A 576,716-nucleotide genomic window follows, 5' to 3' on the forward strand; every position below is an offset into this window, starting at 1 on the left:
TTGGAGGCATAGGCAGCACCCCTCAGTCCAAGAAGCCCCGAGGAGAGGCAGGTTACTCTTACACCTTGGCGTCAAGGTGGCTGAGCCTCTAGGAGGCTAGCAGCAGCCTTACCGGGAGAGGTGGGCGTTGCCATACGTAGAGAAATTGGAAGCAGGAGGAGACCATTCGGCCCTTTGACCTAGTCCACTATTCATTATGATCACGGCTCATCAAGTTCAATACCCTAATCTCGCAATCCCCCCATATCTCCCTTGACCCTGTAGTCCCAAGAGCTATATTTTCTTGAAATTACAGAATGTTTTCATCTCAGCTACATTTTGTGCTAGTGAATTCCATTGATTCACCATTATCTGGGTGAAGAAATTTCTCCTCACCTCAGTCCTAAAAGGTTTACCCCTTATCCTCAAACTATGACCCCTAGTTCTGGACTCCCCATGATCGGGAACATTCTTTCTGAATTTACCCTGTCTAATCGTGTTAAAATTTTATGAGGGATCTATGTGATTCGTCTCACTGTTCTAAATTCCAATGGATATAATCCTAATCGATTTAGTCTCTCCTCATATGACAGATCCTCCATCCCAGGCATCAGCCTGGTAAACATTCACTGCACTCTCTCCATAGCAAGAACATCCTTCCTCAGATAAACACCAAAACTGCACAATACTCCAGGTGTTACCTCACCAATTCCCTATACAATTGTAGTAAAACACCCCTATTCCTATTCTCAGATCCTCTTGCTATGAAGGCCAACATACCATTTGCCTTATTTACTGCCTCCTGTACCTACATGCGTACTTTCAGCGACTGATGCACGAGGTCACCAAGGTCTCGCTGAGTATCCGCCTATTTCAATTAACACCCATTCAAATCACAATCTGCCTTCCTATTTTTGCTGCCAAAGTGGATAACCTCACATTCATCCACATTATACTGCACCTGCCATGCATATGCCCACTCAGCCTGTCCAAATCACGCGGACGTGTTTCTGCATCCTCCTCACAGTTCACCCTCCCACCCAACTTTGTATCATCTGCAAATTTGGAGATACTACATTTAGTTCCCTTATCCAAATCATTAATATATAATGTAAACAGTTGAGGTCCTAGCACAGATCCCTGTGGTGCCCCAGTTTTCATTTTTTCATTTTTCACTAGTCACTGTCTACCAATCGGAAAAAGACCTATTTATTCCAATGTTTTGGCTTCCTGTCTGCTAACCAACTTCCTATCCCTTTCAAGACATTACCCACAATCCCATGCACTTTAAATTTACATAATAATCTACTGCCGGGATACTTGGGTGAATAAGAGGAGTGTCTGAAGACTTTATAAGACTTTATCAAGTCTAAAAATAAAACGTAGCCACAGTTGTGGAGGGAAGAACCTGCAGCTGTGCCGGGGTGTCGGGAGGAATTAAAGGATGGATTGTAGGCCCCCAGTAGCCTTCCCCCACCCCTTCCACCCCCAGCCTCATGCCAGATGGTCCACCCAGTCCATCTGCCACACTGAAGCCTCCGCAAGTGGCTCGGCTGCAGTGGGGGATGCGGTGACATAGTGGTATTGTCACTGGACTAGTAATTGAGAGACTGAGGGTAGTTTCGAGGGACCCGAGTTTGAATCCCGGGTGAAATTTGAATTGAATAAAACCAAATATGGAAGTAGCAGTCTAATGATGACTGTGAAATAATTGTCAATCGTTGTAAATGGTAGCACAGTGGTTAACACTGTTGCTTCACAGCGCCAAGGACCCGGGTTCGATTCCCGGCTTAGGTCACTGTCTGTGCGGAATCTGCATGTGCTCTCTGTGTCTGCGTGGGTTTCCTCCGGGTGCTCCAGTTTCCTCCCACAAGTCCCGAAAGACCTGCGTGTTCGGTGAATTGGACATTCTGAATTCTCCCTCAGTGTACCCAAACAGACGCCGGAGTGTAGCGACTAAGGGATTTTCACAATAACTTCATTCCAGTGTTAATGTAAGCCTACTTGTGACACTAATAAAGATTATTACTAAAAACCAATCTGATTCACTCATGCCCTTTAGCGAAGGGAATCTGGTGTCCTTACATGGTCTGGCCTAGATATAACTCCAGATCTGCAGCAATGTGGTTGACTCTTAAATTCCCATTAGGGATGGGCAATAAATGCTGGTCCAGTCAGCGACGCCCACATCCCGTGCAAGGATTAAAAGCCGGAAAATTTCACACTCGCATGTGATGAGTGTCCTCAGTATCTGCACTTTGATTGAGTTTGATGGCTACCTCAGCCATCATCTTCCAGAAGCTGTTTGACTGAAAATAGACGGGAGGGGCGAATATGTCGGCAGACTAGTAGACCAGCTAATAGTCATGACATGCTCGCCTCTGAACCCGCTACTTTAGCAGAATAAAAATCCAGCCCCAATGTGTTCAAATGAGGAAATTTAACCATGGCAGCCAAAATAAAGCCCTGAAAGAAATAGTGAAATTATGCTGTGAAAATTATTCTTTTTTTCACTCACTGGATGGGAACATCATTGGCAAGGCCAGCTTTTATTACCCATCCCTAAATGCACTTGAGAAGGAGAGCTGACTTCTTAATCCACAGGAGTCCATTTGCCACAATGCTTGTCCTGGCAGTTTGGTACAATTGAGTGGCTTGCTAGGTCACACCAGGCAGGAATACTTGATTTCCTTCCTCAAGGGCATTAATGAAACAGATGGATTTTTAATGACAATCTGGAGATTTCATGGCCAACATTACTAATGCTATATTTTATTCCACATTCATTTAATTAACAGAACTTAAATTCCCCAGGTGCTGTTTCTGGATTATTAGTCCAGTGACAACCACAATGCTACTGTACCAGTGGAAGTGGAATCTCTTGGATCAAGGCTATTGTTAGGGACAGGGGAGAGAGGCAAATTGAACTCCTTTATTTTTCTCATCGTCTGTCCATAAGCCAAAGGGTTTTAATTTTTGAAATAGACTGTCCCCCAAGCCCTCTAGTCGTGAAGTCAATTTGGAAAGTGACTGGCATCAAATTCTCTTTAGGGGTTAAATCATATTGTCAAAGATGATTCTTGACAGGAGCGAGAGTAACAGGGTAGTTGTTATGGGGGACTTTAACTTTCCAAATATTGACTGGAAATACTATAGTTCGAGTACTATAGATGGGTCAGTTTTTGTGCAGTGTGTGCAGGAGGGTTTTCTGACACAGTATGTAGACAGGCCAACAAGGGGCGAGGCCACATTGGATTTGGTACTGGGTAATGAACCCGGCCAGGTGTTAGATTTAGATGTAGGTGAGCACTTTGGTGATAGTGATCACAACTCGGTTATGTTTACTTTAGCAATGGGCAGGGATAGGTATATACCGCAAGGCAAGAATTATAGCTGGGGGAAAGGCAATTATGATGCTATTCGGCAAGATTTAGGATGTATAGGATGGGGAAGGAAACTGCAGGGGATGGGTACAATCAAAATGTGGAGCTTTTTCAAGGAACAGCTACTGCGTGTCCTTGATAAGTATGTACCTGTCAGGCAGGGAGGAAGTTGTCGAGCAAGGGAACCGTGGTTTACTAAGGAAGTTGAAGCACTTGTCAAGAGGAAGAAGAAGGCTTATGTTAGGATGAGACATGAAGGCTCAGTTAGGGCACTTGAGCGTTACAAGTTAGCCAGGAAGGACCTAAAGGGAGAGTTAAGAAGAGCGAGGAGAGGACACGAAAAGTCGTTGGCGGATAGGATCAAGGAAAACCCTAAGGCTTTCTATAGGTATATCAGGAACAAAAGAATGACTAGAGTAAGATTAGGGCCAATCAAGGATAGTAGTGGAAAGTTGTGTGTGGAATCAGAGGAGATAGGGGAAGCATTAAATGGATATTTTTCGTCAGTGTTTACACTGGAGAAAGACATTGTTGTCGAGGAGAACACTCAGGTTCAGTCGACCAGGCTAGATGGAATTGAGGTTCAAAAGGAGGAGGTGTTAGCAATTTTAGAAAATGTCAAAATAGATAAGTCCCCTGGGCCAGATGGGATTTATCCTAGGATTCTCTGGGAAGCCAGGGAGGAGATTGCAGAGCCTTTGTCCTTGATCTTTATGTCGTCTTTGTCGACAGGAATAGTGCCGGAAGACTGGAGGATAGCAAATGTTGTCCCCTTGTTCAAGAAGGGGAGTAGAGACAACCCTGGTAATTATAGACCTGTGAGCCTTACTTTGGTTGTGGGTAAAATGTTGGAAAAGGTTATAAGAGATAGGGTTTATAATCATCTTGAAAAGAACAAGTTGATTAGCGATACTCAACACGGTTTTGTGAAGGGTAGGTCATGTCTCACAAACCTTATTGAGTTTTTTGAGAAGGTGACCAAACAGGTGGATCAGGGTAAAGCTGTTGATGTGGTGTAAATGGATTTCAGTAAGGCGTTTGATAAGGTTCCCCATGGTAGGCTATTGCGGAAAATAAGGAAGTATGGAATTGAAGGTGATTTAGCGGTTTGGATCAGTAATTGGCTAGCTGAAAGAAGACAGAGGGTGATGGTTGATGGCAAATGTTCATCCTGGAGTTCAGTTACTAGTGGTGTACCGCAAGGATCTGTTTTGGGGCCACTGCTGTTTGTCATTTTTATAAATGACCTGGAAGACGGTGTAGAAGGATGGGTTAGTAAATTTGCAGATGACACGAAGGTCGGTGGAGTTGTGGATAGTGCTGAAGGATGTTATAGGATACAGAGGGACATAGATAAGCTGCAGAGCTGGGCTGAGAGGTGGCAGATGGAGTTTAATGCGGAAAAGTGTGAGGTGGTTCACTTTGGAAGGAGTAACAGGAATGCAGAGTACTGGGCTAATGGCAAGATTCTTGGTAGTGTAGATGAACAGAGAGATCTCGGCATCCAGGTACATAAATCCCTAAAGTTGCCACCCAGGTTAATAGGGCTGTTAAGAAGGCATATGGTGTGCTAGCCTTTATAAGCAGGGGGATTGAGTTTCGGAACCACAAGGTCATGCTGCAGCTGTACATAACTCTGGTGCGGCCACACCTGGAGTACTGCGTGCAGTTCTGGTCACCACATTATAGGAAGGATGCGGAAGCTTTGGAAAGGGTTCAGAGGAGATTTACTAGGATGTTGCCTGGTATGGAGGGAAGGCCTTACGAGGAAAGGCTCAGGGAATTGAGGTTGTTATCGTTAGAGAGGAGAAGGCTGAGAGGTGACTTAATAGACATATAAGATAGTCAGAGGGTTAGATAGGGTGGACAGTGAGAGTCTTTTTCCTCGGATGGTGATGACCAACACAAGGGGACATAGCTTTAAATTGAGGGGTGATAGATATAGGACAGATGTCAGAGGCAGTTTCTTTACTCAGAGAGTAGTAGGGGTGTGGAACGCCCTGCCTGCAATAGTAGTAGACTCGCCAACTTTAAGGGCATTTAAGTGGTCACTGGATAGACATATGGATGAAAATGGAATAGTGTAGGTCAGATAGGCTTCAGATGGTTTCACAGGTCGGCGCAACATCGAGGGCCGAAGGGCCCGTACTGCGCTGTAGTGTTCTATGTTCTAGTGTTCTATGTTCTATGTTTATTCATACATTCAAACCTGGGGAATGGTCATTTGCAGCTGCATGCTTACACATATGTACACAAGACAAATAGGAAAGAAAAGAGTTTTACATCTAGGAATAACTTAACTCAAGAAAGAAATATGGATGTTAATTCATGTGAATGGGTGAGGGTTCCTTCATTTAGGAATTAAAGTTCAGGCGGGTTAGCAGGAGTTGCACAATTCCATTAAAGTTGGTGATGACGCTGCAAGATGCAACTGGTATACGAATACTGTTATATAGGCGATAGCAGGAATCTTCCAGAGAACCAGGTTTCTAGGAGGTTTAAATTTGAGGCAGGTTTTGATGTCAGCCTGGATCTGGGTTTTGGGGTTGATAGGCTTGATGTTTAACAGCAGACTGACTTGGGAGTCCAGGAATGTAACATTAAACTTTCAAAAGGCCAAAGAAGTTTAGGTCACGTGATGTTGCCCATTGATGAATCAGTTTTGGGATAACAATCAGTTTTGATGTCTCTGGTCAAAATCCATTTTTCACCTTGGGAGATAGATGATGGCTATTAGCGTCTCTGCAGGTATAACGGGTTTGATGGCTCTCTTTTTTTAAGTCCATGCTGGGGTGAAGAAAATAGTTCATAAGCATTCGGTTTGCTCCTGTTCTTCAAATGTTCTGCGCTCCTTTCCATTTTTTGTTCATGTATGCTTTGATAGATGTCAGGGCGTTGCTGGCCATTCTCCACGCGTGAGCCCATGCTTTGCTGGACGCTACTTAGCCATAAAAGGCAGCACAGCCAAGTTCAGTCCTGACTTTAATTGACATCTGTAAGTATCAGGCCAGCAGGAGTCACAAGTCACTGTTACGAGAAGGAATCTCGGCTGATATTTTTCATTAGCTCGTGGGAATTGAGGTTAATTACTGCACACCGAACTCCAGCTCAGATCAACTAATTCCACTGGAATCAAATTGGGAAAATATTCTGGTTTAAACACCATCATGAACTTATCCACCAAGCTGTTGAGTCAGCTTTCTTACTCTCAATCACTGGCCACTAATGACAGAGAGTGAAATATATATTGCTCTTTTGTTGAGTTTCTCATTGTCACTTTTAGGAGCAGCTGTGCTATCCCTCCATGCAGGCCACTCCTTGGAAGAGCAGAACCAAAACCAGACAGCAGGTGGGGGTGAATTCTCTGCCTCCCCAGCCATATGTTCCTTGGCGGCATGCTATCGCTGGCAGCGGGATTCCCATTGTGCCCCCCCCCCCACCCCACACCGCAGGGAATTTTGGGAATCACAACCACAGATCCATGTCCTATTATCCAGTATGAAATGTTCCTACATCTGTTCCCACTGCACAGTCTGGTACACTTTCATTTTGCTCAAAGGGGCATGATCTTCAAGCAAAAGGAGTCTGCAAAACGTCCCTTAATGGTATACAAGTGCAGAAAGCAATGATAAAAAAAATGAGTTGAAAAAGGTCAGTGTGGCAATCCTGCATGGCAATATTCTGGGAAAAGTGATTTGTGCTTTTAATATTCTTTAATTACGTGGAAGCACGGCCCCTACGAGAATTGTGAATGGGATCAACAGTGGACAAGACAGGTAAGAGTTATTAAGGTTGACAGAGCAAAGGAGGAGAATTGGCAGCTGACATTAGCAACTAAGCCAGGAAGGGCTTTGCGGCTTCAGCTTGAACAGTGTGTGTTCTTTGTCTTTGCATTGAGGGGCTTTATCACACCCTCAAACTGGACGTCTTGATTTTAGCATTGAAACATAGAAAATAGTTGCAGGAGGACATTCGGCCTTTGAGCATGCTCCACCATTCATTATGATCATGGCTGATCATCCAACTCAATTGCCTGATACCGCCTTCCCCTCGCATCCTCTGAACCCTTCGCCCCAACGCTCGGTTGATGCGAAAATTCTGGGTTTTTTCCTGCAGATAAATTCAGAGAATAAAATTAAGAAGGGCATGAAACTTAGTATTTGTGACCACTTAATCTTTTTTTTAAATTGGCGCGTTCAATCAGTAATAAAACCCTTCCTGCCACCCAATGTGACAAATTACAGTTGAAGAATAAATATGGTCGAGGGCAGCATGTGGCGCATGTGGGACTGTGACGCTGAGGACCCGGGTTCGAATCCCGGCCCTGGGTCACTGTCCGTGTGGAGTTTGCACATTCTCCCCATGTCTGCGTGGGTTTCACCCCCCACAACCCAAAGATGTGCAGGTTAGGTGGATTGGCCACACTAAATTGCCCCTTAATTGAAAAAGATAATTGGCTACTCGAAATTAAAAAAAAGAATAAATATGGTCGAGCAAGATAAGTTGATGATCTGAAAAGGGCTTGAAGGGGTTAAACTGATTTTGCCTGAATTCAGGAGCAGCGAAGCCATCCAATTACAATTATGATCTGTGTGAACAAGCTGTCATTCTGGGAAGCTAGGCATCAAACACATTGCAGTGAGTCTGTCAACCTCCCAGAAGTGGCTGCTTCCTTTCAAATGTGGCTCTGTGAACATTATGTGCAGTGTGGCATAGGCTGGAAGCTCCTTTCATAATCTGCTCCTGATAATATTGTGAATTTCCTTTTAAAACAAGCTCCTGCAATCCTGCCTGCTATAGGCCAGTGTGCTGCATCATCTTTCCTGTTCAGTGATAAAATAATGTATCGCCGAAGACCAAGTGACTCTTAGTGGCACCCGAGGGACCACTGCATCCATAATGTGATAGTCGGCTAGCAGTACTGTTTGTTAATGACTTACCACAGCAAAAGAGCAGGTTCTTCCGGGTACTTGCAGACCTCCTCCCATCTGGACCCTGGACCCATCCCATTCTGGATGTATTGAAGCGCGGACCTCACTTCAAATCAGCAGTTCCCTTGCTGAGGTGCCCCTGCCCGAATGAATCACAGGCGTCCTTTGAATACTGCTGATGGAAGGAATCTTGCCGGAGGGGAATCATTAAGAGCCCTGCTAACAGCGTACAGTTGTTGGGAGATGCTGTGACTAACATGCCGTGATTCTGCCACAGGTAAGTTGTGATGAATTATTATGGGTTTTATTTTTGTTCTCCCCCACCCTGTAACAGCTCACAGCTTGCCTGCCAGCCTCTTGACGCTCCGCTGGAGTAGAGTTGTACTGATTATTTTAGTTGGCCCTGTGTGTTAGGCCAGAAATAAAGCCCCTTATCTGATGGCCTGCTTTTCTTATCCACAGTCCCAGCTGCAACATGTCTACCACAAAAGCAAGTGATACGGATGAGGTTTTTGGTGAGTAGATGCTGGGATATTTTTCAACGGAGTCTTTTAACCATTTCTAGAAACCTCAGCAGAACTATTTCTTGCTAAAAGGCTTGCTTCTGCCCTGGCATCCTGACTTATCTGATGACAATTTGCGCTTATCCACTCAATAATTAAATATTTTTAAGCAGAAGGCAGAGAAATTAATGCAGATCAAACAATTCAGGTCCGCATTAAGACAAAGATATATGGAAGTATGAATGAGCTATTGATTTGGCATCTAAAAGCACAGAGAATAAACTGTGAACCTTTACCTGAAGGAGCAAAACAGGATAATGAGCAGTTGTTTATGAGAAGCATATATGTTTGCATTATGTGCTCAGAGACAATGGTTGATCTTGTAACTGCTTCATTTTAAACAGATGATGCGGATGAATTGTTGATGGATATGAAAAGGAACTTTATTGAGATTGGAGTGTATGCTTCAGCCTCATTTGGGAGTGCTCTGGCTGCACGAATGAAACAATGGATTGTTTAACATACAATAGCTGATGTTCGGATATGATTGTTAGCTTCACAGTCACAAGGGTTTCTTAAATCATTGATAAGCTGGATGTCACCCACTGATGGCCACTAATTGGGGTAGCAGGCACTTTTGGCTGGCGCACAGAAAACAAGAAAGTAGGTGGAAGGAATCAGATAATATCACACGTCAGAAGAATAATGAATTCGAATTTAGCAATATTCATGGTTATTATGTTAGTTGCAGATCACTTCCCTGTTTTTGCTGATGGGGCTCTGGTGTACTAAATATTGCCCATGTCAGTAACAGCCAGTGGCAATCATTTTAACGGCTGGAGCAAATTAACAAAACAACCTCCAAAATTACAGCATTGGTTCTTCATAGAACAATTATCATCTCTCCATCTAGTCCGTGGCTCTTGTTTCTCAAACATTGCTTGTTAAATTCATGTAAGCAACTGGCCTATCCCTTTAAATTGATCCCGCAGCTGTATTGTTCTATGTTCTATGTTCAAGGATGTCCCTTTCAATAGATCCTGCATGGAAACGATTACATTCATTGAAGTGTGGTGGTGTGACTCAGACCAACAGAGTTTCTGTGTGGTTAGTAACACAAGGACACTCCCATCAAAGTGAGCCGAAATTGAATTTGGCTAATTCACAGACGATTATGGATGGGTATCTGAAACCTTTTCCAACAAAGACTATCTTCTGTTTAGATAACGCTGCTTATTACCTTCCTGAGACTTATTCATGTACAGTAATTACTGTGCTGCCACTTCCTTGTGATTTTCATTGCATCCACCAATGGTAAATATCTTTATCATTTTGCATATTTACCTTTGGACTCACAATGATAGTTCGCAAAAACGGTCACAGTGAAATCCATAGCACTATATTCAGATATAGAATGAGTGGAGGTCTTATTTTCTCAGCCATTGGAGCATAATGCAACTACTATTTTGATAGAAGCCGGTAGTATTAATACACCAACCTTGGCTCTTAAGATCTGGTTTTATCATAGATATTTAAAACAATGCAAATGTTCCTATCATTTGTGGACCTCTTTTCCTATCCACTGTTGGCACATTTTCCTTTTTCACAGTTTCTCTGCCAACAGGCACTCTATTATAATTCCATTGCCGTCACAAAAACGTTAATTGTATTTCCACTAATTCACCTGTTGTATTATGATGCAGTTAATAAAATGAGACCTTTGAGTGCTGAAAGTTCACTGTGGCTTTCAAATTAAGTCCTCATTTTCGGCACAGAATAGCACAGAGCAGAATCAGGGACTGAAACCAAAGTTCACCCATGCACCTTCTCAACTTTGTCCAGCGGTTGGTGTGTGTCGCTTCTGGCGATTGAGACTTAGAACTCAACAGTGCATTCCGAAGCAGCTGTAGATGGGGCAGAACTTCCATCCTAGGATCATTGGGGATTTGTCTATTGTGGGACGACAGCCCACATCCACAACAATACATTTGAGCCACCCATCTCAACTGTGCAGAAGGGATTTAGAAGCAGATTTTGGTTGCTACATGTATCCTTTTACAGTTTTTAAATGCTGTCCTCCACCACCTCCCCCCCCCCCCCCCCCCCCCCCCCCCCCCACTCACCCCAGCAATTCTGGATGCCCTGGGTCGCACAGGCATCCCTCTGGATCCAGTGCTGCTATGGCAGAAATTGAGGAAAATACCCATTCCCAAATCCACAGGAACTCTTGCCAGATGAAAGCTTGTGTCCTCCCTTAAGTAGGACATTCGAGCCGTGGTTAAGATACTGACTTAGCAATCCTGAGGTTCTGAGATTGAAGTCAATAAATTGCTGGATCAGCATCAGAAAGGTCACCATGGCCAAGGCTTTTAGGCCGAGTCAGGCGAAGAGTCAGCAGGGAATGCATTCCCGAAGATGCAGGCTGCCCTGCAGCCATTGAACATTTAACACTCCATGTTGTGTTAATTGAAGGTGGGATTTCTGTTCCTCAAGCAAGAGGACGCCCTGCCTCAGAGAGATATTGGCCAGTCAGGTGATCTGTAGTCCTATCAGCTCCAGGAGCAGTAGTAACCACTGCTGCGAATGCAAGTAATGTCCAGGGTCCAAATCCCAGGGTCAAGGAAGGGGGGAGAGGGGGCCAAGTGAGTTCCTAGAGTAGCAAGGGGATGTGAGGCCGCAGGGGGTTGGGGAGTTGATGGAGAGTGCAAGGAAGGAGGGAACACCCGCAGGTGGGAGACCGTGTGGATGATAGACCTTGTGAGAGGACACCTGGGGCGCAATTCTCCCCCCCCCCCCCCCCACACACCGGGTGGGAGAATCACGGGGGCGCCGGGCGAGTCCCGCCACGCCGCCCCTGGCACACGCATGTGATTCTCCCACCCCTCCCCCCCCAAAACGGCGGTCCGATATTTACAGCAGACCGCTCGGAGAATCGCCGCTCGCCGTTTGTAACGGGCGAGCGGCGATTCTCCGGCCCGGATGGGCTGAGCGGCCTGCCCAATACGACATGTTCACGCCGGCGCCAACCTCACCTGGTCGCTGCCGGCGTGAACAGTGCGCGAATGCTGCGGGGGCGGATCGAGCACTGGGGGGGGGGGGGGGGGCGCTCAAAAGGGGTCTGGGCCGCGATCGGTGTCCACCGATCAGCGGGCTAGCCTCTCTGAGAGATGCACTCCTTTCCTCCGCCGCCCCGCAAGATCACTCTTCCATTTCTTGCAGGACGCCCGCGGGGAGGACGGCAACCGCGCATGCGCTGGCCGCGTAATTTACGTGGCGCCGCATGCCCGGCACACGTAAATTACACGGCGCCGCTCCTAGCCCCCCCGGGGGTGGGAGAATAGGGGCCGAGGAGCGGCCTCCGACGTCGGAGTGAAACACCCCGGTTTTCACTCCGGCGTCGGCACTTAGTCTCCCGTTGTGAGAATCCCGCCCCTGATGTGGAAAGAAGGCTATTGATGGATGTGCCACCTGAGGCCTGAGCAAGATCTCTTTCTGGAATTTGTCCCTTCCCCTAAACTCCATGCGTCTGTCTCAAAATTGAGGCTGAGTGGGAAGCCGCCCTTAAGTGGTCACTGATTGCCTCGGATTGGGGAAAGGTCGGGCAGGTCAGCCTCAATCTCGTCCATCCCACCGTAAAATTGCGGAAAGGTTGGGACGGCAGTGGGAAGGGGAATTTTACATGCCTTCCGTCCAACAAATCCCCTGGCAAGGGGACTGTAAAATTCTAACCCATGCTGCCAGATAGTTATGAAAACTCAACTGATTGACTCATAACCTTCAGTGAAGGATCCTGACCATCCCTTCCCAAGAATCCTGGTCTGTAATCCCATGCATACATTTTAATGGCCTCAGGGAACTAGGAATGACATTCTCCAAGGAGCCACTTTGATACCTCCTTCTGACCCCAATTGTTCCATCCTTCACCTACCTTGATTTACAGTGCTCTTGTAAACCATCATGTTTATTCCACCGATCAATACCCCTTGGGCTCTGTGTGATCAACAATCATCTCACCTCTCTGCATCTTCCTCCACAGTGTCAATTTGTTCACATAGTGTTACGAATTCAGAGATTACAATTTTTCTGGTGCAGCATCTTTACTGAATTTCATGTAAGATGGCTGCCTGCAGGGAGTCCCATGTGACAGAGCTCACATGACTATGGCAAGCAAGATTGGGCACGCAGTAATGATTGGATTTCAAAATCCAAACACAAATCCCTTGCCATCAAATACTTTATTGTGGACTATTGAATAGACATCTTTGAACTTGGTTCATATGTTCTGACACCTTTCCCTTTACTGAAGCTTTCTTGCCAAGCTGTGTTTTCCACTAGCTGCTCTACCCAGTGTCAAATTGACCCTTGTCATCAAATCACACCTTGGAATCTCTTACTACTCCTCTAGTACCTTCTTCACTCACAGACAGCACGCCTCTATCCACCTGCTCCACCTCTCCTTCAAAATGTTCATTCTCAACTGCTCTGCACACTCTTTCCTGAGCTTCTCGCTGCAATACCTTCCCTCCTTTTCTTTCTCGGCCTTCACACTGTGGTAGCTAAATGTTAGAGCTTTCAGTTTTTATTTCACCTTACCTTGCCCTCTCCCCTTCCATTTCCATGTTTTATACTCCTTAACCCTTTTCCTCTACACAGACTTGATTGCCCATATTCATGTTCGCCTCCTCAACCTTGCCGTGTTATATTGCTTCCCTACTCCCATAGCCTTGATGAAAGGCAAGGCATTTCTAATCACTTACTTATCCCACACCATGCGCTGGATTCTCTGATTCTGCGGCTATGTCTGGAGGATGCGTCTGGTCTTATGATCAAAAAGTCAGCGCCGCCCCTGCACCGATGCCCCACCCGGTGGGGGGGTGGGGGTGGGGGGGGGGGGGGGGGTGGGGGGTGGGGGGGGGGTAGCAGCCGCGCCACATGAAACCCCTTACTTGCCGATTAGGATGCAGAATGGCCTGGTCCGTGGCCGTGCATGCGCACAGCAGCAACCGTGCCGTACAACATGGCGTACTGCATGCAGACCCGGCCTGCCAAATACTGCCCCCAATAACCCCCCTCGCCGCCCCCACACCACCCACCAGTCCCCCCAACCCTTGCTGAACATGCCCTGCCAGCGGAATGGCTCGCCTCCTCCCCCGACTGTGGCGGCTCTGGACACAGTCCGCAGCGGTCACGCCAGATTCACCAAAGTTGCCTCACGCCATCGGGAAGTTGGCCCATTAGGGGCGGAACATCAGGGGAGGGCCTCAGGTGACGTGAGGCCATCACAACGGTGTGTGGCGTATTCCTCGAGTATGCTGTTTTTGAGGGGGTGGAGCATCTGAAAAACGGCGCCGCCCCCAATTTCTGCGTAAAAAGGGATTCTCCGGTTGATCGCCAAACGTGATTTCTCCGTTGGCAATCGGAGAATCCCATCCAGAATATCTCCTTTCATATCCTCTTTCATTCACCTCTGACAAAACTTTTCCCTCAAGTCAGTCACAAGTGTACTTTTAAGTTGCCAACTGCCGATCATTTGACCTTCAATTTCCAATGATATTTCCGCACTTTCAATCTGCTGAAATATCTTCTCACTTCAGTTTTGATGCTTTTTTACAACAAAATCTTTACTCTCTCTTATCTTGGCTCTTTTCCATGGCCTGGGGGGAGTCTTTGCTCTCTCTAGTTCAACGGATGAAGACTTGTGCATATATAATGCAAAACTGATATAACCATCTATCATCTGGACTGGTTAAATCACATCAGGCATTCCAGGGCCTCATTCTCTCTGCTCACTACTCCAGGAGCATCCACCAGAGTGAAGTTAACCCCAAAATCTGTTCTCCAAAATTAACCATTTCTTTAAACCTCTCTTCCCTGCCCCTACCACCTTAATGCGCAACAGTGAAAGGAGCTCATAACTTCTTGATTGCTAAGATTGTCACCGTCGCTTCGGTTTTCTTTGCTGCTTCCTTCTGCTCCTCCAGCTCAGATCCCTGTTTCTTTCCTATTTTCCCTCATGCACTCTCTGAACTCTTCTTGTTCTTGAGCTGTACTTCTGCACTGAGGTAGAACCAACCTTCGGACTGTTTTCCAGGTATATGATGTGGATCAATTTAGGGGATTAACTCCCAATCTGCATGAAATTTGTCCAAATTGATATTGAGTTGGATTATTTATCAGGTATCCCCGATGGCCTACAAGATTTACAAGAATGGTTGCCAGGGCTAGAAAAGTGTAGCTACGAGGAGAGATTGGATAGGTTGGGGTTATTTCCCTTGGAACAAAGAAGGCTAAGGGGTTACTTGATTGAGATGGTGGAGGCAGAGACTCTAAACGCATTTAAAAAGTACCTGGATCTGCACTTCAAGTGCGATATGCTACAGAGCTATGGGCCGGGTGCAGGAAGGTGGGATTAGAAAGGGAACCTGGGTGTCCTTGGGCTGGCATGGACAAGATATGCCGAATGGCCTCCTTCTATGCTGTAACTTTTCTGTGATCTTTGGTTCTATGGTTGCCTGAGACTGGTGTTAGACTCTTTACATAGTCAGCTGAATAGACACATGCCTTTTTTAGGCCCACTTGTTGACATTTAGCCTCAATTGCACCTGAAGAATAGTGACCGGAGTTCTCCGGTCATTGTGATTCACTTTTCCTGCTGGCAGTGCATGCCTGCCAGTGGGTTTTGCGGCGCTGTGGTGTGGTTACAATGGTTAATCCCATTGACAAGTGGTGGGATGATGGAATCCCAGCAGCAGCGAACGGTGCGCCGTCAAAAAATGCGTGGCCAGGGTACCTGAGAATCTCGTCCAGTATGTTTTTTAGAAGTATACAACCGGTCTTGCGTCCAAGCTGAGCAGGAGTGCTCCCCTGACACTAGAGTACCGCTGATCGCTTCTACGTTGCAGCACCTCTTATTTCCCAGGATTTATTTTCAGGCTGCATCTGCCTGAGGCCTGATGCCCAATATCAAGCCTCAGGATTCCAAGTGGCTGTGTCTGATGCACAGAACACTTCAGGCCTGAGAATGGGCCTAGGTATTTCCACCCAATGGGGGGTTATCCATTGAAAAACATTTCTTTCTTTGCTCCATTTGGGGGAAAAAAAGAAAGACTTGCATTTCAAAGCACTTTTCACAACCATCAGGCCTCTCAAAGTACCTTATAGCCAATGAAGTAATTTTGAAATGTAGCCCTCCTTGTTGTACTGGCAAAGCGGCAGTCAGTTTGCATACAGCAAATATCCATAAACAGCAATGTGATAATGGCCAGATAACTGTTTCTGAAGGTGTTGACTGAAGGATAAATATTGGCCAGGTCACTGGGGTTAACCTCCCCACTCTCTGTTAAATCTAGCAGGCAGGTGAGGCCAGCATCTCCTGTACTGCACTGGAGTGTCAGCCTTGATATTTGCGCTCAGCACTTGGACTGTGATGTGAACTTGTAAACTTACCATTCAGAGACAAGTGTGCTACCAACTGAGCCATGGCTGACACCACGGTGTAATACCTCCGGTCCCGCCCACTGCGGGAATCGTCACAGACGGAATGGAAAATCTGGCTGTCCATTTTTTTCTGATTTTTCCAATTTAGCGTGGCCAATCCACCTACTCTGCACATCTTTGGGTTGTGGGGGTGAGACACACACAGACACAGGGAGAATGGGCAAACTCCTCACGGACAGTGACCCAGGGCTGGGATCGAACCCGGGTCTTCAGTGTCGTGAGGCAGTAGTGCTGACCACTGCACCACCGTGCCGCCCCTTATGGTCCATGTCAAAGCAGCATTGAGCAAGGGTGGGAGTTTCCGGTCTTGGGGCAAGCGTGATCGGAAAAGACGGACCCATATTTGAGGCCGGGATTCTCCATTCCGGAATTGCCGCGCTACCGCTGCCAGTGAGAATGGAGAATTTGACGCTCAGCCAAAACTCCATTCACTGCGGCGGAAATGGAGAATCCCGCCGGCGCAAACAAACGGAGAATCCCTCCTTAATCCCTCTTTGGTACGTAGGTCCTGTTCCAGGACTCCAGCCAGAGGAAGCTTTCCATATCTTGGTAGGGAACAGTTGGAACTGAATGAATACAAGAGCTTCCCTGTTTAATGCCGCATTCAGGATCTATTCAAAGAAGTATGCTCTTTCCATCAACGGTCTTTATTACTCTTCTGTCAATGGGAAAGCCGCCATGTTGGAGCTTGTGCTATTTCTGAGTACTACAGTGAGGAGATAAGCATGAATGAAGCAGAGTCAGGCTGTGCAAAATGTGGTGCATGCAAGTAAAATGCAGCTAAGTGGAGGGGACCCGCCGCAAAGCTTCATGAGAGAAAAAAAAATATCAGTGGAATATTCTCTCTCACTAATGGTTGTGAAGAGTCCTGATTCAAATGGTTCTGGCAAGTTTCAATCCGGATTTCACCCAATATGAGTCCAATGCACAACCCATGCACACTTTAGCATCTGTTAGTACGGACTGGTTATTCGAGCAATGGGCCATAGAGAATAGCTGGTCGGAGCAATGGAAAACATCGCGCTGCTGCAGCACAGAATACACCATAAAGGATCGTGCTCAGCTACAGCTTGTACAGCTTTAACCAGCCCACGTGGTAGCTGCCTGAGTGTTCTTCCAAATGTGCAGTTGGAAAGGGACAATGTTCAGCCTCCTCGGTTCGTCTTCACTTTGATGGCAACACATGCTTATGCCATAAATGTCAATATTCATTGCAAGGAGACAGACTAACATAGCTCCGTCATATGCTCTGCATATCATCGAGAAGGACAAATAAAGCATAGATTTATTTTCTCCAGGTTCTCAAAGTTAGGGGCAAAGGCTCTGATAACTGTGGAAACTGAATCCAGTTTGTTCCAAGGCGACACGTCCTTTTGTTCAAGTTCAAAAATGCTTTTCTCTAGTTGAGAAGGTAGAAATTGTATATTCTGCAACACCTTCCTTCCAAGATGAACTTACAGTGAGAGTAGTGATTCACAGTTATAGCTACCCTCTTGTCTTATTGCCATTGGTAGAAGATGAGGAACTAATAAAGGTAATCAATGCTTTTCCCCCCACATTTTGTTTTCCAATTTCTGCCCACTCGTCGAGCCAGAATCCAATCCAAAATTGCAGAAATTGAGCGCTGCTCTGAAAATGTATAGATTTTCTCAATGGAAGTCAGCTAGAAAAACATTTTTGGTAGGCTGTCTGCTGCCAAAGAAATACATGTTGCACAAAAAGTGTTAATATTTTGCCTGAACAGTTATACCAGGACACCTTTTCTGTGTTATGCATCACCATCGCACTTCAAGTGTCAGACGGCAAATGGCTATGCCATATTTGATAAGGAACTGGACAAAAGAAAAAGCAGTTATTTGGGATATTTCAGGCTGGAAATTCATCTCAAGTGGTGGCACAAAATGTGGGGAATTGTAACGGCTGCCCATTCGATACACCACGTGATATTCAATTCCATTGACCGCATTGAAACAAAATATCAGGTGCTACATGTATCGCCCGTTTTGTGACACTGCCTGTGCCGCACACAGGAATTTCTAACTAACATCAGGAGGCTGTTCTGCGCAGCAAGGCCCATGGCTGACCTTCTTGCCCTGCTGCTAATTGAGGGTGGGTTGGGCCTCAATCAAAGGCCGTCAGTGCCTGATCAAGAAGCTGGGCATTGTGAAAGATAAGGTGGGGTGGGTAGGTCTGTCAACCACACCGTTGCCATTTCTTCTGAGCCCCTGACACCCCTTTACTAATTACCCTCAGCAATGAGGGGTGGCCCCAGACCAGACTGGCTGGCAGCTCTCAATAGGTGAAACCTCTGCCTTGGGGCCTGTTTTCAGGGGAAGGCCCACAGCTGGCCGACCACTGCTTGATTAGCAGGTGGTTCAGTAGAACTTCCGGAAAAGAGGAATCATGAGTTGCTCACTGGATCTCCAGCCAGCAGGCGAGACTCTCGATGCCTCACAAGATTCTGCCCTGAAATATGTGCAACCTGCGACCTGAGTTTATTAATCACATATTAAAGAAAAGTCAAAATTCTGGCCTGCGTGGTGAAGATTAATTAAACTTGAATGTTTGCAAACATGGGCATGATTTTCCAGCCGTTCCTGCCAACGGAATCTTCTGGTTCCGCTGATTGTGAAGTCCTGGCAACGGGAAACCCTGTTGACAGCAGCAGGAATGGATGGAAGATATCATCACCAGCCAATGGCAGGCCGTCTCTGCTGCTGCAAAATATGCCATGAGATGTGTGTGTGTGTGGGATTTCCGCTCACAGTGACTTTATACCTTTACTTTAGACAGAATTACTTTAGGCAGAATTATATGCCATGTTACAACGCTCCTGTCTTTTAAAAAATTAATTCATGGGATGGAGGGGGTGGTAGGGGTGGAGGGGGGGGGTGGGGGTTGGGGTAGGTGGGGTGGGGGGGTGGGGTGGCGGTGGTGGTCACTGGCAAAGCCAGCATTTATTGCCCATATCTAATTGCCCTTGAGTAGGTGGTGGGTAGTCGCCTTCTTGAACCACAGATGGCCATGTTATTGGAACGCAACCAGTGCTGTTCAGGAGGATGTTCCAGGATTTTGACCCAACGACAAAGAAGAAAAAGCAATAAAGTTCCGAAGTAAGATGGTGAGTGGCTTGGAGAGGAACTTCGAGGCAGTGATGCTCACATGCACATGCTGTACTGGTCCTTCCTGTTAGAAGTCATGGGTTTGGGGCAGCACGGTGGCACAGTGGTTAGCATTGTTGCCTACGGCGCTGAGGACCCGGGTTCGAATCCCGGCCCTGGGTTACTGTCTGTGTGGAGTTTGCACATTCTCCCCGTGTCTGCGTGGGTTTCACCCCCACAACCCAAAGATGTGCAGTGTAGGCGGATTGGCCACGCTAACTTGCTCCTTAATTGGAAAAAATAATTGGGTACTCTAAATTTATTTTTTAAAAAGAAGTCATGGGTTTGGATGGTGCTGTCAAAGGAGCCATTGCAAGTTGCATTTGTAGATGGTACACACTTTTGTAATAGTTTAGACTCCTATTCTTCCACTTCATGCCATGCAATATCTTTTTGTCTCATTCCCTTACCTGCTCAGACTCACCTTGTTCCCGACCACTTTCTTCCAGCTCCCTGACTGTCCCCAGCTGCTTCTCCTGATCCCAAAATACATGACTTTACAATATGCGCCACATCATTGCTGTGCATGCAAAATGTCTTTGCTGCAAATGTTTAACCAATTAGCTCCAATAAACCTTCATTCTTCATTTTACAATTCAAGTAGCCACTCAGTAAATTACTGATCAATTTTATAAGAAAGTTGCTCATCAATTTGATAGTAAAATTGATCATTCTATTTAGTAAGTTAGACAATGGTGCTTCAAAGCAAATTCATTATTCAGTTACTTCATGTTATAAGTAGGTTTTTCATAAATGTTATAGTTTACTCATCGTATATGATTGAACTACTAAACCAAATAAACAAATTTACCCACTGAATTTTATCTTTAATAATTAATTACTTCATACAGTAATTATATTTTTAGTATCTGTTTAACAATTTATTTTTTCTAAGTTGAGGATTTAGTAATGGAAATAATTCCTGTAACATAATAATGACTTTAAAAATGCTTAAATTTATCAACACAAATTTTAAAGTACCTCCAATGGTGACTTCTGTCAGAGGCCTGTGCTTGTTTGAGAAACTTTAGACTTGAGCTCATGGTTCCCATAGCAACCACTCTTAGCTGAAAAGATTCAAAATGGCAGCAGGCTGTAACTCCCTGCATATATTTGTGCCTACAAATCATAAAGTTTAAGGAGACAGCTGACAGCACATCTGGTTATTAACAGAGCGTGCCAAGTCTTGCTATTTGTTGGCCTCGACCCCTTCGACACTGCTGAATATCAGAGGAAAACTGCTTCAGCTGAAAACCTCCAGGGAAACCATTTTTACGAGCAGTTTGGACCTTTTTTTTTGAAACATCATAAGCAAGGTGGAGTATGAACCTTTTCTGCAGTAACTTTGGGAATAGAGGCAATGCATGTTGAATTATAGTGATCGTTGCAATTATGGGTAGCTGTGGTGATATGATTTGCATACCTGTCTGCCATTGGGGCAGGACACCGGCTTACCATTGGCCCCGGTTGGCCATGTGCCTCTCGACCGATTGGTCGAGAGGCTGAGTTAACCACGCCTCCTTGCCGAGGTATAAATAGTCAAACGCCCGGCGGTCGTCCAGTTTATTGTAGACAACCGCAGGGCTAAGTTCTCTAGTTTATTAAAGCCAAACTTTTGTAAAGCAACTCGTCTCTCGTGCAATTGATGGCACATCAGTAGCAAGGGCTGACCATTTGCAAATCAATAACAAGAGTGTGTCACTGAGTGAAGGGGACGTCAGAAGACTTTGATGCAGAGATTCCTCAAATGTCCTATCAAAAAAGTCATTCAGGCAGATGCCATCATTTTAAATGATGTGGAGATGCCGGCGTTGGACTGGGGTGAGCACAGTAAGAAGTCTTACAGCACCAGGTTAAAGTCCAACAGGTTTGTTTCAAATCACTAGCTTTCGGAGCACCGCTCCTTCCTCAGGTGAATGATGAGGTCGGTTCCAGAAAAATATATATAGACAAAGTCAAAGATGCAAGACAATGCTTTGAATGCAAGCATTTTAAATGGAACAGGATACGTATTTAGCACAGTGGGCTAAACAACTGGCTTGTAAAGCAGAACAAGACCAGCAAAGCGGGTTCAATTCCTGTACCAGCCTCCCCGAACATGCGCCGGAATGTGGCGACTAGGGGCTTTGCACAGTAACTTCATTGAAGCCTACTTGTAACAATAAGTGATTATTATTATTATTATTTGCAAAAGAAGACACCAAAACAACGTGGCAAACTGATTTGAATTTTTGAAATAAAATAGACAGCTCAAATTAAAGATTTATTATCAACACCTACTGACTGGTCTGTCGAGTTTCCTTCAATGCTGTAATCTATGCTTCTATGCGATACAATAAGAAAGATTGGTACAGCTGGGGAAAATACTGATGATTGAAGAAATTCAAAATGCGGGGTATATTGTAATGTATTCCAAAGAGTCACGGCTTCTGCATTTGTTTAACATATTTTGATTTCCGAACTCAATTGCTTCAGAGTTTAAGTTATTCTTTTCAGGGTCTTTATATGATTGGCTGCAAGTGTGTCAAATGATGTCATTTCAAATTGGCCTCTTTATATTCTATAATTACTCTTATACTTGCAATATTATTTTATTTAAAATTAGTACTCAAACTAATTGTTAATATCTGCAGTGGCAAATTCTGTATCCAGGTTTGCCGGGAGATTCGTAATATGAGCCCTAAAACTAGGCACATCTATTCATAAAGTGCGCTGTGATAACTGTAACCTATTGATCTTATTGCTATGATATTTTACAAAGAAAACAAAACAAATTGCACTGAATTGTGTAGAATATACAGCACAGTAACAGACCATTTATCCAAATTGCCCATATGGATGTTTGTATTTCACTCCAACTCCAGTCATCTAATCTTATCAATATATCCTTTCCCCTTGTTAATCCAGTTTCCTCTTAATTGCATTTGTACTGTTCAGCTCAACTACCTGTCGTAGTGAGTTCCGCATTCTAACTTCTCTCTGCCCATAGAGGTTTCTCCTGAATCCCCGACTGAATGATTCAGTGACTATGCTGTATTTATGGCCCTTAATCTTAATGGACTCTATCTAGTCACATTTAATAAGTCTTCTGCTTTCTGGAACAAGAAGCCTGTTTAATCTTTCCTGATAATTATAACCTCTCAGCTCTGGTATTATCATATTGCACCTTAAGCAGTGCCTCTGCATCCTTCTTACACCACAGAATGATTCACAGTACTCTAACTGTGAGCATTTTAATATATTTCTTAACCATTATTGTAAAAATCCAGACCCTCAAGGTGATGATTTTAATATTGAAGAGTTGCTCTTGTAGTATAAAGGTCTGGCATAGAAAGGTACAGTACTACCCACAGTGTGATGTAAAGGGACACATGAACCAACTCTGGAGGACAGTCTTGCAATGGACAGAGATGTGTGTAGCGGTAAGCATGGACACAGCTCCTAGTTTAGACCTTATACTGTGCATATGTATGTGGAGACTTGTAGTTAACAAACACTTACTGTTCAACTACACAAGACACAGACCCCCTTTGTGAGACCTAGCAAACCACACATGACAGCTTACAACATAGTGGCAATGAAGAATGGATCCCAAAATCTTCCAGTCCCAACGTTTCAATGGTGTTTTGCGTGACTTGCCCATCCCGTCACAGGGGGTCGCTTTTGGCGAGACTGGAAGATCCCACTGATGGCAAGGGTCAGAAAGTCCTGCCCATTGTGTTTCCTACATTGCAATAGCAATTACACTTTGCAAATACTCATTGGCTGTGAAGCACTTTGAGACAACATAAGTGCAAGCCTTTCTTTAATTTTTTATTTATTTATCTGCAACTAGAAGGAAAACAGTGGGCGGGATTCTCCATTGCCCGACACTGATATCGTGATCGGTGATCGGGCGGAGAATCGACTCCGACTCCCAAATTGGGCCACCGACAGTTTGACACCAGTCAGCCATGCTCCGACCCCTTGGAAATGGCGTAATCACGTTGCGCGCTGTTGCAACGGCATTGGCGTGCCATCGGCCAGCCCTCCCGCGATGCTCCACCCCCGATGGGCTGAGTTCCCAACCGCACAGGTACGTGTGGACTCAGTGGTTGGGACGGGTTTTTCAGCACGGGAGCCGGGAGTTTCACCCAGTGCAGCTGCTAGCCTCTCACTTGTCCTGATTGTGGTAATAGGATTGAGGTGGAAGGTTTCTTAACATTTGCAGTAGAAGGAGGCCACTCGGCCCATCAAGTCTGCACCGGCTCTTGGAAAGAGCACCCTAACCGAGGTCAACACCTCCACCCTATCCCCATAACCCAGTAACCCCACCCAACACTAAGTGTGTGTTTTGGACACTAAGGGCAATTTATCATGGCCAATCCACCTAACCTGCACATCTTTGGACTGTGGGAGGAAACCGGAGCACCCGGAGGAAATCCACGCACACACGGGGAGGATGTGCAGACTCCGCACAGACAGTGACCCAAGCCGGAATCGAACCTGGGACCCTGGAGCTGTGAAGCGATTGTGCTTTCCACAATGCTACCGTGCTTTGGACTGGGTGAGGGCACAGTCCTGTTCTGGACATTGGAGGGTATCTGAGATGCGGTTACCCTGATTAAGGTCTGGGACTAGCTGCTTCCAGGCTCGGGATGCCAATGGGTTAGGCGAGATTAAGACGGTCAGCATCTGCGACACCAACCTGACTCTCTGATCTATCCCTCTCCCTCTCTCACCTCTCGCAGGAATCTAATCGATATCAAAATGGAGCCATTAGAGTTGGCCATCCTACTATTAACTGCACTGGAGCAGTACAGACACCTGCAGCAATATGTGGCGGCACAATGGGAAGACCCTGCAGAACGAGAGCAGGGGGGCCGCAGGGAAAGCTCAGAGGCCGCAAGAGGCCTTGCAAGGGGGCTCAGAGACACTGAAGGAAGCCAATGGTCTCCCAGACTCATGTGTCTTTCATGGAGCTGTCGGACAACATGTGCTGTCAAAGACGCCGCCTTGCGGACTTGGCGCCATGGGGCGGCGGAGGGCACCCACTCCCTGCGGCCATTAAGGTCACGGCAGCCCTAAACCTTCGGGCTCCATGGGTGACTTGTGTGGAATATCACAGGAATCTGCTCATATGTGCACCCGTGAGGTCATAGATGCACTTTATGCTGGGGCTCCAGTCTATTGACCTGGACAAAGCCTGGCAGGAGAAGGCTATGGGCTTTGGGAAATAGCTGGTCTGCCACAGGTGCAGGGGGTGATTGACTGCACTCATGTCGCTTTCCACTTCCTGTGGCACCAGGGAATTCCATTCAGAAACCAGAAGAGGTTCCACTCCCTCAGTGTGCCCGTTTGCCAAGGAGCGTGCATGATAGTTACATCCCCAACAAGTCGCAGATCCCTGGAATCTTTGAGGGATAACCCAGGTTACAGGGACAAGGGATATCATCAGGACGTGGCTGATGATCACCGAATTACAGAATCATCGAACCCCTGCAGTGATGCCAGGGCAGAGGCCACAGAGACCAGTTACAATGAGGCGCACAGTGTGACTCAATCTGTCACTGAGCGGTGCACAGGTCTGTTACAGATGTGGTTCCCCTGCCTCGACAGGTCCAATGGGGCCCTGCAATACAGCCCCCAGAGGATCTTCTGCAATGTCATGGTTTGCTGTGCCCCAGCAGAGTGATGACCTCCCTGAGAAAGACCTCAAAGAGCGGCACATGCCCTCGGATGAGGAGGGCATGCAGGAGGGCATCGAGGAAGAGCCCATTGTGGATCCAGAGGATGGAGGGCGTGCATGGGCAGGAATGATAGATACCCTTTTTGCCTCCTGTTTCATGGAGGAGGATGTTGTGACACCTTTGTGACCAGGGTATGAAGTTAGTCAAGATACTGAACATCCGGGTGTTGGGCTGGAGAGTTCTTGCGTGCTTGCTGCCCAGTCGTTACAGGAGGGTGATGATGACATGCAGTAGGGAATGGTCTGTGATGCTCCTCAGCTACTGCTTCTGTCTGACTCCTGTCTGTCTGCTGGCAGCATGCTAACTCCCTAGCTAAGTGAGGTCCTGCCCTACATTCCTTTGTCCCTTTGCTCTAGAGGGGGATTTGGGTTGGGGGTCTAGGGTTCACTGAACTATACCTGACTCCTATCACTGCGAATGAAACATTTGCACTGAGAGGGCCTAACTGACTGGTGGACATTGAGAGCCGGTCAGAATAACAGTGTCCCGATGGGGAACAGCGCAGTGTCTCAGAGTTAAAGATTCGGAGGCATGAAGGTGCCGATCAACAATAACATTTAATTCAGTGATATTTCCCATTTCAACAAGTGCAATTCCCACAATTACATTTGCCTAACTTCTGTTATGGGCCAAGGTTTAGAGAACCCCAAAGTGCATCATGGAGTTCACCTGACCCACAACTTTTAATAAATTGTGGTATGGGGAGCACACGGCCCACTCTACAGGTGTGGTCCAGCAGAAATGGAAAAGGATTTTTTAAAGCAAAACAGTGTTTATTCTATGAACTCAAGTTAACCTTTTTAAAACATACAGTGAACATCTTAGCAACCATCAATTGAAGTACAACCCCAAAGAATACAACACTTAAGTAATCCTTAATAACTTCCCAAACAACATCCAGAAGACGAAAGAAACACCTTTTAACAGAAGCACATTAGGTTTACATTCACTACTGAGAACATTTATAATTCACCAATGATCAAGAGATAGTCTTTTGATAGTAGAGAGAACAGCAGTGCACCTGCTTTGTCTGGCTTCAGCTGCAACACTGAAAACAAAACTAAAACACACCCTGCAGCAAACAGCCTAAAATGAAAGTAAAAAGCTCACAGACAGCCCAGTTCCACTCACATCTGACATCACTGATGGATGCCCATTTCTTAAAGGTACATTTCCTAAACACCCATTTCTTAAAGGTACTCTCACATGACACTTCCTCTATGCCAACACTGTGCCCCTACAATTCCTTACACTTGCCTACCTTCCTGTTTAGGTATTTTCCCAGGTTGAACATCAGGGGTGGGGGTGGCCTTCTGCCTTTCATGCCCTGTTGCTTGAGATGCCCTTGGCAGGCGCCCTCTGGAAAGCCAGGACCTGGAGGGCCCTGGTTTAGTTTTGGGTGGCACTGGTGTTGTTGCATCACCCTGTTCTGCCTGCTATGCCTGAGTTGTGCTGGTCTCAGGAAGGGGGCATTCAGATTGGCTCCAGGGTCTCCTGGGTGGAAAGCCCCAAGGTGAGCTCCAACTGAGCTCCTTCCTCCAGGTGCTTGTGGGCTCCTCAGTTACTCCATGTGACAGAGGGGCAGCTGGAGAGAGTTCCAGAAGCCTCAACATCATCTGGCATTGCCAGTCCCGGTGGCTGGCCATTTTCAGAACCAGGCAGTTGAAACCCTCAGCCACGGTCCTCAGGGACAGAGCCATGCTTCAGAGTTCTCCCGACATGCATCTGAACTCTTTCCCCAGGCATCCCACTGCAGACGCCACACTTGCAGCATTGACCTGGGTGCCTTGCATTCTGACACCATCTCCAGAAGGCTGTGGGAAACATCCATCTGACCTTGCAGTAATATAGCTGAGACCCCTTCCTGATATTTCTGGTTCTGCCTTTGCACCTCAGCCAGCTGAGGTATGAACTTGCCCAGAGGCAAGGCCTTGGCTGGAACACAGCTGAGTCCAGGGATCCATGCAGACCTCTACTTCCTACTCCCAACTGATGTTCATCTGAAGCAGTGCGGTGCTCACCAGATAGCGATCCAGAAGCATGCTGACTAAGGTCATCCATCACGGTGTGTTCCTGTGCTCGTAGATGGTGTGGGTGATAGCCATGATGCATCTTTGTTGTCCTCCTCAGTGATCTCCTCCTACGTCGTGTCAAGGGTGGCCAGTGGGACACTGCTGGTGGACGTCCAGGCTGTTTGGGTGATATTCCTGCAGGAAAGAAACATGATATTAGTACATGGCCCTGGAAATGGTCTGGGATCCACCGAACTCACTTGGGTTTGGTCCCCTGGATAAGGTGCAGTGACTCCTCTTTTCCCTCGCGGGTCCACCTTGCTCTCCGTGCATGATGTGTTATCTGAGTTGGTCTAACATCGACTGAAACTGGATGCAGTGCAGTGAGAAACAGGCTTCCGAGACAGGCGATGGTCCAACACTGTTTTATTGAATTTGCTGATTGCTGTACATAATCTGCTGTGGGTTGACACTCTATTAACCTAACTGATAACCTCCTACTGGCTTGACCAGACTAGCTCTCTACCACGTGGTCATGATGTTCACTGGCTTGTGCACTCTAACTATCTCAGTAGCTGTGTCCTGTGGAGAGTCTTAATGCCTGTGGGCTTTATAGTGGTGGTGTCCTGTCTGGTGATTGGTTGTTCTGTGTCATGTGTGTTCATTGGCTATCCTGTGTGTCAATCACTGCCTGTCTGCATCTCATGATATACATGAGTTGATATTATGACATTGCACACCCGCTCCTGCTCCTCCCCTGTAAGGCTAGGGAGGTTATGCTGCAATTGTATAAGGTGTTAGTGAGGCCACACCTGGAGTATTGTGTTCAGTTTTGGTCTCCTTACTTGAGAAAGGACGTACTGGCACTGGAGGGTGTGCAGAGGAGATTCACGAGGTTAATCCCAGAGTTGAAGGGGTTGGATTACGAGGAGAGGTTGAGTAGACTGGGACTGTACTCATTGGAATTTAGAAGGATGGGGGGGATCTTATAGAAACATTTAAAATTATGAAGGGAATAGATAGGATAGATGCAGGCAGGTTGTTTCCACTGGCGAGTGAAAGCAGAACTAGGGGGCATAGCCTCAAAATAAAGTGAAGTAGATTTAGGACTGAGTTTAGGAGGAACTTCTTCACCCAAAGGGTTGTGAATCTATGGAATTCCTTGCCCAGTGAATCAGTTGAGGCTCCTTCATTAAATGTTTTTAAGGTAAAGATAGATAGTTTTTGAAGAATAAAGGGATTAAGGGTTATGGTGTTCAGGCCGGAAAGTGGAGCTGAGTCCACAAAAGATCAGCCATGATCTCACTGAATGGCAGAGCAGGCTCGAGGGGCCAGATGGCCTACTCCTGCTCCTAGTTCTTATGTTCTTATGTTCCAGGGCTCTCTCCTCAAAAGGAGTCAGGATCCTCAGCTCAGGAATCCCACGGCACGTCTTTTCGCACTCGCGAGCTTCTCCTGCAGGAAAACAAATGGGGATGATGTGAGCTGGCCAGCTGGCGGGTCAGATATCCAAGATCAATGGCATGTCTGGGCACTGTGCGTAAGCAGGGGAGGTTTGTGTTGAGGAGTGTCAATGGGGTGTGAGGAAACTTGTGGGAGGCCGGGTGCTGGTCCCCTGTGAGGTGGCAGCATGTAGGATCAAAGTGATGCTCTGAGGGGTGATGGCAAGGTGGTGTGCAGAGAGGACACCAAGAGCACTTACCCTGGCAGAACAGAGTGGGTCATTCATCTTCCTGTGGTACTGCACCACTGTCCTTTTGGTCAGGTTGCTGACACTGACCATTGCTGAGACTGTCTCCCTTACTGGAACGCCTCCTTCCAACCCGACGGTATATTGTTGCCCGTCTCTCCTCCAGGGCATCCAACATACAGGTGAGATCCGCGTCAGAGAATCGAGGGGTTGGCATCCTCGCTACCACCCTCCTGGCTAAATGTCAGCAAGTGATGGTGAGCCGTTTAAATGCAGCATCCCTCATTGAACAGCCTGGAGGACCTTCAGAGTGGCCAAATCAGAAGCTTCACACCTCAGGTGCGGCATTTTTCAAGTGGAGGAGAAAAAACATTCTAAGTGCCTAAAAGCTGCAGCTTGGATCACGCCGCTGGGGCCAATAGGAGTCACGTTGATGTTCATGCCGAAAATGACACTTTGGGAGAGATCTTGGGAGAGATCTACCAGCCGCGTTGCACCTGAAATCCGGGATCTACACGGCTCGCCATGCCTTGTGAGATCTAACGGGACGTCTCGAGACGTCGCAATGTGAAATGTGCCCATCCCTTTCTGGCAAATCTGCATATTGGAGTGAGACAGTTAGTGTGAGACAGGTAGTCTCACTCTAATAAGCATTCCTGAGATCTAACCAAGGCGTTGGGATCTAACTCCCCCTTCTTGGGGATCTCGGGCAAGTGCCGTTCAGTGCTTGCCTCCACAAATGGGAGCAGATAGAATGGCACTCGTGGGGGTCTCCCAGGCAATCGGAGACCCCCCAGCTGCTTGCCTTCTGGGCAAGGTGACCCTGCACTGCTGGTGTCACGGGCACCCTGGCACTGTAAATTTGGCACCCTCACAGTGTCACCTAGGTGCCAGGTAGACACTGCCCAGGTGGCACTGCCAGCTGACAAGGGCATTGCCAGTGCTGCCTTCTTTTACCTGCTATAAATATGGCAATCAATAAGGTTGCCCTTCTTTCCTTAGATATCGATATTATATTGCTCAGAGTCACCGGGTATCAAATGATACCACCGCAAGGTTCAACCGGATATCGATCAAGGAGCCAGTTAGTTAGTTCAAGATCAAGGGTACTTTATTTACACACACAATTAATCATGCAACATAGACACTACTAGTTAAACTACACCTATCAACTATGACAACCTTTACTTAACTTCAGGCACCTGGCTTAGGTCAGAGGAACAGTGGCCTTTGTTCGGATCTAGGGCTATCGGGTCTATAGCAGTAACTGCTGCTCAGCTGGGCTCATGCATCTGGTAGCGGCCGTTGAACTTGAACTTGCTTCTGGTGGTGCTGCAATTGGAGATAGATGTTGCCTGAGCGCCAGGTCCAAGAGAGATTGAACACATAGTGGTCTCTCTCTTTATCCTTGGGGAGTTTTACGCTCTTTTGGGTGGTCCCTCGGTTTGGACTCGATTAATTGGGTAATTCTTGATCACTGGATTTGATTTGAGCCAATAAAGGGGCGGGTGCATCGATGGCCGGGCGTGTCCTCAGCGGTAATTGACCCTGTCGTTGATGCGTCCTGAGTACAGGGAGTGGAGCCTAAATGTTCTGGATTGCTCAAGTATCAGTCTTTTGTCTTATAGAGATAGGCCATCAAAATGCTCACCAGTTGGGGGTTTCGATGCTGTGTGGATTCTTCACTCACAAATATACATTCAGGCTCTGAGCCTGCCTGAAGCTTACATTGGCTGTTTTTCCTGTTATGCTTTGCGAACCGTCCATGTTTCTTATTGTGAGTGGCCATATCAGATGGCTAGACCAGGATGCCAGAATGGCATTGCTCAGGTGCCAAGCTGACATTTTTCATGTGACGGGAATCGGGCCTGTGGGTGCCCTGCGCCAACGCGGAGAGGACCGAGGACCCCCTTATAGGTGATTTGGGGTTTGAGGAGGTTTTGGGGGTTACATCAGGGCGTCGAGACATTGGGATGCCAATTAAAAATGGCGTCCCGATCTCTCTCTGAATTGAGGAGTTAAGACGAGTGGAGCTCCTCAGAGCAGCCTCAGCCATACATAGTATTTACAGTGCAGAAGGAGGCCATTCGACTCATTGAGTCTGCACCGGCTCTTGGAAAGAGCACCCTACCCAAGCCCACACCCCAGCCCATAACCCAGTAACCCCACACAACACTAAGGGCAAATTTGGACACTAAGGGAAATTTAGCATGGCCAATCCACCTAACCTGCACATCTTTGGACTGTGGGAGGAAACCGGAGCACCCGGAGGAAACCCACGCACACACGGAGAGAATTGTCAGACTCCGCACAGACAGTGACCCAAGCCGGAATCGAACCTGGGACCCTGGAGCTGTGAAGCAATTGTGCTATCCACAATGCTACCGTGCTGCCACATTCCCCACTGAAGCTTGCGATGTTGCCAAATGGCCATTCGATAACATTACTCGGCACTCTGAATGCCCGGAAACACCCGGCTAATCGCGCTACGGGACTCTGTTCCCATTCGGTTAGACGGCGCACTTTGTTAATTTTTTGGAATTTGTTTCATAAATATCATCCGTGGGTTGCAACACAATCCTGTAATATCTGTCGTAACCTTTTTCTCAATTTCCTTTGCCTTCCTACGCACTCCAATCTTCTTAATTTTAACTTTCATTCCATTTGCCATTTAGTGACAAAAGGTTTGTGTGATGTATGATAACATTGCTGGTGAACTGTGAATCATACCGAGGCTGGTAGCAACACTTAGACAAATACCAAATTGATATAATGAGGGACTGCAAATGCAATTTTGCAGAAGAGCTGAGCATTGTATTGTATTATCCATCATTCCTTTTTAAAGTACATTGCAGAAGCTAAGTGCGCAATTTATTCCAGGGTAAGACGCAATTGGACAAGCTGTAGTGGGCGCTGCAAACCTCAAAAGTCAACGGGAATTGTAGATTGGCCGATCACCTGGATGTTGGGATAACGCGGGTGCATAAGGGGTCACGTTTCGGGACAGCAGGAGTGCGCCCAGAGCACAGGTAGAGACACAGCATGTAAGAGCTGCCCACTTACTGTTAATAAACATCCACTGTTGCTCGTCTTTGATTGCCAGTTATTGGAACTCAATGTACAGGAGCAACAGGGGAAATTTTCTCAAGGCAGCTCCACCTCCGTAAGTGTAGCAGCATAGGAATCCCACTGCACCTGTGACCCCTGGTCCTATTCAGACTGAATATCCTGCATCAGGATGGGGCCCGGTACTTTTTTTTGAATAAATATTTTTCTTCTCCTTTTTCACATTTGCTCCCAAATTTACACCCGCCAACAATAAACAATAATCATTTAAAAAATGTCAATGCCCACCTCAATAACAACGATCCCATCCTCCCACCAAACCCCAAACATTAGCCCGCATGTTCACATAAACAAATGCCAAAAAGGAATCATGAATCACCCATAGTCATCATTAACACACACAGGCCCCCTCCCCCCAACCCTCCAACCCCCCCCCCCAACTAATGTTTGATGTTATCCAGTTCTTGAAAGTGCATAATGAATAATGCCCATGAATTGTAGAACCCCTCCATCCTCCCCCTCAGTTCAAACTTAACCTTCTCAAGAGTCAAGAATTCCAGCAGGTCCCCCCGCCACGCCAGGGCACAGGGTGGAGAGGTTGATCTCCACCCTAACAGTATCTGCCTTTGGGCGATCAACAAGGCGAAGGCTACAACATCTGCCTCTGCACCCGTTTCCAACCCCAGGTGGTCCGACACCCCTAATATGGCCTCCGGAGGGCCCGGGTCCAGTTTCACATGCACCACTTTAGAGATTATCCTAAAATCCTCCTTCCAGTAATCCTCCAGCTTTGGACAGGAACAAAACATATGAACGTGGTTAGTGTGGTGCCCCCCCGCAATGTTCACACACATCTACTCCTTCAAAGAATTGGCTCATCCTCGCCCTCGTGGGGTGTGCTCTGTATACCACCTTCAGCTGTATCAGCCCCAACCTCGCGCACGATGTGGAGGCATTCACTCTCCGGAGCACCTCACAGCAGAACCCCTCCTCCATATCCTCTCCCAACTCTTCCTCCCACTTTGCCTTGATGCCTTCCAGCGGTGCCTTCTCCTCCTCCAAAATAGCCCCGAAACCTGCCGACACTACCCCCTTCTCCAGTCCCCCTGTTGTCAGCACCCCGTCCAACAATGTGGAGGCCAGCTCCACCAGGAAGTTCTGTATCTCCTTTCTGGCAAAATCTCGAACCTGCATGTATCTAAACATTTCCCCCCCGCTCCAGCCCATATTTCGCTTCCAGCTCCTTCAATCCTGCAAACCGACCCCTAAGAAACAAATCTTTTAGTGTCCTAAACCCTTTCTCCTCCCATTTCTGAAAATTTCCATCCCACTTTCCTGGCTCAAATCTGTGGTTCTCCCCAAACAGCATTTCCCTTGACTCTGCCTCCAACCCGAAGTGTTGGCAAAACTGCCTCTAAATTCTCAATGAAGCTATTATTACCGGACCCGCTGAGTACTTCCCCGGGGCTATCGGGAGCGGTGCTGTTGTTAGTGCTTTCAATCCTGACCACCTGCACAAACTCTCCTCCATTCTGACCCACTGGGAATCAACCCCTCTGACCCAGCTCCGCACCTTCTCCATGTTTGCCGCCCAGTAATAATACATCAGGTTTGGAAGACCCAAACCCCCTGCCTGCCTTCCACTCTGTAGCAGCACCTTTCTAACTCTGGCCACTTTCCCTCCCCATATGAACAAAGTAATCATTCCTTCAATCTCTCTGAAAAATGCCTTTGGCAGAAAAATCGGCAGGCATTGGAAAATAAACAGAAATCGTGGCAACACGTTCATTTTAACTGCCTATACCTGACCCCCCCAGTGACAGAGGGAGGCCATCTCACCTTGCCAGGTCAGCTTTCACTCTCCCCACCAAACTAGAAATATTGTACCTGCGGAGCCCCCCCCTCCCCCCCACTCCCGGGCAACCTGCACCCCCAGGTATCTAAAATGAGTCCCCGCCCTATGGAATGGCAGCCCCCCCACCCCTGCCCCACCCCCGGCCGAGGCACCACAAAATACTCACTCTTGTCTAGATTTAGTTTGTACCCGGAGAAAGACCCAAACACCCGAAGCAGCTCCAATATTCCCCCGATTGACACACTCGGTTCCAACACATATAACAGCAAGTCATCGGCATATAAGGACACCCTATGCTTTGTTCACCACCCGCCCCCCCCCCCCACCCCCCCGCACTATTCCTTTCCATACCCCCAAGCGTCTTAATGCGATGGCCAACGGCTCAATCGCGAGTGCAAACAGCAGGGGGGACATAGGACATCTCAGCCTAGCACCACGGTGGAGAGAAAAGTATCTTGAGCTGATGTTGTTTGTGCGGACACTCGCCCTCGGCTCTTTATATAGTAGCTTTACCCATTTCACAAATCGTGATCAAATCCCAAACCACTCCAGAACTGCCATCAAGTACCCCCAGTCTACCCAGTCAAATGCCTTCTCACGTCCAATGCCACCACCACCTCTGTTTCCTTCCCCTCCGCCGGTGCCATAATCACGTTCAATACCCTTCTAATGTTTGAAAAGAGCTGCCTCCCTCTCACGAACAACGTCTGATCTTCATCTATCACCTTCGTGAGGCACTCCTCCAGCCTACCCGCCAGTACGTTTGCCAATACTTTGCGTCCACGTTTAAAAGTGATATGGGCCTATACGACCCTTATTCCGTCAGGTCCTTATTTTTTTTAGCAACAGGGAAATCAATGCCTGCCCCAAGGTTTGTGGCAACACCTCCTTCCCCATCACCTCTTCAAACATCCCCACTATCAGGGGTGCCATCTTATCCTTGAATTTTGTATAATATTCCACTGGAAACCCATCTGGCCCTGCCACCTTCCCCGACTGCATCCTCCCAATCGCATCTTTTATCTACTGCTCCACTATCGCTCCTTCTAATGTAACCCTGTACCCCTCCCCTAACCTCGGGTACTCCAACTCATCTAGAAACTCCTGCATCTCCCGGTCTCCTCCAAGTGGCTCTGATTTGTACAACTTCTCATAAAATTCCTCAACAACCTTGTTAATCAGATCCGGAGCTACCACCAACTTCCCTGCCCTGTCCCTCACCTGAAGAATTTCCCTTGCCTCTGCTTCCCTCCGGAGCTGACCTGTTAACACACCTGCCTTATCTCCATGCTCGTAAATTGCACTCCTTGCTCGCCTCAGGTCGCGCACCGCCTTCCTGGTAGACAGTCGGTTAAAGCTCTCCTGTAGTTCCTTCCTCTTTCCTAACTTCGCTGGGGCCCCATCTTCTGCATAACTCCTATCTACCTCCAACATCTCATCTATTACCCTCTGCCACTCCAACCTCTCCTCTTTATCCACCCTGGCCTTAAACGAGATCACCACACCCCTCACCACCGCCGATAGAGCCACCCAGACAACTGCCTTCAACACCTCACCCATACAGTTGAAACCAAAACATTCCTCAATGACCTTTTCAATTTTGTCACAGAACCCTTGGTCCCCCAAAAGTCCCACATCTAATTTCCACCCCGGCCTCTGCGTTACCCCCTTCTCCAGTACCATATCCACCCAATGCGGAGCGTGATCTGACACTGCAATTGCCGATATTCCGACCCCTTAACCCCAGGCAGCAAAGCCTTCCCCACCACAAAAAAGTTGATCCGCGAGTATACCTTATGGACTGCTGAGAAAAACGAGTACTCCCGTTCCCTCGGGTGCAGAAACCTCCAAGGGTCCACCCCTCCCATTTCCACCATTAGCTCAGCCTACGTCTTCGCCCCCCCCCCCCCCCCCCCCGATGCGACCAGCGAGCGCGGTCGTGACCTGTCCAACCTTGGCTCCTGCACCAGGTTCCAGTCCCTCCTCCACTATCAGTTTGTGTGTGTCCAAGTCGTGGATGGCCCCAAATACCTTCTTCGCGAATTCCACATCGTCCCAATTGGGACCATTTATACTTACCAGCGCCACTAACCTCCTCTCCAGTGCCCCTTTCACAATTACATATCTACCCCCCTGATCTGCAACCACCTTCTCCATCTGGAAGCGTACTCTTTTGCTGACCAACACCGCTACCCCTCAAGACCTTCCGTCAAATCCAGAGTGAAACACTTGGCTAACCCAACCCTTTTTATGTCTCACCTGGTCCTTCACCCTCAAGTGAGTCTCCTGCTACATCGGCTTTCAAACTTTCAAGATGCGCAAGAACCCTTGACCTCTTGATCGTCCTCCTAACCCCCTCATGTTCGACGTGACTATCCTAACTGGGGGTCTCTCACCCCCTCCACCCTTCTTATCCACCATCGTCATACCACCGGGCCCTGCCCCATGAGCCTGACCTGTCCCTATCCATTATTTTTTTTTTTTTTTTAAATAATTTTTATTGAAAGAGTTTTTCCATACAAACATTTACCCCTACTAATTTTTTAATTATTTACAACACAATCCCTCTAGGCAAATGTCCCTCCCTCGCCCGCCCTCTCGCGCGCACCAGTCCTCCCCCCCCCCCCCCCCCCCCCCCCCCCCCAGGCAACCTTAACAAACAAGGCAGCCTACAGTTTCAGACATGAGCAGCGAGCAGGCTTGCCCGCGTTACAGTCGTGCATGTCCCCCCACGGCCCTTGCTGCCCCCCCCCTCCCCTCCCCCCCCCTCCCCCCCCCTCCCTCCCCTCCCCCCCCCCCCCCCTCCCTCCCTCCCCCCCCCCCCCCCCCCCCCGGGTTGCTGCTGCCACGACCCCGAACGTCTATCTCTGATCTAAAAAGTCAAGGAAAGGTTGCCACCGCCTGGCGAATCCCTGTACCGACCCTCTCAGGGCAAATTTGATCCTTTCTAGCTGAATATAGCTAGCCATATCATTAATCCAAGTTTCAACGCTTGGAGGCCTCGCGTCCTTCCATTGAATTAATATCCTTTGTCGAGCCACTAGGGACGCAAAGGCCAGTATTCCGGCCTCCCTAGCCTCCTGTACCCCCGGTTCTACCCCGACCCCAAAGATCGCAAGCCCCCATCCTGGTTTGACCCTGGACCCCACCACCTTCGACACCGTCCTTGCCACCCCCTTCCAGAACCCTTCCAGCACCGGACATGCCCAGAACATATGCACATGGTTCGCTGGGCTTCCCAGACATCTGACACACCTGTCCTCACCCCCAAAGAACCGGCTCATCCTTGTCCCCGTCATGTGAGCTCTATGCAGCACCTTAAATTGAATGAGGCTCAGTCTCGCACACGAGGAGGAAGAGTTGACCTTCTCCAGTGCATCCGCCCACGTCCCGTCTTCTATCTGCTCTCCCAGCTCCCCTTCCCACTTGGCTTTCAGTTCCTCCCCTGATGCTGCTTCCGCCTCCTGCATTATCTTGTAGATGTCTGATATCTTCCCCCCTCCGACCCAGACCCCCGAGAGCACCCTATCACTCGCCCCCTTACTGGGGAGCAGGGGAAACCCCTCCACCTGCCGCCTAGCAAATGCCTTCACTTGTAGATATCTGAACATGTTTCCCGGGGGGAGCTCAAACTTCTCCTCCAGCCCTCCCAGGCTCGCAAACCTCCCCTCTATAAACAGGTCCTTCAGCTGCCGTATGCCCACCCTGTACCAGCTCTGAAATCCCCCGTCGATGTTCCCCGGGATGAATCTATGGTTCCCTCTTATTGGCGCCGCCAACAGACCTCCCATTTCCCCCCTATGTCGCCTCCACTGCCCCCATATCTTGAGGGTGGCCGCCACCACCGGGCTCGTGGTGTACCTCGTGGGGGGGAGCGGCCATGGTGCCGTTACTAGGGCCCCCAGGCTTGTGTTGCCACAGGACGCCCTCTCCAATCGTTTCCAAGCTGCCCCCTCCCCTTCCATCATCCACTTGCGCACCATTGACACATTTGCCGCCCAGTAGTACCCCGAGAGATTGGGCAGTGCCAGCCCTCCACTGTCCCTACTCCGCTCCAAAAAGACCCTCCTCACCCTTGGGGTGCCATGCGCCCACACGTAGCTCATGATGCTACTCGTCACCTTTTTGAAGAAGGCCCTAGGGAGGAAGATGGGCAAGCACTGAAATAAAAACAAGAACCTTGGGAGGACCGTCATTTTGATTGACTGCACCCTCCCCGCCAGCGACAACGGTACCATGTCCCACCTCTTAAATTCCTCCTCCATCTGTTCCACCAGCCTGGAAAAGTTCAACTTGTGGAGGGTCCCCCAGTTCCTTGCCACCTGCACCCCTAAGTACCTAAAGCTCTTTCCTGCTCGCTTGAAGGGGAGTCTCCCAATACCCTCTCCCTGGTCCCCCGGGTGTATCACAAAAACCTCGCTTTTGCCCAAATTTAGTTTGTACCCCGAGAAGTCCCCAAACTCTGCTAATAGTTCCATTATCTCCGGCATTCCCCCTTCTGGGTCTGCCACGTACAGCAGTAGATCATCCGCATACAGCGATACTCGATGTTCCTCCCCTCCCCTAGTCAGTCCTCTCCACCCCCCTGAACCCCTCAGTGCCATCGCCAACGGTTCAATCGCCAGTGCGAAAAGTAGGGGGGATAGGGGACATCCCTGCCTGGTCCCTCGGTGGAGCCCGAAATACTCCGACCTCCTCCCGTTTGTCACTACACTCGCCGTCGGGGCCGAGTAGAGCAACTTCACCCACTTAATAAACCCTTCCCCAAACCCAAACCGTTCCAACGTCTCCCACAGGTACTCCCACTCCACCCTATCGAATGCCTTCTCCGCGTCCAGCGCTACCACTATCTCAGCCTCCCCCTCCACTGCCGGCATCATAATTACATTCAGCAATCTCCGCACGTTCGTGTTGAGCTGCCGCCCCTTCACGAACCCCGTCTGGTCCTCATGGATTACCCCGGCACACAATCCTCTATTCTAGCTGCCAGGATCTTTGCCAGCAACTTGGCATCCACGTTCAGAAGCGAGATAGGCCTGTAGGACCCGCACTGCACGGGGTCTTTATCCCGCTTCAATATCAGGGAGATCAGAGCCTGCGACATTGTCGGGGGCAGAACCCCCCCCTCTCGCGCCTCATTAAAGGCTCGTACCAGTACCGGTCCCACCAAGTCCACATTTTTCTTATAGAATTCCACCGGGAACCCATCTGGCCCCGGCGCCTTCCCCGCTTGCATCTGACCTATTCCCTTGACTAGCTCCTCTAGCCCTATTGGCGCCCCCAGCCCTTCTACCAGCCCCTCCTGGACCCTTGGGAACCTCAATTTGTTTAGGAAGTCCTCCATTCCCCCTCTCCTCGTCGGCGGCTCAGACCGATACAACTCCTTGTAAAAATCCCTGAAGACCCCGTTCACTTCTTGCCCCTTCTGCACTACCTTCCCGCCCCTCTCCTTCACTCCCCCAATCTCCCTAGCCGCATCTCGTTTGCGAAGCTGGTGTGCCAGCATCCTGCTCGCCTTTTCCCCATACTCATAGACCGCGCCCTGTGCCCTTCTCCACTGCGTCTCTGCCTTCCTGGTGGTCAGCAGGTCGAACTTGACCTGCAGGCTGCGCCGTTCTCCCAGCAGCCCCTCCTCTGGTGCCTCCGCATATCTCCTATCCACTTCCAATAGCTCCCCCACCAGCCTCTCCCTCTCCTGCCTCTCCTTTCTTTCTCTGTGCGCCCTTATGGAGATCAGCTCTCCCCTGATCACTGCCTTCAGGGCCTCCCAGACCATCCCCACCTGCACCCTATCCATTATTAATATCGAAACTCTTGCCCCCTCCCAAAAGACCTCCTACATTTCCTCTCGAAAAAACATCTCTGACTTGCCCTGTTATTTAACCATGTTTGTGTGGTTTATGTTGTCAATATTTATGCCCACACAATTGTTGGACATGTAAACGTATAACAGTTCAATGAGTGAAACACGGCATCTGGGACCTTGGAGAACAATAGGACAAAACATTTATTCCTGTTAGCCAATGACAGAAATCAGGAAACTAGAGGCCAGTTAGCCGAACATCTGTTATTGGGAAAATGTTGGAATCCATTATTAATGAGGTTTTCGCAAGACACTGAGAAAATCATAGCCCCATTAAGCAGAGTCAATATGGCTTTATGAAAGGGAAATTGTGTTTAACAAATTTATTCAAGTTCGTTGGGGATATAATAAGCAGGGTGGATAAAGAGGAACTAGTAAATTTAGTGTACTTCGATTTACAAAAGGCATTCGATAAGTTGCCACATAAAAAATTGCTAAAGAAGACAAGGCTCATCGTGATAGGGTAATATATTAGCATGGAGATAGGCTTAGTTATCTAACAGGAATCAAAGGATGGGATTTTCTGAAAAATTGGCAAAATGTCAAGTACTTCTGACTGAAAATTGCTATGTTTCTCCCAGAAACACAGTCAGATTTTCTGCTCAGATCCTCTGACACTTTATCAGAAAACAAATCGGTGACATGTTTTGTGCCATCAATCTGGTCGGGTGGGGCCTTAAAGAGCCAGAAAACTCAGCTCCACAGAGATCGGGGCACAATCTTTAAAGAGCCCTTCAATCTGTGCTAAAAATATATGTTGCCCCATTCTGCACTGCCATGGAGGACCCCCCCCCCCCGATAAGCTTCAGGGCGACCCCCCCCCCCCCCCCTCCCCACCCCCCACCACCATGGAAGTACCTGGGGGCATTCTCCCCCCTCCCTCCACACCCTTCGGGTCTCGGGGTGCTTGATCCTGGGGAAAGGCAAACCAGTGGCCTGTTAAAACCTGGGTGTCTCAAGAAACAGTGAGCTTTCTCAAAGGGAGTTAATGCGGCGGTCTTGCTGGATCTCCAGCCAGCAGCAGAGACCCAAATCACCTTCAAAAGATTCTGTGCAAAACATCTTCAGAGGGATAGAAACAGGATAGGAGAGTCGACAAATATTTGTCAGATGAAGTTTAATAAGGACACGGAGAGTCCACACCGAGTAAAATAAGAACAGTGTTTTATTTACACAAATAATATATACACTAACCGGTAAATCCCTACTGGGTGCCTCTCTCTGATTAATGCCTTACTGGAGTGACCATATTAGCTAATTGAGATAACCCGCTCCTAGCGAGGGAGCTCATACTTTGCAAGGAGCACTGGGAAGACGAGCTTTCCCACCCTGCAGGTCCATGTGGAATATTACATAAAGCAAATGCGGGAAAATGTGAGATTGCTTACTTTGTCGGGAAGTATAGAAAGGAGTCGATTCCAGAGATGATGGGGTTGTCTTCTGAGGAAAGGTTGAGCAGTTTGTGCCTATAATCATTTGAATTTGAAGGATGAGAGGTTATCTTATTGAACCATATAAGACTCTGAGGGGCTTGATAGGATAGATGCCAAGAGGATATTTCCCCTAGAACTAGGCTGCACATCACTTCAGAATAAGGAGTCCTCCATTTATAAATAAATAACCTTTATTGTCACAAGTAGGCTTACATTAACACTGCAATAAAGTTGTGAAAAGCCCCTAGTCGCCACATTCCGGCACCTGTTCGAGTGCACAGAGGGAGAATTCAGAATTCTGAGCTGGTACGGGAATTGAACCCACGCTGCTGGCCTTGTTACGCATCACAAACCAGCTGTCTAGCCCACTGAGCTAAACCAGCCCTCCTTGCAGGGCTCCTTGCAGCCATCCTTTATGATGGAAATGAGGGGGCAGCATGGTGGCACAGTGGTTAGCATTGCTGCCTACGGCGCTGAGGACCCGGGTTCGAATCCCGGCCCTGGGTCACTGTCCGTGAGGAGTTTGCACATTCTCCCCGTGTCTGCGTGGGTTTCACCCCCACAACCCAAAGATGTGTAGGGTAGGTGGATTGGCTACGCTAAATTGCCCCTTAATTTGAAAAAATAATTGGGTACTCTCAATTATTATTTTTTTTAAATGATGGAGATGAGGAGGAATTTCTTCTTATAGCAGGTGGTTACTCTTTGACCTCGTGGATGGATTGTGGATGGATGGATTTGTTTATTGTCACGTGTACCGAGGTATTTTTCTGAGAGCAGCTCAAACATGAAAGAAAATTTAAAAAAATTAAAATACATAAAAGGGCAACACAAGGTCCACAATGTAAATACATGAACACCAACAACTGGTGAAGTACACAGGAGTGTAATATTAATCAGGTCAGTCCATAAGAGGGTCGTTTAGGAATCTGGTAACAACGGGGAAGAAGCTGTTTTTGAATCTGTGCGTGTTCTCAGACTTTTGTATCTCCTGCCCGAGGGAAGAAGTTGGAAGAGTGAGTAAACCAGGTGGGAGGAGTCTTTGATTATGCTGCCCGCTTTCCCCAGGCAGCAGGAAGTGCAGATAGAGTCAATGGATGGGAGGCAGGTTTGTGTGATGGACTGGGCTGTGTTCACGACTCTCTGAAGTTACCCCAGAGAGTAGTAGAGGGTAGGCCTTGAATATATTCAAGGCTGAGTTGGACAGATCTACAGGGGTGTTGTGTCAGCTCAATGTAAAATGGGGTACATAAAGAGAAATAAAGACAGGGGAAGAAAGATTGGATTAAAAGAGAAGGAAAAAGATAGAAAGTAAAGTATTAAAAAGTGTAACATTTGAAATTCAACATTTTAAAAATCTTTAACAACAATTTACATGCTGAAGGAATGCGTACTCATAATCTTTCACTCCCTTTGCAAGGGGAGTTGCTTGGCATTCATTAACAATTATCAAGGGCTGGTTTAGCACACTGGGCTAAATAGCTGGCTTTTAAGGCAGGCCAGCAGCACGGTTCAATTCCTGTACCAGCCTCCCCAAACAGACGCCGGAATGTGGCGACTAGGGGCTTTTAACAGTAACTTCATTGAAGCTTACTTGTGACAATAAGTGATTTTCATTTCATTTCATCTGGTTAAAGGGGTACATACATTGTTAATTGTGGTGATTTTAATGGGCAGTTAATGGGGAAAAGTGCAGCAACATCATGAAAATCATAGGGTAGTAAGGCGCCTGATGTTTTTTTTCATGGTGCCACTGTTGCAGTAGCTCAAGGCAACCATAATTCTGTGGTAATTCATAGTCCATAGTGTATCGCCTTGTGTTACTGGCCCATTTGCACAGTAATAATTGCTTACATCATTCAAGAACCATTATGTTTTCAGCAGATTCTGGGCATTGTGGTTGGATACAGTCAACCAGCTAAGTGAAGCCAAAACAGATAACCACCAGTACAGGCGCTTATCATCGCAGGCCAAGAAGTAGAAATCTCTCCTGGGCAGTACGATATGATCAACCACACAAACTATCAATTCACAATGGGAAATCAGGGCAAGGAAAATATATTTTATAGCCATGCAAATAACTGAGAGAAATAAGAAAGGTCTTAGAACATAAATTACTCAAAATAATAGGGGTTGGGTAGGAAAAAAAATCCAATAGGTAGGTAAATTATATAACAATTGCCTCGCTTTCCCACTTGTCACTGTTTATTTTTGCACAGGATCTGGAGGGCGAAGGCTGGAACATTGCTCAGGAAAGTGTTCCGCTGCTTCCTATTGTGGCAGTTCCATTTTCTGCTCCCCAATCTCAGTATCATTTATTAAATCTATTTGTATTTGGCAGGTTTATTGAAAAGAGATGCAAATACGTGAATCACATCGGCTCCTGTGGCTCTTCCAATTTGTGCTTTTAGAATGCCGGCAGCAAGGGATGGCCGATAGGCCCCAGGCACCCAGCCCTCTCAAGTAATGTTCCCTCTAAGTTTTTCTGGTGCACAGTCATGCGGTGATCCAGAACGTAAGGCAACTGGCCACACACACAACCAACGTTCTCTTTGAGTTGTGCACCTGTATGGTTGCGCAGCAATCTTAAACAGGCTGTGCAGTGTGACAAGCAGGAGAAGCAGAACAAAGAAAAATTAGAGGGGTAATTACTCTTGGGTTGGCTGAGTTAGAACATAGAACATAGAACAGTACAGCACAGAACAGGCCCTTCGGCCCTCGATGTTGTGCCGAGCCATGATCACCCTACTCAAACCCACGTATCCACCCTATACCCGTAACCCAACAACCCCCCCCCCTTAACCTTACTTTTTAGGACACTACGGGCAATTTAGCATGGCCAATCCACCTAACCCAGTTATTCAGTTAGGCCCTGTGCATGCGCTCGCCCAGCGTTATAGAACATAGAACATAGAACAGTACAGCACAGAACAGGCCCTTCGGCCCTCAATGTTGTGCCGAGCCATGATCACCCTACTCAAACCCACGTATCCACCCTATACCCGTAACCCAACAACCCCCCCCTTAACCTTACTTTTATTAGGAAACTACGGGCAATTTAGCATGGCCAATCCACCTAACCCGCACATCTTTGGACTGTGGGAGGAAACCGGAGCACCCGGAGGAAACCCACGCACACAGGGGGAGGACGTGCAGACTCCACACAGACAGTGACCCAACCGGGAATCGAACCCGGGACCCTGGAGCTGTGAAGCATTTATGCTAACCACCATGCTACCCTGCTGCCCACCTTATCTTTCGCAGGTGAAGGTAGGGACCATAACATTTCAAGACCATGGGTGAATTCTCCTATGTCCCTGCTGATGGGTTCAATGGCAGATAGGGGGGGGGGGGGGGGGGGGGGTGGGGGGGGGGGGGGGGGGAGGAGGGGGGGGGGGAGGAGGGGGGGGGGTGGGGGGGGGGGGGGATTGGGCCATAAATTGGCTTCACGCCAGCGCGAATTTCCCAGCGGATTTTCTGCTGGTGCCCACCTTGGGAAACCTACTGGAGGTTGGAATGGAACTAATTTGGCTAAGTCGAAGGCCCAACCAGGATCTCCCATCCACGCCCGCTTCTTCACAATGCCAATGGGAAAACATGCTGCCCCAGAATATGTCTGGATCAGTGTGGCGTGTGGATGTAGGAACTCACCTGAATGCCTGGGGCTGCCTCTGAAGGTTGGGATGGAGATGTTGAATCCATGGTACATCACATCAGTGGGTGGGGGGAGTACCTACAGGTGGATTTCCCAGATTCAGTGCCATCAAGGAGGTCCATCTTCCAGATTCTGAGTGTTCTTGGAGGTCCACCTTTTTCAGGAGGCCCATCTTCTTTCTATGACAGCGGATCAGTGATACTGAGCACCTTTTAAATAAGACATCCAGAGATGAAAGTGGGACGCATGCCAACATGCCCACCCCACCACGGAATAAGGCACTAAACCGCTGGCTGCATAATTAACAACGCGGGGTTTGGAAGATAAGGTGTGGTTTCCTGCTGACCACCACAGCGGGAACACTCCCTTTTCCTGCCCTCGCCATGGGACTTCCCAGACAGGCGAATTCTGCCCCGTGATTTCCAGAACTTGCCACAGGCGTAGGTGGAAGCCTTCTTTCCTCCCCTCTCCCAGGGAGCAGAGGATCAGACACAGCGGGTGAGATTTTCCGACACGCAGCACGCGCGCTCCCGCTGGCAGCGGGATTCTCCTTCCCGCCGGCCAGCCAAATTGTTTTCCCATTGTGGGCAGCCCCACATTGTCGGGATGTCCCGGAGATGGGTACGCTGCCGGCGCAACGCAGAATCCCACCAGTGGAGCATCCACCCCGTGTGCCTGTGACGGTTATACCTCACACCCATCAGTAAAATGAAATGAAATGAAATGAAAATGTCAAATGTTTTTATTTCTAGGCAACATTCAGAAGATAATTAAGGAGGCCTCCGTAGTAAATCTATCCTAGAATACGCTAAAGTAATCTTTTTAGCGCTGCACCCAATTGGATCATAAATTATTGCAGGGCTTTCACCTCTAATATTCTATCTGGAAGTCTATTCTGAATGATCACTGTATATGCAGAAGAGCTTCGTGACATTAATCCTAAACACGTCCTTTCAATTCGGGATTAAGTTATTTCTTAATATTTCAAACATTCTCTTGATGTTTCATTATTTTTCTTATTTTTATTTTCTAATATATTTTATTTTATTATTTTGTATATATTTTATGATATATCATTTCTTGATATTTAAAATATTTAAAATAAGCCCAACAATGGTATTTTAGGCTGAATTTCCTCTTTGATCGGTTCTTGTTCTTGCATTACAGTGAAGGAGCACCCGGAATATTCCACAATACAAAAGTTGCCATCATGACACATGGGATTTCTTTCGGTGTTAGTGGAATAGTAATCAGGGGAGTGTGTGTGTGCTGGCTGGATGGTACTGCGTGAAGGAAAGGTTTGCATTATTCAGTTTTATTTTGGTTCAGTGAAAAGGACAGAAGGGGTTTATTTATCCAGATATTTATGGAGAGGAAACCCAGTGACAGAGAGTGTTGCTATGGTTACAGCTGGCGCTTTCTGGTGCTGAGAGGGTGTGCACAACTGTCTCTGACTTGCGTTTTCAGCTAAAAGTGAAATACACATTTTTGGTGGGGAAAAAACCGATTCAAATGTGAATTGGTTTACCTTGGCCGCCCGTTCATGCCGGCAGGATTCTCCGGTGCCGTTGCAGTGCATAGAATTTTGGCCGAGCGCCAAATTCTCCGCTCTCACTGGCAGCGGTGACAGGGCGAACACGGATTGGAGAATCCCACCCTGTGTTAAAGAGACTTACATCAAATGCACAGCACAGAAACAGACCGTTCATCTCAACCATTTCATTCCAGCATTCCTACTACTGTCCAGCCTCTCCCAATTCTTCCCCAGCTAACTTTATCATCAAAACACTCCATCCCCCCCCCCCCAATGTTTCTCTAGCTTCCCCTTAAACACGTTTCATATTATTCATCTCAATTATACACTGCACTCGCACATTTCACAGTCATAGCTTTATCAGGCGGGTTTGGAAGGTATATGCGTAAACACACATAGCATAACGATAAAAGTTAATGAGCAGCAGTAATAAGTTGGCAGTTATAAGATAGCAGTAATATTGGATACCTGGATCAAATTAGGGCAGAAATTGTGGTGATATACCTACGGGCTGTTACATTGTTGGAAGGTGTGTGACCTCCAACTAGCAGGTGGCGGTACAGACACACCATGTGGTCTCTAGACCAAGGTCACGTGACCTGTGACTCCCATATAAGAGGAGACACATCTGGCCATCTTCAGAAGAAGATTGAGAGGGTAATAAGACATACATGTGAATGGTCAGTGCAAGATGCAAGTTCCAGAGGAGTAGTGACCAGACTCCATGATAACGTGCTTTGTATCAGATTGCTATCGTACCTTTGCAAGAGACTCAATGAAAGATTCTGGTTTGGACAAGTCGCAATGTTTGGTGGATTTACTTTGTGAAGTACAAAAGACCAAACACAACAGAAATGGGAACTTAAAACACTTTTGGCTTTAATGAGGAGGGAGGGATATCGAATTCAGAAAAGAGAGGGGTCTGGGTGGTAGTATTGGTCAAAGATAGGATTACAGTTCTGGAATAGAATGATCTGCTGGAAGGTTCAAAGACTAAATTAATTTGGTTAAAATAAAGAAGCAGAAGGAAGCCTGTTAAAGACCACCAAATAGTGGGAAGGAAATGGAGGATCAAATCTGAAGGGAAATTTCAGAGAGCTGTGAAAACAATAGAGTTGAGATAGTAGTAAATGGTTGGATTTTACAGGGTAGTGGTGGTGGGGGGTGGAGGGGGAGGTGGTGGGGAGTGGGGGGGGTGGCGATAGCGGGATGTAGTCGCACGGGATGTAGTCGCACCCTTGGGAGCTGCTGGCGAGTTTAATCCCTGCTCGGGGAGTGTGTCTCCTTCCTGACCGACAGGGAGTTAAGCTTATAAATAGGGCTGGCTTCCAGGCGGGGATCCTGCTTAGAGAAAAAAAGATATTGGTGTCGGAATTTTCCAACCCTTCTGCTGGCGGGATTTTCCGGTCCCGCTGATGCCGCAGATTTCCAGGCGGGGGGGGGGGGGGGGGGGGGGGGGGGGGCATGCATTCAACAGGAAAACCCATGGACAGCAGCGGGATTGAAAGATCTCATCGGCGGCCAATGACAAAACGGAAAATTTAGCCCCTTATGTTAAAACTCCTAAATGTATAGGGAAACCCAAACTTCTTTGTTTTCCGATCAGAACCCTTCCCCTCCTTGGAAATCCTGCCCCAGTATAAAAGACGGCTTTCGGATTTAGGCATAAATCTATTGACAATACTTTTCGGTGAATCATAGATTTGCTCCAGTGCAGAAGGAGGCTATTCAGCCCATTGAGCAGCATACTTAGCCCCCCTTCCTCACCCTACCCCCATAACCCCACCTTGCCTACACATCCTTGAACACTGGGGAACAATTTATCATGGTCAATCCACCTCATCTGCACATCTTTGGACTGTGGGAGGAAGCCGGAGTACCCGGAGGAAACCCACGGAAGACATGGGGGGGGGGGGGGGGGGGTGCAAACTCCACACAAACAGTGACCCAAGGACAGAATTGAACCCGGGTCCCTGACACTGTGATGCAGCAGAGCTAACCAATTTGTCACCGTGCTAAATCATCATTATCTCACAGCCATGGAATAACAATGGTTTTTTTTACATTGTAGAATAGACCAGCTGTGATATAAGTCTGGTTTCTCATTTTTTAAAAGACAGCTTTGCTTTCCTTTTCATATAGTTTAGTTCTATTTTATTCACTGTTGCCATCAAGCTCTGTGGCTGGCTGCTAAGTAATGGGAGGAACGTCCTGAACTCTCAGCATGAAATAAAACCAGATGGATTTCACTGCAGAGATATGTATGCTAATGCACATTGCAGCAGGAAACAGAAAATATGCGGATACTGTCGATTGGGTGGCCATTAGCAAAGGTGAAAAACCAGAAAGTCTGAGGATCTAATTATTGATTGATCCTGGAAAGGAAATCCTTGCCATAGAGGAAGTGCAGTGAAGGTTCATCAGGATGATTCCTGAAATGCAGGATTGTCATCTGAGGAGCAATAGAGCCGGCTGCGCCTGTACTCACTTAGTTTAGAATAACGAGAGGATATCTCATTGAGGTGGCATGGTAGCACAGTGGTTAGCACTGTTGCTTCACAGCTCCAGGGTCCCAAGTTCATTCCCGTTCTCCCCGTGTCAGCGTGGGTTTTGTCCGGGTGCTCCGGTTTCCTCCCACAGTCCAAAGATATGCAGGTTAGGTGGATTGGCCATGATTAAATTGCCCTTAGTGTTCAAAAAAGGTGAGGTGGGGTTACATGGATAGGCTGGAGGTGTAGGGATAGGGTGGAGGGATGGGCATAGGGTGCAGGTATGGGCTTAGGTAGGGTGCTCTTTCCGAGGGCCAGTGTAGACTTGATGGGCCGAAGGTCTCCTTCTGCACTGTTGATTCAATGATTCTACGAAGCATATAGAATTCTGACAGGGCTGGACAGACTGGATGAAGGGATGTTATTTCCTTTAACGATCTTTATTGTCACAAGTAGGCTTATATTGCAACAAAGCTACTGTGAAAAGCCCCGAGTCACCACATTCCGGCACCTGTTCGAGTACACAGCGGGAGCATTAAGAATGTCCAAATTACCTAATCGCACATCTTTCGGGACAGTGGGAGGAATCCGGAGGAAACCCACGCAGGCACGGGACGAACGTGCAGACTCTGCACAGACAGTGACCCAGCCGGGAATTGAACCTGGGACCCTGGTGCTGTAAGGCCACAGTGCTAACCACTGTGCTGCCGTGCTGTCTAGGGGGGGTCTAGAACAAGGGGTCACAGTCTCAGAATACTGGCTGGGCCATTTAGGACTGAGATGAGGAACAATTTCTTAACTCAGAGGGTGGGGAACCTATGGAATTCTCCACCACAGAGGCTAAAATCACTGACTATATTGAAGAAGAAAATAGGGTGAAAAGCAGGAGAGACTAAATGGCAAAAGCGTTGTGGCACATGTGCCAACCACTGTGCTACCGTGCCGCTTCACGTGTTTCTTGGCGGCGCGCCGCTCGCTGGTGACAAGGTTCCATCTTCTCGCTACTTGTCAATGGAATTTCCCATTGCAGCCACCCCACACCGTCAGGAAACCCGTGGACCGGGATACGCTACCAGCGGGAACAGAGAATGCCAAAGCAGGAGAATCCCAGTCGAGGATTCATTTATCTGCATGGATGAAGAATCAGGCTTTGTTTAAATATTTTGAAAGATCTGAGTATTTAAGCAAATCAGCAAACCAAATGGATAGGGTAATGCAGAATAGATTGGAAAAAGTGCAGGTGGAGCTGAATGATCCTTTTACATCCCATGGGCAGCACGGTAGCACAAGTGGCTAGCACTGTGGCTTCACAGTGTCAGGGTCCCAGGTTCGATTCCCCGTTGGGTCACTGTCTGTGCAGAGTCTGCACGTTCTCCCCGTGACTGCGTGGGTTTCTACCGTGTGTTCCGGTTTCCTCCCACCGTCCAAAGACATGCAGGTTACGTGGATTGGCCATGATAAATTGCCCTTAGTGACCAAAAAAGGTAAGGAGGGGTTATTGGGTTACGAGGATAGAGTGGAAGTGAGGGCTTAAGTGGGTCGGTGCAGACTCGATGGGCCGAATGGCCTCCTTCTGCACTGTATGTTCTATGTACTATATGTACTATGTTTCCTCATGTTTTGCACTTTTTCATTATTTCCCAATGGAATCAATGGAAGAACACCTTCTTTCCAGGTGTCTGCTCTTCTGCAATGAAAGCAAAATACTGTGGATGCTGGAGATCTGAAATAAAAACAGAAAATTTCAGAACATCTGTGAAGGGAGAAAAGGAGAGTTAACATCCGTACGACTCTTCTTCAGCTTTCCCAGCAGTTTCTGTTTTTATGTCTGCTCTCCTTGCTTGATAATGAGCAATTATAAGATGCAGAGGTCTGCAATGGTATGACTCATCTCCCAAATTTACTAGCTCGATTTGAAACTAGCTAAAGTCATGCTTCTCTGTTATTTATGATCAGGAATGGGTAATTGCCATCTGAGGAAATTTTGAGCTTGACCCTTTGCCATCCTGTGTCTCACACTAGCTGTGCCAATAGATCACTAGACAGGAGGTGATGTTGATCTGGATCCCAATAACGTTACACAGAAACTGAAACAGTGCCCTTCTTGTTGGATACGCTACCAGTGTTATTATTCATTTAGCAAATGCAAATCCCTGCAGCCAAGCAATGGCCTCCTCATTTGCTGAGTTTAAACTGATTAGTCTGCCACTTACTCTGTAGAGGGGACACTCCTTGGTAATGTGCACCATTGTTTTTGCCTTTCTGCAAGTGCATCAGGGGTTTGTACTGAGGGCCCAGTGATGGTGGTTAGTTGCACAGGTGCCTTGACCCTGTCCTGAACCTGTTGACTGAGGATTTCCCTGGTTGCTTTGGTTCAAAGCCTGCGATTTGACAGATGTGCTGCGAGTTTGTAGCTGTGTTTGCCGTGAGCACAAATGGTGACGTGGACACAAAATATCGCGAGTGTTGGAAAAAGAGATTCTCCTTTTGCAATTCTCCCTGCACCCCCCGCCGGTGAAGTAACGAGGTTCCCGCAAGGTAAAGTCAGAAACCTTTAACCAAACTATAATGGAATTAAAGGGTTTCCTCACTATATCTTTACTGCCTTCGCCGAAGTGACGTCACATTTACAAGTTGTGAAGTAACTGTGCTAACCACATCCAGTTCGTGGATGTGTGGAGGACTGCGGAGTGGGGGGGCTGGCGGCGGAATGGGTGGATGGAGGTGGATTCACGGCAGCCGGTAGCATTGGCGCCTTTCGATGCTCCAGCCCCCTCCAGTGGCTGCATCGAGGTTTGTACCCCCCACGCAAGCAGACAGATGCAAATGGGTCCAAATGATCGATTTGCATCCTATTAACAGGCTGGACACTGGATTCTGCATGGCGCCATGATGCTTAGGCCCTCTGGGCCAGGATTCACCCAGCCGTGGATTGGTGCAGGTATTTACCAGCATGGCCCTGATGAACCCACGGGGCAAGTATTTATGGTTCGTGCCCGCAAAGTCTATCAGAGGACCTCTCCTTCCCCACCACACCACCCAGTCCCCCTCATCAGACCCCTCAACCAGGCCCCACATCAGAGACCCCACCAGTCCCCCTCATCAGACACCCCATCAGACACCCCTTCAGAACTTCAGAGATCCACCCATATCAGATAACCCCCCCCCCCCCCCCCTCCTCAATCAGTCACCTCTGACTGGAAGCTAAAGAGCAGTCTAAGCAGAATCGGTGAAAAGATCATTGCATTTCCACGCATCCGCCCCTTACACCTGCTGCCTCAGACAGATGTCTAGAAAGCAGCAGCTGTTACTTCATAGAATGCCAAAACCACAGCACAAGGATTTAAACCCCCTCAGAATCTTTGCTCTACAAGGCTTTAAAGACAAATAGGTTTTAGTAGGCTGCAATTGACAGCTTCCAGATAGCCAGATGTCTGGATTGTTTAATTTTATTTTCCCTCATGCTTGAATGCATCTTAAGTAGTCTGCTTTGAACCTAGCCACAAAGTTTATAAACATCGAAGAGTTAAGTGCTTTCACTCCCTCTTTTTCACAGCAGATAGTACTTAACTGCTTTTGATATGGTCAGGTGTTGTCAATCATAGCTAGATGTTTATAAATGTTTATCACCTTGTGATGTAGTTTTGGCTCTCTATGAAGTAACAGCCGTTCCTTTCTAGTCATCTGTCTGAGGTGTAAGGGACAAGTGAGCGAAAAATCAGTGATTTTTCCATTGTTTCTGCCTGGACAGCTCTTTAGTTTCCAGACCAGGGTGACATGGTTGGGCGGGGGGGGGGGGGGGGGGGTCTCTGATATGGGTGGAGTCTGTGTTATGGGGGGGCCTCTGATATGTGGGGTTCTGTTAGGGGTAAGTCTTTGATATGGGGAGCTATTGGTGGCTTCTTTGATATTGGGGGCCTCTCGTGGAGTTTACTGGCAGAGATCTCTGGTGGGGGTCTCTGGTGCGGGGTTCTTGTGTGAGGTTCTGATAGGGGGATCTAGTGGGAAGGGTTGGCTCACCCATGCGTACGATAGAGGGGGTTTCCCAGCAATTCCCATAGTTTGGGGGGGTTGGAGGGAGAGGATGTCGCTACTTGTCAGTGCCAAGGCGCGGATGTGGCAGGATTTACATTTCGGGGGGGAGGGGGGCCAGTCATTGGATATTTCTATGGGGCTGCCCACTCAAAATGGCGGCCCAATCGCAAGATTCAGAGTAGAATCCCTTGCAATCCCAGCCATGCGAAAGTGAATCCCTTGTGGGTACCACTCTTCTTTTTTTAATTTAGAGTACCCAATTCATTTTTTTCCAATTAAGGGGCAATTTAGCTTCGCCAATCCACCTACCCTGCACATCTTTGGGTTGTGGGGGCGAAACCCAAGCAAACACGGGGAGAATATGCAAACTCCACACGGACAGTGACCCAGAGCCGGGATCGAACCTGGGATCTCGGCGCTGTGAGGCTGGAGTGCTAACCCACTGCGCCACGATGCTGCCGTGGATACCACTCCTCACACCAGTGCAAAACAGAATCGATTCTGCTCCAGCAGGAGAATCCAGCTCCTGATGTTTGCGTGGAAAGGAATCCAGAGGATGGGGTTTGAGTAGAGGGTCCCAGTTATGATGGACATTGACATTTGTGTGATGACCTTTGGCAGACTGGTGCACAGTATCCTGCTGTAGGGTAAGTGCTGAGTGGTGTGGCAGCAGTGACCCACCTAAATCCAGCAAGTCCGGTTCATAAATCATTTGTACAAAAGAAAACCATTTCCAGCATTCGAACATTGAGAAGTTACTAGAAAGGCACTATTGCTGTTGCAAGTACACTGGAAATTCCAGACACAAATTCCAAATCTCGTGCAACTGCTAATTAATCAATCGATCATTACTGCACTGTGACTGCTTCCAAATCAGCCACTGGGGTTTAAAGATCCAGAGGTTCTTGGCCCAGCTTTTGTATTTTTGCCAGATCATTGAAGAAGCCCAGTCCTGCAGGGTAATGAGTTGCTCATTCTTTGGGCATGATTTACAGGCTGTGTCCCCTCCGGAGTCGGGGTGGGACACGGCTGGTAAATCCCGGGAGAGGATCCCCTTATCAGTGAGTTGGAGGGGCTGGGGTTCCAGTGGTCGCACGGGGTGGGTGGGGCGGAGGGGGGGGGGGGGGCAAGAGATCAGGGTGGTATTTAAATATGGCATCCCAACCTCTTCCTGCAATGACGAGCTCCCCTCGTTGGAGCTCCTCCGTGCATGAAATTACTCTAATTGTGGACTCGGGAAGTCGTTCCCCGATGTGGCACAAAATAGCAACAGAGTGACAATAGATAGCGGGGTCATTCCTGGCACTTGTAGAGCCGGGGCAGGCACGGTGGTACAATGATTAGCACTGTTTCCTCATAGCTCCAGGGACCCGGGTTCAATACCAGCCCGTCTACTGGAGTTTGTAGTCTGCGTGTGTTTCCTCCAAGTGCTCTGGTTTCCTCCCAGAGGAAAACAATGTACAGGTTAGATGGATTGGTCATGATAAATGGCACCTTAGCGTTCAAGGATGTGCAGGTTAGGTTACAGGGTTATGGGTATATGGCGGAGTGGGTCGGTACAGACTCGATGGGCTGAATAGCTTCCTTCTGCACTGTAGGGATTCTATGACCCTGCTAATCCCACCCAGAACAGACTATGATTTTTTTTGTTTAGATAGTACCCTTTATATCTTAATTCAGTCTCAATTATTCTATTGTTTACCAGTGTTTCAGGGGCTGTAATGATGTTTGCTGTGTGGTGTGGTGATATGCATCACTCTAAATACACAAGGGGTTAATGTAAATTCACATAGACTAGATAGACACCAGAGGGAGCACCAGAGACATGACACACACACATTCAACCAATAGGCCAGTAAGATAGGACACGACCAATGGGCATTCACGATACACACAGAGGTGACACTACCACATGGAGGCATTACACCAACCCATATATAAAGGACACAGCACACATGATCTTTCTCTTTCCAGTGGAGACTCTCAGTGAGTACACAGGGTTGATTTGAAACACATCATACCCACCACGTGGATTGTAGCAGACTGGTTCGTCAGTCTGAGTAGCTATAGCAGGATTAACAGGAGAGTCGAATCCGAGTAGGAGAATTGTTAACAGTTTAATAAACATGTTAAAGCTATCTCCAAGTCTGAACCTTCCTTTGTCAGAGTGCACATCAAGGAAGCAGCTTATGCTACGTCAAGAGCACAACAAAACATGTGAGAGTTTCTTATCAATGCTGAATTATGATTTTAATAAAAGGAACGCACGGTAGCATGGTGGTTAGCATAAATGCTTCACAGCTCCAGGGTCCCAGGTTCGATTCCCGGCTGGGTCACTGTCTGTGCTGAGTCTGCACGTCCGCCCCGTGTGTGCGTGGGTTTCCTCCGGGTGCTCCGGTTTCCTCCCACAGTCCAAAGATGTGCGGGTTAGGTGGATTGGCCATGCTAAATTGCCCGTAGTGTCCTAAAAAGTAAGGTTAAGGGGGGTGTTGTTGGGTTACGGGTAAAGTGTGGATATGTGGGTTTGAGTAGGGTGATCATTGCTCGGCACAACATTGAGGGCCGAAGGGCCTGTTCTGTGCTGTACTGTTCTATGTTCTATGAACCGGCTATTTTTTCTTTTATGGTGCTCATGGTATCCAGGGGTTTGAGAGTATTTCTTAATTCAAAAGAGAGATGAGTTGAGAGTGGTTGGAATGACACTCTTTGTGTTAAAGTTACCCTCCGAATCAGATTCCAAGCATTTCATTCGCCTTTATGGAAATTGGAAAAGAGGCAAATCAATGAAGAGCTTAAAGTGAACAAAGCTTCTTCTGAAAAGAAACACAAAATGGACCGCAAACTGAAGCATCAAAGACTGAATTACCCACTTAGTGGGACAATCAGCCACATTTCAAGCTATGAAAGCATTTCCACTCTTAATTGAAATAAAAGTTCATGGGCAGAATTCTCCACTGTACAACGGCGGAAATGCAGATCGCACTTGGGCAGAGAATTATAGGTAATTGAAAGATTGGGCTTTGCGCCTGGCGCTGATTCTGGTTCATGCTCCGGTCCCTCGCTAGCGGAGAAATCTCTCGCTGGTGGGTCCATGTAAAGCCATCGTTTGCATGGATTTAAATCTGCTAAGCAGGTTGGACACAGAATGCTCCATCCTTGCACAATGCTCAGTCTCTCTTCGGCGGAAGTCATGTGGGCGAGAATTGGCGCAAGTATTTACAAATGGGGCATGGACCTTTGGGGGTTTTGAGGGGGAGCAGGAAGGTAAGGAAACTTTTTAAAAAAACTCTCCAACATGGTCGGGCTTGCTGGAAGCTGGCTGCCTGGGCTGGGAGGAGTACCAGGGTATGACTTGGTGATAGGCCCATGTATTTGCGGTGCCCCGCTTGGGATTGGGGTGACCTGGCTCAGACCCCCATTGCTGCAGTCTGTGTTTTAAATAGACCTCTTTGGGTGCTACTTACAGGCCGCCTGGCTGCTCACTCTGCTGACTGCTCACTGTGTCCTGTAAATGTTCACAGAGCCTCTGGCCATTTGGGAGCCTACGCTAGCCACCCCTCTGGAAACCCTCAGACCCCAGCTGACCCATCAATGGGCATGGGCATGGCCAAGCTCAATCAGTGACACACCAGGTGCTGCCACTCCTCAGTGTGCTCATCGTAGGCGCAGCCCCACTGCAGTGAAGTAGGAGAATAGCAGAGCTCACCCAAAACTAAGGACACATGCACTGCAGCCTTTGGCACCCTCCCTGGCACACTGTCGCTCTCAGGGCAGAGGCCTCATCAGTGACCATATCAGGACCACCAGCTCTCTCCAGCCCACCGCGCCCCTGTTCCCACCCATCCTGCCTCTGGTCAGGTTGTCACAACTTGTGTGTCACACCCAGAACCCACAAAGCACTGCAGCTAAGCTCCCAGCAAGTGCACATTTCCCTTGCTCAGCCCCATCTGTAGGACCTGCCCACACACAAGCCTCTAAACTCAGGTAATTGGTGGCACAAGGTCACCCTCTCCACCGTACAACTAGGTGCCACCCTGCTGGTGAGATAACACATGGCCCACCCAGTGAGGACACCCACAGTCGACCCCACTGTGAGAAACAGGACAGCGGCCACAGAGCCTATCGCTGACATGGGTTACGGCAGCCACCGGTACCCCTGCTGACAGGGATGGGTGGTGAGGATAGAGGCTCCTCACATCACAGGCTGGGTGCCAGTCACTGAAGGGGACTGGGGTAAATTGTGGAAGGCAACATATCGTGGGGACTAGCTGAGGGGAGGGATGAGGGGGGGGAATGTGTTGAGGGCAGCGCTGAAGTACAACTCAGAGTCACCAAGTAACCTGATGGAATTGGATGAGCAAGGATGTACTCATCTTGCTAACATGTCTTCTCAATCCCCACCCGGTCTACCTGGCCGAAGCTACTGTTGTGGACACTGCTGTTGTGGAGGAGCAGAGCCAGCCCAGCCAGGACCTTGCACAAGAGGAGCCTTCGCCAGAAGAGCAGTGGCCAGCCGATGATCAACCGGCAGAGGAGGAAGTGCACCATCGGCGTCTGTCCCTCGAGGAGCTGCTGGACTGCCTGCGATACTGAAGATTCGGCTAACCACTGAGACCATGGTGGTGGCACGCCTGGCCCACTGGAGTTTTGAGACACCTGCGCCTGGTGGCCATCAAGGTGATGGTTACCCTGAACATTTATGCCTCTGGGTCTTTCCAGGGGCCAGGTGGGGACCTGTTTGGAATCTTGCAAACGTCCACACACAAGTACATCTGTGCTGTGAGCGATGCCCCACCTAATCTTTGGACACTCAGGGCAATTTAGCCAATCCACCTAACCTGCACATCTTTGGGCTGTGGGAGGAAACTGGAGCGTCCGGAGTAAACCCATGCAGACAGGGGAGAACGTGCAAATTCCATACAGACAGTCATCCAAGGTCAGAATCAAACCTATCCCTGACACTGTGAGGCAGCAGTGCCAACCATTGTGTCACCGTGCCGCCCTAGTTATCCTGACCCCTAAATATCACCTATGTGCTCCATCTGTGCCAAATTAAGTGGTGTCTAACTTTCTAATTTCAGATGCTCTACCGCTCCTTCTAGATATTACTTCAGTCAGCACATCAGACGTGGAGGCGTCCTGCTGTGTCTCTCACCCTCTGACCTGAGATGCCTTTGGTGGTTGTCCTCCGGAGGGCCTGGACCTGGAGGAACCCGACTGGCGTTTGGATGTCACACGTGACAAGGTGCCATCCTGTTCTGCCCGCTGGCCATCAGATGTGCCAGGGTCAGGTGCGGGGATTCGAAAGCTTTGAGCTGTTCCAGGACCTCCCCTGCAGGAGGCACTGGCATGGGCCCCTTCACGTTCTCCTCCTTCGGGGTGCCCAATGGCTCCCGGGCTACTCCTTTGGAGGCGAGGCCGGAGTGAACTCCAAAGGCTCCACCATCACCTGGCACTGCCAGTCCTGGAGGCTCGTTCTTGTCTGAGGCATGGTCTTGATATCCTCAACCATGGAGCACTGGAACTGGAACATGTCCCTCAGTGAGTGAGACATGTCCCTCACACTGCATCGGTCATGTCCCTCTGGCACTGTGCAATGCCCTCTCAGATTGTGACATGTCCCTCTGTGACTGACCAAAGTCAGTCAGTGCCCAGCCAATGCTCTCGATGCCCTCAGCCATGGCTCTTTGTGCCTCCGGAGAACCGCAGCAATGTGCATGTGGGCCCGCTGCATGTCTGCTTGTGACTGGGCTCCCCAGTCCAGCATCTCAGCCATTGACTGCACAGATTGCCCCAAGCCTTAACTGTATTGACCCTTGGCTCTGACATCTTGCCCCAAGGCTTCCACTATGGACACCACCCGTTTGGTGTTGGCCTGGGTACTACGCATTGTCGGTAGTGTCCTCAGCACCTGAAGGCAGTTGGACTCCTCCAGCTGTCCTGCAGTTGCTGGAAATTAGCTGACACCCCCTCTTGTAAATCCTGGCTCTGTGTCTGCATCTCTACCAGTGATGGGCTCATACCTTCCGGAACCGCGGCACCTGTCTGGGCTACAGCTGTTTCCTGGGGTTGGGCAACCCTCCGGCCGCCCACTGCTTCAGAAGCCCTACCTCCACCTGAAGGGCAGCACCATGTGTGAATTGGACACCAGAAGGTGATCCAGGAGCCTCTTCACTAAAATGCCCCACCGAGGTGATAGTCTCTGCGATGGTGGGGAGTGCAGGTGACAGCAGTGAGGAGACATTGATGTCTTCCCCGGAGTGATGCTCCGGTGTGTGCTGGGGATGTGGCTGGGGCAGTGACCCCGGATGGCCCAGCCTCTTCTGATGGTGGCCCTGCAAGACAAAAAACAAGAGACATGGTGAGGTCTGTGGGAGAGGGCTGACTCACTTGCTATAGGGATGTCATTTTGCATTGGGATCTCACTTGCCTTCCACATGCCGACCTCTGCTTCTGAGACTGCCCTTTCTTCACCCGCTTACTCCATCACCCTCAGCTCTGTGGGGGTCGGAGATTCCCCCCCCCCTCCATATTTATTGCGCTCTTTTTGATTACGAGCCACCTTGTCCTCGGGGACACACAAAGGACACGGTGAGACACAGTGAGGTGAATTCTAGGGGGAGTGTGTAGGTGGGGGAAGGTGTGTGCAGGGCACCTGGGGCCATAGAGGACAATACAGATGTTGTGGGGGTGGGATGTCAGGGAGATGCAGGCAGCTGGGTTTTGATTGGCCTCTATGGGAGTGGTGAGGAGTGAGGGACAGGAGCGATGCCAGGGGCACAGAGGTGGTGACTCAGCTGAGCTGCCCTGAGGAGGCCATTCATCTTCATCTTGCACTGGGTGCTAGTCTTCCTGGTGAGGCTGACAGCACTCATGGCCTCTGCTGCCTCCTCCCAGACCCTGTTAACAATGGTGGGCTTCAGTCTCCTGCCCACTCTGGCGAAGAGGGTGTCCCTCCTCCTCTCCACCATGTCCAGCCTGCGATCAAGCTCTGACTCAGAAGATCTGGGGGCAGGTCTCTGTGGAGCCATCTTCTTGACTGGAATGAGAGTGTGTGCTGAGTGGAGTGCTTATAGGCAGCTCCAGCTTGTCAGGCTCTCCAGCGCCAATTCCAGCCCCAGCGAATCAGATGCCAGTGCGAATGGGAATTGCTCTAAATTCCCGTGGACAGGCGTGTCCTGACCTGCTCCCAGAATGGCGCCCCCAACAGGAATGCAAACTGCACACAATTCAGCCCTTATTCAGCAACATTATTGTCTCCCAAACAGAGAATTCTGTTCCATGTCTTTGTTTCTGCTTTGTCATTTTTCAGTTTAATTAACAGTGATTATTTGGAAAATTGACCATTACAGATAAGCTGTCATATAATTTGGTTTAATCGAACTGCTATACTTCTCTAAAATATCAAATGCTGAGGGAGGCCATAAAGAATTGTTTTTAATTGAGCAGGTGAGAGATCCTAATTAGAGGCCCGAAGAGGTGCTGCAGCCTCTGCTTGGAACTACATCCCGGGATCATTTCCAAGGTGAAGACCCAGGAGGTCAGGAGGAAGGGGGATTGTGGTGTAGTGGGGTAGGCCAGCTGGGGAAGGCAGGAGCTTCCAGGTCCTGCAGTGAGGGGGCTCCAAATCTGAAGGGACCTTCAGTTTGAGAAAAGTTGAAAAATGGATGGCCCACCTGCCTGTTCTGCCCATGCGATGGCAGAAAGATTGCACGGACAATGTAGTATTCCAGGCAGATAAGCCCTTCAATTGGCGTCAGAATTATTGGCGGGTGCGCTGCCAATCTGCGCCAGCCAACCGAAAGATCATGCGAGTGTGGGATGACCTATGGATGTGCACCCACCGCCACCATGCGTTATTTTATGCTCTTCCCGATCGGGCACATGTTCGCCAGCGTCATGTAAAATTCAGCCCTAGGGATAACATCCTTGCCATGGGGATCTTTTACATTCTTGCAAGCAGACAGACAGGGCCTCTGTTTAACATTTCACCGAAAAGACAGCACCTCTATCAGTGCAGCACATCCTCAATTCTGCAATGGCAGCAACCTTCGCTTTGCTGCTCAATCACTGGAGTGGGACTTGAATCTCGAACCTTGTGACAAGAGGCACGAGTGCCTCTAAATTACGGCTGGCATAAAGGTCTATTGCCATTTAGTTAGGGTTTTCTGTTATTTCTCTCTTTTTAAGGGCCACAAGACTGAATTTTAACTTCCAGCAGCATGTCCCCAGAGCATCAGGAGCCAGGAGCTTCAGAATCACGTTTGTCAGAAGCTTTTTAATATGGCCATTGCATTTGGTGATGCCACAAATGCAGAGGGAACACTCACCACAAATGCATAATTTCTATCTCAGTACCAATGAGATAGTAATGCCCAGCTTGGTATAGCACATTTTACACATCATTCTTAATCTGTAGCACAGTGAAATCAAACTCAGCCGACTCGAAATTCTGCTTTATTTTATTCATTCATGTGGGAATTGCAGGCTGTGCCAGCATTTATTGCCCATCCCTAATTGCCCTTGAGGGGGCAGTTAAGTGTCAACCACATTGCTGTGGGCCTGGAGTCACATGTAGGCCAGACCAGATAAGGCTGGCACATTTTCTTCCCTAAAGGACATTAGTGAACCAGATGGGTTTTTGCAACAATCGACAATGGTTTCATGGTTATCATTAGACTTTTAATTTCAGATATTTTATTGAGTTTAAATTCCATCAGCTGCCATGGTGGGATTCGAACCCGGGTCCCCAGATCATTATCCTAGATCTCTGGATTACTAGTCCAGCGACAATACCACTGTGCCACCACCTCTCCACTTGTGTTGAAGTTATCAAGCATTCCCGCCAGCAGAATGTCAAACGCCATAGAACAATTCCCGTGATTAGTCTACATTCCACAGTGGTCGATTCAGTTTAGTCGGCAAGAAAAATAAGGCCATAATCCTTTGCAAAATAATGGGGGCTGGATTCTCCATTTTTGGGGCTATGTCCCCCGTGTCGCGTCTTTTCGTCCGACGTCACTTCGTCCAACGACACTTCGTCCACGTCTTTTGGTCCAACGTCTTTTTGTCCGCCCGTCTTTTGGTCCAACGTCACTTCGTCCAATTATCCAATTACAAATTAACTCCGTATAAAACCATTTAATTGATAAAATGCAAGTACAATACAGCAAGTGAATTTAATTGCAAAAATGCAAGTAATTGATAAAATGCAAGTAAAATGCAAGTTGAAAAATGCAGTTAAAAAGTTAAAAAATCTAAAAATGCAGTTAAAAAATCTAAAAGTTTACTAATTACTTAAAATTCCCGAAATTACTTAAAATTGATGTAAATTGTAAATTCCCGAAATTCCCTAAAAGTTAGATTTCCAGAACTGTACCCGAGAGGGAATAATGGGGAGAGGACAAGATGATTTGATATTCTACAATTCCGACAGACACAGATATAAGTGGGAGTCTAATTGGATTTAGACAATGAGTGCAGTTCTGAAAGAAGCAGATTTAAACTCGATTTTCGTCGAGTGATTAAAACCTCTGGTTGGCAGTGGGTTCTGACATTACAGGTCTGAAATGATCAAATATTCCATCAGATACAATGGCTCTCATCACGCTGGAGCATACATGGGTGAATATCCTACAGCTTATCTTAATAATGTCTGGAGATCAAGCAGCACAAATGCAGAACTCAACCTCAAGAGGCGAATTAGGTGGAGAGGATCCTTGAGCAGTAACATTGAAAAACTAAATTAAACTATTTGTAATTGGATAATTGGACGAAGTGACGTTGGACCAAAAGACGGGCGGACAAAAAGACGTTGGACCAAAAGACGTGGACGAAGTGTCGTTGGACGAAATGACGTCGGACGAAAAGACATAGCACCATGTCCCCATGCCGTCGGGAAAACTGTGGTCTTTTACGCCAAGAAAACTGGCGTCAAAAGGCCACAGATTCCCCGTTTTGCTGGGGGCTAGCAGGCAGCTGTCGTAGAGCTCGTAGCTCTAGCTGCCGATACGGCCCCCCGCACCTCCGGGTCTGAGGCCTCGTATGCGCATGGAGGCGGCCTCCAGCGACCGTGCCATACTCCATGGCGGACTTAGCCTGTGGACCTGGATCGCCAAAATAGTGCCCCGCATCGGCCGCTCATGCTCCCCGGACCGCCTGCACACATAGCCCCCAGTCCCGAATGAAGCCCCCCCCTGCCCTCTGATTGGCCCTCCCCTGACTATGGTGGCCCCGGACTGAGTCTGCAGCTACCACGCAACGATCCCGGACAGTGGGACCATGAGAGCACCATGCCATCGGGAATTCGGCCAGTCGGGGATGGAGAATCATGGGGTGGGCCTCAGGCAATGGCCTGAGGCGGTGGATACTCAGTGCGGCGTATTCCATGAATACGGCGATTTTCGGGGGGTGGAATGCGATTTCAGCGTCTGGGTGCGGAAAATCCAGCGTAAGCAAAATGGCCTCTTCTGTAAGGGGTTCATGTGACCGTGCTGAGTGGAGTGGACCTAAGCACACTGATATATGAAACGCTGGACAAGTCACCATCTCACATCGCAATTTCTTTGTTAAGCAATATGCAAAACGTGTGACTATGGCAAAAACCGCGAGGAAATTAAAATTCATCGGAAAAAGTGTGCATGTAGCATTTTAAATATAGCAGGTTTTTTAGGCATATCAGGCTACCTAGGGAGGCATTCATATGGACATGGAACCTCAGTGGCTATCGCAAAACTCTGCTCAACCCAATTTCATGGTGGTTCTCAGGGGATTTGACTGATGGAAATTTTATTTAGTCTTCCTCCATCCCCATTTCATTTACTATTTTGATCATCAAGTACAGCCTATAAATTATGTTTGAAACCTCAATGCAAACAGGCTGAAAAGCAATAGCTCTGATCCTCACCATAGATAGCCCAGGACTGGGAAACAAAGCCACCTTGCCCCACATTGAACTCAGAGCAACTACACGCAGACCAAGAGAGGAAATGGCAGCCAGATACCTCCAGCCCTCCCGCCCACTACTCCCCAGAACCAGCCATCTCCACCTTAGTAGTTGCAATGAAGGGGTGCTGGACATCAGCTGATCATAAAAAATGGAGAGATGGGGATCTCTGGGCTACCTAGTCGCAGAATTAAATTTCACACAACTTCATGTCACTTACTCGTGTTGACTTGAGGTCAAGTGCCACTGAAATATGGTAATCTTCACAATGATGATTTAGAAAGAACCGTCTCACCTTTGTTCGTTCTCATTCATAAATCTCTTTCTCTTCAGATCCCATCCTAAGTGGGCATTGGCGTTGATGGACCTCCATCTTAATCTTTCTCTGGAAATATGATAGATCATCTTCGTTGATGGCATATTCATTCGGTTTTGAGATTCTTTATAAAGATTGTTTTTTTGTCGATCTCGCTTTCATTTACCATTGATCTTTCCCATCAGTATCAGATTTTCTGAATCGTGATTCTTATTAAGTGCCCAGGAAATTCCAAATGGTTCTTCCTGAGCTGGATTCGCCGCTTCGCACGACTGGTACCGAAATTCCTGATGCGGTGGAGAATCCGGCGTTGGGGAGAAAATGGGATCAGCGCTGGACGCTGACCTGTTTCCGATGCTTCGGTCACCGCTGGCGTCGGGATTGAAGTTTGCACCCTACGCCAGCTGGAGGATGCAAATGGGCCATTAAGACTCATTTGCATCCAATTACTGGGCTGGAGGGCGGGATTCTCCCATGCCACGCCATTTTTTACCGCGGCGCCGGTCCAACGCCAGCAGGCGATTCTCTGAGGAGTGGAGAATCGGCGTCATTTGAACCGGCACGTTTGGCGCGGCACCGATCGTGGGCCGCTGTTTGCGGCCGGGCTGCTGATTCCCCGGCCTTGATGGGCCAAGCGGCCACGTGAAAATGGCAGAGTCCCGCCGTTGACGTTCACAGCTGCTCGCAGCCGGCGGGAACTCTGCGCGTAGGGTCGGGGGGGGGGGTGGTCTGGGGAAAAGCGCTCCTTCACCAGGGAGGGCCTCCGATGGGGTCTGGCCCGCGATCGGGGCCCACCGATTGGTGGGCCGCCCTCTCCAGCCCTGGACCTATTTTGTTACGCGGCCGGCCCCTGACCCCCACGCCATGTTGCGTCGGGGACAGCACATTGAGGAAGTCCCCTGCGCATTCGCGGGTTGGCGTGGTGCCCAGTTGGCGACAGGAAGGGAGGCTGGAGCGGCGTGAACCACTCCAGCACTGTGCTGGCACCCTGTGGCGAAACGACGCGAACACTCTGCCTCCATTTCGGAGAGTCATGCCCCATATTCTCTGGGCCCTCATGATTCTCCAATCCTCGGCTGAGAATGACTTGGGTGAGAATGGGTGCTGGTCCTGACAAGCGTGTATTTGAAGCAATTAACCTTGTGCTGAGCCATGGGAGTAACTTTTTAAGGGATTTGCCACCAAAGTCCACGGAGGGTCACCTACCCCCTCCACAATGCAAGACATGCCCACCCCACTCCCACCAGATACCCCACCGCACCCACACCAGAGACCCCCTAAATAAAGCCCTCTGCAGAGACCATCTAAATATAGATCCACCAGAGACTCCCAACTAAATAGACCCCACACAGAGACCCTCTAAATAAAAAGTCCCTCTACAGGTACCCCCTAAATAAAGAGCACTACCCATAGAGACCTATAAATAAGGAGACCTCCTACAGACTCCCCAGAAGAGAGACTCCTTCCAGGAAGCCCCCCCCCCCCCCACAGAAGAGAGACCCCTATTTAGAAGCTATAGAACAGTCCAGACAGAGGCAGTGAAAAACATCACTGCTTTAAGACTCACCTGGGCAATACACCTGCTGGTTCAGACACAGGAAGCAGCATCTGCAAATTTCTGGAAAGAGAAAAACAGTCAGCTGGTTTTAAACCTCCTCAGATCTTTGATCTGGTAGCCATTAATTCATCTTTGATCTTGATATCACTACGCTGCGATTGACAACTTCCACACACACTCAGCTGTCAGCATTGTTCCATTCACCTCCCTTCATTGTTGAGTAACTTTGAAGTGGTCAGCTGTGAAACTAACTGCAGTGTTTATAAACATTGAGATTTGATCGACAGCTCCTAGACCGCTTCAAACAGAGTTAAGTGCTGTTAGTATAAAAGCTGACCACTTCAAAGTCACTCAATGGTAAAGGAAGATGAATGGAAAGCACTGAGCTATGATGTATGCTTCAAAATAAGGGGCTTTTCACAGTAACTTCATTGAAGACTACTTGTGACAATAAGCAATTATTATCATTATTATTATTAATAAGTCATCTAAGAGTGCTTTGATTGTCACATGAATATAATCTGTTAGACTCTGAGCCTTTGGAAATCGAACTATCATGCTGTTGAATGCCTGCTCCCCTGGCAGCAGTCATGATAGGGTCATCCTGCAGCAACCCGCTGTGCCAGTCACTACTGGATGCTCAGTGGCGAGGGCTATTCTCTGTAGATGTGGCTGGTGACTGGCCCATGCTATCCAACAAGCCAGTGCTCATATAATGAGAGCCATGCTGCCAGGAGGAGGGCCTTTCAGAAGACCATCAGGGTGCTGCACCAATGAATCCGCTGCCTCAACCACTTCTCGGTGTCCCGGCTTATGGCAGCCTGCTGTATTCTAAGCAACTTGTCCATCATCAGGGCACAGCTTTTGCCGTCACAGGTTCAGTGAAAACCACATTCGGAAGAGGAAGGGCACTGGTTGAGTGGCAATACAAATGCTTTCGTCCTGAGAGAGGACAGCAGGTTCAAGCTCAATGAAACCGCTGCCACTCACACGGGGTGCTGTCTCAGCAATCCTAGCAACCTGGTGCAGCAGTCAGTCGCTCCAATTGGTTCCACGCCTTCTCCATGGGGGCCAGCACATGCAGCCGTGATGGCATTAAATGGTGCAAACCGTGCACGAACCTGAGCACGCAGACACACATCAGTATGCTCAGCTGGACTTTACACTACATTCATGAAAATGAGTAGGCGTCACAAAGTTTGTATGCTGCCTGTGTCACTTTGATCGTGTGCAGAGCAGCCGTGCATCGCGATCCCTGTGGCCAATTTTGTGGGCTATCCAATTCAGCCCCCAGGTTTTCCAAAGTGGAAAAACATTCTATTGCCTAGCAATTATGTCCTCAGCAAAGCTTCACCCAAAAATTGCTTTCCAAGATAATTGAAACCTAACCAGTAAGCTGTGACTGAAGCACTGAAGCAGAGCAAGTGTTATGAAGTGTTAAGTGTGCTTGCACTTCTCTCGAATAGCTATTGATGTCATCTGAACCCAAAGTTCAGCACTTTATTAATGAAATTCACTTGGAGTCCTACATACCTATAACATACCTGTAATACATGCTAAACTCTCAAAAGGAAAACAGTTCTAATGATAGGTAAAAGTGGGGATGAAACTATATTCAGTCACAATTAGTGAGACTGTTCTACTAATATGGAGCTTCACACTTTGGACATGTCAGTCAGAGAATTGGGAATGGATGTTGCATCACCCATCCACAGTGCTCCATTTAATACTGCTGTTAGGTTTAAACTCTAAAAAACCTTGAGCTGACCTCCACATCCATTTCTCTGCTCTGCATTCCTGTTCAGCAAAGCTGCATACTGGAAGCCTCGTTTAACAGTGCAATCGAGCAAAAAATGATGGGCGGCTACTGTGATCAGGGTTGAACTTTATAAATCACTGGTTGAGCCCCAGCAGGAGTACCTTAGCAATTCTGGGCACCGCACTTTAGCAGAGATGCCAAGGCCTTGGAGACGGTGAAGAAAGGATTGACGAGAAAGATACCAAAGATGCAATACTTCAGTCACGTGGGAAGATGAGAGCAGCGAGGGTTCTTCTCCTTCGAACAGAGGAGGTTGAAAGGAGGTTTAACAAAGGTAATGTGAGAATAGACGTTTGATCGAATAAATAAAGGGGAATGGTTTCCAGAGACAGTAAAGTCAGTAGCCAAAGGGCACAGATTGAAGGTAAATGGCAAAAGGCCAGAGGTAAGAAATAGAGTTTTACTTTTCACCTGAATTGTGATCTAAAACCTGAAAGGGTGATGGCAGAAAAAAGGATGGGCTGAATATTCCGTTTTTTTTTCCTAAGTGCTGGCCAGACGAGAAAAACTATGTGTCACACGGACAAGGGAATTCATCCTTGGATGTCCGCAGAGGAAGCCCCCCCTAGCACTGCCTCCCGGCACTGCCCCTTACCGTGCCAGGATACCGCCCGGGCATATACCTCTCCCTCTTGGGGGCTGTACATACCTGCGTGCCTCCGCCCCCCCCCCCCCCCCCCCCCCCGGTGTGGTCTCGTTGGCTCATACTTCTCCCGACCTGTTGTAAACCACACCCACCTTTGCGGGAGAGAACCTCATTACATCAATGGCGGAGGGTTGGGACAATTGTGTCATGAGATCCCGCTGGTGAGATTCTCACTTTTGGCCTCTCGCGGGATTTTGTGTCCATGTCACCATTTGCGCCCACGGCAAATGCGGGCACAAAATCCCGGCCAATGTCTTTCAAAAGGGAATTTGGATAAGTACTTGAAGGAGAAAAAATTTCAGGGGCAGAAGAAAAGGGCAGGGGAGTGGAAACAATTCACAAGCTCTTTCGGAGAGCCGTGACAGTCACAATGGGCCAAATGGCCTCCTTCTGTGCTGTATTATTTTATGATTTTAAAATTCTAAGTGAATGGGAAGGAAAATGGGCAAAGTGTACAATTGGCAACTCTTTACCTGTTGTGTGCTCTTAATAAAAGTTAAAACTTTCCCCAATGCACCCGAGTGTTGATTTTTTAGCAACTTTGTAACCATTTTCATGTCAGTATAGAGCTAAGACTGCAGTATAACTCCAGAGTATCTGGAGAGGAGAGGTTTGAGACCCACTGAGGGAGGCAGTCTCATGCTATTTGATTTTTACTATTTAAAATTGTTTGAATTAACCACAGCCATATCGGAATAGTAGGGAAATGACCCCTATGGAGTACATGTTAAAGAAAGTGACCTAAACACGCAATGAATCCTTTGTGTGAGGCAGTGAAAGGAGTACGCACCGAGTTGTAGAGAAAACAAAACTTACTTTATTTAACATGTTAACTATTATGTACAGCTCCAGTAGTTCCTACTCACTGGGTCTTCTCTAGGTGATGCCTGACTGGCCAACTCTACTTATACACAGGCACACAAACTGTATTGAGGGAACCTCACCCCTTTATCAGCGAAGCACGTATTCTGCAAGCTCCACAGGGAGCTTCTAACAAAATCTCAAACCCAGGAAAGAGATACCAAAGTTTGAGGTCACGTACCAACTGACTCAAGAATAGCTTCTTCCCTACTGCCGTCAGACTTTTGAATGGACCTAATTAGTATTAAGTTGATCTTTTCTCTACACCTTGCTTAACTGTAACATTATATTCTGCAGTCTCTCCTTCCTTCCTTATGTACGGTATGCATTGTTTGTACAGCATGCAAGAAACAATACTTTCACTGTAAACTAATACATGTGACAATAATAGATCAAATCAAAATCAAATCAAATCATATCTGTGCACATTTTTGGGTAGGAATTTTTACAAAATGATATGCAATACTTGAAAATAACTCCGAGAAAGATAACAAAGGTTAAGACCACAGATCATGAGGCAATTATGATAAGCAAATGATAATCGACATTTATTGGGAAAATAAGATAGAGGAAGAGGGCACGGCTCATGTTTCACAGATTGTGAAGTTAATTAATAGGACAGATATGGAGAGGTTCCTTGTGAAGAGAAGGACAAGCGGATGTGATGATGAACTAAGCAACTGTGAGCTAAATATAACGTCAAGGACAAATTCCTCACATTTATGATTTTTGATTCAACAGGGTATAAAACAATAGGGCATTGGTGAAGCTATCTCAGGGCATCTGTGTTTGAACCTAAAATATGTTGCATTGCATTGGCTAAATGGCCTTTTCCTTAATTCCTTTTTTAATATAAATCTAAAGTATCCAATTCTTTTTGTTTTCCAATTAAGGGGCAATTTAGTGTGGCCAATCCACCTACCCTGCACATCTTTGGTTTGTGGGGGTGAGACCCACGCAGACACAGACAGAATGTGCAAACACAACACGGACAGTGACCTGGAGCCAGGATTGAACCCAGATCCTCGGCGCCGTCAGGCAGCAGTGCTAACGACTGCACCACTGTGCCTCCAGGCTTTTCCTTAATCCTGCCACTTTATCTTCATTGACAACTTTTTTTATATATATATTTTTGCTTCAGTTAGGGAACTCTGGAATTATAATCTGTGATAAGATTCATTTGGCAGCCAGTCAAACCTGGCAACTTCTGAATTTGGCTCATTGTGAAATGTAGGACACTTGGTTTGCACAGCAGGTAAAGTACAGCTATCCACACTTTAATTGAAAGATTTTCCAAGTGGACCATGAATCATTTTCTCTTTGTTCCACGTTACTAAACGCTGTGCGTAAAATTGAATTTTCCAGAGATTTATGTATGATACCACTGTGGAAACTTTGGAATCCATAAAACTCAAGTTAAAACTTGGACAACTCCCGAGCGTAATGACATTCTTTTAATACATGTGCCACAATTAGACAAAGTACCTCAGGTAATTAAATTGCTTGTTAAAGCTCAAAAGGTCACAGCATATATTAATCTGATTAGATAACGAATGCAGCCTCACTTCCAGTTGCAGAGAGAATTTGACAATGTTATGATACAGCAATAAACAATGCAGAATAGACATCACCACAGCAGATATTAATCTCATGGCTTGCTATTCCAGTTTTATAATTACAATTTCCATCCTGTAATTTTGTATCTTGCCTTGTCATAAATATCCAATGATTATCTCACAAGAACGGTTCGAATGAAGTAATTGCTCAAGACAATTTGACCCTTCATTTCGGAATATCAAACCCACTTAGGGAAGGTCTGCTCGGGGAGTGGACAATTGCTGGAAGGTTGTGTTATGAATATATTTTTCAGTAGTTGAGCTAAAGCAGAAGCCCAACTTTTGCTCCATTCAGTCCTTTCAGCGTCTGAGGAGGAATTTACTTTCATCAAACTGACCAATGTTGGGGCGGCACGTGGTGTAGTGTTTAGCACTGCTGCCCACGGCGCTGAGGGCCTGGGTTCGAATCCCAGCTCTGGGCCACTGTCCATGTGGAGTTTGCACATTCTCCTCATGTCTGCATGGGTTTCGCCCCCATAACACAAAGATATGCAGGTTAGGTGGATTGGCCATGCTAAATTGCCCCTTAATTGGAAAAAAATTAATAATAATTGGGTATCTGAAGTTATTTATTTTTTTTAAAACTGGCCAATGTTTCTTCTCTGCTGTTGATACTTTATATTTATATATAATCAGGATTTTTTTTTTACCCTCAATGACCCAATGGGAAATTCAACCTCAAACAGAAAAAAATCATTTCAAGGTATCAGCTGTTGTTCAGTTCACAGAATTCTCACCACTCAGCCAGAAGATGGTGGGTTCATGTTCAACCCCAAAGATTTGAGCACATATTCCAAGCTGGCACACCAGTGCAGTGCCGAAGGTATGCTGCATTGTTGAAAATGTTGGCCGGAATTTTCCGGTCGTGGAATTCTCTGTTCCCGCCCTGTCCATGGGTTTCACAACTGCGAGCGGTGGCTTCAATGGGAAATCCCATTGACAAGCTGTGGGGGTAAAGAATCCCACCGTCAGCGAGTGGCACGCCGCCGAACAACGCGCAGCTGGGGGACCGGAGAGTGCAGCCTATTGTCTTTCAGTAAGAAGCCTTACAACACCAGGTTAAAGTCCAACAGGTTTGTTTCAAATCACTTGCTTTCGGAGTACTGCTCCTTCCTCAGGTGAATGAAGAGGTAGGTTACAGAAACATAAATATAGACAAAGTCAAAGATGCAAGACGATACATTGAATGCGAGCGTTTACAGGTAATTAAGTCTTTACAGATCCAGACAGAGGGGTAATCCCAGGTTAAAGAGGTGTGAATTGTCTCAAGCCAGGACAGTTGGTAGGATTTCGCAAGCCCAGGCCAGTTGGTGGGGGAGTGAATGTAATGCGACATGAATCTAAAGTCCCGGTTGAGGCCGTACGCATGTGTGTGGAACTTGGCTATAAGTTTCTGCTCGGCGATTCTGCGTTGCCGTTCCCCGACTGGAAGGGAACATTTCTGTCTGGCGATTGTCGCGCGATGTCCGTTCATCCTTTGTCGCAGCATCTGCATGGTCTCGGCAATGTACCACGCTTCGGGACATCCTTCTATGCAGTGTATGATTGTAGACAACGTTGGCCGAGTCGCACGAGTATGTACCGCGTACCTGGTGGGTGGTGGTGACTCAGCCAACGTTGGTTCCCCGGCAGCGGAGTGTGCAAACAATGGAAAAACTCGCTAACAGTGGTGGAACTGGAAGATCCCACTGCCAGCCAATGGTGGGCCGCCGGCCGCCTCTACAAAACACATCATGTCGGCAGGAGGTGGAAAATCAAGTCCATTAAGTCTGTTCTATCTGGCCTAAGTGATTCTATGGCACTATTTCTGGTGTCCTAGCCAATATCCATCCCTCAGTTGACATCACACACAAAAAAATGTAATGAACTCATTGCTATTTATGATACCTTGTTATGTTCAGACTGACTGCTTGTAATGTTTCTATTTACAACAGTTGCCTCCACTTCAAATGTACTTAATTGGTTAGAAAGTGCTTTGGGAAGACCTGTTGATGTGAAATTTGCAATATAAATGTGAATTTTTCCTTAATGATTTCATGAACAAAAGGACTTCCACGGCTTCCCCGCCGCATATTTCTCGGGCGGCGGGATTCTCTGCTCCCACTGCTGTCAATGGGAATTCCCATGGAAGCCTACCCATGCCGCCAGGAGTGAACTGCCAGCTGGACCAGAGAATCCTGCCCCCAGCGAACAGCTGGAGAATTCCGCCCAAGGAATTGGTTTGAAGAAGGCTGCCTTCATATTCTTAATGCAGTAAAATTTGTCACTGAAATGCAAACAAAAATTTAATTTACGTCAGTTGTTGAAATATAATTTCCTGTCTTATGTTGAGACCAAGGCTGAAGTGGTAGGAATTAAGATATTTTTTGATTGCCAGCTCATTGGATGATGTGGGACCCAGAGGGGAACTTGCTGCTGTTTCTGCCATAAGGCACCCTAGGGCATGTAAGGGCCAATTTGATTCTTTATTCAGAACACCAACCTTATTTAAAGCAGAATCGAGGCCTAGTTGGGGAGGATAGGAAAGGTTTACAACCCACATTGTCACAATTCCTAAAAATCTTCCAAACTCTGATAGCTTCTCTGGATAACTAAACAATATAATTTTATCGTGAGGAGATGAGAAAGCACATTTACTGTAACAACAAAGCTATTAGGGCTGGGTAATAAAATCCCAGCATTGTCAGCAATATTCACATCCCAAGAATAGTAATAAACCGAAACCATTACTCCCAACTGGCATTAAATGAATCACTTTCAATGTTAAATCTAAATCATGTGAGAGAATTTGAAAGCAAGGTGTGAATTTTTAAATTTACTGCCTACAAGCTGCACCGATAGAAGCATTTTTCTGTCTCTAAACTTGGTTTGGACAGTTAAAACACTTGAAAATATGTTATGTAAATAGTACGTTGCATGCCAAATTTCTTCGTCCACTAATTGAATATAATCAAGTTAATATCTCAATAAAAACCATGGAATAACTTGCACAATGATATTTTCAATAAAAATCTCAAGGCATGAGGGTATTCTTTTCGCATTGCTTTGATTAATACTAGTTTGAAACCTTGTCTCAAATTGTATTGAATAAGGTGAGAAGAGTCTCCTTAAAACTTAAGTGAGATTTGTTTTTAATTTAATTGATTCTGAATTTAGTTTGGAATAAAATCTCCAACAAAATGGAAGCTGCTTTTCGAACAGCTACAGATTCAATCCTAATACATTTTGAGAATTGGCGGCCAATTTTCAGAACTATGAATCGGCTGGGATGAGATCTCACTGAGCCGGAAACAAAAATTTGGTTCAGGTCACGTCCGCTCATATGCAAAGCGTACAAATGCTGGAGTTTTACTCCAGAGATTCCTGCAAAAAAAGTACAGCTAATTCAGTGCCCTGCAGGAGGCTAGCAGGGACCAGGAGTAATTCATGCAGCTTTAGCTGCGGATACGGGCCCCCCACTTCCTGCTTTGAGTCCACGCTTGCGCATAGTGGCGGTCTCCAGCGACCGCGCCAAGCGCCATGGCGACTCAGACCGCGGAGACAGACTGAAAAACTAGAGCCCCGCACCCCCCGATCTGCCACGCACCCAAGGATCTGACTGCGCGGATCTTAACCCCGGCCGTCTACAAGGCCCCACCCGGTGTCTGATTCCCCCACCAGGGCGGCCGCGGACTGAGTCCGTAGCCGCCAAGCCAGCATCCCAACCGGCAATATCAGGTTAGTTCCACGCCGTCGAGAACTCGGCCAGTCGGGAGCGGAGGGTCGCTGGGCTGGCCTCTATTAAAGGGCTCCAGCCGCGCGGCGTACTCCACGATCACGCCGATTCTCTGGACCAGGAGAATCGCCGGACCAGCGCCAGGCCCGATTTCGGCTTGAAATTGGATTCTCTGCCCCCGTGCCGAACATGATTTCAGCGTGGGGCTGCGGAGAATCCAGCCCAACATCCTTTGTGATAATCAGACATCAGTGTACTGCTGTCTTTGCTATTAACCTACTTGCTGGATTTGAAAGGAGCAAGTGAGATCTGTAACATTTAACAGGTGAGCCAATGAAGTTCCTTTGGATACACATCTCTTTGCTCTATTAGGGCACTTGTTCTACTTGTAACCTGATAACAGTGATAAATATTGGATCTAAGATTCTAAAACTAGAAATCCATTAAAACTCTAATGTCCAGTTTTCTGAAGCCTAGTGGAAAAAAGTGCAGAATTGTTGATGCAATGATAATGTTCTGCCTAAATATGATTATGTATATAGCTTTATTGAATTTATCAGAGAGCTAACAGCAAAATAGAAATCATGCGACAGTTATTAAATCTATTCCTTTTACGAGTTAATACTCGTAATGCAGACCTTCACTGAGAACTCAGTATTTCAGTATGTCCCATGTGGGTTCTATCCATTTGTTTAATGGGCAGAAAATCATGTGAGTTGAACATTTGGCCCCCAAATTGGCACAATAGTTAGGTGGGTGCATGAAGTGAGTGGGGAAGGTGGAGCAGGGAGCAGTAGTGAAGGGGCCTTAAGCGCGGTCAACAGAAACTTTGAATTTCTGGTAGTACAGCAGTGCTAACATGCCTCTATTGCTCCTCTACCGGTACAGATCTTCCACTGAAATGATTCAAACCACACCATCCCTAGCCTTTATGGTAGGGTTCCTGATGTGTTCTAAATGGTTGCACTTTATTGCTGTTTCCTCTTAAGGGTTCATTAAGTTTAGAAACCTTTAGCATAGGTTGTGTACCACAGTCTTTGAAGTAAGTCGCTCATAAATCTAGGCTCAACTGGCAAGACAAGGTTCCATTCTTTGCTTTAATAAGGCCTAACCTATCTATCCAACTCATTCCCAAGTCAGTGAAAATTGACCATTGTACCAGGAAATAATTGAACAATCAAAAGCCATCAAGGGTAAGAACCTCAATTTTTCCCAGGGTAGAGGGGTCAATTACTAGGGGGCATAGGTTTAAGGAGCGAAGGGCAAGGTTTAGAGTAGATGTACGAGGCGAGTTTTTTTACACAGAGGGTAGTGGGTGCCTTGGAACTCGCTGCCGGAGGAGGTGGTGGAAGCAGGGACGATAGTGACATTTCAGTCATCTTGACAAATACATGAATAGGATGGGAATAAAAGGATACGGACCCCGGAAGTTTAGAAGATTTTAGTTTAGACGGGCAGCATGGTCGGCGCACGTTTGAAGACCTGAAGGGCCTGTTCCTGTGCTGTACTTTTCTTTGTTCTTTGTTCTTAACTCCTCTGGACCCCATGAGGAACTCATGAGCCTTGCTGGAGTTCCTCACTCCCTCACCTTCACATTGGTCAGAATTTTGCACTCGCTGGACGGGCGTGTGGCTGACACGTTGGAGTGCGAAAAGGGGTGCAATGATGTTGGGATGGCATCCTGATGTCATTGCTCTGCTCCACAATATTTCTGTTAGTGGACGTGCACAGAAGTCGGAACCGCACCTTCAACAGTTGAAGGACCAATTAAAGCCATTTAAAGAGGAATTGTCTCCGATTTTACACTTGGTGCGCAGGCACAGTGGCCAGGTAGCCTCCATGCTTTTCATGAATTCTGTATCCAGAGTGGAATAAAGGTCACACAGGATCACACAAGATGAATAGGTAGGAGTCTTTATGTGGAGTTGGTAGTTTCAGGCATTTTCCCGGTGTTCTGGGGAACACTGAGTCTCAGCATTTGCAGAGACCACCTGCCGATGGACCCCTTCAGTACACAATCCTGTGCAATCACCTTTAAAAACAAATGGGGAGTGCATATTTCTGCTGGCGGGGCCTCCTTGAGAAGAGGAGAGGGCCCAAATGAAGAGGAGGCCACTAGCCCGCGACCCAGAGCCAGACCTCTGTTTGAGGGGCACAGCCAGATGGGGTGCAGAAGGGTCCAGAGAAGGTGCCATTATCCAGCAGACAGAGTTTACAGACAACACTTCTGTTACCTGGTCATGTTTTTTTTTCTTTGTTCTTTCATGAGTTGTGGGCGTCGCAGGCAAAGCTAGCATTTGTTGCCCTTCCCCTAGCGCCCTCGAATTGAGTGGCATTTCTTTTAAAATTTAGATTACCCAATTATTTTTTCCAATTAAGGGGCAATTTACTGTGGCCAATCTACCTATACTGCACATTTTTGGGTTGTGTGGGTGAAACCCACGCAGACACGGGGAGAATGTACAAACTCCACACGGACAGTGACCCAGAGCCGGGATCGAACCTGGGACCCCTGCGCCATGAGGCAGCTGTGCTAACCACTAGGCCACTGTGCTGCCCTTTGAGTGGCATTTTTTAAGAGTCAACCACATTGCTGTGGGTCTGGAGTCACTTGTAGACCAGACCAGATAAGGAATACTGATATCCTTCCCTAAAGGACATTAGTGAACCAGATGGGTTTTAATGACGATCAACAATGATTTCATGGTTATCATTAGACTTTTACTCCCAGAGTTTTTATTGAATTCAAATTTCATTATCTGCTGTGGTGGGATTTGAACCAGCGACCCCGGAGCATTATCCTGGGTGTCTGGATTACTAGTCCGGTGACAATACCACTATGCCATTGCCTCCCCTTATCTGAGATCTGAGATTCTGCCTCTCCAGGGAGACTGTCAACTCCAGGTGTGAAATGATCGGTCCTGAAATTGCCTCCAACTGTGTAGGTGGCCACCCTAAGCCAATGACTGTTTAAGGTGACAGTTGCTCTGAACTTTTGCACCTCAGGTTCTTCCCTGTGGTGGGTGGGAGATTCATGTGGTGTATACCAATCGGATGGTCGCAGCTGTATCAAGCTGGTCACTGACAAACTTATGTTATTCTCTAAGTCTGAATAAAGATTGTAGACTTCCAGTTAACACAAATACTTTATTCAATGGGTTCGTTCTGTTTCCAGAGCTTAACTAGATTAATACAGTCAAGAGGTAAGACCAGTGAAGCTAAGGTGAACTGCCTAGGCTGAGCTGTCTCTGTCTGCTGCTGCTGCTCACTAGCCCTGTGCTTCTGAAAGAGGCAGATCCTCCCTTGGGCTGGACCCGTCTCTGATGCTGCCCTCTAGTGATGCTGTGGCTGTTACATCTGTCTGTAGTCCCTGGTGTATGTGCAGATGTATGTACAAATGTACAGATCACTACAACACTGATCTGAAATTTCAGTACTTACATTCACTTTCAGACTGACGTGGCTAGCCAGGCAGAGCAAGCCACATGAGTCACTGCAATTGCAGGATTCCCCTGACCCTCGGGAGCAATTGTCAGCACACATGCCCATAAAGGCACGAGCAGGTGAGCTGAGTGCTTGTCGATAGAAAGGGCTTCCACTTCCTCAACGTCCAGATGAGTGGACACCTCCAAGACTGAGACAATGCCACGCAGACCCTCGGCGATCTCTGCCAGATCCTCCCGCATATCCTGCTGGACATCCAACATCTGATGTCTGATGGATGACTCCAGAAGATCATCATCAGCCTTGGGCTCAACATCGGCCTGGTCTCCAACATTCCTCTGACAGTTGGTGCACTGCGGACTCTCAGCCTTCGCCAGCTCCTCAGGTGACTGTGATGTTCCTGCTCCACTGTGCACTGCCACCTGCTCCAAGTCGCTCATGCCCACTGATGTGCATGTATCTGAGCTGATGCATGGTGCAGAGGGAGGGTGACACGAGTGCATCTAGCAACTGTTATCCCTTGGGCTGAAGGGGGGTTGTCCTCTGGGGTCATGGTGATAAGGTATTTAGTGGAGGAAGCCAAAATGTCAACATCAAACATCATGACATCAGAACATAAGAACATAAGGACTAAGAGCAGGAGTAGGCCATCTGGCCCCTTGAGCCTGCTCCGTCATTCAGTGAGATCATGGCTGATCTTTTGTGGACTCAGCTCCACTTTTCGGCCCGAACACCATAACCCTTAATCCCTTTATTCTTCAAAAAACTATCTATCTTTACCTTAAAAACATTTAATGAAGGAGCCTCAACTGCTTCACTGGGCAAGGAATTCCATAGATTCAAACCCTTCGGGTAAAGAAGTTCCTCCTAAGCTCAGTCCTATCTGACAAAGTCAGAGAGCACACATTCTGATTCAGATTGGACATGCGGCCTGACAAAGACTTCTCAATGGACGTGTATCGGGAATAACTGCATTTCACATATAACTCTTACAAGGGCAGCCCACATCTCTCATACCCTACACCAATTCCGTTTCCATTGGACTCTTACTTTTATCCGATATTCCTGCTACTCTGTGACCTGTGGACCTAGTTCCTGCTTGTAGACCATTCCTGGGGCTTGCTCCTCTGTCTGAGTGTAAACAGGTTTGGGATCTCCCCACCCACCCGTTCTTGCTCCAATGCATCATAACTCCTCTTCTCCTATACATACATTGCAGCCTTCCCCCCCAGAAAGTCATTGAACTTTTCCTAATACTGGATCCAGCTTCTGCTGCTGACCAGGACTTTCACCTCAGTTCAGTACTTCTTGGTGATATGTGGTGGCCTTCTTGTGTCATCTCTTGGCAGTGGAATGTCTCTTTGGTCATATACTGCCTCCAGCAAGGCCCACAAGGCATTCATCTGAGAAATGGGGGTGGGGAGCTGGGATGGGGGCAGACTGAGTCTGGGCATTCCCCTCATGTCGGTTCTGGACAAAAACACTATGCCGGACACAAAAGCAGCACTCCAAAGAAAGAAAGGTGACCAAACAATACTGATATGCTAACCAGCTCCCTGAGGACCAGCTCACAGATCTCCAGCCTTCCTGTTCCTGCCCTCTTCCCTCCCCTGGCCAGCAGTGCCGATAACATGTCGGGGCTTGTTTCACACTGGCTAGCAGTTAATTGGCCAGCCGGTATGAAATTGATTTCTGGAGCCAATTACGGGCAGAAGTGAATTACACCTCCTCTTCCGGTTCCGCCTTGAACGTACCACCCAAAATTCAGGCCATTAGATAAGTTTGGGAAATGGGCAAGGAGCATGCAAATGAGGCCTGGCTGTTAGGATTGGTCGAGTCCGCCTGCTGTTAATCCTGACAGTTAGGCTGTTCGATTCACCACAGGAGTAGAAATCATAGCCATGATAGATTGTATGTACATGTGTCTTAGAAGCTGGGTCAACTCAATCCTCCATTGTCTCAAATTTCAAAATGAAAGATGGGAGGCTGGATTCTCCGCACCCCGATGCCGAAATCGGGCCTGGCGGCAGGGCGGAGAATCCATTTCCGCGTATGGAATCAGGGGCTGTTTAGCACAGGGCTAATCGCTGGCTTTTAAAGCAGACCAAAGCAAGCCAGCAGCACGGTTCGATTCCCGTAAAACAGCCTCCCCGAACAGGCGCCGGAATGTGGCGATTAGGGGCTTTTCACAGTAACTTCATTTGAAGCCTACTCGTGACAATAAGCGATTTTCATTTTTTCATTTCAGGATGGGCGCCAGTTCCCCGCTTCTCTGACCCCCGAGAAGCGGCGTCCTCGTAGCATCCCCTACCTGCGGCCATTGCCAGGAGGCCCGCCCCGCTATTCTCCGCCCCCACCGGTGGAACTCCCGACGGCGTGGATCTAACATGGTCCTGCCATTCGGGATACTGGCGTGGCGGCTGCAAACTCAGTCCGTGGCCGCCATGGTCGAGGGCGGGCCGATCGGAGGGCGGGGGGGGGGGGGGGGGGGGGGGGGGGGCTTCGTACGGGACAGGGCTATTTCTGGGCGGGCGTTCCGAGTCGGGCGCACGGCCGGTCTGGGGCAATGTTTATGAGGTCCAGCTCCATGTTCTGAGTCCGCCATGGAATACGGCGTGGCTGCTGGAGGCCGCCGTCATGCACATGCGCGGCCTCTGACCCAGAGGTGCGGGGGCCCGTATCTGCAGCTAAAACTGCTGGATTCATGACCGGTCCCTGCCCGTCCCCTGCAGGGCTATGAATATGGGGCCAGTTTGACGCCAGTTTTTCTGGCGTGTAAGGCCATCGTTTTTACGGTGGCGTGGGGACATAGTCCCAAAAACGGAGAATCCAGCCCAGGGTCTGCTCAATTTGCTTTGTCATTTTTTTCAAAACTACAACCCAAACAAAGGGACTGTGAGGCAAGGTAATGTTTACATCTATCGAATCAAATGGTTGACTAAATAGCTAACCTCCTAATTCCCAATAGTGAACAAACAAATGAGGATAGGTTGGTTAAACATGCCCGACCTCTGAGGCTGAGATCACTGCAAATACCTCATGCTGTTGCCTGTGAGGGAAATTCCCCATAGCTCCAAGTGACCATAGGCTGCTCTCTCCTTTGAGGGGGAGAGCTGACTGGTGGTGATTTCAACTGAGGATCACCTCACCTCAGGCGAGGGACAAGGTTGAGAAGGTGGGTGCGGGGGTGGGGGGGGGGGGGGGGGGGGGAGGGAGGTGGGGGGTGGTGGTGGTGGTGGCTATGAATAACCTCAGTCAGTTCGGAAATTTGAACCCGTGCTGCTGCTGGCCTCGTTCTATATCACAAAACCAGCTGTCTAGCCAACTGAACCAGCTTAACCGGCCTCTTGGCAGAATATCAATAGTTCTCCTGCACCCATGCCATAATTCCAATGAGAAAAGCCCCAACCCGCTAACACGGTGGCACGTTGGTTAGCACTGCTGCCTCACAGTGCCGGAGACCCGGTTTCAATTCTGGCTCGGGTGACTGTCTGTGTGGAGTTTACGTTTTCTCCCCGTGTCTGCGTGGGTTTCGGCCAGGCGCTCAGGTTTCCTCCCACTGTCCAAAGATGTGCAGGTTAGATGGAGATTGGCCATGCTCAATTGTCCCTTAGTGTCGAAAGGATTAGATGGAGTTACTGGGTTATGCGGTTAGGGTTGGGGCATGGGCTCAGGTAGGGTACTCTTTCCAAGAGTCGGTGCAGACACAAATAGCCTCCTTCAGCACTGGAGAGATTCTATGACTAACCCAATCATTACAAGGCTGTTGATATAGAATGAAGCAGAAGCAGAAGTCACTTGGAGTTCCACATCTTTGGTCTCATAGGATTAAGGTGATGTTGTGATGATAAATAGACTGTCATCTGTATTATCATCGTATGTAAATAATAATATATGTATAACTGTTGTAGTTCCAACATCCGACCACCGGGTGGTGTGAGTATGCAGACACGTGACCTGAACACACCATTTGTTCTAGATTCTAGAAGATGTTAGTAAGGAATTTGTAGCAGTCGTATATTAGAGTAGTTCTGTAGTATCTTAGTGTAAGTTGGTGTTAGACCATTATTTCCAACTGTATTAATCTTAGACATTTTAGTAATTCATTAGTGCAGTGTTAGTAATAAATAACTTTGTTTATAAAACAAAGTCTAAAGTTCTTTGTTCACAATACAACATCAGCCCAATCTAAGAATATTATAAGTGTGACCTTGGCAGCCACATAGAGCCTGTGAGCTCCAGTTCAGAGTCCAGGTCAGGATCATAGTCTAGGGTCCTGGAGAAAAATTGGCATTCAAAAGCAGACACCCAAAGACTAGAAAGTTGTGAAATGCGGTTCTGGAGAAGGTTGAAGCGGGTCAGCTGGAGAGGACACAAGAGCATTGGAAAAATCCACAGGATGGCAGAGGAGGAAATATCATTAGCGAATATCATCAACAAAAGGCAACAGGACTGGATTGGCCGTACTCTGAGGCCTGAGAACTTGCTGAAAGTAGTGCTTGAAGAAAGATTAGGAGGACATAGAACAAGAAGGGGAAAGAGACTGATAATGTTCGATAATTTCAATTTGCTAAAGACACAATGGCCGAAATGGGCGGCATGGTGCACAGTGGTTAGCACTATTGCTTAACAACGCCAGGGTCCCAGGTTTGATTCCTGGCTTGGGTCTGTGCGGAGTCTGCATGTTCTCCCCATGTCTGCGTGGGTTTACTCCGGGTGTTCCGGTTTCCTCCCACAGGCCCTGAATGCCGTGCTGATAGGTAATTTGGACAGTCTGAATTCTCCCTTAGTGTACCCGTAAGAAGTCTTACAACACCAGGTTAAAGTCCAACAGGTTTGTTTCAAACACGAGCTTTCGGAGCACGGCTCCTTGCTCCGAAAGCTCGTGTTTGAAACAAACCTGTTGGACTTTAACCTGGTGTTGTAAGACTTCTTACTGTGCTCACCCCAGTCCAACGCCGGCATCTCCACATCTTAGTGTACCCGAACAGGCGCTGGAACGTGGCGACTCGGGGATTTTCACAGTGACTTCGTTGCAGTGTTAATTTAAGCTCACTTGTGACATTAATAAAGATTGCTATTATTATTATATTCCAGTCATTCCCGCCGGGGGATCCTCCAGTCTCACTGGCAATGATCCCCTGTCACATGTTCCCCAGTAGCAGAGGGTGCGAAGAACAGGAAATCCCATTGACAATGTTGCGATTAGAAGATCCTGTCACCGGGCAACGGGGGGCCACCTCCTCCACTGCCATGGGGGGTGGGGGTGAAATCCCACCCACCATAAATAAGCACAAATTGCTGTTGATATTTTTGATTAGACATTGGAAATAGCTGAGTTGAGAGAATTAAGGTGGATGTTGATCGTAGCAAGCCTCATTGATTAAGCAATGATAGATCTCAACTCACACATTCAGACCAGATGGCCACTTGCACCCAACAGCTTGATCTTCACCTGTAGAGGGAAGAGATAAATCAGTCATTAATGACCCTTTAAAATAACTTTTGTTTTAAGATTCACAGCATCTGCTTTTTTGTATTTCTGTTCAGACTGTTGCTCTATAATATTGTTGGTGACCCACAATCCCTTATATCGATCAAATGATCACACAACCAGTTAGTTAGTTCAAAAGACGGTTTATTTACATACACAAGAGTTATCTCAACGTGCAAACACAATATCTGCTATGAGTTAACCTACACCTATCAGCTACAATAACCTATACTTAACTTCAGGGCGACCGGCACTGTGCAAATGGATAAGGCCTTTATCTGGATTTCACTTGGCTGGTTCGAAGAAAGTGGCTCTAACTCTGCTGGGCTCGTCCGTCAGGTAGCGATCGTTGGTCTTGAACTTGGTTGGCTGTTCCTGCTACGATTGGGTTGGCACAGGCCGGATCCAAAAGAGACAGAGCACATGGCTGTGTCCTCTTTTATCCCTCTGGGATTTCGCGCTGTTTGGGGCGGTCCTTAACCTTGGACCCAATAGTTCGACAGGGCTCTGATCACTGTCTTCGATTTCGGCCAATAAAGGGGTGGGTGCCTTGGTAGCTGGGCGGGTCCTTAGCGGTCATTACCTTGGCAGTTGGGCTTTCTGAGTAAGGGAAGTGGCGCTGATCAGTCTGTGGCTGTACCGGTTGCTTGATTGGAGATCTATTGTCCTGGGAAAATGGGCCATTAAAATGCAAATGAGCGGGGCTTTCGATCAGGTCTGGTTACCTGTGTTAGATACACATAGGCTCTGTATCTGTCCGAGTCCTGGGTTGGCCATAATTCCCATGGTCCTTTGCAGATCGCAGTCTTAGATGGCTACATTACCTGGCTCATTTCATTTGGAACTGGAGTTCTAGTCAACTTATTTATTCTTTCTTATAGGATGGCCTGTCCGACTGTTATACAGGGCTTGCTAAACCCAACTATACCTTTGGTCTCATACCTATAGTTGGAAACTAGACCATACTCCACTCTACCTTTTGATAACAAGAAACCTCATTCAGAAGGAGGAATGTTCCCAGGCTCTTGGGGCATAGAGCCAGGAAAATTCGAAGTAATGCCATCAGATGGGTATCCCAATGTATTTCCACCTCCTTCAGCCGTTCTCAGGGCAGGTTGATGGAAGACACTAGAATCATTATGGTTGAGGTAGGAAGGCAACCGGAAACTGAAAGAGGCAATTGAGAGAGGTATTCCCAGAGGAATCCTTTAACCCAGCAGGGAGGCAGTATCATGCTGTTTCTCCAACCAGAAAGGTCAGAGGTGAGAGTGCAGAGGGGGATGAATGTGCCAGTGAAACAGACAAGCTGTGAAGGCTTTGATCAGTTGCATAAAAGAGAAGAGGCTGCCTTGAACAGACATTGAGAGTTATCACTGCCTGGCACATGAGTGCTACCTGCCTGGGAGGCACTTTGCCTGATCAGTAGCTCACCCAGCCTCAGGTGCACTTCCCTGGTGTGAGCCTTGAAAGCGCAAAGGAGCAGTGAGTGTAGCTAGCCCATGTTCCCACCTTTCGCCGAGCATAAAGGGCAGGGGAATAACAGAATCTTCACCGTGCAGAAGAAGGCCATTTGGCCCATTGAGCCTGCACTGGCTCTCGGAAAGAGCATTCTACCTAGTCCCACTCCCCAGCCTTACTCCATCCCCTTTTGAATACCTCAGTTGAACCTGCCTCCACCATCCTCTCAGAAAGTTTGCTCCACACTCCGACCACCCTCTGCGTGACAAAAAAAGGTTTCTCATATCACTTTTGCTCCTTTTGCCCATTACTTTGGACCTGTGCCCTCTAGCTCTTGTTGCTCTCTTGCGTGGGAACAGTTTCTCATTATTCACCCTGTCCATCCCCCTCAGGATCTCAAATATCTCTGTCAAGCCTCTTCTCAACCTTCTTTTCTCCAAGGAAAACAGACCCAATCTACGATCAGAGTTACAGTTCTTTATCATTCTCCTGAATCTCCTCCGTATTCTCTCCAATGCCTTCACATCATTCCTCAAGTACCGCGCCCAGAACTGGACACAATACTTCAGATGAAGTCCAGCCAGTGTCTTATAAACTCCTTACTCTTATACTCAATGCCCCTTTTAATAAAACCTAGGATACTATCTGCTTTATTAACTCCACATGCCTGCCAACTTCAATGCTGCTGCCTCTGAGGCCACATGCATCTCCACCGGGCAGAGGGGATGGCCACCGTAATAACCCCCATGGGGCCCATGAGGATAACTTGATTGATCTCCATGTGGGACTCGTGGAATATGAGCTTCGCTGCTGGTGGGTGGAGGCCCGCCCAGCTGAGGCTCATAATAACATAGTCCAGGGACCGGCCCGGACAGGGACCGGCATGTCTGTTGTCCCCACTGGACTTACTCTGTGTGTACATTTACTGCCGTAGGCAGATTTCTTTATGACCGTGAATAAAGTAACGATTAAACCCTCTCTCCCAATCATCAGCTCTGGTGCCTGTTTTCTGATTTTTGAAACCACAAGTGAAACATGCCATCGGTAATACCTTTCTTCCGAGGCGGAGCGTCGCGGGGGCCGCGGAGAATACCAGATCAGATCCGCCAATTATATACCAGCGACGTTTACTGTATGTGCGGCGTAGAATGCATTGCGCTGCTATCGAGGCACCAGAGCATGGCATTCAGGTGGCCGCACAGCGCACGACACGATTTTGGCCTCACAACCAATCCTCCACCCAATTGCTTTTCTCGACTTCGGCGTCGGCCGACGGAGAATTCTGCCCCCTATCTCTACAGTATACAAATCCAAGGGATAGTAACTGTCCATTGGAAAGAACCTGAGGAGAGACCCATTGTTTTCTAAAAGAAGGACAATGGAATTAAAAGGAAATAAATTATCTCCAGCGAAGTGGAGTTAACTGGAAGCAGGTAACTTCAAATGGCTGCAACATTTAACAATTTATGCCTCAAGGACATGTGTGTACCTGTTTGTGTGTGTCTGTGTGTGTGCCATATTATTTGTCTTTGGAGTTAGTAGCTAATAAACGCGCTCTTCCTTCAGAAAACCTGGTTTGATTGGCTCTTTATTAAAAAGTTAATATTTGTGGATTGGAAAAGGCATCTGCGGGCAAAGGGAATTGAAAAACCTCTATTGCTGCCAAGGCAGGAGGCTGAATAAAGAGGAACCAGTTCATCCCTCCCCATCCGTTCATAACAATCCTCAAACACAGAACTCAACGACCTGTTTTAAAATTACAATACATTTAAATTATAAAGTGAGAGGCGTTAATGCTATATTCTAGGGAGAACTTTCATTTCATGGGTTATAAGTACAACCCAATATTGCACTCAGTCGCGATTGTACAAGAGGCTATGCCAATCTCCATTTCTTTACACTGAAAATAAGTCAATGCTTCCCAGAATTTAACTGCACCAAAAATCAGTGTGTACCAGGAGCCAATGAGACTAGATTATACCTCTGCACGTAAGGCAAGCAACTTTAAAAAGTATTCAAACTATTCTTTGTGTTCTTCTGCAGTACTTTAGATGGATTTTTCCCCCCACAAATCTTTGACACCTATGCTGCTGTTGAGGAGAATTTATAGCTAAAATTCTATTCTGCTTGATGGAACAAATTATATAAATTTTCACTTCCATGTTCATATTAAGCTGTTAATTTAAATACACTTTCACCATGTCCTGGTTCAGAAAATGAGTTTGTAATGGAGGTACCGGGAGCCAATCTTTATACACTTTTCAAATCATTTATTTACATAGTTACAGTTACACAGCTACAGTTGCCATGGGCAGCACGGTAGCATAGTGGTTAGCACAATTGCTTCACAGCTCCAGGGTCCCAGGTTCGATTCCCGGCTGTGCGGAGTTTGCACGTTCTCCCCGTGTCTGCGTGGGTTTCCTCCGGGTGCTCTGGTTTCCTCCCACAGTCCAAAGATGTGCAGGTTAGGTGGATTGGCCATGCTAAATTGCCCTTAGTGTCCAAAATTGCCCTTACTGTTGGTTGGGTGGGGTTACTGGGTTATGGGGACAGAGTGTGTGGGCTTGGGTGGGGTGCTCTTTCCGTGAGCCAGTGCAGACTCGATGGGCCAGGTGGCCTCCTTCTGCACTGTAAATTCTATGATTACAAACAAGCATCTCCTGACGCACCAACTATTCTTTAAGCCAGTGTCTACTTATGAGTGCACAATTGAATCCCCAGTTAATCGCCATTATCTGCCCACGGTTAAACACAATTACTATATAATTACCACATCATATCAATTGGGTGGCTCCTATCAAAAATCTGTTGGCACACCTTTGGTGAATCTGAACATGAAGGCAACATTTGAAGTTTAAGAATTGATTACATAATTGCAATCAAGTTCTAACCATCAATTTTTTTTCAAACCAATTGAAGTACAGAGGCTGGGAAGAGCTGCAAATGAGGATGGGCGTTGGAAATGGATAATAAACTCATCTTCATTTTGATTATGAATGCCAATGCTATACCACCACTGTCCCATCTCCAATCTTTGTCTGCAAAAACATGGCAGTCCAAAGATACGTGGTGTGATTTGAGGCACATGGCCAGGCAGTGTTTCGGTGTACATCTTTCTTCCTTCCAATTTAATTTGGAGCAGTTACCTTCTCTAATATCCTCACGTCAGGGGAGGGTGACCGAAGTGAGCTGAATTCACCCCTTTATATAGTTTAGAATAGTCACTTGGTAATAAAGAACTTGAATATAGTCAAAAAGAGAGATATGTTGCTGCAGCTTCTCTTCTTCCACTCATCGGGAGAAATGCAAGAATATCAAATTTCAAACATTCACACCAATTTATGCTATTGGAGAAGGGTGCTGATTGGTTCGCAAGTCAATTCTGAATGGATGAGGCATTGCCATGGAGAAAGTAACGAGCTTCCGAGTAATTCTAAAAAGAGGTAAAACTTGAACATATCCCTTTTGTTTGCAGTGAATAGATATGAATTAATGTTGCTTCTTGCAAGCATAAATGAGCTGCGTTATAAATGGCATAGATACACAGGGTCCCGGTCTCTGCAAACAAAAGGAATATGTTCAAGCCTTGTGTCTCTTTTGAATTACCCAGAAGCATGGGGAGCCTGTTGCTTTCTCCATGGCAACACCTCAGCCGTTCAGAATTGGCTCATCAACCAATCAGTATTCCTTTCTCCAGTAATATAAACTGTTGTGATTGTTTGAAATTTAGCATTCTTACATTTGTCCTGATGGGTTTAAGATGAAAATCTACAGCAACACATCTCTCTCTCTCCAGCAATACTTACAGCCTTGAATAAAATATAATGTTGTAGGGAAAAATCCCTTGTGTCAGTGCATTCAAGAGGTCGAGTCTCAAGGCAAGGTTCAAAGCATTTTTACTGTATTGTACAAGTCCTGAAGTCCTTCAGGGAGACCCACGCAGCCAGCTCCTAACAATGGCTTGACCACGGTGATCTCCCCGATATGCAGACGAGGTTCAATATTTATAGAGAGTACAAGCATTTGCAAGGTTTTGGCGGGCTTTTGCCGTTTTACATTTGAATAGTACAGATAAATAGTATAGATACATGATTTTCCGGGCTTCCTGACTCTGACGTCAATGTCTCGTCATCTGCTTGGTTTTAATAGGTGTTCCCTTGACTTACAATGGGGTCCCATTATCTCTATGCTGTACCTTGATTTTAGTGTTGAGTGTGGTTCCTGGGTTAACCTGGGAATCTATTGTGTCAGCCTCCTGTTTGATAGGATTTGTGTCTGTGTGTAAAACTAATCTAATCAATATATTTAATCCTTAGGTTTCTTTTGCCTGCCTGGGTCATTTTGGTTTTACAACATTTCATTTTATAACATTTCATTTTATAAGTCTTAGTTTTAATCAAAATATATATATATCTGCCCCACTGTCAGGGTCTTGACTCGCAGATATCCCGATCTTCTGGCCATGGTGCCGTTTTAAGATGCAGCTTCGTGCTGTTGCTAGGCAGATTATAGATTCTCCATTTCGTTTGAAAAATGTTTCTCAGCTGTGCAAAAATGGGATTCAAACGAATGCCCATCCCTTTACATCATAAATGGCGCCAATCAGTTCAATAAATGAAGAATGCTTTGATGATGTAAATATTAATACGAATCCAATATAGCCTTAAAAAATGTCCTACTTCAATAATATTACTTAATTTTGTTTTGCCTTTGTTTGCACAAGTAACTCAGTGAAGATTGAATGATGACATTGTACTAGTATGGTCGGGTTTTGTGTTATCATAGAATTTACAATGCAGAAGGAAGCCATTCGGCCCATCGAGTCTGCACCGGCTCTTGGAAAGAGCACCCTACTCAAGGTCAACACCTCCACCCTATCCCCATAACCCAGTAACCCCACCCAACACTAACGGCAATTTTGAACACTAAGGGCAATTTATCATGGCCAATCCACCTAACCTGCACATCTTTGGACTGTGGGAGGAAACCGGAGCACCCGGAGGAAACCCACGCACACACGAGGAGGATGTGCAGACTCCACACAGACAGTGACCCAAGCCGGAATCGAACCTGGGACCCTGGAGCTGTGAAGCAATTGCGCTGTCCACAATGCTACCGTGCTGCCGTGTTCAGCTGGTGGTTCCTAAACAGTGGGCTACTGAACTCAGTAGCAGTGTCTGGGACTAGCATCAACTGTGAGGAACGCAATAGAATGGAAGATTCATCTGCCGTATTCTTTTTGTAAATATATTTATTGACATTTTGTATACAAATGCTAACAAAATTACTAACAATCAACCAACAAAGAAATATAATGTCAAGAAGTTACAAACTAATCATCCATTAAAAAGACAAATTAAAACTTAAACCTTATAACGAAACCACCAACCAGCTGATGGTATGTAGGGCGTGATCTACCGGCCACATTACGCCTAAACGTCTGCGCGCCACGACGCAACATGGCTGATAGTTGCCGGGAGACCCTGCTCCTGTACTTAGCTCACTATGCCTTGCGAGATCTAACGGAATCTCGGGAGACGCCGCAATGTGAACCCCACTCATTGTGGGCAGGATCTCCTTTTGCCAAATCTGCATATTGGAGTGAGACAGGTAGTCTCACTCTAATATACAGTTCCCTGAGGTAACCGAGCTATTAGTATTTATCCCCTTCACCTCGGAGACCTCCTTTTGTAGGTCACCTCAGTGGGGGACGCGGGGCCAAGGCTGAAGTCAGCCCCGTTTCCTGCACTGAGGAGCCCCACTCGCCGGTGCAGGGAGAGATCGGGAAGCATTTAAAAATCACGTTGGCCATTCAGTGCTGGTCTCCACAGACAGCTACCATGCAGTAGGGTACTCGGGGAGTCTCCCAGGGGATCAGAGGCTGCTTGGTGCTTGCCCTCTGGGCAGAGTGACACCCTGGCACTGCCAGCCTTGCACTGCCAAGGTGCCCAGGTGGCACTGCCAGCTGGAATAGGCACTGCCAGGCTGGCACTGCCAAGGTGCCCAGGTAACACTGCCAACTGGAATAGGCACTGCCAGGCTGGCACTGCCAAGGTGCCAAGCTGACATTTTTTTACTGATGGCGATTGGGCCTGAGGGTTCCATGTGCACATAAGGTAGGGTGCGGAAGGGCTGGAGGACCCCTTACAGGTGATTTGGCCCTTTGGGTGGGTTCAGGGATCGCGTTGGGGGCTCGAGAGATCGGGGACGTGATTTTTAAATGCTTCCCGGTCTCTCCCTGCACTGAGGGGTTCCAGCGAGAAGGGCTCCTCAGTGCAGAAAACGTGGCTGACTGCAGCCTAGGCCCCACGTTCCCTGCTGAGGCCCTGTATTTAACCGGAGTCATGTTAGATAGCGGGGTGTTTCTCTGCGCTGCGAGCGCCAGGGAACACGTGGTTGAACCAAATGTTACCATTTGGTTAGCTCAGGCCCTAGATCTTTGCAAAATGAGATAAATGGTTGCCATCTAAGGTAGAACTTTCTCACTGCCCTCTAATTGTATCATTAATTTTTCCAAGTACCGAAATGACATCAAATCGCCCAACCAAGCAGATGGACTAGGTGGGATGGGAGACCTCCAGCGAAACAATATTCGCCTCCTGGTGCCCAATGAGGCAAAGGCAACACCATCTGCCTCCATTGCAGAGTGAGACGCTGGTGAGTCAGAGACCCCAGATATGGCTACTAATGGGCATTGTTCCAGAAGAATCTCTGATATGTGTTGAAAAGTGAAACCCAGAAGTTTGCAAGTTTGAGACAAGGTCAAAGCATATATGTGTGTTTAGCTGGCGCAAGCGAACAACGTTTACACTCTTCCTCCACATCTGGGAAAAACCCAGTCATCCTCGCCCTGGTCTAGTACGTCCTGTGTCATACAGTAAACTGGATTAAATTCAGCCGCACACAAGAGGATGTGGAGTTCACCGTAAGCACAGGACCCCCTCGCTTCTTCCAAAGGAATAGGATCTGACGAGAGAATATAGCCATACAGATCCAAAATAGACCTCTTGGCAGGTTGAGCCAAGGACAAAAATCTCCTCAGCATGGAGGGGTTGGGGCTAAAGGGAAGGATGGAAAGATTTTATGGGAAAAATCCCGAATCTGAAAGTAATGAATGAGGCTAGAATTGGACAACTGAAGCCAGAAGGCAAAAAGAGGTGATTATTACAAATAGGTGCCAAAGAAAACAGGTAGGAAAGTTTCAAGAGTGCTGGAGGGAGGAGATCAGCACAGGATTTGAAGAACGTTTAGCAGGAGAGAAGTGCAGACGTGCAATAATTATGTCAAGATGATTGGAGGTAGCGCATGAGCGAGCCTCCATTTTCCCCCAAACCATGTTAGGGTCAATAAACCACTGCGAAAGTTTTGGAATTTTGGCAACCCATTAGTAAAACAAAAGATTTGGGATAGCTCGGCCTCCTTGGAGCAGAACACTGCGGACTCTGGGACACCGACCCACCGAAATAAAGGCAAAAAAATCAAATTGTTAACTTTCATTAAAAAAAACCAATTTGGGCAAAAAATGGGGATACATAGAAAGAAAAATAATAACCTGGGAAATACATTCATTTTAATCGTTTGGATCCTATCCTCCAGGGACGGAGGGAGGTTGTTCCACCTCTGCAGATCTGCTCCAACATTATTGATGAGGCCCGAGTAGTTTAATTGGTCAAGTGAGGCCAAATTATGGGCAATACACACCCCCAAGTAAGGGAAACTGGGATTAGAAAGGCGAAAAGGTAATTAACTAAATAGAGCTCTTCTACCGAAGGGTTTCACTGGAGAACACTCACTCTTACCTACATTCAGATAGTAGCCAGAGAAGGTACCAAAGGTATTAAGGGTATTCATTATGCTATCTATGGAGGGAGTCGGGTCCGTAATGTACAGAGGTAGGTCGACTGCATAAAGCGATACCCGATGCTCCACTCCATCCGAAAAAAAATACCCCTCCATTGATCAGAGGTCCTCAACGCTTTCAAGAGAGGCTCTATAGCCAAGGTGAAGATAAGGGGGAAAAGGGGACAGCCCTGCCTAGTGGCCCTACTCAAAGAGAAGTAATATGAGTGCACAGTATTTGTGCGAATGCTGGCTGTAGGGGCACTATACAACAGACGAAGCCAGGAGGCAAATTTATGGTCAAACCCAAATCTCTCAAGAATCTTGAATAGAAAAACCTATTCCATTCTACCAAATGTTTTTTCAGTTTCCAGAGACACTATAACCTGAGACTCGGGTGCTGGGGAGGGGGAAAGCATGACAGTCAAAAGGTGACGAATATTGGCCAACAATTGTCAGCCCGTTTGATCTTCTGATATTATGCCTGGGAGGTAAGGCTCCAGACGGAGTGCCAGGACCTTAGCCCACAGCTTAATGTCCGTGTCTAAAAGTTAGATGGATCGATATGAACCACACTCTACTGGGCCCTTGTTCCCCTTAAGGAGTAATGAGATTGAGGCTTGAGTGAGGGTTAGAGGCAATAAATGCTGAGACAGTGAGTCATTAAACATTTCCAATTATAAAGTATGAGCTGTCCAAAATTCTTTCTAAATATATATATATATATATAAAACATATACATTATATATGCCATATTCTAAATAGATGACTTTGTCAATCTACCTGTTACTTCAATATTTGCTATGCTACAGATCTGTCAATTATTAACATACATTCTTAATTGGGACATAATGCTTTTATCTAATAAGGCAGATTGAAGGAGGAAAATAAAATGATATAATTTGAATATTGCTAACAAGGTATCTGTTATCAAATAATTAGAAATACAAGCTTTACAAATGAAGAGTGCTACAGAGTGTAGTTACATGATATAATAACATGGTTTATAATAACCTGGCTTGCTTAAGAAGATTATTTTGTATTTTTAGTCATGGAGATTCCCTCTTTGTGTCCCAGTTGTTTTATGAGGATATGTTTAGCAGTTTAGGCCCATATTCGTTGGTGTTTAGGAAAATGAAAGGTTATCTTATTGAAACATATAAGATTCTGTGCTGTACTGTTCTATGTTCTATGTTCTATTCTAAGGGGGCTTGAGAGGGTAGATGCTGAGAGAATGTTTCCTCTTGTGGGGGAATCTAGAACTCGGGGCACAGTTTAAAGATCATCTCTCAATTAAGGTGGAGATGAGGAGGATTTTCTTCTCCCAGAGGTTCAGTCCTCCATGGTGAGTTGTGGAGGCTGCTTCATTGAGTATATTCAGGGCTGAGTTGGACAGATTCTTGATTTACAAGAGAGTTATGGGGCGGGATTCTGCTATAATCGGCGGGGCGGGCAACTCTGGCGGGAAGGAGTGGCGTGAACCACTCCGGCGTCGGGCCCCCCAAAGGTACGGAATCCCCCGCACCTTCAGGGGCTAGGCCGGCCCCGGAGTGGTTTATGCCGTGCTGGCCGGCGGGGAAGGGGCTTGGCGCCACGCCAACCAGCGGCGAAGGGCCTCTGCCGGCAGGCTCGAGCTGCCGCGAGTTGGCGCATGCGCGGGAGCACCAGGTGTGCTGGCGGCATCCCAGCGCATGCGCAGAGGGCTTCGCCTCTGCACCAGCAATGGCGGACTGCTACAGCCGTGGGTGCGGAAGAATAGTGCCCCCACGTAACAGGCCCACCCGCGTGTGGGCCCTGATCGCAGACCAGGCCACCGTAGGGGCACCTCCCGGGGCCAGATCCCCCCGCACCCCACCCGAGAACCCCAGAGGCCGCCCGCGTCGCCAGGTCCCGCCGTTAAGGACCTACTGTAATTTACGCCGGCAGGACCGGCAAAAAACGGGCAGCCACTCAGCCCATCGCGGGCTGGAGAATCGCCGGGAGGGTGCTGCCAGCGGCCGCCGACTGGCGCGGCGCGATTCCCACCCCCGCCAAATCCCTGGTGCCGGAGAATTCGGCAGCTGGCGGCTGCGGGATTCACGCCGCCCCCCCCCCACCGATTCTCCGACCCGGCGGGGGGTCCCGCCCAAGGTTTATGGGGAGCAGGCAGGAATATGGAGTGAAGGCGACAATCAGATCAAACATGTTCTGAGTGAACGGTAGGCCATGCTCAATGCGCTGAATGGCCTACACCTGTTTCTATTTACATAGAACATAGAACAGTACAGCACAGAACAGGCCCTTCGGCCCTCAATGTTGTGCCGAGCCATGATCACCCTACTCAAACCCACGTATCCACCCTATACCTGTAACCCAACAACCCCCCCCCCCCCCCTAACCTTACTTTTATTAGGACACTACGGGCAATTTAGCATGGCCAATCCACCTAACCCGCACATCTTTGGACTGTGGGAGGAAACCGGAGCACCCGGAGGAAACCCACGCACACAGGGGGAGGACGTGCAGACTCCACACAGACAGTGACCCAGCCGGGAATCGAACCTGGGACCCTGGAGCTGTGAAGCATTTATGCTAACCACCATGCTACCCTGCTGCCCCATTTCTTATGATCTTATTTTCTACAAGCCTGGTCAAATGTTTTAAAGACAGGTCTCTTAGTGGGAAATATTCAAACTCATTTTGCTCTTAATTTTGAATGAAAATATTAATTTTGAGGAATTATTTTTTTTTGTGATCTCGGAAGTGCAATGGCTGTCAATTTGGATGCTGGGGATTTCCAGGTGTCAAGGGTGCCCACCTAAAATGTGCATAATCCACGTTGAAAATACATGATGGAAAATTTGTGAGCAAATGGAGCACAATTAGCACTTTTAAAAACAAGATTGAGTGTGGTTGATTCCAAACCAGGTATGGTTGGATGCCGATGCCATTATCAGAGATCAATTGTGGTTGTTTTTTTTTGTAATTTTTATTCCGTTTTTATAAGGAGTGACAAAAATCCCAACTTTAAAAAGAACCAAAATTGGACACAATGGTTGCACCTCAGAAACTGGGTGGGTCTTTAAAGAGTTCAATGGGCCGTGAAAGAATGAAATGCACAAAGCTGTTAACATGTCAGCTGTTTTCTTCAATCCCATCTGTATTCTTCAATCCCAGATTTCTATGAAGATTCTGGCTTCATTATCTCAAATGTACACTCGGTGAAAGTCTAAAATTTCTGTCTTGGTTCTGGGACTCTGCATCTGGACTAGTTTTCCAAATCCACCTCTTCCAGCGTCATAATCTGTCCTATATTCATCACGTACCTGACCACCAGATTTCCCTCGACCAACCTGTCTGCCTTCTTTGAAGCCAGTATCCCAATATGTTCTAATAATTCGATCATCCAAGCGCGTTCCATTAATAAATCTCATGCACTGTTCAGCATCACTACGTGTGTAATATTCCACAAAACAGAATCCGCATGAAGTTTTCTTGATTTTGTCCAAACCTATAATGATTCGCTTAACATCACCGCTTTTTGAGAAGAGTTCATAGATTTGCTCCTCCGTAGTGTAAAACGACAGATTCCCAACATAGAGAGTGCAGCTGTATCTCAGTAATTTGTCCTGCTCATATCGGCTTCCCTGAAAGTGCTGGTCGCGGTATTGGCTCAGCTCCATGTGAGAGTCACTGTTGAGGGCGTTCAGCACCACCGACATGGGGCCCGACGGGCGAAAGACAATTGTGGTTGTTTTGTTATGCTGCTTCGTGCAGCATAAGCTGCTTCCTTGATGTATGCTTTGACAAAGCAAGCTCCAGACTATGAAATGAGTTCAACTTGTTTATTGAACGATTAACACAGTGCTTAAATGAGTTCGACTCTCTGCTAATCTAACTGTAGTAACTCAGTCTATCTTTACCAGCCTGCTCTAAGCCGCGTGCTGGGTGTGATGCTGCTGATCAACCCTGATGTACTCTCTAGATGTCTGTCTGTGGAAAGAGACAGAGCATGTGGGACCTGTCCTTTTATATGGGTTATGTAATGCCCCCTTGTGGTAATGCCACCTCTGGGTGTCTTGACTTCTCATTGGTTGTGTCCTATTCTAAGTGTTCATTAGCTGCATGTTTGCATATCATGCCCTCTCCGGTGCTCCCTCTAGTGTTTACTTAGTTGTAGCGTATTTACATTAACCCCTTGTGTTTCTACAGTGATGCATATCACCACAGTGGTATATGCATGTATATTTGTAGCTTTCAGCAGAATCAGACATTGCCTCCAATAACCAGACACTGTGCAACATATTTAGTTGATGAAATGAGCCATCAGGAGGTTTTTAAACATGGCACTTTCTGTAAACTTGCCAGCAGTACTTGTAAAGTTGTTTGTTTTGATTCTGAGTTGTTGCAGTAATTCTGAACATTCAGTATTCTTGTGATATTATTATCGGATCTGGATAACACTTTATTCATTGAAAGATAGTGCAGCCCAACTTTGTCATTGCCGTGTAGTAAATATAGAACAAATGCCTGACGGGGAGTTGCAAGGTAATAAATTTTAGGATATTTGCGAATAGTCTTCTACCAATAAAGACTTACCACTGAGTTATTTTCAATGTTTGCCATTTACCACCTTGACTTTTGTTGGGCCTCAGTATCAATAGGATCGACTTCCGAAAGGGTGTTCTTTCCGATTGACTCCCAAGGGAGCTTTTCGTTGACAGTTCTGTCTGTACTGTCATCAAATAGTGGCCAGGAAGAAAAACAAGCAAGTATTGCACGGTGCACAAAATGTGGCAAATAATAAGAAGTACACTGATGCCATTGTTCTGTCTGCTTGGATGAGCTAGGGACAACACTTTGGATTCACTTGATATTTACCAGCATTTATGTCCTGCTGTGGCAAATCATACACAGCGTACAGCAATTTATACTCAGCACTTTAAATATAGGACATAGCAACCTAAAGGCACACATTCTCGATTTTGGAAGAAATACTAAAGGGGGGTTTCCTTACCAATATACCTTTGAGAAATGTAACAAGGGCCGGATGCTCTGAAATCCCGGCCAAGTCTTAACGCTGCATTAAAACCGGCGCGAGCGACGCCGGAGTCAACTGGCCACCAGGTCCAGTCATTCTCCCCTTCCTCGGGGACTAGAATGCACCGGAGTACTGTGCGCTGCTCCGGCGCTGAAAGCCGCCCTGCACGGCCAGCGCGGATCCACACATGCACGCCACGGCTGACTCCGCGCCGACCCCCAAGCAATATGACGGAGCCCTACAGGGGCCCGGCGCGGAGGAACATTGGGTCCCCCCCGGAATGAGCAGGCCCGCCGATCGGTAGGCCCCGACACGGGCTTGGCCACCGTGGAGCCCCCCCCCCCCCCCAACCCACCCCAGAGTCGGATCCCCCTGGCCCCCACCAGGATGGCCCCCGCAGCCAGAAAGCCGAGGTCCCGCAGGGCGGGACCATATGTAAACCACATCGGCAAGGCTCGGCGGGCACCCGCCCCTTTGGGCGCGGAGAATCGCCGCGAGAGCCGCTTTCAATGGCCCCCGACTGCCGCCGCAGCGATCGCGTGGGGGCAATTGCCGCCAATTCTCCAGTCCGCCCGGCATTGGAGCGGCGTGGCGAGACTCTCGCGCCCCCCCACCCCAGCGATTCTCCGAACCACCGCAGGCTCGGAGAATCCCGGCCCCGATTTATTTTCCGTATATATGTATGAGCCAGCATTCTGTGGAACATTTGCACAATTTTTTAAAATCTGCGTCACATTCACCTCATGTTGTGTTGGCAACACGGATCTTGCATTGCAACCAATTCATAATATAGGGATGCTTAATCCCTTTCTATCTGTTCATTCATCAAACCATAAATGTTACCTTGCTTTTGATGGTTTCCCGAATGTGGCTTACTTTCTGATTGTGTCCTGCAGAGAACAAGCATAAATCAGTTATTTTCCCTGCTAGAATTTGTGAAGCACAGGCTGATTGACCCTTGAATATGTACCACAGAGTTCCGGTTGCGGCTATGACCAGCTAAGTCGCACATTTGGCAGCTCCTGCGACAAAGGTGTTTAAGGGCCGATTGGAGGGCCCCGACGGTACTGTAAAGACGAATCCCGGTGGGGGAAGGCTCCCTGAGGAGAGTGAGACCAACTTTATGGTCGGTACTCGGAGTGGGGCGACAAAAAAAGCGGCAGCAGCTCCCCGAAAAAAGCGGGGGAAGAGGACCAAAATGGCGGCCGGTGGCGCACTAGAAGATTGGAGAAAATGGGCGGAGGAGCAGCAGGCCGCTCTCCTCCGGTGTTTTACGGAGCTGAAAGTGGAACTCTTAGAGTCTATGAACGCGACGACCACAAGGCTGATGGGGGCCCAGGCGACCCAAGAGGCGTCGATAAGAGAGCTGCAGCAGGAGATGACTGCAAGGGAGGAGGAGGCCACGGTCCTCGTGGGAAAGGTGGAGGTGCACGAGGCACTCCACCTGAAATGGCAGAGCCGCTTTGAGGAGCTGGACACTCGAATGAGGCGGAAGAACTTGAGGATCCTGGGCCTAGCAGAAGGCCTGGAGGGGCCTGATCTCCCGAAATATGTAGCGGAGATGCTGAGCTCCCTGATGGGAGAGGGGGCCGGTCCATCGCCCCTGGAGCTGGAAGAAGCATATCGGGTCATGGCTAGGCGGCCTAGGGCGAACGAGCCCCCGAGGGCGGTGCTGGTGCGATTCCAGCGTTTCTGTGATCGGGAGAAAGTGCTGAGGTGGGCCAAGAGGGAGAAAGCAGCAATGGGAGAATTCGACGGTGCGGATATATCAGGACTGGAGTGCGGAGGTGGCAAAGCGGCGGGCCCGGTTTAACCGGACGAAGGCGCTGCTGCACGCAAAGAGGATCAAGTTCGGAATGCTGCAGCCAGCGCGCTTGTGGGTCACCTACAAGGACCAGCACCAATACTTTGAGACCCCAGAGGAGGCATGGACTTTTGTTCGGGAGGAAAAGCTGGACCTGAACTAGAACTTGGGAACGCCGGCGGTCGAGGCCGCCCGAGTACCCTTGACTGATCAAGTGGCCCATGTCTTTCTTAGGCCAGGTCGGAACTTGGTTAAAGTTGATGGATCGTTTGGTTTCTTTGAAACTTGTGTTATGGGGGGTTTCTTTGTTCCTTTTTGTGTGTTTCTTCCCGTTGCCAACTTCCCTTAATTATTGTTGTTGTAGGGGGGGCTTTTTTACTGTTTTTTGATCTGTTTTTTAAGGGTTATGGTTACTGTTCTGTTCGATGGAGGGTGATGGTTAAATACGTTATTATTGGGTAGTTATTTAGTTATGCAGGCATAGTTATGTATTTATGTATTTATTTGAGATTTGTTATTTATATTGTTATATTGTTAAGTTGGGGAGGCGGGACGGGGGGGGTGCAAGTTGGTTATGCGTGTTTTCTTTTTCTCTTTTTTCTTCCTCTCGTTTTAAGGGGGCTTTTTTATGGGCTTGGATGGGGACGGGGGTGGAATTGAAGATGGCGGGGTAGGGTGTGGCCGGGCAAAAGCGCGGGCTTTCCCCTGTTTCCCGCGCGCGGGACGGAGGAAGGGGGAGGAGAGAAGAGTGGGGTGTGGCCAGCAATGGCGGCTTTTCCCGCGCTGAAGCGGGGTCAGAGAGGGATGGCAAGGAGGGGGGGAGGCCCCTCCCCCCCACATCGGGAGGAGTCGGAGTGTGGCAGGGGCAGCCGGGTCAGCAAAAACCAGCTGACTCTCGGGAGTACGATGGTGGATACACCGCGGCTAGGAGGGGTCCTAGCCAGGGGGGGGGGGGGGGGGGGGGGTTAGGGGGGGATACCGGGTTGCTGCTGGAAAGGCCGAGGACGGGAAGGGAAGAACGGGAGGAGAGAGGGGGGGGGGCCATCGCCATGGGGAACGGGTCAGAAGGGGAGGGTCGACCTGGGGCGAACAGGGGACAGGACATGGCTAATAGACAGGGGAAAGGGACGGGTCGCTCAGCGACCCGGTTGATTACTTGGAACGTGAGGGGGCTGAATGGGCCGGTCAAGAGATCAAGGGTTTTTTCACACCTAAAGGGACTGCAGGCGGATGTGGCAATGTTGCAGGAGACTCACTTGAGAGTAGTAGACCAGGTACGCCTGAGAAGGGGGTGGGTGGGACAGGTGTTCCACTCAGGCTTGGACGCAAAGAACCGGGGGGTGGCGATTTTGGTGGGAAAGAGGGTGTCGTTCGTGGCGGCGCAGGTGGTAGCAGATAAGGAGGGTAGGTACGTGATGGTGAAGGGTAGGCTGCAGGGAGAGAATGTGGTGCTGGTGAATGTGTATGCCCCGAATTGGGATGACGCGGGTTTTATGAGGCGCCTGTTGGGCCTCATTCCGGGTCTGGAGGCAGGGGGCCTGATCATGGGGGGGGACTTCAATACAGTGCTCGACCCTGGGCTGGACAGATCGAGTTCCAGGACGAATAGGAGGCCGGCAGCGGCAGAGGTGCTAAGGGGGTTCATGGAGCAGATGGGGGGGGTAGACCCTTGGAGATTTGGCAGGCCAAGGGCGAGGGAGTATTCTTTTTTCTCCCACGTCCACAGGGTGTACTCCAGAATAGACTTTTTTGTTCTGAGCAGGGGGCTGATTTCGAGAGTGCAGGACACGGAGTACTCGGCCATTGCGATTTCGGACCATGCACCACACTGGGTAGAGGTAGAACTGGGGGAAACACGGGACCAGCGCCCGTTGTGGCGCCTGGATGTGGGGCTGCTGGCGGACGATGAGGTGTGCGGAAGGGTCCGGAAGGGCATTGAGAGATATCTGGGCACGAACGACACGGGCGAGGTGAAGGTGGGGGTAGTCTGGGAGGCCCTGAAAGCAGTGATCAGAGGAGAGCTGATCTCCATAAGGGCACACAGAGAAAGGAAGGAGAGGCAGGAGAGGGAGAGACTGGTGGGGGAACTTATAGAAGTGGACAGGAGATATGCGGGGACACCAGAGGAGGGGCTGTTGAGGGAGCGGCGCAGTTTACAGGCCCAGTTTGACCTACTGACCACTAGGAAGGCGGAGACGCAATGGAGAAGGGCACAGGGCGCGGTCTATGAGTACGGGGAAAAGGCGAGCAGGATGCTAGCACACCAGCTGCGCAAGCGAGATGCAGCCAGAGAGATTGGGGGAGTGAGAGAGAAGGGAGGGAACGTAGTGCAGAAGGGGCAAGAGGTGAACGGGGTCTTCAGGGATTTCTACAGGGAATTGTACCGGTCTGAGCCGCCCAGGAGGAGGGGGGGAATGGAGAACTTCCTCGATAGATTGAGGTTCCCAAAGGTCCAGGAGGAACGGGTGGAGGGGCTGGGGGCGCCGATAGAGCTGCAGGAGCTAGTTAAAGGGATAGGCCAGATGCAGGCGGGGAAGGCGCCGGGGCCGGATGGGTTCCCGGTGGAATTTTATAAGAAGTATGTGGACTTGGTGGGTCCAGTGCTGGTGCGAGCCTTCAATGAGGCGCGAGAGGGGGGGGTTCTGCCCCCGACAATGTCACAGGCCCTGATCTCCTTGATCCTGAAGCGGGACAAAGACCCTGTACAGTGCGGGTCCTACAGGCCTATCTCCCTCTTGAATGTAGATGCCAAACTGTTGGCAAAGGTCCTGGCAACCAGAATAGAGGATTGTGTGCCAGGGGTAATCCATGAGGACCAGACGGGGTTCGTAAAGGGACGACAACTTAACACAAATGTCCGGAGACTGTTGAATGTGATTATGATGCCAGCAGTGGAGGGGGAGGCTGAGATAGTGGTAGCACTGGATGCGGAGAAGGCATTCGATAGGGTGGAGTGGGAATACCTGTGGGAGACGCTGGAACGGTTTGGGTTTGGGGAGGGATTTATCAAGTGGGTGAAGCTGCTGTATTCGGCCCCGATGGCGAGTGTGGTTACAAACGGGAGGAGGTCAGAGTATTTTGGGCTCCATCGAGGTACCAGGCAGGGATGCCCCCTATCCCCCTTACTATTTGCATTAGCGATCGAACCGTTGGCGATGGCACTGAGGGGTTCAGGGGGGTGGAGAGGACTGACAAGGGGAGGGGAGGAACATCGGGTATCACTCTATGCGGATGATTTGTTGTTATATGTGGCGGACCCGGAAGGGGGAATGCCGGAGGTAATGGAAATACTAGGGGAGTTTGGGGACTTTTCGGGATATAAATTAAATGTGGGTAAAAGTGAGGTCTTTGTGATACACCCGGGAGATCAGGGGGAGGGAATTGGGCGGCTCCCCTTTAAGAGAGCAGTAAAGAGCTTCAGGTACTTGGGGGTGCAGGTGGCAAGGAACTGGGGGACCCTCCACAAGCTGAACTTTTCAAGGCTGGTGGAGCAGATGGAGGAGGAGTTCAAGAGGTGGGACATGGTACCGCTGTCGCTAGCAGGGAGGGTGCAGTCAGTCAAAATGACGGTCCTCCCGAGGTTCTTGTTTCTGTTCCAGTGCTTGCCCATCTTTCTCCCCAGGGCCTTCTTCAAGAAGGTAACTAGCAGCATTATGGGCTATGTGTGGGCACATGGCACCCCTAGAGTGAGAAGGATTTTCTTGGAACGGAGTAGGGACAGTGGAGGATTAGCGCTACCCAATCTTTCCGGATACTACTGGGCGGCGAACGCATCGATGGTGCGCAAGTGGGTGATGGAGGGGGAGGGGGCAGCTTGGAAACGTATGGAGAGGGCGTCCTGCGGCAATACAAGCCTGGGGGCGCTAGTAACGGCACCATGGCCGCTCCCCCCCACAAGGTATACCACGAGTCCGGTAGTGGCGGCCACCCTTAAAATCTGGGGGCAGTGGAGGCGACACAGGGGGGAAGTGGGGGGTCTGATGGCGGCGCCACTGAGAGGGAACCACAGATTTGTCCCGGGGAACACTGGCGGGGGATTCCAGAGCTGGCACAGGGCGGGCATCAGGCAACTGAGGGACATGTTCATAGAGGGGAGGTTTGCGAGCCTGGGAGAGCTGGAGGAGAAATTTGAGCTCCCCCCGGGGAACACGTTTAGATACCTGCAGGTGAAGGCATTTGCCAGACGACAGGTGGAAGGATTTCCCTTGCTTCCCGATAGAGGGGTGAGTGATAGGGTGCTGTCAGGGGTCTGGGTCGGAGAAGGGAAGGTCTCGGACATCTACAAAATAATGCAGGAGGTGGAGGAGGTATCGATAGAGGAGCTGAAAGACAAGTGGGAAGCGGAGCTGGGAGAGCAGATAGAAGATGGGACATGGGCGGATGCCTTAGAGAGGGTCAATTCGTCGTCGTCGTGCGCAAGGTTGGGCCTCATCCAATTTAAGGTGCTGCACAGAGCCCATATGACGGGGACTAGGATGAGTCGGTTCTTCGGGGGGGAGGACAGGTGTGTTAGGTGTTCGGGAAGCCCTGCGAACCATGTACATATGTTCTGGATGTGCCCGGCACTGGAAGAGTTCTGGGAGGGGGTGGCGGGGACGGTATCGAGAGTGGTGGGAATCAGGGTCAAACCAGGGTGGGGGCTGGCGATTTTTGGGGTTGGGGTGGAGCCAGGAGTACAGGAGGCAGGGGAGGCCGGAATATTGGCCTTTGCGTCCTTGGTAGCTCGGAGAAGGATCTTGATTCAGTGGAGGGACACAAGGCCACCAAGTGTTAACACCTGGTTAAACGACATGGCAAGCTTCATCCAATTGGAAAGAATCAAATTCGCCCTGAGAGGGTCGGTACAGGGGTTCTTCCGGCGGTGGCAGCCCTTCCTTGACTTTCTGGATCAGAGATAGGAACTGGAGGCCGAAACAGCAGCAACCCGGGGAGAAAGGGGGGGGGGGGGAAGGGAGGGGGGGGGAGGGGGGAGGGGGGAGGGGAGGGAGGGGGGAGGGGAGGGAGGGAGGGGGAGGGGGGGAGGGAGGGGGAGGGAGGGGGGGGGAGGGGGGGAGGGAGGGGGAGGGGGGGGGAGGGAGGGGGGGGAGGGAGGGGGGGGGAGGGGGAGGGGAGGGGGGGGAGGGGAGGGGGGAGGGGGGGGAGGGGAGGGGGGAGGGGGGGGGGGGGAGGGGGAGGGGAGGGGGGGGGGAGGGGAGGGGAGGGGGGGGGCGGGGGAGGGGGGGGGGCGGGGGAGGGGGGGGGCGGGGGAGGGGGGCGGGGGAGGGGGGAGGGGAGGGGGGAGGGGGGGGATTTAAAAATTATTTAAAAAAAAAAGAATATGTACCACAAGTTCTAAAAAGCACAAGTTTTAGTGAGGAGCTGATGGAAATCAGGGTTAGTAGAGAAATGGTTTGGGGTTGATGCGATTAAAGGCTGATAAATCTTCAGGGCCTTAACATCTCCATCCCAGAGTACTTCAGGAAGTGGCCCTGGAAATAGTAGATTCATTGGTGGTCATTTTCCAAAATTCTTTGGGTTTTGGCTTGGTTCCAACAGATTGGAGGGTAGCTATTTTAAGCCTGCTATTAAAAGGGAGGTGGAGAGAAAACAGGAAACTATAGACCAGCGAGACTAATGTCGATAGCAGGGAAGTAGCTAGAGTCCATTATCAAGCATTCCATAACAGAGCATTTCATAGAATCGTTGAATTTACAGTATAGCAGGAGGCTATTCGGCCCATCGAGTCTGCACCGGCCCCTCACTTAAACCCATCCTTCCACCCTATCCCCATAACCCAGTAGCCCCACCCAACCCAACCTTTTTGTTTGGACACTAAGGGCAATTTAGCGTGGCCAATCCACCTAACCTGAACATCTTTGGACTGCGGGAGGAAACCGGAGCACCCGAAGGAAACCCACGCAGACACGGGGAGAACATGTAGACTCCGCACAGACAGTGACCCGGGCCGGGAATCGAACCTGGGACCCTGGAGCTGTGAAGCAACAGTGCTAGCCACTGTACTACTGTGCTGCCCTTTTTTGGAAAGCAGTGGGAAAGAAGACAAAGCCAGCATAGCTTTATGAAAGGAAAATCATGCTTGACAAATGTACTTGAGGATGTAACGAGTAGAGTTGACTAGGGAGAACCGGTGGATGTGGTTTATATAGACTTTCAGACTGCCTTCAACAAGATCTCACGTATTAGATTACTATGTAAAGTTAAAGCGCTGGTTAGCAAACAGGAAGCGAAGAGTTAGTTTAAATGGGTCTTTTTTTCCAAATGGCAAACAGTGACTCATGAGATACCGCAGGGATCACAGCTGTTCACATTATATATTAATGATTTGGATGAGGAAACTAAATCTTCAAATTTGCAGATGATACAAAGCTAGTGGGCGGGTGAGCTGTGAGGAGGATACAGAGATGCTTCAGTATGATTTGGACAGGCTAAGTCCCTGGGCATATGCATGGCTGATGCAGTATAATGTGGATAAATGTGATGTTATCCACTTCGGTAGCAAAAATAGGAAGGCAGATTATTACTTGAATGGGTGTAAGTTAAGGGAGGTGGATACTCAGCGAGGCCCCATTTGATAGTAGGATCGTTCTCTGCACTACAGGCACCGGAAAAGACACCGCTTTACGTGCCCAAAAGAGGACTCTTTTTTTTGGGCATTATACCGTGCCCGTTGCCTGATTTCAAAAAGGAATTAGATATAGCTCTGGCGCCTAAAGGGATCAGGGGATGGGGAGGAAGGTGAGGCCAGGGTTTTGAATGTAATGATCAGCCATGATCATAATGAATGGTGGAACAGGCTCAATGGTGGAACAGAGTTAATGTAAGCCTACTTGTGACACTAAGAAAGACTATGATGGCTTCCTCCTGCTTCTATTTTCTATGTATCTTTCTCAGATGTGAAGTGATATCTTCCCAGCACATACTGCATCACCTCTTTATGAAAGAGTATAATAGGATTTTCCTCTTGTGCAATAGATTCTGCCAAATTTCATAGTTAACTGTACATTTTATCTCTATGATTAACTCACCACTAGGCTAATTCAGCGCGGAACCAAAACGATAACAGGTAACATGATTTTGTAGCTTTAAATAATTTTAACTTCCATGTATTCACCCGCCAAAACCACAGGGGGCTGGATTCTCCGTTCCTGAGACTACGTGTTGACGCCGAGACAGGATTCGTGGACTTTCACAACAGTCCATCCCTCTGATGCGGCTGCATCTCACAACCAGCACCATCCCCCCCCCCCCTCCCCTCCAGCAGCCTCTCACCCCACACTCCAATAGTCCCAGACCCTATGGCAGCCCACCCCCAACCTGGGCTGCACCCCGGTACTCGTTTTCCGCCTCTCCCACAATTCACAGGCCTCTTTACATGAGAGCGAGAGGTCAATGAGGCCAGAGAATCGCGCCCTCAGGGCAATCAACAGTGAAACAAAATGAAGGTGGAAAATATGACAAATTGCTTCACAATAAATACAAAGTGCCGATTATGTCGGAAGTTGTGTACTATCTTATAAACAAATCATAATGAGAGACTGAAGAAAGACGAGACGCAGAGAATAACAGAAAGTGTCTAATTTATCAATTACATTATTTTCAAATTCATCAATCCAATAATGACAATATTTTTTATTAGTGTCACAAGAAGTTACTGTGGAAATCCCCTAATCACCACACTGCGGCGCCTGTTTGGGTAAACTGAGGGAGAATTCACCGAACAAGCACGTCTTTCGGGACTTGTGGGAGGAAATCGGAACACACGGAGGAAACCCACGCAGGCACAGGGAGAAGGTGCAGACTCTCTACAGGCAGTAACCCAAGTCGGGAATCGAACCCGGGTCCCTGGCGCTGTGAAGCAACAGTGCAAACCACTGTGCTACTGTGCCGCCCAATCTGGTTAGAAACCTTATGAAAAGGTTAAATCCAGTGCTTTCAGAAAATGCTGAAGTCAATAAATGGGCTGTAATTGACCAATGGCAGAAGCGCAAAAGGGGCTGATAGTGAATTTTTTACCCGTTTAACATGAACCCAATTCAGAAGAAAATCAGGCAATGTCAAGCGAGCCGCTGATTTCTTGTTTTGTTTTGCTGCCATTGATGAAATTCACCCCAACAAGTCTGTCAATAAAACACTGTCAAACCGAAAATGATGAAGTAAAGCACACATTATTCTAACACGCACTCAACATTAAATTTTCCCTCAGAAACATGTGCTCATTGTTCTCTGATGTCAATTAATTCTCTATCTCATGAATATTGCACCTATTCTCCAATAGTCACACATCAAAGCGGCAGATACCACTCTGAAATTGGAAAGGTGTTGCCTCGCCATAGTATAAGTATCAAAAACACAACAAAGAAGTGTGAATGTTATGGGAGTGGTTCAAGAGCAAAGTATATCCAAAAATATAAAGATGCCAATACAGGAACAGTGAATTTGTTTGCTAGCGACACTTTTTTTTTTACAAGGTTTACAGAAACTTCAAGTTGAGGCTCAACCTGTTTGGTGCCGTTATGAATGCAAGTTCCTTGGCCATCAAGTCTAGCGGTGGGGCTTGAAGCAGGCCTCAAATACAACAAGATTGCCATCATTCGCTTCATGAGTATTGCTACTCTTTCCCTTAGGAACACAGGAACAGGAGCCGACCATTTAGCCGATGAGCCTGTTTCACCATCCAATGAAATCACGGTTAACCTGTGAGCTAATTTTATACATCGACCTTTGTCCCATTCCCTTAATAAAGATCTATCAGTCTCAGGTTTAAGGTGAATAATTGATCTAGCATCAAGTGCTATAAAAGTTCCAAATTCCTGCGCCCATTTTACTGAAGAAGTATTTCCTAACTTCACTGCTGACAGGCCTGGCTCTGATATTTAGATTATGTGCTCCAATCTTAGATGCCTGAACCAGCACAACTTGTTTCTAACTACCCTATCACTTTCTCTTCTTGCAATCATCAATCAAATCACCACTTAACCTTCAAGATTCCATTTATTAGCGCCCCAGTTTATGTAATCTCTCTTTGTAACCTAGTGCTGAATAAACAACCTCCAACTCAGATATTGGCCCAAGGATTGCTCAATCTAAATAACGATGAAGTAATAATGCTCACTGTTACTTATGCACAGACACAACAGCAACTCTAGATGAGGGCCAATGGTAGATGAAATGCGGATAAGTTTTGATTAATAACAATCCACCTCTTTGGCACTTCAAATTCATATGGCAGCCTGACTTTGAGATATATTGCTTCACTTCACTGTCACTGAGTCCAGTGATTTAACAAGGTTCTGAAGGGAAATTAGGGACAGGCAATAGGGGCGGGATTCTCTCAGCCCGGAGCCGGGCCGAAGAATCGGGGCAACTGCCGCAAATTGCGCCATGCCGCCCCGATGCCGGGAGCGGAGAATCGCCACCATTGGCGTCAGCGCGGCGTGGCGCCGGCCGGGGGCCGCTCTACGGCTCCCCCCCCCCCCCCCCGGCGATTCTCCGCACGGTATGGGCCGAGCGGCCCTACCACATAACCTGAGTCCCACCGCCACCGTTCTAACCTGCTCTTAGTCAGCGGGACGTCGGCGTGGAAGGGTCCGGGGGCGGCCTGTCCCGGGAGCGGCCTCCGCTGGCCTGGCCCGCGATCGGGGCCCACCGAATGCCATGTTGTGTCGGGGCCGGCACGGAGAAGGGAGCCACTGCGCATGAACACGTTGCCGCCAGTGCCACTGCGCATGCACTGTGCCCAGTTGATGCCGGGATCAGCAGCTGGAGCGCCGTGGGTCACTCCAGTGCCGTGCTGGCCCCCTGTATGGGCCAGAATTGCTGATCCTGAAGCCATGTTGACGCCGTTGGGAAACGTGACCGTGTTTCCGACAGCATCAACACTTAGCCTCAGGATCAGACAATCCCGCCCAGATGTCAGCAACGTGCACATGCCATGAATGAATGAGCCTCGATCCTCAGGCTCAGATCTTTATCCCTGTGGAGCAAGCTTCCTCCTCAAAAAACCTCGAGTCACTTGCCTCTTCGCTCAGATCCCAGCTGCCCAATCCACTTTGTACTTCCAACCACTTGTCAGTCAAAATATCAAAGAGATTAAAATGGCGAGGGCAAGTCTAACTAATGGCAGGTACTGTACGTTGACTCGTTACTGGAATTTTGGGACCTTTACTATTTTGCTTTGCTATTCTATAAAAACCTGGACCTAATAATAATTTCTCATTTTTGTAAATGCTCCTTTTTGTTTTCAACTAACTCAGCACATTGTAAAATTTGATTTTTTTTTTTTAGTCTTGCTTCCACCAACTTTAGTTAAAATACATTCATCCCAATAAACACTTGAAGAAAAATTTTAAATATGTAGGATGTAGCAGAAAAATGGCCGGCTCAGTCTACCGGTCACGTTGCACCTGAAAGTCAACGTGCCATGGCGCAAAATGGCCGGTAGATTCCTGTAGACCCGACTCCTGGGATCTACCCAGCTCGCAATGTCTCCCGACATCTAACGCAATCTCGCGAGACTTTGCGATATGAATACTGCCCATTATGGGTGGGATCACTTTTTGGCAAATCTGCATATTAGAGCGAGACAGCCAACCTCACTCTAATGTGCAGTTCCCTGAGGTAACTGAGGCGTTGGCATCTGTCCCTTTGCCTCGGAGACCTCGGACGAGAGCCGTACAGTACTGGTTCCCAGAAACAAGGACCAGACGGTACGGCACTTGTGGGGATCTCTCCCAGGATTGGATGCTCCCAGGTGCTTGTCCTCTGAGCAGGGTGGCATGCTGGCACCTTGGCAGTGCCATCTCGGTGCCAGCCTGGTATTTTTTGTGACGTGGTGATCGGGCTATGAGGTGCCTTTGGTGGGTGGGGGAAGGGACTCTCTTATAGTGAGTTGGGGCTTGGGAAGGGTTCAGGGGTCGCTTCGGGTGCTTGAAAATTTGGGGCGTCATTTTCAAACGACGTCTCGATCTCTAGCTGCACTGAGAAGTTCCAGTGAGCGGAGCTCCTCAGTACAGAAAATGGGGCTAAGTGCAGCCTCGGCTACGCCTTCCCCGCTGTGGCCACCCGATGTACCCGGACAGGCATTAGAACTTCTTGACACTCCAAGCACCAGGAAACAGGTGGCTAATCTCGCGCGTTAAAGGACTCTGTCCCCATTTGGGTAGATCGCTCCCCGGGTTTGAGCAGATAGCTCCAGCGTAGACTCTGAGCCAAATGCCTCATGAGATCTGTATGATGCTGTGATTGTAATTTGAAACTGTTACAGCCCCCACGAGAGCCACAATTGTTGATCTCTCCGTAGGATTCGTGGAGCATGGGCTTCCCAGATAGAGGGTGGAGGCCACCCAGCTGGAGCTCATTACAAACGACCATAAAAGCCGGCCCAAAGCAGGTCCTGGTGTGTTTAGTACTCTCAGCAAGAACTGTGCTGGGAGCGAGTGGCTGCCTTGGATATTGTATATAGTTGAATAAACCTCTTTTCTCTTCCGCTGACTTCCTCAATTTACTAAACTGACAATGAGGTAAAAAGAAAACTGCAAACGCGCTTGTGGAACTGCTCAGCCACCTGGTAATTTCCTATCCTGGGAGGTAGGGTCGTAACAGTTCAAAATGCCGCTATTCAGTAAGTTGGAAACCTTTGACAGGCGGCACGGTAGCATGGTGGTTAGCATAAATGCTTCACAGCTTCAGGGTCCTAGGTTCGATTCCCGGCTGGGTCACTGTCTGTGCGGAGTCTGCACGTCCTCCCCGTGTGTGCGTGGGTTTCCTCCGGGTGTTCCGGTTTCCTCCCACAGTCCAAAGATGTGCGGGTTAGGTGGATTGGCCATGTAAATTGCCCGTAGTGTCCTAAAAAGTAAGGTTAAGGGGGAGGTTGTTGGGTTACGGGTGTAGGGTGGATACGGGGGTTTGAGTAGGGTGATCATGGCTCGGCACAACATCGAGGGCCGAAGGGCCTGTTCTGTGCTGTACTGTTCTATGTTCTAGGCCTTGAAGCCTGCAACCAGTATGTGGAGCACATGAGGACATGGGTGGCACAATGGCACGGTGATCAGCACCGCTGCCTCACAGCGCCAGGGACCCGGGTACAATTCCAACGTTGGGTCACTGTCTGTGTGGAGTTTGCACTTTCTGCCAGTGTCTGCGTGGGTTTCCTCCGGGTGCTTGGGTTTCCTCCCACAGGTTTCTCTGGGGACTGCCATTAGCACTCTTTCCCCGTGGTTTCTGTGGCTATTTGCACCCCGTTTCCCTGGGTTTCGGTGGCTATGACTCATCTTTCATTCTCACTCACCAGTATAAATATTTACCACTTTCCCTGTCTTATAGCTTTGACAAAGGGTCACCTGGACCCTTGGGTTTCCTCTAGGTGCTCCGGTTTCCTCCCACAGTCCAAAGATGGGCAAGTTAGGTGGATTGGTCATACTAAATTGGCCCTTATAGTGTCCAGGGAAACATGAGTTAAGTGTGGTAACAGGGTTGCAGGGATAGGGTGGGAGCCTAGTTAAGGTGTTCTTTCAGAGGGTCGGTGCAGACGTGATTGGTTGAATGACCTCCTTCTGCACTGGAGGGTTTCTATGACAAATTTTTTCCACCTCTTTAACCTGTGATTATCTCTCACCTCAGTCGTGCTATCTGAACCTGTAAAGACATAATTACAGAACATACAGTGCAGAAGGAGGCCATTCGGCCCATCGAGTCTGCACCAACCCTCTTAAGCCCTCACTTCCACCCTATCCCTGTTACCCAATAACCCCTCCTAACCTTTTTGGTCACTAAGGGCAATTTATCATTTACCACCTAACCTGCACGTCTTTGGACTGTGGGAGGAAACCCACGCAGACACGGGGAGAACATGCAGACTCTGCACAGACAGTGACCCAGCGGGGAATCGAACCTGGGACTCTGGCGCTGTGAAGCCACAGTGCTATCCACTTGTCCTACCGTGCTGCCCCTATGACTCATCTTTCATTCTCACTCCACAGTATAAATATTTACCAATTTCTCTGTCTTATAGCTTTGACCTGCAAAGACTTGCATTCAAAGTATCATGTTGCATGTTTTAAATTTGTCTATATATGTGTTTGTGGAGCCTACCTCTTCGTTCACCTGATGAAGGAGCTTTGCTCCGAAAGCTAGTGATTCAAAATAAACCTGTTGTACTTTAAGCGGGTATTGTGAGACTTCTTACCATGTATAATTGAGGAAGTAGACTGGCGAACGCAGAGCGACGTTACGGTCAAATCGAGAAAGAGAGCTTGATGGTAAAATTTGGTGTCAAGAAGTTCCATCAGTGTGTTTATGGGCAGCATTTTTCCATTGTGACAGACCTCAAGCCACTGCTCGATCTTTTTAGGGAGAATAAGGAAATTCCATCCATCGCATTGACTATAATTCCATGTTAGTCACTTCTGCTCTCACATATGAATATTCATCCCGACACCACCTGGGTGCTCTGATTGCCCAGGCCGTTGTCCCCAGCTGACTACCATTGCCTATGAGTGCGCCGTCCCCACCAGTGGTGGATGAGGTGGTTTCAACTCTCAACATTATGGAAGCCTTGTCAGTGACAGCTATTCAGGCGCTCGCATGGACGCAGCAAGATCCGGGATCGGTAAAGCTTTGCCTCATGCTGTTGAGTGGCGGAGAAAAGGGGTCCCTTCCTCTAACTCTCCGGCCTTTAAGTTCTCGGAACTCAGCATAGAAGACGCTGCCATATTGTGGGGAGGTTGTGTGGTCATCCCACTGTAGGGTCAGAATCTCTGCTGCAGGACCTTCTCAATGGCCACCCGGGCACCCCTGAGATGAAGATAGAACATAGAACATAGAACAGTACAGCACAGAACAGGCCCTTCGGCCCTCAATGTTGTGCCGAGCCATGATCACCCTACTCAAACCCACGTATCCACCCTATACCCGTAACCCAACAACCCCCCCCCCCCCCTTAACCTTACTTTTATTAGGACACTACGGGCAATTTAGCATGGCCAATCCACCTAACCCGCACATCTTTGGACTGTGGGAGGAAACCGGAGCACCCGGAGGAAACCCACGCACACAGGGGGAGGACGTGCAGACTCCACACAGACAGTGACCCAGCCGGGAATCGAACCTGGGACCCCGGAGCTGTGAAGCATTTATGCTAACCACCATGCTACCCTGCTGCCCCTATGGTTTAGCCTGTAGTTATGTTTGGTGGCTCAGCATCGATGGGGACATTGAGATGTTCGTGTGCAGCTGCCCGATGTGCCAGGAGCATCAGAAGCTTGTGCCAGCAGCTCCCCTTCATCCCTGGGAATGACCAGGGTGACCGTAGATGTGTTTACATAAGGATTTTGCGGGACGTTTTGTGTGGTCCATGTTCTTTGTTATTGTGAATACCCACTCAAAGAGGCTGGAAGTGCACAATATGGCCTCAACTACACCCAGGGCCACAATAGGAAAGCTCCAGGGCTCATTCAGCACCCATGGGATCCTTGAGGTCATGGTAACGGATAATGAGACGCTGTTAACTAGCGAAGAATTTGCCACGTTCATGAAGTGAAATAGCATTCGGCATATTTGAACCGTCTCATATCATGCCGTGATATGCCGTGTCCAGGGCCGAGATCCCGGTAATAACTCTTTGTAGATTGGCCAGGCAACAGCAGTCGGTAAACCCATATACTCCGCCCAACCCAAAGCCGCCACAGGCGGAAGTACTGCCACAGGCAAAGCAACGCGACTGAAGGGGAACTTCTGGACATTGAGGGAGAAGGATGTCATAACCCCCATGAGGACCACGGGGAAACCATTGTTGATCTCCCCATAGCACCCGTGGTGTATGAGCTTTTCAGATGGGGGGGGGAGGCCATCCAGCTGGAGCTGGTTGAGCATCATGAAGTGCGGGTTCTCACTTATGTTCTCGAACATAAAAACCGGCCCAAAGCAGTGTCTGCTGTCAGTCAATAGTTCTCCCACCAATGACCATACTGGGAATGAGTTGCTGCCTTGAGCAGAATATTGTACATAGTTAAATAAATCTATGTTCTCTTACCACTGGCTTCCTCAAGTTACTAAGGAACCATTGAGGCCTTATCAGCAAAGCATTTTGTCACTTAACCCAGATCCAATTACATACACAACTGGTCCTCTTAATAATCCTTTCAACACCCAGCAGCCAAAAAAACGTATCTGATGTTTGCTTGTCGACAATTCATTGTTTTGAGCAGAAACATTCTACACACATCACTGAGACAAACCCTTACATGAAATTAAAGCTATGAATTGGTTAATTAAGTAAATTGCTTCAATGGAGCAATTAAAATGTTCTGAAATGTGCAATAAACGTTAACAGTCATTGGGATAAATGAATAGTGTGACAAAGGAGATATTGTCAGTTTCTCATTATTCTGTGAGCAATGATAATTACACTGTATTTTGTAAATACTCCAAAAATGTTCAGAGAATGAGTCAGAGTTTACCACTTATGTACTCATTTAAGAACATCACCTTTAACGTTGGGGCATTGAGTGTACCTTATAACTCATGAGCATGCCATCGGGTGATTTTCTCATTCAACTCATGTCACTATGATTTACGTGTGCAATCTTATGATTTTTTCTGCTGCCACTGCTTATCTTTCAGTGACACAAAAATCAGAATATAAAAACCACAGCATGATTGGTTCATCAATATCTTCCACCTGACTACAAGTTACCTCACACATTGAGACTCCGGCAGTTGGAGCAATTGTTTGAGCACATTTTCCTCTTCCAATTTAATCTCTTTACTTCTTTCTCTCCTGATGTCAATAACCCTGGCAGATTATTCCAAAATAAGGGGAACTAAATCTGGAAATATATCTATTGCAAATCTTTTGTAATGTGTTGAATTGAAATGAATCATGAAGAGGCCAAGGAGCCAACAAAAAAAAAAGAGAGGAAATAAAATATGGGACTGAATTTTTTGCCCATCGGGTGCAGAGTGAGCTTCCGGCTTCAATCAGCCCTGGAGCGCGATTTCACGCTGGCTGGCCAATTAACGGAAAGGCTGAAAGGCTGAGCGCTGCCGGGGAGGCCTGTAGGAAGCCAGGCACCAAGTGAAGTCACGGTGCAGGCAGGCACTTCCAAAGAGCTCCATGAAGACTGACAGCTGCCTCAGGGAGCTGTAGTACTGTTCCAATCACATTTGCACCATAGAAAGGCTGCAAACGCTTTCTATCATGCAGAATCAAGCAACTGGCAACTCTCAAACCTATTCTTTGATTTTTATTTCAACCGTACATTTTACCCCACCCTGGAGCAGGAACGGTGAAGAAAATGTGAAGGCCGTCTGGCTGATTGACCTGTGCGCCAAGTGAAAAAACACACGGGCCAGGTAAAATTAGGGCCAATTGTATGCTTAATGGGGCTTCACTGCTCATTTGATTGTTGGCGGATATGCTGCCGACTCTCAAATGCACCCATCGACTAAAATATCACGCAAAGGCATCATGACGTCCCGATGCATGTCCGACATCTTCCCGCACGATTGCACATGAGTTCAGCTCAGGCCGATGCCCACTCAAGCTCTACAAAATTCTGCCCATACAGTCCTGGGCTTTATCAATAGGGGATATAGAGGACGAGAGTAAACTACCGTGAGCCTTGATAAAATAGGAATTCGGCCTCAGCTGAGCTAATGAGTCCAAATCTGGGCACCACACTTTAGGAAGGAAGTGAAAGCACTAAAGAGGGTGCAGAAAAGATTGGCGTGAGAGTTTCCAGGTATGAGATACTTCTGTACGTAGGTCGCATGGGGAAGCGGAGACTTTTCCGTTTGGAGAAGAGTGGATTAAGAGGAGATTGGATGGAGATATGCAAAATGATGATGGGTCTTGATCGAGTAGACAGGAAAAAAACTTTCATTTGGTGGGAAAGAGGACACCAACTTGAAGTGAATGGCAAGAGGGGAAATGGGGAAAAGCTTTTTTTACGCTGCTCTTTTTACACAGCTGATGGTTAGGATCTGAACTGCACTGACGGAGGTTGTGGTGGAGGACGATTCAAGCAAAGTCTTCCAAAGAGAATTGGATGACTATCTAAAAGGAAAATTGGAGCGTTGGCTAGTGTAGACTTGAGAGATGAACAGACACTTCCAACACTGATGAAGGTTCAACTCAATTTTATTAACTACTTCTAACTAACTAACACACGATGATTGTGGGTCTAAATGATGCTAACTTAAACTAGAGACCTAAGCCTTGTCCAAACCAGTTGATTCTCTCAGCACGTGGTGTGAGTCTGTGCTGGGCTTGATGAGTTCTTGTTACACTGAGAGGCAGCACCCAGAATCAGCAGGAACCGTTGTGCCCTCTGCCTTTATAGTGTCTGTATTCTAACTGGTGATTGGCTGTACATGTACATTGGTTTGTACATGTTGATTGGTCCCTGTGTGTGTCCATCAGTGTGTGTCTGCACACTGGTGTATATTATGACAAAATAAGTGCAGGGCTGCAGGGGAAAGACAGAGGTAAGGGACGAGATCAATTTTTGCTGTAGTGTGTCAGCATGAACACAAGAGGCCAACGCGCCTCCTTTTGCCCTGTAATCATACCATGATAACAAGGAATCAACATTCAACTCCTAATCAGGAAAAAATCTTGGGTTTCTCGTGAGTAAATCCATGGAATGATCAGCACAATGCAGCAACAAAGATAAAATACTAGGTTAACATAAGAATGAATGTGTATTCTAACTGGTGATTGGCTGCAGTGTTTGTACATGTTGATTGGTCCCTGTGTGTGTCCATCAGTGTGTGTCTGCACCATGATATACTGGTGTATATTATGACATCCCCCCTTTTATAAAAAATGTTGATATAGGCATGTGATAATAAATAGTGTGGGTGTGTGGAGAATGTACCTAGCTACGTGTGAGGTGTGAAGACATATGTACAAGGCTATATACAGGGAACAAGACTATTTACAGAGGAAGGTGCCTGGTGCAGATGACTACCATGAACTGGAACAACCAATGAATCTATTTACAAATCACTGAAGAACGAATGCAACAATGAAGGAAATAGAAAAAAAACATTTCAGAAAGTCCACATGTGTACAGAGTTCATAAGTTCAGTCTCTGAGGTGGGCGACGAACTCTGGTTGACCGCCTCAAGGGTGGGACAATGGCTGGCACATCAGGAGCCGGGAGGGCTGCAGCACTGTCAGGGGCAGGCAGAGTGACAGGAAGCGCCACACAGTCCACGGCGGGATCAGTAGAAGAGCTGGTCAGAGGATCCCGTGACGACCCTGGAACCAGGCGAAGAGCACGCCTGTTGCGGCGCCGAATGGATCCATCCGGTAAGCGAAGCAGGAAGGAGCGGGGGGGCCACCTGGCTTAGAACGACAGCAGGCACAGACCAGCCACCATCCGGGAGGTGGATGTGAATCTTGTTGCGTGGATGGATGCCGGGAAGGTCAGCAGCCCGTGAGTCGTAGGAAGTTTTCTGCTGCAGTTGAGCGGCCTTGCTGAGGAGCCTCTTAATGATGTGGACCCCCTTTTCCGCCTTCCCATTGGATTGGGGATACAGGGGACTGGACGTAATGTGCGCGAAGTTGTAGTGTCAGGCAAAGCCGGCCCATTCCTGGCTCACGAAACAGGGGCCATTGTCTGACATGACCGTCAGCGGAATGCCATGGCGGGCAAACGTCTCCTTACAAGCCCTGATCACAGCCGAGGATGTGAGATCGTGCAGCTTGATGACCTCTGGGTAACTGGAGAAGTAGTCGATGATGATGACGTAGTCCCTGCCCAATGCATGGAACAAGTCGATGCCCACTTTGGTCCAAGGCGATATGACAAACTCATGGGGCATCAGGGTCTCCCGTGGTTGGGCGGGCTGGAAACGCTGGCAGGTAGAGCAGTTGAGCACCACATTGGCGATGTCATCATTGATGCCCAGCCAGTAGACGGGTTCTCTGTCCCTGTCTAAATCCATGGAATGATCAGCACAATGCAGCAACAAAGATAAAATACTAGGTTAACATAAGAATGAAATGCAAATCAAAGCCTGTTGCTTTCTTCCACCTATGCCTCAGCCACCCTTCATATATTGATACCGTATAAGGCAGGGGTGGGCAAACTATGGCCCGCGGGCCGCCAAAGGTCTTTATGCGGCCCACCAAGTCATTAAAAAAAAATATATATTTTTTTTTAATTTTTGTTTTTTTTAATTTTTAATTATTTTTTTTAAGGTTAATGGGGGGGGGGGGGGGAGAGGGGCTGTTGGGTTACTTACTGGTATAGGGTGGATACGTTGACTTGAGTAGGGTGATCATTGCTCGGCACAACGTCGCGGGCCGAAGGGCCTGTTCTGTGCTGTACTGTTCTATGTTCTATATGAGGCGCCCAGAATCATAACCGGGTGAAGTAATTATTTTACTTAATATACTATGCGGCCCTTTAAAATTGTGAATTTCTGAATGTGGCCCTTGAACGGAAAAGTTTGCCCACCCCTGGTATAAGGTGTTGACCAGGTACTTAATTTACTGTCTGCAGTTTTGTTAATCTAATCATTCTTGAACACAAACAATGGGCTTCATTGAACTCTCTGCAAGTGGATGGGTTTTGCATAAGAACCTCGGCCAAATGTTCCCAGGCATCAAAACAGATTAAGGAACTGTCTTTGGCTGCTTTGGTGACCTGTTTGAAATTTTCAAGATTACAAAACAAAACGAGTAGGGTGATCATTGCTCGGCACAACATCGAGGGCCGAAGGGCCTGTTCTGTGCTGTACTGTTCTATGTTCTATGTTCTAAATCGACATTGCTGATTCAAACAAATTGAGCAGAATTTTCTGAATGTAGTCCTTGCCAATACAATAGGACGATAAATGCCATCTGGAGCAGTGTTTGCTAGCTTCTTCAACTGAGCCACAGCATTAACATCCTGTGCCTGGGTTCCCCAACCAATCAGAGACGGTGGGCCGGGTTGACACACCAGGGGCTGGATTCTCCGTCGGCGGGATGCTCTGTTTTTCTGGCAGCCCAGGGATTTCCCGACGGCGTGGGGCTGCCCCACAATGGGAAACCCCATTGACCAACCGGTATAACGGAGCATCCCGCAGGCGGGGTGAAACAGAAATACGGCGGGACGGAGAATCCAGCCCCAGATCTGTCAAAGGATAGAGAAAGTCAGATACAGGTTACAATGGCTCACTTCTACAGGAACACTTGAGGCTACAGGCATGGAAACCCGACCTGGACAAGACTGTTCCCTGGACTCTCACTCTTCCCTGAGGGATCTGAGGGACAGGTAGGACAAAGAGGCCAACCTCACCCAATCTCGCAGGTGTGGATGAAAGTGGCTGAGGAAGTCAGAATAGGAGTGTGGTCTCCAACCCGGAGACAGTGCCCTTAATGCAGGATCACAGGAGGGCGGGTAATACGATTGACAATGCTTTCGGGTGCCAAGCCCCACATTTTGACTTCTGTAGCATTCCGCTGCACAGCAAACCTCAGAAAAACATATCTTGGAAGTTCTACTTATTCTGCATGTTCTCCCCCTGCCTGCGTGGGTTTCCTCCGGGTGCTCCGGTTTCCTCCCACAAGTCCCGAAAAATGTGCTATGATGTAATTTGGACATTCAGTATTCAGTAAGGCGTTTGATAAGGTTCCCCACGGTAGGCTATTGCAGAAAATAAGGAAGTATGGGATTGAAGGTGATTTAGCGGTTTGGATCAGTAATTGGCTAGCTGAAAGAAGACAGAGGGTGGTGGTTGATGGCAAATGTTCATCCTGGAGTTCAGTTACTAGTGGTGTACCACAAGGATCTGTTTTGGGGCCACTGCTGTTTGTCATTTTTATAAATGACCTGGAAGAGGGTGTAGAAGGATGGGTTAGTAAATTTGCAGATGACACGAAGGTTGGTGGAGTTGTGGATAGTGCTGAAGGATGTTACAGGATACAGAGGGACATAGATAAGCTGCAGAGCTGGGCTGAGAGGTGGCAGATGGAGTTTAATGCGGAAAAGTGTGAGGTGGTTCACTTTGGAAGGAGTAACAGGAATGCAGAGTACTGGGCTAATGGCAAGATTCTTGGTAGTGTAGATGAACAGAGAGATCTCGGCATCCAGGTACATAAATCCCTAAAAGTTGCCACCCAGGTTAATAGGGCTGTTAAGAAGGCATATGGTGTGCTAGCCTTTATAAGCAGGGGGATTGAGTTTCGGAACCACAAGGTCATGCTGCAGCTGTACATAACTCTGGTGCGGCCGCACCTGGAGTACTGCGTGCAGTTCTGGTCACCACATTATAGGAAGGATGTGGAAGCTTTGGAAAGGGTTCAGAGGAGATTTACTAGGATGTTGCCTGGTATGGAGGGAAGGTCTTACGAGGAAAGGCTCAGGGAATTGAGGTTGTTTTCGTTAGAGAGGAGAAGGCTGAGAGGTGACTTAATAGAGACATATAAGATAGTCAGAGGGTTAGATAGGGTGGACAGTGAGAGTCTTTTTCCTCGGATGGTGATGACCAACACGAGGGGACATAGCTTTAAATTGAGGGGTGATAGATATAGGACAGATATCAGAGGCAGTTTCTTTACTCAGAGAGTAGTAGGGGTGTGGAACGCCCTGCCTGCAACAGTAGTAGACTCGCCAACTTTAAGGGCATTTAAGTGGTCACTGGATAGACATATGGATGAAAATGGAATAGTGTAGGTCAGATAGGCATCAGATGGTTTCACAGGTCGGCGCAACATCGAGGGCCGAAGGGCCCGTACTGCGCTGTAGTGTTCTATGTTCTATGTTCTATGTTCCAACAGGCCCCAGAATGCGGCGACTCAGGGCTTTTCACAGTAACTTCATTGCAGTGTTAATGTAATCCTAGTTGTGACAACAAAGATTATTATTATATTGGGTGAGAGGCAGAAATCCAGGCCGGTAGGGAAAGACATGATATAAAAACATTGAATCCATAATTTAATAACAGTTAAGTTGGCCTAACTATAGTAGGACAGTCAAGCCAAAAAAAATCAATTGATGCTCTTTGGAAGCAGATTAATGCAGCTAATAGTACAAGGAAATTGATTTGTAGACTATAACTTCAAATTTATTCCTGCTTTCAAGATACTTTTGCTCTATTACCTTCAACTGTCATCAGCTGTATCAATATTCAGATATCTGGATGGAACATAGTCATGTTTTTCAATGTACAGCTATATCTTGGTGGTTCTACCTGAATGTTTCCATTTATCAGCCAGTAGATGAAGTATCGATGTGCCAGTTGCTGATTTTCCTTTGATCAGGGTCAAGGTGAGAACATGTTGCCAAGGCCTCGTTTGACGGCTTGGAAATGGAACACCAAAGTGCAGAATTGTAGCTGCCTCCCCAAACTGAATATTGATGAGTTGGTTGTGATCCAAGATATTAGGTCAAAAACATCATGAAAAATTTAATAATTTACAAAAACGATTAAAGCAATAATGGCAAAACTTGAAATAAGGCATCATGACTCATATATTTGTTTCAGGAAACTAGTTCAACAAATTTGACCAAAAATGCAATAACCATTAGGATTGACATTTTCTTTCAGAAATGGACGGAGTCAATCTATTTGCTGATGTGGATGTAGTTAAAGAGATAGATCCTGTAAACTATATAGGCAGCAGTGTATTTAATGGTTGGAACTGAGGGATGCAGGTGATTTATCTATTTAGCACAGGGCTAAATCGCTGGCTTTGAAAGCAGACCAAGGCAGGCCAGCAGCACGGTTCAATTCCCGTACCAGCCTCCCCGAACAGGCGCCGGAATGTGACGACTAGGGGCTTTTCACAGTAACTTCATTTGAAGCTTACTCGTGACAATAAGTGATTTTCATTTCATTTCAGTATCAAAGTTGCATTTATCATTGGCTTCTGAGCTCTGAGATGCATTATTCATTGAAACATACTCCAGCCTATATTATGCCATGCAGCACATTTTATTCATGAAGGGTGGGTGGTGTGATTGACAGTGATGGATGGTCAGCTCCCAAATTAAATCCATGATTTAATCGAAGGGACTACAGCACCACGTGATTTGACCTGCAAAGGTTATCATGTTTTATTGATAGGAATAGCATACTTTGTACATGTGATATATTGATACATGCCACTTGAGTATAGATATGCATAATGCCCAATCGTTGTGGAGGAAATGGACCAGGAAAAACATATTTCCCAAAGGTTTTTAGTATAGTGGTATTATATGCACGTTTGCTGGCTCACTATGGATGAACAGAGGAAGGAAAAGTTAGTTTTTGGCTGTGTTTAGTGACACCCCCATAATGTTTGGAATTGTATTTTGGATAATAATGCCTTGCTTGGATCCATTTAACACATAGTGAGTGGTACTGTGCGCAAGAGGCCCAAGTCTGTGTTTCTTCCATTACACTACATCATCACTCAGGCCTGCTGCTTAAGTGAATTTGTGCCCATGTGCGTCAATGGCCTGGCTGTGGCGTCAATATTCACTTCATTTACTTATTGCTGTTATTTGTGGCAGTCCAAACAACAGGAGCTTGTATGAAGTCAATTTACAGTGAACGTGATAATGCTTTGATGTTTTCTAAAGACTAAAATTGCAACGAAGCCCCAAGTTGCAGTAGAAGTTGGTTACTCGCACCATTTGAAAGATTAACAGCACCTACCCAGGACTTCATGGATATTCATTCAATAGTCAGAGAATTAATTTTCTGCAGTGTGCTGACAGATCGAGAAAAATTACTGTTTCTACAAATGCTTAATATTGCAGGAAATGCACCAACGTATACCAGAAATAATTTCGTCTAAAACCTTTGCATTTTAAAATAATGACAAAATATGCATCAGATAAATACTACGTGTCTTGTCAGAGATATTTTCACTTGGTAATGAATCATAGAATCTACAGTACAGAAGGAGGCCATTTGGCCCATCGAGTCTGCACCAGCTCTTGGAAAGAGCACCCTACGCAGGCCCACATCTCCACCCTATCCCCATAACCCAGTAACCCCACCCAACACTAATGGCACTTTTGGACTCTAAGGGCAATTTAGCATGGCCAACCCACCTAACCTGCACATCTTTGGACTGCGGGAGGAAACTGGAGCACCCGGAGGAAACCCACGCACACGCGGGGAGAACGTGCAGACTCTGCACAGACGGTGACCCAAGCCGGGAATTAAACCTGGGACCCTGGAGCTGTGAAGCAATTGTGCTAACCACTATGCTACTGTGCTGCAGAATAAACCACTTCAAAATCTAGTATGGATTCAGGCTGCAGAACGAGCCTAAACAGAAACTGAAGATGAAGAACTTTCATCATCAAAAAAATTTGAACATTTGTTCCAAGGAAAAAAAATCACTGCATTCGAAAACAATCATACTGGGTGCGAAAGTATTGGTAAGTTTTAAATATATTCTCACACAAAAAAATACATGGATCCATATTCGCTCTGATATTTTCTTTTTGCAAAAAAAGACCAGCGTGGCCTTTGGGAATGGGAATTTCGCAGATTCCTGCCAGCGCTCTAAAGGTTATTGAATGGAATACAAATACACTTGGCACACCCCCGCCTGCGTGTTTCCGGGAGGCATGGGGTGGCCGCAAATGGGAAATCCCATTGGCCAGCGGGGTAAACGGAGAATCTGGCTGCTGGCGACAGCGCGGACCGGGGGAACACGTGGCTGGGGAGGCGGAGAATTCCACAAACTAGATGACCCAGAAGGAACTAAATGGATCCCTGATTTGACAACCTGATATAAAATTAGATATTCTTATAATTTCCTGAAAATAATGTTTGTAAGCTATAACAATGGCACCATTAAGTGTTGCATCCCTATCTATTTAATTATAAAAAGTGATTACATTTCCCGCCACATTGATTTTCATGACCAGCTATCAATATGGACTGTGCAACCCTTTTAAGCTAACTTTTGATGACAGTTTTGCTAGTGGATAGTTCTATTTTTGACTGAATACCTGACCTGATCATACTACATTTCTGTACGCATCTCAAAACTGGTGTGTTAAAGAAAAAGCTCACAGAGGACTTTAATACGAATGTATTAAATGTTTGCATGGTTGCAGATCACAAGGTAGAAGAAATAGGAGCAGGAGTGGGCTGTTTGGCCTAATATAGCCTGCTCCGCCTAGCAATAAGATCATGGCGGCTTTGATGTGGCCTAAACTTGACTTCCCTGCCTATCCTCCATGATCCTTGGCCCCTCATAGATCAAAAATCCATCTTACTCAGCCTTAAATATATTCAATGACCCAGCCTCAACTGCTTTCCGGGGTGGAGAATTCCACAGACTAAAGACTCTCAGAATGATGCTGCAGTTGACACTATGCTGAGTTGGCTGGAGACCTGAGGCTAACCTGACCAGACTATCTTACTACCACATGGTGGATGTTCGTGTTGTTGCTCACAGGCTCTGGCTATCTCTGAGGCTGCATCCCAAGAGAACGGGAAAACTAGTGCCCTCTGGCTTTATAGTGGCCGTGTCCTGTCTGGTGATTGTCTGCTGTGTTCTGTGTGTTCATTGGTCATCCTGTGTGTCAATCAATGTCTGTCTGTGCACCATCATATACTTGTGCGTATATTACGACAAACTCTGCCTGATCGTATTATGATTTTCTATATGTCCTGCTACAACCTCCTTAATAATAGATTCTAGCATTTTTCTCTCCCACGTTTGCTGCAGATAGGCTCACTATTGAGAGTGGGAGACAAAAGGGCTGTGATTAGAGGAGGTGAGAGCCCTGGCAACTGAATATGTGAAGATAGAGAGACTTTGGAGCATACGAGTCTCTGCTCTGGTCACTTTTCCCCAGCCTTTGGTGCTCTGGACTAGCTCCGTCAGTTATGCACCCTGGCAGGGGCACATTGGGCAGCATGGTAGCATAGTGGTTAGCACAATTGCTTCACAGCTCCATTGTCCCAGGTTTGAATACCGGCTTGGGTCACTGTCTGTGCAGAGTCTGCACATTCTCCCCGTGTGTGCGTGGGTTTCCTCCGGGTGCTCTGGTTTCCTCCCACAGTCCAAAGATGTGCAGGTCAGGTGGATTGGCCATGATAAATTGCCCTTAGTGTGCAAAAGCGCCCTTAGTGTTAGGTGGGGTTACTGGGCCATGGGGATAGGGTGAAGGTGTGAGCTTGGGTAGGGTGCTCTTTCCAAAAGCCAGTGCAGACACAATGGGCCGAGTGGCCCCCTTCTGGACTGTAAATTCTATGAAATCTATGACTCCTGGTACTGTGGCCTGACCCGGGCAGCTCACATCCTGGCCCCATTGCCCTAGTCCTGTTCCAACCATTTATTCCTCTGATCCCGATGTTCTGGCCTGGCTTATGCTGCTTACCCTGTCTTCCAGTGCTCTGTCCTTGTTCTGTCTGCATTCCCCCGTTCTCCCCATGTTCCCCCTAGTACTCCCCATGGTCCCCGTCGTCCCCCCCCCCCCCCCCCCCCCGACATGCACACACTCAGCCGATTTAGTGAAGCTGAGTGAGTGAGTGATAGTGAAGTTGAGTGAGTCAATGCGAGGTTGGGTGAGTGAGTGATCGTGAGGGTGGGTGAATGATTGTGTGTGCGTGTGTGTGTGCGTATGCCCATTTCATTCTCAATATTAGGCTTCTCATTCACCCTTACCCCCACAAGCCAACAGACACTCTCACCCACTCTCACAGTGGGTGAGTGTGAGTGAGTGAGTGAGCACCCGAGAGTGGGAGTGAGCTGGACACTTTCACCCTTTGATACTCTAATGGCCGTCTTTATTTATCACTCGTGGAATCATAAAATCCCTACAGTGTAGAAGGAGGCATTTCGGCCCATCAAGTCTGCACCAACCCTTCGAAAGAGCCCTCTACCTAGGCCCAATCCCCTGCCCAAAATCCTCCAACCCCACTCTAAGGGGCAATTTAGCTTGGCCAATCCACCTAATCTGCACATCTTTGGATTATGGGAGGAAACCGGAGCAGCCGGAGGAAACTCACACAGGCACAGGGAGAATGTGCAAACGCCACACAGTCACCTGAGATCGGAATCGAACCCGGGTCCCTGGTGATGTGAGGCAGCCGTGCTAACCACTGTGCCACCATGCCACGGCCCCTCATTTTTTACATTGTCAATTTATTGTTGTGACATTTCTTTGCTCAGCAAGCTGTTTCTTTCCATCTGTCAGCTTTTTGTTCAAAATCATGTTTAGTAGTGTGTCAAACCTTGGGTGGGATTCTCTGTCCTGCCAGTCCTGTTTTTTGGCATGACGCACCCTCACCAGCAGCGGGATCGTCCATTCCGACAGCCAGCCAATGGCGTTTCCCATTGCGGCCAGCCCATGCCGTCTGGAAACCCGTGGCGTGGGTGCGCCGCCAACAGAGAATCCCACAGCTTATCTTTCCAGAATTTGCTCAGTGGCCCCCCATGTGTTAATCGCATCTCTGGCTCCCAAAAAGCCCAGCTGCCGTGCAACCAAGATTTTTAAAAACACTACTGCAGCAGCCATACACACACTAACCCAGGCTTTTAACCCTTACTGTACCACATGTACATAATACACTTCATCTGGAATTCCGAAACTCATCACAATGGGTAGTAAAAATGAATGAAAGCTAAAAAACGAACAATCTGCTTGCTGAAAGATGATCTTGAACAACTCTGCACCATTACTTGATGGTTACAAAAAGTGCAATAAAGAGTGTAGCCCTGAATTCCAGGCGCGATCTGGTATTGCTGACCAAAAGGCAATGGGCTGGATTCTCCGCTGCCTGTCGCCAGTAGCAGGGTTCTCGATGTGGTGAGTATCTAGCATCGGGGAAAAAACAGGATCGGCGCCAATCCATTTCCAATGATCCGGTCTCCTGCTGGTAGCGCCATCGAGGGTCGATCCCAACGCCAGCGAAAGGATGCATCTCGGTTAAATTGACCCGTTTGCATCCTGTTAACGGGCTGGGCACGGGATTCTCTACACCTCCGTGATTCGCCAATCCTCTGGCCTGATTCACGCAGGCATGAATTGGTGCAGGTATTTCCCAGCATGGCGCTGGAATGGTGGACCTCACAGTGGGCCTAGGGGCTAAGTCTTCAAGGTGAGTGCCGCAAAATCCATTGGAGGGCCCCCCTCCACATGCAAATCCCTTTGTCCCCCCCAAAGCCTGTCCACCATCTACAAGGCACACGTCAGGAGTGTAATGGAACGCTCCCCACTTGCCTGGATGAGTGCAGCTCCAACAACACTCAGGAAGCTTGACACCATCCAGGGCAAAGCAGCCCACCTGATCGCTACCCCTTCCACAAACATTCGATCCCTTCTCCCCCAATGAACAGTGTATATTGTCCACGAGATGCACTGCAGTAACTCGGCAAGATTCCTGTGACAGCGCCTTCCAAACCCACGACCACTACCATCTAGAAGGACAAGAACTGCACCTGGTGGTGCCCCTCAAAGTCACCCACCACCCCGATGAGGAAATTTATCAACGTTCCTTCATTGTCGCTGGGGCAAAATCCTGGAGCTCCCTCCCTAACAGCACAGTGGGCATACCTACACCTCAGGGACTGCAGCAGTACAAAAAGGAAACTCCACACTACCTTCTGAAAGATAAAGGGTTGGGCAATGAATGCTGGCCTAACCAGCAACGCCCACATCCTAGAAATGAATCTTAAGAAAGAGAGCACCCCCCCCCCCCCCCCCCCCCCCAACCACTGTTCGAGTCCAGCATTTTTTGTTTTAAATAAAAAGGAATTTCCACTTTGTTGCGCTGCTTGTTTCTTTCTTGCACAATTCGCCCAAAATAGGTGTAACCGGGTGGAGGCAAAGGCTGGAGAATATTAAGTGCAAATTATATTCAGTGCACTTTGAGTTCTGCATTGGTCCTGCAAACATTGCATTAGAAGCAGCTCCCATCCACAAAACCGGCCATTCCTTCAGGGTCAATTAATCACTATTCGAAGATTCCACCAAGAATGTTCCTTTCAGTCCATTGCTGCAACTCCATGAAGAAACTGACCCGCAATTTAACTAGTAATCATTCCCTCTGTTTGTTTTCAAATCATTTTCAATAGTTTAAAATCAGTTCACTCATATTTGGAAGAATGACGCTGTGATAAATGTTTTATGACAAGCCACATTTCGGGTGCATTCGTCGAACGGGAAGCAAGTTGCCATTCTTAAATATATCAAGGTATTTTTTTTTAAACCAAATATCTTTCAAACTTTACCTTTTAAAATCTGCCAGATTGCACTGGTTCATAGCAGGTTTAGCCCTCTGCAATTTGCAAACAGAGGAAAATGAAACTTCAAAATTGATACAATTCTGAAATTCCACCTCAGGATTTTGAAATAACATTGTTAAAAGATTCAGCCTCAGGTTACGGGAGCTGTGGCTATTACAGTGCAAAAGAAGAAGATCAAAATGATGGTCTAAGACCAAAAAGGATTTGGAAAACAAACCATGGCCCTGACTTGCGTTCCTGGACCAGGTGCACAGAGATGGGAGAATTCCCAGCTCTCTGAATCCAAACTCTAAAAATGTTTTCAATTTTCATTCCGGGATGGATTAGACGTTGTGCCTGCCACTCCTAGAGCAAGTGTGCAGGCCACCGGGTGCAGAGGCCGGCTGGGTGGACAGCCTGTTGAAATAAATAAGAAGGTTAAAACGAAAAAAAAATCCCTACTGCCATCAGCCCCTCACCCCGTACACATTCCCCATTCTTCATCCATGCCCATCGATGCCAGCTCATGCCTGCCAACCATCGCATGGCCTCTCATACTCCCATGCCAACTCTTGCCCTTCTACCCACAATCCCATAGCTCTTCATGTCTCCTACATCAAACATGCCCCTCTTGCCACTCCCCATGGACCCTCACACCCCCAAACCAACCTCTACCCCTCTACCCACTACCTATGGCCCCATCTACCCTCCAACCCCATCGCCATTTACAGCTCTATGTCAACTAAATGTCAACTCATTTCAACCCTTGCCCCAACCCTAACTCCCTCAATGCCAACTTTCTACCAACAGTTTGGCAGTTACTTGTCAGCTTTGACAATTCTGACTGTTCGTTGACAGCATTTACAGTTATTTGACAGATTTTACAGCTATGACGGCTTTGATAACTTTGACAGTTCTGTGACAGCTTTGGCAGTTCTTTGACAGCTTGGCAATTATTTAGCAGCTTTTACAGTTTTGCAAGCTCTTTTACAGCTTTGATAGTTTTTTGAAAGAGTGACATATATAACTATCAAATAGCTTGATAGTTATTTGACAGCTTTGACACTTCCGATACACTTTTTACTCACAATCATATTTATTAACATTCCCAAAGATTGCCTTTCCTCTCCCAAATGTGTCCCAGGATCTTACCTGAAGGGATACCTTACCTAAAGGGGTACGTTGGCTATCCAAATGAATCCACAAAGAGCAGACCAGCTCTTACCTGGTGTAATCTGCACACTTCCAGTTTCACACTTCTAGCCTTCTAATATTCCACTTTATTGGAGGCAGCTGGTATTCATCCTGTACTTGTGAAAATAGGAACTGCTGTTTTTGTTGCCAGGGCATAGGATTTCTGGGCCTGTTTGCAATTTGCCATGATGCAGAAGGCCTTCGTCATCATGAAAATATGAGCCTTTCTCTGGCAGTACATCCATTCCAACTGCATCAGCTATCTGGACATAACAGAGGAGCAGTGCAAGGGGAAGATTAGATTCAGGAGGGAGGCGGTAATGCAGGTGTGCCAGCTGACACACCAGGGATCACAATGATTTCTTTTTTTGAGGGCTCGTTTTGACATTTTCTCAGGCCACCTTTTGGTTTTCATGGGCTACGTTTTAATTCTCACAAACTCATTTATTAGGCGATGCAGTCACCTACCTTTGTTTATTTGTGTTGTCTCTTTAGGACAGGGGTGGGCAAACTTTTCCGTGCAAGGGCCACATTCAGAAATTCACAATTTTAAAGGGCCGCATAGTATATTAAGTAAAATAATTACTTAACCCGGTTATGATTCTGGGCGCCTCATATAGAACATAGAACAGTACAGCACAAAACAGGCCCTTCGGCCCTCGATGTTGTGCCGAGCAATGATCACCCTACTCAAGTCAATGTATCCACCCTATACCAGTAACCCAACAGCCCCCCCCCCCCCCTCCCCCATTAACCTTAAAAAAAATTTTTTTATTTTTTTTTTAAATGACTTGGTGGGCCGCATAAAGACCTTTGGCGGGCCGTAGTTTGCCCACCCCTGCTTTAGGATTTCCTTATGATAGGTAAGTTAGCAAAAATACTGAAAATTATAGATTAGTAAATCTCTTATTGCTCATGCAGCTGAAAGAACATTCAGTAGAAATCTCCAAAAGGGTATGGGACAAATATTTCTAGGCGGATAATATTACAACAGTATGAAAAGAGGAAGGAACTAGAACTAAATGGATAACTCCTTTACAGACACGGCAGGCTACTTAACTTCCTTCTGTATTCAAACGTTTATAATGGGTTACATCACGTCTAGTTTAATTTTTTTAAGTTCATGACTTACGGCGCGCTATCACTTTAGAATATTATTAATCAGCTGTGCAGGGTCACTATGTATCAACTTTAATCTTCAGCTATGTCAGTGAGATTCAGAGAAGAAGTTTTAAAGACAAACGTTTACAGAATAACCTGAACATGAGGATATCGGTCTTCTACGAAATCAGTAATCTTCCACGCATCATTTTGTATCCTACAAGGTGACGAGGACCAGGGGTAAATTTTCCGGTCACTTGCAGCAGGGTGGGACGGAAAATCTGACCTTCCATTTAAAGGTTCGTTGACCTCGGATGGGAATTTTCGGTGTTGAGGTGGACGCGGACTGAAAATCCCGCTCCAGGTTCAAACAGCAAGGCAGTTCTGGAAATGCCTTGTGTGTGGCCAATTAGGGTTGATTAACGATCATTGTTTTAATTTTCAATTGTAGTTTCCGCAGCTCAAGTGGGTCTGAGACATGGCAACGTTTCAATGTCAAAGTTCACAATCCACTCCTTTGAACATACCTGGGAAATGGGCGGGGGATGGATATCTATCAAACGTTTCTGATTGAATACAGGTTTATGGTTCCGAGAATGTGATGGTAACCAGTGGCCAGTGATTCAATGTGATCACAGGACTCTGAGGCCTACCATTGCCTACATGTTCCATCTGTACATGGTTGGCATGCTCACTTTAACTTGCACAGTTCCAATAGGAATCACTTTTGATATTTCACCCCTCTGTTGTCATAGATACAGGGCCTCTCCCAGCATGATGGTCTAATGTTGACAAGAAAATTAAATAGGACAGATTGTTTCTTCTCATTTCTCATTGCCACCACACCCGGGAAATTGGTGTCTTCTCCATCTTCTTTATTATTTTTCTCTTTCTTATGCTTGGCCTCCTGGAGGTCCCGAGGTTCCAGCTCCTCCAAACGCAGGTTCCCTTTCCCATGCCAAATGCCCCTCCTCCAATCATGGATTTTGTCTCTGGAGGAGCAGGAAGAATGGGAGGGAGGGTGATTGGAGGAGTTGAAGCATCAAGAATGGGACAGAACCTGTGATTGAATGAGCGGGAGCAGAAGTCTGGAAGTCGCAGAATCTGTGATGGGTGCAGTTGGAGTATTCAATATGGGACAGACTGAATCTGTGATTGTAGGAACACCTCTTCACAGGTTCTGTTCCTCCCACATTGGATGCTTCTCCAACCAAACTCTGCACTGTATTCCCGCTCCTAACAGGGCAGCTGTGTTCAGCCGCTTTTGAACAATGGAGGAGCCATAATATAAAATAACATTGTATCAACTTTCTTGAATATTTTGCCCCATCTTAGCTTTCTCCCAAGCTATTTATAACGTTTTGAGGGCGGATTTGCTCACCGCTCCCTTGAATTATGAACGCTGGTTTGTAGGTCAAGGAACAGGAAGCAACAGACCAGAGGTAGTTATGGGAAACGAAAGAGAAAATACGGGAAAATCTCAGCAAGTCTGGCAGCATCTGTAGGGAGTTCTCGATGGCGCGTCCCACTTGTGCTTTCAAATATTGTGATGTGGAGATGCCGGCGTTGGACTGGGGTGAGCACAGTAAGAAGTCTTACAACACCAGGTTAAAGTCCAACAGGTTTGTTTCAAACACGAGCTTTCGGAGCACGGCTCCTTCTTCAGGTGAATGGAAAGGCTTGTTCACCTTTCCATTCACCTGAAGAAGGAGCCGTGCTCCGAAAGCTCGTGTTTGAAACAAACCTGTTGGACTTTAACCTGGTGTTGTAAGACTTCTTACTGTTCAAATATTGTGAACCAGGCTTGGTAGCTGCTGAGAGAGAGAGAGGGTGTATGGGCAGTGTCCAACATCGCCATACTTTGGTGACAGTCACGCTGCTGGACGAGGAGCTTCTGCCAGGGCCGGGGGGGGGGGGGGGGGGAGAAGTGGGGGGTGGCCAGGAGGTGGGCTGTGGGGTTGGTGTGGATGGGTACGTGACAGCCTGCTTTAAACCTAGTGCCATGGGTCGTATAGGTGTCCCCCCCCCGGAGCACACCCTGGGTTCCCTCTGACCCATCAACTGTATGGGTGCTCCAGCACAACCTGTCCCATCTTTTCGGCTTTGATAAGTGTGTGTGTGGGGAGTGTAATGCGGCTACAGCTTGTCATCCCTCTGAGTGTCGATCACGGACCTGGAGAATCCAACACTGTTTTTGCTGAGAATTGATGGTGTTCCGGCCGGCACTGGTGCTAGCCCCTCAACGGTAGCGGAATCGGTGCTGGTGCAGCTCCGATTTTTCTGGCGGAAAAGTCCACGGATTCTCTGTTGGCATCAACACGAACAGAGAATCATGTATATATGCTATGCTCAAGTGATTCTGGGAGCTGAGGGCTGAATTTTCACTCGTGTGTCGAGAGTGCAGTCAGGGAAATTCCTGTCCCGGCTTCGCAAACCTGACTTGGTGGTGGTGGTGGAATTGTGCCCCCGTTCCTCAGGGTGAGGGTGAGTGGATAGTTATTTATAGGCGTTGGGCCCTAATAACGCTGCAGAGGCAACCACAGTGGCTGGACTGTTAGGTACAGCCTTCCTTGGTCCGCTAGGACTTTCTGGCAACAAGAAAAAACAAAACAGCCCTCTCGCCTCCCCCCCCCCACCACCCCCCCCAGCATCTTAATTTCTGATATGAAATGAAAAAAATGAAAATCGCTTATTGTCACGAGTAGGCTTCAATGAAGTTACTGTGAAAAGCCCCTAGTCGCCACATTCCGGCGCCTGTCCGGGGAGGCTGGTACGGGAATCGAACCGTGCTGCTGGCCTGCTTGGCCTGCTTTAAAAGCCAGCGATTTAGCCCAGCGAGCTAAACCAGCCCCATTTTGTTGTAATTCTATAGATTGAATTTTTAACTTCTCAGCTTATCTGTTCCCTTCATTATTCTACTTAATTAAATCATTTCCCCATCAATCTTCCTTTTCATGACATAATTGAAATAATCTCTCATCTTGCTTTTAATCCTGAAGGTAAAGGAAATACACAAGTATTCATGCTGCCCAACAGACAGTAGATTTATAGAATGGAATAGAATAGATCCCTACAGTGCAGAAGGAGGCCATTGGGCCCATTGAGTCTGTACCAACCCTCCAAAAGAGCACCCATCACAGTAACTCCACCTACCTTTTTGGACACTAAGGTACAATTTAGTGTGGCCAATCCACCTAACTTGTACATCTTTGGACTGTGGGAGGAAACCGGAGCACCCGAAGGAAATCCATGCAGAAACAAGGAGAATGTACCAACTCCACAGTCACCCAAGGTTGGAATTGAACCCAGGTCCCTGCCGCTGTGAGGCAGCAATGCTAACCACTGTGTCACCGTGCTGCCTCCTTTTTTTAGAATTCCTCTGGTGTAGAAGTAGGCCATTCGACCCTCTGAAAGAACATCCAAGCCCACTCCCCCTCTCTATTCATGTAACTCCATCTAGCCATTTACTTTTGACCAAACCTAGAGTACTTCATTTGTTGTCACTCTCCTTTTACCTACCACATCACTATATTGGTTCCTTTGTCTTATATTCAATTCATGAATATGTAAACTTTGGCCCTCTGTTACAAAATTCCTGTTTCAGATAGTGTCGGTGTTACTGATAATCAGTGAACTGATTTTAATCATGAATGATGAAAGGCCATTGACCTAAAATGTGAGCCCTCCACAGATCGTGACTGACCTGCTGACTAGTTCCAGCATTCTCTGTTTTTATTTCAGATTTCCAGCATCTGCAGTATTTTGCTATAATGATTAGTCACCTCCTCAAGGGATGGACAATAATTGTTGGACTTTCCAGTGATGCCGACATCCTATGAATGAATTAAGGGAAATCAAATACAACCTTTAGCTCTCATTAAGGGATTAAGGAAAATTTTACTAAATCTAATCACAGCACAAATTTACAATAATTGTACACATAGCACATAAACCTTCCCTCCCATTTCCTATTTCTGGTATTGGGCCAGAGACTGCAAGGATGTGCATCCTGGTGTAAATTCGCAGGGTTAATGGGAGGTCGTTTGATTTATGTATCAATGGCCGGTATACATGTCACTGGGGTGTATCTGTCACTCAATGAGTCACAAATTAAAGGGTAAATATGCTGGGTTCGGGAGGGGGCGGGGCAGGTTGGAGGTGCTAGTCTCAGAACCTGTTAACGACTCCAATTGAACCTTTTCTAAGGAAGGTACTTTTAATCAATTTTTAAAAAGGTACATTCTTTTATGGTTGGCCTATGACCATAATCTTAGCCTGAATCCTCAGCTGAGATCCACTGCCATCATTCAGCGGGTCGATGTAGGCCTAGTTTTAACTCAGCAATAATAAAAATATAATATAATTATCATACTGTCACAAGTAGGCTTTCAATGAAGTTACTGCGAAAAGTCCGTAATCGCTATATTTTCCGGCGCCTGTTCAGGGAGGCCGGTACGGGAATTGAACTTGTTCTGCATTACAAAGCAGCTGTTTAGCCCACTGTGCTAAACCACCCCCTAAACCACTCAGGGCCGGTGCTAGGAATTGTGGGCCCAATTAGAAAAGTGATGGCGGGGCCCCTACTCTACAAAAGTAAAAATTTATGTATGTTTATATTTCGTGTAGTATGCTCGTCTTTAACCAAAAAAACCCATTAAATGCTTGATATACTAAAATTTTGAAACTTACTTACCCGGGCGGAAGGATTTGGCGGCGCAGGGCTGAAGGATTTGTCGACGGTAATGCGGTGCGTTCCCCAAAAGTAAAAACTACCCTATAGTTCCTCTTAGAATACAGAAAAGGCTTCAAACGGTAACTCTGTCGCCGCTGTCGTGGGGCCCCCTTAAGGTGCGGGGCCCAATTTGATGAAATTGGTCAAATAGGCTTAAAACCAGCCCTGAAACCACTTGATGTTTGTAAAAGCCAGTGACTTGGGAATTCCTGGCCTTGATGGCGCCTGCTGCTTCATGTGTTGATGGCCTAGTTTGAGATGAGCATGGGCCCCTCCTCAACATGGGAGCTTTCAGATCCAGTCTAATTTGAAGCTCTTCTCAGAATTGCAGCAGTACACTGGAATGGCCAAAGGATCATGTGTTATTTGTCAGTATTGAAAATGGTTTACCATCATTCCTCTTGGAACCTAATTTTATGTAAATCCCTTCAAATGATTCATTTGTAAGTGAAATCTCTTAGTTGAGATAAGTGACAATTGTCAGGCAGAGGTCAAAGGTTAAATTTCCACGCGACATTGGTGTAAACAATATCCATCGAAATGCATTCCTAATCAAGCCGACTCTTCACTTCCTTTGTCTAACATTCCAACCAGTTTTCAATTTCCCGGTCTCTGGATATCTTGGTTGGAATTTGGCCATATATATTTTTAAAACTGAGACATACAACATCATGAAGCATTTCTCTTCATCCACTAGTTTAGTTGCATTCTCGAACCATTCCAATAAATGTATTGAGCGTGGCCTGTTTTTTTAATGAGCTGAAGTTGGCTCTCATTTATGTCTTTCGCTGTCAAGGTAGCCAACCTGTCATTTCCAGGTTCGTGCCTTTTGACCTTTTGTGAAGATTGCCGTCACGTTAGCCATTTCTAGCCATGCTATTTCCAATGAATTTTATGTTCTCAGGAATGACATGTAAAGATTATTCTTCTTGAGGCCAAAGAGCATCCATTATTGCTAATAGGAGAAAGCTGTTTCACTAAATTCTTTTTGAATTCCCAGTGATTGAAGTCAGCTTTTTACCTATTAACTCCGTGGTCTGCTCATTAATCATCCATCTGTGACCTATAATCAAGTGACAATAGTCTCCGATATGTAATAATAGCTAAATCATAAACTGATGCGTGCCGTTACTTCAAAATGCATAAGGCCATTGAATTTGCCTGATGTGCTGTGTTAAATGTCAACTATTGAATACAATTTACCTTATTTAAATCCTTTTCCAACAGTAAAATATTTAATGGTGTGTTTTATTGAAAAATATACTGTTATAGGGTATTTGTTATCATGTATGACATTTTGATCACATGAATACACATCATCAAGATCAAAAGAGAAAAAAAACATCTGAAGGATGATCTAGTCTTCTTAGAACTTGAGGACCAATGAGCAAGGCTGCGGTTTTGAGTCCTTGTCCTTTGTTTTCATATGTTCCTTATTAAATCTAGATTCATGTTTCATAGAAACACAACTTGCCCCTCTTCCTGCTGTAAATATTACTTTGCATTCTTTCTTTTTCCTACTTACTTTTTCCCCTCTACTCCTGAGTGTATTGATTCAGCTTGGAGTACAGTTCTGCAGTCTACCAGTAAGTTTCCATTCCATTCCACGCTTGTGCAGTGAATAGTTCCATTCTGGCCGTCTTATAGCCATGCATGGCTGGGCAGTTATTAGAAGTGCAAGGGGGTACTCTTAGCCCTGAGCTAATGACTAGAAGCAATCATTATTTTTTATTATGGAGCTCTCATCTTTGCTAACTCTGAACATAAATTGTGCCTGTTCATCCTTTTGAGATGCTGTTATGCCAGCCCTTATAAATGATAGCTGCCCTGCACTTAGCTTGACAGTCATGTCTGTGTGAAACATTGTACAACCTCTTAGCTCAATCTCTTGTCCTCCATTTTCTTGCGGGTATGTTTCTGTGATATTAATAATGTTACTACTTTGAGTGCTGCAGGGATCTTGAATGCAATTAGTTTATTTCTCAGGTGTTTATCCTAATATTGCTTGCTTTAATGGAAAAGCATCTTATCCTCTCCTGAAACAGATTGGGTGGAATTTACTTGTCAGCAGCCAGCAAACGGTACTCATTATTTATTACATTCATCCATAGGCTTTCATGGGACTTGAGGTGATTAGAAATTAATTTAACCTCTGCATCTTCTACAAGGTTCTGGAACATGTGCGAACAGAATAAACAATAGTCTATTCCTTAACCAATCAGACTAGAAACATTCTCAGTGAAAATTGGGTAATTCTAAATTTTTTTACAATTTGACTTTTCTTGGAATCGGGGCAAAACTAACCAGGCAGCATTTATTGCTCAATTCTACTTCCCTGAGGCTGGTACTGCATTAAAAAAATAAACAACAGACTTCAATTGGTATGTAGACCATTCACAACCTCAGCAATTCCCAAAATGTTTAGCAGGCACAATGAGGCACTCTTGAAGTGTATTCACCATTGCAACAGGAAATATTTTTTGGACTGGAGTCATATGAAGGCCAGACTATGGAGAAGTAACTTGGTTCCCTTCCTTGAATGACATTAATGATACAATTGATTTCCTGCAATAGGCCAACACTATTCATAGTCATTTTTTGCAATGCTGTTCATTGAATTAATTGTACCATGGTGGCTTTTGAATCTTTAACCGATTAGTTTAGTACAACAGTTACTAAACATTAAATGCCTCCTAACATTTCAGTGGAAAGCAACTACTCTATAGTTTGCAGTAAGATTTCAGCTTGATTCTGGTTTTGTAATCTATTATGATGCCTGTGAGGATCCATAATCCAAACATAATCAACTTTGCAGAATGACACCCAAATGAAAAAAATACAAACAAAATGTCATTTTCTGTAACTTTTAATTTAATACAAATCAGAATCAATGTAAATTAAATATAAGGTGGCAAGAAAATCACAGTTGGTACAAACTATAAATTACAGGTGGAATAGAAGTTACTGCAGGGACTATGGCTGGGATGTTCCACTCCCTCCACCCACTCAGTGTGTTTTCCAGCAGTGGAGGAGGCGCGTCAATGGCTGCCAGCGGAATCTTCCGGTGCCACCCAAGTCGACAGAGACTTGCACAGTTCACCTGCCCCACTGCTGGGGAGCTCATCATGGAGGTCACCTTCGGCAGGACCAGAAGGTCCTGCTGGAGGAACGGGCTAGAAAATCCTGCCCTAATCATTGACTGAGTGAGTAGTCCACTCCGCCTGTAGTGTTCCAGTTTCAGCCACATATTTTGTCAAACCAAAATTCCAGTCCATTTCCTTCAAGATTTGGCCAATTCTCTGCAGCTTCTGTGTGATCTTCCTGGTCCGGCAGGAATTTTCTTCTGGACCATTCTCAACTCTCCAGTCCAGCTCTTCAGTTTCTGCCACTCTTTCTGTTGGTGTACCCCATGGCTCACCTATTTTAACTTCCTTCCTGTTGGTAGTGCTTCCAGGTTAAGGGTCGCCAGGTTACATGGACTAGTACTTCTTATTAAGCAAAAATTACAAGTGATGCAGACAGTTAAGTCTTTCCCCAATATTAAAAACAATTACAGATTCTCCAAAGATTTTTAAGTAATTACAATTTTTCCTACCTGTTCTTGCTCTGTAGGTCAAAGGCCATCATAAGTCTGACATCTTTATTTCATAATTGATGTCACATTTGATTTTATACATTCCAGACTTTAAAAATGGGTTTAGTGTTATTCCTTTTGGATAACGTTAAATGTTCATCTTACCAATAATATTGCTCTTATCAGCATTTGCACATTTGACATTGCTGCAGATTTTAATGAGGCGATACCAGAGACTGAAAGACTTGACAGCAGCTTGCAGAAGGCTCGGGCCCAGCTCTCTGTCAAGGCAAGACGGCAGCGGCCATCTAGATCGTGCCTACGTGATAGCATAAGCTCAACAGAGGGCGATGACAGTCTGGAAAGAAAGGTAAGTGATTTTTATTTTTGACCGTAGGACCAAAAGGCCGCCCGCCATCGCCTAGCATGGATCATTTAGCAACAGCAAGGTGAAGTTCAGCTGCGCATCTGGCAAATCCTAGGTTCAATTCTAACCGATGGCGAGTTAGCTAATCTCTGACAGTCACTAAGTAGCAGGGGTATTTCAACCTGTCCTGAATAGTGCTGAGTAAGCACTGCTGGAAATTGGTGTGCATGGACATAATATGAGACAACACTAGACTGGGCCTTGATACCTACCATGATGGTATAACAGCCTCCTACCAGTCACTACTTAGGCTGACAAATGAAGAATGGGCCTTTGGGTGAGATGGTGAAATGTGCATGGGGAGTAACACTCCAATGAGATTCTAAATCTTCAGTCAAGGGTCAAGCAAGACAATAAAAAAGCAGAGATAATAAGACGCATGTGATGGAATGGCATCTAAGCACCAAGTAATAAAGGCCAAATAGGATGGCATTTAGCTTTTTACAAGTTGACCAAACTGGTTGCACTTTGCTTACAATCTATATTGTTTTGCTTTCTACAATTTTAGGCTACAGATAGTTATGGAAGCCCACTGCACAGTATGAGATCTCCTTTACATTCCTCATTGCGGGGTTCTTCCCCATCTTCAGAATCTGCTGTCTCTTCAGCATCACCCTCACATCGAGCAGCGTCCTTCTCTTTCGATGTTAACATAGTGAGGAGAACGTTTGAAGAAGGGGAACAGGCATCAATGGCAATGACACGTTACCAGTCTCTGACTGATGCTTCCTCCCAGGAAGCACTGGGCTTGACCCCTACCAGTTCTCCCTCCAAATCCTGCCACAGCTCTGACACCTCTCCGGTTCATATGAGGAGAGAGAGAAGAACGGAAAAACACAGTGAAGGTGCTGTTATTCTCTTTTGCTTGTCATGTTTCTTACTGAGTTATTTTTGTCTTTATATTTGGAATGAACTAGGTACAATACATTAAGCAGTAAAAACAAAGTTAATGGTTTAAATTATACATGGGGAACCAGCATGCTGGGCTATGGACAAGTATGAATGTGCATTTATATCATAGGGTTCTCTACCTTAGCAACATTGCTGTCAGTGCCTGGCAGTGGCTATAGCCAGTCAAGGAAGACATCCTAAGCTGTTCCGACATTGCATCCTTACAATTACGGCAGAGTGGCCTTGTCAGAATCCGCAACGTTCAATCACTGACACAAAGCCCTCAGAATAACATGTTCATTTTTGGCAAGTGTGTCCAGGGTTTAAGACAGATTTGGGGGGAGTGGGGGCAATTTTCACCTAACCCTTGTGTTGGAAAACAAACAGGATTGGGTGCATTGATGGTTTTATACCAGGTCCAATTTTACTCTTCGCTGAGGTCAATGGAAAGCGATTGGGTGGAGTATGAATCCAACATTCCACCCAATCCTAGGAATTGCCCAATTGTACAGTGAGAATAAGATGATCCCCACTTGCAGGGGCCACCTTTGGCTTCATGCAGCATGAAGATCTTTCATCAATATAAGGGGCACCTTCAGCGGGTCATCGGATCACTGGATGACCAACTGGAAGTGGCCACTCAGTCTTGGTAATGCGGTGATCAGCTGTGACTGGCCGGGGGCCTCTTATGTGAGCCGACTCTGCATCTCATTGAGGACACTGCCCCCTGTTCACACTTGGGCATGAATCGGCCACTTCCCCTTTCATCTCATGAGTGCCGTTTATGATATGCTGGGTTGTGAGCTTAGTATTATCAGTGCCTTGTGCCAGGCCATGCCAGATCATTGAAAAGCTTGTGGCTTTGCGACCATGCACATGCGGTCATCCCGAGGCAGCTAACTTCCTCAACCATCTCCAGCCACTTCTGCATGAGGTTTTCTGGACTCGTCGTCCTGCCCCCTGTCAATAGTTCCTACCTTCTCATTACCTGCAGGAGCCACTCCAGGGAAGCATCACTGAGACAGGTATATACTCTATTTCAAGGACAATGAAAACCTTTTTATAGGAGAAAGAAAAGGTAGAGTCTCGTGTCAGGGAAGTCATTTGTAGTGATTTCTCAGCTGTGGAATTGCAGCATTTATCTATGTGGATAGCAAGGGATGTAACCAAATGCAACTGGGAAAAAATAATAAATGGAAAGTAAATGTTACCTTCACAAGCAAATGTCAATTATGTGAGAAGTGAATATTTGCATTAAGTTAATAGAATTCAGAGCTCCCCAATGGCACAGGTCAGTAAAGCTACATCCCAAACATTGAGCCATGCAGACAAGGAATACCCACAGTCAATTTTCTGCCTGTATGAGGTAGCTGATCTCAGCTGTGTTGGCAACAGGGCACCACAACTGGGTTCCGTGCTATTAGACAGGGAACAGGAAAACAGCCAGGATTCCAGCTCCTTGACACTATCCAGTGAAGCCTGTTGGAAAGTATAGATGCTGGGTCAGGACAGAAGCTGTTTGGCTGTGGTCTCCCCGAGATTAAATAGCTTGCAGCATTCCCTTTCCCACGTTATGTCAGAATTATTTGGATGAGAGGACCGACTGTATGGTAGCTAAATTTTCTGATGGCACCAAGATAGGGGGGCTCGATTCTCCGGTCTCCTGCCACGTGTTTCTCGAAGGCGCGCCATTCCCTGGCGGCGGGATTTTCTACTCCCACCGCTTGTCAATGGGATTTCCCGTTGAAACTACCCCTGCCACTGGAAAAGCCACAGGCAGGGGTGCGTTGCCAGCAGGAAAAGAGAATCCCAACGGCACAAGTATTCTGGCCAGGTAGGAAAGTAAGTTATCAAGAGAAGCTGAAGGGTGCAATGCAACGGCCATGCAGCGCCGCAAAAGCAGCTTACCGCGGTGAAGCGCAACCAAGGAAAGCCGGAGAGACATCACTCTCGGAAACTACCTGGCTCACCACCCTGTGATGTAAATCCCGCCCATTGGGGCAGGATGGCATTTTGGCAAATCTGCATATTAGAGCAATTTAGCCTTACTCCAATTTGAAGATTTCCCAGGTTCCTGAGGCTTTGGGATTCATCTCCTTCACCTCAGAGTCCTTGGGCGGGTGTCGTTTAGCCCTGGTACCCACAAACAGGGACCTGACTGATCGTCACTTGTGGGGGTCTCCCAGCGGATCGGTGGCCTCCAGCTGCATGCCCTTTGGACAGGCTGGTGCCCTGGCATTGTTGGTGCCACCTGGGCACCCAGTCAGTGCTAGCTTGGTGCACTGGCAGTTCCAGCCTGTCACCTTGGCAATGCCACCTGGGTGCCAGCCTGTAGCTGCCAAGGTGTCTCTGTGGATCTGCCATCTGGCAAAGTGTCAAATTGGCATTTTTTGCGGGTGCGTGATCAGGCCGGGATGCCAGGCATGGTGTTGGAGGGGTGCGGGTGGTGGGCCGGGACCCCTTTCATTGCGTGTTCGGGCTGTCGGGGATTGTTTTGGGGGCCTCGGAGATCTGGATGTCATTTAAAAATGGCGTCCCAATCTCTGGCTATATGGGCGAGTTCCGGCAAGCGGAGCTCCCCACGGTACAAAATGAGGCTATGTGCGGTCTCGGCCGTGTGTTCCCTATTCAGGAATCTTTTTCAATGCGAGGCGCGTTGAATAGCCATGTGTTTCTCGACATTGCGAGCGCCGGGGAACAGACGGCCAAACGCGCTCGCTGGAGGACTTTGCTCCCTTTTGGGAGAATCGCATCCAAAGAGTCTACAAAACTATATAAACAGGTTAAGTGAGTGGGCAAATATTTGACAGATGAATTATAATGTGTGAAAATGTGAACTTGTTCACTTTGACCGGAAGAATACAAAAGCGGTAAGTGTACTATTTAAACACAGAGAGATTGCGGAACTCAGAGGTACAGGGGGATCTGGGAGTCCTGGTACATAAATCACAAAGGGTTAGCCTGCAAGTACAGCAGGTGATTAGAAAGGCAAATGGAATGTTAGCATTTATTGCAAGGGGAATGGAATATAAAAATAGTGATGCTTCCCTGTAGCAGTACAGGGTTTTGGTGAGACCAATTCTGAAATACTGTGTACAAATTTGGTTGTCTTATTTGAAAAAGGATCTAAATGTATTAGAATCAGTTTAGAGAAGGTTAGCTCAACTCATTCCTGGGATGAAGGCTTATTCTATGAATAAAGGTGATACAGCTTGGGTCTATACCCATTGGAGTTTAGAAGATAGCTTTCTGATTGACAAGGGAGTCAATCATTGGGAGGGGGGCGGGGGGCACAGAGGAAAGTAAGGTTGAGAGCATAATCAGATCAACCATGATCTTATTGAATAGTGGAGCAGGCTTGAAGGATCAAATGGCCTGCTCCAGCTCCTAAGCTCTCACACACAAAACCGTGTCTCTTGAATGGAATATTGTGGGGTGGTTGTGACCTGTAGAATTAAACTTCAGCGTAAAGCAGTGTCATAAGGAGAAAACATGAAACAAATTACAGGAGAGAGGACGTTAGTAGAAATCATATTCCAAACATTTTCATGTTTCCATTCATTTATTATTTTTACTACAGACTACTGTTAAACATATTTGTCCACCCAGATCACACTTTTATTTAACCAATCTCCAGAGCATTATACTTAGCTTTCAGATAATATACTGCTTCTATAACATAGTAAAGATCTTCCTCCTATGTTTATACCGCTCTGAATTCCTGTATCCACATTTATAATGGAACCTGCTGATGTAAACATGTCAGAATGTAATTGCACCCTTTTGCCATTGGGGACACTATGGGGCCTGAGTTTTGTGTCTTGCGGCTCCTGGGCCCGACTTGCAGAAAGTCTCAATCCCTATCCCCAATCAAAATGGTAATGGTAAACATCAGTATTTCTGACACAGTATAAGATATGCAGTCACAGGCAATTGTAATGAAGTCACCGTGGATAATTTAATACAGCATCAAGGCAAAGATGCTAAGCTGGCTGGGTTCCCCCAGCCACGTGTTTCTCGGTGGTGTGCCATTCGCTGGTGGTGGGAATCTTTACTCCCGCCGCTTCTCAATGGTATTTCCCACTGAAGCCATCCCCACACTCCCGGGAAACCCATAAGCAGGGGTGTGCTGCGGGCAGGAAAAGTGAATGACAACAGCCGGGGAATTCTGGCTGCTATTCACACAACAGGACATGGCACTGGGGAAAGTGGTGTGTTCGCTGCAAAAGAAATGGACGGAAAATCAAATTAATTTGTTTTAGATAACTGGGTTCATAGAGAGCAGGTTTTTCTCTACGTTTCACAATAATCTGTGTTGTATAATGTCTCAAATTATTTTTCCCGAACAGCTCATCACTATTATCTTTGCTCCCCTGATGACTTTTCAAGAAGCTAATGTAGGGTTTTGCAGGTCCTTTAATATTATAGAGGCACAATGCATGGGAGACATGCAGGGTGGGATTTTCCGGGCCCACCGAGAGCAAAACTCCGCCGTGGGTTCCCAAAAGAGAGTATGTGAACAATGGAAAGCCCATTGACAGCATTGGGACACGCCATTGCCAGTCATGTGGTGGGCCATTGGGGATAAGGATGGGCGGGATCCCACCTGCGGTGTCCTTCAATCAGCTGCATTACATCGTATCGGTGCCCGGGCAACCAGCAGTGTTAGGGACGGTTAAAATGTCATTCACGAATGTGTCATCAGATTTGGGGGGGTGAGGGTGGTGTGATCTCATAGAATTTCATAGAAGAGGTTAGCACACTGGGCTAAATCGCTGGCTTTGAAAGCAGACCAAGCAGGCCAGCAGCACAGTTCGATACCCATAACAGGCGAACCAGCCTAATGCTCTGGGGAAACGGGTTCAAATCCCACCATGAATACTGGTGGAATTTAAATTCAACTAATAAATCTGGATATTAAGCTAGTATCTGTAACAGTGACCATGAAACGATTAGTAACTCTGGTAAAAACCCATTTGTTTGCTGATGTCCTTTAGGGAGGCAAATTTGCCATCCTTACCAGGTCTGGCCTATATGTCACTCCAGACCCACAGTTATCTGGTTGACTGTTAACTGTGCTCTGTTCAAGAATAAATCTGGCCCACATCACATGAAAGAATAAAAAAAAACTGAAGGAATTGGCTTCATTGAAGTTAAATGTAGGCAGCCATTTCCCTTGATAAAGCCACCAATTGGCAGATTTCCCAGCAGAACACAGCATGAATTGCCCTCAACTTTAAAATTAAAATGGGAAGAGTGATATACAGAGGCTGCCCTCTCTAATCAGCAGAAAAAGCTGCTAAACCACACAAAGACATTTTCAATTATCTAAAGTGAGCTGCTAATAGCTAAGGTTCCGTTCCGGATGTCATTTAGATACAGTGAATCAAATTTGGGACTGGTGACAATTTGTTCTTCAGCATTGAGAACCCACCTGATTGATAACACTGGGAAATTTGGATGAGAACTTAGCTTTTGCTCACTTCAGTCATTTTTGAAGGCAAACTCCAAATGTCTAATGGGGGGTAATCATTAGTGGGCAGCACGGTAGCATAAGTGGATAGCACTGTGGCTTCACAGCGCCAGGGTCCCAGGTTCGATTCCCTGCTGGGTCACTGTCTGTGCAGAGTCTGCACGTTCTCCCCGTGTGTGCGTGGGTTTCTTCCGGGTGCTCCGGTTTCCTCCCACAGTCCAAAGATGTGCAGGTTAGGTGGATTGGCCATAATAAATTGCCCTTAGTGACCAAAAAGGTTAGATGGGGTTATTGAGTTATGGGGATAGTGTGGAAGTGAGGGCTTAAGTGGGTTGACGCAGACTTGATGGGCCGAATGGCCTCCTTCTGCACTGTATGTTCTATATCCACAAATATATTTGGTAGCAGCAATAATAAAAATGCGACAGAGGCATTCGAATTTTCATTAGAATCAGCAAATGTTACACGATGCCCACTATATACATCTATTCATGTCCCGGGACATTACAGAAACTAGTACAGTCTATTCTACTTCAGTGATAAAGATTATAAAATGACACATTATTAATTTTATAGGAGATCAGTTGTAGCACTGAGAACCAATCCCTTGTCACCATATTACTCACTGGCTTATAGTTTGAACAGCCATCAAAGTAGGCATCCACCAACTTTTCCTAAGTGGTTTCAGAATGTCAGAATACATGCAGGTGCATGGCATATCTTGCTTCGGCCATGAACTTGTCTCAGTTGACAAACTATGCTGCCACTTCTCTGGGCAGTTCAGAATCCAGAATTGTCCAGCCGTTCACTATCTGTGGGATTCTCTGCTCCCACCAGCAACACACACACACACACCTGTGGGTTTACCGACGGCCTGGGGTGGCTTCAACGGGAATTCTATTGACAGCAGCGGGAAGATAGAACCCCGCCGCCAGTGAATGGCACACTGCCTCCCGCTGGTGAGAGACACGCGACCGGGAGGCCAGAGAATCCCGCCCACAAATGTTCATACAGATGTGTGTGTAGCATCAAACCTCACCTGTGTAAAGTCAAATTTTTGTTTACCTTCCGGAGCTTTCTCCGGCCTCACAGCTGTGGGCCTCCATCGTGAAAATTCAGGAACTTAATTTGCATTCATTTAGGTATATTTGGCGGGCATCCCCAGTGTATTATCCCATCCATGTTAGGAACCCGTCCCTCAGCACAGGACAGAGCCAAGGGGCGGTGTCCTGGGGGGTGGGTGGGTTTCCAGGGAAGCGTGGTCCGTTGTCCAAGGGGGGGGATTTCCCTGGCGGAGGAGGTGTTCCAGGTCTGTGGGAGGAGGGTAGGGGTGTGTTTCTCTGTGATGATTCTAGTCTTCATTTTATTTTTTATTTCTACTTTCATCCACTTTTCCTGCCTGAGGCAACACTTTGAAACAAATTGTAAAATTCCACCCATTGTCTCATCTAATTATCTCTGGAATATACAGTAGCGTACAATGGGATTCACTTAACTCAGAAACTCTCCAGGTTATTTTCCTTGTTAGGTATTAATACTTGTGGAAGGAGGAAGCAAATAATAAAACCATTGGCAATGGTGGGAAAGGACTTGATTGGTGACTGACTCTGCATGTCGTTACAGCGTCCTCAAGTTTTATAATTTTGCATATATTTGTGTAATTATAGGATCAGAGGAGAGCAAAGAAACAAGTCCGGCAGAGCCAGCAAGTCCCACAGTTGGCCTTGACAGAAAGGCAAGGCGGAAACTTTTGGACCTTGGGTAGGTGCTATTATTAACGCTATTATTATTACAATGAAATAAATGTTCAAACTTTGTCCTTTTGATATAACAATCCAGAACATGGCAGGTGAAGACACGGGGCTGGACTTTCCCCCTGCCTTGCCACCTTTGCAGCATGTTTTGTGGTGGCGAAAGGCAGCCCATCATTGGCCGGCGGTGGGATCTTCCAGGTCCCACTGCTGTCAATGGAGTTGCCCATTGTCCGCACCCCTATCGCTGTGGAACCTGCGGAGGGGGATGGGGTGGCCGGCAGGAACGGCCGGAAAAGTCCGCCTGTAAATTTAAGCAATGGAGAAAAGCATCGAGCTGCCAATTTTGTATCACCTACAATATTATCTGAGACAAATTTATATCCCAATGAATGTTTAGTTTCAAATTTATGGGGCGGGATCCTCTAAAAATGGGGCTATGTCCCCATGCCGGTGGGTAAACCGGCGCCAACCACTGTGGCGTCAATAGCCCCCGAAAGTGAGGAATTCTCACCTTTCTAGGGGGCTAGGTTGCCGCTGGAGTCATCCCCGCAGCTCCAACCGGCGCCATAGGGCCGGCGCAAGTTTGCCCATGCGCGGAACGGCCGGCATATCTCTGACGGAACGGCCAGCGTATTTCCGCGCATGCGCGGCGGTCCCTTCTCCGCGCCGGCCCCCGGGCAATATGGCAGACCCCTACAGGGGTCCGGCACGGAGGAAATAAGGCCCCCACGGAACCAACCTGCCCACAGATTGGTAGGCCCCGATCACGGGCCAGGCCACCGTGGGGGCATCCACCCGGGGACGGATCTCCCCCCCCCCCCCCCCTCCCCCCCCACCCCCCCCCCCCCCCCCCAGGACGGCCCCCCGCACAATTACCTGCCAGGTCCAGCCGTGTGTGAGGTGAGTAATCCATGCCTGCGGGGCTGGGCTAAACTTGATGGCCACTCGGCCCATCGGGGCCAGGAGAATCGCCAGAGGGGCCGCTGTGAATGGCCCCCGACCGGCGTGGCGAGAATCCCACCGGCGCCCGAAAAACGGTGCCGGAGAAGAGGGAAGTCGGTGCAGGATCGGAGAATCTCGGCCAGGGTGTCTATCACAGCTATAGCACACCATTATGATCAGTCCAGAGCCAACACTTTAGAATCTTCCAATCTTTAATTATAAGGTCTGCCACGTGCCACTCACCCATTAATTTTAGTTTGAATCATGACTTTCAATGACATATTTCACACTTGAAAAGCTAGCTTTTTGTGTTAATTTTAATTGTAATGGGAATGAAAATTCGGAGAAATGTATAACAGGAAACTGAATCAGTATCAATCATTTTACAATCAAACCGTTTCCAATCAATATCATCATTACGCATCATAAATGTGTCAGCTCATATCTCTCCAGTGTCAACAGTTCGCTATCCTTTGATGTACCTAAATTATTAGGGCCTCGAAACAGATACAGAGTCAACTGTTGTGAAGTATTTAGCCATTAAGTGCAAAATTATGTTACAATTGTTTGCTTGAAATCAAAATCATTTTATTAATCAATGGAAATTAGTCACTTTAGCAGAAAAAGCTTTTCCTGTTCCGCATTCCATTTTTAAAAACCTGCCCAAAATTGATTACTGGAACTGAGCTTTCAGTTTTTTTCCCCTCCCCTCCACTCTCAACCTTTCCTGACTTTATGTTTTTGTCGATTTGTGAAGAGCTGTTAGAAATGTCTTTACTTTAAATATACAATACAAAAAGTTATTGGCCTGATGGAATAAGAAGAATTACTGTCCGGTTGACTAAGGTGTGACTTTGACATGATCCTTGGAGAAGTGTTATAATAATAATAATTGCTTATTGTCACAAGTAGGCTTCAATGAAGTTACTGTCAGAAGCCGCTGGTCGCCATATTGCGGCGACTGTTCGTGGAGGCTGGTACAGGAATTGAACCTGCGCTGCTGCCTTGTTCTGCATTACAAGCCAGCTGTTTAGCCCACTGTGCTAAATGTATTGCCTGGGTTGCCCTGATCAATCAGGCAGAATGTGGCTTTATACTGAGGTTTCCTTCTCGATCCCCATTTAGCATATGTGAATCCCACTGGCAAGTTGTTGACAGGTAATAGGGACAAATTATGCAGCCCAGTGAAAAGCAAAATGGTAGGAATTAATCCTTACTTGTTCTCTGGATAGAAAATGGGTGCAAAAAGGACCAAATTTGAGACGCATCCTGCGTCAGATCTTGGGCACTGAGGGCAGCACGGTGACGCAGCACTGCTGCTTCATGGCGCCGAAGACCCGGATTCGATCCCGGCCCCGGGTCACTGTCCGTGTGGAGTTTGCAAATTCTCCCCGCGTCTGCGTGGGTCTCACCCCCATAACCCAAAAAAGATATGCAGGGTAGATGGATTGGCCACGCTAAATTGCCCCTTAATTGGGAAAAAAAAGAATTAGTCACTCTAAATTTCTAACAAAAAAAGATCTTGGGCGCTGCCATGTTGGTAAAGGCAGCCTCGCAAGAATCCAGGTAGTCACCAGTCAATGGAATTAGGCTCCTTAAGTATGTAAATGGTTGGCCTGATGCCCATTTTAAGCCCCTGAGAAGAAGTTGGATTTGATTGGGTAGGAGGCAGGGGGGGCAGGAGCCAAACCTTTTCCTCTTTGGATTCTTGTTGCGAAGGCCTAATTAAGCAAGCAATTGCCATGAAGAGGGAAGTATTTGTTAAGTTTCAAAAATATATTCCTGTGGAGCCAGGAAGAGCAGAAGTGCTCCGACTGCCACCACCCCCCCCCCCCCCCCCCCCCCAAACATCATCACACCACCTCCCTCGAAAAACCTACCTGAGGGCCTCTGCTGGTCAACCATGACAGATACCTGCAGCTCATGGGGGCGATGTCGATTTACCTGAGGATCAATTCTGGGCCTTCCGCAGGCTCCCTGGGTGAGATGCCAACATGGACCCAGAAATGAGCCGAAACAAATTTCCTCTCCACCAAGTTTAGAAGGAGTATGAACAATATAGAAAATTAAGTTTCACAGTTTATTCCCTTGTGTGGCAAACTGCTGCCTCCACGTTTACTTGCATCAAATATTCATTATCTGAAGGAAACAGTTTAGATCTTTGCATTACCCTGTCAGTGGGAACCATAAAAAAGCATTTCGTATTGAACAATTTTTTTTTAGAAGTGAAGGTGCCATAAATATTGTGTGTTATATTTATATATATATGTTATTGTGAGAAATATTGAACACAGAGGATATTTATGAGCCTTCTTATTACTGACAAAGCCATAAAAACAGCCCATTTGCAATAGTCAATAATGTTGGCTTAAATGCCATTTAATCCTCAAAATAGTCAAGTAAAAGTTGTGATGTCGATTGTTTGCTTAGAATTTATTTTTTGTTCATTTGGTTTCCTGTCATTTATCACAATTTGATTATCTCACAGCATCTGGTGCACATACAGGGATCCAAGAATGTTAATGACTCATGCCTATCAGTTTTAAAATCGAGTGATCAGTTTTATGAATAACAATCGGAATCACTCAAGCTTTATAAAATCATTTTTAACAATTACCGACAGCAGCTGAACGTGGTCTGCCATCTTGTATTTTTGTTCAGAACATTAATCATGTTCTCCTGGCATTGGGATGCGTGTTTCCCTCGACCAGAACCATCACAGTGGTTAGCATTGTTTTGCCTCACAGCTCCAGAGACCCGGGTTCAATTCCTGCCTCGGGTGACTGTCTGTGTGGAGTTTGGACATTCTCCCCGTGTCTGTATGGGTTTCCTCCCACAGTCCAAAGATGTGGAGGTTACGTGGATTGGCCATGCTAAATTGCCCCCTTCATGTCCAAAAGATAAAGTGGGGTTATGGGGATAGGGTGGGGACGTGGGCCTACGTAGGTGTTCTTCCCAAGGCTCAGTGTAGACTCGATGGGCCGAATAGTCTCCTTCTGCACTGTAGAGATTCTATGATTCTATTTACCACATTGCTGTTTGTGGGACCACACTGTCCATAAATTGCAGCTCTGTTAACCAAAGTACAACTGTGATTACACTTTTTTAAAAAAGTGCATTATTGGTTGCAGAAGACTTTCTTAAAGGTCTGTTCAGAAATGTTAGCTCTGGTCTGATCATTCCTACTGATCATAAATAGAGATCAATAAATAGCAGCAAAACGTAACAGCCCATTTTTACCTAGTCAGCTCATTGGTTGCAAACGAGTGTTGATTTTACTGCTGAAAAGAAAGACATAATGCCAAAGCTTTTAGTCCTGAACTTATCAGAACAAACTCAGGAATGCCAAATTTTAAATGATTACAGTTTATAGTACAGAAGAAAAGGGTGCTGATTGGTTGGCAAGTCAAACCTAATTGGCTGAAGTGTTGCCATGGAGAAGCAATAAGGACCTATAGGCTCTGGGCAATTCAAAAGCGATGCAATGTTTGAATATAATCCTTTTGTTTGTAGAGAATAGATTCCTGTGTATGAATGTATGTTTATTTGAGCAAGCATAAATGAGCTACATCACACGCTCAACTGATTAACTTAGCATATTCAGGATTTTTCAGCAAGTACTGCCCAATTGTTGAATCCCATCAACATGAAACTTTTGTGAGGTGTACAAATGTGGGTGGTTGGGTATGGTCTGCACATTTTCTATTATGAACAACCAAAGGGGTATGCTGTTCGGTTTGATCATCCAACTATCGGGGCCTATGACTTACATATGTGAAGGAAAGAATGTCTGCTGTTAGATTTCATTTCGCAATTAAGCAGCACTTGCTGAACAATCCTAAGTCCATAAACATCCCTGCACAGATCACTGGTTGACACCTCACACCCTCCCCACATCCGATCTTCGTGCTTGTTCCTCAGAACCCCCGGCACCCACCAGCACAACCCCTTCATGTCCAGGTGCGATGCCCACATGTGCCACCTGCGGCCTGGCTTCATGGGAGACCCCCTCTCCCATGAAGCATGTAGTTCACAATATCCTCTCATTTTCCCCCGTGGGTGAAGATAACCCATAATAAATGGGAAAGGGCCAAGATGAGAGGCTGAGCACCAGAGATCCTCCTCCTTCTCCTCCTGCCCTATCAGGAACGTGCCCTGGAAATCGCGGAGTTGACTGAGGAGAGAGCAGTAACCAACAGCAAGGTTGGCCTGCGCTACAAAGATGGGAATCCATTGCCCCTTCACCCAGATGACCTGTCTCAAGTGGGTAGTTCATTTCAGACGAAGTTATCCTTCCCTCTCACTGACCACATGCCCCTTGTTTCGCAGGATCTCCATCTGATGAGAGCGGGCCATTCGGATCGTTAGCCACCCCCCTCTCCACCCAAGAGACCAGCTTTGAGGAGAGCTCTGAGGAGACCACCATTGAGGCATCACAGCTATCACAGTCATCTCCCACCAGTGTGGAGACACAAATCTTGTTCGGTGACGTTAGTGGACAGGCTTCTGGCACACAATCTAATGAACAGCACATAGTTGCTGATGCACATCAGGTGGAGGCAGGAATAACCAAGGGAGACAGCAGTCGGAGGTCTGCTGGATCCCAGGACTCAGCTGGGCCCCAGTCAGATGCCAAGCCCCTGGAAAAGGTTCTCCCAGAGTTGATGCAGATGAAAGGGCACAGCCATGACATTCAGGAAGAGATGTCAGCTACATACCAGCAAGTGCATCGCCGCTTGGAGGAGTCCCAAAGGCTTCTTTCAGGGCAGATGGTGCCGACAATGCGTGGCACCAAGGCCAAGACTGTTGGGGTGGTGACCGCAGTGGATAACCTGGAGCACGAGGTCAGTGTCTTGAGTGGTGGTGCCCAAGGCATGGCTCAGCCTGTGATTTAAAAAATAAATACATTTAGAGCATCCAATTATTTTTTTTCCCAATTAAGGGGCAATTTTGCGTGGCCAATCCACCTACCCTGCACATCTTTGGCTTGTGGGGTGAAACCCACGCAGACATGGGGGAAATGTGCAATCTCTACATGGACAGTAACCCAGGGCTGGGATTCGAACCCGGGTCCTCAGCGCCGTAGGCAGCAGTGCTAACCACTATGCCACGTGCCGCCTGGCTCAGTCTGTGATGCTCATAGCTGAAGGCCTCGCCATCATGCCCAGTCACTGAAGAATGTGTCACAGGCGCAGGTGGATATTGTCGAGGTACTGCAGAGTGTGTTCCAATTGTTGAGGGATGTGTCCCAGATGCAGTTGGACATTACCGAGGCACTCCAGAGCATGGCCCAATCACTGAAGAGCATTGCTGAGGTGTCGACACCATGGTGGAGTTATTGGGGAGCTACCAGGACTGGCCAGATGACTCAAAGGCCTCTGGAGCTCACTCCAGCCTGCCCTCCATCCCATTACAGCCTAGGGGCACCATCAGGGAGCAGGAAGCCCTGGAGGCCAACTGGGGCCTTCCACCAAAGAGATGATAGCGGTTCTCCCAAATCACCCCGTCCTGACAGCGCAACTCAAGGACAGTGGGCAAATCAGGGTCACATGGCAATGTCTGTGGCACCGGCAAGTAGGACGGTGCCCTCTGGCTCCAGGCCCTCCAGAGGATGTCCGCCAAGGGCATCAAAGGCACAGAAAGCAGCAGGCCACCTCCAACTCTGATGTGCATCCTGGGGGCCCTAGATGTAGCAGTAGACCAAGAACGATCAATAGGGTTGAGGATCACTGAGTGGACAATGGGGGGTTGGGGGAGGGGGGCAGGCACTATCTGTAGCTAGGGGGAATGGAAATGTCAATTGGTCACTACTAAAACATATAGGGCGCAATTCTCCGCCCCCTACGCCGGGTGGGAGAATAGTGGGAGGGCCTCCCGACATTTTTCACGCCCTCCCGCTATTCTCCACCCCCACGCCCGACCCACGCCACGAATCGCCGCTCGCCGTTTTTTACAGCGAGCGCCGATTCTCCGAGGCCGATGGGTCGAGCGGCCGGGCCTTCATACCCGTTTCAACACAGCAGCACCTGCTTGCTGCTGTCGTGAAACGGGCACCAGATGCCCGTCTGGGGCATCTGGGGGCCCGAATGGCACAGCAGTACCACGGCCGTGCTAAGGGGGGCATAGGCCCGCAATCGGTGGCTCTCTTAACGTAACGGACGCACTCTTTTCCCTCCACGTCTTGCGGGGCGGCTGAGGGAAAAGACGCCAACTGCGCATGCGCGGCTGACGTCATTGGCCGCGTCAGTCGGCGTGACGCTTGGCGTGTGGCCTTGACGACCGTCGTCAAGGCTGCGCCGCCGTGATGCACGGGGCCGCGCTCCTAGCCCCGCCCGGGGGGGAGAATCACGCCCATAATACCTGATACATGCAAAGCCTCTGTCACCTTAATCTTCACAGCGGTCTGCCTGCAACCCCTGTTACCCTCTGCTCCCTTCATCCAGTCCCGGCCATAATGGGTCCATCATCAACAGCCCCTGATGCAGACCCCGCGGCGGGTGAAACTAGAACTCGGGGGGCATAGCCTCAAAATAAGGGGGACCAGATTTAGGACTGAGTTGAAGAGGAACTTCTTCACCTAAGGGTTGTAAATCTGTGGAATTCCCTGCCCAGTGAAACAGTTGAGGCTACCTCGCTGAACGTTTTCAAGGCAAAGATAAATAGATTTTTGAACAGTAAAGGAATTAAGGGTCATGGTGAGCGGGCGGCTATGTGAAGCTGAGTTCACAAAAAGATCAGCCATGATTTTATTGAACGGCTGAGCAGGCTCAAGGAGCCAGATGGCCTACTCCTGCTCCTAGTTCTTATGTTCAGAGGATGGGTTTGAGCGTGCTGCCAGCAGAAAGACAGGACTTTTGGATAAACTAAGGTGCACCAGAGCTTTCCTCATAGTGAGTTATCATCACTCACCTTGTGGATTGACCCATTAACAGTGCCGGAACAGGCCCATCACCCTGGAGTGATGTTACACAGACACTTGGAGGGTGGAACAGGATGGTCGTGGAGGAGGAGGCATGATGTTGTGGGGGGTGGCGGGGGGGGGGGGGGGGGGGGGGGGGGGGGGGGTGGCGCGGGTGGGGGGGGGGTAATTGACAGGGAAGGAGGGAAATTGGAGGATTGGGGGAAGGACTGAAATGGAAAAGGGTTGGACTGAGGGGGGAGGGGCAAATGCGTGAGCGTTGGATTGGGTGATAGGAGAGAAATGGGGGAGGGGTTGAGCTGACGGACGTCGCCTCGTCCTATGTGAATCTGGTGAGGATGAGGGTCTCCCTTGGTCCTCCAGGTGTGTCGGACCCTTGCTGCCACTGGCTCCTCCTGTGGCTCTTCCACAGGCTAGTCCTCCAGCCCCTACTTGACCGCCTCCTCCTCCTTCTCAGACGAGACTGCATGTCCCTCCTCCTCCTCCTCCAGCGTGCTGTCCCACTGCTGTGCCATGTTGTGGAGGGTACAGCAGACCACCAAAAGACCTTGGGGTGGGGTGGTACTGCAGGGCACCATCAGTGCAGTCCAAGCATTGAGACTGTATTTTGAACAGTCCGATGAATTGCTCAATGACAGCATGGGGGCAATATGGGCCTCATTGTATCGAGTCTGTGCCTCGGTCTCAGGCCTCCGCACCATCGTCATCAGACAGGCCCTCTGTATCCGAGTATCCCTTGTCCCCCAAGAGTGAAACCGTCATCCTGGGATGGTCCTCAAAGATGCGAGGGATCTCCGAATGCCCCAGGGTGTAGCTGTCATGCACACTCCCTGGGTAGAGGACATGCACATGCTTGATACGGAGGTGGTGGTCACACAGAATCTGAACATTCAGGGAGTGGGACCCTTCTTGTTAATAAATATGATATAAATGAATACAATACCCTGATACCCGGTGTACGTAAGGAGAGATCTGTGCCATTCATTGCCCTCTGGACCTGGCACAAATTGGCGATGGCAGAGAACACTGCAGCTCGGGAACCTTGGTGTGCTTGGTCCAGCTTGAAGGCAATGTACTGGAGCCTGAGTACACAGAGATCCGTGACCCCTTGATTGCATCTGTGGGCTGTGGCTTGAGATGTGCCACAAAGATCCCCGTTTGAGCCCTGAAATGAGCCGACTGCTTAAAGGTTCAGGACTGCGGTGGCCTTCACAGCCACTGGGAGTAGGTGTCCTCTTCCTCCACGGAGTCCACGAAGACATGGCGCAGGTGCCGCACTGTCTCTTTGTTGAGGCGGAGTCTCCTGCGGCACATGCTTTCCCTCATCTCATAGAAAGACCAATGATGCCTGTACACATTGGGCCATCACTGGCCCCCCCACCCCCACTCCCCCGGGTTCCTCCTCGGCATTAAGGGTGGCTGGATCTTCAGGGTGTGCGCCATTCCCCCACACATGGGGTGCCGCCTCCAGCCTGCATCATCACTGATGTCACGTTCTCCGGCATCTGCCTGCATCGGCTGACACCAGCAACGCGAGGGCCAGCCTCTGCAGGATCCACACCAGCAAACATTTTGTAACATGGTAGGAATTGGAGTCGGAGGTCTTCCATCCAAGGACTCTCAAATCCCACAAGGCCCCCCCACCACCCACCCTCCCTTACCATGACTGTCCCGCCTTCTCTCAGAGTGCCATCCAGCGAGCTGGTTGTGCTGGCAAACTTTGCTCTGCACACACACTCCTGGCCATGTGCGGAGCCCCTAAACCCTAGACCTCTGCTGAGAACATTAGGAGACCGTGCTCAGGTGCCCTCCCCTGATCCACACACGTTCCCTTTGGCCGTGAGAGGATCCCTAGTGGTGAAGCCCTGCTCTTAGTGTTTGATTGTTGGCGGCTGCCTCAATGGTGCTGACAGTTCTAGAGTTCAGGCTCACTGTTCAGGCTTCAAAGTTTCCTTGAGATGCTATGCACTAACCACCCTCTGAGGCATGGCACATGTTCCCAGGAGTAGTCACTTGAGAGTTGAGGGGTGTGAAGAGCTTTCACAACTAATAAGGCTAATTCGTCATTTGCAATAGTCTTCACCTGTGAAGCTAGAGGCTGCTCACAGTCAAAGGGGGTGAAAGTGACATTCAGCATTGAAGGCACAGCAAAGCCCAGTCCTGGAAGTGTTTGGTGGGACACCCAGGCTGCACCTCATCGCTGTTGTTGGTCTCCACAATATTTAAAGGTTGTTTGAAGGCCTCGCAGATGCAAAGTTCCCACCTCTCCCAGTCCAGGGGTGACCCCCCAACCTGGAAAGGTTCAGCCCCCTGACCAAGATCAACACCCCTGAGGGGCCCCCTCCCCACCCTCCACCCCCTCCCGAGAACTGGGGCAGCAGCTCTGGTGCCCTTGAGCTGCATTCCAGAAAATGGAATTGGCTACTTAGCTCCTCACTTCCCCTCAGCGGCCATTGCGCCAGCTTCACATTTTTGAAAAGGAGTGCTAAAGAACGCCCGCGTGATATCTTGATGGCAATTCGGGTAATTCACGGGAGACCGTTGCATTCGACTTCAATCCCGCTAATACAATTCAAATGAGTGCAAATGAGGGTTAATGATATTCTTGCCATCTTTGGGCGAGATCTGTAACTCGCCATCGGGAGTGGGTCGGGTGAAGTGCAAGCTGGTTCGCGCCCGGCGCAAATCTCAATTTTGTCCTTTCCCGCTATTCACCCGGCAAGCCCAAATCCACGACAGACGCAACGCTGTGGTTGAATCGCACCTTACTTTCCTGAAGGGGCCAAAAGGGAACCCCAAATATGACTGACTTCCATAAATTGCTGCTACAACACTTTGATGTCAATCAATCTTTCTGATTTTCATGGTGCATTATTAATGTTAACAGTAACATCTGACCCAAGCACTGATATTGGAAGCTTCCTTTTATGTAGTATTGAGCCTATTATAGTTAACACGCACAAATGTAAATGTGAAGTTAATTTTGTTCAAAGCTAATGTAGTTTCTAAAATCAATAAAATCCAAGTAAACATAGCATGTACTGGGCAGTCAGAGAACGTGTCGAAAATTAATGCAGGGTATGCGGCCACGGATGAAGAGAAGTCTCAGCAAAAATCACTCATTAAATAGCAACTGAGAATTCTTTTCAAAGTATTGCATCAGGTATTGTAGTGCAGAAACCTGGGCAAAATCTTGAAGACAGGAACAATGACTGGGTGCTAATTAGATGTGGAAGCTGAGATGAATGTGTGGAGTGAAAAGAAAGGACAAAACCAGGAAGCAGGACGTGGGGGGGGGGGGGGGGGGGGGGGGGGGGGGGGTCAGTGAAGATTGTGGAGCATCGAAGAAAGTGGCTGAGAAGCGACTGAAATGGGGCTGGATTCCCCGGTTTCCCCGCCTCGTGTTTCACGGTGGTGTTTGTCAATGGGATTTCCCATTAAGCCAGCCACACCGCCGGGAAACCCACAGATGGGTGTGCGCTTCCAGCGGGAAGAGTGAATTGCAATGGGGAGAATTCCAGCCATGGTGTGGCCCTCTGTTGCCGAGAGGGAGAGAGGAAATGTGGTGAGGTGAGTGACGGAGATGGGCCTGCCAGGAAGTTGGAGTAAAGGAAAGTTGAAAGCTAGATGCAAAGATGCAGGGATGAGAGACTTAGGCACAGTGGGATTGGGAGAGCAATGGACTGTCATAATATCCACTCATGTATATCATGAGATGCAGACAGGCAGTGATTGACACACAGGATAACTAATGAACACACACGACACAGAACAACCAATCACCAGACAGGACACCACCACTATAAAGCCAACAGGACATGAAGGCTCCCCTCTCTCACAGGACACGGCCAGGGAGATAGTCTCAGTGCACAGGCCAATGAACATCATCACCATATGATAGAGAGCTAGTCTGGTCAAGCCAGTAGGAGGTTATCAGTTAGGTTAATAGAGTGTCAACCCACAGCAGATTATGTACAGCAATCAACAGGTTCAATAAAACAGTGTTGGACCATCTTCTTTGTCGGAAGCCTTTTTCTCGTTTTACTGCATCCAGTTGCAGTCGATGTTAGACCAACCGAGATAACACATCATGGACGACTGACAGGAGATGGAGAAGGGTGGTCAATCAGCATTGTGGTGAGCCCAAGTAAAACTAGAGAAGCTGTAAGACAAAGCATCAGTCTTTAGTAATTTGTTTACTGAAATCTGAAACCATCACAGATCACTTATAATTTTGCTTCAAAATAAATTAAGGAACATAAATTAAAATTCAAAAAAATTATATGATAGATCAAAATAGTTTGACCAGGCTTCCATATAGCAAATGCCACCCTCGCCAAAAATGAACAGGGGTACGTTTTGGGAATTAATTTCAGATGAAGTGAAAAATAAACTGCAGATTCAATTTTGTTTCCTTTAACTCTACCACCAAGGTGAATTTTACCCCTTGCATCTTCATTCTTGAGCAGCAATGTTATGGAATGTCCCTAAGGATATCTATTATCTTGTGAGTAAATCGGTTAGCCGTTTTCCATTTCAACTTCTTATTTGCATTGAAGCATAATGAAAATTTATACTGTTTAAGTGGCTCACTAGCTGCTTCAGGAGTGTTGAAGGATCTTACCGCAGCAGTAAAAAAATGTTGTTGAACAATAATTTTTTATTTAAACTTACTCAAAATTTGAAAGTCAGTCACCAAAAATTCTTGACTTGTGACCAGGGGAAATGAATGTTGAGAATAAATAAAGCGTGTGGTGTCGATGAGTAAACAGGACAGGGAAAACGCTTTGACAATTAATGACCAGATGTAATAGACAGGAATAAATCATAGAGGGATTTAATTTAAATTTTAATAATCTTTATTGTCACAAGTAGGTTTACATTAACACTGCAATAAAGTTACTGTGAAAAGCCCCTAGTCACCACATTCTGGCACTTGTTCGGATACACGGAGGGAGAATTCAGAATGTCCAATGCACCTCATAGAATCTCATAGAATTTACAGTGCAGAAGGAGGCCATTCGACCCATTGAGTCTGCACCGGCCCTTGGAAAGAGTACCCTACCCCATAACCCAGTAACCCACCCAAACTTTGGTTTGGACACTAAGGGCAATTTATCATGGCCAATCCACCAAACCTGCACATCTTTGGACTGTGGGAGGAAACCGGAGCACCCGGAGGAAACCCACGGGGAGAACATACAGACTCCACGCAGACAGTGACCGGGGTCGGGAATGGAACCTGGGACCCTGGCGCTGTGAAGCAACAGTGCTAACCACTGTGTTACCATGCCGCCCATGTAGATAGTGAAAGGGGAGAATTTGGAATCAGGCTAATGTGGAAGTCCAATAATTCAAAGCTGTCTCCAGTTAAGCTCAATGGCCGGAATTCTCCGGCCATTCACGCCGGCAGGGTTCTCTGGCCCCGCTAGCAGCGCATCACCGCTGCGGAATTCCCAGCGGTGTAGAGTGGCTTCAATGGGAATTGACATTGGCAGAGATAGGACCAGAGAATCCCGCCGTCAATTCCAGTACGACAACATTTTAAAAAATGCTGCAGTAATGATCCTTCAACACTCCTAAAACAGCTAATGAGCCACTTAACCAGAGAACCCCGCCATCAGCAAACGGCATGAAGCCTCCCCTCACCAGTAAATACACAGCTGGGAGGCCGGAGAATCCCGCCCAGTGTAAGAAAAGGTCCCTGGCAGTGATTCTGGTTATCTGAGGTTAGAATTCCCCCTCCAAAACCACCAGATTTAGGTCGGAACAAATTGGTTTTATAGATTTCAACAGAGAATAACAAAGTTCCTCAGTAAATAGATATTGCAAATTGGGAAGGAGATGGAAATAGCATCTAAGATCTCCAGCATCTAAGACAGGGGCTGGTTTAGCACAGTAGGCTAAACAGTTGGCTTGTAATGCAGAACAAGGCCAGCAGCACGGGTTCAATTCCTGTACCAGCCTCCATGAACAGGCGCCGGAATGTGGCGACTAGGGGCTTTCATAGTAACTTCATTGAAGCCGACTTGTGACACTAAGCAATTATTATTATCATTAAGATCTTTGGCTTTATTAATAGAAGTTCAGTGTATAAGAGTAAGGAAGCTATGCTAAATCTTTATTTCACATTGGTTAGATCTCAGCTGGAATATTCAATCCTGGGTAACAGGCTTTAAGAAGGATGTCGGGGCCTTAAAGGGAGTGGATAAGAGCTTTACTAGGGTGCCACTTTTTATGTGGAGAGGTTGGAGCTGCAGCAGGTGTCTTCTTTAGAGGAGATACAGCAGTGATGTGAAATTGAGGCATTCAAAATCATGAACTATTTCAAAAGAGAAAATAGGGACGAGCTTTTAAAAACAATATTTTCATGTGATGTGGGCCTCACTGGCTGGGCCAACATTTATTATCCATCCCTAATTGCCTTTGACCTGAGGGCCTTGCCAGGCCATTTCAGAGGGCAGTTAAGAGTCAACCACATTGCTGTGGGTCTAGAGTCACATGTAGGCCAGACCATATAAGGATGGTAGATTTCCTTCCCTAAATGGCATTACTGATGCAGATGGGTTTTTACAATATTCGGTTTGTGGTCATCATTAGGCTTTTACTTCAAGATTTTTAATTGAATTCAAATTCCATCATCTGCCGTGGTGGGATTGATCCCAGGTGCCCAGAGCAGTACCCTGGACCTCTAAACTACTGGCCCAGTGACAAAAAAAGACTACATTACTGCCTTCCCAGTGCCAGAATGGTCAATAGCCAAAACATTTAAAATGATTTGGAAAGGAACCAGAGGTGATAATGAAGAAACCTTTTCTTAATGCTTAAGTGAGTTGCTGTGATCAGAAGTTCATAGTCTGAAAAGGCGGTGGATGCAAATTCAATAGGAACTTCCAAGAGAATTGTGTAAGTGCGTTGAGGGAAGAATTGTAGAGGGTTATGAGGGAAGAGCGGGAGAATGGTATTAATTGCACATCACTCTCCAAGAGCCAGCACGTGTGCAATGAGTTTGAGTGACCTTCCTCTGTGCCTGTGTCAGTCAATGCTTCTTCTGATTCTAGAATTTGGGATAAACAAACTTTATTAGATGGAAGTGATATATTTCAAACAGTTTGTAGAAATATCACATAGACCTTGAGGAATACAAATGCTTTGGTCTCATAATGAATGCCTGCACCATTTACAGGGTACAGTTACGAAGATCTTCTTCCACGAAAGGAAGAAAAGCAGAGAAGGCAGCTAACAGACTGTCTACTGGTAGCAGGTAAAATCAAACTGTTATTCGTGAACTGTGATATTTCTGACGCAGCTGAAGTAGTATTGAGTTCACAGATCCTTGCATTAGGGTTGCCAACTCAGTTCCAGGAAGTCTCACCACCTGGGCTTTTCACCTCCAGCTGCAGCTGCCCCTCACTCCCACTTTTTGGTCAACTTCCATGTTAATTGTTGGGAAAACAAACACTGGGGAATTGGATGATTCTTGATCAGACTGCCTTTCTCTCCAACTGCCAAAAAAACCCCACCACTCTGATGATATGGGGCGGCACGGTAGTACAGTGATTAGAACAGTTGCTTCACAGCTCCAGGGTCCCAGGTTCGATTCCCGGCTTGGGACACTGTCTTGTTTGCGGTCTGCACATTCTCCCCGTGTCTGCGTTGGTTTCCTCCGGGTGCCCCGGTTTCCTCCCACCGTCCAAAGATGTGCAGGTTCGGTGGATTGGTCATGATAAATTGCCCTTAGTGTCCAAAAAGGTTCGGTGGAGTTACTGGGTTACGGGGATAAGGTGGAAGCATGGGCTTAAGTAGGGTGCTCTTTCCAAGGGCTGGTGCAGACCCGATGGGCCAAATGGCCTTCTTCTGCACTGTAAACTCTATGATTCTATATTTCTCCTCGGTTGCTCACAGAATTAGCGTGGAGATTAATCTTCAATTCAATTAGATTTAGGACAATCTTATGGGATTGGCAATCTTATCCATGTTACCAGGGAGGGAAGGGTGGAGTCGAGAGGCCTCATTCTTGTGTTCTTTTTTCTTACCTGCACTCCCTGCAAATGTGGGAGTCAGCAGGTTAATCTCAACTGCACAAAAAATATTCACCCCTTCTGGATTTTCTTTTGTTGCATATTGCTGGTAAATCGAGTATATTTTAAGTGGGTGAGCAATCTGGCTTGTGACATTGTGAATGAACAACAATAATGTTGGAACTACAGTGCAGCTCTTTAACAGGATCTGGAAAGAGAAAACTTCAGGCAGTTATGTTGTGGATGGAACTCCTTCAACAGAATATTTCTGACAAAACGTCTGGGGATTTTCTGCTTCTGCTCTTAGCAGCCTAATGGAAGTGGGGATCGAGACTCATTGCATTAACTTTGTGCCTCAAATATGTTGTCCCAAATCTTCTTAAGTTACCCAAACATCACATAACTGGGCCTGTGTCTGGGTTAAGCTTATACTGCCTCCCACTTCACATTCCTCTTCATCCATGGTTAGGCCCCCAACAAGGAGGCACCAAAAGTAACCTAGTGCCCTGACTCCTGCCAGGGAACCCTGCAGCGCAAATTCAGCTGACCGGCAATAGCCGTAAGGCCCCATTACCATCCTGTCAGGCCTACAGCTACATTTTTGTTTCTATCTCTGAATCTAGCTCAAGACATGACCTTGCCAGGGGTGGACCTCCTCTGGGAGTATCCAAAGCTGTACAAGTGGCCAAGACCATGAAAATTGCAGTCATTTTTCCCCTCAACAAATCAGGGACCCGAGAGAAAAATCACAAATCAAATTCTCTCAGCTAGGGGATTAGAAACAAGCATAACTAGGATTGAGTAGAAATCCCGTTTAAATGATACATATTTTCACCAAACCTTTTGCAATTTTTCTGATTGCATGTTGAATTCAGTTGGATATGTTTTCCACTCAAAGTTGTTCCAGCCAAGGTTTTCTTCTGTGCTTTTCCCATTTCTCATCTGAAAAACAGATGTCGGCAGCTGAAGGTTGGAAGCTGCCTCAGCCGCTGGTGCTCAAAGTCTGCACTCGGAGACATCTTAAATATGCAAATTAGTGTCCTCCACTGGTTGTAGGGCTCTCGAGGCAAATTTCAGGTACAAATGAACCAATGTGTACCGGGCATGCTCCACACTGATGTACCAATCAGTGAGTCCCCTCACAATAAGTCCTTAAAGGGGCAGCTAAAAGCTGGCCAGAAGAAGGAACAAAGACAACTGCAATCTCATTTTTCTGAGTACAGTACCTCCTTGGACATTGCCTGTTCATTCAGGACTCTCACCCCCATCCCACCAACAACAACCAACATGTTGGATCGTTGCTTCCTCTTTTTCCCAACATCCTTGGTGGAGAGGTCCTCTAAAGCCTTCCATGAACCAGAGGGTAGTGTTTCTTAATGGTGATGGGAATTACCTTTGTTATTCTCCTGCATCACAACCATCATTCTGGCAGAAGCCTAGTGCAAATCACCTCCACGAGTATAGTTGAAGTTTGTGCCAAAGTTACGGCGATGTTGGGTGGCGCAGTGGTTAATACTGCTGCCTCACGGCGCCGAGAACCCTGGTTCGATCCTGGCCCCGGGTCACTTTCCGCATGGAGTTTGCACATTCTCCCCATGTCTGCTTGGGCCTCACAACCCAAAGATGTGCAGGGTAATAATAATCTTTATTAGTGTCACAAGTAGGCTTACAGTAACCCTGCAATGAAATTACTGTGAAAATCCCCCAGTCGCCTCAGTCTGGTGCCTGTTTGGGTACCGAGGGAGAATTCAGAATGTCAAATTCACCTAACAAGCATGTTTTTCACGACTTGTGGGAGGAAACTAAAGCACCCAGAGAAAACCCGCGCAAACATGGGGAGAATGTGCAGACTCCGCACAGACAGTGACCCAAGCCCGGAATTGAACCCGGGTCCCTGGCGCTATAAAGCAACAATGCAAACCACTGTGCTACCGTGCTGCCCATTGGCCACGCTTAAATGCACCTTAAAAATAAAAAAATGTTTTCATTTTTAAAAAATTTACGCCGGTGGATTTGGAGAGACCACATAAAGAATTCCTGGCAACTGGAATCGACAATCGGCAGTGTCTGAACGTATTGTAATTTCAAGCATCAATTCTTGAGCATTATTAAAGTCAACAGCTCAATGGCCAGAGTAAATGACACCTTTAAACTTGCTGCTTCCTTGTGTAGAATACCTCATTCATGAAGTTAAAATTCTTTTCTTCCCCCATTGTACAGTGTGGCAAAAAAAATGTGGAAGTCTGTTGCTGTAAAGATCAATGATGTACAGCATGAAGCCTCATTTTGGCAGCCAATTAATATTAAATTGAATTAACATAATGGCTAATTCTTCAAAGAAAAATGTTCATCTGAAGGATTAAGGATCCTATTGGGGTAGAAAATACACTGAAAATATTTTTGACAAAATACTGGAATATTATCAGATACTTTGGTGTTTCTTTCCCCACATCTAGTGTTGGAAGGCAGAATTCCATCTGTTCCCATAGCGAACTTTTTCCCTGGAATAGGTCACAAGTTTTTTTGCCAGAGGCTTATAGCTTGAGGAGTGCCCTATCACATCAAGCATTGCTGGCCTGGTGTCTCTCCTATTCTTACCGCCAGCCATTGGCGTTCTTTGGAAGAATTTTGCAGACTGATATTCAACCTGTTGGTCACGTTCCGTACACACCTTCCTGAGCCATCAAGTCCTGCGGTGGGACTCAAACTCAGAGTTTCTGACTCAGAGGTGGGAACGCTATCCACTGCTATACAACGCCCCCATATAAATAAATATGCACCGACTGGCAACTTAAACTGCCAGTTTGGCAGTCATTCATCAAAAGCAATCAGTTTTTTCCACTTTGTGATTTGAGTTTGTTAATAAATCAAATCAGTGAGTATGGTGTTCAATGTTAATTGGATTGGTTATGTTATGGGTTAATACCTCCATTTAAGGAACAGGTAGAAGAATGTGAAACCTATTACGTGTTAGTTATCTCCAGCAGTCATTTCTAGCCCTGTGTTTCAAAGCAGTGAAAACAGAAAATTGTTTGAAGCACGCAGCAGATTAATCAATATCTGAAGAGATTGCAAAGGATATTTTTTTAAATAGATGCATTTACTGGAACTCAGCTCAAAGGTTTTGTTTTGACTCACCCTTCCAACTTGTTAATAATACTATTTGATGGTTTAAAACAGATAAATTGGCCTCCTGCCTACCTTTGAATTGTCAGGGGATTCCAGCACAGAGATAGATGTGATAATGAGTCAGTTCTGCCCTGTGTCTGCTGAATGCATGGACTGCAGAGAATATTGCAGAAGCATTCCAAAAGGTTTAGTTTGAAGACTAACGTAATGTAGCTGGGATATTATCCCCAATGAAAGGTATTGGACTTTAAAGTTATACTGGAGTTCCAACAACTCCTTTCATTTTTAAAGTATTTGTAAACTTTCTAGAATACATTACTTTTGAAATCTTATGATCTCAGCATCAGACCCACCTCAGTAAATTCACTGATGTACTAAACTGTTTTCATGTAGTATTTCTTCCCTTGCAATAACGCAACGGGCACGATTCAACTACACGGGAACAAAGTCCCATCCCATAGCGAGCTTGTTCAGATTAATTTTCCCCGGCGCTGGGAAGCACGTGGCTGTATCACGCCAGTTGCATCAAATGAGGGGCCTAAGTGGGGGACGCATGGCCAAGGCTGCATACAGCCCCATTTTCTAAACCAAGATGCTCCGCTCACTGGAACTCTTCAGTGTAGAGAGAGATTGAGACACCATTTTTAATTGGCATCCCCGACGTCCCCCAAGCCCCAACGCACGAGGGTCCCCAACCCAACCCCCCACCCCACCCCCAACCCAACCCCCCACCCCTTCAACATCCACGCAGGATACCTCCGGCCCAATCACCAGTACATAAAAAATGTCATCTTGGCAGTGCCAACCTGGTGGTGCCTGTGCCAGCTGACAGTGCCACCTGGGCAGTGCCAGACTGGCACTATATGGCACTGCCAGGGTGCCAGGCTGGCACTGCCAGGGTCAGGATACCACTCTGCCCAAAGTGCATGCACCTGGGGGCCCCCAATCCCTGGGAGACTCCCATGTCATTCCGCCTAGTCCCCGTTTGTCAGGACCAGTGCAGAACGGTACTCGCCCGAGGTCTTCAAGGCAAAGGGGATATACCCCAATGCCTCAGGTACCTTGGGAATCTGCACATTAAAGTGAGACTAGCTGTCTCGCCTTAATATGCAGAGTTGCTAAAAAGCCTTCACGGCCACCATGGCCATGATTTACTCGCAGAGTCTCGCGAGACCACGTTAGATGTCATGAGGCGTTGCGAGCTGGGTAGATCCCGGGAGCAGGGCCTCCTGGCTTTTATCGACCATTCTGCACCGTGGCGAGCTGCTTTTCAGGCACAGTGTGGCCGTTGCATTGCGGCCAATACGACCAGCAACAGGATTGGACCATTCAGTCCCTCGAACCTGCCCCGAAATTCAATTGTATTAAGATTGATCATGCAGCTCAACTCCATTTTCCGCACCATGTCTTTTGATACACTTGCCCAACAAAAATCCGTTGGCAAAAGCAAAATACAATACAATCTGAAATAAAAACTGGAAAAGCTGGAATCAATCCGCAGCTCAGTCCGCATCGCTGAAGAGAGAAACAGTTTTTTGAATGTCCTGCCGTCCATCCCGCATTTGAAAGCTCCAACAACACTGTGGGTGGGATTTTCCACCCACCCCTGCGGAGTGTTTACCAGTGTCAGCCATGGCTCGTCAGTGGCCTCCGGCAGGGTCTTTCGGTCCCACCGGTATGTATGACATTTTGTGTGGCTCGCATGTCCCGCTGCAGCGTGTCACGTTTGGCGGGACCGGAAGATCCCACAGTGGGAAGGGCTGGAAAATCCCACCGCTATCTACAGTCTTTTGTGGGGAGAATTCCAAATTTCTACATCTTCTTCCACATAACTGGATCAGAAAAGGTGCAGCTTTCATTATGCAAGCTCTGTAACACTAATCTTACTCCTTGTCTTCATGTGGCATGATGCCTCTACATAGATTGGCTTTTCTACTATTTAGATTTTCTTGTGGGAAAGGCGGTTTTTGTTTGTCTTCTGTTGTTCATCTTTTACAAAGTTTCCGGGTTGGCATGAAAAGGCCTTCTCATTCTCTTGTGGTTATGCTTTTCCCCTGCTCCTGACTCTCACATCTTCCTGTTTTTAGGGAATCTTTTGAAGGTCCAATCAGTATTCTGGCCTCTGCCAAGGCTGCAGTGCCACAGTTTGTGCCTTTCTCATGGTTCACGGACAGCAGCAAAGGATCAACATCCTCCAGTGGTACAATGTCACCCACTTGCTCTCCGAGGATGTCCTCCCAGGGAATCGCCCTGAAAAAGTCTGCTTCCCAGGTAGGGCCGTTGTTTGCTGTTACAATTGATTGTGGAGAGTAAGAACAGGTTTATGGGAAGTGTTATGGACAGGAGGGGATTTAATTGAAACAACCCTGATCTCGTCAACCACCGCCCATCTGTAAGCAGAACGGTATTTTGATTTTGCTTTCCCACTTTTATAAATGGTAGCGTATTTCCCAGCACCTCAGTTTTGGGTGCAGTCCAATTTTTATGAATAATCCCACAGTTAACATAGGGAAAAATCAGAGGGTTATTCCCACATGCTTAAAATGTGAGGGGCTGGTAGGGGGTGCGTCTACGTAGCCCCCAGTGTGTTCATACCATAAAATAGGAATAGAGAAACAAAGAGTTGCAGAGCAAAGATCACAGAGAATAGACTTAGGCCGGGATTCTTCAATCCGGGTTCGCCACGCCACAACTGCCATCGAAAACGGACAACTTGAAGCTCAACCAAAACTCTATTCACTGCAGCGGAAGCAGAGAATCCCGTTGATGTGAATGGATGGAGAATTCCAGCCATATTGTTTCACATGAGCCTGGAGTCCAGAATCAAAGTGTACGTCCTTTCACAGATCAGCAGGTTGAAGACTGTTGCTGCATAATTCATGTTTCCGGTAGAGGTGACTTCCAGAATGGGGCAAGCATGTAGACAGGAATTAATCTTGCAGGCAGTGGTATAGAAGTATTGAAGTCCCAATAGAAATTGTATCGATGGTGGTCAGGCATTTAAACCTGGGCAGATCTCTGGTTCAAAGCTGCTGCTTGCTAGATGGAAGATAACAGATTGTGATTTTCAGCTCCACACGGCAATGTTACATATTCCACTAGCTTGGCCAGGAGGTGAGGGGAGGGTGTTGTGTCATGCAACTCCTATCTATCCACTTTACTTTGACAAAGGATGTATATTCCTTAGTTTGTATTCTTGAGAGTGGTAATGTTTGAACCATTAAAAATTTCAAAAGAGGTTTCAGTTTCTGTTGTCCGGGTAGGTTGGGAGTCTCCATTGGCCAAACCTGGCTTAAGAAATGTAAATTACCTTTGTATAGTTCTCTTGGAAGTTGGTCTTCTGCAGCTCACTGACTCATTGGTGTCTCTTTCGAGATAACGAGGTGGTCAGCTTCTATAAATGTCAGAAAGTTTATTTGTTTGAATCATAGACAGCCATGATTTCAGTCATTTTAAAGTCTTTGCCCAGTTTTTAAAAAAATTATAAATTAGCCATGATATACATATATTTTATACAACTACAGATTAGGTCTTAGTCCCCTGACAGGCAGTTCTAAATGTGTAAGTTGTTGCACATTCTACTAAAGGAAAAGTTTATCTTAAAATTTAAAAAAGTGGCACTAATATTGTTGCTAAATAACCTTTAGTCTGGTGCTTAATGTTTGTGGCTAGGTATTTTAAGGATTGTGAGAAAACTGAAGCAGCAAGACATAGGGTGGCACGATGGCACAGTGGTTAACACTACTGCCTCACAACGCCAGGGACCCGGAATCGATTCCAGCTTTGGGTGACTGTCGGTATAAAGTTTGCACATTCTCTCCGTGTCTGCGTGGGTTTCCTCCCACAGTCCAAAGATGTGCAGGTTAAGGGGATTGACCATGATAAATTGCCCCTTAGTGTCCAAAGGTTGGGTGGGGTTGCGGGGGATTGGGCCTGGGTGGGGTGGTTTTTCGAAGAGTTGGCGCAGACTCGATGGGCTGAATGGCCTCCTTCTGCACTGTAGGGATTTCATGATTCTCTGATTAGTGTGACCAAATAAGACGCAATTCAAATGTTTGTATGTTATGACCACATATCATTTTATAATGTGTGGACAGTGAAATTTAGAAACAAAGTATAACAAGCACCACGTGGTATTTATGATATGTTTGAAAATGTTGTTCTATTGTGAACATGTAGTAAATAGCATAGGAAATAAAGTATTACAGATTTTCTTTACTCTAAGTGGATTATATTAACAGCTTTCTGATCACAAAGGTGCATTTTCTTCATGAAATATATCCTTTTGTTCAAAGGAAAAGATAAAGAAGGGGATTTGCACCATTTCAATGTTATTGGCATAATTTCAAAGAGGTGTGATTTGCATATATCTGTGTGAAGTCCCTCACGTTGTGTGTTTATAAGCAAAAGACAAAGGTTTGCCAAACACTTTCTCGAGCAAATAATCACATCCTTCTGATAACAGGATAGCAATTAACTTCCAGTACAGGATGTTTTAATCTATTATAATCCAGACATCTGTTTTGTGTTATTAACAGTGTATATCTTCCAAGTAGGGCAGCACGGTAGCATGGTGGTTAGCATAAATGCTTCACAGCTCCAGGGTCCCAGGTTCGGTTCCCGGCTGGGTCACTGTCTGTGCGGAGTCTGCATGTCCTCCCTGTGTCTGCGTGGGTTTCCTCCGGGTGCTCCGGTTTCCTCCCACAGTCTAAAGATGTGTGGGTTAGGTGGATTGGCCATGCTAAATTGCCCGTAGTGTCCTAAAAAGTAAGGTTAAGGGGGGGGTTGTTGGGTAACGGGTATAGGGTGGATACGTGGGTTTGAGTAAGGTGATCATTGCTCGGCACAACATCGAGGGCCGAAGGGCCTGTTCTGTGCTGTAATGTTCTATGTTCTATGTTCTATGTACAATTGCTTATATGGTGAGGTGAGAGTCAGTACACTTGACAAGAGCAATGTGTGTACATGTTTTTTCTGTCTGCAAAGAACAAGGCTCTGTGTGTTAATATATGTAGTTTCCATTACATAGAAATGGGCCTGCTTCATTTTGACAAAATAAGTGATAAGAACTCGCTGGTTCATTCCTCAGGGAAATGCCTTGACCAATCAGAGACAAGCTGCCTATTTTGAATTGTCAGACAAAGCTTGGCAGTTAATTGTCGGTCACCATTAACTGATGCATTCTCCATGCACGTTAGAACAGTGGTTAGCACTGTTGCTTCACAGCACCAGAATCCCAGGTTCAATTCCCGCTTGGGTCATGGTCTGTCATGGTCATGATCATGGTCAATGTCTGCACATTCTCCCTTTGTCTGCGTGGATTTCCTCTGGGTGCTCCTGTTTCCTCCCACATGTCTCAGAAGACATGGTGAATTGGACATTCTGAATTCTCCCTCTGTGTACCCGAACAGGCACTGTAGTGTGGCGGCTAGGGGATTTTCACAGTAACTTCATTGCAGTGTTAATGTAAGCCTACTTGTGACAATCATAATGATTATTATTTTGATTAAACTTGCCGACCAATGAGTAAACTTGTTGTTTCCTCTGACATTGGTATTCTTGCGATTGTCCTGATGAGTACAAGATGAAAAACTTTGACAACATTTCTTTTTTCAGTAAGACTTCAAGTTCTATACTATCAAACAATTGTATGTACTATTATTTTGCCTGATTGGACTGGTTTCTGAGTGTTTGTAGTTATTTAAATGATTTTCATCAGAAACTTGAACTATTATGTACCTAGCACAATTACAAACACATTTTGGATGCAATTTCCCGATTGCGCCCAAAGTAGAAACTCTACCCCGGTGAATATACAGAGTTGCAGGGTAATTTTTGGAAGGCTTGAGGATGTAATTAATGAAAGTCTCATCAGACAATTCCCTCCTGGCCAGGAGTTTCTACTCCTGTTTTCGTCGGCAGAGAACGGCGGGGGTGGAAATTCTCGCGAGAAAACAGAAGCGTGTTTCACGCCGATGTGAATGTGTGACGTGATTGTCCTTTCCTGCCATTGTGGGGGGGGGGCATTTTCGGAGGTTCAATGTTGGGAACATCTTTTGATTACACTATCTGCACCAAAATCATCCCTGTCCCAACCTCACCGCATAAGCAAGTCCATTGACGTCGCCATGACATTGGACGTCATGAAACTCCACTGGCCTCCCAAGGAGTGCACCCAATGAGCATACCTTCCAGAGGATCTCAGCTGAGTGCATTGCTCAGAGGGGGAGAGGGTCACGCCTGGGCACTTCCCAGGCACCACCCAGCTGCTACACCCGGCACTGCCTGGGCAATGCCCCCTGTGTCAACAGACTACTAATATGGTGTATTCTAACCTGCTTGAATAGTACAAAAATTGCTTGACAGAGTCTTCTTCACAGTAGGACTTAGAAGAGTGCTGAACAACACATCCATTCAAAGTGATTGAAGAAATCAGCAGCATTCTGGTGCTCTTTGTATGGAAGAAAATATAACTGCCCTAGTATCTATTTTACATTGATAGAATTTTAAACAATCAATAAGATATTGGATTTAACCACAGCATGTCCCAAAGGTTGCTTTATATGCTCACAATATTGGTTAAATATGCTAAGATGATTCCTTTTGAAAAATGAATGAAGCCTATGGAAATGTTAGCGCCACTTATGACTATGTATTGAATACACTTTGCTGCAGTTTGCCAAATATCCTTTCTTTGAGCTCAATCATAAAATATTGTATGAATGCACATGGAATGTGTGTAGAGTCATATGAACCAGTAAAAGACGATGGTTTTCCAACAAAACTGTAAATCAATCTCTTTACACTGATTGGACAGATTCAAAGATGGTGGGCACTCTGTCAATTGCCCACCCAACCCATGGAGGTGAAAATTGCCATCCGTCTTCTTTATAAATAACGCACTAGAACTGTACTCAAGAATGAAACACACTTAAAGACACAAGAATCTCGATGGAATGAGGCCTGTATGGTGGTTGGGATATCAGAAGTCTCATGTTGGAGGGGGAGTTGGATTAAGGGTCTTGTGTTTGTTTGGGAATCAGGAGCATTTGGATTGGATTGGATTGAATTTGTTTATTGTCACGTGTACCAAGGTACAGTGAAAAGTATTTTTCTGCAAGCAGCTCAACAGATCATTCAGTACATGGGAACAGTAAGAAGTCTTACAACACCAGGTTAAAGTCCAACAGGTTTGTTTCAAACACGAGCTTTCGGAGCACGGCTCCTTCTTCAGGTGAATGGAAAGGCTTGTTCCAGAAATGTTTATATAGACACAGTCAGAGATGCCCCGGAATGCGAGCACCTGCAGGCAATCAAATCATCAAAGATGCAGAGAGAGAGGTAACTCCAGGTTAAAGAGGTGTGAATTGTCCCAAGCCAGTTCAGTCGGTAGGCCTCTGCAAGTCCAGGCTTGTAGAGGCCTACTGGACTTGCAGAGGCCTACCGACTGAACTGGCTTGGGACAATTCACACCTCTTTAACCTGGAGTTACCTCTCTCTCTGCATCTTTGATGATTTGATTGCCTGCAGGTGCTCGCATTCCGGGGCATCTCTGACTGTGTCTATATAAACATTTCTGGAACAAGCCTTTCCATTCACCTGAAGAAGGAGCCGTGCTCCGAAAGCTCGTGTTTGAAACAAACCTGTTGGACTTTAACCTGGTGTTGTAAGAATTCTTACTGTGCTCACCCCAGTCCAACGCCGGCATCTCCACATCAGTACATGGGAAGAAAAGGGAATTAAACAAAATTCAAGAAAATACTTAATAGGGCAACACAAGATATACAATGTAACTACATAAGCCTTGGCATCGGATGAAGCATACAGGGTGTAGTGTTGATGAGGTCAGTCAATAAGAGGGTCATTTAGGAGTTTGGTGACAGTGGAGAAGAAGCTGTTTTTGAGTCTGTTCGTGCGTGTTCTCAGACTTCTGTATCTCCTGCCTGAAGAAGTTGGAAAAGTGAGTAAACCGGGTGGGAGGGATCCTTGATTATGCTGCCCGCTTTCCCCCGGCAGCAGGAGGTGTAGATGGAGTCCATGGATGGGAAGCAGGTTTGTGTGATGGATGGGCGGTATTCACGACTCTCTGAAGTTCCTTGTGGTCCTGGGCCAAGCAGTTGCCATACCAGGCTGTGATGCAGCCCGATAGGATGTTTTCTGTTGTGCATCTGTAAAGGTTGGTAAGGGTTAATGTGGACATGCCGAATTTCCTTAGTTTCCTGAGGAAGTATAGGCACGTTGTGCTTTCTTGGTGATAGCGTCGGCGTGAGTGGACCAGGACAGATTTTTGGTGATGTGCACCCCTAGGAATTTGAAACTGCTAACCATCTCCACCTCGGCCCCGTAGATGCTGACAGGGGTATGTACAGTACTTTGCTTCCTGAAGTTGATGACCAGCTCTTTAGTTTTGCTGGCATTGAGGAAGAGATTGTTGTCATTACACCATTCCATTAGGTTATCTATCTCCCTTCTGTTTTCTGACTCGTCGTTATTCGAGATCCGGCCCAATATGGTCGTACCATCAGCAAACTTGTAGATGGAGTTGGAACCAAGTTTTGCCATGCAGTCGTGTGTGTACAGGGAGTAGAGTAGGGGGCTAAGTACGCAGCCTTGCGGGGCACCGGTATTGAGGACTATTGTGGAGGAGGTGTTGGTGTTCATTCTTACTGACTGTGGTCTGTTGGTCAGAAAACCGAGGATCCAGTTGCAGAGTGGAGAGCTAAGTCCTAGGTTTTGGAGCTTTGATATGAGCTTGGCTGGGAATATGGTGTTGAAGGCAGAGCTGTAGTCAATAAATAGGAGTCTGATGTAGGAGTCCTTGTTTTCGAGATGCCCTAGGGATGAGTGTAGGGCCTGGGAAATGGCGTCTTATGTGGACCGATTGCGACGGTATGCGAATTGAAGTGGGTCAAGGCATTCCGGGAGTATGGAGGTGATGCGCTTCATGATCAGCCTTTCAAAGCACTTCATTACAAGTGACATCAGGGCCACCGGGCGGTAGTCATTGAGGCACGTTGCCTGGTTCTTCTTTGGTACCGGTATGATGGTGGTCTTCTTGAAGCAGGTGGAGACCTCGGAGTGGAGTAGGGATAGGTTAAAGATGTGTGTGAATACCTCTACCAGCTGGTCTGCGCAGGCTCTGAGTGCACGACCAGGGATCCCGTCCGGGCCCGTCGCCTTCCGTGGGTTCACTTTCAGGAAGGCCGATCTGACTTTGGAAGCTGTGATGGTGGGTATGGGTGAATTATGGGCTGCTGGGGCACTCAACAGCGGATTGTTGGTTACCTGCTTGAACCGAGCATAGAATGCATTAAGTTCATCGGGGAGGGGTATGCTGCTGCCAGAGATACTGCTCGGCTTCGCTTTGTAGCCAGTTATGTTGTTTAGTCCTTGCCACAACCGCCGAGAGTCTGTCTGTGACTCTAGCTTAGTTTGATATTCTCTCTTTGCATCTCGGATGGCTTTGTGGAGATCGTACCTGGATTTCTTGTATAGGACAGGGTCGTCTGCCTTGAACGCCTCAGATCTGTCCTTCAGTAGGGAGTCAATCTCGCGGTTGAGCCATGGTTTCCGGTTGGGGAACGTACGTACTGCTTTCTTTGGCACGCAGTCGTCCACACATTTGTTGATGAAGTCTGAGATGGTGGTGGCATACTCATTTAAGTTAGTCACTGAGTTCTTAAATATGGACCAGTCCACTGTCTCTAAGCAGCCATTTGTGGCTACATGTGAGATTTGGAGGCCTTGCAGTGGGAGGGTGGCGAATCAAGGGGAAAGTCTTCGGAAAAAGGCTGGAGAGGGAGAAGGGGGACGGGAATCACAATCATGCAGGCTGCTCAGAGAGACACCATGAACAAGAGATATTTACCTCCCGAATTCACTGAGCCATTACATTTATTAGAATTCTTACAGGTGGTAATGAGCAGGATAGATAAAGGGGAACCAGAAGATATAATATACTTGGATTTCCATAAAGGTTTTCAATAAGGTACTACAAAAAGGCTACTTAATAAGATAATAGCCCATGGTATTGGGGGAAGTATATTAGCATGGCTAGAGGATTGGCTTACTAATGGAAGACAGAGTTTTGAGATAAGAGATATATTTTCAAGATGGAAAACTGCAACTAGTGCAGTACCACAGGGATCAGTACAATGTATATTAATGACTTGGGTGAGGGAAGTGAATGTACAATTACCAGCTTGTGGATGGCACAAAAATAGGTGGGGATGCAAAGAGTGACGATGACACAAAGAGCCTACAGAAGGATATAAACAGGTTAAGTTAATTGTCAAAAAACTTGGCAGATGTAATATAATGTAGGAAAATGTGAAGTTATGCACTTTGGTAGGAAGCATAAAGGAGCTGAATATTATTGAAATGGAGAAAGACTTGAAATTTGCAACACAAAGGGATTTGAGGGGTCCTCATGCATAAATCACAAAAAGCTAGCATATAAGCAGGTAATAGGGAAGGCAAATGGAATGCTGGTCTTTATTTCAAATTTTAGCATAAAAATAGGGAAGTTCTGCTAAAACTATAAAACTATACAATTAGACCACACCTTGTCGCCTATTCTAAGGAAAGATAGACTGCCACTGGAGGCCGTCCAGAGAAGATTTACTAGGTTGATCCCGGTATGGAGAGATTTTCTTATGAGGCGAGGTTAAGTAGGTTGTGTCTGTACACATTGGAGTTTCGAAGTATGAGAGGTGACCTTATTGCGACATATAGGGTTCTCAGGGGGCTTGACAGTGTAGATGCTGAGAAGATATTTCCTCCTGTGGGAGAGCCTGGGACCTGGAATCTCAGAATAAGAGGTCATCCATTTAAGACAGAGATGAGGAGGAATTTCTTCCCTCAGAGGGCAGTGAATCTGTGGAATTCTTTAATGCCAAGGGCTGTAAAGGCTGGGTTGTTAAGTATGTTAAAGGCTGAGATAGATATGTTTTAATCAGTAAAGGAATCAACACATTTTCCCCAGGATAGAGCTTTCTGATTTTGGCAGTGGGCAGGGAAAGGAAGGTGTGACTGCGAGCGAGGTGGGTATGAAGACCCTGAAGGTAAAGTGGAAGAACTTCAGCCTTGCAATTGTACAACACGTTTAATGTTCTTTCGGCCTGTATAGATGAAAGCGAGAACTGCAAGGTGGATGAGAAAAGTGAATGTCACTGGGGTACAGGAAACCATTCAAGCAAGGGGAGTTAGTGGAATGCAGTGGTAGTAACGGATAGTATACTCAGAGGAATAGACGTAGTTCTTTGCAGCCGAGAGCCTGATTCCAAACCACTGTGTTGCACGGCCGGTGTCAGGGTTCAGAGTGCCTACTTCGGTGCCTACTTCGAGTGCAGAGGAACTTGCAGTGGGACAGAGAGGATCCAGTTACCCAGCTTGGTAGCAATTACATAGATAAGACTGTGAAAGATGATCTGCTTTGGGACTATGAGCAGATTATGATAAAAGCAGAACCTCAAAGGCAATTATCTCTGGATTATTATCTGAGCCATGAGCAAATTGGCATTGTGTGAATAACATTAGAGTGAGGAATACATTATTCAAAGACAAGTGCGAGAGAACTGAGTTTCGATTCATGGGGCACTGGTACCAATACTGGGGAATGTAGGAGCTCTGCTGTGGAACAACCTTCATCTAAAATATGCTGGGGCTGGTGTTCTGGCAATTTGTGTAACTCGGCTGGTGAGGGCGTGAAACTAATTAATGGGGGAGGGGAAGGGATCGTACGAATGGAGATGCAGTAAATCAAAGGGAAACAATGAGGTAATACAGCAGAGTAGTGATTTGGGTAATGATAATTAGAGTGTGGCAGGAAGGGACAGAAAATATTAACTTAAGTGTACATCAGTAGATAAGGCTGGAGAGTGCAAACATGTTAAAAAGACAGAGTTAAAAGCTTTGTATGTGAATGTGCACAGCATTCATAATAAAGTGCACGAACTGTTCACACGATAGAAATGAATATGTATGACCCAACAGTCATTACAGAGACATGGTTACAGGGATACCAAGGCTGAGATCTAAATATTTCACATTTCTAAAAGATAGGAAGCTAGGAAAAGTTGGTGGGGTCACTCTGCTAATTAAGGATGTACAATAATGAGAGATGATCTTGGTTCGAAAGGGCAATATGTAGAATCAGTTTGGATAGAGATCACAGGGGGCGCGATTCTCCCAAAAGGGAACAACATCCCCTAGCGAGTGCGTTTAGCCACATGTTTCCCAGCACAAGCAGTGCTGAGAAACACATGGCTATTCAACGTGACTTGTGTTGAATAAGGGTGCGCGGCCAAGGCCGCACATAGCCCCCTTTGTACAGTGGGGCGCTCCGTTCGCTGGAACTCCCCTGTGTAGCGAGAGATTGGGACACCATTTTTAAATGGCGTCCTGATCTCTGAGACCCCCAAACCAATCCCCAACAGCTCGAACACAATATGGGAGGGTCCCTGCCCCCCCCCCCCCCCCCCACTGCTTTTCCAGAGCAGCATGACCGTTGGATCACACCCAAGTGGTTGCTTGTGGGAGTAGTTTATAGGCCCCTCAACAGTAGCTCCATGGTAGGACAGAAGAAATAAATAGGGTGTGTAAGAAAGGTATTGCAATAATGATGGGTGATTTTAATCTAATGTAGATTGGGTGAATCAGATTGGCAAATGTAGGCTGGGTGATGAATTCAGAGCTAGATTCAGGACAATTTGTTAGAGTAGTACATTGTAGAGCAAACTAGAGAGCAGGCTATTCTGGGCCTGGTATTGAGCAATGAGACAGAATTGATCAATAACTTCATAGTAAAGAAGGCAATAGTGATCATAACTGGATACAATTTCATAGTCAGTTTGAATAGGAAAAGCGTGAACCAAGACTAGTGTTTTAGACCTGAATATAGGTAATTATAAGCATATGAAAGCAGATCTAGTCAAAGTGAATTGGGAAACTAGAGTAAAAGGTAAGACAGTAGGGTGGCATGTAGCGCAGTGGTTAGCACTGCGACTACGGCGCTGAGGATCCGTTTTGAATCCCGGCTCTGGGTCACTGTATGTGTGGAGTTTGCACGCACATTCTCCCCCTGTCTGGGTGGGTTTCACCCAAAGATGTGCAGGTTAGGTGGATTGACCACGCAAAATTGTCCCTTAATTGGAGAAAAAAATAATTGGGTACTCTAAATTTATTTAAAAATAGGTAGGACAGCAGTGATTCAGTGAAAAACGTTTAAGGAGATATCAAATAACCCCCAGCAAAGAAAGACTCTTTGATAAGGATGTGTCACCTGTGGTTGAATTACAAGGTTAAGGATATTATTAAATTGAACGAAGCACTGCACAAGTCTGCAAAGACGAGTGGTAGGTCAGAAGATTGGTTAAATCTTACGAACAAGCAAAGAATGACTAACAAACGTAAAGAGGAAGAAAGAAGAGGAAGTTGGTTAGTCATATGAAGCAGATAGCGAGTTCTGCAAATGTTTAAATAGAAAAAGAGTAACTAAAGTGCGCCTTGATCCTCTAGATAGTGAGTCTGTAGAATTTTCATGGAAAACCAGGAAACGACAGGGTTTATGAACATATATTTGTGTGTGCCTTCACTGTAGACATTTGGACAGGTTGGGTCTATACCTAAAAGAGTTCAGAAGACTGAGTGGTGATCTTATAGAAACATATAAGATCATGAAGGGATTCAATAGGGTGGGATACCAGGAGGATGTTTCTACTTGTGGGAGAGACTAGAAACAGAGGACACAGTTTAAAAACAAGAGGTCTAGCATTTAAGATGAAAATGAGGAGAACCTCTTTCTCTTAAATGCTTGTCAATACGTGGAATTCTCTTTCCCAGAGAACAGTAGTGGATTGAAATTATACAGAACAGAGTTAGATAGAGTTCTGATAGTCAATAGTACCTCGGGAATCTGCCTCGGGGATCTGCATATTACAATGAGACTAGCTGTTTTGCTTTAATAAGCAGATTTGCTAAAAAGTGATCCCACCCACAATGGGCGGGATTTACATCGCGTTAGATCTCGAGAGGCGTTGCAAGCTGGGTAGATCCCGGGAGCGTGGTCTGCCGGCTTCCAGCGACTATGCTGTGCCGCAGCAAGCAGCCTTTGGGCGCAGCGTGACTGTTGGATCACGCCCTGGGCCTTTATCATCCCGCAGTACTGGGTTCCATCCTCACAACGATCTTGGCAAGAGGATGATTTGCGAGGAAACATACAGTGGAGTTTCTCCTTCCTATTTTATACAAACACTATTAACAATCCTCATATATCAGTATTATCCAACCAAAATTAAATGTGACTCCTTCTACTCAAGTGCAAAAGATTTGAATTTACTTTGCAGTTTTCCAAACTCACTTTGAGAAACCAGTTTCCACATGAGCAGTTTTAGAATTTTAGCAGTTCTGCTAACAGTGCATTATACCATGGTGCAAACGCTGTATTTGTAACCCATTCATCCTCACATTGTTAGCTGTCACTTTTATACTAATACTTATCCATAAAGAAGCATAACTCTTCTGCCCTGGTGATTACATTGTCACGGGCAGAATGTTTGAAAACAGGGTCTAAATTGAAGGTAAGTATAATGGTAGCTCATTCAGGATTCCTGTAATTCTAGGAAGAAAACTTGCATAGTAATGCACTTACGTTCTAAGATGTTCCTACTGTGACCAACCAATTAACTTCAAACCTTTACAACAGCAGGTTGGGAGGAACGAGGCAAAATTCTCCGTTTGGGAGACTAAGGGCTGGATTCTCCGATTGCCAACGCCAAAACCGTATTCGGCGATTAGCCGTGAAATCTGTTTGGTCGACGAAATCGGTTGCGACTCCTGTTTTCGGATGCTCCGCCCCCTCCAAAACGGCATCATCGGTGAGTACGCCGCACGCCGTTGGGACAGCCTCAGGACGTCACCTAAAGGCCCTCCCCCGATGGTCCGCCACCGATGGTCGACTTCCCGATGGCATGGATCACTTGTCGTCTGAGGTTTTGTCAACCTCGCGTGGCGGCTGCGGACTGTGTCCAGCGCCACCACAGTCGGGAGGGGGGAATCGTTCCGCTGGCCGGGGGAGGCTTCAGTGGGGGCTGGGGGGACTGGTCGGGCAGCTTGGGTGAGCCGCCACCTCTGTTCTCTTGGCATCACTCCTGTCCCTCACTCCTAACATCGCCCCCCACTCCCATAGAGACCAATCAAAACCCACCTGGCCCACATCTCCCTCACATCCCATCCTACACCAAACCCCAACACCTGTATTGTCCTCTTTGGCAAGGTGCCTTACACACACATACCACCCGCTACAGACCCTCCATGTAACTCAACTCTGTGCTTCTCACAATGTCCTTTATGTGTTCCCAAGGAAAAGACGGCCCATAACAGAAGGGAGTGGGAGAAGGCAGAAGAAGACCTCCAGGCCCTTACTCCCACTGAACAGAGGGCGATGGCATTATCCGGGGAAGTGTAGGACAGGGTTATCTCTGAGGCGGAGGTTGGCATGCAACACCCAAGCGAGTACCTAATGCAAAATGATTTCTCTACCCGATTCTCGACCCCAGCACGGTTTGCATTTGTGACATAGGGTGGTGGAGAATTTTGCCCAGAATATCCGAGCGGAAACACAGATGGAAGCAGAATTCATAAAAAGCTTGGAAATGAGAAGGTAACAAATATTTGAAATAATAGAACAAGGCTGAGTGGAAGGTTCTTTCAGAGAGCCAGCACAGGTGTGATAAACTGAATGGACTCCTTAATGTTTGCAGATAGTGATGGACTGAATGGTCTCCAAAATTCTGTGGTCTGTGTGGACTGAAAATACATTAGTGCTAACAGAAGCAGCATTTAGCTTTCAGCACCAAGCATGTACATATATTATATAAAATATCTGAACTGACATGCTTAGGACTGCATACTTAGCTGCAAGAATATCTGAATTTTAGGCTGCCCAAAGTCAAACCTCAAAGAAGGCCCAATATTTATGTATTCTACATTTGGTCCATTAATGAAAGCATTGAGTTCAATCAGTTAAAATCCATATAACGCTACATGTTTTTTTTTTATTACTTTCATGATGTTAAGTCACATTCTTGTATTATAAGATCCCAGTTCATGATCTATTGAGCATCTAGGATGCAGAGAGCTAAAAATAATTTCAGCTCTTTCCCTGAAGGAGAGTGTTTTCTGTGCTCCTGCAGCTTGAAGGTACTAATAAGATGCTGCAAGGCATCACAATCTGGATCCTGCCCAGATCTGCATATTTAAGTGTGCAGTTAAGCTTACTTAAGTATGTTCAAGCCGGAGTTACCCAAGGCCCGGGAATCCAACAGCCTTGCCTCGGAGACCCTAAGCGGACGGACACTGTTTAACACTGGTTTCCACAAACGTACCGACACTTGGGCGGGATCTCTCAGGCAATTGGGGCACCTGGGTTGCTGGGCTCTGGGCAGGGTAGTACCCTGGCATCCCGAAGCCACCTTGACACCATGGCTCTACCAGACAGGCACCCTGGCAGTCACCCAGGCATCCTCACAGTGCCAACTGGGTGTCACCTTGGCAATGCCTGGGTTCCCAGTTGGCACCAGCAAATTGGCAGTGCCCATGTGGCATTGTGCCCAGGATTGAGCCTGGGAGTGCCCTGCCCTTTGTTGCTAATTGTGTTCTCTCTTTAATTGGCTCTGTTTATGGCGGTTAATATGGTTGCCTTCCTTAATTCTAATTACGTTTTCTCAACAGTCGCCAGGTATCTTTCGATACCTCCACAAGGGTCAAAACTGAATACTGATCAAAGACTCGATACACCAGTTAGTAAGTTTGAAATCAATGCTCATTTATTTACACACACAGTCAACTTTACTCATGCACAAAACTCTACCAACTAAACTATCACTACTACTAAAGCCTATACTTAGCTTCAGGTGCCCACTCAGTCAGAGGAACAATGGCCGTTGTCCGGTTCTGAGGCTGCTGGGTTTGAGCTGGTACGGAATAGCAGATAAGAGCGCCTGCCTCGTAGCGTGCGTTGACTTTGGACTTACTTACTGGTGCAGCTGCTAGGCAGGTCTCTCCTCGCTGAGAGCCAAGGCCAAGAGAGCGAGTCTCTCTTGGGGGATCCTTCTTATACCCAAATGGGGCTTCGCGCGCTTTTGGGTGGGCCTTGAACTTGGCCCCAATTAATTGGACCGCATCTTGATCATTCTTATCAATTTCCTCCAATAAAGGGGTGGGTGCCCTGATGGCTGGGCGTGCCTTAGGTGGCCATTGGCCTTGCTTTGTTTGTCTCTTGCTGGCGCCGGGGTGTCTGCCTTAGTGTTGTTACTTAAATGTTACCCTTCTGTCCCCGGAGATGGCTCATTAGTATGGTAATGGCTTTGCAGTATTGGTCTTGTCTGGGAGCTACAGCTCCAATCAACAGACAAACCTTGCACCTGCTTGCTTTCTCAGTATTGTCCATTTTCCCTGCATTCTTTGCAAAGTGTCCATTTTGTAATCGGGACATGGCCATCCCAGATGGCTACACTTTATGAGCTGGGCTGTAGGGGGGCTCAAGGACCCGCTAACTAGTAAGTTGGAGGGGGAGGGGGGGGGGGGGGGGGTCCGGAGGCTGGGGGCCAGAGATCAGGCACTATTTGAAAATGGAGCCTCGATCTCTTCCTGTACTGCCAAGCAGAGCAGAAAATGTCTTCCATATGTATGGGCCTAATGAATGCATGTTAGACAATATATCCAAAGTGACTGCAAAATGCCTCATTCATTTTCAGTGTCTCCCATTGCATCCATTTCTTACATATAAATTAGGCATAACAAAGTCTACTTTCAACAAGAGAAAATAATATCAGGGAGACGTTCCATTAAAAATGAATGAAATCATAGAGAATGCAACATAATCAGGATATCCAGAGACTGTACCAGGTAGTCCGAGCTGTATTATATTAACAGGAACATGGAGAGAAAATAATTGCAGTTCTCCAAATTAATGCCTGCACTGACAAGAATATCGTAAGAAGCTGTTAATCATTTATCTTTCAATTTCACGAAAACTGAATTTTAAGTTAAGGTGTGTTACTGTGATTACTTTCCTGTTAACATGTCAAAACAAGAATAAGTCTATAAATACCACAATTTAAAAAGAAGTCTTGTGCACAACCACACAGCCTCATCGTGTCCAACGCAGTGACGCGATGAGGCCAGTATATTTACGACGCTCGGGACGCCTCGCGACATCAAACGAGATTTCACGAGACATCGCAATCTGGATCTCACCCTCACTGGGCGGGATCCAGATTTGCATATTCAAGTGAGCAGTTAGGTTCACTTGAATATGTTTACGCTAGAGTCTCCCAAGGTGCAGGATTGAATGCCCAAGCCTGGGAGACCTCGAGCGGGAGGCTCCCACAAATGTGTACCAGGCATCACAGCAGTTGGAGGCTGGGGGGAGGGAGGGGGGAACGGATCGTCTGATTCAAACCCAAAACATGTAGGTACTTTCAGGCAGATGAATTAATGGGTTTTCAAAATGTAGATTTTTACCTATACAAATTTTGTCTTTTTTTAATATGAATGTTTATTCGTTTAAAAAGATTTATTCTTAAAATTAAAGTCCAGCTGTCCTACAAAATGTGAATAAATATCAATAAAATATGCCTGATTTATTTGTAACATGGGAATTTAATTACCATTTTTAATTATACTATACATTCTGGCAAAAGTATAAAATATGAAATAATACCTAATAGCATAACTGTTCCAACCTAATATAATTCTGCCAGGCATTAAAATTCTGCTTTTGATCTTCTTTGGCCTCAGTGAAATTCTCCAATTAGTGCTGAATTATGATAAGTACGTGCTGCGCATATTTCAGTCAGGGACTAAATTGAGAATATTCATTTAGGATGTTTTTAACAGCTATTGAAGAGAAGAGGTTTTCATCCTGGATACCTGGGCTAGAATTCAACCCAGATTACTGAGATTAACAGCACAATGTTCTACTGAGCACACTGCCCAATTTCCTGTGATTACACCAGTGACCATGAAGGATAAGAATGAAGACATGACCTCAACTCTCACCATAATAGTGTCAATTTACTGGAGTCATTTATTGCTTGCAAGTACAAATATAGAGGGCATAAGAAAGGAAAGGTGCGTTATAATTTCCACTTTCTGCCCCTCGGATATTTTGGAAACGTATCTTTCTCTTTAATGCAACAAAACATTGGATTACATAGGATATAAACTCCAGAAACAAGCCATTCAGCCCTACAAGTCCATGCCAACTTTGATTGCCCACTCAAGCCTCCCCTCATCTTTCCTCATCTGAATTTATCATGGTAAATCTTTAGTCCCTTCTCCTGCATATGCTTGTTTTGTATTCCTTTTTAAAAATAAATTTAGGGTACTCAATTCTTTTCTTTCAAATGACGGGGCAATTTTCAGTGTGGTCAATTCGCCGCATCTTTGGGTTGTGGGGATGAGACCCATGCAGACATGGGGAGAATGTGCAAACTCCACATGGACAGTGATCTGGGGCCAGGATCAATCCCGGGTCCTTGGCACCATGAAGTGCTAACCACTGCATCACCGTGCTGCCCCATTTTGTATTCCTTTAAGCACATCTATACTACTGGCTTCCCAAAACATCTCACAGAGATTTAGGGAACATTGTAAAAGAGATGATTGAGATGAAAAGATTTACAGAGGGAATTTCAGAACTCAGGGCTTTGCTAACTGAAAGCATGGCTACGAACAGTGGAGCAATTAAAATCAGAGATACTCATGTGGATCCACCAAATTAGGAAACTTCCCTTCTCAAGCTTTTTTGTTTTTTGTTTTCGCCTAAATCTCTTCTATGCGACCCAAAATATATAGAAGAGAGAGAGAGAGTGATGGGAAGGAAAAAAGAAAGTGAAACTAAAAGACTGAAAAGGTGAAGAGGGGAACACTTCTATGTGAGAACAATAATCATAAACTCAGTACAATGGCATTTATATAGTGCCTTTAATATAGTAAAATACCCCAAGGTATTTCACAGGAACATTCTCAAAGACAATTTGGCACAAGCCACAGAAGAGGATATCAGGATAGGTGACCAAATGTTTGGTCAAAGAGGAAGGTATGAAGGAGCTTCTTGCAAGAGGAGGGAGAGGTGGACGGGTTTAGAAAGAGAATTTCAGAGTTTTGGCCCAGGCAGCTGAAAGTACACCTGCCAATGGTGAAGGGAATGAAAGCTAAAACAATAAGCAAAACATATGAGAGCAAAGCATGAAGAGGAAAACAAGGCGAGGTCCTCAAAGAAAAAAAAGAGATTGAAAGAGAAATTAAAGAAAAAAAAAGATGGCAGTGGAAAATCTTGCTTTCATATCTGTGATAAATGATGGTTTTAATCTTGATTACTCAATTGCTGCTGCTGGCTGCACAAATCCAAAAGCAGTTTTTAATCACTCTCCGTCACCCAGAATATATTCAAAGCAGATATCCTGTCAGAAGTGCTATTAAGTCTGGCGAGTGTGCCGGAAAAGGGTGATAAGTTTAGGAGGACAAACAAGAACATCGTCATATTTCATGCATTAACTGAAGGTATATTTTGTCCAGTCCATGGATAGTGCTGCAAAAAAAAACTCCTTATAGACACGAGAGATATATTCAAGTGTTCGGCTTTGTAGAAAATAATATTTAGCGTGGACGAAGAATTGGATCTTCGTGAAAACAGTTTTAGCATTGGGGGAATGTGAAAGTTCCACTTGGCGTCAAAGGAGGCGAAAAGGCCAAGGTGGAGCAGATCCAGAATAGGATGTTAGACCTCAGCAAGACAAGAAGAAAATTTAACTGGACTTCCATGAGTCTGAGGGAGGTGTTTTCTTGTACTAGAATTAGAGTGGCAAAGGTGTGAGAAACATTGGGGACCTCCTAACATTGGATCTCCACCCCAAGAATACATCTACAGAGGAACTTAAACCCCCTCCTTGCAGCCTGATAAATCAATAGAGAGAGTGGCTTTTATTAGATGCATTAGAGTGGTCAAAGTGAGAGTCACAGGAATCCAGCTCTTCGTCTGTAACATTGTAGGTAGTAGATGAGGAACATAGCAGGCATGATAGAATGGCGGAGTAGACTTGATGGGCCAAATGGCCTAATTCAGCTCCTATATCTTAATGAGCTTATGAATATCCAAGGCCAAGTTCTGCCAGGAACATGTAAATTGCCAAATTCTGAAACTGTGGGAGGCAGATTCACATGTCAGTGACGTTCACCAGATATTCATTTCAACATAATTACAGCAGTGGGTGTGGATCATTGGCTTTCAGCCCAGGTCTTTGAGAAATTGAAAGAACCATGATAAAGAGCATCTATCTCAGTAATATGAGGACAGCACATCCTGACTAAAGCACAAACAATTCACTCGCTATGGTCAATCTTCAGCAAGAAAGGAATAGAGGATATGTTGATAGGATGAAATGAACCTATGTAGAGCATAAACCCAGAATCATTGGCCCATCATGTCTGCACCGGTTCTCCAAATGATCATTATGAATTAGTGCCCTTCTCCTGCCTTTTCCCCGAACCCCTGAACATTATTTCTATTCAAATAATCATCTAATGCCTTCTTGGATGCTTCGATCGAACCTGCCTCCACCACACTTCCAGGCGGAGCGTTCCAGATCCGAAGAACTCATTGTGTGAAAAAGTGTTTTCTCACATCACATTTGCTTCTCACTTCAACTCTGTGCCCTCTCATTCTTGATCCTTTTACCAGCAGCAACAGTTTCTCCCAATCTACTCTGCCCAGCCCCCTCATGATTTTGAACATCTTTATCAAATCTCCTCTTTGCCTTGTCTCCTAAGAGAAAAGTCCAACCTTTCCAATCTCTCCTCAGAACTGAAGTTACAGGCCTGTTCGGACAACTGGCCTTTTTATTGTGCAATAATTTATTGATTGTACTGAATATATCCAGGCTTCCATTTCAATGCGCAATACAGCACCTTAAGTAGCCTGCAATTAAAAATATTGGGTTGAATTATCTTGGGGGGGGGGGTTTCCTCTTTATTATCAGCCAGGACTTTGAAACACTGGAGAAAAGGCTGAAGTGGCCATCGGCACAAACTCTCTGGGGTCACCATCGACCTGCTGCCAAGGTTACAGTGGTTTATCAGAAGAAACCCATTGAAATCTTTGATTAAAATTTTAACAACTGTATACGTCAGTCTGAAGCCACCTTCCCCATCATATCTGAATCCAACATTATCCCTCTGCACCGCAAGGATATCAACAAAAAGGCCTGTGTCCTATTAAATAGATGATTTGGAGATGCCAGCGTTGGACTGATGTAGGCACAGTAAGAAGTCTTACAACACCAGGTTAAAGTCCAACAGGTTTGTTTGGAAGCACTAGCTTTCGGAGGTCATAGATGATTATTGAATAGATGATTGAAAATGAATGCGTTCTGATTTATTTACTATTTTGCATTCTCTGTTTTGATATCATCAATGTTGCCATTCACGGAGGCGTGGGCCTTCGTGCGGACGGAGAAACTGGACTTGAACTAGGGGTTGGGGGTTGCGGGGTCGGTTGTAATACTTTATCGCTGGATTCTGCTGTTGCTGTGTTCTCTTTTTTTTACACTTTTGCAATTTTGATATGGTTATTTATGGGGGTGTTCTGTTATGTTTTTTTGCTGTGGGGCATTGTTTCAGTTTTGTACCTTGTGGGGAGGGTTGGGGGGGTTTGTTGTATTCTATGTCGGGTTGGGGGTATGGAGTGGGGCTGGTATTTGGGCGCTGCGTCAGAAGGGTGTGGTGGGGCAGTGCGAAAGCGCGGGCTTTCCTCTGGTTTCCCGCGCTGCGGGGCTGGGGGGTGGAGACAATGACGGGGAGGCGGGGCCTTAACTGGTTCTTCCCCGCGCTGGAGCGGTGCCTGGAGGAGGGATAGATTGGGGATGATCCCACTTTGGGAGGGGTCGGGTTATTGGCGGGAGTTTCCGAGGTCAGCAGAAGTTAGCTGACCCACGGAAGTACAATGGAGGACGGTTCGCGGCTAGGAGGGTTCCTAGCCTGGGGGGGAAGGGAGGGGGGGGAAAGGGGAATACCGGGTTGCTGCTGGTAGGGTCAGGAAGGAGCTGGTGGGGGCTGGGGGGACAGAGGTGAGGTGTTGTCACTGTGGGGACTGGGTCGGGCAGGGGGTGCTGGCCTGGGGCGGGCAGTTGACGGGCTATGGCTAGTCGACAGGGGAGGGGGCGGGACGCCCTCTGATTCGCCCTCTGGAATGCGAGAGGATTGAATGGGCCAGTGAAGCGGTCGAGGGTACTTGCTCATCTGAAGGGGCTAAAGGCAGACGTGGCAATGCTTCAGGAGACCCACCTGAAGGTGGCGGACCAGGTCCGTCTGAGGAAGGGATGGGCGGGGCAGGTTTTCCACTCTGGGTTGGATGTGAAGAACCGGGGACTGGCGATTCTGGTGGGGAAAAATGTGTCGTTTGAGGCATCGGAGGTGGTGGCAGATAAGGGGAGTAGGTATGTTATGGTTAGGGGCAGGCTACAAGGTAGAGAAGGTGGTACTTGCTAGTGTGTATGCCCCAAATTGGGACGATGCGGGCTTTATGAGGCGTATGTTGGGACGGGTCCTGGATCTGGAGGCGGGAGGTCTGATCATGGGGGGGACTTCAATACGGTGTTGGATCCTTCACTGGATCGGTCCAGCTCTAGGATGGGTAGGAGGCCGGCGGCGGCCAAGGTACTGAGAGGGTTTATGGACCAGATGGGTGGGGTGGATCCATGGAGGTTTGTGAGGCCGAGGGCACGGGAGTACACTTTCTTCTCCCATGTACATAGGGTCTACTCTCGGATAGACTTCTTCGTGGTGAGTAGGGGACTGATTCCGAGAGTGGAGGAGGCCGAGTATTCGGTCATTGCAATCTCCGACCACGCTCCGCATTGGATAGAGTTGGAGATGGCGGAGGTGTGGGACCAGCGCCCGTTGTGGCGATTGGATGTGGGGTTGTTGGCGGAGGAGGAGGTGTGTAGGAGGGTCCGGGCAAGTATTGAGGGGTACCTCGAGGTGAATGATATGGGGGAGGTTCAGGTGGGGGTGGTCTGGGAAGCCCTGAAGGCAGTGATTCGTGGGGAGCTGATATCCATCCGGGCACACAGGGAGAGGAGCGAGAGGAGTGAGAGGGATAGACTGGTGGGAAAGATGCTGGAGGTGGACAGGAGGTACGCAGAGGCACCAGAGGAGGGACTGTTGGGGGAGAGGCGCAGCCTGCAGGCTAAAGTTTATTTGCTGACCACTAGAAAGGCGGAGGCACAGTGGAGGAAGGCACAAGGGGCAGTGTACGAACATGGTGAAAAGGCGAGTAGGATGCTGGCTCATCAACTCCGCAAGCGGGATGTGGCTAAGGAAATTGCTGGAGTGAGAGACAAGAGTGGGAATGTGGTGCGGAAAGGGATAGAGGTGAATGAGGTCTTCAAGGACTTTTACGGGGAACTGTACCGGTCGGAGCCAACGGGGGAGAGGAGGGGAATGGAGAGGTTCCTCGACGGGCTTTCTTTCCCGAAGGTGCAGGAGGAGCAGGTGGAGCGGTTGGGTGCGCCGATTGAGCTGGAGGAGCTAGTTAAGGGGATCGGGCAGATGCAGTCAGGGAAGGCACCGGGGCCGGATGGGTTCCCGGTGGAATTTTATAAAAAGTTTGTGGACCTAGTGGACCCCTTGCTGGTGCGGACACTTAATGAAGCGTGGGAAGGGGGGACTTTGCCCCCGACGATGTAACGGGCGCTGATCTCATTAATTTTAAAGAGGGACAAGGACCCCCAGCAGTGTGGTTCATACAGGCCCATATCTCTCCTCAACGTAGATGCCAAGGTGCTGGCAAAAATCCTGGCCACCAGGATAGAGGACTGTGTGCCAGGGGTTGTACACGAGGACCAGACAGGTTTTGTGAAGGGAAGGCAGCTGAACACGAATGTGCGGAGATTGTTGAATGTCATAGTGATGCCGGCGATTGAGGGGGAGGCAGAGATAGTGGTGGCGCTGGATGCGGAGAAGGCCTTCGATAGAGTGGAGTGGGGGTACTTATGGGAGGTGTTGGGGAGGTTTGGATTTGGTGAAGGGTTCATTAGATGGGTAAGGCTGCTTTATGAGGCCCTGATGGCGTGCGTGGCCACGAATGGGAGGAGGTCGGAGTACTTCCGGCTTTACCGAGGGACCAGGGGGAAACAGGGGGCTCGATGGAGGCTCCATTGGGTGGCAATCATCGGTTCATCCCAGGGAACAGCGATGGGGGATTTAGGGGGTGGCAAAGGGTGGGCATCAGTAAATTGAGGGACCTGTTTATTGGCGGGAGGTTTGCGGGCCTGGGGGAACTGGAAGATAAATTTGGGCTTCCCCAAGGGAACATGTTCAGATACTTGCTAGGCGACAGGTAGAGGGTTTCCCTTTGCTGCCCTCGCAGGGGACGATGGACAGAGTGCTTTAGGGGGTGTGGGTCGGCGAGCGGAAGGTGTCTGACATCTATAAGGTAATGCAGGAGGTGGAGGAGTCGTCAGTGGAGGAGCTGAAGGCTAAATGGGAGGAGGAACTCGGGGAGCAGATAGAGGACGGGACTTGGGCGGATGCCTTGGAGAGAGTCAACTCTTCCTCCTCATGTGCGAGGCTTAGTTTCATCCAATTTAAGGTGCTGCAGGTTCTTTGGGGGTGAGGACAGGTGCACCAGATGTTCGGGGAGTCCAGCGAACCACGCCCATATGTTCTGGGCATGCCCAGCACTGGAAGAATTCTGGAAGGGGGTGGCGGGGACGGTGTCGAGGGTGGTTGGATCCAGGGTCAAACCAGGGTGGGGACTTGCGGAAGAGCCGGGAGTGCAGGAGGCGAAAGAGGCCGGTGTCCTGGCCTTTGCGTCCCTAGTAGCCCGACGAAGGATCCTGCTACAGTGGAAGGATGCGAGGCCCCCAAGTGTGGAGACCTGGATCAGTGACATGGCGGGATTTATAAAATTGGAAAGGGTCAAATTTGCCCTGAGAGGATCAAATTTGCCCCGAGAGGATCAATACAAGGGTTCTATAAACGATGGCAGCCTTTTCTGGACTTCCTGGCTCAAAGATACGTGTCTTGGTCAATAGCAGCAGCAACCCAGGGTGGGGGGGGGGGGGGGGGGGGGGGAGGGGTAAGGAGTTACTGTAGTTATTGTAGTTTCTATTATGTAACTTAATATTGGGTTAATTTGCGTTGTTGTTAAAATGCTGTGTTGTTCATGGAGGTGGGGCGAATGCTTATGATTGCTATTATTATTGTTATTTTTGGTATTTTATTATAGTTCGTTGTTGTTGTATAAATTCAAAATTTTTCAATAAAAATTATTTTTTTTTTAAATGTTGCCATTCACATTGCATAAAAAGGAGACCATGATCATTTCGCAAAATGGAAACAGTTTGCTCAATCCACAGGAGCTGTTTGATGAAAGCCTCTCTGTTGTGTAGAGTAATATTATGAGATGAAATTTTTAAGACTGTTCCTGCAACCCAATTATGGCTCATATTCCGACTAAACGAGGGGATGGAATTTGATTAGTGGGAGTCCTAATCAATAATCCCATGCATTCCATCTCACTGTAATTTTTCATTGTGCACGATCTTTTCTCCAGGGATTAATTGGCACTTCTGCAGAGTTTGATATCATATTGTGCTGTGTAACTTGCTGCAATTTAATCAGGAATCAAACCCAAGTACTCGCGTCTGTCTTGTTGTATCATTATTTTAAACTATATTTTTGCTGTGATCAGAGAGAGCAGTGAGCTGTCTGATGGGACATCATTGCTTTGATATAGCGCAGTTTTGTGACACATCAGTACACAAATGGGAAAATCATTCTGGTTTGAGGTTAGTGATCTGAGAGCATTCAGAATTGAGGCAAGCAGTGGGAGGCCACCTCAAACAAATTTCCTCACACCAGATCGGAGGTGCGATGATTGAAATCTGTACAAAAACCATCATAACAATTCCTATTGTTTTATCTTTGTATCCTTAATATTATTGATCACTTAACTAAAAACTAACGGACAAGATTTGACTTCCTCTTACCATCCACAGTCTGGAAAGTGTGCTGCTGCCAGGCACCACCATGTCCGGCATTTTCCTCTGGAAGTGACAGCAGATGCTGGTTGTGTCGCTGATATTTGGCCAGTCTAAAGGGCATTCTGATGGAGGACTTGCTTCACCTATATGTATTTCTCTTCATTGATGCAGTGGCAATGCTGTATGTCTGGAATGTTGTTCGACTGCAACATCCAGCAAATTGGTTCAGTTTTAAATGGCATCCAAGGTGAGTATAAATCAACCAAAGGGTCAAATTTAAAATTCGCAAAACAAATGTGTTCACCAGTTAACCCTTTGGAAGCTTAGTCCCCGAGCATTGAACTCCAAGGCTAATACTCACGTCTCCATAACAGAGAGGTGACATTGACGTTGCCCCCAATGCAAGGCTTTATGGTGAACGCATTCATTAGTCACCCCATTCAGGACACAACGGCTGGCAGCATCTCGGTCCCTGGTGAGGTTGGAGCACAGATCCATTGTATGTACTCAACTCCCCTCGCTGCTCATCCTTGGGGGAGCCACACAGGCCACTGAGGCTCTCAAGGGCCGAAGCGCATCATTCGCATGGAATTGAGGGGGGAAACTATCGGGAATTGGCTATTTTGTGGGGAGAGAGTGAAGACCATTGGAAAGCTGCTCACATAAGGGGATGCACGTGGGTGGATGCCCAAGATCCTGAGAGGTCAGGGAATTGTCAGAATCACTCACTTTGATGTTCTCTTCCTTTCAGTTTTTGATTCAAGAGAATCATGGAGGCTCTCGAGCAGGAAGTATTTTTGACAGCTATCGATCAGCAGCAGCACCAATGATGTTCTGCTGCACCTGGCCAGGACCAGGACCATGCAGAGGAGGGGGAGACTGTGCTGATCTTCCAGGAGCAGGGCCATAGATGGTGCAGCCTTGGAGGAGATGCTACCAGCCATAGGTCTACCGCCTGAGTACTTCCTACCTCCAAATGTCAGAGATCCAATGCTGGAGAAGGGGCAGCACGGTAGCATGGTGGTTAGCATAAATGCTTCACAGCTCCAGGGTCCCAGGTTCGATTCCCGGCTGGGTCACTGTCTGTGTGGAGTCTGCACGTCCTCCCCGTGTGTGCGTGGGTTTCCTCCGGGTGCTCCGGTTTCCTCCCACAGTCCAAAGATGTGCGGGTTAGGTGGATTGGCCATGCTAAATTGCCCATAGTGTCCGAAAAAGTAAGGTTAAGGGGGGTTGTTGGGTTACGGGTATAGGGTGGATACGTGGGTTTGAGTAGGGTGATCATTGCTCGGCACAACATCGAGGGCCGAAGGGCCTGTTCTGTGCTGCACTGTTCTATGTTCTAAGACTGTGTCTGTCTTGGGGAGATGGACCACCTGTGCCAGGTGATGCAAGATTTGACACCACATGGACTGGGAGGTCACCCAATACCTTGGCCCTGAAAGCTCAGAAATTCAATGCCTGCAGCTCGCTTCTGAGCTGCACGGGTGACCTGTGCGGCATTTTCTTAGTCTGCCGCAAACAAGTGCATCGGGGAGATCACAGATGCATCATTTATGAGGGCCCACATTTACATCAATTTGAACCAGGATAAGGTGAGCCAGGAAGCCTTGGGCTTCACCCACATAGCTGGCCTTCCATAGGTGCTGGGAGCCATCAACTGCACCCACATGGCTCTGCATTCCCCTAGCAGCTGTGATACTGTTTGTGAACCGCAAGGGCTACCACTCCCTCAACGCCCAGGTTGTCTGTGACCACGCATTTTGCATTATGCAGTTGTTTGCTCATCTTCCAGGGAGCATCCATGATAGTTACAGCTTGGGGCGCTCACAGATCCCAGCTGTTTTTAAAGTAGAGCAGTGGCTGGAGAGATGGGACAAATGGTACCTACTCAAGATGTATGTTGATGTCAGTACGGAGGCCACAAACACCCGCTGAGATCATTACAGTGAGACTCATGCATCAACACTCGTGCTGGTCAAGGTGCATTTCCGGTGCCTGGACTGGTTGGGAGGAGTCCTTCAATACTGCCCTCAGTCCCTCATCATAGTCGTGTGCTGCGCTCTGCACAATCTGGCACTGCAGCGGGGTGAGCAGCTGGATGAGGAGGACATGCAGGAGCGTCACATCTCCTCAGATGACGAGGATGTGAAAGGGGCAGTGAGGGGCAACTCGTGGAGGAGTTGGAAGAAGGACCTTGAGGGATGGCCAGGAGCCGCAAGGGGTACAGGGCTAGGGATGACCTCCTAGCCTTTTGGTTTGTTGACAAGCAGGACTAGGGTGTGAAGATCACTCCCACCATGGTGTCTGACAGCCTGTCACTACTGTGGTGCCAATAGGAGATCATCCTGATTGTGGCATCATTCATGGGCAGAGCGGTAAAGAAATTGGCCGGACACTGCAGGAGAATGGTGATGACTTTGATTGAAGACAGAATAATGTTCATCTTAACCTCTGCGAAATGTCTGACCCCTCCCTCAGAGAGCTGAGAATGACCTTCCACTGGACCGAGTGAGCGAGGGGCACAGAGAAGCTGAATGACACATCTCAGCTGCTACGGCTCCTCCAAGGTCAGGGGTCCCGCTGTGTTTGCCAACCCTCTGACGGGGTGAACAGACTCACATTTTGTCAGCTGGTGGCATCCTCATTACTGGAGAATGCTGGCAGACAGGAGAGGCTTTTGCATTTCTGCGGTCAGGGTGGGGGTTGAACCTTCCATGGATGTGGTTTGTGGGGGGTGGGGGGTTACTGGGGGGGACCGCTCCAGCAGTGGAGCAGCTTAACTGCATCATTAGTGTGGGAGATGGGACAGACATAACGTTGCCATTTTCACACTGTACAGGGAGGAAGCACTGAGTTTGTGCAGGGGTTTACGGACATGGTGCCATACATGACTATGTGGAGGATCCGTATGGATGAACAAAGTAGTTTTTATTACAAGTGCTTTATTACAATGGTGACTTATCTCTACTAGTGCCAAGGTTCACTCGTGCCCATTAGGTGCCTATAGTTTCTTGCTCTTCCTCACCCTCCCACTACGTCTAGATGTATCCCCAGGATCCACAGCTGAGGTTGAGGTGGCCTGCTGACTTCCACGCCCCATTTCCTGAGATTACCTTGGCGGACATTCACTGAGGGTCCCACTTGTGCCAGTACTCTTGAAGCTCTGCACCATGGAGCTCATGTCCTCAACCATGGAGGTCATGAGCTGAACCATGGAACAGACGTCCTGCACCAAAGTCCCAACTGCACATGCCACCTTTGCAGTGGTGGCCTTATTGCGTCTGAGTGACGCTACCATCTCTTCAGTTAGAAGGCTATCTGACTCCTCCAGACATCCTTACAATCTGAGGAGAGATGCTGTCGTCCCTTCCTACTATTTGCGACTCTGCCATTTTAGTTCCAGCAGCTTTGGGGCAACTGTACCCAGGGGTATGGATCATTGGCCTGGGGCTCAGCAGAGCCCTGGGCTCTGACACACACCGAATGCCGGATCTCTGAAACCTCCTTGCCTTCACCTTCTGTAGATCTTCAGCTCTGAGGTGCTCACCCATGAGTGACCCCGAAGTCTGACTACTAGTTAATTCCACCGAGGTGTGAGTACCTGTGCTGGTGGAGGGTGTGGGTGACAGCTGTGATGCCTCCTCGATATTTGTCTCCTAAGATGTCTTCCTTGGAGCTGCTCAGGTCCGTGGTCTCCAGAGGGCATGGGGATGGCCCGGGCTGGTCGACTGATTAACCTGGTAGGGAAGTGAGATGGCATTAATACATCATTGGGGCAGACTGATGGGAGGAGGTTAACTTACCTGAGGCTTGCACCATGGCTGCATGTGATGAGGGTTCTCAATTTTATCTCGCCCCCACCTTGACCTCTGCACTGGTGCTCCTTACCAGCTAGCTCTCGCGCTCTTTCCTTGAAGGGAGTTACAGTTCTCAACTCGGGCATGACTCTGGCAGCCGTGCCCGCTCACGCCAGTTGTGCTTGGGTTTGTCCTGCAATCAGACAGATGGGGAGAGTGTAGGCGGGAGTCCTGCCAGGTCAGATGGTGATGAAGTCTGGCATGTGTGGGAGGTGAGTGGGAGCAGGGATGTGAGGAGCAGTGTAGCTACTGGGGGGACCATGGGGATTGGTGGGCAGGGAGGGCATGTCAAGTGTTGCGACCCCGTGAGGTGGCTGGCAGAGAGATCAGCATGGCGGTGTGGTGGGTGTGTTTAGGAGTGCAGCTGGAGACATGAGGAGGCAGACTTAAGCTGGCTGCATAAAGAAGGAAGAAGGAACTCCTGCCTTAGAGCGCTGCCGACCAACCTAACGTAACTCTTCTGATTTTTTGGCGTTCCCGCACACAAGTTCAATCCTCCTGCCAACCTAAACATGGAGGTTGGGTGGCAAACGGCCCTCAAGTGGTTGGGGCAGGTGTGGACCCAGAGGGAAGCATGGTTCTTCAATTTCGCACTCCCCTGCTTTTTAAACCTGCCGGTGGAGGGGTGTAAAATTCACAAACATTGTGTAGATCCCATATGTGAAACGCAATTCATGTGAAATTTAATGTCCTATGGCTAGATGCCATGAGCTCAGTAACTGAATAGTATAAAAACATTATACAGCATTTATGAGGCATGCTACATCCAATTTGGAACAAAGCACCATCTTCTATCCTGGACTTATGGGGGCCATTTTAATGCAGCCCGCCAGATGGAAACAGGCCAACAGGTTGGCCAGCCATTTTAAATGCTGCCTAGTTTTACTTTGATCAATAGAAAGCAAACATAAGTCAAGTTTAAACAGGCAGCCAATTTTATCGTATCCGTACCCTTCCAGGTGAGTTAGGTTAACCCAGCCCATTCCTCAACGATCCTTACCCGCACCAGACCAACCATCCCACTCTGCTATCAATGCTTGAAAATTACATTTGGATATCCTGAATTTAAAATTCTAGTTCCAATCATGCTGGGGGATGAAATAAAGCTTAGCGGGTGCCTAGCAGACTGTGGACGTCAATGTTATGTCAATTTAAGTAAACGGAACTATAGTACATCCTAAGCAGAACAAGTAATTTGTTGTCACTCCGATTGCTCAAAAAAAAAGTAAATGCCAATGGATTATTCCTGTAGTATCAAATTGCGCAAATTACAGCAAGTGCAGGATCCATCATGGGGCACTTGCCTTTTTACCTCAAAGAGTAATCCAGTAGTTGAAAGGTGTATCCTACTGACCAGACGGCAGCTACGTTCTGGCAACCTTGATTGAATTTGATGTTATTGACATTTGGATATTTGTAACTACATTCATTTCCCAGATGCAGTAATGCTTTACTAACCACCTTTGCTGTTTATTTCAAATGATGTGCCTTGAAATGTAACAATGTACTTGGGGATAAACCAATATGAAATGAATCTGGAGAAAAATAGCTCCATTTATTCGGTTTCTAAAGTGCTTCTCAGCTTGAATTAATTTTTCTTCAAGAAACACCTCTTAAGAAACAAATCTCTTGCGTTCTCGAAATAAAAAAACAGCCAAAAGGACCAAGAAAAATCAAAACTGACGTTTATATGGCATCTATTTACAGGATCATTGTAAAAGGCTTCACATGCAATAACTTTGAATGGAAGTCAATGTTTTTTGTTGACGCCACAACCATTTTATATGCAGTATTATTACACAGATTGAAATGACTGCCCTATCTCTCACTCCAGGTCTGGCCAGAGTTAAACAAAGAACAAGATAAGTTTATTGAAGCTATTTCCTGAACTAAACAAAAACAAGGTAAATTGCAACCACCATACATATGTCACAAGCACTCATATGGGCCCACAGACACACCAGTACAGATGGCAGAGTTAGAGGGTAGGCTATAGAATTTTTACAGTTCATGAGAAAAATAAAACAGAGGAGCAGTTAGCTGTGCCTTGGCTGGTCTCGATGCAGTGATTCCGTGTTGTGGCCATTTTGTTCAGTTGATTTCCCTTCTCAGGAAAGTTACTTTTCAAAACCAGGCACAATGGGCGGGATTCTCCGACCCCTCCCGCCGGGTTGGAGAATCGCCGGGGGACGGCATGAATCCCACCCCCGCCGGCTGCCGAATTCTCCGGCACCGGGGATTTGGCAAGAGCGGGAAACGTGCTGCGTCATTCGGGGGCCGTTGGCAGCGCCCCCGCCCCCGGCGATTCTCCGGCCCGCCATGGGCCGAGTGGCCGCCCTTTTCCGGGCAGTCCCGCCGGCGTATGTTACGACAGGCATTTACCGGTGGGACCAGGCTCCGCGGGCGGCCTCCGGGCCCTCGGGGGGCACGGGGGGGGGATCTGGTCCTGGGGGGGTGCCCCTAGAATGGCTTGGCCCATGATGGCCGGCGCAGTGATGAACCCCCCTGTGCATGCGCTGGGATGACACCAACACATGCTGGCGCTCCCACGCATGCGCCAACTCGCACTGGCCAGTGCAGGCCCTTCAGCGCCGGTTGGCGTGGCGCCAAGCCCCTTCCGCACGGCCGGCGCGGCGCAAACCACTCCAGCACCGGCCTAGCCCCTGTAGGTGCGGACTGCCGATGCCGGAGTGATTCACGCCACTCCTTCGCACCGGAGTTCCCAGCCCTGCCGGTTCACGGAGAATCCCGCCCAATAGCTCTGAGAAGGAGAGAAAGGTGGAGAGGGGATATAGCTTCACCAGTTTGTGCTCAGTGGCTGTAGTTCCCAGAGATATTCTATTAGTTCATGCCTGCTGCAGTTATTGTTTCAGAACAGGTACTTGCATTTTGATGCCTCATCTCAGAAACATTTGAAGTGTCTCAGAATAGTGTGAAGCCAACTGGGATGGGGAATTTCATGCTCCCCATGGTGGGGGGGGGGGGGGGGGGGGGGTTAAGTGTCTGTTTTCTTTCATCCCACCTGGTGAAATGTGAAACAGTATGTATTGTAACAGTTCTGAGTAGTTTCATCATTGTTTCTGGAGGGTTACAGTTTTGTTTTCAAATCCTGTCAGAAAAAGAAAAATTGGAATCTGTGGGTGAAGTTCTCCCTAACCCTAACGTCACCAGCGGGGTGCGGGGCGTGGGGGTCAGAATTTGGCAGGAGATACTGGACACTGGCGTAAAACTGATTTGCATTCCTCTGATGGGATGCAGATGAAGAATAATTGGAATCTTCCTCCCAGCCTGATTCGCCACAACGCCAATAGGGAAACACGCCAGTCCAGAACACGTCTGAAGCAATGTGGCATGCAGAAGTCAGGACTCACCTAAATAATGTCTGGGGCTGCCTCCAGAATTCGGGTTGGAGGCCGCCAGCAACCCTGGACCCGGGATCACCACAGTAGTCGGTGGAGGGAGTATCTACATGTGGACCTTCCAGATTCAATGTCATCAAGGAGGTGCATCTTCCAGTCTCATGGTATTCCAGGAGATCCATCTCTTTCTTCGGCAGGTCCACCTTCAACGGTGGATCAATGATACTGGCCGTCTTTTTAATATGGCATCCAGACCTGAAGGAGGGACATGTGTCATCATGTCTGGCCTGTGGCAGAATATTTGCCTAAACCCCAGGGTACAAAGTTAATGAGGTTGCGATGGAAGATATGGCATGGTTTCCCATCAGCCTATGCAGTGTGAAACGCTCCCTGTTCTAACCCCTGCCAGGTGTCTCACCTGGGAGAATTCCGCACTGTATCTTTAAAAGCATATCTTCATTACAAAATTAATGTCCAATTAATCCATTCTCGTGATCTTGGCTGAAGGAAAATGTTGCACGGGGCGTTGGCAGCTCTTCCTCGGACTTTTCAAAGGTTTAAAAAATGTCAAAGCAAAGTGATCAGGTGACATAAAGGGTGTGATTCAGCAGACTTAAAACTAATAGGTCTGCTGTTGGGCATGTTTAGTGACGTGTTTCGCGATGGTTGCAATGCCAAGAAACACCCCGGGCGAAATTCTCCCAAAACGGGAGAAATCGTAAACCTGGCGTAAAACCCGGGCGGGTTTTACGGCAGCGCGCCCCTTCCCGACGGGGGACCGATTCTGGTCCCCCGTCGGGGCTAGCAGCCCGACGTCGGAGGCTCCGACAAGTCGGGCTTAACAAAAATCGTTAAGCCCGCTTGCCGGAGTTAGCGCCGGCTGACGCGTCATATGACGTCAGCCGCGCATGCGCAGGTGGGAAGACTCCACCCGCGCATGTGCGGGTGACGTCATCGCGTTTTTGCGCGAAACCCGCGCATGCGCGGGCCGGGTTGCCCCTCAGCCGCCCCGCGTATTGATACTGCGGGGCGGCGGAAGGACAAATAGTGCGCGGGCATCGGGCCCGCTGCCCGCGATCGGTGCCCACCGATCGCGGGCCCATGGCACCCTTGGCACGGCCGTGGTACTGCCGTGCCAATCGGTGCCATGGTTATTTTTTGCGACTTTGTCACGACGTTTTTACGAACGGCAGGACCAGGTGTGTTTGCCGTTCGTAAAAAGGTCGTAAAGGGCTGGGACTTCGGCCCTTCTAACAGCTGAGAATCGCTGCCGGCCGTAAAAAACGGCGGCAGCGATTCTTGTCGGGATTTCGGCGGGGGGGGGGGGAGAATAGCGGGAAGGCGTCAAAAAAGTCGGGAAGGCCCTCCCCCTATTCTCCCACCCGTCGTGGGGGGGGGGGAGAATTTCGCCCCCCGTTATTCAATGGCACTTTGCAGTTTTTTTCTGCCTCGGGTAGTTTCTCTCTGCCGAGACCACACTTACAGTGATTTCCTGCTGTCGAGCTGATTTTGCCAGCAGGAATGGCTGCTCTCAGATTGGGGTGCCATTTTGATCTTCCACCCCCCCCTCAATTTGAGCCCCCAACTTTATCAATCGCCCACCTTACTGCTCCCCAACCTTTTCGAGGCTTCTGGGAATCCCCCCCTCATCCTCTCTCCAGGGCCGACCCAAGGCACCGGCAACTCGGGCAGTCGCCCGGGGCGCCATGTGTCAGGGGGCGCCAGAGACTCGGGTCCCGCGCATGCGCAGTTGGGCCGGTGCCAACCAGCGCATGCACGGTGGCCGCCCTCCCCCAGGGCGACCACCCCGCCCGCCCGCCCGCCCCCCCCCCTTCCATCCGCCCGCCCCCCCCCTTCCGTCCGCCCGCCCCCCCTTCCGTCCGCCCTCGGGCCCGCCCCCCCCGCCGCCTCGGCCCCGCCCCCCCCCGGCCGAGAATGAAGATATTCATTGAAGATCTGCACAGTGTGCGCGAGGTACGGAGTCCCATTTCAACACTCACCCAAACACCTAATGTGTTCTGTGGGTGGTCAGGAAATCTGCACAAAGAGTGAGAATCAAGTGGCGTGGATGTCCTGGGATCTGGTCAGTCTATCAGGAAGAATCTGGGATCAGGTCAGTTAATTGTGGCTGGGGGTGGTTGGCAGGGTGTCTGGGTCGGAGTGTTGAAGAAGGGGCTCAATAACATGGCAGGAGGTGATCATTAACGATGAGATGGGGTCAGTGTAATGTGGAGAGAATCAGCTTAAAGGGGTAAGAGTCAGTGTAAGGGTAGGAGGGGGTGGTGTTTGGTGTCTAGGACCAGTAAGTGTAATTGGTGGAGGGGCCAGTCATTGTATTGTGGGAGGGTTAGGATCAGTTGGGATGAACTGTGCATGAGGAGCTGATAGGACTGGTTAAAGTGCAATTTAGTTCCTTTCCTCTATCTAACCCCTGCCTCGGCCCCACCCCCCCCGCCTCGGCCCCGCCGCCCCACCTCGGCCCCCCCCCCCCCCCCCCCCCCCGCCTCGGCGCCGCACCCCCCGCCTCGGCCTCGCCCGCCCCGCCTTGGCCCCGCCCGCCTCGGCCCCGCCCCGGCCCCGCCCACCTCGGCCCCGCCCCGCCCGCCTCGGCCCCGCCCCCCCCCGCCCGCCTCGGCCCCCCCCGCCCCCGCCCCCCTCGGCCCCCCCCCCCCCCCCCCCCGCCCCCCCCCAAGGGCGCCGAAGTTCAGCTTGCCCGGGGCGCCAGCAACCCTAGGGCCGGCGCTGCCTCTCTCTAATTGGCAAAGCCCCCCCTTCCCCAGGCTCGACCCCTGGGGTTCGCCAACCTGGCACCTGGGCACCCTGGCAGTGTCACCCAAGCACCCGGCCAGTGCCTTGGTGGCACTGACATGGTGCCAGGCTGACAGTACCAAAGTACCGGGGAGTGCCAGGGTAGCACCCTGCCTTGTCCCCGACCACCCGGGGGTGTCCAATGGCCTGCTTGACCCCTGAGGTGCTGTCACGCTGGTCCATGTTTATCTGGACAAGTACTAAACGGCGCCCTGGCGAGGTCTTACAGGCACAGCTGTTGAATCCCGGGTGCCGGGTGAATCCGGTGCCCAGATACTTAAATGAGCCATTTGGCTTGTTTAAATATGGCGATCAGGACCTCGCCTAGCGGAGTCCAATTTAGGGCTCTTGCGCAATTTAGGGTCATTTGGCCCATCGAGTCTGCACCGACCCACTTAAGCCCTCACTTCCACCCTATCCCCGTAACCCAATAACCCCTCCTAACCTTTTTGGACACTAAGGACAATTTATCATGGCCAATCCACCTAACCTGCACGTCTTTGGACTGTGGGAGGAAACCGGAGCACCCGGGGGAAACCCACGCAGACATTGGGAGAACATGCAGACTCTGCACAGACAGTGAGCCAGTGGGGAATCAAACCTGGGACCCTGGCGCGATGAAGCCACCATGCTATCCACTTGTGCTACCGTGCTGCCCAATGGGCAAATAAGACAGTTATACCAACAATACATTCAAGCACATACACAATAAACTCTAAAGTATATGGTCCAATTACATGGTTGGATGTGTATAACAAAGTAACACTAAAAGGTTTATAGTAGTGAGTCCACATAGGTAGATAATTCCCCATATGGAAGAGAGAAATTCAGAAAACAGTCTTTAATAGCTAGTTGTACAATCACTTGAACAAGAGACCAGGGAGTTTGTTGCCTGCCCAGTCTGTTGGCTGAGGAACAGACCATTTAGGGATCTAAAACACGAAGAATAGGAATAATAATCAGACACAATACTGTGCTTTCCAGCTACCAATTTGAGAAGTGAGATCTAAAGGGACCTTTTCAAAGGAATGACTTACTTCAGTTTTGGCATTTCATCTGGCAGTGTGCATTATTGAGCAAAGCTGCGTCAAAGGATATTCCTTAAAATGCTCCAAGTTGGAACGAGATCCTATTCCTTTTAACGTGGTTTTCGGGTTTTTTTCAAAAATGGGACCAGCTAATTGGCAATTTTCCCACCACATGCAGCTCATCTGAGGTTTAAAAAGTACATCTTCGAGGCCTCAAGCCGACAGGAACAATTATACTTCTATTCCGTGCACAAACTAGCCAGCAATTTCAGCTGTTGTTGTACATTATTCCCTCACCCCAGCAGTTTCCCCATCTACAACCTTCTTTTAGGTTTCCAAATCTCATGAAAGGAAGCATCTGAATTTACATTTGGAGAATATTTTCTAGTGTGTGACATTTATTCTTCTTGTGATTTGCATTCTGCAATCTACCATGAGCGTCCAAAGTTGGTTTTCTGTGCTCAAAGACTGATTCAGCATTTTGAATTGATCAATTGCATATAAAATGACAGGATTTTTTTTCAAGCACAATTCCAATTTAAATTATTAAATTAACAGCATAGGAATGTGTGTGGCTGCTTGATGGATCTACTTTGGAAAGCATTTGTTTCGGTTGTATTAAGTATAAGTTTTAAGAATAATCTTCAGCTTTTTTATTTTAAAATGTGTGCTTTTCATTTCCAAATTTGGAGAATTCTACTAATCATAGGGTGCATTCAATTCTGTGGTACTATGTTTAAAATCCCTGGCTGGTTTCTATTAAACAGCTGATAATTCGGGGTCACAGTCTCATGGTAAGGGGTCGGTCATTTAGCACTGAGATGGGGAGAACTTTGTGGTGATAAGCATCACTGTAAATACACAAGGGGTTAATGTGAATACACTACGACGAAGTAGACACTAGAGGGAGCACCAAAGATGTCATGACATGCAGACATACAGCTAATGAACACATAGAATAGGGCACGACCAATGGGCAGTCAAGACACTCAGAGATGACACTACCGCAAGGGAAATTACACAACCCATATATAAGGACAGGGCACACATGCTCTGTCTCTTTCCACAGGTGACACTTAGAGAGTAGGACAGGGGCAGATCAGAAGCAACACGCCCACTACGTGGCTTAGAGTATCTTTTGGCCAAAGCTGCATCGTGTTGCAGCCTGTGTTATCCCAGAGTGCATAACACAACATGATACCAGTAGTGCCTGTTGAATCTATATAGTTCAACTCAGCACGATCCGTGACAACCAGCAACAGCACCCAGGCAAGATGATCAAGAGTCCAGTTCCTCAGCAGCTCAGGTACCACGGCAATCTCAGTGCCAACTGGCGTGCATTCAAGCAGAGATTTGAGATTTACATGGTAGCATCCGACCTAGATGGCGTGGCCGATGCTGGGAAGATAGATCTTCTACTCACCATTGCGGGTGAAAGTGCAACAGAAATCTTCAACTCATTCAAGTACTCCAAAGGGCAAGACAAGAGAGACTTCTAGGCAGTCCTTGATAAGTTTGAAAACTACTGCGAGGTGAACACAACAGAAATCGGTAAAACTGGTGCCTATACTCATCACAAGGCAAAGGTAGGCTTGCAACAGAAGCACACAGAAATTTTGATTGGCAGCCATCTTGCGCAAGGAGCCGCACATGCGCAGTTCCCAAGAAGACGCGAACCGGCGAAACAGTGTTTTGCGCATGCGCGAGAAGCCTCGCATGCGCAGTTGCGAAAAGAGCGCACAGTGAAGGAAAAGCGATCTGCGCATGCGCAATCCATTCCTAAGCTCTATGTCACAAGTGTCATGACGTCAGAGGCTGCGGACCACACCCACTTAAAGAGGAAATGTCCGAAAATAGTGAAAAAAAAATTTTAAGCCAGAAAACACAATTCTTTCACCTGGAACGACAGCACAATGCCTGAACTTTGATCAGTAGCTGAAAGTAACCTCCGCAGAACCCTGCAACAAGCAGTTAGCACCGCCCTGGAGATGATTTAGTCCTTGAAGACTTCGACTCAAGACAATGATTTCATCATTGAACATGGCGACCTCAGTACCAAATCCAAACCGCAACGAGATGTGTTGTACATTGAAGCATCCGACACAGTCATGGACAAATTCTTCGGATTTCAGGATCCTCAGCCCAGCATAGACGACATCCTGACCCATGAGTATAGGATTCTGCTGCGGCCTGACGCCAAGAGACAGAGAGCGGTACAAGCCCAAAGAGAGCGTCCTGATGCCAAAAGAGTGGTCCACTCACCACGTAGAGTCCCCGACTCCATACAGAGAGTTGTCCATGCACCATGAAGAGCCCCCGGCTCCGCACAGAAAGCGATGAAAGACTCCACAGCGAGACCACTGCACGTCTCCACACAGAGAACACAGAAAGACTCCACAGCGAGACCACTGCATGACTTCATACAGGGAACAATGCCAGACTCCACAGGGAGAGCGATACAAGCCTCCACAGCGAGCTCGTTGACAGACTCCACGATGGAAGCAATGCAAGACTCCAGAGCGCAATCCTTGCATGAACAAGACAATGAAGGTCTAGCAACCTTATCTGAGCAACCAGCAACAGACGATGCAAGTCTGCCACGCTCAAGTGCACAGCAAGACGACTATGAGAGTCGACCATGCTCACGTGAACAACAAAAAGACTATGGCAGTCTACCCAGATTATTTGAGCCACCAGAAGAAGACTCTGACAGTCTATTCAGCTCATCTAACCGATAAGAAGACACTGAAGGTCTACCCACTGTATGTGCGACAAGTGACAAAGGCTTCACAATTCCCATACAAGATGTGCGACACCTCAGCGAGACTGACAGATCTCAGCTAGTATGTACAGTGGCACTCGACGATCAAAGTGAGGTTACTCGTGAGTCCAGTGACACCACGTTAATTCAAACCTCATCTACTCGAGCCTCTCCACAAGAACCTGAAATGACTCCCGATGGGGAGCATCGACAAGCCAAAGATGATTCAAGTGAACCGGACATGACTCCAGACGGGGAGCACCGAGGAATCAGAGACGGCATGCTCAATGAACCAGCAGATGCCAGAAAGAACACTGACATGAGTAACTTTGTGAAGGACTCGAATTCTCCACTCGGTGTGGTCATTGAGCGCAGCAGACCCAACAACAAAACCTACAAAAAAAACATCAAAGACAACAATAAGCAAGTCAATAACAACAATGACAACAACAATAGAACAACAACTGGTACGACATGGTACAACTCTACCCATAAAGGACAATGTTACTGCTCAGCTCAGAACAATAGCGCGAGTGTAAACATACCATGACATGTCAACGCATCTTACCAATTCACGTTTGCTACACTACGGACTAGCAAACCAGCTTTCAGGAAAGATGTCATCAAGAATTGCCACCACAAGCATAAAAGAAAAGAGACCACCTCAGACAATGAAGTGATTTGACCATTTGAACACCTCCTGATGACTTCTTGGTTACGTAAACACCAGGACACTGACGGTGGTCACAAGGGAATGACAACATCAACATGCCTGCAAAGTATTTGGGATGTGAAGGGTTCTATATAAATGCAAGTCCTTTCTTTCTTCATGAGCCCAACAGTTAGCTTGAAAATATTTTGTCAGCGAAATATTCTACCAAAGAATAAAAGCTGTCAGCAGTCAAGTTTTTGGAGAGAGGCTGCTCAGTGGCAAGGGATTTGAGAAGGAAGAGATTAATATCCAGCGGCACTAAAACTGGACCACTGAGTCCAGAACCTGCACACATACATAATGGAAGGAGGCGCACATGACACTTCTAACATTGACAAAAGATTGATGGATCAAGCAGAAATGAGGGTTTATAGTTTAACAGATACAGTGGCGTACAGAGGGGGGGGGGCAACGGTGCGTTGACCCCGGGCATCCATTGGATGGGGCATCAATCAGAGGCTATTGCTCTCCCCAATGTCACCCAGATGCCTAAATTTTTCCACCTGAATTTAACAAATTGTTTTGCTAGGGGGGGGGGGGGGGGGGGCGTCACAATCAAATCCAGTGACTACCGACATGTACCTTGTGTCAGGGTGAGGTGACTGCACTCCCAGACTCCCCCGCGGTGGGGAAACCGCTCTATCCGCCGCGCGGGCGGGGGGCCCGGGACTGCGCATGTCCAAGGGAGGGGGAGCTCCTCACATGCAGGGAAAGGCCCCGCCCCCTGATCTGCGTGCTGAGATGTTGACCAATGAAAAAAGATTGAGGACCGGAGGGACTGTGGTTCTCCAGCCAATCAGAGCGCGGGCTTTGTGTGAGTGATAATTGAGCTTTCACACCGACGGAATCTTCCTCCTGTCTCCAACATCTGTGAGTAAAACACTTTCTTTTCTCCCCCTTTCCATTTCTTTTTTCATTCTGACCATCAATTGGTCACTTGCAGCAACTGAAGGGAAAGGAAGTGAATCCAGGGAGGGTTCAGACTCTGGAAAGCTTGGCCCAGGTCTCTCTCTTAAAAATATTGACATCCTTTGCTCCCTCTGTTTGACACATGAAATGAAATAAAAATCGCTTATTGTCAGGGGCTGTTTAGCACAGGGCTACATTGCTGGCTTTGAAAGCAGACCAAGGCAAGCCAGCAGCACGATTCGATTCCTGTAATAGCCTCCCCAAACAGGCGCTGGAATGTGGCGAATGCGGAATGTGACAATAAGCGATTTTCATTTCATAAGTAGGCTTCAAATGAAGTTACTGTGAAAAGCCCCTAGTATTGACCAGGACACGGGGGTAACTCCCCTGCTCTTCTTCAAAATAGTGGCTGTGGGATCTTCAACATCCACCTAATAGGGACAGACAGAGCCTCAGTTTAACAACTTATTTGAAAGAAGGCTGTTCTGACAGTGCAGCACTCCCTCAGTTCTGAGTGTGATTAGGGATTCAGTCATTCACCCCAACTGCTGACACACCAGCGAGTTCACTCTGGGGAGAAGCTGTTCACCTGCTCTGTGTGTGGGAAGAGAGTCTTTCAATTAACCAACCTGCTGACACACCAGAGAGTTCACTCCGGGAAGAGGCCGTTCACCTGCAGTGTGTGTGGGAGGGGATTCACTCAGCCATCCATCCTGCTGAGACATCAGTGAGTTCATACAGGTGAGAAGCCATTGACCTGCCCTCTGTGTGGTAAGGGATTCAGTCATTCATCCCAACTGCTGAGACACCAGCGAGTTCACACTGGGGAGAGACCATTCACTGCTCTCTGCACACAGCGGTTTAGAACATCATCTACACTGAAATGAAAATCACTTATTGTCACAAGTAGGCTTCACTGAAGTTACTGTGAAAAGCCCCTAGTCGTCACATTCTGGCGCCTATTCAGGAGGCTGGTACGGGAAGTTATATTCAAAATGTTTTCCTTTCTCATAATATTTCTCAGTATATTAGGCCTTATACTTGAGTCTTCGGGGCATACAATCAAGATTTGCCCCGGGCATCACCAGACCTCTGCACGCCACTGAACAGATACAATTAGAGTTGGGGAACACGTTCTTCTCTGCACGTGTCAAGAATTTTACTGCAACACTTAGAAACAAATGGGGGCAGCTGAGTAATGAGAAATGTTTCATGGAGAATTTACAAGGGCATGGAAAATGAACAAGGCCCAATGAGATCAAAGCAGCGCACTGCAACAAATGGCAGGTGAAGCTTGGAGCAATTTTTATGGCTGCACAATATCTTGCATAGGTATTCCAAAATAGATTAACATAATTTCATTAAAAATTAGAGGAGTTTAGATAAACACTACCCTATTTCGCCCTCAGTATAATTGTTGAAGTGTCGCTCGTTGAGGAATTATAAGCAGAAGGTCTACTGTCGGCAAATTCGACTTTGATTGCTTAACACATTCATATGAAAGTCCTCCGTTTTCTGCTTTAAAAGAGGTTCTTAAAATAAATGGGTTATTGGCTGCTTTCGACAGCAAAGGATTATGGAAACACATTAAGCATTTATCCGTCCATATTGTCAACAATAATTTCTAGACTGCCACATTCAAAAATTGCACATCACCTATTCATTATTTAAATTATTTAGTATTTCCTTCTTTTTATTCTTTGCCTGTTGCTCCTTGTTCAGATACTTTTGTCTTGAAAGGTGGTGAAAAGGAAACCCACCCGGATGAATTTCATACAAATCACTCCATGTCCTTTTATGATGACTTTCGCATGAACGAAATTCGACATTTGAACCATGAAATTTCATGGTTAGATGCCCATTCTACAGGTGTAAATGAGGTTGTTCAGGATGCAGTATGGTGGGAGGCATGTGTGCGTATTCTGTGTTGAGCTTGCCATACAGTTGAAGGCTAATCAGTATCCAGTCAGAGCATGTGCTTGAGCAAGCATTTGGCCAATTAAGTTGGACGGTAAGTTATTTTGTTCAGCTTCTCAGCAAAGATAACAAGTGATCTTTAAATGGATGGTTGCAGGCTAAAAGCAGAAGGGTAAGTTTCCCTTTGGCAGAGCCAGGAGGTCTGGGAGTGCTACAACCAGTTCTGTGATGAACGGTTACTGTACCCTTATTATCATGTAGGTGATGCCCCTTTAAGACCGGGCTTGGAACCCTGGGGGACTCCGCCTCCAGCTCCGCCCACCAGGGAGTCGTATATAAGGGGCCGCCCTGTAGGCGGCACCCAGTAAGCACCCGTCTCGGCAACAGCCTAGTCCTCTGCTTATTAAAGCCTTCTTTTACCGTTCTACTCTTTTGTGTCGTTATTGAGGGTACTACAAGTTCCCTATTAAAATGTGGGCCCGTTGCCCTCTACTGCTTGTCCCCTTTTGATTGCTTTCCTGCCCCACTAGCACCTTGCTGTATTTCCTAACCGAGAGGGGAATTCTCCAACCCAGGAACCATAGAGCAGCCTCCAGGGCCATGAATTGTGCCCTGGATTTGGCCAGTCCTATCCCACTGAAGCCAGTGGACCAATTTACCAGCATCCTGCGACTGCCCTCATTAGTAGATGGTGCCCCAATTCAAAAGCAATTCAATTTCCAAGTCCTGGCTTTCATCTATTAGCCCTTTGGTGGGTTTAGTAACAGCAAATATCATTCTATCAATAATCAAATATGCCATCCAGCTCTTTTAAGGCAATTCACCCCTAACCCACTTGAGATTTGAGAGCTCTGAGCATTTATAATTAAGAAACTTGAATAGCTTCCGAAGGCGTGTGGATAATCTCGAACAGTGGAGCAAAAGCAGTGTAATTGGAATGAGATGCTGGTGTCTGCAGGCGTTTTGCTCACAGCAGTTTCATGTTCAGGTTAATAACATTTGCCTGGATGAATCCATTTATGTGGATATAACTAAAGTAAAGAAAACAATTTAAATTTTTTCCCTCAATTTGTAAAGTGTGACTCTAGATTCAAAGCTCTGAATGAGGAAGAAATTTGGACAGTTATGTACGATGGAACACTGAGATAACTGCACCTAATAATCTGATTCCTTGGGTGGGGTTCTCCGTCAGCCGACAACGGAATCGCGAAAAGCAATTAGGCAGGGAATTGATTCCGATATCACAGTGGGTGCCAATTTCACACCAAATTGCAATTCCATCGCCTCGACAGCGGCATCAATGCTTTCCAGAACGCACGTACGGTAAGCACCATTCGCATCTCATTAGCAGGTCCAACCCGGTATTCTCCAGGGCCTCTGTGATTCTCCGCCTCCAATGGGCCGAATTCCTGACAACGAGGTTTCCTTCTGCTTTTCAAATCGTGAAACCGGCATCATGGCTGATGAGTGAAAGGGAGGGGTTACAGAAAGAGTCCAACATCACCATAGTTTGCTGATAGTTGTGCTGCTTGCTGGGGTGCTTCGGCCAGCGCCGGGGGTGGGGAGTAGCAGGGGGTGACCCGGAGGTGGGCTGAGAGGTCAGGGTGGACGGGCATGGAGCACCATTGCCACGGCCTGCAAGGCAGCCATGCAGCTGTGCACGTCGCTGACTGCCCACTGTGAACTTAGGGCCATAGGTCATGTAGATGTCTCCCTAGGGCACTCCTCTAGGTGCTCTGGCCCCAGCCAACCCATCAGCGGGATGGGCATGCTTCAGTGAAACCAGTGCCACCTTGTTGGCTGGAATGAGTGTGTGTGTGTATGCGGCTGAAGCTTTTCAGCCTTCCGCGTTCAATCATGGACCTGGCGAATCCCGCACCGTTTTTCATTGGAATCTAATGTGTCCTACGTGGCACCGGGATTAGCCCCTCCACAGTCGCTGAATTGGTCCAGGTTCGGCACCAGTTTTGCTGTTGTGAAAGTCCATGAATCCTGCCCCAGCTTAGGGCTGGATCCTCCGATTATGAGGCTCTGTTGGGAGGAAGTTTTACGATGAAAAAGTCGGTGCCGCCCCGGCACTGATGCTCCGCCTGGTGGGGACTAGCAGCCGCGCCCCATAAAACCTCCGGCATTCCCGGCATAAACAGCCGGAGAATTGTTGGGTCCGTGGCCACAATGCGCACGGCGATGACTTGCAGTGTTCGCGTAGCACAACATGGCGGCGGCCGTACACGGACCTGGCTTGTCAAATTGTGCCCCCGTACCCCGCTCACCATCCCCGGATCACCCCCCACCAGTACCCCCAGCCCCGCCAAGGCCCGCCTCCCCAGCCAGCGGAACGGCCCCCTCCCCTCGACTGTGGCCACGTGGACACAGTCCGCAGCCACCACGCGTGGCTGATGAAAAGTTACAGCACATGTCTCCCACAGCCATTGGGAAGTCAGCCCATTGGGGGCGGTGCATCGAGGGAGGATCTTCAGGTTGATTGATACAAATGATCTGGTAATATCCAGTGTTTTGAAAAGAGAGTATATAATCGAGACACAAACAAACCCCAGTAAACAAGTGCCGGTCAATCTCGGAGAGAATGAGGAAGGGCTCGTGGGACAAGCCATTGAAAATGTCACAGGCATTGCGTAGTTTGGTATCACCAAGTAGCTTAACATTCGGGAAATGGTAAGACATGGTTTGCATTTTCAAGAAATTTATTCAACACATTGGTCAATGTTAGCAATCTTCACTTCACAGCTCTGGAACGTAGCCTGTGTTTCCCTTAAGCTACAGAGGCCAGTTGCAGGGATCGTGCAGACAGTCCCATGCCCCACAATAACACCAGCGTACAAATGTCCAGACTGTGACTTTCTGGAAAATGTTTGAATGGTTAATGGTGACCTCCTGAAGCTCAGCAGCCATTTTCGCGTCAATTCTGTGAATAGCAATTATGCACACACAGAAACAAAAGCTAACGGGCAGGATTGTCAGGCCTTTCTCACCGGCGGGATCTTCTAGCCCAGCCAATGACAACCTGCTCCCCACCTTCTCTCTGCGAGGGGGGAGTTTTCTGGCAATGAGACGGCTGACCTATGCAAAATGCTGCAGGTATCAGCGGGGTCAGTGACCAACAGTGAGCTGCCTCCCCCACCATAATACACGCCACAGGGGGCCAGACATTCCCACCCAAAGATATTCCATTCTTTATGCGCCATTTCTTTATATCTTCATTAAGTATGCGCAGATCTTTACAGCAGAGAGTACAAATATATTTTTTAAAACCTTGATCTTTGACATATATTTTAAGGTTATATATAGTTGGAAATATATTTAAGATATATTTACTTGTAAAATGTTGCACTCTTATTGATTTATTTGCCCGATATCATCTTTTCTCCTCCATGTCAATGATTTGTTTGTGCTTCATGTACAGTTTGAAAACATGTAGCATATCAGCCAGTCAGTTTATTCTGTGCTGCTGTATCTTCTGAACTTATGTGTTATTTTCAGAAGTTTATCACCTTCTTGGTCCTAGTTTCATTGATTTATTAATGCTGATCCCTGATGGCCAGGCTGACTGAGACAATATCGACCAGAAAAACTAGATTGCCTGACAATAACCAGTGGTGGAGCCGTGCAAGATGATTTCAGTTCAAAAAGGCTGGAACAGAGTCCCCTTGTTGCGACCTGTATCCAAGACATTAGCCAGGGAGAGAATTAGGTCCAGGCATGACACCTCCCACAGTTGAATTGCCTGCTGACATTCCCTTTCAACTCTCCCAAATAAATAATACTTGGTAAGGTACCAAAGGATAAGTGGTATCTGTTCATTTTTTTTCTTCAGCAGGAGCCAATGCTCCCCATGTGTGTGGCTTGGAGAGGAACTTGCAGGTGTTCAAGTAAAAAGAGGAGGGAGCAATATTGGAAGAGAAAGTCAACAGAAAGGTGGAACAAAAAGAAAATCAAAGTTAATTTTAAAATGCAGTTATTCCTTTAATTGAAGACTGACCTTAGGCACCACAGTGACATGAAAGGTTTCCATTCTTGCTCAAATGTGACCAATTGATCAATGCTGTGTAAGGTCTGTTGTTTTGTGCCCGGTTGTGTTAGCCTAGTTTAGGAGAGGCAGTGACAAAGTACTAATACCACTGGATTTGTAATCCAGAGGCACAGGAAAATGATCCGAGGACAAGGTTTCAAATCCCACCACGGCAGCTGGTGGAATTGATATTTAATGTATAAACATCTGGATTTAAAAACTGGTCTCAGTGCTGGCACCTATAAAACCACTGTCAACTGTCATAAAAACCCGTCTGATTCACTAATTCCCTTTAGCGAAAGAAATCTACCGGGCTGGATTCTCCGACCCCCTGCCGGGTTGGACAATTGCCGGGGGGTGGCGTGAATCCCGCCCCCGCCGCCTCCCGAAGTCTCCGGCACCAGAGATTCGGCGGGGGTGGGAATCACGCCGCGCCTGTCAGTGGTCCCATCCCCCCCCCCCCCCCCCACCCCCAACCCGCCGATTCTCCGGCCCGCGATGGGCCGAAGTCCCGCTGCTGTAATGCCTGTCCCGCCGGCGTGAATCAAAAATCTCCCTTACCGGCGGGACTGGCGGCGCAGGCGGGCCCCGGGGTCGTGGGGGGGTCGCGGGGCGATCTGGCCCCGGGGGGGTGCCCCCACGGTGGCCTGGTCCGCGATCGGGGCCCACCGATCCGCGGGTGGGCCTGTGCCGTGGGGGCACTCTTTTCCTTCCGCATTGGCCATAGCCTTCACGATGGCCGACGTGGAAGTGACCCCCTCCCCTGCGCATGCGCGGGGATGACATCAGCAGCCGCTGACACTCCGGCGCATGCGCGGACTTCCGCCGGCCGGCAAAGTCCCTTTGGCCCCGGCTGGCGTGGCGCCAAAGGTCTTTCCCGCCGGCCGGCGGGGTGCCAACCACTCCGGCGCGGGCCTAGCCTCTCAAGGTTAGGGCTTGGCCCCTAAAGGTGCGGAGAAATCCGCAACTTTGGGGCGACCCGACACCGGAGTGGTTCACGCCACTCCATCCTGCCGGGACCCCCCGCCCCGCCGGGTAGGGGAGAATCCAGCCCACCGTCCTTACCTGGTCTGGGCTACATGTGACTCTAGAACCGCAGCAATATAGTTGACTCTTAACTGCCCTGTGAAATGATCAACCACTCAGAGGACACAGGCCCTACAAAGTCTAAAATGAATGAACCCCCTCACAGTACTGTGGATGTACCTACACCACATTAGACTGAAGTGGTTCAAGAAGGTCGCGGGCCACCACTTCTCAAGTACAATTAGAAATGGTCAATAAATGCTGGCCTAGCCAGTGACGCCCATATCCCACGACAAATCCATTTTTAAAAAGCTTGCGTAAAAACAGTGGGACCTCATTGTCTAGCTGTCACACACAGTAATCAATTCCATTGTTTGCAGTCAATATTGAGCAGGATGAGTTTTTTTATTCTTTTGCAGGGTGCAGGCATTGCAGGTTAGGCCAGCATTTCTTGTCTATCCTTAATTGCCCTTGAGAAGGTGATGGTGAGCCACCACCATGTGCTGTAGCCCAGAGTGCTTTTAGGGAGGGAGTTCCAGGGTTTTGACCTAACGACAGTGAAGGAACAGTGATACAGTTCCAAGTCAGAGTGGCAAGTGGCTTGGAGGGGGACTTGCAGGTAGTGGGTGTTCCCGTGCATTATGAATAGTAGGCAACCCGTGTGCCCATGATGCATTTCTAACCCTTCATGTTTATTTGTTTTCAATCATGGATTAGGATTTAAAACTTTACTGCAATCGTGCCCATAAATAAAATGTAATTCAAATCCATCTCTGTGCACATAGGAATCCACACTGAGCGAAGATTCCAGTCCACGAAGTGGAAGTCCCAGAATTCTAAGTAGTTCAGCTACTGAATCACAAGCGACACCTACTTTGTCTCTGTCCTCTGATGAAGTAAGTGTTCTTAATTTGGATGATCAGCTGTTTTTGTGCTTTATTTTTATGCTTCTTTTTGTCAATTGTTGGTTGTCTTTTGTCCTCTTCTTGCACGTTATGGTTCCTTAGTCATCCTTCAGTTCTGCACTTGCAGGAGCTACTGAGCCCAAGCATTCAACCACTGGTGGGCGGGATTCTCCCATCCCACGACAGGGTATCCACACCGTCGTAAACGCCGTTGCGTTTTACGACGGCGTGAACAGGCCGCTGCCAGGAGTAATTCTGGCCCCCATAGGAGGCCAGCATGGCACTGGAGCAGTTCGGCCGCTCCAGCTGCTGATACCGGCATTAACTGTGCGCCACGGGATCCGCGCATGCGCAGTGGCGCCGGCAACAACATGCGCGTGCGCAGTAGCCTCCTTCAACCCGGCGGCCCCGACACAACATGGCGCAGGACTACAGGGGCCGACACGGACGAAAGGAAGCCTCCAGCCACAGAGACCGGCCTGCTGATTGGTGGGCCCTGATCGCGGGCCAGGCCATATCAGAGACCCCCCCCCCGGGATCGGACCCCCCCTCCCCCCCCCACAGGCCGCCACCTGACCCTTCAACGCCGAGGTCTCGCCGGCGCAGAGCAGGTTAGATCGGCGGCAGCGGGACTCGGTTCTTTTCTTATGGCCGCTCAGCCCATCCGGGCCGGAGAATCGGCGGGCCAGCCGCGTAGACCAGTCTGCAACCGGCGCCGTGCCAACCACGCCAGCGTCAATGGCGCCAATTCTCCGCTCTGCGGAGAATCGCATGCCGGCGGCGTGGCCCGGTCGCAGGGATTCTCCGGCCCGGCCCAGAGCTGGGAGAATCCTGTCCCATATCAATTAGGAAACCTAGGGCTTCCCACCGACTGTCTCATCGATGTTTCTGGGGTTTTGCTTGCCCCGCACGGGGAAGGAGAGGTCGCCATCGGTGGGACTAGAAGATCCCACCGGTGGGAAGGGCTGGAACATTTCGGCCCTGGTATTGAGTGTTGTCAACAATTGAGGGTCATTTCAGTCAAGCTTAATTCTGACTTCAGCTCAAATGCAAGGACAGAGTGGATATGATTTTCCCTCTCAGCTGGGGGAAACAGGGTCGTGATTGTTTCCTGGTCCTGAGATAAGACAATCACTCATGACGATTTTCATAAAGGCGGCCCCTTAATTTGTTAGGGGACGAGCTCAGTGTCCAATTAAGGATGGTGGGCGGGCTCGCAAAGCTGGAGAGTCAGTCAGAGGATTTCTAATTTGAAAGGAGCTGCATAGAGTGGAAGTAAGTTCTGCAAGATGGAGTCATTGCCTCTACAAATTTTTTTAAAAGTCTGAGCTAAAAATGGATCTTGCAGCCAGGCCACCACTGTTGGGGGGTGGGGGTGGGGGGGTGTGGAGGGCGTGGAGTGAGGAAAAAGAAGAAGAACCCTTCTATAATGAACCCAGGAAACCAGACTGAGCCTCGAGACCTGCCTGGAGTACCAGGCCTCTGTCTTGCTGTCAGGATGCCGTTGGAGTGCATTGGGTTCACAACTGAGTTAATAAGTGAATTGTAGACCATGATGTATCGATGACATCTAAAGTCGTGTGTTCGACATTCGGGAGAGAGGATGGAACAGTCTGTACTCATGAGAGACATTCCACTTCCAAAAACCTAAGTTGTATCCAGTGTTAATAAACCACTTTGAAGCAAGTACTAGAGTAAGACAACAGTCTCTATAGATAAGATATGCCGTGCATACTGGAAGCCAGTAACCCTGCCACCAGTATATGAAACATGGTAGTGGCGGTGATGACACCAATCTAATCAAGTGTCATTGACGGGAGCACAGGAAGAAAGTGCAGGAAAATATGGTATACGGAATAATCTACAAATTTACCAAAGAAAGAGGCAAACTAGAAATCGATAACAATGTCTATACGAGGTGAGTTTTTACTGACCCCACCCCTCCCGTTCAAAGGTCTTGGGAGCCCGTAGAGAGGCCAAAAATGGGAGTTATGGGAGAAACACTTCCTCCAATATCAAGCAGCATTGTGCTTTCATACTAAATAGTAGAAGCAACAGATGAGTTCATTCATTTCCGCCATGCGACTGGTCACTGACAACGTACTCTTTAAGAGAAGAGGGCTGGGCTTTTCTGGCCATTCACTGTTCAAAAGCCTCTGCAGACTTCAACAAAATCCTCAAAGTCTTTGACGTGTATTTTAGCTTGTGATGGAGCAAGCTCATTTTAAATAAAGTTCCCAAAGACCAGTGCAACCAGTTGAAATATTTCTTACTGGCCTATATTGCCTCTTGTGGGCATGTTGCATTGAAGGAGCTTATTCATGACCACATTTTCATCAATGTCATTGATAAAAATTTCTCAGGCTTTTTCCCGACAAAAGACAATTGATGCACTATCAATTACGACGAGACGAGAGTAGAGAGTAATCAAGGTTTTATTACGCAGAGATGTCTTGCCTCCGGAAGCTGCTGCCAAAATGGCTGCAGCTCGGTGAGCACGCACATTTATAGTCCGCCTACTGGGCGGAGCCAGCAGGCAGGGATCTACCCCCGTACCTGTAGTACAGGAGCCTTACCGTATTACCTCTCATATATGCATTATAAAAACAGTGGTGACCACCACCACAATCTCACTCTGGATCAAGCAGTTCAATATGTGAGGTAGGCCAAACTCAGAAAGGTTAGTCAGGCTATAATCCTTTGCAACATCGTGGCGCTAAATGATTTGCGTTAACTGGTTAGGCCCAAGGACAACAGTTCCACCCACTCAAAGTCTGCGGAAATGGTCAAACGCGGAGGAACCACCACAGCAGCCATTTTGAAATGATTATGTTGTGGTTCAAAGAAACAATGCAGATGCCAAGCTTGCCCAACAGGGGAGGCAGAGTGCTTTCTGTGCGATTCAACCGGAAAAAAAACGATGTGCAGTTTTGGTATAATTTCCCGTGATGTTTCTCAGTGTCTGCGGTGCCAATAAACACCCCTCTATTCAATGGCACTTTGCCGCTTTTTTGGCTTTACAGCAGGGAAGGCGGCCCACAAATTGGGACACCATTTTGGAAGACTGCACCGATCTTCCACCCCCCCCCCCCCCCCCCCCCCCAACTGACCCACCCCATTTACAATTTACAAACCCCTCCAACCTTAGGGAGGCCCCCCCAGGCCCGATCCCTGGCAGTGCCAATCTGAACACCCTGATAGTGCCACCATGGCACACTGGCCAGGGTGTCAGGCTGGCAGTATCGGATGCCAGAGTGAGTGCCAGTGTGCCACCCTGTCCTGTCCCCAACTACCTGGGGTCTCGAATGGCCTGGGAGGCTCCCCCAGGTGTCATTATCACAAATATGGACCAGTACTAAATGGCACAGTCGCTCAGCCTCAGGTGTCATAAGAACCCGACGGACACATATTTCAATTAGCCCAATGGCTCATTTAAATAAAAACAGAAAATACTGGACAATCTCAGCAGTCAGACAGCATCTGTGCAGAGAAAATGTTTTGAGTCTGGATGACTCGTTGTCATTTAAATATGCTGATCTGGATCAGTGAGGGTAAGATCCAGATCTCGATGTCTCACGAGACTCCGTTAAATCTCGTGAGACGTTTCGAGCGTCGCAAATCTTGCGAGAGGTCTCTCGCGAGATTCAGTGGCCTAGAACCGACACTGATTTGAGGAATCGCGCCCTTGATATTTCAAGTGCTTCTGCAAAGTTCAAGTACTTTAATAGAGGAGGAAGACCAGAGAACATGAGAAACACTCCATCCAAGAAACTGGAAATAATGACAGACGTAAAATTACGAAGTTTTTTAGGGAAGTAAATGGTCTTACTCAGGCCTCTCGGTCAGTCATAGTGCAAGTTAAAGGCTTTGACGCCAACTCTAAATATGACATTAAGCTGACATTAGCATACTCACTGACCATCGGACTGGCTTCAATCAACACACCTCCATCCATCAGGTATTAAATTGCAAGGTTTCGGTGGCACAAATTTTCCAATAAAGTTTAGCTAATTGCCTGTCTTTGCTACAAGGAGTGGCATATTGTTGATTCCCCCTATGTTGTTCACAATCAATGCACATCCTTATTGGGTGAAGATGTTGGCGTCCTACTGGGTATTCTGGAAAAACCTACATTTGGGCAACTGGATGCCTTCCATGGAAGAATATCCAAAGTTTAATGTAAAACCTGTGTGGATTTTCAGTCTTTCGCAGCTGGGAAGGTTTATTCATTGAGCAGTGATTTCATTTTCATCACAGAGACATCATCCACGAGAACCGTGGCGTATGTTGAGATTGTGGATCTCTCAGTTCTTTACGAAGCTAGGCCAGTGATGATGAATACAGAAGGCACTGCAGAAGACAACAGCTATCCACAGGAAGACCCTCTCACCCGGGATTGGCTCTTTCCTGAGTCAAGTAATGAGACAAAGGACATTGTAGCATCGAGTGATCATTGGAAGATGAGGTCCGAGGGATTGGAATGTTATTCCAATCTACAGCTGAACTATATGACTTCGCTGTTGTCTTTTTTTCTGAGGAGTCAGCTGTGTTTAGTATGGCAGGGCTGAAATCTTCAGATCTTCGCACCATAGAACCTATCAATGCAATGCATTGTCTACTGCTGGATAGCCATGAAGAGTTGTCAAGGCAGAACAATGCTTGAGTCCATAGAGGATCTCACGGCCAGAGAATTGTTAGCACCTATTGTCTTGGGTGAAAGTAAGTTGAAGCCCACACTTCAGCCCCAGCTGAAAATCCTCTTCCCTCTCGAGCCATCCTTCACAGCAGAAGCTGAGGCAGAATCCTCAGAACGTCCACAGCTTCAGAATCCTGAGGAGGAACTTCATCTTCAGATCATCACATTGTTTCAAACATTGATTGCCTTATTTTCTTATCCTCAAAAAATATTTCCCATTGCCCACGGTGGAGCAGCTTCACACAGAGAAAAGTGTGGCAGTGTCACCACTGCCTACAAAACGAGATCATTCTTTCAAAATGTCATTAGGGAATCATTTCTTCTTCATTTCCTGCTGTGCCTATATGAATTTTGTCGTTCTCTATCGTCCAGATTTGAGAAAACTTTGGGCGGTTGTCTCAATGTCTTAGTGACGTCGCGCCATATTGATCAGACCATCAATTCACAAGACATGTGATTGGAAGTGAACAGTGGTTTTAATAGTCTTACAACTGAGCCTGCCTACGATGAGACGAACTGGCAGCAGGCTCACGACTGCAGAGCTTTATACTTCCGGCAGAGCCATGGGCGGAGCCAAGGGTGGAGCCCAGTACAAACTCCTCATCTCCCCCTATGGGCAGAGCCGTGCAACGGCTCACATACAGAGCCCACAAGGACACAATACATATAATAGAACACAGTGTGAATTACTAGGTTTATAATTCTTCACACATATCACGGTTGGCAGGCACGCTTCGGAGATGCCTGAGCCAATTAAAGCTCCAGTTGGCTGGGAATTTTAGAGGCCCATGCACATTTATGTTTGATGCAGCAGACATACTCAACAACAGGGTGGGCCATATATGACCCATCTGGGTACTGAGACATTGTGTTAATGGTTGCCCACGCACAGGGTTGCCACATTCCTCTGATTTCCGTCCGCTTGGTTTTTATCCTCCCGATATGACTGAAGTGATACATACATAAAGCAAAGGTAAGTGAAGTGAGGTGCGTGCAGATTGGTCACAACATTGACAACACTGTGTCCAAAGCGTAAATATTTATTTTGCTTTACCATTTGAAGATGACAGTTCTACTAATATATAAATGATTAAGCATTTTCTATAACTTGTTATGAAATATTCGGTGTGTATAAAATGTATTTAATTGTTTGTGAACAAGCCTGATTTCAATCTTGCAGCTCACTGACTTGAAGGAGGGCCAATCACGCGGCACACTCACCAGCCGAGGCTCACTGTTCTACAAGCTTAACGTTTGTGCTACATCTAAACAGGTTCCAGAATAAACATGTTGCTCTTAGACATGCTTGTGGGCTTCTCTGTTGGCGGGATTCTCCGTTAGCGGGATCCTTCGCTTCGCCGGCAGTGAACCCACGCCCACGTGTTTCCCGACGGCGTGGGGTGGGCACAATAGGAAACCTCATTGGCCAGCTGCGGCAACAGAGAATCCCGCTGCTGGCAGGCACGCACTGCACCGGAAAATGGGTCTGGTGGAACGGAGAATCCTGCCCATGGTGTTCCAACCTCTCTTTTTCTCTCTCTGTCTTGCATTATGGGAGGAAGGACTTTCGAAGGACTTTAGGGGCAACTCCCTTAAAGCGGTTCCCCCTTGGCCCAGTGCGAGGTCCGCTGTGTCGGGGCCATGTTTCTCAAGACCTGCACCTGCGCCGATCTCGTTTTCTGACCAATGCTGGATTCGCCACTGCCGCCCGCCGGTAGCGGGGTTCCCGATGTGAGAATCCAGCCCACGATCCCAGGATTTTCACATCATACAGCAGTAAGGAACAGTATTGTCTCATATATACTGGTTTATAATTATGTTCGCAAGGTATTTTCTTCAAATAGCCATGCTTCCTGAATTGAGAGGATTCAGTGACCGCTTTGCGTTCAGCGGGGGTTTAGGTATACTGGGTGGATAGCAAGAGAGGGCAAAATCGAAATTCGGACCGGACGCAAACCATTTTGCGATTCACCCATTCCGCTCCCGATGGCGAGTTCAGGATCATACTCACAAATGACAAGAATATCATTAACCTCATTTGCATTCATTTCAGTCTCATTAACGAGATTGAAGTCGAATGTAGCGACTACCCAGAAATTACCCGACTCCCAAGCGGGGTGTCACACAGGCATCGTTTAGTATTCCTTTTTAACAACCTGAAGCTGTCACAGTGGCTACTGAGAGGGAGTGAGGAGGTTGGGGGGAGGTTTGCGGGGTGGGGCGGGAGGGTCGGGTTTCGGGAAATGTCAGGGGCGTTGGCCTTGGTCAGGAGACTGAAGGGTTCCAGTTTGGGGGTCACCTCTGGGCCAGTGTGAGGGGCTTTGCATCTGTGAAGCCTTCAAGCAACTTTAAATATTATGGAGACCCATAACAGGGTGAACTACAGCTGTCCTACCAAACTCTTCCAGGACACAACTCTGCTGCGGCTTCTATCCTGAAATTCAATTTCACTCCCTTTGACTGTGAGCAGCCTCTAGCTTCATAGCTGAAGGCTATTTCAAATGAGGAATTAGCCTTATTAATTGTGATGGCACTTCACACTCCTCAACTCTCAAGTGTCTACTCGACGGCACATGTGCCATACCTCAGAGAATGATTGGTGCACTGTATGTCCAGCAAACTCTCCATTGCAACGCGAGATTAGGACTCCATTTAAATATGGCGTTCTGATCTCCGAGGCCCCTGAAAGAATCCCTGACCTCTCCCCAAGCCCGAGCGCCATACGGGAGTGTACCCGGCACGCACTGCAACCCCCCATCACCCACACTGGGCAACCCTGGCCCAATCATGCACGCGCAAAAAATGCCAGTTTGCCGCGCGCTGCTCCAGTGCCGAATGGTGGCCCTGCACGGCATGCGCATGGTTGCCATCTCCGCGGTGGCGCAGAGCAACATGTGGGGGACCTTACAGTGGGTCGCGCGGAAAGAGATAGGCCCTCTCCAGATCTCGGCTGCCAGCCAATCGGAAGCCCCCCAATCGCAGGCCTGTACCTGTGGAGGCCCCGCCCTCCCCCCGGAGTCAGATCCCCCCACTCTCCCACTAGGACGTCCACCGCGGCTGTGGGTCTGACCTTCCGCCGGATGGTACCAGGTTGGAACCACGCCAGCGGGACTCCGCGGGAGTTCGGACCTTTCCCGTGGTCCAGGGAACTTTGGAATATTTTAACCAATGGATCCATTATCTCCACCACCACTTCCCTGAGCACCCTAGGATGTAGGCCATCTGGCCTGGGGGACTTCAATCCCAATACGTTTTTGAGTACTGTTTCCCTATTGATGTTGATTGTTCGAAGTTCCACCCTTTCTATTACCTCTGAATTGCCCGTTCCTATAGGAATGATTCTAGTGTCCTCGACCATTAAAACTGAGGCAACATATTGGTTTAGCATTTCTGCCATTTCTGTGTTCCCACTATTAACTCTCCAGTTTCATTTTCCAAGAGACCATCATTCACCTTAGCGGCTCTCTTCCTTTTTATGTACATAGAAGCTTTTGATTTCCTTTTTGACATTTTGCACTCATGTTCGTTCATAATTTACCTCAGCTCTTTTTATAACTTTTTTAGTAACCCTTTGTTTATGTTTGAAAGTTTACCAATCTTCCAGCCTGCCACTGGCCTTTGCAACATGATATATCTTAATTTTTGTTGTATATTGTCCTTGACCTCCTTGTTTAGGCATGGAGTTTTTACCCCTCTTCCCATCTGGAATGATGGTACACATTTGGTTAGATCAGGCCCATATTTGGGAGCACTTTGAACAGATTTTATTAATTTATGGCAGAACTGACACATTTATTCTGCAAATAGATATACGTAAGTAATAACTGTGCAATCAAGATTATTTGGATTGTTAATCTCAAATATATCAACATGTACATTCCTAAGCAGGATAGCTTTGCATCAGTATTGGATGCTATGAACTTGTACTATTGCATTTTGAATGGGATGAATGATGTTTAAGACAATTGTGAGACAGATCGTTGGACCCCACACATTGATTATCACAAGTCCTTGGCCAAGGTAATGATGGGCACTGCAGAGGATTGAATTTATTATTAATGAACAGTTTGTTTGTAATTTGGAGATGCAACACCTTGGGTCGGAGAATCGCCCGGCGCCGGCATCAATCCCGCCCCCGCCGTGGCCCGAATTCTCCACCACCCGGGAATCGGCGGGGGCGGGAATTGCGCCGCGCCCGTCGGCGGGCCCCCCGCGGCGATTCCCCGGCCCGCGATGGGCCGAAGTCCCGCCGCTGACAGGCCAATCCCACCGGCGGGAATCAAAACACCTCTGGTGCCAGCGGGATTGGCGGCGCGGGCCGGCTCCGGGGTCCTGGGGGGGGGGGTGTGCGGGGCAATCTGGCCCTGGGGGGGTGCCCCCACGGTGGCCTGGCCTGCGATCGGGGCCTACCGATCGGCGGGTGGGCCTGTGCCATGGGGGCACTCTTTTTCTTCCGCCCCGCCATGGCCTTCACATGGCGGGGGCGGAAGAGACCCCCTCCCCTGCGCATGTGCCGGTATGCCGTCAGCAGGCGCTGACGCACCGGCGCATGCGCGGACTTCCGCCGGCCGGCAAAGGCCATTCGGCCCCAGCTGGCGTGGCGCCAAAGGCCGTTCGTGCTGGTCGGCGGAGCGGCAACCACTCCGCCGCGGGCCTAGCCCCTCAATGTGAGGGCTTGGCCCCTAAAGGTGCGGAGAATTCGGCACCTTTGTAGAGGCCCGACGCCGGAGTGGTTGATGCCACTCCGACACGCCTGGACACCCCCCCCCCCCCCCCCCCGCCCCGCCAGGTAGGGGAGAATCCCGGCCCATGTGTCTGGTAATGTTTTTCCAGAATAGGTAAGCACTATGGTGTTCACCACTTATTAGTCAGTACAAACTGGCCAAAGGCCATAAATCTAATGAGGATTATGATACCAGGGTGAAGTCATTCTGGACTCAAACTTCTCCCCACCTAATTATTGCATATCTTGCAGCAACTTCATGTTGCCGTATGAAGAATATTTTGTACTAATTTATTTAATTCCTCGGTCTTGTGGGTGGCATGGTGTCACAGTGGTTAGCACTGCTGCCTCACAGCGCTGAGAACCCAGATTCAATCCCAGCCCTGGGTCATTGTCTGTATGGAGTTTGCACATTCTCCCCGTGTCTGTCTGGGTCTCACCCCAAAAGATGTGCAGGATAGGTGGATTAGCCACGCTAAATTGCCCCTAAATTGGAAAAGAAAAGAATTGGGCACGTTAAAAAAAAAAATTAATTCATTGGGCTTGTTCGCATATCATTTGACCAAATATGGATGAAAACATTATAATTACATACCAGAGGAAAAAGAGGTTGTGAACTGCAGTGTCATTCTTCAACTTTATCATTCAAAGATTTTAAAAATAAGGATGATGAGCACTGTTGCCTTTCTGTTTTGGGTCACATTTATTATCATCATTCAAAATAAAATCAAGTCACCTCAGTCCAATTGCAAATATTTAAGTTGCAGACTATTTGCATAACCCTATCATGTTCCATAATACGATATCCATTGAATTGTGTAAAAAACATATTCCACCAGCATTTCAGAATTGATTCTATTTTAAAATATATACGCCTTAAAAACAGAGCTGGAATAACAAACTCATTAGATATTTGTATTGACAGATACTTCTGTAGTTTGCTTTTGTGTGCGGTTCAACACCCAAGCAACAAAGTTCCTTCGCCCTCAACAAATGTCTTTACCAGATTGTAATATCCAGTAATTGTGTCCCATTTATTTTGTCCACCAGTTTCTTGATGAAGGGCAGCCCTATTTCCTTGTTTCAACTTGGACAACTCAGCAAGTCTGCCAGTGGCTAATTGGGTTGAACATGGATCACTGCGTATCGGAATTCACTGCTGGCAATATTGATGGCGAACAATTATTACACTTGGATGGAAGTAAACTGAAGGCAAGTTAGGGGAAGTAAAGATGAAAGTGTTTTTTTTTGCAACAAGGATGATTTGCAATGTAGTTGTGATCTGCATATGGTCTTCTGTTCAGTTCTCAGTATTTTGTGGTCTTGCACTTTCCACGTCAGTGGCTCATAGCTTTCCATTTTCAACTTCACTGAACAACATGCTAGGAAAAAAAAATATATGATATGGTTTCCTGTTGCCTACTTCAGGTATGCTGAAAGGAAACACAAGTCCTCTTCCCAAAGGATTCTCCGCCTGCAAGAAGCCAATTTCTCTCATTTCTGGCTCTTCTGCCATCATTACCGAAAATTCCCTGGTTCTACCATTGGACGTGACTCATAACTCTAAGTATGGGACTTTTACTTGAGTCTGGGGTAACTTAAAAAAGGGCAGCAACGACCAGCCCAACATCTCAAAAGACCCCACTATGCTATTAGTAATGACAATGCATAACATTTCAAGTTAACTTGTACTTTGACGAGTCACGAGACATGACTGAGCAGGGTGATAATTCCACAGGCATAAATATTACAATTTAGAAGAGTTGAATGTTTTGTGGTAGTTTTTGGTTTCAAACATGTGGGGCGCGATTCTCCGCTGCCCACGACGGGTCGGAGAATAGCGGGAGGGCCTTCCCGACAATTTTCACGGCCTCCAGCTATTCTCCCCCCCCCCCCCCCCCCCCCAGCCACCCCCCGACACGAATCGCTGCTCGCCGTTTTTTACGGCGAACAGCGATTCTCCGCAGGCCGATGGGCCGAATACCGCGGAGTTAACGGCCGTTTTCACGGCCGCAATCACACCTGCTTTCAGCGTTCGTGAAAACGGCCGCAAAGTGCCCGTCCCGGACAACCATGGCACCGATTGGCACCACGGCCGTGCCAAGGGTGGCATGGGCCTGCGATCAGTGGGCACCGATCGCGGGCAGTGAGTCCGATACCATCGCACTATTTGTTCTTCCGCCGCCCCGCAGGATCAGTCCGCGGGGCGGCTGAGGGGGCATGACGGCCCGCGCATGCGCGGGTTTGACGCGTCTGCGTGATGACATCATCTGCGCATGCGCGGCCGACGTCATCGTGCGCGTCAGCCGTCGTGACGCTTGGAGCGCGGACTTAGCGACGGTCGCTAAGGCCGCAATGCCGTGCTTCACGGGGCCCCGCTGCTAGCCCCGCCCGGGGGGGAGAATCAGGTCCCGGGAGGGGGCGCGGAGGCTGCCGTGAAACACGGCCAGTTTCACAGCAGCCTTTACGATTCGCCGCATTTGCGGAGAATCGGGCCCGTGGGATATTAGACACAATACCTAATCCGTTCAACGTAGTGAAGAAATATTTAAGACAGGCAATGTTAGAAACTACAAAGAGAATATTTTAGGTATATAGAATGAAAGAGAGTATCTATTTTTTTTGATCATAGTTGAATCAATCGTACATCAACCTCAGTGAATACCTTCACAATGGGACACAAAAAGAATCTCATATCTTTCTTCACCTGATGAAAATTACATTTATCTTTAGGCCCAGTACAGTGTATGGCAGTTTCTCAAACAATTCAAGGATAATAGTTGGCACTGAGGAGGCTTCAAAGTTGGAACAAAATTGAAAAATGTCACAGATGGTGAGAACACAGCTCACTCATATAAAGCCATTTTAGCACTGAGATACTACAATCTAATTTCACACATGATCTAAAGAAACTACAGTTACCTCTTTTTTTAAATAAAAGTAGTACCTGTAAAAGTTCTGGACCGAGATACAGAGTCAGTTATGGAGGAGAGCCCAGCAGTTCTGTTCAAAACTCTGATGGCCTGACTTCTGTGGGTTTTATAAGACCTGTGGAATCATCAGCATTCAAGCAAAATAAATGCCAACAGAAATGTGACAAAAAAACATTAACAACTTCGCGCTCTGACCGAGAAACCTTCCCCCCCACTGAGCACTAAGTGGTAGATTGCACAAATGTTTAGCACTTGAGCTGACCCAACCTCGCCATGACCCCAATCTATTTTCCTGGGTTGGCTTCAATGTCATATGCAGGGTGAGCTTCCTCCTATTCAATGAACCTCAATATGTGCTACAAGATTTTCCTCAGTTGCAATGGTAATGGAGGGGAGCAAGGCAACTCTGTCAGAAATCCTGATAGCTTATCTTCTATCCATTCCTCTACAGAGCTGAGGTCTGTTCTGCAGAGGATCGGATAGAAGGACAGGCTATCATGATTTCTGACAGAGTTGCCCTGATCCCATCCATCACCATTGCAAAGGAGGAAAATCTTGCAGTACATCATGAGGCTCATTGAATAGGAGGGTCAGATAAACCTGGATAGAAGATTGGCTTTGTGGTTAATGGTGGAGGATGGCAGACAGTGATGTTCCCCAAGGATCAATACTGGGACTACTTAGTGTCCAGGAATGTGCAGGTTATGTTATGGGTTGACAAGGATAGGGCAGGGTGGACGTGGAAATGGACAAGGGTATAGTGCTCTATCGCAGGGCCAGTGCAGACACGATAGGTCGAATGGCCTCCTTCTGCACTACAGGGATTCTATGAGAGAAACAGCTCTGTCTCTGTCTCAAATGGGCAATCTCTGTTTGTTAAACAGTAGCCCCTAATGCTGGATTCTCAATCAAGAGGAAGCTTTCTTTCCACATCCACCCTGTCAAGTCCCCTCAGGACCTTATCCTTTTCAATCAAGTCACCTCTTACCCGTGTAAACTCCAGCAATGCAAGCCTAGCCTGTCCAATCTGTCCTCATAAGGCCCATCCATTTCTGGTATTAGTCTAGAATAGAAAAGCAATAGTGATGGGAGACTCAATGGTTAGGGGAGCGGATAGGAGATTCTGTGGTCACGAACGAGACTCCCAGAAGGTATGTTGCCTCCCAGGTGCCAGGGCTGTCTCGGATCGAGTCTACAGGATTCTTAAGGGGGAGGGTGAGCAACCAGAAGTCGTGGTGCACATAGGCACCAACGACATAGCTAAGAAAAGGGAAGATGATCTAAAAAGTGATTTTAGGGAGTTAGGCTGGAAGCTAAAGAGCAGGACAAGCAGAGTCGGGATCTCAGGATTGCTACAGGTGCCACGTGCAAGTGAGGCAAGGAACAGAGAGGGAGTGCAGCTGAACACGTGGCTACAAGGCTGGTGCAGGAGGGAAAGCTTCAGATATGTGAATCATTGGGATATCTTCTGAAGAAGGTGGGACCTGTACATGAAGGACGGATTACACCTAAACTGGAGGGGCACCAATATCCTGGGTGGGAGGTTTGCTAGAGCTCTTCGGGAGAGTTTAACCTAGTTTGGCAGGGGGATGGGAACCAGAGCTATGGATCAGAGGATAGAGTAGCTGTTGAACAGGCAGAAATAGTATGCAGCAAGTTTGTGAGAAAGCTTAGACAGTTGATAGGGCAAAGTTGCACTCAGTGGAATGGGTTAAAGTGTGTCTGTTTGAATGCAAGGAGTGTCAGCAATAAGGGAGATGAACTTAGAGCATGGATCAGTACTTGGAACTACAATGTTGTGGCCATTATGGAGACATGGATTTCACAGGGGCAGGAATGGTTGTTAGATGTTCTGGGATTTAGATATTTTCAGAAGAATAGAGAGGGAGGTAAAAGTGGAGGGGGAGTGGCACTGTTAATTAGGGAGTGCACCACATCTGCAGAAAAGGAGGTAGTTGAGGAGGGTTTGTTTACTGAGTCAGTATGGATGGAAGTCGAACCAAGAAAGGAGCAGTCACTTTATTGGGAGTTTTCTAGAGACCCCCCAATAACAGCAGAGAGATAGAGAAACAGATTGGGTGGCTGCTCTTGGAAAAGTGCAGAAGTAACAGAGTTGTTGTCATGGGTGACTTCAACTTCCCTAATATTGACTGGAACCTCCTCAGCGCAAATGGTTTGGAGCAGATTTTGTCAAGTGTGTACAGGAAGGATTCCTGACTCAATATGTAGATAGGCTGACTAGGGGGGAGGCCATATTGCTCGGCAACGAACCAGGCCAGCTGTCAGATATCTCGGTGGGAGAACATTTGAGTGACAATGACTACAACTCCTTGACCTTTACCATAGTCATGGGGAGGGACAGGAACAGACAGTATGGGAAGGTATTTAATTGGGGGAGGGAGGGGAAATTGTACTGCTATTAGACAGGTGCTGAGGAGCATAAAGTGGGAGTAATTGTTCTTGGGGAAATGCACAACACTAATGTGGGGGTTGTTTAAGGAGCACTTGCTGCGAATGCTGGATAGTTTTGTCCAACTGAGATGAGGAAGAAATGGTAAAGTGAAGGACCCTTGGATGACAAGAGAAGTGGAGCTTCTAGTCATGAGGAAGAAGGAAGCTTTCGTGAGGTTGAGGAAGCAGGGATCTGACTCGGTTCTAGAGGGTTACAAGGTAGCCAGGAAGGAACTCAAAAATGGACTGAGGAGAGCTAGAAGGGGGCATGAAAAAGCCCTGGCGGGAAGAATTAGGGAAAACCCCAAGGCGTTCTACACTTATGTGAGAAATAAGAGGATGATCAGAGTGAGAGTAGGGCTGATCAGAGATAGTGGAGGGAACTTGTGCCTCGAGTCTGAGGAGATAGGGGAGGACCTAAATGAATATTTTGCTTCAGTATTCACTAGAGAGAGGGACCTTGTTGCTCATGAGAACTGTGTGAACCAGGTTAATAGACTCAAAGAGGTTGATATTAAGAAGGAGGATGTGCTGGAAATTTGGAAAGCATCAAGATAGATAAGTCCCCTCGGCCTGACGGGATATACCCAAGGTTACTATGGGAAGCGAGGGAGGAGATTCCTGCATCGTTGGCGATGATCTTTGCGTCCTCACTCTCCACTGGAGTAATACCAGATGATTGGAGGGAGGTGAATGTTGTTCCTCTGTTCAAGAAAGGGAATAGGGAAATGCCTGGGAATTACAGACCCATCAGTCTTATGTCTGTGGTGAGCAAAATATTGGAAAGAATTCTTTTTTAAAATAAATTTTGAGTACCCAATTCATTTTTTCCAATTAAGGGGCAATTTAGCGTGTTCAATCCACCTACCTTGCACATAGAACATAGAAGAACATAGAACAGTACAGCACAGAACAGGCCCTTCGGCCCTCGATGTTGTGCCGAACAATGATCACCCTACTTAAACCCACGTAACCCGTATACCCGTAACCCAACAATCCCCCCATTAACCTTACACTATGGGCAATTTAGCATGGCCAATCCACCTAACCCGCACATCTTTGGACTGTGGGAGGAAACCGGAGCACCCGGAGGAAACCCACGCACACACGGGGAGGACGTGCAGACTCCACACAGACAGTGACCCAGCCGGGAATCGAACCTGGGACCCTGGAGCTGTGAAGCATTGATGCTAACCACCATGCTACCGTGAGGCCCCAATGGGTCTCATCTTTGGGTTGTGGGGGCGAAACTCACGCAAACACGGGGAGAATGTGAAAACTCCACACGGACAGTGACCCAGAGCCGGGATCGAACCTGGGACCTCGGCGCCGTGAGACTGGAGTGCTACTACTGTGCCGCCCCCACAAACTATTGGAAAGGATTCTGAGAGATAGGGTTTATGATTATGTAGAAAAACATAGTTTGATTAAAGATAGTCAGCATGGCTTTGTGACGGGCAGGTCATGCCTCACAAGCCTCATTGAATTATTTGAGGATGTGACTAGACACGTTGATGAAGGTCGGGCAGTGGACGTGGTGTATATGGATTTCAGGAAGGTATTTGATAAGGTTCCCCATGGTAGGCTCATTCAGAAAGTTAGAGGGCATGGGATACAGGGAAATTTGGCTGTCTGGATACAGAATTGGCAGGCCAAAAGAAGACAGCGAGAGGTAGTGGATAGAAAGTATTCTGCCTGGAGGTTGGTGACCAGTGGTGTCCCGCAAGGATCTGTTCTGGGACCTCTGCTCTTTATGGTTTTTATAACTGACTTGGATGAGGAAGTGGAAGGGTGACACAAAGGTTGGGGGAGCTGTAGATAGTTTTGAGGGTTGTTCCAGATTATAACAGGACATTGACAGGATGCAGAGCAGGGATGAAAAGTGGCAGATGGAGTTCAACTTTGATTAATGTGAAGTGATTCATTTTGGAAGGTCGAATTTGAATGCTGAATACAGGATTAAAGGCAGGATTCTGGCAGTGTGGAGGAACAGAGGGATTGTGGGGTCCACGTACAAAGATCCCTCAAAGTTGCCACCCAGGTTGACAGGGTTGTTAAGAAGGGGTATGGTGTGTTTGCTTTCATTAACAGGGGGATTGAGTTTAAGAGCCACAAGGTTTGCTGCAGCTTTATAAAACCCTAGTTAGACCATACTTGGAATATTAAGTCCAGTTCTGGTTGCCTCATTATAGGAAGGATGTGGATGCTTTGGAGAGAGTACAAAGGAGATTTACCAGGATGCTGCCTGGACTGGAGGGCATGTCTTATGAAAAAAGGTTGAGGGAGCTAGGGCTTTCCTCACTGTAGCGAAGAAGGCAGAGAGGTGACTTGATAGAGGTGTACAAAGAGATGAGAGGCATGGATAGAGTGGATAGCCAGAGACTTTTCCCCAGGGTGAAAATGGCTGTCACGAGGGGACATAATTTTAAGGTTATTGGAGGAATGTATAGGGGAGATGTCAGAGGTAGGTTCTTTACACAGAGAGTGGTGGGTGTGTGGAATGCTAGCAGAGGTGGTGGAGTCAGAGTCATTAGGGACATTTAAGCGACTCTTAGACAGGCACATGGACAGCAGTAAATTGAAGGGGTGTAGGTTAGGTTGATCTTAGATTAGGATTAAATGGTCGGCACCACATCGTGGGCTGAAGGGCCTGTACTGCGCTGTACTGTTCTATGTTCCAGTCTAATAAACCTTCTCTGAACATGGTTCTGACGCATTTACAGCCTTCCTTGAATAAGGAGACTAATCCTGTACAAAGTACTCCAGTTGTGGTCTCACCAGTGTCCTGTACAATTGAAAAATAATCTCCTTACTTTCATATTCAATTCCCCTCGCAATAAACAATAACATTCGATTAGCTTTCCTAATTACTTGCTGTACCTGCATACTAGCCTTTCGTGATTCATACACGTGCGCGCCCAAATCCTTCTGAATCTCAGAGCTCCGCAATCTCTCGGCATTTAGATAATATGGTTCTATTTTTATTCTTCCTGCCAAAATGCACTGTCACATTTGCCCACTTTATACTCCATTTGCCAGATTTCTGCCACTTACTTAATCCAATTATACCCTTTTCACAACTTACTTCAATACTAATCTTTGGATCGCAAGAGAATTTAGCTACCGCACCTTATCTCCTTTCATCCAAGTCATTTATATGAAAGGTTGAGGCCCCAGCACTGGTCCCTGTGACACATCACTTGTTATCTTGTCAACCAGAAAAAGACGCATTTTTGGCCACCCTCTGTTCCCTGTTAGCTAGCCAATCTTCTATCCATGCCAATATGTTAACCATGAGCTTTTATTTTCCTAATATCCTGTGATGTGGCACCTTATCAAATGCCTTCTGAAATCCAAGTACAATGCATTCACTGGTTCCCCTTAATCCACAGCACTCCATAGATTCCTTCAAAGAATTCCAATAAATTGGCTAAATATGATTTCCCTTTCACAAAACCATGTTGACTCTGCCTGATTCCTTTGAATGTTTCTAAGTTGTCTGACATAATGTCTTTATTAATAGCTTACAAAATTTTTCCAATATTGAGAGATGAATTAACAAAGTATCTTGGGTTTCATAACTTTAGGCATTGACTACGAAAGCAGGACAGTTATGCTGAACCTTTATTAAGCTCTAATTGGGCCAAAACTAGAGTATTGCACCCAATCCTTGTCACCAGACTTTAGGAAAGGTGTAAGGGTCATTGAGAGAGTGCAGAGGAAGTTCACAGGGTGGTTCCAGGGATGAGGTATATGAGCTGCAAGGTTAGGTTGGAAAGGCTGGGGTTGTTCTTCTTGGAGCAACGGGGAGATTTGATAGAGGTCTACAAGATTATGACAGATTTGTTAGGCATAGGAAAGCTGTTCCCATTAGCTGATGGTACAAGAACTAAAGCTTGGACAAGAGGTGCAAATAAATGCGAGGAGGACTTTCTAGGCAGCAAATGGTAATGACTTGGAACTCACTGTTCATGAGGATGGTGGAAGCAGAGATGATCAATGCTTTTAAAAGGAAGTTCAATATGAATTTGCATGGGTTTGGAACTAGCACAGAGGAATGTGGAGGGCTGATTGCTCTATCTAGCATTGGAATGGATTTGAAGGACTGAATAACCTTCTTCTGTGTCGTCATGACTCTCTGATTCTCAATGACTCTCTAAGCTGTGAGGCACTCAGTGCTTCAGTAGAAAGTGGCAGATATTCTGTTAATGAAAATAGAGACCCTCTGAAGATAGTTCAACCTCAATATTGATGGCTCTGAATAGCCCTTTGACGAACCTACCAGCAATGCCAAAACTTAGTGTTGTTCATTCCTACCCCTACAGTCTCTGTACCACTACCTTTGTGATGAGCAGTTTGTTGAGTTGGGAAAGTGGAGAAATGGTCAGCTTTCTGAGCCCTGACCCCACTGTGGCATTTAAGTGCTGTTGGGTTGTCAGAAGAAAAATAATCAGAGGGTTGCACTCATTGATAATTTTTCCCAACCTATTTTCCATGCTCCATCCCTTTGAAACCAGGCAGTTAAACAAAAGAAAATCCACTCCCAAGTCTCCAAATATTATTCAGGATTACGAAATGTACTGGTTAGACCAATCATGGAAAACAAGTGTGGATTCCCTACGCCCTGCCCAAATGAAGGAGCGCTTGTTGCAAACTGCCAGCCTACAAGCTTTGATTTCCCATCCATTCATTTAAGCAGATGGTTAACATCTGGAGCCTGCAAATTCTTAACCAATGTTCCCTGCAAACATTGGCCCTCACCAGGAGCAAACGTTGCCCCTCACTAGAATTGTCCAATTGGGGAATTAGCCCTATTATGTTCATCAGGTCCTAGGCCCAACCATCTTCAGCTGTTTCATCAATAAGTTTCCTTATAATAATAATCGCTTATTGTCACAAGTAGGCTTCAACAAAGTTACTGTGAAAAGCCCGTAGTCGCCACATTCCGGCACCTGTTCGGGGAGGCTGGTACGGGAATTGAACCCACGCTGCTGGCCTGGTTCTACATTACAAGCCAGCTGTTTAGCCCACTGTGCTAAACCAGCCCCTTCGGACAGAAGGTCAAATTTGTTTTCTGATGATAGCACAATGTTCGGCACCATTCATGGCCCCTCAGACATTGAGGAGCAATTCTCCAACCCCCCGCCAGGGCAAAGAATCGCCGGGGGGGGGCGGAGTGAATCCGGCCCCGCAGCCCCAACGCCAGCTGCCGGATTCTCCGGCACCGCAATTTTGGTGGGGGCAGGAGCACCCTCCCTGGCGATTCTCCGCCCCGCAATGGGCCGAGTGGCCGCCCGTTTCCGGCCGGTCCCGACGGCGTAAATCAAACTACGCCCGTACCGGCGGGACCTGGCTCTGCGGGCGGCCTGCAGAGTCCTCAGAGGCGCGCGGGGGGGGGGGGGGGATCTGGCCCCGTGGGGTGCCCCCACGGTGGCCTGGCCCGCGATGAGGGCCCACCGATCTGCGGGCGGGTCTGTGCCGTGAGGGTACTCTTTCCCTCCGTGCCAGCTGCTGTCAACCTCCGCCATGGCCAGCGCGGAGACGAACCCCCTGCGCATGCGGTAGGATGACACCAGCACACGCTGGAGCTCCCGCGCATGTGCCAACTCGGCCAGCCAGCGGAGGTTCTTCGGTGCCAGTTGGCGCAGCGCCAAGCCAACCCTGCTTGCGCCGGCCAAGCTCCTGAAGGTGGGGAGGACTCCGCACCTTCCGGGCGGCCCGACGCTGGAGTGGTTCACGCCACTCCTTGGCGCCAGTATGGCCCGCCCCGCCGGGTAGGGGAGAATCCCATCCAAGATTAGAGTTTAAAAATGCAATTAGAAGCTATGGTGGCAGAGTTACATTACTGGAGGGAATAACTGAATTGCTTCCTTTTATCACTGGTGATTTCAGGAATGGCAGCATTTTAAAAGATCATGACATCTCAGCAACCACTTTGACGATTATTTTAAAAGCAAATTACCAATTATGCTGGAATCTATCCAGTCCCACTGCTCCATGCCCCCCTACAACAGTATAAATCTGCCCCTATTTCCAGTTCGGCCCAGCTTTGGCAAAGAGTCATCCAGACTCGAAACGTTGGCTCCCTTCTCTCACCCGAGATGCTGTCAGACCTGCTGAGATTGTCCAGTATTTTCTGTTCGTGTTTTTAAAAAAATATTTTTATTCTCCTCCTTTTTCACATTTTCTCCCGAATTTACACCCACCAACAATAAACAATACTCAGCAACAGATATGTCAATCCCCATAACAATAACAACGATCCCATCCTTCCACCAACCCCCAAACTTCAGCCCGCATGTTTACATAAACAAATGACAAAAAGGAATCAGGGATCACCCATAGTCATCCTCAATATACACAGCCCCCCTCCCCCCAACCCTCCCACCCATCCCCCCAACTAATGTTTGATGTTATCCAGTTCTTGAAAGTGCATAATAAATAATGCCCATGACTTGTAGAACGCCTTTGAGCTTCCCCTCAGTTCAAACTTAACCTTCTCAAGGGTCAAATATTCCAACAGGTCCCCCCGCCACGCCAGGGCACAGGGTGGAGAGGCTGCTCTCCATCCCAGCAGGATCTGCCTTCGGGCGATCAACAAGGCGAAGGCTACGATATCTGCCTTCGCACCCGTTTCCAACCCTGGCTGGTCCAACACCCCAAATATGGCCTCCAGGGGACTCTGGGCCAGTCCCACGTGCACCACCTTGGAAATTACCCTAAAAACCTCCTTCCTGTAATCCTCTAGCTTTGGACAGGACCAAAACATAGGAACATGATTACCCCCCCCCCCCCCCCCCCCCCCCCACTCCCCCGCAACGCTCACACACATCTTCTACTCCTTCAAAGAATCGGCTCATCCTCGCCCTCGTGAGGTGCGCTCTATATACCACCTTCAGCTGTATCAGCCCCAACCTCGCACATGAGATGGAGGCATTTACTCTCCAGAGCACCTCACACCAGATCTCCTCCTCGAAAACCTCTCTCAACTCTTCCTCCCACTTTGCTTTGATCCCGTCCAGTGGTGCCTTATCCTTGTCCAAAATAGCTCCGTGCACCGCTGACACTACCCCCTTCTCTAGCCCCCTTCTTGTCAGCACCTCCTCCAGCAATGTGGAGGCCGGTTCCTCCGGGAAGCTCTGTATCTCCTTCCGAGCAAAATCGTGAACCTGCATGTATCTAAACATTTCTCCCTGCTCCAGCCCATACTTCGCTTCCAGCTCCCTCAATCTTGCAAACCGACCCTTAAGAAAGAAATATTTTAGCGTCTTAATCCCCTTCTCTTCCCATTTCCGAAAACTTCCATCCACCTCCCTGGCTCAAATCTGTGGTTCCCCCGAATCGGCATTTCCCTTGACCCTGCCCCCAACCCGAAGTGTTGGCGAAACTGCCTCCAGATTTTCAATGAAGCTATTATTACCGGACTCCCTGAGTATTTCCCCGGGGCTATCGGGAGCGGCGCTGTTGCTAGTGCTTTCAGTCCCGAACCCCTGCACAAACTCTCCTCCATTCTGACCCACTGGGAATCAACCCCTCTGACCCAGCTCTGCACCTTCTCCACATTCGCCGCCCAGTAGTAGTACACCAGGTTCGTGAGACCCAAACCCCCTGCCTGCCTTCCCCTCTGTAGCAGCACCTTCCTCACTCTGGCCACCTTCCCTCCCCATATGAATGAAGTAATCCTTCCCTCAATCTCCCTGAAAAAAGCCTTTGGCAGGAAAATCGGTAGGCATTGAAAAATAAACAGAAATCGCGGCAACACATTCATTTTAACTGCCTACCAACCCGCCAGTGACAGAGGGAGACCATCCCACCTTGCCAGATCGGCTTTCATTCTCTCCACCAAACTCGTGATATTGTACTTGCAAAGTCTCCCCCACTCCCGGGCAACATGCACCCCCAGTTACCTAAAGTGAGTCCCTGCCCTACGGAATGGCAGCCCCTCACCCCTGCCCCCACCCCGGGCCGAGACACCACAAAATACTCACTCTTGTCCAGGTTCAGTTTGTACCCCGAGAAAGACCCAAATACCCACAGTTACTCCAATATTGATCCATTGGTTCCGACACGTACAGCAGCAAGTCGTCGGCAAATAAGGACACCCTATGCTTTATTCCCCACCCGCACTATTCCTTTCCATGCTCCCGAACTTCTTAATGCGATGGCCAATGGCTCAATCGCAAGTGCAAACAGAAGGGGGGACATATGGCATCCCTGTCTCGTCCCACGGTGGAGAGAGAAGTATCTCGAGCTGATGTTGTTTGTGCGGACACTCGCCTTCGGCTCCTTCTATAATAGCTTTACCCAGTTCACAAATCTTGGTCCAATCCCAAACTGCTCCAGAACTGCCATCAGGTAGCCCCATTCTACCCGGTCAAACGCCTTCTCGGCGTCCAATGCCACAACCATCTCTGTTTCCTTCCCCTCTGCCGGTGCCATAACAACGTTCCAAACCCTCCTAATGTTTGAAAACAGCTGCCTCCCTTTCATAAACCCCGTCAGATCCTCACCTATCACCTTCGGGAGGCACTCCTCCAGCCTACCCGCCAGTACCTTCGCCAATACTTTTGCGTCCACATTCAGAAGTGATATGGGCCTATACAACCCACACTCCATCAGATCCTTATCTTTTTTTAGCAACAGTGAAATCGATGCCTGACCCAAGGTTTGTGGCAGCACTCCCTTCCCTATCACCTCTTCAAACATCCCTACCATCAGGGGTGCCAACTTATCCTTGAATTTTTAAAATATTCCACCGGAAACCCATCCGGCCCTGCCACGTTCCCCGGCTGCATCCTCCCAATTGCATCCTTTATCTCCTGCTCCACTATTGCTCCTTCTAATGTAGCCCTGTCCCCCTCTCCTAGCCTCGTGTACTCCAACCCATCTAGAAATTCCTGCATCTCACGGTCTCCCCCAGGTGGCCCTGATCTGTACAACCTCTCATAAAACTCCTCAAAAACCTTGTTAATCAGCTCCGGAACCACCACCAACTTCCCTGTCCTATCCCTCACCTGAAGAATTTCCCTTGCCACTGCCTCCCTCCGGAGTTGACCTGCTAACTTATCTCCATGTTCATAAACTGCACCCCTTACTCATCTCAGTTGGCGCACCTCCTTCCTGGTGGAGTCGGTCGAAGCTCGCCTGTAGTTCCTTCTTCTTTTCCAGCTTCGCTGGGTCCCCATCTTCTGCATAACTCCAATGCCTCATCTATTACCCTCTGCCGCTCCAGCCTCTCCTCTTTGTCCACCCTGGCCTGAAACAAAATTACCTCACTCCTCACCACCGCCTTTCGAGCCTCCCAGACAACTGCCTTCGACGCTGTTGGGGAGGTTTTAAACTAATGTGGCAGGGGGATGGGAACCAGATTAGGAAGTTAGAGGTCAGTAAAGAAGCAGCCAGTAAGGTACTGGATAATATACTCAATGTGACTAAGGGGAAGAGTAGACAGGGAAGAGATGATGATCGCAAAGGGACAGGTGGTCTGAGGTGCATTTGTTTTAATGCGAGAAGTGCAGCAGATAAGACAGATGAACTTAGGGCTTGGATTAGTACCTGGGAATATGATGTTATTGGTATTACTGAAACTTGGTTGAGGGATGGGCAAGACTGGCAACTAAATATCCCAGGGTTTAGATGCTTCAGGAGGGATAGAGAAGGAGGTAAAAGGGGTGGAGGAGTTGCATTACTGGTCACAGCTGTGATTAAGGAGGGCACGATGGAGGATTCGAGCACTGAGGCAATATGGATAGAGCTAAGAAATAGGAAACGTGCAGTGACATTGTTGGGACTTTACTATAGGCCTCCCAAAAGCGAGTGTGAAGTAGAGGTACAAATATGTAGACTGATTATAGAACAATGTAGGAGCAATAGGGTGGTTGTGATGGGAGATTTTAACTTCCCCAACATTGAATGGGACTCGTGTAGTGTTGGAGGCGTAGATGGAGCAGAATTTGTAAGGAGCATCCAGGAGAGTTTTTTAGAGCAGTATGTAAATAGTCCAACTCGGGAAGGGGCCATACTGGACCTGGTATTGGGGAATGATCCCGGCCAGGTGGTTAACATTTCAGTCGGCGATTACTTTGGGAATAGCGATCACAATTCCATAAGATTTAGAATACTCATGGACAAAGACGAGAGTGGTCCTAAAGGAAGAGTGCTAAATTGGGGAAAGGCCAACTATAACAAAATTCGGCAGGAGCTCGGAAATGTGGATTGGGAGCAGCTGTTTAAGGGTAAATCCACATTTGAAATGTGGGAGTCTTTTAAGGAAAGGTTGATTAGAGTGCAGGACAGACATGTTCCTGTGAAAATGAGAGATAGAAATGGCAAGATTAGGGAACCATGGATGACCGGTGGAATTGTGAGACTAGCTAAAATGAAAAAGGAAGCATACATAAGATCGAGGCGACTCAAAACTGATGAAGCTTTGGAGGAATATCGGGAAAGTAGGACAAATCTCAAATGCGCAATAAAGAGGGCTAAAAGGGGTCATGAAATATCTTTGGCTAACAGGGTTAAGGAAAATCCCAAAGCCTTTTATTCATATATAAGGAGCAAGAGGGTAACTAGAGAAAGGATTGGCCCACTCAAGGACAAAAGAGGGAATTTATGAGTGGAGTCAGAGGAAATGAGTGAGCTTCTTAATGAGTACTTTGTATCGGTATTCAACAAGGAGAGGGACATGATGGATGTTGAGGCTAGGGATGGATGTTTAAATACTCTAGGTCATGTCGGCATAAGGAAGGGGGAGGTTTTGGGTATTCTAAAAGGCATTAAGGTGGACAAGTCCCCAGGACCAGATGGGATCTATCCCAGGTTACTGAGGGAAGCGAGGGACGAAATAGCTGGGGCCTTAACAGATATCTTTGCAGCATCCTTGAGCACGGGTGAGGTCCCGGAGGACTGGAGAATTGCTAATGCTGTCCCTTTGTTTAAGAAGGGTAGCAGAGATAATCCAGGGAATTATAGACCTGTGAGCGTGACGTCAATGGTAGGCAAATTGTTGGAGAAGATACTGAGGGATAGGAAATATTCACATTTGGAAGAAAATAGACTTATCAGTGATAGGCAGCATGGTTTTGTGCAGGGAAGGTCATGTCTTACAAACCTAATAGAATTCTTTGAGGAAGTGACAAAGTTAATTGATGAGGGAAGGGCTGTAGATGTCATATACATGGACTTCAGTAAAGCATTTGATAAAGTTTCCCATGGCAGGTTGATGGAAAAAGTGAAGTCGTATGGGGTTCAGGGTGTACTAGCTAGATGGACAAAGAACTGGCTGGGCAACAGGAGACAGAGAGTAGTGGTGAAAGGGAGTGTCTCAAAATGGAGAAAGGTGACTAGTGGTGTTTCACAGGGATCCGTGCTCGGACCACTGTTGTTTGTGATATACATAAATGATCTGGACAAAGGTATAAGTGGTCTGATGAGCAAGTTTGCAGATGATACTAAGATTGGTGGAGTTGCAGATAGCGAGGCGGACTGTCAGAGAATACAGCAAAATATAGATAGATTGGAGAGTTAAGCAGAGAAATGGCAGATGGAGTTCAATCCAGGCAAATGCGAGATGATGCATTTTGGAAGATCTAACTGAAGAGCAGACTATATGGTCAATGGAAGAGTCCTGGGGAAAATTGATGTACAGAGAGACCTGGGAGTTCAGGTCCATTGTACCCTGAAGGTGGCAACGCAGGTCGATAGAGTGGTCAAGAAGGCATACAGCATGCTTGCCTTCATCGGAAGGGATATTGAGTACAAGAGTCGGCAGGTCATGTTATAGTTGTATAGGACTTTGGTTTGGCCACATTTGGAATACTGCGTGCAGTTCTGGTTGCCACATTACCAGAAGGATGTGGATGTTTTGGAGAGGGTGCAGAGGAGGTTCACCAGGATGTTGCCTGGTATGGAGGGTACTAGCTATGAAGAAAGGTTGAGTAGATTAGGATTGTTTTCATTGGAAAGACGGAGGTTGAGGTCTACAAAATTATGAGAGGTATGGACAGGGTGGATAGCAACAAGCTTTTTCCAAGAGTGGGGGTGTCAATTACAAGGGGTCACGATTTCAAGGTGAGAGGAGGAAAGTTTAAGAGAGATGTGCGTGGAAAGTTTTTTACGCAGAGGGTGGTGGGTGCCTGGAACGCTTTGCCAGCGGAGATGGTAGAGGCGGGTACGATAGCGTCATTTAAGATGCATCTGGACAGATATATGAACAAGTGGGGAGCAGAGAGAGGTAGACCTTGGAAAATAGGCAACAGGTTTAGATAAAGGATCTGGATCGGTGCAGGCTGGGAAGGCCGAAGGGCCTGTTCCTGTGCTGTAATTTTCTTTGTTCTTTGTTCTACCTCACCCATACAGTTGAATCTTACATATTCCTTAATTACCTTTTCAATTTTCTCACAGAACACTTAGTTCCCCAAAAGCCCCACATCCAGTTTTCACCCCAGCCTCTGCGCTACCCCCTTCTCCAGTACCATATCCACCCAATGCAGAGCATGATCTGACACTGCAATTGCCGATATTCCGACCCCTTGACCCCAGCCAGCAAAGCCTTTCCCACCACAAAAAAGTCGATCCGCGAGTATACTTTATGGACTGCTGAGAAAAACGAGTACTCCCGTTCCCTTGGGTGCAGGAACTTCCAAGGGTCCACCCCTCCCATTTCCACCATTAGCCCAGCCAGCGCCTTTGCCCCCCCCCCCCCCCCCCCGATGGGACCAGCGAGCGCGGCCGTGATCTGTCCAACCTTGGCTCCTGCACCAAGTTCCAGTCCCCCCCCCCCACAATCAGCTCATGTGTGTCCAAGTCGGGAATGGTCCCAAACACCTTCTTCGCGAATCCCATATTGTCCCAATTGGGACCGTATACACTTAACAGCGCCACTAACCTCCCCTCCGTCGCCCCCCCCCCCCCCCCCCCCCCCCCGTCGCCGCCCCCCCCCCCCCCCCCCCCCCCCCCCCGTCACAATCACATATCTACCCTCCTGATCTACCACCACCTTCTCCATCTGGAAGCGTACCCTTTTGCTGACCAACACCGCTACCCCTCGAGCCCTTCCATCAAATCCAGAGTGAAACAGCTGACTAACCCAACCCTTTTAAAGTCTCACCTGGTCCTTCACCATCAAGTGAGTCTCCTGCAGCATTGCCACATTGGCTTTCAGACTTTTATGATGCACAAGCACCCTTGACTTCTTGACCGGACTTCCTCGCCCTCTCACATTCCACGTGACTATCCTTACTGGGGGACCCTCACCCCCCCCCCCCCCCCCCCCCCCCACCTTTCTTATCCACCATCATCATACCACCGGGCCCTGCCCCATAAGTCTGACCCATCCCTGTCCAGTGTTAACATCAAACTCCTTCCCCCCCTTCCCAAGAGCCCCCCCTACATTTCCCCCTGAAACAACATCTCCTAGCACCCATCCCTTCCCCTCCTCTTGCTCACCTCATAGGCCCATTGAAGCCTGCTATCCAGGCTCCGACGTCAGCAGCCCTCCTCTCACCTCACCTCCGTTCACTAGCTGACTTTAGTTAGCTGGCGTGGGTGGCTCCCCCCGCCAAGATATATCGTCTCCTTCCACCCAGTCCCAGAGAAAGAAAAAACAAAACAAAACCAACAGTCCAAGTCATACAATTCACTAACATAACATTTAACCGTCGCAACACAGAACGCCAATCCACCCACCATTAACTTGAACTCTGTAACAATGCAAAGAGAAGCAAATTACAATACACATCAGTAAAAAGAAAGTTATAACATTTATACATTTTCCAACTGCTCAAACACAGTCCACAGTCTCTCTTCCAGTTCCGATCCTCACATCTGTCCCAAGCCTTCTGCCCTCTCGAACGCCTCAGCCGCCTCCGCTGACTCAAAATAAGTCTTTGGCGTTATACGTTACCCTCAGCTTCGCCGGGTATACCATACCAAATCGCACCCCCTTGTACAATGCCGCCTTCACTCGCCCAAACGCCGCTCGTCTTTTTGCCAACTCCACCGTCAAGTCCTGGTAGATCCGAGCCGCAGTACCATCCCACAGCACCTCGCGCTTCTGCTTCGCCCAGCGTAATACCTTCTCCTTCGTGCAGAACTTATGGAAGCAGATAATTACTGCTCTTGGCGGCTCGTTCACTTTGGGCTTTGGCCTTAATGACCGATGAGCTCGGTCTAGTTCGTACCGGGGGGGGTTTTCACCCTCCCCCATCAGCTCCGCCAACTTCTTTGCGAAGTATTGCGTTGGCCTTGGGCCCTCTGACCCTTCGGGCAAGTCCACAATTCTCAAATTGTGCCGCCTTGAGCGGTTCTCCAAGTCTTCGAGCTTTCTTGGAGCCCTCTGTTGACCTCCACCACCCGCCGCAGCTCGTCCCCCATCGAGGTGACCTGGTATTTTCTGTTTGTGTTGAGGATTATTTTGTTTTTCCTGCACAGGCTTTGGGAGTCATCAACTCACAGGATCGAGCTACAATAAAAAAGAAAATTAAAGACATGAATGCAGCAGTCGAAAAAGAAAGAAAAGCCTTGGGGAAACTGGAAAAACAGAAGGAGAAACAGAAGAGAAAGGAACAGGAACAGTTACAGAAAAAGAGTTAAACTGGGAAGAATAACCAGGTGTCAGCACATCTAAACATTTGTCTCCAGTTCTTCAGAGATTAAAACACGAGCAACAAGAAGAAATGCAAGGAGTCGATGGATCAAACTGGACATTGTATATCAGATCTGTTTGTGGGATTTGTGAAGTGCCGTTCAGCTTCACACTCGGACTGTTCAGGTCTGTAATGGCAACCTCTCGCATTAAAAAGAAGTAATATTTCACAATGCAGGCAGACTTTTCCTTAGTCAGTGGACTGCCACAGAAAACCATGCTGCATTTACTCGTAACTGAATCCATCCTGGGTCAGACAGAGAGGAAGTCAGGATAATCTATGTTTTTTTGAAAAAAATAGACCTAACTTCTGAAAATAGAATATTCCACAGTTTTGAAGTCACTTACAGGAGTGATTCTGAGGGCACTTGTATCATAGTTTACTTTGAAAGTAGCAGAAATGGAGAAGAATATGAAAAATGTCCTTTAAAAATGGAAGGAATTAAATTTTGTTCTGCCGTTTAGTTGTCAAAAAAATGCATTCTAATGATTAAAGCAGCTATCAGAAGGACAAGGGAGAACTGAGGATTAATGTGCCTGTGTTGGAAATATTGCCTCTGTTTATGCACAATTTTCTCTAAAGCAGAATTCTTCCACAATCTAGATTGTAAAGAGGGCCTCAGTTGATTGAGTGAGTTTGCCAGCAACCGTGCTGTGAGGGCAGAAGAACATTGCATAAATGTATGGTGGGAATGTACGTAATGTGAATTGGGACTGAAGAAAAAGAGCTAGACAATGGGATGCACTTGGTACCTTGCCATTTATTGAGCAATGTCTTCCTGTAATAGACTGTCCTGGAGAGCATCATGCAGCATTATGGAGATAAACTGTGTTTTCAGAAGATCTCATTCCGTGCGTGTCGTTGTGCAAAATATTCAGGACTTTCGAGTGAGTTCATTGATTAAAGGTTGAAATTAATCCAAAGATCTAGGAGGTGATGAACATTGTTCAGACCAGTGTAATAAATAAGAGCACCAGTTACGTGACCTTAAAAAAAACACATTTCCGGCTTGTATTTAACAAGTTAAAACATGACAAGTCGCCTAAAATATTGGTGACGTGGATGTGTTTTGCGTGTTGCAAATGTAGCCAGTGTTTTAAATCCAAACTGTGACACTTGGCAGGACCTGCCAAATATCGTGGTTATGATTTAAAGAGAATTGTTGAACGCTGTGCAATACTAAACCTGCAAGAGACAACTGCTGAATATTTTCATAGTGGCTCTGATTGTAGATTCAGGGAATTATTGAGAAGAAAGAAAAATCAACTGATTTCTTTTCAATGGTAGCTCCAACTTATTGTAAATTGTACATGCCTTTAACCTCTTTGTGACATCTAGAAACCCTCCCCCCACAATTTGTTTTCTGCCCCGCAAGGCCATTGCTTCCTGACCCTGCTGTGCATTTTGGAAAATGTGGAATTAGAATAGACAGTTTTGATAGAACTACAGCTAGTAAAATACAGATTTTTAACTAAGGCTTCACTCACATGCCAATATATAGCATGGCTGCACGAAAGCACAAATGGGTCAAAATGACACCGCCCCTGGCAGAGATATATCACAGGGAGAAATGCAGTGTTATTTTTCACCTTCAATTCAGCGTTACAAGCCAGAATTTGCCAACAACACATAGGTCAAAGCACTTAGGAAAGGATTTTGTTTGAATAAATTGGTTGAAATTTGCACTTATTTTGACAGGTATAAGTCCCTGTAAGGTTTAGGTAGGTTATCAAATCTATGACAGTTTTTGATTTTATATAATCCGAGGATGGCAATATTTGTTTTGTAAAATATATTTTGGGATATGCTGGTGAAAAGCTCATTTATGGGATTTATATGTGTGACTTAGAGTTTACATAGATGCACGGTTATTGGAATATAGCACGTTGACTGGGATTCTACAGAAATTATTGGACACTCGTATTTGGGTACTGGCGATGCCAGCAAAGTCTTTGAATTTTGTCATCTGACATTGAGGGAAGATACTGAGGAACTGTAAACAACCGATAGCCCATGTGCCTGCATGGTGACTATATGTTTCAGATAGTTTCTAACATGCTAGACAGTAATTTGGATATACTGAATTCTCCCTCTGTGTACCCGAACAGGCGCCGGAATTTGGCGACTAGGGGCTTTTCACAGTAACTTCATTGCAGTGTTAATTTGAGCCGACTTGTGACAATATAGATTATTATTATAAAAAATATTTGAGCAAATGTAGGTGGCTGCTGCCTGGCTCCGAAGGGTTAAATGGAGTCAATAGTGTGACTCAGGGCACAGGACTGCTGAGCTTTCAACCCAGCACCCAATACCGCTGACCTGGGAGGTTAATCTATCGTCGGCTCATTTAAATGTTTTAGTGGCGCTTGCAGGTGCCCAGCGTGCAAAACAGTCGGACCCAAGTGTTGGAGACCAGTAAGGATGGAAGAGCTGCTGACTACCCGTTAAGCACTTCCAGTCTTTCCCAGGGTACGTCGATCTGGATACAACAATGTCCCACCAAAGGCCAAAGAAGAGTACCGACATATAGAAGTTAGCCTGAATTGGAAGGGGAGGGCCATACTACAGGCATTATGGTGTTGAAATTCCCTGCTGCCTTTACTATGCATCTGATGGGGCTATGGGGCTGGTTTGGCTCACAGGGCTAAATTGCTGGCTTTTAAAGCAGACCAAGCAGGCCAGAAGCACGGTTCGATTCCCGTACCAGCCTCCCTGGACAGGCGCCGGAATGTGGCGACTAGGGGCTTTTCACAGTAACTTCATTGAAGCCTACTCGTGACAATAAGTGATTTTCATTTTGTTTCATTTCAAATGCTGCCTTAGTGTTTCAGCTGTACCATGAAGAGGGCTGCTCATTTATAGCATAATTGCGTTCAAATTGAGTCTATTGCATGGAAGGTACATTGGCTCTCTGAGTGCCATAGATCCTTGGTTGGGGGAAGCATTTTGAGTCATAGATGCACAAAGTACGCAGCAAAATGAAGTACCTCATAATGTGAACAGTTGGAACCCATTAGGAATTAACGTTATGGTCACTAAATATTATATTATCTATCCTATTCTATTGTTTCAACTGTTTTCCATTCAGATTAACTGTCACATATTCAGTTACTCGTAGGATATCCCAGAAAGTTTATTTTTCCAGCATTCATTTTAAATAGAAATAACACTTTCATTGACCACATTTGTACTGATTTTAAGATGAGGTCAGTTAAGTGGCAAAATGATCTTCTTGGGAGCTTAATTCACGATCCGCACAAAACCTCCAAGCTGTTATCTGTCAACCCTCAGCAGCCTACGCTAAAAAAAAATCACTTGCTTCAGTCTGGTTCTACATCTTGCATGCCAATTATTAGTGCTGAGCAGAAACAATGGAAGGGTCAGTGACCTCTTCTTAAGCAAAGTGGTGTCTACATGATTAACTATGCGAGGCTGTGAAATAATGAAAGCAATGCATCACATCTGAAGATTCATTAAAATGTAAGTCCAGAACTTTGTCAGACTGTGATAAGTAGAATCAGAATACTGAACAGGATATGTAGATAAATCATTGGTGGGTTTAACAATTTGGTTTTATTTTAGCTCCTGTCTAATCTGTATTCTAAAAGCAGAATCAGACACCTTTTGAGACCTGCAAGGTAACAAGAAATGTAGCTTAACTCAAAAGCACACATGTCTAATGTGTCATGTTTAACAGTTAAATATAAACTGTGGCCATTAAAACAATCACAGAATTTCTAGTATTGAATTTACAAAAGAAGGTTTTCAGGACATTCATGGAATCTTAAATAGGAATTTTTTTAATGTCCCACCAAATGTATTTTGCACTTTTTTGAATTACCTCATTTCCCCCACGATGTGGACTGGAAGACAAAAGATTGAAGGCAAACTAATTTCTCTCGCGGGTCTGAATCATTGTTCAGTCAGTAGATGCCAAATTAATCACTTCAGTAATCAATTTCTCAGCACATCTAGATTATTGCTGCTTTGTTAATTCAGTCGATGGCAACCAAGAAGAAATATGTTCGGTTCAGGTTTCAGTCCATTCTAGCTCGTGATGCCTTAGGTCGTTGTTCATTTTGAGCAAGAACGTTTCATACAAACGTTTCGAACAAGTATAAAAAGTCGCAATCTTGAAAAATATCCACAGCTTCAGAGTTTGTTGGTTCATCCTCTATCTTTTAAAATATGGGCGACGCCTATCATGAAACATCTGCAAATATAGTTTAATTAGGAAAATGTACTTTACCGAGTATTCAGAGGAGAGTTTTAGAAGATTGCAGAACCAAAGAGTACTTAGTTTGCAGCATTTTATGACTTGATAAATATTTTTTGGCGTATTTTTAAGAGTTAGTCAGAGACAACATCATATCATTCATTCTGGAATCACAAATCCCCTCATGCAAAGGGCCTGTAACTATTCACAGCAACTTGTGAACATAATGCAGCATGATAAGAGTTGTCATTAGTGAGTCAGCTTTTGCTGTGTATTTTTGTCTTTGTACAGGGATGTTCTTTCTATGCTGTGTGAATCGACTGGTCCTTTGTGATTCCTTTGTCCAGCTTGCAAGTACCCCTGTACCAACAGCTTACTTGTAGATCCTCTCTTATGTGCCTGAAAATAAACTTGCTGATCATTACACCAGGCTTTTAATTGCTACGCTGTTGTCCTCCACTGCCATTGGCAAGGACTCATCATTTTTCTTTCTCGCCATCAGCAAGGTTGCCGAACGAGCTGGAATTGACGGCCATCCTGCAACTAGATTTACTGGGAAATGAAAAGTTTACATTTTTGGTGAACATTTGCAATTTTGCACTAATTTATCTACCACTAATGTCGGCAATGCATTAAGCGTATATGTATCTTATTATTTTAATGATGGTAGTATTAACCAGTACAGACCACAAATATAAAATATGCATCAGTAAGCATGCCATAGCTGTGCTAGCTGTGATTCTCACTGTCCTTAACACATCTGTGAACGAGCTGGGAAATGAAATGAAAATCGCTTATTGTCACAAGTAGGCTTCAAATAAAGTTATTGTGAAAAGCCACTAGTCGTCATATTCCGGTGCCTGTTCAGGGAGGCTGCTATGGGAATTGAACCCGCGCTGCTGGCCTGCCATGGTCTGCTTGAAAAGCCAGCTATTTAGCACTGTGCTAAGCCAGATGTAACGTACTAGTGGTTAGAGATGCAGAAAAGATTAGGATTTTATATTTTACAGTGGACACTTGCTAGCTACAGCTTCAAATGGGTAGCACAGTGGGTGGGTAGCACTGCTGCTTCACTGCTCCAGGTTCCCAGGTTCGATTCCCGGCTTGGGTCATGGTCTGTGTGGAGTCTGCACGTTCTCCCTGTGTCTGCGTGGGTTTCCTCCAGGTGCTCCGGTTTCCACCTACAAGTCCGGAAAGACGCACTGCTGGGTCATTTGGATATTCTTAATTCTCCCTGTGTACCCGAACAGGCGCCGGAATGTGGCGACCAGGGGCTTTTCGCAGTAACTTTATTGAAGTGTTAATGTAAGCCTACTTGTGACAATAAAGATTATTATTATTCTAAATAGCCCAGTTGAAAATCTCACTGATGTGTACACAGACAGCTGTTATTAGCAGTTTTGTAGTAATTTGTGGGCACTCTTGCGAAGATGTAAAAAAATCTTCTGAAAATTTTAAAAAAAGGGCAATTAAACACCTTTGCTTTTGAGGAAATGGAAATCTGTGGCAAAACATTTCCCCATTGCTTTTCCTGTGCTGCCAAATAAGATGCAGCACGGAATTTCAATTCCAGATTTGTGCTGAGTTAGCTGATCACAGCTTCAGCTACAGCTACTCTTTTTTTTAAAAAAAAATTTGTATTGAAAAATTTAGTATTTATATAACAACAACGAACCGCAATAAAATACCAACAATAACAATAATGATAACAGTCATAAACATTTGCCCATCCTCAATGAACAACAAAACATATTAACAACAACTTAAATTAACACAATAATAAGTTAAATAACCATAGAAAAAATAGAAACAATAATAAAGAACACCACCCCCCCCCCCCCCCCCCCCCCCCCTTAACAAAACCTGTCTGGTTCTTGTGTACAACCCCTGGCACACAGTCCTTTATCCTGGTGGCCAGGATTTTTGCCAGCACCTTGGCATCTACATTAAGGAGAGATATGGGCCTGTATGAACCACACTGCTGGGGGTCCTTGACCCTCTTTAAGATTAAAGAAATCAGCGCCCGCGACATCGTCGGGGGCAAAGTCCCCCCTTCCCACGCCTCATTAAGTGGCCACACCAGCAAGGGGCCCACTTGGTCCACAAACTTTTTATATAAAACTCCACCGGGAACCCATCCGGCCCCGGCGCCTTCCCTGACTGCATCTGCCCGATCCCCTTAACCAGCTCCTCCAGCTCAATCGGCGCCCCCAACCCCTCAACCTGCTCCTCCTGCACCTTCGGGAAAGATAGCCCGTCGAGAAAATGCTACAGCTACTCTTACCAACTTTTACAGATGCACCATGGAAAGCACCCTATCTCCCTGCATTACAGGCTGGTATGGCAACTGTTCGGCCCAAGACTGCAAGAAACTTCAGAGAGTCGTGAACGCAGCCCAGCCCATCACACAAAGCTGCCTCCCATCCATTGAGGTTAGGTTGATTGGCCATGATAAATTGCCCATAGTGTCCAAAATTGCCCTTAGTGTTGGGTGGTGTTACTGGGTTATGGGGATGGGGTGGAGGTGTTGACCTTGGGTAAGGTGCTCTTTCCAAGAGCCGGTGCAGACTCGATGGGCCGAATGACCTCCTTCTGCACTGTAAACTCTATGACTCCATCTGCACCTCCCGCTGCCTGGGGAAAGTGGGCAGCATAATCAAAGACCCCTCCCACCCACCTTACCCACTCTTCCAACTTCTTCCATCGGGCAGGAGATACAAAAGTCTGAGAACATGCACAAAAACAGCTTCTTCCCCGCTGCTACCAGACTCCTAAACGACCCTCTTATGGGCTGACCTGATTAACACTACACTCCTGTATGCTTCACCTGATGCTGGTGTTATGTAGTTACATTGTGTACCTTGTGTTGCCCTATTATATATTTTCTTTTATTTTGTTTTCATGTACTTAATGATCTGTTGAGCTGCTCACAGAAAAATACTTTTCACTGTACCTCGGTACACGTGACAATAAACAAACAAACAAAAACAGAAAAAAGGAGAAGATATATCATTGGCCACACTGCTGTAGAGCAAGAAAGAAAATCTACTTGGTGTTCCTGGTTTCAAATGCTCGCTGCTGCTGAAACATTCCTGTGTGCCAATATCGGGTGAGAATGGGATTGGCTAAAACGTGTGCCCGCATGCCCCTACCATACCCATCCCGCTGACAGTTATTGCTTAAGTTCACCGAAGTTTCATCGCTTGGGCACTGAAAGGCCAACAAGTACTAATACATACCCAGCCTAAGCCAACGCCTTCAGGAGATGAAGGGGTGGGGGGGAGACTGCTGATGGCACATGTTCCTTGAAAGACATCCAGAGGATCAGTCAGCTTGGGAAAAACACACCCGGTGATGATGGACTGAAGGTGAACTTTTCTAACAGCAATGGGAAAGTGGGCGATGAAGTTGGCTGAGTTTAATTAATGTTATGGATTAATAATATGGATTAATAATATGGATAATGTTATGCATTAATTAATTAATGTTAATTAATGTTATGTTAATTAATGCAGGGGCAGCAGGGTAGCATGGTGGTTAGCATAAATGCTTCACAGCTCCAGGGTCCCAGGTTCGATTCCCGGCTGGGTAACTGTCTGTGTGGAGTCTGCACGTCCTCCCCCTGTGTGCGTGGGTTTCCTCCGGGTGCTCCGGTTTCCTCCCAATGTCCAAAGATGTGCGGGTTAGGTGGATTGACCATGCTAAATTGCCTGTAGTGTCCTAATAAAAGTAAGGTTAAGGGGGGGTTGTTGGGTTACGGGTATAGGGTGGATACGTGGGTTTGAGTAGGGTGATCATGGCTCGGCACAACATTGAGGGCTGAAGGGCCTGTTCTGTGCTGTACTGTTCTATGTTCTATGTTCTATGTTATATTAGGCAGACTAGAGCTTGCTTTGGGAATCAGACAGCCATGATGGAATATCACAAATCTGTCATAGGTGACGCTATTGCACACATCTTGAAAGCTGGTAGAACATTTCTTTCAGGAGATTCTACCATGTGGGTGTGTCCTTTTAAAGAGACCTGTGAAACCTCAGTATTTTGGCCATCCTTTCCCTTGACATTGCTTTGCCACCAGGACCTGTACGAAATATATAGCTTTGCCTCACGGTTTTCTCTTTGGCAATGCACAGCCCCAGTGTAAACAAATTGCCTGACCACCAAGTTACAATCCCTGGAACTGAATTTCTATCTTAAAAAACTACCCTAAGGTGAGAAGCAAAGCAACCAAAATGCAACACCATCAAGTGCCATTTCCTTTCTGCCGTCATTTATGCTGTATATTGTAAGCCTTTCATTGGCGACTAGTGATTATGCAAACGTGCAGAGTATGAAATCAATGCTGCTTATTCCTTAGATTACTATTTTTAAATCATTTTTTATGTCAGTTCAGTTTAACTTTTTTTTACTATTTTTGTTCATTCCTACGTATTTGCACTTTTTACATGTACTTCTTCCACTGAATGGGAAGATTTTGAAGATGTGATTTGTTACTGTGTACTCAAACAATGGAAGGTGGTATTCTGTTGAAATCTGAATGCCAGTTTGTGTTGGTAAAGGCTTTATGACAAAAGCTCAGGGTTGTGAAATTATAGAAATGTCTCTTTGATCCTTGTGGTCTGGCAAACATTTCCCTGAGGTTTTCAGGCTCCCCTATTGGCCCATTTATGTTTTTGTTTCTAGGACACAAGGTCTGTGTCTGCCCAACCTATGACCCCATCCTTCGCTGGTTTTGTCCCCATTCACCAACCTCCCCGTTCCCACAGAGAGGCATAGAAAACGAAAATGAAGTCACATTATTAGCTATTGCTTCAGGAATCCATCTAACAGCTTCTTTTCTTTTTTACCTCATGTCCCACAAGTCTATCCTCTGGGAAAGGTAAGGTTTGTGGACATCGAAGCCCACTTGATGCAGCCCTTTGATGCAGCCCCTATCTCTCCATCTCTATCAGCTCGCATGCTGTTCATGCTTTTATTAATCTTAAATATCTGTGAGAGAATCCACACAGAAGTGGCTGGATTCTCCATTCCTTCAGACCCGTGTTTCTCGGCGGCACGCCGCTCCTTGGTGGCACAATTCTCTACTTCCGCCGCTTGTGAATGGGATTTCACATTGATGCCAACGTACACCGATGGGAAACCCGTGGGTGCGGATGCATTGCAGGTGGGAACAGTGAATCGCAATGGCTGGAGAATTCTGGCCCATGGGCAGGATTTTCCATTATTAACACTATGTCCCCAGGCCAGTGTCAAAACGGTGGAGTTTTACTCCTGAAATTCCTGCAAAAAGTGAAACGAATTGCCAGCCCTGCAGGGGCTAGCAGGGACCCGGAGTGAATCTCGCAGCTTTTGCTGCAGATACGGGCCCCCGCACTTCCAGGTCAGAGGATGTGCACGTGCACGGCAGCGGCCTCCAGCGGCCACGCCGACTCCATGGCGGACTCGGACCGCGGAGCCAGACCCAAGAAGGAGACTCCCCGATTGTCCGCGTGCCCGACCCTCAAACCACGCATATTAATGCCCTGGCCACCGATAAGGCCTCCCTCCCCTGTCTCTGATCTGCCTGCCCACGACCAGGGCGGCTGCGGAGCACGCAAGCTTCCCGGCCGGCAATAGCAGGTTAGTTCCACGCCGTCGGGAACTCGGCCGGTCGGGAGCGGAGGATTGTTGAGTGGGCCTCTGGCAATGGCCCCCTGGCGGCGCGGCGTACTCCCCGGTGGTGCTGATTTTTGGTGCCTGGAGAATCGGCAAACTGGTGCCGGGGCTGATTATGGCGTCAAACTGGATTCTCCGCCCTGGCGCCAGCCCCGATTTCAGCATCGGGCTGTGGAGAATCCAGTCCTGTCTTTGGTGGGACTAAAATAATTGTTACCAATGTCCAAGTTAAGAGCACTGTGTCGATTAGATTGTTTCTCTGCAGACATTGCTCTCTAATTAAGGAGATGAATGATTGGAGTAATAGCCTTAATATCTACACTGAAGTTGCAATGTGTCGGTTGCATAACAGCTGATATCAGGGATTTCTGTGAAGAATGCCCCCCTTGAGGAAAAAAACAGCAAAATAATTTCAAATTCCCAGTGGTTCAAGCTGCAGTTCAGACTGGCCATGTTTTTAATTTGATAACCTTATGCCTGATCTTAAAACTTCTGCAGCTACATGTACTGCACAAAAAACACAAGGGTGCAACTACTGACTGCATGACTTGGATAACCAATGAGTGTAGATTAACTCCTCTCTCTCTCTTTCTCACTGTTTGATTACAGTATAAGATTCCTACTGTTAATAGTTTCATAGCCTGAAACAATTGTAATGGCTGTTGGGAATTACGTATACAAACTCTGTAGTCTCTTTCAGGGATGCTAGGGTTTTGCGTGCAAATGTATTAGATCTTTTTTTGAAAAAGATGGAAGTACGGGTATTGGTTGTGACAGGTCTTATGTTAGCACATGTTATATTAATGTTAAAATTGCTTTAACTTCTGGATTGTTGCCCACTGAGTCACTCGGGAGTGATTAGCAGACGCAAAGGAGATAACTTCAAAGTGATTACTCGCTCTGCTGTCCAAGCTCAAAGGTGTTTTGAGTTATCTGTTTGTCCAAAATTCAATAAAAATGGTATAATGTGACTGGTTTTGTAATGTAAGCAGTTTGTTTGCAAATGGATTTAAAATATTGATGTGTTTGTGTTAAATTGAATAACGTTATTGACTACCTTATTTACTTAAATTTGATTTCATTGTGTAATGAAATCTAAGATGTCTTTGTTTCAATTATCAATTGACCCACATTTTGTTAGAATTATTACTGACAACTGATAAACTGAAATAGTTGACAAGCTGAATATCCAGGGAGGAAACTACACAGGACTCTCAATGAAAACATTAAGGTCATTTTATATGATGGATTCGGACCCCGGAAGTGCAGAAGGTTTTAGGTTAGACAGGCATCATGATCAGCGCAGGCTTGGAGGGCTGAAGGTTCTGTTCCTGTGCTGTAATGTTCTTTCTTTCCTCCTCCTGTGCATTGAGCTGTACGAGATCACAATGAAGCAGATAAACTGATAAAGATTTGAAGGATACCCATCATGATACAGATCTTGACGTCCTTCTTCTAACACAGTTGAGTGAATGATTATTATTCAAAACATCATCTTACGATTTAAATAGGAATCATACAATCTGGGTCTGGAAACAGAGAATAAGTGTTTGTGTTTCATACAAACACTAATACAGTTTTCATCATTTTACATCTTACACCATTCTCTGTTTTGTAAAGCACACTGTGGGATGACCATGTATCTGAGTACATATACTTAAGTGGTCTACATTTATCAGCATAACCCTCTGATGAAGGCGATTCTGTGTGTTAGTTAGAACATGCTTAGCCCAGCATATTGCATTATCTTTACATTTCTATATTAAGTTATTACTTCAGGTAGTCCACTCAGCATCATGGGCATGAAGCAAGTGCACTAATTATTATGCTTTGCAATGAATTTTGCATATTTTGAAGGTATGTAACTTATATGAATAAAATTACCTGTACAAAACCTCAATCATTTGAAGCACAGTGATTAAAATTGTGTGTAATGCACCCTCTAGACTATATATATATATTTTTTGGTTTGAATTTAGGATCAGTATTTTTGAACAGAGTATAAAATTTTGGAATTTTGCTAAATTTGTATTCAATGGTTTCCTGACATGCAGAGACCCTCATTCAGTGCATTGAACCAAGAAGAACTTTTAATGTCTTGCAATCTCTGTTCTCCTTCAGCACCTTGTGGCAGTGTATTCCTTGAATCTAATAAGCGGTCCACTCTTATTATTTCTTATTAATTCTTATTATTTGCTTTCAACATAGGGAAACCAATTTTTGAAATCTTCCTTGTAAATCTAATTGAGGAAATATTTTCAGGAATCAAAAAGGAAAATATCGCTCTTCTGATCATTCCAGATTCAGTTGCGAATTTGGGACATCAGCTGTTATCAGATGAAGCAGTGCATTATAATCATGGTAATCAACCTCAGAGCCCGTTATTCAGGAAGGAGAAAAAGTCAGTCAGGAGCTTCTATACCTGATCAATTTTTAGACCTCACTTTTATGAACTTGTGATTCTCTGGGATCTCATTGACCCCAACTTGGAAGCAATTTTACAGTGTGGCAGGCAGGGCTTCAGGGGAGGGTGGAAAGCCCACCTTTGCCCCAATTAAAGCTCTTAGATGGTGACTTAATGACTTTTCCTGCCCAGCCCCATATTCTAGGCTTGTGGGTGGATCACGGATAAAGGTGGGGGAATAGAAAAATGTAACTACCTTAACCTTGGAAGATTTGATTGGGTGGTAGCTCTCCAAGGCAAGGCTTCCACCTAAATGAGGACAGAGACCCGCCTGCTGCCAAGCAATGCTTTTTAGAGCGTAAAATGGCAACAGGCTTGTTGGACCTGGTGGGGACGTATTCCCCGCGGATCCCCCACTTGGTGGGGACTGAGCCCCCACCTTCCAAAAAATTCCTAAAGTGGAGAGCATCACAAACTTACATTGATCCAGCCCTCGCCCAATAGCCACACTTTCAGAAGTGGTTGCTAAATGGGACATGACCATGGATACTCTTTTCCTGCCCAAACCAGGCATATGAAGCAATTGTAGAGGACATATTACAGCCCTACATGAGACTAGACAATGCAGCACAGTCTGGGGATTAAACTGGAGACCTTTTTAGCTGAATGCTCTGAAAACTCCCCACCCTGTCAATGATCCCCATCATTACTGGTTCAGTGTGAAGGATACCCTGTGTCACATGTGTCTGCTGTCATGATTGTAATGTTCTTGTCGGATGGCCTGATTTATATCACAAGAACCCTTGTAGCTAAAGCTACAAATGATTTATTAACATTAACTGTGGGTGAATTATTTACAAAACAACAGATGAATAACAGTATGATCATGCACAAGCAACCTCTCTCTCCAGCTCCCTCCAGCCAGTCTCAGGGGTCACCTGACTTTAACATTCACTTATATACTAATGAGATTCCTAGTGGCCAGTTGGTGAATTACAACACAACCATCAAATCACCACAATGTACCACTGCATTCTGCTCCTTCTTTTCCAAGTATGGAAGTGTGGTATGCAACCTTCTATTCATGAGTAACTCTGCTGGCAATTTACCATGTGACAATGGTGACGCTCGATAACTCAATAGTGCGCGATTTGGATTAGATTGGCTCTCTATTGCTTTCTTCAACAATTGTTGAACAATATGTACACCTTTTTTGGCTTTTACATTGGTTTGAGGGTACAACAGACTCGAAGTGAAGTGATTCAAATCATACGTGATTGCAAACTGTTGCCACTCTTTACAGTTAAAAATAAAACCATTGTCAGTCACGGTGTCTTCACGGTGAATTCTGTGTCTATCAAAAATTGACTTTGTATGCAGTATTACACTACTTGCCATTATGCTTAACAGTCGAGCAATTTTGGATAGTTTGAAAAAGATTTGAAAAATGATCATTAAATAATGTTTACTCATAAGTGAAAGAGATCCATAGCTACATTCTGCCATGGTGCCGTAGGTAAATCATATATTTGCATAGGTTCTCTTGTTTGCTTGCAATGATGCATCGGTGACATGGTAGCACAGTGGTTAGCACTGTTGCTTCACAGCTCCTGGGTCCCAGGTTCGATTCTTGGCTTGGGTCACTGTCTGTGATGAGTCTGCACGTTCTCTCGGTGTCTGCATGGGTTACCTCTGGGTACTCCAATTTCATCCCACAAGTCTCGAAAGATGTGCTTATTAGGTGAATTGGACATTCTGAATTCTCCCTCAGTTTACCCAAACAGGCGCCATAGTGTGGCGACGAGTGGATTCATAGAAATCATAGAATTTACAGGTCAGAAGGAGGCCATTTGGCCCATCGAGTCTGCACTGGCCCTTGGAAAGAGCACCCACTTAAGCCCATAGCTCCACCCCATCCCTATATCCCCATAACTCAGTCACCCCACATAACACTAAGGGCAATTTAACATGGCCAATCCACCTAAACTGCACACCTTTGGACTGTGGGAGGAAACAGGAAAACAGGAGCACCCGGAGGAAACCCACACAGACAGGGGGAGAACGTGCAGAATCCGCACAGACAGTGACCCAAGCCCGGAATCGAACTTGGGACCCAGGAGCTGTGAAGCAACTGTGCTAACCACTATGCTACCATGCTGCCCGGGATTTTCACAGTAACTTCATTGCAGTGTTAATGTAAGCCTACTTGTGACAATAAATATTATTATATTTTTATCATATGTTACATGTTACAAGTACATCCTTGCAAAGAGATTGAGGTAGAATTATACTGTTCAAACAAAGCACCACTCCATTAATGATACTGAGTTCAGATCTTACATTGTAGAACTCCCTACATTGACCTCTGGGCCAGTGTGAGTTGATGTTCCTCATCACCTCTTGAAGAGTTTGATCCTTCTTGGATCTCATGTAGTTTCTTATCTGATGCGGGCAGTAATGTGGAAATAAGATTGACATGTAAACCTACATCTTCAGCAAGTTCACTACTAATATTTTGTATTGTCGCATTTGATAATGCATCTGCTAAGAAAAAATATTTGCCTGGCCTGTCGATGAGATTGAAGTCATAGCGTTGTAACCTCATCATCAACCTCTGAATGCACGGAGACATCGCGTTGAAATTTTGTTTGATGATGTTAATCACAGGACGATTATCTGTCTGAACTGCGAAGGTTGGAAGCCCATAGGTGTAGTCGTGGAATTTCTCCAACTCTACAGCTAAACCGAGGTATTCTTTTTCGATTTGAGCATACCTCTGCTCTGTTGTCGTCATGGATCGTGATGCATTTGTGATTGGTTTCCAATCGTCATGCTCGAGTTGCAGAAGAACTGCTCCCAGACCATCTTTGGTCGCATCTGTTGCCACTTTAATCTGCTTAGATGGGTCAAAAAATGTGAGAACTGGCATGGTGGTTAGTGAAGTCTTGAACTTCCTCCACTCTTCCTCATGTTGCTCAGTCCAAATGAAATCTGTTGTCTTGTGCAGGAGATGATGTAAATATGTTGTTTTTGCTGACAGGTTTAGGATGAATTTCCCTATAAAATTGGTCATACCCATCACTCTTGACATGGCGTTCTTGTCGTGTGGTTTTGGCATGTTGAGAATTGCTTGGAATTTGTCCTTGTCAGGTTCAATGCCATGTGACGAGAGCTTGTCACCTAGGAATGTGACCTCAGTTACTCCAAATTGGCACTTTTGCTTATTGAGCGTCAGCCCATTTCTCCTGACACTCGTTAGAACTTTAAGCAACCTCGTATGTGCTCTTCTATGGTTGAGTCCCAAATTATGATATAATCCACGTACACACATACACCTTTGATACCTTCGATTATGTGCTCCATGGCAAGATGAAAACATTATGCCAAACAGCATTGTCAGAAAGCAGTACTGTCCAAATGGTGTATTAAAAGTGCAGTATTTTGTACTTTGTTCCTCTAGCTTTAGTTGCCAGAAACCCTGAGATGCATCAAGTTTTGTAAAGAATTGTGCACCAGCCATCTCAGATTTGATTTCCTCACGTTTTGGTATTTGATAAAGTTCTCTTTGATATTCTCGTTAAGATCTTTCGGATCCAAGCATGTCCGAATATCGCCATTCCTTTTCTTTACACAAACAATGGAGTTTACCCAGTCGGTAGGTTCTTCTATCTTACTGATTACTTTTAATTTTGTCATTCTATCTAGCTCCTTTTTGAGGCAATCCTGAAGAGGTGCAGGTACTCCTCTTGGGTATGTATCGCAGGTTTTGAATCGTTTTTGAGTTGTATCTTCGAGGTGAATGATATTGTACCAAAACCTGTGAACACATCGCTGAATTTGCAGATAATGTTCTCAAAATTGTCGGAGTGCTGATCCAATCCTTTGTGGATGGCATATACCAACTGCAGTAGACCTAATTCTTCACAGGACTGATCACCTAATAATGAATCCAAGCCCTCGGATAAAATACAGAATGGTATGGAATAAGCTGTATTCTTCACCAGCACACTCAGGTCACAAGCACCATAACATTTAATACTTGAACCATTATAATCTCTCAGAGATATTTTGTGATTTCTTCTAATTGGCAGTTTTTAGATGTTTATGATCAATTATGCTGATTACATTGGCTTTGGCACCAGTGTCTAACTTCAATTGGACCACTGTACTGTTCACTTCAAGTGGTAGCAGCCATTTGTCCTCATCAAACGCATCTATTTTAAATGGAGTATCAGTTTGCATATTTTAAGTGCCGGAGAATTTTTTGATTCTCCAAAAAAATATTCTTCTCTGTTATTACTCCAACAAACAATGACGTTTCATCACTGGAGACTCTGGGCTGGATTCTCCAAAAAATGGGCTATGTCCCCATGCCGGTGTAAAAACTCCGGCATTTCACGCCAGACTTCCCTTTAAAAATATTACAGCTATTCACCTACCTTGAAGGGGCTGCCAGGGCCCTGGAGTGCTTCTCGCAGCTTTACCTGTGGATACGGGCCTCCGCATGTCTAGTTGCAAGTCCGTGAATGCGCATGGCGGCGGCCCCCAGCGGCTGCGCCAAACACGATGGCGGACTCAGCCGGCGGACCTGGATCAACAAAGAAGGTCCCAACGATGGTCCCCGCGTTACTCGATCTAAACCGTCCAATCGCCGCACAGGCCGCCCAGAAGGCCCCCCCACCCCGCTTCTCAGAATTGTCGGAGTGCTGATCCTCCCGCTCCCCGACCGGCCAGACGTGGTTAGAATCACGCTGTCAGGAATTTGGCCAGTTGGGATCAGAACATCGCTGGAAGGGTCTCTGACAATGGCTCCCCAGCTGCGCTGCGTAAATCACATGTGAACGATTCTCCGGGGACTGGAGAATTGCAGGGAGGCACCGGGCCCGATTCTCGCGTAAAAGTAGATTCTCCGCCCCCACTCCAAACGCGGCTTCGGCATGGGGCTGCGAGAATCCAGCCCTGTGTCTTATACTGAGCTGACTGATCTGGGGTTGAGCTTCGAGTAATAATTTTGAGCAAAGTGATTTTTTTTTGTCCTTTGCATCTGGAACAAAACTTGCCAAACGATGGACGCTGTCTTAATTTATACCTTTGACCACATCTTTTACACAGAAATACTTTGCCCTGATCTTTAACCTGTTTGTTAGTGTGAGAGGAGCTGCAAGAACTTCCCATCCTTTTTATGGAGGTTCCCCGCCTTTTTGGAAAAAGGGCAGCAACCGGAGTGTTTTCCTCTAAGGAGACGCCGCCCTTATTTAGTAACTTTGAGAAACTGCCGCTGTTTGGAGCATTGCTGCCTTACATAAATCTGATTGATCTTCTAAATTTACTGCAGTAAGAAACAGATTAAATTGTTGTTTAAATGCTCCTCAGTTGCTGTCCACATTACCATGAGATCTGAGAATCATCGATGGCTTCAACGACTCCATGTTGTTAATTCCTGCAATCTGCAAAATCTTCATGGCAGGCTTTCTCAGTTTTTAATACCATCCAATCCTGGTACCATGTAATGTTCTTGTCGGATGGGCTGATTTATATTACAAAAACATTTGTAGCTGCAGCTATAAATGATTTAATAACATTAACTATGTGTAAACTATTTACAAAACAACAGATGAATAACAGTATGATCATGCTCAAGCAATCTCTCTCTCCAGCTCCCTCCAGCCAGTCTCAGGGATCACCTGACTCTAACATTCACTTATATACTAATGAGATTCCTAGTGGCCAGTTGGTTAATTACAACACAACCATTAAATCACCACAATGACAAATTTGGTAATGTGCATTATATAACCTGCAAATTCAAACCTGTAAAGGGCAATTAATAAAGCATTTTAAATGTTACTGAGTTTCGATTGTAATATCAAACAGTTCAGCTATTACAGCACTTGCCTTCAACAGTGAGCCAGACAGTATTTGACTCTTTTAGTGAATGTGGGGCGCGAATCTCCGACCCCCACGCCGGGTGGGAGAATCGCGGGAGTGCCGGGCGATTCCCACCATGCGGCCCTGGCACCCGCACGCGATTCTCCCACCCCCCCCAAAACGGTGTGCCGAGTTTTACGACAGGCTGCTTGGAGAATCGCCGCTTGCCGTTTCTAACGGTCGAGCGGCGATTCTCCAGCCCAGATGGGCTGAGCGGCCTGCCCAATCTGACCGGTTCACACCGGCGCCAACCACACCTAGTCGCTGCCAGCGTGAACAGCGTGCAAATGCTGCGTGTGCATCCTGTGAGGGGGGGGGGGGAGGGAGGATCGAGCACCAGGGGGGTGCTCAGTGGGAGTCTGGCCCGCGATCGGTGCCCACTGACCGGCGGGCCGGCGTCTCTAAAAGACGCACTCTTTTTCCTCCACCGCCCTGCAAGATCACTCCGACATGTCTTGCGGGGCACCCGCAGGGAGCACGGCAACTGCGCATGTGCGGGCTGGTGCCGGCCAACCTGCGCATGCGCGGGTGACGTCATTTAAGCGCCGCCGGCCCATCATTTACACGCCGCCGGTTTGACGCACCGTCCAGGCCCGGCGCGCGAAATTGACGCGGCGCTGCTCCTAGCCCCCTGGGGGTGGGAGAATAGGGGGCGAGGAGCGGCTTCCGACGCTGGAGTGAAACACTCCGGTTTTCACTCTGTCATCGGCACTTTGTCTCCCATTGGGAGAATTTCGCCCGTGATTTATCAGTGCATCGGGCATAAAACAAAATTGGAATCTCTTTTGAATTTACCATCTTTAAATAATTTGTGGCTCCTATTCAGGATGAGATAAACCCAGGCTCCATTAGTCTACTTGGTTGGACGTGCCGAGTCCCATGAGGCTACTTAGAAGAAAAATAGAAAAGGAATTCCAGTCAACATTAATTCCTCAATCGACATCAGAAAAACAGATTAGCCAGTGAGTATCACAAGGCTGTCGAGGGAGTTTGCTCTGCTCAAATTACTGCTGCATTTCCTACATTAGATCCATTAAAATTCAAAGTACTTATTGGCAAAAAGTGCTTGGAGACGTCCAGTAGTTGCGAAAAACATTATTCAAGTGCAGGTAGGGGATAACTGTTGCATGTGGCCTGGCCTAATCTCAATCTGCTAGATACCAAAACATTTCAGAACTATTCCAGGCAGTAAGTACCCTGAGATTTGTCGAAAGTCATTTAAAATCACCTAAGACCAAAGACCATAAGACATAGGAGCAGAATTAGGCCACTCGGCCCATCGAGTCTGCTCCGCCATTCAATCTTGCTGATATTTTCTCATCCCCATTCTCCTGCCTTCTCCCCATAACCCCTGATCCCCTTATTAATCAAGAACCTATCTATCTCTGTCTTAAAGACACTCAGTGATTTGGCCTCCACAGCCTTTTGCGGCAGAGAGTTCTACAGATTCACCATCCTCTGGCTGAAGAAATTCCTCCTCATCTCTGTTTTAAAGGATCGTTCTTTAGTCTGAGATGGTTTCCTCTGGTTCTAGTTTTTCCTACTAGTGGAAACATCCTCTCCACGTCCACTCTATCAAGGCCTCGCAGTATCCTGTAAGTTTCAATAAGATCCCCCCTCATCCTTCTAAACTTCAACGAGTACAGACCCAGAGTCCTCAACCATTCCTCATATGACAAGATCTTCATTCCAGGGATAATTTTTCTGAACCTCCTCTGGACCCTTTCCAAGGCCGGCACATCCTTCCTTAGATACGGGGCCCAAAGCTGCTCACAATACTTCAAATGGGATTTGACCAGAGCCTTATACAGCCTCAGAAGTACACCCCTGGGGCAAAATTCTCCGACCCCACGCAGGGTCGGAGAATCGGCCGGCAGCGGCGTTAATCCCGCTCCCGCAGGGTTTTTAAATCTCTGACCGGCCAAAAACCGGCGCTGTGCAAATCCCGCCGGCAGCCTCTGAAAACAGCTGGCGCCGGCGGGATTTCATTATATTTTTGTTTCCACAAATCTCCGGCCCGGATGGGCCGAAGTCCCGCCGACGTGGCCATGGGTCACGTCGGCGAAAATCACAGTAGCTTTAAAACGGCGTCAACCATTGATGATGGTTGACGCCGTTCAGTGTCGGGGGGGGGGGGTTGCGGCATCGGTGGGGGGGGTGTTGCGGCATCGGGGGGGGGGGTTGCGGCATCGGGGGGGGTTTGCGGCATCGGGGGAGGGGTTGCGGCATCGGGGGGGGTTGCGGCATCGGGGGGGGTTGCGTCATGGGGGGGTTGCGGCATGGGGGGGGGTTGCGGCATCGGGGGGGGGTTGCGGCATGGGGGGGGTTTGGGGGCAGCGGCGTGCAGAGAGGGGGGCGACGGATGCCCGGGGCCAACGCACCGTCGCCCCCCCCCTCTGTACGCCGCTGCCCCCTACCCCAACCACCCCCCCTCACCACCCCACCTCCCTCCAACGCCCCTACCCCCCTCACCACCCCTACCCCCCTCCCCACCACCCCTACCCCCCTCCCCACCACCCCTACCCCCCTCCAACGCCGCCCCCCCATCTCTCGCAACGCCGCAACCCCCCACCCTCAACGCCGCAACCCCACCTCATCGCCGCAACCCCCACCCTCAACGCCGCAACCCCCCCTCATCGTCGCAACCCCCCCCCCTCAACGCCGGGTCCCCCCCCTCTCAACGCCGGGTCCCACCCCCTCAACGCCGGTACCCACACCCCGTCCCCCTCCCTCTGAAGGCCGGTACCCACCCCCCCCTCCCTCTGAAGGCCGGTACCCACACCCCGTCCCCCTCCCTCTGAAGGCCGGTACCCACACCCCGTCCCCCTCCCTCTGAAGGCCGGTACCCACACACCCCCCTCCCTCTGAAGGCCGGTACCCACACCCCGTCCCCCTCCCTCTGAAGGCCGGTACCCACACCCCCCCCCTCTCTCCTCCTCCCCCCCTTCCTTCCTCCTCCCCCCCCTTCCTTCCTCCTCCCCCCCTTCCTTCCTCCTCCCCCCCTTTCTTCCTCCTCCCCCCTTCCTTCCTCCTCCCCCCTTCCTTCCTCCTCCCCCCCTTCCTTCCTCCGTTAGTGGAGGGGGGGCTGTGGCGTTAGTGGGAGGGGGGTGCGGCGTTGGAGGGGGGTAGGGGTGGTGAAGGGGGTAGGGGTGGTGAGGGGAGGGGGTTGGGGTAGGGGCAGCTGCGTGCAGAGGGGGGGCGACGGTGCATTGGCCCCGGGCATCCGTCGCCCCCCTCCTCTCCCCCCCCCCAAAATGCCGGTCTGTCTCTCTCTCCCCCCCCCCCCCAAAATGCCGGGTCTGTCTCTCTCCTCCTCCTCCCCCCCCCCCCCCCCAATGCCGGTCTGTCTCTCTCTCTCTCCCCCCCCCCCAAATGCCGGTCTGTCTCTCTCTCTCCCCCCCCCCCCAAATGCCGGTCTGTCTCGCTCTCTCTCTCCCCCCCCCCCCCAAATGCCGGTCTGTCTCTCTCCTCCTCCTCCCCCCCCCCCCCCCCCCCCCCCCGCCCCAATGCCGGTCTGTCTCTCTCCCCCCCCCCCCCCCCAAAATGCCGGGTCTGTCTCTCTCCTCCTCCTCCCCCCCCCCCCAAAAACGCCGGGTCTCACCACTTCCGCAGCTGGTGAAACTGACGCGTATCGCGTCAGTCCGCTGCTGGCCCCTCCGGGAACGGAGAATAGCCGCCTAAAAGAAGGCCCCCACGCCGGAGTCATCTACACCAATTTTGCTCGCCGGAAATCGGCGTTACGACAGTCTGCAGAGAATTTCGCCCCAGGTCTTGTATTCTAGCCTTCTTGATATGAATGCCAACATTGCACTTGCCTTCTTAAGTGCCAACTGAATCTGTGAACAAGGACTCCCAAGTCCCTTTGTGCTTCTGATTTCCTAAGCATTTCCCCATTTAGAAAATAGTCTATGCTTAAATTCCTCCTTCCAAAGTGCATAACCACAAACTTTTCCAAATTGTATTTCATTTGTCACTTCATTGCCCACTCTCCTAGCTTGCCCAAATCCTTCTGCAGCCCCCTTGCTTCCCCAATACTGCCTGTCCCTCTGCAGATCTTTGTAAATCATCTAGCCATCGTTTTGTCACGTCAGTAAGGTTTAAAGTATTTAATTAGTATGTCATTGTAAAATTCACTGCGTACCCTTTGTTAATTTATGCATCTGTGTGCAATCAGAAATGTGTCAAAAGAGAACACTTTAATATTTAACTAGCTGAATCAAATTTCACATCATTAAGATTCGCTGTTCTTTGTTTCTTATTAAAATTAAATTTCATTGCCATGTGGCATTCTTGAGTCTCTATGGTTAAAAAAATAGGTTTCCTCCGGGTGCTCCGGTTTCCACCCACAAGTCCCGAAAGATGTGCTGTTAGGTGAATTGGCCATTCTGAATTCTCCTTCCGTGAACCCGAACAGGTGCCAGAATGTGGCAACTCAGGATTGAAGTGTTAATGTAAGCCTACTTGTGATAATAAAGATTATTATTATTATTATTAAAATGGACATTCCACATTGACTTTCATTTAATTGCAGCTTCAAACGTAGCTTTAAAAGTAGTTTGTATTGGAAGTTCAGAGACCAGAATATAAATTCCGACAAGGAGACACTTACGCAGTGATATTCGGATCATTTATTGAGCAACAGAAGTTATACATAAAAAATACAAAGACAACTGGTGTTCTCGTTCAGATGTTCTCGTTGCCCACTGATGGGAGTGCACAGATGGCTCGTGAATCCTCTTCTGTCTTTCTCCATCTTCTTCAAATCTGTGCAACTCCTGTCTCAGCATTTCCTTCCCCATATTTGGTAAAAGTCCATCAGTCAGCCCGGTATTGCTCCAACTTGCAAAATGTTGTTACACTATAACCAAAACTTGTTGCACAGCCTTGACATCTGTCCCAGAATCAACAGCTTGTTAAAACTTATTCACACTTTGCTAATCTCGATATCCCTGCTTTTCTTCCCATTTTTCTGTTCCTACTGTATTAATCTGCAGGTTTAGGGGAGGAAGTGGCGTATTGGTATTGTCACTGGACTAGTAATCCAAAGACTCAGAGTCAATCTCTGGGGACCTGGGTTCGAAGGCCACTATGGCAGATGATGAAATTTGAATTCAATAAATATCTGGAATTCTCATAGAATTTACAGTGCAGAAGGAGGCCATTCGGCCCATCGATTCTGCACCGGCTCTTGGAAAGAGCACCCTACCCAAGCCCACACCTCCACCCTATCCTCATAACCCAGTAACCCCACACAACATTAAGGGCAATTTTGGACACTAAGGGCAATTTAGTATGGCCAGTCCATCTAACCTGCACATCTTTGGACTGTGGGAGGAAACCGGAGCACCCGGAGGAAACCCACGCAGACACGGGGAGAACATGCAGACTCCACACAGACAGTGACCCAAGCCGGGAATCGAACCTGCGACCCTGGAGCTGTGAAGCAATTGTGCTAACCACAATGCTACCATGCTGCCCACTAAAAGTCCAATGATGATCCTGAAACCATTGTTGATTGACATAAAAACCCATTTGGTTCACGAATATCCTTTAAGGCAAGAAATCTGTCATTTTACCTGGTCTGGCCTACATGTGACTCCAGACCCACAGCAATGTAGTTGGCTCTAAAATGTCCTCAGGGATGGGCAATAAATGCTGGCCCAGCCAGCGATGTTCACATCCCATAAATGAAAATTTTAAAAAAGAACAATATGATTTCGGAAAACTCGAGCCATTCATTCTCTGCTTTTTCATCATCACTTCACTAATTATCTCTATAATCTCTCACATTTTTCTCCAACCATCATGTGACATCTTCAGTTAGGGCGAACTTAAAGCTAGCAATATTTTCCAGTTAAAACACATACCAGCAATGAACTCTTTTACCGAATGCTTATACAAAATCTGCAGAAAAGAACATAAAATTCATAATACAAAAAGGTATGAAAAGCCAATATTTCCTGCACTAGTGATTGGAACTTGAAAAATAATACTGAAAACTTATGCTCCAGAACATTCCGCGCCCCAAGCCAAGCTGTTCCAGTACAGCTACAACACCACCATCTATCCGACAAAATGGAAGATTGCCCAGGCGTGTCATGTGCCCAATAAGCTGGACAAATCCAACTCGCCTGATTACCGACCCATCAGTCCACTCTCCATCATCTACAGCACTGTCAATCAGCACTTGCTTAGCAATAACCTGCTCACTGATGCTCAGTTTGGGTTCAGCCAGGATCATTCAGCTCCTGAACTACAGCCTTGGTTCAAACATGGACAAAAGAGTTGAGTTCCAGAGGTGAGGTGAGATGAGAGTCATTGCCCTTGACATCAAGGCAGCATTTGACCGAGTATGGCATCGAAGAGCCCGAGCAAAACTGGAGTCAATGGGAATTAGGGGGGAAACTCTCCTCTGGTTGGAGTCATACCTGGGACATAGAAAGGTGGTAGTGGTGATTGGAGATTAATCATCTAAATTCCAGGAGTTCTTCGGGCACAACCACAGTTGCTTCATCAATGACCTTTCTTCCGTCATATGATCACAAGTGAGGATGTTCACTGATGACTGCATAATGTTCAGTACCATTCACGAGCCCTCAGATACTGAAACAGTCCATGTCCAAATGCAACAAGACCTGGACAATATCCAAGCTTGGGCTGACAAGTGGTAAGTTACATTCGCGCCACAAAAGTGCCAGGCAATGACCATCTCCTACAAGAGAGAATCAAACCATCACTCCTTGACATTCAGTGGCATTACCATTGCTGAAACCCCCACTGTCAACATCCTGGAGGTTGCCTTGCCATTGACCAGAAACCTAACTGTAACTAGCCATATAAATATTGTGGTTACAAGAGAAGGTCAGAGGCTAGGAATCCTGCCCACCATCTACAAGACACAAGTGTGATGGAATACTCTCCAGTTGCCTGGATGAGTGCAGCTTTAATAATACGCAAGAGGTTCAACACCATTCAGGACAAAGCAACCCTGCTTGATTGTCACCCCTTCCACAATGAACCACTCCCTCCACCAACCACAAACATTAACAGCAGTGTACCACTTCTTTGATAACACCTTCCAAACACATAACCGCTACCATCTAGAAGGACAAGGATAACATACACATGGGAACATCACCACCTGGAAGTTCTCCTGCAAGTCACTCCACATCATGACTTGGAAATATATCACCGTTCCTTCACTTTCACTGGGTCAACACCCTGGACCTCCCTCCCTAACAGCAATGTACATTTACATACACCACAACGATTACTGGTGTTGAAGAAGACAACTTGCCACTACCTTCTCAAAGGCAATTAAGGATGGGGAATAAATGCTGGCCTAGCCAGCGGTTACCATATTCCATGAATACATTTTTTAAAAATGATAAACAATATCACCCTTGTCCTTAAAAATAACTTCCCAAAGCAGAGAATTAAGATGCTTTCCAATGATGCTAGGTTTACAATGGAAATCAGCTGCTGTAATTTTGAGTCAATAACTTACTAAATTGTTTTTGTAGTATCACTTCAGGAAGGAAAGTTGGCCAGAATATTGGAAGAACTCCTTGTTCTTCTTCAAAAATGTTCGTGGGATGCTTGATGTTGACCCCAGCTGGCAGACATTTGGACCAATTACCAAGCATTTTGTCATGGCTGAACGTGATGTTTTGATTATATTCTTCTGCCAATGTTGCTTTTAGCCTCGATGCTAGGAGGTTCACAAGATTGTTTCATGGCAATTGTGCCTCCTGACATCCTGTCCCTGCAAGATAGCATCTGGACTCCATTTTGCACCTACTCAGACACCAGGGTGTGATGATTTATTTTGTGCATTACTTGGGCTGACAAGTGGGCAGGGTGAACACAATGGCGGCCCAGAGGAATTGGAAAGGTGCTGAGGGAATTTTGGCGATTGGTCCTTATCAAAATGTTATTGGTAAGCCGTCACCATGAAACACAATCGCCAGTCACCAGCTCAGCGATCTGGAAGTGGGAAATTGTCCGGCAGGGACAAATGTGAATGGTCAGCATAGAATCAAAGAATCATAGAATTTACAGTGCAGAAGGAGTCTATTCGGCCCATCGAGTCTGCACCGGCTCTGGGAAAGAGCGCCCTACTTAAGCCCACGCCTCCACCCTATCCCCGTAAACCAGTAATCCAACCTAACCTTTTGGACACTAAGGGGTCATTTATCATGGCAAATCCACCTGACCTGCACATCTTTGGACTGTGGGAGGAAACCAGAGCTCCCGGAGGAAACCCACGCAGACTCATGTAGAATGTACAAACTCCACACAGAAAATCACCCAAGGCCAGAATTGAACCCAGGTCCCTTGAGCTGTGAGGCAGCAGTGCTAACCACTGTGTCACCTTACCGGACCTTTAACTGGAAGGGTATTGACACCAGGAAGCAAAGTGTTTGAGCAATAGAAAACTTGTTGAATCAACAACAACAAGTAAATCAAGCCGTAAATACCTCAAAGATAGTTTCCATTATGTTTATCCAGCTACACCTGGTGGCAGGTTGGGGCCCCTTTAACATCACTGGACTTGGCTGCTGTAGTGATCTGCATAGCTGTATGTATATAAATGGTTAATATGCAGAAGTAACAGCTAGATAATCACTACATGGCAGCACAAGAGATGGGTATGAAAGACAAGCTCAAGCTGAGTTCCTGCCTCTTCTTGTTTGGAGTGACTAGAACATACATACAGTGCACAAGGAGGCCATTCAGCCCATCGAGTCTGCACTGACCCATTTAAGCCCTCACCTCCACCCTATCCCTGTAACCCAATAACCCCATCTAACCTTTTTTGGTCACCAAGGGCAATTTATCATGGCCAATCCACCTAACCTGCACATCTTTGGACTGTGGGAGGAAACCAGAGCACCCAGAGAAAACCCACGCAGACACGGGGAGAACGTGTAGTCTCTGCACAGGCAATGACCCAGCAGGGAATCGAAGCTGGGACCCTGGTGCTGTGAAGCCACAGTGCTATCTACTTGTGCTATCGTGCTGCCCTGACTAGTAACAAGAGGTAGAGAGAGATAGCTCAGAGTGCAGGTGTTGTTAATCATAGTTAATATATTTAATCTTGTTAATTTAATCTCTTGTTTAGTTGTTGAAGAGAGAACAAACTCACAGTTTATTTGTTAATCTTACACAATAAACAATTTGCTTTAACTGGAGACTTCGAGTGTTAATGAACATCGAGTACAGGATCCTCTTGGAAAGAAGCAAATGAGTAACAAGATATTACACAAGGTAATATAACAGCTGCCTCTTAACATCCATTACCCACTGGGTAGGCGGAGCTGGAACTGATGAGAATCGGGTGAGCCAAGAAGAAAATGATGCGGGCACCTTAACAGTGATCTTTTTTCTGATGGGAACTTAATTTCTATGATTGGAAGTCCACCTAAAAATGATGATGTGCAAGGACCACTCAGTTGTAAGTCTTTGGTTCCATCAACGCCCTAATTTTAAGTGCAACTGGGGCAATATAGTGGCATAAGATTTCTCTTCACAATGCTTTAGAGAGAAGCTCAGTGCAGTTATCTTGTTTCACCATCAAGCATTTTTGGATGAAATTAGACAGCCATTATTTTTGACAACTGCAGTAATATGCTGGTCCTAGACACCTGTCGTACTCCATCCCTTAACTTTGATACGTCTTTATTCGCTATGTAAGACACCGAGACGACCAGAACCTCTCCATTAAATTCTATGGCCATCCTTCTGAACACTGTTACCATCTACTCATGTTGCATCCTATCCAACAATGTTGGAATTCTTTTCCCAGATGTGCCTACTTCATGTGCTTTCTGCCTAATAATAATAATAGCTTATTGACACAAGTAGGCTTCAATCAAGTTACTGTGAAAAGCCCCTAGTTGCCACATTCTGGCACCTGTTCAGGGAGGCCGGTACAGGAATTGAACCCACATTGCTGGCATTGTTCAGCATTGCAAGCCGGCTATTTACTGTGCTAAACCAGCCCCTAATTCAGCCTACTATCACTCTCTAAATTGACCTGAGAGAGAGAGAGTGTACAGCTTTGGATTGACGTCGCATTTCAAACTGTGTGGCACTCCCTTAGTACAGGGCTGGAGCATTAGCCTTCATTGTAACACTCAAGTCTCGGGTGGGATTTGAACCTTCTGATCCAGAAGTGGGATTGCAATTGACTGCGCCACAGCTGAAATGCTGCCAACTATCACACTCAAGCCCTTCAATTAGTTACCCCAATGATGTCAGTTAGGATCCCAATTTGTAAAACTGTGAGGAAATGTTACTGCACCACAGGAGTAATAACACTGACCAATAGGCATCTTTTATGGCAGAGGGACGGTGGCATAGTGGTTGGCACTGCTGCCTCACAACAGCCTGCCATCAATTCTGACCTTGGGATATTGCATGGAGTTTGCACTTTCTAATGGATTGGCCATGCTAAATTGTCCCTCAGTGTCCATTTTTAAAAAAAATTTAGCGTACCCAATTATTTTTTCCAATTAAGGGCCAATTTAGCATGGCCAATCCACCTACCCTGCACATCTTTGGGTTGTGGGGGTGAAACCCACGCAAACTCGGGGAGTATGTGCAAACTCCACACGGACAGCGACCCAGGGACGGGATCGAACCTCGGACCTCAGCACTGTGAGGCAGCAGGGCTAACCACAGTGCCACCGTGCTGCCTTTATTAGTTTCCAAAGATGAACGAAATGAAAATCGCTTATTGTCACAAGTAGGCTTCAAATGAGGTTACTGTGAAAAGCCCCTAGTCGCCACATTCCGGCGCCTGTTCGGGGAGGCTGGTATGGGAATTGAACCGTGCTGCCGGCCTGCCTTGGTTAGCTTTAACAGCCAGCTCTTTAGCCCTGTGCTAAACCAGCCCCTCCTGTGCTAAACCAGCCCCTAGTGCAGGTTAGTTGAGGTTATGGGGTTACAGGATAGAAAAAGGCTTAGGTAGGGTGCTCTTTTGGACGGTCAGTGCAGATGTGATGGACTGAATGGCTTCCTTCTGCACTGAAGGGATTCTGTGGTTCTATGTTAAAACAAACTTTAATTTAAACACAGAATTGACCACATTAACAACAAAGAAATTGTTTTACAGTTAACGGTTCCAAAAGACGGAACTCTAACTTACTTCCTAAATCTGCCACTAAATGTTCTAATTAAACCAACCAATATAGTTCAAATATCACCTATAAACAAAGTTAACAGCCAATCAGGTCTCACTTGCTTTTTTCTGTGCAGAGACCTTGGAGCAAACTGAAAAACATTTCTTGTCAGACTGAAATGCTATGACAAACTGCAACCACAGACAGACCTGGCCCCTTCCCTTATTTACATCATCTGTACCAAAAGCATAAGGCATCCTTCTGTTTCCTCCCACAAGCTGTCCTATGACCTGTTTAACCAAGACCAAATACAATAGGAGTCATTTAACAGAAAGTAAAACAGAGTCCCGTTGCGGGCACATTTAGCAGAGCCTTTCCCGGCAGTTGCAGCGCTGAGAATGACCCCGCTATTAAACGGGACTCTGCTGTTTTTCAGGCCTCGGCAAGGAAGGCTCTGCCAAGGATGCATTCAGCTTAATTTCCTGCACTGAAGTGCAGGAAGAGATTGGGTCAACACCCAGCACCCCAAATTACCAAGTAGGGGGTCCTCAATCCCATAAGAGCAGGGTACCACAGCCTCAATTCCTGGCACAGGCAAGGTGGCACCTGGGCACTGCCAGCCTGGAAGTACACCTGCCACAGTGCCATGCAGGTGACACTGCATGGGTGCCCAGGTGTCACTGCCAGCCTGGCAGTGCCAAGGTGCCCAGGAGCATCAACAGTGCGAAGGTAGCACCCTGTCCAGCGCATGACCACCTGGGTACCTCCAATTGCCAGGGAGACCACCTTAAGTGCCCTTCCGCCGGTTCCAAGTTTATGGAGACCAGTGCTAAATGGCATCCAGCCTGGGTAACTGAGGCAAAAGGATTCAATCCCAGGGGGTTGGATAGATCTGTGGTGGACACAGTCAAGTGTGCCTAACTGCTCACTTCAAAATGCTAATTTATGTCCCGCCCATTGTGGGTGGGATACAAATTGCGATGCCTTGCAAGATCTTGTTAGATTTTGCGAGGCGTGACAAGCCAGGTAAATATCGCTTGTGGCCTCTTGCGGGATTTACCAGCCATGTTGCGTCCCGCGTCGGGCACAGCCATCAGATCATGCCCAATATCTTTCATAAATTATCTGTACCCATGGACCTCTAAACCAAAACAATATTCCATTAGCCAGTTATCTGTAAACAAGCAGAACACTGCCCTTGCAAAATCAAGGATTACCCCACTTTCATGACGAGTAAATCACAGCTTTAGCAGACAAACTCTCTGTATGACCCGGATTTTTTAAACAATATTACTGCAAGAAATTTAAAATATAACAATTTCTTACATTTATCACACGTCATTATCCTTCCTGAGGCAACTCGTGTATTCCCTCTTAAGTATAACCAGCACAGAAGCTGTCAGAAATCGCCTAACTACTCTGGGGATCTATTCCAGACACATTCTTTTTTCAGTTTCAGCCTTGTAACTGTTCCACGTGATAATCCTTCTCACTTGCACATACAGCAGATTGTGCTCTATTGTTTTTCAAAAAAATAATGAAGTAATGGGCTGTCTTTGCGGTTAAAAAGCTGGAACAGTGACACCAAGTGCCAGCTGGTAGAATTACAGCAAATGCACCACTGTGATTTTACCCTGAGCAGCAAACGAATGGCACTGGCTGCACTCGCCATGAGATTTTACACAGGTGCCCACTGGATATCAGAGAGGTAGAAAAGCAGGGTGCCCTCTTCAGAGTACCTGGAATTTATGAACAGAGGAAGCAACTATGTATCTCCTGAATCAAACAGATCGAAGGATCGTTAATCGGCACCACCGTGTCTGAATCTGGACGTGTAAATCAGAATATGGCAAATCAGGTCCAGACAGCAAAATAAAGAGTGGGAAAAAAGAGGATAAAAGAGGCAAAACAAAATAGCGAAACTTCAAAAAAAAAAATCTCCGGCAATAATTCAATCTGAAGAAATGAAGCTTGTAAAGGTTAGGTTTCAGTGACAGTTAGGCGTAATTAAGCCTCGCCATGGTGTTAAAGGACACTTACAATTAGAACAGAAGAGGGCCAAGGTTTTTATGCCGAGTTTGGTGCCTGTCTCTGAGGTAGGCAGAGTACTTACACACTGCTGATTATACTAGATTGGCGAGCTATCATTCCAGTGCTGCCTCTGGCGAAGGAGTAGGACACCTTAGACAGCAACTTCCAGATCTCCGTATTTAGACAACACAGGTCTTCTCACTGGAGGTTGTTTTCCAATTTCCATGCAGGTAACAATGAGCAATGTTAGCCTCACTGTTTGGCCATTGATGTCCTAAATGGACTGTCATAATATCCACTCATGTATATAATGAGATGCAGACAGGCAGTGAGTGACACATAGGATGACCAGTAAGCACACAGAACACAGCAACCAATCACCAGACAGGACACTACCACTATAAAGCCAGAGGGCACTTGGTTTCCCGCTCTCTCTGGACCCAGCTACTGAGACAGTCAGAGTCCATGAGTTAGCAAGTGCAAACACCATGCGGTAGCTAGTAAGTCTGGTCAGGTTACTACAAGGTCACCAGTCAGATCAGTATAGTGTCGACCCACAGCTGAATATGTATAGCAATTCTATAGTTGAATAAAACAGTGTTGGATCTTCTCCAGTGTTAGACGTCTGTTTCTAACTTCCCTGCATCGAGTGCAGTTCACATCGAACCAACCTGCCTCACACATCATGGACTACTCTAAATCTATTACAGTTGACCAGAAGGGTGATTTCTAAGATTATCAGTGATAAAGATTGGTCGACACCCATTAACGCAACTGTCCTTGCATGAAATAAAAAATCAAATCATCCAATAATTTGAGTTAAACTATTCAATTAATGGTCGCAGGAGGATTCTTGTTTAGCACGATTTTCAAATCCAAACAGATTATTTCAATTAAGCAATTTTGAATACTAATAATCGTTTATTGTCACAAGTAGGCTTCAATGAAGTTGCTGTGAAAAGCCCCTGGGCTATAATCACAATCTGAACTCTGATAACGAGGCTGTTGAGGTATAATATCGCACCAGAATTAAGAGAATTGCAAAAAGATGCAACTTTATGAAGGAATGTCCATTTTTGCACACATGCTGTAATTTTACTTTTCATCTGTAACTATTAATAATGAAGTTGTTAGCTAAAACTGGCACATTTATTGTAAACTGCACTGATTCAGAACAGAGGAAGAAATTAACGTTGCTGCGCCCAACTCAGAGGTGCGTGAAATCACGCTAGATGGCATCAGGCGCGATATCCTGACGTCATCACACACTTGTGATATTTCAGTTGGCGGGCGTGCGCGGGAGTGGAAAGCGCGTCCACTGACAATTAAGTAAGCAATTAAGCCCATTAAGGAGTCAATTGCAAATGATTTTACATAGAAACATAGAAAATAGGAACAGGAGGGAGCCATTCAGCCCTTTGAGCCAGCCAAAGGATACATGGCTAGTCTGATTTTACGGTTGCCGAGCAGGCTGATTGGCCAGACGACCTTTGCGTTTGAATGATGTACTCGGTCCGGTTTTGCTCAGTTGGCTGGACAGTTGGTTTTTGATGCCGAGCAAGGGCAGCAGCGAGGATTCAATTCTGAAATAAAATTTGAAAAGGTGTCTGGGGACTTAGCTTTCCTGAGTTCTGCTGCCAGGTGTTTGAATGTGCCTCCAAGATACAATTAGCTGGGGTGGGGGGGGCTTTTCATCGGGATTTAATTTATCGAGATCTGCAAACCCCCCCCACAGCTCTGCAGTAGCTGTCCAACTTGAGGGAACCCATTAGAAGTGCCATCCTGCACCTGCCCTTTTTATAACACCTGTCCTCTCCCCTAGCTGCCCCCCCCACTTTCACCACACCTCCCCGCCCCCCTCCCCCACCCCATCCCCCCACCCCTCAGCAGCGCTGAGCCTTTCTCAGGGCACGTTTTACACTGGCTGCCTTTAATTGCCAGCGCCAGGGACCCACGGGCGGGATTCTCCACCCCCCGGGGAGTCGGAGAATTGCCCGGGGCCGGCGTCAATCCCGCCCCCACCGTGTCCCGAATTCTCCGCCCCCTGAGATTCGGGGGGGGGCGGGAATCGCGCCGCACCGGTCGGCGGGCCCCCTGCAGCGATTCTCCGGCCCGCAATGGGCCGAAGTCCCGCCGCTGAAAGGCCTCTCCCGCCGGCGTGGATTAAACCACCGACCTGACAGGTGGGATTGGCGGTGTGGGCAGGCTTTGAGGTCCTGGGGGGGCGCAGGGCGATCTGACCCCGGGGAGTGCCCCCACGGTGGCCTGACCCGCAATTGGGGCCCACCGCTTAGCGGGCGGGCCTGTTTTTCACCATGGTCTTCACCATGGCGGAGGCAGAAGTGACCCCCTCCCCTGCGCATGGGCCGGTATGACGTCAGCAGCCGCTGACGCTCCGGTGCATGCGCGGACTTACGGCGGCCGGCGAAGTCCTTTCAACCCCGGCTGACGTGGCGCCAAAGGCCGTTCATGCCAGCCGGCGGAGTGGGAACCACTCTGGCGCGGGCCTAGCCCCTCAATGTGAGGGCTTGGCCCCTAAAGGTGCAGAGAATTCCACACCTTTGGGGCGGCCCGACACCAGAGTGGTTCACGCACTCCGACACGCCGAGACCCCCCGCCCCGCCGGGTAGGGGAGAATCCCAGTCACGATTGTGGAGTTTCCTCATTCTCCCCGTGTCTGTGTCGGTTTCCAACGGGTGCTCCGGTTTCCTCCCACAGTCCAAAGATGTGCAGGTTAGGTGGATTGGCCATGCTAAATTGTCCCTTAGTGTCGAAGGATGTGTAGATCAGGTGATGGCGTTATGGGGATAGGCCAGGTTCGATGAGGGAATGGACCTATGTAGAGTGCTCTTTCGGAAGGCCGGTGCAGACACAATGGGCCGAATGGCCTCCTCCTGCACTGTTGGGATTCTATGATTATAAGTAGGTCTGGTTTAGCTCACAAGGCTAAATCGCTGGCTTATAAAGCAGACCAAGCAGGCCAGCAGCACGGTTCGATTCCCGTACCAGCCTCCCCGGACAGGCGCCGGAATGTGGCGACTAGGGGCTTTTCACAGTAACTTCATCGAAGCCTACTCGTGACAATAAGCGATTTTCATTTTCAGGTCTGCTGCCATGAAATTCTAGGCAAAGGGATTTATGCAGCTTTTTTGAAACAAATGGATTGTACTTAATCAGAAGTGTTTCACAACATGAGCAACTAATAAGCTTCCTAGGGGCACATTCACACCAGGATAGCTGTTTCTGACCTTAAAATTTTTTTCAGACCTTAAAAATGTTTTCTTATCTAAGAAAACAAAGCTTAATATATGCTGCTGTCTTCATAATACATCTCCTAGGTGATGGTCTTTGGGCTTTGTTGAATAGTTTCACTACCCAATAGTACATATATGTGGTGCTAACAATTGCACACAGAAACACGAAACGGTACAAAAGAGGCTTTATTACCGTGAGATGTTATTACCTCAAGTGGAGCTGTAAAATGGCAGCTCAGGAGACCTCATGGATATTTATACTGCTCCTGTGGGCGGAGCTAGCCGGCAGGGGCTTACCGACAAACTATGCAGGGGCTTACCGACAAACCTGTAATAGCCGGTACTATTGTACATCCCCTAATAGAGGCACACACATATATATACAGTGGTATTACCACAATAGACATAGAAACATAGAAAACAGGTGCAGGAAGAGCCCATTTGCCCCTTCGAGTCTGCTCCACCATTCATTATGATCATGGCTGATCATCCAACTCAATAGCCTAATCCCGACTTCCCCCATATCGTTAGATTCACTTCATCCCAAGTGCTATATCTAACTGCTTCTTGAAAACATACAATGTTTTGGCCTCAAGCACTTCTTGTGGTAACAAATTCCACAGCCTCACCACTCTCTGGGTGAAGAAATTTCTCCTCATCTCAGTCCTAAATGGTCTACCCCATATCTTCAGAATCTGACCCCTGGTTCTGAACACCCACACCATCAGGAACATCCTTCTAGCATCTGCCCTGTCTAGTCCTGCTAGAATTTTATAGGTTCTACAAAATCCGCCTCATTCTTCTGAACCCTAACCGACTCAATCTCTCCTCATATATCAGTCCAGCCATCCCAGGAATCAGTCTGGGAAAACTCTGCTGCACTTCCTCTAGAGCAAGAACATCCTTCCTCAAATTAAGAGACAAAAGCTGCTCACAATATTCCAGGTGTGGCCTCACGGAGGAGCTAGCCCCTGTGCTGAGATTCCTGGAACAATCATGCTGAACCTGATGGCAGATACTTAGATGCAAATTCACAATTGCATCAGTTCTCCAAATGAGCTATTTTATAATAATAAGTTACTGTCACAAGTAGGCTTCAATAAAGTTACTGTGAAAAGTCCCAAATCGCCACATTCCAGTTCCTGTTCAGGGAGGCTGGTACAGGAATTGAACCTGTGCTGCTGGCATTGTTCTGCATTACAAGCAGCTGTTTAGCCCACTGTGCTAAACCAGCCCCTATAGCCAATATTGTTGTACCAACAATAGTAGATAGGCGAGGGAAGACTATGCACCTGCAAGTAACTGTGAAACTGGAATATAGAAACGCTTTCATTTTATGCATGTTTGACAATGAAAACCTTTTTTAAAAATGATATCGCACTGGCACGAAGTATCAACTGGAAACTGGGGCAAAAGGAGTGATGTTGGTGAGTAAATATCGGCAGCATCCAGCAGATGGCACAATTCAGCTCTGGAAAATATTTTGTCACACGTTTAATTGTAATCCGCAGCAGCGACCACTGGCCAAGCGAATTAGAAATTTGATCATTCATGATTTTTCTTTTGGAAAATCTCATAACTGGTTCAGTGGAATGAAACGGTTTTCTGTTCAAGTTTGTCCCGTATTTTAATTGGAAAGATTATTACATCCAATTATGCTCAAACATGGTTAGAACAGTCATGGGCTGGTTTAGCTTAGGGGCTGGTTTAGCTTAGGGGCTGGTTTAGCTCACTGGGCTAATTCGCTGGCTTTTAAAGCAGACCAAGCAGGCCAGCAGCACGGTTCGATTCCTGTACCAGCCTCCCCGGACAGGTGCCGGGATGTGGCGCCATGGAGCTTTTCACAGTAACTTCCTTGAAGTCTACTTGTGACAGTAAGCGATTTTCATTTCATTTCATTTTCATGTACCTCAAATGTCATCCAAAGTACAGCGTTTTTATTATTTCATTGCCGAGGGTGTTCTACCTGCAGTATTAATGTGCTTATCTCGCTCCCATTTCTATCTGAGAATGTCCAGTGAATTTCCATTATGTTTCTGAAGTGCGAGAATGCAAAAACTGGGACACCACCGTCTCGTCAAACTGTTTCCAGCATTTTACCATTGTTGACAAACGACTTTTATCATATTAAAATAATGGCCTAACTGGCGATGAAGTAATATTCTGCATCTACCATATGAATTATATCTGCCCTAGTAAAACAAAAAGTTTGTTAAAATGTCTTGAGATCAATGCGAAAATCGCACTGCATCATTAATTAGTGCCATTGCACTAATCAAGATGCAGGATAAACATTTACAAGATTCAAAATAATAACTTAGGCTGTTTCATTAAAGAAGCCTGTCAAAAACATTCACAATTTAATTAAAAATAAATCAAAGTTAGTGTGATTAAATTCAGAACCATTACATGTCTCAGATGATTGGAAATATCCCAGTGACTTTCTGACTTTTGGAGAATGTGGTGGTGTGGTGGCATTGTCACTGGGCTAGTAATCCAGAGGCCCAGGCTAATGCTCGGGGGCCACAGGTTCAAATCATACCAAGGTAGGTGGTGGAATTCAAATTCAATGAATAAATGTGGAATTATAAAGCTCGATGAATGTTGACCATGAAATGATGTGCGCCAAGGAAATCTGCCGTCCTTAACCAATCTCCCACCAGTCACTTCAGGCGCACAGCAATGTGGTTAACTATTTAATGGCCTTGCAAGCCATTCAGTTGTATCAAACAACTACGAAAAGGAATTAAACCAGATAGGCCACTTGGCATTGACTGAGACAGTACGGTGGCACAGTGGTTAGCACTGCTGCCTCATACCGCCAGGAACCCAGGTTCAATTCCGGCCTTGGGTGACTGTGCAGTTTGCACTTTCTCACCTTGTGTGCATGGGTTTCCTCCAGGTGTTCTGGTTTCCTCCCACAGTCTGAAGATATGCAGGTTAGGTGGATTGGCCATGCTAAATTGTCCCTTAGTGTACAATGATGTGCAGCTTATGTGAAGTTATGGGGTTTCAGGAATAGGGTGGGAAGTGGGCCAAGGTAGGGTGCTCATTCAGAGGGTCGTTGTCAACTCGATGGACTGAATGGCCTCCTTCTGCACAGTAGGAATTCTATGATTCTAGACAGCAGAAATGGCAAACCCAGCCTTGTCAACCCTGAAATTCTTTCTTCCTAACATCTGGGGGCTTATGCCAAAATTGGGAGAGCTGACTCACAGATTAGTCAAGCAACAACCTGTCTTTACATCATCACCACCCATGGTTATGCCCTGTCCTGTGGACAGGACAGATGTACCAGGGGAGGCAGCACAGTGGTACACAGTTGGGAAGGGGTTCCCATGGGAGTCCTCAACATTGACCCCCACACCCTCTCCCTGAGCTGATGAATCAGTACTCCCCCATGTTGAATACCACTTGGAGGAAGCACTGAGGGTGGAAAGGGCACAGAATGTACTCTTGGATGGGGGAACTTCAATGTCATTACTAAGAGTGGCTCGCTAGCCACTCTCGGGCTGGGGCTGGTTTAGCACAGTGGGCTAAACAGCTGGCTTGTAATGCGGAACAAGGCCAGTAGCACGGGTTTAATTCCCATACCGGCCTCCCCGAACAGGCACCTAGGGCCTTTATACGGTAACGTAATTGAAGCCTACTTGTGACAATAAGTGATTATTATTCTTATTAGCAGCACTGCTGGCCAAATCCTCAAAGTCATAGCTGCCACAGTGGGTTTTTGGCAGGTGGCAATCCATCTGTCTATGAGGCATTGGTAGAAGTGACTATTGCACAGGCCTTGTGGAGACAAAGTCCCGTCTTCATATTGAGGATACACTCATTTTGTTATGTTGTGCCAAACAGCAGAGCAGCATGTACTAGCCAAAACTAAGAGATCATGCAACCAATGGTTCAGATCTGTAGCAGTTCTGCAATCCTGCCACATCCAATCATGAATGGTGGGGGACACCTAAACAACAATTATGAGGAAGTGGCTCCACAAGTATCATCATCCTCAGTGATGGAGGAGCCCAGCACATCAGTGCAAAAGATAAGGCTGCGGTATTTGCAACAATCTTCAGCCAGAAGTACCGAGTGGATGACTGTAATATTTCCTGCTCACCAGTTAGGTAAATAACAACTGCAACATTTATTTACAGATAATTACAATGCAGAGGTTTGCAGCCTCGTATCTGTGAATCAGCTTCCATGATGGAGCTGATAGAGGAACCCATGCTTACTAGGGTGGTCCATCGCCCTGGTCCCTGATTGGTTACCTGGGCCACTTGACCCATTCAGCAGATCGCCCTTAAAGGGGACAAGTGCCACATCCCTCTCTCACTAAGTTCTTTTATACATCGATAATAATTAAGTTACTTATTCCCAATAATTAGAACGTTAAACACATGCAATTAGTCCACCAGAAATTGAGTCTTTCGGTTACTTTCTGATTTCTAGAGGAGCGGTGTAACTCCATTATTGGGGATGCCTCCGCTCAGGTGCTTTCTGCAGAAACCACTACACCTGGCCTCTCCTCAGGTACGGGTAACTCAGTTTCATCCGTTTCCATGGGGATGACAAACTCACCTGTCGCAGTCTGGCTCGGTATTTCACAGTTTGGAGGTGGCAGTACTGGCTGCTGAGAGAACTCTTGTCCTCATAAATGGTCAAGGTGCTTCTGGATGATTCTTCCTTATACATCCACTTCATAAGATACAGGCATCTTTCGATACAACAGCTCCTGGGACCCAACTCGAGCCACTTCCAAAATTTCTGACCTACTCGGCTTCCTCCACTGAAAACAACCTTGTGGCCTTGCCTGAATCACGATTTTCCTTCTGACTGCACTGACCCTACTGCCTCTACCTTCCCCGGAAAATTTAGAAACACCAGTCTTAATCTGGTCCTAAGACGCTGGTCCATCAACAACTCTGCTGTCTGCTCTCTCATAGAGTGCGGAGTCATTCTACAGCCCAGATGGAAATGTGAGACTCTAATCTCCAGGATAATCCCTGACTGCTTTTTAAGGCCCAGCTTGAAGGTTTGGACTGCTCGTTCCAGCAGTACATTGGATGTTGGGTTGTAAGGCGAAGTCCTGATGTGCTTGATACCATTTAAGAAGGTGAAACTTTGAAATTCAGCATGCGTGAAGGCGGTTTGTTCCATTATCCAACATTCTAACTTCAGGTATCCCGTGGGTCGAAAAAACTGTGGCAAATTTTCAATTGTGGGGCATAATGTCCTCTACTTTGCTTGAAACACTTCCACCCACTTTCAATGGGTATCGACAAGGAGCAAAAACATTGTGCACCAGGAGAGGCCAGCCCGCTGATCGGCAGGCTCCGGTGATTCTCCGACCCGGCCGGGGGGTCAGAGAATCCTGCCCCCTCGTTCTAGATTCATGAGAGGAAACATTCTCTCAGCATCTACCCTGTCAAGTCCCCTCAGAATCGGATATGTTTCAATAAGATCATACCACAAAACTCCAATGGTCCCAACCTGCTCAACCATTTCTCATCAGGAAACCCTTTATCCCAGAATTGCTGTCTGAAGTCTGCTAGCAACGCTGGATCTCACTTAATTTCACCCTTAGTTATCTTGGTGCCATACATGGATTATTCATGTCACGTACATAGAACATAGAACAGTACAGCACAGAACAGGCCCTTCAGCCCTCGATGTTGTGCCGAGCAATGATCACCCTACTCAAACCCACGTATCCACCCTACACCCGTAACCCAACACCCCCCCCTTAACCTTACTTTTTTAGGGCACTACGGGCAATTTAGCATGGCCAATCCACCTAACCCGCACATCTTTGGACTGTGGGAGGAAACCGGAGCACCTGGAGGAAACCCACGCACACACGGGGAGGACGTGCAGACTCCGCACAGACAGTGACCCAGCCGGGAATCGAACCTGGGACCCTGGAGCTGTGAAGCATTTATGCTAACCACCATGCTACCGTGCTGCCCCGTATTTTCTACTTTCCCACAATTTTAGTTTTAATCAGTCACTCAGCTCACTTATGCATTTTTCTTTGTCGATGTGTGGCTGCCCTTTCAGGTTTACATTCATAGATTGAATCAGAGTCATGAGCCAAAAGATAGAAAGAAGAGAGACTCAATATGGTTTCTTGGGACATGGAACGCCACTGCCCCTTTCCTTTCAAGCTCAACACAGGATCTTCGGAGCATAAAGGTTTCCCAGACATGTGATGCAGCAAAAAACTCCAGGTTATTATTTTTCCATCGCCCTTTCAGTAAGTTAATAAAGTTATTCTTACTTTGAAATAGCACAGCATGTTAAACCTGGTTTGACCTAGTTGAACAGAGACTGTTGGTCCAAGTTCATGAATGAAACACAGGAAACCAAAAATAGAACCTGGCAGACATATGCACTCTGAAAAGCGAGCTGGATACCTAGCCAGTTACTAGGTGCCAACTGAAAGACAGGCTTGGAGGAATGACAGTTTCTTTCATGAAAGGAAGTGAGGGAAGTAAGTTGGTCAGTGTAGGTCACTTGTGCATTTCCCAGTTGCTGGTTATATAACAGTAAGAGTGGAGGCTAGAGTGAATTATCTTTCTGTCAGCTGGTGATGTACTAAATATTGATGAAGAGTAGACATTAGAAAGGCTGGTCAAATCTAAAGATGATACCTCACCAGAAACGGATAAGATGTAACTCAGGTATTGAGGGAAGTAGGGTGGAAATTGCATAGACACTGGCCGTAACCTTCCAGCCCTCCTTAGATACAAGGGTGGTGCCAGGGGTTTGGAGACTTGTAAATTCTCAAAAAAGGTTGTTCGAAAAAGGTTACCAGGATAAGCCCGGCAGCCTCAGTTTACCCTCAATGGTGGGAAAGTTTTAAGAAAAGATAACCCTGGACAAAATTAACATTCACTTGGACAAATGTGGATTAGTTAATGAAAGCTGGCACAGATTTGTTGATGGAGAATTCAGTTTTTTGAAGAGGTTGATGTGGTGTACCTGGACTTCCGAAAGGCGGTTTGATAAAGTACCACATAATAGGCTTGTCAACAAAGTTAGAGCTCATGGAGTAAAAGGGCAATAGCTACATGGATACAAATGTGGCCGACTGACAGGAAACATAGAGTAGCAGTGGACAGTTGTTTTTGGATAGAGCAAAGGTACATATTGATGTTTCCTGTGTGTCAATATTGGCATCAATGCTTTTCTTTCATGAATAACCTTGAGTTGAGTGTGCAGAGTAAATTTCAACATTTTCAGACAAGACAAAACTTGGAGATATTGTGAGCTGTAATGCGGTCGTGATAGGTTTCACGAGAACACAGGTGGAATGAACAGATACGTGGCAGATGAAATTTAATGCAGTGAAGTGATAATGCTTTGGTACAAGAACAAGGAGAGACAATATAAAATAAAGGATTAAATCTTAAAAAGAAGTAGAGGGACCTGAGGCATTGTAGTAAATGCAATGTTTGGCGACCACCAGTTGGCTAATGAACAACAAAGGGTTTATTAACAAAAGAACAACATAAAGGGCATGATCTACCTGTCGTGTTACGCCCAAAAGGCAACGCGGCCTCTTCTGGGATCTACCCGGCTCGCCATGCCTCCCGAGGTCTAATGCAATCTCGCAAGATGTTGCGATATGAATCGTGCACTGTTTTGGAAATCTGCATATTAGAGTGAGTTAGCTAAGATGCTCTCTCATGATCTACCTGAGGCGTTGGGATCTAACCCCTTCTCCTCGGAGACCTTGAGTGAGCGCCGTTCAGTGCTGGTCTCCACAAATGGGGACCAGATAAACGGAACTCTTGCGGGTCTCCCAGGGGATCAGAGGCCACCAGGTGGTTGCTCTCAGGGAAGGGTGGCATCCTGGCACTTCTGGTGCCACCTGGGCACCTCGGCACTGCCAGCCTGGCACCCTGGCAGTGCCACCTGGATGGCAGCTGGCTCTGCGTGGGTGTGAGGGGACCGGAGGGCCTCATTACAGGTGAGCTGGGGCTTTGGGGAAGTTCGGGTGTCGATTCGGGGGGCAATCGCGAGATCAGGACACCATTTTAAATTGGCGTCCTGATCTCCCCCTGCACTGAGGAGGTCTGGTGAGGGGAGCTCTTCAGCGCAAGATACGGGACTAAGTGTGGCCTCAGCAGAATATTCCCCGCTGAGGCCCCAACTAGAACCAGTGTCCCATTAGATAGCGTGGTGTTTCTCGGCAGTGCGAACAGCAGCAAATATCCGGCTAAACAATTGCATCCTTAGAGCACAATCACCGATTTCTTCATTCTCAGCACTAGGATGACAACTGGCTGTAAAATCCTGCACACTGCACCAAGATCCCCGTGCTCATTTCCCATTGGCCGATCACATGACCCTTCCAATGTATGCCCTCTTAAAGAGGTGAGCTATTACATCCCTCCTCCTTTAAGTCCCTATATTAGAGAGTACATTGTTAACTTATACAACTTTTAAAACATGAGCAATAATGAACAGTTTTTAACACATTTCATCAAAAATTCTTCCTGTAAGGGGACTTGCTCCTTCTCTGGGAACAATGTAGCTCAACTGGTTAAGCTTCCGCTATCGAAGTCGCTTCGGTTGAACCTGCTTCACTGGAACTCTCTCTTGGTAGCTGCACATCACTTTCCACAGTTCCTTCGTTTTCACTGGGAGCAACACTTTGGCTTATCACTGGCTGATGCCATCCCATTGTCCGAGAAAAGCACTTTTGGTCCACCATGGGCGGCGAAACATTGGCTCAGTTTCTCAAGAGGATATTGCCTGAAAAATTGCATAGCGTCCATTTGGGTGTGTCCAAAATGAAAGTGTAGTGGCCTGGCATTGATGTGGATGTGGAAAAGGTTGTGAAACAGTGTGACCAGTGCCAGTTATACCAGGCGTTGCCAGCCGCAGCTCCCTTCCGCTCTTGAGAATGGTCGGGTGGACCTTGGGTGAGAGTTTATGTAGGTTATGTTGACCCAATAATGGGCATTATGTTCCTTTTGCTAGTGAATGATCTTTAAAAATGAATGGCATATTTGAAATGAAGTCAACAACTTCCATTGAAACCACCCCATACTACCGGGAAACCAATGGGCGAGTGTGCTGCCTGCTGAAACAGAGAATCCCAACAACCGGAGAATTCTGGCCTAAGTGTCATTTCGGGCAGGAAAACCATCGGCTAGGGCAGCATGGTAGCACAATGGGTAGCACTGCTGCCTCACGGAGCCGAGGTCCCAGGTTCGATCCTGGCTCTGGGTCACTGTCTGTGTGGAATTTGCACATTCTCCCCGTGTCTGCGTGGGTTTTTCCCCCACAATCCAAAAAGATATGCAAGGTAGGTGGATTGGCCATATTAATTTGCCCCTTTATTGGAAAAAATGAATTGGGCACTCTAAATTTAAAGAAAAATACCGTCGGCTGATCCGGCTCAATTCCCACCGTAATTCACCCACAGTCGTCATTTGTTTGGAGCTGGGGGGGATTCTCACTGAACTAAGGACACTGGAAAGACTGGCTCCTCAGAGATCAGGGCGGCCTTCTAAAGGGTCCCCAGGTCTCAAAGTTAAGCTGAAGGTCCCCCATGCCCCCACCCACTGGCATCGCAACCTCCGCAGACATGGGCATCAGCCCGAACCCTTGAACATTAAGGGACAGCCTCCACACCTCCATCACTAAATGTCCATGTCACCCCCCCCCCCCCCACATCACACAGGCATGATGGAGAATCGCGGAGGCCCCGGAGAAAACCCACTAATGATATGTAAATGGAGTTTATTGTACGTGTGGAGTGGAACACATTGACTCCACTGTCAAGGCGCCGGGTAATTGTGATTTGGATTGAGCCCGGTGCTCGCCATGATTTTGGCGTCAAACTGATTCTCCGCACAATGGCCTTTCCCGATTTCGAATTCGGCCGACGAAGAATTGAGTTTTGAGGTGTTCTTCGGGGCCAGTAGTTCTTGAATTGCTCTCATTTTGTCTTCTGCAGGGTGTAGCCACTGAGCATACATCTGATAACAAAGAAAAATCACTTCATTTGCTTGGAGGTGTACTTCTCTCTTTTTAAGCACACACCTGCCTCTTGAAACCTCTTCAAAACTTTGTCCAAATTTGCCAGTGTATCTTTTCTTAAAACATCAAGCAAATAAATGATAACCCTGGGCAAATGTGATAGCAAACCCTCCATAGTCCATTGAAGATTGTACAAGATGATGTGAAACTCCAAACAGTAGATATGCATATTGGTATAACCACTTATGAGTATTTATGGTGACATATCCTCTTGATATGTCCTCCAGGTCTCACTGGTGCTAAGTGTGGCTCATGTCCAACTTGGTATATTCAAACCCTCAGCCAACGTGGCGTAAGGATCCTCTATTTTGGGGATGGTGTACCTATCTAGTTTCCTGGCCTGATTTACTATCAGCTTGTAATCACAGCCGTGGATGGTCTTGTCGGTTTGACTATCGGCAAAATGGGTGTGTCCACTCTGCAAATTGTACGGGCTTGTTGATGCCCAAATCTTTTAATCGTTTTAATTCAGTTTCTATCTTCTCTACAATGCGTACGGCATGAATCTTTCTATAAAAAATGTCTTGGTGACCTCCGGGCCCACTTGGATCTTTGCTTGTAATACTTTGGACTTTCCCAATTACTCCTGGAACACATCGTGATATTTTTTTAATGACTTTGTGCAGGGCCCCCTCATTCAATTTAAACATTTCCAGCCAATTCAACTTGATCTCCCGCTCACACCCTATTAAACTCGGTCCTTGGCCCAATGCCACTATCAACAGTAGCCGTGCAGACTGTTGACTATAACTCACTGGAGACATGGTCATCGAACTATTTTCATGGCCCAAGATAAAGCAAATTACTGCGGATGCTGCAATCTGTACCAAAACAGAAAATGCTGGACAATCTCAACAGGATGTATGTAGCGAGAACAGAGCGAACCTTTTGAGTCTGGATGACTCTTTCTAGAAGTTAGAGGGCCATCTGTTCCCTGTTCCAAATTGACATTTGACACACTGTTACCTTTCTTCTGCCATTAACGTATTCTGATCTCCCAATGTGCCACTGTCAACCCCCATCTTAGTCATTATCACCACCATTTACATTCCAGTTCTCTCCAGTGTTGACAAAGAGTCATTCAGACCTGCTGAGATTGTCCAGACTTTTCTCTTTTTGTTTCAGATTCCAGCACCCACAGTAATTTACTGTTATAACCATTTATATTCCCTTTATCTTTTTGCCCATGACATCTTTGCCAATCTCCATCTATTGCTGGTCACCTATCCAGCCCCACTTCTCCACGCCCCAACCCCACAACAATAAATAAATTGGGTCCTATTTTCAATTCTCTCTAGCTATGACAGTCCATTATTATTCGATGAAGATGCAAAACAGACAATTAAAATGTTTCCCTAAATTTCCCCATTCCACTTCATCTCTCCTGAAGGTACCAGCTTTCCCCCAGTCTGATTCTATTGTCAATCAATATCCACACCGATAGACTTTCTGGCAGGGGCTACTGGGCGCCAGTCAACAGTGGGTCTGCTGGATGAAGCCCGGGGGAACAGAGGCATTTCTAGCACCATCACCCTACTCATGCTCAGATCACTTCATGCAGCATTGGTTAGGGATCAAAGTCGGGACCTTCCACTCTGATTCTAAGTTTTTTTTAAATCACTTACGGTTTAATTTTAATGTCTGATCAGAGCATTAGTGTCAGAGTGCAAATGTGCGCAGTATTTCATTTCTCTATTTGAAAACTCACAAAGCACCTGATCTCAATCAGCCTACGTGATAGCTGTCGGCAGCAGATTCAAGCAAGCTGTTGTGGAAACTGCTAGACGAGACTTGTCAGACGTCCTTTGTCTTCACTTTTGTTTTCACATTTGAGAGTCCAATCATGGCACAAACTGTTCCACTTCTCCGCTGCTTCTCAATTCCACATGTAATTGATGGGGTTCTATTATAAACATTTCTTGAATGTCATCTTGGCTTGTAGCCAACTGGGACCATTTGTACAAGAGTTAAAGGAGCAATTGGCAATGTAACAAGCTACATCGATACTCGATTTTGTTCCTGTAAACACTGCAGAAACTGGCCTCTTTTCAGATTTAGCAAAACATTAACATTCCTAAAAGGGTAAACAATCTGGGCTTAACTTTGAGGCCCATGTTGTAAGTGAAAAGAACAAACATATATTTTGAAATAAAATTGCCATTCTTTCAAATCTACACGTTAATCTTTTCTTTGTTTGCCAACATTGCAGTCTGATTATGCAGTTTACAAGACAAATTAATTTAATGCAGAGAAGAATGAGTTGATAGGAGATAGGGAGGGGCAGTATGGACTTAATGGCACAGTTCTAAAGATTGCGCAGGAACAGAGGGATCTTGAACTACGTGAATGTGTGTAGATCTTTGAAGGTGTGGTACATATTGAGAGAGCGATAAGCAAAGCTTATGGGACCTTGGGCTTCATAAACACAGGCATTGGATACAGAAGCAAGGGAGTTATGCCTGAACCTTTATAAAGTTCTGTTTAGGCCACAACTAGAGAATTGTTCTGGTCACTGCATTTTACGAAGGATGCAAGGGCCCTTGAGAGGGTGCAGAAGAGGCTTACCAGAATTTTTCCAGGGGATTTTAGCTGGAAGGTTAGGTTGGAAACACTAACATTGTTCTCCTTGGAGTCAATGAGACTGAAGGGTTTGAAGGGGTATTTGATAAATCTGTACATGATTATGACAGCCTTATATAAGGTAGACAAGGTAAAACTGTTCCCATTAGCTGAAAGTACAGGTACAAAGATTAGGGCACCCAGATTTAAAGTTTTGAGATAGCAATGCAGAAGGAAGGCATGTGAGGAAGTTTTTTTTAATGAACAAGTCGTAATGACCCGGAACTTGCTGCTTATGAGGTTGGTGGAAGTGGAGACAATCAGTGATTTCAAATTGAAATTGGATGGGTGCTTGAGGGAGATAAACTTGCAGGGCTATGGGATGGATTGGATTACTGTATAGACAGCAGCATAAACTCAAGGAGTTGATTGGCCTCTTCCTATACAGTAATGATTTGATCACATGTTGCTTCACAAAAGCAAGACTATGTCAATAATATAGTCAACCATTTCCTTTTTTAAATTTTCCAATTAAGGGGAAATTTAGCGTGGCCAATCCTGACACATATTTGAGTTGTGGGAGTGAGATCCATGCGGACAATATGCAAACTCCACACGGACAGTGACCCATCGTCGGGATTGAACCCAGGTCCTCGGCACTATGAGGCAGCAGTGCTAACCACTGCACGACCGTGCCAGACAACCATTTCCAGCTGATTCCAAGTGAATGTAAAAATGTCAAACAAGTGCAAAGTACATTCAGCTCACCTAAATTCCAGAATTCTTCCCGACCCTAACATTTACTTTGATCAACTCTAATGTTTTGACTTTGTTATGTCACAACCACATAAAAGATGTTTCCTCAAAGTGATCTGTGAGTTAAAATATCTATGATTCTATGCAAACCTTTTTAATTTCTGAGTGGTTCGCTTCGAAAATAATCCAGCAGGCCACCTTTAGTCTTTAAAAAGTCAAAGGTTAGTTTGTTACAAAAACCACTGTTGAAGGTTACTTATTAAAGTAGCTACACACGGGGCAGCACGGTGGCACAGTGGTTAGCATTGCTGCCTATGGCGCTGAGGACCGGGGTTCGAATCCCAGCCCTGGGTCACTGTCCGTGTGGAGTTTGCACATTCTCCCCATGTTTGCGTGGGTTTCACCCCCACAACCCAAAAAGATGTGCAGGATAGGTGGATTGGCCACTCTAAATTGCCCCTTAATTGGAAAAAATTGGGCACTCTAAATTTATTTTTTAAAAAGTAGCTACACAGAATCGTTACGGCACACAAGGGGGCCATTCGGCCTATCGTGTGCGCACTGGCTCTCCAAATGAACATTATGACTTAGTGCCACTCTTTTGCCTTTCCCTGCATTCCTGCACGTTATTTCTATTCAAGTCATCACCCAATATCCAACAGCATCGGGGACAATACCCTTGCACAACAGTCACTATTACTGTGGGAGAGGGTGTAAACTAGAATGGGAGGGGGGGTGGGAACCTAAGTGGGGAAACACAAAACAGGGAAACAAAGATAGAAACGAAAGATAGAAAAGTAGAAAGTAAATGTGGAAGGCAGATGAAACAAAGGCTAGTAGCAAACAGGTGCCATAATACAAAATAAGGGGAGTAAAAATGTTAAGAAAAACAAAGAAGTATGATATCTGAATGCACGGAGCATTCGCAATAAGGTGGACAAATTAACAGCACAAGTAGACATCGCTACAGGGTGATCAAGTGCAAATAGCTATCTTTTAATAGGTAAAAGATAGCTTTTTAGAATCAAGGCTGGGAACTGATTATCCAATGGTATTGAATATTTAGACGAGGTAGGCAAAAAGAAAAAGGAAGTGAGGTGGCTTTGTTAGTAAAGAATAAAATCAGTGCAGAAGTGAGAATGGATAATGACTCAAAACACCTCGATGTAGAATCAGTTTGGATGGAGCTAAGACGTAGCACAGCATGAAAAACATTAGTGAGAGTTGTCTATAGGTCTTCAGGCGATAGAGGTATGCAGTGGTCAGCACTAAACAGGAAATTAGAGATGCATGTAACAAGGATGCTATAGGAATCATGGATGACTTTGATTTACATATAGACTAGGCAAAACACATTATCAATAATGCTGTGGCGGATGAATTCCTGGAGTATGTACAAGTTGGTTTTCAGGTCCAGTATATTGATGAACCAACTAGGTAATAGGCTATCTTAGATTTAGTATTGTGCAATGAGAAGGAGTGAATTAATAAGCAAGTTGTGGGGGATCCTCTAGGGAACAGTAACCTGTGAACAGTGAGCAAGTTAGAATTCTTCATTAGGATGTCCAACCTGAAACTAGGGTCCTTAATATAAACAAAAGAAACAACAAAGGTATGGAGAGTAAGTTGGCTACAATAGATTGGATAACTTCATTGAAAGGCATGATGGCAGATAGGCAATGACTAATATTTAAGGAAGACATGAATGCTTTGCAACAATTATACATTTCGTTCTGATGCAAATTCACAACAGGCAAAGTGGCCCAACCATGGCTAACAAAAGAAATTAAGGCTAGAATTAGATTCAAAGAGGAGTCATATAAAGTTGCTTGAAAATGTAGCTTGCCTGAAGATTGGAAATAGTTTAGATTTCATCAAAGGAGGACCAACAAATTGATTAAGAAGGGAAAATCGAGTATGAGAGCAAACTTTGTGATGAATGTAAGAAATTGTCATATTTTATATTTTTTTGCATAATGCTATTAAAACCTAGGTTAAGATGCATACGGACAGTATGACTGCTACAGCGGTGATCACGGTGTCATGAAAGTGAAGGGAAGTGTTCAGCTAATAGATTTTGAGAACCATTTACTTGTTTACAGATGGCTAGCTATGGAATATTGTTTATGTCTGAAGACCCCAGGGGTATAGATAATTTATGAGGGGTATTGTATTTGATCCTGGATTTTTTTTTAAATCAAGGGATATCTTTCATGAAGAGACAAAAGAATGCCTTGTGCTTTGGGCATAGATTATGTAGTTAATTCGAGGAGTCAGGCCTGTCTGAAGAGTCAGGAAGTCCTAGAAGTCGAATCTGAATCAATGTGTTTCAGTTTGGTCCTGAAAGGTTCTCTCTCCAAAGATTCTGCACAAAGAGAAGCAAGTCAAACCCAGGTTGTTAAATTTATGCTGAAGTGGTATTTAATATATATTTGTTTGCTTAATTGGAATATAGTGGCAGGTTCAGGAAGTAGGTTAAGGGTTCTTCTTTCACTTAAGACCTGTTATAACTGTTAACTGTAAAATTATTTTATTGTTGCTATTGTGGTTAATTCTGTGATTAAATTAAAGTTTTGTTTTAACATAAAGATACCTATTGGTCAGTGTTATCACTCCTGTGGTGCAGTAACATTTCCCCACAGTTTTACAAATTGAAAATAGTTGGGTCCTCATTTGGGATCCTAACAACTTGCAAGGAACATAAAAGCGGACTGTAAAAGCTTCTGTAAGCATGCAAAAAGATTGGTAAAGAGAAATGTAGGTCTCTTAATTAATGGGACTGAAAGCTGAAAAATCCCTGGAACCTGATTACCTACATCCCAGGGTACTAACGAAGGTGGCTATGGAAATAGTGGATGCATTAGTTGTCACCATCCAAATTTCTATAGATTCTGGAACAGTCCTAGAAGATTGGAGATGTATCTCAATTATTTAAAAAAGGATAAGATAAACAGGGAATTTCAGACCACTTAGCCTACCTAACATTTGTACTCGGGCAAATGCTAGATTGAGGGCAGAATTCTCCGTTCCAGGACGCCTGGACTGCATTCCTCAATGGAACAGGGAAATTGGGTGTTGGGGCAAAATCGGGATTGATGCCGGGAACTGACCGATAGCGATGCTCCGACCTCCTGCTCGTGGCAGGAGCGAGGCTCACGCCGCACACCAATGGGAGCATGTAAAACAAATGACCCATTGGGCAGCACGGTGGCGCAGTGGGTTAGCACTCCGGCCTCACGGCACCAAGGTCGCAGGTTTGATCCCGGCTCTGGGTCACTGTCCGTGTGGAGTTCTCCCCGTGTGTGCGTGGGTTTCGCCCCTACAAGCCAAAAATGTGCAAACTAGGTGGAATGGCCATGCTAAATTGCCCCTTAATTGGAAAAAATGAATTGGATACTCTAAATTTATAAAAACAAAATGACCCATTTGTATCCACTTAGCAGTCCTGTTGTCTAGCACTTTGCAGTGTTAATGTAAGCCTACTTGTGACAATAACAAAGATTATTATTATTATGCTCCGTAGTTCTCCGGGCCCCGTGACTGGGAATCACATGGCCACGGATCACTTGTGGTCTCTACCAGCTTGGTCCACCGCGAGGTCCATCACACCAGAGCCACTCTGGTAGAGACCACCCAAGCCCATCCGAGGGCCACCAACAATGCACTGCCTGCCCCTGCTTCCTGTACCAGACCATCCCCCCACACAGCGTCTCCTGTAATGGAGGACACTCTCAGGAACCCCTGTATTAGGTATAACCCCCCCCCCCCCCCTCCCCACAAGGACTCCTGTAATAGGGAGAACCCCATAGGGACCCCAGTAACTAGAGGACACCCCACCAGTGAAATCACATGCTTCAATGATTGGGATGCACTTAGTGCTTGGAACGCAACCTCTCTTTGATGTGGTCAATATTTACAACATTGGGGCTTCTCCACTTAGGCCACTGAACCATGAAGGGAGATGAATGCATCAAAGCTGCAGATGGTTGGTAGAGGTTGTCAATCACAGACCACTACTAGAAAACTATGAATGGCTCACAGCATATGGATCTTTGGGAACCAGACGCAGGTCACAGCTGCTTTCTTTCCAGGAATGGACAAGTGGAGCTGCAAGGTCAGTATTACAGCTGTAATTCTTCTCATTGCCCCTGTCTGGACTGCTCTCTAGCTTCCAGACAGGAGTCTCTTTTCTGGGGGGGAGGGATCTGTGGCGGGATCGATTTAGGCAGGAGGTCTCAGTTGGATTCCTCCTATTATAGAGGTTCCTGTGGGTTGTACCCCTATTAAAGGGATTCCTGTGGGGGGGGGGGGTCTCCCTCTTACAAGGGTCCCTGTTGGGGGGGTCTTCCTATTACAGGGGTCCCTTTGGGAGGGGTCTCCCTATTACAGAGGCCCCTGAGCGGGTGGGTTGGGTCACCCGTGTACTTGTGGGTGGGGGGTATACCCAGGCAATCCGGGGATGGGCTCTGCTCTGCGGTGCGGTGGTAGTGACCATTCAGTGTTGATTTAGGGGCTGGTTTAGCTCACAGGGCTAAATCGCTGGCTTTTAAAGCAGACCAAGCAGGCCAGCAGCACGGTTCAATTCCCATACCAGCCTCCCCGGACAGGCGCCGGAATGTGGCGACTAGGGGCTTTTCACAGTAACTTCATTGAAGCCTACTCGTGACAATAAGCGATTTTCATTTCATTTTTCATTTACGGTGCGGGAGGGGTGGCTGGCCGCGGGACCTCGCTATTGGGCCACCCGTAGAAGATGGCGGCCTGCTATCGGAATCCTTCATATTCCACGCTGTGCATAAATTTGCATGGCATGGAATACGGAATTACTTAACAATTTGTGCTCCCAGGGGGATGGTAAACAGCTTGCAATTCAGCTCCGGCGGGAGATTAGTGTACAAAGTTAAATCACATTGGGTTGAGGCTGAGGCTGGTATACTGGCATGGATTGAGAATTGGTTGGCAGACAGAAAATAGACAGTAGGAATAAATGGCTCTTCTTTGGAGTCCTGAGGAAGGAGCAGTGCTCCAAAAGCTAGTGTTTGAAACAAACATGTTGGACTTTAACCTGGTGTTGTAAGACTTCTTACTATGCTCACCCCAGTCCAACGCCAGCATCTCCACATCATGAGTAGAATTGTGTAGGCGAAACCCACGCAGACACGGGGAGAATGTGCAAACTCCACACGGACAGTGACCCAGGGCCGGGATTCGAACCCGGGTCCTCAGCGCCGTAGGCAACACTGCTAACCACTGTGCCACCGTGGGGCCCCATAGGAATCAGTGCTTGGGGCCCAGCTATTTACAATATATATCAATGATTTGGATGAGTGAATCAATACAGTATTTCCAATTTTACTGGTGACATAAAACTAAGTGGAATTGTGAGTGTGAGGAAGAAGTACAGAAACTTCAAGATGATCTAGACAATTTGAATGAGTGGACAAATACATGGCAGATGTAGCGTAACACAGAACAGAGAAAAAGCATAGCAGAGTATTATTTAAATGGTGACAGATTGGGAAAGGTTGAACATACAAAAGGGCCTGGGTGTCCTTGTACACCAGTCATTGAAAGCAAGCAAGCAGAGTCCATCAAGCAGTTAGGAAGACAAATGGTATGTTGGCCTTCATTGTCAGTGGGCTTGAGTATCGGAGCAAGGGTGTCTTATTGCAGCTATACAAGGCTTTGGTGAGACCACAACTGGAACATTGTGTGCAGTTTGGGTATCTTTAACTAAGAAAATATAAACTTGCCATAGAGTGGGCAGCATGGTGGCACAGTGGTTAGCAGTGTTGCCTATGGCGCTGAGGACCCGGGTTCAAATCCTGATTCAGGGTCACTGTCCGTGTGGAGTTTGCACATTCTCCCCGTGTCTGCGTGGGTTTCGCCCCCACAACCCAAAAAGATGTGCAGGATAGGTGGATTGGCCACTCTTAATTGGAAAAAATAATTGGGTACCCTAAATTTTTTTTTTTTTAAAAATACTTGCCATAGAGGAAATGCAACAAAGGTTGACCAAATTGATTCCTGGGATAACAGGATTTTCATATGAGGAGAGATTGCGTCGACTAGTTTTTTTTTCACTGGAATTTAGAAGCACGAGAGGGGATCTCATTGTAATATATAAAATTCTGGCAGGGCTGAACAGACTGGGTGCAGGGGTGATGTTTCCTCTGGCTAGGTTCTAGAACAGTGGGTCACAGTCTTAGGGTACGGGGCATCAAGTTAAGTGAGGTGGGTGACAATTTAGGACTGAGGTGAGGAGAAATGTCTTGACTCAGAGGATGGTGTACCTATGGAATTCTCTACCACATAAGGCAGTAGAGGCCAAGTCACTGACTGTACTTAGGCAAGAAATAGGTGGATTTATAGACACTGAAGCTGTCAAGTGGTATGAGGAGAGAGCAGGAGTATGTTATTGAGATAGAGGATCAGCTATGATCACATTCAGTTGTGAAGCATGCTCAGTGGGCTGAATGGCCTACTCCTGCTCCTATTTTCTATCTAAATCTATGCCCCTATCAATAAAGCCCAGGATACTGTCTTCTTTAGTAACCACTCTCCCCAATTGTCAGCCACCTTCAACGATCTATGCACATACACACCCAGGTCCCTCTGCTCTTGCACTCCTTTAAGAATTATGTCCCTTATTTTATATTATTTGTCCATGTTCTTTCTACCAAACTACATCACCTTACACTCCTCCGCATTGAACTTCATCTGTCTGCCCACTGCACCAACTTGTCTGTATCCTTTTGAAGTTCTATACAGGTCTCTTCACAGTTTACAATGCTTCCAAGTTTCGTATCACCCTTAAAGTTTGTAATTGTTCCCTGTACATCAAGACCTAGATCATTAATATATATCAGGACAAGGAAGGGTCCCAAAATCAACATCACTACAAACCTTCCTCCAGCCTGAAAAATATCTATCAACTATTACTCTCGGCTTCCTGTTACTCCGCCATATGTAAATTAATTGATGTATTAAAATCAATGCCTTTTCACACAATTTGGGGTTTCTGCGATTGAACATTCCTTGTTGTTTGTGTCAAAAGGTTGTTTAGTGTGAAATTTGTGCACATCAGTAACAAAGATATGGAATCAAAGAAATTTAATTGAAATTCCAGACTTCAGACTTGGAGTTAACCCTTTCAATAACAACAATCCTTTCAACAAACTATATTCCACAGTGAAACATTCTAGCAAAAACAGAAAATCACCAAATGGCGCATTGTATTTTGCAGTGTATTGTACTATACAACACTGCTACATTAGTTGTAAGGAGCTGGTTCAGCACAGTGGGCTAAACAGCTGGCTTGTAAAGCAGAACAAGGCCAGCAGCACGGGTTCAATTCTCGTACCAGCCTTCCCAAACAGGTGCCAGAATGTGGCGACTAGGGGCTTTTCACAGTAACTTCATTTGAAGCCTACTTGTCATAATAAGCAATTCTCATTTCATGAGGGATTTCGTAAATTTATATTTTTTGTCTTTAAAACTTTTTTCCTCATATCTCCCTTTCTTTCTGGAGTACAATTATATTGACGCCAGGCACTCTTTGGTATTCTGTAAAGTGATCACAATTCTTCTGCAGGTTTCCAGGATGATTCCAGGAGTGAGGTCAAACTGAAACTAAACCTGTCTTCATATAACATCTGGAGAACAACCTTCCTATTCTTAACCCACTGGTGTTGAGATTAATTGGAGCAATTCCGCTTGCGATTCAATTTAGTACACACTGGAATGTTTCCTGCTCTGTGCAACAAAACTATTCACTGGATACATTTACTAAACTGTATTAAGAGGATTCTATTCCAAACTAAATGTTTGGCCTCACTTTTCACAACTGATCGAAAATGTCAGCAGCGACCCAAATCCAGAAATCCCTCCCCCGATGCAACCCTCTGCCATTTTTGCAGGGTGGAGAATGGGGGTGAAGTATAAATTGCACATTCATAGTTCATGGAGGAAGCTGTCCATGTAAATCACCAGCTGCCCCGACTTGTGAGTTTTTGGACCAGGTAAGAGCAGGTCTGAAACTTCTATCTGGATAGCCATGGTATCATCTGGGAGTAGTAAGTCATCCTTTTGGATTGTTAAAGGTAGTCATGATTGTGCATGAAAAGTGTGTAAATTCATGGAACAGTTCGAGCTGTCAAAGAACTGTCAAAACTACCAAAGAACTGTAAAAGCTAATTGGAAATATCAAAGCTGTCAATAGATTTAACTCTGTTGGACTATAATTTTTTGAAGAAACATCAGTAATACATACTTCATGCTGTCTGTTGACATAAGCCTGAGAGTTATAGTTACAGGATTTGTACTGCATAACTGACTTGACAGTCTAACATTATCACAGTATGTATTTGTTAAGTAAACAGTTTGAGTGACAGCTCCAATGGTTAGAATATAAATGTTTGTTTTCATAATTAGTTGAAAGAATGTCAATGTAGTGGATGTTGTTGTTATCAGAATGTTTATTTTGTAATAGTAACCTATTAGTGACACATGGTGACACATGGCTTTATTTTATGTCAACCTGACTCCTGTGGGGTTTGACCATGGTGGACATCAGTTGAATTGATATAGAGATAGAGATGGAGATAGAGATAGAGAAATACAGCACAGAACAGGCCCTTCGGCCCACGATGTGCCAAACTTTTGTCCTAGATTAATCATAGAATTTTGGAGACTAAGGGCAATTTATCATGGCTAATCCACCCAACCTGCACATCTTTGGAATATGCAAGGGGTCAGGGCAAAGGATGGTGGGTGGGAGGACGTACATTGGTATGAGCTAGCACAAGCATTGCTTGGAACTATAAAGGACCATGGGATGAGTGGAGGAATGTGTTGGCATTGGAGGCATGAAGAACTATAGGGGGTGGGTAGAGTGGCATACGGTGGTATTGTGTATGAGGGATCCTAATGAACGTCTGCGGTGTGACATGGGTAGGGTTGAGGGCTGAAGGCTGGAGGAATTTCTTTTTGCTGAATTGTTTCTGTGCTGGTGTAGAGGCAGGTGTTCCATTCATCCCGCCTCCACACCCATCAGCATTTGCACTTCTTCCGAGAGTGGGGGGCCCCACCTCACCCCCCACCTCACCCCCCATCGGAATGAAAATCCAACCTTCTGAGCCTGTTTTTCCTGGGTTGGGTTGGTACAGTCTCATCGTTGCACTTTCGATCTGAGAGCAGAAATCTGGGCTTTGACTTTAAATTCTGCATTGTTTATTCTTTCCGTCCCTGAATTTGAGGGAAAGATTAGAATATAAATGGCTACTGTATCAAACTGTTCTGCTTATTTTACCATGGCAAATTTGGCTCTTAGAACAAATATGGTTACATTGTAAGAAAAATAAGTCAGATTTCAGAACATTGCTAAGTGGGCAAGTATGTAATGAATATTTGATGATGGCAGCATATATTGAGAGATTAGTTAGCAAAGCATATGGGATCTTGGGCTTCATAAATAGAGATATTGAGTAGAGAAGCAGTGGAGTTGTGCTGAACATTGTTAAAGCTCTGTTAAGGCCGTAACAAAAGTATCGTGTGCAGTTCGGTCGTAACACTTTAGGAAGTGTGTGAGGGTGCTTGAGAGGGCACAGAAGAGATGTAATATGTAATGTCAGTACATAATGTCATGAGATTTTTTTTTTTAATTTAGAGTATCCAATTATTTTTTTCCAAATAAGGGGCAACTTAGTGTGGCCAATCCACCTAACCTGCACATCTTTTGGGTTGTGGGGTGAGATCCACACAGACACGGGAAGAATTTGCAAACTCCCCACAGGCAGTAACCTGGGGCTGGGATCAAACCCTGGTCCTCAGCGCTGTAGGTAGCCTAACCACTGCACCACCCAAGATTTAAAATCAACGATGAACCCTGTTCTTTTACCAGTGTGAAAGATTTCAAGTGGCATTGGCTCATTTAGGATTTGTGCCAAATATCTGTGCCATTGAGGGTGACCTCAGCACTTAACCTTTAGGCTGCCACCATAGCCCTCTGGTCATCAATTGATCAGCAATGTCTTGGATGTTCTGCTTGATTTGTTAGGTTGCTTTGTCATGTTTGATAGGGTTTAATTAGCATTACTTCCCCATGTCTTGAGTTTAAGACCTATTCTTGCATCCACAGAGAATATACAGCAGGAAAGGACATATTCAGTAGATGTGCGTGTGACAGGAGAAATATTGTTACAAGCATGGAAGCCCCGTTTATTAGGATCATTATTCCTCTCCCTCCTAACAAGAGGATATGCCTGTTGGAGGACATTGGGATTGGCAAATCAGCATGTATACAAACATAGGCAAAAACACCTGCTACCAGTGAACGACTCAGCCCCTTCCTAATGTACTTTACCATTAGCTCCCCTATCTTACCCATTCTCTTTGGGAACCTCTCTTTTTTCTGGTTTCATCCCGACAATACTAGAAAATTAACAATTTACTATGACTGTAACTAATTAGTAACTGGATGGATCAGTGACAAAGATAAGACATTGTGGGAAAAGGGTAATGTGAAGATGATATTGCTGTCAAATGGAAGTTTGAAGTGTGCTTTATTGGTGGCCTATTTTATCTGACTTTTGAAGCAAATCTTATTTGTTACGACACCCCCTAGGTGAGAGCCCCCAAAGTTGATGAACCTGGCAAGATCCCCAAGTTGTCTCCCCCAGCTGGGATACCCAAAGTTGTTACAATCTTTGATGAGGAGTGATGAACAAGCTCCTTGTCATTATTCAACACCCCTCTGTAGCTCAAAGTTTAACCTGAAAAGTATCCCTTTTTGCAGATACGTATTTCCCAGGCACAATAGGTATGTTTTAAAAAGAGCCTGCTTAACCAGATAGAGTGAGTTTATTAATTACTAAAGGCAAGAAAATGGTAACGCACCTGCATCTACATTGATACAGATTAGCAGGGTTCAGAGTTCAAAGTAAGAAAATATTTTAAAATACTATATGGAACAGACCTTGTTCCATGAGGAGTAGATCATTAAGAATTGCATCCATTGTGATTTGAGGTTCCAATAGAGTTAACTTCAGCAAAACAATAGCCAGTTTTGTGATTCCAGTGTTCTGTAGTTTGGCGGGGAGGCTTTGTGGTTCGATTTCATCAATGGCCTTCGCTGACTTCCACAGTTAGAGAGAGAGAGAAATATACAGCTGCAAAAATGGCTTTTTGTAGAGTTACTGAGACTGTGCATGCTGGCTTCTACTTTTGTGCCAAACTTCTAGCATTTGTCCTCACAGAACACACATGGACAGAAAACCTAGGCAGCTTTTCAGTTATTTTTTTTAACCCATTCTTTTGACATTCCAAGTGTGAAGGCGAATCCACAAAAATCCGTCTGGGCATTACACAGGAAATCTCTTGATGAGTTGCCCATTAAGTCCCATTGTCTCTGCTGGAGATGGCAATTGCTTCTGGATGCTTTTTAGAAGTACCTTGTCTGGGTATAGGATGGGATTCCAGTGTCTCTTAGAAAATCACCCTGCAGCAATTCAGCCAGTGGCTTGTGTGTCCATTAAAAAAATTGTGTTATATAAAGTCTAATATTTCAGGATATAATTAGATGTTTTTTTCCTTAATTGTTATGACACTTCTGGTAACCTCTCTTTATTCTGGTTCCGTCCACAATTCTAGAAAATTGACAATTTACTATGGTTGGAACTATTTAGAAACTAGAAATCTGGGGCTGAATTCTCAGCTTCGCCACACCAGAAGCGCGAACCGCGATTGTGTGGAAAATTGTACGAGTGTGAAAAATCGATGTTTGCACCCAACGCCAATTCCGATGCCATGCTCCGGTCCCTCGTTAGCACTGATATTGAAGTTTGCGCCCCGCGCAGCAGATCCATGCGAAACCGTCATTTGCATGGATTTTAATATAATTAGGGGGTTAAACACTTCATGCTCCATTCTTCTGTGATGCTCCACTCCTCTTTGGCAGGAGTCTCACGGGAATGAATTGCTGCAAGTGTTTACAAGCAGGGCCTGGGTGTCATGGCTACAGGTGGGGAGCAGAAGGCTAAAATAATCTCAAAAGCCCTCAAACATTATTGGGGTTGCTGAGCGGTGCCTGCCCAGGTTGTGAGCGGTAGCAGGAAATGATTTGATGTCAATTCTGTGGTCTCAGGGTGTCCCTCTTGGGATCAGGGTGGCCTGTCTCAGACACCCATTGCTTAAGTCTGTGATTTAAATGCACCCCTCTGGTGCTACTTATAGGCTCTTGGCTCCTGGCTCACAATGAAGAGTACTGTCTGTGTCCTATGAATTCTCAGAGAGCATTTGGTCATCTGGGAGCCTACTGAGGCCAGCCCTCTCGACACCCTCATACCCCAGCTGTTTTATCAAGGAGATAGGCGTGGCCAAGCTCAATCTGGGTTCCACCGGGTGCCGGCACTCCTCAGAAGTGCTGCCCCACTGCAGAGAAAGTAGGACATCAGTGAAGCTCACCACAACCAGAGTATACCTGCACCATGGCCTTTGGAACCCTCTCTAGTTCTCTTCACCCTATCGGGGCAGAGGCTTCATCAGTGACACCCACCACTCTGGATCACCAGCTGTCGCCTCCTGGTGAGACTGGCAGCACCGACTGCCTCTGCCACCAACTCCCAGGTGGTGTTCAGGGGGGCAGGCTGGGACCCACCCTGTGGAAGAAGGTGTCCCTCCTCTCCTCACTGTCATGGAGCTATGGGTTCACCTCAGACGCCAGAACTCGAGGGGGATGTGGGGGACCGGTCTTCCGTGACCATCTTTGTGGCTGTAGTGCATGTGGTAAGTGGAGCGCTTAAAAGTAGCTCCAGCTGTCATGCTCTTTCACATCAACTCTGGCCCCAACAGTTACAGCGCCCTCTGGACGGAAATTGCCCTCAATTTGCATGGGCAGAGAGCAGGCCCATTTGCATGTCCTTTTTTTAAGAAGTATTTTCATGAGTCAACATTACAAAGCAAAACCAATAGAAAACCCCAAACCTGCCCCCAACACCCTAACCCTCTCCTCCCCTCACCCCCTTCCCTCCGCACTAGCAGTTGACGGAGACCAGCTCCTTAAAATGTAGTATAAACAAACCCCATCACTTACAGAGCACCTCACTCCGCCCCCCCCCCCCCCCCCCCCCCCCCCGGAGAAAATTTAACCTTTTCCTTTCACTCTATTACACCCAGGCACAGGGCGAAGAAACTGACCTCCACCCCAACAGGATCCGCCTGTGTGCGTTCAACGAGGCAAAAGCTAAAACATCTGCCCCCGCTCCCATCTGCAACTCCGTCAATCTCGATATGGTCCCAGGGGATTGGGCTCTAAATCCTCATGCAACATCGCCGACCTCCAAAATCACTCCAACTTCGGACAGGACCAGAACATATGTATGTGACTGGTGGGGCCCCTCCCACACCATCCGTAAATATCCTCCATCCCCTCAAACAACCGGCTCATCTTCGACTTTGTCAAGTACGCTATAGTACAACCTTTAGCTGTATCAACCCCAGCCACGCGCACGGGATTGAGGCATTCACCCTCCACAGCCCCTCACACCATAGCCCCTCCTCCCACTTGGCTTTATCCATCTCCAGAGATGCCCTATCCGCCTCCAAAGTCCTCCCATTGATTGCCACCCCACTCCAACCCCATCACGGATAACATTGTCTGACATTGGTGTCTACGCTCCAAAAGGTAGTGTGGAAATTTGGATATGCTAAAGGAAGGCAGCATGTTTTTTTGGAATCAAGCAAAGCTCTGGAGAGCATTGGTGCACAGCATAGAACTCTACAATGCAGAAGGAGGCCATTCGACTATCCTTGTAAACCAGTCACCCCACCTAACAGTTTGGACACAAGGGGGAACTTTCATGGCCAATCCACATAACCTGTACACCTTTGGACTGTGGAAGGAAACCCGGAGCACCCGGAAGAAACCCATACAGACTCGAGCAGAACAAACTCCACACAGAAAGTCACCCAAGACCGGAATTGAACCTAGGACCCTGGCCTAGGTGTGAGGCAGCAGTGTGAGGCAGCAGTGCTCACCACTGCGCCACCGTGCCGCCTGACATGGAATCAGACAGGAAAGACAAGAAGCTAAATTAAAAATAGGAAAAAGATAGTGTAGGAGTGTAAAATAGCTGTTAAATATAATTGCGCAACTCCTTTGTTTTTCGTTTCATTAGAACAAGACAGCAAGCAAATAGCAACCTCAGCAATAAATTCTTGGCATTAGCTGTTGTTTTCTTGCATGAAAGCCTCAGCTCACTGCCAACTTTCCAAGATGTTTATCACAGTGGAAGTCAGGTGGGCGGGTCGAAACAAGGTCTGAACAGCAAATGAAAATCTCTCAGCAGTTCATGCAGTAAGCAACTTATCTTTGACCAAATGTAGCACAGCATTTCACTCGGAAATTCTGAAAAAAAAATGTAAAAGCCAGGAAATGCAATGCTTTGATAAAGAAGTGTTTACATCAACATTTCCAAAGCAGTGAGACTAGAGAATAATCAGTCCGCAGCATTTCTGTTCTAGCCATCCGTATCTCATGCTGAACACAGCAAAATGCAAGCCATCAAAATACTTGCACTGGGGGTAGTACTTTCTATTGAAATATGTTATCACATATTGTTTGTTCTATGTTCATACTTTACACATGTTGGGGCCCCATGGATCAGAGGCTGCTTCCTTTAAAGAGTGGGGATTAGGTGTTTACAGACACACAGCTGCATGTACATTTTATTTTATCTATTGCATTGAAATTCACTTGCTTGACTCAGTCGGAATAGGAGAACCCACAGCTGTAAGAGCTTAATTGTATGCGTAAATCTGAATTACAGTGCAGAGTGCAATTCCAGAATGCCAAGATACCTCCCGTTTTATTTTTCTTCACCCAGCACTTTAACTGAGTGAGCAGGTGCAGATTAATCCATTATAAAGCCTCTACCTGTTTGTTCCAGCACAGATAGCAGCATCAGATGATCGAGTTAGTGAGTTTGAGGTATAGGGTGAGACAGGCGAAAAGGGGGAAAGCTGAAAACAGGGCAAAAGGGATTGCAGCAAAAGCAAAATATTGTTGGCGCTGGACATCAAAACAAAAACAGAAAATGCTGAAAACACTCAGCTGAAATAATGATGCTCAGTTTCTTTCTCCACACATGTTGCCTGACCTGTTGAGTACTTCCAACATTTTCTGTTTCTCTTTTGGCACGCTGACTCTGAAGCTAAGGTGAGGAGGGAGCAAGGTACTCCTTACATTTCATTTCCTATATTTATCAAAGAGCATGAAGGGAGCCAGGAGTTTAGAGTACAGCTGACTGGAAGTAGAGTCGGAGGGCGGAGGTCCAGTTGGTCCAAGGGGCAGCTAATTCTGTAAAGTAAGAGGGGATGGAGGCTAGGGCAGTTGCATGCTCTTCCTGTAGGATGTGGGTGGTGAGGGAAACCACTGGTGTCCCCGCTGACTATACCTGCGGGAAGTGCACCCAACTCCAGCTCCTCAGAGACCGTGTTAAGGTACTGGAGCTGGAGCTGGATGAACTTTGGATCATCCGGGAGGCAGAGGGAGTTATAGAGAAGAGTTACAGGGAGGTAGCCACACCAAAGGTACTGGACAAGAGTAGCTGGGTTACAGTCAGGGGAAAGAAAACTAACAGGCAGACAGTGCAGGGATCCCTCGTGGCCGTTCCCCTTCAAAACAAGTATACCGTTTTGGATGCTGTTGGGGGGGATGACCTACCGGGGGAAGGCCTCAGCGGCCAGGTCTCTGGCGCTGAGTCTGGCTCTGGGGCTCAGAAGGGAAGGGGGGAGCATAGAAAAGCAATAGTAATAGGAGATTCAATGGTTAGGGGAATAGATAGGAGATTCTGTGGTCGCGAGCGAGACTCCCGAAAGGTATGTTGCCTCCCAGGTGCCAGGGCCAGGGATGTCTCGGATCGTGTCTTCAGGATCCTGAAGGGGGAGGGTGAGCAGCCAGAAGTCGTGGTGCACATTGGTACCAATGATGTAGGTAGGAAAAAGGGTGTGGAGGTAATAAACAAGTTTAGGGAGTTAGGCTGGAAGTTAAAGGCCAGGACAGACAGAGTTGTCATCTCTGGTTTGTTGCCGGTGCCACGTGATAGCGAGGCTAGGAATAGGGAGAGAGTGCAGTTGAACACGTGGCTGCAGGAATGGTGTAGGAGGGAGGGCTTCAGGTATTTGGATAATTGGAGCGCATTCTGGGGAAGGTGGGACCTGTACAAGCAGGACGGGTTGCATCTGAACCAGAGGGGCACCAATATCCTGGGAGGGAGGTTTTCTAGTACTCTTAGGGAGGGTTTAAACTAATTTGGCAGGGGAATGGGAACCGGATCTGTAGTCCAGCAACTAAGGAAGACGATAGTCAGGACGCCAAAGCACGTAGTGATGCAGTGGGGAAGGTACAATGACAAGGAGAGTACTTGCAGGCAAGGAGATGGGTTGAAGTGTGTATACTTTAATGCAAGAAGCATCAGGAATAAGGTGGGTGAACTTAAGGCATGGATCGGTACTTGGGACTACGATGTGGTGGCCATCACGGAAACTTGGATAGAAGAGGGGCAGAAATGGTTGTTGGAGGTCCCTGGTTATAGATGTTTCAACAAGATTAGGGAGGGTGGTAAAAGAGGTGGGGGGGGGGGGGGTGGCATTGTTAATTAGAGATAGTATAACAGCTGCAGAAAGGCAGTTCGAGGGGAATCTGCCCACTGAGGTAATATGGGTTGAAGTCAGAAATAGGAAAGGAGCAGTCACCTTGTTGGGAGTTTTCTATATGCCCCCCAATAGCAGCAGAGATGTGGAGGAACAGATTGGGAAACAGATTTTGGAAAGGTGCAGAAGTCACAGGGTAGTAGTCATGGGTGACTTCAACTTCCCAAACATTGAGTGGAAACTCTTTAGATCAAATAGTTTGGATGGGGTAGTGTTTGTGCAGTGTGTCCAGGAAGCTTTTCTAACACAGTATGTAGATTGTCCGACCAGAGGGGAGGCCATATTGGATTTAGTACTTGGTAATGAACCAGGGCAGGTGATGGATTTGTTAGTGGGGGAGCATTTTGGAGGTAGTGACCACAATTCTGTGACTTTCACTTTAGTTATGGAGAGGGATAGGTGCGTGCAACAGGGCAAGGTTTATCATTGGGGGAAGGGTAAATACAATGCTGTCAGACAAGAATTGAAGTGCAGAAGTTGGGAACATAGGCTGTCAGGGAAGGACACAAGTGAAATGTGGAACTTGTTCAAGGAACAGGTACTGCGTGTCTTTGATATGTATGTCCCTGTCAGGCAGGGAAGAGATGGTCGAGTGAGGGAACCATGGTTGACAAGAGAGGTTGAATGTCTTGTTAAGAGGAAGAAGGAGACTTATGTAAGGCTGAAGAAACAAGGTTCAGACAGGGCGCTGGAGGGATACAAGATAGCCAGGAGGGAACTGAAGAAAGGGATTAGGAGAGCTAAGAGAGGGCATGAAAAATCTTTGGCGGGTAGGATCAAGGAAAACCCCAAGGCCTTTTACACATATGTGAGAAATATGAGAATGACTAGAGCAAGGGTAGGTCCGATTAAGGACAGTAGCGGGAGATTGTGAATTGAGTCTGAAGAGATAGGAGAGGTCTTGAACAAGTATTTTTCTTCAGTATTTACAAACGAGAGGGGCCATATTGTTGGAGAGGACAGAGTGAAGCAGACTGATAAGCTTGAGGAGATACCTGTCAGGAAGGAAGACGTGTTGCGCGTTTTGAAAAACTTGAGGATACACAAGTCCCCCGGGCCTGACGGGATATATCCAAGGATTCTATGGGAAGCAAGAAATGAAATTGCAGAGCCGTTGGCAATGATCTTTTCGTCCTCGCTGTCAACAGGGGTGGTACCAGAGGATTGGAGAGTGGCAAATGTCGTGGCCCTGTTCAAAAAAGGGAATAGGGATAACCCTGGGAATTACAGGTCAGTTAGTCTTACTTCGGTGGTAGGCAAAGTAATGGAAAGGGTACTGAGGGATAGGATTTCTGAGCATCTGGAAAGGCATTGCTTGATTAGGGATAGTCAGCACGGATTTGTAAGGGGTAGGTCTTGCCTTACAAGTCTTATTGACTTCTTTGAGGAGGTGACCAAGCATGTGGATGAAGATAAAGCAGTGGATGTAGTGTACATGGATTTTAGTAAGGCATTTGATAAGGTTCCCCATGGTAGGCTTATGCAGAAAGTAAGGAGGCATGGTATAGTGGGAAATTTGGCCAGTTGGCAAACTGGCTAACCGATAGAAGACAGAACATAGAACATAGAACAGTACAGCACAGAACAGGCCCTTCGGCCCTCGATGCTGTGCCGAGCAATGATCACCCTACTCAAACCCACGTATCCACCCTATACCCGTAACCCAACAACTCCCCCTCTTAACCTTACTATTAGGACACTACGAGCAATTTAGCATGGCCAATCCACCTAACACACACATCTTTGGACTGTGGGAGGAAACCGGAGCACCCGGAGGAAACCCACGCACACACGGGGAGGACGTGCAGACTCCGCATAGACAGTGACCCAGCCGGGAATCGAACCTGGGACCCTGGAGCTGTGAAGCATTTATGCTAACCACCATGCTACCGTGCTGCCCGTGCTACTACAGAGAGTGGTGGTGGATGGCAAATATTCAGCCTGGAGCCCAGTTATCCGTGATGTACCGCAGGGGATCAGTTCTGGGTCCTCTGCTGTTTGTGATTTTCATTAATGACTTGGATGAGGGAGTTGAAGGGTGGGTCAGTAAATTTTCAGATGATACGAAGATTGGTGGAGTTGTGGATAGTGAGGAGGGCTGTTGTCGGCTTCAAAGAGACATAGATAGAATGCAGAGCTGGGCTGAGAAGTGGCAGATGGAGTTTAACCCTGACAAGTGTGAGGTTGTCCATTTTGGAAGGACAAATATGAATGCGGAATACAGGGTTAATGGTAGGGTTCTTGGCAATGTGGAGGAGCAGAGAGATCTTGAGGTCTATGTTCATAGATCTTTGAAAGTTGCCACTCAATTGGATAGAGCTGTGAAGAAGGCCTATGGTGTGCTAGCGTTCATTAGCAGAGGGATCGAATTTAAGAGCCGTGAGGTGATGATGCAGCTGTACAAAACCTTGGTCAGGCCACATTTGGAGTACTGTGTGCAGTTCTGGTCACCTCATTTTAGGAAGGATGTGGAAGCTTTGGAAAAGGTGCAAAGGAGATTTACCAGGATGTTGCCTGGAATGGAGAGTAGGTCTTTCGAGGAAAGGTTGAGGGTGCTAGGCCTTTTCTCATTAGAACGGAGAAGGATGAGGGGCGACTTGATAGAGGTTTATAAGATGATTAGGGGAATAGATAGAGTAGACAGTCAGAGACTTTTTCCCCGGGTGGAACACACCATTACAAGGGGACATAAATTTAAGATAAATGGTGGAAGATATAGAGGGGATGTCAGAGGTAAGTTCTTTACCCAGAGAGTAGTGGGGGCATGGAATGCACTGCCTGTGGAAGTAGTTGAGTCGGAAAAGTTAGGGACCTTCAAGCGGCTATTGGATAGGTACATGGATTAGGGTAGAATAATGGAGTGTAGGTTAACTTCTTAAGGGCAGCACGGTAGCATTGTGGATAGCACAATTGCTTCACAGCTCCAGGGTCCCAAGTTCGATTTTGACTTGGGTCGCTGTCTGTGTGGAGTCTGCACATCCTCCCCGTGACTGCATGGGTTTCCTCCAGGTACTCCGGTTTCCTCCCACAGTCCAAAGATGTGCAAGTTGGGTGGATTGGCCATGAAAAATTGTCCAAAATTCTATGATTAACCTAGGACAAAAGTTCGGCGCAACATCATGGGCCGAAGGGCCTGTTCTGTGCTGTATTTCTCTATCTATCTATCTATCTAAGCTAATTTAAAGATAAAACATTTTGTTAGGCAAGAGGCAGTTTCATGGATAGGGCTTTGGACAGCATTAAGATTGTGTAGGAGCCTGTGTCTGTGTGGGACTCACCCCTACAACCCAAAGATGTACAGGGTAGGTGGATTGGCGACGCTAAATTGCCCCTTAATTGGAAATTTTTTTTAAAAAGATTGTGAAGGAGCCCATACAGAAAACAAGTTAAGTCATGTCATGCCACATTTATTTTTTTTTCAGTGGCAGCAATTATAAACCTGATTTGTCAAAGTTCGCAAAACATGCCAGTGACAAGCCTAGAAGCAAACTGTTTCAAGATTAAGCCAATGAGCACCTGAAAATGCCCTCCCACTGTTAATTATCATACTAAAGTTCATAGTTCAGACTCACAGAGATGATTTGTATGACACACGAGAAGCACCATCCATGGAAATGTGCTTATTATACGTATTTAACTACTTGCTAGAGGAGTAACAAAGAAAGAGATTGTAAAATTGGAAACCAATAAACAACACGCCAGGGGCCAATTTTATAATTGCAATCCAATGTGTTTGAAGGAGTTTGAAACAGTATGAGCTATGAAATCTCCATTTACAGCATCATTTTAAAATTAAATTAGTTCCTGCCTTGCCACCCCTCCAGATACCTAGTTAATAGCTAATAGTACAGATTATTTTCATTAAAAATAGGATTCAATGATTTAACTTAATATTTACTCGTATTTCTCTTTTGCTTGGTATCTTTCTCAATTTGTTTCTTCTCCTCTGTTTCAATTTTCTTAAAATATTATTCTAACTTGAAATAATATTTAAATTTTTTTTCATTCATTGCTCTCAACAAAGTACTACTCCATTGAACAAAAGTAACATGACTGGCTTCTATTCATTGTAAATGCAAACTCACCTTCTAAATCAATACAGGAACATGCCGCTTTCTACAATTACTTTCCAGAAACCTTCAATTTTTGAATTCAAATTGAAATAGCTAGTCTGAACTTTTGGAACACCCAACACATTTCCCAAATAAAGCTAATACATATTTGGGATGTGAAGTGTTCGGCTCCACAAATGCTCGTCTACCTGCTGAGCACTGCCAGCAATTTTGTTTTCTGGTCAGATTTTCCAGTAAAATGCTTTCAGACTATTTCAAACATCTGACACTGTTCGAGTGAAGGTGCTCTTAACATTGGCTTTAAATTTGCTTTTCAATAATGTACCACCCCACTAGAATGATACTTGGACTTAAAGAGTTAATTATGAGGACAGTTCGTGCTTCCTTGTGTTCAATCAAGGAGTTCAAAATGATGAATGAATTCAACAAGGTAGTCAAAGAAACTAGAACAAAGAGGCACCATATTAAAACCAATTCCAAGACAGCTGGAGTGAACAAATAAATTATTTTTTTCATTTAACAGATGGTGGAACAGTTTGGAGACTGCTGAGTAACCTGAAATTCACTGTCAATAAAATTATTAGGAAAGGAATGTGGAGACTTCCGGTGATGGTGATGTGCTGAGCAGTCGCACATCAGGTGGCTCTCCTCCAGAACACAACCAAATAGGCTCTTTTAGTCTAATTTAGCCTGGAAATTTGGACTTATTTCACCCACAAATAAGAAAGGGAGAGAATAGGAACAGAATACCAGCGAATGGAAGCTCGAGGGGCCACAGAGAAGTCTGGGGCGGAGGAAAAGGCCAAGAGCAGCGGGTGAATGAGTCGACGGACCCACGAGGCATTGGGGTCCTCAATCATCCTAGAGAGAGGGAGACCAACGACCCAAACAATGACCCCACCCCCACCCCCGCCCGATGGAGATGGAGCAAAGACATTCCTGATGGAGGAATTGACAGCGATGAGGAAGGCGATAAAAGTAAAGATCCAGGTGGCAGTCAAGGTGGCAGTGACGGACCCATTGGTCGCCATGCCGATGGCAATCAATGGAATGGGGAAGAGGCTGGAAGATCAGGGGTAGATGATCCTCGAGCTGGAAAAGAGTACAGGATTGATGCTCTGGCGGCTGAAATTAAAAGGTTAGGGGAAACCCAGGGTAGCCTAAAGGGGAAGGTCGAAGACCAAGAGAATCGGTCTTGGTGCCAAAATATTCGGATCGTGGGCCTGCCAGAGGGAATCAAGGGCAGGGACCCAACAGACTACGTGGCTCAGATACTGGGCAACCTAGTCGGGAGGGACAGCTTCCCCAAGCCGCCGGAGATCGACAGGGCACACAGGTCACTCCAACCGAAGTGCAAATAGCCAAGGGCAATAATTGCCAAATTACATCATTATCAGGACCGGGAAAAGATCCTGTGGTGGGAAAGGCAGATGAAGGCGAGCAGCTGGGAAGGACATTGAATATGAGGTGTACGGGACATTGGGGCAGACCTGACAAAGCACAGGGCCCCCAAAGTGAGCGTTTGGACCAACACCACCAACTCTGAATACTTCCAGTTGTAGAGAAGCAGCAGGCAGGGGTGCCCGCTGTCCCTGCTCCAGTTCGCCCCAGCACTTGAACCCCTGGCAATCACCCTGTGAGACACAAGAGGCTGGAAGGGTATCCGAAGGGGAGGCAGAGAGCAGAGTCCCACTCTATGTGGACGATCTGCTCCTCCACATCTTGGACCCGCAGAACGGCTTGAAGGAAATCATGAAGCTCCTGGAAGAGTTTGGGGCCTTCTCGCGCTACAAACTCAACCTTGGGCAAAAGTAAGGTATTCCTGGTGAACCCAAACGGGGGCGGGATGGAGCTTGAGGGTCTTCAGTTTAACCTAGCCTAAAACAAATTCTGCTACCTGGAGATCCAGATAACCCAGGACTGGACAAGGATCCACAAGTGGAATCTGACCAGTCTGGCGGAGGAAGTTAAAAAGGACCCTAGAGATGGGATGCACTCCCACTCTCCCTGGCAGGGAGGGTGCAGATGATTAAGATGAACGTACTGACAAGGTTCCTCTTCCTATTTAGATTCTTACTGATCTTCATCCACAAGACCTTTTTCCAAGGAATAGATAAAATGATTATGCCGTTTGTGCTGGGGATGGGGGAAGAATCTAAGAATCCTCAAGACACTACAGAGGAGAAGAAGCATGGGTGGGCTGGCCCTACTGAACTTGCAATACCAGCACTGGGCAGTCACAGCCGAGAGGGTGGAGGGATGGGTAAGGGAGCCAAGCAAGGAATGGGTGAAGATGGAGGAGTCCTCCTGCATGGGAATGACTCTCTGAGCCCTAGCCACGGCAGGGCTCCCAACCCCTCAGCAAAGTACACATCAATCCCAGTGGTGGTAACAGCGCTAAAAGCCTGGAACCAGGTGAGACAACACTTCTACTTAACCGAGGTGTCCACCATGGCCCCCATCTGCAGTACCACAAATTCCCACCGGCCATGCTAGATGCCGCTTTTGAGAGGTGGAGACAGGACCAATGGATGCTAGCGGTCAAGGACATTTACATAGGGAACAGACTTGCAACCCTGGAAGATCTAACAGAGAGAACTTGAGTTACCAAATGGACAGGGGCTCCAGCATTACAAATCAAAATTTTTCCAAGGAGACGACGAGGTACGCTAAGGCCCCGAGAGACACAATGCTAGAGGAACTGCTGGACGCGGACGGTATGCAGAAATGTGGGGATATTTATGGACGATTTTCAGAAGGGCGAGAAAACCACTAGACGGAGCAAGACAGATATGGGAAGACAAACTAGGGAAGGAAGTAGGGTGGGGACTCTGAAGCGAAGCACTGAGTAGAACCATTCCACACCTCCTTGCGCAAGGTTCATGCAGTTTAAAGTGGTGCACAGAGCGCACCGAACCAGAACCCGAATGAGCAGGTTATTCCCGGAGGTGGAAGACAAGTGTGAACGGTGCGAGGGTGGCCCAGCCAACCATGCCCACATGTTCTGGGCCTGCCCCAGACTTGTCGGGCTATTCTTCAGCCTGTTCCAAGACAGGTTTGAGGCCAATTGCGGATAAAAAGGGAGGGAGGGAGGTAGGGGGGACCAATAGGTGCTAACAGGACCACACAAAGCAGACAAGAACTGAGTGGGGTGGGGGACAGCAAGGGAGGAACCCAGAGAAATATCAGGGGGAAACACGTGGGAAAAGAGCGAAGGGGGGGGGGGGCAACAAAACTATAGGGACAACAACAAATACAAGACAAAAGACGGACTGTAACATCAATGGTGGAAGAAAGGGCCTAAGTCGAAGCCCGATCAACAAAAAGGGCAGGGGGGATGGGGGAGGGGAGGGGGGGGGGGGGGGGGGGGGGGGGGGGGTGGGGGGGGAAGTGGGAGCAAAGGGGGGAATGGGGAGGGGAGGGGGGGGGAAAGTGGGAGCAAGGGGGGAATGGGGGGGAGGGCTGATGGAAGAAAAACATGTAAATAACCGGATCAGTCACCTGCTGTATAGTGTACAAATGTAAAATTCAATAAAAATATTTAACAAAAAAGGAAAGGGATGTGGAGAAAAGGTGGTGCAATTAATTCAATATCAATTTGTATAATAAACAAGGGGCTCAATGAACTTCACCGACTACTGCGCTCTTAACTCTACTCTCCAGTTATATTTTCAAATCTCAATTTGTAGTAATACCCTGGTTTTTGAAGTCATATTCTGAGTTTACCTTGGGCTGCCAGCAGATAATTGCTACCGGTCCTCCGCTAGCGGTAGAAGCGGTGCCCAGGTCGATTCCCCTCGCCTTTACCATGCTAATTTATGCAAGGAGGAGAGGTCACTGGGAATCTGTCAGAATCCTGACATCGGGCTGCCATTTTGAGCAAGCGATCCGATACGGAGATCCAGCGGCAGGTACATCTCCTTACCCCCCACCACGGAAACAATGGGTCACCCCACCCCCCCACACAACATGCAGGCATGAGGGTGACCCAAACCCCATTGTGTTAGTAATAAAACAGGATATTGAGATGCATTCAAGCATGAAAGGAAGGTAGATGACAATCCACCAAGCACCTATGTCTGGAATAATAAAACTATCAATCACTAGCTACGGTAATAAATTGAATGGAAGACTGCATTTCAAAGGCTGCCAAGGGCTCTGAAGCCCTTTGAAGTGCACTCGGCTTTTGAGGAAACCTCTGACACTTGTAACAGCTGCTCCTTTAAACACTTTTGTCTGAGGTAGCAGATGTCAGGGAAGGGTTAGTGAAAATGCAATGATTTTTCACTCTGCTGCCTGGACTGCTCTCCAGCTTTCATGCAGGGGTGACTGATGGGTGTCTCGTTGTGAGGGGGGGGGGGGGGTCTGATGGAGGTGGGGTATCTGATAATGGCTCTCTTACGGGGGATCTGATGTTGGGGTTGGATGGGGGGGCAGGATTTGGGTTGTAGGGGGAGGGAGGCCTTCCAATATACTAGGTGGGGTGGGGGGGGATCTGTTATGCACTAACCCATTGATCCGCCATGGGTCCACTGTGCCAAGGCCACACTTGGGCAAACTTGCCCCAAATCCTGCCTGGAGGATTTCCCACTGTGGGGGTTGCTACATAATGGCAGTGGGGGGGGGGGGGGGGGGGGGGGGGGTAAAGACTCGAGCTTCCAGCCCATTGCTCACATGGAAATGGATCTAAGAGAGTGATTTGCATGTAGCTCGCTGCCACTACCGGCAGGGGACCGGCCCATCAGATCAGGTTTGGCGCCCGCCACCGATCCCGTTTTTCAGCTTACATTCCATTCTCCGACCATTCAGGAAACCCAATACTGGCATTTGGAGAATCCACCCCCTTATTTATCCTCCTCCTCATGTACCCTGCTTCAACTCTATCTATACGGTTTAATATTTTAAATAAAATCAGACGATACTGGAGATAGTCAGCTTGTCAGGCAGAATCTAGGGAGATACATAATAATAATAATCTTTATTGTCATAAGTAAGCTTTGAAGCTACTCGAGCTAAACTTTCAGCTGGATGACCCTTCCAACATTTTCTGCTTTTATTTCAGATTTCCAGCAATATTTTGCTTTTATTTCATTTAATTCTTTATTTGTCTCAAAAAGATCCCTTTTATCTTCTTTTTCTAGATGTCTGAACTTGGGCCTTTGTAGTTTCCTCTTGTAGCAGCTGTCCGCTTTACAGGTAGATCAATATCTTCATAAATTTTCTTTACTGTCCCTAATTTATATTTTGCGGTGTGGTTAAAATTGAACACCATACTCCTGAAATATACTAAACTGTACAATGCAAAATCCATCAGATCCTCTGGAAACATTCTCCACTGTTCCAGCTATCATTCTATTCTCTTTAATTACTTTATTGTATTAGACATTCAAAGTCATGGGTTTAACATCACCATCAACCTCGCTCAGCCAATTCAGCCCGATTTATTGTAGTTACACAATTTCTTTCAAACTAAAATGCAATACTGTATAGTGCGTGCTTAAATTTAATTTACTTTGTCAAACTAAATCTTTTCCCAAATCTTGCTGCTGCCTTTCCTACTTTAATGCCTGCCTGCTGCAGATGCATCTTCCATGACAGTATCAGTAGGAGTGACTATTGCAAAGTGCTTTTGGAGATGAAGTCCTGTCCTCACATTGAGGATATCTTCCAACAGATCTAGCAATTGTAAACTGGGCATCTATGAGGTGCTGTGGATCATCAGCAGCAACAGAATTGCAATCTCATGATTCAGTATATCCCCCACTATACCATTAACATCACGATGTGGGAACAACCCTAGTTCCATGAAATGTGCAGGAGGACATACCTAAAAATGAGTGCTTGGCACTGTTGCCTCATCGCAAGAGGAACCCAGGATTGATTCCAGCCTTGGGTGTCTGTCTGTGTGGAGTTTCCATGTTCTTCCGTGGCTTTCCTCCCTCAGTCCTAAGATGCTAAATTGTCCCTTAGTGTTCAGGATGTGGTTAGGTGATGGGGATAGGGTGAGGGAGTGGAACTGGGTAGAGTGCTCTTTCGTAGGGTCAGTGCAAGTTAAATGGGCTGAGTAGCCTTCTTCTGCACTGCAGGGATTCCATGATTCTATGAACCTGGTTGCAAAACAGGACCACTTGCATGCCAAACAGTGGAAGCAGCATGCGATAGCCAGAGGAATGATCCCATGACCAAGGGATCGAATCCAAGCTCTGCAGTCCTGACACATACTACAAAGGCTATGAAATAATTCCAGCAATAATATTGAATACCTGGGCTCCAGAACCAGGCAGACTCCTAGCCACACTGTTCCAGTACAACTGCAACACTGGCAACTAGCTGACAATGTAGAAAGTTATTCAGATAGGTCTGTACACAAAGTAGGACAAATCCAACCCAACCAATTACTGCCCATTATTCTAATCTCAAATCATCAGCAAAGTAATGGAAGATATCAGTGACAGTGCTATCGAGCAATACTCAACAATAATCTGCTCACTAACTCTTAGTTTGGGTTCCACAAAGGCTATCAGCCCCTGGCCTCAATACAGCCTTGGTTCAAACATGGACAAAAGAGCTGAAGGCTAGAGGCCAGGCAAAAGTGACTGCCCTTGGCATCTCGGCAGTATTTGACTATGCCTGGCATCAGGAGCCTCAGCAAATCTGGTGTCAACGGGGAATGGGGAGGTATTAACTCTCCACTGATGGGAATCATACCTAGCACAAAAGGAGATTGCGGTTATTGGTAGTCAATTATCTCAGTCGCAGGACATCACTGCAGGGGTTCCTCAGCTAATGTCTGAGACCCAAACATCTTCAGCCAGCCCCCTCATCAATGACGTTCCCTCCATCACAGGGGCAGATGTTTGGATGCTTGCTGAGGGTTGCACAATGTTCAGCACTATCTGTGACTCCTCAGATACTGAAGCAGTTATTGTTCATATGCAGAAAGACCTGGATAACATTCAAGTTTGGGCTGATAAGTAACATGACCACTCCCAACAAGAGAGATTCCAACCACCTCTGCTTGACATTGAATGGCATTACCATCACTGAACCCTCCACCACTATCAACATCCTGGGTGTTACCATTGACCATAAACTGGAGCAGCCATGTAAATACAAATGTCACTACATTCCTAGCTCCCCTTTTGAGAACTGACTGGTGGTGATTTAACCCAAGGTCAACACAACTCAGGTGAGGAGCAAGGTCGAGAATGCAGAGCCTTCATTAATAACCTGACGGTGTTGGCGTCACTCCACATCACAAACGGTCCAGCTAACTGAACTAACCCACCCTCCTGGAAGATGCACTGCTACAACTCACTAAGACGCCTTCTGTAATGAACTCCAATTGGCTTTATTGGTTGGCCAATTGGAGTATGAGCTCCCTCAATGATAGCTCATTGAGGGGGCCCATATAATCACCTGTGTAGGCTTTGTGAGCAGTCTTAAGTTGACTGGACTGCTAGCAGCACTGTTCGTAGCTGCTCCTGTAATATCGTTATTGTAAATAAATATTGGTGTGGTGATGGAACTCCTGCCTCCCGTGGATTACTACAGTGGCGACGAGGTAAACTACGAATTTTGCAGAGACCAGCTACCGCACTCGGAGGGTAAGCCTTGTCATTTTAAAAATGCCGTTTTTTGGGAGGTTAGAGGCATTCGACCCGGCTATTGAGGACTGGTCCCAGTATGTGGAGAGAATGTGTTACTTCTTCCGGGCAAATGATATACTGATGGACGAAAGGAGACGGCTTATCCTGCTGTCGGCGTGCAGACCCTCCGCTTTTGCCATTATACGTAGTCTGACTTTTCCCGATGCGCCGGACACGAAAACTTTCCAAGTAACGGAATTGGTGAAAGAGCACTACGACCCAAAACCACCCCTCATTTTGTGTAGGTACAGATTCTACACAGCGAAGCGGGAAGACAGGGAGTCAGTCTTGACCCGCCTGAGAAGGCTGGTGGAAAAATGTGAGTTCGGCCCGACGCTAAATGAAATGCTTCGGGACCGGTTAGTGTGTGGTATAAACGACCTCACAATACAGAAACGCCTGTTGGCGGAAACGGAGCTAGACTGCAGGCAGGCGTTACAGCTCGCACTGTCCCTAGAAAAGGCAGCAAGTGGGGCGCAGGAACTACAGGGCACGCCAATGGAGGTAGATACCTGTGAGAGGGACTACGGGTCCTGCTACCAGATAGCCGCTCTCAGGAAAAACCTGAGGAATAGAGGGAAAAAGGAAAACCCCACAACTGCCCCCAAGTCTGCCAGGACTAACTGGAGACAGAGGGAAGTACCGGCTGAGGCTCCCCCAACAGAGAAGGACCGTTTCTGGCACCAGACAGAGTGGGGTAACAACGACAGAAGCCCTAGAAGGAGGTGGCAAAAGAGGAATAGCACGTGGGGACGCAGGGAAGTACACAACCTAGATGCCCCATCCTCCTCCGAAGGGGAACAATTATATATTACAACGAAGAAAGCAGAACCCATTACCCCACAGGTGAACGGGCGGCCGACAATAATGGAAATAGACACGGGTGCGGCCGTATCAGTAATGGGAGTGGCAGCATTTAGAAAAATAAAAGATGGACTCCAGCCACTAACCCTAACAAAAACATCGACGAAACTTAAAACCTACACGGGGAACCCCTGGAAGTTCTAGGCACGACTCATGTACCTGTGGAATATTGGAAACAATTGCTCAGATTACCGTTGACCATAGTAAAGGGCTCTGGACCGAGCTTAATTGGACGGAACTGGCTGAAAGACCTAAAATTAGATTGGCTGAAAATTTTCCAGAGTGGAAGCGGGCAGTTGAGTGGAGCACTCCAAAAATACCCGGAGGTCTTCCAGGAAGGTTTGGGGGAAATCATAGGTGCCAAAGCAACTTTGCATGTAGACCCAAACCGGTGCCCCCACCTGGAAATGCCTCTGCTGCCGACTATTATCATACCGCCAGCTGCACTCTTAATTGGAAGGCGGCTGCGAACGAGGCTGAGTCTCCTTTTCCCAAATTTAGCGGGGAAAGTTGAGAAACAACAGGAGGCCCAACGCAGGGGGCATGATAATAGTCGGCAGCAGAGGCATTTCCAGGTGGGGGCACCAGTTTGGGTCAAGAATTATGGGAATGGACCAACGTGGGTTAAAGGCACGGTAGAGTCCCAAACAGGGCCCATATCCTATGAGGTTTCAATAGGAGGTAAGGTGAAAAAACACCTAGACCAAATAAGGGCAGCGGAAACACACCTGGAGGCAAGCGAAGCAGGACCGCCTCAAGCTGGGATAGCCCAGACGGAAAGGATACCCACACCCCAGCCCCGAGCAATTTCTCCAGACCCCGTCATCCAGTCATCAGAGATGGACACACTTGACGAGGCTGCCGTGACACCTCTCCCCGAGGAAGAGGAAGAACAACTTCCAAGGAGGTCGTCAAGGAAAAGACAGGCACCCACTTCGGAGAACGACCCGGCGGACGACACAGAGGTGACAGACCCAGACATGAGCAGGGAGAAGCTCAGAGGAATGCCAGCTGGCAGGAATTCCTCGGACCTTGGGGGGGTGGGTGTAATGAACTCCAATTGGCTTTATTGGTTGGCCAATTGGAGTATGAGCTCCCTCAATGATAGCTCATTGAAGGGGCCCATATAAATCACCTGTGTAGGCTTTGTGAGCAGTCTTAAGTTGACTGGACTACTAGCAGCACTGTTTGTAGCTGCTCCTGTAATATCGTTATTGTAAATAAATATTGGTGTGGTGACAGAACTCCTGCCTCCCGTGGATTACTACACCTTCGATAGCACCTTTCAAACTCATGACTGCCACCATCCAGAAGAGCAAGGGCAGCAGCAGATGCATGGAAACATTTGCAAGCTCCTCTCCAAGCCACATACCATCCTGACTTGGAACTAAATTGTTGTTCATTCAGTCACTAGGCCTAAATACTGGAACTCCCTTCCTAACAGGATTGAGGGTGTACCTATACATGTAGAATGCAGCGGTTTAAGAAGACCACTGCTGCCTCAGAGCGCTAAGGACCTAGGTTTGATTCCGACCCTGGGTTACTGTGACGTTTGCACTTTCTCCCAGTGTCTGCGTGGGTTTCCTCCAGGTGCTCCAGTTTCCTCCCTCGATCTAAAGATGAGCAGGTTAGGTGGGAGAGTGAGCCTAGGTAGGGTGCTCTTTCAGAGGCTTGGTGCAGATTCAATGGGCCAATGGCCTCCTCCTGCACTGTAAGAATTCTATAATTTTATTCTTATGGTTGTATTATTACATATCACTTGAAATTTTGAACCACCAGAAATACAACTGTTAAGCGACGTAGGCAACAAAATACAGTTGAAATAGTCAATTTTATTGTCAAATCGATTACTGAAGTTTCAATTTTGAACCAAATTTGGAAATCAAAGTCTGACTGCAGAAGATTAAACATTAGGTCCTTATGACAAAGTGAGATATTAAACATGATCCTATTTTCAGATGCATATATAATGCGGATATACACAAATATACAATGATGAGATACACTACAATGAAAGAATAAAGTTAGAGCTGAAAGTAATCTCACACACGGGTAGTGTTGGCTAAAATTCATGTCAAATTCCAAGTAATTTTTTAACCTTCCCAAAACTAACTCTAAAATCAAACAAGCTTCAATCAATAATTTTTATAATCTATATGTAGTATGTGCTCTAATTTTAACAAAAGCACAGATATATTGCAATAGCTACACAATTTAAAAGTCCAATGATTCACTTTCTTTGTTAATGAACTCATTTTTGGCACGTTTTACATAAAACTCATATACAGATTTACACACAATGTATATACAGATAAAAATATACATGTAGCATTTCACTGACATTATTATCAAAAATGACAAATTTGGGTTGAGGGCATGGATGCAGTTAATATCAAGAGGTGCAGCAAATTTTGAAGAGAATGGAAAATTGCAAAACCAAAAGACCTTTAATATAAGGAATTTGGACAGAGTAATTTCAGGTAGATGTAGAGAAGTGAACCCCTGGGAGAGGGGGAGAGGCAGGGTAAAGGAAAATTAACAAAAGTGATTGGGGGGCGTGGATGGTCTAGGGATCCAAGCAATCAAAACAAAATATCTTACATTAGCAATACTTAAATCATAAAGGTTGTGATGTTGAGCTTCATACAATTTCTTAAAATATAAAATAATTGTTCCAATCATGTACAGCATTGGCAAAAATATTCCGCTGTCTCGTGTTTACCATACAAAGATGTATCTGGCCCTGGAAAAATTCCAGCATTGAATAAGATATTGAGCTTAAAGGAGCTGAGTGAACTTGGCTAATATTTCTAAAAGAGCAGTTTATGAGGCACGTCAAAAATACAAAAGGAAATTAACAAGAAAAACGGAGAAGGAACGTTCTCCTCTACCAGAAGAATGCAGAATAATTTGACAATTGAAGCCAAGTTCATCCAAGTTATTTGTCTCCCCTTACAAGGATTGAGAGGTCACAGGGATGCAAAAATCAATGTTTGAAATTAACAGACATGAACAAAGGAAAGGATGAGAATAAAGATAGCTGCCACACCTAACTAAAACAGGAAAACCAGTTTGACAAACTGAATTTCTATGTCCGTTCCTACGTTTCAGGATTAGTCCCAATATGTCTCCAGAATCACGGATGGTTGTACGTCACATGATTTTACAACCACCTATCCATGCACGATAAACACACGCTTTTAAAAAAGGATGCATCTTTAATAAATGCAATCATACTTTCCATAAAATATTTTTAATGTATTTGAACATTTGAGATTATTGGTTTGTGAAATGTCATAATTTAGATCGAGAATATGTATATAGTACACAATCATATTTTAAGCTTCATATTGGGGACATTTCTTCTTTGTAATTTATGGCACAAAATCTGAATTTCTATAGTTGTTTTTACTGGTGAAAGAGTTCAGTCTTTTCTGTAATAGTTACCCACATTTTTAGCTTGGCTATTAAACCAGACTTTTGCCACCCAATGTGCTCGCTTCACAATTTGAAACTCTGAAGCTTGAATCAGCTTTAAATATTTACAGTGCCGCCATTTTAGCACACTGGGCTAAATCGCTGGCTTTTAAAGCAGACCAGGGCAGGCCAGCAGCACGGTTCAATTCCCGTACCAGCCTCCCCGAACTAGGGACTTTTCACAGTAACTTCATTGAAGCCTACTCGTTACAATAAGCGATTTTCATTTCATTTTCAGAGGTATATCTATAAAGATTTCGTCTTTCAACAGTAATATTATGCAAAACAAAAGGGGAACAAATACTCTTGCTTAGAATTAACTCTAGGTTAATCACTTGAGAAGATTCCTTATCTCCTTTATTGCTTGTATACTATTATACACTCAAAGAACCATGCGGTAGTCTAAAAATTACATGTTGTGGCTGGCTTTCATTCATTTCTATAACATTGAACTAATGGGTTTGTGTATCATTGCTGGATCTTGTGTACAGCCAAGTTCTTTGGATCACTGCTAGGTACACACCAATCATCAGCCTCATGACTATGTTGGTAATGTCGCCAGGCAGATTTGTTATAAACTGGTAGTCTTTCTACGGAGTCTTTTGATAGAGCCTAAAGGAGAAATTACAAATACCGAACAGTGAACATATAATTCTAACATTTGAATTCGTTAACAACAGTATACTTCAGCAAATTTTGAAATACAATATAAATCAAAAGCATCCTGGCCTGAATGGGATTCTTTCGGCAAGTAAGCGTGAACTTTTAAAAAAAAAAAGCATGTCTACTTGTGCTCAAATTCGAAATCCGTCAATGCTGGATGAACGGGCAGACAAGGCGAGCAAACAGTGTTTTTAGATTTGAGTAAAGCAAGGCTAATGCAATGAAAAATCACCTCTCTTCTAGGTAGGATATCATTCACAGTCTCAATTAGTATTTGAGCAGGACTGGGATGCAGAAGGGTGCATCACAGTCCAGCTTCTCAAATTGGAAGCATCATACATCCCACAAGAACTACTTATCTAGAAAATGCTAATCTGTACTGACAAATGCAAGAGTTTAATTGTGATACTCTCTAAGAGTGAATGGCCTTATAAATACTATTTGAAAAATAGCAATTTTGAATTGGTATGAGTAATCATCTAACCATTTCCTAATCAGCTATCACTGTATTTAGATAAGGTTTGGGGAGAAAGCTTGGTGTGTATAGTTGCAGTGTATTGGCAATAAGTCTTGCTTTGAATAAGAGACTTTATCTTTTAACAATTCTTTGTGGGTGTGTGTCTGCTTTGCACTATGATAAGTGTAAATTGGTTTAGTCACGGAATAAACATTTTACTTGGACTAGGAGTCCTATGTCCTCTGCTATGTAAAGGCTGCTAACCATCTTCTTTGATGCTTCTAATTACATTTGAGGTGAAATTATGTATGATCATAGACAAGTTACATTATATACACATGTATTACGGTTCACACTCTTTTGGGGGGGGGGGGGGGGGGGGGGGGGTGGGGGGGGGGGGGGGGGGGGGGGGGGGGGGGGGGGGGTGGGGGGGGGGGGGGGGGGGGGGGGGGGGGGGGGGGGGGTGGGGGTCACAGTGGGTGTGATTTCCCCAATATTGACTCTGGCAGCTAAAGCTTTGCACTTAAAGCATTTGAGAAAGTGATCCCAATTATCATTTAGATCTTATTTGTTGGGCTGCAAGGAGACAAAGCTAAATATTTGGGATCCATGACCTGCCAGTTATGAAAGGCTCTTGAAATAGGGATTTCATCTCAGCATAGCATGAATGCTCAGTACTCAGAGACTGTCTAAGACAGAAATATGCGGTTCAGTTTCTCCCTAATTCAGTAGTTCTGTACTTACTGTAACCATGTACAGATTTAGGACAATTAATTATGGTTTTGTTTGAATCTAATTCATCTTGTTGCAAAAAGTATATATCGCCTAAAAATAAAAACACTGCCTTTCATCTGATCAAGTAACCTGCATTTTGGAAATATTCGCATATCCATTATAAATTCCAGATTAGTCTCTTCTGTAATATCTTAGAATTATTTTCCATGTACCATTCAAATAATCTCATGCAAATTTTAGGGAATTGGAAACTGCTTGTAGGTTATTTTTCTGAACAATACTGCTTGCATAAATTACTGCAAATATACAATAATGAAATAATTTTCAAAAAATTGTGCTATAGACAGTTCAAACAATACCACGTTTGTGGGCTGAGATTTTAACAATGCATTTGTTCAGCAATGAAACAGAAGTTAGTCTTTTAACCAATTAATACAGTCTACTTTTTAATTAAAATGAAACATGATCATAAACTCCAAAAATATCTTTCTTGGTGGACACTTTATGGAATGCCAAAGACTTAAAGAATGATGGCCTTTGTTTGGAATTATGCACTCTGCCTTGACTGAAAGCAGAAACGCACTATGGCTAGTTGTCAAATACAAGTCAAACACACTTCATGGAAAGAAAAAAATTATATTAGACCAGTTAGTATAGGGCTTATTAAGTTGCTACATGGCCTAGAATAGCCCACATCCTAATCGTATTACCTCCGAGAAATGGACCACTATCCCACAACAGCACTGGCTGTGAATGAAGACTCAAGTTTTTCATGTAGTAACATCTGCCAAGGGACTTGGAATTTTCAAAAGTACTGTAGGTCTGTTCCAATTCCAGCCTTTAGTTCAATATTGAAACTATTAGGTTTGGGAAGGAAAGAGCAAAAAAACCTTCCACAGGCAAAGTTGAAGGTATTGATACAGATCCAGAAATATTGAGGGCTACTCACAACCACCCGTACAGCCATACCTACATATAAAAATCTGTCACCTAAGGTTTCAGTTGCAGTAATAATCCAAGTCCTTGCAGCTCAAATCCCCTTCTGTTCCTCCTACAATTGTTAAGTCCTATTCTACCTGTGGACGCTGCTCCAATTTAGCATTTAAATTTGCATCCGAGTCACTCAGGTCTCTATATAGTGCTGCTCTTTCAGACTGTCCATATATTCCTGACTCCATTCATCTGGCTCCCACCTTTTGCATTACTTTCGCTAAAGTTGTTTGCCTTACTACTCAACTCCTTCACTTTAAAAAAAAAAAAGTCCTTAAAATATTTTTGATCATATAATTTCAGTCACACCGTTTAATTTTACCAAGTTTCATTCCACCAAAGGCAGTAAAAAATGGCACTGTGTCGAAAAGAAAGGGAGTTGTGGCTAAAATGTATCCCTCTAAAAATAGACTATTTGATTATGTTTCCCAAAGTTGTTTGTTGGACAAAACTATGCATGCAATGGTTACCAAATTACCTTACATTACAACAATAACTACAAATCTAAAATATTTCATTAGCAGTGAGATATTGTAGATGTCTTAAGGCTGTGAAAGGCACATTATAAATTAATGTTGTTTCCTATTCTGAGTTTTACCAGGTAATCTACTACTAAACTACGCTGTCTTCTTACACGGTGATCACTTACTGTTTGCAATTTAATCTGAAGGATGAAAAACAAAGAGTAAACTGGTATATATTATTTTATACATCCCAAGCAGAGAAAATGTTCACCTTTAGGTAAATGACTGCATCGGTCCCATAGCCCTCCATAGAATAGAGCTGAAGATCTCCCTGAAAGTACTTGGCATAAAGTCTTGAAATAGGCAGCCCATAGCCAAAACCAGCCTGAAAATGTAATAACACTGCATGAAAAGACTACATTTGCAAAACAAAATGCATCAATATTGATTAGATAAGCTACAGTACAGTATGTATCTGGAAATAAATACATACCAGTGGTGTACCTCTAGAACTTCCCAAGTGTGGTGTGGGAGCTGTGCTATACATGTAACTGAACAGCCGGTCTATCTTACTTAGGGGAACACCCCCACCTTTGTCACTCATCTGTGAGAAAAATGCATGATCAAAATTCTTTTACCATTAGATAACCAGAATAAGGAACAGGAATTGTGAGTATTGTAAACTGGATGTTCTGTTTTATGTTTATAAAGTGCATAAAATAATCTTAAAAATAAAACATCAAATTCGTACCTTAATTGTGACATCTTCACCACCCAGTGCAACTTTTACTTTGATAGATGGAAGACGTGGACTGGATTCATGACTTTCTACAGTAGCTCTCATGGCATTCTTGGATAAAAAGACGTGGCACTGAATGTTTTATTTTGCTAACACTGCACCAAAGTAAATTAATTGCCAAGCAGACAGTACTAAAATCTATTAAATGACCATAACCTCATGATAATTTTGTTTTCAAACAACTGTTTAATAAATGTTGCCAATTGCAAAACTTATCTGTAATAACCTGCATCTGACATGCATGAGATTCATCCAGTTGAGGATGATTGTTTCCTCATCCCGATTGGATCGGAATTAACCAGCATTTGTTTAATAGGTTGGCATCTGTAGTAGCCAAGAGAAAGGTGTAAGGGCCCAGTAATGTGTAAACTGGGCCCTATGTATGTGCCGCTGTAAAGCTGAATAACCGTCTCCCCATGAACTTGCCAACTTCCCTGGTTACCATATTGGCAACGAGGATGGGATTAGAGCTATCGGACAGCTCCCGAAATATTTTTTTACAACTGTGTGTACTGAGGTACAGGCAATTTCATTGCTGTGTTGCTTTTTCCAGACCCTGTGTTGAGACTGAAGGTGAGCACTGGGCCAAGAGTTCTGATGGTGGCTTGTGGAGCACATATGCTCCAAGGTCTGATGTATCTGACAGTACTGGAAGTGGCATTGTTGGAAGCAACCTCTGGTGGAGGTCACGTGACATTTTTGTTAGTCTCCATCTGCAGTCCTATTGGGTTATTGCGATAGTGGGTCCACCGGGGAGTCCGCCCCCATGAACTGTCTTTCAGGTTGGGAATGCGGCATTGGTTGAGACTGTTCCACGACATTAAGAAAGCAGACTGTACGAGCGGACTGTACGACAGCCACATTCTATATTTGGGGGGGGGGGTTTAATAACCTGCATGTCACATGCATGCGGTTCATCCAGCTGGGGATGAATGTTGCCTTGTCTTGATTGAACCGGGAATTACCAGTATTTGCATAGTAATGTTGGCTTATGTAGTAACCAAAAGGAATCGGTAATGTGTAACTATGGACCCTATATATGTGCCGCTGTAAATCTGAATAAATGTCTCCCTGTGAACTCCCCTTGCCGTTTTATAGTACTATGTATATTTCCCAACAGGACTATTTATTAATTAACAGCAGTGGTTGATAAGTGAGATGGATAAAACTTTAAATGCAACATTGCAACTGTATTCAATTTTGTACGTTATCTATATGCAAGTCTACGTAACAGTGCAGTGTATTATGATTATCCAGTGGTTAATAAGGGCAACAGAAATTCATAACATCCTCATGGTGCAATCCTGTGCAAGGATTCAATAGTGGCTCTTGCTACTTCCCACAGCGGTTGCCCACTTATCCCCACTGTTAAGTTGTATCTCTTATTGGCTAATGCTCCCCCCTCCAATGTTCTCTTTCTCTTACAAACAGCTTAGGTAGTGAAATTAACTCAATTCACTTGGAAATATTTCAGTTATAGCACCAATCTTCTTGCATTTGTATTTTGACAATACATGCTATTAAGGGAATTGTGTTGCGAGAATCATGAAACTGAGGGTTAGAGAAAAGTGGTAGCTTTCAGCTGGTGTGTATTACCACCAAGACTCTGTACTGAAAGTTTCACATTTCTTAAATGTCAAATTATCATTAGTGGTTTAGAAATCGGAGGAACAAAAAAAAAAAATGGAGTAAAATTGGGATAATGAACGAGAACAGTCCTTAACTCAGTATCTTGGATAAAAAGGCTTTTGCTCTCAATACAGGATCTTTATTAATTCCCAATTCAGTCATGACAAAATAGTTAAAATATTTACTCCAGTTGCACTTTTTAAAAAAAAAATTGTAAATCTTTTCTACTTAAGGTCAATAATATCTAACATTGTGGAGACAGGCACAAAAATTGTGCAATAATTGATTTCACATTTCAATAAATAAAATTAAAAAATGAACAGCTTCTTACTTTGAAAAGTTCAAACAGCATGTGATAGAGATGAGATGGCACATATACAATATGGACAGGTCCTGAACCATTCACTGCTGAAATGAGAGAGATAACACATTTTGGAAGAAATTCTCATTCAAGAAGCCATTAGCCAATACATCAAAAACTGTTTTCGACCACACCTGGGAGTATTGCAAGCAGTTTTGGGCACCACACCTTAGAAAGAATAGATGGCTATGGAGGGAGCAGAGGGCAAATTTACCAGAATGATACATGGACTCAACTCATCGGCTAAATTGCAAGCAAAGATCCTCCTGTAATTTGAGAGGTTAAAGAATAATTTGATGAAATTTAAAAAAATATTAAGTGGAACAGATAAGGTAGAGAGTAATCATTTAGTCATGGAAGTGCAAGTACTAGGGTCCCATGTAAAATTAGAGCCACATGTACAACATGCAAAACAGCAGTAGAAGTGGTGGTAGAAAATCAAAATGCTCTGTTGCAAATAGCAATTGATGCGAGACCAATTGTTAATTTCAAATCTGAGATTAGCAGATACACTTGTTCCCCATGCCCATGTGTATTCTATCTAAAGACAGGTCCTTGGCTCATTGTCTGCTGACACTTCACCTTGAGCCATTTCTCATCAGCAGTTTTGTCAGTGGTGGTTTGCCTTCCACTCTCAAAGGCAAGGAGACAGAACCCAAGTCTAACTCTGCCAGAACAAGAATCAAACCCAGGCTGTTGGCATTATTCTGAATCAGCTATCAAGCTTACCAGTCCCCTATTTTTGAAAATCAAAAGTATTAAAATGGATACAAGGCAAAAGCCTTGAAGTTAGGTTGCAGATCAGCCACGTGAATAATGGAATTGGCTGGAGGAGTTAAATGGTCTAGTCCTGATTCTTTAAACTCTCTTGGTAGCAGATGTATCAAAGTAAACATGATAGGGAAAAACAATACACATCAGTTAAGTGTAAATGGCCAGACAAAAATGTGGGGACGAACTGGGGACAGAAGTGGGCTGGGACTCTGGAGCAAAGCACTGAGCAGGGCCAACTCCACATCCCCTTGCGCAAGGCTCAGCCTCATGCAGTTAAAAGTGGTGCACAGAGCACACCTAACCAGAACCCAAATGAATGGGTTCTTCCCAGTGATAGAAGGTAAATGTGAACAGTGCCAGAGAGGCTTGGCCAACCACAGCCACATGTTTTGGGTCTGTTGCAAACTTGTAGGGTTCTGGACAGCCTTCTCCGAGGCAATGTCTAAGGTTGTTGTTGTGTGTGTGTGTGTGTGGTGGGGGGGGGGGGTGGGAGGAGGAGAGGAAGAGAGGAGGGAACCCAAGGCAACTATGGGGAGAAGCATTGGGGGGGGGGGGGGGGGGGGGGGGGAGGAGAGGAGATGTGCCCCCCCCCCCCCCCCCCAACCAAACCCACAAGGCAGGCAGCAGAAAATAAAAAAGGGAAGAGGGAAGCAATGGAGAGAACAGGAGTCAGAGACAGCATATTCTGAACGAAAAGGGGGAATAGTAAGGAGGGGCTGGGGAAGGACACACCAAAATAGACAATAGCAATATGTATATAAGAACCACGCGTGCTGTGAATATTAAACTTAAAGTGTTACTGTGTATAAATTGAAAATACAAATAAATATATTTTTTTAAAAAAGAAAATATTCCTTACATTTACATTCTTGTCCCTGCATCAAACTTCAGGTCATAAATTGACACATATTTAAGTCATGAATTTGAATGTTTTAAGAAATATCTCAATTGAGTACAGGAACAATCAAAAGTTATTTTACTGCACTAGTAGCATCTGCTTGTCAATTTCAAATCTAATAACTTGTTGTAATATCTGTTTATTATGCGCCTGCATGTCATTGTAATGAAAAGGTGCTCAACAAAGCAAGGATTAATGTGGGACTGGAATAGCACCGCCCACAGTGTGATGTATAGAGTCACATGGAATGAAACTGAGAGAACACACTCTGGAAGCAGTTTACATGGAACCATGCATGACAATATCTAGAATCTGTAAATAGTTAGGGATTAACAATAAATGGTTCATGTTTAAGAAAAAAAAACTTCAGTGTAAATGGGAACTCTGCAAGGATATGCACATATTAAATTGTCAGGCCTCAGCAAAGGCTAACTGCCCAACATAAGCAACAATTTCAGATGGATTGAGTGTTTCTTTTTAAAGCAACAGTTATATTGAAAAGAGAAACAGCACTGAACAGAGATGCTATAGAATATTTTGATCGGATTAATTAATACAACATTGGCAACAGTTTATAAACTCACTCTTGCAGCCTTACCTTTGTACTGGTCCACTTCTAGTGCAGGGGAGTCCATATAATATTGGTCACAAAGTAGTTTGGCAGTTTCATATGCATCTGTGAACAATGAGCTGATAGTGACCATCTATAAAGCAATAGCATACTATTTCCATACAAAAATTATATTTTAAACAACTGCTTTACACAAAGCTTCTGCATCAAATTACTCACTGTATGTGCTTTATATTTTGTGGAACATGAAATTTCACCAGAGATTACTAACATGGTAGAGTCCTGATTTTGACCATTGAGCTTGGTGAAGCTAAGACAAGCAACATCAAGCAAAAAAAAAGATGCATCCCGATACTTACAAGCACAATTTGTGAACAATGACAGACATTTTGTACAGTAAGCAAAGCATCACCACCTGATAACAGAAGTAGCCAACCTGAGTACATTATTATCCTTATACAATAGAAATGGCTAATCTAAGGTCATCAGTTTAGTATCAGCAACCACATTTATGGTGTTGGGGACAACACAAATAAATAATGGGAATATCAAATCTTAGTCACAGATTATCTGAACATTCCACTAAAATACAGAGATAGTGGATGCATTGGTAGCAACCTTCCAAGAATCCTTAAATTTTGGAAAAGTCCAAGAGGATTGGAAAACTCCCAAGTAACACGCTTATTCAAAATGGGAGACAAAAAAAGCAGGTAACTATAGGTCAGTTAGCTTAACATCTGTCATTGAGAAAATGTTAGCGTCCATTATAAAGGATGTAATAGCAGAACATTTAGAAATACATAATATCAAGCTCAGTCAGCATGGCTTCAGGAACGGGAAATCACATCTGACAAAACTATTATAATTCTTTGAGGTGGCAACAAACAGGATAGATAAAGGGGAACTAGTAGATGTAATATACTTGGATTTAGACAAAACATTCCGTAAGCTACCACACAAAAGGCTACTTAATAAGATAAGAGCTTGTGGTGTTGGGGGTAGTATATTAGCATGGATAGAGGATTGGCTAACAGATAGAAGACAGAGTAGGATAAGAGAGGCATTTTTAGGATGGCAACCTGTAACTAGAAAGTTCACAGGCATCTGTTCTGGGGTCACAATTATTTACAATATATATTAATGACTTGGATAAGGAAAGTGAATGTACTATTGCTAAGTTTGCAGATGACACAAAAATAGGTGAGGATAACAAGAGTCTACAGAGGGATATAGACAGGTTAAGCGAGTGGCAAAAAACAGGTAGATGGAATAAAGTACAGGAAAATATGAAGTGATGCAGTTTGGTAGGAATAAAAGAAGATTATATAAATGGAGAAAGACTGCAGAAAGCTGAAGCTCAGAGAGATTTGAGGTCCTCATGCATAAATCACAAAAGGCCAGAGTGCAAGTTCAGCACGTAATAAGGAAGGCAAATAGAATGTTGGCCTTTATTTCAAAGACAATGAAGTACAAAAATAGGGAGGTCTTGCTAAAACTATCCAAGGCACTAGTTAGACCACACCTGGAATACAGTGAACAGTTCTGGCCTCCTTATCTAAACAAGGATATACTGGCTTTGGAGGCAGTCTAGAGAAGTTTCACTAGTTTGATCCCAGGTACGGCGAGATTTTCTTATGGAGAAATGGAGTAGGTTGAGCCTATACTCATTGGGGTTTAGCAGAATGAGGGGCGACCATATTGCAGCATACAGGATTCTCAGGGAGCTTGACAGGATAAGTGCAGAGGATAGATGCTGAGAGGTTGTTTCCCCTTGTGAGAGAGTCTAGGACTTGAGGGCATATCTCAGAATAAGATGTTTCCCATTTAAGACAGAGATCAGGAGGAATTTCTTCTTTCACAGGGGGATGAATCTGTGGAATTCTTTACCACCGAGGCTGGGTCATTAAGTATGTTCAAGGCGAAGATACACAGATTTTTAATCAGTATGGGAATCAAGCGTTAGAAACATGGTAAAGTAGAAACTAGAGCAGGAGTAGGCCATTCAACCCTTCAAGCCTGCTCCGCCATTTAATATGATCATGGTTGATCCTCAATCTCAATTCCATATTCCCGCTTTCTCCCCATATCCCTTGATGCCATTAAAATCTAAAAACATTATCTCTTCCCTGAATACATTCAGTAACTTGGCCTCCATGGCCTTCTGTGGTAGAGAATTACACAGGTTCACTAGCTTTTGAATGAAGACATTTTTCTTTCTCTCACTCTACCCCTTATTCCGAGACTGTGTCCCTTGGTTCTAGATTCTCCAACCAGGGAAAACATCCTCTTTGTATCTAGTTTGTCCAGTCCTGTTTAGAATTTTTTACAATCAGATCTCCACTCATCTTTCTAAATTCCAGTGAATACAAGCCCAGTTGAACCAATCTCTCCTCACAGGACAGTCCTGCCAACCCTGGTATCAGCCTAGTGACACTCCACTGCACTCTCTTCATGGTAAGTATATCCTTTCTTAGGTAGGGAGACCAAAACTGCACGCAATACTCCAGGTGTAGTCTCACCAAGGCCCTGTATAACTGCAGTAAGACATCACTACTTCTAAATGAAAATCCTCTTGCAATGAAATTGCTGCACCTGGCTCTCAACTTTCATTGACTGGTGTACAAGGACACTCAGATCCCTTTGTGCATCCACAATTCCCTGTATATCACTACTTAAATAATAGTTTTCCTTTCTGCTTTCACACCAAAGTGTACAACTTCACATTTAGCCTTATACTGCAATGTGTTTGCCCACTCACTCAACTTGTCTAAATTCTGACAAGTTTTGTGTCATCGACAAACTTGGAAATGTTACATTTGTTTCCCTCATCCAGGTCATTTATATACACATCATGGAAAGCTGGGGCCACAAGCACTGATCCCTGCTGTACCCCACTAGTCACTGCCTGCCACTCAGAAAAATACTCAATTATTCCCACTATATTTCTTGTCTGTCAACCAATTCTCGATCCATGCCAATACATTATACCCCCTATCCCATGTGCTTTAATTCTTCCCACTAACCTCTATGAGGGACCTTAAAAACTTTCTGAAAGTCTAAATACACAATATCCACTGGTTCCCCATCTATTCTACTAGCTATATCCTCAAAAATAATTTGTGATCTGCTTTTTATAAACTCATGCTGGCTTTGTCCAATCCAGTTAATGCTTTCCAAATGTTCTGTTATCTCGTCTTTTATAACAGACTCTAGTATCTTCCCCACTACTGATGTCGGGTTAACTGGTCTGCAATTCCCTCTTTTCTCTATCCCTCTCTTTTTCAATAGTGGGTTAACATTTGCTACCATCCAATCTGTAGGAACTGTTCCAGCATTGATAGAATTTTGGAAGACGACCGCCAATGCATATGATATTTACTTCAATACGGTGATGTAGATTATCAGGCCCTGGTGATTGGTCAGCCTTTAACCCCATTAATTTTCCCAGCACCATTTTCTTACTAATACTGATTTCCTTCAATTCCGCCCTCTAACTTGGCCCTTGGTTTGTGCCCTCTTTTAGTTCTGGGAATAAGGTGGGAAAATGGGAGTTGAGGATTATCACATCAGATCAGTATGATCTCATGCGATGGCAGAGCAGAATCGATAGGAGCAGAAGTAGGCATTTTGGTCTATGTCTTAAATTTATGAAAATATAAAAACACAGCTAAAACGGAGATTCTGTGCATTTTCACTGACTGTGACCATCTGTGATTCTTTTTTTAAAAAAATATAATTTTAAAAACATTTATTTTTTTTCCAAATTAAACTGCAATGTAGCGTGGCCAATCCATCTACCCTGCATGTTTTTGGGTTGTGGGGGTGAGACCCACACAGAAACGGGGAGAATGTGAAAACTCTGCACAGATAGTGAGCCGGGGCTGGGATCGAACCGGGGTCTTTGGCGCCGTGAGACAGCAGTGCTAATCACTGCACCACCATGTGGCGCGCTCTCCCCCCCCCCCATTTGTGATTCTTAAATCAATACATAAAAGTATTTTGCCCAAGTGAAAAAATGAATGACTTACCCCTGATAACATCTACAACTTCACAGTCTGGATCAATACTGCCTATATGCTTTGGATGAGCTGGATTTGTTGTGCCACCAAAAATGAGTGCTTAAGAAATAAAAGAAATGTTAAACGTTGGCAGATAGATTTGTTTATATATCAAAAAATGTATCAAGAACTTGTTCATAACAACCCTGTCATTTAGAGAAATAACTTCATAAATATTCAACATACTCCACTGTTCACAAATTATGGAAAGAGGTTTATTACATTTTCACACTCTTAAGGTACTGATGAAGTTACTTCTAAAATGGATCTCTCTTGAAATACAACATGGGAAGGTGACATGTGGCGCAGTGGTTAGCACTGGGACTGCGGCACTGAGGACCCGGGTTCGAATCCTGGCCCTGGGTCACTGTCCGTGTGGAGTTTGCACATTCTCCCCATATCTGCATGGGTTTCACCCCCACAACCCAAAGATGTGCTGGTTAGGTGGATTGGCAATACTAAATTGCCCCTTAATTGGAAAAGAAAAATAATTGGCTCCTCTAAATTAAAAAAAAAGTTCTAAAATTTTGCACTTACTATGCTGATTGATAAGCATCCTGATGGAAATACGGCTCATGTAAAATCGATCCAGAAAGTACTGCACATTTTGACTGGTGATGCTGTCTTCTAAAAATGATTCCCTGTATTCGATCACACCCTGAGCCATTGTTGGAACAACATCATTATGCCTGTTCCGAATTGTGATCAAGGCATCCGTAAAACTAACAACACATGGAAATAAAAGTCAAAGCCTTTCAGGTATACTACAAATAAAAGCCTCATTCATTAATTCAGATTAGTTCCATTTAAGATCTAGCCATTTTACAGCAACCAGATTTAAAAAATAATGCAAGTTGTTGGCTCAAAGTATCAGGCTTTCCAGTTTCAAATTTAAAAGACCAATATTAACGTATCTAAAAAGTTGCCCAAACAATTTTCTCATATTTTGTTTCTTTCAAACTAGTTAGCCAGCATCCTGAAAAATCTCCAAGTACTAAAAGGGAACAAATATGATATAGTAAATCATTCTTACAAGGATGCAAGTTTTATATATTTCAAAATGTGATCTCCAAACCCAAATTTTAAAGGCGGAACCTGTTTTTGTTAACAGGGCTTTAATTTCACAATCAAAGTGACTGGACTTTTAAAATAAATGTGCAAGTTGAATATTCAGTCAAGTAATCAGTCAACAAATGATGCCTAAAACTACCAGTCTTGAAATATTATATAAAATAAAAAAATACATACCCTGATAAAACACTGTGATCATCAGGATTCCGATGATAAAACTCAAGAATATCCAAGAGACTTTGGACGTACCTAGATGATTAAAAAGATAGCATGCATTAGTTCTGTTTATCATAGAATTTTATGTATTATGCACAAATGAAGAATTTCATGAATGGTTAGTGTTTTGTGTAAATCAAAGTAGTCAACAAATTTAAGACTTAATAACATAGGCATTTATGGGCGACAACACAAGAATTTACAGGATATGATAGAAACAGGAGTAGGCCATTTGCCTCTTGGAGCCTGTTCTGTAATTCAATATCATGGCTGATCCTCTATCTCAACACCACACTCCCCCCATATTCCTTGACACTTTGAGACTAGAAATCTATTCCTTTCTTAAATATATTCGATGACTAGGCCTCCACAGAGATTGCCACAGGATCACCAACCTCTGAAAGAAGACGTTTCTCCTCATCTCAAGTCTTAAATGCCCTACCCCGTATCCAGAGACTGTGACCTCTTGTTCTAGACCCTCCCCTCCCTCCCCCCTTCCCTCCACTCCTCCTCCCCCCCCCAAGCCGGAGGAAAAAACATCTTTGCATCTGGTCTGTCCTGCCTTGTTAGAATTTTATACATTTCACTTAGATCCCCTCTCATGCTTCTGAACTCCAGCAAATACAGGCTCAGTTGGCCACCATCTCTCCGCACACGACAATCCTGTCATCCCAGAATATGGTCTGGTGAAATTTTGCTGCACTCCCTCTATGGCAAGTATATCCTTTCTTAGATAAGGAGACAAAAATTGCACACAATACTCCAGGTGTGGTCTCACCAAGGACCTGTACAGCTACAGTAAGGCATCCTTGCTCCTGTATCCATGTCCTATTGCCTTCTATAACTGCTTGCAGCATCTGCATGCTTGCTTTCAGCGACTGTGTACAATGACACCCACATCCCTTTGCACCTCAACATTTCCCAATCTATCACCATTTAAATAATACTCTACCATTCTATTTTTCTGTCTGAAAGAAGATATTGCAGCAACTGGCTAAAATGTTTCATATCTGTTTCTGAAGACCTGTTTCTGGAAGGTTGCCAATTGTAATTCCACCACTGCCATCTCAACTGGAAATAGGTAACAGAACATAACAGAGTTCCAATCATCTAATTTAATGATCTTTAGGAGAACATGGAGGAAGAAGGGGTTTTTCATTTTTGCATTTCTAACCTGCAGCAATGAGGGGGTCACAAATGGTAGTCGGCCCTGTTGTTTGAGTAATAAATCAAAACAAGCCTGCCAATGCACACTATTTATTTAATATTGAACTATTTCATTTTTAGCAGAGGCTGACCTCTAATTTGGCATAGTAGGGTTTTACTTAAATACTGTCAAGAGTGAGCTCTCTGAACTTTAAAAAGCCCTTTAACTGCTGTAGAATGGGTGCAGAATTGTACCATATTGTTCAAGGTGAGACAATGCAGCTCAGTGTTGAAAAAGGCAAGCATTTCTAAGTTCTTTTCAGATAACTTTCTCCAAAAAGGAAACAATCGGAGAGCTTCCTGATCTAAAATACGTGCTCACATTTATTTGGAGCAGTACTTTGGTCACTTGTAAATCAATAAAAATATGCTCATGAAGGTGTTCTGCTGTAAATAAGCAATTAGGGTAGCTTTCTGAAAATTACCAATTCATTCAACATCACCTGAGCTGTTCCCATTTGCAACATCTGGCTTCTTACCATGATCAATTGAGAAAATATCGTTGGTCATAAAGCTTGCCTTTGCTAAAATAAATAATTAGTTTACTTGCTCCCCAAACAAGCAACTTGTAGATTGACCATCGTTAAAAGGTGGAAAGCATCCAAAAAAACGATTCTTTAAATGAAAAAGGACTAAATTATTTGTTCTTCATTTCAAATTTTAGTTTTAACCCTCTCCTTTACTTTTATTGGGATACAGCAACCCTCCAAAGCCCAACATCATTTGGAAGATCAGTCAGACTGCAATTGTACTGTTGCCTTCACACTGAACCCAATCACATTCTGGGTCAATGTCCACACGTTAGTGCACTTCATAGTGATCAAGCACCAACAATATTCTAATCTTTACTCTTGTTAGCTCAGGCTCAGTGACCGATTATAGCACTCCAACATCATTCCAGCAAAAATCAGTTAGCTCAGCATAATGTAGTGACTGGAACTTTCCAGATCTGTTGATTCAGTTGCACATTAGCTTGATATTTTTTCAGTTTACACAGCTAGAATGTACACCAAGCTGCAAGACTCTGCACATGTCAGATTCAATACATAATTGTTCTTGATTGACTAGTGCATAATACAGTACAAATACTTGTACTCGGCTTTAAGAAAAAGCCCTTAGACTGTAGACTGGTAACACATGACATTATGTCCAATCCTGTCCTTTTATTCATCCTGTTCCTCAACAAAATCTAAAACCGTGTTTGAATTTAACCCTGACCAGTCGGATAAATTTATCCTTCCAAATAATTTATAAAATCATAAATAAATAAGCTCAGGACTTTCGTGAATTGTGATTGGTTCCTGCATAGATGCAGATGTAGAATATGGAAATGGCATACAGATGTAGTAATGGGTGCTCACACTGAAAGTTAAAATCAATGTTTGCGCAGAACTTAAGAGACCATCACGGGAATGCTTAATACCAAATGCACAAATTCAAAAATGCTCCATTTCTTAACACTATGGTTTTTAGCTACGTTGCACACAAAGAGCAAAGCCAAATTTTTAAGGCAAACCCAAAGGTGTTTCTTTCAATTTTCAAATGGAGACTAGGAATTAGCCTCCTATAAAGTACAGTTGTCAGCCCAATACTGCAGTCTAAAGAGGTTCAGGCCTCAATACAAGTATCACAAGACCATCTCCTCAAGATTACTCACAAAGCTTGTTTAAAAAATGATTTGAGATTAGTGACTGGAAAATTAACACTACTTTGATTTCTATTGAAGCTGAATTCATAGAATAACCATAATGTAGAACACATTCGTGACTTTAACCCATTTAATTTGTAACGCAGCGTAGTAGCATTTCTGCACCAAAACAGAGAATGCAGATTAATGAAAAAACTGCAATCAAATTTGGCAGTAATTTATTGTGAATAAACAGAATTAAATACTATCAGTGTCACACGTTAAATGCCAATAAAAGTACCGTTTTGAACTGGCTTTTACAATCAAGAAAGGCACGATCCAAGAGAGGGTGGGTGTATTATATAAATGACATCGTCATAACTGAAGTGGGGGAAAGTTCACACTATGGTTTACACAGCTCCAGCTGGACAAATAATTTTAGAATATTATATCACCTTTTTTTTGTTTAATTTAGAGTGCCCAATTCATTTTTTCCAATTATGGGGCAATTTAAAGTGGCCAATCCACCTACCCTGCACATCTTTGGGTTGTGGGGGTGAAACCCATGCAAACACGGGGAGAATGTGCAAACTCCACATGGACAGTGACCTGGGATCTCGGCACCGTGAGGCAGCAGTGTTAACCACTTGCGCCACTGTGCTGCTCCGAATAAATCATCTTTACCTATCAACTATACAAGTTAACTCACATCACTTGTGAACATATATATAGCCAGACGCCTAGTTTCAGCAAGTTGCTTTTAACATTGTCACATCCAGAAAGTCAGTACTGTTGAATTGGAAACATATCAGCATTGCACAATGAGTTTATTCAGTCCTCATTCAAAATGTACTACTTTTAAGAAGCCACACATGAGACAGATCCTTTTCTGAAGAGGACACTCTCTAGCGTGCATGAACATCCTCTGTGTGGCTACTCACCAGCTTTGGACTAACTGAACGGAAGGTGTGCCAAGTAGCCGGTCTGGGAGAAGATTGATTTCCTTCATAATATTAGAGAGTCTCACAGGCAGCTCTTGCCTCAGAAACATAAAGGAGGTCTTCTCACAGGCATTTGTTGAGCCTAAGTGGATAAGAATGCAACACTGTACTTAAAAGTTTCAACAATTTCCTCCCCATTTTTCTTCCCTCCTAAAAATAGCGAGAATTGTGGTGCAATACAGTTCCACTGTGCTGGCAACTCAGTATTAGCATGCCCGACGTGTGCAACTCATATTCCTCCTTACTTGGTGCCCAAACACACACTTGAGGTTATGATTTATTAAGCCACATGTTTAGTCCTACTGCTTCCTCTGCCTTTTATTCTGACTCTTGGCCCTCTGTGGAGCTGATTTGATGACATCAGTACGTAGAATACTGACAAACTGATTCATATCTGAAAACACTGAAAATTAAATTCCACTCCATTTCCAAGAAGGTGACACGTGCACCTGGAAAACACAGGTATCAATGGATTCTGCAATGTATTCAACTTGTACCGAACTTTTTTGCTCAATCTATTAGTATTGTGTTCAGAATCAGAATAATGCAAGATTCAGTATAATGCTGCTTAATTTCTGTGGTTATGTAGTGAAGTGGCTATTGGCAGAAAGAGAACTGACAAGACTCCACGTGAAGGAAAAACAGGTTATAACTATACATTACCTCCCAGCTTTTTCCTGAATTAATATTTCTACATGCATGTGATGAAGTTAACCATACATACTTCATAGTGTTATGGGCCAGGGTCTAGACAACCCCAAAGTGTATCATGGAGTTCTCCTGACCCACAACTTTTAATAGATTGTGGTATGGAGAGCACACGGCCCACTCGAAAGGTGTGGTACAGCAGAAATGGAAAAGTATTTTTTTTAAAGCAAAACAATGTTTATTCTATGAACTCAAGTTAACCTTTTAAAACATAGTGAACATCTTAGCAACCATCAATTCAAATACAACCCCCAAAGAACACAACACTAAGTAATCCTTAATAACTTCCCAAACAACATCCAGAAGACAAAAGGAAACACCTTTTAACAGAAGCACATTAGGTTTACATTCACTACTGAGAACATTTATAATTCTGAATTCACCAAATGATCAAGAGATAGTCTTTTCATGGCAGAGATATCAACAGTACACCTCCTCTGTCTGGCTTCAGCTCCAACACTGAAAATAAAACTAAAACACACCCAACAGCAAACAGCCTAAAACAAAAGTAAAAAGCCGACCGACAGCCCAGCTCCACCCACATTCTGACACCACTAATAAACACCTTTTCTTAAAGGTACTCTCACATGTCAATAGTGAAATTATACCATGGTAGTGTATTGCCTCTTGGGAAAGAGATGCAATTTTTGGTATAATTGGATACATTCACAAGGACAGTTGCTGAAGAAATGGGAGATTTGTGGCTGCTGGAACCAACAAAAACAAAAGTTGGACTGCAGTCTCAAAGGACAAGTTATATTTTCTATATTCTAATGTGTTTGACAAGCCTGATTTAACCAAATGATGGCTAACTCCACATTTCAAATTCTACATTGCATGGAAAGATCCATGCAGTCACATCAAGGGGTTTCTGCCAACCAGAGTTGCATGCTGTGAATCTATGCTATTGGCATTCAACATAGACCTTTTGTATAGATAAAGATAATGGAAATACTGCTTCAGTAGCTTATGCACAAGAGGCATACGCCTCGAAGCTGTGCCCTTAGGATTGAACGGATTATGAAAATATCCAGACAAAGTTCTTAAACAGCTTCCAGTTACTAAATATCAGTCAGGCAGCAGTTTGGGGTTCAGTGACCTCGAGCTAAAACAAACAAGGAACTTGACAATGTTTCACATTCCTAATTATTATCCAATAGTTTTCTGCCAGGATATCCTCTAAAATCAGGTAATCCACTGACAGGCTTGCAAACAACAACTTTAACTTATGTGATCCCTGAAATATAGTAAAAGCATTCCAAGGCACGAGTAATGTGCTTCAGCGGAGATAACACTTTAAGAGCAGCTAGGGGGGGGAGGAATTTGCTAAATATAACTGAACCGATGGGAATTCATCGTTATTGAACAACTTATGATTCTCTGGAGGAATGATAACCATCTATCTGATGCTACATTGATGGACTAATAACTGCTGAACCCAGGTGACAACAGGAAAATATCATATAATTATGACTGCAACTTTGTAAGTTATGTCAACATTACTAGTTCTCTAAATCAAATCTCTATTCCTCGTATCATCAGTATTTATTGTTCTCACAGGAAATATTTGATTCTATTTCCAACTCCCGTTAAAGACTCCGCAACTGTTGAGACTGGCAGTTATAAAATGTGAGGTGCAGCTAGCATATTATGCCATTTGATTGTCGGTTGCAGTTCATGCTCTCTGTTTGACAAAAGAGTTCATCACATCATTTAGTTTTAGTGCATTCAGGAGTCCAACTGGCTTCAACAGGGCAGCTAATGCGAAAATGTGTCTCTTCGCTGGTTGAGTCAAGAACTAGGGTTCTTAGTCTCAGAATATTAGTCATTTAAAATTGGGATGAGGAGAAATCCTTCACTCAGTGGATTGTGTATCTTTTGGATTCTGTACTCAAGTGCTGTGGCTAATCAGCCAATGAACATGTTCAAAGAAAAAAATTAACGATTTTTAGATACAGAAGGTATCAATGGATATGGGAAAAGTGCAAGAGGATGCAGTTAAGGAACAAGATCAGTCATGCTCTTATGGAATGACAGAAGTGGCCCCAGGGGTTGAGAAGAGAATTGCTGTTGAACTGCCTACTTCTCTTTTCACTTTTCTGCTCCATTAAAGTATAAAAATAAAATGTTGACAATAAGTCAGGAACATCTATCGTAATACCAAATGCAACCCCATCAGAACCTTTTATTGTATAAACAAAGCTTGACTGAAGATTCATGTCATCACAAGATAGCTAGGGAAGGCCTTTCAACATTTTGAAAAGGAAATTGGATAAATACTGAAGGGGAAAGAACAGACAGGTGGAATAAACTGGATTGCGCTTCAGAGCCTGAATAATAATTCTTATTAGTGTCACAAGTAGGCTTACATTAACACTGCAATGAAGTGCTGTAGAAGTCCCCTATTTTGGCCTCACGGTAGCATGGTGGTTAGCATCAATGCTTCACAGCTCCAGGGTCCCAGGTTCGATTCCCGGCTGGGTCACTGTCTGTGTGGAGTCTGCACGTCCTCCCCGTGTGTGCGTGGGTTTCCTCCGGGTGCTCCGGTTTCCTCCCACAGTCCAAAGATGTGCGGGTTAGGTGGATTGGCCATGCTAAATTGCCCGTAGTATAAGGTTAATGGGGGGATTGTTGAGTTACGGGTATACGGGTTACGTGGGTTTAAGTAGGGTGATCATTGCTCGGCACAACATTGAGGGCCGAAGGGCCTGTTCTGTGCTGTACTGTTCTATGTTCTATGTTCTATAGGCAGAAAAGACAACGGCTAAATGATATCCTTCCATGCCGTACCATTCAACAATTCTAATCCGTCTTAGTTTCTCCCATTTCAAGATCCAATTTATTATTGTTTGAGAGTAGGCAAGTTATCAAAAGTAGTCATTCTTCCTAATGAAACTCAAATAATTTCGTCCACAGTTTACAATGACATTTTCAGTCATCTTCACGTCAACAAATAATAATAATAATCTTTATTGTCACAAATAGGGTTACATGAACGCTGCAATGAAGCTACTGTGAAAAGCCCCTAGTCGCCACATTCCAGGCCTGTTCGGATTCAGAATGTCCAAATGACCTAACAGCACGTCTTTCGGGACTTGTAGAAGTCAGAGCACCCAGAGTAGACCCACGCAGACAAGGGGAGAAGGTGCACTCTGCACAGACAGTGACCCAAGCCGGGAATCGAACCTGGGGCCCCGAAGCTGTGAAGGGACCGTGCTAACCACTGTGTGCCACCCAAATTACGTGGAAATATTCTCCGAATTTTATCAGCCTAGACTAGAAGTTAAATACCAGCACAAAGCCAGCAGCCTGAAGAATCAGGGCCAGCCAGTCGCGGTGAATGTTTAAGAGCTTCTTAACCTTTTTGCGTAGAGATGTGCCACTTCTTTTAGCGCAAGTGCTTTTTTTCAAAAAATAAAGGAAACTCATACAGGTCCGATGTGTAATGATAATAATCTTTTATTAGTGTCACAAGTCGGCTTACATTAACGCTGCAATGAAGTTACTGTGAATTGTGTGAATTGTTTACAGTGCAGGAGCAGATCCTGCAGGCTGATGTAACCACTGCATTTCTTTGCAAGATGACAACAGCCTATCCAAAACGGGCAACTTGGCATTTACACCCCCAATAATTTCCGAATGCACCATTTCTCAACGAGGAACATCATCCATAATCAAAGGCGATGGACTGACAGTCAGGAGCTGGACATTTCCGTAAACACACCACAAACACACACAAAAAAAAAACATTCCGGAACATCAGTCTGACCAAATGCCTTCAGATTTAAAAAGGGGGAGAGGGGCAGCATTTCTTTGCTGTCCCCCTTCGACCAACATTGAGATCCACCTCACCACCCCCAATCAAAACAAGACTGATTCCCCCGCCCGCCGTAGACAGGGCAGCTCGCACACCCCCACCCAAATAAATATTAACACTCACCGAAATCCAAAAACTGCTTAATGGAGAGCGGGGAGGGCGAGAACTTGGAGAAATGGTCGATGTGTTTCGGCACGTTGGCCAAGGCCGTGTTCTTCATCAGAAAGCGGACGAACTTCATTGCGGCTGCCCACCTGCCTCAGCCGCGGCCGAGTCCACAGACGCTCGAGCCGCAATCTGCATAACAGCCGGGTGCGCGGCCAATCAGCGGCCCTCGCCCCGCCCCCTCTCTCTCTGTCACACGCACGTTACGGAAACGTCACCGCGTCGAGACGTCAACGTCTCCGGCTCGCGCGCGCCTGAGGGCACGCTGCCCGGGGCGGGGGCGGATTCATTTCATGTTGTTTGTCCGCCCGAGAACAAGTTGTTTTGGTTTTCGAAGCCCAACGGTCCCAGCCGACCAACCCCCCACTCCCCAGCTTTCTGCACGTCCTTCGCGTCCCATGCCGGAGAATTCCGTACCTGGCGTGGACATTTTTTTAATAATGGGGCAGCCAGATGACAACTTAAAAGAGTTTGCAGAAGCTTGAATTTTGAACCAGGGGAGAAAAATGCGCCGTTTTATCAACGAGTCGAGTGTGTCGGCTTCCCAACGTGTTGGGGTTGAAGCTTAACGAGATTTAGCCATGGGTGAATTCGGTTAATTTGAAATGAAATGAAAATGGCTTATTGTCACGAGTAGGCTTCAATGAAGTTACTGTGAAAAGCCCCTAGTCGCCACATTCCGGCGCCTGTCCGGGGAGGCTGGTACGGGAATCGAACCGTGCTGCTGGCCTGCTTGGTCTGCTTTAAAAGCCAGCGATTTAGCCTGGTGAGCTAAACCAAAAACAAAGGTGCTGGAAATCTGAAATTGGAACAGAAAATTCGGGGGAAAGCTCAGCAGCTCCGGCAGCATCTGTGGAGAGAGCAACAGAGTCAATGTTTCCAGGCTGCAAGACTATTCATTGTTCAGTAACAGAATCCCTACAACACCAGGTTAAAGTCCAACAGGTTTGTTTAGAATCACTAGCTTTCAGAGCACAGCTCCTTCACTCACCTGGCAACGCCGGCACCTCCACATCATGGCCTTCACTCACCCGAGGAAGGAGCTGTGCACCGAAGGCTAGTGGTTCCAAACAAACCTGTTGGAAATTTAACCTGGTGTTGTAAGACTTCTTCCTGTGACCACCCCAGTCCACCCGGCATCTCCACATCAAGAATCCTGACAGTGCTGAAGGAGGTCATTCGGCCCATGAGTCTGCAGCGACCCTCTGAAAGAGCGCTCCATCCAGCCCCATTCCCCTGCTCTACCCCCGTAACCCCACCCAACCTTATTTAACATGGCCAATCCATCAAACTGGCACGTTTGGACGGTGGGAGGAAACGGAGCACCCGGAGGAAACCCACGTAGACACAGGGAGAGGGATCAAATGGCCTCCACCTGTGCTGTAACCGTTCTGTGATTCTAGGAAATGAATGTCCCTTCCCTGACAGTGTTAGAACTGCTCATGCCATCTAGGGACTGTGTGCTCTAAGATGAGAACTAGTGATTAGAATCATTGAACAGTAACAGCACAGAAAGAAGCCATTCAGGCCAAGTGTCACTCCCTGTATGTCACCCTTAATTTTTTTTCTTCATCAGTTAACGATCCCAGTCCCTTTTGGAAGTCACAGTCGAATCTGCCACCACCACACTTTTAAACAATACAATCCAGATCCTAATCACTTACTGTAGAGAGGTTTTCCTCATGCCATCAATGCTTCTTTTGCCAATCACTTGTATCTGTATCCTCTGGTTCTCAATCCTTTCACTAATGGGAACAGTTTCTCCCTATCTGTCCAGGTCCCTCAAGATTTTGAAGACCTCCCAAGAGAACAATCCCAGCTGCTCCGGCGGCACGGTGGCATAGTGGTTAACTCTGCTATCTCACAGCGCCAGGCACCCATGTTCGATTCCGGCCTTGGATGACTAAGTGGAGTTTACACATTTTCCCCACGTCTGCGTGAGTTTCCTCCAGGTGCTCCGGATTCTTCCCACAGTCCAAAGATGGGCAAATTAGGTGGATTGGGCATGCTAAATTGCCCCTTAGTGTCCAGAGATGTGCAAGTTAGGTGGGGTTACGGGAATAAAGTCGGGGATTGGGTCTAGGTAGTGTGCTCTTTCACATGGTGCAGACTGGATGGGCTAAACGGCCTCATTCTGCACTGTAGGAATTCTATGGTTCCGTGCTTTAAGCTATCCATGTAAGTGGAGCTCCTCATGCCTGGAACCATTCTCTTGAAAACTTACTGCACACTGTGGCTTCACAGTGCCAGGGTCCCAGGTTCGATTCTCCGCTGGGTCACTGCGGAGTCTGCATGTTCTCCCTGTGTCTGCGTGGGTTTCCTCCGGGTGCTCCGGTTTCCTCCCACGATCCAAAAACATGCAGGTTAGGTAGATTGGCCATGATAAATTGCCCTTTGTGACCAAAAAGGTTAGGAGGTGTTACTGGGTTACAGGGATAGGGTGGAAGTGAGGGCTTAAGTGGGTCAGTGCAGACTCGATGAGCCAAATGGCCCCCTGCACTGTATTTTCTATGTTCTATTTACATCCTACCTAACATGTGCTCAGAACTGGACACAATGACCAGTCGAGGCCCAACCGTGTTTTATGTAGTTGTATCACACCCATGACTTGATTTATCAACCACAGGATTTCAAATATTTTATTAACAGCTTCTTCAAACTGTGAGGGAGGTTAGGGTGGTGGAAGAGGGGTAGCATAAGTGATTAGTGAGAGTTATGGGCCGGGATTCTGCAATACGGCGGGTTCACGCCGGCGTAAACACCAGAGTCTCATGGCAGCGTCAACGGACCTCTGGCCCAGCGAATCCGTGGCCCACAGGCGGCCAGCACGGCGGCAGAGTGCTCCACGCCGCTCCGGCGCCGATACGCGGCCCTGCTCTGACGGCCGCGCATGCGCACAGCGGCCGCTTCCACGCTGGGCCCACGCAACATGGCGGAGCCACACAGCCGGCTGGCACGGAAGAAGGTAGGCGCCCCCCCCCCAGGACCGGGCGCCCCAACCGATCGGTGGCCCTCGATCGCGGGCCTACAATTATGGAGGCCTCCCCGGAATCTGATCCCTCCATTCCCCCCGACCAGGATGGCCACTGCGGCCTCGGGTCCGAGTTCCCGCTGAGTGGAACCGTGTTAGAACCACGCTGGCAGGAACTTGGCTAGTCAACCACGGAGAATCGCCGCGGAGGCCTCTTTCAACAGCCCGCGACCAACGCCGTGTCAGGATATGGGGTGAGTGGTTAGCACTCAAGCTGGCCTGCCACATTGTACTCCATAAACTTGACAACTCACACCAAGTCCTTTTCACCTGCCACCCATGTGCTCACGAACCTCGTCCCTCCCTATCACTGTTTCCTCCTCCAGCCCTCCACCCCTCTTAGCTACCTAGCCTCTTGATTGGATCCTTGATCTTCATTGGACCCCCACTGGCAGCTACACATTCATTTGCCTCGGCTTGATAGAGTTCCCACGGGTTAACAATTACAACTTGTGAAGACACGTTAGTGCTACTTGAATGACAGCTTACTACTGTAACTACATTTTAAGTCACTTGAAATGGAATTCACATTGAGAAGCTTAAATTATTTAAAGTTAAGCTCAATTTTCTCGTTTGCCTCAATAAGGTTGCTGGAAGTTCATTGGTAGTTTTCAAATATGAGTGGGAGACTAGAAAAAGTACACAGGAGATAAGATAGAGCCTAATAATTCACAATGTTTGTGCAATGAGTCTCTACAAGTGCCAAATAAGCACCATGTAATGGACAAAAGCTGCACTGAGACAATTGAAGTAAAATAGGAATAAACAAATAGCTAAAAAGGAGTCACTGAAAGCATACCCCAAAATATTACCGATTGGTGTAGAACTGTTTATCATACCCCACACAGCTTGTTAACTTATCAGCAAGAAGCGTTCTTAATACTGAAAGCTCAACTGTGACACATTGGATATAGACTTTGTACTTGAAGTCACCACGACAGCTGCAATATTGAACTTGCCAGAGATAGTGCTAAGTGAACCCACAGCTGATAGATCAGATTAAAGGTCTGCAGTTATGCCACATCCAGGCGTGAATGATGTGGACTATTCAACAACTGCTGAGAAGAGGACCCACAATCATCCTCAACCTTAATGATGGGGGAGCCTAGCACATCTGTGCAAAAGTCAAATCCCCAGCCAGAAGTAGCAAGTTGATGATCCCCCAGCTTCACATTATTTTGGCCTGAGAGTGTTTTCCAAAGTCCACAGACTGTTCTTAGAACCTGAGATATCTCAGTACATCCAAGTAAAAGGACACATTCCTAGTGCTTTCTGACCCTGAAATTCTGATGCATGAGATCTCTCTGAAACACTACCAGACCTAAAGATCTATCTTTCCAATGTTGCCAGATCTTCAGTCCGACATTGCTCCTCTTCATGACTTAAGTATCAAGGGGCCAACAGATTTCTAACATAATGAAAACAAAAATTGCCTAAGTCTTGATAACTGGGTCAGGTTCATATTCAGAAACTGTACTGATTGCCTGTTTTGGCAAAAGTGTAATTTCCTGTCTCCAAAAATGCTACTGAAAGTCATCTGTCCGGCTTTGCTGTTACCCCTGGAGGCGGTACCAGCATCTTATTTACCTCACAGCATTGACATAAATAACGCAGCCGGTACTGAGAGATACAAAAATCAGGATATTAATCTGTGTCAAACCTGGTACTGTGAACATGGTAGAGGTGGTGGTATAGTTGTATTGTTGTTGGGCTAGTAATCTAGGGTAATGTTCTGGGGACCTGGGTTCAAATCCCATCATGGCAGATGGTGAAATTTGATTTCCAAGCTAACTTGGCTGGACAGTTGGTTCGTGATGCAGAGCAAGGCCAGCAGCGAAGGTTCAACTCCCGTACTGGCTGAGGTTATTTATGAATGCCCCGCCTTCTCAACCTTGTCCCTCGCCTGAGGTGTGGTAATCCTCTGGTTAAGGGAAAAGCCGCCTATGGTCATCTGGGACTGTGGTGACTTTACTGTGATCACTTCATTAAATAGTGTTGATTCTTGTTTTTAAAAAATAAGCTTCCAAAGCAAAGTAAGGCTCGTCTGAGTGGTCAGTGGGTTTACCCAGTTACTGCACCATAAAGAGCAGGATGGTCCCAGGTTTGACGGAGTGAACTCAGCCTAACCTCGAATGGATCCTATAAATAGCTTTCCATTTTGAGAAGGACTAAATTAACTCTGCTTCCCATTCTAGATTGCAGCTCATTCACCCCTGTCAGAAATTTGCACAAGTAGATGCTGGGCAGCGACAGCATCAGGCTCAGCTGTGATGTTACCTATGCTAACGTATTTTAGCAATTTACTGTTTGTGCGCACCTATGAAGCACACCTAATTTGCCATGAATTACACTCCAATCTTTGGAAAATCAATAGGCAAAAATATGAATTAAGATGCACAAGTCAAATTATTTTTCATGGATAAATACTAATTTGAAATTATCTGGAAAGATATTCTGTGTAGATGTTTAAAAAAAAATCAAATGTATTCACAGCTTATTGTAGAAAATATACAATTAACAACTCATGCACCAAATCACAGACCAACCTCACTGTGTGATGAGTGTGAAATGCAAATTAAAAGCCCCTTCAAACATGTTGGTGCAGAGGTTTACCGAGTATAGAGGTTGTTGGTTTTTTCTTTAATCCCAATTGCATGGTTTTAGAAACGAAAAATTTAACAAAATCAATGGCACTTCATGAGATTTCTGATTCAGGCAAGCACTCAATATAAGCAAGTACATTTTGCATTCATCTTTTAATGAATGTTTCAAGTACCTACATGACCTAATGAATGTTTATGACTTCTGCCATGACAAGTACCTACATGACAATATTATAAATTTTTAAAGGCATATTTTTAAAGAGTACCGTTCAAAATATAAATAAAATATAAATAAAAGTGGACTTTAAGATGGCTACCTGATAGTTGTGTGGATTAAGCCATCTTATCTCTCAAGGGGACAAAGTTGCCTTTTCTGATATTGATGCTGTGGTTTTGGCCAGGAGATAAAGAAATCTCAATCAACAGCTTCATTGTAAAAATGCAAATTTCCTTTGTTAAAATTGCAGGCTTTGGCCAGTTAAAAACCACAGTTGGGAGAAGACGTCAGACTGTTAATTAAAATACCACAATCCCTTATTTTGAACCATGACTCAACACTGATGTGAGGTAACATGATACAGTGGCCATCTTGGCTCCCTGCTAAAACATGTTGGGTGGGATTCTTCCGTACCCGGCGGGGCGGGGGGTCCCGGCGGGACGGAGTGGCATGAACCACTCTGGCGTCGGCCCGCCTCAAAGGTGCGGAATCCTCCTCACCTACAGGGGCTAGGCCGGCGCCGGAGTGGTTTGTGTCCCGCTGGCGGGCGTGGAAGGCCTTTGGCGCCACGCCAGCCGGGGCCGAAGGGACTCCGCCGGTCGGCGAGAGTCCGTGCATGCATGAGTGCGTCAGTGGCCGCTGACGTCATCCCCGTGCATGCGCAGGGGTCATCTACGCGTTAGCCATCGCTGAGGCTGACACGGCCGACACGTAGTAAAAGAGTGCCCCCATGGCACAGGCCCACCCGCTGATCGGTGGGCCCCGATCGCGGGCCAGGCCACCATGTCCACTGGACCCCGGAGCCCACCTGCACCGCCAGGTCCCGCCGGTAAGGGACCTAGTCTGATCCACGCCGGCGGGACTGGCAAAAAACCAGCGGGACATCGGCCCATCACGGGCCGGAGACTTTGGGCAGACCCGGGGCCCATTGAGTCGCGCCGGTCCCCGCTATTCTCCAGGGCGGGCGCGCGACTCACGCCTCGCCAACTTTTGGAGGGCCGGAGAATTCGGCAGCCGGCGGGGGCGGGGTTCACGCCGACCCTCGGCGATTCTCCGACCCGGCGGGTGGTCGGAGAATCCCGCCCATAGAAGAAAATTCAAACTACTTTTCAGAAACATCTTCAAAGATGGATAGAAATCCATGAGTCCAACAGGCAAAGCCATCTATCTCTCAGTGAAGTAACAAGCGACATTATATTGAAAGATAAAAAATGCTTCTCTCTCCCCTAATCTGCTCCATCTCCAAGCCTACCTGTGATCTCAACTTCCAGGCAGATCAACTCAAGGAGTCTTAGCAACTACTGAGAGATTTCTGCATTTGAGATCTTTCCTTCGGCTAAAGTAACAACTCACCTATGAAACATCGATGAAAACAAATTACTGCGGATGCTGGAATCAGAAACTAAAACAGAAAATACTAGACAATCTAAGCAGGTCTGATAGCATCTGTGGAGAGAGAAGGGAGCTAATGTTTCGAGTCTGGATGACTCTGTCAAAGCTGAAACATCAGGCCTGCATTGAAATAGAGACTGACTTAAGTTCTGTTTTTATAATTACTGTTTAACCTTAATCTGTATCTAATGTTTCTGCGAGTGTGGATGAGAAATTACGTACTCGTTAACTTCTGAGGCAACTGTGGGAAAGAAAACACCCACATCCACATGCATATATTTGGTCACAGGCAAATAAAAGGAAAATTTAGCTGCAAAATGCTGCTTGCACTGGAAGGTTCTTTTTGTTCAATTTAGTTTTTTTTTTTTTAAATAATTTTTATTGAAAGAGTTTTTCCATACAGACATTTACCCCTACTAATTTTTAAATTATTTACAACACAATCCCTCTAGACAAATGTCCCTCCCTCGCCCGCCCTCTCGCGCGCACCAGTCCTCCCCCCCCCCCCCCCCCCCCCCCCGGCAACCTTAACAACCAAGGCAGCCTACAGTTTCAGACATGAGCAGCGAGCAGGCTTGCCCGCGTTACGTCGTGCGTGTCCCCCCACGACCCTTGCTGCCCCCCCCCTCCCCTCCCCTCCCCCCCCTCCCTCCCCCCCCTCCCCCCTCCCCCCTCCCCCCCCCTCCCCCCTCCCCCCCCTCCCCCCCCCCTCCCCCCTCCCCCCCCTCCCCCCCCCTCCCCCCTCCCCCCCCCTCCCCCCCCCTCCCCCCCCCTCCCCCCTCCCCCCCCCTCCCCCCCCCCCCCGGGTTGCTGCTGCCACGACCCCGAACGTCTATCTCTGATCTAAAAAGTCAAGGAAAGGTTGCCACCGCCTGGCGAATCCCTGTACCGACCCTCTCAGGGCAAATTTGATCCTTTCTAGCTGAATATAGCTAGCCATATCGTTAATCCAAGTTTCAACGCTTGGAGGCCTCGCGTCCTTCCATTGAATTAATATCCTTCGTCGAGCCACTAGGGACGCAAAGGCCAGTATTCCGGCCTCCCTAGCCTCCTGTACCCCCGGCTCTACCCCGACCCCAAAGATCGCAAGCCCCCATCCTGGTTTGACCCTGGACCCCACCACCTTCGACACCGTCCTTGCCACCCCCTTCCAGAACCCTTCCAGCACCGGACATGCCCAGAACATATGCACATGGTTCGCTGGGCTTCCCAGACATCTGACACACCTGTCCTCACCCCCAAAGAACCGGCTCATCCTTGTCCCCGTCATGTGAGCTCTATGCAGCACCTTAAATTGAATGAGGCTCAGTCTCGCACACGAGGAGGAAGAGTTGACCTTCTCCAGTGCATCCGCCCACGTCCCGTCTTCTATCTGCTCTCCCAGCTCCCCTTCCCACTTGGCTTTCAGCTCCTCCCCCGATGCTGCTTCCGCCTCCTGCATTATCTTGTAGATGTCTGATATCTTCCCCCCTCCGACCCAGACCCCCGAGAGCACCCTATCACTCGCCCCCTTACTGGGGAGCAGGGGAAACCCCTCCACCTGCCGCCTAGCAAATGCCTTCACTTGTAAATATCTGAACATGTTTCCCGGGGGGAGCTCAAACTTCTCCTCCAGCCCTCCCAGGCTCGCAAACCTCCCCTCTATAAACAGGTCCTTCAGCTGCCGTATGCCCACCCTGTACCAGCTCTGAAATCCCCCGTCGATGTTCCCCGGGATGAATCTATAGTTCCCTCTTATTGGCGCCGCCAACAGACCTCCCATTTCACCCCTATGTCGCCTCCACTGCCCCCATATCTTGAGGGTGGCCGCCACCACCGGGCTCGTGGTGTACCTCGTGGGGGGGAGCGGCCATGGTGCCGTTACTAGGGCCCCCAGGCTTGTGTTGCCACAGGACGCCCTCTCCATTCGTTTCCAAGCTGCCCCCTCCCCTTCCATCATCCACTTGCGCACCATTGACACATTTGCCGCCCAGTAGTACCCCGAGAGATTGGGCAGTGCCAGCCCTCCACTGTCCCTACTCCGCTCCAAAAAGACCCTCCTCACCCTTGGGGTGCCATGCGCCCACACGTAGCTCATGATGCTACTCGTCACCTTTTTGAAGAAGGCCCTAGGGAGGAAGATGGGCAAGCACTGAAATAAAAACAAGAACCTTGGGAGGACCGTCATTTTGATTGACTGCACCCTCCCCGCCAGCGACAACGGTACCATGTCCCACCTCTTAAACTCCTCCTCCATCTGTTCCACCAGCCTGGAAAAGTTCAACTTGTGGAGGGTCCCCCAGTTCCTTGCCACCTGCACCCCTAAGTACCTAAAGCTCTTTCCTGCTCGCTTGAAGGGGAGTCTCCCAATACCCTCTCCCTGGTCCCCCGGGTGTATCACAAAAACCTCGCTTTTGCCCAAATTTAATTTGTACCCCGAAAAGTCCCCAAACTCTGCTAATAGTTCCATTATCTCCGGCATTCCCCCTTCTGGGTCTGCCACGTACAGCAGTAGATCATCCGCATACAGCGATACTCGATGTTCCTCCCCTCCCCTAGTCAGTCCTCTCCACCCCCCTGAACCCCTCAGTGCCATCGCCAACGGTTCAATCGCCAGTGCGAAAAGTAGGGGGAATAGGGGACATCCCTGCCTGGTCCCTCGGTGGAGCCCGAAATACTCCGACCTCCTCCCGTTTGTCACTACACTCGCCGTCGGGGCCGAGTAGAGCAACTTCACCCACTTAATAAACCCTTCCCCAAACCCAAACCGTTTCAACGTCTCCCACAGGTACTCCCACTCCACCCTATCGAATGCCTTCTCCGCGTCCAGCGCTACCACTATCTCAGCCTCCCCCTCCACTGCCGGCATCATAATTACATTCAGCAATCTCCGCACGTTCGTGTTGAGCTGCCGCCCCTTCACGAACCCCGTCTGGTCCTCATGGATTACCCCTGGCACACAATCCTCTATTCTAGCTGCCAGGATCTTTGCCAGCAACTTGGCATCCACGTTCAAAAGCGAGATAGGCCTGTAGGACCCGCACTGCACGGGGTCTTTATCCCGCTTCAATATCAGGGAGATCAGAGCCTGCGACATTGTCGGGGGCAGAACCCCCCCCTCTCGCGCCTCATTAAAGGCTCGTACCAGTACCGGTCCCACCAAGTCCACATTTTTCTTATAGAATTCCACCGGGAACCCATCTGGCCCCGGCGCCTTCCCCGCTTGCATCTGACCTATTCCCTTGACTAGCTCCTCTAGCCCTATTGGCGCCCCCAGCCCTTCTACCAGCCCCTCCTGGACCCTTGGGAACCTCAATTTGTTTAGGAAGTCCTCCATTCCCCCTCTCCTTGTCGGCGGCTCAGACCGATACAACTCCTTGTAAAAATCCCTGAAGACCCCGTTCACTTCTTGCCCCTTCTGCACTACCTTCCCGCCCCTCTCCTTCACTCCCCCAATCTCCCTAGCCGCATCTCGTTTGCGAAGCTGGTGTGCCAGCATCCTGCTCGCCTTTTCCCCATACTCATAGACCGCGCCCTGTGCCCTTCTCCACTGCGTCTCTGCCTTCCTGGTGGTCAGCAGGTCGAACTTGACCTGCAGGCTGCGCCGTTCTTCCAGCAGCCCCTCCTCTGGTGCCTCCGCGTATCTCCTATCCACTTCCAATAGCTCCCCCACCAGCCTCTCCCTCTCCTGCCTCTCCTTTCTTTCTCTATGCGCCCTTATGGAGATCAGCTCTCCCCTGATCACTGCCTTCAGGGCCTCCCAGACCATCCCCACCTGCACCTCACCCGTGTCATTCAAGTCCAGATAGCTCTCAATGCTCTTCCGGACCCTTTTACACACCTCGTCGTCCGCTAACAGCCCCACATCCAGCCGCCACAGCGGGCGCTGGTCCCGCGCCTCCCCCATTTCCACATCCACCCAATGCGGTGCATGATCAGAGATCGCAATGGCCGAGTACTCAGCTTCCCGTACCCTCGGGATCAGCCCCCTGCTCAACACGAAGAAATCGATTCTGGAGTACACTCTATGGACGTGGGAGAAAAAGGAATACTCCCTCGCCCTCGGCCTACCAAACCTCCATGGGTCTACTCCTCCCATCTGCTCCATGTACCCCCTCAGCACTTCTGCCGCTGCCGGCCTCCTATTGGTCCTTGCGCTCGATCTGTCTAGCCCGGGGTCCAGCACTGTATTAAAGTCCCCCCCCATGATCAAGCCCCCTGCCTCCAGTCCCGGAATGAGGCCCAATAGGCGCCTCATAAAACCCGCGTCATCCCAGTTCGGGGCATATACGTTGACCATCACCACTTTCTCCCCCTGCAGCTTACCCTTCACCATCACATACCTACCCTCCTTATCCGCCACCACCTCCTCCGCCACGAACGACACCCTCTTTCCCACCAGAATCGCCACCCCCCGGTTCTTTGCGTCCAATCCAGAGTGGAACACCTGTCCCACCCACCCCCTTCTCAGGCGAACCTGGTCCACTACCTTCAAATGGGTCTCCTGTAACATTGCTACATCAGCCTTCAGTCCCTTCAGGTGTGAGAATACCCTTGATCTCTTGACCGGCCCATTCAACCCCCTCACGTTCCAAGTGATCAGCCGGGTCGCGGGACGACCCGCCCCCTTCCCCTGCCGATTAGCCATGTCCTGTTCCCTGCTCGCCCCGGGTCGACCCTCCCCTTCTGACCCGCTCCCCATGGCGATGTCCCCCTCCCCCCACCTCTCCAGTCCTCCACTTCCCGTTTCTGGTCTTTTCAGCAGCAACCCGGTGTCCCTCCCTAACCCCCCTCCCCCCCCCCCCAGGCTAGGACCCCTCCTAGCCGCGATGTACCCTCCATCGTACACCCGTAAGTCAGCTGGTTCACGCTGACCCGGCTGCTCCTGCCCCACTCCGACTCCCCCCGGCTCGGGGGGGGGCCTCCCCCCCCCCTTGCCACTCCTCCCTGGCCCCGCTCCAGCGCGGGAAAGGTCGCCATTGCTAGCCACGCCCCGCACTCCTCCCCTCCCCCCTCCTTTGCCCCGCGCGCGGGAAAACAGAGGAAAGCCCGCGCTTTCGCCCTGCCACACCCCACCCCGCCATCTTCAGTTCCACCCCCGTCCCCGTCCATGCCTGTAAAAGAACCCCCCCTAGGAGCCCATATCCCCGATCTGCTCTCCCCCCCGTCCCACCTCCCCAACTTAACATTATAAATAACAGATAAATAACAAATAACAATGTACTTAACAGTCGCCCTCTACCAAACAGCATAAATAACCATAAATAACCCTGAATAACCGCAATAACAATAACTAAGGGAAGTTGGCAAAGGGGGAAAAAACATCAGAAGAAAAACCACAGCAAGAGTTCAAAATCCAAACAAAGAATTCAGCTGAAAGTACCCGAGCGGCTACGGCCGCCAAGTATCCCCTGGGTCTAATTCGAGTCCAGTTTCTCTTCCTGTACAAAGGCCCACGCCTCCTCTGGGGACTCAAAATAGTGGTGTTGGTTCCTGTAGGTGACCCACAAGCGCGCTGGCTGCAGCATTCCGAACCTGATCCGTTTTGCATGTAGCACCGCCTTCGTCCGGTTGTACCGGGCCCGCCGCTTTGCCACCTCCGCACTCCAGTCCTGGTAGACCCTCACCGTCGAATTCTCCCACTTACTGCTCCTTTCCCTCTTGGCCCACTCCAGCACTCTCTCACGGTCGCTGAGTCGCTGGAACCGCACCAGCACCGCCCTCGGGGGCTCATTTGCTCTTGGCCTCCTAGCCATGACCCTGTAGGCCTCTTCCAGCTCCAGGGGCGAAGGGACGGCCCCTGCCCCCATCAGGGTGCTCAGCATTTCTGCTACATATCCCGGGAGGTCTGACCCCTCCAGGCCTTCTGCCAGGCCCAAGATCCTCAGGTTCTTCCGCCTCATTCGGGTATCCAGCTCCTCAAAACGGCTCTGCCATTTCAGGTGGAGTGCCTCGTGCACCTCTACCTTTCCCACGAGGACCGTGGCCTCCTCCTCCCTCACAGTCATCTCCTGTTGCAGCTCCCGAATCGACGCCTCTTGGGTCGCCTGGGCTCCCATCAGCCTGGTGGTCGTCGCATTCATTGACTCCAAGAGCTCCATTTTCAGCTCCGTAAAGAAGCGCAGGAGAGCGGCCTGCTGCTCCTCCGCCCATTTCCTCCATTCCTCGGGTGCTCCACCGGCCGCCATTTTGGTCTTCTTCCCCCGCTTTTTTTTGGGAGCTGCTGTTGCTTTCTTTACCACCCCACTCCGGGTACCGACCATAAAGTTGGTCTGGTTCTCTTCAGGGAGCCTTCCCCCACCGGGATTTGTCCTTACAGCGCCGTTGGGGCCCTCCAATCGGCCCGAAAACACCTTTGTAGCAGGAGCAGCCAAACGTGCGACTTAGCTGGTCATAGCCGCAACCGGAAGCCTTGTTCAATTTAGTTAACAATTTATTTTTGGCATAATACATTTGTTCAGAACAAAAGTTTAAAATAAAGGTACACGGGCCAAAAAATAAATAAAAAAAGTTTTTGTACAATCTTTAGGTATATTAAACCACGTTTAGTAAACTAATTACAACATTGCATTATTACTTCACTATTTATTGCTGGTATGCAATTAATTTTTTTTCATAATCTACATGATCTGATGATACAGCATGTTACTTCACTCAAGCAATACTGTACGTCACATATAGCATGGGCTCGTAGCCAGATTTCTGCAGAGACTTTATAATAGTTATGTTTTAAAATGTCTCGGAATGGCATGGTGGTTAGCACTGGTGCCGAGGACCCGGGTTCAATCCCGGCCCCGGCTCGCTGTCTGTGTGAAGTTTGCATATTATAATAATAATCTTTATTAGTGTCACAAGTAGACTTACATTAACACTGCAATGAAGTTACTGTGAAAAGCCCTTAGTCGTCACACTCTGACACCTATTCGGGACATTGAGGGAAAATTTAGAATGTCCAATTCACCTAACAGCACGTCTTTCGGGACTCATGGGAGGAAACCAGAGGAAGCGCACGCACACACGGAGGGACCGTGGAGACAGACAGTGACCCCAAGCCAGGAATCGAACCTGGGTCCCTGGCACTTTGAAGCAATAATGCTAACCACTGTGCTACCGATTATCCTTGTGTCTGCATGGGTCTCGCACCCACGGCCCAAAGATGTGCAAAGCAGGTGGATTGGCAATGCTAAATTGCCCCTTAATTGGATTATTAAAAAAGTTTTAAAACGTCTCTTTTAAATTAAGGTGAAATAGAATGCTCCAGGTGGTGATGGTGGGAGTTGGGGGGGGGGGGGGGGGGGTGGGGGAAGGTGTGCGGTGTTATACTAAATCTGCCTGGAGGTAGACCCACATGATCCAGGTTGAAGCCTATTGAAAATCAAGTGGAATTTTCACACCTTGACACAGAAGAAGGAGCACAGAGGCAGACAGAGAGAGAGCCAAATTTTACTGCTGCGTGTGGAAGAAGCAGCAGTTGCTACTTTGAGCAGGGTGAACAGGGTATTAATAATAAGCAAGATGCCTGTAAAAATTGTTTTTCAATCTAAAGTTAGGAAATAGTACTGATGGGACTTTGAGATTTAAGAATAAAGGGCTAGAATTTGATGTTTGCCCACTGGTAGGTTCTTAGGCAGGGTTATTTTGGAGCGGGAGTGTAATTGAAGGAATGGGATTCCCTCCAGGTTTCCTCCCACTACGATCACACAGCGATTTTGAGTTGAGGCAGGCAAAGTCTTGGATGGGAAGCCTGTTCTTGCCCCAATTGAAATAGTCAAGTATTGGCCACTTATGGGCCGTTTCTCACTCAGTCTCAAATGTATTTTTTTTAAAGACAATTTTATTGTGACAATTTTATTGAGGTATTTTTGGCATATGAAACAATGACATTGTATAGTACTGTCCAGAAGGAAAAGCAAATAACGCTTAGTACAAACCACAACTCTGTTCTCGCAAGGACCTGCCTAAACCACCCCCTACTCTACATTACCCTAGCCCCCCCCCCCCACCCCCCTGACGATTAATTCTCCACAAAGAAGTCAATGAATGGCTGCCACCTCTGGGCGAACCCCGATAGCGAACCTCTCAAGGCGAACTTAACCTTTTCTAGACCAAGAAAGCTCGCCATGTTCGATAGCCATTCTTCGGTCTTCGGGGGCTTTGAGTCCCTCCATGTCAACAGTATTCGTTGCCGGGCTACCAGGGATGCAAAGGCCCCAGTCTCAAATGTTAGGCTAACGGGAGTATCGACTTTCCGTGGGGAAAGACTGAGAAAGAACAGCATTACATCTTTGGTGGGAAGGGTTGGGTGGGGGGAAGGGGGGGGGGGTTTCCCCTCCATCAGAAAGTCCCTTATGAAGTCAGGCCCCCACTCTTTTAAGTCCCGGTGGTCTCTGGACTGACCGCTCCACCCAGAATCTAATTGCCTCCTTCAACTCCCCCAACAGGCCTTCCCTACATTTATTGCCCTGGTACACCTTGATCTTACCTGGTCCATCAGTGCCTGGCCTTATGCTCCAATGCCCTCCTGTATTTCTTCTTCAGTCCACCGCAGTGCTGTTGCTGCAGGGACTGATGATCTGCTGGCCAGACTGATTGGCTGCGAACTCTCTAAAGTGAGATTTGTTCCTGAGTGAGGGGCAGAACTCCCACTTACAGTCACATAATGCTCATTCGAGTCTGAAATGCTGCAGGGCACCTAGAGTCAGATGTGTTTCCTTCCGCCTCTTTGGATGCCAGGAAGCGAGATCCTGTCATCTGAAAAATTCAGCCCGTGTTACCAAGGTGCAACTTGCTGGTGAAAGTCTGTTCTGGAACATTCAACCTGACTTAAATGATTTTCAAAAACATTGAAAGATTGAACCTGTGGCAGGGAGAAGTGAACCAGTTGTAAATTATGAGTACTTTGTGCTTAATCCTGTATTGCTACCCATCTATGGCATAAAGTAGAAAGGTGTTGTGTGACATATTGCGATTGAGTTAATTCGTTAAAAGTACCTTTTCTATAAGTTGATGTAATAGTTGCCTGTTAAGTTAAGTTTGATTTCAGTTCTTTAGTTTGTTACAGTAAAAGTCTTAAAATATGAAATCTGGACGTTTGATAACTTCCATTAGCCATTTTTAGGACGATCATTGGTTTCAACAGCGTTCCGTACAGGGGAGAAATGATAGCGATGGCGCCCCTTTTTTTTTCTTCCACTTCTCAACTGATTGATTACAGCGTGTTTTTAAAAAATGTGTTTTAACCCAAGTGCAGTAACAGACCGGACCAGAAAAATGTCAGGGTTTCAGGATGTTTTAAAATATGTTGCAACACCCAAATATATATACAACCATACACACTTGCACATTCATGAAGAAAAAAATTATGATAACAAAAGTAACATGCATTTATGTCTTAAAGTTCAAGAGTTCTTTGTCATACTAACTTTTCCTGGGGCTAAGTCTTGAAACAATGTAGATCTGTAATTCTTTTTTAATCCACTGAAGAAAAGTCTGGAGGTTTTAAGAAGATTGATTTGCTGTTATTTATTATTCACAGTAGATGTCTCCTGTTCCACTCCAGTAAAAGTGCAATATTGAAGATGTGTAGCGATAACCGTGATCCTGTTATTCAGTTAAAGGGGTCAAGGCCAACCTGAATCTCTGCCTGGACTACATGTTTCACTGGACTACATATTTTTCCTTTTCTGTTCCAAAAATATGCCTTATTAAATCTTATCAGAAACCTAGGGTGAAATTTAATCACTGCGTTGCACTCAGGTGTGGCAGTTAAATAGCGGGAAAGGTCAAATTTGAGATTCAGACCAGGCGTGAATCAGTTTGCTCTCTAACCGGCTGCTCCTGATAGAGCATTCTGGATCATGCCCACACATGGCGAGCATGTCATTGACCCCAATTTGCATCAATTTCCATCTCATTAGTGAGATTGACGGCAAATGTAACGGTCTCCCGGGAATTAACCGGCTGCCCAGCAAGAAATCAGGTGGACGTCGTTTTGTATTCCTTTTCAAAACGTGAAGCTGGTGCAGTGACTGCTGAGGGGAACTGAGGAGGTGACTAGCCATTTCCATTTTCCGGCATGCAGCTGAAGGGCACCAGAGCTGCTGCACCAGTGATCGGGGGGAACCCCTCAGGGGGGTCGTGCCTGGTCGCAGGGATGAAGCATTCCAGGTCAGGGGTTGTCCCTGGGCATGGGTTGAGGAGCTTTTGTTTGTCACACCTTCAAGCCATCCTTAAATATTGCGGAGACCCATAACAGGGGCAGCTACAGCTGCCGCCTGTCTGTCCTACCAAACATTTCCAGGACAGAGCCCTGTTCTTGGCTATATGCTGAAGGTCACTTTAAGTCCCTTTGACTGAGTAGTCTCTAGCTTCACAGCTGAAGACTATTCCTAATAAGGAATTGGCCGTGTTTATTGCGGGAGCACTTCACAGCTGCAGGTTGTGTTTGCTGCTTACTCCTGCTGGTGGCTGCAGATGCCTGAAGGCTGCTGTAGCTGTTTCTTCCTTTTCTGTAGCCAGAAAGAAGGTCAAATGTTTATAATATACCTGGGTCCTGCAACATCAGGCTTTAGGGGACGTACGAGTCCTGAAGGCAATCCGGTTTGAAGCATGAAGAAGCTGCGGGACCTGGTGTGTGACATTGTCCCAAATGAGTGACCAGCTGACGCTGTTGAAAAAATGCTTTTGCAGAATACTGATGCTTTGGTTGCCCGTGTGGGGAGTGCTGCATGTCACCACAGGTTAAACACATTGGAAGTCAAGATGTTCAACTGCAGCTTGAGCACCAATGGAATATGTGGATGCAAGGATTTGGTTCCGGTGATATTGGGAGGACTGATACAGGGAACAAGTAACAGATTGATGGACAGATCATTTCTACGATAAAGTTCTGGACATGAAAACATTCTCAGGCTTATCCTCTGTTTCTGTTGAGGAACCTGTGAGGAGTGATATCGTGTGTTTGTTTTCTTTTGTGAAAATGAGCCAATACAGCTTTGTATTGGTACCATATGGAACAGTGATGTTTCCTTGTTGTTTAATGGTTAATGTGATATGTGAAACGTTACGCAGTTGCTTTTCAAATCTTTTTTACTGTTGACTGTTTAATTAACAAAATATTCTCAAGCGCATTCTCATGGGTACCTATATCCTGTCTCAGATGATAGTTATTGCATCATATTTCAATCAAACTTTGAAGCCTGAACATGTTTGCCTGGCCTCTAGAAGCATCAGTACCACAGAGGCAACAGCCAACAATCAAACACTCAAGAGCTGGGCTTCAGCACTGGGGATATCCTCGCAACCCAAAGGGTGAGTGTTTGGATCAGGGAGGGCTTCTGAGCTTGGTCTCCCTAATGTCCATGGCAAGGGGTCAGGGGTGAGTGTGCAGAGTAAGGTTTTCCAACATAGCTGGCTCGGCAGATGACACTCAGAGAATGCGGGACACGTAAGGGTGGAGGAGGCTTGGAGGATTTGAGGTTCCAAAGAGGAAGTCTCAACTGATTGTTGGTCTGTCTCGTCCAATTCCTTACGGATACCAAAGTGAATGGTGGTGTTGGTCCTGCAGTGGATGCCCTCATGGTGCTTGTGACAACCCAGGCGACCAGACACCGGAGAAGGCAGCAATGTTGTCACATGCAGGAGGTGGCAGCCCATCTGCAGGGGGCTGTCGCACACCCTGAAGACCCAGCCACGCAATCAGGAGAAGGAGGAACCCAGAGGGAGATGCCAGCGTCGGCCCAAGGTGTCGTTGGTCTTGCAAGGAGATGATGGAAAGCATGTGCCACAGGAGACTCCATCTTAACAAAGAGACCGTGCGGCATCTGTGCCACATCCTCATGGACTTAGCACCCCATGGAGGAGGAGGATATCCACCCCGGTGGCCGTGAAGGTCACCGCAACCCTGAACATTTATGTCACCGGTTTTTTCCAGGGCTCGAACTGGTCCTTGTGCAGCATATCACAAGCTACAACCCACAAGTAATCCACGAGGTCACGGATACCCTGTATGCCTAGGCAGCTAACTATATCAACTTTGAGCTGCACCAACCCCACCAAGATGCCCAGGCTGCAGGATTCTCCGCCATTGCTGGGATGCACAGGTCTAGGGGGTAATTGATGACACACGTCGCCTTGCACGCACCGGGCATCAGGGAGTGAGTGCCCTTCAGTACTAAGAAGGCGTTCAACTCCCTGAGTTCAGATTGTGTGCGACCACCACCTCTGGAGCATGCATGTAAGTGCATGCATCCCAGGTGGCGTGCATGGCAGCTACATCCTGGGACACTTGGAGATCCCCGGCATCTTCGAGGACTACCCCAGGACGATGGGTTGGCTCTTGGGGATAAGGGGTACCTGCTGGCTGGTCACGCCAGTGCGGAGGCCAGAGACCAAACACGGAGACCTGATGTAACAGGGCCGATGTTGCCACCCGTGTTGTCATTGAGTGGTGCAACAGACAGCTCAAAATGTGGTTCCGATACCTAGATCGCTCTGGAATACTGCAGGACATCCCCCAGTGCTGCGCCCTCCACAACTAGGCACAGCAATGGGGTGACATGTTGGAGAAGGAGGGATATACAACCTCGACCAAGGAGGTGGTGGTCCAGGAAGGGATGGTGGATGAGCCAGGGGTGGACCCTGAGGAGGAGCCAGCAGATGGAGGACAGCAGGCAAACACCCGGCATGCCCAAAGAACCAAGGAGGCCCTCATCCTCACTCGCTTCTCATAGTATGAAGCTTTGTCCATTAGCAGCACCACCATCCCCTCCTTCCTCTCCCCTGTTCCCCCCCCACTCTCCACACCCTGTTCCACCCTCCCAGGGTGAGTCGAACACACCCCAGGGTGATCGGTCTGTGTTGGCACTGTCACCAAATCAATCTACAAGGTAGGAAAGTGACGATCACTTGCTGTGAGGTAAGCTCTGGTGTTCCTCAATTTATGCCAAAGTCTGACTCCTCTTTCTGCTGACAGCGTGCTCAAAACCATCCTCTGAACAGGGTCTGCACAGTGGCGTTTGATTTTGGACCACTGTGTCTGGGGGTGAGGGGAGCGGAGGGAAACCGGGGGTAGGGGTAGAGGTAGGCCCACTGTGAAGATTAATGTGACAGAGGCTTCACATGTGTCAGGTGTAACATATTTTAATAGTGAGCAATTGACATTTCCAATCTGCCCAGCTGCATATAACGACCACCCCTCCCCAACCTCCAGTACCTACTCAGTGAGCCTTAATCTTTTGATCTTACGGGATCTACTGCTATGTTTAGGTGTGTCCTCTGGATGCACATCAGAGGTGGATACAGCCTTCTGCTTTTCACGCCCTTTGACCTTTGACTGACGCCTTCTGGAGGGCCTGGAGCTGGAGGACCCTGGCCGACTTACCTATCTAACTGGTATCGATGTGCCACCCTATTCTGCCCGCTGCCCTTGAGATGTGCTGGTGTCAGGTGAGGATTCAGAAGAACTGAAGATTGATGTTGTCTCCTTGGTGGCAGGTCCCGTGTTGGCTTCCAGGTCTTCCTCCTCCCTGATGGTGCCCATAGAGCCTTGGGGTCTCCATGGGATGGAGGGACAGCTGGAGTGAGCTTCAGAGATCTCTTGAGTCATCTGGCTCTGCTGATCCTGGTGCCTCCCCATTGTTTGTACCATGATGTCAATGTCTTCAGTGATGCTCCTCCGTGATTGGCTGTGCTCTGCAGTGCATCGGCAATGTCCACTTGCATCTGGGACATGTGCCTCATTGACTGAGATGCCATGCCCCTCAGCCATGGTCGTCATCGACTTTTCACCCCACCACTCGACGCGGACATCATCCTTGTCTTTTCACTGCGGCTGCCACCCTAGCAGTCATGTCCTGATCCCTTTGCACTGACATCACCCAATCTCAACACATCAATGACTCATTTCCAGGAATAAAATAAAGTTTCCTATGAAAGAAACACAGCTCCCACTCAATCCAAATCCATGAGGAACGTTACCTTGTTTATTGCCTGCTAGCTTTAACCAGTTGTGATTCTGAATGCATGCATTTCTTGGTCACTGCTGCATTACTTTCAATAATAATAATAATAATCTTTATTAGTGTTACAAGTAGGCTTACATTAACACTGCAATGAAGTTACTGTGAAAATTCCCTAGTTGCCACATTCCGGCGTCTGTTCGGGTATACTGAGGGATAATTCAGAATGTCCAAATCACCTAACAGCACGTCTTTCGGGACGCATGGGAGGAAACTGGAGCACCCGGAGGAAACCCAAGCAGACACGGGGAGAACATGCAGACGCTGCACAGACAGTGACCCGAGCCGGGAATCGAACCCGGATCCCTGATGCTGTGAAGCAACAGTGCTAACCACTGCTACTGTGGCTATGGTGGCAGCAATTAATTTGGCAAAATGATGTTTGAGCATGCATGACGTGCTGATCCATTCAAAATAGGTTCCCACTGTTTGTCTTCTGGAAGTTTAATCTGCTGCAACTATATTCCTATCTTTACGTCGCCTTTGGGAATCTAACATTTCACCTCCTGCACAATTAGCTTGCCTTCCAGCTATTGGTAGCAGCAAAGTCATTTTCCAACATTTGAAACAATGATTAAGACAAATGTCTACTGTTTCATAAGTTTTGATAAAAATATTTTTATTTCAATATTCCAGGAGCACAACTATTAAAAAAAAACATTCTTACCCATTTCAGTAATTTCGGAAACAGTGATGACCAATATAGTACACACCATTTTCATACAATTTAATACAAAGACTGCAGTAGTAAATTCGAATACCCACATCCATACACTAGAGTGACTGTTATTTACAGATCAAAGTACACTACAAGAATCTTAGTCCTTTGACATGATATTTATACCTTTGACCAGTAGTAAAGAATGTTAAATACAGTAGCAATCGACCAATTCGAACAACTGGATCATAAAAGTTCAAGACCAGATGTGTGTCTACCGTTTTAAAATTGTTGTGCATTTGTATATCACCAACAAGAAATACTCTCCCTTAATTCCAACCACAGGAAAGCATCCATTTTACAACAGTGTGTTTTGCATCCTTGGATGATCCCTTCTTTGAAACTTAGTGCCAAATTTGAAATGGCAGTGTTAATCTCCAGGAAATAAGTCAAGTGCCCCCTCACTTGTTCTACTTAAATTATTAGATGCAACAATATAATAGACCACCCCTTGAGATTTAAAGGTTTTATTTATACCACTCACATGCAATTCTCTTATTATGGCAACTGAAAAATTAAGAATTTTCATAATTTCTTGTAAATGATTGGTCAATATTAGTGCTCAGTTGCTCAACTAGATTGCAAATTTGTCAAAACTTAATCTCCCCGCCCCTTCGCAGTTTTTTGTTGCCACTGTTCCTCAGTCCTTCTTAGCCTAATTTTGGCAACTGTTTCCTCCGTTTGTATAGCAATTGTTTTCTGCTACCACCCTGCTCCCATAAGTTCATGGAGCCAATTCTTCTGCCATATTCAATCCTTGCTCCTATTTGACATTATTGCTGTAGGAGAATTTGGCTATGCTGCATAATAACTGTGGGAATGATGGATATCAAAACTCCCTGTCTATGATAGGCCCTATCTGTCAGAAGCCTGGAATACTGATGAGGAACAGTTTGTGAAATGGAGCAGGATATTTTCTATGGGTCAGCAGTTTTCACAGTTCAACAATAAAAACATGGTTGTTCTGAGATGTTAAATAAAGCATTGTGTTGGATCAAACACCTTTTCCATTATAGACTATTCAGCTTTCTGCAATGTTGAAACAAGGGCTTCCTACTACTTATTCACATCAGCACTAATACCACCCATTTCCACCTCTGTAACTTTGCCTAACTCCACCCTTGTCTAAGCTCTTTTGCTGCCAAAACACTCATTCATGTCTTAGTTACCTCTTGACTATTCCAGCGCACTCTAGACCAGCCTGCCTAGTTTACCTCTGCTAACTTGAGGTTGTCCAAAACTCTGCTACAACTTGCATCAAGATCCCACATATCAATTTCCTCCATCTCCCTTGTATTCTCTGACCTCTATTTTAAAGTTCTCATCCTGGATTTCAAATTCCTCCATAGCCTCATGCCTCCCTATTTTTGTAAACTCCTCCAGCCCTACAATCCTCAAGATCTCTCCGCTTTGCCTACCATTGTCTCTTGAGCACTCCTGATTATAATCGCACCGCCACTAGTGGCCATACCTTCACCTACCAAGGCCCTAAGCTCTGGAATTTCCACCTTAAATCTCTCTGACTCTCTACGCCTCTAACATGACGATGTTCCTTAAAACCTACCCCTTTGACCAAGCTTTTTAATTTTGTCTCAGTGTACTGATGCGCTTGTAAAGTGCCTTGGGCTGTTTTATTATGTTAAAACTGCTATACAAATGCAATAGTTGTAAACAATATATCCAATGAACGGGGCAACACGCGGCAGGGCAGAACCGGAGAATCCAGCCCTAGGATTTGAGAAAACGGAGTTCTGTGCACTGTAGGAACCAATTTAATAATTCTTCTCTTCCTGTGATTAACAAAGAACTTTATCTTTTATATTAAACATAAGATGCAAGTACGTTAAGGGCTTTGGTTTATGTGTGCAATTTATTTTCAAAATTAAGCAAAAGGGCAAAATATTTCAAATTTCGAGCAATATCAGTAGAAAATGGTGGAAATACTGAGCAGGTCAAGCAGCATTTGTGGAGAGAAACCCCTTTTAACCACAGATTTCCTGCTAGCTGAGTATTTCCACTATTTTTGTTAACTTAATGCGATATGACAATCCTCATACTTTGTAGATTTAGCTCATGGTGCAAAATGGAGCCACTGTCGCACCTACTTCTAATTCACAAATAATATTGATGGGATTACTAGGGTAGATTTCACAAACTTGTGACAGTCCCAGGATCAGGAAATGGGATACAGCAACTGAATTGAAAATAGACGACGGTTCTGAACTCTTGATGTGTCCTGCCAGCACGTAACCCCAAGCAGACATGTACATTTCTAAGGTGTATTCTAATGTGTGAAAACAGATAGTGAACACCTTCTCATGCACAAAAAAATATGCAAAGTAGATCAGGTAACATAGAATCACAGAACAGTTACAGCCCAGAATGAGCAATTCACCTGGTGCCATTCCCCTGTTTCCTCCCCATAAACCTGTATAACTAGTTCCTTGTCAGCGTATAATTGCATGAGGCACCTGCAGTCCTTTGGTATCTAAATTGTAATCTCTTTATCTTTTCATTCATTCATGGGATCTGGACATTGCTGGCAACCCTAGTTGTCCTTGAACGGAGTGGCTTTCTGGGGTCATTTCGGAGAGTAGTTAAGAGTCAACCACATTTCTGTTGGTCTGGAGCCACATGTAGGCCAGACCAGATAAGGATGTTGAAGGATGGGTTTTTATGAAAATTGATGATACCTTCATGGTCACCATTAGATTTTTATTAATTGAATTTAAATTGCAACAGTTGCCATGGAGGAGATGAAACCTATGCCCCCAGAGCATTAGTCGATGTCGCTATTACTAGGCCACTACACCACCACCTCTCTACTACAGCTTTGCATGTAAAACTCAAACAATCCCACATGACAGAACAGTTTTCAGAAATGACTTGTAGGATTCTCTGGTCCATCAGCTGTGTGTTCCTCAGCGGCATGTCCTTACCTTCCGCGGGATTCTTCGTCCGGCCACCTGACAATGGGATTTCCCATCGTGCCCACCTCACGCACCCGGAAACCCGCTGGCGTGGGTGCGCTACTGGCAGAACGGAGAATCCCGCTGACGGAGAATCCCACTTGAATGCTTGAAATAGGTAAACTAAATATTCTTCATTTTTAGGAATCACCGGTAAGATTACTATAAAATGTAAAATAATCATCAGATTATAATAAATTTTGTATGTCATACCCATTAATTAGGCAAAATTAACTGAAAATAAACTTGGAAGCAATCATCAATTTGCAACAAAATCCCCCAAGACTAAATTATTTATGGTACATTCCTAATTATCTGCATTTTGGAAGGAATCTTGCTTGAAGTAAGCTGGGTTAAGAATAGAGCTGTTTGGAAAACTCCGTTAAGAGCAGAGGTGAAAATAGACATAATTCTACAATGACTGTATGCTCAAAAGCTCATCTTAAAAATAAAGCCAACCAACTTGGGTGGCATTGTGGCACAGTGATTAGAACGGCTGCCTCACAGTGCCAGGGACCCGGGTTCGATTCCGACCTTGGGTGACTATGTGGAGTTTGTACATTCTCCTTGTGTCCGCATGGGTTTCCTCCGGGTGCTCCGGTTTCCTCCCACAATCCAAAGATGTGCAGGTTAGGTGGATTGGCCGAGCTGAATTGCCCCTTAGTGTCCAAAGGTTAGGTGGGGTTACGGGGATACAGCAGGTGAGTGGGTCTAGGTAGGGTGCTCTTTCAGAGGGTCGGTGCAGATTCGGTGGGCCAAATGGCTTTCTTCTGCACAGCCGGGATTCTATGATTTACAAGCAATAAAGTCTAAGCAGGTTTGGTAATAAACAAAATAAACTTACAAAGCAATTTAGAGAGCATCTCTTTAATTACCCCGACTGCTTAGTTATGCAAGTTCTGTTTTAAATTTCTAATCAATCCATTTTCTCTGACATCAAATCACTCTTCATTATGTGAACACAATTAATTTTAGGGTCTACAGCTAATGCAGAATTTGCTTCCAATAAACAATGGAATGAACTTAAATGTGCTGTTGCTTGATGTTCTACTTTAATTTTTTCCCTTAATCTAAAAGTAATCCCACCACTTGTTTACCTTATTTCTGACTCATTGGGAGTTGGTCCAAAAATGTGCAGGTTAGGTGGATTGGTAATGCTAAATTGCCCCTTAGGGTGGGGTTGTAGGAATAGCGCAGGGGATTTGGCCGAGGTGGAATGGTCTTTCGAAGGGTTAGTGCAGACCTGACGAGCCGAATGCTGTCCTTCCGCACTGTAGGGATTCTATAATTGAGGTGGAAAAAAAGCCCTTCACTATTTAGATTATTTACATGCAAGAACAATTTTTTAAAAATGACCAGCCTGTTTAATAGTTTAATTACTCTGGTTAAGAAGCCTTAGGCTGATTTTGGGAGAAGATGTTTCTATAAGCATAAGATGTAACAAAAATTATACCCCTAGTTAGAAAGTAAGAACTTACATTATTATAATCATTTTACAACCTTAACATGTCCCAACAAACGTCAGAGACAATGGAGTAGTTTTGAAGTACATTCATTTTTGCAATATGCAGAATCTTCCTCGTAAATTTGCATACAAGGCGTAATAAGCAGCAAATGAAATAACAGCACTGAAATATATGACTGGATAATCTGTTTTGGTAATGTTGGTTGAGAGCTGAATGTTGGCCAAGACACAGATTCTCTGCTCTTTTTTCAAAGAGTGCCATGGGATCTTTTGCATTCATCTGTAAGTACAGATGGATTAATATTTCATGGGAAGAAAATCTCCAATAGGGCAGCACTCGGTACTGCATCTAAATGTCAACCAAGGTGATGTGCTCGGCCTCTTGTTTGATGAACCACAAGAGTGCGACCACTGTGCCAAGCCTGACATTATAAACCCAACCTGAAGAACAGGTTTATTATTTCATACTCCAATCAGTAGATATGCAAAATGAATGGACATAATGCTACATCCAATTTCATTTCTGCAAAGAGAAAGGAGCAAAGATGAGAGCTTTGCAATATATATTGCACATATTAATACAGTGGATTACTATCTACATTAGTCACTTCTGATTGGTATTGTACTAAAGTTAGCCTAATTCATTTCTTAAATATTAAACTGTAAAATATTTAAATATTAAAAACAAAGAAGATACTGGATCTATCTTCAAATATGCTGTAACAATGAAAGGCTTACTGGACATAGTGGTTAGCACTACTGCCTCACGGCGGCAAGAACCTGGGTTCAATCTCGGCCCCAGGTCACTGTCCATGTGGAGTTTGCACATTCTCCCCGTGTTTGCGTGGGTCTCGCCCCCACAACCCAAAGATGTGCAGGCTAGGTGGATTGACCACGCTAAATTGCCTCTTAATTTGAAAAAATGAATTGGGTACTCTAAATTTATGTACAAGAAAACACAATGAAAGACTTGAAAATGGTTCTAATGCTAAATATAGGAACAATAGTAGGACATGCAGAACCATAAGCCTGTTCCCCATGGTATTAGACCATGGGTGACTTGTACCTCAACTCAATTTCCTTGCCTCTTCTACACATCACTAGACACCATTGCCCAACAAAAATCTATCAAGTTCAGTCATAAAATTTTTAATTGTCCCACTATTTTCAGCCTTTTAGAGGAAGGGGCAGCACGGTGGCACAATGGTTAGCACTGCTGCATCACAGCTCCAGGGTCCCATGTTCAATACCGGCCTCGGCTAACTGTGTGCAGTTTGCACTTTCTTCCCGTGTCTGCGTGGGTTTCCTTCGGGTGCTCCGGTTTCTTCCCACAGTCCAAAGAAGTGCAGGTTAGGTGGATTGGCCATGCTAAATTGCCCCTTAGTTTCCAAAAGGTTAAGTGGGGTTACAGGGATAGGGTGGTGGCGTAGGGTGCACTTTCCAAGGGTCGGTGCAGACCCGATGGGCTGAATGGCCTCCTGCTGCACTGTAAATTCTATGAAAGAGGTCTAGACTTCTATGTAGATGAAATAGCACAAGGGAGTCTTCCACAAATGCAATGGAACAGAATCCCTGCCTTTCCCTGACATCCTTGCCCAAATCATGGATATTAGGTGATTTTGCATGACCAGGGTTGGCCAAATGCATTTGCACAGGTGTATCAGCAGCACCTTCTCAAATCAAATAGATATTCAGAGTGTCACAAAATTGGAGAGGGTGGAACAGGTGAACTGGGGATAAAATGAGGCCCAAAGGTGTGTTCCCTCTTTGATCTTGAGCCACTCAGCTCCTGGAGAAGATCCCCTTGGAGATTATCTTCCCTAAATTGTGGTACATGAATTCCGTCAATATCTACAAAGGATGTGAAATGCAAAATGGCAGGCAAGGTCAGGAACAAGATCGCTTGGCCCTTGCCCACTGGAAAATTATGAAATGGAAAACATGGGCAGAATCCTGGTGGAGTCTAGTTCTGCGCCATTTGCCGATCCTTGTTGGTTGATGGGACGCTGGTTCTCACCAGGGCCTGATTCGAATTTTTAACCGAAAATATGTCGTGAAAGTTAGGTTACTTTCACACAAGCACTTGATGGCCAACACAAATCTTCCTCCCTTTCAGTTAAGACATAGGTATCGAACATACAGTGCAGAAGGAGGCCAATCGGCCCATCGAGTCTGCACCGACCCACTTAAGCCCTCACTTCCACCCTATCCCCATAACCTCGCCTAACCTTTCTGGTCACTAAAGGCAATTTATCATAGCCAATCCACCTAACCAGCACGTCTTCGTACTCTGGGAGGAAACCGGAGCACCCGGAGGAAGCCTACGCAGACACGGGGAAAATGTGCACACTCCGCACAGACAGTGACCCAATGGGGAATCAAACCTGGGACCCTGGCGTTGTGAAGCCACCGTGCTGCCCAGTTAATAATAACCTTCATGGAAATTCAAAATGCTGAAGAAGGGTTAAACGCTAAATTAACAAGAATAAAATCAGGACTGCAGCCACTGGTGCAGTTTAAAGCCATGGTGACTTTGGGTATATATCTGCACTTCCTCATATGGTGAGCTCAGGTTGCAGGCTAGGTGCCTCTTTGCATGTTGCCCTCTGCCTCAGACAACTCAAAAAGTAAACAATATACTTCAGGCTCTTCAACTGGTGGCAAAGGTAGACTTTCAATGAAACACGCAGTGCTGCAGTGCAGGGCCCCAGGCAATGGGGGACTCCATACAGGGAAGTGACACCTATCAGAGCCTGGCAGCTATCGGCAGGCAATTCAGAACAACATTGGACTTTGACTGGTGGACTCTCCTTTCGAGTGGGAACACAGTTTGCCAAACATTGAGAGGAGGGGGAAGTCTTAAAGCAGTTCAGACATGGATTGGAGTGAAGTTTCTGAACTTTCATTGATTAAAGGTGCAAAGCAGCAGCCAGACCGTTGGCATTCGTCCAGGCCAGGTAGCCTGAGGCAACAGTGAGGTCACCGGCCTAACTTCGGGGTACGAACCTGTAAAACCTTCAGCGAGGCGAGGAGGATCTGCTAGCCAATGGTCGTCGAAGGAAGCAGTGGGGTGAATCTCAATTTCCAGGCCAGGGCCGAGGAGGGTGGCGAACAAAGAACAGAGTCCAGGCTAGATAGCCAACAGCAACGATTCAGGAGCACACGCGTTCGTCGAGGCCCAGCCATCTGAGCGATAGCCGAGAGGTGAGCAGAGCAGTTGTTGGGAGAGGTGCGAAGGCCAGGCAAGCGGCGGCATTGTGGTTTTCAGGGAGTCAGGGAGCTGCAGCTAATGGCAGCGGGGAGAATCGACCAGAGGCCAGCCAGGGCTGAATGTGAGGGGGGCTGGGTAGCAACCGACAACGTCTTGTTTTTGCATGTTGAATTTATTGCCTTTTTGGGATCATTTCTCTCTCTGATCGATGCCAATGTCTTACGATACTCTTGACCATCGGCATCACAGTTTTCCCAGTTAGTCTGGTAGGACTTCGGCAGCGAACACCTGCTCAACTTCACACCAATTCTTTTCACAATTTCGAAGACCACCAACTCTCTCATAAGCTGTGATTAATTCGACACTACTTTTGACCAGCTTAGTATTGGTTGCTTTTGCTTGAGGAGGCTTCACTGAAGATTCATATTCGTTGTAATCAAGACTGATCAGTCAATATGAAGAGGTATTATGAGGTTGGCAGTCAAAAACCCAGAAATTTGAAGGCGAGCGAGTGGACAAAGCTGGGCAAAAAGACAGCTTGGGGCTTTACTTTAAAAGATTTGAAATATTGAGCAATGCCCAAGCTGCACATTCACTCTCAACAACATCCACCAAAAGCTTTGGTGACTTGTCTGATGACTTTGATCTGCCGATTTCCAGAGACAACACATCACCCTAAAAGGGCAAGTGGACCCTGAAATGGGAATGGGACTACAAGATGCTGCTCAATCTCATTCTGTGCAGGAGTGAGGGAAGAAACTTACCCTGACGATATTGCCTTCTGGTCAAAATCTGTTCCACTGGATATGACTGAATATTTTACGATAAATAGAACGTAGGTCATGTGGAACATTTGAGAAAGTAATTTGAGGCGAGGCCAAAAGCAGTTTAAAGTCTTCACAGTTCCATTTTGAGGGTGAAGTGAAATGGGATGACGGAAAGGAGAAAGTGGTTGATTGTTTCAGAAACCTCGAAGAAGGCCGACTGTAATGTTTGCAAATTATTTCCTGACCCTAATAAAGGGAAACAATCATTTGTCACTGGGCACTCTAACTGCAGGAATGTTGAAAGAAATAGCTGATCATGAAACTTCCAAAAGTCATATGTGTGCGTTCGTTCAAAGATGCAAATTATCCGGAAGAATTAATGCTGCATTAACAGCTCAGTTTTCCTCTTACTGGAGGAAAGTGCTAACACGTGTTGTTGCATCTTCCTTGGGACGTCCTTTAAGAGGACATGAGGAGTCATCAGTGTCAAGTTGTTAAGATTGTTTAGTCTGCCTTGAATATCTCATGAATTTGATGAGCTTCCCAAAGAACATTAAAAAAGTTTTTTAATATTGTGGCTCAAGGAAGATCAACTTTTTAATGCACAGAACCTACAATGACATAATCACTATAATAACACAGCAGCTCAGAAACCAATTCACAAATGAAGTGAAAGATGCCAAATACTATTCCATATAGTTGATTCAACACCAGATGTGACAAGTGGACCAATTGACATTCATTTTAAGATGTGTGACTGGCTATGTTGAAGTTGTAGAGTGATTTCTCCGTTTTGTCCATCTACAATCCCTCACTTCTAAGTGCCTGGAGACAATGGTTTTGGAAATCCTTTCAAATTTAGTTTGGACATCAATGGGCAAAGCTTCAATAATGCCACAAATATGCAGGAAAATATTCAGATTTTCAAGCAAGACTGAACAATGCAAGTTCCTGTGTATTATTCATCCCATGTTCCAGTCATTCCTTAAATGTGATCTGCAATGTAGCAGTTGAATCATGTGAGGCAGCTGTCCAGTTTTTTGAATTTGTTCAAAATTTGTATGTATTCTTTTCCCTTTCTGCATATCAGTGGAATATGTGCAATCAGGCTTGGAGTAGGCACATGGAAAACATTTGATGGTCAAAAGAATTTGTGACACCAGGTGGTCCACTCATATAGATGCTGTTCTGGCTTAAGACTGAACATTTGCGATATAAAGGAACGCTTATCATACATAGCCTCATCAAAATCAGAAAAACTTGTAAAATCTGAAACAAACTCTTCAGCAGAGAAGTTTGAAAAGTACAAAATTTACTGTTTTGTGGAGCCGTTTATTTCAAAGAATTTATACCATCAGAAAATTGGTCAGCAAAATGTTGATGCAATTTTATTGTATACTTCACAATTCAAAGTTCAAAGTTTTGTTATGGAAGTTCGAAATGACTACTTCAGTGCAATGCAATAGCAGTAAAATTAACAAAGAATACAGATCCCACTGATGATGAGAAACATACAAGACACAGGAAGTTATTTTTTGATGAAACTAGAGACAGTGAAATAATTTTCAAAGGGAAAGAAAAGTTCATCATTGAGACTGTCGATGCTATTTGTGGCACAATAATAGTGCAATTGCAGAGTAGAAATGAATCTATGAAGACGACTGTTGAATTATTTGTTGTGTTTTTCGACAAGGTTTGGATTGAGAATATTAAGAGCCGCTCCAGTAAGAGATTAATTGAATTCTACCGGGAAGGCATAGACCCAAATCTTTTTGAAGGTGAAGTGAAACAATGAATTAATTACATCAATAATGATGAGCACTGTGCTTTGAGATCACCAGTTGATTTGTGCAGACTTGTACGTGATGGTTTGCAGGCAACCTTTCCAAATGTGGAAACCATTTTAAAGATCTTTTTAACAATACCTGTCACAAATGCTTCTGGTTAATGTACTTCCTCTTTATTTAAAAGATTGAAAAATTATCTGTGAAGAAAGGAGAGTCAGGAACATTTGACAAGTTCAGCAATCCTGACAATTGAAAATGCATCCTTACAGGAGTTTACCTGCAAGATGTTATTGATGATTTTCTGAAGAAAAAGTGCAAGAAGAAAAGCCATCCAAGTTGGCCTGGGTTGCAAATAATGGATGAAGCAAGTAAATATAAAAATTCTGTCCCTCTACCATGTTCTCCAGCCTACATTCTGTCCTTCAAGAGATAACACATGTTGGTCTGATATAATGGCTGGTGGTCACATACAGACAGTTATAACTAGTAAGAAACTGCCATCCCCCATCAGTCTTTAATGGCCTTCAGGAAGTCTCTTCTTACTCTTCTGGACAATTAAAGAATGCCAGCAAACTTGACTGGAAACTCCAGTTCATTAACGTATTTGCTCCTGCACTGGACTTTTTCTGGCTCATTCTGGCCTGTGCTGTGCTGCTGTAATATCATTGGCTAATTTCTCTATCCCGCTGCTCATCAGCCAGTTCATGTTTGCTAACCTCAAGGCACACAGATTGTAATATTGACCATCTCTACCATCATGTTGACCAGTAGGCTTGGATTTCAATTTATCAATTATAGTACAAGCTTGTTGTTGTCATAGGTTAAAGAGGTTTCTGTGCCTTGTATATTGTGCATTTCAACTTATCAATTACAGTAAAGGCTTGTTGTTGTCAGAAGTTAAAGAGCACAACAGAAGTCTATCAAGCAGTTTCGGAGCCTTGCATTGTGTGAACTGAGGGTGGACAGGGTCAAGAGGGCATTGACGTCATTGGAGGTGGGTTTCAACATCATTGGGGGTGGGGCTACTGCAAAGAGGGAGAGTGCCGGATACTCAAAAGTGTAAGTACGCCGAGTGGCTATTTTAAAAATAGTTTATGCACATGTCTGATATTATGTTATGATGTGGAGATGCCGGCGTTGGACTGGGGTGAGCACAGTAAGTGAGCGACTATCAACAGGCAGGCAGGCAGGCAGGACTGTTCCCTTCCAGTTGGGGAACACTTCAGCAGTCAAGGACATTCAGCCTCTGATCTCCGGGTCAGCATTCTACAAGGAGGCCTTCAGGAGACGCGACAACGCAAAATTGCTGAGCAAAAACTTATAGCTAAGTTCCGCACGCATGAATGCGGACTCAACCGGGATCTGGGATTCATGTCGCATTACATTCGGCCCCCACCAACAAGCCTGGACTTGCAGAGGCCTACCGACTGAACTGGCTTGGGACAATTCACACCTCTTTAACCTGGAGTTACCTCTCTCTCTGCATCTTTGATGATTTGATTGCCTGCAGGTGCTCGCATTCCGGGGCATCTCTGACTGTGTCTATATAAACATTTCTGGAACAAGCCTTTCCATTCACCTGAAGAAGGAGCCGTGCTCCGAAAGCTCGTGTTTGAAACAAACCTGTTGGACTTTAAACTGATATTATGTTGGTTTCATCTCTGTCCTCCTGGTTGTTTGAAGAAGAAAAGAGGAAGTAGAAAAAAATACTTAAATATGTCATGGTACGGTGGCACAGTGGTTGGCACTGCTGCATCAGAGCTCCAGAGTCCCGGGTTCAATTCCAGCCTCGGGTGGCTGTGTGGAGTTTGCACCTTCTCCCGTGTCTGCATGGGTTTCCTCCGGGTGATCCGGTTTTCTCCCACAGTCCTAAGATGTGCAGGTTAGGTGGATTGGCCATGCTAAATTTCCCCTTAGTGTCCAAAAGGTTAGGTGGGGTTACTGGGTTGTGGGGAAAGAGTGGAGGTGTGGACTTGAGTAGGGTGCTCTTTCCAAGGGCCGGTGCAGACTCGATGGGCCAAATTGCCTCCTTCTGCACTGTAAATTCTATGATTCTATGTAGAATCATTTTTTTGTTTAGAAATGCTAAATATTTTGTGTTTTTTTACGTTTCTCAGATAATAGCCATTAGATGCTTTTACAGACCTTAAAATACCAAAATGATGAAATACTCCAGATATTCTGAATGGCACTCTGTGGTTTCAATTATTTTTGGTGTGTACTTATCAGAATTCAAAATAATAATGTTCTTGACTAATATATAATGATTACACAATCCAGACAATAACATTGCTTTGTAGCAACAATTAGAATTGCAACTAAAGTGAAAACAGTGTAAACTTAAGAACATTCTCCATCCAGATTTCCAGCATTTGCAATCTTTTCTTTGTCAAAAAAATGATACAATACTGGAGATCATTCAACCTATTGCGCCTGTGCTGTCTCTCTGAAAGAGTTAGCTAATTAGTCCTACAGCCTTGCTCGTACCCGATTGCGCTACAGAATTTTCTGATTCAAGTATTTATCCAATTTCTTTTTGAAAGGTGCTATTGAATCTGCTTCCACCACCCTTTCAGGCAGTACATTCCAGATCATCATCACAGTATATTTTTCTTTCCGTCATGCCACCTCTAGTTATTTTGCCAATCATCGTAAATTGGTGTATCCCCCTTAACCGTCTCTGCTCTAAGGAAAACAATGCCAGCTTCTGTCTCTCCAGGTAATGAAATTCCTCATCCCTAGTACCATTCTGGTACATCTCCTCTGCTCCACCCCTAAGACCTTAACATCCTTCCTGAAGTGTGGCAACTGCACTGGCTACAGTGTTCCTTCTGATGCTTAAGTTCCGTATTTTTGTGAAATAACTTTTTTATTTACAACTGCATCAGGTTGCAGTTATGCATCTGGATAGCTTTTGATTTGGTTGCAGATTACCTATAACATGCATGAGTGAACTTAAGAAAAGAAAGATATTTGTGATAGAATCAAAATGTTTGCATTTACTGAGATTTTAGCAATCCCAACAGGACCAGATCAGCAAATATATCCTGCATTCAGAATTTACAAATCATAAGTACTGTTGGTGAGAAAAGCTATTTTATCCTGTAATTTAACATAAATGATAACCTGTTTGAATTTAATTGATTGGCAGCTCTATTAAAACATTGGGAGCAATATCACACAATTAAACATTGAGCTATGAATGTCAACAACAGTAATTGTTTTAACATCTTGTCACCAGATCTTTCACTTACACGAAATCCATGTTTCACTGTATATATAATTTATAAAATATAACACACACATCATTATATTCATCAACGGACTCTGGCCATCAAATATGAGAAAAATTGTACATATCGTCCTCGAATTGGAAGCTCCCTTTCTCTCTACTAACAATTGAAGGTGAGGATTGCCATTGTGATTGTCCAAGTGAAAAAGAAAGGCTTTTGGTTCAATCACTGCATATACAAGCTCTTGGCTGGTCACAATAGCCACATCATTAAATAATAAGGCTCTTTTTTGATCAGCTATATGTGTTTTTAAAAATATGAACTGAAATGAGTTGGTATATGATTGAGGCTTCCTTTCCATCATGTTAGTTTGTTCGGACTGCTGTTTTGATAGGCAATGAATGACAGATCTACAATCCCAATCAGTACCTGAACCTTAATACCCAAGTGATGAAAAAAAAATCAAATATTTCCCACTGGTATTTTGTTGATAATGAAAGTACATTGATAAGTGACATCATTATTACTGCAATATAAACTGTACTTTAAAGAAAACAGTACCATATTTCATTGGATATCAAAGAGATATCAAAAGTTTGATATTTCATTTATAGAAATACATTGGTTAAAAACATTTTTTGTACTTCTTATTCTTCTTTAATAATTCTATATCGATGTCACCGAATTGAAACATATTTAAATATTGCAATCTGCGATGGCTATTCAGTAGGTAGGGCACAGAGGGAAAGATCATACGTCAGACTTTTGCACTTAAGTTATATGGAAACAGTTATATTACAGGTCAGGATAAAGAATATGCAACAGCACAAATGTAAGATTACTAGATTTCCAATTCATGTTGGCCAAGCCGGCCGTATAATTTTAGTTCATGTTCTTATATGCAGAATTGTGGCTTGTAACAACTTGCAAGGGCTCTTCCACTGATTTTCAAGTACCTCCCACCCTCCAAATTATACTTCAAATGGACCTCTCTTCCCTTTATAACACAATAAATTAAACTTTAAGCCATGTTGCTTTCGAAAAAGAATTATTACGGAACAACATATTTAACATGGAGCACTTTTATCCTCTCTCCTTCCCCTATATTTCAGTGCATTGAACTCTTAACAATCTCAGCCCACTGGGAAAACTAAGTTCCTGCACCTATCAGTAGCTCAAAGATCAACTTCAAAAGACATCAAAGACCCACTGTGCTTTATAAACTTTGTCTCATAAAAAAATTCCTGCATTTGACTGAAACATAAGTTATGATAAATAGAACTAAACTAATGTGAACAGAAATGTTGATACACTGGTCCAGTTCCCTGTAATATTAGCCAGAAAAATATTTGACTGCAGCAGTGTGGCCCATTTAAATTCAGGGAGAAGCAATTATTAGTAACTGTCTTTGTCTTTCCAGTTTGTTACCCATTGCTTCTTCTGGCTTTTCTTCTTTGTAAAGCCTTCTGTGATAAAGTAGCGCTCTTCTTTGCGGATTTTGACAGCATGATACTTTGGCATACTCCTGTAGTATCGTGTTCTCTTGAAGAAGCCACACTGCTCAAAGAAAGGTCAGAGAAAAAATTATTTTATGCATTTAAGACTACAATGTATTTGTGAAGAAGCAATTGACTAATACAACTACTGTTTTGGGTGTGTGTATCCACTTTGGATAACCAACATTTTCAGGAGATCCGACAATAAGAGGACGAACCTCCTTAACATTCAGTTCGTTAAAAAAGTATATCAGTGTCATGCAGACCAGATTTTGATTGCCGGTCTTTGCACACTAAGTTATTGGATTGAAGTGGAATGGCATGAGGAACTACTTGTGTTTGGACAGCACCTGAGATGCAGCAAAATGTGCCAAGGTATTTTGTGTGCAGACAGGTGGGTTGGGAGAGCGGGTTTGTGATGATTTGACGATTAGTCAAAAATTACAAGGTATAGGAGACAGATTTTTAGAAGGCTTTTGAAGGTGGAAGTAGATAGAAGAAACTTGAGCGTGTTAGGAAGAGAATTCCAGAGAACATGGGCACGATCACAGAAGATTTAGCCAGAGATCAGTGAATGGGGGGGGGGGGGCAATTTTAAATTCAATGTTCTAGAACATGGAGAGGCAATGGAAATGGAGAGGCTAGGCGATGATCAGAAAGTGGAACCAATGTGGAGCAGAATGCAGGTTCTAGATGAGGTGGACCTTTTTGTAGGGTGGTGCTTGAGAAACAAGTGGGAGTCAATTGAGACTAGGGAGGTTATGCCTCAATTGTATAAGGTGTTAGTGAGGCCACACCTGGAGTATTGTGTTCAGTTTTGGTCTCCTTACTTGAGAAAGGACGTACTGGCACTGGAGGGTGTGCAGAGGAGATTCACTAGATTAATCCCAGAGCTGAAGGGGTTGGATTACGAGCAGAGGTTGAGTAGACTGGGACTGTACTCATTGGAATTTAGAAGGATGAGGGGGGATCTTATAGAAACATATAAAATTATGAAGGGAATAGATAGGATAGATGCGGGCAGGTTGTTTCCACTGGCGGGTGAAAGTAGAACTAGGGGGCATAGCCTCAAAATAAAGTAAAGTAGATTTAGGATTGAGTTTAGGAGGAACTTCTTCACCCAAAGGGTTGTGAATCTATGGAATTCCTTGCCCAGTGAAGCAGTTGAGGCTCCTTCATTAAATGTTTTTAAGGTAAAGATAGATAGTTTTTTGAAGAATAAAGGGATTAAGGGTTATGGTGTTCGGGCCGGAAAGTGGAGCTGAGTCCACAAAAGATCAGCCATGTTCTCATTGAATGGTGGAGCAGGCTCAAGGGGCCAGATGGCCTACTCCTGCTCCTAGTTCTTATGAGTAGTCAATGCAGTGGTTGAGTGGATGAAGCAGGGATGGAGGTTGGCAAGATTATAGAGGTGGAATTCTGCAGTCTTCATGGTAGATAGGAAGTGAGGTTTTACGTTTAGCATGGTAATGGTTATGAGATTGACTGTGATACTGGAGAAGTGAAGATAAATGTTATCATGGATGGGTTTAAGCTGATGCTTAAATCCATGAGATAAGAGTAGAAAGGGAGAAGCATGCAATCTTGGTTTAAGGATGATATTCTGGGTATTTTAACCGGGCAGAGGATTGGAATGTTGGTACTTGGGAGGAAAGACAGTGGAGGAGGATCAAATAGTTAACTGCATTAAATAATGTGAAGAGGTTGAGGAGAATAACAAGATTTAATGCATCATGGTCAGAGTCAAATTGATGATCTTCTTACCTTTTTTGAGTATCATCTAGATTTTGTGGATGGGATGGAACCTAGTCTATAGGGATCTAAATAGCAAGTGGTGGGAGGGATGAGGATGAAACGCAGATGGATGTGAATAAGGGGCTGAAGAACCTCATTAAGAAAGCACAGATAAGGAGTTGTATAGAAGAGACTTTTTCTACGCTAGATGATGACAGCAGGGAAAGACCAAGGCCCTGATACGTACTGGGACATGCTTTCAGAATGGGTAGGAGAGAAGTTATAGTCAGGAGCCTGGAAATATGGACTTTCATGATGGCCCCGAATTTTTAACTACTGGCCATATTTTAATTTTTCTTCCCGGTTCGCTGCCTGACAACCTGCCAAGGCTCTGGCCTGGGACAGGTAAGTTTGATGATGATATGGCTGAGAGAAATTGCGGGACGGATGTTGGTGACAACTAGGCTGGAGGAGTGCTAGGTGGTCATTGGGGTGGGAGAGGTTGGTGGGTAGATCATGGAAGTCGGGAGTTGGGGATGGTTTAAAGGCTGAGTTTGTCGGACCTGAATTAAATCTTTCTGCTTTATCAGGCCCAGAAGAAATGCTGTAAAAGCAGTGGTGAGGGTAAAAAAATTATTATATCGGAATTAATTTGAAATTAGTTAAAAACTTCAGTTAACCAATAAATTCTGAAGGGGTTATACGCTTCTCAATCTCTCTGAATTACACACACAAGCTGTCTAGTTGAAGCTGCCACTGTAAGAAGATACCCCAAGGAACTAGCCAGCTGTTAACTCTCAAGGTCTGATTAAAAACGTGGGCCAGTCTACCATTTGCTCAGGATGTTTGTCGATAATGACAGGGAGAGGTGATTGATAGCAACACACCAGATATCGGAGTACTGATATAAATAATTGCAAGACAATATATTTGTGCCGTTGTACTGATTGGATAGCTTAATTACGCATGCGGACCTTTGATGCGATTGGTTAATTATTCTGATACACTCTGCATGATGTCACCCTGATTGAAAGTCATGATTGGACATAGATAACTAGTGACAAGTGATTGGTATATGCTAATTTCCTGTATCTTAATGTGAAGTGTAACTGTACAGGGCAGGAAGCAGTGGTGTCTGGTGTGTGAGCTCCATTTGTCACCAGTCCAGTTATACCTGTAATAAACGCCTTGGTCACAACTCTAAAAGTCTTCGGCTGGTCTCTCATGAGCGTGAGTGGTATAGTTTAAAGCTATACAATTTTCTCCATTCCAAGCGGCTTATAGATCCAACCCTGCTTGCCTACTCTCACTTGCCATAATTCCCGAAGTCAGGGAAATCCGTCATGAATTAAAAATAAAAACCTACGATAGAATTTAACGTTCTGGACATGGATCCCATCCACCAGTTATTGAACCGGTGGAAAACCCACATTGCTTTTTCTCCTTCCTGCCACTGACATTCAGCCTCTCCTGCGATAAACTGGGCCTGACCGTCCAGCATCATGGGCTGGATTAAATTCCACTCCTTGTTAAAATGGAGGAACCCGCCTCCTTAAAAGATTTTGACCAATCTGCATTCTGAGAATGGATTGGTCGTTTGCCCCTTATCCTGTCTCTGTTAAAACTGGAAGTGGGTGGATTTAAGGTCATTAGATACGGATTTGGGATTTTTAATCTTTTAATTTCATACCTGATTGAAACCAATCTGTTTTTGGAGGTTAAAATTACCCCCCTTTCATCAGATAAGAACGTCAGTGAGCAATGGTCATGGACAGTGAGTTACAGTCATCAGAAGCTGGGTCAGGAGGGTTTAAGGGAGTGATTCCCAAGTCTCATGGAGTAGATAAGTCTGACAGGGAGAATGCAAGCAGAAACTGTGGAATATTGCATGGATAAGGCTGGGGAATAGAAAGCTTTGGTGATGAGGAGGAGGGAAGGCAAAACAGCTGACCACATGACACCCTATTTGAAAACAAGAGTGAATGTAGTCATAATGACTGGATTCTCCAATCTGCGTTAACCCCACCACTGCTGCCCGGGAGAACGGAGAATTTTGCGCTCAGTCAAAATTCCTGTTGGACGGGAGAATCCCACCAGCGTTAACGGATGGAGTATACCGGCCAGTGAATCTAATCAATTTATCATCCATTTATATGAATGTACAGAAAAGTGAACTGGTTTCACTCTGTGTGTGCTCTTTCCTGCCTGATTTTTCTGTAATCGTTGCATCCAAATGGTTTCGGTCCACAAACAGAAAGATCAGCCCCAATAGGGAAAATGTGACCAATAGAAAACCATTCACCAGTTGACGTATGTACTGGAATGGATGTGACATTGGATTTAGTAAAGCTGTATTAGTCGTGTCAAATCAGAGTAAGAATTTACTATGTGTAGTTATAAAGGAATAAATATTATGTAGTAATTTAAGCAGCATGTTGGGGTTCGAATGGTCCCATGTTAGTTGACAGATTTCAAATTTACAAGTGCCCATTGTGTGCTAAGGGCCAGAACAGCTGACATTGGCCATTCTCTCCTCCAGTTATGCAGAGAAAAGCAAAGGGAAAATCAAAGGTTAGTGACTACTGGCATCCACAATCAAAATCACTGCAATTAAAAGGAGAAATCAGACAATATGCTTATCCTATGAAATATGATATATCAATAGGAGGATAAAAACAATTAGTAAATTAGAGAAGAAACCAGATAAACCAGGAAGCTGTTAGACAAAAAGAGCATAGATTAACCCACTCCACATAGAGAAAGGAAAGGAAAAATGAGAGTTGCATATGAAACAGAGCAAAGTAGTCCTTTCTCGTGCAGCATTTTTTTGGGGCATAGAAAATAGCATTGTGACATTTAATAAGTAGTTGGTTACCATTGTGGTTATCAAATCTCAGCTTCACAAAAATACAGACATATATAAACGGCGTAATGTCACAATCTTAAAAGTGAGCATCATGTAAGAGTTCTTTCTGTTTATTTCCTTTGTTCCCATTTATTTTATTAGGCTATTTTGGTCCATGGACCTGTAATCGGAATGTGCCTTTAAGCAGAAAATTCACAGTTGAAGCAGCCTGCTTGCCAGGACACTGTGTCCCAGGTTTTGGATTTGGAGAGGAGAAACCACATTCCTCGGCACTGTGTGGGTCTTAGGAACCAGCTTTGGGGGGGACTCGATTTGATTTATTAACTGACAACCAATGGGTTGGCCAGGGACAGTGTTCTGCCTGACACCGATCAGTCACCATTGGTTCCTGTGCGATGCTCTCTGAGAGAACTTAGAAGTGTTTAGACCTTGGAAGTGAAAGGTATACACTCTCTCCTTCTCTCCTGCTTGGTGAAGTGAAAGAACTGCTCTATTGTTCTGAAAACTGTGAATGCCTGGCACACCCTTTTCTGTAATGATGCTGAGTCTTCAGAGAAAGTAGACAACCTTGCCAGAGAAAACCATCTCGAGTCTAGAAGGAAGAAATATCAAAACGAATGCCTGAACTTCAGAAAGATATTGGCTGTGATTCTCCGCAACCACGATGGGTGGGAGAATAGCGGGAGGTCCGCTCCCGCACCTCCTGCTATTCTCCCCCCCCCCCCAAATGGCGTGTCCAGTTTTCCGACACGGCGCTTGGAGAAACGCGGGCCGCCGTTTTTCACGGTGGCCTGCGATTCTCCGACCCGGATGGGCCGAGCGGCCTGCCGTTCCCGACCTGTTCACGACGGCGGCAACCACACCTGGTCGCTGCCGTCGTGAACATGGCGCGCCAGGTAAGTGTGGGGCCTAGGGGGGCAGATCGGGGATCAAGCACCACGACCGTGCTCGGGAGGGGACTGGCCCGCGATCGGTGCCCACCGATCGTCAGGCCGGCGTCTCAAGGGGACGCACTCTTTTCCCCTCCACCACCCCGCAAGATCAAGCCGCCACGTCTTGCGGGGCGGCTGAAGGGAAAGACGGCAACCGCGCATGCGCGGGTTTGAGCTGTCCAACCCGCGCATGCGCGGCTGACGTCATTAGGCTCCGCCGCGGCGTCATTCTTGGCGCGTGGGGCCTTGAAGCCAGGGACAAGGCCCGGCCGCCGAGTTTCCCGGTACGGACTGCCTATCCCCCCGGGTAGGGGAGAATAGGGGGCCGGGAGAGGCTTCCGACGCCGTCGTGAACCTCTCCAGATTTCACGACGGCGTCAGGCCTTGCGGAAAATTCCGCCCATTGACTGGAAGCCATCCCAGTGCATCAAAGGTCCTTCTCCTTTTGTTTTTATTATTATTTTTATTTCATTTTCCACCATCCTTTCCCCTTTGTGTTGTTTGTCTGTGTGTGTACATATACACACACACACGAGTTTGGGGGGGGGGGGGGGGTGGTTTAGCAAAGTGATAGTGGATAGTCAGTTACATTTTCTGTACATTTAATTATAATACAGTACATAGTAAAAGGTTACTTATGTTTTAAAGTTACAAACCCATTTTATTGGGCTCAACCAAGGACCTCGGGTATTTTAAATAAAATCTAATTTCACTTGTGTTGCGACTCTAGGTCAAGTGGGACTGGAATTGACTGCGCACTAGCTCAGGGTGTTCATGATAATTCATATTAATTGTTACAGAATTTCCATGAACATTATCACTTTTCACATTAAGAATATCAATTAATCAGTAAATTACAATTGGTGATACAGTATTACAGACAAATGTTTCTCTTGCTGATGTTGAGCTAGGTAATCACAGTGTCAGCAAGGACACTACAATTGTGTCTCAGAGCTCCCATGCCCAGTTACTATCTGATAACCGTTCTTGAAAAAGTATGTGGATTAGGTGAGGTCAGAATCAGTCTCACTGAAGGTGCATTTTTGTTCAATAGTCTGCTGACATTTAGGGATGAACTTGTCTCCGTTATCCTGTCTGAAATCGGGAAAGATCGCAATGGCAAAAGGAGCAAAGTTGGGCAGTGAAGGCTACCACAGGAAGTGTTTTGTGTTGTGAAGATCCAGCCATTGTGATGTATGGAACTCCCTTGATGGACTGTTTCCTGTCTGTCAATTTTGAAGTTCAACTTTTGGGCAAATCACATAAGGGGAACGAGGGCAATTGATTCCTCGAGATAAACCTGTCCTTTCAGGAATCAGGATGGGGCTGGAGGTAGAAAACCCTACAGCATTGTTTTAGAGTGGAAAAAAATAAAGTAGAAGTTAAATCATAATTGCAACAACTTGAGGTTTGAGAAGAAGAACTTACACTAATGGTTATTCTTGGAGTAGACTAAGAAATGGAAACAGGCATTTAGCTCATTTAATGTTTTACAAGAGTAAATCCCCAAACACCTCCCTACCACACCCTATTCAGTCACTGCACCCTGTATTACCAAAAAGTGCAGGAAGCGAGGTTGGCCAGCACTAGTCACCATCAGTAAGTCGCTTAGTTTCTGAAGGCTGAATCTTGATTTCAGCCTTTTGCTCTTTAGCTTCATACATGGCTCGTGTATTCGCTCTCTTGAAGAAACCACACTATGAAGAAGGAAGTTATTCAATTAAAGTGATCAACAAATCAAAGATTATTTTCCCCCCCAAAAAATTAAAGAACCAATACTTTTTGTTCACAAGATAACTGTGGATGAAGAAATTCATTGGGTCATCTTAATAGGTTCAGACAGTAAGATCCTAATATTCCACTGCACCATCCAATTATTGCTTCAATGATCCCAGGGTACTTTCTTCCACAAATTTGTCCGGAAGACTGTTTCACATACTGGTTCCTCTTTATGTGGACCAGAATTTCATAATACCCGCCCTCAAGTTATTACTAGTTTAAACCTGTGTTCTTCTGTAGATCTCCCACAGCTTAATTTGAAGTTGTTTTCCAGGTTTAGTTTCTCCATCCAGACAATAATTTTACACGTATCCTCTCTGGCAGGAACAACAATACCTCACCAACCTTTCTTCATAATTTAAACTCAAAACTAGAGATCTTCTTTTACATTGTCTCCACTGCCTGAATGATTATCTTGGGCGGGATTCCCCGACCCCCCGCCAGGTCGGAGAATCGTCGGGTGGAGGCGTGAATCCCGCCCCCGCTGTCCGCTGAATTCTCCGGCGGGGGTGGGAATTGCGCCGAGCTGGTCGGCGGCCGCTTGCAGCGGCCCCCCAAGCGATTCTCCGGCCCGCTATGGGCCGAAGTCCCGCTGGTTCTTTGCCAGTCCCGCCAGCGTAGATTAGACTAGGTCTTTTACCGGCAGGACCGAGCAGCGTGGGCGGGCTCCGGGGTCCTGGGGGGGCGCGGGGCGATCTGGCCCCGGGGGTGCCCCCACGGTGGCCTGGCCCGCGATCGGGGCTCACCGATCCGCAGGAGGGCCAGTGCCGTGGGGGCACTCTTTTCCGACGCGTCGGCCGTGTCAGCCTCCGCGATGGCCGATGTGTAGGTGAACCTCCCCCTTCGCATGTGCAGGGATGACGTAGGCAGTCGCTGACGCTCCCGCACATGCGCGGGCTCGCGCCGGCCGGCGGGGTCCCTTCGGCCCCGGCTGGTGTGGCGCCATAGGCCTTCCACGCCAGCCGGCGGGGCGCAAACCACTCCGGCGCCGGCCTAGCTCCTGAAGGTGCGGAGAATTCCGCACCTTTGGGGCGGGCCGACGCCAGAGTGGTTCACGCCACTCCATCCCGCTGGGACCCCCCGCCCCGCCGGGTACGTGAGAAACCCGCCCCTTGTTTCTCGTGACCAAAACAAGGTGCATTATTTAAGCTGTAACACTATCAGACGTTCAATCACTATCTTGTCTGACTTATGTTTTATTGTTTTGTCTGTGTTGTTCAATATCCAATAGTTGATTGGTGTTCTGCATGGTTGGACATGCGGAACAGACTCGATGGGCCGAGTGGCCTAATTCTGCCCCAAGTCTGGTGGTTATATGGTTAAATGCTGAATTTAGTATAACTCTCAAGTCTTCGCATGTCCCCCATGACCATTTCCATCCCATTCATATTTGTCTTCTATATTCTATATTCCTTCCTACATGCTGCAGTAACCTTTCGCATTTTGTTGCTATTCCACACTCCGATAGAAGCAGATGCACTATTGTCCAGGATCTTCACCACAGGCCAGTATCAAGTGAATTAAATTATGCCACTTTCATACAATAGAAAAATACAAAACCTACTTATAAACACAAATCACCACAAACGTAACAGTGAGCAAAATTTCTAACGATATTGCAGAGAGGAAGTTAAACAAATTTCTTACATTGCATCAAACTTTGATCTCAATTCCACTCTATAAATTAAAAATCTAATTTGCTCATTCTCATTGAAACACATATATGATCAAAATATGACCATGGATTGAACACAAGTGATTAGCAGTGGAAATAATGGCCTCACAATAGCTGGGTGCATTCCCTTCATCTTGCAGTCCATTCATGTATTAGCAGATTAAATTAATTGGAGTGACTGTTTATGCAGCATGCGCAATCATTTGGCAACCAGAAACTTCATGTATGCTTCCATCTACTAGAAAACTATATATATTTTTGTTTTCCAAACAATATGCAAGGTAATAAGAGTTTACCTGGAAAGCAAGATATGGTAGCTTGTGAACTTTTTTCGTCCAATGTCAGATAGATTTGGAAATATTGACAGTGGCCAGTTCTGAAAACAACCCTGTTGCACATGATGATTAACACGGCATACAAAATTATAATATAATTCTAACTTCCAGCGGTAGTGTAAATGGGCGATATTCATGTTATACGCCTGTCCAAATTTCTCTTTTCATCGACTTTTATACAATCACCAAAATTATTAATATTTCAAGTGTCAGAAACTAATTTATAGGGTTCAAATGAACATTGCAGACAGAGACCAGAAGCAGATCTGTGGTCATGGGAGGATAATACTCATTAGTCTAGTCCAACTACAGAATTAGGTCCCTGGACTGTCATTGTGTCGATAGTTGCCTCCAAGGATCACTCGAATGCTAGACTGCAGTAATGCCAATTATCTTCACCATGTGCCTGTGGCTTTTAATCGCTTCCGGCCACAAGTGACTTCAGTAGCCTAAAAATGAGCATTCAGTTTACAGAATGTTTGGTCCATAAAGTGACCTATGAAAATGAAATGCAACATACCTTCCATAGTAAAAGTATTATCAGACTCAATAGTATGACCCCTGCCAGTACTGCCACTATAATGATCCATTCTGATATCTCATAAGGCGGTTCATCGTCGATTTGGGATTCAATGTTGAGAAATATCTGGATTAAATAAAAACAAAAGTCAAACTCAAGACATGAGAAAGTTTCAATAAAGGATTCACGCCCACCCAGTTCTTTATGTCAAAGTTTAATAAAACAACTCTTTTACTCTTGTTGGAAATTTCTGTCCCTTAAACATATGATTCTCCTACTTGTAATTTGTAAAAGTAATTTCTGCATTATTCACCAGTAATGACTTCCAGTGCCCAGAATACAAAGCTTATTTAAAGTAAAACCTCAGTACATCTCAACGTTGAGGACTGGTACAAATATATTTTCAGCAATAAAGCTTATTGGATCTTTTTAAAGGGGGTGTGAATTCCATGCACCCTTATTTTGGGTGTGGGGACAGATACGTGTAGCATGCCCACAACCATTAGAAACAACGTGGGTATGGGTCTACTGCCTCCTTAGAAGTTCCCTTCTTTGTCTCATCCCTTGCACGTCCTGCTCATGTTGCAGGAAATGGCACAGCAACTACTGCCCTCATACCTGTGCAAGATTGTGTAATTCGCTGCCTTACTGTGGTCACTGAAAAGCTTCAAACTCCACCCAGTAACTCAGCACAATGATTTCACCAACTTTACCTACACACAAATAAGTCGAAGGCACATCAGCTATAATGGCCCTTTAATTAGCTCCAGAAGAGGGCTTATCCTACTTCCCAGTGCCCGTTAGTTCAGGAAGTCGTTTCCTGCGCAGTAATTGGCCAATTTTAGTATTTGTGCATACACCAGCCTGTTGATGTCATGTGTCATAATCTCCCTCTTTCAACCTCTTCAGGCAAACATAAGAGGATACACCCATATGCTCCACTTCAGGTACCTCACACCGTGTGGGATGCAGCCCAGTTTTCCTAACCCTATAATTCCCTCCAAAATCTTGTCAAATTCTGACGTCTTGTGCAGCTCCCGCACCCCCACCTGGGTTTTAACCATTCCACCATTGGAAGCTATGCTTTCATTTGCCTAGGCCCTAATCTCTGGAACATTTTCCCCCCTAAACCTGTTCATCAGTCTTTCCTCATTTAAAATATAGCCTCTGGTCACTTGTTCCAATATCTCCTTTGTCGCTCGCTATTAAAAATGCTAACAAAATGCAGTATTTGTTGTGATTTCTACAATTAATCATTTTTGCTTTCATTTTCTCTCGGATTAACAAACAAGAAGGATGATCCACAATTGTTCCAAGTTTCTACTGACAACAAGAAAATCTGAAAAAACTCACTGTCACATCTGGTTGTTTCATTTTGATTGTGGAACTATTTGTCATCAAGTGTAAGGATGCCTCTACAGGTACAGTAATCCGGCTGTAATCCCGGTATTCCTAGAATACCAAATAAAAACACATTTGAAGAATTTTAAAATCATTCAGTAAGCATTGTCAGAAACTTTCATCATTTGGCACCTGGGAATAATTAGACTTTAAAAAAAAGATTGAAAGTCGCCAGCAGTCATTGTGAAAGAACAGATATTTGTCAGAACATTTTGGTGAGCCTTTTTTCAGCAGACAGAAGGCCCCGAGTAAATTCCTTACGCCTGAATGGTGAAACATGAGACTACGCTGATATTGAACTTAAGGCCTCGTTATATGGAGCCAGTGAGCTGGAAAAGAGAAATGGCAAAATTGGCTGCATTGTCCTGGCCCTGAGGTGTCATGGCATCCAGCAGCATGGGTGTGACTGCGGCAATGGCAACAAACAAAAAAAAGGTGGCGATTGATTCCTTTAAGTAGGCATTGAGAGGAGCATTCCTTACGTTCTTGGTTGGGACCAGCAGGTAATCCCATATTTTTGCATCTGGGCAAACTAATCTCAGAGAGGTGACCTCAAACAGGCATTAGGTCCCTTATTTACATATCCAAAGAACCTAGGGCACGATTCTCTGACCCCACGCTGGGTGGGAGAATCACAGGAGTGCCGGGCGAATAACGCCACGCCGCCCTGGTACCCGTACGTGTTTCTCCCAACCCCCCCCAAAACGGCGTGTCTCGTTTTGCGACAGGCCGCTCGGAGAATCGCTGCTCCAGTCGAGCGGCGATTCCCCGGCCCGGATGGGCCGAGCGGCCTGCCGAATCCGACCGGTTCACGCCAGCGCCAACCACACCTGGTCACTGCCAGCGTGAACAGTGCGCGACCGCTGCGTGTGGGGCTTGTGGAGGGCGGAGGGAGAATCGAGCACCAGGGGGGTGCTCAGGAGGGGTCTGGCCCGCAACTCTGAAAGACGCACTCTTTTCCCTCCACCGCCCCGCAAGATCAATCCTCCATGTCTTGCAGGGCAGTGGAGGGGAAGATGGCAACCGCGCATGCGCGGGTTGGCGCCGGCCAACCTGCGCATGCGCGCGTGACGTCAATCAGGCGGCGCCGCTTTGACGCAAGCGCAAGATTGACGCACCGCTGCTCCTAGCAACCCCCCCCCCCCCACCGGTAGGGGGGGGGGGGAAATAGGGGGCAAAGAGCAGCCTCCGACGCCGGAGTGAAACACTCCGGTTTTCACTCCGGCGTCGGCACTTTGTCTCCCTTTGGGAGAATTTCGCCCCTAATGTCCCTCATAGGTGGGGGTTAGCAGATGTGTTCTCAATATGGTGGTCAGCAGATTTCCAGCTGTTATTGTACACACGCTTCCTGCCCACCATATAGGACATAGAACATACAGTGCAGAAGGAGGCCAGTCGGCCCATCGAGTCTGCACCGGCCCACTTAAGCCCTCACTTCCACCTGATCCCCGTAACCCAATAACCCCATCTAACCATTTTGGTCACTAAGGGCAATATATCATGGCCAATCCACCTAACCTGCACGTCTTTGGACTGTGGGAGGAAAGCACCCGGAGGAAACCCACACAGACACGGGGAGAACGTGCAGTTTCCGCACAGACAGTGACCCAGCGGGGAATCGAACCTGGGACCCTGGCGCTGTGAAGCCACAGTGCTAACCACTTGTACTATTGTGCTGCCCAAGAGTTTAGTAGTCAGCGTTTTATCCAAAAGAAAGCAAGATGCATCGACCAATTTCTAGACTGAGGTGCTAGAATGACAAGATGGGATTTGTAAATCATTTGGTCTTTACTGACCAATCAGGAATGATGTCGACAAGTGCCTCAACCCATTACTTCTACTTCAAACTTACATTCTCATTTTAACAGTCTCGTTAGCCAAACAAAGCACATTCTTAGGATGTAATCCTTACTCTCCAATCGTCTGTGCATCAGTTTTAATCTTTCAATTTATTTCCAATATCTGTCATTGATGGACTAAATAATGAAGTTATCAAGCGCTCCATGGACTCAAACATGGGCAGCACAGCAGCACAGTGGGTAACACTGTTGCTTCACACTTCCAGGGTCCCAGTTTTAATTCCCGGCTTGAATCGCTGTGTGGTGTCTACACGTTCTACCCGTGTCTACGTGGGTTTCCTCTGGGAGCTCCGGTTTCCCTCCACAAGTCCCGAAAGCCGTGCTGTTAGGTGAATTGGACATTCTGAATTCTCCCTCTGTGTATCCGAACAGGCGCCGGAATGTGGCGACTCGGGGCTTTTCACAGTAACTTCATTGCAGTGTTCATGTAAGCCTACTTGTGACACTAAAGATTAGAGATTATTAAAATAAAGATGAGCACTTCACGGAATTAGTTTAATCAGGTACCAAGACACTTTTATCTGCTTGGTCACAGGGTGTAACAGAAGAAAAACTAAGAGAGTGAAGGAGAAAGTGGGAATGTTAGAAGCGATCTTTGAGGGTGTACTTAAACAGTCTCTGCTCGTTGTCCATAGAATTGGATGATCCTGCAAAGAGGTTCACAGTCAACCTGGAGTAAACATGAAAACAAAAAGCAAAATAATCCCCATCAGATTGGAAGGATTCAGTCCATACCTCCAGGAAAGTGCTATTCCAGAGCCGTGCTCGGAGGGTTACTGTAGCCTTCTCAGTCATGTTGCGTAGCAGACAATTAAATTTTTGACAGCGAGCTGCGTGCTTCCCTTTGCAATCCTGTTAAAAATGGAATATGCAGCACTATTTATTGAATGTTATGGACAGGTAAATGTGGAGTCACAGGGCGTGATCTACCCAAATGGGAACAGAGTCCCCTAATGAGCACGTTTAGCTGGGTGATTTCCGGCACTCGGGAGCACTGAGAAAGCCGATGCTATCGAAGGGGACTCTCCTCCTATTTGGGTAGATTGGGGCCTCCGTGGAGAACTCCCCGATAAGGCTGCACTTCGTCCAGTTTTCTGCACTGAACAGGTCCGCTTGGCGGAAATCCTCAGTGCAGAAGGTGATCAGCACTGAATGGTATTCGCCCGAGGTTGCCAAGGGGTTAGATCCCAATGTCTTGGCCAGATCGCGGGAATGCATATTAGAATGAGACTAGCTGTCTCGATCTAATATGCAGATTTGCTAAAAAGTAATCTGCCCACAATAAGTGGAATCAATACCGCGACGTTTCGTGAGATCACATTAGATCTTGCGAGGTGTGGCAAGCTGGGATCTCCCAACATCGACCGGCCGCGTGGCCTTTCGGGCATAATGTGACCGGTAGATCACGCCCATAGACACCATGCCCAAATGTACTTAGCTGACAACTTTATGACTGCGATGCTCCAATTGCATCAACAATTGCCACTTGCATATATTTTGCCTCGTGTACCAAAAATACCTCTTGCACACTCTGTAAGGAGTACTTTGACTGATACTATTTGTCTGCACTTGCAGCAGTTTTTCACCATCGGCAAGGAATGGCAATGCAGATTTGCATTGACCAATGTGTTCACTTCCACCTGTTACAATGGTTGGCGTGGAGACCACCTCTTATAAAAAGGTAAGAACTGCAAGCATTTCAGGAGTGGAGTGATCCCTGGATTAATTTCAATTACCTAGGATGAGGGGTTGCAAAGAGGAATTTCCAAGGCACCACAATTTTGGCACAAGTTGAGTGAACCAGAGGACCTGTCGCCATCCACCATTGCTTGTTTGTTAGTGTGCTTGAGGTGAACTTTGAGTGAATGTGCAGATTTTAACTGCTGGGAAATGTCTTACAATCTCATGGTGGACAATACAGAAAGGTTTGCGACTGCCAATGTTCTTCTCTGGAAACCAGAAGAATATTGACACCCACTGCTTTAGTATCCATAACCTGTATGATTCCTTCGAAGTTTCCATGTTAATATACTTACTAGCTGCAAGTTGCCTTTTCCTTTTTTCGATGCAGTCAATAGTTTTAAATTCTTGGCCTTTCTGGGCCTCACTTCACGTTTTATTCTTTCTCGGTGGCTTGCTTCTTTCGTCATCTGAAGAACAATTTCAAGGTTCATATTAATCTTCTTTAACAACATAAATGTTGTTTTCTGGAAACATGGGTAAGATATTCCACGCCACATCACATGCCTGAACTAGCCCACTAATCCGCTGACCTCAAAATGGAGGGGGGGGGGGGCGCAGTTAGGAAATGGTCCTTATGTGACCGGCAATTGACCACTTAAGGCCACTCTGGGCCCTGCCCGCCACCACCCTGTGCCCCCTGCCCATAAAATCGTGGACAGTCTGCGGCCAGGCACAAGTGCAGTGGGAGGGCAACTGGGGAATTATTTGGGCGTTCCCACGGCAAACCCGCCATTCGGGGACTGCAAAGGTTTGTCCCACATCTTGGCTTTCAATGCCTCATTATCAACTAAATAGTGCACACAAATTGATTAAAACCATTCACAGCCATCAAACTATAAACTGTTAAGTATTTACCCACTAGCCAGCTGACATCTCTCTCTAGCCCAAGCCCCAAGCAGTTTCCTACTCTTCGTATGCTAAGCTCACTACATTACTGAGTTGCTAAAAAAAATCTTTAATCTCTGTTGTTGTGCACGGTTAGAATAATTAGTGAATTTCTAAGTGAAAACCACAACTTGTTTGGAAAATAGGCTTATCATAAGTGATGGGACAGATCTTTAACTATTACACAATTTTAATAGAATTTATCATTTTCAGTTCAGAGAACAGGCTGATGGCCTATTGACAAGGAAATGCAAAAACAGTCAGATATTTGTAAAGTCACTGTTGCTTCCTTTCTAACTGGAGCTTACCTCCCCTGCCAGAAACCTTTTTGTTTGTTACACAGTGCAGAAACCTGTTGTTCTTAGCTCAGCTGCAATCAGGAACCCATTCTTCAACCGTGGGACAAAACGCAAGCAATTCTTGAACGGCTTTCAATTTTAGGGTCACATCAAATGCTGCACTCGTTATGTGATCTTACACGGCAGCCAATATGCATACAAAAAAGTCCCACAAACGGAAATTTGATAACAACTAGATCATCAATTTTTTGTGATGTTGCTTGAGAAATAAATATTGACCAAGACACCAGGGATATTTGCCCTACTCTTCTTTGAAATAGAAACATACACTCAAGCAGGCAAACTGAGTCTTAGTTAACGTCTCTTGTGACAGATCACCTCACAACCCTCCTAGATATCTGCACTCGTCTAATGTTGGCCTCTTGTGCATCCCCAATTGTAATTGCCCCGCCATTGGTGGCTGCGCCTTTAGTTGCCTAAGCTCCAGCTCTGGAATACCCTCCATACACATCTGCACCTTTGCTTCCTTCTTCTTCCTTTAAGACATTCCTTAAAACCTACCTCTCTGATCAGGTGTTTGGGCACCTGACCTAATGGGTGGAATTTTCCAAACATTGCAGGGTGCCAGATCAGATTAGAAAAGCAGCGTTGAGCTAGCTGGACTCAAAGCTATCTTTTGTGAAATAAATTTAGGTTTTTTTTCCAATTAAGGGGCCAAGAGACCTGCCCTGCACATCTTTCTGGGGTTATAGGGGTGAGACAACGCAGACACGGGGAGAATGTGCAAACCCTACACGGAAAGTGATCTGGGTCTGGGATTGAAACCGGATCCTCGGGTGCCATGAGGAAGCAGTGCTAACCACTATGCCACTGTGATGCCCTCCAAGCTGCCTTTTCTAGCCCAATCAAATAGCAATCTGTGCTATTTCAAAGTGCTGGTGAGGATTACACAGCCAGCTTTTTTTGGGGAGGGGGGGGTGCACATACGCTCACGGGTAAAGCTGGAATTCAGAGATCGGGGCTTCATTTTTAAAGGTCAGCCTGATCTCAAAGTGAATGCCCCCCCTCCCCCAAGCAATTTGGGACCCCTAGCAGGTAAGGGGAACACCCCTAACACAGGGAGCCACCTCCCCCCCTCCACCACTTAAAGGTTGGGTATCTCCCCCCCCCCCCCCTTTCCGCCATGCAGGCACAGCATGTAAACCTGGTTTCATCCCCGGCAGGGGGAATCTCAAAGTGCAGATCCCATTATGGCCCTCTCGCGAGAGTTTGCAGGAAGAACGGGGCCGGAAAATCGGCCCAATCCCTCCCCACTGTTACACTTTGTTTTACAATGAAGCACCTTGCGACAATTCATAAAGTTGAAGGTGTTATATATTTGTTGGTGCTAATGCTAAAAAGTGAATACTGTTATCAAGATGTTTAATTACAATGTAGAATAGCATAGGAAATATGCAATTACCGTTAAATTCAGTGGATTTACAATGTTTTTTGCTGGTATGCAGTACTGGTTTTCTGTCCCATTTGTTTCGATTTCAGTGAGATACAGCAGCCACTTCCCATTACTTATTTCATATGGCCACAGAAAACTGAGGTACAGTATTCCTAAATCACCCAAAGTCTCTCCAAGGTTTGTCACCTGTAGAAGGAGTTTAATACAGGAAAATATTAGCATGCTTGTATGTGCATTTAATACCTATATCTAATTTGTGAGCTACAAGATACAAACAGTCACTATATTAACTCTTTGTTTGGTAGTATAGAACTTCAATATTGCTGAAACCAAAGATATTTTTTGTCGAAGCTTTATATCTTTCACTCATCAGGATAATTTGCAAGAATATCAATTGTAAAGGAAACAACAGAGGGGGCTAATTGGTGACACGTGGACTCTGATTGGCAGAGGTGTTGTACTAGTTGATGGTGATTGACAGTTAACTGCCAAGCAACATTTGAAATCTGAAACAGCAGCTTGACTCTTATTGGTCAAGGCATTACCCTGAAGAATGAACCAGCAAATGGCTGTCACTTATTTTATTTAGCTGAAACAAGCACAATGTGTGCGCATGTTCTTTGTGTCTGCAAAGAACAGGGCCCTATGTATTAATACAGATAAAGGTAAGGTCACCATGGTCCCAGATGACCATAGGCTGCTTTCCGCTTTGAGGGGGAGAGCTGACTGGTGGTGATTTCACCTGAAGATCACCACACCTCAGTTGAGGAGCAAAGTTACGAAGGCGGGCCTTCTTGAGTAACCTCAGCCAGTACGGGAATTGAACCCATGCTGCTGGCCCTACTTTGTGTCTCGAACCAGCTGTCCAGCCAGGTGAGCTAAACCAGCCCCCTTACCTATGTAATAATATACGTAGCTGCCCATACCCGCAAATGCACCACACTGCCAGCCCCACAATCTTAAATTGGCAGTTAGTGTAATTTTTTTTTTCAAATATATTTATTAAACGTTTAAATAACACTAACAATATTACAATCAAAACAAAGATGTAAAGGTACAATGTCTAAAAGGTACAAACACATCCTCAACCAAGTTTAAACTTAAACACTATAACCCCCTAACAGCTGACAGTATCTAGATCCTTTAAAAAAGCAGAGGAGAAGGGCAGTGGTGCAGTAATTATGGCATGAAGAATAGAGGTAGTGCATGCGCGTGCCTCCATATTGCCCCAAATCGAGTCAGGGTCACGAATCCACTGCAAAATGTTTTGGATGTTGGCCGCCCAATAGTAATACAAAACATTTGGGAGAGCCAAGCCTCCTTACTGCATGCCTCTCTGGAGCAGAACACTGTGGATTCGTACGTATCCAAATGAAGTGGAAATAAATTTCTTAACCTTAATTTATAAAAAAACCTGGGAAGTACATTTATTTTGATCGTTTGGATGCTACCCGCCAGGGACAGAGGGAGGCTCATTCCACCTCTGTAGATTCCCTCTGACATTATTTATCAGGCTTGAGTGGTTTAATTTATGAAGTGAGGCCCAATTGAAGCGGAGCATCGCGGAGGCCCCAGAGAATACCAGGCCGGGCACGCAAATGACATACAAACGGTGTTTACTGTATGTGCATTGCGGACCGCATTGATGCCGCTGTTGAGATGACAGAGAATTGCGATGTGCCTCGGATCCTATTTTCCACCCAATCGCGTTTCCGATGTCAGCTAATGGAGAATCCTGCTTATTGTTTCTCGAGTTATTCCATCTTCTCTTTGATTCTGCTCACCCATTGACGCAGTTTGGACAAGAATAAGTGTTTTGTTTTTGCAATGCTATCACGAGTAAGCAATGTAATTAGGCTTTTTAGCATGATTTAGCTTCTGGTGTTTTGCATTTGTGAAGAAATGAGGAAAGGGTTGGAAAAAATTATCCAACAAAACACTTTAAGCTTAAAAGGTGGGGACACGCACCTTCTGCATTTTAATACTGTTCGAGCATGATGGGGAAATATTTATATTGTTTCTTAACACATGGTTTAACAATACTTTGGTGATTTTATAAAGAAAAGCAACCAGTGGAATTCTGCCCCACAAGTGACTTGCAGTGTCATATAGCGAGATGTACTGCATTTAGTTTCAGACCATGTATAGGTCATGAAGCAATTTCTATAGTATCCTTTCTGTCCTCACTATTGCAATGGTGGCGGTTACAGAACATATCAGTTAAAGTTGTCTTTGTGGTCTTCTGGAGGTTGACAGGAATTTTTTATTAAATACTTGTAACTATGCACATGTACAGTAGAGGGTACAGGGAGGAGCTATCTCCATGTTTAGGTATTAATGCTTCTCAGCTCAATACCACTCTCACCCCGGGTATAGGTCATGTGGCTTCATACTTCTCTGTATGGCTGGTACTGTAGTCAGTCCCACATTACTCTATGTGCCAGAACCTTATACTACACCTCCTTCACAAGCCTTTATCCAATGTTTATGGGGCTACACTAACTTACTTCATGTCTTACATTGTTATTAGTCTTAAATCAATTGCAACATTATTGCTATTACTGCTTTAGAATTATTATAACATTCTTACTACCCCTACTTCATCCTTCAAGTCCTTGAAGTTAGAGGTTCAGGTGACCTGGGGGTCTTATAACCCTTCCACACCTCATTCCCCATTCTGTTGGAAGAGTGGTAAGCTCTGTTGGTTCTGGTTTTTATTGTTGGCTTGCAGGATGGACTGGCATTTAGGTATGCTTTCATTCTTTCCTTCCATTACTTTATGTTGAAGGGCTAGGTCATGTGTATTTTTTTTAAAATAAACATTTTATTGAGGTATTTTTGGTATTGTAACAACAACAAAATAAACAATGTACATGAAACGATAAACATAGTGCAAAAGCCGTCTCCCTTCCTTACAGGTCCCACCTTTATTAACCCTCTACTCTAAGCTAAACTAATCCCCCCCCCCCCCCCTTCTGCTAACGATTAATTTTCCTTGAAGAAGTCGACGAACGGTTGCCACCTCCGGGCGAACCCCAACAGTGACCCTCTCAAGGCGAACTTGATTTTCTCCAGAGAAAGCTAGTCATGTCCAATAGCCAGGTCTCCAACTTCGAGGGTTTTGAGTCCCTCCAAGCTAATAGTATCCGTCTCCGGGCTACCAGGGAAGCAAAGGCCAGAACGTCTGCCTCTTTCTCCTCCTGGATTCCCACGTCTTCCGACACCCCGAAAATCGCCACCTCTGGACTCAGCGGCACCCTTGTTTTTAACACCGTGGACATGACATCTCCAAACCCCTGCCAAAATCCCCTAAGCTTCGGACATGCCCAGAACATGTGGACATGGTTCACTGGTCCTCCTGCACATTTTGCACACCTGTCTTCCATCCCAAAGAATCTGCTCATCCGGGCCACTGTCATGTGAGCCCGGTGAACGACCTGGAATTGTATCAGGCTGAGCCTGGCACATGTTATGGAAGCATTGACTCTACTCAATGTGTCCGCCCATAGACCATCCTCTATCTCTCCTCCCTGCTCCTCCTCCCACTTGCGCTTCAGCTCCTCGGTCTGCGTCTCTTCTGACCCCATAAGTTCCTTGTAAATGTCAGAGACGCTCCCTTCTCCTACCCATCCTCTGGAAACTACCCTGTCCTGAATCCCCCCTAGTGGTAGGAGCAGGAAGGTTGACACCTGTTTACGTAGGATGTCCCGCACCTGCAGATACCTGAATTTGTTTCCCCTCGCCAACCCAAACTTCTTCTCCAGCGCCCTCATATTCGGGAAGCTCCCCTCTATAAACATATCCCCCGTCCTCTCAATCCCTGCTCTCCGCCATATCCAGAACCCCCCCCATCTATACTTCCCGGGGCAAACTGGTGATTATTCCAGATTGGGGACCAGACCGATGCTCCCTCTGCTCCCACATGTCTCCTCCATTGCCCCCAGACTCTCAGGGCACCACCACCACTGCCGGCGGGAACGGCAGAGGCGCAGTTACCAATGCCCCCAGACTGGTGCCCTTGCATGAAGCCGCCTCCATACGCTCCCATGCTGACCCCTCCCCCACCACCCACTTCCTGATCATGGCTATGTTCACCGCCCAGTAATAGTTCCTAAAATTTGGCAGCGCGAAACTGCCGTCTCCCCGACTCCGCTCAAGCATTACCTTCCTTACACGTGGGGTCTTGCCCGCCCAAATGAAGCCAGTGATCACTTTGTTGACTTGTTTAAAAAAAGACAGCGAAGGGCAGCACGGTGGCGCAGTGGGTTGGCCCTCCTGAGCCCGGTGCCGAGGTCCCAGGTTCGATCCCAGCTCTGGGTCACTGTCTATGTGGAGTTTGCACATTCTCACCGTGTCTGCGTGGGTTTCGCCCCCACAACCCAAAGATGTGCAGAGTAGGTGGATTGGCCAAGCTAAATTGCCCCTTAATTGGAAATAATTAATTGGGTATTCTAAATTTATAAAAAAAAAAGGACAGCGGAATAAAGATGGGGAGACACTGAAATTCAATTAGGAATCTCGGGAGGACCGTTATCTTCACCGTCTGCACCCTCCCAGCCAGTGACACCGGAAGCACGTCCCATCTCCAAAAATTGTCCTTCATTTGGTCTATTAGTCGGGCCAGATTTAATTTATGCAGCCAGTCCCATTCCCGCGCCACTTGAATGCCTAGGTACCTAAAGCTTCCCCCTACGAATCTGAACGGCAGCTCCCCCAATCGCCTCTCCAGTCCCCTCGCCTGGACCGCAAACATCTCACTTTTCCCCTTATTCAGCTTATACCCCGAAAACCGGCCAAATCCCTCTAGAATCCTCATGATTTCTTCCATCCCCTCTATTGGGTCCGATACATACAGAAGCATAGAGTGAGACCCTGTGCTTCACCCCCCCCCCCCCCCCCCCCCCCCCCCACCCCACCGGACCAGCCCCTTGAGGCTTTCAGAGCAATTGCCAACGGCTCTATAGCTAGCATGAACAACAGTGGGGAGAGGAGGCATCCCTGTCTCGTCCCCCGGTGCAGTCTAAAATAGTCCGATGTTGTCCGAATCGTCCGTACGCTTGCCACTGGAGCCTGAAACAGCAACCTGACCCAGTCAATAAAGCTCCGCCCAAATTCAAACCGTCCCAGTGCCTCCCACAGATAATCCCAATCTACGTGATCAATAGCCTTTTCTGCATCCATTGCGATCACTACCTCCACTTCCCTACCTTCCGGGGACATCATGATCACATTTAACAACCTTCTTACATTGGCCACCAACTGCCTACCTGTAATAAATCCCTTCTGGTCCTCCCCAATAACGTCCGTAACACAATCCTCAATCCTGGAGTACAAAATTTTGACCAGCAATTTAGCATCCACATTCAACAGGGATATCGGCCTGTAGGAACCACACAGCTCCTGGTTCTTGTCCCGCTGCAGAATCAGCGTAATCGTGGCCTGTGACATCGTCGGGGGCAGCACCCCTCTTTCCCTTCCCTCATTGAACATCCTCATCAACCCGTTTTCGAGCTTGACCGGTCCAAGCCAGGGTCAATAACTGTGTTGAAGTCCCCTCCCATGACCAACCTGTGCGAGTCCAGGTCCGGTATCTTCCCCAGCATCCTCTTTATAAACACCACATCAGCCCAATTTGGCGCATACACATTTACTAATACCACCTGCACCCCCTCCAGTTTCCCACTGACCATAATGTACCGACCACCCACATCCGAGACTATTCTACCCGCCTCAAACACCACCCGCTTATTGATCAGAATCGTGACAACTCTCGTCTTTGTGTCTAGTCCCGAGTGAAAGAGCTGACTGACCCAGCCTTTCCTCAATCTAATCTGGTCAGTTACTCTAAGGTGCGTCTCCTGCAACATTACCATGTCCGCCTTCAGTCCCCTAAGAAGCGCGAACAGACGTGCCCTCTTGACCGGCCCATTTAACCCTCGAACATTCCGGTGATCAGCCTAGTTGGGGGGCTCATTGCCCCCCCTCCCTTCGCCAATCAGCCATCTCCTTTTTTGGGCTTGCTTCCAGCCCATGCTCCGCGCCTCCACCGGTCCGCCCCCAGGCAGCCTCCGCCCCCAACCTCCTCTCTGTCCCTTAGCCCAAGTCCCTCCCTCGTCAGCAGAACATTTACCCCCTTCCCCGCCTAGTAACACCAATCTGTAACCCAACCTCTTTAATAAACCAAACATATGCACCCCCCCCCCCCCCCCCCCCCACTGCGCTTCAGTGAGCTAGCCCACCCAACTAGCTTGGTGGCCCCCATCCCTGGTGCCGGATAGTCTCCTACCTATTGTTCCCCCCCATACAAACATACTCCAACGTCAAACAATCCCCACACAATTGCCCGACAGAAAAACACCAAGTTCTAAACAAGCACGCCTCCATCCCCCAACAGTGCAAATGAAAACCTTAACTCACTCAGCTCTACCGCTGGTCTCAAATCAATGCAAAAGGCATTACAAACAGCTTCAACAAAACGAAAAACTTTAAAAAAAAGAACAGAAAAACAAAAGCAAAAAACAAGAACGTTGCAGCAAAGTTCAAAAGTTCTCAGTCCACCACCAGTCCTTTCCTCTTCGCGAAGACCAGCATGTCCTCAGGCGACTCGAAATAAAAGTGCTGTTCCTCGTGCGTGACCCAGAGACGGGCTGGATACAACAGTCCAAACTTCACCTTTTTCTTAAAAAGGATCTACCTAATCTGGTTGAAGCCTGCTCTTCTCCTGGCCACCTCCACACTCAGGTCTTGGTAAACCCACAGGATGCTGTTGTCCCACTTACAGCTCCATGTCTGCTTGGCCCACTGTAGAATGCGCTCCTTATCCAAGTATCTATGGAATCTCACCACCATTGCCCTTGGGGGGGTCTCCCGTTTGCGGCATCCTCACGAGTGCTCTGTGAATCCTGTCCACCTCCAAGGGCTGGGAAAATGCCCCATCCCCCAGCTTCTCAAACATGTCTGCGATGTATGCCCCAGCGTCCGCTCCTTCGGACCCCTCCGGGAGCCCAACGATTCTCAAGTTCTGTTGGCGGGACCTATTTTACATGTCCTCTACCTTCTCCAGGAGCTTCTTCTGCTGGTCTCTCAGCATCCCCACCTCCAACTCCACCGCAGATGTTCCTCCTGCTCAGCTAGCGCCTTCTCTACCTTGTGGATGGCCCGATCTTGGCCGTCTAATCTATGCTCCAGCCGCTCAATTGACTTTAAAAATAAAAAATCGGGTCCAAGCAGTCCTGTTTCTGCTTAGCAAAGCCTTCCTGAATAACTTGCTGCTCCGTTGACTGCTGGGTCTACAAAGCAGAGGTCCAGTCCTCCGCCATGCTGTCTTCAGCCTAAGCCTTCTCGGTCTTTCTGATTCTGCCTTTACGAGCACTTCTAGTCCGTCTCTCCATGCCCCGATGTGGGAATTCAGTACACAATTGCCTGTGTCATCAGTTTTACAATTCAAGTCAGCTGGAAAAGGTCCAAAAGTCCAACCAGAGAGGGAGCCACCAAATGTGCGACTTACTCCTTCATAGCCGCCACCGGAAGTGGTCATGTGTTTTCTTACATCATGGTGTAGGTAGCACCGTACTCAGTTCTTCGTTAACCCTGCATGTGCCAGGTCCTTATATTGCACTCACCTCGAATGTGAAGTCCACATGGCTTCCTACATCTTCAAAACTCTTCATTCCACTTTCACCCATGACTGTACCACTGAAATATGTTGGTTGTGTTTTCTTTTCCCTAATAAGAATTATGAAAACAAAAAACAGGAATTTTATTGGGAACCATAATATCACATTGATGCACGAATGTTACACTAGGTACAGCCAATTGCAATAGTTTGTGAAGCGAAGCACCAGTGATGAAACTACAAATGTCTCCTGATAAATTGTCTTGGTGAATGAAGGTACAAAGGGTAACCAATTAAAGGCTTTGTGAAGCGGTTAACAACTATAATCGGTCCTCTACAAATCCAAGGTCTTACACCCAGCCATACAAACAGATCAAGTCAGTGCTTGTTTCCAGTCGAGGGAATTATACTGCTGAACGTCACAGAAAGTGTGAGGTGCCTTTAGTAAACAGGTGGAAGGAATTCAGTGCATGAATAAGCCGTGGGCATCTCAAACTCACTGGTGTGAAGGCAATTGCAGAACGTTCACCATGATCAGCAGTTTGTTAGTGAACATTGTGGCTTTCCGCATCACCAATTTCTTATTTAATGAAATAACTGGTTAAATAAACCTTAAACATGTATGCACACCATTTCAATCAACAAAATGTACTTCCTTTGGTCTCCAAACAGGATTTGGTTTATTAGTTAAATGTGTTATAAACAATCTATTCGGCGGTGCAGTGGTTAGCACTGCTGCCTCATCGCACAGAGGACCCGGGTTCAATCCCTGCCCCGGGTCACTGTCCGTGTGGAGTTTGCACATTCTCACTGTGTCTGCGTGGGTCTCAACCTCCCCCACCACAACCCAATGATGTGCAGGGTAGGTAGATTGGCCATGCTAAATTGCCCCTTAATTAGAAAAAAAAAAGAGCTGGGCACTTTAAAATTATAAAAAACAATTATTTAGCTTAGATATTATCTCCCAGAGTTGTGCTAACTGATCCCAATTTTTATTCAGGAGGCCCCCACCTGCCTTTAAGGGGTGAAAATGCATCAGCGACGGATTGGTAAGTACTTTCTCTGGTAGTCCCTCAAAACAAGGAGGATTCTTCCTATGGAGTACATCCCATGTCAAGAATCTGCACGTGGAATCTTTTAACATGGGGAGGCTGTTGTGCCGTAGCTACCTCACGATTCTGTTTGAATAGGAGACCCTCTGCTCCTACGGCCTGCCAAGGCATATCGGAAGCATTTACAGGTTGCAACATTTTGCACCTCAGAACTCAGAGTTTCTAGCTGAGAGGCAGGGATGCTACACACTGGTCCGCAAGACCTCCAGTCAAATACTCTACCACTATTTGAATGGCAATACTGTCCCATTTCCAATGAGTAGGCAAAGTTAAAATAAGGATTTAGTGTCTAATATTGTAACATTGATAAAAGGGTGTGTTTACTGAAAATTTAAAGTAAAAGCAGCTTGTTAAAAGGTATGACTTAAATCATGTTTATAGCATGCAAGTAACTTGTATTTGTTCAATACCTATTACATACTTACCCAATAAGACTAACTTGTAGTTGAATTTCGATGAATACTGATGCTAAATCTGTTTCCAAGTCATTTTGCACACTCTCCCTGTCAATAAAGTAATAGAGTAATGTTTAATTAACATTTTACAAATGTGGCATTCTTAATTTGATGTAATAAACATCTTTTGCTGCCAGTGATTATCCATATGGTGACTGATAACTTGACCACAGTAAATTGTGAGGAGTTATCAAGTGAATCATTGAATGCAGCATCAGAGCAGAGGATACATTAATGCTACCTTCACCAATTTCCCACCAGGCATGTGGCATCGTGAAACATAGAAGGTAGAGACATTTTGGTGCAATTCTATCCCTCCCGTTGTGCCCGGTGCACATCTGCTATTCCCAGAGAATAGCAGGAGAGCCTCGAAACCAGGCCCGCACCGGACAGAGCACGATTCTCCCGGTCCGCGCTGCCCGACGCGACCTGGTTCACACCCAGCAATCGTTCCCCGCACCCTCCCTGCCCATACCGTTTCATGGCCATGACCATATCCTGTCCCAGGCCCCACCTCTCGGAGGTGTCCGATAGCATACTGGCAGTGCCAGGGCGCTCACTGCCCTGCCCTTCCCCGACCACGTTGAGGCCCAATGGCCACCAAGCCCTCAGGCGAGTCCATCACAACCGTTTCCGTTTTTGGAAACCAGTAGTGATTCCCGCCGGTCTGATGCAGAGAATGCGGAGGGCGGGGAATCCAGGAAGCCGGGAGACACCGGCTTCGAACATGCTGAGCAGATTTACAAACTCATTTAAATATTTGAGTATTGTTCACGCCTTTGCTGGTAGATCCAACCCCCTGGTGTCTGTTGCACAGTGGTGTGGATCTCCCCCACCCCAAGCTTATTTTATTAAAAGAAGTAAGCAGAAAAGAACAAATTCTGAAGGAATTTATGTTTAGTTTCCGAAATCAAACCAGGAATAATAATAATAAATTGTTTATTGTCACAAGTAGGCTTCAATTAAGTTACTGTGAAAAGCCCCTAGTCGCCACATTCTGGCGCCTGTTCGGGGAGGCTGGAACGGGAATTGAACCCGTGCTGCTGCCTTGTTCTGCATTACAAGCCAGCTGTTTAGCCCACTGTGCTAAACCATCCCCATAGACCATTTAAATAGAAGGGGGGGGGTGTAGTTTGTGCTTACGTAGAAAGTTGGAGCGGCACATCAATTTTTGTCGTGTTGAGAGTTATTCCAGTTACTTCAAGAATTATGTTGAGCGTAGTCTATGAAAGAAAGATGTGCCATCTGTTAGCTTTTTCAGACACTCCCGTTTGTTTTCCAGTCATTGGACACCTTTCACCTTTCTACTTTTAACACAATTTTGAGATCAAATTAATACTTGAGGTTTTGTGAATGTACGGGGGCAATCTCAGTTCTTCAACCTTCTTTGATCCGCCAACGAAAAGCAAACATGGGCAGCACGGTAGCATGGTGGTTAGCATAAATGCTTCACAGCTCCAGGGTCCCAGGTTCGGTTCCCGGCTGGGTCACTGTCTGTGCGGAGTCTGCACGTCCTCCCCGTGTGTGCGTGGGTTTCCTCCGGGTTCTCCGGTTTCCTCCCACAGTCCAAAGATGTGCGGGTTAGGTGGATTGGCCATGCTAAATTGCCCGTAGTGTCCTAATAAGTAAGGTTAAGGGGGTGTTGTTGGGTTACGGGTATAACCTGTTCTGTGCTGTACTGTTCTATGTTCTATCCACATTCTAATCATGCCCATCGCAAGGCTTTCAATTTTCAATCCGTAAAGGAATTGAAAGATGTACGCAAATGGAGGGCTGAAATGCAATTTTAGTTACTAATTGTCTTGCTGAAAATTACATCAATGAAGACTTTACCTAGCTGGGTGAAAAAATAAAGTAATTCAGTAGAAGCAGTCCAGTGGGGCAGATGGTTTTGAGCTCCATTCCTACAGATTGCCGGCCAGCATCTGAGTTGTGCCATTAGCTGGGGGAGGGTGATGGAGACGGGGAAACAGAGAATAAAATGGTTTTTACCACAGGTAAGGTGGAAATGAGCTCAAGCACCCATGTGGCACCAGCCTGCCCTTTGGTATTTCCAATAGGGTTCAATTTCTTCGGTGCATTATATTTGGACATTTATAACTTTGTGTCTTCAGTACTTTAGCACAGGTGTTCGCCAATTTGATTGTGGGCACCGCTGCTTAAAATGTCAGGTTCACGTTTGCATCAGTAACTTGAGGAAAACAATTCTGGTACTATGAAATTTTAATATCATAATCTGCTTATTATAAATCATACTGCCACATGGGCTAAGCCGCGAATGTGCCTGTACTTATAAAGTGTACTTTCACCATCTAGTGGTGAGGAATGATTACTGCATGTATATGTGAAACTTATCACCAACTTGGGGGGGGGTCGGCTAGCTCAGTTGACTGGAAGGCTGGTTCGTGATGGAGAGCGATGGCGACAGTGCGGGTTCAATTCCTGTGCCAGCTTTTTCATTTTGACCTGCCTTACCCATCCATCACCTCAGCCATGTGCGTATTCTCAATGTCTGATAAATGTCTTCAAATGTTTCATTCTCACCCTACTATCTCATATAAATATCAGTTTGAGCACGTCCTCCCCGTGTGTGCGTGGGTTTCCTCCGGGTGCTACGGTTTCCTCCCACAGTCCAAAGATGTGCGGTTTAGGTGGATTGGCCATGCTAAATTGCCCGTAGTGTCCTAAAAAGTAAGGTTAAGGGGGGGGTTGTTGGGTTACGGGTATAGGGTGGATACGTGGGTTTGAGTAGGGTGATCATTGCTCGGTACAACATCGAGGGCCGAAGGGCCTGTTCTGTGCTGTACTGTTCTATGTTCTATTATTGGCCATTTCTATTGTGTGCATGTATGTGTGCAATATTCTAGTAGAGTTTTACAGAAGGATCTGCAATTCTAGTGGAAGACTGAAAGGAAATTCAACTCGTTAACTGCTTCCTTATGATATAATGCCGCGTTAACATAGATTTATAGATTTGAGTATATGGGGGACTGCTATGACAGCACTAGCATCAAAGTCACTGGCAGCTGTACATTCTGGTTCTGAGTGAAGATAAGGCTCATTGGTGTCCCAGCCTCCTCAGATCTCACCCCTGCTTCCAAGCTGCCAATGGGAGGTAGTGGCATATGTATTGTCACTGGACTAATAATCCAGAGACCCAGAGTAATGTGAATCCCACCAGGGCAGATGGTGAAATTTGAATTCAATAAGATTCTGGAATTAAAAGTCTAATGATGACCATGAAACCATTGTCAATTGTCATAAAAACCCATTTCCTTCCCTAATGTTCTGCAGGGAAGGAAATCTGTCATCTTTACCTGGTCCGGCCTAGGCGTGACTCCAGATCAACAGACTCTTAAAATGCCCTCAGGGATGGGCAAGCAACGCCCACATCCTATGAATGAATAAAAATAAATGCACAGCAGCAGGCAAATCCTGGTACCTCGCCTTGGCTGGTGAGCTAAACTAAGTGAGGGTATCATCAACTTCATCGGGTGTAGAAAGGGTGCCAGCCCTCTAAGTGCATCAAGTCTGGAACAATGGAAGCGGCCGATGATCCGAGCAAGAGCACCATGGCACTGAAGATGGGCACAAGCAAGATGTGTGAGGCAGGAAGTCACTCGGGAAAGATTGGGATCTTACAGAGTGCAATCCCATGGTTAGCAATGAAACCTAGTCGCAAAAAATGTTGTTCCTTACTGTAGAAGCCACAGCTGCAACACTGCATCCAACTCTCATCAAGAGAAAGGAATACGATTACACAGAATATGTGCGCAAGAGTGTTGTTATCTGCCAACCTGTTTCATCAAGTTTTCAATTGTATGGAGAGATGGTGGTAAAGTGGTGTTGTCGCTGGACTAGTAAGGCAGCCATCCAGGGTAATGCTCTGGGGATACTTAATTGAGTTCCACCACGGTAGATGGTGAAATCGGAGTTCAGTAAAAAGATTTGGAATTAAAGGTCTAATGATGACCATGAAACTATTGTTGATTGTCGTATAAACCCACCTAGTTCACTAATAAAACCTGCTGTCTTAATCTGGTCTGGCCTACACGTGATTCAAAACCCACAGCAATGTGGTTGACTTTTAAACGACCAGACAGGGGCAATTAGGGATGGGCAGCAAATGCTGGCCCAGCCAGCAATACCCACATGAATGAATACACAAAAAGTTAAAAGCACAGTATGGTCAATAGTTCTGTACTGTATTAAAGCTAAGCAAATGAACAAAAAACAGAAAAGGAGGAATGAGGGTAGACATGTAATAAGCGGGAAAATTTGTAAACATACAACTATTTTTCAGAAAATAGTTTCCTCTTCAGGATTCGAGATGTTAGAGGGTAAAACTTGGATGCATTATCAGATACACCTTACAAAGATTCAAATAATTTACTAGAGAGATAAAGCAACTCACAGTGAACTTCGCCTATTTATCTTATCCTACATGGTTCATTTGATGGAAGTGATTGCTTACCGTAGAGTTAATATGCTCTTAATATATAGAAGTGTAGTGCAGATAATACACCCAATATACAGGAATACAATATAATTAATGCACTTGATATATAGATGTTTGATCACCAAGTATAACTGAGTTCTTTTCGAACTGTCGTACCATCATTAAAGGGAGATGGTGAATCACCTACCGTCTGATTCTTTTTGAAAGGATTTCCCAGTACACAGACCACAATGTATCCATCCTCATTGCACGTTATTAAGTTCTAAAAGAAAGACACAAAGTAAGTTCATGCATTCTCCCCCCTACTCCCAGAATAAAGGCACTTTTTGCAGGATTATACTTCCATATAAAAGTCGGTAGCTCTCCAGCACTCTGTCCAAATGGTCTTCACCAATGAGCCTCGTCAGTGAACGCTCAACAGTGAACAGTGGTGAGCATCAATGTCAGGGCTGAGCCCAATGTGGTGGCTGCACATTATCCACAATCACTGGATAGTGATCAGGAGTGAGGAGCTGGCCATTTTCTCTCTGCTTCAATTTGTCATGCTGAAGTTATTTACAGTGCAGTGGTGTAGAGTGGTTGAGATCAACTAATTCAGCATAGAGCAGTGAATTAAAAATGGGATCTTTCTGGTTTCTATTGGGCAGGATTACATTTGCAGTGCATTTACTCACCTGTGGTGGCATAGTGGCTAGCACTGCTGCCTCATAGCACCAGGGGCCCCAAGTTCAATTCCGACCTCGGGTGACTGTCGTTTGGAGTATGCACGTTCTCCCGTTTCTGTGTGAGTTTCCTCCGGGTGCTCCGGTTTCCTCCCAGTCCAAAGATGTGCAGGTTATGTGGATTGGCCATGTAAAATTAATTGCCCCTTAGTGTCCAAAGGTTAGGTGAGGTTACGGGGATAGGACGGGGTAGTGGGCCTTGGTAGAGTACTCTGTCGGAGGGTCAGTGCAGACTCGATGGGCTGAAAGGCCTCCTTCTGCACTGTAGTGATTGTATGATAGTGTGATCGTAGATTTAAATAATATCTGGGGCGGGATTCTCCGACCCCCCGCCGGGACGGAGAATCGCTGGGGGCCGGCGTCAATCCCGCCCCCGCCGTGTCCCGAATTCTCCCCTACCAGAGATTTAGCGGGGGCGGGAATTGCGCTGCACCGGTCGGTGGCCCCCCCGACGATTCTCCGACCCGCGATGGGCCGAAGTCCCGCCGCTGTCAAGCTTCTCCCGCCGGCGGGAATCAAAACACCTACCTGTGCCATGGGGGCACTCTTTTCCTTCCGCCTTCGCCATGGTCTTCACCATGGCGGAGGCGGAAGTGACCCCCTCCCCTGCGCCAGGATGACGTCAGCAGTCGCTGACGCTCCGGCGCATGCGCGGACTTACGCCAGCCGGCAATGTCCTTTTGGCCCTGGCTGGCATGGCGCCAAAGGCTGTCAACGCCAGCCGGCGGAGCGCCAACTACTCCGGCGCGGGCCTAGCCTCTCAATGTGAGGGCTTGGCCACTAAAGATACGGAGACCTCCACACCTTTGGGGCGGCCCGACATCGGAGTGGTTCATGCCACTCCATCATGCCGGGACCCCCCGCCCCGCCGGGTAGGGGAGAATCCCGGCCTTGGTCTCACCGATCAGCGACAATATATTGAGACACCAATGTGGGAACTAAGATGTATCATTTAGCCCTAAACAACTAACATGAGATATGCTTCTGAAGCAATGTAGCACTGGAATTTATATAATCATCTCCAATGCCTAATAATTATAAATATCAAGTGCTTGTCTACTTACTGCACGGACACCGACATATCTCAACTTATTTGGTAAGGTCATGTTCAGCTTGGCCTGGTGTGCATCCTCGCCGTTACTGGGTGATGTTGGGAAATTTGTAATATTCACTTGTAATACAAGCTTCTGGCCATATGAGCTAATCTGTGGATCGTACTCCAAGGTTTGCTTGCCGTTTATGCTGGTAATGAAGCAGCAATAAAAAAACAATCAGCTTCAAGTAAGGTGAAGCAACATGGAGAGAACTGCATCCTTCTCCAGTCCTCTCCCAATTATAATAGCATTTTGTTAAGTGTTGTAATTTCTATATTTACTCTCATTTTCCTGCTTCAGATTTTTTTTTTAGCTGCTACCTCATATCATGCATCTTTCATGTGTGATGGTAAAGCACTTGAGCAGAAGAAAGTACCAAGCCATGACCAACTACCATGATGTGCTGGGCAGGGCCAGTCCTGCTACTCCTGCCCCCATTCCCTCTCTTCCTGCCCCCATTCCCTCTCTTCCTGCCCCCATTCCCTGTCCTCCTGCCCCCGCTCCCTGCCCTGCCCCCGCTCTCTGTCCTGCCTCTGATCTCTGTTCTGCCCCCGTTCTCTGTCCTCCTGCCCCCACTCACTGCCCCCCGCTCCCTCTCCTCCTGCCCCCCACTCCCCGCCCTGCCCACGCTCCCCATCTCCGTGCTCTACTCCCTCTTCTCCTGCCCCCACTCCGTCCCGCTGCCCCCTGCTCCCTCTCCTCCTGCCCCCTGCTCCCTCTCCTCCTGCCCCCGCTCCCTCTCCTCCTGCCCCCACTTCCTCTCCTCCTGCCCCCACTCCCTCTCCTCCTGCCCCCACTCCCTCTCCTCCTGCCCCCACTCCCTCTCCTCCTGCCCCCACGCCCTCGCCTCCTGCCCCCACTCCCTGCCCCCCATTCCCCCACTCCCTGCCCCCCCTTCCCCCACTCCCTCTCCTCCTGCCCCCACTCCCTCTCCTCCTGCCCCCACTACCTCCTCCTGCCTCCACTCCTTCTCCTCCTACCCCCACTCCCTCTCCTCCTACCCCCACTCCCTCTCCTCCTGCCTCCACTCCTCCTGCCCCCACTCCCTCTCCTCCTGCCCCCACTCCCCCTCCTCCTGCCCCCACTCCCTCTCCTCCTGCCCCCACTCCCCCTCCTCCTGCCCCCACTCCCACTCCTCCTGCCCCCACTCCCACTCCTCCTGCCCCCACTCCCACTCCTCCTGCCCCCACTCCCTCTCCTCCTGCCCCCATTCCCTGTCCTCCTGCCCCTACTCCCTGCCCCCCCTTCCCCAACTCCCTCTCCTCCTGCCCCCATTCCCTGTCCTGCCACCGCTCCCTCTCCTCCTGCCCCCACTCCCACTCCTCCTGCCCCCACTCCCTCTCCTCCTGCCCCCACTCCCTCTCCTCCTGCCCCCATTCCCTGCCCCCCTTCCTCCACTCCCTGCCCCCCCCTTCCCCCACTCCCTCTCCTCCTGCCCCCATTCCCTGTCCTGCCACCGCTCCCTCTCCTCCTGCCACCGTTTCAAAGATGTGACTGCGCTCTTTCATGCCCCAGTGATCAAGCTTTTGAAAAGGAAACCTAGACCAAACATGTAAGTCCTTCTCTTCCCCTTACCGTCTGATGGGATGAAACACCTCATTGCTGTCTAATCTGCCAAACCTATGTTTCATTTTGAGATTGCTTCTGCAGGTCCGGTCATTGCCACATTCCTTCTGAAAATGTATCTGCAAAAAGTTTTTTGTATTTATTAACAGAAAACTCACCAGAAAGTGCAAAATTGATTGTGTGTAAGACACGTCTTTTCGGAATTCAAGCCATGTTTATGCATGTTTAATCACATCAGAGCCTCGGTAGCACGTATAAACTACTCAGCTGTTCAACCACGTGGGCCGTTATAACTCATCCTAATCTTGTCCTAAACCAATAAATGCTTGTGCACTTTCAGCACAGATCACTGGATAGTCAGTAGCGAGACTGCTGATTTACTTTTTTCCTTATTTAACTGTGCCATCTCCGCCAATGTGAGATTGTGTAACTAAGGATGGAGCAGTGATCAAACAATACTCTGCAGATTAGCTAATTGGATAAATTTGGAGACTTCTGGCAATATCCTTTTAATCAATTTGGCACTATTAACATTGGTTGTATAATCATCATCAAATTCTTTTATTTATTTAAAATTTAGAGTACCCAATTATTTCTATCCAATTAAGGGGCAATTTAGCATGGCCAATTTACCTACCCTGCACATCTTTAGGTTGTGGGGGTTAGGCCCACGCAGACATGGGGAGAATGTGCAAACTCCATACGGACAGTGACCCAGGGCCGAGATCGAAGCCGGGTCTTTGGTGCCGTGAGGCAGCAGTGCTAACCACTGCGCCACCCTTCAGATTATTTTATAAGACAAGGGGTGATACACTAAAGGGTCAACAAATGAGGCTTTATGGGTCGAGCTTAAAAATAAACAAGGGGCAGTGACATTACTGGGAGTACACTACAGATCCCCAAACAGCGAAAGGGAGATCAAATATGTAGGCATATTTCTGCCTGTAAGAACAAGGGCACAATAATAGTTGGAGACTTTAACTATGCCAATATCAACAAGGATTCAAACAATATAAAGGGAACTGAGGGAGAAAAATTTATGCAATGTGTCCCAGAAAACGGTTTCAACCGATTAGTGACAAACCCAACAAGAGGAGTTGCAATAGAAATAAAAGGACAGCACAGTAGTTAGCACTGCTGCCTCACAGCGCCAGGGACCCTGGTTCAATTCCAGCCTTGGGTGACTGTGTGGAGTTTACACATTCTCCCCGTGTCTGCGTGGGTTTCCTCCGGATGCTCCAGTTTCCTCCCACAGTCCAAAGATGTGCAGGTTAGGTGGACTGCCAATGCCAAGTTCCCCTTTCGTGTCCAACGGTTAGGTGGAGTTATGGGGATGAGGCAGGGGAATGGGTCTAGATAGGGTGCTCTTTCAGAGGGCTGGTGCAGACTCGATGTGCCGAATGGCCTCCTGTAGGGATTCCATTCTATGAATTGAAAAGTATTGTTTTGTACTTCCCTTGCACTCCCAATCAAGGTGCGTAAAAAATGACATTTATTTGATTAGTAATTCATTGCGGACTTCCGGACCCCAACTTCCCCATTGTTCTCTCAAGCTTCAAATGTATGGTCCTGCACATTGCTCCTTCTCCTTTCTTACTGATCTTTAGAAAGCACCAAACTGACGATCTTATTTATGTCCCCTGTCTTACCTTTTTTGTGTTTGGCTTGGCTTGGTTCATTATGGGATAATCATTCATATCGACCATTCTTTGACCAGACGCATTTTTATTGACAATATTGTATCTCAGCATGATAGAAATGGGTTGAAGCTTATCCTCCACATTGTCCTGTAAAACACACAGAAGATGTTTTTCAGTGCAAAGTAATATCAGGAATTCATCACTGCCAAGGAGACTGATTTTACTTTAAAACTCTGATGCTCAGTCAAGGATTTCAGTCGAGCCTGTTCTGAGCTTTCCATACTTAGAAGAACTGAAGCATTGGAATTGTCCTCAGTAAATTGAGGGGAAACATTTTGTTGACAGGAAGTTCTTGCAGATGGTAATATTTTTAAGTACAGACCCACAAATAAATTTGGTAATGGCTGGAGGATAAAGGCATCTACAATCAAAACTTTCTACATGTGGATAACGTAATTATCAGTAGAGTACACGGAGACACAATATGCAATATACACTAAGGAAAATGAGATGAGGATATGGTAACAAAAAGAATAGATGACAAGAGAGTAGAACAAAGGGAAGAACAAAAAATTGCAAATGATTAGAGTCAGATGGATAGATTAGAGGAGAAGTTAACAATGAATACGTTTGGTAAATATAGATGGACTGTACAATAAAAGCAGTACAGAAGACAAGGGCACAATCTTTGTAAAAAAAATCACTTACTTAACTCACCAAGGCACAGCGAAGGTCCAGATTTTGGCTGAACTGAAATGGCCCAAGTAGAATTGGGAAAAGCATCCTATCTTGAAAGGATTGGGAAAAAGGGTCATGATCTGGGTTGCCAGTAGGAAAGCCCCACAGTCAGTAAACCGGGAGAGGTGAGTGGCAGGACAAGGAAACAGCAGAGGATGTAGAATCTTGTGCTCTTCTTCATGGCAAATTTGGTGCCAGGACAGCATTCAATCAAGCAGGACCCTGCCACCTTCCCGGCACCACCCCTGGCTAAGTCCACAGAGGGAAGGTCTGTTGCCACTGAGGCCCTTAGTGGGTAATTGAACCTGGCTATTGGATTGTGGAAAGATTCAATATCCATAGAACCATAGAAAGGTTATGGGGCAGAAAGAGGCCATTCAGCTCATTGTGTCCGCGCCAGACAAAAAAGAAACTAGCTGCTCATTTTAATCCCATGTTCAAGCACCTGGTCCATAGCCTTGCAGGTCACAGCACTTCAGATGCAGATCCAGTTACCTTTCAATTAGGTGAGCATTTCAGCCCCACAAAATAACTTAAGCAGTGAGTTCCAGATGTCCACCACCCTCTGGGTGAAAAAATCTTTCCTCATGTCGTCTCTAATCCTTCTGCCAACCACCTTAAATCTATGCCCCTGATAACTGACCCCTCAGCTAGGGGAAACAGATCGCTCCTGTCTACCCTATCTAGGCCTCATAATAAGGTCACCCCTCAGACTCAGTTCCAAGGAAAACAATGCTAGCCTATCTGATTAATGTTTATAGCTGCAGCTTTCAAGGTTTGTCAACGTTCTAGTAAATCTCTGCATCCTTTCCAGAGCAATTATGCCCTTCTGTAAAGCAGTGACCAGAACTGCACACAAATTCCAGGGAATAAGGAGAGAAATTTGGACTTTTGGAAGTGCCCAGAGTCTGGCAGGGATGGGGCAGATCTCTAATGCAACTTCCACTTCTTCCACCACACAACCGGTCTAGGCCCAACTGTTCTGGAATTTCCACCTCAAACCTCTTTGCCTCTCACATTTCTCTTCTTCTTTGACTAAGATTTTGGTTAGCTGCCCTGACTTCTGTGAAGTGCCTTGGAATACTTCACTGCAGCAGCACCTACACTTCCAAAAAGTGTTTAGTTGACTAAACATTTTGCAACATGCTGACTTCATGCAATATAAATGCAAATTGCCATTGGTTGGCATTTTAGAGGAAAAGTTTGATCAATCAATCAGTTAAGCCAGACATTTAAAAGTAGCCATTGCGATGCAAAGTTGGGGACTGTGCCTATGTAGTAGAGGGTGTGCGGGGTCTATAGGAAGACCAATTGAGAGGGCCCTGATGCCCCAATGCCAGCGACCCTTAGGGGAAAGGGTTGATGGCAATGATTCTTGGTGGAGGGTGGGCGCTGGTGGGGGTGGGGTTTGATGTCAGTGATCCTTGGGGGGTGGGGGGGTTGATGCCAGTGATCATTGATGGGGAGTGCCAATGTACGTGGACAGGGGTCTTTAACTTCAGTTTGCAATGGGGTCGCTAGGAGCTGAACTTGCTCTGCCCCTCACAATGATGGCGCAAATCGTGCCCGCTTCAAAAAAATGGCAAAGTGCGGGAGATCTTGAGGTAGAAACACACCAGTTTTCGTCAGAACCTGTCACTTTGCCATTTTTTGGTAAAATTCCATCCAATATCTTTTCTGTTGTGAAACACACGAGGGATTGTGACAAAAATGGGAATGGCAGTTTTATAAACAGCAATAGAAATCAAAACAACATACTGTGCGCGATCTACCTAAATGGGAACAGAGTCCCTGAGCGCGCATCTGACTGGGTGTCTCCCACTGCTCGGAGCCCCGAGAAACACCATGTTATCGAACAACCATTTGGGTAGATTGCGGGCCTCATCGGGGAGCGTGTGGCCAAGGCCGCACTTAGTCCCGTTTTCTGCACTGAGGAGCTCCACTTGCTGGAACTCCTCAATGCAGGATGAGAGCGGGGTGCCATTTTTAAATGGCATCCCAATCTCTCAACCCCCAAACTCCCCCAAACCACAACTCACCGATAACGCTAACACCCAGGTTGAACTGCCAGGGTTCCAGGCTGGCAGTGTCCAGGTGGCACCAGCAGTGCCATCCTACCCAGAGGACAAGCAGCTGGGGGCCTCCGATCCCCTAAGAGGCCTCCACGAGTGCCATTCTGTCTGGTCCCTGTTTGTGGAGACCAGCACTGATCAGCGCTCACCCGAGATCTCCAAGGCCTTGGAGTTCGATCACATGCCTTGGGTAGATCGTTGCATATTAGAGTGGGACTAGTTGTCTCACTCTAATATGCAGATTTGCTAAAAGGTGATCTTGCCCACAATGGTTGGGATTCACATCGCAACATCTCGCGAAATACCTCACGAGGCATGGCAAGATGGGTAGATCCAGGAACAGGGACCTCCCAGCATATACCGGTCACATTGCGCTGCACTGCCTTTTGGGCTGATAGATCTTGGCCACTATTTTTTTGAACCAAACCCTCTCTCTGACTTTTCAATGGGTTTCCAATGGGAGTTGGTTTTCTTTGGAAAGGTTTAACTTAAGGCTTGTACCGTACAAATGTCATTTCTGAACTTAGCAGAGCCAGTCACTTAATATGCATTAAAAAGACTGTTTGAAGAAGTTATTAAAATGACACAAAGGCAGGTTCACCTTACCATCAACCCCAGTTTGACAGTCTGGCATTTTACTCCCGGCATTGAATAAAACCCATTATAAGTGTCACTCTTTGTCTTAATAAATCTAACACGTGGAGAAGCGTGCCTCTCTTTCTCAACCTCCAGGGTGTATTTAAGAGCTGTGTAGAAAGAAAAAAAATCAATTTAGTGGCCTTCAACAACAATTGGCATCTCGGTAGGCTTCCTCCTGTGCAGGTAGATCTTTCAAATAACTTAAGGTTGAGTCAAAAAACTAAAATCAGGCAACAATGAGGGAGAATAAAATGGAAGGGAGAGGACTAAGACAAGACAGTCACAGAGAAGAGTTTTGAACAAACCCAAGGTATTGAATAGCAAACTGCCCATACATTGTCAATAAACTGAAACCCTAATAACAAATGCCATTGTTCATCATAATAGTAAATGACCATTCTAATCACCACATGGTGAATATCTGCTAGAATAGACCACAGTGTAACTTGTGGACATAGTTACTGAAGCAGAGTCACTGCTTATTCGCATCAGACTCTGTGGGCAGAATCTTACCAGAATTTGGCAAAGTATCAGGTTCAAACTGAAAATTGGGGTGTAGCTCTCTAGTTGCACAGACCAGTTTTCTCTCCATATATTGAGCCTCTTAGAGAAAAAGAATGCGTCGGCGTGGTTTATGCCATCACTCTGGTGGGGCCTCATTGAGCTGTCAACCAGCTCCACAAAGATCAGGGCCCCTCCGCCGACAATCCTCGTCGGCATTCCACTAACACCCCAACCCTCCCCCACATTCATTGCTGGCGTTCCAACCCCACCCCCTAATCTCTGGTACCAGTGCCCTCCGCGCACCGCCCACACTAGATGAGAGAAACTCCGCTATGGACTCAACAGGTGCACCCCCCCCCCCAATCATGTCTCTCTCCCCTTTCATGCCTCCTTCAGGTCTGACCCCTGTCAGGCTCCGCCTCTTGGAAGTGCAAACCTGGCACTGCCCTGCCATGTCCCCGACCACCCGGCTCCAAGTCCTCCAAGCCCCCCCAATGGTCATCACGTCTGGTATCTGGTGGTGGAGTCCAGTAGTAATTCCCGCCAACCTTGCGCTGCGCTGGTGGGGTCGAGAATACCAGGAAAATTCAGTTTGAAACGGACGTAGCATATTTAAATGCTTATTTCAGAAGCATCTAATACTGATGTAACTATGATGCAAGCTTACATGACAAAGTAACAGGGATCTGGGGGAAGGAAAATTTCAACATTGTGCAGAGTTACTGAGATGTGCAGAGAGCTGTAAATAAATAATCATGATTTTACAAACTAGAGTCTTAAGTAGCTTTCTTAGAGAAACAGTCAAACCCACCAAGGAAGCCCATCTCAACTCCAAACACAAGACCAAACAATTTCAGCTGCTGAAGACGAAGAAAATGATATTGATTCAATGGCCAAAACGTATTTTCCTAGTGAAGCCATAATTCTACAAGTTTACGTGTGCTGCCTTGTAAGGAGCAGCTCAGAGTGGTGATACTTACTAATGTTGCGATTGTACTTCCTATTTCCGGTGCTCACGATGTACGAGAAGCAAACCTCCACTTTGATACTAAATGAAAGAACACAGGCAAGATTTAAAAAAAGAAATGAATGTTTCGCTCAGACTATAAAATGGATCTTTAATTCAAATCCTTACATAATTGTAGCTATTTAATCTACATTTTTAATATATCTGGTCAAAAGGAAACACTTCATTCCATTCCAAGAATAACAGCTTACATTGTTGCAACTATATTTTTGTTGATTACAAATCAAATCAGTCTTTGGATTGCGTGAATCTGAAATACTTGGCATGAAAAACATGCACAACCTCTCCTGCATTCTTCCCAGAATAACATGTACTTCAGTTCCAATTTTTGGGCCCAGCCTCTTTTATCTTGAGCTGGAAATGGTGTTTTCCATAGATCTTTGCACAAAGGAAAAGAAGAACTCCAAAAGGTATCTATGGCTAGCATGTGACAATGGCATTTCAAATAGCATGGACCATTATTGACTTAGTCATAGAATTTACAGTGCTAAAGGAAGCCATTGGAAAGAGCACCCTACCCAAACCCACACCTCCACCCTATCCCCACTTAAGTAACCCCACTTAAGCTTTTTGGACACTAAGGGAAATTTAGCATAACCAATCCACCTAACCCGCACATCTTTGGGCTGTGCGAGGAATCCTAGGCCCAACCATCTTCAGCTGCTTCATCAATGACCTCCCTTCCATCATAAGGTCAGAAGTGGGAATGTTTGTGGATGACTGCACAATGTTCAGCATCATTCATGACTCCTCAGATAATGAAGCAGTCCATGTTCAAATGCAGCAAGACCTGGCGAATATCCAGGCTTGGGCTGACAAGTGGCAATTTACATTCGCACCGCACAAATGCCAGGCAATGACCGTCTCCTATCCCCCCCCCCCCACCCCCCCCCTGACATTCAATGGCATTACCATTGCTGAATCCCCCACAATCATGATCCTGAGAGTTACCATTGATCAGTAACAACTGGACTATTTCTGGAAGGGGGAGCAATCAAGCGGGCTGCTTTGTCCTGGATGGTGTTGAGCTTCTTGAGTGTTGTTGGAGCTGCACTCATCCAGGCAAGTGGAGAATATTCCATTACACTCCTGAGTTGTGCCTTGTAAATGGTGGACAGGCTTTGGGGTCAGGAGATGAGTTACTCGCCGAGGATTCCTAGCCTTTGACCTGCCCAATGTGATTGACTCTTAAGTGCCCTCAGGGATGAGCAATAAATACTGGACTAACCAGCCAATCAAACACTCAAGCTGGGCTGCAGCACTGGTGATACCCTCACAACCAAAGGATGTGTGTGGGGATCAGGGGGGACACTTGAGCACAGTCTCCCTAATGTTCCTGGCAGGGGTCTGGGGTCTCGGGGCCCTTGCTGTGGCCAGGGGTGAGTATGCAGAACAAGGTTTTCCAGCTCAACTGGCTCACTGGATGGCATTCTGAGAGAAGGCAGGAGATGTAAGGGTGGGGATTGTTGGTCTATCTCCTTCTCCAATTCCTTATAGAGACCAGAATATACGATGTTGGTCCCACTGAGGATACCCTCGCAGTGCTGGTGGCAGCCCAGGCAGCCAGACACCAGAGAAGGCAACAGCGCGACGCTGGCCGGAGATGGCACCCCATTTGCAGAGGGCCACTGCACTCCTTAAAGAACATTTAGGGAGTGCCCTTCATTAATAGGAAGGGGTTCCATTCCCTGAATGTTCAACGCTTATCCCTCCCACCTGCACAGCCAACTACCCTGTTCTATCCTGCCAAGGTCTGGTCTGTGTCACATCACCCCAGTATGATGGGTCTGTGTCAGCACTGTCAGCGGGTCAATGTACAAGGCAGCAGTGAGGATAACTCGCTGTGAAGTTAGCTCTGATGCTCCTCTGTTTATGCCAAAGTCCTACTCCTGCCTTTCTGCTGACAGCACCCAATCCTCTTAATGGGATCTGCATCGCAGGCGTTTGATCTTGGACCACTGTGCCTAGGGGGGTGGGGAGTGGGTGGAGTGGAGGCAGGCCCACTGTGAAGATTAACATGACAGAGGCTTCACATGTTTCAGGTGTAAAATGTTTTCAGTGTGAACATTTGACATTTCCACTTCCCTAGCTACAGATAGTGACTCCCCATGCACGTGATCCTCAATCAGTGATCCTCAATTTTCTTGATCTTTCGTGGTCTCCTGTTACATCTAGTTGTGTCTCCAAGATGCACATAACATATGGAGGCAGCCTACTGCTTTTTGCACCATGTGGCCTTTGATGCTCTTGGCGGACGTCCTCTGGAGAGCCTGGAGCCAGAGTGCCCGGCTGACTTACCAGAGTCACTGGCTTCGCTGTGCCACCCTGTTCAGCCCTGCGAGGCGGCGGTGTCAGGAAGGGGGGTGGGGGATTCGGAAGAACTGGAGACTGCTGTCGTCTATTTGGTAGCAGGCCCAGGTTGGCCTACAGTGCTTCCTCCTCCCCGATGGTTCCTGTAGGGTCCTGGAGGTCTCCAATGGGATGGAGGGGCAGCTGGAGTGAGCTGGTGTCGACGCCCTCAGCAATGCTCCTCAGTGACTAGGTCATATGAGGTGCCTCGGCAATGTCCATCTGCATCTGTGGCATGTCCCTCATCAACTGGGACATGACGTTGAGGCCCTCATCCACGGTCGACCGAACCACGTGTAGGACCACCAGTCAAGACACTGACCTTGTGTTCCAGGCTTTCCACTGCAGTCGTCACCCCAGCAGTGCTGACCTCAGTGCCATGTGTTGTTGGCATCATTTCCTGCATTTGGAGCCTTCGGGGCTTCTCCAATCAGCTATCCACTCTCTGGAATGTTGTTGACATCCCCTCCTGAATCTCACAGCCGTGTCCTAGCATCTGTATCAGCTCTGGGATAACCTTGACCAGAGTCTCGGCACCTGACTGGGACTCAGCTGAGTCCTGGGATTCGGCAGACCTCAGACTGCTAATTTCCTTGGATGTTCCGGCCTCCGCCTGATCTGCATCAGCAACTGTGTGCTGCCCACCACATTGTGCTCCAGAAGCCTGCCGCCTAATGTCTCTCAGAGGGGGTGGTGGGGGTCTTCTCGGCGCTCTTCTCCAAGGTGGTCTATTGGAAGGCGGGGTGGGGAGGGGAGAAACTCACGATGGCCAGCACCGTCAGATGGAGCTCTTGCAAGAGAATGGGCATGTGGTCAGTGAGCGGGGAGGATCATTTTGACCAACATAAACAACTCGCTTGAGTGACGGGGCAGTGGATCCTCACCTCTACAGCACAAGCCAGCCTTGCGGTCGGTAACTGCTCTCTCCTCGGACATCCCCTGATTTTCAGGGTATGTTCCTCATAGGGGTTGAGAACTCGGATCGCTGTTACTCTGCCCTCTGTCTTGACCCTTTCCCGCTTATTATGCGCTATCTTCTGCAGGGACAAAGAGAGGGTTTTGTGAACTGTGCACTTGATGGATCGGGAAGGGGGGGTGTGAGGTGGGGGGGGGGTCTGTAGCAGGTGGCATGTGTGGGCACCACAGCTGGACATGAAGGGACTGTGCTGGTGGGTGCCATGAGGTGCTGGAGAACAAGCCCGAAGATCGGATGTGGGGTTGGGAATTTGAGGGCTGTCAGGCGGAACTGAAGTCGGGAGAGAGGTGATAACTTACCCTTACAGCTCGGTGGACGTCGTTGGTCTTCTTCCGACATTGGACACTGGTCCTCCTTGTCATGTTGCCAGCACTGACAGAGGCTGTCCCTGTCTCCCAGGTAGTATTGGTGGGCCTGTTGCTGACCCTCCGGCCTCTCGGGAGGACAGGATACCCTGTGTCTCATCAACGGTGTCGAGTAGCCTGGGCAGTTAGCCATCGCTAAAGCAAGGAGCAGGTCTTCTCGCTGCCATGTTTGTGTGTTCACTGGGAGCGAATGTTAAAAGCGCTCCTCCTTGTTAGCAGCGAGATGCTGAGACGCACGTCTGGCGAGTCAAATGGCGAGACAGTCAGTAATGGCCAGTAGCTCATGGGGGCTCATTTCCGGCATGGACTGCCGTTAAAAGGGCCGCGATCTCGCAAGCATGTCTGTCGAGAAACACTCGCCAATCACGCCCAAAATGACACTTAGAAATATTTCTGTGAATTTGCGCTCAGTGTTATTGATAAAATACACAGTTGTCTCCTAGTCTTTGTCTGAGCCTCTTTGTTCATTATTTTCCATTAAATTTTCAGTCTCTTCGGTCATGTGAGAGTGCCTTTAAGAATTGGATGTTTAAGAAATGTACCTTTAAGAAATGAAGCTGATCATATTACTGGAGTGATGTCACAGGGGGAGGGGAGCTGAGCTCACTTCTGCTTTTTGGGAGTTTTAGTTTCAGTTTGATGAAAGCTTGGGTGTGGCTGTGAGCTGCATTGCTGGTGATCTCTGCCATGAAGGACTATCTCTTAATCCTTTGGTGAAATCGGAATTGTAAAAAGTTCTCAGTATTGAATATAAATCTAATGTGCTTCTGTTTGAAGGATTTGTTAAATCTTTTGGATGTGTTAAGGAACAGATTGCAGGATTGGGTAGTGTTGTATTATTTTCGGGGTTCATTTTGAAGTAAGGGGTGTTAAGAGATCCAATGTTTATTTAAAAGGTTAATTTGAGTTCATGGAATAAACATGGTTTTGTTTTAAAACCACGTGTCCATAATTGTAATACAACACCTGGGGAACAAACCGTGTGCTTCAAAAGCAACAATCCATTGAAGGTGGGGGTTGGTTGAACTCCATGATACATTTTGGCATTCTGAAAACACCTCTCCCATAACACTTCTCATATACATACATGGAAGATAGGAGCAGGAGGTGGCCTTTTGGCCCTTCGAGCTTGCTCCGCCATTCATCACGATCATGGCTGATCATCCAACTCAATAGCCTAATCCTGCTTTCTCCCCATAGCCTTTGATCCCATTCTCCCCACGTGCTATATCAAGCCACCTCTTGAATATATTGAAAGTTTTAGCATCAACTACATCCTGTGGTGAGATGAATTCCACAGGCTCACCACTCTTTGTATGAAGAAATGTCTCCTCATATCTGTCCGAGATGGTTTACCTGAGTCCTCAGACTGTAGCCCCTGGTTCTGGACAACCCTATCATTGGCAACATCTTCCCTGCATCTACCCTGTCTAGTCCCATTAAAATTTTATAAGTCTCTATGAGATCTCCCTTATTCTTCTGAACTCCAGCGGGAACAATTCCAACCTAGTCAATCTCTCCTCATATGACAGTCCCGCCATCCCTGGAATCAGTCTGGTAAACCTTCTCTGCACTCCCTTGAGAGCAAGAACATCCTTCCTCAGAGAAGGAGACCAAAACTGCACACAATACTCCAAGTGTGACCTCACCAAGGCCCTGTATAATTGCAGCAACATATCCCTGCTTCTGTACTCGAAACATCTCGCAATGAAGGCCAACATACCATTAGCTTTCTTTACCGCCTTTTGCACCTGCATGCTTAACTTCAGCGACTGGTGCACAAGGATACCCAGGTCCCGCTGCACACTCCCCTCTCCCAATTTACAACCATTCAGGTCGTAATCTGCCTGCCTGTTTTTTGCTTCCAAAGTGAATAACCTCACACTTATCCAAATTATACTGCATCTGCCATTGATTTGCCCACTCGCCCAATCTGTCCAGATCATGCTGTAGGATCCCTGCATCCTCGTCACAATTCACCCTCCCGCCTAGTGTTTTATCATCTGCAATTTTTGAGATGTTACATTTTGTTCCCTCATCCAAATCATTAATATATATTGTGAATAGCTGGGGTCCCAGCACCGATCCCTGTGGTACCCCACTAGTTACTGCCTGCCAATTTGAAAAGGACCCATTAATCCCTGCTCTTTGTTTCCTCTTTGCCACCCAGTTTTCTACCACCTCAATACATTTGCCCCAATTCCATGTGCTTTAATTTTGCACAATAATCTCTTATGCGGGACTTTGTCAAACGCCTTCTGAAAGTCCAAATATATCGACTGGCTCCCCCTTGTCAACTATACTGGTTACATCTTCAAAGAATTCCAACAGATTTGTCAAGCATGATTTTCCCTTCATAAATCCATGCTGACTCTGACTGATCCTGCCACTGCTTTCTAAATGTTCCGCTATATAGCCCTTGATAATGGATTCAAGCATAGGGGCTGGTTTAGCTCACTCGGCTAAATCACTGGCATTTAAAGCACACCATGCAGGCCAGCAGCACGGTTCGATTCCCGTACCAGCCTCCCCGGACAGGCGCCGGAATGTGGCGACTAGGGGCTTTTCACAGTAACTTCATTGAAGCCTACTCGTGACAATAAGCAATTTTCATTTTATTTCATTTTCCCCACTATCGACGTTAGGATTACTGATCTATAATTACCTGCTTTCTCTCTACCTCCCTTTTTGAATATCGGAGTGATGTGAGCTACCCTCCAATCTGCAGGGACAGTTTCAGAGTCTATAGAATCCTGGAAGATGACCACCAATGCATCCACTATTTCCAGAGCCACCTCCTTAAGCACTCTGGGATGCAGATTCTCCGGCCCTGGGGATTTATCTGCCTTCAATCCCATCAATTTTCCAAGCACCTTTTCTCTACGAATGTTGATCTCCCTCAGTTCTTCCCTCTCACTGAACCTTTCATTCTCCAGCATTTCTGGTATCTGATTTGTGAAGACAGAACTAAATTATGTATTCAATTGCTCAGCCATTTCTTTGTCCCTCATTAGGCATTCCCCTGTTTATGTCTGTAAGGGGCCTACATTTGTCTTTACCAATCTCTTTCTCTTCACATATCTATAGAAACACTTAGTGTCAGTCTTTATGTTCCCTGCAAGCTTCCTTTTGTACTGTACTTTCCCCTTCTTAATCAATCTCTTTGTCCTTCTTTGATGAATTCTAAACTGCTCCCAATCCTCAGACCTATTATTTTTCGTGGCCAATCTGTATGCTTCTTCCTTGGATCGGATACTATCTCTAATTTCCTTTGTAAGCCATGGATTGGCCCTCTTACCCCCTTTGCTTTTCTGCCAGATATGCCCAACTTCATTCCAAATTGATAACTGATACCCCATTATGCTCAAAATCCATCTGGTGAAATATGATGCTGGAATCAATCTTCACTCAGTCGGAGATTTATTCAGAGTGAAACATTGCAATGTCAGCAAGTGTCTCTTTATATGTGCTCAAGTAAAAATCCAAATCAATGCCCTCCACCTGCTATAATTGAACACAATTTATTTCCATCAACTACATGATTCAGATATTAGTTTTGTTGCCCTCTCTGTTGCAACAAAAAAAAAATTAAGTGATTGAAAACCTTGTCACTCCTCAGTGCACTATAAGCTTGGGTGGCTATATGCAAGTGAGGATGAAAATAATATCACTGATCATTCAGTTTGGTCATATAGACAGGGAACTAAACGGAGCCTGAGCACAATCACCCTTTGAAGTCACAGGGGTGGCAAAGGGTGGAGAAATTATCATTCTTTCCGTACAGGTTATCCAGTTGCAGCAGAGTTTAAGATTTTGTCGTGAGATACTTTCTCTGACTTTTCAACAGTAGTTCCTAATATGGCCTGCTCCAGCTCTTTGCCAAAGTAGAAGTGTAATGAGTTTGGATTTGCAGAATAACGGGACAGAATGGCCTCCCCTGGCTTGTGTTGAAGTGTTTCCACACAACAACATGGTCAGAATCAGAAACTCATGAGATTCTCGAACTATGGTTACTTTAACGTCAGCGACCAACCATTTCTAACAGAGTAATGCTTTTTTGAAAAAAAAGGGTTATTATGTGAATCTCAGCCATATTACAGCTACAACATGCTACTACACTATGACCCCTTGCTAAAATGCTATTGATGGTTTTGAATGAACACTTTATCAGTTATCAAAAATAACAGCTAATTTCAGAGAAAATAACCAAGATTTCAAATGCTTACCAGGAACTTGTGGAACATTTGCTGGAATCGATGGTTTTTGGGTGCACACTGAAATTTGTTCTGATATTAATAACTGGTCGAGATCTGGAAATAGACACATACAGTCAGCTTAAGAAATTTTAACACATACCCAATGTGCTACACATTCTTTTGTTTGCTGGATTGATTGTCCTGAGCAATATTTGTTTTGACACTTTGTAGACTCAACATATTAGATAAGGACAAACCATAGAATCCCTACAGTGGAGAAGAAGGCCATTCGGTCCATTGAGTCTGCACTGACCCTCTGAAAGGGCACCCTACTTAGGTCCACTCCCCACCCTATTCCCGTAACCCCACCTAACCGTCACAGCTTTGGAATGTGGGAGGAAACCCAGGCAGACATGGGGAGAATGTGCAAATGGACAAAGTCACCCAAGGCCCGAATTGAACCAGAGTTTAATTGAACATGAGCTTAATGTCTTTAAAATATATGCGGGAACTCTCCAAAAACTGTCTTCCTTTTTTCACATTTTTGTCAAATTTTCCTGTCAATCCTTTTCCGTGATAAATTTCTGTGTCTATTTTTTTTTGATTTAGTCATGGCATATGGCATCGCTGTCTAGGCCAGCATTTATTGGCCATCCCTAATTGCCCTTGACAAGGTGGTGAGAGCTGCCTTCATGAACTACGGCAGTCCCTATGGCATAGGTACAGCCAAAGTGCTGTTAGGGAGCTCCGGGATTTTGACCCAGTGACAGTAAAATAACGGCGATATATTTCCAGGTCAGGATGGTGAGTGGTTTGGAGTGGAGCTTCCAGGTGAGGGTGCTCCCATGTTCCTGCTGTCCTTGTCCTTTTAGATGGTAGTGGTCGTGGGTTTGAAAGGTGCTGTCTAAGGAGACTTGTTGAGTTCCTGCAGTGCATCTTGTGGACAGTACACACTGCTGCCACTCTGTGTCAGTGGTGGAGGGAGTCACTGTGCAAATCAAGCAGGCTGCTTTGTCCTGGATGATGTTGAGCTTCTTGAGTGTTGTTGGAGCTGCGCTCATCTTGGCAAGTGGAGAGTATTTATTCCATCACATCCTGACTTGCAGGTACAGGACAGACTTTGGGGAATCAAGAGGTGAGCTACTCCCACAAGATTGCTAGCTTCTAACCTGCTCGTGTACCCACATTATTTATATTACTAGTCCAGTTTAGTTCCCGGTCAATGCTAACCCCCAGATGTTGATAGTGGGAGGATTCAGCGATGGTAATGCTATTGATATTTTCTGCTTCTCATCTTTTACATATTTCTATTTAACCTTAAATGATATAAAATCAAAATATGACAGAGAAATAAGGTTGACTTTAAAATGGAGCCTGCATGCCCCGGTCCAATTATTCCCTGTCCTCTAACCTCACTTAGTTTAATTCATACAGCAATCCTTCCATCACATCTTACTCCCGTGAAGGTCATACCTCAGTAAAATGACTCTGTCGGATAATGTTCCAATTAGAACATCAGGGTAATCATTCTTATCGACATCAAGCCCTCCATTGATTGAATAGCCAAATGTCGTGACAGGATTAGTATTTCCTAGGTCTGCTCCATTGATGGTCTAGAAAATAGAAGTGAACTCAGAATTTACTGTCATAGTGCAACATAGTTAATCTGAATGGTTCATATAAACAAAACTCATCCTACATGAAAACTATTTGAATGTTTTTATATTCATTTTTCTATAGCAAAAGCTTTATGGGCAATAGATAATGGAGACTGTGTTGATTTTGAACCCAAATTCGATTTGAACCTGAGTGTCCAAGGTGAAACGATGGTAGAGGTACTGACAACGCGCCGCCCAATTCATCTGAAACAAGTGGCTTTATTTAAAGGGGATTGCTTTCACATCAAAGTCTTTCATAAACATGAGGAGCCACATGAGGAATGTTTGAATTTCATCACTGTCATGTTGTGTGAACTAAAATATTTTCCTTCCCGATGGTGTAGCTCGGTGAAGTGCTGAGTTTGGCAGCTACCTGAGCCACTGTGGCGACTGACAAAAGGAAAGATGTTAATAAAACGCATGAAGGTGGAAGAGTTTCTGTGCAAACAGCACCACATTTTGGGCAGACTTTTTCCAAGAAAATGACATTGTCAGTGAGGCAGACCGCAATTTTCAAGCACATATAATTCCCCTCCCACCATGTGAAAAAAGTCGCGACTGCCCGATTTGCCCTCCCCGGGGGTCAGCTGAGGACTTCACTAAAGTGGACGCTGCATTTAAACGGCTCCATAGCACTTGATCTCATTCAAGCCAGGAGGATGACAGCAAGGAAACCTGCTCCTAGATTTACGGAGGGGCCCTTCAGCCATTTGTTGAATACTGTGGAGGACAGGGGGGCTAGAATATACCCTCGGGCTGACAGGTGGCTCTCCAGCAAGGTGACAAATCCCACTTGGGACACGGTGGCAGCATTGCACGGTGACAGCAGCCTGACCAAGAGGACAGGTGCGCAATGCAGAAATAAAGATGAATGACTGACGATAATCAGCCAGGGCAAGATCTCCCTGTCCCCTCTCTGCACCCTACCTCCCAGAATGTCACCTTGAAACCACACGCCACCACCTCATAGGCCCCAGCACCCGATCTCCCACCAGCATCCTCAAACTCCCCTCCTGGCAATCCTCATCAGAATCCCTCCCTGCTTAAGCCAGTGCCCACACACGCTAGGCGCCGTTAACCACTGACCCGCCAGGCATCCAGCTCACGTGAATGAAGTGTCACAGCTATCACCTGCACCATCCACCATCACAGGGACACACACCTCGGTGGGTGAACTTAGCAGGCAGGCTTCTAGGTCACTAACCGCTGTGCACCACACAGCTTCTGATGCACATTTAGCGGAGGCAGCATGTCTCAGGGATCGGACATTTGGAGGTCTTCTGGCTCCCTGGACTCAGTTGTGCCCCAGCCAAATGCCGTGCTTCTGGACACGTTTGCCCTACAGCTCCTTGAGATGCAAAAGCAGAGTCGGTAACACAAGAAGGAGGTTTCAGCGACACTCCTGCGACTGCAAAGGCCAGATGAAGAAATCCCAAATCTTCCTGTCACAGGAGATGGTGCCGCAGGTATTTTCCATACAGGGCAATACTGCAAATGCAGTATCCACAGTGGAAAGCCTGGAGCAAGAGGTCAGATTCATGACGGGAGAACTCCGAAGTATGGCGCGGTCTTGGAGAACCATGGCTGAGCGCTTCAACTGTATGGGTCAGAGAAGGGCGGGTCTCCAGGACTGGCAGCGCCTGATGCTCTTGAGGCTTCTAGAGTTCAATCTAGTTAGCTGACTGAGTAGCTCATGGGCCCATGAGCACACAGAGGAGGAACCGCTGGAGCACTTCCCAGGGCCTTCCACCTAGGTGACCCTGGGAGTGACTAGCCAATCTGAACACAACGCTAATGCGAGCCCTGGGAACACACCCAGATATAGGAGGAAGGTACACAAGGGTAAGGAATTGCAGGGGCACTGCACGGGCACGGGCAAAGTTAAGCACAGGTAATTGGGGGTTGTTATCACTTTTAACATCTGCACATGTCATTAAATTAAATATTATTGTTCTTCACCACCTTAATGTGTCATGTTCTTTAACCCTCTTTCCAGTGGCACAGCGTTTCTCCCCATCAGGATACACTTGTTTCACTGGTCCTCAATGTCCATCAGACAGTTACGCTCTCTCAGTGCGAATATTTAATTTGCAGTGATAGGACTGAGGCATGATTCAGTGAACCCTAGACCCTTGCCCCTAATTCCCCTCCAGAACAAAAGGACAAAGGAACGTAGGGCAGAATCTCACTCAGATATAAGCTGGCGGGCCAGCGTGCTGGCTGCAGACAGACAGGAGTCAGCCATAAGCAAAAGCTGAGGAGCGTCATGGACCATGCCTCACTGAGTCGTGAACACCTTCCTGTATTGACTGGGCAGCAGACACCACCAGCCCTGGCACCCCGTTGATTAAGAGATCAGCCCTTGGTCGTAGAGGGGTCAAGACGTCCGGGGTGGGTGGGTCCAACGCTGTCAGAGAACATACTGGTCCTAATCCAGATTTGGTGACCCTCAAAAATGTTAGAGATCTGCGGCTGGCCGAGGATGTAGCTGTAATGCATGCACCCGGGAAAACATGCATACACATGCATGAATCGTATCTGGTGTTCGCACACCAGCTGCACATTGAGGGAGTATGATCTCTTCCTGTTTATGAATGGGACTCCCTGATGCCAGGGGGTTCAAAGAGTGACATGGGTGCAGTTGATCTCCCCCTGCGCCGTAGGCAGACCAGCTGTGTTGCAGAAGCCTGTAGTCCTCTCGTCTTGCTGGACGTGTCCTAGGTCAAAATGAACAAAGTCCAAAACTCTCGTATAGAGTGTATTTGTGACCTTACAGATGTGCTTATGGGCAGATGCCTGCGAGATTCCACACAGGTCACCCGTGGAGCCCAGGAATGACCCCGTTGCATTAAAATGAGGGGCTGACATAACCTTTATGGCCACAGGGAGCAGATGTCCTCTGCTGTCACGTGGCATCAAGTCGCCAAGGATGTAGACATCACGGCGGCGCAGTGGCTAGCACTGCAACCTCACGGCGCCGAGGTCCCAGGTTCGATCCCAGCTCTGGGTCACTGTCCGTGTGGAGTTTGCACATTCTCGCCGTGTTTGCGTGGGTTTCACCCCCCACAACCCAAAGATGTGCAGGGTAGGTGGATTTGCCACGCTAAATTGCCTCTTAATTGGAAGAAAAATTAATTGGGTACTCTAAATTGATTTTTAAAAATGTCGGCAAGGATGTGGCACAGGGACTGCACAGTGTTCCTGGTGAGGCGGAACCTCCTACGGCACATGTTGTCCAACAACTCCATGAAGGACATTCGGACCCTGTGCACCCTTGATCTCCTTCTGCGCCTTCATACACCTTGCACAGCTGGTGGAGCCTCTGGCCGTTGATCCGGCCCAGCGGCCCCGTGGTCTCCTGCCACTGGGTCTCCCCTGGGTGGCACCGCACAGTGCAGCAGTAGTCTGTGCACCTCCAGAACTAAAGTAAAAAGAATAGCCAGCTCCACTGGTTCAATAGTAATATAGCTGCGAGGGATGTGTGCGAGAGAGATAGAACGAGAGAGAGAGAGTGTGTGTCGAACTGGCCTCAGCCAATGCCCTCACTCAATCAGAGTCACTTTGGCCTTCCCTCCCTTATCCTCTATATCACTGGGGGTTCTGACAGGAGGTTTCTATGCTTGCACGTCCCGAATGGGCAGGGCCAATTGGCTGGGGATGTCCACCTTGGCAGCTAACACATCTTCACTGGCTGCTGTTGGGGTCCAGTACATGAGCAAACACAGTGCCTCTCGATCCCTTGCACACAAGTGTTTGGCATTGAATCCTGAGTATTCATGCCATTCCTTGACTTTGAAGCATTTTAAAGTTCCAACTAATTAACTAAATCAACAAACTGAGGGACAAATTTAAAGGGGCTCTTTAAAGGGGCACTGCCCTAAACAGAAACAAAGATCAACTGAAACTTAAGAACATCAAATTAAAGTGTAATTAGAGGGGTCGATAAAACACCCCAGTCCCTGAGGTGCCCACAGGACACGCAAGGCCTCAATGGTGCCCGTGGACACCACATGCTTCCCCTCCAGGGACACGCGGCCACGAAAGAAGCCACGGAATAGGGGCAGATAGTCAGGGTGGATGTCGCCCGCTGCGTGGGCCTGTTTTCCTTGACATTGAGACAGTGGGTAGCTGACATTGTTACAGGTTAGCTCTTGATAGCCAATTAGTTTGACGAGCATAAATCTCCGAAATGTTAGAGGGCGCAATTGCTTTCAGCTCATTCACCCAGCCCATTAGGCCCGGCTCCTCGACTCTCATCACACCCCAGCCCATGTGGCCTGCAGCTGCAGTTGCCCATACCCCCATGCCACAGCTCTGTAACAATTTTAAACACAGACAGCAGACTCCAGGACCACTCACACCAAGAACATGAGCCAGGCACTCTGTCTGTGACATCCTCATGTTCTTAATAATTTCCTTCATAGAGAACTCCGAGCAACTAGCATCCTGAGAAAGAGACCACACAGCAAGTAAGATCTGAGGAGCCTCCAGACTCAGCCAAACGTTCAACAGAAGCTTCTCAATATCGCAACTATCCAACATCTTGACTGTAGGAGTGGCTATTTCCCATTGTCTGGAAACTCAATTCTATTTATAGTGAACTTCACAACTTTTTTTTTCTCTCTTTTTAAAAAAATAAATTTAGATCAGCCAATTATTTTTCTTTTCCAATGAAGGGGCAATTTAGCGTGGCCAATCCACCTAACCAGCACATCTTCAGGTTGTGGGGGTGAAACCCACGCAGACATGGGGAGAACGTGCAAACGCCACATGGACAGTGACCCAGGGCCGGGATTCGAACCCGGGTCCTCAGTGCCGCAGTGCCAGTCCTAACCACTGCGCCACATGCTGCCCCGTGAACCTCACAACTTGCCCAGAGTTGCATGGCTATGCAGATGCCTAAAATTCACGTTCCTGTCTACCTTTGCCAATCAATTGGAGGGTGGTCATGAGGAATCGCAAATGGTGACTCATCAAGGGATGAGCAAAAATCAAATTGCTGTTCTGTAGGGTGCTTGGCTCAAATATAGAACTGGTAGAATTCCAAAAGAAGGGTTCTAGCAGTGAAGAATACGGGGATGAAGGGTATTGCTCTACAAGGCAACATATAACTGAGGCTGGATATTGGGAAGGAAACGTCTGATCCCAACCAGTTCGACGAAGTAGGAAGCTACCTTCATTTGGTAGAGGGCACTTCCCTCGAACTTGCTGCCCATAGCAAAAATCCTGGTTCCTATATGTATAACCAACAGTTCGGAGCTGTTGCTGAAACTGGGGTCTGTGGAGATGTTATCAAACAGAGAAAAAAAGCTAAGAAACTATTTCAAAATAGTTGCAGTCCGAAACACGTAATAGAAAGATCATGTATTTGTAAGTCTTCTATTGACATCCCGAATCACTTCATAATTGATGAAGTACTGTTGTAATGTATGGCGATGCAACACTCGGTATATTAGCAGGGTCCCAAAAATATCAATGAGTTAAATTAAATGGGGCAGGTGCACCCCTCACCCCCACACGGCATGTTTTTGTGGCAGCGGCCTGTCATTGGCCCGTTCTATCCGCCGGGAAACCCATGGCGGGGTTTGGCTGCCAGCAGGACAAGAAGATCCCACCGACGAGAACAGCTGGAATATCCCAGCCACAGTTTCGGAGAGATACACACAGGTCCAGACACCAGGAGAATTCATCTGTTCTGTTTTTGGACAGCAGTATCTTTCATGTTCATCTGAGAAGGTAGATGGGGCCTCAATTAACATCTCGACTGAAAGACAGAACACTTCCGACAGGCAGCGCTCCCTCAGTATTCCACTGAAGCGTCAGTCTAAATGATGTGCTTCAGCGTTTAGAGTGGGGCTTGAACCCATGATCTTCTGATTGAAAGGTGAGTGTATTACCACTGAGCCAAGGCTGACTCCAAGTTTATGTCCTTAACAAGAACTTAGGAAGTATTTTCCTGTGTCACAATATCCTCTGCTGAGAGAGGAAACGAGAGCAGCAGACAATTGGAGAAAGGAAAATTATATAATATATAAACAACATACTTAAATATATATATACATATGCACACAAAAATAATTGCACGCATGCCTGAATTTTCACTCCCAATCTATCTTTGATATCTGCATAACAAGAGCCAGGAAATGTTGTGCTAATACGGATTGTAACCAGCAGATGGTGCAGTTGATATTTTCAAACATTGGGAATGGGCCGGAGTTCCTCAAATATTCAGAAAAAGCTCAATGAGAATGGAATAGATTCCACACATCTCAAGTTCAGGCATTGCAGTTCTCCTGTTCCTGGGTCAGGGGCAGCACTCTAAACAGTTCAGCAGTATGGCAGAGTAGGGGGTCCCACATATCTCTTCAGTCGTGCCAGGAAAGGGCAGAGGGAGCCGATTCCAGGGTTTGGATAGGCAGCAGGGTACTCACTGTGCAGCCTCACACATGATGTATGGGCACTTCGGCAAGGTACTGGACAGTGCCCAAGAAACAGTGCCACACGACAACACCACATCTTCAGAATATGAGGATTAGAGTGGAGAGAAGTGGTGGGAAATGGTCAAATAATAATTAGAATCTTACTACTCAGGAATGAGCCAGATATTTATAATATTCCACATGTAATTTGAGGAGCAGTGGCAACAGCCCTGGGACATGGTTCTGTGACGACATAAATGATGGAAAAATTAAATAAATTATGGTGTCGGACATGGGGGAGAGGGACGTGGGTATGCGGGGGGGGGGGGGGGGGGCTCATATCGGGTCGGGGGGAATCAGGTCCAGTTTGGGGGGGTGTAAGGTCCGGTGGGGGGGGGGGGGGGGGAGGAATACTGTGGATGGAAGGGGTGAGTGGAGTTCGGGAATGTAGGGGGAATCCCATGCAAGACAGCAGGATAGCACAAGTGGATAGCACTGTGGCTTCACAGCGCCAGGGTCCCAGGTTTGATTCCCCGCTGGGTCACTCTGTGCGGGGTCTGCACGTTCTCCCTGTATTTGCGTGAGTTTCCTCCGGGTGCTCCAGTTTCCTCCCACAGTCCAAAGAAATGCAGGTTAGGTGGATTGGCCATGATAAATTGCCCTCAGTGACCAAAAAGGTTAGGAGGGGTTATTGGGTTGCGGGGATAGGGTGGAAGTGAGGGCTTAAGTGGGTCGGTGCAGACTCGATGGACCAAATGGCCTCCTTCTGCTCTGTATGTTCTATGTTCTAAGAATCGATCCAGGTATTTAAAATAGTCACACTGAAGTTAGAAGTGTTTTTAATTTGTCTCACCTTTCCAGAGTAACCATTAGCGTAACACCAGCTGAACCGTCTGAAGTTAGCAATTTAAATCACTTTGTCGGAAGGTTCCCAGCGCAGTGCAATTGCCCAGGGGAAGGCGGCGCTTATGGATATTTGCTGAGTAAACCCTGACATGGGAACGTCCGACAGGGATTCTCATCTCACCTTTGGGCTAACCCCCCACAATCTGAAGCTGGGGAGCCAGCAGGCTATGGGCCACTATTGCATAATCTGAAGACATTTTCATATCCTGAGGAAGTGGAAATCTCTACCACAAAGTATAGCTGAGATAAAGCGTACAGATGCAATTGAGGGGAAGCTAGATAATCATGTCAAGGGAGAAAGCAACATAGGGTTTTTGTGATAGGAGTTAGATAAGGAAGGGATGGTAGGAGGCTTGAGGGATGCATGAATGCTAGTTTAGACTGGTTGGGCCGAATAACCTGCTGCTGTTCGAAATTCTCTAAGGCTCATGTAACGTTCACTGTTGCCAACAAACTGTACCTGACTAGGTTTGGAATCCAGTCCATTCTTGCTACCACAGTAAATAAAAACTTTGCCAGAACCATCGTAAGGCGCACCAATAGCGATATCTGTGGAAAGAAAATGAATGTGTTTGAATAGCCCTTTACCCGTGCACATTAAGCAGCTCAGGGATGCCAGGCATTTTAAACACTGCAGGCACTGAGAGGTGCTTTCCCCTCCTCCCACCACCTCCCCTCCCCCTCTCCACCTTGTGCTAATTATTATCAAAGGATTATATTCACTGGCATCTCATCCAGAAGAATGGAGCCAGGCAATTAATTTTGGTGACTGAGCAAGTCAAAGTCACTTTATCATTATGTGAGATCACATGATTTTTTACCGTTGTGAAGGGGATTATACTCAGCAGTGCCTCCACTTTTCTGTTAAATTCATGGGAATCGGTGATCCTCACAAAGGATGATTAGAGGGTTTTGAAAGGAGACTGTAAATATTTGAGGGATAAATTTATAGATCTTCTGTTTTTTAAATTAAATGCAGCATTTTAAGATCTCGGGTGCAGTCCTGAGTTTGTGCTGATAAAATGATCTCAGCCCTATCGACACGAAGACTCCAATCTTTTGTGGCCACAGGTTAAGAATGGAGAAAATCATCCGCCGCTGAACGACCCCCGATAGTGGATGTTGAGACGAGGACAAGAGCAGTTGCCTCCTGCTCCGATCAGTTGAATAGCTCAGCAATCACTGTCCAGGTTCAGCTGGTTTAGCACACTGGGCTAAATCGCTGGCTTTTAAAGCAGACCAAAGCAGGCCAGCAGCATGGTTCAATTCCCGTACCAGCCTCCCCGAACAGGCACCGGAATGTGACAATCAGTGACTTTCATTCATTCATTCATTCACTAAGGGGGGAGATTAGTGTCCGCCTGTGGAATCATGCTCCAACAGGGACTCCACGCCTTCTTTTTTTTAGAACATACAGTGCAGAAGGAGGCCATTCGACCCATCGAGTCTGCACCGACCCACATAAGCCCTCACTTCCACTCCATCCACGTAACCCAATAATCCCTCCTAATCTTTTTGCTGAGAAGGGAAGAGAAATTGGGGGAAAATAAAGTCAGCAAGTATTTTCTGGGAGCTCGTATAATGCCCCTGTCAGAGCCAGCTCAAATTCTCTTGCAGCTGCTGTGCATAGCATTGAGCTTGGGCAGTGGCTGCCAAATTCTTTTGTTCTCTAGATTGGAGTCACGCACCCTGTCCTCAACTGGACTTTAATGGCCCCAGAATTTGCTACTAAGTTGGCAACAGCGCTGAGAAAAACCACTAGTGAAGTGAGAACTTAAGTGCCGCTGTTTTGCACTGAACTGTTTAACTGAGATTGGACCTAAGCCCATCCATCACTTTCGGGACATTGTCAAAGGGTAGATCTGTGCTGTTACTATTATCCTATTATGATGGGAGTAGCCCTTCCCTCCTCCTGATAAATAATTACCTTTTTTTAAATTTTAAAGCAGAAGACATTAAGGTGGAAGGAAGCCCATTTAAGTGTGGAGTCACTAATTATTTATTGGGTCCCACTCTCTTTTCATGATGGTGACTGTGATCAGGATATAGAGTAACATGGTTGAAAAACGAAACAGATAAAGAAAACGAAGCGTCAACAATAAGGAGATAGAAGTTATATATCTCCTGTCAGATTTTTAAAAATTCTTTGATGGGATGTGGATTTGTTGCCCATTCCTAGTTGTTCTTGAACGGAGTGGCTTGCTCGGCCATTTTCATAGGTTCAACCACATTGGTGTGGATCTGGAGTCGCATGTAGGCCAGACCAGGTAAAGGATGGCAGATTTCCTTCCCTAAAGGGCCTGATGGGTTTTTACAATAATAGAATCTCTACAGTGCAGAAGGAGGCTATTCGGCCCATCGACTCTGCCCCGACCCTTCGAAACCTAGGCCCAATCCTCCACCCTATTCCTGAAACTCCACCCTAAGAGGTAATTTAGCATGGCCAATCCACCTAACCTGCACATCTTTGGCATGTGGAAGGAAGCCGAAGCACCCGGAGGAAATCCCCGCAGACACGGGGAGAAAGTGCAGTCAGTCATCCAATCGAACCTTGGCACTGTGAGGCAGCAGTGCTAACCACTGTGCCACCGTGCCGCCCCAATCGATGATAGTTTCACAGTCACCATCACCCAGTACAAAGGCTAGCTTTCAATTGTAGATTTTATTAATTGAATTTAAATTCCACCAGCTGCCTTGTGGAATTTGAACCCTTTGCCCCAGAATATTAGCCTGGCTCTCAGGATTACTACTCCAGGGACAGAATCACAATGCCACCATCTCCTGTACCAGCCTCTCCGAACAGGCGCCGGAATGTGACGACTAGGGGCTTTTCACAGTAACTTCATTGAAGCCTACTTGTGACAATAAGCAATTTTCATTTTCATTTCATTTTTCCCCTAACGATCCCGACATCCCTCCAGGTTTTGGAAGAGACAATCTTCAGAGGGTCAAATGTAAATAATTAAGCAGCAAGGCACCTTGGCCCGCTGCCACCGAAAATCTCTGGAATATTTCAGCTGCTGTGAGTGGCAACCTTTGGCTCTGAAGCAACCACTGAACCTTCAGTCTAACCAATACTGTTCTACAACAAAACACATGCAGCAGGGAACAGCTTTGACCTCCTCTCATTTCAGTCAATGGTTTCCTTCCTGTTGCTGTTATACTAAGATCTGACACTCTGTATTAGCCAAAATGTGTGAACCCACACTGTTGGATTGAGCAGAGCCAACTGGGCAACAGCACACATGGAAGCTCCTTGTAGAAGCCAACAACATTCTTCAAGCAACTGCAGCTGGTCGGGTGCAGGGGCAGCACAGGACAAGGTGGAGATATTGGTGTGCGAGTTCTAAGCCCACTGTCAAGGCATCCAACTGGCATGGTGGCATTCAGCACCGCGGCTCAGAGCTGTGTAGTGAGGACCATCTGATTCAGACAGGATTGAGCTGCCATACTAAACTGTGGTCAGAATGCAACCTGCCCATAGACAGAGTGGATAAATCGCAGCTTGCATCAGGCTGTGCTGTTGTGAGGGTTTGTTCAGTGTCTCAATAAGGTCTGGCGGCTTATGTGCTCAAACATTAACAACTCATAACTACATATATCTCCAACTGGCATAGCCCTGATTGGGCACCATCTCCATGCTAGCTTTTGCTAGACTGCCTGCAGGCTATTGCACAGCTTTCATATGACTCTCTACAACAGTGCTTCTCAAAGTGTGGTACGAGTACCGGTGCCGGTACGCGAGCCATCGTTTGCCGGTACGTGGAGTGTTTCCAGAAAAGAAAGAGACAGTAATCCTAGATTGGCTTGTTTCGCTCACCGGTCCCTGGCACATTGAAAAAAAAACTGCCGGTCCGCCACATCAGATAGTTTGAGAAGCACTGCTCTACAACATAATGTGGGTGGTATTTTTTCCCCAATCCCAACTTTAACGCTTACCAACCCAAACGCCCTTTTACTACATGTGCCACTTGCTGTTGGCGACAAACTACTGGTATTCGAGGGAGAGATCCTGAGCACAGTCGCAGGGTTGAAAAGAAGAGACGAGGAAGCGGACAAATTTAAAACACTGCACCACCGTGACATTTCAAAGATCAGAGGGTGAAATTCCTTTCTACGGAAGAATTGGGCATTGTTGTGTCAATCCCAAATTCAGGACCTGCTGAGCAAAGTGCAGGGGCACCTGGCTTTGAGAGATGTGATCTTTAGTGGGTCACTAATGATGGAGAAACTCGGACCTCCTGGATTTCATCCAAAAAGGAATTTCACCCCACCACATGTGGAGCTAAATCTAGACCTCCCAGGCCTAAAGTGCAGCTTAAACTACATCATTTTGAGGACATGTTTCTTTAGAAAAGCTGCTGCTGAATTTACAGAGATCAATACATTTGTCTCCAACACTTCAATAAAAGCAGTTTAAAAATGAAGTGCACTGCGACACTTTGAAACATTTAAAGTGACAATGCTATGAACAGTTACCCCTCTCCTGATCTTTTAAAACACAATGGCTACACTCAGCTGTGCGCTGCCTGGGTGAAAGAGCACCAGTTCCTGCAGCAAGCAGTAATGCAATCAGCATTCGAAGAATCATTCAAACATCTGATTTTTTTTTCATGAAACAACAAAGTGAGGTGTTGCAACCATGGCTGTCAGGCTTTTGAACTGAGGAGAACAAAGCCTGTGTGTGGAGCAAACCTGGAAATACACGTGGCAAACGGAGAATTCATTGCCATCTTTTGATCGCTGCCCGCCAGATGGGTTTTAATACAAAACCATTTAAACACTTACATTGCAGCAATGTTGACAATGTAATTTTGGTCTTAGCTTTAATATGGAGCCTTGCTGGAAACGTGCGCGCAATCTTGAGGGGAAGCTTTTCTCTGGGCACTAACATTTACTGCAGCTGCCAAATCGTATTGGACAAATCCTTCGAAGTTTGATCATGTGACATGTGCCCAAAGTTTACATAGGTTATTGCACTTACCTTATCACGATTTAATTTCTTTGAGTCACTTAAGTTTTGTGCCAACAGTTGATATGTGAGAACCAGTAGGTCGCCAACATGTTGGCAAAGTGTATAAGTTTAAAGCAAAAGCATAAAGTTCAAAGATGTGCAGGTTAGGTGGGGTTAGAGGAGTGGGTCTCGGTAGGGTGCTCTTTCAGAGTGTTGGTGCAGATTCGATGGGCCGAATGGCCTCCTTCTGCACCGTAGGGATTCTATTACCCTGCCTGGCCTACGACCGGGGCTGGTTTAGCATAGGGCTAAATAGCTGGCTTTTAAAGCAAACCAAGGCAGGCCAGTAGCACGGTTCAATTCCCGTTCCAGCCTCCCCGAACAGGGGCCGGAATGTGGCGACGAGGGTTTTTCACAGTAACTTCATTTGAAGCCTACTTGCGAGAATAAGCGATTTTCATTTCATTTTATTTCATGTGATCCACACTGTTGACTCTGAAATGCTATCCAAAATAGTGAACCAAGTCACTCAGTTCAAGGGTAATTAGGGATGGTTAATAAATGCTGGCCCAGCCAGCGACACCCACATCCCATAAAAGGGTAAAAAAAACAAACTTGTGCTTGCTCTGATACAAAAACAAAATGCTGGAAAAACTCAGTAGTTCTGGCAGCATCTGTGGAGAGAGGAGCAGTGTTGACGTTTCGAGTCTAACATGATTCTTCTTCGGAATACTTTCCCGCTTTTATTTCAGACTTCCAGCATCCGCAGTATTCTGCTTTTATCGTTTTGTGAAGACGGTGGGATGAGTGGACGTAAATCACTACAAGAAAGCAAGGAGCTTTCTGAGAGAAATGTGTTTCCTAGAATGGGGATTTCTTCCCCCCCCCCCCGCATCCACTGCCACAGAGCGACTTCTGTTCTCTGGAGCGAAAGGTGGCTCCTGTGTGGCCTGGCGAGATGTTGGAAAGGACTCTCCTGGGACCACCTGCGCAGATAAAGCTGCCCAAAAGATGGAGATGTTTCGGATAAGTTCAATCAGATCCAAAATCGAAGTGATGTCAACAGAATATTTGCAATGCTGATGAGTGAAGGGCTGCAGACACACATTCTCAAGCTCCCTTGACACAGCTGAATCAAGAGAGAGTTCATTGCTATCCGAATGGGAAATCCATGACTGCAACATCCTGAGACACAAAAAGATTTAAAGCAGCTTTGGTGCAGTGCACTATCTGATTGAAATGCGGGATTCCTGTGAGAAATTGTCCCAGCCAATCATTCCCACCCCAGAATCAACTCCCTGGGAAAGCGGCTATGAACACTGCCAAAATTAACAAATTCCACATAAGGTACTGCCGAATTAAAACTAGACCACAGAGTTACCAGTCCATGAACCAGAAACTGAGCTTTATTCATCAGATGCACATTGTAGAAGATCATACCGAACTAACTTGGAATACATTTATTCAGTTTGATTTTGGTACTTCAAAAAAAAAATTACTTAAAAAAAAGGTTAACTCAGCTTCCAATCGTGCAACTAACATCAACTCGCCAACAGGTGGCAGCGTCTCCATTTCTGCAGCCAGATACAGCATTGCCACAGAAGGCCACATTTAGCAACATGCAAGGCCCCGGTGATGCACCATTGTGCACTACCTTCACTAACAGCTACCGCTTCAAGTGTAATTAAGGATCGGAAATGAATGTTGGCCGTGCTGGTGACACCCATACCCTGTGAATGAATAAATAGAAGGAAAATGGGCGAGATTCTAAGAGTTGCGGACAACATCAATGCATCCAGCCAAAACCTGGGTAAATTTACAAATATACAGGGCTCGATTCAACTAAATGGGAACAAAGTCCCGCAGCGAGTGCATTTAGCTGCATGTTTCCCAGTGCTCCGAGCGTCGAGGAATGGCACTCGGGTTAGATATGGGGCCTCAGCGAGGAATGTGCGGTCGAGGCCATACAGAGCCCCCGTCTTGTACACTGGGGAGCTCCGCTCGCCAGAACTCTCCAGTGTCACAAGAGGCCCCGGAGCGATCCCAGATCCCCCCCCCCTCCAGCCCGAATGCACTATGGGAGGGTCCCTGGACCTTGCAGCACCCACACAGGGCAGCCCCAGCTCAATTGTATGTGCCAGTGTGCCAGGCTGGCACTGCCAGGGTGCACAGGTGGCACCAGCAGTGCCGGGCCACCACCCATTGTGGGGACCAGTGCCGATGTCTCTGAGACGAAGGGGATGAATCCCAAGGCCTCAGCGAGCTCGGGAATCTACACGTTAAGAGTGAGACTAATGCTGGAGAGGGTAAATTCTTCCTCCTCGTGTGCGCGGCTTAGCCTCATTCAATTCAAGGTGCTGCACCGGCCCACATGACTGGGACGAGGATGAGTAGGTTCTTTGGGAGTGAAGATAGGTGTGTCAGGTGCTCGGGGAGTCCAGCGAACCATGCCCATATGTTCTGGGCATGCCCGGCATTGGAGGAGTTCTGGAAGGGGGTGGCGAGGACAGTGTCGAGGGTGGTGGGATCCAGGGTCAAGCCAGGATGGGGACTCGCGATCTTTGGGGTTGGGGTAGAGCCGGGAGTGCAGGGGGCGAAAGAGGCCGGTGTGCTGGCCTTCGCATTCCTAGTAGCCCGGCGAAGGATTTTGCTACAAGGGAAGGACGCGAGGCCCCCAAGCGGGGAGACCTGGATCAATGACATGGCGGGCTTCATTAAGCTAGAGAAGGTCAAATTCACCCTGAGAGGATCGGTGCAAGGGTTCTTTAAATGGTGGCAACCTTTCCTCGACTTTCTGGCTCAACGATAGGGTACTGGGACAGTAGCAGCAGCAACCCGGGGGGTGGGACGTTGATTATGTTTGTTTATTTTACCTAAATTTGATTTATTTAATTTTAATTTATGGTTAACTTCTCTTAAGTGGGGGGGGGGGGGGGGGGGGGGTGGAGAGTGTGATACATGTGATGTTACGGTTTGGGGGGAATTGTGGGTGTTATGGGGCTGTTAGTTGCATATTACTGCTTGTTGCTATACTTGTTATATTTTCTGTAAAAAATTCCAATAAAAATTATTTTTAAAAAAGTGAGACTAATCGTCTCGCTCTAATGTGCAGATTTGCCAATAGGTGATCCCACTCACAATGGGCGGGATTTACATTGCAACGTTTCACGAAATCGTGTTGGATCTCGCGAGGCATTGCGAGATGGGTAGATCCCGGGAGTGTGGGTCTCCCGGCCTTTATCGGCCACGCTGCTCAGTGGTGAGCTGCTTTTCAGGCGCCGCATGGCCATTGGATCGTGCCCAGTTTCCACTTTAATTGACCCCGATTTCTTTTTTATTCTTTTGACGGCGTGGCAGCTGCATCACCAAAGAGACAAACATTTAAAACCTCTTGCACATTTGGGAAGCGGGTTGGGAGGGGGCTGCCCTGTCAGACATCACACCTCAAGTGAGAGAAACATAATTTGAAATGCTGCATCAAGTTGGGCTGTGCAGACAGTTGGGTACATGTATCAGTATTTACGAAACTGTGGTTGTGCAAACTCCTATATTCTAGTCTGGGGACAGTTTGCCTCATTCAATGTGCTGTCGCCTAACATGGAGACCAGCCCAAAAATCAACAAAGGCAAGACTTGCGATTCCTGTGTCATGGTTTAAAACCCGCACACTAGATCATCTCTTTTACTTCAACCTCCCAAATTCTGATAGAAATTACAAGTATGCAAGTAGTATATGCTGAAATATGTATTCTAAAAAAACTATTAAAGTTTGAGTGAAACAAGTAACTCAGACACAATTGCACAGAGTAATGGAAACCTTCATGTGGTTTTGTGGTGTTGAAGGCAGAGGACCTTCGGTTGTTTGGAGACCTGTTAGCCGCCTATTTCCCACATTGGGCAGATCATATTTTTTTTACTGCTAGTGCAGAATCTTGCTTGATGGAATCACAGTTGGGGATACTGAGCTTGGTGGTAGCACAGCCAATTTGCGATACCTCGTTTTGCAGCAATTAAAATTAGGAGCTGGAAAATTGACAGTGCCCCCGAATCAGGCAGACTGACCTCTGCAGCCAATTCTTTCATCTGCGCTCGCCTGAAATGAAATCCGGGGTGGGATTCTCTGACCCCCGCCGGGTCGGAGAATCGCTGGGGGTTGACGTGAATCCCGCCCCCGCCATCTTCCGAATTCTCCACTCCCCCAAAAATCGACCCGGCGCCGGGGCTGCCCAAATTCTCCAGCCCGCGATGGGCCGAGTCCCGCCCGTCTGTTGCCAGTTCCGCCGGTGAAAATTGGAGTAGGTCCCTTACCGGCGGGACCTGGTAGTGCAGGCAGGCTCTGGGGTTCTTGGGGGGGCCTGGGGGGATCTGGCCCCGGGAGGTGCCCCCAGGGTGGCCTGGCCCGCGATCGGGGCCCACCGATCCGCGGGCGGGCCTGTGCCGTGGGGGCACTCTATCCTTCCGCACCGGAGGCTGTACCGGTCCGCCATTCCCGGTGCGGGAAGCGAAGCCCTCTGCACATGCGCGGGGATGACGCCAGCATGTGCTGGCGCTCCCACGCATGCGCCAACCGGCGAAGGACCTTCGGCGCCGATTGGCGTGGCACCAAGCCCCTTTCCCGCCGGCCGGCGGGGCACAAACCACTCCGAAGCGGGCCTAGCCCCTGAAGGATTCCGCACCTTTGGAGCGGCCCGACGCCGGAGTGGTTCACGCCACTCCGTCCCGCCTAGACCCCCGCCCCGCTGGGTAAGGGTGAACCCCGCTCCAGGTCTCTGGAGACACCTTGCAGTTTCAGGAGCAAGAAGAAGGTGATGGCTCTGCTTCTGATAAATAGATTAATGGTTCAATTATCCAAAATTAAATCAGCAGCCACCCCAGAGCAGCCCCCACCCTCCTCCGCAACTCCCCACCACTCTGGCAGAGACTATTAAACCCCTCACACCCGCTCTGGTGGTGAATATTAAGCCTCTCACCCCCGACTCTATCGGAGACTATTGATCCCCATTAATCCCCTCACGCCCATGCTCCTGGGGAGAATTAACCCCCTCACCCCCACTCTGCACGGGAGCATTGACTCCTCCTCCCCACTCTGTGGGGCAGTATTAACACCCTCCCCCCCACTCTGCAGGGCGACTCTCACATAAATAGAAGCTGCAGCACAGGGTAATGGTCAGTCAGTATCTTCTCTTACAGCAATTGACAAACTGAAAGGTGGGAACTAACAGCAAAGAATCAGCCAAATGCATGCGAACACAGCATGGTTAGCAATGTAGCAACGGTTAGCAATGTGACAATAAATTAAATCAAGTAATGGAGCCAACTACAGAGATGGCACTAAACAGCCACTAGATGGAGTCATGACACCTAAAATAGTTAAATGTACATTCTTGAAAGGGGTAACACTGCAGAAGATATATAAAGAATAAATGACAGGAAAAGGTACTCGTGCCAGTCGGCATACCTGGTAAACCTGGTGACACATCGTTTTGTCCTCCGTACAATGACATGTCTACAGGTCTGAGTGTTGTATTTCTGAACAGAAACATAGAGGATGACAGAAGGCCAAGACATGCTGTGTTTTAAGCAAATGATGCAACTGAAACTCCAATGCAGAACTGACAGACTTTAGCATTGCCATCTTTTGTTAAAGGTGTCTAACTAAGGTTCAATCTGGGTGGCACATTGGCTAGCACTGCTGCCCCACGGTGCCGGGGACCCGGGTTCGATCCCGGCCCTGGTCACTGTCCAGGTGGAGTTTCCACGTTCTCCCCATGCATGCGTGGGTCTCACTCCCACAACCAAAAGATGTGCAAAGCAGGTAGATTGGCCGGGCTAAATTGCCCTTTAATGGGAAATATTATGGAAAAGAAAATAAGGTTCAATCTGCCCGTTTGGATGGCTCCAATGAATATTACTATCACATGGTGCTATTTATAGAAGAGGTGTTTGGATATTGACCAACATTCTTCTATCAACTAGCCGCCTCCTTCTACTTTCGGAGTATTCTACCCAAAGACGGGTACAGCCCACAGCGCCATGCCCTCCACCATGGTAAGGTAAGGCGGGTAGGTCTTGAATCCACCATATCCAGATCAGGGATTGAACCCCAGGCTGTTGGCGCCAAACTGATCCAATCAGGCCATGCAGCCAACTGGGCCCTTCCCCAACCCCAGCCAAGGATTCCGGGTTGCTGTGCCAACGTACACTTTTACATGTGTGTTGCAGCCGGGAGCTACAGACAGTGATGGTCAAGGCTCCAATTTTCTTTCCATCAAATGGTTGATCAGGAATCTCTCCCACCTTACTGCCTGCCCTCGGCGGGCGTTGGAAGGGTTTGTTAATATTCAGCCTGTCTGGCTGTGTTAGGAATGCACCTGCCTTAGCCATCGGGTCCTGGTGTGAGAGTTGACCAGGAGCTCTGGCTCAGTGCCAAGCATAAAGACCACACACACGACCTCCACCTTCAACCAACAAAAATGGATTAACAAATTATTTTATTTCTTTCCTATGGTATGGAATGGATGCTAATCCATCAAGATGCAAACTGTTATTGGATTTCAATAGTAATTTGTTATATGTGATAACATGTTCGAGCATCTCAAAGCCTTAAGGCCTGATACAAATGATCTGCAATAATCTCTTCCTCAAACTCTTACTCCATTTCTGCCTGACTCCACTGTCAAGCTTGTGGTACAGTAAGAAGTCTTACAACACCAGGTTAAAGTCCAACAGGTTTGTTTTGAATCACTAGCTTTTGGAGCACAGCTCCTTCCTCAGGTGAGTGAAGAGGTGGGTTCCAGAAACATATATATAGACAAAGTCAATGATGGAAGACGATACTTGGAATGAGAGTCTTTGCAGGTAATTAAGTCTTTACAGGTCCTGATGGTGCGACTGGGGAGAGGGATAATCACAGGTTAAAGAGGTGTGAATTGTCTCACGCCAGGACAGTTGGTGCGATTTTGCAAGCCCAGGCCAGATGGTGGGGGGTGAATGTAATGCAACATAAATCCAAGGTCCCGGTTGAGGCTGTGTGCATGTGTGCGGAATTTGGCTTTAAGTTTCTGCTCGCCGATTCTGTGTTGTCGCACGTCCTAAAGGCCGCCTTGGAGAACGCTTACCCGAAGATCAGGGGCTGAATGCCCTTGACTGCTGAAGTGTTCCCCGACTGGAATGGAACATTCCTGCCTGGCGATTGTCGTGCGATGTCTGTACATCCGTTGTCGCAGCGTCTGCATGGTCTCTCCAATGTACCACGCTTCGGGACATCCTTTCCTGCAGCGTATGAGGTAGACGTTGGCCGAGTCTCACGAGTATGTACCGCGTACCTGGTGGGTGGTGTTCTCACCATCGTACAAGGAATGCCGAGCTTCTGTCACGACATGACGGACTTTTTACAGAAACCCAGCACCCATGGACCAATTGAACCAGGAACATTCCTCGTCACCCTGGCGCTGTGGAGCAACAAAGCTACCCACTAAGTTAATAAGTATTTTTTTATGATTGATTACAAGACTGGACCTTTCCTCACTGATTTGCATGCCTTTCCTCACATTATATCAAATTGAAATATATGCTGCTAAGAAGTGGTGCTCCAAGTTACCCTTGTTGGTTTTGGGACACCCTCGCATTTAACATCAGCGGGATTCTGAACACTGCAGATATGTCACATATATTGCTTGTGGTGCCCAAGTCTATGCATCCACATGACCACAGGCTGGGTCTCCTTTCTCTTGGTAAACAGGCTGTTCCAATAGAGGCCTTTAAAATGATAAAGGTTTCAAGAGAATGGCAACCCGGGGTATATTTCCTCTTGTGGGGAAGAGCTTATCCAGAGGCCATCCATAAAATAGGTATCGAGAAAACAAAAGAGAAATCAGAAGAAACTTTGGCATCCAAAGGTTGGTGGGAATGAAGAACTCGCTATTCCAGGGAGTGGTTGAAGTGAATAATATAAATGCATTTAAGGGGAGCTGGACAAGCACCGGAAGGTAGTGATGGGCATATTGGATTTGGGTTTACTGTCACGTGTGCCGAGGTACAATGAAAAGTATTGTTCTGCGTACAGTCCAGACAGGTCGTTCCATACAGGAAAAACATAAGACATAAGATTGATATGCAATATACATAGACTCAGACATCGGATGAAGCATACGGAGTGTAGTACTACTCAGTAGAGACGATTCATGCAGAGATCAGTTCAGTCCATAAGAGAGTCATTCAGGAGTCTGGCAACAGCGGGGAAGAAGCTGTTTTTGAATCTGTCAGTTCGTGTTCTCAGACTTTTGTATCTCTGGTCCGATGGAAGAGGTTGGAAGAGAGAATAACCCAGGTAGGAGGGGTCTTTGATTGTGTTGCCTGTTTTCCCAAGGCAGCGGGAGGTGTAGATGGAGTCAATGGCTGCGAGGCGGGTTCACGTGATGGACTGGGCTGTATTCACAGTTCTCTAATTTCTTACTGTCAAGTAGTTGCCATACCAGGCTGTGATGCAGCCAGGTAGGATGCTTTCTATGGTGCATCTGTAAAAATTGCTAAGAGTTAATGTGGACATGCTGAATTTCCTTAGTTTCCTGAGGAAGTATAAGCACTGTTGTGCTTTCTTGGTTGTACTGTCAATGTGGGTGGACCAGGACAGATTGTTGGTGATGTGCACACTGAGGAATTTGAAGCTGCCAACCATCTCCACCTCGGCTCCGTTGATGCATTCAGGGGTGTGTGCACTACTTTGCTTCCTGAAGTCAATGACCAGCTCCTTAGTTTTGCTGACTTTGAAGGAGAGATTGTTGTTGTTACACTAGGCCACTAGGTTTTCTATCTATTTCCTATGCCCTGGTTCATTGTTATTCAAGATCTGACCCACTACGGTCATGTCATCAGCAAACCTGTAGATGGAGCTGGAGCCAAATGTTGCCACACAATCGTGTTTGTATAGGGAGTATAGGGTGTAAGTATGCAGCCTTATGGGGCCCCGGTATTGAGGACTATCGTGGAGGAGGTGTTGTTGTTCAATCTTACTCCTCTAGCTCATGAACAGTGGCCAGGAAACAGCAGAAGTGCATGTTGAAGGTCTTGAGATAACTGATGTTGGAGCCCAGGTCATCGTGCAGAAAAAGATTGTGTTCAGGCAGGCTATATCTCAGCAGTGGAAGCATTGTCACCAGGTTCATGGATTGGGCTGGCCTCCGAGTAGGGAGCGGCATGGTAGCATAGTGGTTAGCACTTTTGCTGCACAGCGCCAGGGTCGCAGGTTCAATTCCCGGCTTGGGTCACTGTCTGTGGGAGTCTGCACGTTCTCCCAGTGTCTGCGTGGGTTTCCTTCAGGTGCTCTGGTTTCCTCCCACAAGTCCCAAAAATAGTGCTGTTGGGTAATTTGGACATCCTGCATTCTCCCTCCACATACCCGAACATTTAAAAAATGAAATACTCAGCATGTATTAAATGTACTTAATCCTATTCATGCGGTCCTGGTTCGTGAATAAGTCTGATTTGAACCTTGCGGCCCACTGAGATGAAGGAGGGCCACTCATGCGGCCCGCTCACGAGCCTATGTTGCCCATCACTGGAATAGAGGGTTACAATGGTAGATTTAGGTAAGGAAAGATGGGAGGTGGCCTGAGTGCAGCACAAATGACTGGAATAGGCTGGTTGAGCCTGAAGGATATATGGCACAGAAAGAGGCCCATGTAGAGCTTTCTCCCCATTTTCTAAGAGCGTACGTTCGGAATTCTTCTAACCTCTGGGAAATGCTGATAGGAGTGTCACATTTTGGGGTTTTGTATTAGATGTTATCATAGCATCATAGAATCCCTGCAACGCAGGTGGAGATTCGGCCCATCGAGTCTGCACCTGTCCTCTGAAAGAGCCCCCTACCTCAGCCCATGCCCCCTCCCCATCCCCATAAACCCGCCTAACCGTTGGACACTAAGCGGCAATTCAGTATGGGCAATCCACCTAATCTGCACTGCTTTGGACTGTGGGTGGAAACCGGAGCACCCGGAGGAAACCCACGCAGACATGGGGAGAACGTGCAGACTCCACACAGAAAATCACAGAAAATCGGAATCGAACCCGGGTCCCTGGCTCTGTGAGGTAGCAATGCCAATCATTGTGACACCGAACTGGAGTTCAGTGTCATTGACCACGTGTCTTTACATCCCCATGTCTTGACAATTGATGGGGTGAATTAAGGACTGACCAGAGAACCATGGTTATTGTATTCTGGCTTGCTGAGATGTGTCACACACTGGTCCACCGAGCAAAGGCAAGGCACATGTACATTTTTAGGATCAACAAATTAATCTTCCAGCGTAAGCCAACAATTCAACTCTCAACAGACATTGAAAATAGCCCTGTTTCTCCACTGGTTACAAGTCATAAACTGACTGTAGGACCCAGCATAAACCTGGAACCAGACACTTCTGGTGACAGATTCGCCGATGTAAGGGGTTATGATGAACCGCTGCTCTGCCTCTGCTCACAGACCAGCAGCAGGTTCCAATTCCAGAAACAGGGAGCAATGGAGAGGCACTACCCCAAAATGTCAATCCTCTGAGATGTTTCAAAACATAAGGAGATGACTTGTTCAACTAATTTGTACCGAATACCTGGTAGACAGGGTCATGATCACACATCTCCATATATACGCATCAAAGACTTTCAGGCCTATGCATGTATTGATGTGATCCAAGATCTGAATTTTTTGCCAGATTGCAATTAATGTCCTCCATGCACAGAAAAGTTAGCAACAGCTAATTCTAATCCTGTGTGTGTTCTGTTTCCAAGAGTAAAGGATCTAAAAATTCTGACAGAAAGCAGAGTATCTAGAAGAAGGTTGAAGTTGTTTTTCCTTTCTTCTGAAAGAAAAAGAAAAAGTGAGCGAGCGAAAAAGGGAGCGAGCGAGTGGATGAGGAAAAAAACAGGATCGAGACAGAGGGCGGAATTTACCAGCTCTTCACACCGGCAGGGGGCTATTCCGGTCCCACTGCCGGTGCACCTCTGCCTGCGGATTTCCCGACGACGAAGGGTGCATTTAACGGGAAATCCCATTGAAAACGGCGGGTCCAGAAAATCTTGCTGGCGGGCTGCCTCTGCCACCTAAAAACACGCGGCAGGTTGCTCGTTAAATCCCACCCAGAGGGAAAAGAATGGGAGAAAAGAGAGGAAATAGAGATGGAAAGGGGAGAGACAATGTGCACCATTTAATGGGGGGTGGCTGGAGGGGAAGAGTCCCATTTTGGAAGAGTTTAGCCATGTGTTTCTCCGAGCTGGCAGTGCAGAGAACAACCCCACTATCAAGCGGGACTCTCTGGCCTCTCGGATGAACGCCCTGCTGAGGCTACACTAACTTTCATGATATCAGGGTGTCATTTCTAAATGTTGCCCTGATCTCCAGACACCCTATTGCAGCCTCTGCCGCCCCATGGCTACATTTGTGTGGACCAGTGCTAAACGGCACCACAGCAAGGTCTCCCAGGCAAGGGCATTTGATCCCGGGCCTTGGAAGAATCCGCCGCAGACATATTTAAGTGAGCCTAACTGCTCACCTAAATATGCAAATCCAGATCCCGCCCAGCGAAGGCGAGATCCAGATCATGACGTCTCGCGAAATCTCGTTAAGATCTCACAAGGCGTCCCGAGCATCGCAAATCTTGCGAGAGGCCTCTCATGAGATTTAACGGCCTCATCGCATCCTGAGTCGGGTGCACCAAGGTTATTTGACCGGGCCCAAAAGGCATGAAAAAGAAAAAAAAAGGGAAGGAAGGGGATTTGGAGAGTATGGGGATGCGGGGAGTGGGGGGGGGGGGGGGGGGGGGGGGGGGGGGGGGGGGTTTGAAAAAGAGAAGGCACAAGACAAAGGTTAAAATAAAAGAGATGGAAGGAGAAAGAGAAACAAACAAAAGGTGGTGGGTGGTTTGAAAGTTCTGTGATGTAAATAGGACTCCAGTTGTAACTTACGTCATAACTGGTCAGAGCCTGTACTTTACATACTCTGACTAGTGCCACACACAATATTGAAGAGGTCTATGAAAACGGTGAATTTATTTTGTGGGCCTCGGAAGAGCAGGGAAGACAGGGCCTCAAAATCGTGGGAACCTCTTCACCATTTGAACAGGTGGCCTACTAGAAATGGGATTTTCTGTCCCCTCTGGCCCCCAGGAATTTTGGCTCTTTTACTGGGGATGTCCCAGTGAGAGTTTGAAATTTCTGAACCTAGTCTGTACAATTTTGGTCCCTTGAATTTCTGATAGTGTTTTTTAAGGAGAATCAGTGACATAAATACCACGGTACAAGGATTACAGTATGATGCATTTCATTTTTAAATAGGCAATGAATCATCTAACCTTGAAATCCATCTTGATTAATGTCTCCAATACTGCTGATGGCGTGACCAAACATGGAGCCCTTCGCGCCATTTAACACCAGTGTGTGTTTGTCCAGGAACGTTCCCGCCTGATTCATGTAAATATACACAGCACCACTGATCTCATTCTTGCCCTCAAAGTAGTGAGGAGCCCCAACAATCAAGTCTTGCCAACTGTTTGGAAAAAGAAAGTAAGTTACTTCATTAAAAAGCTGTCCACAGGCGAAATAAATTATCTATACATTTTATAGTCTAGCCTAGCAGAATCCAGTATGGGTAGGGTGCTCTTTCCAAGAGCAGGTGCAGACTCGATAGGCTGAATGGCCTCCTTCTGCACTGTAAATTCTATGATTCTATGATAAGGAGCCCAACCCACATATCCCGGAAAGAATTCAGAGGATGCCACAGGGTCTTCGGGTGCTGAGGCGCGCTGGATTAAAAGCCCGCCTCAGTGCTTTGGGACTTTGTCTGGTTGTAATATGAACAGTAAGACCCTCTAGCCCTCAACCCCGCAAACTCTTTGTGCCCCCCTCACCCAACCTCCATGGCCCCATATACTCTCCATACCAAGCTGTGCTCTTCCAACCTCCCCCTGGCCCCTCTAGTCTCTAGCCAAACTATGGAACTTCCACGCCCATTTATCCACGATACAATGTCTAGAATGAATTAGCCATATCGTGACATGGGATGTGTTAAAAACCTTTTGAAAAAGGCATTCACAAAAAATTAAGTTTACTACAGCCCAATAAAAGTGTCAATCATCCAGACCTTTAAAGTGTCGATAACAGAAACTACAAGTACTTGAAAAATCTTATCTATGCAAATAAATGCTGTGAAATTGAAAAATAGATCAGCGAGCCAAAGATATAAATTAAGCAATGTTTTCACTGGAGCTCTGATGTTTCGGTTCTGTGTCTGTGCTCTCATCTGACAATGCATGATGAAGCTTGGGTGAAAGCCCAGAAATCCATTAGAGTGCTGAGACAGCTGCACACCAGGGAAAATATTACTTGATTTATATCTTTGGCTCTCTGATCTATTTTTCAATTTCACAGCGTTTATTTGCTCAAGATAAAAATGTTTCAAGTACTTCATTTTCTGCCGTTCACACTGTAAAGGGCCTAGATGATTGACAGTTTTATTGGTCTACAATAAAACCATTTTGTATGGATGAATGACTGTTTTTTAAACTTTTTTCAAATGTCCTATTTTCACTATAGTGTTCATTTGTTCTGTACAGAGTGTATAATGGGGGAAAGGACATGGAAGTACCATAGCCTGGAATGGAGGGTATGAGGGGCCATGGGATGGTGGGTAGTTGGGCATAGGTTGACATTGAGGATCTGAAGGGCCATAGCTTGGCATGGGAATATGGGAAAGGCGTTTCAAACTTACCTTTCAAAAGGTCCCACTGAGGTGCCGTGAGCCATAAGTCCTTTAAAGGTTGGCCCAGCTCCATGAAAAGTGTGGAGGACTAGGACTCATCTATCCCCCCAATGGAGCCAGTCAGGTCAGGAGTGGAAGGTGTGGGCTTGCAACCTGATTGAGCCTGTAACCTTAACGCACACTGGTAAAAATTGGAAACCTCTGGAATGTAGTCGTGAATCCCAGGATCGGATCATGGCCGTCATTTTCACGACCATAAAAATCCAGCCCCTAATTTTTGTGCCTTCCGTTTTATCACAGACCTTACCCTTTTGTTTCTCAACCCCCCCACCTCCCACTTGTATACTTGCTTAAAACCTGTTACATTGCTAACTTTTCCCAGTTCTGATAAGGTCATCGACCACAAACATTAACTTCTCTTTTCACAATTCCTGCTAAAGATGCTTTCCAGAATCTCCTGTTTTTGTTCCAGATCTTCAAAACATTTTGCTTTTGTATTAGTCCTTTGTAAGGTCCTACATATGACAACAACAGCAAATAAAAGAAAACTGGACAGGGAAAAAAGTAACAGATGACATTGTGCAGGGTAGGTGGATGTGGGGGTTAGGTGTATTGGCCATGCTAAATTGCCCCTTAGTATCCGACGGTTAGGTGGGTTACAGGGGGGGGGGGTAGAGTGGGTGATTGGGGCAAGGCAGGGTGCTCTTTCAGAGGGTCGGTGAAGACTCCTTCTGCACTGTAGGAATTCTATGATTGTGAAGAATTGTCAAGCCTTCCTAAATAGTAAGATCCTGAACAGAGCAATGAAGTGTTGTGCATCATTTGATACTGTACAATGAAGAAATCCATCTCACATTACATTACAGTTTCTGAGAAATAGTGGGCAAGAGGGGCTTTTCACAGTAATTTCATACTCGTGACAATAAAAGGTTATTATTATTAGATAACAAAGTTGCAAAGATCTCATGCTCTGCAGATGCACTGTGCAATGTAAGCTCATCAATAAAATATTTATTTAGCGTTAGGGTCTGGCTGTAAAAGTAAATTATGAAGTTGTAAGAAGAGAAAACCACTTAAAGCCAACAACAAACAAAATATAAATCAAATGTGACTGAACATGTTTATGGGACTGATGCAGACACAATAAACAGACAGTAAAGTACAAAGACAGAGAAGCCTATTGACCTCAACAGTGACTTGGTCTGCGCTATTATATTGCACGGAATGCTGAATGCCAACAGAAACTACCTCTTTGAGGGTGTGGAGAACAATTTACTGGACCTGAATGAAGTTGCTTATTAGTTGTTGTTTCTGTATTTGGTCGTGTGTTGGATGCAATGTTTTGGCTCTTTCTTACAGGCATCCAAGAAGACATTTTCCTCAGTGGAAAACTGCTGGATGTCAGATAGGTGCCGTGCACACTTAAGTGCAGTGCGCTTGAAAAAAATAGCTGCTTGCACTTTTCACCCCCTGGGTTATTTGTACAGCCCAGGCAGAAAGATGGACCACCCGCAGCTGGACTTGGCAGCGGGCATTAGGAATACACAACAAAAGCACATGGCAGACTGCTTAGCACAGCAGCAGAAAGAGTCTAACTAAAGAAAGCCTCACCTGCATGTTGCTTGGTGTTCATCAACGTGTTGGACACTAACAGACACTCCCTCTTCCACTGCCACTCTTAAAATGGGGACAAAGCTAATTCTCACATGAAAACTGCTGTTCAAAATTAATATTTTACTCCAATTAATTATAGTCCAACTGAATGATAAAAATCATTAGGTTGCACAGAGTGCCGGTGTCTCAATTTCTAGATCATTAAAGCGCCACCTAAAGTTCCGTATGCATCATTTATTAGCTATCTTGGTGACTGTGTAGCTGGAAGATTGCCCCCTTCCTTGATTTCCAAGTGAAGACAGCAGTCACTTTGGCGGTTTTGCTTCTACCTATTACCATATTTCCCCAGACTAAAACTTCACACAGAGGACAAAGCATCATGGCTGGGATTTTCTGGCCTTGCCCAATGGCAGGAGTGGACATTCCCGTCAGAAGTCCATGGAAATTTGGAAACCACTCCCAATTTTGCCTCCTGGCCCGTGACGCCTCCTGACGTCGGTCAGACCAGAAGACCAATGCTGGAAACGGTCCTCCTGGTTACGTGGCCCACTCCCAATCCATCAACTGAGTTATCTACCCCCACCTCGAGCACCACAGTAGATCAATACAGCTCACTCCCCTGCACCAACAGTCTGAAACTCATTCTGCTGAGCCTTCCTAGTTATGTTCGAATGTCACACGTCATGTGCAGTGTGGAGCAACGGAGAATCTTGCATCGGGCAAAATGCGCCAATCCCATTGCGATGTAGAGCGTTGGCAGTGGCATTGAGGTTTTTTAATTATTTGTTCATGGGAGGTGGGCATCCGTCGCTGGCTGGGTCAGCATTTATTGTCCTATTTCCCATCCCAGAAGGCATTTAAGAGTCAATCACATTGCTGTGGATCTGGAGACACATGTAGGCCAGACCAGGTAAAGACGACAGATTTAGTTCCCTAAAGGACATTAGTAAATCAGGTGGATTTTTACACCACTCGACAATAGTTTCATGGTCATAATTAGACTTTTAATTCCAGATTTTTTTATTGAATTTAAATTTCACCATCTGCCATGACGAGATTCGAAACCAGGTCCCCAGAGCATTACCCTGGGTCTCTGGATTACTAGCGCACTCCTCCACTGCCTCCCCCCAGCGGGAGGAGGAAAATGGATAATTTGAACCCATTTGCATCCGATTAATGGGCTGGACACCGGATTCTCCATCCCTCCGTATTGCTCCAGCCCACTAGGCTCGGATTCATGTGGAGCATGGGTGTGTGTGTGCATGCGGGGGTAAATATTTAACATAGGTTTCCCCCAAAGTCCATCAGGGTGCCTCTCCCCCCACAATGCAAATCCAGCCCATTCACCCCCAGTGGCCCCCATCAGACCCTTCCCATTAGAGACCCCCATATCAGAGGTCCCTCCATATCAGAGGTTTCCCCATCAGTCATTCCCTGCCTGGAAACTTGAATTGAAAAGAAACAATCCAGCCACCTGGAAGCTATTATCCTGTCAATTGCAGCCTACTAAAAGCTACTGCTATTTGAGAGTGAAGAGGCCTTACAGATCAATGGATCTGAGGGGGTTTGAAGCCTTATGATGTGGTTTTGACTTTCGATGAAATAATAGTGCTGCTTTCTACTCCTCTGTCTGAAGCAGCAGGTATACGGGAAGGGTAAGTAAAAAAGCAGTGATTTTCACTGTTTCTGCTTGGACTGCTCTTTAGTTTCCAGGCAGGGGTGACTGAATGGCGGGGGGGGGGGGGAGGGGTTCTCTGATATGGGTGGGGTTCTCTGATATGGGTGGGGTTCACTGATCTGGGAGGGGTCTCTGATGAAGGGGGAGTCTCTGCTGGGGGTGTCTGATGAGGGGGAGGGCTTGCTGGGATTGTCTGGTTGGTGGGTCAGATGGGGTCTCTGGTGGGGGGGTCGAGTCATCTTCATGCATTCATGCTATGCGGGCGGTGACCCAACAATTCCCATGCTGGGGAGGGGGGTGGGTAAGGAGGATGCTCCTACTTATTAGTGGGAGGGGCAGGACAGGATTTGCATGGGTGGGGGGGGGGGGGGGCAGCAGCTGGATCTCGGTATCAGGCCACCCACTAAAAAAGGTTGCCCAATAGCAGTATTCGGAGTGGAATCCCTTGAGCTCCCCACCATGTAGAAATCTGCATGGCTCGGGAGAGGGAATCACTGCTGGACTCCGAGCATCTGTGCAAACAAGAAGCAATTCAGTCCGGCATGGGAATAGTCTCCCAGTTGGAGAACCCCGACTCATTTGTTTCATTGGCTGGAGCGAAACCTCAGATTTGTTTTAAAGAAGATAAACAGTTAGAACTGCAAGGCCATGGGGCGGCACAGTGGTTAGCACTGCTGCCTCACGGTGCCAAGGATCAAGGTTCGATCCCGGCCTTGGGTCACTGTCCGTGTGGAGTTTGCACATTTTCCCAGTGTTTGCGTGGGTCTCACCCCCACAACCCAAAGATGTGCACTGGATTGGCTGCGCTAAATTGCCCCTTAATTGGAAAAATGTTTAAATGGCTGTAGAAGTCACCTGACATACACATTGGCCAAGATACTAGAAACCTCTGAAAGAACACCGGGGGACATATTAGACAGTTCCTCTGGTGGACTTCTCATCTGCCACTGCCTGAACTGTCTGTAAAACAGCAGCTCAACGGACTACCAGACTGCCTGATTGCAGAAACAAGGAAGCACTAATTGAAGATATTGTGCAAGGAGGGTGCTATAACCACCAATCAGTTTAGATGGCACCTTGATATCTTTGGGACTACGGGAGACCAAAGCTCCTATATTAACATAGATAGCCCCACATTGCGTACCAATAGCCAACTGTCACAAAATTGGAACTCCACTTCTAACTACAGCTTGTTTGTTTGTTACAGGAAAAGAGTCTGCAGAAGCATCTATAACATCCACAAAAAGACTGAAGAATGGAACATCATCTCGCTCTCCCTGCTGTTCTCAAATTCAGGTATTGGGCGGGTTTCTCTGATCAGCGATGCCGAAATCCTGTTCGCCGATCGGTCGGAGAATCCCCATTAATGCCGAAATCTGCGGCGGTGGCGTTTTTGCGATGCTCAGCCCCCTCAAAAACGCCGTACTCTTCACGCCATCGGGACAGCCTCAGGACTTTGCCCGAGACCATCATCCGATGGATGCCGCAGGCGACCGCCGTGCACGTGCGCAGCCACGAACCCGGCCATTCTGCGACCGTTTTTGGCGTGGGAGTCGGGAGTTCTACCCAACGCGGCTGCTAGCCCCTCACCGGTCTAGGAATCGGTGAGGGTTCGGTGGATTTTGGCGTTGTAAAACGCCACAGTTCCCACGCCGGCGTCGGCACATAGCCGTCAATCCAGCTCCCTATCTTTGTTTGTTTGATCTACATCACAGAGATGGAGCTATGTATGTGCATGTGCTTTTACCTTTTTATACTTTTAACTGAATGAGTTTTAACAATTTTAAAAAAATTCTTGTTAACTGAGATTTTGATGGCTTATTCATGCAACTTTATATACAGGCAAGTACATACTGAATTGAAAAATCATAACTTACTGAAAATTCAAACTCTTTTAGAACCAACATCATGCGGTGGAAAGGAGAGGAATTTACTCACGACTCCAGGCACAATCGTAACAGTAATGAGAGCCATTTTTAGAACCATAGAATCGTTACAGTATAGAAGGAGGCCATTTGGCCCATCGAGTCTGCACCGAAGTTCTGAAAGAGCATCCTAAATAGGCCCACTCCCCCGCCCTATCCACTAACCCCACCTAACCTGAACATCTTGGGACACTAAGGGACACTTTTTAGCGTGGCCAATCCACCTTAATCAATATTTTCTTGTATCTAACTATAATAAAGGAGCAAAAGCTCCCATTTATAAGCTTAATGTATCGGTCATCAAATTTGAAAATCCCAGAGGTCTAGTTTAGTCTGAACTCTCTGATGGAACATGAAACAATCCTTGAGGAAATGGACCAGGAAAGGCCAGCACCTCAAGAGATTAACTTAACGGTGTTATTCACAGTGATTATCTGGTTTGGCCCTCTTTCTACCTACTTCAGTGACACAAATTCCCCGAGAAGTAGGAACACCATTCTACAACATTCAGATGGTCATGACAACAAAACTCATTCCCTCCTACTACAGGTTTGAAAACTCTATATTACCTACCTATCATTGTTAAGATCAGCAATGGCCACTGAACTTCCAAAGTATGACCCTGTTTGACTTCCCATTATAGTGTGCTCTATATTTAGCTTATCTGTGTTCTGTCCAAGGATGAACACTGCCCCTGTGTGATTATGGCGGGGGCCACCTGCCACGTAGCTGAACCGATCGTCACGTGTGACCTTTTTTCCAGCAGTGAGCGAGTATCCTACAAAGAAAGAAAAGTTCAAGGTTAGCAATGAGAACAAAGGGCAGCACAGTGGCGCAGTGGGTTAGCCCTGCTGCCTCACGCCGCCAAGGTCCCAGGTTCGATCCCAGCTCTGGGTCACTGTCCGTGTGGAGTTTACACATTCTCCCCGTATTTCTGCCAAATATGTGCAGGCTAGGTGGATTGGCCACTCTAAATTGACCCTTAATTGTAAAAAATGAATTGGGTACTCTAAATTTATTGTTCTATGTTCTATAGGAACTTTCAAGCGGTTATTGGATAGGCACATGGAGCACACTGGAATGACAGGGAGTGGGATAGCTTGATCTTGGTTTTGGACAATGTTCAGCACAACATCGAGGGCTGAAGGGCCTGTTCTGTGCTGTACTGATCTAATGAGTAGGCTCTACCTGACTAAGGCACTGAGCAGCTAGGCCACACAGACCAGAAAGACAGCATGTTCAAGGTTCAACCTGTGTTAAATGATTTCAGCTGGGGCTCTATAACAGCCTCAGTGTATCTAGGTGAAGAAAGTTATTAGCGGCCAGGGTCTCTGATCCTGGTTGCTCTCCACCTGCCCCTGATGAATAACATGCGTGTACGGGCATGAGGTGAATTTGGCTGTGATGCTCCTTCAGTTGAACAGCCTACCATTTCTTATTGCCTGGGGCCCACATATGAAGTACAGCTACTTTCCCAAAATGGAGGGCACTCAGTGAGGAAGCAACACATTCAGCAGAGGGGAGAAAGTGAATATATTATCTAAAAAATGGAGAAAGAAATTGTGCAAAACAAATGTTGAAGAAAATAATTCAAAAATGATAAGCCAGGGACAGCACAGTGGCACAGTGGTTAGCAATGCTGCCTCACAGCGCCGAGGTCCCAGGTTCGATCCCGGCTCTGGGTCACTGTCCGTGTGGAGTTTGCGCATTCTCCCCGTGTTTGCGTGGGTTTCGCCCCCACAACCTAAAGATGTGCAGGGTAGGTGGACTGGCCAGGCTAAATTTCCCCTCAATTGGAAAAAATGAATTGGGTACTCCAAATGTTTCAAAAAATGCAGTAGAGTGACCGGTATTGGCAGCCACCTTGCACAGTCATCTTAAAATATCCCCCAAAAAATTTGTTTTCATTTTCTGTTCCATCTTTTTTATTAAACAAAGGACAACTTGGAATGTGAAATCTTTTCTTGTCACAACCTGCCCCTTTGCCAGGTTTCCTCTTTTCACTCGCCCTTCCTCACTGGTGCTGGAACGCTGCACCTTGTGATCCAGCTGACAACTACTGGGCAAACCTCGGGACTCAAACCACAATATCAATTCCTCCAGCCACAGAGAAAAATAAAAAGGGTTGAACTTGCTTAACTCTCTGAATGAACCACTAAAATGACTTGCCATTAACCCCGATACATTTCTTTTCGTTGAGAAATCGAAATGACGAGCCACATAACTCAGCAGGGAGACCAGCCGTGTGCAGCAGAGTAAAAGAGAATCGGAGGTAAATCATTCATCAGCTGATGGCCTTCCCAAAGGAAACCTACTGATTGAAGGAGAAAGGAAAGACAGAGGAAAGAGTGTGAGACTGCAATGAATTTTGAATTGAACCAGGTGGGTATATAAGGTATTGACCCAGACACATCAAATTGATGCCCAAACTCTCCAGGGTATGTCCAAGACTGTTGAATTATTTTACCCACCTTCCAAGGACATTGATACCAAAAGAGGCACGGTCCCTTGGGCTGATCACTGAGCTGAGAATTGCTGGAAAGGGGCATGTGTGCGGTTGTTGGATGATGGCAGAATTGGCCTCCATGTTTCGTTCACCCTACCCCAGCTGAATTGCATGCTAAGACATTTATCAGTCCAACTGGAAAAATCAAGATAAAGAGGGGAACATTTGGATAATCATTGCTAATTTTTTTAGATTTTAATGGCATCAAAGGGCATTTGGAGAAAGCGGCAATACGGCACTGATAGAGAGGATCAGCCATGATCATATTGAATGGCGGAGCAGGCTCAAAGACCGAATGGCCTACTCCTGCTCCTAGCCACTAGGTTTCTAAAATAAGTTGTTATAAAATAGGAAGACAGTAGCAATGTTTAAAAATGAGAAACTTATTGGGGCAAAGGGAGGGGGGGAAAGAGGGTTTTTTTCCCCAGCCGTTCTCGACAGCGGAATCTTTCAGTCCTGCCGACGGCAAACCCCCGCGTGTTTCCTGGCGGCAGGAGGTGGTTCAATGGGATGTCCCACTGGGAGCGGCAGGACCAGAAGATCCCGCCGCCGGCCAATGGCGGGTTACCTCCCGACGCTGAGGAAAATGTTGTGGCAGAAAATCCCCCCCCGCATTATCTATCATCCAGACATACTTTTTTATTCTTGTAACCAGACCCAAAATGTGAATGATATGTTGGGTCTGCAGTTTTAGTTGAATGGCAGTCAGGAAGTGGTTATGAACCTTTAACTACAGCATTAGAAATAACCTTTCCCTGGAAGGAACACCACACTGAAAATATTTTTTTCCATTTTAAGTCCTATCTCCATACAGTTTGATTTCTGTGCTGTCCTACAGGACATTTTTCTATCTAGGATGCATGTTGCTTTGGACAGAAATTAAAATCTGATGTTCTTTGGTAGGTTTTCAAGGGAAATGGACTGCTTGGTGAGGTATTGACCCAGACACATCAAATTGATGCCCAAACTCTCCAGGGTATGTCCACCTTCCAAGGACATTGATACCAAAAGAGGCACGGTCCCTTGGGCTGATCACTGAGCTGAGAATTGCTGGAAAGGGCATGCGTGTGGTTGTTGGATGATGGCAGAATTGGCCTCCATGTTTCGTTCACCCTACCCCAGCTGAATTGCATGCTAGGACATGAAGAAAATTTTATACAATGGGAAGGGCTGCAGCTGCATATTGTACAATACCCCAGTGTCCATCAGTGTGTCCAGCAGACGAGGGATAAAATAGAGAAGGGCTTGTTGAAACGATGCTGTACCTATGTAGCTGTGAGCCTTTCCTACATCTGGAAGCTGGTAAGGGCCATCATCCAGTATATTGTGTTCCACAAATGTGATGTTCTTTTGTGAAACTTGAACAGTTCCTAAAAACAAAACAAAATGATCAGTCAAAACTTGAGCCCATATTCAACAGCATTTTCTTGTGACAATGCACTGAAAGTACAGAATCAAGTACAATGGAATTTAAAATCATATCCAGTGTGATTCCGGTAAACGCCGTTACTCAGCAACATGAACCATTTAAGTTCCAACTGTTGGACCTCAGGGTAATATTCTCCTCGAATTGTACTTGTGCCTTCACGGTTTGGGTAGCTTTAATACTAACTTCACATCTGTGTGTACAAAATAAAACTTAGAATATTCAACAGGAAAGTTGAGATCAGCCTGTCTGGAGGCGATGTGGCTTGGTGTCAAGTCACATTGCCCCCTGAAAGAGTATGACAAATGTGAAGTTAACTCAGTGCTAGCACTGACCAGAGTCAAAAGGATGTGGGTTTGAACATCCTTCTCGGACCTGTGCATACAATATGAGATGTCACCTCAATGTTCTGTCTCCGCCTGCCTATTCAGAGAGATGGCAAAGATTTGGTGGACACTTAATTTTGGAAAACTGATCATTCTCCTGTTGTCATGGCCAACATTCGTCCCTTAACCAACCCTATCTGTTCAGTGTGGCATCAGCTGTGACTTGGGGGCAGGATCATCTCCCTCCCCATTGCATTGGAGGAGCACAGCGTGGGACAGTAGAAATGAAAAGAGGATGGAGAGGGTAGGGTAAAATTTTCAGAATTAAAAGGACCTCCAATTTAGAAAAAAAGTTTGGATTGAGCTCACAAAATAAAGCATAAAATGGAATCACGCGGTACATAGAACTGCCAACTAGAACTGACTTCATATGAAAGGGGTTTGTACACTTTGCTGAATTGGATGAAGTAAACACAGGATGGCTTTAGACCAACATTAGAAGGACTGTGGTGCTCAAAACAATTTCACGGTGCCACATGTGTTTTAGCCAATATGCCTGTTGTATCTTGTCAATGTTTACATGCAAACACATGCTGACTGCGTATACAATTGGACAGTCTGTTGGTTTTAGTGAATCAATAATTAAAACAGATAGATGGATGTTACCAGGTGGAATAGCAGAGTTTTAAATATGTGGATGCAAAGTGCCACGCACAGCTCAGAAACCCACCTAACATGTTAACAACCTCAAAAGTCCAACAATGGTATTAGCCATAAATAAAAGCAAATTACTGCAGATGCTGGAATCTGAAACCAAAAGAAAATGCTGAAAAATCTCAGCAGGTCTGGCAGCATCTTGTAGGGAGAGAAAAGAGCTAACGTTTTGCCATATTCACCTTCGATCTAGTTGCATAGGAAAATACCCCAATAGAAATTGGTATAGCCAAGGAATGCACAGATTGTTGACAGGAATAGAAACTGGATAAAATTACATCCTCGTTCTCTTCCAAAATGAGAGGAACAGAATTAATGGAATGAAAACCTGAGGCAGATATGGAGGGATGGTGGGGTAGTAGCAATGTTGTTGGCAACTGGTGGAATTGGATTTCAATTAACAAATCTGAAATTAAGAGATAGTCTCATGAAACTATTGTCGATTGTTATAAAAACCCATCTGGTTCACTAATAGCCTTTCAGGAAGGAAGGAAATCTGCTGTTCTTACCTGGTCTGGCCTACGTGTGACTTCAGACCCACCCCACCGTGGCTGCCTATGAAATGGCTGAGCAAGCCATTCAGTTAAAGGGTTTTTTAAGATGAGCAACAAATGCTATCCTTGCCAATGACACCCGTATCCCATGAAAGAATAAAAAAATCAAAATGAGAACCTGCATTTTTTGTAGGACTCCATTACCAAGACCATGGGATCGACCCTTTCAGGACCAGTAATCTTTCTGATCTTAATCGGCGCTTCTGCGCAGGTGAGAGGGACAGTCATCAGAAGCCCTCGAGGTTCTTTAAATATGTACATGGCCTTTCATTTATGTGATTGAGTCTGACTGTAATTTTACCAGGAGGCCTGTATGGGATAGCCATTGTGGTTCCTCTCCAAGCCAGCAAAATAGCAAGAGAAGCCAGAAGAAACCCAAGAAAGGTAAATGGTTTCCCTTTATTATTATGGGGAAAAAAACTTTTCTTGCAGGGCTAAGAGGAGCAACAGTGCTCATAAGCTGCATTCCTGCTCAGGCAGAGTGGTTGGCTGGTCACCTGACCAGTCCGCCACCCTCATGACATTGATATGAATGAAAGCTGTGGAGATTTGCTTTTTCGCATGCCAGACCTTGCCAGTTCCATCCGCCCGGTGCTCCATAATATGCATAGTGGTTGGGGTGTGTGAATCCTGCAGCCATGCCCTGCTGGCACATAAGCAGCCCTTGGTGGTCGTCCCCTATGTTTTCACAGAACTGCACTGGAGAATTGTCCCAGTCGTCATCCGGATTGATGGCCAGGTTGTCACTTATGACGAAACAGCGACCCACCAAAATTCTCTTCTCGTCCTGTAGGCTAAGTTGTCTCTTCTCATACCGGTGCGCACATACCTGCCGGGGAAATAAATGGGCCACATTTAACCAGATTTACTCGCAGCAAAAAATCTTTTGCAGCTATTTCCTTTTGAAGTAAGCAACTTTGCTAAATTTAATCAAAAACAATGATAACATTGTGCATGTCACCCGTGGTTCAGTTGGTGGAGCTTTCGTCTCCTGAGTCACAAGGTTCTGGGTTCAAGTCCTACGCCGGGGTTTGGGCACAAAATGCGAAGGCTGGCACTCCAGTGCAGTAATGGGGGCGTGCTGCATGGCAGAGGTGCCATCTTTCAGATGAGACATTAAACCAAGGCCTTACCTGCTTTATCTAATGACAATCCAATGGCACTATTTCCACAAAAATCAGGGGAGCTATCCCTGGTATCTTGGCTGATATTTGTACCTCACAGTAAAATCACAAAAATAGATTAGCTGCTATTATCACATTTCTGTTTGTGGAAGTTCTGCCATGTTTCCTACACTACAGCAGTGGCTACACTTCAAAGGTGCTGTGTTGGCTGACTGAGTCTGGTGGTGGTTAAAAACACTATCCACATGTAAATTGCAGAAGAAAATGCTTTATCTTTAACTTTATCACAACAAATGGGCACTTACATGGCCGTGTAACATGTGAAATTAGCGGTCGCCCATCCTGGAAATGGTCAATTAGCTAACCAATCCTCTCTCCCCACAGGTGTAACAGAGAATGGTTGTACCTTACAGAGTTCTCAAAGACTAAACCTTCAAACAGGCAGCTCAAGTCAGGTGATCAGACTTGTGGCCAACATTATATATAATACATGAGGGCATTATTTGCAACTTGAATCTCTGTTACAATCATGGTAAAGAACAGCCTTACTTGGGGAATGAACAGTTTATGGACATCCAGTGCTAGCATGCTGTCCAAGGGAGTGATGAGCAAGCTGCAGGGTGAAGCTCCTCCTAATCTAACCCAGCTGAGTTTTTCTACAGAGGTTTCCAACACTAACCTTCCTTCAGCCTCTCTCAAACTTCCTACCACTTTCAATTACAGTAATTGCTGGCCTGATGCTCATTTTGCAACATGCCATATGGGCAACGAAGTGGGTTAAGATTGCCTGAACACAGCAGTTCCCAACATTTTCCTTTATGTACAATGAACATACAGGGCAGAAGGAGGCCATTCGGCCCATCGAGTCTGCACCGACCCACTTAAGCCCTCACTTCAACCCTATCCCCTTAACCCAATAACCCCTCGTAACTTTTTTGGACACTAAGGACAATTTAGCATTGCCAATCCACCTAACCTGCATGTCTTTGGACTGTGGGAGGAAACCGGAGCACTCGGAGGTATGCTCTATGTAGACCATAGATCATCATCAAAAGCTTTTGTGAACCACAATGTACGCAAGCGATTCCAAACCTTATTTTTTTACACTTATATATCAACGTGTATTAAAAATGCAGTTATTTCTTGGGCAGCACAGTGGCGCAGTGGATATCACTGCTGTCTCACGGCACCGAGGTCCCAGGTTTGATCCCTGCTCTGGGTCACTGTCCGTGTGGAGTTTGCACATTCTCCCCGTGTTTGCGTGGGTTTTGCCCCCACAACCTAAAGATGTGCAGGGTAGGTGGACTGGCCAGGCTAAATTTCCCCTCAATTGGAAAAAATGAATTGGGTACTCCAAATGTTTCAAAAAATGCAGCTTTTTCTCATAGATTTTATGATGCACACTCAAAAATACATTGTGGTGATATCACACAAGGATGTTTGTGAAGCAAATTACATTGCGAATAATAATGTAACATTGATTCTGATAGATAAGAAGTACATGTAATTGTATTATTTTTTTCCATGGGCCACTAACAGTACTCTCCTGGACAATATGTTAGGAACTATTTCCTTAACAAGTGTGGACTCTTGCAGTCAACATTGCAAGGCAATTTCATCCCATCATTCTTGGATGGATTGTTTTTTGGAGCAGGCAAGGAGCTGGATTAAGGGCCCACCCTGTCCACTCTCTGTTGTAGCTCTGAGAAAAGAATAAAATCCTTTCACCACATTGCCGTCCCACTGATTATACCAATCTAATCTGACCAACTTTATTCCTTGCTCAGTAATCTGCAGAAAGATACAAACTACCCTTTGTGGGCAGCACGGCAGCACAGCAGTTAGCACTGTTGCTTCACAGCACCAGGGACCCGGGTTTGATTACCAGATTGGGTCACTGTGTGGAATTTGCACGTTCTCCCCGTGTCTGCGTGGGTTTCATCCGGGTGCTCCAGTTTCCTCCCACAGTCCAAAGATGTGCAGGTTAGGTGGATTGGTCATGCTAAATTGCCCCATAGTGTCCAAAAAAGCTAGGTGGGGTTGCTGGGTTATGGGGATAGGGTGGAGGTGTGGGCTTAGGTAGGGTGCTCCTTTAGGGGCCGATGTAGACTCGATGGGCCAAGTCGCCTCCTTCTGCACTTCAAATTCTATGATACCCTCTTTATAAATGCACTGGCTGCTATTGTCCAAAATGACATATTATTCGCAGCAATGTCTTTTTGTGTCATTTGCCATTGCTGGCCAAGATTGGACAACAGACGTGACCCCAGAAATCTTGATAGTGCCGACAATAAATATCTAGTCGTTTCTTTATTTCTTAACAGGTGGCAAAATCCTGGAGCTCCCTCACTAACAGCACTGTGGGTGTACCTACACCCCAGGGACATCAGCGGTTCAAGACCACCTGCATCTGAAAGATCAATTAGGGGTGGGCAATAAATGCTGGCCTAGCCAGCGATGCTGACATCCCGCAAGTTAATCAAAAATATACCAGTCACAAGATGATAAAATCAGAATCTGGGACACAGCACAGGGAAAGACTGCCATAAATCAACAGTTCATTATTCAGCCTCAAGCACATTTATGCTCCCAGCAGATTACCGTGTATGAAAAGCAAATCAAATTGGCCTTACCAGCACCTTCCCACCAGGCCCTTGGCTTGCCACTGTGACTCCAAGCCACTGGTCTTCCTTACTCTCAGTGCCTACTTCAGCTATGGAAAAAATTACATGGTGAAAACGATAGAATAGCTCATGAAGTGAATAAAAAAGATAATTCAGACACCACTGCAAGATACGCTTTGGATGCCCAGATAAGTGTCATTCCAAATAACAAGCCTCAACCAGCCCAAATGTATTCCACGTAAATAAATGATCAAAATGTTTATTTGGAGGGGGTGGCACAGTGTCTAGCACTACTGCCTCACAGCGCTGTGGACCCGGGTTCGATCGCCAACCCTGGGTCACTGTCCGTGTGGAGTTTGCACATTCTCCCCATGTCGGTGTGGGTCTCATCCCCACAATCCAAAGATGCGCAGGGTAGGTGGATTGGCCATGCTAAATTGCCCCTTAATTGGAAATTTTTTTTTAAAAAACACACAAAAAAATGTTTATTTGGTGCAAAAATGTGACATACAATTTAGTACTGATTCCACTGCTGGAAACTCATGTTCGACAAATGTCTCCTGGATATCATTCTCACTACCCACCATTGCTATTAGAGGATCAATTCCACTCAAACACTGACTTGCATCTGCCTCTCCATCTATTTAAGATTTCCCGTCAAGAATAGAACAAAACCAAAAAATGTTTTATTTTTGCCCACGTAAGCTGGTTCACCACTCTTATAATGTGACTTTCTTCTTGGAATCACAGATGTAACTGGGTTTGTCGTGAGAGGCACAACAAATTCTTGGAAAGGGATTAGTCTAGAGATGTACTTCCCTTGGCTCTTTTAACTCATAATTTTCACTGCCACAGCAATGCGAGGATTTTTGAAAAATGTCTTTTTAGGAATGGAATCTTATTTTAATATTGTCTACTTTCTAAATGGCAAGAGGTTACGTACAGTGGATAGCCAAGGAGACTTGGAGGTTCAGGTGCACAGATCCTTAAAATGCCACGAACAAGTGCAGAAAACAATCAAAAAGGCTAATGGAATGCTGGCCTTTATATCTCGAGGATTGGAGTACAAAGACACAGAATAGCTGCAGCTATGCAAACCCAGGTTGGACGCCACTCGGGGTTCTGTGAGCAGCTCTGGGCACTACACCTTAGCAAGGATGCCTTGGCCTTGGAGGGAGTGCCACGCAGGTTTACAAAAATGATACCTGCATTACAGGGGTTTACATAGAATTTACAGTGCAGAAGGAGGCCATTCGGCCCATCGAGTCTGCACCGGCTCCTGGAAAGAGCACCCTACCCAAGGTTAACACCTCCACCCTATCCTCATAACCCATAATCCAGTAACCCCACCCAACACTAAGGGCAATTTTGGACACTAAGGGCAATTTATCATGGCCAATCCACCTAACCTGCACATCTTTGGACTGTGGGAGGAAACCGGAGCACCCGGAGGAAACCCACGCACACACGGGGAGGATGTGCAGACTCCGCACAGACAGTGACCCAAGCCAGAATCGAACCTGGGACCCTGGAGCTGTGAAGCGATTGTGCTATCCACAATGCTATCGTGCTGCCCCGGTTAAATTACATGGAGAGATTACATAAATTAGGCCTATTTCTGCTAGAATTGTGATGGCCATAGGGTCATCTGATCGCAGTATTCAAGATATTAACAGGGAGAGACAGGGTAGATAGAGATAAACTATTTCCACTATTTGGAGATTTGAAAACTAGGAGGCATAGTCTAAAATATTAGAGCCAGACCCTTCAGGATAGATGTTAGGAAGCACTTCTTCACGCAAAAGGTGGTCGAGGTTTGGAAAACTCTCCCACAAATAGCAGTTGAAGCTAGATCAGTTGTTAATTTTATATCCGAGATAGATAGATTTTTGTTGTGCATAGATTTTAAGGGATTGGGGCCAAAGGCAGATATATGGAGTTAGCCCACAGATTAGCCATGATCTCATTAAATGGCGGGACAGGTTTGAGGGGCTGAATAGCATATTCCTGTTCCTACGTCTGGTTGATACAATTAACCATCTTTATTTCCTCATGGCTAAGTTGGGCTCTCTTTTACATAATGAGTGGTAATGACCTGGAACACACTGCCCACAAGGGTGGAGGATGCTGAAACAATCAATGACCTCAAAGGAAAACGAGATCTGTTTCGACTTCCGGTGGCGATCGCGAACGGAGCGGCCGCAGCAAAGAGGGAGCCGCAGATCCACAAAATCGTGGCCTTTTTTTGGGGGTTTTCCTGGTGGGTTTTTAAAAAAAAAAAATTAAAGTCCCGTGAAATCGGCCCTACCTCCCTCGCCCTGCCCAGGCGCCAAAGCTCCGTTCCACGGAGCTGAAGAGGAAACAAAAAAGAGGAGAGACTGGTCCCGGTGTGCTGCATGTGGAGGAGGAGTGGGGATTGCAATAAAAAACTGCCTGTAAGTCGGAGCATGAAGAGGATAAGACAAAAACAAAATAATAATTCCTTTTATTCAACCTTTTTTGTTCCTCTCCTGAAAATTAAAAATTAAAAAAAAACTTCCTAAAAAAAAGTTCCTTTTTCTATATATAAGAAAATATATTTTTTCAAAGGAGAAAAAATCCTTGGGGTTTTTTTCTTTGGGGGGGGGGGGGGGGAATAATAATTTATTTTTCGCACCAAAACCCAGGAAAAAGAGAGACAGGCACATAACAGGAATGTGCCTGCAAATAATAATAAATCGGGGGGGCAGCGAGATGTAAGATGGAGCAGCAGCGAAGACGATGGAAAAAAAACAGGAGCTCCGGGCACGCAGGTAGACGACCCCACAGGGCGAGGCGGAGGTTCAGGCGAACCAGGAAACGGAAAAACTGGCGAGCGGAGCAGGAACAGGACGTGGCGACCATCCCCCCCCACACACACAGGGTGAGGAATGGAGAAGCGTGCTGAAAACGGAAATAAACACCATAAAGGAGGAGGTATTAACGGAGATAAACGCCATGAGGGAGGAACTCAGGACAGAGCTCCGCGCAATGATGAAGGAGATGCTGGCGGAGACAATGGAAAAAATGCAGTGAACCATCGATGGCCTGGAAGGGAAGGTGGAGGCGCAGGAGAAAACCATTCAGGAGTTAGAGAGGGCCGCCTCGGACCAGAGCGACAGGATGGTAACTCAGGAAACCGAGGTGAAAAGGCTGGTGGCTGATAACGACCCAGGTGAGCCGAAGAGGGAAGACCAGGAAAATAGGTCCAGACAGCAGTATGTTAAAATATTGCGTCTGCCAGAGGGGAGGGAGGGCAGAGACCCAACAGGCTACGTCACCAAAATGCTGGGCAAGCTAGTGGGAAGGGAGAAATTTCCAAACCCCCGAGAAATCGACAGGGCACACAGGTCGCTCCGACCCAGGCCCAAATCTGGGGAGCAGCCCAGAGCGATTATCGGGAAGCTGCACAGGTTCCAAGACAGGGAAAAAATCCTGAAGTGGGCCCAGCAGACGAAATCGAGCATGTGGGAAGGGAAGATCATAAGGGCGCACCAGGACATTTGGGCAGACCTGGCCAAAAGAAAGGCTGAATTCAACAGGGCCAAATCAGCACTCTCCAAAAGTAATGTGCAGTTTGGGATGTTATTCCCGGCCAAACTCTGGGTAACATTTGAGGGGAAGGAGCTGTTTTTTTTAAACACTCCAGTGGCAGCGGAGGAGTTTGGTAGAGCGAAAAAACTGGGGGAGGGACAGCTGCAACGGCCACCATGAAAGCGACGGGGATGGAAAAGAAAGGAAGAATCGGAACAAAGAGCGGAGGGTAGACCGCAAACAGAGACAATATGATCACGAACTGTACACATGCTTGGTGTACTGCGCGGGACTGTGCTGACTCGTCCCCGGGCTCGTTCCATCTCTCAATGCAATGGGGGAGGGGGGGGGGCAGCAAAGCAAGGTGAATGAGGGTGAGAAAGCCGGACAGGAGGGCAAGACAAGGGCTAGCAAAAGGAAGGTAAAACAGGACCAGAGCAGGGCCCTCGGAGGGGGGTCACCGTGCTAGCGAGGAGGGCTAATACGGGAGGGCAGGAAGAAAGGAGGGCCGCGCGTGCTGCTCAGGGGAGATGGAGCGCCTGACACAAAGAGGAGGACAGGGCAGAAGGGGGGGGGGGGGGGGGGAGAACACGGGGGTGGGGGGGGGGGTGTGGGGACAGAGGAACAGGGACTATGAGGAGGGGAAAGAGGAGTCAGAGGGAGAATGCAGAACAAAAGAGAAGCAAAGAGAAGGGCGAGGTAGATATACAGCATGAACACAGGCCTCGGCAGGCATGGAGCAGGACGAGGAACTAAGATGGCGCCACAAACAGCCACTTGGGAGGGCTTCAGGGCAAAGGGAGACCCTGGAGTGCAGGGGCGCAGCCAATGGCGTACACATAGCTGGCGGCCATGTTGGGTGCCCCCTGGACAAAAGGAAACCCCGGAGCCCGACCTCATGGCGAGAGCGGCCATTTTGGACGGCCCCCTAATGAATGGAAACCCCGGAGTGCAGGGGCCCGTCCACCAGGTAAGTATTGGTGATCCTGCAGGACCGGCGGGGGGGGTCGAAACCCCCCTCCAGGATTGTTACCTGGAACGTAAGGGGACTCAACGGCCCGCTTAAAAGATCCAGAGCCTTTACCCACCCTATGAAGCCTAAAAGCAGAGATAATCTACCTACAAGAGACACACCTGAGGGAGAAGGGCCGGCTACTGGTAAGGAAGGGCTGGGTGGGATAGACATACCACTCATGCTACGGGACGAGGGCTAGGGGGGTAGCATTATTAATTAGCAAGAGGACAAGGTTTACGGAAACCAAGACAGTTACGGATCCAGGGGGACGGTACATCATGGTCAGCGGTGTCCTGGAAGGGGCACTGGTCATACTGGTAAATGTGACGCTCCCAACTGGGACGACACAGAATTCATAAAGAAGACCATGGCAGAAATCCCCGACCTTGGCACACACCGACTGATCATGGGGGGGGCGACTTCAACTGTGTACAGAACCCACTGACAGACCAATCAAACCCCAGAGCAGGGACAAAGACTGGCATGGCCAGGGAACTAGGAGCATTTATGGAGTAGATGGGGACAGTGGACCCATGGAGGTTCCTGCACCCGGGAGAGAGGAATTTTCATACTTCTCACAAGTACACAAGGTATACACCCGTATCGACTTCTTTGCAGTGGGGAAATCGGTGCTTCCAGGAATCACGGGAATGGAGTAATCCACGATCGTTATCTCTGACCACGCTCCACACTATATGGATGCGCGGTTGGAGACAGGCCGGGCCCAGCGCCCCAGAGGGAGGCTGGACACCGACCTCCTGACCGACAAGGCCTTCTGTCAAAAAACATCACAGGCCATAGACGACTACGTTAGTAACAACCAGAATGGGAGGTCTCACCCTCCACGTTCTGGGAGGCACTGAAGGTCATGATTAGAGGAGAGATCATAGCCTACAAGGCAACAGAGATAGGGAAGAAAGGGTGGCCAGGCAACAACTGATGTACTCCATCCTGGAAGTCGACAGAAAATACTCCGAGGCCCCGACCGTAGAGCTGCTGGCGGAGAGAAAAAAGCTGCAAATGGACTTTAACCTGCTATCCACTAGTAAAGCAGTGGGCCAACTCCGCCAGACACGGAGGATCTTCTACGAACACGGAGACAAGGCTGGCCGCCTATTGGCTCACCAGCTGAGAAAGCAGGAAGCCATAAGGGAAATAGCGCAGGTAAAGAATAGGAGAGGCAGACTGGTAACAGAACCAAAGGAGGTCAATCGGGCATTTGAGACCTTCTACCGGGGACTGTACACCTCCGAGCCCCCAACGGGGGCGCGGCGATGAAACAGATCTTAGACGGACTGGAACTACCAGTTGTGGGGGAAGACAGAAGGGGGGAGCTGGAGGCACCAATAGACCTGGAAGAAATCATGGAGAGCATCAGCTCCATGCAGGCAGGGAAGGCACCTGGGCCCGACGGGTCCCCGGCGAACTTCTACAAAACATTTGCACCAGTCATGGCCCCACACTCAAGGGACACATTTGCAGACTCACTGGCAGGGGGCACCCTGTCCCCCATGCTAGCACAGACCACAATTTCAATGATACCCAAAAAGATAACGACCTGATGGAATGCAGATCATACAGACCCATTTCACTCCTGAACGTGGATGTGAAAATACTCGCAAAGGTCCTGGCCAAAAGGCTGGAGGGCTGTGTACCAGAGGTGGTCCCAGAGGACCAAACAGGCTTTGTCAAGGGTAGGTAGCTCACAGCAAACATTAGGCGGCTGCTGAACGTAATAATGACCCTCTCTGGGGAAAGAACACCGGAGGTGATCGTCTCCCTGGACGCAGAAAAGGCCTTCGACAGAGTCGAAAGGAAATACCTCCTCGAGATACTGGAACGGTTTGGGCTAGGAGCGGGTTCACCACCTGGGTGAGACTCCTATACAACGCTCCCAAAGCGAGTGTCCGAATTAACACCACCAGCTCCGAATACTTCCAGCAGCAGAGAGGAACAAGACAGGGCTGCCCCCTGTCCCCACTCTTGTTCGCGCTAGCGATCGAACCCCTGGCGATAGCCCTGTGGGACGGGAAAAGCTGGAAGGGAATCCGGAGAGGAGACAGAGAGCACAGAGTCTCACTCTATGCAGATGACCTGCTCCTCTAATGTCTCTAAGCCACAGGAGGGACTGAATGCAATACTGCAAATACTGATAGAGTTTGGAACCTTCTCGGGCTGCAAACTTAACCTGAGCAAAAGTGAGGCATTCCCAGTGAACCCAAACGGGGGAGGGACAGAGCTGGAGGGGCTCCCGTTCTAAACAGCCCAGAACAGATTCCGCTACCTGGGGATCCAGGTAGCCAGAGACTGGACACAGATCCACAAATGGAACCTGACCAGCCTGGTGGAGGAAGTAAGAAGATACCTTCAAAGGTGGGGCTCACTCCCACTCTCCCTGGTGGGGAGAGTGCAGACGATCAAGGTGAATGTACTGCCAAGGTTCCTCTTCCTTTAGATCCATTCCGATCTTCATCCCCAAGGCCCTTTTTCAAAACGTAGACAGTCTAATCATGGCATTTGTGTGGGGGAGATAAGAACCCAAGAATTCCCAAACCGACACTGCAAAGAAGGAAAATCAAAGGGGGCTTGGCCTTACCAAACCTACAATACTACCACTGGGCAGCAACGGCAGAAAGAGTGAGGGGATGGGTACAAGAACCCAACAAAGATTGGCTACAAATGGAGGAGGCATCCTGGAAAGGAACGGCCCTCTGGGCCCTGGCCACAGCAGCACTCCCATCCTCCTCAACAAGGTACACAACGAGCTCAGTGGTAGCGGCCACGCTGAGAACGTGGGCCCAGCTGAGACAACACTTCGGGATAACCAAAATGTCCCCCATGGCTCCCATATGTGGCAATCACAGATTCCCCCCAGCCATGCTGGATATCACCTTCAAAAGATGGAGGCGGGACGGGAGCACATTGACGGTCGGGGACTTCTACATAGGGCACAGACTGGCAACACTAGACGAACTGACGAGGAAGTGGAGTCTAGCAAAAGGACAGGAAATGAGACACCTCTAAATAAAACACTTCCTCTGTAAAGAGCCAGTAGGGTACCCCGGGGCCCCAGAAGCCACACTACTGGAGGACCTGATATGCACAAGCAACGCAAAGGGGGGGCTATGTGGGAAAATATGTGGACAGCTCCTGGACAGAGCCCGGACTCCACTGGACGAGACCTGACAAAAATAGGAGGATGAACTGGGGACAGAGGTAGGATGGGGACTCTGGAGCGAAGCACTGAGCAGGGTGAACTCCACCTCCTCCTGCGGAAGGCTAAGCCTAATGCAGCTCAAAGTGGTGCACAGAGCGCACCTGACCAGAACCCGAATGAGCAGGTTCTTCCCAGAGGTGGAAGACAAATGTGAGCGGTGCCAGAGGGGCCCGGCCAACCACACCCACATGTTTTGGGCTTGTCCCAAGCTTGCTGGGTTCTGGACAGCCTTCTCCGAGGCAATGTCCAGGGTTGTGGGGGTGAGGGTGAAGCCATGCCCAATAGTGGTAATCTTCGGGGTACTGGAGCAGCTAGAGTTACACATGGGGAAGGGGGGCCAACGTCCTCGCTTTCGCTTCCCTAATCGCACACCGGAGAATCCTGCTCGGCTGGCGATCGACAGCACCACCCACAGCTGCAGACTGGCTCGCTGACCTTTCGAATTTCTCCACCTGGAGAAGATTAAGTACACCACCCGAGGGTCAGAGGAAGGCTTCCTGGATTCTTGGGGGCAGTTTGTCAGTCTGTTCCAAATCCTCTTTGAGGCCAGCAATGAGGAGTAACCTAATAAGAATTTTTTTTAAACACCAAAATAGATGAGGTACCAAAAGACTGTGCAATCCCCCCCCCCCAAGGAAGGTGGGGAAACCACGAGAGATGAGGGGGGGGGGGGGGGGGGCTACCCTTTTTTTCCCCCATTCTGTCCAAGCATAGCCAAAGCCAAGGGGGGGGGGGACAACGGGGAAGGGGGAGGAACCATAGACCGATCCAGAGGGCAACGAAATGCACGTGGGGTCAGTTAAATGAATGACAAACTAAACCTCTCTGTATAAAGGAAATTAGCGTGGGCGAGAAAATGTGATGTGTATATAAACAACTGCTTCTAAATATGGGAAATGCCCATAAAAAGATTTAAAAAAAAGAAAACTAGATGGGAACTTGCAGAAAAACACGATCTTGGCTTACTTGGTTTCTCAAAGACGGCACGTTTACAGTCATTGCGGTTTACTGATACAGGACAGTAGAATAAGGCTCCAGTGCGGTTTGCCTTTTGATCCTTGAGACCTGATGCCCGAGGAGCTCCCACCAGCAACCTGGGAGAAAGAAAATGGAGAATAAAATTGAGATATGAGCATTTGACTGTCATGATGTCATTTGGGCCTGAACTTCCTCGGAGTGACATTCAGCAGTGAGATTCAGGCAGTCTGCGCATCACCAAGGCCTAGCGTCAAAGTGCAGCAGAGCTACAGGGACGGAGGACACGCTTGCTGTTTGACAGCACTAGCTGCCTTACACTGAGGTTGGCACTGCCAGAGGCCGGCGTTCTGGAGAGCCCCATTGGGGGGGGGGGGGGGGGGGGGGGTCTCGCTTATGTGTGGCGGGGGTGTGTGTCTGGGCAGAGAGAGGTGAGCCCTGACACTTGCGAGCAAGGAGGGGAGGGGGTGGGGAGAGCTCTAGTGCCTGCAAAGGAGGAGCAGCGAAGAGGGGAGAGAACGGGGAAGGGGGTGCAGTGAGGTGAGCTCCAATACATGTGAAGAGAGGGGGCTTTTCACAGTAACTTCATAGTTGTGACAATAAAAGGTTATTATTAATATTATTATTATGACTGATGCTAGTGTTATGGTTGGGGCCGTGGGTGGGCGGCATTGGTGCTGTGGGGGCGGGAGTGCCCTAATGATTGGGGGGGGGCTCCCCATGTCCATATGGGGCAGGGGGGCCTTTTATTTAAGTTGAAGATTGGGGCGCCCTTGATCTCGGCATTTCTGGCCTTGTCGGCACCTTTAGGCCCTGCCCCTCGAGCCGACAGTGTGAATCTCGCTTCCCCTTTAAAATTGCAGAGTGTTGTTTAATGCGGCGAGAAAGGTCGCTGTGAAGCCTGCGAGTATCACATTGGTTTTCTTGCCTGAGCCAATACCCTGTGGATTTTTGGGAAGATTCACCTGATTATATTTGATAGTAGGTCTTAGGATGCAATCTAACCAAATGTCCCGTGGTAAGCACGTTAAGCCAGATGTTTCCCGGTGCTTGCAGCGCCGAAAAATACCACACTACCTATCGAGACTGTTTCAATTTGGGGCCTCAGCAGGGTGCACTTACTCCCATTTCCTGCTCGCCAGAACTCCTTAGTGCAGGTGCAGATCGGGATACCAAAATGGCGCCCCCGATCTCCCGGCACCTGATGCAACCCGCGAACACCACCAAAGCCCCAACTCACCTATTAGGGGGTTGTTGCCCAATCCCCCACATGGGAGAAATGCCAGCCTGGCACCTTGGCACTGCCTGTCAGCTGGCAGTGCCAGGCTGCAACCCAGGCAGCCAGGGTACCACGCTGGCAGTGTCAGTGTGCCAAGATGGAAGTGTCAAGGTGCCTGGGTGACACTAGTGCCAGGGTGCACCCTGCCCAGAGGGCAACCAATTAGGGGCATCCGATCACCTTGGAGATCTCCAGATGTGCCATTCCGTCTGATCCCCGTTTGCAGGGATCGGTATGGAACAGCACTCGCCCAAGGTCTACAAGGCAAAGGGGTTAGATCCCAACAGCTCGGGTGGATCAGGGGAGCGCATATTAGAGTGAGGTGAGCTGTCTCACTCTTAATATGCAGAGTTGCAAAATTGTGATCCCTTCCACAATGAGCGGGATTCAGATTGTGACATCTCGCAAGATTACATTAGATTCCGTGAAGCATGGTGAGCCAGGCAGATTCCAGAAGAGGGATCTCCCGGCCGTGTCACCTTTTAGATGCAACAAGGCCGGTAGACTGCACGCTATATTTTTTGGAATATACTCACTTTTGTAAAGAGGCTGTTCCAGAAAAAGATAAATGCAGAATTGCCTCCTAATACACACTAATTTGAATGTTGCTCATTTTTGCCACTTTTGGGCTTCCAGGTCACCAGCTGCAGTTTATTGCCCAGAAAATCTCAAAGACAGCGTCCCATTAGCGTAATTAAAATGTATTGTATTTCTTCCACCAAACATATATGCGAGTACAAAGCCAACCAATGCCAAAGCTGCATAAATACAGAGCACTCTGACATCTGAAATTGAAAGGATGTCATTAACATGTATCGCAACACACTACACTAGGCCAGCATTAGCACGAGAGATTGTCGAAAGTACTCAAGGTTAGCCATTAACAAAGAGCATTGTGCTCAAAGTTAATGAAAATTCTCAAGTACGAACAATTTCCTTAGGCACAATCACTTCTTTCTGATTTACGGGATGGTGAAGGGGGAGGGGGGTGGAAATGATGAATGAAAAAGGCAGCAAGCAACTGATATTCTATCAAATTGCCCAAGACAGTCTGTATTCCCCACCCTATCACTCCCCAAAAATAAAAAGGAAAGAAAATAGAAAGTAAAGGAACAGGCCATCACTGAAAATTGCCTGGAAATGTATGAAAGGAGGAATATAGGAGCTGATTTTCCATGCCTGATATCCCTCGGCTCAAATCCCGCTGTGGCCGGAAACTCTCGCAAGAGGGCCATAATGGGATTTGTGACGGGGAGATCTCAGAATGAGTTCTTCCCCGCCAGCATCATCAACATCATCAGGTTCAGGCCCAGCGAAGGGGTGAACTTGGTGACCATAAATGTTAACATCCAAAATCGGTTTAACGGCTAATCTTGCAGGAATGTCAGAAGTTCCCACCCACTGGCATGACGTAACCCCAGTGGGGATCACCACTAGTCTCCAAAAATGGACCAGGGGCCCGATCCAACCAATGACCATAAAGAGGGCATTTATCCACGTGTTTCCTGGCGCTCGCAGTTTTCTGCACTGAGAAGCTCTGCTCACCGGAAGTCCTCAGTGCAGCGAGAGCTCCCGGCACAACCATGACATGACCCCCCCCCCCCCCCCCCCTCCCCCCCCCCCCCGGACGCACGCACGCACACACACAAGTTTAGATGATCAGAAATCACTACAGGTGCAATATTACAAATATTTCCTGTAAATGTTGAGACATTTCTATGTGACTAAAATAGTGACTTGTACTGAATTATAGAATTCACTTTAAGGCCTTTTCCCTGCTACGGCTTAGAAATATATCGCTTATATAAAGGCACAAATTCTGGACCATAGATTTCATTAAATCCCTACAGTGCAGAAGGAGGCCATTCAACCCATCGAGTCTGCACCAACACTCCGAAAGAGCACCCTACCTAGGCCCAATCCCCTGCCCTATCCCCGTAACTCTTCCTCACGTTTGGATACTAAGGGGCAATTTAGCACGGCCTGTCCAACTAACCCGCACATTTTTGGACTGTGGAAGGAAACCAGAGCACCCGGAGGAAACACATGCAGACATGGGGAGAACGTGCAAACCCCACACAGGCACCCAAAGTCAGAATCAAACCCAGGTCCCTGGCGCTATGTGGCAGCAGTGTTAACCACTGTGCTGCTTATGTCTCAGTGTGACGGCGTACTGATGCGTTCATGTGTCTCTTTACTTTTTCAGCCCTTTGTTAACATTTTTTAAAAATAAAAAGTGAATTTGCATTAAACGATAAAGCTTTAGAATGCAAACTTACAAGACTCATCTTTGCTTCACGTGTAGATACTCTCGATACACTAAAATGTCTACCTGCCCACAATGGAGCAATCGCATCAGCCAGAGCAGAGTAAGCTTTGAAGATGATGCTCACTTCTGTGTATGAATATCACTGGTTTGCACGGGGAGAAGGGAAGAGCAATGTCTCACTACATTTGATCCTTCAAGTATCAAAGTAGCCTCTGCAAAAGATTATTAGATTTTTGCATTTTCTTTTAACAAATTTATTCTCCATTTTGCTCTACACACAGTAAACATTATTCCTGATACAAAATAAATCATTGTTAAAAAAATAACTGAAGCTCCTGCAAGTCTTAATAATATCTAGACATTTGATCATCAGAACACCCAATTAATCTGTCAAGTAGTGGCTTTTAACAGTCACCTCAGGGCATTCTTTCCAATTTCAGCATTTTTACAATGACACCTGGATTAACACAAGGGGATTAAACTGTGCAGTCTGCAGCCTCATAAACTCCTAGTCCCTACTATTCATTGTAGACTGCAGAGTCCTCCTGCCCAGGCCTTTCCAGTCGTCTTCTCAACATCAAGTCACTGGGTGCAAAACATTTTAGGATGTTTCCCAAGGAAAGTGATAGGCTGCAATACAAGATTAAGTCAGTCCTCCTGGTTAAATACTTCAATGATACAGCATTACACATCTAGAGATTTGAACTCCATGCAAAAGCTCCCAGGATTCAAGTGCATTTGTGATGGATTCTTCAATACATATTTGATAATGTCTTGTGGCTGTAATTGTGATATTCCTTGCCTTGGCATCATTATACAAAGTGAACCGTTTTCTAATGAAAACCTGCGGATCGCAAACTCATTATACAACTCTTCAATGTGGAAAATAAATGCTCTCACAGATGTAGCCCAAGCTGCAGCCCACACTATTTATTAACTTACTCTGCACACTTCATTGGTTTTAGAATTGCAGAGTAGTAATTGTAGACTAGAGTTGACGACACCCGTGTGGTCTCCTAACTGTGGTGAAATGTTACATTTCTACACAGGGGAAATCAACAGCTGGTTTACTCCTTATTCTGGCCTTTATTAAACACACACCATGAAATATTCATTCTGTTTAAATGAGAGCACGCTCCCTAAAGAAACAAGACTAGGCTTTGATTTGGAGCCGTGATCTGATGGCCAACATTGCGTTGCAGGATGTTTGCCAAGTTTAACAGACACAAGACCAGCAGCACAGCTCTTCATTATATGTTTAAAAAGCTGAAAAAGCAGTTTCTCCCATTGCAACAGAATGGGGCCAGCACAACAACAACAACAGCCTACAGACACCAAGTCAATGTAGCGCTCTGGGTTATATTACTTGCTGTATTGCTATGCTGAATTTTGTTTGGGTATGGTTCCATGAGAACTGGAAAGTCTCCAGCACATGCATTCGCCAGTCAGGGTGAAGGAGCCTCAACAGTAAGTATTTAAGAGACTATCTGAGGGCAGCACGGTGGCGCAGTGGGTTAGCCCTGCTGCCTCACGGCGCCGAGGTCCCAGGTTCGATCCCGGCTCTGGTTCACTGTCCGTGTGGAGTTTGCACATTCTCCCAGTGTCTGCGTGGGTTTCGCCCCCACAACCCAAAGACGTGCAGGGTAGGTCAATTGGCCACATTAAATTGCCCCTTAATTGGAGAAAATGAATTGGGTATTCTAAATTTATTTAAAAAAAGAGACTATCTGTCTAATCATAGCAAAAGCTCATCTTCATCAAGTAACCACTTGTGTACTTTTCCAGTGAACTATTTTAATGAAGCACTAGTTTCCTCCACCACTGCTTCCTCCCCCCACACCAAACCGCAACCAGGGTGCAAGTAGCTCCTGCAGCGACTCAGTCTATATCAGCATTATGGGCAGGATCCTCTCAGCCCGGGGCTGGGCCGGAGAATCCCCGTGACTGGCATGAATCGTGCCACGCCGCTGGCGTGGTTGGCGCAGCGCCAGTCGGGGGCCGCTCTACGTGCCCCCCCCCCCTCCCCCCCCACCGCCGATTCTCGGCCCGGGATGAGCCGAGCGACCGTCGTGAAAAGCCCGAGTCCCGCCGGCGCCGTCCACACCAGCTCCCAGCCGGCAGGAACTTGGCGTGGAAGGGTCCGGGGGCTCATCGATCGGCGGGCCGGCCTATCTGGCTGGGGGCCTCCTTTCTTCCGTGCTGGTCCCTGTAGCCCTGCGCCATGTTGCGTCGGGGCCGGCGCGTTGAAGGGAGCCACTGCGCATGTGCGCAGTGAACCGCTCCAGTGCTGTGCTGGCTCCCTGTAGGGGCCAGAATTGCTGATCCTGAGGCTGTGTTGACGTTTCCGACGGCGTCAACACTTTGCCTCGGGATCACAGAATCCCATCCATATCCTTACACCTTCCTGATATGTGTAGCTTCATGCTGGCCTGATTGGTACACAGACACAACAAGCTATGAGCAGCAGTAAACCTTTGACTTCAGTTCCTTACATCAGAGCAAATATAGCTTATCTGGTCAAGAACGGCCTCTCAAACCTGTACCCCAGTGTGAAATATTTGCACTATTTCATCCAATTTAAACCACATGTTGCAGTTAGAAGAATGATTGGACATTCTGATTATGTGGATGATTAATTTCTAATTAGACAATGTCTAACCAGCTTCATGCCTGCAAATAAAACCATATAAATACAAGCAATGCTTCCATTCAACGTTCATGATATCTACTTGAAGAAGTAAAGCAATCTCAGGTTCGACTGAAACAATCTCCCAAAACGACCAATTAATTCCCTGTCAGTAACCCATTGCTAATATATTGCATGCAGGTCAGGAGGTCACAGTTGGGAGTAAGATTACATTTGCAACATCATAATGTGTCCCTGAAGTATTTTGCCTTTCATACAATTAATCCGTGATGTGTGTTTATTTTATCTTCTGAAAACCTCAGTGCTTGATGGGGAACTGCAGCATTTAACAACAATGGGACAGGACTGAAAGGATATAGTCGTTGAATTCTACAAATATAACTCAGGTAACCAGGTCAAAGTAAACAGTATTAAAAAGAACTAAACAGCTAAAAGCCAATATTTAACGGACTTCTGTAGGGCGAGTACAGTCAATACCAGTTAAAACAAATTTACACAAGACTTCTGAGCAGTGGAGGGCGCACAGTGTTCAATGCCCTTGCCAATGGAAAATTGTTTCAGATATCCTCTTCAAATGCTACTCCAACAAGTAAATGAGGTGACATATAAAAAGGAAGCGTGTATTACAGCGATGGCTTAAGGATATCCATGGTGGCGATGTTATGTTGTCAACCAGGTATCTTTACCATGTTCAGTTTTAAGTCAGGGTAACTTATCTTTCCAAATTAGCGACTGCACAAAGAACTAGGGGTAAGATTTTAAGGACAGTGAGCAATCATGTTCGCCATCCCGAAAGTAGGCAGCTAACATGCAGCCGCTGACCCTTGAACTCCCACTGCCATTTGACACTCGCTTAAGCGTTGATTGGCAGCGGGTGGAACATCAGTCGGCCCTCGGAAGGAAGCTCTGCCCGTGAGAGTTGCCAGCCAATCAGATTGGCCGACAGCTCTTCAACCCAGCCAGGCACAGGGCTGCAGTGGCCAGAAACAGTGCTGATGCGCTCTTCCTGGAACTAAGTCTCAGGGGTTGGAGGATAGGGGTCGTCCGGGAAGTCGGGAGGGTAGTGACTGCGGTGTCAGGTGGTAGGCCGGGGGTGGGTCCCAGAGCTCCAATGTCCCTTGTTTTTGGGGGTGGGTGGGGGAGGGTGAGGAGAACGTGTCCCAACTCTGAGGGGGCCTTCAGCTTGAGGCGCTCTCCCCCTTCCTGCCTGAGATGGGTTTTGATGTCACTTTCCTACCCAACCAGCCAGCCTAGAAATTGAAGCTGGGTGGGTAAAGGCCCTTAAGCTGCCATTAGGTAGCCCCTGAAGGACATCAATAGATGACAGGGCAAGGTTCCTGCCCAAGGCCATGCCCGCCCAAGTGAGAAATTGCAGCTGAAGTTGGGCAGGCAAGTTTCTGGGTGGCCATTCAATTTTATGCTCCCCCCCCCCAGCCTCAGAACCTGCCTTTGGTGGCTGGGGGGGGCGCCTCCCTAGGATTCAAAGGATGAGCAGGAAAACCTAAATCTTCACCAACAACCCTTTCATGTGTACCCAAAACCAGCGAAGATCTGTCTGTTTCCAGTATCTATTATTATTTGCAATGAGGAAAATGAAATAATTATAAACCTGAATCTTGTTTGGGAGAGATGTTAACAAGAATTTCCAACTGGAACGAGAACAACTTGGTGACTTGATCGAAAGACTGCAGATCTCTGAGGTGTAGAGGGATCAGGGTGCCTGAGTGCAGGAATCACAAAAGACTGGTATGCAGATACAGCTAGTAATTAGGAAAGCGAGTGGAATGTTATTTTTTATCACGAGGGGAATTGAAAAGAAATGTAGGGAGGTAATGCTTCAGCTGTACTGGACACTGGTGAGGCCATATCTGGAGTAATATGTATTGGTCTCTTTATTTGAGTAAGTATGTAACTGCGTTAGAAGCAGTTGAGGGAAGATTTACTAGACTAATACCAGGAATTAGTGGGTTGTTTGAGGAAAAGTTAGACAGTTTAGGCTTGTGTCTACTAGAGCTGAGGAAGGAGCTGAGGAAGGAGCTGTGCTCCGAAGGCTACTGATTCGAAACAAACCTGTTGGACTTTAACCTGGTGTTGTAAGACTTCTTACTGTGCCCACCCCAGTCCAACGCCGGCATCTCCACACCATGAATATTTTTAAGGCAGAGCTAGATAGATTCCTGATTACCAAGGGGGTGAAAGGTTATCAGGGGTAGGCAGGAATGTGGGGTTGAAGTTACAATCAGACCAGTCATGATCTTAATTAGAGGTGGAGTAGAGTCGAGGGGCCTAGTGACCTCCACCTGCTCCTAATTCTTTTGTAACAACACTACTGCATATCAAACAGCTTCATTTAGTACATTGGGAAAATATGGAAATCAATTCTGGAGCTAAGAAATACATTAAAAATTGCTTATTTGCCAAATGAAGGCAGGAAGGGAGTGGCAAGACCCTTGCTAATTTTATTTGCCCCTGACACTCATCCAGTATCTACCAGGTGGGAAACTACCAGGTTAAAATTGACCACCCAAGTGCCCAGTTCTACACCCTCTGAGCATTAAAAATTCATCGGTCATCCGAGCGGGAAATTGAACACAGCCTTTGCTTCCAACTGCTGAGATTGTCAAGCGTTTTCTGTCATGGTCTCCCCAAAGTTGTTTTACGCCTCGGAGATATGCAGAGATGACACGTCACATTCTATGTCTTTTTTTTTACAGAAAATATTTTATTGAAGCATTTGTAATTTTCACAGTTTAACACATGAACATTTCTTAAACAACCGCGTGGGCCGGCACACGTAAAACACCTAAAAAACAAAAAACAGTAAACAACGTACCCTACTACCCTGCCCTATCTCGTAATTACCCGTATACCAAGTTCCCTGTCCTTATCTAACATTGCCATGCCCCCCCCCCCCCCCCCCCCACCCCCACCCACCCCTTACTGCTGACTTTCAATTTTCCTTGAAGAAATTGATGAACGGCTGCCATCTTCGGGCGAACCCCTGAATTGATCCTCTCAAAGCGTACTAGATTATTTTTCCAGACTGAGAAACCCTGCCATATCACTGACCCACACTCCTGACTTCGGGGGCTACGAGTCCCTCCATCCCAGCAAAATCCGTCTCCGGGCCACCAGGGAGGAGAAGGCCAGGACATCGGCCTCCCTCCACCCCTTGGCCCCAGGCTCTTCCGATACCCCAAATTTGCCAGTTCTGGACTTGGGAGTTACCCTCCCTTCCAGTACTTCTGACATAACATCCGCAAATCCCTTCCAGAATCCCCTCAATTTAAAGACATGCCCATAACTTATGTACATGGTTCACCGAGCTACCCCCACACAGCCCACATCTATCCTCCACCTCCTCAAAGAACCTGCTCATCCGGGCTACTGTCATGTGGGCCCTGTGGACCACCTTGAACTCGATCAAGCTAAGTCTGGCACATGACGAGGATGAATTAACTCTCTCTCTTCAAGGCTTTTTCCCCACAGTTCAATTTCCAACTCACCTCCCAGCTCCTCTTCCCACTTCCTCTTCATCTCTCTGATAGGTGCCCCTTCCCACTCCATCAACTCCATGTATATCTCTGAAACCCTCCCCTCTCCAACCCATGTTTTTGGCATCACTTTATCCTGTAGTCCCCTCAGGGGGGGGGAAAGAAAGCTTGGAACCTGCCTCCGTACAAAGTCCCGCACCTGAAGGTACTGAAACCCATTCCCACCCAGCAGTTCGAACTCCTCCTCTAATGACTCCAAGGTCCGAAAGCCCTCCTGGATGAAGGTCCCCAAATCTCTCAAACCCTGCCCGCTGCCATCTCTTAAAGCCCCCATCCAGCCCCCCCCCCCCCCGGGACAAACCGGTGGTTGTCACAGATCGGTGACCACACTGAAGCCCCCTCCAGTCCCATGTGCTGCCTCCGTTGCCCCCACACCCTGAGGGCTGCCACCACCACAGGGCTTGTAGAGTACCGAGTAGGCGAGAACAGCAGAGACGCTGTTAGTAAAGCCTCCAAACCCGTACCCTTGCAGGATGCTGCTTCCCCTCCCCCACTACCTGACCATCAATATGTTGGCCACCCAGTAATCAGTTAATAAAGCTCAGCTGGTGAGATTTCGGAAGGCAATGGGCGGGATTCTTCGACCCCCCACCGGGTCGGAGAATCCCCAGGAGGGGCGGGTGGGACCATCTACAAATGGACATTCTAGAGATTTGGTGTTCTGGTGGGGGCCCATCTTCCAACCTCACAATATTCCTGGGGATCCATCTTAATGCTCAGGACGTCCACCTTCTAGTCTCAGAGTGCTCCCTGAGATCTATCTTCATTTTCAGGTGGCCCCCTCCTTTCTTCAATAGTGGGTTGGTGATGTGGGCACCTTTTCCAATATGGCACCCGGACACATTGGCAGACTATGCGTCATCCAACCACGCTAATGTATATGGAAATAAACACACGGGTACATAATTAATAAGGTCAGGTCCGGATGATTTAGCATGTTTTCCCACCAGCCACTGCAGTGTGAAACACTCCACACTCCTGACCTACTATGGTACAGTAGGCGCGTTTCTCCCAAAGGGGAACAAAGTCCCCTAGCAAGCGCGTTTAGCCGTGTGTTTCCCAGCACTCGCAGTGCTGAGAAACAGATGGCTAGTCAACACGACTCGCGTTGTATAAGGGGCCTGAACAGGGAATGCGCAGCTGAGGCTGCACATAGGCCTGTTTTGTGCACTGAGGAGCTCACCTTGCCGGAACTCCCCAGAATAGCAAGAGATTGGGACATCATTTTTAAATGGTGACCCGATCTCCGTGGCCCCCGACCTCCCCCATAGCCCAAACACATCATGAGAGGTTCCCCCCTCACCCCGTACCCCCTCTCCAAAACAACCATGCCAGGCATCCCGGCCGGAACGCGCGTGCAACAAATGCCAGCTTGGCACATGGGCACTGCCAACCTGGCATCCTGGCAGTGCCCATGCCAGCTGACAGTGCCACCTGGGCAGTGCCAGGCTGGCACCCAGGTGGCACCGTCAAGGCGCCATGCTGACACTGCCAGGTGTCACTGCCAGGGTGCCCAAGTGGCACCAGCTGTGCAAGGCACCACCCTGCCCAAAGGGCATGCAGCTTAGGGCCTCCGATCCCCTGGGAGACCCCATGAGTGCCGTTCCGTTTGGGCCCTGTTTGTGAGGATCAGTACTGAACGATGCTGGCCCGAGATCTCGGAGGCGAAGGGGATGAATCCCAAAGCCTCAGATACTTCGCTCTAATATGCAGATTTGCAAAAAGTGTTCCCACCCACTATGGGTGGAATTCACATCGCGTCATCTGCGAGGTCGCATTAGATCTCACAAGGCGTGGCGTGGCGAGCTGGGTAGATCCTGGGCGCAGGGTCTCCGGCTTTCATCAGCCATGTTGCACTGTGGAAATCTGCTTTTCCGGTGCAGCATGGTCATTGATCGTGCTTTTAGTCTCAAAATGGGGGAATTCTTCCCAAAATCCTGGGAGCTTCATCAAGTCCACTTCTTGCTGCTCTCCATGTGGCTGACAGACTGAATATACTGACAGTTTTACTCGGCACATGACTCCTGTGCAGCAGTACAACGTGGCGCATTCACATAACAATTATGTGCACACTCGCGTAACAATTAGTTCCCAGCTCTTTGTGAATATTATAACAATCTTCCACCTTCAGTTTAATTCCAATTTCTTTGTAACCACACTCAGGCTTAACTAATAGCACACAGCAAATAGAAATAAGACATACATAATCAAACACTGAACAGTGCTGCACCCGATCTTGAGCAAATTTCTCGAAGCCATTTTAATGATCTCTCAGTGTGCATCACTGGAACCTGATGCATTAAAAAAATTAAGGGCAAGGGTGACGCTGCTAACATGAGAGACATAAATAAAAGCCATTCCTTCCCATAGTTTTCCTGTAAAGTACTAAAATTTATTGGAATTGGATATAAAACCTTCACAACTTAAATATTAAGTTCAGGAGCATAGACATTTAATTTTCCTGCAGCCACAAGCACTGACTGTGTGCAATAAATCTCAAGTCTGCACCTGCAATGCTGTCTCACAAATCTCATCGATATGGTTGCAGAAATAACGCAGGGCTAATAAAATTTGTTCAGCAGTTTTAATGTACCTGTTTCATACAGAATATAAAGACTACCGTGCGGCATAGTAAAATTTTGCCCTAGATTATGAATGCTCTGAAAAAGACATGTCAAGGTTACAACTGGAGTAAGGATGCTACCACAAACATATGAATCAGGAGGCCACTTGGTCCCTACTCTGCTCTTCCATAAAATCATGACTGATTTGCGCACCCCCCCCCCCCCCCCCCCCCCAACCAATAACCTTTCACCGTCTTGATACACACAAGGTCACTTTAGTACTTAAAAGGACCACACTCTGTTCTGGCCTTTGCTTCCCTGGTAGCCCGGAGACGGATACTATTAGCTTGGAGGGACTCAAAGCCCCCGAAGTCGGAGACCTGGCTATCGGACATGGCTAGCTTTCTTTGCATGGAGAAAATTACGTTCGCCTTGAGAGGTTCACTGTCAGGGTTCACCCGGAGGTGGCAACCGTTCCTCGATTTCTTTGCGGTAAATTAATCGGCAGCAGCAGGGGGAAGGGGGGGGGGGGGGGTGGAGTAGTTTTGGTTGGAGTAGGGGGGTAATAAGGGTGGGACCTGTACGAAAGGTAAACGGCTTTTGCACTATGTTTATGGTTTCATCTATATTGTTTATTTTGTTGTTGTTACTATACCAAAAAGACCTCAATATAATGTTTATTAAAAAAAAAGGGCCACACTCTAGCACCAATAAGTATTTACTTCGTGAGGACAGGTGTGCTAGGTGCTCGGGGAGCCCAGCGAACCACGCCCATATGTTTTGGGCGTGCCCAGCGTTGGGGGAGTTTTGGAAAGGGGGTAGCAAGGACGGTGTCGAGGGTGGTGGGATCCAGGGTCGAGCCAGGCTGGGGACTCGCAATTTTTGGGGTGGCAGTGGAGGCGGGAGTGCAGGAGGCGATAGAGGCCAGTGTTCTGGCCTTTGCGTCCCTAGTAGCCCGGCGGAGGATCTTGCTCCAGTGGAAGGATGCGAGGCCCCCAAGCGTGGAGTCCTGGATCAATGATATGGCGGGGTTCATTAAATTGGAGAGGGTGAAATTTGCCCTGAGGGGATCAGTACAAGGGTTTTTCAGGCGGTGGCAGCCTTTCCTGGACTTCCTGGCGGAACGGTAGGGAAATAGGCCGACAGCAGCAGCAACCGGGGGGGGGGGGGGGGGGGGGGTCTGGAATGGGGGGAGGAAGAACTGTGTACATGGGTCTGTGGGATGTGGCGGGTGCTATCTCTTTCCCTTTTGTTGTTTGGGTGCTTTTTTGATTTTCTTTTCCTTTTTCCTTTTGTTTGAAGTTGCTCTTGAAGTTGGGGGGGTACTGTTCTTGGGGTGTTACTGCGGTTGTTTGTTAATAGAGTTAAGATGTTTATATTTTGTAAAAATTTCAATAAAAATTATTTTTAAAAAAAGTATTTACTTCGTGATAATTTGTCGATACTATTGGTGCATCATTCAGGAGCACCAAGAGGTGACCGGTACATTTTAACACTTATTTGAGTTTTGAAGCTGAGCCTTAGTCGTTTTACCACAAGCTGGAAAGTAAGTGGTTAGCACATTTGCTTCACAATGCTAGGATGTGATTCCCGGCATGTTCTCCCCATGTCTGCGTGCTGCAGCTTCCTCCCACAAGTCCTGAAATATTCTCCGTAGCCCGACGCCGAAATCGTGATCATCGATTGGGCGGAGAATGGATTCGGAAGCCAGAATCGGGGTCGGCTTGATGCCAGTCCGCCATGCTCCCCACCTCCAAACCGGCACCATTGTGACGCGCGCCGTTTCAACACCGTTGGTGCATCATCAGCCGGCCCACTCATGATGCTCTGCCCCTGATGGGCTGAATTCCCGATGGCGCAGACCACGTGTGGTCCCAGTGGTCGGGAACCCGGCGTGCCGGCAGCGGACAGTGTCCAGCGCCGCCACACTCATTCAGGACCAATGCCGCTGGCCTTGGAGGCTTCTGCAGGGGCTGGGGGGGCCTGGTGGGGGTGACCTGTGGGGTTGTGGTTCGCGGGTTCAGGTACGGCTGGCGCATGCTTTATGGCGGGACCGGTGCAGGTCGTCAGGCCTGTGCATGCGAGGCCCGGGACCTGACCATTTTCAGCGCGATCCGCGAGAGTACGAGAATCGGTGAGGGGCTCGTGCCGATTTTTCTGTTGCAAACCTATGCAGATTCTCCATTTGCACCGGCACTTAGCCTCAGAAAAGAAATCCAGCCCGTGCTGCTAGGTGAACTGAACATTCTGATTTCTCCCTCAGTGTACCCGCCGGAGTGTGGCGACTAGGGACTTTTCACAGTAACTTCATTTCAGTGTTACTGTAAGCCTACTTGAGACAATAAAGATTATTATTACTACACAGCTTCTGATTGGACATTTATTGTTCAACATTCAGAAACTAGGATTCATCACTTTGATTCAAAAGGTGCTCCTGCAGTGGAACAACTGCTGGGGTCAGTAATTTATACCTTATTTTAAGATCTTTGTACTCTGTACACAAAATTGGGGGAGCACGGTAGCATAGTGGTTCCAGCACCAGGGTTCCAGGTTTGATTCCTGGCTTGGGCATTGTCTGTGCGGAGTCTGCACGTTCTCCCCGTGTCTGCATGGGTTTCTTCCGGGTGCTCCGGTTTCCTCCCACAGTCCAAAGATGTGCAGGTTAGGTGGATTGGCCATGCTAAATTGCCCTTAGCGTCCAAAAATTGCCTTTAGTGTTGGGTGAGGTTACTGGGTTATAGGGACAGGGTGGGGGTGTGGGCTTGGTACGGTGCTCTTTCCAAGAGCCAGTGCAGACTCGATGGGCCGAATGGCCTCCTTCTGCACTGTAAATTTTATAAAATCCATTGGGATAACTGAACTAATGTAATGATTAGCCAAATGGATGTAGTACCTTGAATGACTTAATGAGGAATTTTTTTTTTTTTAAATAATTTTTATTAAGATTTTCACAAAATATAAACAACAAAACAATATTAACAAAACAACCATGGTAATAACCCAAAAACAACAACCACCCAACTACAAAAGCAACTACAAAAATAAAACAAAAAAGCAAACAACAAAAAGGAAAGAGATAGCACCCGCCACATCCAACAAACCCATGTACACAACATGGGGCAGCAGGGTAGCATGGTGGTTAGCATCAATGCTTCACAGCTCCAGGGTCCCAGGTTCGATTCCTGGCTGGGTCACTGTCTGTGTGGAGTCTGCACGTCCTCCCCCTGTGTGCGTGGGTTTCCTCCGGGTGCTCCGGTTTCCTCCCACAGTCCAAAGATGTGCGGGTTAGGTGGATTGGCCATGCTAAATTGCCCGTAGTGTCCTAAAAAGTAAGGTTAAGGGGGGGTTGTTGGGTTACGGGTATAGGGTGGATACGTGGGTTTGAGTAGGGTGATCATGGCTCGGCACAACATCGAGGGCCGAAGGGCCTGTTCTGTGCTGTACTGTTCTATGTTCTAACTCTCCCTCCCACCGAACCAAACCCCCCCCCCCCTCCCAGGGTTGCTGCTGCTGCCGGCCTATGTCCCTACCGTTCCGCCAGGAAGTCCAGGAAAGGCTGCCACCGCCTAAAGAACCCCTGTACTGATCCCCTCAGGGCAAATTTCACCTTCGACTTAATGAAGAATTATTGACAAATGATTCATGGCTCAACAAAATTTTAAATTATAATTTTTTTATTTTTTTTTTAAATTTAGAGTACCCAATTCATTTTTTCCAATAAAGGGGCAATTTAGCATGACCAATCCACCTACCCTGCACATCTTTGGATTGTGGGGGAGAAACCCACGCAAACACGGGGAGAATGTGCAAACTCCACAAAGGCAGTGACCCAGAGCCAGGATTGAACCTGGGATCTTGGTGCCGTGAGGCAGCAGTGCTATCCACTGTGCCACCATGCTTAAATTTGGAATTAGAATTGATACATTTTAAGCCAACAGTTTATGGTATGGAACACAGGCTAGAAATTAATGCATGTACAATGATCGATCTCGAGCCCACTTGTGATTCAAGCTATCAAAAGCCCCATTGATTTAATCCTTCCAGTGTCCAGGCAGAAACACTGGGTTGGATTCTTTGATTTTGAGGCTATGTCTGGAGGAAGTGTCTAGTTTTACGACAAAAAAAAAAATCGACGAGGCCCCAGCACCCATCCTCCGACTCGTGAGGGGCTAGCAGCCGCTCCACGTAAAATGCATGGCCTTCCCCGATATAAATGCTTGGGGAATTGCCGGGTCTGATCTGCCTGGACTGTACGCAGAACAATACTTTCCATTGTACATCGGTACACGAGACAATAAATCAAAATCTAAAGGATTTAACAAAAAAAAGGAAATAATGTATTCATCATTAATCATTTTACTAGTTTACAAATAAAAGGAAGAAGTGGGTAAACTTTAATTGAGAGTATTTTTAGTTTGATATATGTCCTAACGGAACACATTTTAAAGTGAATCACACAGAGAACATGGAAAATCTGCAAGCGACTAAACTGCAGACTGTGGTTGTGGTCTAATATGTGAAACCTGTCATCACAATTTATAACAGGCATGCAAATTTTACAGCGTGTGGCAGAGGCCCCGATTTTGCTGTGATAGTGACCACGAAACTGGCACCGTTCACCGTCATTGCTCCACTGAAACTGACAGCAACATCTCAAGCCTGCACATGTGCAGAATTACACAAAAATCCGGAAATTGCTGAAAAGGATTCCGTACCTCTCCACAGGGTCTGCTGTTGAGGCAGACGGCAATCAATGTGAAATCTTAACCAATGAGAACTTCCACTCTTCGGCCACCGGCCTCGTTATTAAAGCTCCTGAAAATGTTACATCTTGTTGAATGATGTTTTATTTTAAACAATGCATTAGCTTTATTATTACTGCTCAACAGCCTCAATGACCCTGAAAAGTTAAGTTTATATTCGTGTAATGTCAAATTTTTGCACTACGAGAATTTTTTTTGACGGTTTATTTTAGCTTCCTTGTTAATCCAATCATAGTCATTCATATTACTGTCTGAAAATGTTAACATCCTGGTTTGCTGTGTGTGACTGGTTCCTTACCTGCTTGCTGCTGCACAGCAAAACATCCCTGACTTGGCCCTATGCTGCTGATACTGCTGTCAGAAAAGGGAGAAACACAAACCCGGTGATCAGAGATCTGGTGATTTTTCAGGGCAGCTTCTTCCCAGGGTCAGTGGAGAGCAGCTCTGCTTCACTGCTCATCGTAAAAACCGGGTCAGTGTGCACCGTGTACCTCAAGGCGGTTTTTGTCATTTTGGGCCAATAACCCAATGTTTGTGGCCAGGACTATCAATGCTGTCATAACAGGATAATGCATCATTGAAAGGTAAAATGATTGTAATGATGCTTGCATGATGTTCAACACCATTCACCACTTCCCAGATACTGAAGTAGTCGGTGTCCAAATGCACCAAGACCTGGACAACAGTCAGGTTTGGATTGATAAGTGGCAATTAACATTCACATCACACAAGTGCCAGGCAATGACCATCTCCAACAAGAGATGATCTAACCATCTCCCTTTGATGGCATTACCATCACTGAACCCCCCCAACCACCCCCCACTAACAACACAGAGGGGTAATGATTGGTCAGAAACTGAACTGGATCAGCCATATAAATAATGTGGCTATAATAATAGAGGCTGGAAATTCTGTGATGAGTATCTCACCGCCTGACTCCTCAAAGCCTGTCTGCCATCTACAAGGTGCAAGTCAGGAGTGTGATGAACTTGATTGTGATCCACTTGATTGGATGAATGCAACACCAACAACATTCGAGAAGCTCAACACCATCCAGGACAAAGAAGCCCACTTGATTGGCACCACATCCAGTATTTTAAACATTCACTCCTTCCATCAGCAAGGCACAGGCACAGTCACAGTGGTGTGTACCATCTGCAAGATGCAATGCAGCAACTCACAAAGACTCCTTGGACAGCACTTTCCAAACCATAACCCCTACCGCCTAGAGGGACAAGAGTTGCAGACGCATGGGAACACCGCCACCTGCAGGTTCCTTTGTAAACCACGTGGAACTATATCGCTGTTCCTTCACTGACACTGGGTCAAAATCCTGGCACTTCCTTGCTAACAGCACTGTGGGTATATGTACACCAATTGGACTGCTGCAGTTTAAGAAGGCAGCTCACCACCACCTTCTCAAGGGCAATTTCGGATGGGCTAGCCAGTGACACATAAGGAGAGAGAATGACGATTTGGTGCCAATCAGTAATGCAAATTCTGATTCTTTTGTCAGATATGCCAATATACAGATGGGCACAATCCCCAGAATTTACTAAAGTTACTGGCATCTATAAAGGAAACTATACTGGAAGTCATCCAACTCTGATTTTTTCCCACAATTTAAATAAAATTCCTCTGGGAGACGTTGACTAAACTGTTTCACAATAGAACATTTTGTTGGATTCTTTTGGCTGCATTCCATCCTACTTTTAAATCACAAGAGGCAGGATTCTCCGTCGGCCGACGCCGACATCAGGAATTATCATTGGGCGGAGAATAGATTCTGATGCCAAAATCACGGCAGACGCCGGTTTGACGCTAAATCGCGATTCTCCGTCACCTCGAAAATGGCATAAATGCACCGCGTGTAGTTTAAACGCCGTTTGCACCTTATTAGTGGACCCAGCTGCGATTCTCTGCCTCTGATGGGCGGAGATCCCGATGGCGCAGTCCGTGTGTGCTTTTACAAATCGTGAACTTGGTGTGGTGGCTGCTGAGAGAGAGAGAGGAGGTAGTGACAATATTGAGTTCTTTACCCGTCAGTCCGGCCTCAATAAAACTCGAGATGGATTTGTAGGTATAGTATTATTTATTTTTAACCAACTTGCAAGGCTGGCTCGCTCCACAGAGATTCAGAACACACAGGCGGTCTTCTGGAGCTCCAGAACTGAGTGCGATCGGAGACAAAGAAATCTCTGCAAATCTCATTCAAATGGCATCAAGTTTCACATACAAGATTGCCATAGGTCATCCTATACACCTCCTGACCTGGCCATATATCCTGATTGGCTCACTTCGCATTCCTCAACCCTGGACCTCTTGTTACCCAGCATCCTTTTCCCCATCCTCCACGAGGCACCCCACCCCCCTTCCTTGCCATGCTTTCTGAATCCCTTTGTCCTTTGTTTGTGAATTCACTACTATCAGACTGGCTCACATCTACATTATTGTAACTAATATTTTAACTAACTATTTTATATCACATTCGTTTGTTCAATTCCTCAGTAGGACACAGAGAGGAGCTACCGCGGGCTGCCGGCTCGGACACTATCATGCTGGCTGGTGTGTGTGAGGGGGAGGGGGGGGGGTGGAACAGGCCCAACGGCCGGGTGACCCCCCCCACCACGGGACTGGGGCGGTGCCCAGGCATCAACTACCATTACGGTGGCCATCCTGCTGCGTATCCACTGACCACCCACCTTGGCCTCTGGTTCACCAGTGACACCGGCCGTATGGGTGCCAACACCTCCACACCCCGAACCCCCCCCCCTCCACACCGCCCACCGCCCCCCCACCCAACCCCAAACTCCCTGCCCACCCAGAGCAACATTCAGGGCAGCCCCCAGCGACGGGGCCAACCGTACCCCTGGCATGAGGGACGGGAGCCAGGGCCGGGGGTCCCCACTGTGCTGGCCACCGAAGGGGCTGGGGTGAGGGAATGGGGGAGGGTGTGGGGTGGAAGGGATATGCGGAGGCGGAGCCCGCAGTGCCAACTGGGGCCACTGCGTAGTCCGTTGAACCTAATTGGGCACGGGAGTATGCACCATGCTAACATGTTGGCCTTTCACCCCCTGCAGACAATGGACTTTTGAGTCCAACCAGCAATGGTGGCCGCCCTGGTGGTGGCCTCCCTGCTGGTAGCCGCAGCTCTGCGGGAAGTCCTGCGGTCATATGAGCGGGAGCCGCTCGAAGAGGAGGTGGAAGCTACAGCAGAGAGAGACAGGTAGCAGCCGCCCAGGCTGGAGTCAGCCGCCCAACAGGCCGAGGAGGAGGAGGTGCCAAGGAGACACCACATGAAACCTCGTGAGTACCGGCACCGCCTGACAGTCGAAGATCTGCCAGACCGGGCATGCCGTCGACGACTCCGGCTGAGCAAAGAGACAGTGCGGCACTACTGCCAGATGATGGCACACCTGGCAATCGCGGAGGTATGGGGGAGGACACCCGCTCCCGGTGTGGGGACCTGTCCGGATCTCACAGGTGCAGAGGTGCATCCGCGCCGTCGCGGAGGCTATATGCCCAGGCGAAGCAATACATCCAGTTTCATGTGGACCAAGCCCATCAGGAGGCCTGGGCAGCGGGGTTCACCTCCATCACCTGGATACCCCGTGTCCAGGGGGCGATTGACGGGATGCATGTCGTCCTGTGCGCACTTGCGGATAACAAGCCGCTCTACACAAACTGAAAGTGGTACCACTCAATGAACGTTCAGCTGGTCAGTGCCCATCAGCTGCGCATCGTACACCTCTGTGCCCGATACCAGGACACTGTGCACGATGCCTTCATCCTGACATACTCGGCAATTCCTGACATGTTCAAGAGGCAACCCCCCCACCCCCCGCTCCAGTCATGGCTGATGACACCTATCCGAAGGCCGCAGACAGACGTGGAACCCCGCTACAACAATGCCCATACAGTGACCAGGAGTGTGATTGGGCAATTCTTCGGCCTCCTGAAGATGCGGTTCAGCTGCCTGGACCGTTTTGGAGAAGCTCGCCTGCATTGAGGCGGCCTGCTGCATCCTCCACAACATTGCACAGCAGAGGGGCAGAGTGCTGGAGGAAGAGGAGGAGGAATGGCAGGCCTCGCCAATGAGGTGGATATGGGGAAGGGCAAGGATGGGCAGGACATGGGGCCCAGGCATGCGGGAGACCGCATAATGTGTGCACCAGGGTCAACCCTCTGATCGCCTCCAGGTTCACCAACAAAGAGGAGGAAGGCCAGGGGTACGAACACCACATCCCCCAGCCCCTCACTTCCCACCCTGGCCGCCCCCCCATCTGCATCCCCTCCATGATACATACCATACGGGGTGGGGGCACTGGGTTGGCAGTGACACCGGATCTGGTCTGTGGGTTGGAGGATGATGACAACCCACTCTGCGATGCACCCTGGTGCTCCGCATCGTCTGACAATGTCTGACTCATGCCCATGGTAGCACCTTCCACCTGGGTGATCCCTGCATGCGAGCTGGCCATTCCATCACACAGTCCCACCGAATCCCTGGGGTGACGGCATTGGGGACAGTCGGGTGGGGGGAGGGTGAGGAGGGTGGGGGCCACCCACAGGGCCTGCACCATTTCCCCTCCTCCCCCTCCACCCCCCGCACCTCCCCCAGTCCACCCCTCACACCCATCAGACAGAGCACCGAGGCAGGTTGTAACTGTGGTAACAGGTGTTTATTATGAACAAATATTTACAGAACTGTGACCTAGCCCCTATGACTAAACTGTGCCTTGCACCCGTGCCAACTTAACTGATATCTAACATTATGGACCTAGAAGCCCTAACACGATGTCTAGGTGGTTCCCCAGATGGTACAACAGGAGTGGAGGCAGCCTGTTGTGACCCCGACCTGCGACGAGGGTCCCCATTGGCACACAACTTCTGTGGCGACCGGGCCTGGATGGGCCCTCCCACTGCTCAGGTGACCCAGGTGGTGTGGTGCCGCCCTGGTCTGCCCACTGTCCACCAGATGCGCCAGGGAGAGGAGGGTGCTGTAGTGTTCAGGCACCTCCCTACAGGAGTCACCGCCACGGGCCCCATCACCTCCTCCTACCTCAGGGTGCCTAATGGCCCCCGGGCTACTCCATGGGACAGGGTGCAAATGGAGCTATCCCTGAGGCTCCCTGTCACCTGGCGCTGCCAGTCCTGGAGGCCCGCTCTGGTCTCGGCCTGGGTCTGCAAGTTCACGGTCATGGAGCACAGGTAGTGCTCCATCTCCATCAGGGACTGCGCCACATCACACAGTGACTGTGCCACCACCTGCGCCAGTGTTCTCAGCCATGGCCTGCTATGACTGGGCCACGCTGAGGAGCGCCGCTGCAATGTCCAAGTGGCTCTTTTGGGGGGGGGGGGGGGGGGGGGGGGGGGGGAATAATTTATGTGTGGCTGCGGCTTGCCAGCCTTTGAGTGTCAATCACAGACCTGGCGTATCCCGCACCGTTTTTCATTAGAATTGATTGTGTTCCACTTGACACCGGTGCTAGCCCATTAACAGTGGCGGAATCGATGCAGGTGAGGCGCCAATTTTTCTGTCGTGGAAGTCCACGGATTCTCTGTTGGCATCAATACTCCGAAACGGAGAGTCCAGCCCAAGGTATATTACCTTGTCTTCTTACCTTAAGCGAGTGTTATTTCACACTGTCTGTGATTCTCTCCCTCCCCTGACCCAGGCACTCACACATCTGTTGGTGCCCATTTTTTGAGTGCAAGTTACGCAGTGTAGGAAGCCAACATCTTTACTCCGAAAAGAAAATACAGGCCTGCCAAAGAGGAGAGTCCAAGCAGCAATTATTATTATTTATTTTATTATAAATTTAGAGTACCCAATAAATTTTTTCCAATTAAGGGGCAATTTAGCGTGTTCAATCCACCTACCATGCACATCTTTGGGTTGTGGGGGCGAAACCCACGCAAACACGGGGAGAATGTGCAAACTCCACACGGACAGTGACCCAGAGCCGGGATCGAACCTGGGACCTCAGCATCGTGAGACTGCCGTGCTACCCACTGCGCCACCGTGCTGCCCTCCAAGCAGCAATTATTGATTGCTATGCCACTTCATAGAATTTCATAGAATTTACAGTGCAGAAGGAGGCCATTCAGCCCATCAAGTCTGCACCTGCTCTTGGAAAGAGCACCCTACCCAAGGTCAACACCTCCACCCTATCCCCTTAACCCAGTAACCCGACCCAACACTAAGGGCAATTTTGGACACTAACGGCAATTTATCATGGCCAATCCACCTAACCTGCACATCTTTGGACTGTGGGAGGAAACCGGAGCACCCGGAGTAAACCCACGCACACACGGGGAGGATGCGCAGACTCCGCACAGACAGTGACCCAAGCCGGAATCGAACCTGGGACCCTGGAGCTGTGAAGCAATTGTGCTATACACAATGCTACCGTGCTGCCCCTTGAATGAAGACACAACAGTTGTCTTATCACCTTCAGCGCAGTCCAAGCTAAAGCCGTTAAGTTGCAAATTAGTTTTTACGTCCACCCTCGCTCTAAATTAAAGGCAGCATCTCTAGGTTATAGACACACGCAGCATAGTGTAGCCTTGAAGTTCCTTTAATAGGCTCAATTTTTTTCTGTTGAGCTCAGTATGTTCTGTTATGGACATGTCAAAAGAGAAAAGTTAGGGAAATAGAGGAGGAAGAGAATGATACATAGAAAAAGCTACGGCGATAAGATAAATCTCAGACAGTAATTGCTTTATTCAGTTTGCTTCACTTTACTTCAAAGGAAATTATTATCTGTTTTCTGTAGATTGGCAACTATCGTAAATCCCTATCTTCACCCAAGGTCACAGAAACCAACAGGAACTACTCAGCTTTGGGCAGCACGATGGTGCAGTGGTTAGCACTGCTGCCTCACAGCGCCGAGGATCCGGGTTCTATCCCCGCCCCGAGTCACTGTCCGTGTGGAGCACATTCTCCCCGTGTCTGCGTGAGTCGCACCCCCACAGGCCAAAAAGATGTGCAGGGTAGGTGAAATGTACATGCTTAATTGGAAAAAAAGAACTGGGTACTCTAAATTCTTTTTTTTTTCAAAAAGGACCTACTCAGTTTTTTCCCTTACATTTGCGCAACTGTGTTATTGGAGGTGTGATGAACATCTTCAAAATACATGAGGGCAGATCTTAACTAAGTAAGTAAAGTTGCCATAGTCCCAGGTGACCATGGTTCTCTTTCCCCTTTGAGAGGGAGAGCTGACTGGTGGTGATTTAACCTGAGGATCACCACACCTCAGGTGAGGAGCAAGGTTGAGAAGGCGGGTCGTTCATGAATAACCTCAGCCAGTACAGGAACTGAACCCGCATTGTTGGCCGCGCACTGCATCATGAACCAGTTGTCCAGCAAACGGAGCTGAACTGGCCCCATTATCGTAGCCATTAGGCTGCTGACTGGTTAGGCTCCTATGTCTGCCAAAGTGAGACCTACTGAACTTCTCTGATTCTGGGGCCGGCTCAAACAACCTAGCCAGCGGGAAGGTCTGGCACTGAACTCCCGTTGCAGGCTAAAATAATCTAATGACCAGAATAGGCACTCGGTTGTTTAGAGGAAGGCCCTTTTGAGTTGAGCAGCCTCTGGAATGTCAATATAAATGAGATATTGAGCCATGTTCAAGGTGCTCATTTCCCTATATCCTGACCTACTAAGTTAATGTCTACCCCACATAGTTCAAATTTTAGGCACATGTCCCTGTCAACATGTATCCTGTGTGTGGACAACTCAAAACCAATTAATTACAGAAAAAGTAGAACTGTCTATACATGAAGTGTTTACATTCATGCACACAAGCATAACAGTGGCAACAAAAAAAAAACACCTGACTGAGATAAATTCATATTTTCAGTAACTGGCCAAGGTCATTGGTCATCTGTATGCTGCACAACGAGGCCATTGTAGGTCACTCAGTCTGAGACAGTCTAAATTGCCGAAAGTGCATTTCCAGAATAGTGTTTACCACTGATTGAGGTAATCCATCAGTCACAGATTTAATACATACAAATGGAGCATGGCTGCTCTTCTATCTGTGAGAGTAATGAATTGCGGCTGCTATGAAGCTCTCATTTCTTCCCTGATCCACGCTCGAGGTAATAAAAACAGGATGCCGGAGATTTCCTTTCCAAAGAGTGTATTCTAAACCAGAGCGCAGAAGTGACCTTTACTGCAAAATGCGGATTTATAAATGACCCACTGTCTCTCTCACCCAGGATTTATTAACAGTAGAATCACTAAAATGAAGTAAGTCACCTGCTAGCGATATTGAAAGCATTACAAGCATTGCTATTTTAAAGGTACAAAATTGGCGAGAAAATTGCAGTTAAAATGAGGATGGAAATGAAGCAGTAAAGCAGACATGGAGAAACCAACCCTTCCCTTGATCCAAGCGAGACCAATGGTGCAGAAACCAAGTGATACCTAGAGCAGTAACAGAAACATTGGGCGGGATTCTCCGTAGCCCGACGCTAAAATCAGGATCAGCAATCGGGCAGAGAATGGCTTCCGACGTCGGGATCGGGGCAGGTACCATTTGACGCCGGTTGCCGATGCTCCACCCCCTTCAAATCGGCATCATCGGGGAGCGCGCCATCGTAACGCAGTTGCCGCATCAACAGCCGGCCCACCCGCAATGCTCCGTCCCCGGTGGGCCGCGTTCATGATGGCGCAGGCCACGTGTGGTCCTAGCAGTCGGGAACCTGGCGTGCCGGCTGCAGACATTGTCCAGCGCCGTCACACTCAGCCGGGATCCGTGCCACTGGCCGGGGGGCTTCTGCTAGGGCTGGGGGGAGTGGTGGGGGTGGCCAGCGGGGTTGTGTGGGCGGGTACGTTGTCTAGCACAGCTGGCGCCATGTTTCCCGGCGTGACTGGTGGGGGCGTCAGCGTGCGCGGCTGCAGCTTGTCAGCCCTGCGCTGGCGCAGCCTGGGACCTGGTGATTCTCCGGCCGTTCTTTGCGCGATCTGCAGGTGTTCCACATGGCACCAGTTCTGGCCCCTCACCAGTACCGGAATCGTTGAGTGATTAGCGCCGTTTTTCTCGTCAGTGGAGCACCGCGGATTAGCCGCAGAAATGGAGAATCCAACCCAAGGACTTTCAAATTCAACTTCTCCACACATATTTTATGTTTGGATAAACCTGCCGCTCGACAAATATTTACTTTTCTGACTCTTCCATCTAATGACAAATATGACATGCATTTAGCGTGGGGCAAATTTATTTCTACACTGCCCTAACAACATGCCTGGTCCTAACTATTCCATCAAGATTTTATGTCCGACATGCCATTTTTGTAATAAAAGTGATGAAAGTCACAATGTTAAAATGTAATAGCATATATATTTTATATTTGTGTTGTACACAACTCATAACAATTAGATATTGGTGATTCTTGTTTCCTCAGACGACAGATCATGTCAGATGTCAATATCATAGAATCCCTACAATGCAGAAGGAGGCCATGTGGCCCATCGAGTCTGCATTGACCCCTGAAAAGAGCACCCGACCTAGGCCCACATCCCCACCCTAGCCCCAGTAACCCCACCTAACCTAAGGGGCAATTTAGCATGGCCAATCCATTTAACCTGCACATCTTTGGACTGTGTGAGGAAACCGGAGCAGCCGGAGAAAACCCACGCAGTCACGTAGAGAAAGTGCAAATTCCACAGACAGTCACCCAAGGCCGGAATTGAACCCGGATCCCTGGTGCTGAGAGGCAGCAGTGCTAACCACTGTGCCACCGTGCCGCCCCTGCAGTTGGTGACATGAGTGATGGGTCTCATGAGAAAAGGGCACTGTGGCTTTTGACTCACTGGGAGTATCTTTTACACTTTCTCGCAAACAAGACTGCACGAACCCCAAATCCTTTGTGCTCAATCTTCACCCAATTCACTAGAGTGTAAGCTGTTATATGCTACAAAGACTTTCATACAGGAGATGATCTTTCTACTTTACAATATAAATTGCTTGATTTCAAAATCAAAAAGCTATGCCAGGTTGTATGAAGATGTCAGAAATACCTCTGCAGTAAAAGTCCCCTTATAACAAAGCCATATTACAAGAAAGCTTTTAGAATTCTTTAAGCATGGCAACAATGCCTCAGTGGTGACACACTTGCCTCCAAAGGTTGTGGGTTCATGCCCCCCCCCCCCCCCCCCCCCACTCCAGAGATTTAAGCACATAATCTAGGCTGACACTTCAGTGCTGAAGGTGCTCTTCTTAATAAGACACCAGACCAAGGCCTCATCTGATCCTATGGAGTCACACTTATCCCTCAAACCAACACCAATAACAAAATAATCTTGTCATTTATTTCATCGTTTATTAAATGCTATCGTGCAATCATTCTTTTGCTATGTGACAACAGTGACTACACTTGACGAGTCATTTTTTGGCCTCTAAACACTTTACACCAATTTGATAACACAAAAGGCACCATATAAGTGAAAGAATTTCTTCCTTGCTTTGTGTAACAGGATACCCTTTGCAAGTTAAAAGAAAACCTCTAAAAAGAATCGTAAGGTGCAAATTGAATATTTTCTTCGATATGGCCCAAAAGAGACGGGTTGGCCATTAGCCAAGAATGGTGGTGGAATTAAACAGCAGGTGTGGGTTGACGGGTACATCAAAAAACCTGCAGCTGTCTGATAATATAATTTCTTATTGGAAATAAATGGAGCTGCAGTATGGTATGTATGCATGTATCAACTAGTGTGATCACCCCATCAGGATTCATCATGGCCACAAGAATAATTCACTGTTGTACGTTATTTCTTGCATTGTTAGTTCTGCAGATTGCTTCTTCTCCTTTTACAACCCTCCCATACTCCCTGCCAAGATTAACCTCTCTGAAAACAATAAGACTAAATGAGATTTGCTGCGGTTTACTATTCAGCCCATAATGCAACCGCGTCCCAAGATTCACAGGTGTTTCCAAAATGAAAACCAGTACAGTTTTGGAGACGGAGGGCTGAATTTATTTTGCCCCTCACCCTGTAAAAGATTGAGATATTTTAAGATATCATTCGGTGCTAAAAGGCATGAAATCTATTATAAATATTGACAGCCGGCAGCCATTGTCAGCACTGGAGTTGGTGGCATGCCAGGATGATAAACAATGCGTTGCTGGAGGCAGTTAACAACAAAGGTGCAGATCTACATAAGGAGCTGAAAGGTGTATTGAAGACAATTCTGAGATGTAAAGTGGAGAAGTGTCGGTGGGGGGGGGGGGTACTTTGCTCAAAATTTTAAAAAACAATAACTCAGGTAGATGGATGTATAAAAATTTGAACCCGAGCCACATAAGATATTATTACAGTTTAGTCAAAGAGTAGGTTTCAAAGGATGTCGTAAAAGGATGAAAAGAGAGAAGAGGGATTAAGGAAGGAATTCCAGAGCTATGGGCTTTAAGTAGCTGAAAACATGGTCGCCAACAGGGCTGTAATTAAAATCAGGATCGCTCATGGGGCCAGTCTTGGCAGAGTGCAAGCATCTAGGGCGGCTGTGAGACTGGAGGAGTTAAGAGATGAGCAGGGATCAGACCGTACAAGGATCTGAAAATGAGGATGAGAATTTTAACTTCAAGGTACTGTCTAACTGGTAGCCAATCTAGGTCAGTCGGCACAGGGGTGATGGGTGAGTCGTGTCGCGTCTTTTCGTCCGACGTCACTTCGTCCAACGACACTTCGTCCACGTCTTTTGGTCCAACGTCTTTTTGTCCGCCCGTCTTTTGGTCCAACGTCACTTCGTCCAATTATCCAATTACAAATTAACTCCGTAGAAAACCATTTAATTGATAAAATACAAGTATAGTACAGCAAGTGAATTTAATTGCTAAAATGCAAGTAATTGATAAAATGCAAGTTGAAAAATGCAGTTTAAAAATCTAAAAATGCAGTTAAAAAATCTAAAAGTTTACTAATTACTTAAAATTCCCGAAATTACTTAAAATTGATGTAAATTGTAAGCAACATTCCTCAAGAAATCAATTTTTTGAGGCGTTCAGTTATTTTCTTATATCGCGTACATGAAGTCGACTGATCTCCCTGAAGAATTTGAGCCTTTTTGCCTATTATGAACCCTTCCTCTTCCTTCAGAGTTTTGATTAACCTCCAGATATTCAAATGAGCTTCACCCGCCGAACGCTTTATGGCAGAATGAAACCCCTCAGCAGCATTATTTGTTCTCGGTAGATCTTCTAGAACACGCTGATTAACATTCCATACAGCTGTCGGTAATGTAGGTGTTTCTCTCCTTCGTCTGGCACCACGTCCTCTCACAATGCCGATGTAAGTCAAGTCGAAGTAAACGATGAATTCAGCAGATATTTCTTCATCGTCTATCAAATCTTCATAAGCCTCTTCGACATCTTCAACGGGGAGGAAAGCTAATGCTGAAAAACGTCGAATTTTAAGACAGAATTCAGAGTCTGTATTGTATTTTTCTTTGAGGCCTAAATCGGTAATTTTTCGAAACACAGATTGGCTCAAATGAAACAAACATGCCACGACAGATGAATTAAGGAATGATGAATTAATTGCCTTGTGAACTGCAGCTTCGAAATCTGCCATGATATCAATCGGATCTGCATTAGGTTGCATAATTTTCAATTGGTCAAAGAATAATTCGTATGTCTGCTTTCTTTTATTCGGCAGTAATGCAAAGACCCGTGGAAAGCTGCTTCCTTTAACTTGTACATGAATGCAGAACAGTTGAAACCACTGTTGTGGCACAATCTTGAATGTCCCATCACATGCCCAATGACGATATGATGCTAAATCCTGAAGAGCACTTTCTGATGCGAATACTAGTAAGCGCTGTTGAACCTCGGCGCTCGAATCGTATCTCAGAAACTGTTCGCCATTGTCAAGTCTACAATATTTTTCAGGTATTTCAGAACCGTGTCTAGCCGCTGGATTAGCGGGAAATCCAGAATTTTTTTTCAGCACCTTTGAATAGTTCTTGAGACGACGGGTAACCTAGGGAGTTGAGAGCAGGTATTTTCTGATAGCTGCGTAAACTTGGCCGCTAGTATGCTACGCGAACTTGCTGCTATGTTTTCCACTGCTTCATGCTTTATTTATGCAACTGCTTTTCTAGCATTTAACGAATCAACATCAGCTGGATGAAGGTGCTCATTAGAGAAATAAATAATTTTCGGCTCATTGTTTTCCGTTACCGTGTGAATCCGCACTGAACATAGCCTTCTTTTCTCACATCTCCAGTATTCTTTTCCTAGGTTTGGACTGCTCGAATGAAAATCGTAGATATAGTTATTTCCATCAGCTACTTTCCTTTTACTCTTCGTTGACACAATGAACTTTGCTTTTTCGGGATGGGCGAATTAAGAAAGAGAACGATAATATCTATCCTTTAACGAGGCTCGTTAAAGGAAAGAGACCGGTAATAAAAATCCTTTATTGCATAAAAAGTTAATGTGGGGAGTGGAGTGAAGTGCTACAAGTTACAAAAAGTCAAGTTACAAAAAGTCTTAGACAAAAAAAATTATTAGTAAACTTTTAGATTTTTTAACTGCATTTTAAGATTTTTAAACTGCATTTTTCAACTTGCATTTTACTTGCATTTTATCAATTACTTGCATTTTAGCAACTAAATTCACTTGCTGTATTGTACTTGCATTTTATCAATTGAATGGTTTTATACGGAGTTAATTTGTAATTGGATAATTGGACGAAGTGACGTTGGACCAAAAGACGGGCGGACAAAAAGACGTTGGACCAAAAGACGTGGACGAAGTGTCGTTGGACGAAATGACGTCGGACGAAAAGACATAGCACCTGGGTGAGTAGGACTTTGTGTGAGTTAGAACATAGGCAGCAGAGCTTTGAGTGACCTCAAGTTTGCAGAGGGTCGAATATGGGAGATTAGGCAGGTGTGCATTAGAATAGTTAAATCTGGTTGAAACAATGGTCTGATTGAAGGCTTAAGCAGCAGATAAAGTGAGATGGGGTAGAGTCAGGCTGGTACAGAAGTAAAAATAGGCAGTCTTTGTGATGATGCAGTTCTGTGGTTTAAAGCTAATCTTGGGGCAAATATAACACTGAAGTTGTGAACAGTCTGACTCAGCTTTGGACACTTGCTAGAGAGAGAGATTGGCGGCAAGAGTATTGTCAAAGGCCAAATAAGGGGTAGGAGTGATGGATCTCACTGCATTTTTGGATAAGGGCTGCTTGTAGATGAGAAATAGGAGGGGGCAAGGATTGATCCTTGAGAGGCACCAGAGGTAACAGTGCAGGGGCATATAAAGAAATCTTTGCAGGTGATGCTCTGGCTGTGACCGGATCTCAGAATGGAACCAAGCGAGTGCAGCCGCATCCAACCAGAAAACCTGCATTTAGTGTCTTCATCCCAAGGTGGCTTTGCCCTACAGGCCCGGGAAGAATACCTTCTCCGATGGCAGCAGAAGCCAAAACTGGTGGACATAGGAAGCAGGAATGGATGGCCTTGTTTTAAATGCTTGCACACCAAGCAGCTGAAGTGCTCATATATTCTCTGTACAGACGAGTAAAGAGCATTCACTTTCACTTGCCAGTGGTCAAGTCCCTGGCTGTTGACAGGTCAGTATTACTTTATAACAGCTCTGCAGGTGCAGTTGTTTTAAAGCGGATTCTGGCTGCTGTGGAAACCAGACGTCAATATAAATGAACCCGTTTCTACAGCAACAGGACCTGCAGGTTGCAGAACTGCTTCAGGAAATTATTCGCAATATAAATGAAGCATAAATCTCCCTGCTGTGCAGGGGAACCTTCAGGTCACCTAACGCAGCTGAACAGAGATGTCCTACAAAGAGAAGGCATTGCACGAAGAACTGATTGGCAAGATTTCCTGGAGATCCAGTTACCAGGTGATAGACTGAAAGATCATTACAAATTACGCTTAAGGGGATGTTCACACGGGAAATTCTTCCAGCCTCAGAACAAGTACCAGTCTGAGAATCCACTTGCATCTTCCAGACACGTAGAAAACTGATGTCTGCGCCTGTCACAGAAATGAAGTGGCCCAATCTCCTTTACCAGAATTATCATACTCAATTTAATTTTGATAGGAATTCCATTTTCCAGCTTATCTCATTTCCACCCAAGGTTATCTACAAATAACATAAATAATGCAGGAGCTGGGCGGACATGCCCTTTATTCTAACATGGCTTCGCTGCCTCAAAATCACAGATAAAGTTGGGAAAATTTCAGTCGGTCTGGGTAAAATGAAGTAAAAATATTCCTGTGATTTCTTGTATGTACGTTATAGATAATATCCCAACTGTTGAGGGCAGTGAAGCAAAACTAGGTGCCGTCACCGCATATAAAAGTCAATACTATGCTTAAGGACACCGTAGCACAGTGGATAGCACTGTTGCTTCATAACACCAGGGTTCCAGGTTCAATTCCCGCTTGGGTCACTGTGCGAAGTCTGCACGTTCTCTGCGTGTCTGCATGGGTTTCCTCCGGATGCTCCGGTTTCCTCCCACAAGTCCCGAAAAACGTGCTGCTAGGTGAATGGACATTCTGAATTCTCCCTCTGTGTACCCGAACAGGCGCCAGAATGTGGCGGCCAGGGGATTTTCACAGTAACTTCATTGCAGTGTTAATGTAAGCCTACTTGTGACACTAATAAAGATTATTATTAATGTCACCTCATGTAGCACGTAGACGAGTGAGGTGATGGTGACTGAGACTACTGGTGCGAATTAACGGGAAAAAGAACAGAGTCCCGTTTTGGGTGTTTAGTGGGGTGTCCACCACGCGGCATCCCATGCGTCGCAAATCGTGCGAGATGCCTCTCGCGACGTTTAATGGCCTCGAGGCCGTTCGATCGGGATCTACCGGAACAGGTGTATTATGGAATTAATAGCAGCAGAGTCAATTTAAACCACCAGTGTGATATGATACCTTTAAGGAAGCACAACTTAAACCACTGCCATTCGAAACCCCCCTCAACAGGATATGAAGTACTAATTCCATGACTTGTTGTCAGTCGGCAGGCAGCATGGTAAAGATGAGATCTACCAAACTTAATCTTAGAACATTTTCTGTGTATAGTCATCGTATCTTCAAATAAAGAACCCACTTGTTTCTTGTTTCATGAATCCTTGTGTTTGACTGGTAAATTTACATTGAAAAGAAGAAAGCAACAGTGCTTTCCAATTAATTTCACTCCTCTGAGCCATGGAAAGTTTCCATTTTCAAGCATATATCCAATTCCCTTTTGATAGGTACTATACAATCTACTTCCATCAGCCACCATCTGCAGGCAAATCACAACACTAAAAAAAACTTATTATCCAGCCTTGGTTCGTTTGCTAGTCATCTTAAATTTGTGCTTTCTGGTTATTGAATCAGTTTATCTCTATCCACTCAATAAAGATCTTTTACTAAAATCATTTTCAAAACATTCTCGATTCCAAAGTGTGCCACCCCAGTTTTTCTAAGTTGCGTGGTCTATGTTAGAACAGGGAGCAATGCCTCCAGGATTAAAAGGCAACACTAGATACTATCCCAAACCACAGGGAATACTGCAGAGAGACTGAGTTGGGACCATGCCGAATCATCACAGTCACACAGGATACAATGACTTTGACGAGGACTACCTCAGTCGCATGGCAATGACACAAACCAGACTGGAAAATGTCAAAGAAAGAATGGGTGCACAATTTTCTTGCGCTGGAACATCCAAGAATCTTGGAGAAGCATAGTTAGAAATAGAGAGACCGCTCGAGGGAGCAGAAGGTTTGACGGTAGATTTTATAAGGAACTGGATGATGACCAGAATTTCGAAAGGGGCAATAGGGAATAGTTGTTATCAGCCAGCACTGGCCCAGGAGTGGTTGCAGAGTAATGTGATGGGCAAGGGTGAAAGGGACGAGAGATGGATCTCATGAAGAGATGAGAGGTGAACTCGGGGTGGATAAACTAGAATGTTTTGCGAGTGAGCCTGGATGGTTAGGAAAGGGCATGGAGTAGGTTGAAGTGGATGAGTCAACAGACTCAATCTTGAGCGCAAACAAATACATCAGCCCCTCGCAAGCCCACATCTGACAATTGCGATCACTACGAGCCAAATCTTTCAAGCTCGTAGTGGAGGAGTTTGCGATTTTCTTTCACTCGCCTCCAAAGGAGGTCTCACGAGGCTTATTTGAGCAAATATACAGAATGGCTATCAGGCAATTAATCACCAATCTGTGATTGAGTTTCTAACCACATGAAATGAACTGAAATGAAATGAAAATCGCTTAATGTCATGAGTAGACTTCAATGAAGTTACTGTGAAAAGCCCCTAGTCGCCACAGTTGCGTGATTTGCTCACATGGCATTGACAGCAGCATTCATGCGATGTAATTTAAGATTATTTTCACAGGAAAACACATCTTTCACAATGACAACATTTTGTAACAACCATGATTAAGCCAGACTAGTTGATCCACAGTTCCATTTTATAATTTCTTTCAGGTTTTTTTTAACAGGTTGTCGAATGGACGTTGCAGGCAGAGCATCTTTTAATCAATGTGTATGGAAGAAGCTTTTGCGGTGATTTGACTTGGGGGTTGAGAAGATAAAAGATAATGAAAAGCAGAACTGTGGGTGTCTGGCTGCTCAATGTCACCCCGGTCTGGATCTCACTGTGGTGGTTTGCTAATCTGAGCATCTTAAGTCTGTGCCACAAATATCGTCAGAGTTACACGGTCACACTCAATTGTTATGCTGCAGCCATTGGGTCATAGTGCACATAAATAGCTTGCATTCGAGCCTAGCTGGGAAATGCTTCAGAACATGCCAGGCGATGTTATGCACGGCAGGTTCCAGCTTACAATTATTTTGATGACCAATGAAATATGATTGAATATCGTTATTTTTCAGAATTTTGGCTTAGTTCATTTGTTGGTGGTGGTGTTGCGTGATTTGCTCACATGGCATTGGCAGCAGCATTCAATAAGACAATAAACCCTCTGGCCTAACATCACAGACTGTACCTTAGAATCTTTAACATCATCAGGGAATCAAATACTACCCGGTAAACATGACCTTCACCAACTTCTGAAAGAATACACTTTACCGGCAGACACCATGGGTGGCATTTAATGGAGGTAACAGGACTCTTGCCTGTTGGCTGGCTAGGGCAGGACCACTGACTCAAGTGCCAATTAGGGACTTAACCAGGCAGAGGCGGACCCTTCCTGGGGTCAAGGACCCAGGAAGCGGAAATCCAGCATTCCCACCACCCTCCAGAGAGTTCCCAGTAAATCAGAGGCCACCACGGTACATTGCTCAGCAGCACCACTGGGAGGGCAGTGGCTGCTGCCAGTGCAACACCACCCGAGGCTCAGCGTCACCAAGGGACCGAGGCGAGGTGGGTGGTGGTAGGATGGGGGTCATGGGGAAAAGGGGGTCGACAACAAGCGGTGACATAAAACGGGCCCCATCCTTCCTGATGCTGGGTCCCTCAATCAGTCGCTGAATGCATTTGAACAACTGGCTTTGCTTTTTGTCCTTGTTGCATGGCGAATCCCCCATCCATCACTATGTGAATATCAGTGGCAGCAGGATGAGGCCCTTAAGTGCGCATTGATGCCACTCATGCGTCTCAAATTTCAGTGGGGTGTGAAGGCTGCTTATATGCCTATTATGAGCTCATGCAAAGGCCGGAAGGCAGCAGTGGCCCCACCTGCCACTCCAACCTGATTAAATATCCTCTGCCACCAAACTGTTCTTGGGGGAGGACATTAGGGATTCAGTCCACTAAGATCCAGATTCTAATAACAACCTACATTTATATGAACTCTCTAACATAGTAAAATGCCCCAAACCACTTTCCTGGAGAATTAACACACAAGATTTAGTCATAGGGCGAGATCTACCAGTTGCGTTGCACCCGAAAGGCAGTGCGCCTGGCCGGTAGATGCCAGGAGGTCCCACTTCCGAGATCCAACGTGATTTTGCGAGACGTCATGATATGAATCCCACCCATTGTAGGAGGGATCACTTTCTGGCAAATCTACATATTAGAATGGGACAACTAGTTTCACTCTAAATATGCATTCCCGAGATCTAACCAAGGCATGGGGTCTAACTCCCCTCGCATTGGAGACCTCGGGCAATCGCCATTCAGTGCTGGGCCCCACAAATGGGGACCAGATGAAACGGCACTGGTGGGGGGTCTCCCAGGGGACTGGAGGCCCCCAGGTGCTTGCCCTTTGGACAGGATGGATCCCTGGCCCTGCTGGTGTCAACCGGAGACTCTGGCATTGCCAATCTGAAACCCTGACAGTGCAGCCTGGGTGCCAGGCTGGCACTGCCAAGGTGCCAAGCTGGCAGATATTGGGCCGGGGATGCTCTGGGCGGGTGTGGGGGATGCGGGGGTGGGCCGAGGACCCCCTTATACACAGGTTGGAACTTGGGGGCGGTTCGGTTGTTGCATTGGGGGCTCGGGAGAGAGAGAGAGAGAGAGAGGGAGAATTGGATGCCATTTGAAAATGGTGTCCTGATCTCTCCCTGCTCTGTGTTCCGGCGAATGGAGCTCCTCATTGCAGGGAACGGGTCTATGTGCGGCCTCGGCCCAGCGTTCCCCGCTGAGGCCCCCAGCCTAACCGGATGAGCGTTCGATAGCGGGCTGATATTCAGCGCTAATCTACGGGACCCTCTAATTGGTAAGTTGAGACGTTGGGGTCCGGAGGCTGCGATCGAGTGGGAGGGGGGTGTGCTCCACAGATCATGGCGCCATTTAAAAATGGTGACCTGATCTCTTCCTGCACTGGCGAGCTGAGCTCGGTAGCGCAGGAAATTAGCCTAAGCGCGGCATTGCTTGCTGAGGCCCAAAAATAAAGCTGAGTCCCGTTTACTAGCGGATTCACAGCGCCGGGAAACACCCCGCTAAACACATCCAAAACGGGACTCTGTTTCATTTCCATTAAATCGTGCCCTCGATATTTCAGAAAAAAATCCCCATTTTCTTGCACAGAAAATAATCCATTAATACTGAGCAGTAACTCACTAGAGGCGGGGGAGTGCAGGAAGTAAGTTGGAAACTGTAAACCCAAGAACCACACAGGTGACCAAACTTTGCCCCTGCTGTTACCCGTTTCATATTTTATCTTTATCACAATGCTTTCATCACGCTCCCTGTGGTCATCGGATTTTCACACGGGAACAATTGTCAGTGTTCTAATAAAAAGTACATCCATTATTTTGTTTTAGTAAGTGATGCGAGGTTCCTCGTGGGAGGAAGGCAGAATGCTTCTCAAATTCACAGTTGGGATGTTGTCCCATCAGTAGTATTCCGCTCTGCTGACGAAAACAGCAATCTGTTATCCTGCCAGCTCAATTTCCCACACATATGGTACAAATCACATACAAACATGATGTACCATGTAATATATAAACCAGACTCCGTTTAAATATATCTCTGCAAACGTCAGATGCCAAACTAGCTTGCGAAGATTGAAGTGTGTTGTATTGTAAAGGAAAGTAGAAGTTTTCAAATATTTACGTTTCAACTATTACTTTGTGTTCGGCATTCGATTTTCTGAAATGTTAGTAATATATTTCTTTTAAAATGCCCCAAAGATTGTAGAATCTTGGCAGTGGTAAAATATCACAGGTAGCAGGAGACGAGATTTCATAACATCTCTTTTTCAATTCTTTCCTGTTATAGTTTTCGAAGGGGGTAATATTGTGCATGTAAGGACAAGACAATGCAGCGTAACACCCACTTGTGAGGAGGAAGCAAAACACTTAAGAACAGGGAAGTTAAAAAAGTTATATAAAACCGAAAGATGATTTAGTTCCACAGTCTCACCTCTCTGCACCTTCGCATTGATGAAAGAGATAAGTCCATCACTAACATGGGGATATTGAAATCTCTTACTGGGTGGGGAATAGAGTGGAAAAGGATTTGGAACTTTATCCCTTTTCATCGCAGTCACAATCCCTTTTGTGGTAGCCTTCAATATTTAGCAGAGAGAAAAGTCATAACTTTACATTCACAGCTTCATGAGAAAAATCAGAGCGATAGGTTTTTCTTTTTGCAAGGCAAATTCACTCTCACGAACATTTTTGAATTCAGAGATAGCCCAGGTTCTCTAATAGAAGATAAAACGGAGACATTTCACAGCATTCATTCCTCGTCTATTTTTGAAAGATAGGTGGATACTTATTACTCAATGTTTGACAAACACCTATTATTGCTGACAGCTTACGGTTCTGCATCGGGGAAGGAAGAGTCCATTCAATTATTTCACAGGTCTCGATGGATCCACGGCAAAATCTTTGCAATTTATAAGTTTTCTAAAATGTTTCACCAACTGTACAGAACAAATCACTTAATATAGAACATGCGCCCTGTTAAATTCTAATCATGCTCTAATTACGCTAAATTCAAAAGCTTGACCAACCACTAATCAAACTGAAGAGTTCCAGTACCAGAGGTTATTCACGAAGGCCCCGCCTTCTTAATCTTGCCCCAAGTGTGGAGGTGTGGTGACCCGCAGGTAAAATCACCACCAGTCAGATCTATCTCAAAAGGGGACAGCAACCTATGGTACTCGGGGACTATGGTGAAATTCATTCATTCAACCTGAAGAGTTCTTCATATTGTGTCAATAGATACATGCCATGCTATCAACAGAGGTGTCAACTGATATAGGACAGAATTAGGCCATTTGGCTCATTGTATTTAAGTCTTCTCTTTTGTAGACCTGTGTAATTACTCCTGTGGTGTTCTTTGTGATGCTGGATTCCGGATGGATGTCGTAGTGTTCACAAAGACTACAGAAGTTAAGTTCATTAACAAAGCTAACATTTATTTCCACTACTTAAATTAGTAAACAATAATTATAGTATTTTACACTCTACTAACACTAGTCTCTTCACTTTAACTCTAACTGCACTCTATCCTCTCTAGATCTCTCCTATGCTCTCTAGTCCAGCCTTCACCCTCTCTCCCAGAAGTCTGTGAGTCAGTGTTTTATACAGTACTGCATCTAGCGCCATCTAGTGGTTAATTGTAACATGACATTAACTCTTTGTATATTGAATATTTCTATAATGTCACAAGTCCCACTCCTTTTGTGGAAACACCGCAGTCTATAAAACTGATGCAGAGATCTGGATGATAATGGAATGGATTAGCTCAGCAAAATGGCCTTTCTACATCCATATCATTCCTATTCTTCCTCCACAGAAGAACTCATGTGATCTCTAGTGAACAAAATATATAATGAGAGGGCAGGAAGATGGTTATAAACAAACTACCTCTTTAACTGGACAATCGTATTTCCTTTGAATAAAATAAATGGCTACAGTGTCTGAGCATTCTGGTGCACTGCACAACATTCAATCACGCGGTTCCATGCCTAGGGTTCCCCACACAATGAGCACATGATCAAGTCAACAGAGACGAGATGGTTCCTTGGTGAAGCAAGGGGGCAGGGAAAGAATTCAAAAACCTTCCAGCAAGCAGAGTTTCTTTGGCAGAGGCCTGAAAACAGCTTATTTAATCACAGTTATTTGGCCAGATAATGAGTAATGTGGCACAGTGGGGGAGGGTCAAGAGGAGAAGGAGATAGGAAATAAAAGTTAGTTCAGTGTGCCACGAAATATTAAATTTTCAGATGCTATATTGGACAGGACATAACTCTATAATGACAGGACCTCCGTCTTTTGTTTTTAAAGAGCTCATTTGTAATTAAGTCTTAAAAGTGTAATTAATAAACATGAAAGATTTTGAAAACTCAATTGCAAAGGTAGCTAACGTTCCAAAATGGACTGGCTTTTTCTTGGCATCTTTGAAGATTAGCGCAGAAACATGGCACATACATCAATTATCTTCATCACTCCAAACCTCAAATAAGAACACCACTTCCAAAAAAGCAGCAATGGGTATCATTGGGATCAATAAAAGTCAAAGTATCAGTCCCAAACACAATAAAAATATGATCGTTCACACATGGAGGCCAAGGTATATGATTTTTCTTTTTAAAAATAAAATGTTTTAATCACCAAATATGTTTTGTGTTTTTCAGGTGAAGGCTCAATATTATAGAGATTCATTGTGAAATATGACTTTTGGTAGTTTTGGTTCTTTTCTGTCCATCTCTTTAAAATGCTGAAAATCTCCAATTGTTTTTGAATCTCCATGCAGTGTGCGTCGAGGAAACTGCTGACATGATTTCACTTAAAGCAGTATGAATGCTTTTCTTGGATACTGATAAAAGTGTAATCTGAAGCCAAACAGAGTTGGAAGCCTTGGTGTAATTCTATCATCCGGCTGGCTCACACCATTTATAAATCTTGACATTGTCTCTGTTCAATCAGATGTAACGGTTGCTGGTCAAGCAGTAGATTTCGAATCACACTTCCAAATCCACTGTGTCAATATAGGAGCACACATCGATGTCACTGGTTACAAAGTAATGGAGCGTGCAACCTAGAGGGGCCGATTCTGCTAAACCGCAAAGAGCTTCTTCAACATTGCCAAATCACACTGAAAAAATTGCACTGAATGAGACTAAAACAGCTTATTCCGCAGGTTTGAGCAATTACTCCCACCTCCGGAACAAAGGATGGAAACTCCTAATTTGTCAGCTGAAAGGAAAATGGTGGAGAGAATTCCTTTACTGGCAAATCGTTATTTGTGTACGTGGCGTAGCTGTACAGCGCACCATTGCTGAAAGCTTTTGGCCAGGTGATTAACTGAAGAAAGACTCTATCCAGCAATTAAATATCCTTTTGGTTTATACTGCAGCAGATCCTGGTGTACAGTACATCAACAATACTAACAGAGTAATCACTGTTTGGCATGCCTTGGGGAAAACATTTCAGTTGTACGTGAAATTAAATGAAAATGAAAATCGCTTATTGTCACGAGTAGGCTTCAATGAAGTTACTGTGAAAAGCCCCTAGTCGCCACATTCCGGCGCCTTTCCGGGGAGGCTGGTACGGGAATCGAACCATGCTGCTGGCCTGCTTGGTCTGCTTTAAAAGCCAGTGATTTAGCTCAGTGACGAGTACATCCCGAGTGTAGTGCGATAAGATCTGATCCGCAGATTTAGTCAATCCTACATTTGTGCGGATGTCTGTAGAAGCTTCAGAAAATAAAAGTTTTGCAAGTATTCAAATTGGATCCTTTTTAATATTTAGTGGCTGACAAATCTCTCTCTTACATACACACACGCGCACAGACCCCACCCCCACCACCTAAGGAATTCTTCCCCTTAAGGTGCGTACTTGATAATTAGAGATTCTCGAAGAGATTAAGAAGTTAAAATATTGACTTCACCACTTGTCTCACGCATTAAAGTGACACTTTCATTAGAAGCAGAAGCAACTCACAATCTTCAGCTCTCCTTTGGGGGGCCCTCAATCTCTTACAGTTCACAACACAGGCCACAGTTCACAACACAGGCCAGAGTGCGCTCTCGGTAAATTCCTTTTTCGGAAAATCCACATAATTAATTTGTCAAACTCAGGTTATTCTATTTTTCTATACCTGCGGCGACATTTTCTAATTTGCCAGAACTGCCAATGCTTTCATCTCCAATTAAAAGAGAGAAGAATGTCCTCAATGATTGATGGTCGGCTAGAATTTACAAACAAAAAAAAGAGGGAGAGAATTGTTTGAGGCTGTACTCAAAGTGCACTTGCATTTATTTCCAGATACAGGCAACAAAACTGTTTGATAGCATTCAACTCCTTACGGTGGATTCTGTTCATTAATAAGGGAATGCAGCCTAGGTGAATATGCGGCCTGAGTTAACTACTATGACAGGACAATAAATCATGTTGAGAAAGCAGAGAAAGGTTTTAGTGTTGTATAAGGTGTTAGTGAGGCCACACCTGGAGTATTGTGTTCAGTTTTGCTCTCCTTACTTGAGAAAGGACGTACTGGCACTGGAGGGTGTGCAGAGGAGATTCATTAGGTTAATCCCAGAGCTGAAGGGGTTGGATTATGAGGAGAGGTTGAGTAGACTGGGACTGTACTCGTTGGAATTTAGAAGGATGAGGGGGGATCTTATAGAAACATTTAAAATTATGAAGGGAATAGATAGGATAGATGCGGGCAGGTTGTTTCCACTGGCGGGTGAAAGCAGAACTAGGGGGCATAGCCTCAAAATAAAGTGAAGTAGATTTAGGACTGAGTTTAGGAGGAACTTCTTCACCCAAAGGGTTGTGAATCTATGGAATTCCTTGCTCAGTGAAGCAGTTGAGGCTCCTTCATTACATGTTTTTAAGGTAAAGATAGATAGTTTTTTGAAGATTAAAGGGATTAAGGGTTATGGTGTTCGGGCCGGAAAGTGGAGCTGAGTCCACAAAAGATCAGCCATGATCTCATTGAATGGCGGAGCAGGCTCGAGGGGCCAGATGGCCTACTCCAGCTCCTAGTTCTTATGTTCTTATAAAAGGATAAGAACAAATACCACATAATTGGTGAGCATTTTCACTAAACCCAACATTCCGGTGGCATTACAGCACATGTGTCAATACATGGCAGAGTAGAAGCATTTGATAGACTGACTTCTTGATCTCAGTTACTTCTTCGAAGAAGAATCACCAAATATAAGCTGTAGAAGCAGGGCACCAAGCCAAGTGGACCTGCCACAGGTAACTTTATGCAAATATGTACAAATACCCAGACAGTACCCATGAACCTCACGGTAGCATGGTGGTTAGCATCAATGCTTCACAGCTCCAGGGTCCCAGGTTCGATTCCCGGCTGGGTCACTGTCTGTGTGGAGTCTGCACGTCCTCCCTGTGTGTGCGTGGGTTTCCTCCGGGTGCTCCGGTTTCCTCCCACAGTCCAAAGATGTGCGGGTTAGGTGGATTGGCCGTGCTAAATTGCCCGTAGTGTAAGGTTAATGGGGGGATTGTTGGGTTACGGGTTACGTGGGTTTAAGTAGGGTGATCATTGCTCGGCACAACATCGAGGGCCGAAGGGCCTGTTCTGTGCTGTACTGTTCTAAGTCTAAGTCTAACCGAATTCTCTCATCATTCAAATAAAAAGCATAACCACAAAATATATCACCACAATAAATCTAAAGTCTCATTCTTGCTCAAATGTTAGAGAGCTTGTCTTTAACTAAGTAAATCGAAATAATAATTTACTATAATACATTCCGACGGAGCGCTGCATTCTCAGAAATGCCTTCCTTCAGATGAGATTAAATACGGCCCCTCGTGCCTCTTTCAATTATTGGAATGGATGTCAAGAATCCCATGGCTCAATGAATAAAAACAGGCAAATTTGTTAATGCCCTGGCCAATATAATTCCCTCAAGCAACAATCAAAATTGATTCAGTGGTCAATCATTTGACTTCTATTTAGGGAACCTGTGGAATGAAAAATGGCTTCCTTGTTTGCCTATCAAACCTCAGTAATTGTGTTTCAAAAACATTCATTGTACATGAACAAAATGTTCCGGACAGATGTGGTGTAATCTTATACAATGAGGTCTTGTGGCACGGTGGGAGCATCCCTACCTCTGAGCCAGGAGCTCTGTGTTCCAGTCCCACCCCAGGACTTGGATGGCCAAGGAAGGTGTGTTCATAACGTGACCAAACAGGTTTATTATCCTTCCAATGCACCATTGGCATGTGTTAAGAGCAGGTAGGTTCCCTGGTCAGCCTGAAGCATGAAGTGCAACAGTCTCCAAACGCTAAATGTCTTCACGTGCAAGCTCTTGCTTTCTGGCAAACATCCTCCTCATTTCGCAGGAATTGTCAGAGGGGGACAGATTTAGACACCGCGTAAAATAGCCTTTCTTTCTCTCGCTCCTCGCTTGCATATGTATCCCTGCACTCTGCAGAATGCCAAATAAAGTAATTATTCTGAGTGCAATTTTGCCCTAATCTTTCCCTTACACATTTGCAGCTCATCAATTCTAAACCAAGAACAAATACAATCAATTCACTGGGTTATTAGAAATTCTACTGGTTTATATTGCAACAGATCACTGGCATTATGGCTGCTGGCATACAGACACATTGGACGTGTGTACAGCCAAGAAAAGAAAAATGTGTTTCAAAAGATGGAATATTGTAGGACACTTCAATTGGATATTTTATTAGAGACGCATTCATCTGTTAGCATACATGGAGTTTATTACAATACGAACTGCACTTCAAAAGTATTTATTTGGCCTTGAAGTAGTTTGCAATACACTGAGATGAGGAAAAGTACTATGCAAATGAAAACCTATGCCAGAATCACTAGGAAAGTGCTTCCCCAATCATTGAAGCTTCCAGTTTGTGGCACATATCAGGGAATTTGTGCCAATTGCTGTGTTGCCTTAACATGTGACATAAAACTGTCGATTTTGCAGATGGGATTGCATGGTGGATCGGCGGTTAGCGCAGCTGCCTTGCAGCGCCCGGGACCTGGGTTCAATTCCGACCTTAGGTGACTGCGTGGAATTTGCATGTTCTCCCTTTGTCTGCGTGGATTTCCTCCAGATACTCCGGTTTCTTCCCACATTCTATGTGCAGGTTAGGTGGATTGACCATGCTAAATTACCCCCCATAGTGTCCCAACAGTTAGATGGGGTTACAAGTTTGCAGGGGAGGTAGCATGCTCTTTCAGTAGGTTGAATGGCCTCCTTCTGCACTGTGGGGATTGTACAATTATTCAGTGGACTGCGTCTCATGGTTTAAATTACTTCACATGGATTACCTTACAATTCAGCTATTCAATGTCTCCCTCCCCTGCCATGGATTTTATATACTTCAAGCAGTGGGTTCACTAAACGGATAAAGCTATGAGAAAACAAAGCTCAAGTAAAATTGAATAATTATCTGAAAGACATTGAAATGAAATAAAATGAAAATCGCTTATTGTCACAAGTAGGCTTCAAATGAAGTTACTGTGAAAAGCCCCTAGTCGCCACATTCCGGTGGCCTGTTCGGGGAGGCTGGTACGGGAACATAAAGACATAAAGACCTACCTCTCCCCTGCCCCCCCCCCCCCCCCCCACCCCCCCCCCCCCCCCCCCCCCCACCCCCGCCCCATCCAACTCCCACCCTGCTGTCCCAAGTGTAGAAGAGGTATGAAAGGAGAAGTAAAAAGATATCTGCAGTGAAAATACAATGATCAGAAGGATTGGAGTGGCAAGTGATTGAGTGGCAAGTTAAGCTATTATTGCCTAAGACGCAGCCATTCCTGACTGAAACATTCTCCGTGGGGAATCACATTGGCAACCTTCCAGAACAGAGCGATTTGAGTTCTTAACTGTGGCAAAGGTAGGCAAGAGCTCAGGACAAATCCGAAGTGGTACTGCTGCAATAGCTAATACCTAAAAAGACAAGATGCACTGTGCTGGAAAATAGTGGACTAGACAATCTATGTAAAAAGAGCAGTTCTAGTTGGTTGCCTGAAGTAGCTGAAATGGAAAATAAAGAAACATTACTTTTCTGCACTAAATACAGTAATTACCAGGCTTTTAATTTCACATTTCCACCAGCACGTTTTCTGCTATAAAAGACAATGGACAAAAATGCTTTGCTCACCTTAGCTTTAATAAAGCCTTAGATTCAGCGAGATGATCAAAGTCTAAAGAGGTCTAAAGATCTACAAAAACAGAGCACACTTTTGAAACAACAATCTGAATAATAAGGATCCTTATCATTCTGAAACATTTTTATAGTACTGGTGAGAAATGTTTTACTGTAATTACTGAACTCTGCTGATTACTTTGGTTGCTGTTTGATTTTGCTTCACCTGTCTGTATAAGAAGTCAAGGGGCTATTGGGATAATCCATCTTATGTCTACCTTGTACCTCTTGAGTAGGTAGCATTTTTGCTTTGAATGATGCGTGTACCACTCCAGACAACCCTAGCAAGTGGAGACCAGTGTATTGTGTCGGATCTTTGTGGGGTTGGTACCTTTTAAAGTGATGGACAGGACCCAGAGCCAGAAGTTCCACCCCATTTTCACCCATAGTAGAAAGTGGGTAGGGTGTGACTCACAATTGAGGGGTACCCAAACTCAGCAGGGACACTTGAACCTGGTGTTCGGTTCAAGCAGACACCTGCAGTATGCGAGTCACAAATTTATGGAGGAGATGACCTTTTCGCGCAGGGTAGATAATGTTGGACTGCCAAATTGTGAAGTTATTTAAATCTCCAGCTGTCATACAGCTATTTCATTATATCATTATTAATGGTAAACTGACAACAAAAATTATCCCAGCAGGGGAGATGGAAGTTCACAGTTTGACTGGCCCAAAGTTATTAAATAATTTGCCTTTGAAGTGTGGTTATGAATTCAAACCTGTTTGTTTTAAAGTACAAAGAACAAAGAAAATTACACCACAGGAACAGGCCCTTCGGCCCTCCCAGCCTGCGCCGATCCAGATCCTTTATCTAAACCTGTCTCCTATTTTCCAAGGTTTACTTCCCTCTGTTCCCGCCCATTCATATACCTGTCTAGATGCTTCTTAAATGATGCTATCGTGCCCGCCTCTACCACCTCTGCTGGCAAAGCGTTCCAGGCACCCACCACCCTCTGCGTAAAAAACTTTCCACGCACATCTCCCTTAAACTTTCCCCCTCTCACCTTGAAATCGTGACCCCTTGTAACTGAAACTCCCACTCTTGGGAAAAGCTTGTTGCTATCCACCCTGTCCATACCTCTCATAATTTTGTAGACCTCAATCAGGTCCCCCCTCAACCTCCGTCTTTCCAACGAAAACAATCCTAATCTACTCAACCTTTCTTCATAGATAGCACCCTCCATACCAGGCAACATCCTGGTGAACCTCCTCTGCACCCTCTCCAAGGCATCCACATCCTTCTGGTAATGTGGCGACCAGAACTGCACGCAGTATTCCAAATGTGGCCGAACCAAAGTCCTATACAACTGTAACATGACCTGCCAACTCTTGTACTCAATACCCCGTCCGATGAAGGCAAGCATGTTGTATGCCTTCTTGACCACTCTATCAACCTGCGTTGCCACCTTCAGGGTACAATGGACCTGAACTCCCAGATCTCACTGCACATCAATTTTCCCCAAGACCCTTCCATTGACCATATAGACCACTCTTGAATTTGATCTTCCAAAATGCATCACCTCGCATTTGCCTGGATTGAACTTCATCTGCCATTTCTCTGCCCAACTCTCCAATCTATCTATATTTTGTTGTATTCTCTGACAGTCCTCCTCGCCATCTGCAACTCCACCAATCTTAGTATCATCTGCAAACTTGCTAATCAGACCACCTATACCTTCCTCCAGGTCATTTATGTAGATCACAAACAACAGTGGTCCGAGCACGGATCCCTGTGGAACACCACTAGTCACCCTTCTCCATTTTGAGACACTCCCTTCCACCACTACTCTCTGTCTCCTGTTGCCCAGCCAGTTCTTTATCCATCTAGCTAGTACACCCTGAACCCCAGACGACTTCACTTTTTCCGTCAACCTACCATGGGAAACCTTATCAAACGCCTTACTAAAGTCCACGTATACGACATCTACAGCCCTTCCCTCATCAATTAACTTTGTCACTTCCTCAAAGAATTCTATTAGGTTTGTAAGACATGACCTTCCCTGCACAAAACCATGCTGCCTATCACTGATAAGTCTATTTTCTTCCAGATGTGAATAGATCCTATCCCTCAGTATCTTCTCCAACAGTTTGCCTACCACTGACGTCAAGCTCACAGGTCTATAATTCCCTGGATTATCCCTGCTACCCTTCTTAAACAAAGGGACAACATTAGCAATTCTCCAGTCCTCCGGGACCTCACCCGTGCTCAAGAATGCTGCAAAGATATCTGTTAAGGCCCCAGCTATTTTGACCCTCACTTCCCTCAGTAATCTGGGATAGATCCCATCCGGTCCTGGGGACTTGTCCACCTTAATGTCTTTTAGAATACCCAAAACTTCCCCCTTCCGTATGATAACTTGACCGAGAGTATTTAAACATCCATCCCTAGCCTCAACATCCGTCTTGTCCTTCTCCTTTGTGAATACCGATGCAAAGTACTCATTAAGAATCTCACCCATTTCCTCTGACTCCATGCATAAATGTCCTCTTTTGTCTTTAAGTGGGATAATCCTTTCTCTAGTTACCCTCTTGCTCCTTACGAATAAATGGCTTTGGGATTTTCCTTAACCCTGTTAGCCAAAGATATTTCATGACCCCTTTTAGCCCTCTTTATTGCGCGTTTGAGATTCGTCCTACTTTCCCGATATTCCTCCAAAGCTTCATCAGTTTTGAGTCGCCTCGATCTTATGTATGCTTCCTTTTTCATCTTAGCTAGTCTCACAATTTCACCCGTCATCCATGGTTCCCTAATCTTGCCATTTCTATCTTTCATTTTCACAGGAACATGTCTGTCCTGCACTCTAATCAACCTTTCCTTAGAAGACTTCCACATTTCAAATGTGGATTTACCCTTAAACAGCTGCTCCCAATCCACATTCCCTAGCTCCTGCCGAATTTTGTTATACTCTGCCTTTCCCCAATTTAGTACTCTTCCTTTCGGACCCCTCTTGTCCTTGTCCATGAGTATTCTAAAACTTACGGAATTGTGATCGCTATTCCCAAAGTAATCACCAACTGAAACATCAACCACCTGGCCGGGATCATTCCCCAATACCAGGTCCAGTATGGCCCCTTCCCGAGTTGAATTATTTACATACTGCTCTAAAAAAACTCTCCTGGATGCTCCTTACAAACTCTGCTCCATCTACGCCTCCAACACTACACAAATCCCATTCAATGTTGGGGAAGTTAAAATCTCCCATCACAACCACCCTATTGCTCCTACATTTTTCTATAATCTGTCTGCATATTTGTACCTCTACTTCATGCTCGCTTTTGGGAGGCCTGTAGTAAAGTCCCAACAATGTTACTGCACCCTTCCTATTTCTCAGCTCCACCCATATTGCCTCAGTGCTCGAATCCTCCATCGTGCCCTCCTTAATCACAGCTGTGATATCATCTCTGACGAGTAATGCAACTCCTCCACTCCTTCTACCTCCCTCTCTATCCCTCCTGAAGCATCTATACCCTGGGATATTCAGTTGCCAGTCCTGCCCTTCCCTCAACCAAGTCTCAGTAATACCAATAGCATCATATTCCCAGGTACTGATCCAAGCCCTAAATTCATCTGTCTTACCTGCTACACTTCTCGCATTAAAACAAATGCACCTCAGACCACCTTTGATTTCATCATCTCTTCCCTGTCTACTCTTCCCCTTAGTCACATTGAGTTTATTGTCTCGTACCTTACTGGCTTTAGTTGCTGCTTCTTTACTGACCTCTAACTTCCTAATCTGGTTCCCATCCCCCTGCCACATTAGTTTAAAACCTCCCCAACAGTGTTAGCAAAAGCACCCCCTAGGACATTGGTTCCAGTCCTGCCCAGGTGTAGACCATCCGGTTTGTAATGGTCCCACAACCCCCAGAACCGGTTCCAATGTCCCAAAAATCTGAACTCCTCCCTCCTGCACCATCTCTCAAGCCACGTATTCTTTCTGACTATTCTTGAATTTCTACTCTTGACTGTCCCGTGGCACTGGTAGCAATCCTGAGATTACTACCTTTGAGGTCCTACTTTTTAAACTTATCTCCTAACTCCCTAAATTCTGATTGTAGGACCTCATCCCTTTTATTACCTATATCGTTGGTGCCTATATGCACCACGACAACTGGCTGTTCACCCTCCCCCTTCAGTATGTCCTGCAGCCGATCGGTGACATCCCTGACCCGAGTACCCGGGAGGCAACATACCATTCGGGAGTCTCGTTTTCGACCACAGAAACGCCTGTCGACTCCCCTTACAATTGAATCCCCTATGACTTTAGCCCTGACAGTCTTTTTCCCGCCCTTCTGTGCAGCAGAGCCAGCCACGGTGCCATGAGCCTGGCTACTTTTGGTAAAGGACTAGGTACTTGAGGGGTTTTAAAGTTTTAATTGGGCTTTCATGAATGGCAATGTTTATTATAATGAAATCTGTAAAGTATATTTAGATTTTATCTCACCCTGGCTTCTGAGGTCTGCTGATGTTGAATACTGGGTGAGTTGGCAAGGAGGGTGCGGGAGCAAAGGATCATGGGTGGGGGTATAATTTGGCATTAAGTTGGACTGGAGATGAGAAGGGACCATGGAGTGTATGGGGGACATGAGTTTGCATGAAGAGTATGAAGGGCCGTGGGGGTGAGGTTGTGTGGCGTGAGAGCTTGAGGGGTGAGAACTAGAGAGCATAACATTTAGCACACAACTGGGACAAGGTTCCAGAGAACTGAGGCGGATCTTTTAAAACAGCCTACATCGGCACTTGGCAGCCCCCGAGGCCACCTCTAATCTGCATCCATGTTTAGCAAGCCTGACTCCATCCTGCACTCAAAGCCACCCTGCTGTGAAAATCCCAGCAACCGGGGCAATTTTCCCTCCCAAGGCAGGTGCGCTGAGCTCAGAAATTTCCTTACTACCGGTCTCTAAAGCAAATCCTGCCCATGGTCTCTAAGTACTGGCTAGATATCCAGCAGGGCATTCCATCTGGACACAGTGATGACTGGTACAGCAGGTGTGTTCTTACTCCAGTGTCAGAAATGTTAGGGTAGGGGTTTAGTCCAGATGACCCAAGCAAGTACAGAGCACCAGCTTCAAATTCTGGCTTAACATCCAGTAGCAGGGGGTGTACTTGTGTCTGATGGGTATGGTAGGTATGGTGAAGAGGAGGTTGGTCTATTTAGTCTTTGCTGCAGCTTATTTAGAATATATACTGAAAGTGGCAATGGGAAACGACTTCGGCAACAATACCTGGCTTTAGAATCCAATGTGTGTGCCGTTAGACCTCCCAGGGACAGAGGACACATTGGATAGGATGGACCTAGAGAGAGTTACTGTTCACACTAGAACTCATTAACAAATCATTCACTTCCTTACTGTTTGTAGCATTTTTCTGTGCACAAAATGACTGTCAGATCTGCCCACATAACAATGAGCTTTACTTAAAAATAATTATTTCTAGTTCTGGTAAATTCAATAGGGAATTCAGGAGAAACTTCCTTACTCTGGGTGAATGGTGAGAAATCACTACCACAAGGAGCAGTTGATCCAAATAGTAGATGCATTTAATGGGGAAACGCATTAAGTACATGAGGGTGTGATGAAAGTAACGTGGGAGTGGACTGGTGTGGAGCAGAAACACTACATGGACCAGTTAAGCCTTCGGGTTGATTTGTGTTCAACATGGTGTAATTCCAAATATAGTTTCTTGAACGCCATTATATTCTTTTGTTTTTAAAATATTTTTATTCTCCTTTTTCACACTTTCTCCCAAATTTACACCCAACAATAAACAATAATCAGTAACGAATTAATGCCAATCCTCATATCAATAACAATGATCCCATCCTCCCATCAAGAATTCCAGTAGGTCCCCCCGCCATGCCAGGGCGCAGGGTGGAGAGGTTGATCACACTAACTGGATTGGCCTTCGGGCGATCAATGAGGCGAAGGCTACAACATCTGCCTCCGTAGCCGTTTCCAGCCCCGGTTGGTCCGATACCCCGAATATGGCCTCCTGAGGGCCTGGGTCCAGTTTCACGTGCACCACTTTAGAGATTACCCTAAAAACCTCCTTCCAGTAATCCTCCAGCTTTGGACAGGACCAAAACATATGAACGTGATTTGTGCCCCCCCCCCCACGCAATGTTCACACACATCTTCTATCCCCTCAAAGAGACGGCTCATTCTCACCCTTGTAAGGTGTGCTCTATACACCACCTTAAGTTGTATCAGCCCCAACCTCGCACACAAAGTGGAGGCGTTCTCTCTCCGGAGCACCTCTCACCAAAAGCCTTCCTCCATACTCTCTTCCAATTCTTAAATGCCATTATATTTTTCATCATGGTAGTCCAGTTACTCATGGTGATGGTGAACATTAGTTTAGAAACAGGATTCACAGTCATTGGTATATGTGTTTAGTTTTGAAGGATCGCTTAGCGCAGCCACTGAATCCATGGAAATCCTGGTGCTTCAGAGCACACGACACAACCACAGTAGCCACTGTCTTGCGCTTGGCATGTTTAGTGTAGGTGACAGCATCCGTGCTCACATTCTCCAGGGAAACCTTCAGTTGCCCGCTAACCACTTCATAGATCAAACCCAAGAACTGCTTGAAACCCTGCATAGTGAGCCGTAGAGGGGATGGCTGGTCGGAAGAAACCATGGATATTATCACTGAGCACTTTGAGGGTGCTGCATTTTGCACTGCCTTTTCCCAGCTCTTTGCTTCCTTGATCTTCCCAAACATGTAGCTTCCACCCCCCCCCCCCCCCCCCCACCCCCCAAGAGATATGGGCGCAATTCAAACAAATGGGAACAAAGTCACATAGCGAGCACGTTTAGCCGCGTGTTTCCCGGCACTTGCAGGCTTAACATCGCAATATTTCGCGAGATTGCGTTAGATCTCGCAAGGCATGGCAAGCCGGGTAGATCCGAGAGTGGGATCTCCCTGCTTCCCTGCTTTTATCGGCCACGCTGCATCACGATCTGCTTTTCGGGCACAGCAAGGCCGTTGGATCACGCCCATGGAATTTTATTTAGAAGTAACACTATCTACTCTGTGCATTTAACAACTATAATTCACATCATCTGTACACATCTAATGGATTCATTTTTCATTTCAGATGAATGGCAAAAAGACTAAATAGGAATAAACACGAGGAGGAGGGAGTGATCTGATATTCTAAATATGTTCTGCAGAACAGTTAGAGATTACTAATGTAGGTCTCGTGATAGTTGTTATCGCTTTAATTGTATTGTGGCGTCAGCCACCTATTTTTCACTCACTGGAACAGGAAATCAACTTTATGCTCATTCTTCTCTTGCCTCAAAAGTTGGACAGTAAGCTTGAACTTTGAAGACAAAATAGTCCACAAATGGAAAGTACATGACAGCTCCACCCCACCATCATCAAGTCTCAATGTTTCAGTACAAGGGCATGACTAGCTACAACAAAATAACTTTATACAAGCATACTTGGCTTCGATGAATAACTTTCAGTTGAAATCAATTTGTCAACAATTTTTATATAGAGGTTATCAATATTCAGGAGCGATTAAAGTGCAATGATCTAATCAAGGGGGTTCAAAGAGCAAAACTTGAATTAAGTTCAGTTATTATAACTCTTGCATCTGAATATTTACAACTTGTTCACAACATTATGAAAATACCACTTTTCCATTTTAGGTCCAACCTTATAGAACAAAGCTTTGTGAAGCTGACTGCAGAACAGAATTACCAATCGAAACATTCGACTGATTACTGGAAGATGTGCTCATATTTTATATATAAATCTGCAAATTAACTGAATGATTGGACCATAGGGAACAGAAGAGCGCGTAAACCAGCATTGAATTCTAGAGTCTCACTTGGTTTTCATCAAGAAAATTCAAGGAGTCTAGATTTTCTCAAGAAGTTCATGTCCTTTGTCCTAAATCCATTCTGTGGTTTCAATGGAAAGAGTAGTGTCACAAGTAGGCTTACATTGAGACTGCAATGAAGTTACTGCGAAAATCTTCTAGTCGCCACAAGTCCGGCGCCTGTCCGGGTACCCCGCGGGAGAATTCAGAATGTCCAAATCACCGGACAAGAACGTCTTTTGGGACTTGTGAGAAGAAATCGGAGCACCCGGGGTGAATGTCCACACAGACAGTGACCAAGCCTGGAATCAAACCCGGGTCGCTAGCACTGTGGAGCTACAGTGATAACCACTGTGCTACCGCGTCGCCCTGGCATCATTGGATGTATGGCAGCGGACCCCCATCAGGATTCCTGCCACCAGCTGGAAGGCCACCAATACCCAGCTGCAGGTTTCCCAGGTGGTGTATTGGAGAGACCATTTTTGGAGCATCAGCAGAGGTGGGGCAGCAAAGCTCCAAATAGTTCGGGAGAGGCGGCTCTGTTGGCTTCAGCAGAATTCAGCCCATACATGTAAACTAATGGGGGCCAATGTGGAGGAAGAAGGTCTTCATTTGGCTTGGTCCTTCCTTTCCAGTGAAATAGCTCTAAGACACTGTGGTAACTTGAGCCAACTGAAGGGAAATGGGTCAAGCAGCGGAGCTCTGCACTTCCCACCTGCACACGCCACCAACATTTACAAGCAGAAATTCGATAACTGACCAGATAATCTGTACTGCTGGCTGTGAAATCCATGTTGCCGAGGACACATTACAGGCTTCACAGTTGGGTTCAGCACCACCAGAGTCAGCGAAATGAAAAAATCATCAGTGGTTGCTGATCTCGGTGCAGCAACCACCTTGATTCTATATGCATTTGTAGGCATTAAATAGGGGTCGGTTCCTGCACAGCTGTGATGCCCTACACAGTAGATTAGCCTACTGAGAGTATTTGTTTGTGATAGATGAGCAATATTAGTGGTCCTTTCACCCCGCTTTCATTGTTTTTAAATTTAGAGTACCCAATTACAATTATTTTCCAATTAAGGGGCAATTTACCGTGGCCAATTCACCTACCCTGCACCTCTTTTTGGGTTGTGGGACTGAGACCCACGCAGACACGGGGAGAATGTGCAAACTCCACACAGACAGTGACCTGGGGCCAGGATCGAACCCGGGTCCTCGGCGCTGTGAGGCAGCAGTGCTAACCACTGCGCCACCGCACTGTCCGCACCCTGCTTTCATTAGTAATACACCTTCATAATGAACTCAAAACTGGGACTAGGATATGTTCTATTTGTTTGGAGAGATCTCTAAATAGAAGACTTTGAGTGCGGTCCAAGGCCACGCTGAGCCAGAAAAACAGCTCGCTGCAGCGCAGTATGGCCTATAGAAGCTGGTAGACTCCATTCCCGGTTCTACCCGGCTCACAATGCCTCGCGCGATCTCCCGCAACGTTGCGATGTAATCCCGCCCATTGTGGGCAGGATCACATTTTGGCAAATCTGCATATCAGAGTGAAACAGCTGGTCTCACTTTAATAAGCAGTTTCTTGAGGTATACATGGCGTTGGGATCCACCCCCTTCACCTCAGAGATCATGGGTGAGCAACCCGAGGCTTTGGGATCCATCTGGCATGTTTTGTGTTCTGGTGCTCGGGCCGGGAGTGCCAGGCCTGGGGGTTGGTGGGGATTTCGGGGGCTGGAGACCCTCCCAGTGTGCGCTGGGGCTGGGGGGGTGAAATCGGGGGCCTCGGAGATTGGGATGCCACTGAAAAATGGCATCCTGATTTCTCGCTATACTGAGGAGTTCCGGCGAGCAGGGCATCTTGGTGTAGAAAATGGGGCTGTGTGTGGGCCTCGATCCCACGTTCCCCGCTGAGGCCACTTATTTAACATGAGCGGTGCTTTTTAGCCATGTGTCTCTCGGCGCTGCGAGCGCTGGGAAACACCCGGCTAAGCTGGCTCGGTATGTGACCTTGTTCCATTTAAATGAATCACGCCCGATATCAGCCAGCTGCATGCTGCTGTCAAATGGACTGATCCATTAGGTCACACAAGAGACTGTACTTCTCCCATCTCCCACCATTCTTTCCTTTTCACCAAGATAGTAGGTGAATTAATGACCTGTGCCGAACCTGTCTAGCATGTCAATTAAAGGGCAGAATTAAGTTATGGATTTTACTGTGTAACTATTTAAATTTTCATGTATAATTTCACAGTTCCAACATGGGGTAGTTGTAGCTGGGATATTATTCCCAAAAGTTAGGTCATTTGGACATCCAAATTCTCCCTGTGTGTACCTGAACAGGCGCCGGAATGTGGCTGACTGACACAGTAACTTCATTGTAGTGTTAACGTAAACTTACTTGTGACAAAAAAGATTATTAATATATTATAGTAGTAAAGGTATTTTGTTGCTGTTTTTATTTAAGTTAGAATTTTACTCTGTAAAACCACTTATCTCGAGCTGTTTTCTGTTCTTTGAATTAATGACCTGGAAAAAGATATTTTACATAGATACATAGAATTTACAGTGCAGAAGGAGGCCATTCGGCCCATCGAGTCTGCACTGGCTCTTGGAAAGAGCACTCTACCCCCTACCCAAGGTCAACACCTCCACCCTATCCCCATAACTCAGTAACCCCACCCAACACTAAGGGCAATTTTGGACACTAAGGGCAATTTATCATGGCCAATCCACCTAACCCACACATCTTTGGACTGTGGGAGGAAACCGGAGCACCCGGAGAAAACCCACGCACACACAGGGAGGATGTGCAGACTCTGCACAGACAGTGACCCAAGCCGGAATTGAACCTGGGACCCTGGAGTTGTGAAGCGATTGTGCTATCCACAATGCTACCGTGCTGCCCACGAAGCTTTCTCCATGGTACTGGCTCTATCAATCAGAGATCACTTGTCAACCAATCAGCATTCTCATCTCGTACAGTAGAGTACACACGTGCACAAACAGACACACACACAATAATAATAATCACTTATTGTCCCAAGTTGGCTTCAATAAAGTTATTGTGAAAAGCGAACACGCATATACATACATGGACACTACACACACAGATACCACACATATATTCACACAAACCCATACACACGCAACACAAACACATACACACACATGGACATGGACACACAGACATACACACACACCCCTCTCTCCTCCATCCCACCCACTTAACTTCTTCCTGGCATCTCAAAGTGGCGGGGGCCTTTAAACGTACCTGCTTTATGGCAGCTAGTGCCTTCAAAAGGGAGCGAGGCTTCACTCCCACCCCCCGGTTCTACTGCACTGTGCTGAAGGCCTCGGGAATCCTGTGCACTGCACATTTCTTACCAGACTCAAATTGGGACGGTCGAGCGAGGTACCTACAGCCCCAGACTAAGGTAAGTGAAGAGGAGCAGGGTGGCAACCCAATGGTGATTGACATTCCTCGGAGTGTTTGGTATGGAGAGCTTTTTAAACTTTAAATACAATTGTGAATGTTAATTGAAATCAAAACTTGCGTACATTCCTCAGGATTTTCAGTAGCTGAATATGACCATTGGTACTTTGAGGGATTATCTCTGGCAGGGGGGTTATTTTTGGCAGTTACTGCCATGTGGTTTGATGCTGAAAGGAACAGGAAATGTTTCTTAATAGCCAGATGAATGTTAACCAGCAGACGTGGCCTGATGCAGCCTGATTGATCATGCATAGTGTGTGACATGCCCTGTCAGGTTGAAGCTGAGTGGATGGAATTTAAGCATAAGCAGACCTATGCAACACTAATCTCAAAAGTATGCACAGGCATGACACAGTCGTACATTCAGGACTTAAAAAGGTTCTTTCACGTTGTATTTTGTTTGAGGAAGAACAAGGTCCAACTCCACGGATTGCAACCCTGCATTTACGTTATTCATTTCGCAGGCCAATTCAGAGGATGGGAATCTGCAAGTTCGGTCTAGATTTGTCTGTTTTATTGACATAGGACGATGTTACAAGAGCCAGTTTTGGTACAAAGGTTTGCCTGAACGGATACTTAGGCAGACAATTTGCCATCTCAAATTAAACTTGAGTAGCAAAAGAGCATGGGTGGAATCATACAAGATGTCGATGGCAGAGAATTCTTTTTTTATTTTTTATAAATTTAGAGTACACAATTATTTATTTTTTTCCAATTAAGGGACAATTTAACGTGGCCAAACCACTTAACCTGCACATCTTTGGGTTGTGGGGGTGAAACCCACGCAGACATGGGGAGAATGTGCAAACTCCACATGGACAGTGACCCAGGGCCGGGATTTGAACCCGGGTCCTCCGTGCTGCAGTCCCCGTGCTAACCACTGCTCCACATGCCGCCCTATCGATGGCAGAGAATTGGCAATGGCGGTGCTTTTGAAAGTCAGAGATAAATGCCAGATTTATTGTATGTTAGGTGGCACTTGTGGTTACCTTCTAATTATAAACCCAAGATTAGCTACTTCTAAATCCAATGTTTGCACGAGGCTGCTTCATTATCAAAGAATGACAAGTGGAGCCGAACACAATTGACTCATCAAAATATTTAATATTGGAAGTGACATGGGAGTGTCCCTTTAAGAAATGTTTTTGTCTTATCACATGGCTTCAGTGATGTCATTGTGTGGGTGGAGCTGGGCTGTGGCCCTGGGAGTTGGTTTTACTTTTGCCTTGGTTTAGGGCTTGTTCATCACATGGTTTCAGTGCTGTCACTGTGTGGGTGGAGCTGGGCTGTGGCTCTGGGAGTTGGTTTTACTTTCGCCTTGATTTAGGGCTTGTTTGTGGCTCTGAGGTTTCGTTTTCACATTTGCCTGCTGTACTCAGAAAGAAACGTATCTTGGAGTGTCTCTCTATCTTCAGTTTAAAAGCTGTTTCTAGGTTACTTGATATCTTAAAAGTGATAGCTGCTTTTTGGAAGGAATTCAAACCTGCTGTTTTGGAAAGGAAACAAGAGCATCCATACCAGGTATTGAGTGCTGTGTGCTGGGCCACACCTTTGAAAAGGGGTTCTGGTTTATTGGATCTTGTTATTAAATTGGAACAGTTAAAGGGGGAATTTACTAAGGGTTATACATAGATTACTGTAGCTGTGTGGGGTATTTATGTTTGTAGTTGATAAACTACACATTATGTGTGTGTTTATAAAAATGTTAACTAAATTCGTAGAATAAAGCTTGTTTTTGATTAAAACTGCCTGAGGCCTCTGCTGAATAACACCTGAAAGGACGGCCTTGTGCTCATCGTAACCAAAATCAATAAACAGCTGTAGGTCAGGTGAACTCCATGATATACTTTAGAGTTTTCTAAATGCTGGCCCATGACAGAAGCAAGGTTATTGAGAATGTAGAGATATTAGATGTTATTTGAAAGCACCTTAGGGTATTGATGACTCTTTCCATTATTTTACTGATTGGAAGAGGCGTATCAGATAATAGTTCACTCGAGTATGTTTGTTTTTTTATGTGACCAATATATTCCTGTTGAACTTTCCATATTTTTGGTGGTAGATTCAAGGAACAATTTAAGATTAGCGCTAATCTGAGCATTATTTCCTGAAAGGAGCAAATGAATAGCTTTAATACGCAAACTTTGTATGATTTTATATGGAGCGTTTTATACCCTTTTAATGGGGCTGCACAATGGCACAGTGGTTAGCACTGCTACCTCACAGCTTCGGGGACCCGGGTTTGATTTTGGCCTTGGGTGACTGTGTGGAGTTTCCCCCGTGTCTGTGTGCGTTTCCTCCAGGTGCTCCGGTTTCCTCCCACAGTCCAAAGGTGTGCAGGTTAGGTAGAGGTAGAGGTATAGGGCAGGGGAGTGGGTCTAGGCAGAGTGCTCTGTCGAAGGGTCGGTGCAGACTCGATGTGCTGAATGGCCTCCTTCTCTGCCGTAGGGAATCCATGGATTGCATATTGCTAAAAGGCAACTCATTTAAACATCAAAACGACACTATAAAATATAAATTTTGCACAGATGTACAGGAATTTCATTGTCCTTCAGAGGCAGTACAGCATTTTGGGATGCCATAAATGGTGATTAAAAATACTCAAGTCTTTCTTTCATGCACTGGAACAGAACCAAATTGGCTCATTATATCAAGGGCTCATCTTTAAATTCCACAGAGATAATTGGATGAGCGTACAGAGGCAAGTTGTCTTATATAATGTCCCCCAGTGTTGTCCATGCTGCAAACAAGATTGCAGGCAGTGTTTTGCACATGGTTTTAGTTATTAATCGGAGTGGTGCAGCTTAGTTGTTCCAGTTACTGTAATTACTACACCACAAATTAGATTCAAGACAGGCACGGCAAAGCTGCACCTGAAGTAACATTTAGAATGAATAATATGAAAAATGCAAAGCTGAACTCCATAATTACATGGGTCAGACATGCATTATCTGCAAATACAGACAATGACCTTTATCTGAAATGTATTCAATATGCAACTTGAGGGATTTGTTTCTCTGAATAGATTTCCGATGTCATTTATTCAATGAAGTCCTTCTCGTGTGTAAGGAGGATACTGGTCATTCCATAAATGACACAGCTCGCGTGATGATTAAAAGGAAATTGGATGCAACTCCCTGACTTCCACACAATAAATTTTTGTACGTAAATGTCAGTTAATATAGAAAGAGAAAAATAAGTTATCGTTCACAGAATAACAAAGTTACAAAATATATATTATCCAGAGGAGAGAAAAGTATTAAAATATTTCTTCAAATAGAATTTGTAACTGTGCATCGGTCTAATATGCATAAGTGATGCAGTGTGTATCGGGGTGGCATAGTGGTTAGCACTGCTCCCTCACAGTGACAGGGACTTGAATTCAATTCCTGCTTGGGTCACTGGTTGTGTGGAATTTACATATTCTCCCCAGTCTGCATTGATTTCTTCTGGGTGCTCCAGTTTCTTCCCACAACCCAAAGATGTGCAAGTTAGATGGATTGGCCATGCAAAACTGTCCCTTAATGTCCAGGAATGTGCAGGTTAGGTTATGGGGTTACGGGAATAAAGTGTGGGGGGGGGGGGGGGGGGGGGGGGGGGAGTAGGAATGGGTACAGAGCTCATTTGAAGGGTCGGTGCAGACTCGATGGGCTGATTGGCCTCCTTCTGCATTGTAGGGATTCTACTTTTCTCTCTTGTGTCCCGGTGCTGGTTAGAATGGGCCGGTAAATTTTTCAAATTGAAAACCCAACAATCTAGCCAATTCCTACCAAAGGTCACCAGCAAGGAAAAATCCATACACAGCTGTGACTGAGAAAGCGAAACACAATGCTGGCATTTTCTGGAAGTGCTTCCAATATGGAAAACCAGTGGAGCACTGAGTTAGAAAATCAGGTAGGTACAACAGAATGCCATGAGTCAGCGATTTTATATCAGGCTGGTTATGCCAATCAGTATGCTTCTTTTACAAAGGACCAAGGTGCAGGACAGGACATAGCCATCAAATTCAATCTCAGGTAGGAAAGAACAGATCTGAGAATTGAATGAGTGACAACTCATCTCAAACTGCTAACTATGAACTTTCATCTCCAAGTAGCTAAGGTCACTGCATTTTTGGCATTCAGCCTTGTGGTTATTTGCTCAAGGAGGCAGAATAAAAACACAGCACATACTATACATTGCACAAACCGTACAGCAAATAAGAGCTCATTGTGCCAAGCCCCATTTTGAAATCCTGGAGTAAGTGCAGCTGGGAATGTCGTAGGAGTTCTGCACTGCAGCTGGCTTGGTTAAATACAACACATACATCTCATTCAAAAATTTTCCCACAGCTACTTGTTGCTTGCACAGATAGTGAAGGCCACAAAAGAAAGGAAAAGAATAATAGGGAAGAATGATGGGCTTAAATCCAACAAGGAGGCACAAACTGGAAGCTATGGAGAGGTGCTTCATCTGACCTCTTTATTGATTGACCAATTAAATGTAGTGCACGCAAACAATGCACTTTACCTGGCAGGAGGAGAAGCGCTTCCAGACTATTTGCTTCACATTTGCTACTTGCCTGAGCTATCCTTTTACTGAACAGCACTTACATTGCAGCTCGTCTACTCGAACGTTAACGTCTTGCCTTATTCACTTCTTTCAAGAGGTCACTCATCAAATTACAATACAGAATAGCGGTCAATGACTGACACATAGGTAAATTTGGTAAATGCAAGAATGCAATGATTTTAGACGTTTGTGCCACATTTCATTCTGGAAAAGCAAATGCTCGCCTGATGTGCAAGTGCCTGTATGATACAAGTGTGTACAGGGCATTAGCTGAGATTGTACTGTCTGTCGGGACAAACCTAGCAACACCACAGTTGAGGCAGTAATAATCTCAGAATTTGGAGTTTAATGATGTTAAGTGGTAGGCATTCTCAGGACACTGCTCTCCCAATTCCGCGATCCACACACATCCATTATCCATCTACGTTCCCTGCACAAAGTCCTGGCAAATCTGTCAACACTTATATCGCGGCTTTAACATAGAAAAACATTGTAATTCTCTTCAGTGAAACGCAAGGAAATACAACACACAGCCAAAATCTGAGATGTGTTGATTGAGCTTGATTAAGAGATGTGTTTTATGGTGGGGTCTTAAAAAGAGGTGGGGGAGTTGGAAAGGCAAACGGATTTAGGGAGGGAATTTCAAAGGATGGGACCAAGGTAGCTGAAGGCATAGCTGCCAATCCTTGGGAAAAGGCCAGAAGAGGACGTGCACGTGAGCTTAGAAGAATGGAGAATTCAGGTGGGGACTTGAAGAGCAGGAATAGGAACAGGAAAGGACGAGTCTAATGGGAATTTAAACACAAGATTGAGAATTTTTACCAGGCGCTAACACACATCAATAATTAGGACACGTCAGTGTTGGATGATAGGACATGCTGCAGCATAGTATCCTGTGACTCATTCAGTCAAATTGTAAATATAGTATCAATAAAATCCAGCAAAAAAAAAAAATTATTCTTACAGTAAATGGAAAGCTTCCCGGTGAATTTGTAAGACCACAAAAACAAGAACTGGAATTCTCCGGCTGTTGGAATTCCCTGTTCCCGCCAGCAGTGCACCCCCACCTGTGGGTTTCCCAGTGGTGTGGGATGGCTTCAGTGGGAAATTCCATTGACATGTGGCGGGTAGAGAGAATCTCGCCGCCAGCGAACAGCAGGCCGCCAAGAAATACGTGACTGGGGGTACGGAGAATCCAGCCCAGGACCATCGAATTGGTGCTTTGCCTATAGCCAATCGAGATTCAGCTGGTATCCTCCTGAGGTATTCCAGTTCCTGGACTATGATGCCTCTCTGCAAGGTGACATGGGCAGTGTATCGAGGTGGTTTTGTAAACTAGGGGAGTTGATGACTCTTACTCTTCGGTGCAGAATTCAGGGTCTGGCTTATGACGCACTCAACCTGCTCAAATCGGAACAAAACAAAGTGGATTGGATTGGATTTGATTTATTGTCACATGAACTGTGGAAAATATTCTTGTGCGGCCAAGGGAACGTACACAGTATGTACATAGTAGACAAAAAAAGAATAATCAACAGAGTACATTGATAAATGGTACACCGGCAAACAGTGATTGGGCCAAACAAAACAAATACATGAGCAAGAGCAGCATAGGGCATCTGAATAGTGGACGGGATTCTCTCAGCCCGGGGCCGGGCCTGATAATCGCCGCGACTGGCGCGAATTGCGCCACGCCGCCCCAACGCCGGGGCACGATACTCCACAGAGCGGAGAATCGGCGCATGGCGTTGCCATGATTGGCGTGGCGCCGGTCGGGGACCGCGTAGGCGATTCTTGGCTGGGATGGGCCGAGCGGCCGTAACAGAAAACCCGAATCCCGCCGCCGCCGTTCTAATCCGCTCTCAGCCGACGGGACCTCGGTGCGGAAGGATTGGGGGGGGGGGGGAAAATCGACCCCCGGAGAGGGCCTCCGTTGTGGCCTGGCCCGCGATACGGACCCACCAATCGGCGGGCCGGCCTCTCGGGCTGGGAGCCTCCTTTCTTCCGCGCCGGCCCCTGTAGCCCTACGCCATGTTGCGCTGGGGCCGGCGCGGAGAAGGGAGCCAATGCGCATGTTACACCGGTGCCACTGCGCATGCGCGGACCCCGCAGCTCCCAGTTGATGCCAACATCAGCAGCTGGAGCAGTGTGGGCCGCTCCAGTGCTGTGCTGGCCCCCCGTAAGGGCCATAATTGCTGATCCTAAGGCCATGTTGACGCCGTCGAGAAATGCGACGGCGTTTCCGCCGGCGTCAACACTTAGCCTCAGGATCAGAGAATTCCGCCCAGTGTTCTTACAGGAAACAGATCAGTCCGAGGGAGAGTCATTGAGGAGTCTTGTAGCTGTGGGGAAGAAGCTGTTCCTATGTCTGTCCAAAATCAAGATTTGAAATGCAAATCATGCCCTATGTGTTGGAGTTGGGTCACAAAAACATGGATGGTGTTAACTCTTACAACTGAAAACCTTCAATAAGGCCAGACCCCCTTAAATAAAAGAGCAGTCTAGATAGAATCTGAGAAACATCCGGGGGGGGGGGGGGGGGGGGGGGGGTTAACTCCTCAGTGTCACTGACATTCTTTACTTTGAAATTACCCACCACTAGCTGATTAAGATTTTTTTTTAAATAGATTGAGCTCACCGCAGCGAGTTGCCTACCTTTTAGTACTTTAGTCAGAGGAAATGAATCAGAAAAAGCAATTTGTAAGCACACTTTTACCAGTGGATGAGTCAGTCAGGCAGGTTGAAGGGAGTTGCCACAGGCCACAATTCATCAAGAAGCATTTAAAATATAGGCTTTGAAAGACCGGAGATGAGGAAGGAAGGTAAATCTCTCGTAAAACTACCAAACTCGTTGCATTATCACTCATCTAAATGAGGATCTATTTTGCTGTGGGCAATTGAATTTTCCAGCTTTGAACCAGACACGGGGTCAGTGGAGGTGCGAGAAGGAATATTCCCCATTTAATACCAGGAGTGCACACTACAAAGTCCAAGTTGTATTTTTTGGCTGCGCTAGGCCAATCAGCTTTTCCAATTCCGGTCACTTGATGTGCAAATAATTTCCCAATAAGTGTCCCCATTTTTCAAATCAGCTGCTTTGCATTTCAAATCTTGATTAAGGGCAGATTTGTTCTTGGGAATCAGCTGCAGATCATAAACAAGTGACAGCCAAAAGCAATACTGCGAATTTCTAAACTCTTATAGTTTAAAATGAATCCCAGTGTCATGAACGGAACTCAATATCCTGAGCCGAAACAGTTACATTTACACCACAGGCTCACCGAAAGGCATTTCACGCCATTGCTTCTATTTTTTAAAAATTCTATACAAAGGCTGTGTGTGCATGTACAAAGTTAAAATTATCTCGACTATTTTACGCAGACTTTCTTCAAGCTTGTACGTGACACAGTAACTATGAAGCACATTACACTTTGGCTGAGGGAAGAATGGCAAGTGCACCCAGGTACATTGCAGAGCGCGTAATCTAAAGCCAGGATTTTCTTTTCCTCTGTTTGGTACTGGTCCCCACAAATGGGGTCCAGATGGAATGGCACTGGTGGGGGTATCCAAGGGGATCGGAGGCACCCAGCTGCACACCCTTTGGGCAGAGTGATGCCTGGCTGCTGCTGGTGCCACCTGTCAGTGCCACCTGGGTGCCAGCCTGGTGCTGCCAAGGTGCCAGGCTGGCATTTTTGCATGCGCGATCGGGCCGGGAGTGCCCAGCATGGGTGTTGATGGGTGCAGGGGGCCCAGGATTCTTTTTTTGGGCCTCGGAGATCGGGACGTCATTTAAAAATGGCGTCCCAATCTCTCGCTGCAATGGGGAGTTCCGGGGAGCAGAGCTCCTCATTATACAAATCGGAGCAATGTGTGGCCTCGGCTGCTCGTCCCCCATTCAGGCTCCTTTTTCAAAGCGAGTCACGTTGAGTAGTCGTGTTTCTCGGCACTGCAAGTGCCGGGAAACAAGCGGCTAAACGCACTCACTCCTTCATTTTGGGAAGATTGCGCTCTTTGATTCATATAGCACTTCTCACAACCACCATATGCTTCAAGGTACTTTACAGTCAATGAAGTACTGTTTGAAACTTAGTCATTTTAAAAAATAAATATTTTTATTCTCCTTTTTCACATTTTCATCATATTTACAACAACACCCACGTTAGCACAGGCCTCAATCTCGCTGATACCTAAGAAAGACAAAGACCGAAACGGAATGTGGATCATACAGACCCATATCTCTGCTGAACGCAGACGCCAAGATACTGGCCAAAATCCTAGCCAAAAGGCTAGAAGACTGTGTACCTGAGATGGTCACAGAGGACCAGACGGGCTTCGTCAAAGGTAGACAGCTTACTTCGAACATCAGGCGCCTGCTGAACGTGATAATGACACCCTCCGGGGAGAGAACACAAGAGGTGATCGTCTCCCTGGACGTAGAAAAGGCCTTCGACAGAGTCGAATGGAAATACCTCATAGAGGTACTGGAGCAGTTCGGGCTTGGAACAGGGTTCACCGCTTGGGTAATGCTCCTATACAACGCTCCCATGGCGAGTGTACGGACTGTCCCCACTGTCCCCGCTGCTGTTCGCACTAGCACTAAAGGGGCTGCCGTTCAAACAAGCCCGACACAAATTCCACCTGGGGATCCAAATAGCCCATGACTGGAAAGGGATCCACAAATGGAACCTCACCAGCCTGACGGAGGAAGTAAAAAGGACCTGCACAGATGGAACACACTCCCACTCTCCCTCGCGGGGAGAGTCCAGACGATCAAAATGAACGTACTGCCCAGGTTCCTCTTCCTGTTTATATCCATTCCGATCTACATCCCCAAGGCCTTTTTCAAAGTGCTGGGCAAACTTATCATGGCGTTCGTATGGGGGGGAAAAAGTGCTAGGATCCCAAAGAAGGTCCTACAAAAAACAAAATCCAGGGGGGGGCTAGCCCTCCCGAATCTACAATTCTACCACTGGGCGGCAACAGCCGAGCGAGTAAGGGGATGGATCCAGGAGCCAGAAGCCGAGTGGGTGCGTGCGGAGGAGGCCTCCTGCATGGGGACCTCCCTCCGGGCCCTCGCCACGGCAGCACTCCCATCCCCACCCAAAAAACACTCCAGCAGCCCAGTGGTGACAGCCACCCTCCAATCCTGGAACCAACTGCAGCAGCAATTTGGCCTGACCAAAATGTCGGACAAGGCTCCCATCTGCAACAACCATAGGTTCACACCAGCACTGACTGACGCCACCTTCAAAAGGTGGAGGCAGGACGGGGGGGACACTGACAGTCAGGGACATATACACGGACGACAGGATCGCAACACTGGATGAACTGACAGAAAAATTTCGGCTAGCTGGGGGGAACGAGCTACGGTACCTGCAGCTCAAAAACTTCCTACGAAAGAAGACAAGGATGTACCCACAACCACCACGACAGACACTACTGGAAGACCTACTGGACGCAAGTATCCTAGAGAAAGGGAACTGTAGCGACATGTATGACCGACTGGTAGAAAGGGACGACAACATACTGGACGCAACAAGAATGAAATGGGAGGACGACCTGGGGATTGAGATAGGGTGGGGACTTTGGAGCGAAGCACTGCATAGGGTCAACTCCACCTCCACGTGCGCAAGGCTCAGCCTGACGCAACTAAAAGTGGTACATAGAGCCCACTTAACAAGAAACCGTATGAGTAGGTTCTTCCCGGAGGTGGAGGACAGGTGTGAATGGTGCCAAAGAGGCCCGGCCAACCACGCCCACATGTTCTGGTCTTGCCCCAGACTTGTGGAGTACTGGACAGCCTTCTTCGAGGCTATGTCCAAAGTGGTGGGGGTGAGAGTGGAGCCATGCCCGATAATGGCGGTCTTCGGGGTTTCAGACCAGCCAGATCTATTCCTGGGGAGGAGGGCGGATCGCCCGCCGTAGAATCCTGTTTGGCTGGCGGTCAGCAGCACCACCCAGAGCTGCAGACTGGCTGTCCGACCTCTCGGAATCTCTCCAAATGGAGAAAATCAAATTCACCATCCGAGGGTCAGACGACGGCTTCCACAGAACGTGGGAGCCATTCATGCAATTGTTCCGGGACCTGTTTGTGGCCAACGTACAAGAGGAAGAATAGTCGGGTGGCCAAGTTGTAATTTGTTGGATATAAAATATGAAAACTCAATAAAAAACATTTAAAAAAATATATATATTTACAACAACAAATTATTAACAATAACAACAAATACAATGGCAATCTCCTAGCCAACAGTCCTCAAAACAGAGTCATTTTTGATTTGAGGGAAACAAGACAGTGAACTCCGACAAACAGCCACGTCATAGTGACTAGATAATCTGTTTTTTCAGATGTAGATTGAGGGACGAACATTGCTCTGGACACTAGGGGATAACTCCCGTGTCCCGCATCGTAATAGTGTCACGGAATCTTTTAGAGCCACAAAAAAAAAGGCAGATGTGAACTTGGCAAAACAACTAGTCTAAAAGTTGGCATCTCTGACTGAGGGAGCACTGTACTAGAATATCAACCTTAATCTTCATTCCCAAGCCATGGAGTGCGGTTTGAACCCAAACCTTGTAATTCAGAGGCAAGAGCGCTATAAACTGAGCCAAAGCAGACTAATAAATGGATGGGTTATTGTTTTTGTAAGTGGTCCATATAGGTGTCCGAAGTGGAGTATTTGTAAAGAAATGGCCAAAAGAGTGTTGTCGAACCAATAGTTAAGACAGTGCCAAAATATTTGGTTAGAACACTGCAATCCCATGTTCTCAATCACATTTGACAGTGCAGTTCTCATGCATGCTCAATCCGTGTAATTTTAACCCCCCCCTTTCAAAACAAAAATGTGTGAGCTTCAATTGGGTAGGAAGGTAAAATTAGAAAAATCTAAAATTTGAACAGAACCACTTTGAACTCACCCACTTCTGCTTTTAATATGAACAGAGGTAAGTTGCTCATTCAAATATTTCATGAGGCCGTGTGTCTCACATTTTAGCTCCTTTTTAAATTTAACCCGGTTAATCAGAGTTTCACCTTTTTCCCCAAATCAAGTCCCTTAAGAATGACCAGAAGGGCATCTTCAGGCCATCTGTAGATCTACATGGGTCTATCCCCATGATTGATGTTCTCCTCTGTTCTCTTTCTGTGCCCAGTCCCCTGTAATCAACCTTTCAAACCACCTCCTCCCACCTCCCCCACAATATCTATCTCAGCGGCCTGCATGCTACTGGCTTGCACCTCTGCTGCAGCATACCCTGCTGGACAGAGAGCCAAGCTTGTCAATTAGGCTGCAGGCTGGGAGGGGGAACTATTTTATGTGGTGAGGAAAAACACCACGCTTCCTGTGGAGTTAAACTCCAATGGCATTCAGGGACCTACTTCAGAATGCTACCCAGTCTAGACCAGGGCTAATGTGTGGCATGCAGGTTAGAGGACAGCAGGAAAAAGAAAAGAGCTAATGATATGTCTTCACAACTTTTGATACGGGTTTTTCATAACAAGGTTGGACGACACTGATGTGAAACTAAATTGGCCTACTATTTTGTTCTTTGTGCAGAAATACAGCTAAATTACCTCCAAAAGCTTTTTGAAAGCTACTATCTGATTTTCAGTAGTTCTTATTCACAGGCAGCCCCGCATGGGGTCTGGAGTTTGGTTCTGATGTTGAGCTGCTGGAGATGGCGCTGTGTTTAACCAGACCTGTCCATTTAAAGTCATTTTTCAGATACAGTACGTTATGGGGAAGGAACACATCACATGCAACCTCAAAGCGTGTTCAGTCGTGCAACCGGGAAAGATATCGCACAGGTGCAGCCTTCACAATAAAAGGTACACCCTTCATCACAATAAACCAACTGGACACAAAAAAAAGAAAGTGAGGAATAATTGATTATGAGCATAGTTTTTTTTAAAAACAGTAGTTGTTTGTAAAGCCATTGACATGTGATAGGGCAGGTTATCAGGATCAGCAAACCAAGAAGAAATTATGGGGTTCTTTTTGCAAAAATATACTTCATTCATAAAATATCTGAAAGGGGCATTACAAAACATTTCAAATTGTCACAGCAAGGAAGCGCAATGACATTCACGTTTTCTCCAGAGATCAAGATGCAGGTGCTTCAATTCAGGAATGAGAACATTGCAAAGATTTCAACATTTTCATTACTATTCTGTTCAAGCTGTTCAGCACGGTAGCATGGTGGTTAGCATAAATGCTTCACAGCTCCAGGGTCCCAGGTTCGATTCCCGGCTGGGTCACTGTCTGTGCAGAGTCTGCACGTCCTCCCCGTGTGTGCGTGGGTTTCCTCCGGGTGCTCCGGTTTCCTCCCACAGTCCAAAGATGTGCGGGTTAGGTGGATTGGCCATGCTAAATTGCCCGTAGTGTCCTAAAAAGTAAGGTTAAAGGGGGGGGGAGGGGGTTGTTGGGTTACGGGTATAGGGTGGATACGTGAGGATGAGTAGGGTGATCATTGCTCGGCACAACATCGAGGGCCTCAGGGCCTGTTCTGTGCTGTACTGTTCTATGTTCTATATACATCGTGTCATGTAACCAGAAATTATGGTCTTTCATGTTTTAAAAAAATATTTTGGGCTAGATTCTCCAGTTCCCCAGCCGCGTGTTTCTCGCCCCCGTGTCACTTGCTGGTAGTGGGATTCTGGCTTCCTGCCACTTGTGTCAATGATATTTCTCATTGAAGTCAGTCCACACCACCAGGAAACCCGCAGGTGGGAGGTGCACCGCCAGCAGCAAAAGTGAATTCGAAACAGCCGGAGTTCCTGTCGTTGTTTTGCCACTGTAACAAAATGTGACACTTGGAAATGCAGCAAATGGTCAAAAGGAGAATCTCCTTTTGAAAACTTGCACCATCACACTTGAGGGGATGTTGACAGAAATGCCTCACAGGTGAGTGAAAGAGGTGCTTCAGCTGACTTTCAATCACAGGGCTGGATTTTCCCTTTGAGAAACTGAGTTTCCTGCTTGTCTGCGCTGGCGCGTAGCCCAGGAGTGATTTCCTCTCCCGTGCCATGCTAATGTTCGCATGGCTGAGAGCTTGCTGGATTCTATTCAGAATCCCGGTCACGATTTTGAGCAACTTCTTTTGATGTAGTGACGACCTGACAAGCATAACTAGATATTTATAAACATTGTGGTTACAATCACAGCAGGATACTTGAGATGCATTAAAGCATGAAGGGAAATGAAAATAAACACTCCAGACACCTGGAAGCTATGATCATGTCAATTACAGCCTACTAAAAGCTATTTCTCATTGAAAGTGAATAGAAGACATTCAGATCAAAGGATCCGAGGGGGTTACAAGCCTTGTGATTTGTTTTAGCTTTCTGAGAAGCCTAGGACACCTGTTATAGCTGCTGCTTTCAACAATTCTATCTGAGGCAGCAGGTGTAACGGACTGGAAAGTGAAACAGCAGTGAGTTTTCACTGATCCACTGCTTGGATTGCTCTTTAGCTTCAAGGCAGGATGATCAATGGGGGGGGGGGATCTTTGATGGGGGGGGGGGGGTTCTCTGTTGAGCGTGCCTGGTGGGGCAGAATTTGCATTGTACAGTGAAGTGAGGCCTTGGATTGGACTTTGGGGGCACCAGTTTACCCTCTTTACCCACCACAAATGGGTCCAAATGACCCACTTGCATCGTCCAGCCGTTGCGGTGTGTGTAGCTCACAGTCGACGGCGGGGGAAGGAACATCGGAACAGGAGCAGCACAAGCCCGACGGGCAGTGGAGAATCCAACCCGCAGTCTCTCCATCCTGAGGTCAGTTCAACTGGCAATGGTTTGGAAGTCAATATGCAAATTGAAGCATTCCACAATTCCCGTCACTGTTTTATTGATGTGCAACTTTCCTATCAAATTAATAGGTTTCCGTCCCTCTTCTTTCTCACCTGACTCAAACTAAAGCTCAAACTTAATTCAGACAGGATGCAGGATGCCAAGGGGCATATTGGGAGTCAAATATTTAGTTTGGGAAATTTGGAATTCTAAGTGCTGGTGAGGGAAAATGCAATGGATACAGGATAGATATCCTGCTCAATCCCAATGGATGTTGCACAAAACATAGTTCCGGATTGGATTTTCTGCCACCCCCGCGGCTGGATTTTGGCAGCAGAGGCAGCCCGCACCCATAGTGAATTAAGGAAGGTAGATGGACAATGCAGTAGTCTAGCTCCACCAACCTTATTTAGTGCAGGAGAAGTGCAGAGTCACAAAGTGCATTTTAAAACTGGACAATGGAAGCATGTTATTCCAGTAAACAGACAAAAAGAAATCTTGTTTTTGCAATGACATTGTCCAGAAGATGCCTTCAACACAGCTGCCTGATGGGCCAAAGGAAGAATCAACAGATTAGAAAACGTTGACTGAAATCAGTGAGCGGTGTTACAGATCTGGAGGATTAAGCTCAAACTGTTAACTTTCTCAGTGATTATGGTCCTATGTCACTGATAATCAGATTCCACGTCGTTATCTGTGCATGTATTTATACTTAAATTGCTGCATAGCAGTTTACTGCTTTGGGCTGACAAAGATTATTAGTGTAAATTAAGTATGAGGGCCTCCCATTGCAGAGAAATGACGCAAGTTTCCTTTTTGCAGTGGGGCAGAGGTTGTCTCAGATCACTTCAATACTGCGTCAAACAAAGTAAGTGCGCCCACAAGGACTTCATAGAGATTTTGATGTACGGTTATATCAATATTCACAGTGCAAACTCTGCTTCCTGAATTCTTCACACCAGGGCTGTCTAACCTTTTCGCAAAAGGACCCCATTTAAATTGAGGAAATTTCAAAAAGACAAGGTTTGGCACCTACTTTAATATGAATTTCAAAAAGAAAATCAATGACTGGAATTCTCTGGCCATCTGCTGGCAGCGGGCTTTTGTGTCCCGCCAGGAGATCTCCTCTGTCCGCGTATTTCTCTGCGCCGTGGGGGGGGCTTCAATTGGAAATCCCATTGATATCGGCGGTAACAGAGAATGTCGCCACCAGCCAAGAGCATGCCGCATCCCGCTGCCGAGAAGACACACGGCTGAGGGAAATCGGAGAATCCAGCCCATTACTGTCAATGCAATAAATTGATAATGAGCATTATTTTGTCCTTGTGCATATTTCATAGCAGTCTTTTCTCGAGATATATGCATGGTAATATGTCCCTGAATGATCCTGGCTGGAGCTTTGCGATGAGGAGCTGAGTGAAACTGCAAAAAATCCTCGTGTGACCGAGGCGGTTGGAGTTGCCTGGGGTGGGGCCCAGCTTGCAATGGTGTTGTTGTTCATAAGTGGGCCTGAGCTTCGGCGGTGCAGTGAACATCACGTTGATGGACACCTCTTGAGAGTATTGCTTTGCTCATCAGAATCCTTGAGAAATCCTGAGAAATGTTTGATATTTCTGTCATGGCTTAGGCCTTTACAAAAAGCATAGGTGGTGTTTTTGTCCTGCGGCTCTTTAATAATGGTGGACGTTGCTTCCTGGTGATTATGTTGTTGACTATTTATTGACTTTTCTCCTGCAAGGGCGTGCGAGGTACCAACATGAGGGCGAAGCCTGTCTGTTATCCTGCTTTATCAAAAAACATATTAAGCTGATTATGTGATATGTGCTGTTTTACTTTGAGCCTGTTATGTGTATTTTTCCTTGCAGTTATGGGAGGGGACTGTATTTTGGACCCCCCTTGTCTTGTTGATCATGAAGATGAGTGGAGCCACGGCAGGATGATGGGTGGGTGGTCAGTTAGTGGGGAGTCGGGTGGTAGGGTTAGTTAAGTCCTCACTGGGATGGAGGATAGTACCCCAGCTAGAGTTAATCGTGTTGGGTTTTTATTTGTCTTTTGGTTATTTCCATTTTAAGAGTCAGTGTCTATCTCCATCGATGAACTTGGCAGATTCTGGGGAGGATCCAGTTCCTTTTGGCTTTTCTGGGAAGCCAGAGTGTGTTTTGGAAATAAGTAGTGGCGCATGCCGAGGTGGCTGCGGTTAATCCTGGATTGGTTGTTGATTGTTCTGAGGCCAACTTGGGCGTTTTCTTTTACTTAAAGGTTTTTTCCCCCTCTCTTCATCTGGGTGAACAGTGTGCTGTTCATTGGGGAGGTGGTACTGCCCTGGGTGTCGTTAAGAAGGTGCAGGACAGGCTGGGGTATAGGTTTCAGATATGCTGGGGATCCTTGTTTGTGTGTTCAGAGGGTGGCAGGCCAAGCCGGGTCCGGTGCTGCAGTTAGTATCCTGTTGCCCCCCCCCCCCCCACCCTCGGGAGCTTGGGATGTCCCTTCTCAAAGGCACTTATTAGGAACATCCAGAGAGGATTATTTTGCGCATGGGACCTGGAGTTGGGTTCTGCACTTTGATTAATATCCTGTTACCACCACCCCACCCCCCCCCCCCCCCCCCCACCCCCATTGTGGTCGGGATGCCTTTTTAAATTTGACTGAGCAGTTTTTTGCCGTTTGCATTTGGGCTTTTTACTTCTTCTCTTCATCTGGGTGAACAGCGTGTGGTCATAAATCCTGGTTTGGTTCGGTAGTCCATGAGGGTTTCCCCTTATTGTACTTGGAAGGAGGAACCCCTAGCAGGGCAAACAATTATTGGGTGTGACAATTTTTCTTCTCTTCAGTGATGGGGTTTGGGGCTGACCTAATCGTATTTTCCCAGTGGGGGGGAAGCAGGGGGGGGAGGGGGGGTGCACTGCCCTAGATGTGGTTGAGGAGTTTTAGTACTGTCTGGGGTGTAGGAGTGATGGTTTTTGTGTGTCGGAGTATGCTGGGCTAGGCCAGATCCAGTGTGGTGGTTTGGTCCCCTGTTACCCCCTGAAGCTTGGGATGTTCCTTCTCGATGAACCTCTGAGGGACACCCTGAGAGGACTCTTCTGTGCACAGGGGCCGGAGGTCGAGCCAAGTTCTATACTTTAGTGGATATCCTGTTTTCCCCCTTGTGGTTGGGACACTTCTTATTTGATTGAGCCATTTTTCTCTCTCTCTCTTTTTCATTAACTAAGGTGGGTGTGCTCCGGGATAATAGAGATCCATGGTTGGGTCCTGACCCTTTATTATCCTGTGACCGACTCCTGGCAGTTCTCCATCCCTTTTGCTGGGAGGTGTTGAAGGCACTGACCATAATCTGAATATATAGCTGCTGGTCCTCTCTCGATAATTATATGGAATGATGTTGGTTCTGAACTGGGCCTGAGGCTAGGGATATGTTGCGTAGAAGGGTAACACCTCTTTAAAACTGAGGCTTTTGCAAGTTTTCTTTATTTGTTTTGGGGTGGGGATAACAAATCCGTGATTGAATCCTGCAGGAGTACTGACGGGCCAGGACCCGGGGAGAGGAGGTTACGGTGTGTCATTGGCGCTTCTGGAGTTGAAGGAGATACACATTGGTGCACGGAAAATATATCCTGAGCTCTTTTGGTAATTGAGAGCAATCGCCGCGTGGGAAGGTGTGCACCATTTTAACATGTTTTCATGGCCTTGTCCTGTTTCTCCCTTGATCTCTGGCGGGGTTTTGCAAGGTATCGTGTTACGTCTAATAATTGTATCGATCTAGTTGTACTGCCGTTCTCCTGTTCCCTTCTGTGTTCATGTATGTGGAGCCTTTATATCTTCTTGTGGTGCTGCACCGTTCCTGTGGTTTTGTTGTGTTATTTGTTCAAGTGTAAAATGTCAATAAATGTACTTTGTTTTTTAAAGAGTCAAGCAAAAAGGATAACCAATAAAACAATTTTTACCTTTTCACTTACGAAGCAGAACCAGAGAGAAACAGACGACAAAATCCTGATCAACGGGGAAGGGCTGGGGACTGTGTCCAAGCCAAGGAGTTGGGTTAATCGAACACTGACCTTCTTTTCACCTGTGGTGTGCACACTCTGCGCTGGCCTCACTGGAATTCATACTCAAGTGGGGGATCAAAAGCAGTTTGCCTTTCAGCTCGGGCTTTCCTTATTTCTTGGCCTGCTTTGGCATAGTTTTTGAGGAGTGAGAAGGAGATGGGGAAGGGGAAGGGGAAGGGTGCATGTGTCTGGTTGACTACTGGGTAGGCACTGCTTTTTAAAATAAATTTAGAGTACCCAATTCATTTTTTCCAATTAAGGGGCAATCTAGCGTGTTCAATCCTTGCACATCTTTGGGTTGTGGGGGCGAATCCCACGCAAACACGGGGAAGATGTGCAAACTCCACACGGACAGTGACCCAGAGCCGGGATCGAACCTGGGATATCGGCACCGTGAGGCAGCAGTGCTACCACTGTGCCACCGTCCTCCCCTTGGATAGGCACTGTTGCTGTGTCTCTGCCTGTGTCACTCTCTTAGGGGCCTGGCTACTGTGCATGAGAGCGAGAGTGAGAGAGAGCACACAGCGAAGAGAGAAACCACCTTCACACTGCTTGCTGCTCATCCAATCACAGATGGCTCCCACATTTGCTGCCAAACGCATTGCAGATCTTTCATTGAACTTACCTGTATTTTGAACAGTGAGTCTGTGGCCTGCATACAGAGGGGCTAAACATCAAGGGCCCAGTCCGGTAATAATAGCTTCATTGAGAATTTGGAGGCAGTTTCGCCAACACCGGGTTGGGGACAGGGTCAAGGGAAATGCTGATTCGGGGGAACCACAAATTTGAACCAGGGAGATGGGATGGAAATTTTCAGAAATGGGAGGAGAAACAGATTAAGACACTGAAAGATTTGTTTCTTAGGGGTCGGTTTGCAGGATTGAAGGAGCTGGAAGCGAAGTATGGGCTGGAGCAGGGGGAAATGTTTAGATACATGCAGGTTCGAGATTTTGCCAGAAAGGAGATATAGAACTTCCCGGAGGAGCCAGCCTCCACATTGCTGGAGGAAATGCTGACGACAGGGGGACTGGAGAAGAGGGTAGTGTCAGCGGTCTATGGAGCTATTTTGGAGGAGGAGAAGGCACTGTAGTGATATGCATCACTGTAGATACACAAGGGGTTATTGTAAGTACACGTAGACTAGCTAGACACTAGAGGGAGCACCAGAGACATGACACACAGACACTCAACTAATAGGTCAGTAAGATAGGACACGGCCAATGGGTATTCACGATACACACAGAGGTGACACTACCACAGGGGGGCATTACACCAACCCATATATAAAGGACACAGCAAACATGATCTTCCTCTTTCCAGTGGAGACACTCAGTGAGTTCAGACACAGGGTCGATTCAACATCACACCCACCACGTGGATTGTAGCAGACTGGTTTGTCAGTCTGAGTAGCTATAGAAGGATTAACAATAGTGGTGAACCCGAGTAGGAGAATTGTAAATAGTTCAATAAACGTGTTGAAGTTATCTCCATGTCTGAACCTTCCTTTGTCAGAGTGCACAAAAAGGAAGCCGCTTATGCTACGCCAAGAGCATAACAAGACAGGCACCACTGGGAGGGATCAAAGCAAAGTGGAAGGAAGAGTTAGGAGAGGACATGGAGGAGGGGTTCTGGTGTGAGGTGCTCCGGAGAGTGAATGCCTCCACCTCATGCGCGAGGTTGGGGCTGATACAGCTGAAGGTGGTATACAGAGCACACCTCACGAGGGCGAGGATGAGCCGATTCTTTGAAGGAGTAGAAGATGTGCGTGAACGTTGCGGGGGGGGGGGGGGGGGGGGGGGGGGCACTAATCACATTAATTTGTTTTGGACCTGTCCAAAGCTAGAGGATTACTGGAAGGAGGTTTTTAGGGTAACTTCTAAAGTGGTGCACATGAAAATGGACCCGAGCCCCCGGGAGGTCATGTTCGGGGTGTCGGACCAGCCAGGGTTGCAAACGGTTGCGGAGGCAGATGTCGTAGCCTTCGCCCGAAGGCTGATCCTGACGGGTTGGAGAGCAGCCTCTCCACCCTGTGCCCTGGTGTGGCGGGGGGACCTGTTGGAATTCTTGACTCTTGAGAAGGTTAAGTTTGAACTGAGGGGAAGGATGGAGGGGTTCTACAATTCATGGGCATTATTCATTATGCACTTTCAAGAACTGGATAACATTGAATATTAGTTGGGGGGCGGGGGGGGGGAAAGGTAGGTGGGAGGGCTGAGGGGGGGAGATGGGTGTCAATGGTGACCGTGGGTGATTCTTGATTCCTTTTTGTCAGTTGCTTATGTGAACATGTGGGCGAATGTTTTGGGTTGGGTGGGAGGATGGAATCGGTGTTATTGATATGGGGATTGTCATATAACAACTGATTATGAAATGAAATGAAAAGAAAATCGCTTAGTGTCAAAAGTAGGCTTCAAATGAAGTTACTGTGAAAAGCCCCTAGTCGCCACATTCCGGCGCCTGTTCGGGGAGGCTGGTACGAGAACGGGCTTATTGTTTATTACTGATAATTGTTTATTGTTGGCGGGTGTAAATTTGGGAGAAAATGCGAAAAAGGAGAATAAAGAAATATTTAAGCATTGAGGGTGCAATTCAGCGACCACATTGCGCACAGCGGTAGAACCGAGGGCAACCAGTGAATTGTGCGAGAGCCCCAAAATCGGGCTCTGTGACAGGCGCCGGGCCAATCGTGAGTCACCTGACTCACTCCGCCCGGCACGATCTGGATCTCGGCCTCACTGGGCGATATCCAGATCTGCATATTTAAATGAGCCAATAGGCTCTTTAGTACGCGGACACCGGATTCACATGGCGCCCGCGAGCCAATAGCTGGACCTCCGAGACCTCACCAGGGCACCGTTTAGTATTGGTTCACACAAACTGAACCAGGCGTGATGGTCCCTCGGGGGGTCTCACAGGCTGTTAGCGTCTCCTGGGTGCCGGGGACAATGAAACACACAGTGCTGCAGCACGGGACTCTGGCCAATTGGGTCGCCTCATATGGAGAGGTGACTGTTGTGATAGGAACACCAATCAGAGCCTTGGTAGCTCTAAATTTTCTGATAGGTTGAGTTTATCAGCAGGCAATACAGAAAAAAATTGGACTCTGATTGGTGGATTCCCTTTAGAGCGGGAAAACAGTGCCAGACGTGAGAGTTGGTCAAGATTTAGAGCAGTTCAGCTCCAGATCTCATGAATTGGTGTGAAGTTTCTGAATTTTCATTGTCCGGTGCACCCAGAGAGAACCCACGCAGACATGGGGAGAATGTGCAGACTCCACATAGACAGTGACCGAAGCCGGGAATCGAACACGGGTCCTTGGCGCTGTGAAGCAACAGTGCTAACCACTATGCTACCACGCTGCCCATGAATTCCTACAGTGCAAGTAGAATTTAATTGTCAAATGCAGCAAGACCTGGACAATATCCAGGTTTTGGCTGACAAGTGATAAATAACATTCACACCACACAAGTGCATGGCAATGATCATCTCCATCCAACAAGATGCACTGCAGGAACGTACAAAGCCTCCTTAGATAGCACCTTCCAAACCCACAATCACTACCATCTGGAAGGGCAAAAGGAGAAGATAACTGGGAATACCACTACCTGGAAGTTCCTCTCCAAGACACTCACCTTTTTGACTTGGAAATATATCGCCTTTCCTTCACTGTCGCTGGGCCAAAATCCTAGAACTCCCTTTCTAACAGCACTGTGAGTGTACCTACATGGCTATTCATGAAAGCCCACCTTTTCAAACTTGCCCCTCGCTTAAGGTGTTGTGATCCTCGGGTTAAATCACCACCATCAGCTCTCTCCCTCAAAAGGGGAAAGCAGCCTACGGTCATCTGGGACTGAGGTCTTTACTTTGTACCAACACCACAGGGACTGCGGCAGTTCAAGAATGAAGCTCACCACCATTTTCTCAAGGGAAATTATGGATGGGCAATAAATGCTGGCCTAGCCAGCCAACCCATAAATAACCAAAAACAAATTCTCACTGACAGCAAACAAAGAAGTCAAGTACAAAGAGTTCCCTTCAGTTTCTTTTAAAAAAACATTATCAAATGATGGTGAGATACACATTGAATGAGGGAACACGCTGAAACATCATTATGTGGAATTTATCACAATGGAGAAATTTGATGTGGGCAAATGTAAAATTCTCGGTCAGTGGAGTTTCTCAACAGTAATAATGAACTTGGTACATCGTTAAAAACCTAATTGCAACAAGATGCAACATTGCTGGTTGGGTAAAAGGCCAAGTTCTCATCAGTTCAGTGATTTCTAATAAAACTTCAGGCTATGAAGACGTCAACAATGCACATTTTGCAAAAGCGTGGATTTACTGACACAGCATCTTCTGGATTTTGATCTTTCATAACACACGCACATGCCCCATTCGCTGCTATCAGCTACAGGTGAATATAATGGCGAGTTATGCAGATTTGCTAACATTACTATGCAAATTTCAGGCCTCAGAGCTCTACCCAGACAGTGAAAACATATAACTGCAATGACCAGTCTCGAGTATAAATGAGAGATGTGACTGTATTAATCTGTGATCTTTCTTAATTTTCACTAGAATACAAACTGCATCCTCCCTTCCCTGTCCCATCCAAAGAAATGTAGAATCATGGAAAGAATATTATAAATAACAAGTGGACACTTTTACTTATGTTCGCCATGGTGAGAATGTCGATACAAATGAAACTTTTCCACCATCATCAGCATGGATGTGCTATTTACCATTTGCTACTCTGCCCCAACAATCTGCCAAAGTGCCCACCCTTAGGAAGACCACCACCTATTAACTCTTCAGTTCTCTGCCCAAAGGTAGGTCCGATCCACAGCGACATGACCTCCATCGCGAGAGGGGGGGTGGAGGCAGGCCCTGAGAGGGGTTGAGCCCAGAGCTTCCTAAACCCACACACAATACCCAACTGTGCCACAAGACTGCCACCAACTACTCCTACACCAGCCAAAATGTTCTCCACACCTGTACAAGCCGAACCATGAATAGCTTTGTGGTTTTTGGTCTCTTTACCCAAGAAAAGAAATACTTGCCGTAGAGGGAGTGCAGCAAAGGTTCACCAGACTGATTCCTGGGATGGCAGCATTGTCGTGTGAGGAGATATTGGGTCGACCGGGTCTAAGTTCACTGGAATTTAGAGGAATTAGAGGGGATCTCGCTGAAACGTTTAAATTCTGACAGGGCTGGGCAGACTAGATGCAGGGCTGATGTTTCCTTTGGCCGCGGGGGGGCATTAATAACAAGCGGTCACAGTCTCAGGATACATCTAGGACATTTAGGGCTGAGGTGATGAGAAACTTCTTCACAGAGTATGGGGAACCTGTGGATTCTCTACCACAGAATGCTGTGGCGGCCAAAATCACCGGATATATTTAAATAGGAATTAGGGGTGGGATTCTCCGACCCCCCCCCCCCCCCCGCCAGGTTGGAGAATCGCCAGGGGGGTGGCGTGAATCCCGCCCCCGCCAGCTGCCGAACTCTCCGGTGCCGGGGATATGGCGGGGGCGGGAATCGCAGTGCGCCGGTCGGTGGCCGCTGGCAGTGCCCCCCCCCCGGCAATTCTCCGGCCTGCGATGGGTCGAGTGGCCGCCCGTTTACGGCCAGTCCCGCCTGCGAAAATTACAACAGGTACTTACCGGCGGGACCTGGCTGCCCGGGCAGCCTTTGATTTGATTTATTATTGTCACATGTATTAATATACAGTGAAAAGTATTGTTTCTTGCATGCTGTACAAACAATGCATACCGTACATAGGGAAGGAAGGAGAGACTGCAGAATATCATGTTACAGTTATAGCAAGGTGTAGAGAAAAGATCAACTTAATACGAGGTAGGTCCATTCAAAAGTCTGATGGCAGCAGGGAAGAAGCTGTTCTTGAGTCGGTTGGTACGTGACCTCAAACTTTGGTATCTTTTTCCTAACTGAAGAAGGTGGAAGAGAGTATGTCCACGGTGCGTGGGGTCCTTAATTATGCTGGTTGCCTTTCTGAAGCAGCGGGAATTATAGATAGAGTCAATGGATGGGAGGCTGGTTTGCGTGATGGACTGGGCTACATTCACAACATTTTGTAGTTTCCTGCGGTCTTGGGTAGAGCAGGCTCCATACCAAGCTGTGATACAACCAGAAAGAATGCTTTCTATGGTGCATCTGTAGAAGTTGGTGAGGGTCGTAGCTGACATGCCAAATTTCCTCAGTCTGCTGAGAAAGTAGAGTCGTTGGTGGGCTTTCTTAACTATAGTGCCGGCATGGGGGGACCAAGACAGGCTGTTGGTGATCTGTACACCTAAAAACTTGAAGCTCTCGACCCTTTCTACTTCATTCCCATTGATGTAGACAAGGGCATGTTCTCCACTAGGCTTCCTGAAGTCAATGATAATCTCTTTCGTTTTGTTGACATTGAGAGAGAGATTATTGTAGTCGCACCAGTTCACCAGATTCTCTATCTCATTCCTATACTCTATCTCGTCATTGTTTGAAATCCGAGCCACTATGGTGGTGTCATCAGCAAATTTAAAAATCAAGTTGGAGGGGAATTTGTCCACACAGTCATAGGTGAATAGGGAGTATAGTAGGGGCTGAGGACACAGCCTTGTGGGGCACCAGTGTTGAGGATGATCGTGGAGGAGGTGTTGTTGCCTATCTTTGCTGATTGTGGTCTGTGGGTTCGAAAGTTCAGGATCCAGTCGCAGAGGGAGGAGCCGAGGCCAAGGCCACGGAGCTTGGAGATGGGTTTCGTAGGAACGATGGTGTTGAAGGCTGAGCTGTAGTTGATAAATAGGAGTCTGACATAGGTGTCTTTGTTATCTAGGTCTTCCAGGGTAGAGCACAGGGCCATGGAGATGGTGTCTGCTGAGGACCTGTTGCAGCGGTAGGCAAACTGTAGTGATCAAGGCAATCTGGGAGGCTGGAGTTGGTTCGTGCCATGACTAATCTTTTGAAGCACTTCATGCTGATGGATGTCAGAGCCACTGGATGATAATCATTAAGGCACGCTGCTTGACTTTTTTTGGTACAGGGATAATGGTCGTCTTCTTGAAGCAGATAGGGACCTCAAGAGAGGTTGAAGATGTCTGCAAATACCCCCGCCTGCTGATCAGCGCAAGACCCGAGTGCTCGTCCGGGTACCCCATCCGGGCCAGTGGCTTTCGTGGGTTGACCTTCGAGAAGACTGCTCTGACGTCTGCAGTGGTGATCTCAGATACAAGTTCATCCACGGCTTCTGGGGTGGAGGGCTCGGTCTCGCTGACCTCTTGCTAAAATCAGGCATAGAATGCATTGAGCTCATCAGGGAGGGGTGTGTTGGAGCCGACAATTTACATGCCTTCATCTTGTAGGCTGTTACGTCTTGCAGACCTTGTCATAGACGACGGGGATCCGTATGGCTAGCCTGGGACTCAAGCTTGGTCCGGTACTGTCTTTTGGCATCTTTGATGTATTTCTTTAGATCATATCTGGCTTTCTTGTAGAGGTCAGGGTCGCCTGACTTGAACGCCTCAGACCTAGACTTCAGCAAGCAGTGGATATCCCTGTTCATCCAGGATTTCCGGTTGGGAAACACGCGGATTTGCTTCTTTAGCACACAGTCTTCTGCACACTTGCTAATGAAGTCAGTTACTGTAGTGGCGTACTCGTTCAGGCTGGTCGCAGAGTATTTAAATACTGACCAGTCCACTGACACTAGGAGATCATCCGATTCCTCAGACCAACAATGCACAACTTTCTTTTGCCTCCGGGGTCCTCGGGAGAGCGCGGGAGGATCTGGCCCCGGGAGGTGCCCCCAAGGTGGCCTGGCCCGCGATCGGGGCCCACCGATCTGCGGGCAGGCCTGTGTCGTGGGGGCACTCTATTCCTCCGCGTCGGCCACTGTAACAGTCCATGATGGCCGACGCGGAGATGAACCCCCCCCGTGCATGCGCTGGGATGACGCCAGCACACGCTGGCGCTCCCACGCATGCGCCAACTCGCGCCGGCCGGCAGAGGCCCTTCAGCGCCGGTTGGCGTGACACCAAGCCCCTTCCGTGCCACTCCAGCGCCGGCCTAGCCCCTGAATGTGCGGAGGATTCCGCACCTTCCGGGCGGCCTGACGCCGGAGTGGTTGACGCTACTCCTTCGCGCCGGAGTTGCCCGCCCCGCCGATTCGCGGAGAGTCCCACCCTAGATTTCTAGACTCTAAGTTGTCAAAGGATATGGAAGAGCGCAGGGATACAGTGTTGAGAAAGAAGATCAGCCATGATCATATTGAATGGCGGAGTGGGCTGAAGGGGTTGAATGGTGTACTCTTGCTCCTATTTATTATGTTTCTATGTTATCAGTGTTCAGATTGGAATATTGCTTGTGAGAAAAGTGAAAACTTGCCCCTACATGGATGCTGAGTACTCCGTGTGAAAGTACACCTTTCATAAAACTTGCGGCACTCTACAACCATATATTGTGCACGATTAGTTCAAAAAGCATTATTTGAATGGGTGTAAATTGAGAGAGGTGGATACTCAGCGAGACCTTGGGTGTCCTCGTGCATCAGTCACTGAAAGTAAGCACGCAGGTACAGCAGGCAGTAAAAAAAGCAAATGGTATGTTGCTTTCATAAGGAGAGGAATAGGGATGTTTTACTGCAATTGTATAGGGCATCGGTGAGGCCACACCTGGAGTATTGTGTGCAGTTTTGGTGTCCTTTTCTGAGGAAGCATGATCTTGCTATGGAGTGAGTGCAGCATAGGTTTACCATGCTGATTCCTGGGATGGTGGGACTGTCATATGAGGACAGGCTAAGTCGGTTAGGATTATATTCATTGGAGCCTAGAAGGGTGAGAGGGGATCTCATAGAACCTTATAAAATTCTAACAGGATTCAACAAGGTAAATTCAGTAAGAATGTTTCTGATGGTGGTGGTGGTGATGGTAGTGTGGGGGGTGGGGGGTGGGGGGGGGGGGGGTGGTCCAGAACTAGGGGGTCATAGTTTGAGGATAAGGGGCAAACCTTTTAGGACTGAGAGGAGGAGAAATTTCTTCATGAGGGAATTAGATATAGCTTTTAGGGCTAAATGAATCAAGGGTTTGGGGCGAGAGGAGGCAGGATCATGGTATTGAATTTGATGATCAGCCATGATCATAATGAATGGCGGAACAGGCTTGAAGGGCCAAATGGCCTCCTCCTGCTTCTTTTTTCTGTGCAAAAAACTTAAATTAGGCTCCTTTTTTTTTTAGAACAGTACAGCACAGAACAGGCCCTTCGGTCCTCGATGTTGTGCCGAGCAATGATCACCCTACTCAAACCCACGTATCCACCCTATACCAGTATCCCAACAACCCCCATTAACCTTATTTTTTTTTTAGGACACTAAAGGCAATTTAGCATTGCCAATCCACCTAACCCGCACATCTTTGGACTGTGGGAGGAAACCGGAGCACCCGGAGGAAACCCACGCACACACGGGGAGGACGTGCAGACTCCGCACAGACAGTGACCCAGCCGGGAATCGAACCTGGGACCCTGGAGCTGTGAAGCATTGATGCTAACCACCATGCTACCGTGCTGCTCCTGATACCAAATATTACCTGGTCTGATGTGCCAGGAGACAGGTCAGGAATTGGCTTACATTTTGTAGCTCTGCAGCTGGCAGTACTCCTTGGGACATTAAACAAATTGACTGGAGCACACTGATCTGTGTTTTATCTTGTTCTGTCTCCCTTTTCTCTGCCGCACTATGTTGTGTCTGGGCAAAGAATCACTGCAAATCGCTTTTCCAGACTAGCTTGCACAAAATAGCTAACAGGATAACTAAGCGAGAACAAAGAGTCCTACAGTGCTTCAGATAATACAATACATCAATAGAAAATTAGCAGGGCACCTTGGATTAAAGTGTACACTTGACTAACACTAGAAATGATACTAAATTCTGTACCTATTTCAGTCGACTATGGGTCCGACAGTAAAACTGATGGACACGCACAGCCTTCCCAAATGTCCATCCTGAACTTGGGAGGCCTTTAGTGAGGTAGAGGGGTGCTTGAGATTCAACAATTCAAGATTAATGTCCTGGACGCTGCTGTGTGCAACGTAGGAAGAAAAATAATCAGAGACATTTAAAACAAAAAGTTTCCTCAGTTAATTTCTTTGACTACTTTGCAATAGAAAATAGTAGAACTGGGAATAAATGCTTTTCATATGATAAAAGCTCCAGAGTTGCATACCATCCTCACTGGGAGTGTTAATCCTTTTACGATGATGAAAAAGGCTCTGTTTTTTCCCCAACATATGTGCAGTCATCAGGTTATGGGTGGTAGAAATATTGACAACACTGCCAGCAGCAATAAAAAGACTATTAATCCAAGTACTCTGCACAATTTTCTGCCCAAGACTCCGGGAAAGGGACATTGAAAATTATTGAAATCTTTTTGCATTAGATTTGTTAGGGCATTTGCTATTATCTAAACAAGCAGGCGTACAAGAATTCACCTTGGGGCCATGCATTTCAGACCTGTATATCTGATTACCTGTATTCTGGCAGTCAGAATGCAGACAAGGTCTGACACCAGAGAACACACCTTTCATCTTTTTGCATGTGTCTACATGTAACAAAGAAGGCCCATGGAAGGACTCGAAACCACCAATCCTGGTAACCTGGCGCACTGCCTGCTCCACTGCATTTGAAAGGTTTGAGATTTCCAGAAAGGTAAACACCACAGATTAGTATCCAGAACGAGCCGGCAGAATCACTCTTGAGTGTGCTGATTTGCACCTTTTCGTCCATAGAAAGGACCTCTAAGTTTCACTTAAAATGTCTGGAATAATGGAATAAATTAGAGGCAAAAAATATTGGGGCTTATTCAAAACTCAGTTAATTGCCACAATGGGAGAGTTTAAGCACTAAAAATATTAGCCTGGTTTTCTTAACCTTGATTTTTTAAAATATATTGTCGTGGCCTAAACGTCATGTTATAATGTACATTTTTAGGCACAGGTGATATGTCTTTTAGGTCTTTCCACAGACTGTGTCATCTGTGTAACCCAGACTTAAAACGCCATCTTCTACTCCGACCAGTATTATAGTTTCCTTTTACTCCTTCCCTCAACTCATCTCTCCAGGTGCAAAGCAGGAATCAACATTGATCAAAAGTCAACACAATTTCTGCATGCATGGGCTGGGTCTTTCCTAGCCTCAGGCCAATGAGTAATACAGCCTTTTCCCCATGCCTGGCTGGTCCTTGAAGCTACCGGGAACCTATACACTTCTTTTATGGCTGCTTGAACATCTATAGAAATTGGTGTCTTGTTAGACTTCAAGAAAAAAAAATCAGTGATGCTTAGAGGCCGAAATACAAATACCAAAATCTGTTACAGAACACAATAGTTCTGGGTCTATCGTGGATCTTGCATACTTTCACTGGAATGTAAACAGATCAGGTTCAAATGCCTTATGAGCATCAGCAAAACACTTTGCAAACTTTCCTTCTCATTACCTTTGATCAATTGAAGGAAATTACAACAATTCTCTAAAGTTGTAAATAGTACTTGTCCCAGTTTGATGGGAACAAATGCCCTCAACACATTCTGCATTTTAGGGTTCTACAGATTTGGAAATAGTAAAATCCTTTTTCTAAGAGGCTGTATTGAAACATTTTGTAAGATAACTATCAGTAAAAGTAAATGTGCAGTTTCAAAACGTTTCATTACAGAATGTTATGTAATTTTATTAATAAAATGATATATCTTATGTAATTTTACAAGGGAAATTATTATCATTTAATACCCTTGCCTCAATTGAGGGAGGAAACCAGGTGCACCGGTTTCCTCCCCCAAGTCCCAAAAGATGTGCTGTTATGTGAATTAGACATTCTGAATTCTCCTTCCGTTTATTGGAACAGATGCCGGAGTGTGGTGACTAGGGGACTTTCGCAGTAAATCCATTGCAGTGTTAATGCAAGCCTACTTGTGACAACAATAAAAGATAAGATTATGCATATTATTATAATTCTATTCATCATCTTGTCCCTCCTCTGCTTTAGCATCTTCCAGACCAATACCCCTCTTAAAAACTCACCATTCTTCTGACTCTGGGCAGGATTATTCTGTTCCCCAGCCACGTGCTACTTGGTGGCGCACCATTCTATCTTCCCGCCACTTGTCAATGGGATTTCCCTTCATAACCACCTGACTCTGACAGGAACCCCGCAGGCATGGCGCTGCCGGTGGGAAAGGTGAATCCCAACGACTGGCAAATTCCGTCCCGTCTTTGGTGAATCCTTGCCACCCATTACTCCTTCGTTGGTGGTTGTGCCCTAAGTCATCAGGACTCCATACTCTGAAATGTCCTCGCGAAACTGCACTCTCTTCTCCCCCTCATACTTTAAGACTCATTTTAACCAAGTTTCTGGTCACCTCGTACCTCCTTCTTGGTTCATTTTTTATCTACTCTGAAGCACTTTTGGGTCTTTTTACATAAGAAATTTTATTTAAAATGGTAGGTGTATGGGACCTTTTACAAAATAGATTTTACTTATAATGATGTGTTTTTGTTGTATTTCTATTTTATCGCCCCATCCCTCTAACAAAAGGAATCTTAATAGTGTTAAGATCTTGAAGAAGCTAACTTGGGAATGAACATGGAAAAGCAATGGTGCCATAGCTCACTCACACAAGGTGTTTTATGATTTCCTTCCTGAGCTTTATCCCCATACTGATCTTATCGTTGTTTTCTTCACAAAACCACGCTGAATAGTTCGCTCTTGGAACATTCTCTTTTCAATCTCCAAGCGAAGAACTGACTCATTTTTAAACTGCAAAGCAAGGGGGATGATGGTGCAGATCAAATTTAATATGACCATGGATCTGAAAGCCATTTCCCACCTCCTGTTTATGTTTAACCCAAAACCGACCACAAAGCAGAAGCACCTTGACACAAGTGCTGCCAAGTACCTCGAGGCAGGAGCCATGTGGGGAGTTGAAGGAGGCAGTTTACAACGCCGTCCTCCACTGCTAAAACCAAGGCGCAGGCACCAAAGATTTTACGCTCAACAAAATTGGAGGAAGCAAACGCATATCTCAGTGTATTGAGAAAAAGGCCTCCCACTGATTTCAAACAAGCCAGTAATTTAACACAAAATGGACTTGGGGGGGAAACAAAATTTTTAAAAAAAGGAAAAACCTGCCAACTGAAGGAGAAAATTTGGGAAGCAGGAACAAGAACAGGGGTGTCTGAAAAACACAGCGGATCAGCCAGTGTCTATTAGGAGAGAAACAGTTAACATTTCGACTCCTCTAACCAAGAGTCAAAGCATTAACTCTGTTTCTATCCAAATAGATGCTGGTGGACCTGCTGGGTTTGTCCGGCGCCCTCTGTTCTAGTTTCAGATTCCAGCATCCGCAGTATTTCGCTTATTTTGGGAAGCAGGGACTGACTTGTTCAAATGCTGCGATAACTAACTGAGCCATTCTGAAATCACCAGTAGTCACTATGCTCCATTATGTAAAAAGTGGTGATCTTTTCAGAGTCTAACTGTGGAAATCAGAAATTACGGACAATAACTGGGTCTGTGTGTTACATCGAATTAGAACAGAATTAGGAGCTTGGGATACAAAATGCAAGCTCACGTTGTTTATGGCTTCATCAGAACCTCGAGATACACACTGGAAGACAGCTGTTACTCTGCAGCTTTATTGCTCCCTCTGCAATACAAACATCATATAAAAGACCCCTTCACACATCAAAAAGTTATTTTAACTCCTCTTGGAATGTCTGCTGCACATGGTTTTACAGTCTTGAATCCATCATTGTCTCTTTATTTGAAATAATAAACTCTTTAACAGAACCAGAGCAGCATTTGGAAGAGTGCAGAAGTCAGTTATGTTTTCGCGAGCCACAGTTTGGCTAATCAAGCTAAACCTCCAACTCACCCCCACAACCCAAAAGATGTGCAAGGTAGGCGAATTGGCTGCGCTAAATTGGAAAAAAAATGAATTGGGTACTCAAACAATAAATTAAGCTCCAACTGATTAAAGATTACTTTTCTTGGGTAAATGAAGTTTAATTTCATTAATGACGCAGTGTCACCTCCCCCCCCCCCCCCCCCCCCCCACTCCCCACGAAGAAGAACCCACAAAACAGAGTCCAAACTAGAGTGCTGCTCCAAATCCGTACAACAACCTATGCTCTAACTTTCGAGCTACAGCAATCCAAAGGCATGATGCAGTGCAAGCTTATCCAAACATGAGTGTGGAAGTTTATTCCATAAATCCTGTTCCTCTGAAGATGTTCTATGTGTCTTCAGCCTGATGACATTCACACCAATCAGAATGAAAACTAAACAGAGCCAAGCAGCTAGCTACAGCCCTGAGGAACGGAGTGAGTCGTTAATTGTTGCCCCTGCAACTGGGTGGCAACACATTTACATTTTATTCTTCACTTTCAAAATGTTTTCCTACCAGCAGATTGAGGAAGTGTTATGAAGGGACATGTTTACTGTAACGAAACAGGGGGGTTAAAGATGGACTCTGCCCCCCTCTTTAAATGTGCTTACATTTTCACGGTCAAATTGAGAGATGTAATTCTTGCTCACTTTCGGCAGTCAGCAGCAAGTACTTCCAGATCAAGTGCAGCGTGTTAAAGAAGAATAAATCTCACATATTGTCTCTTGAAATGTAATGCCTTATAAAGGAAACTGACATCAAGTTTCCAGAAGGGCTGAAAGAACGAGAGAACATTTTTATTGTAATCTCACTGTTATGTGCATTAGATGCATTTTCTTATGCAATTTGTGTAATTGCAGTGTACATTTATAAATAAACAGGAGGAAGTTTGCCAATCAATTTCCCAGATGCCTTTAAAGTGGATCTGAGCAGATTATGATTTAGAGCAGTTCGAAATGATATTTTCTTGGCATTTTAGAGTCGTAAACTTAGTCACAAAACAAATTCCAGCATATGCCCCCAAACAGGCATTTATGAGAAAAATACAAGATTTGTAAAGTTTATTTCTTTGTCCCCTATTTTCTCCCTTGCTCCCTTAAATGAAGGGTCTCATTTTACAGTGCAGTCTATGTCA

General features: G+C 46.6%; 4 protein-coding genes across 8 annotated transcripts in view; 1 reads left to right on the top strand and 3 right to left on the bottom strand.

Moving 5' to 3' along the window:
- Window positions 1-8,042: 8,042 nt before the first annotated feature.
- Window positions 8,043-251,136, top strand: samd14 (sterile alpha motif domain containing 14). 3 transcript variants are annotated; one of them, XM_038779252.1, is made up of 11 exons: window positions 8,043-8,570; window positions 8,756-8,808; window positions 137,116-137,142; window positions 139,343-139,500; window positions 140,066-140,402; window positions 147,589-147,682; window positions 162,723-162,800; window positions 168,774-168,957; window positions 216,929-217,039; window positions 227,518-227,679; window positions 246,282-251,136. In XM_038779252.1, the coding sequence occupies exons 2-11, from the start codon at window positions 8,769-8,771 to the stop codon at window positions 246,441-246,443; spliced, it is 1,353 nt and encodes a 450-aa protein (XP_038635180.1). In that variant the 5' UTR covers window positions 8,043-8,570; window positions 8,756-8,768; the 3' UTR covers window positions 246,444-251,136. The 3 variants fall into 3 exon arrangements, with proteins under 3 accessions (XP_038635180.1, XP_038635182.1, XP_038635181.1); XM_038779254.1 differs by lacking the exon at window positions 162,723-162,800; XM_038779253.1 differs by lacking the exon at window positions 137,116-137,142.
- LOC119954219 (nuclear cap-binding protein subunit 2-like) lies at window positions 95,695-96,227 on the bottom strand. Its single transcript, XM_038779257.1, has one exon. The coding sequence runs from the start codon at window positions 96,225-96,227 to the stop codon at window positions 95,712-95,714; it is 516 nt and encodes a 171-aa protein (XP_038635185.1). The 3' UTR covers window positions 95,695-95,711.
- A 74,450-nt stretch (window positions 251,137-325,586) lies between the features above and the next one.
- On the bottom strand, window positions 325,587-349,612 carry LOC119954155 (pyruvate dehydrogenase (acetyl-transferring) kinase isozyme 2, mitochondrial-like). Of its 3 annotated transcripts, XM_038779109.1 has the most exons (11): window positions 349,420-349,612; window positions 344,712-344,853; window positions 340,899-340,970; window positions 340,188-340,372; window positions 339,621-339,710; window positions 335,620-335,697; window positions 333,320-333,396; window positions 331,312-331,410; window positions 331,054-331,164; window positions 330,832-330,945; window positions 325,587-327,863 (listed from the first exon to the last, which is right to left on the bottom strand). In XM_038779109.1, the coding sequence occupies exons 1-11, from the start codon at window positions 349,535-349,537 to the stop codon at window positions 327,720-327,722; spliced, it is 1,230 nt and encodes a 409-aa protein (XP_038635037.1). In that variant the 5' UTR covers window positions 349,538-349,612; the 3' UTR covers window positions 325,587-327,719. The 3 variants fall into 3 exon arrangements, with proteins under 3 accessions (XP_038635037.1, XP_038635038.1, XP_038635039.1); XM_038779110.1 differs by lacking the exon at window positions 339,621-339,710; XM_038779111.1 differs by lacking the exon at window positions 331,054-331,164.
- Window positions 349,613-384,468: 34,856 nt separating this feature from the next.
- Window positions 384,469-576,716, bottom strand: part of LOC119954154 (integrin alpha-3-like) — a 210,151-nt gene continuing 17,903 nt past the window's right edge. Inside the window, exons 2-26 of the mRNA XM_038779108.1 lie at window positions 486,279-486,406; window positions 477,538-477,617; window positions 474,351-474,609; window positions 472,026-472,130; window positions 468,828-469,032; window positions 461,632-461,825; window positions 444,801-444,889; window positions 436,831-436,970; window positions 435,388-435,471; window positions 427,425-427,492; window positions 425,908-426,047; window positions 422,501-422,638; window positions 420,861-420,970; window positions 419,256-419,433; window positions 417,657-417,731; window positions 414,154-414,233; window positions 412,981-413,058; window positions 411,451-411,553; window positions 403,838-404,014; window positions 401,485-401,598; window positions 400,184-400,300; window positions 397,542-397,640; window positions 396,189-396,314; window positions 393,435-393,576; window positions 384,469-386,408 (exon numbers count right to left, since the gene is read on the bottom strand). Coding sequence (XP_038635036.1) covers window positions 393,466-393,576; window positions 396,189-396,314; window positions 397,542-397,640; window positions 400,184-400,300; window positions 401,485-401,598; window positions 403,838-404,014; window positions 411,451-411,553; window positions 412,981-413,058; window positions 414,154-414,233; window positions 417,657-417,731; window positions 419,256-419,433; window positions 420,861-420,970; window positions 422,501-422,638; window positions 425,908-426,047; window positions 427,425-427,492; window positions 435,388-435,471; window positions 436,831-436,970; window positions 444,801-444,889; window positions 461,632-461,825; window positions 468,828-469,032; window positions 472,026-472,130; window positions 474,351-474,609; window positions 477,538-477,617; window positions 486,279-486,406 — 2,998 coding nt within the window. The 3' untranslated portion in view covers window positions 384,469-386,408; window positions 393,435-393,465. The remainder of the gene's footprint in view (window positions 386,409-393,434; window positions 393,577-396,188; window positions 396,315-397,541; window positions 397,641-400,183; window positions 400,301-401,484; window positions 401,599-403,837; window positions 404,015-411,450; window positions 411,554-412,980; window positions 413,059-414,153; window positions 414,234-417,656; window positions 417,732-419,255; window positions 419,434-420,860; window positions 420,971-422,500; window positions 422,639-425,907; window positions 426,048-427,424; window positions 427,493-435,387; window positions 435,472-436,830; window positions 436,971-444,800; window positions 444,890-461,631; window positions 461,826-468,827; window positions 469,033-472,025; window positions 472,131-474,350; window positions 474,610-477,537; window positions 477,618-486,278; window positions 486,407-576,716) is intronic.

Source organism: Scyliorhinus canicula, chromosome 19, assembly GCF_902713615.1.
Source record: "Scyliorhinus canicula chromosome 19, sScyCan1.1, whole genome shotgun sequence".
In the NCBI taxonomy this organism is placed as follows: domain Eukaryota; kingdom Metazoa; phylum Chordata; class Chondrichthyes; order Carcharhiniformes; family Scyliorhinidae; genus Scyliorhinus; species Scyliorhinus canicula.

Excerpts from the sequence above, each read along its gene's own strand:
- samd14 (XM_038779252.1), top strand. The coding sequence starts at position 8,769 with ATGTCTACCACAAAAGCAAGTGATACGGATGAGGTTTTTG. Across the intron at positions 139,501-140,065 it reads ATGACAGTCTGGAAAGAAAG|GCTACAGATAGTTATGGAAG; the intron begins GTAAGTGATTTT and ends CTACAATTTTAG. Across the intron at positions 217,040-227,517 it reads TGTCTCTGTCCTCTGATGAA|TTTCTTGATGAAGGGCAGCC; the intron begins GTAAGTGTTCTT and ends TTTGTCCACCAG.
- LOC119954219 (XM_038779257.1), bottom strand. The coding sequence starts at position 96,227 with ATGTCGGTGGTGCTGAACGCCCTCAACAGTGACTCTCACATGGAGCTG.
- LOC119954155 (XM_038779109.1), bottom strand. The coding sequence starts at position 349,537 with ATGAAGTTCGTCCGCTTTCTGATGAAGAACACGGCCTTGGCCAACGTG. Across the intron at positions 335,698-339,620 it reads AGTTGTAGATGTTATCAGGG|ATGCATATGAAACTGCCAAA; the intron begins GTAAGTCATTCA and ends CATTGTTCACAG. Across the intron at positions 331,411-333,319 it reads TGCTGTTTGAACTTTTCAAA|AATGCCATGAGAGCTACTGT; the intron begins GTAAGAAGCTGT and ends TTTTTATCCAAG.